Source organism: Marmota monax, unplaced genomic scaffold (genome assembly GCF_021218885.2).
Source record: "Marmota monax isolate L192 unplaced genomic scaffold, Marmota_monax_Labrador192_F-V1.1 WCK01_AAM20220418_F8-fsc00127, whole genome shotgun sequence".
Classification (NCBI taxonomy): domain Eukaryota; kingdom Metazoa; phylum Chordata; class Mammalia; order Rodentia; family Sciuridae; genus Marmota; species Marmota monax.
Genome location: NW_026692894.1, coordinates 4,039,453 through 4,616,168, shown reverse-complemented (window position 1 = coordinate 4,616,168; position 576,716 = coordinate 4,039,453). Strand labels below are relative to the sequence as shown.

The 576,716-nt window shown below is 43.4% G+C and overlaps 2 protein-coding genes, 2 long non-coding RNA genes, 1 other non-coding gene and 2 pseudogenes across 10 annotated transcripts; 3 read left to right on the top strand and 4 right to left on the bottom strand.

The window, feature by feature from the left end:
• Window positions 1–53,487: 53,487 nt before the first annotated feature.
• On the bottom strand, window positions 53,488–54,208 carry LOC124096684 (uncharacterized). The gene is made up of 3 exons (XR_006852982.2): window positions 54,062–54,208; window positions 53,875–53,982; window positions 53,488–53,701 (listed from the first exon to the last, which is right to left on the bottom strand). It is a non-coding gene; the product is annotated as an uncharacterized LOC124096684 (long non-coding RNA).
• A 40,574-nt stretch (window positions 54,209–94,782) lies between these two features.
• Mdga1 (MAM domain containing glycosylphosphatidylinositol anchor 1) lies at window positions 94,783–148,255 on the bottom strand. Of its 2 annotated transcripts, none has more exons than XM_046450761.2 (17): window positions 147,321–148,255; window positions 119,018–119,157; window positions 114,590–114,764; window positions 113,119–113,315; window positions 112,226–112,358; window positions 111,745–112,014; window positions 109,064–109,393; window positions 105,673–105,969; window positions 104,633–104,917; window positions 102,950–103,049; window positions 101,967–102,043; window positions 101,696–101,719; window positions 100,631–100,783; window positions 100,172–100,306; window positions 96,085–96,215; window positions 95,772–95,880; window positions 94,783–95,135 (listed from the first exon to the last, which is right to left on the bottom strand). In XM_046450761.2, the coding sequence occupies exons 1-17, from the start codon at window positions 147,385–147,387 to the stop codon at window positions 95,044–95,046; spliced, it is 2,715 nt and encodes a 904-aa protein (XP_046306717.1). In that variant the 5' UTR covers window positions 147,388–148,255; the 3' UTR covers window positions 94,783–95,043. The 2 variants fall into 2 exon arrangements, with proteins under 2 accessions (XP_046306717.1, XP_046306716.1); XM_046450760.2 differs by having other exon boundaries at window positions 101,967–102,144; window positions 102,950–103,101; window positions 147,321–148,253.
• On the top strand, window positions 126,703–132,042 carry LOC124096762 (uncharacterized). Of its 2 annotated transcripts, XR_006852996.2 has the most exons (5): window positions 126,703–126,964; window positions 127,342–127,461; window positions 128,483–128,721; window positions 129,943–130,103; window positions 130,526–132,040. It is a non-coding gene; the product is annotated as an uncharacterized LOC124096762 (long non-coding RNA). The 2 variants fall into 2 exon arrangements; XR_009227360.1 differs by lacking the exon at window positions 127,342–127,461 and having other exon boundaries at window positions 130,526–132,042.
• Window positions 148,256–253,681: 105,426 nt separating the features above from the next.
• Window positions 253,682–569,700, top strand: Zfand3 (zinc finger AN1-type containing 3). Of its 4 annotated transcripts, none has more exons than XM_046450641.2 (6): window positions 253,687–253,860; window positions 345,256–345,296; window positions 473,003–473,185; window positions 504,287–504,352; window positions 536,505–536,672; window positions 567,353–569,700. In XM_046450641.2, the coding sequence occupies exons 1-6, from the start codon at window positions 253,790–253,792 to the stop codon at window positions 567,505–567,507; spliced, it is 684 nt and encodes a 227-aa protein (XP_046306597.1). In that variant the 5' UTR covers window positions 253,687–253,789; the 3' UTR covers window positions 567,508–569,700. The 4 variants fall into 4 exon arrangements, with proteins under 4 accessions (XP_058437403.1, XP_046306597.1, XP_058437402.1 ...); XM_058581419.1 differs by lacking the exon at window positions 504,287–504,352 and adding an exon at window positions 316,629–316,794 and having other exon boundaries at window positions 253,758–253,860; XM_046450640.2 differs by lacking the exon at window positions 253,687–253,860 and adding an exon at window positions 316,637–316,794.
• Window positions 283,204–284,790, bottom strand: LOC124096688 (dual specificity protein phosphatase 10-like; annotated as a pseudogene).
• On the bottom strand, window positions 369,616–369,716 carry LOC124096783 (U6 spliceosomal RNA; annotated as a pseudogene).
• On the top strand, window positions 395,273–395,377 carry LOC124096787 (U6 spliceosomal RNA). The gene has a single exon (XR_006853012.1). It is a non-coding gene; the product is annotated as a U6 spliceosomal RNA (small nuclear RNA).
• Window positions 569,701–576,716: the final 7,016 nt, after the last annotated feature.

The following is a 576,716-nucleotide window of genomic DNA, read 5'->3' as shown; positions in this document are numbered from 1 at the left end:
CTAGGCCCGGATAATTAGGTGCTCAGGGGGCTTCTAAAGATGCACAAAATAGCTCCCCCCATCAGGGTGGGGCCGCAGACACTAGGTTTTGTGCTAATGCAATGTGACAGGGCTGCAGTGCCTGATAAGTTTTTTTTCATTTCTTTGTCTTTCCTGAGAGAAACTCATGATTATCACCTTCTAGGTCACCAGGAACAGAGCGCAGAGGGACAACACAGCTCGGGCGCTTCCAGCTGGCTCCCATCAAGAAGTTAGAAGGGAGCCTGAAAATACATTTCCTGTTATCATCTCTCCCGAATGACTTTCCCTGGCGGGGCTGGGGGAGGGGAGGCGGGCAGCAGGCCCCTCCAGAGGACCTGGGCAGGAATATTAATGCCCCGACTTTCCAGCGCAGGGGGAGGGCGGCACGGCCCAGCCGGGTCCGGGGAGGGCCTGGGAGAAGGGTCGCTGCGCCGCGCGCCGCCGGAGGCCCAGATCCGCCAGCCCTCGGCAGGAGCCGCCCAAATCCTAATGAAAACATCTCCTCGCTGCTGGCAGGGCGCCCCCGACGCACCGCCCGGCTTCTCCTGGGAGAGGATGGGCGCAGCGCGCGGACACCCCAAGCGCGGGGCCGTGTGAGCTCAGCATCAGCGCCTTTCTCCCGGCCGGGGCATCCATCTCGCTGGGTCTGGATAGATAATACAATCTCTCTGCCCACACCCCATTTGCTGGGAGACAGCCTGGGCTTCTGAATTTTTTATGGCCTCACTTAGCTTGGAGGAAATCCAGAGGTCAAAGCCGGCGCAGACGCTCCAGTCACCTTGTCTGTCCGCGCGCACAGCCTTTCCGAAACGGGCTCACCCACGGGGCCCTAAATTATGGCGATTACACTGCAATTCGCGGCGCGATATTACTTTGATACACTACCTGCTGCAGCCCGGCCCGGGAGGCGTGCATTATTTACCAGGGAGGCTGCATGCGCAGCGCACTAGAGCCGCTGGCGCTCTGCGGGGTCCCTCTTGTCCCTGCAGCCCTCCTCTGCCCGCTGTGCCAGGTCTTGAGCGGCAGTGCGGGCAGGACAGGAGCAGCCCCTTTCTTTTGCAGTGACCCTTTTCTGACCGCAATATAGGCCCAGAGAGTGGCCAACGTGGCAGCTGGCCGTGAGAGTGAAGGTGGGTGGGTGGAGAGAAATGCTGAGCCCGCAGCTCCTTCTGGCTCTTAAGAACACCCCTGACCCTCCTTAGCCGGCAAATAAGGGCCTTGGTCGCGCGCGCACACACCCCTGGAACCGCACGGAGAGCGCGCCCTGGAGCGCACGGCCGGCTCCCGCTTGCGGCTCCTGGCCAACTGCTAGTAGCGGGTCAACCCAGCGGCCAGCCTCAGGGACCCTTTTGCTGGATGTCTAGTAGCTGCATTTGCCTCAGCGGTGCCCAGTTTTGCCTTGGCTGAGGCTGGGGGTCGGGGGCTGTGGGCGAAGTTGGGCAGCCGGCCTCTCCCCGGCTGCCCCCATTATGGCTTGGCATCAGCATCTAGATTGCAGGTTACTTCTGCTTTTATCCAAAGCGGTCCTTAAGGGAGATGGATTTCTGATTGAAATCCAGTCAATTGGCTCAGAGGCTCGGAGGGCGCACACTTCTGGGGAAATTGCCCTGGGTCTGGGAGGAGGGGTCGCGGGGGAGGGGACCGGAGCCTCTTGCCCTGCTCTGAGCCTGAGAACAAGCAGCTTGCTCTGGTTGGTGTGCCGTAGTTGGTGTGCTTTGGTTGGTATTCCTAGAATCCCCGCTGGGGAATCCACCCTGTGTCTCCCGCTCCTTGGGTTGATCCAGCTAGAAATTTCTTAGAGGTCACTGCATTCAGTCTCTGGCTACCAGACAATGTGAGGTAGAGAGCCTGAGGAGGGGGCTCCGGGAGATGGGGCTGTTTTGGTGGGTGAAGGAGGGTGACCTGGGTGGCTGTGCCTAAAGGTGGATTCCTCCAGCGCTAGTTCTTGTTCTCCAGAACTTTCTATCAAATAGGGAGAGGTGATTGATCCCTGCAGGACACACCTGGCTGGGGACAATCCTAAACTGCCCCTAACTCTTCAGCAATGTGCACCATATTCAGGGCCCCACTTTTCTTATACCCAACCCAGCCCTCCTTTTCTATCAGGGAGCAGGGAGGCGCCTGGGGGGCATCTCTGACACTCCACCCTCGTGTCCCTATCACCCCTAAACATTTTCAATGCAGGGGGTCTGGATTCTGGATGAAGCCTTCTCTTTAGTGTATCTTAAAAATGTAAATTGTCCTTGGAGGGGCCACAGGAGCCTCGAAGCCTTCCAGGAGAGGAGTTCACCAGCCCATCCATCAGGAGTAGCCTCACACCTCCGTGCTGTGCCGGGGGTTCACAGTGGGGAAGGGCACAGGAAGGCGGGGGCTGAGAGCTGCCTGGCGCTTCCCAGTGGTTGAGGACAGAATGGTGGGGACAGCAGACATGGAGACCAGAGTGACACATTCCCTGGTATCCCAGAAATGTCAGGAGCTCCTTCTGCCCACTCTTCCTGGGCTGGCAAAGAACAGACATGTCACCTCTGTCCTCCTGGGGACTTGCCTGAGACGTTATTCAGGAGGTTGCCATAGGGGCAGATGGTGCCCTGGGGCGGCCGAGGACAGGGAGGAGTCTGAGTCTTTGCCCTGCCCCGCCCCGCCCTTTATGGGCAGTGTGACTGTGGTCCTGTCACCCTGCCTGTTCCCTGGGGAAGAACAAGCGGGTCCCCTGCAGTGAACAGAGCCAGCTGGGCCTGGCTGTCCTGCAGCGCTCAGGACAGAACACCACGCTGGGCTGGTCCATGCTGGTCCACAAGAAGATGGACTTTCCTACTTGGTTCAGCTGGCCGACCAGGGGGCTGTGTCCACCGTGGTGGGCGGGAGGCAGAGCCGCACCGTCCACCTGCTCCTCCTCTGTCTGTGGCTGTTGGCCTGATGGTTTGCTTGGTGGCTCCCTGGCTGCCTCTGTTCCTGGCACCTGCTCCCTCCCTGTGCTTATCAGGAAGGTAGCCCAGGTGGGGAGTGGCCGAGACGGAGCATCCACCCGTTACTCACCGACCCTTGGGCTGGGAAAGGATCTCGGTGGCCATCCCCGTTCAGTGGCCACCTTGGGCCTTGGGCCGCTGGCAGAAGCTCCCTTCTCCCCACCTCTCACTGACCCTCCCTGGGCAAGTTCATCATCGTCCAGAACCAGAGTCGGGTCTCCTGGATCCTCTCTCACGAATCCTAGCTCTTCTTCTTGGGAGCAGGACACAGGGGTGGGTCCCTTTGGGGGTTCCAGGGCAGCCCTCTTGTCCACATGCCACCGTCGTCTTGGGCTAAATCTGCTCCGGGTTCCTCACTCGGCTGCTTCTGAGTTCTCTCCTGATCTTGGCTCTGACAGGAACCGACTGGGCTTTAGAGCCCTCAGGGCGCCCCCAGTCTCGGAGCCTGGGGAGAGTAGCACATCACACAGACCTTGGGCCTGCTGGGTTCCAACGGGCATGGCTGCCAGTCAGGAAACCTCTTCAGAGGGAAGGGGTTCTGCCAACTCTTCCAGGGAGAGGCGTCTTCCAGGTCTCTCTGAAGCAGCCATCCTGCCCTTCCTCAGAGTGTGCAGGGTCTGGGTGCCCCGCGGGGGACCTGGTGTCCTGCCCTGGTGTCCCCTCCTGCCCTGACTGGGAGACAGAGGTGCAAGAGGGATGAGGCTCTTCAGTTCTCCCCGCGCGTCCCTGGCCATCCTGGGGGTGGCCCCCGCAGGCTTGGGACCACAGATGGGCCCCGGGGAAGGCCTCCACCTCGGGCAGCACCCCAAGGCCTTCTGTCCCCAGCACCCAGAGTTTCTCCTGACTCCCAGAAGGTGTTCCTAGAGGACTCCCTCCGCACACAGCCCTCCCCCTCCCCGCCCCCAGCTCTTAATTTATTATTAACTCTGAAACTGACTTTGAAATTATGGAGGACCGTGTTGTTTCTCTCCTCGGCATCTCTTATGGTCCCCAAGGGGAGGTGAGCCGAGAGTGCCAGATACACAAATATGCTGTGAAAACCCTGTGGATTTCCAGTTGCAGCAAGGGGAAGGAAATTAGCTGTAATAAGCCGCTGTCGCCTCCCGGAAAGCCTCCAACGCAGACCCTTGGGGGGCTCCTGCCCCTTCCTCCACGCCCCCCCTCTCCTGGTCACCTGGCTGGAGATCTGTCCTGCAGGGCCGTGACTTCCTCCCCACCCTGTCCCGTGACATCACTGCCAGGGTCATTATTGGGGCCTGTGAGGAGGAGGGGGTGGGCACACAAAGAAGCCACCCCGGCCCCCTCCCTGAGCCATTAGCTTAAATGGTGGTAGGGGAGGCAGGTGGGAGTCGATTTTCCTTTTCCTAGAATTACTGGAAGGGAGAGGATTATTTGGAAGTTTCTGAGAGGTGAAAGAGATTCATTGGCCCCCCAAACAAAAGGATCTGTAGGCGACTGGCCTTTCCTTTTTCCTCTCCTGAGGAGAACCAGGGGCTAAGACCTTTAAGTGACTATCCCACAGCAGCAGCTGCACTTAGGGAGAAAATAGCCCTGGACTGTGACTGGAGCTGTGGGAGGAGCTGGTTCAGCCCCGTGGTTGGCTTCCTCTCTAACGTCTAGGGCAAAGAACCTACTTCAGTGTCTTGGTGGATGTCCTATTGAACATTTACTGAATTGAGTAGGTTAGGTTGCCTGATAACGTGCTGTGTGACCTCTGGCAAATCACCTAGCTTCTCTGGGCTTCAGGTATTTTCTATGTAAAATGAGTGACCAGGAGGGACACAGTGTTTTATAATTGTGACCCAAATACACTCTCCCTCATGGCCACCAGTCCAAGTGATGCACTGTCCCCCACCAACCTTTTTTGCTGATGATGCTGTTTCACACCCAATGGGGGTAGCTGTGATCTTTCACCACCAGCAGTGGTCTTTGAGACTTAAAACTTTAGCAATAAAATCAATTGCTACCAATACTCTGGATCTTTCTGCTTTAAACTGTCCTGAGGCTTTTTCCCCCGCTTGGTGAGTCAACAGGAGGGAAAAGTGTGGAGTGTGGGAATCTGACTTCCTGCCTTTGATTCCCGGCTCCACCCTGCACCAGCCATGTGACCAGGGGCCTGTTCCTTCACTTTCCCGTGCCTCAGTTTCCCCGTCTGTAAAGTTAGAATAATACATCACAAGACCATGGTGACTTGAAGGGCTTAGACCAGTGTCTGGCGCCTGGTCCATGCAAATGCGGTGACCACTGAGTATTGTTAGCTGGACCACAACTTAAGCACAATTCCTGGGCAGCTTCTCAGCAAAGGTGGGCTCTAGCCGGGCATGGTGGTGCTGGCCTGTGATCCCAGTGGCTCTGGAAGCTGAGGCAGGAGGATCGCGGGTTCAAAGCCAGCCTCAGGAACTTAGCAAGGCCCTAAAAGCAACTCAGTGAGACCCTGTCTCTAAATAAAATATTTAAAAAGGCTGGGGATGTGGCTCAGTGGTTAAGTGCCCCCTGGGTTCAATCCCCAGTCCCCCCCCCCCGAAAAAAAAAGAAAGAAAAAGGCAGGGTCTCTGTTTTCACTATGCCAGCCACAGGTCTTTGCTAGAGTGATCAATTAGAGACATATAATGTCTGAAATCCCGTGGGCTCACCGAGGGGTGACCTTCAAGGTGCACTCCTGGTTAGCGAGGGGCGGCGCGTTTCTGGTTAATGGAGCACCCTCGATGACGGACAGGCCCTTGCTGTTTGGTTTGCTTCTCTTGTAGTTGGAGATTTATTTGAAATGCACAGATCTGGTTTCCTGCTCCAGTCAGCAGGGTTGTTAATGTCCCTTCGTGATGAGGCAGTGGGGTGTGAGACAGAGCCCTGGAGGCCGGTGGAAGGCTTGGGAGCCCCCTGTGCGCCTCTCCCCTGGGCATCCACGTCTATGAAATGGGGGAGTCACACCAGAGGGAGGGCGGCTTCCCCTTCTCATGAGGGGACACCAGGGGCTGCAGAGTCACCTGGAACTCCCCATGGAGGCTCTGCACCTGGGCATCCATCGCAGGACAAGTGACCTGAGCCCAGGGACCCCAGGGGACGGTGCTGGGCCTGGGCTCCCCCAGGATTAGAGGGCAGTGTCCTGTCGCTGTCCTTCTCTGGCCTTGTTTCATTCTAAGTGTTAAAACAAACACCTAGTGATGGACCCTCCCCAGGGCCAGGGCCTGAGAGGCTGGTTGTGCACAAACAGAACACGCAGCGGCCTGAACGTGACACGGGTCTGACTTGACACTGCCGCGGAGACAACCGCCTGGATTCCCAGAGCACGTCCTCACACCCGGTTCACACACCTGGGCTCTGGGGACCTGGACGTTCCTTCATTTGACAAGTATTTATGGGGACCCAGCCAAAGGCTGTCCTGGGCTCCGGAGAGACGGCCAGGTGGCTGAGGTGGTCCCTGCCCTCGAGGGGCCCCGTGAGGTTGGGGGTGGCGTTGAGATGGCAGTGAGTACCACGGTGGGGGGGATGGCAGACAGGGGCAGGGACGGGGGTCGACGGGGCAGGACAGGACAGATCCTGCTGGACCGGTGACTCTCTGTAAGATCACAGAGCTGTCTCTGCAGTGGAGACACTGCCACTGCCACAGTCGTCACCATGTGAGTTGACAACCAGTGACACTGCTGGGGCCACGTGCTAATTACAAAGAATCCAATCCCCACGGAAACCCCAGGATGAGGGTGTCATTATAGTTAATGACTTATTGATCTTTCGGTGCTGGATGGAACCGGGGAGGGGGGGGGCATGTGCTCTCCCGTGAGCTACATCCCCAGGCCCAGGGATCTTCATTATTCCCACTTTACAGATGAGGAGACTGAGGCTCAGAGAGGCTGATCAGGAAGGACCTGAGACCGGAGGCTCCTGACCCATCTGTGAATGTCATCGCTGTTGGGGGTTTGAATTGTCAGCTGAACAATCACACTCCGCTGAGTCATAGTCATTCAGTGTGACCCATTGTCACCGTGCACTTGGCCGTCTGGGGGGTTTACCTTATTTTAGGGCCGGGGGCTGCCCTGGGGAGCCAAGAAGCTGGTGGGCCAGGGAGGTTGCAGGTTCTGCGTGAAAACTGGCGGGAAAAGCAGAGAAACCGCGAGGTCATGGAGTGGGACGATGAGGCCCGGGTCGCTGAGTGTGGAGAGGGACAGAGAACCTCACCGCACCTCTGTGGCTCCCTCCCTCCAGCCCCCTGCATGGTTTCCAACGCGTCAGATTCTATTAGGAGAACCAGGCGCAGCGTTCCAACAAACACGGTTGCCACCTATTTATCCAGGGACGCCCCCGCTTTGGCGGCGACAAACATGCCCATTTGTTACTATTTGCAAAGATGGTGTACACCAAACAAGGGCTTTCTGTAAACAAATTAAAAAGTAATAAAGTGGCCCCATCTGCATACTCCAGCGATGTGTTTCCATTTTAATGAAGCTCGCTGTAGCAAAGCCCTTCTGATGGCTTGTCACACACACTCACCGCGTGGCTGATCACCGGGTGTCGCACCATGGCACCGTCTCTCCTCCCTGCAGTGTGCACGGGGCACCAGCGGACGGGGCGCCATGGACCTGCCCCTGGGCTGTCTGCTGTGCTAGGGAGACCCCGGGTGGGCGGGTGACACAGTCCAGTGTGAAGATCAGACACCACCTGGGGGCCATGCGGGCCACAGGAGCTGCAGTAGTGACGCTATTCAGTCCACGTTGGCCAGAGCGTGGGGTGTTGGGACTCTGCAGTCGGCTCCTCTCTGCGCCCCTCCTCCCTGGGCTGTGCCTCCAGGGAGGCTGGCCTCTGTGGAGCACATCCCCTGGCCCCAAGCCAGGCGCCAGGAGGAACCGGGAGGAAGGGAGAGAGATCGAGGTAGGACTGGTCCTTCTCCCACAGCCAGGCTCTGCCTCTGGTTCCTGCGACTGTTCCCTCCCCTTCCCCGCCAGGCGCAGGGGTGGTAGCTCCCCAGGGGGCCACCGGGGCTTCCTACCATCCATGGTGATTTTTCCCACTTCTGCTCGTCTCTCTGCAAACAACCCTTTGGTGGAAACCCTGTGGTTTGAAGGGACCATCTGTGCCCTGCTAGGATCCAGGTCAGCACGTAGCAGAGCTGAGCCCTTACGGAAATGCTGTCCTTCCTCAAAGCAACTGTAGGGTAGGAGACGTAGGGACCTCGTTTACAGAAACTGAGGTTCAACTTGCCCAAGGCCTAGGAGAGGGCAAAATTTGAACCCGATGTGTCAGTCAACAGAGATGAATTTGGTCACTGCCTCACCTCCCGGGAGGAAGAACAGCTCATGTCAGTCTCATGCACTTCTGGAACGTGGACCAGCCCAGCCGTCAGGTAGTCATCAATTAACAAACCTTTATGGAGCACCTGTTATAAGCCACGCCCAGTGCTGGGCCCTAGGATTTAGAGGCAAAGCCTGGTTCTTGGTTCTCATCTTTGGCTGCAGGTTAGCTCCACCCGGGGATCGAGAAGACTCAACATCCCCCTGCCCCAGCCAACGGAGCTAGACTCTAGGGGTGCAGCCAGGCACGGCTGCTGGTGAGGCCAACGGTAGGTCCTGAGGTTGGGGGCGGGAGGCAAGACCCACGCTTGGGTGAACAGGGGATCAGAAAAGTCTGCAGGATGTGGCTGGGCTGGGGACACAGCAGCTCTGGAGGATTTGGAGAGAAGGAGGTGGGCAAAGTGAGGGCTGGGAATAATTGGCCTGGGAGTTTGGGGCCAGGCCTGACTCAAGCCCCAGCATCCTGCGGCTCTGGGCAGAGATGGGTGTTCTGGCTCCTCAGCCTGGAGGGTCCCTCGGGGGCCACGGAGGGGCCTGGGTGCTGGGGAGCCGGCTGGCCAGGCCAGGCACGGGTGTGGGAAGGAGCTGGGAGCAGGCCCCGGCAGGCTGCCTTCCTCACACGGTGCCACCGTGCCCTCCAGAACCTTCCGTTTCCATGCAGAACTCGATGCTGCACCATGCTGCCCATCCACCTGGCGCATTAAACAGAGCAAGTGTCCGTCCCCACCTAGAGCACCCGCGAAGCCAAAGTCTAGTCGCAGGCGATAAGGGTGGTCACCTGGGAAGCCCAGCCCGAGGGAGACGAGGCTGTGTCCTTTAGAGCAGTGACCACAGGCCCGAGGGCAGTCCTAGCCACCCATCCACCATGGTGGGGGCCCTAAGCAATGGCCAGTGGCAGCCCCCGTGGGAAGACGCAGCCTGACAAGGCAGGTGACTTCTCTCCATGTTGCTCTGTCCCCGGGGGGTGGGGCAGAAAGGGAGGGGAGCCCCCCGGCAACCCAGGGGCCACTGCTGCTGCCCCTCAGGGAGTCCCTGTCCCCCACCACCACACAGCCCTTCTACTCTTGACCCGTTAAACACCAGGTTCCCCCATCCCCAGTGACCCCTTGGCCCTTGAGGCCACCTCTTTCCCTTTTATCTCTAGACCCCACCCCCAGGGCCCGAGCAGGCAGGTCCAGCAGCCGCAGGGACAATGGAGCATTTACCCGTTGCTGATGGCGAGGGTCACTTGACACCCTTACCTATGAGATTACTGAATCCTAACAGCAGCACTAGAAGCTTCCATCATCAGAGCCATTTTCTAGTTGAGGAAATAGAGGCACAGAGAGGCTAAGTGGCATACCCAAGGTTGCAGAGCACTGGAGGTTGAACCCACTGGTTGCAGAGCCCCTTCCCCTGCTCACTGTTCTGCCCCTCCCTGAAAGTGCGCCAGAGGCTGGTTCAGGCGCGAGGCCACCGTGGCTCTGACAGATGGAATCAGGGAAGCAGGTCTTGCCTCTGTGTGGCTTGACTGGTGTGTCCTTGGGAAGGAAGGAACTCACTGCCTCTCCTCCTCGGGACGGGGGCTGCTCCTGCTCCATTCTTAGGGAAGGGAGTTCTGCAGGCTTCAGGTTGGGCCAGGAGGAGTGGCCGGCCCTCCTCAGGCAGCTCCCTGGGTAGGCACCCAGTCCCCATCTGAAGCACCACAGAGGGTGTGGTGAGACAGTTGTCATCTTGGTCTTGCTACAGGTCAGAGAGGTTAAGTCACTTGCCTAAGGTCACACAGCCCCTAGCTCCAGAACCAGAGCCTTTGGGCCTAGCACTGACCTCCTCCACATCTGCCCTCTTATTGAGCCAGTCCACACAGTGCAGATTTTTTTCTGAAAGCCTCCAGCTTTCTGTGGAAACAGCTCTGAGGCGGGGCCCTGACCCCCATCACGTACCCTTAGGGATTTCCTCCTCAGGTGCCTGCGCCTGGTCCTTGAGTCTCACTGGCTGGACACTTGACGAGGCCTCTGTGATCCCTGCACCAACCCCATGAGGTGGCTGCTCTTGGTATCATTCCCACTGGACAGACATTGGCACGGGGCCCAGGAAGGACAGGCCAGAGCTGCAGTGGACCTTGGGCCATCAGTTGGTGCAGACAGGGAGGTGAGCAGTTGGCCTGGGCGGCCGAGACGCAGGACATCAGAGGGCAGGAAGCATGTCTGCCTGTGGAGCCCGGCCTCTCCCTCCTGTGCCCAGAGGCTGTGGAGTGGCCTCCCCGGCTGCCAGGGTGGGCTCAGCCTCCGCCTAGGGGAGAGGCTGGCTCGGCCTGGCCCTCCTTGCTGAAGGCAGTAAGCCTCCTCCTTGTCCCTCCAGAGGAGCTGTTTCCGTGCTCCTTGGTCCTCGCGGCACCGGAGTGCCACTAAGCCCCTCTTTATGGCCAACGGCAGATGCATTGAGCTGGTTAGGGAGGCCCTGCCCGGTGTTTGCCCGGCATCTAAGAGGAGGCCTGGGCCTCGTTCCCGTGCTCGATAGCAGAGCTGAGCGGCTCTTTCTCTATTCATAGTTCCACTCCAGGAACCGAGTCCCCGGGTCTCCTTTCCAATCCTCGGTTATAGCACATTATTAATTCCACAGCCATAGGGCCCGAAAAAGGTCTCCCAGCTCCTGGGAGCGCTGGCTGCGAGGACGCAGTCCTGGACGGTACTGATGCCCAGGGGTGGCGTGGTGGCACGTGGGGCAGATGCTTCCAGAGTGCTCAGCCCAATGCATGCCTGGCGCTGGGCTGCACTGGACAATGACTCCTATCCAGAGATGACCGTAAGAGGGGCAGGACCTTGGCTCGTTACTCAACCTCTGTGGGTCTCCGTTGTCTTATCTCTAAGTTAGGGATCGTGATAGTTCTCATGTTAGGCACCGTGGCATATACCTAGATTCCCAGGGACTCAGGAGGCTGAGGCAGGAGGATCATGAGTTTGAGGCTAGTCTCTACAATTTAGCAAGACCCTGTCTCAAAATTACAAAAGGATTGGGGCTGGGAGTGGTGGTGCTCTCCTGTAATCCCAATGACTTGGGAGGCTGAAGCAGGAGGATCAGTCTCAGTACCTTAGTGAGGCCCTAAACAACTTAGTGAGACTCTGTCTCAAAAATTTAAAAAGTAATAATAACTAAAAGAACTGGGGCTGTAGTTCAGGTGGTAAACCTCTGGGTTCAATCCCTAGGACCCCTCCACCCCTTCCTCCACACACACACACAAAAAATTGGACTCCCCTCTCAGGGTGGTTGTAAATGCTGTCTCCATAGCGAACCCTACAGAGGGTTTTGTGTGAGGGTGGTGGCAGGAGGGGACAGGTGGGCGAAGTCCAGGGGCTGAAGTTACCCAGATCACATAGCTGGGATTTGGGATTTGATTCTAGCCTTCTCGGCCATCTTCGTCTCCTCCTCCTCCTCCTCCTTTCTGGTGCTGGGGATTGAACCCAGAGGTACTTTACCACTGAGCCACGTCCCCAGCCCTTTTTACTTTTTTAAAAAATATATTTATTTTTTAGTTGTAGGTGGACACAATATCTTTATTTTACATTTATGTGGTGCTGAGGATGGAACCCAGTGCCTCGTGCATGCTAGGCGAGTGCTCTACCACTGAGCCACAACCCCAGCTCCCACAGCCCCCTTTTTACTTTATATTTTGGGTCAGAGTCTCACTAAGTTGCTTAGAGCCTGCCTTGGTTGCTGAGGCTGCCCTCGAACTTGGGATCCTCCTGCCTCAGCCTCCCAAATTACTGGGATTGCAGGTGTGCGCCACACACCTGGCCGTCCTCTCTGCCGTCTAAGCTCATACCCACACCACACTGGGCTGCATCGGTCCCAGCCCTTCATTCTACAGGGAAGGCAAAACCAAACCTGGAGAGGTACAGTGACTTCCCCAAGAGCACACAGCGAGCAGGCCCATAGAATGTATGGACGGTGCCTTGCACGGGTGACAGACAGTGACAGCCAGGGTTGGAGTCCCAGCCCAAACCCATTCACAAGCCACTTCTCCTCTCTGGCTCTCAGTTCTCCATTTGAAAAATGGGTGAAGGCCTTGGTGAGACTCGAGGGGCTCCCAGGTGTCTGGTCTGTATTTGAGTGGTGGAGCTTGAATTTAAACCAGAGATGTTTAATGGCAGGAGGGACCGTAAATCTCTGCCAGCTGAAACTGGTGGTCCCAGAGCTGCAAGTGGCCTGTGGACCCACTTTGCTGGCAGTGTCTTTTTTTTTTTTTTTTTTGATGCCAAGGAGTGGACTCCAGGGCACTTGACCACTGTTCTCTGGCCCTTTTTATTTTTTATTTTGAGACAGGGTCTCACTAGGTTGCTTACAGACTCACTAAGTTGCTGAGGCTGGCCTTGAACCTGTGATCCTCCTGCCTCAGCCTCCATAGCTGCTGGTACTACAGGCATGCACCACCACACCCTGCTTGCTGTGTCTTAACTTACACTTGAACTTGTCTGCGTGGGCTGTCGCCTCTGGGCCACTCCACTCCCCACAGTCTCACCCAGGTGGCTGCACACACTTACCTCCTTGGGCACTGATCTGGTCCAAACCTGTTATCTCTCAGAAATGGATAACAATTATTATTGTCGTTAGGGCTGAATTTACCCAGCTCTCTCTCCCTCCTGTCAGACGCTGTTCATTTATGTAAATGGATCCATCACTCCCTCACCACCTGCCTCTGCAGCAGGCTTTGGTAGGAGCCCACTTCACAGATGAGGAACCCGAGGCCGGGCCAGTGAAAGAACTTGCCCAGCTCCCATGAGCAGGACCACGGCCCAGACATGGAGCATTACTGGCCCGACTTCGCTGTTCAACACTCTTTGTGTAACACTGAGTCTCAGGCTGGCCAAGGTCAGGTTATCTGGGGCCAGAGGTCAGGACCTCAATCCTTTTCCTATTTGGTCACCCAGGGGCTCTGCCCAGCCCTGCCAGCCCAGGCAGGCATCTCCTGAAGGGCTCCCTCGTGTCCCACCGGTTGGGAAGGGCAGGAGGAGGGAGGAGAGGGGCCCCCTCCACCCTCCGCTTCCACCAGACGCACCCCCCATCTCTCTGGGGTCCTGCATCCTCATGGCTGCAGAGGATCAAAACAGCAAGTTAAAAGTGAGAACCCACAGCATTTTCTGCACAGTTCCCTCTGCCCCTTGAGGAAGGAGGCGCGCGTATTCGCAGGAGCTTTCAAGTTGTTGGGAACAGCAATGAGCCCCTTTCATGGTTCCCTCCCCGGGAGGCCGCCGGTGCAAGGTGCTATTATTAGCATCGTCTCTGCTGTCTGCCAAGCAGCACCCCCTCCAAGAAGTAATTAAATGCGTTATTCTCTGCAAAATAAAAGCAGCATCCATATTCGCAGCCTCTGACACCATCCGGTTCATTTTTTGTTGTTTTGTGTTTTTGCAGTTTTTGCTGTTGGGAAGCCTGGAGCTGGGTCCCAATGGGCAGAGGGCTGGGCGGAGGTCCCAGGGCAGGTAGGGGAGGTCCTGGACGTTGGATGAGGTGGCTTGTTTGTGGGTTTTGAGGCTGTATATTGGGGTCTTGGGAGAGCAGACGGGGCTGAGCAAGCACCTCGGTGACAGGTGGGGAGCTATGGCCTCCACTGAGCTGAGTGATCCCCAACCAGGAGGCTCCTCGCCTGATCTTATCTACTGAAGCCTGGATCTTTTCTTTCTTTCTTTTTTTTTTTGGTACTGGGGATTGAACCCAGAGCTGCTTTACCACAGAGCTGCACCCCCAGCCCTTTTTATTTTTTATTTGGAGGCAGGATCTCGCTCAGTTGCTGAGGCTGGCTTTGAACTTGGGATCCTCCTGCCTCAGCCTCCCAAGTTGCTGGGAGGACCGGCCTGTGCCCCGACTCCCAGCCTGAGCTTCCTTCCTAACTTCCTCCCTTTCCTTCAGTTTCCATATAAAATGTGTCTCCTCGCCTTGCTGGTTTGATTTACTAAACAGTCCCCAATCCATCTGCTGTCTCCTCGGCTGCCAGGACCTCAGCGCAGGTCCCGCCGTAGCAGGAGGGCAGCGGCTAGTGGCACAGGCTGCGGAGTGGGGCTGGGGTTCCACTCTGGACTCTGCGGTGACATGCCACGCGACCTTGGACCGGGGTTGCTGTGAATAGGAAATTAAAAACACACGATGCCCATTTGAATTTAATATGCAACATTTGGGATATATTCATACTTTCAAAAATTGCTTGCTTATCTGAAATTCAAATTCAGTTGCTCATTCTGGATTTTATCTGGCAGCCCTGTATTGAACAAGTGTCTTAACTTCTCAGTTGCCGGGCCTATGAAATGGGGGCCATAAGAGGACTTGCTTCAGGGGTGGGTGTGCGGACGGAAGGAGTTAAAGATGTGAAACACTGAGAACAGGATGATCATAACCATCTCACTCAATTAGTTTATTAGGACGTGCTTCCTACATTGAGAGTACCCAGTGCAGTTGGGGTATTATTTTTACATTCCCTCTTCTCCCACCTTCACCAGAGACAGCAATCCAGCAGTGTGGGGGATGGAGGTTAGACCTCAGGGGAACTTCCTGGTAAGAAGGACCAGACACATCCCTATCCTGCAGGTGGCCTGCAGCTCTAGGTTGCTGTAGCTGGTGGTATGAGGGCTGGGGAGACGGACGACGGGGCCACAGCATACAGACAGGGACGAGTCCCCAGGACGCTGAGAATGAACGGACTGTGACTGTGCCAACCCTACGCATGGGTCCCCCAAACACGGCCAGGTCGCCGGTCCCAGGAAAGAACATATGACACCTGCTCCTATTCCTCTAAAGTTCAAAAACTTGGGGAACTGAGCGATTGGGGGGCAGGAGCAGGTGACCACACAGGGAGAGCAGGAGGCGTGGCCGCAGCCACAGGGGAGGGGGTGTCCCCTAGGGATGTGGCCCTGGGCTGCCGGGTTCGAGCACGTTCCAGCCCTTGACTGCAGAGGTGTTCACCCTGGTGTTTGCTTTAAAATAATTTGTTAATGGAACATTTGTTTCATAACCTTTTCTGGACGTGAGATTTATTTTACAATAAGAAAAGGTCACGGTGTGGGGAGGAGGGAGGCTGGCAGGGGAGGAGGGAGGCTGGCAGGGGAGGAGGGAGGCTGGCCAGGAAGGAGGGGAGGCCACCCGGGGCCCTGGAAGCTCACCTGCCTCCTGGGAGAGCCTGGAGCTTTACCTGCTTGTAGGGAGGTCTCCAGGGGAGAGGAAGCCAACCTCCCCTTGAGCCCTGGCCTGGGGAAGCAGGCTGGAGGGAGGCCGGCCCATTAAGGTTCCTGCTCACCCTGTCCACCCACCTGTGCCAGCGGCTGCAGGAGAGAGTCCCACAGGGAGGGGACGAGAGGCTGGGACCCCAGCCTGCCACCCACCCAGCTCTGTCTTCCAGCCAGTCCTCTCTAATGCCAGGTCCTCAGGGAGTCCTTTGGCCGTCTCCCCAGGAGCAGGGACAATTACTGGAGATAATGATCACTCAGGGGACAGGGGGCACTTTCCGGACCCCGTGTCTGTACCGACTGCCTTCCCCAGGAGCCTGACCCCTCTGCCAGCCCCGCTTTGAGCTGTGCCAGTGGCAGGTCCCCCTGCCCGTCTTCCCCTTAATTCCCTGTGAGTGACATTTAAGGGCAAGCTCTTCACTGAGCCATAACAATTTACAAGCCCTTCACCCGAGGGCTGTGCTGGGGCCTGGCGGGGGCAGGGGGCGTCACCCTTTGTCATCTGCTGGGGCGAGGGGACAGGTGATACATGGCCCCTCATTAAAGCCTCCCGAGGACAGCGACGGGGAAGGGAAACATTTACACCCTATTCCCTTTTCATTTCCCACGCAGCCCCCCTGTCTGGAAAGCGGCTCCGCCTCCGGCAACTGGGGGCCTTGAAAAGTCTGATTTCCGTCCCTCCCTCCCTGCAGCCCCAGCTCCCCAGCTGAGCAGGGCTGCTCCCGTCTTGCCCTTCAGAGCAGGCACCCGGAACCATCTGGAACCATCTGGAACCATCTCTCACTTGTGTTTCCAAAGAGCTTTCATCCAGCTACCACCCACTCCCCGAGCCCTTCGGTGGCTCAGGTTCTGTTGCTAGTAAAGCCAGGGCAGCATTTGAACCCAGGGCTGCTGGGCCGCGGAGGGCCAGGTTCTTCCCACAGAGAAGTCAGGCCAAGCAGGGAAGACCACAGAGGACAGGACCCTGGGCTGGCCCCGGAGCCAGCAGAGTGCCACAGGGGAGGAGCCTGGGCCCTCTCTGTGAGAACAGCCCATCCTGCAGGAGGAGGTGGGAGGGCGAGGGAGGGACCTCCCTCCCAGAGCCTGTGGGTTCCTGGGTCCTCCTTCCAGCTCTCATCTCAAGCTTGGCTACTTGCTGGCCAGCCCTCTGTGGGAGCCTCTGATTCATTCTCTCTCTCTCTCCTCTCTCTGTTGGTATCAGGGATTGAACTCAAGGTCACCACTGAGCCACACCCCAGCCCTATTTTGTATGTTATTTAGAGACAGGGTCTCACTGAGTTGCTTAGCGCCTCGCTGTTTCTGAGGCTGGCTTTGAACTCACGATCCTCCTGCTTCAGCTGCTAGGATTATAGTTATGCACCACCATGCCCTGTACTTCCTCCTTTCTGTCTCCATCTCTGGGCCATTTTCTGAGAAATAAACCGATGGGCTGGGACAAGGGGACGCCGTGGGCCTTGGCATGCAAGAACCTGGCAGGCAAGTTCAAGTCCAGGCTTCTCCACCTCGAGCTGAGTCCCTTAACAGCTGTGAGCTTCTGTTTCTTGTGTACAAAGTGGGTCTAGTCGTTTTCAGCTCCAGTGGTTGTCATAAAGACCAAAATAACTCACATTCCATGGGAGGCCTGGTTCAGAATAGACGGCCAGTGCACGCTGGTCATGGAGGCAGAGCTGGCCACCAGCGCACTGTGAACTCAGGACCCCTTTCTGTGGCATGGCGTTTACGGCTAAGAAGTAGCTGCCCCATTTTTCAGACCCTCTATATCTAGGGGAGGTCACATTTCTAGTTCTCACCAAGGGAAGGTGTGCAAGGTGTGGTATGTTACTTCCAGGCAGAAAGGACCAAAATTGGTGTCCTTCCCTGCCTGCTGGCAGCACAGAGAGGAGCTGGAGTTCTTGAAGGGGACAGAACACGAGGGAGAGGAGCCTGGGCCCTAAACAGCCACAAAGCTGTCCTCAGAGCAACACCGGCTTTGGTCTACAACTGAGCAAGAAATGAACTTTTGTAGGTTCAGCCACTGCAATGGAGGGCTCACTTGTTACAGCGGCAGGCACTGTCTGGTCCTTTTCCCATCCCTGTGCAGCCCCTGCCTTACTTCCTGTCCGTGCCCCACGGTCGGGAGTGAGTCTATTCTCTGCCCATTTCCTCCCATTCAGATCTCCGACCAACAGTCTTCCAAGTTGCCCTGGCATCCATGGAGGCTGAATGTGGTCCTGCTGGCCTTCAGGTCCAGGGCAGACTGGGGCCTTCTTTCCAAGTGCCAGGTACTGTCTCCGCGTCAGTGGGTGCCAACAGGCTGTGTGGTGGTTCACAGATCTTGCTTAGTTGTGTGGTCCTCTAGGGACTGACGTGAGGACCAACACCACACTGGACTTAAGAAACTGGGCACGGTGGGGCACTCTGGTAATCCCAGCGGCTTCGGAGGCTGAGACGGGAGGATCTCGAGTTCAAAGCCAGCCTCAACAACTCAGCGAGACCCTGTCTCTAAATAAAGTAAAATACAAAAAAGGGCTAAGGACCTGGCTCAGTGGTTAAGCGCTCAGTGGACAGGCTCTGTCAGTGTGCCTGACTGGCGCTGCTTCTGAGGGTGGGGGGTGGAGGAGGAGGCTCCTGCATTTCCACACTTTTTCATGAAACTTCCGTCTTCTCCCCAGGCTCCCTCAACCCCTGCTCTCTTCTCTGACCTCTGCTCCGTCTCCTCAAGGCCTCTGCCCTGTCCCTGGCCGCCCACGCCCGAGTCCCCCCAAGAGGATGCGGTGGCACAGACGCCCGTGTCCTCCTCAGAAAAGAAGCGCAGCCGGAGCTGGGAGAGGTCATCTCCAGGGGGACCGGCTTCCTCTCTGCCTCTGCCTTGGCAGCACTCGAAGCCCCGGGAGGGCGATGGTGGCAAATTGGATAAAAATCTCTCTGTGGCAGATTCGCTTTCCTGGGATTAGGACTTTCACACTGGCCTCCCAGGTAGACTGTGCCTTGAGTCGTGTCCACTGACTCCCTGAGAGCAGCGTGGGCAGGAGCTGCCCTCCCTGACCTTCTTGCCAGATCCCTGTCTTAATGATCTAGAGTTTTCTCAGCACAACTTTCTTCCTCCCAGCTCAGAGCCCCACCACCAACCAGGACCCTGCCCACCACCAACCAGGACCCTGTCCACCACCAACCATGACCACGCCTCATCACCACCATGACCCCAACCCCACCACCAACCGTGACCCCGCCTTTCCTGCTGAACTTCATCCGTATTCATTGCTATGAAACTTTTCTTAGCCTAACCTCCCAGCCTCTGGTTCCCCGTCTGTTTCCTACAAGCTGAGGGCTCAGCTCTGATGACCCTCAGGTGACACTGGGGGCGTGGAAACTGGAACACCCCCTCTGCCTCCAATCAGCTACCTGAGCGCAGCTGGGATTCACCTGGGGATTCCGAGTCCACGGCCTCTGCTTTCACCTAGGAAGCAGAGGAATGTTCTGGGACGCCCCGTCCTGAGATGCCCACAGGGGGAGGGGTCCATCTTATCAAAGAGGGGCCAGGTGCAGTCAAGATTTCCCAGGAGAAGGGAGGCTGGTGTTGAATCTTGCAGGATGCCTGGGAGCAGTGGATGCCAGTGGAGGAGAAAGATTCAGAGGTGCTTCAGACAGCGGGGACAGCATGTACCAAGGCCTGGAGGGGACTCTGACCCCGCCAAGAGGAACGGCAGGTGGGGAGGAGATGGGGGGGTGTAAATCATTGCTGTAACAAATACCCGACATAAAGCCAGGCACAGTGACTGTAATCCCAGTGACTCAGGAGGCTGAGGCAGGAGGAACACAAATTCAAGGCCAGCCTGGGGGCAACTTAGGGAGGCCCAGTCTGCCACGTCTGAGCCAGGAGTTGGAGCAGGCAGCAGAGGGGAGGTATTCCTAGCTCAGACACCACAGATTCCCTTGACAGAGCCGGTGCTGTGGAAACCCTCAGGAACCCCACACGCATCCCTGAGCTTACGGATTAGTTCAAATCCCTGTCTCTTGCTTGAAAAGGACCACCTCATCTCCCCGTCTTTAAAGATATCTTAGCAGTTTGCAGATGATATGATCCTATACTTAGATGATGCCAAAAAACTCCACGAGATTTATAGAGCTGATAAATTCAGCAAAGTAGCAGGATACAAAAATCAACATATAAAAATTAATAGCTTTTCTATATACCATTAATGAATCTGCTGGGAAATAAATCAGGAAAACAATTCCATTCATAATAACCTTTAAAAAAAAAGTAATCCATTTAACCAAAGAGGTGAAAAACCTCTACAATTCCTCAGAAAACTTGGAATGGAACCACCATTTGTCCCAGTTATCCCACTCCTTGGTATTTACCCAAAGGACTTAAAATCAGCACACTGTAGTGATGTTTCCAATCAATGTTTAGAGAAGCTGAATTCACAATAGCTCAACTATGGAACCAACCTAGGTGCCCTTCGACAGATGAATGGATAAGACATTCATAAGATAATAGGACACCCATAGCACAAGAGTTAATAACAAGAATCAACAAATGGGACTTACTTAAACTAAAAAGTTTTCTCTTAGCAAGAGAAACAATAAGAGAGGTAAATAGGGAGCCTACATCCTGGGAACAAATTTTTACTCCTCACACTTCAGATAGAGCCCTAATATCCAGAGTATACAAAGAACTAAAAAAATTAAACAATAAGAAAACAAATAACCCAATCAACAAATGGGCCAAGGACCTGAACAGACACTTCTCAGAGGAGGACATACAATCAATCAACAAGTACATGAAAAAATGCTCACCATCTCTAGCAGTCAGAGAAATGCAAATCAAAACCACCCTAAGATACCATCTCACTCCAGTAAGATAGGCAGCCATTAGGAAGTCAAACAACAACAAGTGCTGGCGAGGATGTGGGGAAAAGGGGACACTTGTACATTGCTGGTGGGACTGCAAATTGGTGCGGCCAATTTGGAAAGCAGTATGGAGATTCCCGGGAAAGCTGGGGATGGAACCCCCATTTGACCCAGCTATTGCCCTTCTTGGACTATTCCCTGAAGACCTTAAAAGAGCATGCTACAGGGACACTGCTACATCGATGTTCATAGCAGCACAGTTCACAATAGCAAGACTGTGGAACCAACCTAGATGCCCTTCAATAGATGAATGGATAAAAAAAAATGTGGCATTTATACACAATGGAGTATTACTCTGCACTAAAAAATGACAAAATCATGGAATTTGCAGGGAAATGGATGGCACTAGAGCAGATTATGCTAAGTGAAGCTAGACAATCCCTAAAAAACAAATGCCAAATGTCTTCTTTGATATAAAGAGAGCAACTAAGAACAGAATAGGGAGGAAGAGCATGAGAAGAAGATTAACATTAAACAGGGATGAGAGGTGGGAGGGAAAGGGAGAGAAAAGGGAAATTGCATGGTAAAGGAAGGAGACCCTCATTGTTATACAAAATTACATACAAGAGGAAGTGAGAGGAAAGGGGAAAAAAACAAGAGAGAGAAATGAATTACAGTAGATGGGGTAGAGAGAGAAGATGGGAGGAGAGGGGAGGGGAGGTGAGGTGAGGGGGGGTAGTAGAGGATAGGAAGGGCAGCAGAATACAACAGACACTAGTATGGCAGTATGTAAAAAAGTGGATGTGGAACCGATGTGAATCTGCAATATGTACACGGGGTAAAAATGGGAGTGCATAATCTGCTTGAATCAAATGTATGAAATATGATATGTCAAGAGCTTTGTAATGTTTTGAACAACTAATAATAAAAAAAAAGAATCAAAAATAGAGTGTGCCACACAGTAGTTATACAGGTATACATACACACATATATTTAAATGCACACACATATGTTACATATATTTACAATAAAGCAACTAAGATTCAAAGCTCTACATAGAATAAAATTCACATAAGAATAAAATTCAAGTTTTTTGGCAGAATTTTTTTTTGTAAAAAAAGAAAAAGAAAAAGAAAAATGTGGCGTATATACACAAAGGAATATTACTTAGCCATAAAGAGAAATGAAATTATGGCATTTGCAGGTAAATGGATGGAACTACAGACTATCATACTAAGTGAAATAAGCCAATCCCCCAAAATCAAAGGCTAAATGTTCCCTCTGATATGCAGATGCTGACTCACAGTAAGGTGGGGGGTGGGGAGTAGGGAAGAATAGAAGAATTTTGGATTAGACAAAGGGGGATGAGGGGAAGGGGGGATGGGAATAGGAAAGACAGTAGAATGAATGGGACAGAACTTTCCTTTGTTCTTCTATGATTACACGACCGGTGTAACTCCTCATCATGTACAACCACAAGAATCGGACGTTATACTACATGTATATATTATTAGGTCGGTAGAACAAAGCAGCCCGCGCTGCTTTGATATATAATATGTCAAAATACATTCTACTGTCATGTATAACTAAAAAGAACAAATTTGGAGGGAAAAAACCCCTCTGCAGTGAAAATTATAACACTGAAAAAAAAATTGAAGAAGACACTAGAAGATAGACATCTCTTGTTCTTGGATAGGCAGAATTAATGTTTTTAAAATGGTCACATTACCAAAAGGGATCTGCAGATTCAGTACAATCCCCATTAAAATGCCAATGTCAGTCTTAGTAGAACTAAAATAGTCTTAAAATTCACACGGAAGAATAAAAGACCCAGAATAGTCAAAGTCATTTGGGGGGTGGGGGGCGATGCTACAAGCATTATAATAACTGATTTTAAATTATACTAGAGAGCTATAGTAACAAAGCCAGCACGGCACTGGCATAAAAACAGACACACAAAACACTGGAATAGGAAAAAGACATAGGAAAATCCATCCAACACACTCATTTCATCATTGACAAAGGTATCAAAAACATATGTTAGAGAAACAGACATCCTTTTTTAAAAAATATTTTTTAGTTGTAGATGAACACAATACCTTTATTTACTTATATTTATGTGGTGCTGAGGATCGAACCCAGGGTCTCACACATGCTAGGTGAGCACTCTACCCCTGAGCCACAACCCCAGCCCAAGAGAGATGGCCTTCTTAAAAAATTATACTTGGAAAACTGGATATCCCTATGCAGAAGAATGAAACCAGGTCCTATCTCTCATCCTGCACAAACGTCAACTCAAAGTGGATCAAAGACCTAGGAATTCTATCAGAAACTCTGCAGCTTCTAGAAGAAAAGGTAGGGCCGACATTCAGCAGAGTGCAGCAATGACCTCCCCAATAGGACGCCTAGGACTCAGGAAATCATACCAAGAAAGGCGTCCAATTAAAAAGCTTCTACAAGTCGAGGAAACAATTATTAGAGTGTGAGGAGAGAGCCCACAGAATGGGAGAAGATCTTTGCCAGCTGTTCCAACTGGGGGGTTATATCCAGAATAAATAAATAATGCAAAAATCTTAATGCCAGAAAAATTAATAAACGGGCAAATGAACTAAACAGACGTTTCTTAAAAATAGAAATATTTAGGGCTGGGGCTGCAGCTCAGTGGTGCAGTGTTTGTCTCACATATGTGAGGCGCTGGGTTCGACCCTCAGCACCACATAAAGATATAGTGTCCATCTACAGCTAAAAAATTTTAACAACAACAACAACAAAAAAAAGAAGACTACAAATGGCAAAGAAATGTATGGAAAAAAATGTTCAACCTCTTCAGTAATTAGAAAAATGCAAATCAAAACTCCACTATTTCATCTCACTCCAGTTAGAATGGCTGTCATCAAGAATACAAATAACAAGCACCAGCACAGAGGTGCAGGCCAGTCATCCCAGTGCTCCAGAGGCTGAGGCAGGAGGATCACAAGTTCAAAGCCAGCCTCAGCAACTTAGTGAGGCCCTGAGCAACTCAGCAAGACCCTGTCTCTAAATAAAAACACAAAAAGGGCTGGAGATGTGGCTCAGTGGTTAAGTGCCCCTGAGTTCAATTCCTGGTACCAAAAAAAAAAAAGAAAAAAAGAAAGAAAGAAAGAAAAAAAGAAAAAGAAAGAAAGAAGATAATACAAATAATAAATGGGGAGGATGAGGGGGAAAGGAACATTGGTATACTGTTGGTGGGATTGTAAGTTAGTATACCTCCATGGAAATCAGCATGGAGTTCATCTTGAAAGATGAGGAATCAGCCTACGTATCTGTAACAGATGAGTTGATAAAGAAAATGGAGTCTATATACACTATGGAGTTTTAGTCACCGTAAAGGAGAAATGATGTCATTTATAAGAAAATGGATGGAACTGGAAAACATCATGTTACTGAAATAAGCCAGACTCGGAAAGTCAACAAGGGTCATATGTTTTCCCTCATATGTGGAGGCTAGAGAGGAAAAAGGAGGCCGGGGGAACCTCATGAAAAGAAAAAGAAGATGTGTAAATTGAGGAAGGAGACTGGGGAGGAGGAGGGAGGGAAAGGGAGGTACTGAGGAGTGAAATTGACCAAATCCTGTTATGTGCATGTATGAATATATCACAATGAATCCTTCTATGATGCATGATTATAATGCACCACCAATACATTTTTTTTTTAACTTTGGTACCAGAGGTTGAACCCAGAGGCACTTAACCATACCCTTTTTCAAAAATATCTTTAAATATTTGAGACAGGGTCTCGCTAATTTTCTTAAGGCCTCATTAAATTGTTGAGGCTGACCTCCAACTTGTGATCCTCCTGCCTCAGCCTCCCAAGCCCTTGGGATTACACGCATTCACCATGGCACCTGGAATCATGATTTTTTTTAAAAAAATGTATTTTGATGCCTGCTTTCATGAGTCCGTTTCAACAAGAGACAGCTTGCCTTGAAGATCAGAGCGTGCACACACACTCGCTTGCTCTCTCTGGCCGCACCCCCACTTCCACCCTTGAGTGCAACCGTCTTTTCTGTCTCTTTGCTCCTTTTTTGTGTTCTTTCCTCCCTCTTGCCCACCTCTGCTGTGTTTCCACCTATCTCTGTCACTCTCTGTCTCTGTCAATCTGTGTCTCTTTCCATTGGCCTCTCACTGGCTGGTCTCTGCCCTCTCTGCTGCAGTTTAGGTCTCTTTTCTGACTGTCCCTCCACATCGGGGATCCTCTTCCTTTGCGCCTGCCTGCTCTCCCTTCACGCCCAGGGTCCTCTGGACCACACCTTCTCCAGCTCCACAGCAGCCGCCTCTCCAGGTGTCACTAGCTCCTACTTATTGAGCTCTTGAGGCCATCTTAGGAAGAAGAAGGGAGGGGACTCTAGCAGGGAGCTTGCAGCCAGTGGAGGGGCAGCCGTGAGGTGGCACTGAATACACACATAGCTGTCCCTTTTATCTCTTCTTGGCAGGAGGCAAGAGCAGGGCAGGGGAGGCTCAGGAGAATGGGCGTGGAAGGGAGAAAGATGGCATTCCCTCCACCCCCCAGAGACAGAGGTTACAGAAATACCGGGGATGCCAGTCTCCATAACCTCCAGCTCCTAGCAGGGGACTCTTATTTTTAGTACCAGAAATTGAACCCAGGGCACTGAACCACTGAGCCACCTCCCCAGCCCTTTTTTATTTCTTATTTAGAGACAGGGTCTTGCTGAGTTGCTTAGGGTCTTGCTAAGTTACTGAGGCTGGCTTTGAACTTGCGATCCTCCTGTCTCAGCCTCCCATACCACTGGGATTACAGGGGTGCCCCACCATGCCTGGGTACCAGAGGACTTTGGACCCTAATTGCTGGGGACAGGTAGTAGGTAAGGATCCAAGACACAAAGGATAGAATAAGGAAGTCACGGGAGAGCGGTGAGTATGTGTATTTGGGAACACACTTGTGTCACGTGTGCTAGTCATTATTGCTCTTTGCTAAATAGTTCAGGGTCTCCCAGCTTCCACATGATTATTGTTTATGACCCCCTCATAATTGGATGGGCTATATGAGCAGTTCTGGCTAACAACATTTTTGGGCAGAAGAATTTAATTGTCTAATCTTCCAGAGCTCTCTCTTTCCTTTTAACACAGAGACCAGCAAGTTTTGAGATAATGGCTTCTGCATCTGTGAGTCCTGGAGACACTACCATGAGCAGAGTCTGTGATATCACATAGGATGAGCAAGAATTAAGACTTTGTGTTTTAAATCATTGAGATCTTGGAGCTGTTTGTTAATGGAGCATGACTTTGCCTATCCTGACTGATACAGTATGTCTGTTTCTCTCTCTTTCTCTCCCTGTATACGTTTGATTGCATATATGTCTATCTGTGAGTGTAGGGTGAGCAGACATGTTTTTTAAGAGTGCTTATGTGTCTACCTATGTATATATGTGCATGTGCGTTTATGGCATTTGTGAGTACAAATCTCTGTATAGTTGTCACATACACCAGCATTAATCAAAGAAGGTGAGTTTCCCTCTGCTCCCTTCTTGCTTCCTGTTTTTGTCAAAACACAAAGGGCCGCATCATCTTGGTGCCATCTTGCCTCCTGATCACGTACACAGCTTTAAACCTACAAATCTTCTGGTCCCAGCAGCTGCCACCCTCTTCCCTGAGTGTCCCTGGGGTGGCTATTGCTCCTGCCTACCCAGCCAGTTTCTATTTTCCCACACCCAAGGCAGGTGGCTGGGTCTGGGATGGTCATGTGACCTGGGCCAGGTCACAGCCACCTCCGGGAATGTGCTGCTGGAGCTGGCCGTGGGGGAGGATGCCTCTTCCCTTCAGGGTGATAGACACAGGGAGTGACTGTCCTTGCCACGGAGGACTGAGTGGGCAGACAGAAAGAAGCAAAATGAGAAGGGAACAGGAGGCCCTGTTCCAGTCCCCCGACGGCACGGGTCTGGGTGTTCACCCACCTGCTCATCACGTACGGGGACACGGGGGCCCAGCTGGCTGGGCTCCATCTTAGCCTGGCCACTTCCTAGCTAAGTGCTGTGGGCTCATTATTTCTCTCCATGTCTCTGTTTCCTCTGTGCAGTGACAGTGACGGAGCGCTGGCATCACCCTGAGGACCCAGTGGGTTCCCATTAATGCTCAGGACAGTGCTGATGTGACGTGAGCAGCTGAGACCAGCCCTGACCGCTTGCCAAACTGGGGTGAGTGGCCATGAAAATGACCCTGATTATCATCAGAATTCTCCCTTCCCAATCTGATGCTGCAAAGAAGATCTGGTTTCCCTACTTTTCCTTTTTCTCCTGGCTCAGAAACACGAAGAGAAATCCCTTTAGGTGTCTGGCCAGTCTTATTTTTCAAGAGGAGCTACGACAGAGGGCAGCAAGACGGCATCCTGGTGTCTGTCTGGCGGGAGCAACTACAGAACGCGCCAGTGAGAATGTTCCGGGCCCAGGCCAGCTCCTCCCCTGTCCCTGCTAGTCTGGGATGGTCCCAGGAGGGACCTGGGGGTCAGGCAGGCCTGGGGCAGTCCTGACTCTTCCTCTGACCAGCTGTGGGACCCCGTGAACACATGACCTTGCACAGCCTCCGCGTTTTAATCCACAAGAAGGAACTAATGGTGGTGCCTGCCCATGAGATGACCACAATCTGTGGAAAGCCTGGGTCCCGGGCACACACCCGTGACGGGATTGTGGTTGTTAAATCATCTGGACTTGCTGCAGGAAGTCTCTCACTTTAGATGGGGGAGATCTGTATGGACCTCAATCATGGGCGTTCCAATCCTCTCCAGAAACTGCTTCTGCATCTTCTAAGTGTGAAGCTTTCTCTGTGGCCAGCCCCCAGCTCCTGTCCAGGCCCAGGCTGGGCCGTGTCCCTCTGTACTCTGAAAGTCCACCTGGGAGTTTTGCCCCTGGTCCTTGGTGGAGAGACACTCCGCTGCTGACCCTAAAGACCCCCCTCTCTGGGGCTTTGGGATTGGCTGGAGTGGGCCTGGGTTTCCTCCTCCTCCTCCTCTCCAAGTCTTTCCTGTCCCTCCTTCCAGGGTTCCTGCGTCTCTTTCTCCCAGTTCTCAGCAGCAGAGCTTCCGTGGGCTCCCAGCCCTGAACTCGCTCCCCAGAGACCACCAATGCCAGGCGGCTCTCCTCCTCCAGAGCCTGCCCTGCTGTGCTCCAGGGCTGCCGCTGGCCTGGTGGCCAGGTTCCCTGCCCTCTGCCTTGGGGTTGGATCCACCAGTGGCCAGCCCCCGGAGAGCCAGGAGGGAGAGAGCGAGCAGAGCCTGAGGTCTTTATTCCCATAAGCTGTTCCCCTGGAGCTGCAGCAGGATGGCAGTGTCCCTCCCCGGGCTACAGCCGTCTCTCTGTGCTTTGTCCCTCTGAGCCTAGCTCCCCTGGGACCAGCCCCGGGCTCCGGCATGCCATGCCGTGCTGGCTTTCAAGGCTACCCACACCTTTGCACCGCGCCCACCTTTGTTCAGCTCACTGGATTGCTCAGTTGGGACGCTCCCTGAGTTTCCTGCACACCTGGATTATTAACGAGATGCACAGTGCCCAATCCGCAGGGCGCCCTGGGCCTTTCTCACTGGCGCTGTTTGCTGCATCTGACCTGCTGTAGCCACGTCCCCCCACCCCCAGCCCCTCTGTCCGGCTCTGTCCCCAGCACAGCACTCCACCAGCTGCCTTCCCTGCTCTGGCCCCGCCCCACCCCACCCTTGGCCTTCCAGCCACTGGGCTTGGCGAGTCCAGCCTCTGCACATGGCTCGGGCCAGAATGTCCGGCCACCCCTGGAAGCCGGTCTGGGACACCCAAGGTACCTCAAACTTTGCAGGTTCCAAACGGGACTTCTTCCCCTAGGCCTGCTGGTCCTCCCGTGTGGCCTGGGGTGGCGCTGCAGTTCCCACCAACCAGTTGTCCGCCTCGACTCCCATTTTGTTTATTCTGGGTCCATCCTCTTGGGTCCTGTTGCTTGAAGCTCCAAAATATTTCTTTATTTTTAATCTTTACTCATTCTTTTTAGTTATACCCAACAGTGAAGTGCATTTTGACATATCACACATACACGGAGTACAACTTCCCATTCTGTGGTTGTACATAATGTGGGGTTACGCGGGTGGAGTACTCATATATGAACATAGGAAAGTTCTGTCCCATTCATTCTACTGTCTTTCCTATTCCCATCCTCCCTTCGTTCCCCAGACCCCTATTTGGCTTTTGGCTTTTTGGGATTAGCTTATTTCTCTTAGCACGATAGTCTCCAGTTCCATCCATTTACCTACAAATGCCATAATTTCATTCTTCTTTATGGCTGAGTAATATTCCATTGTATAGATATACCACATTTTCTTTATCCGTTCATCTGCTGAAGGGCACCTAGGTTGGTTCCATAGCTTAGCTATGGTGAATTGAGCTGCTATAAACATTGATGTGGCCATGTCACTATAGTATGCTGATTTTAAGTCCTCTGAGTATATGCTGAGAGGTGGGATAACTGGGACAAATGGTGGTTCTATTCCAAGTTTTCTGAGGAATCTTCATACAGCTTTCCATAGTGGTTGCACCACTTTACAGTCCCACCAGCAGTGTATGAGTGAACCTTTATCCCTACATCCTCGCCAACATTTATTGTTGTTTATATTCTTGATAATTGCCATTCTGACTGGAGTGAGATGAAATCTCAGTGTGGTTTTAATCTGCATTTCTCTAATTGCTGGTGATGTTGAACACTTTTTCATATATTTGTTGACTGATGGTATTTCTTCTGTGAAGTGACTCTTCAGTTCTTTAGCCCATTTAATGGTTGGGTTATTTGTGTTTTGGGGTTTTTTTTGGTGTTAAGTTTTTTGAGTTCTTTGTGTGTCCTGGAGATTACTGCTATATCTAAGGTGCAGTGGCAAAGATCTTCTCCCACTCTGTGGGCTCGCTCTTCACATTCTGATTGTTTTTGCTGTGAAGAAGCTTTTTAGTTCGGTACCATCCCATTTATTGATTCTTGATTTTGCTTCTTGTGCATTGGAAGTCTTGTTGAGGAAGTCGGTCCCTAAGCTGACGTGATGGACATCTGGACCTCCCAAGCTACTTCTTGGCTCTCTCCCCAGCCCGCGCTCACTGAGTGGACGTGGCTCTCCAACACCCCATCCTTCGCTCGCCTGCCCTGGACTGTTGCAGAAACCTCCTAGCAGGCCTCCCAGTCTCCAACCCCCCAACCCTCCCTCTGTATTACAGATCTGAATGCTGCTCCTGGTCAGAAACCTTCCTGGCTCCCTATCGTGAGCTTTCTCGGTGACAAACAGACTGTCTGTGATCTGAGCCCTGCAGCTGCCCCTCCCTGGGAATGCAGGGTGTCCTCCTAGGCCAGGCCCCTCTGCCTTCTGCCTGGAGATGGCCCTGTGCCCCCTCGGGCCTCTGGCCAGCCCTACACCACCTTAACTGCACCTTAAAGTCCGTTTTGGTGTTATTTCTCCAGGCAGAGGCAAAGCAGCCAGGTTATTATTATTATTTTTTTAAATCTCAAAGGAAATCAACTAGCCATGAAGTGGAGGAGGGGATAAAAGCCATGGTTTGGGCGGGAAGCCAGTGCTGCCCAACGCCCCACCCATGCTTTTGACTGCTTTCTCCACAAAGTCCCACGTTCTTCCCTCCTGGCTGATTTCCTACTCTTGGGGACTGAGAATTCCCTGCCAGGCTGTGTTGGGCTGAGCTAGTCACTTAACCTCTCTGGGCCCTGCTGGCTGGCCTCTCTGTGGAAGGTTCTGTTTCCAGAGGCCCTGGGGTAGGTGATGTGGTTGCTGAGGACAGCTGAGTGCAGGCCTCTGGGGCAGCAGAGATGGTCTCCTCTAGAGGGCTCCACCTGTGCCCCTGACTTCCAGTGGGCACCTTGAGCCCGTGGGCTTACGTAGGTGTCTTGTTTCCAGTGATGACTTCGCTCCAGGACCAGCCTTCTGCGGCCACCCCTCCTGAGTCTGTGCTCCTCTGTCTCCCCCTCTGCAGCTGAGCCGGACACAGGGAGGGTCCCTGGAGCTGCGCATCCTGGATGCAGCCACTCCCTACCCTTTGTGGGGAGGGGGACAGGCCGGGCAAGTCCCTCTCTGCGCTGCCGTCCAGCTGGCGGGGCCAGGGAGACCCGGGGGTGATGGGAGGACGAGTCAGGGAGGCGAGAGGACAAGGGTTTGAAACAGGGCTGAGGACCAGCAGAGGGAGGGACGGAGCCCACGGGCAGCCCCGGCAGGCAGGCGGCTTCAAAGGCTCACTCGGAGGCTGGGCCTCGCACCGGCCAGCAAGAAGCCTTTCTCTGACCTTCCTTGGGGAGCAGTTTCATCCAGTGACATTATTTATGAAGGGGAGGAGCAGGGAGGGGTCACGTGAGCCAGGCGTCATGGAAACAAACTCGGGCCATCAGCCAGCTGCAGCCCCCTCCATGATGGACACCCGGGGCAGAGGGAGGCCGGGGCACAAGCGAGGATCGTCCTGATCAATTGACCGCCCGCCCGGCCACTTGTCATCTCTGATCACATCCATCAACCATCCATTCCCTGGGGCCCCTGAGTTCACTCCTCCATTCTGCCCCCCAGCACGGTCGACACCCAGCACCCAGGGACTGTCAGCGGAAGGCCCTGGAGGTCTGTCCATGGTCTGCGTGTGGTCTTTTCTCTAGTCCTGTGCCCAGGAGCCCCTCTCTGTGCGTGTCCCTCTGTCTTGCTTCACTAGGTGCCGGTCCTCCTGCTTGTCTTCCTGCCTAGCTGTATCAAGGCGTCTATCAGGAATTCGGAATCAGTCCTCCCCCCGGCCCCTGTGTCTGTGGTCTCTGGATCATCCTCTCCCTCCCTCCGTCCACAGGTGGCCACCTGGGCGCCACACAGGCCCCATTACCCACCCTCCATCTGCATATGTATCATTCATGCTCCCGCCATCTATTATCCATGCCCCTCTCGCAGCCTCTTTGATGTCCCGCACATGGCCCCCCGCGGGTTAACGCTGTCAGGGCTGCTTTCCCTGGCCCCAGAGAACAAAGAGACCCAGGGGAACACAGATGCCACATTAGGGTGGTTCAGAGAGCCGGGGGCTCAAGTTTAGAGGAGACTGAAAGGACCCAGACACGTGCCTGACCGGGCTGTTCTGCCCAGAACGGCAGTCATCATTGTTCCACGATCCCCCCCTCCTCCGCCTCCTCCCAAGAGATCAAGAGGACCCAGGTTTGATTTGCAGCAGGCGAGCCTGAGGCTAGACACCAGTGAGACTGTTGATGTAAAGGTGGCATTCTCTGGAGGAAAGGCTACCGTGGCCACAGCACCTGCAGGAGATGGCCCTGGCTTAGGTCGAGATGGAGACGGAACTGAGGCCGAGAGGTGTCCCAGCACACCCATGTGCTCACACACGCTGCACATGTGCACGCACACACACACTCGTGGGGTCACAGGATCCATGTCGGAGAGGTCTCCCTCGGCCCCGGTGGCACCAGCCCATGGGCGGCCCCACCTCCCTGTGCTCCTCGGACAAACACAGAGGCTGCAGAAAGGGGTGCAGGAGCATCGGGGACCCTGGGCAGGACCTGCCATTCCTGTTTCTTAGCACAACAGAGACCCGGGCTGAGGTCTCCTCCAAGGCCAGGTGCAAAAGGAAACCTCCCCACAGTCTGCCCTATCTGAAGAGGTGGGGCAGGGGCAGGGGCTGCAGCAGGGCCTTGCTCTGGGTTCCCGCGGCGGGCCTGTGAGTGACAGCACCCTTTGCAATCTTCTGCGGGGGGCATGGCGTGGCGGTAATGGAGGTACCCCTGGGTTTCCAATGGAGGCGTGAGGGCTGGGTGCGCTGAGGCTGGCTTTGCAGCCCACCGACTTCAGACGAGAAGAACACACCTGCCCTTTGCACAGGCAGACATCCAAACAGCTCAGCTTCCTAAGTTGCTTGGTTCCACGGGCTCCTTGGCACCTGATTTTGCCAGGAGTGGAGGCCCTGGGGTGGGGGAGGCAGGGGGTGGCCTCCCACAGTCCTGCCTCCTCACAGCCCCAAGGGTTAAAAAGCACTTAGCGGCAGCACATAATAAAAGAAAATGTAAGAGAAAGAATATCCTAAGGATTTAATAAACTGCAAACAAAATTATCACGATTCTTTTCCTAGCCAGTTGAGTTTTCAGTGATTAAGAAAATACAATTTCCTGTAATTAAATCTTAACAAGAAATGTTATTAAAAACACTCTGTCCCAGCTCCTGTAATAATTGCATGCTCCCCTAGAACGGTAAACAGAATTAGACTTCGAAGCATACATGCTAATCCACGTGTCATTTTGATCAAATTTGTACTAATAACCTGTTTTCTTCTTCCGAGACAGAGAAGGCAGAAGCGAGAGGCAACCAGGCCCGGAGGGCCAAACTGAGCCCTGGCCAGGGAGCCCTGGTCTTGGCCCCCCGGGATGGGTGGCGGCAAACTTACTGAGCACATAACTACATGCCAGACTCTGCTCGCACGTTAGGTGTGTAATTCCACTTCCTCCTCCCATGACCACAAACCTGAGCTATGTTCATTTTATGAAGAGGAAGACCAAGGCCCAGAGAGGCTTGGTGACTGTCCAAGGCCACTCAAAGCTTGGCTAGAGTTCTTGAGTCTAGCTCCAAGCCCCAGCTGTTACGTAATAGAGCCCCCGAGGGTGGCTGCGGGCTCTGTGGGGACCTGTGCTGTCCTGTCAGGTGAGGGTGTCTCCACCCTGGGGAACAGGACTGGCTGATTCTGCAGAGGGTTGATGGTCACCAGAAGAAAGACCTTCCTCACACGAAGCCTCGACGGCCACAGGAGCCAGGCGGCTGGATGTGCCTTCAGAGTTTCTTTTCCTTTCGAAAAAGCCGAGGGACAGAGGGGACTGGGTGTGAGGGCTGGGGACTGGAGTTCGAATGGCACAGAGGACAGGCTCTGCTCATGGCCTGGGGTTGAGGGTGGAGCTGTGGACGTCCAAGTGCGCTCCCTGCACCTGGGCGTAGACGTCAGTGTGTGCGCATGTGGGCTCATGTGTGAACAGGTGAGTGTGAACATGTGTGTGTGGGAACGCCCCGTGAGTGTGGGTGTGACTGAGCACATGGTGAGGGGTTCGGCGGCCAATGTGGTTGTATGTGAAAGTCTGTGGGAATGTGTGTGTGTGTGTGTGTGTATTTGCCTATATGTGTGCGTGTGTGTGCGCCCCTGGGGGCCTGCTCTGTCATCCTGGTGGAGGGGACCGGGCCAGGCCAGCACAGGTCCTGGCAGTTGTCCCCCACAGCCGCCTGTCCCCAGGGCACTCCCTGCAGAAGACAAGCCTGACCTGGTCTCAGCTCACAAGCTCCTGCGCCCCCACCTCTCCCTCCAGGTCCACTAATTACCTTCCTAATTAATTTCCTGCTGGATGGAGGGGAGGACAGTCTCGTCCTGATCCTTTGGGGACCAGGTCAGGCCCCGCCGGCCCCTCCTTCCCACTGCCCAGCTGTTGCTCCGCAAATACAAAACACCTACTGTGCGCCCAGCTCCATGTGAGGCCTTTGGAGCAAGCGGGGATGGGAAGTGGACAGACAGACAGCGTCCTGCTGCCCTCCATCTGCCCTCCTCCACTCCGTCCCTGCACCTTAGTCTCCCCTTGGCCCCTGGTTCTCCTACAGGCCACCTGGACCTGGCTTCTCTGCAGGGTTCCACGTGGCAGGTGGCCTGGGCTCTGGGTCCCTGGAGCCGAGATCACCCTCCCTGAGGCTCCATGCTCCTGGCACTCACCCAGGACCTCGGCACAGCCCCTCCCCCGGCCCCTTGACAACGGTTGGGTCTTGGCATTTGCTGATTCCTTGTCACAAACATGTCCCACCTAAACCCCTGACTGGGCTTTTGTCTCTTCCATCTTTACGGAGTCCAGCGCACAGTGACTACTGAGGGTCTGCAGAGGGACCGGAGGGGTGGGAGGAGCTGCCCCTGGGGAGCCCCAGAGAGGTGGAAGAGAAGCTGGGCCCCACCCGGGGTCTCAGGGTGGACAGCCTTGGGGTCACCTTGCTTGGCTTCTCCCTGTGAGCAGAGCCTGTCCTGGGGAGTCCTGGCTAGTGACTTACTGGGGGAGGAGGAGGGGTGGGTGCAGGGGAGCCTGGGGGCAGGGCAGGGAGGGCGGAAGCCAGGCAAGGCTGAGGCCGGACCCCAGGGGACATCTGGAGCCTGGCCAGCAGGCAGAGTTGGCCCCTGGAGGCACGGGACCAGCTTTGGGCCACTCCCTCTCATCAGGCAATCATTGCTGTGAGAGGCCTGGGGTAGGTGGGGGCGGGGCCTCCCAGGCAGGGGGCTGGGAGCAGTTTTCTAGAACAGGGGGAGCTGTGAGCTGTTAGCGGCTGGGCCCCATGTGTGGCCCTGCTAACGGGACAGAAGTGGGCAGTCCCCAGCAGCTTTCACCCCCCCACACACCCTGTGCCTCCCCTAGTCATAGTTTCCCAATCTGTCCCAGAGATGTGGGGAAGGGAGAACAAAAGGGACACTTGTCCCCAGGTTCGAGCCTGGGGGGCACCACAGAGAGTCAGTCAGGAGAGTTTTCATCTTAATTCACACTGAATCACCATCTTTCAAATCCGTGAGCGCGGTGTCTGGGGCTGCCTGGACTGGATCCCACAAACCGCTCAGCACGGAAATAACAGAGATCCCTCTCACAGTTTTTAAGCCGGGAGGCCACCATCAGGCCACCGGCAGGTCTGGTGTCTGGGGAAGGTCTTCTTCCACGGAGTTGACACCTCCTAGCTGCAGAGGGTTAGCCAGCTCTCTGGAGTCTCTTTTTCATAAGGACACAAGTCCCCTTCATGACCTCATGCCACATCACCTCGCCCAGGCCCCGTATTTTAATAAGATCACGTTGGGGGCTACCTTTGAAGGTTGAATTTGGGGGTGGGGGACACAAGTATTCAGGCCACAGCAGCCTGGTTTCCTGATGCATTTATTCAGATCTGGGCAAATTCTATCACATTCCATCACCGGGCTTCATTGGCCCTGCGCTGGCCTCTGCCCTGGTCCTCTGAGCCCAAGCAGCCCCCGATGTCCTGGTACCATCCGTCCCCATCGTCCCACTCGGCTACCGGAGGAAGGGTGGCTTCTCACCCCAAGACGGCCAACTCGCAGGCTGACCAGAGACCCGAGAGCTCAACACGTAGAGGGCCAGCTGGATTTCCTGTCTGAGGGTTTGAACGAAGGATTGCAGAGGGAGGCCAGGGATGGAGGCTGTGCCCTGAAACACCTGAGAGGGGCGGGGAGGGCGACGGCTTTGGGAAGGAGGTGCCAGGAGCAGGCGGAGGAATCTGCAGAGAGGGGCACAGGTGCCCGGCCTGGCCCGAGAGGAAACTGCGCAGTTCTGGAGCAGCGGTCTCCAGTCGGAGCCTCAGCTGCTCCCGGGCCCGAGAGGTTTCTGAGCTTCCGAGGGAGAAGAAAAACAGCCCCGAGGCCGACATGGCTGATTACCCCCAACACCTCTTCCTTCTTCCTAGGGCAGGAGAGCCCTGATTTTGTTGGGAGGGGGCAAAATGCGCAAGGAAGTGGCCCCAGGAGATAAAATAGGATTGGTCCAAACCAACCACAGTAATCCTGTCTACCTTTACTAGATGAGGTCAGGGTGGCCATATGACCCAGTTCTGGCCAATGAGATGCAGGAGGAAGACTTCTGCGAATGACTGTATTCACTGATCAAAGGAGGTATGTGAGGAAGCCAGCCTCTTCTTACTACTAGTGCAGATGAGTAAGGGTGAAATGACTGGAGCTGTGGCGGTTATTTTGTGACCACAAGGCAACAAGCCTAAGGATTAAAACACATCCATCCTGAGGGCAGTGAGGTGAAAAGATAGAGAAAACCTGGGTCCTTAATGACATTCACCGAGCCCCTGAATGAGCCTGGGACTGCCTACCAAGACTTTTCACGTGTGCCACCATACATGTCTACAACTGAGGCCTCTGTTGAGTGTGTGTAGTCTGTGCCAGATACCTTTCCTATGGATCAACTTTAAGGTTGCTTCTCCATCCTCTTCTTTGCCCCAGGAGGCTTCTGGTTGTGTTTGACCAACAGGGAGCCAGAGCAAAAGCCTAGAAAGAGGGAGTTGGTGACATTGCTGGTATTTATTACCTGGCTCTCTACCCACAAGGTCACTATGGGCTGACAGAAGGACACGGCCCTTCCAAGGTAGCCTACGGTGCAAGATCCTCTCTTCTCTGGGTTGGGGTAACCTCTCCCTCCCCTCCCTTTGAGTGACAGGGTGGTAACGGTGCCAATGCTGTGAATGCTGGGCTCCGTTCCTGTCCTCTGGTCTCCCTGACTCTCCATCCTTGGTAATTAATCCCTTTGTAACTAAACCCTCCTGAGTTTTCCTGAGTGTTCTCCCACATTCAAGGTCTGGAAATTCAACCCCCCACTTAACATGGGTAGTATTTAGAGGTGGGTCCTTTGGAAGTAGCTAGAATTAGGTGAGGTCATAAGGGTGGAGCTTCCTGGCAGTATTTGCCTCTCTATAAGAGGAAGGGAAACCTTAGCTAACACCCTTGCTCTGCCTTGTCAGGTGGTGCTCTCCATCAAGAAGGCCCTCACCAGATGCTGGCACCTTGACATTGGACTTGGCTTCTGGAACCATGAGCTAAATAAACCTTTATTCTTTATAAATTTCCCAGTCTGTGGTATTCAATTACAGCCACAGAAAATGAACTGAGAGGGTATGCTGCCTACATCCAGTTGAGATCTTGACGAACACACTGGTCTTAATGGATATGGTCATTAGAATCAAGCTGACTTGAGTCCAGTCTCAGTCCCAGTAGAGCCTGGCTGGAGCTCCGTCATAGCTGGCCCTCTGGGCTCCACTGGTCCCTCTGATGGATGTTCACAGGTTCAGGGGGTGGGGCACTTCCTTTGGAGGTAGACAAACTTGGTCATGAATCCCATCCTTACTGGATTTTAGTTGTGAGACTTTCTGTGGGTAAGTCATTTTCTCTCTGAATCCCATATTTATTAGTAGTAAAATAGGCATAAAATACATGTGTTACAGAATTGCTGTATGTTTTGGAGATACTACTTATAAAAAGCCTATCTAGCCAGGCGTGGTGGTGCATGCTTGTAATCCCAGCAGCTCAGGAGGCTGAGGCAAGAGAATCACAAGTTCAAAGCCAGCCTCAGCAAAAGCGAGGCCCTGAGCAACTCAGTGAGACCCTGTCTCTAAATAAAATACAAAATAGGGCTGGGGATGTGACTCAGTGGTCGAGTGCCCCTGAGTTCAATGCCCCATACCCTCCCCCCCCCCGCCAAAAAAAAAGAAGCTTATTTAGAGGGAAAAATGAATTTTTCCATGTATCAGTACATATATTTCAATACATCAAAGGAAAGACGCATAGGACATACTGGGAAACTTAAATTAAAAATGTCTAGCATTCAGTCAAAAATTTCTAGGCATGCCCTGAGACAGGAATAGATGACTTAAGTCATGAGGAAAAAAATAGACAATAGAAACAGCCCCACAAGCAATCCAGAGTTTAAGGACATTAAAATAGCTATGGTTAATATGTTCAAGAAACCAGAAAAAAAAAGTGAAAACATTTAAAAAAGGAAGATTTCATCGGAGAATTAAAGTCTATAAAAAGAATCAAATGGAAATTGTAGAACCGAACCACAAAATAAGTGAAATTAAGAATTCAATAAGTGGGTTCAATCCAAGATCAGGCACCACGGAAAAGAGGATCGTGACAGGTCACTAGAAAGGACCCAGCCTGAGGAGGATCGCAAGTTCGAAGCCAGCCTCAGCAAAAGCGAGGTCCTAAGCAACTCAGTGAGACCCTGTCTCTAAATAAAATATTAAAAAGGGTCAGGGACATGGCTCCGTGGTTAAATGTCTCTGGGTTCAATCCCTGGTACCAAAAAAGAAAAGAAAATACCCAGCCTGCAGCCAAGACAGGTACGTGTCTCATGTCACCCTTTCTGTAAGCAGCAGGACATGGAAATATGTTTTCATTTACCCGTGGAAGCTTTGGAAAGATAAAACATGGTTCCTGTAGGCATGAAGCTGGGACACAGAGACAGGAACTTGGGACAGGACTTTTCACTGTAAACCTTTCCATATTTTTTTGCTTTTTAAGCCATGTGCATCTATTACCAATCCAAAACAAGCAAATAAAAACGAGTGCCTTTCATTTATTTTCCAATAAACTGCACTTGCGTGACTTCCTTCTGAGGCCATCTCTCTCCACAGCAGTCAGCTCCAGTTCACCTCCTAGGTCAAAGCCAACCCCCCACTTCTGTAACTCACACCCTGGTCCTTGCCCATCCTGGAAGCGTGGCAGAGTGCGAGAGTGCAGCCTCCCGTGTGACGGCTCCGAGGGCCCCGCTGTATCTTATGTGTCCAGATTCCATATCCCCGATGTTTTTGCTGCGTCATCTGACATGGTTTCTGGGCTCTTCCATCTCTGGCCACTTTCTTCCGTGCTGGTTAATGTTGGCAGTGTATCAGTGCCGCCCAGAACAGAAGAGCTGGGCTCTCCCACAGAGGACTAGCCCCTGCTTTGACCCGGGCGTTCTTTCTTTTAATGTAACCTAAGGTGACACCCTATCAGAGGGTCAGCAACAATTGAATTTATGGTTAACTCAACCAGATCTTTCCCCCACACTTCCATTCCATCCCACACCCTCCCCCTCCTCTGAATGGATGCAGATATTAATGCAAGATGACTTCCCCCAAGTTTTCGTCCTCTCTCTTGTACTTCAGCTGTCAAAGCTGGACTCTGGATTTTCAAAACTGGCCTTGGTCGGCTCTGAGTCGCCAGCAGGCGGGACAGGTCCCCTCACACAGAACGCCGTGTGTCTGAGTGGTACCATGAACTGATACCACCATTAGGGGAAAATGTGCCCCACAGTCTCTTTCAAATTTATTCCCCTGACCCAAATGAAAACTCCACTCCCCAGTTCTGGGTGATCATTATGATCTGTTTTCTGTCTTTAGATTTGCATACTCTGGACATTTCCATATGCATGAAATCATACCCTATGCTGACCTGTGTGTCTAGCTTATTCACTTGAGTTTCATTATGATGCATAGTATCTGTAAAGTCCCATGTTGTGGCATGTATCAAGATTTCATTTCTTACTTTATATTCAGAGATATGAAGAATTGTAATGCTTTCCACTGCTGTCGAGTAGTTACAAAAAAAAAAAGATTTCATTTCTTCTCAGGGCCACGTGATCCATTGTTGGTCCACTCATCAGTGATGGACACTTAGGTTGTCTCTGTCTGGGGATATTAGAATATTGCTATGGGCATTTAGCCTTTGTGTGGACACACGTCTTCATTTCTCTTGGGTATGTCTCTAGGAGCAGGATTCCGGGGTCAACTGTAACCCCAGCTTCTCCTGCCGGCTCAGATTGTTTCCCCGAGCGTCTGCACTCTCTGACGCCTGCAGCTGAGGTGTCCTCAGGTTCCAATTGCGCCACATCCTCCCCACCCCGTCTCACTGGCTGTCTTTTGGCCACAGCCAGCCTAGTGGCTGTGAAATGAGTCCTGCAGCACACCAAAGCTCTCTCCAGTGCCATTTTTCCACCAGTCTCCTCTTTCCTCTTTGTCCCTTCGGCTTGGCTGAGAGTGCTTGAGCTATGAAACTGGTTCTTGAACTTGTCCTTGGCAAATTCTGTCTGTTCCATCTGATTTGGGGATTTCACCTCTATTGGAGGGCCACTCAGGGCCCATCTCTCTTCTTCCCTGAGGCTTCCTCCAGTCACCGTCACCAATAAACCCCAAACAGGAGGGAGGCAGCTCCGTGTGGCCAGCAGCCCCGCCCACTTGCTCCTTGACCCCGCCCATCTGCTCATGGGCCACGCTCACTTGCTCCCCCTGGGCAGGTGAGGCATCACAGGTGGTAGCGAAGCAAAATACACAGCAGCCAGGACTCAGTTCTGGCTCAGTCACCAACCATCACGGGACCCCAAGAAAGCCACTCTCCCCCTGCGACCTTCTGTCGTCATATTTGCAAACCATCGGGGAAGGGTTGGTTGTGAAGAGTGACAATTTGAGCTCTAAAATAGAATTCAAAAGGAATAAAGATAAACGTGACCCTTGCTTCCAGAGGGTGACTGGGCTTATAAGAAAGCCTGGACACCGATATGGGCAGGAGAGGGGCTGTGGGGACGGGGCTGCAGGTACAAGGGCAGAGTGGGCGGAATGGCCTCAGCTTGGGGGAGGGAGCGTGTTCACAGTGGAGGAGCCTGCAGCGCTCCTGGGCTTCCAGAGCTCCAGCGACCTCACCACTGTCCGCTGTTGGTGCCATGATGTCATGGCTCCAAGGGATGAAAGGTGGCCAGGATTAGGTCTGTTGGCAACTGTGGCCGCTCCCTCCCCCTAGGCCCATCTTGTTGTTTTTTGGGTCTCAGCTCTGGGGTGGCCAGTGTATGTGGGGATCAGAACAGGGGAGGTGCTGAGCAGGGCTGGGCTGAGCCTGAAGAAGGGACTGGAAAAAAAACGGAATCAACTCCCCAGCGACTTACAGCACCTCGGGGCTCCGTCAGGCACACCAGGCTGCCTACCCAGCTGAGGACCAGGTTTTACAATCTGGAATTGGTGGTCAATGTGTCCTGGTCTGAAGGTACCACCTGGTGATGGCATGGGCTGTGTGGGAACCCAGGGAGTGTGCGTGTGTGTGGGGGTGGGTGGGTGGTAAGGTTCCTGCCCTTCTTCCCAGACACCTGAAGCCTGTCATCTCTGGGAGAGAGACTAGTGATTCCAGGTACTCCCTGAAAAAGTGTCAATCATCACCCTCCAAGCTATGCATCTGCTCAACAGCTGGAGAGAAATCTTGAGACCCCAACCACATCCAGACCAGCAAGTCGGGGGGGTCACAAACAGACTATGGAAGGAGACTTAGAAGGAGCTGGTGTTTATTGTGCAACTACTATGTGCCGGCCAGTGCAGAACACACTCCTATTTCATCTTTCTTAATCCTCAAAGCAATTCTGTAGAAAGAGAAAATTCACATCATTTCTCATGGAGGGGAAGTTGGACTGAGAATGGAGGGCTTTCGCCAAGTCTCCCAGCAAGCCTGGGGCTGAGCTCACTGTGGAACTTGGGGTCTTTCTCCTATGCCCTGCTGGTCCATGAGTCCACCCCAGATGAGCACAGAAGCCCAGTCTTCAACTGGGCTCTTCTAAGAGCCGGTCCTTGCCATGAGGATTCATTTGCAGGTGATACATGAAGGAAATGCTCACTTCAGAATCCAGCAAGACAGCGGGTGAGGCAGGGTGGGCCCAAAGAAGGAAGCCATCAAGGGGGGCATCCGGGCAAGGCCCTGGCTGCAGCCGAGGCTGCTGGGAAGTCCAGGTTGAAAAGACACCTCCGGTGGCTCCTGCTTGGGGCCCAGGCTGCTGGCCCTTTACAGTCACCTGGGGGCGTGTGGGGGGAAAGGAATGCAAAATCTCAGTGCTTCCAGCCCTCCCTATGATGAGGTGGCCCCTATGCTGGGATGGGTCCTGGGGCCAACGGTCAGCCACAAAGCTCTGGAGGTGGGGAGGAGCACACAGAGCGGTTAAAAGGGTCCAAGGAGATCTCCCTGGAGGGGCAGAAGGAGCACTGAGCTGTTGAGAGCCACAGCCGAAGGGGCCCCAGCAAATTTCCAGCTGCCAGCAAACTTCCAGCTGCCGGCTGATGATTGGCTCACAGCGGCCCCAGCAACATCTAGCTGATTGGCTCCTCTGCGGTGATGCTCATTGGGCTGTTTCCCTGCCCTTTCAGACCACGGAGCTGCTCATTGGGGGACTTTTTTGGCTCCGCCCTTGTGACCCAGCCAATCGGCCTCAAGAGCAGGAGGATTGTGGGAGGTGGAGAGAGGCTTGGGTTGGAGAGAGAGGCTTGTGGGAAGCCGGTGGTGGCAGTTGGGGCTCTGAGGGTTTTTCCTGAGAGGCTGTTTTGTTTGGCGTGTGTGGTTCTAAAAATAAAGTTAGTTTCTTTTGACAAGTGGCTCCTGATTGTGCCCAGCCACACTGCGGCATTTGGTGGCTAGTACGGGGAGCGACTGAGGGTAAGTGATAAGGTAAACTGCTCGCCCCTGAGGGCAGGGCGAGAGGATGGGTAGCCATTTTAAGATTCCTCTTTTGTTTGGATTCACTTTTGTTTTAAGTTGCCTGTCCCTGGAGATGAGTGAGACGGAAGAAAAACCGCTCACATCTGAGGAAAAACTATTTGCGTCTGAGGAACAGATAGGGAGAAAGGCTATAATGATTTTTTGTTGTTCCATTTTTATTTCATTCTATCTCGGTTTTGTTTGGTGTTATCTTGTTGGGTTGTATTATAGTAGAAATATGGGATCAGAAATTAGTAAAAAACAAACCGAAAGAGTGTTAAGTAAATTGTTAGAGGAAGGAGGCATCTCAGTAAAATCAAGAGCAGTCAGGGCATATGTTGATACAATACAAAAATGTAGCCCATGGCTTTTTAAGGAGGAGTTGTTAAATATATCACAATGGAACCATCATGGTGAAGATTTAAAAAGAATAGAAAAGAAAAGCCCAGGGACTCTGCCAGTTGGCACATTGCCATTGTGGACGTTCATATCTTGTTTGCTTAGTCCAAAGCCTTCAGTTCAGACAATGGTAGAGGAAGGAGAAGACATATTGATTCAAGTAAAAGAGAAGGTCTCTCAAGTTAGTCAGACAGAGGAAATGATTCAAGTAAAAGAGAAGGCTTCTCGAGCTAGTCAGAGAAAGAAAGTGTAAAACAGAAAAAGCCATCAGGGGGAAAGTTACAACAGGAGACTGCTACTAACACCTTTCTATCACCAGAGGGTGTAAGTGTCCAACCAACAGCACCACCTCTATAGGAGACTGCTACTAACACCTTTCTATCACCAGAGGACGTAAGTGTCCAACTAACAAGGCCACCTCCATATGCTGGGAGGTCCCCAACCCCCGCAGTTGATAGTTGGGATCCTGAGACAAGATCTCAAATATTAACATGCCCTGTATTTGAGGCAGGAGGGCAGCGATTTTACCAAGTTTTAAATTTCAAAACAGTGAAGCAGCTAAAAGAGGCTGCAACAACCTATGGTCCTCAAGCACCCTTCACTGTAAGCATGGTCGAATCCATTAACAACTTGAACATGACGCCAGCAGATTGGGCTAATATGTGTAAAGCTGTGCTAAATGGAGGACAATACCTGTTATGGAAGGTTGCCAATGAGGAATTTTGCAAGGAGACGGCTAGGCGAAACGTAGCAGCTGGTTATCCTCAGAGAAATCTAGATATGTTGTTGGGAAAGGGACCTTATGAGGATCAGCAGCAACAAATTGCATATGATCCTGGTGTATATGCACAAATTGCTGTAGATGCAATTAAGGCATGGAAGACTTTACAAGGACATGGAGGTTTACAAGGTCAATTATCTAAGGTAATACAAGGAGTTAATGAACTTTATGCTGAATTTGTAGATAGGCTTATTCAAACAGCTACCAGAGTTTTTGGGAATACAGAACAAGCAATGCCATTACTAAAACACCTGGCTTATGAGCAAGCGAATCGTTGGTGCAGAGATATCATTAGACCATGGAAACATGAAGATTTAAACACATATATTAAATTATGTAGAGACATTAATGAACAAGAGCAAGTCGTGGCAGCTGCAGTAAAACAGGTTTTAGATGCCAGAGACATTAATGAACAAGGGCAAATTGTGGCAGCTGCAGTAAAACAGGCTTTAGATGCCAGGCCAAGAACATGCTACAATTGTGAACAAACAGGACATTTTAAAAGGAATTGCCCCATTGGAGGAGGGTTTAACAAAACTAGGTATCAAAGGAGTAGAATACCAGGTATTTGCCCACGATGCCGTAGAGGGAGACATTGGGCTAATGAATGCCGTTCTCAAACCACCATAGAGGGTACTCCATTATCAAAGAATGAACAAGGACCAGGTGTTTATCCACGATATCGTGGAGAAAGGCATCGGGCTCCATTGCCAAAAAATGGACAGGGGCCCCAAACCACAAGTATACGGAGCACTGGAGGAACCCAGCAACCCCATCAGGGTAGTGCCCAGGACACATTGTCCATCAGATCCCTCATCAGACAAACCAGAGAGAGCGCAGGGTTGGACATCTGTGCCTCCGCCAGAGCAGTACTAACTCCAGAGATGGGAGTTCAAATCATTCCCACAGGGGTGAAAGGACCTCTTCCCAAAGGAACAGTAGGCTTATTATTGGGACGCAGCTCTTCTACTCTAAAAGGACTTATGATAAGTCCTGGGGTAATTGATCCCGATTATGAAGGTGAAATAAAAATTATAGCCAGTTCTCCAAAGGGTATATCAGTAATTTCACCAGGAGATAGAATAGCACAGTTACTAATAATACCCAGCCTACATGATAAATTTTCCAGTCGTACTGTAGAAACAGGTTCCAAGGGATTAGGCTCCACAGGTGTAGATTGGGCTATGCTTTCTTTAAATTTAGATTCTCGCCCCATGCTAAAACTAAATATTCAAGGACATGAATTTAATGGGCTACTGGATACAGGTGCAGACCTTAGCATCATCTCTCGTCAAGAATGGCCAAAACATTGGCCATTACAACAAGCCACTCAAACGCTTCGAGGCCTAGGAGTGGCGACTAATCCCCATAGAAGTGCAATGGTATTAGATTGGAAGGATCCTGAAGGATGTGAAGGAACTATACAGCCATATGTATTGGATCATCTTCCTGTAAATTTATGGGGACGAGATGTCCTAGATCAATTAGGTTTGACATTAACAAATAACATCAACCAAAATGAACCCACTATTATGACTACACAAGGTTTTAGGAAAGGAAAAAGATTAGAAAAACAAGAACAAGGTATAGCAGCACCAATACAAATAGATCAAGGAACAGACAGACATGGGTTGGATTTTCAGAAAGGGCCACTGAGACAATCAAAATTACTTGGAAATCAGAAAGACCAGTATGGGTTCCTCAGTGGCCCCTGACTAAAGAAAAGATACAAGCAGCCCATGACCTGGTCAAACAACAATTAGCGGAAGGACATATACAACCTTCTGTATCTCCCCATAATACTCCCATTTTTGTCATCAAAAAGAAATCTGGTAAATGGAGATTATTGCAAGATTTAAGAGCCATTAATAATGAGATGGTTATTATGGGACCTGCTCAATCGGGGATTCCTCAGTTGTCTGCTTTGCCAAAAACCTGGTATGTTTTAGTTATAGATATTAAAGATTGTTTTTTTTCAATTCCAATTCATCCTGAGGATAGTCCACGTTTTGCATTTACTATCCCTGCACTGAATCATGAAGGTCCTGATCAGAGATAAGAATGGAAAGTACTCCCTCAAGGGATGGCTAACAGCCCAACTATGTGTCAAATCTATGTTAACAAAGTAATCCAGCCACTTAGAAATCAAAATCCTGAACTACAAATATTTCACTATATGGATGATGTATTATTAGCACACAAAGATAAAAACACATTGCTAGAATGTTATGCCACACTTACAAACTTATTAAAAAATTATAATCTAGAGATAACAATAGATAAAGTACAATTAAATTTTCCAATTAATTATTTAGGAGTTCTATTATCCTCAACCATGGTCCGTCCACCAAAAATTCAAATACGAGTAGATCAACTCAAATCACTTAATGACTTTCAAAAGTTATTAGGAGACATAAATTGGATAAGGCCTTATTTAGGTATACCAACAGGAGAGTTGGGACCTTTATTTGATATCCTAAAAGGTCCATCAGATCCAAATTCACCCCAAATGTTAACGCCTGAAGCAAGAAAGGCATTAAAAATCATTGAAACATATATGGAAAATATACATTTGGATAGAATTGATATAAGTTTGCCTTTATTATTTATTGTACTACCAACAAAAAATATTCCTACAGGAGTATTTTGGCAAGAAGGTCCATTATTATGGATACATTTATCTTATTCTCCTAACACTATTCTTACTAGGTATCCTGATGCTGTAGGACAATTAATACTCAAAGGAATAAAAGCAGCAAAGGGAGTGTTTGGAATTTCTCCCAATAAAATTATTACTCCATATACTATGAATCAAATTGATGAGTTAGCTAATGAGTTAAATACTTGGGCAATAATCATGTGCAAATCTAATGTTTCATTTGATAACCACTTACCATCTAATCCTTTATTGTCTTTTTGGTCATCGCATCCTGTAATTTTTCCAAAAATGACAAGAAAAACACCTATCATGAATGCTCCAAATATATTCACTGATGGGTCAAATAATGGTACAGCAGCAATAGTTACACCTGATCAAACTTTTACATTTTTAGTACCCAAACAATCAGCTCAAAAGGTAGAGCTTAATGCAGTATTACAAGCTTTTGTGATGTTTAAAGATTCTGTATTTAATTTATTTTCCGATAGTCAGTATATAGTTAACGCTATAGTATCCCTTGAAGATGCTGGTAGGATTTCCCCTTCCTCTACTGTTTTCTCTTTGCTTTCCACTATACAAAGTCTAATCTGGGACAGAAAAGATCCATTCTTTATAGGACATATCAGGGCACATACAGGATTGCCTGGAGCCCTTAGTTTGGGCAATGATTTAGCAGATAAAACTACACATGACATACATATTTTCTCTACACTAGAAGAAGCTACAAATTTTCATAAAAAGTTCCTTGTCAATGCTAATACTTTACAAAAGCGTTTTAAAATAACTAAGGAACAAGCTAGGCAAATAATAAAACAATGTCAAAATTGTGTGACCTTTTTACCACAAGTTAATCTTGGAGTCAATCCTAGAGGATTGATACCTAACCATATTTGGCAGATGGACGTCACACACTTGCCAGAATTTGGAAAATTAAAATATTTGCATGTTACAGTTGATACTTCTTCTGGATTTTTGATGGGCTCCCTTCATGCCAGAGAAAAAACTAAAGATGTTATAGCTCATTGCTTACAAAATTTTGCCACTGTGGGGATGTTCCAAAACAGTCAAAAACAGATAATGCCCCTGGTTATACTTCTACCTCTTTTAAACAATTTTGCTCATCATTTGGCATTACTCATATAACAGGAATCCTATTCAATCCACAGGGACAAGGCATAGTTGAAAGAGCTCATCAAACTATTAAAATGTACTTATTAAAGCAAAAAGACGGAATTGGGAAGGGGTATATATTTCCCAAAGATAAACTTAAAATAACCCTTTTTACTCTAAACTTTTAAAATTTGGATTCATCAGGACTTAGTGCTGCGGAAAGGCATATGTGTCCAAAAAATGTGCATAAGCCCAAGGTACTTTGGAAGGATATTCTAACAGGATAATGGAAAGGTCCTGACCTAGTAATTGTCTGGAGTCGGGGGTCTGTTTGTGTGTTTCCACAGGGAGAACAGCAGCCGATTTGGATTCCAGAGAGATTAACTAAAGCGATTTCTACAGACCAAAAAGAAGATGATTTGACTCAAGTCCATAACAGCTGATATCCAAAACTCCAGTTTGGCTATCCTTACATCTGCAATAGAACCAGGATGCTTTTTTCAATATCAATTTTATTATTGCCCTTTCCCACATTCTATTTTGTTTTTTGAGCTCATAGAGACCTAAGTTAATGTTTTGCTGATCAGTTCTATTTTTTGACTACAGAGTTTTTAAACATTGCAATGGACATTTCACCTGTATAATGTTATAAGGCCTTTACTATTAGGTTATGTGTTGTATGTATTATATGTGTGCACACTTGTGTTTTGTGTTATATGTTTGAATGTACGTATGTCCATATATCATATATGATTAGCGCTCATGAAAAAATGGATCCAATTTTTTTTTATATTCACGTGATTTAAATGGTTTAATTTAAATTGGGTAAACAACTGTTGAGGATTGTTTTAATATGTGAACAAAAAAGGAGGTTAACAGATCTGTTTGTTTACTTTTACCTTTCCTTTTCATTATATTTAATAATTCTCTTAAAGATAATATAAATTGTTAAGAAAATTGTTTTCTTTTAGTGCCTTCTGGAATGTTACATAATTTTTTCTTTAGCCATTATTGCCAGAATTCCTATCTTCATCCCAGTGCTGGTGAAGTCAAAGATAAAACCAATCTACAGCTTCTGCGATAGCCATCACTGAACTGCTTGCAGAACTTGCCTGGACACATTGTGAACTCACCTGTGTGCATTGTGAACTATCTGTTGGTGCAGCAACTTGTGGTAGTGTTGGGGTATTTTTGCTGATGATGTCATCGGTGGTACAATTTTTCCAAAAGGAGCCGTCAATTGGCTTGGTATATCTTCCTCCCTTCTGCTTGTCATGATCGTCCAGCTAAAATTTGGGGGCCAACAGAGGTGAGGCAAAGAACCTCACCCCCCCACTAGTACAAAGACCTCTCCACAGGTGTGGCTGTATACTGGACCGATAGTCAGTGATGGGTAAGATCCAATTGCAATGGTACCAACCTAACGGGTAAGGACCATATGTTCTATTGGACAACCTAAGGCAGGCACAGTCCCTAAGCCACATGCTTTTTGTTTAAACAGAGAGGGGGACTGAGCTGTGAGTCCAGAGGTGCCTGGTCAGACCCTGGGTCCTGCCATTGATTTCCTCTGTGCAATCCAAGGGCTCTGCCATCCCCTTTGAAATGGGGGATTGGACTAGATTCCTTGGTTCGTTCATTCAGTGACCACGCCCTGTGCACTTAGAGCATCCCAGGTATCCTCCCGGTGCTGGGGAGACTTCAAGGAACAAAAGAGACAAGGATCTCTGCCTCACAGAGTTCACATTTTAGTGTGAAAAGCTGATAGAGACTAAAGAAATAATTAAGTTATCTATTAAATTGTATAAATGCCTTAAAAAGCAATACAGAATAAGAGGGGGTAGGAAAAGCTGGATTGGGGCCAAGTTTACAATTTTAAATAGGATTCCTAGAGAGTGACATTGAAGGAGGTGAGTGAGCTCTGTAGATACCAGGTGGGGCGGGGAGACTTGCCAGGGGGAACAGACAGTGCAAAGGCCCTGTGGTTGGAGATCACCCTTGTGTTGGAGGCCAGGGCAGCTGAAATGGAGAGAACCAGGAGAGGCAGGGAAGGGCCAGGTTGCACAGAGCTGGCAGCCTCGTGGTGGGGGCTTGCACGTTTACCTGAGGTGAAATGAGCAGCACTTCCAGCAGAGGAGAGAGATGACCTAACCATGTTTTCAAAGAATCTCTGTGGCCTCGGTGTTGAGAACTGGCTGCGGGAGCACTGGGAAGATCCCTACTATGTGGAGCCACAGATCACCAGAGGCTGGTTGGACAACAAGCCAGGGTCCGACCTTCAGCTCACTCCTGACCCTCTTCTAACCACCTGGGGGTACACCCCTTCTGAGGGCCCAGACTCCACCCCTCTCTCCAGCCCTTTAGAAGAAGCACCCCAAGTTCCTACCCACCTTCCTGGAGGTGGGGTAACGATGACAGTGCCAGATTCCAATACTCAGTCCTCATCTGCACATCCAAAGTAGGCTTGGGCATGTTTACCCTTGGCCCAGGCTCAAGTCTCAAGACAAACTGGGCCACACGGGGCGCCCACAGTTGACCCTGCTGCAGCCTGCTGCTGTCCCGAGCCGTGAGCCTCGGGCTCCAGGGAGCTTCCCTGTCTGCTCTGCCCCTCCCCCATCCCTCTAAGCTGCCCCAACATCTACTACTGTCCTTTCCATCACTGGAAGGAGCTGGACACACACCTGTAATTCCAGCAGCTTGGGAGGCCGAGGCAGGAGGATCATAAGTTCAAAGCCAGCCTCAGCAACAGCGAGGCCCTAAACAGCTCAGTGAGACCCTGTCTCTAAATAAAATACAAATAGGGCTGGACATGGGGCTCAGTGGTCGAGTGCCCCTGAGTTCAATCCCCAGTGCTGATGACTACCCCCAAAAAAGAACTGTAAGGTGTCTTAGAGGGGCTCTGCCCAGTCTTTCCTCTTTACATATGGGGAAACTGAGGCCCAGAGAAAATCAGCAGCTTAAGAAGGCCAAGGAGTTTCTTGAGACCAGCCTCGTTTAGGGAGGCCCACCCCTCCCCATCCAGCGGTTCCCGCTGCACTGAGCATCTGTCCTACTCCTGTTTATAGGAACACCGAGCCGGGGACCCCGTGGCTCTGCTATAAGTGTCCTGTGACTTCATCCTCAGGGCCTCAGTTTCCTTAGCTCTAAAATGGACTTTTAAAATTTCGTTCTAATTGGAAACGAAACCAGTTAACACCTGAGAACATACAGATTGTAAGCCCGCCCAGACCCGGATCTCAGCAGCTGCCAACGAATGAGAAAAAATCTTTCAACAGCGCAAGAGAAATCAACGCAGCCCAAGCCAAGGTCGCCGGCGGGGTGGGGGGAGCAGGAACGCAGGCTCCTCAATTCCGCAGCTCTGCCGTCTGGGTTAGCTGGCGGAGCTCAGTCCAGCAGCCACTGGCAGAACGAGACACACCCTTCAACCTGGTCAGTTCTCGAACATTTGCAAATCAATCTCAATGAAAGCACAAATGGAGAAAATCAATTTGCACTAATATGGTTATCTGGGATGCACAAAAAAATTAGAAAAAATCCAAAGCGGTCATTCAGTCATTCCACTCACAGATGAAGGACTAGCCTCCCATACGATAGCAGGAGCCACTCCCTGGATGCATCTCTCTTTCTGCCTTAACAAGAACCTCAGCAGGTTACATGGTGGCCACAGATAGATATTCCAGGTCCCAGCATCTCTTGCAATAGTGTGGCCTTGTGACCAAGTTTTAGTTAATGGACTATAAACAGAAAAGTCATATGTGACAAAACAATTCATAGGTAACATACATTACAGAGAGAGAGAGAGAGAGAGAGAGAGAGAGAGAGAGAGTGTATGCCCCTCCTGATCCCCTCTTTCTTTCAGCTACCTGGAATGCAAATGTCATAGTTTGAGTTTCAGCAGCCATCCTGGGCCATTGTGGGGAAGCTGCCCGTTGAGATTGGCAGAGTGACACACAAGAAGAAGCCTGTGTTTCCTTGTTCTCGCGGGATCATTGCTTTGGCTCCAGATGGCCTAGTAACCTGGGGTGTTTATGTCATTGTTAATTTGAGTTTTCTACTATTAATAGTTATATCCAAGTCTAAGTGATACAAACACACAGGGAGAAAATGTTCAGCGGAAAACACAAACGTGTTTTTTTATTTTTCATGGATTACAGTTAGGTGAGCTATATGTTGGAAGAACAATTGTGGCCAGGTGGAGAATCATCGGTGACACAGGGATGCTGTCGATTGGATTTTCCCCAGTAAATCAGTTTAGGAGCTGAATCAGTCAGAACAGGGTATGTTGTGCTGAGGTGACGAGTAACTCCTTAATCTCAGGGGTTTAAAACAACTCCACTCCCGCTCACTCTTCGTGTTCATTGTGAGTGGGCAGGAAGGAGGTCATCCTAGTCAACGGGCCATCAGGAGGACAGAGAAGCTAGGCCAGAGGGAAGAGACTGGAGTCAGGAGTTCAAAGCTCTCACCTGGAATGCACTCTTTTTCTGCTGGCAGCTCACTGACCAGACCCAGCTCTAGGACACCCTGCCCACGTGGAGGAGGACAGGTGCAATCCTACCACTGTCCCAGAAGGGGAAACTTGGCTTCAGTTGCACTAATGACAACCACAGATGCAGATGAACAGAATTTAATAGCATAAACATTTGTGAAATGATGTTTAGAAGTTGTCTTTCTGGGGAGGGGGGAGTCCTGCTGTGTGTGGTGGTGCACACCTGTAATCTCACTACTCTGGAGGCTGAGGCAGGAGGATTACAAGTTTGAGGCCAGCCTCAGGAACTTAGTGAGACCTTGTCTCCAAATAAAATACAAAGAAGGGTTGGGGGTGATGCCTCAGTGGTCAAGAACCCTGGGTTCCATCCCTGAGCCCTGGGAAACATGGTCACAGGCAGCATCCACAAGCCTTTGGGAAGCTCCTGATTGGACAGAACCAGAGGGAGCCCCCCTTCCCCCCGCCCGCAGGCAGAATCTGAAGGGGTTAGTGTGGGCACCAGAGGATAAATGTAAGGAACAGGATGGGAGCTCCCTTGCCTGTTCCCTGAGAAAGGGAGTTGGGGGTGGGTGCAGCCCAGGGCTGGGCTGCTCTAAGCCTGTATTAAAGACCCTCCTGGCCAGGCGCTGTGGTGCACCCTGTAATTTCAGTGGCTTGGGAGGCTGAGGCGAGAGGATTGTAGGTTTTAAGGGCTGGGGCTGGGGCTCAGTGGTTAAGCACCCCTAGGTTCAATTTTTTGGGTGCCTTTAAAAAAAGACCCTCTGTACCCTCCAGCAGGGCCTCAGGGACACAGTCTACCTTGGTGCAGGCCTGGGTAAGCCACTCCCACCCAACCCCAGCCTCAGGGCACTCCAGGGCCTGGCTAGTAGGCTGCACTCTGGCTGGAGGGGCGCACCTTAGCGGCTTCCCAGGGGTCGTGCGGCCACTCGCTCTGCTCTGCTGCAGCCCAGGACGGTGGTGGGGACTTAACTCAGGCTTCCTGAGCTCTGGTTCCACTCATCCTAGATCCTCCGTGCTCAGCGCTGTCCAGAAGTCCCCCATTGCTCAGAGCAGACAGCCTGGCACAAGGGGACCATGCAGATGAGCAAACCAGCCACTGGGGCTTCATAAACGTGTTGGAACCGGAGCAGGGGCATTCGCCCGGTGCTCTGCAGTCTGCGGCTCATCCCAGTGGCTGGTGGTCCCCCCTCCCGTGTCCACTGAGTCTGAATCAGCTGTCTCTACTCCTCCAGGAGCTGTTGACTAGAGTGGGGGTCTCCACGGCGGGAGGGCATTGCATCAGAACCCCCCAGTGCTCAAACGCTCCTCCTACGAAGTGGACATCGGCCCACCTTCTGGCCGCCCCACATCCAGACTCCTGACCTCTGAGCAGAATCTCCTGTATGTGACTCCGGCCAGGAGGCACAGTGACAGCCCGGCTGGAGAGCAGAGGGGTGCAGATGGGCCCCTTCCCTGACCTCGCAGCTGGGCCCAGGCACACAGGCCCTCTCGGCCAGTACCGTGCTTTTGCCCGGGATTTTCTCTCTTACACTAAAGTTGACGACTTTCCTGGTACACAGGTTTATGTCACCACTACCACAGTCAGTGTTTTAGTGAGTGTTGTAACCCTGTGACCAAAAACCCTGACAACAGTGAGAAGTCAGAAGAGGGAAAGTTTTTTTTTTTTTTTTTCCAATTTTTTTTTGAAAGAGAGAGAATTTTTTTTTAATATTTATTTTTTAGTTTTATTTTTTGGCGGACACAACATCTTTGTTTGTATGTGGTGCTGAGGATCGAACCCGGGCCGTACGCATGCCAGGCGAACGCGCTACCGCTTGAGCCACATCCCCAGCCCAGAAGAGGGAAGTTGATCATGTTCCCAGTTTCAGAGGTTCAGTCCACGGTTGGCCGGCGCCAAGGTCAGGCCCGAGGTCAGGAGAGCATCATGGTGGAAGGAAGGGTGTGGGAGGAAAGCTGCTCCAGCTCAGGAACCCAGGAAGGAGGGCGGGAGGGAGGGAGAGAGAGAGAGAGAGAGAGAGAGAGAGAGAAAACACAAGCCCTATTCACCAGGGGAAACCAACCCCAAGGGCAGGACCCAGGCCCCCCCACCCCACCCTCCCCAGTGGTCCTTTGGAGTTATTACCCACCTAATGGATTAAAGGTCGGATCAGGTCACAGCTGTCCTGGTCGGGTCACCTCTGCACATCCCTGCGTGGTGTCACACAGCCGCCCTCAGGGGACACCTCATAGTCAAGCTGTAACAATTAGGACAGTGAAGCACTTTGTCACCCCAAGTCCCCCTTCACTATCCCTTTCTTTGCCCAGGATCCTGACCTGCAGGGAACAATACAGAGAAGTGGGGACTGACCCATCCTTCACACTGGACGGTGCCCAGAGCTGGCGGGTCAGCGTGCCCTAGCTGGGCCCCCTGGGCGTCCCTCCTTGCTGCCTTCTGGCCACTTCCCCAGCCTGCTTCTTGGCCTTCAGGTCAATTCCAGGCCATTCCCGGGCCTACTTTACAGAACCCGGTCCCCGCCCTGCCCCACGGTCCCCTCTTCCTGGAGCTGGGCACAGCTTTCCTGTTTTTTTACATTCCCAAGCCCTGAACCCGGATGCACCAGGTGGGCAGGGGCTAAGGGCAGGAAATGGACGTGAACACGGCGGGGAGAAAGGGAGCTGGGGGACGTCCTGGGAAGGACGGACCTGCCTCTGGGTCACTCCCTGGGGACTGTCCCCTTGGCCGTCATTTGAGGGGTCATTTGAAGAGGGCGCTGTCAGAACTAGGGCTTGCCCAGCCCCCCCTCCAGCAGCTCCATACCACTCGCCCCCCCCTCCCCCCTCTGGGTCTCCGTGGTCCCCACCGTCCCCACGAGGCCAGGGACCGCACCAGCCGCCTGGAGCCCTCTGGGAGCATCTGGGGGAGGGGGATTATTCTCAACGTGGCCCCCCGCAGGCTGGAGCTGGGGGCCTTGTGGGGATGGCGGGCGGGGGCGACCGCCCAGCTCCTCCTTCCTCCAGGTTGGCAGGAAGGTTTCCATGGAAACAGCAGCTCAAGCATCTCCAGAGATTTGGGGAAAAACTGACTCTAAAAAATCACCATCTTCGTTTGGGGGATGGGGAGGGACAAGGTAGCTTGGAGGAGAGAGAGGAGCCTCCGGGGACAGGGTCCTGGGCGAGGCCCCCATCCCTCCCCTACCAGCTCCCCGCACCCACCTTGTGCTCTGTCTGCCCCTCCTGCCCCAGAAAGAGGTCTGCCGTGCTGTCCCCACACACCACAGAAGGCCCCCTCCTCCCCCTCCCTCCTCCCCCTCCCCCCCTCCCCCATGGGGACCCAAGCCCCGTCTTCCTCTCCCTTAGATCCTCAGCGCCCTCCCCCTCTGTGGCAGCCGGCCTCTGCTCACAGTCCATGCAGCCTTGGGGGAGGAGGGGACACAGGCGTGGGGACTCTTGCTGGGGAGTTAATCAAAGTGTCTGCGACTTCTCATGTTCCTGTCCCCTCCCCGGGGAGAGTGGAGAGGGTGAGGACCAGGCTGCCTTTGACCGCTGGAGAGGCAGCATCAGACACGCCGGCCCCAGGCGAGCACAGACAGGAAACCAACCCAACGTCGCCTCGAAAATGACTTTTCCCACAGTTTTCCTCCCTGGATGGGGTCCCCGATCTCTGCCAAGAATCTCCCCAAATTCCTGGCACTTGAGTGGCTCTTCTGGGAAAAGGAGCTCACTTCTCTTCTTTCCACACCCAGACCTGCTGCCCCACGGAAGGCGTCCACTCCTTTGCCCCTTCCTCTGCTCATTCAGTCACTGAACAATGGTGTGTTTATTTCGTGCCAGGTGGTTAGTTCTCAGCGCTGGGGACAAGGGCCTGCCTTGGGGGAGTGGGTGGAGCATTTGGAAACAGACAAAAATCCCATCCTTTGTGGAGCTTACTCTTTGGTGGGGGGAGAGAAAACAAACATATAAGTAAAATTCGTCATTTTAAATATAATGAAATGTCCTGGAGAAAAGGAAAGCAGGAAGAGAGCTAGAAACTGTGTTGGGAGGGGGGTTACCAATTTCAAATAAGGAAGGGTCTTGGTGAAAGGTGATGTTTGATAATGAACTGCAGGAGGAGATGGGGTGAGCCATGCAGATTTCTGAGGAAAGAGCACTCCCTAGGAAGCACATGCAAAGGCCCTGTGGCCCAGGGTGTTCCTGAGCTGTGCAAGCAGCAAGGGGACTTGTGTGACTGGACTGGAATGAGCCAAAGGAGAGCAAGTGTCATTGAAGTGAGAGGTAACGGGGTGAGTGGGTGTGTAGTGGGGTGCTCTGGGGTTGGCGGGCCATCCTGAGCTCAGGTGGGAAGGACTACAAAGACATCCTTAGCCTTCCCACGCTCTGATCCCCCTGATGAAGAAGCAGGACCTTGTCACCTGGGGCACTTGGGACCCTGCTTAGTTCTCCATATCCCCCTCCCCACTTGAAGCTGGACTCTGACAGCCCAGTATGAGTGTGTCCAGAGGGGCTGGGGGCTGTCCTAAGGCCACACAGTCCAGCCTCCCATCCCCCAGGGCCTCTGCCCTTTACCCCGCCCCCGTGGCCCCTGGCATGGCCCCGCTGGGCGCTGGCACAGTCTGTATAATTATGGTGATGATTTCCCAACACGCGGCTTTCCCTTCCCTTATCACCTCCCAGTGCGAAATAAACCGTTCAATAATTAATTGACAAAGATGAACCTGTTGTCCTCCGCCGGGCTGGGAGGGAGGGGGTGGCCACAGCCTCCGCAGACAAATGATGTGAGAAGTAATTGCCCTGCGAGAGGAGGAGAGAGGGACCAAGATCAGATTCACAAGGTCCCTTCCCAGAGCCCACGAACCGGGCGGCGGCCACTGCTGGGATTTACGTTGCTAATTCATCACTAATTAATGTTCCAAGTTGGGCCTGGGAAGAGGGGGAGTAAACGCAGAGATGCAGAGGCTTGGAGCCGAGGGGCAGGAGGGGACAGACAGGCCACAGTGAGCCGCCTCAGGGGAGGCGGGGAGGGAGCGCGGGGAGGAGCCCGCGGATTCCAGGTGTGGTCCCCAGCTTCCTGAGTGGCGGGGATGGGTCATCCTGGGCCTCAGTTTTGGAGTCTACATAATGGAGTTGGGAAACTCTCTCCAGAGGTCCTTCTAGATCTGATATTGCCGTCAGTCCTGATTTCAAACTAGTTCTGGATGAGGTGTGTGTGTGTGTGTGTGTGTGTGTGTGTGTGTCTGTCTGTCTACGTGGCCTCCGTCGCCAACACCCTGACCCAGGCCATCACCGTCTCTTGTCTGCATTATTACATCTGCTTCCACTCCCCACCCCCTCCACCATAGTCTATTTTCAGAGAAGCCGGAGGGATCCTTTAGAACAAGCCAGTTCATGCTCCACATCTGTGTAAACCTTTCATCTCACCCTGGATAAAAGCGAAAGCTGCAAGGCAGTTCCAGAAGCCCTGAGCCACATGGCCGCCATTGCCTCACCCACTCCAGCCATGCTGGCCTCATTGCTGTGGATGGCACATGCCTGCCTCCCCTGCCTCAGGACCTTTGCACCTGCTGTTCTCTTAGCCTAGAAAGTTCTTCCTGCACATGTTCACACGGTTCACTCCTCTTTGTTCAGTTTCCTGCTTGCCTCTCCAGGGAGGCCTTCCTGGACCACTCCACTTCAACTGTCTGCCCTCCTCCTCAGTTACCACCTGCTAGACAGACTGCTGTGTATTGCATCGGCTCTCTCCGCCGGGGAGTGTCATCTCTGTGTGTGGGGATGCTGTCTCTTATCTGCTGGATCCTCAGCATCTAGCTCAGTGCCGGGCACCAGGTAGGTGCTTGGTAAGTATTCCTCAAAGAATTCAGGGATGCTGCTCAGAGAGGGATTAACATGGAGAAATAGAGGAGGGGCTGGGGAGGTGGCCGTGGGGGAGCTCTGCCCCTTGTTCCCTCGGTGGGTCAGCAAAGACCGGGAGGAACTGATGTCAGGACCAGAGGGTGTCTGGGGACACGGTGCCGCCTACTGGGCCTCAGGAGGGGCCTGGGCCTGTCCCCAGCCTGCTGCTGCTGTGCCACAGAAGGGGTCTGTGTGGCTCCTTCCAGAAGCCTTGGCGCTGCTGCACAGCGCGGGCATCCCTGGCGCCTCCCCCTAGTTTAGGGGGGACGAGAGACCATCCAATTGCTGCACAATAGGGGCCAGTTAAGGGAAATGGAGTCCGTCAATAGAGTGGAAAATTAGGCAGGCAGTTAGCAGGCTGAGCTGAGGATTCCGTCGATATGGGGACTGTGTGTGGAGCTGTCCCAGGGGCTGCTAGGCTACGGCGAAGCACCCGGGACTCCGTTGCCACCTGCATTTAAGGAGCTCTTGCTGTGTGCTGCACACCTGCTGGGCCCTGGGACACTGTAACCTGGAGACCCAATCCTGCCCCGTCAGGGGGTGCACAGCCGGGCCAGGAGACGATGTGCACAAGGACCAGGACCTCAGGGGGCCGTCTGTCCAGGGCCAGCAGGCCTGAATTAAGTCCTGACTTGGCCTCAGTGGCTGGGAGCCTGGGCAAGGACCCAGGGCTGGGAGGCTTTCTTCTTCCCTCATGGTGCCCTGGGGATCGTCCAGCACGGAGTCCAGCACCTGGAGTGACTCTGTAGGTGTTTATTCAATAACAATAATAATGATCATCATGACTTCTATAGGGACAGTTATTGTTATTAATTACATGAGGACATAGAAGCTAGTGGTTAAGGACACAGACTCTCGCTGGGCTTGGTGGCGCACGCCTGTAATTCCAATGGCTTGGGAGGCTGAGGCAGGAGGATCACGAGTTCAAAGCCAGCCTCAGCAAAAGCGAGGCCCTAAGCAACTCAGTGAGACCCTGACTCTAAATAAAATACAAAAGAGGGCTAGGGGTGTGGCTCGGTGGTCAAGTGCCCCTGAGTTCAATTCCTGTACCCCCCTCCCCGCCAAAAAGAACGCAGCCTGAGTCCCAATTTTGGCTCTGCCATTTGACCAGCCCCGAGCCTCAGTTTCCCGGTGTGTGAACGAGGGTGGCAGATGCCCTGGCACCCCCAGAATGCAGCCGCTTCCCCTCGCGGGCAGCTCAGCACCCGCCAGCATACACAGAGCACGTGCTGAGCACCCTAGTTTGCTAAGGAGATCGCAACAAAGTGCCACAGACTGGGTGACTTCAACAACAGAAATACCCTTCCCCATCTGGAGGCCAGGAGTGGGGGATGGGGTGCACTGCTGGCACCCAGCAGCCCGGCGAGAGGCCCCAGGAGCTTTTCCCTCCCAGCCCTCAAAGCGCCACCAGACCTAGCTGCTGGGGATCAGAAGTAAGTTGGGGCTGTTCAGAGGGTTATTTTAGTGCATCGAGTTATTTTTGTGCAGTCTGAAAATCAGGTGGCCAGGGGAGCGGCTTCGCCTCAGTCTGAGTCTGAGCTTAGGTGGCCTTGAGAGTTTGGGGGAGGGGGAGGGCCCCGTGGGAAGAGGATGGTGGCCTGGGCTGGGTGGCCCGGGCTGAAGGGCAGCACTCTGCCGTCCCCTCATGCCCCACTCCTCCCCGGCTGCAGAGGTGGACAGGAGCCCGGACAGTCTCCCTGGCTGCCCCAGCCCCAGGCCCCTCCACTGTGGGGGCTCCATCACACCAGGGGGCTCACGTTGAGTCAGGAGAGCGGGTGGAACCGTGTCTCTGTGGCTAATGTGCTAGTGCCATTGGTTAGGTCGCTTGATGTCCCGGGTGGCCCGTGGGCACAGCTGTAGAATGAGGCGGCCCTCGCAGGGGGCCGGCTGGGACAGCACGGTCCATTTCTGGGCCTAGATCTGCCGTTGGGGTGGCACCCTGGGGGGGACTGAGAGAACCCCTTTGTGGGGAAGGAGAGAAGGGAGTGTCCTATTCCCACCCCACCATTGGGGCCATGTCCTTCAGCGACCTCCTGAGTTCAGCTCCTTGGAGAACCCGGAGGGCCCAGAGCGCAGGAAGGAGAGGAAGTTGTGACACTTTTAGGTCCCTGTCCCTGTGAGGCGACTCATAAAGAGGAAGCCCCAGGGCCACCTTCTGTCAGGTGCATTTTTCTGGCAAAACCCCTCCCTTCCCGCCCCTGGGTGAGGCTGGCAGCCCAGCTCCCCCTGAAACTCGGCAAGACCCCGTCCCGTGCCAGTCAGGGGTCCTGGAAGATCCTATGTGACCATCTGCACAAATCACCTCTAACCTGGGCCACGTGGAGGGCATCCCCTTTGCAGTTATTTCATACCGGCTGCATACCTCTCCTTTTGCGCTACCCCTCAAATAGACCTTGCAGTCCACCCGGACACAAGCACATGGGAACATGCTCCTTTGACTTTGCTGGACTTCCCTGGGAACCGTCACAAGGAGGAGGTTCCCATGCGGGGGGGGGGGGGTTGCTGGGGAATGTTCTCCAAATGACTCCCGTAGGGGGTGACGGGGCGGGAATGGATCCCACCAGAGCTCTGGCCAGGCTGACCCTGCAGGGATGTCAGGGGCCTGGAGGACCACTCGGTGGGTCCTCAGGCCCCAGGAGGGATGTGACTTTGACTGGGGGTCAGAGGGGGGCGGTTCTGGAAGAGTCTGCTTCTGTGAGCGACCTGTGTGCTCTGCTGGGATGTCTATGGGGTCTGAGCCGGGCGGGATGGCACCTGCTCCACCAGCCTGCAGGGAAAGGACATTCACATGTGGATGTCGCCGCAGCATTTAAAAAGGAAAAGGCCGGACACTCTGCTGTTCCTTAGTAGGGACCTGGTGGGACCGCTGGTGCCACGGCCATATAGGGGACTGTGAGCAGTCTCACGGGGAAGCTGCTAGAGAACCATGGGGACCCATGGAAGAGGCCCCCCCAAGTCCAGAACAGTGTGCTGGAGTCGGGGATACCGTGCCCAGTGACAGGAGCCACGCAGAAGGTCAAGGGCCAAATGCTTTCTGTCATTTGTGGAAGTAGAGAGAGGGAGAAAAAGAATTTTAGAAAGGGGGATCTCACAGAAATAGAAGGGAGACCAAGAGAGCGGAGAGAGGGGTGGAGAGGGAGGGAGGAAGGAGGGGCCATGGGGATCATGTGTGGATCTACCAAATCATGCTATGTCCACAGACATGTCTGCCACAGTGAATCCTGCACACACACACAATTATAATGCACTAATTACAATAATAATAATAAGCGGGGCGCAGTGGCACATGCCCATAATCACGGCAGAGTGGGAGGCTGAGGCAGGAGGACTGCAGGTTCGAGGCCAGCCTCAGCACCTTAGTAAAGCCCTAAGCAACTTAGTGAGACCCTGTCTCAAAAGAAAGGGCTGGGGATGTGGCTCCATGGTTAAGTGGCCCTGGGGTCAATCCCTGGTACTATTACTACTAATGACAGAAGGAAAGTCAGAGGGTAGAGCAAGCAGATCAGGAGGAGGAAGGAGGGGAGGAACAGGGGAGGGACTGGGGAAGAGACTGATCAAACTGCTATGTGCATCTACAAATATGTGCATAATCAATCCCACTGTTATGTATAATTATAATGTACCAATAAAAATAAATTAAAAACAAGCATGCTAACATTTGCATTAAAATGGAGATAAGGACATCATGGAGACATTTTTTTTTATATATGGTTGAAGTATTTCCAGTAGGATTCATAAATACGGGCCACAGCAACTGTTTTCAGGTTGGAGAACTGGGTGGCCGAGGGACAGAGAACAGGGGGACTTCCCTCTCTCTACCCTTTCATATTTCTGAATATTGAGTCCTGCAATTGTATTGCTTATTTTAATAAATCAAAGCATATTGCCTAATTAAACATGCTGGACTAAACGGTGTCCGAGACGTCCACTGAAGAGGTGTAGGAGACGGTCTCGGGGCCTTGGGGGAGCCTGCGTATTTTGGAGGCTTGTGCAGCCCCCGGAGGGACAGGAGTGGGTGGCTGGGCAGGAAGAAGCCCAGGGGCGGCTCTCTCTGAGTCTCTGACGTCTCTAACTAATGCCCAACCTCCGCAGGCTGTGTGTCCCTGAGCAAGGTCATCTAGACTCTCTGAGCCTTGTCACCTCACCTGTGAGGTAGGGATCCTGTGCACACGATGGGATGCCAACAGCAGAGAGGTACAAACAGACCTGGGGACAGACAGCGAATATATACCATTGAGTAGGGGGAAAAAAAGAGAATTCCGGTCCACAGCAGTTTCATTTCTGAAAACCGGGAACACATTCTCATGCAAACTAGCACCTCGTGCTTAGCAAGGTGAGGCACGTGAGGACGCTGATCAAGATGGCACTGCTCTGGTCAGGGAGAGGGGGTGGGGGTCAGGGCTGAGGCAGAGGAGAGTAAGGAAGAGGGCGCCGTGCACAGGCCTAGGGGACACACCAGTAGCTGAGCAGGGAGATGCTCTCAGGTCTTGACAGCTGAGGTTCCCTCCCCAAGTGAAGACCACCTATGGGTGTCACAAGGCTCACAGGAGAATGCCCCAGGGACACCTGGGTGCAGAGTGGGGCTTGGGTAAATATTTAAACAATCAGAATTCTTCTTTTTTTTTGTACTAGGAATTGAACCCAGAGGCACTTCACCACTGAGCCACATCCCCAGCCCTTTTTATTTTGAGACCCAGTCTTGCTAAGTGGCTTAGGGCCTCACTAAACTGCTGAGGCTGGCTTTGAACTCATGATCCTCCTGCCTCAGCCTCCTGAGCCGCTGGGGATGACAGGCGCCTATCACCCTGCCCAGCAATAGTCAGAATTCTTACAAGGGTGTTTGCTCTTTCTTCTTATTAATGTTAACAGAAACACAGAGGCCGGTGACCCCAGCTGCTGAGTAGGAGCCAGAGTATGCCCCCTCCCTACTCCGAAGCCAACCTGCGCTCTCCTCCACCCTCTGGCTACATGCCCCTCAGCCTCCTCACTGATGAAAACCTGAGACTCGGGGTTTAATAATGTGTGTGTCTGGGGGCACGCAGACGGTGGTGGCTGGGCGTTCAGGAACTTTGATCTGGCTGGAGACGCTGGCCAGCTCGTCTGTGGGAAACAGACCTGGAAGGAGGCGTGGCAACACATCTGTGCTTTCCTCCGACTGCTTTGTGGGATTTTCTCTCTTTGTCTGGGTTCAGCCCGGTGAGTTTCTCTTAACAGCCCCTCTTCAGAACCCAGTTAGCCCACAACAGTCAGGAAGCCATGTCAGAGGGTCTGGATGAGATTTTTTTTTTAATCCTGCTTTTCGCTGTGCTTCCTGACTCTGTCACTCCACATTTTTAAAAAAATTTAGTTTAGTTGTCAATGGACCTTTATTTTATTTATTTATGTGTATGAGATGCTGAGAATCGAGCCCAGTGCCCCACACGTGCTAGGCAAGTGCTCTACCACGAAGCCACAAGCCCAGCCCCTCTGTGACTCCACATGGTTAATGAGAACTGGACGTCTCCAGCCTTTGCCATTCCAGATATTTCCTCCTCTCTGGTCCCTGTCTTCATCCATCCTTTTCTCAGCCTCTCTCATTGCCTTGACTTGTTGTGCTATTACAATAAAAAGTGGGGCCTCGGACTCTGCTTCCCACGTCAGTGATTCTTGAGATACTTCTAATCTGTCTGAACTATCTATGGAGTTCATTTTCATCGTAAGTTCTGTTTGGTGCTTTAAAATCTGTCTTGTCAATTTTTTGTTGTTGAAAAAAAAAGAAGATTTAAAGACAAGCTCTCACTGTATTGCTGTTCACTCTGGTCTCAAACTTCTGGGCTGGAGTGATCCTCCTGCTTCAGCCTCCTGTGTAGCTGGGATGCCATGTCATTTTTTTAGTTTTTTAAAAAAATTTTGGGGTGGAATCATGGCTTAGGGGTAGAGCGTGCGCCTCACATGTGTGAAGCACTGGGTTCCATCCTCAGCACCACATAAAAATAAATAAATTAAATAAAGGTATTGTGTCCATTTACAACTGAAAAAATATTTTTAAAAAAAATTAAGGGGGGATTGAATCCAGGGATGCTTTACCACTGAGCTACGGCCCCAGCTCTTTTTATTTTTTATTTTGAGACAGGGTCTTTCTAAGTTGTCCAGGCTGGCCTCAAACTTGGAATCCTCCTGCCTCGGCCTCCTGTAACCTTGTCATTGAGAATCTTTTGTCATATAATCATCTATGCTCTTCCATCTTTTAAAGAATTCAATAGCTTTTGAAAGTATTTCTTTAGCTGGGCACAGGGGCACACAACTGTAATCCCAGCAACTTAGGAGGCTGAAGCAGGAGGATCACAAGTTTGAGACCTTAGCAAGATCCTGTCTCAAAGTAAAAATTCAAAAAGGACTGGGAATGTAGCTCAGTAGTGAAGCTCTTGTCTGATTAGCAGGAGGCCCCAGTACTGCAAAAACTATTTTTTCTTTAAATGTTTTATGTATAATTATTTTGTAATCAGTATTTGATAACCCTGGGCTTCCTTGGGAGTTGGCCTCTGTTGTGTGTTCGCTGATGGCTGTCACTCACAGTGGCTTATTTTCTTAAATATTTGGTGAACCTTGATCATGAGTTTGTTTTTGTTTAACCTGACTCTGAGGGACTAAGTTGGAAGATGTTCCTCTAGAGGGATTTGTAATAGTTGTCCTGGAAGCCAGGGGACACCAGCCACTTGAAACCCCCAGGCAGAAATCTCAGGTCCGTTCCTGTTTCTCTGTTGTAATCCCCTGTAGAACTGATCTGGGCGCGTTCCCGCCGGGCACTCCTGAGGATTTCCCTGACTTCTCCCAAACCTACCTCATGAAATGAGGTTTAGGGATCTGGGTGTTTTGGAGGGAGAGGGCCCTGGGGAGTCTTCCAGCGTGTCTAGGTGAGAGGCCCAGGCCGAGCGCTCCAGAGATTCAGAGCAGGACAGCTGGTTACCAAGGACTGGGGCTGCACATGGGGTGGCTGAATGAGCGCATCCCCAGACCCTCCTGGCACTGTGAGCAAGAGGTCTGGGCGAGGCTGCGTCAGCCTCTGGTGCCCCCTCCCCCATGCATGTGTGTCCCAAGCCATCCAAGAAGCCTTCGCCTGGAGGACGCTGGCTGGATACCACCAGAGTCTACAGGAGCTCAGCTGTAGGAGACAGAGGCAAGGACACGGCATGGCCAGCCCAGTCTGCAGAGAGTGTAAAATCGGGCCATCGTGGTGAGGAGGGGGTTCAGCGAGGTCTGCATGGTGGAGGTCCCAAAGCCTCAGACCTTGGACTTGGCTTTCTCCTAGAAAAAGCTCTGGGGGTAGGTTGGGGCAGCGGAGTGTGAAGCTGGGTTTTGAGAAACTCAGGAGACAGTGGGGAGCTGGAAGGATCGTACCCTACAGTTACTCAGTCACTATGGAGAATAATTAACTAAATCATGCTGTTATTTTAATAGAGTTGTGTTTTTTAGAGAGGAACAGTGACCAGCTGGTACTTAGTGTTCTAGGCTGTCCGCTCCTGGGCCTGGAGAGAGGGCTGAGCAGGCGGGTTGGCGTGGCTTCTGCAGGCCCCACAGTCCGCCTGGAGAGGCCACCCGAGATCTGTGGGTACGGGGCCCCCCGGACTCTAGCTGGTCTTCTGAAGCTGGTCCTTGGCTATTCAGAAGAACACGTCGGTTAAGGGTTCAGTTGATGAGGACTCCCGGGGGGAAGGGGCGGCGGGGAAGGTTCTATTTTTCCGAAGCACCTGAGCAGGGGTTCTTGCTAGGCCCTATCTATCATTCTCAAGGACAGCCCATCCCAAGGTGGCCTGGCCCCATCACCACCACCTCCCACCCTCACCCCTGCCAACAGCCCAGCTCCAACCTGGGTGTCACCTGAATCTCAAGGGATGCACATCCACCCGAGTGGGAGAGGTGCCACCCCTTGGGCTCAGCCTTCCAGGCACTAAGCCCACCTAGACTACTGCCTTCATTTCTCGTGGGTGGGAAGTCCATCTTACTATCTTGCTCTTTGAACCAAATATGGTCTCAGTGTTGTTTTGGGCTCTGGGCTCCTTGCAGTTTTTCCCTAGCGAAGCATCAGACCACGACAGGGCAGCAGAGCCGAGGAGGAATGGAGGGAGGTCGCCCCAGGGATCCAACTATGGGGGGCGTGAGGGTCCCCTCCCTCCCTCTTGCCTATCGTAGGTGGACTGAGACTGCGCTAGGACGGGGGCCTTGGGAGCCCAAAGGCCATCCCTAGGGCTCCCTCCCTCCCTGCTCCAGTTCAGGTGCCCTGATAAGGTGTCCTGTGTGCAGGGCCCACACCTGCCTGTTCTGGAGTAGCAAGGGGCCCCTCAGCCCCAGCAGGGCTCCCAACATTTTGGGGGGCCACAGCCCTACCAGCAAGTGCTTGTTTGCACCCTTAGCCAGGCCACCCAGTTGGGGTGCCACCCAGGTGGGGTGCCCCCCATTTCTTCCCAGGAGTATGGAGAGGGGGTCAGCACAGGGCCCATATTCTCATCCTCTGTGCTTCTTTCATACAAGCATACAGGTGTGAATGTGTGTGCGAATGTGTGTGTGTGTAAGTGTGTGTGTGAGTGTGTGCAGCATCTCAGAGACTCAGAGCATCCTTGGGCACTGGATGAATGAGCAAGTTCTACACCCAGGACATGGGAGTATTTTAGGGTACTGTATTAAGAGAAAAATAGGGGCTGGGGTTGTGGCTCCATGGTAGAGCGCTTGCCTGGCATGTGTTGTGAGGCACTGGGTTCTATCCTCAGCACCACATAAATAAATAAATGAATAAAGATCCATCCTCACCTAATAAAAAAATTTAAAAAAAGAAAAATAATAAGTATGAGAATTGCTTATAGGGCGGATACAATAATATCAGCTTTTGAAACATATAAAGTATGCTACGTATGGCTTTTTATTTGTTGTCTTTAGACATACCTGACAGTAGGTGTTTTCTGAAACATTCTACTTACGTGGAGCGCAGCCCATTAGGATCCTGACCCCCTTCCGTGGCTGAACATGCTGTCAATGTGTACAGGATCCAGGAACATGCTGACGGAGTGAGAGTGCCAAGGGACACACAGAAAGACTTTCATGGAGGCCAGTGGTCACCTCAGGATGAGTGGAAGGGGTGGGGAGCGGGGGGGCTCCAGCTGTGTGGCGCTGCTGTCTGTGGCTGAGCCTCCAGGTGCCACACAGCGCAGCAGCTTGCAGCGACACACCTTCCTTATCTGTTGATATGGCGGATCACCTTGACTGATTTCCAAATATTGAAGCAGCCTGACGTTCCATGGATAAACTTCCTTTGGTCGCATGTATTATTTTTTTTAAAGCTACATGTTGCCACATTCGCCTTTCCAGTGTCTCCCCAGGACAGCTGTTGCCGTGTTGGTGAGGACAGAGGTCTGCGGGTTTCTTCTCGTCTTCACCTGGCTCGGGTGTGAGTCTGGCCTGGGCTGTGCACAGTGAATGGAGCATATTGCCCCCGCACCTGTTTTCTGGAGGAGATCGTGGAGAATGGGTGCTTTTTCTTCTTTAAACATTTGGTGGAATTCACCAGAGAAACCATCCAAAACAGGGGATTTTTTTTTTTAAGAATTTCATTTCCTTAGTAGATGCAGGATTGTTCTGGTTATTTATTTCTTCTCGAGTCTATTTTGGTGGTTTGTGGTTTTTAAGGACTTGCTCTAGGCCATCCAAGTCAAGGGTCGTTGAATTTCCTCTGTGATGGGACAGATAGATGATATTCCAGTCTTCAAGGGCGGGCAGGCTCCGCTGCTATTAACTGTCACTACAGCCTGAAAACAGCCACAGACGATGCAAAGTGAAGGAGCAGATCCGAGTTTCCCCGGGATTTATCTGCCATAACAAATCCTTGCTAATCGGGACGCCTGAAACAACAGGAATACATTCTCTCACGGCTCAGGAGGCCAGAAGTCTGGAATCAAAGTGTCATGGGGCCATGCTCCCTCTGAAGGCTCCGGGAAGAATCCTCCCTGGCCTCTTGCACCCCGGGCCTCCTTGGGCTCCTGGAAACACGACATCTTCAGCCTTCACTCGGCCTCCGTCCCTGGGGGTCTCTCTGTAGGCCTCTATCCAAATCTTCATCTTCTTTAAATCTTCTTTAAAAATATATATTTTTAGTTGTAGATGGACACAATACCTTTATTTTATTTGTTTATTTCTCTGTGGGGCTGAGGATGGAACCCAGGGCCTCACACATGCCAGGCAAGCGCTCTGCCACTGAGCCACAACCCCCGTCCCTCCATCTCCCCTTTTTATAAAGAAGTTCAATGACCCTTGACTTAGATGGCCCAAGTCATTTTCAGCTTACGGTCCATCCTAATAGAACCTGATCTCATCTTAACTAATTACAATTGCAAAATTGCAATTTCCAAACAAGATCATATTCTGAGGTTCTACATGGACATGGACTTTGAGGGGTGCTATTCAACTTAGTCCATCTGTGTTCCAGTAACTAATTTTTAAAAATAATAGTGAATCAGATTTGGCCTATGGGCCATAATCGGCTGATCCAAGATCTAAATTGTCAGATTTATGGATGCGGTGTTGTTGCAATATCTCATTATGATTTTAATGTTTGCCTGTGGGGTCTGTAGTGATATTCCCTTTTTCATTCCTAATATTGTGCCTTTCTTCTTTGTCAATCTAGATATCGGTTTGTCAATTTTGTTGATCTTTTCATGGAGCATTTTTGAGCTTAATTAATTCTTCTCGATTGCTTTTCTGTTGTCAATTTCATTGATTTCATCTCTGACTTTCTACTAGTTTCTTTTCTTTTTTTCTTTATTTTTTATGCCAGGAATTAAATCCAGTGGTGCTTCACCATGGAGCCACATGCCCAGCTCTTTTTTATATTTTATTTAGAGACAGGGTCTTGCTAAGTTGCTTAGGACCTCACTAAATTGCTGAGGCTGTCCTCGAACTTGTGATCCTCCTAACTCAGCCTCCTGAGCAGCTGGAATTATAGGCACGCACTACCATGCCTGGCTCTACTAGTTTCTTAATAAATAAGTTTAGACTGTTGGTTTGAGAATTTTCTTTTTTTATTAGTATAATAATTTTAGAAATTTCCCTCTCTCCGCTGCTTGAACTGTATACCACAAAATTTCATATTTTCACTCAGTTCAAAACATTTTCTCTTTAAAATTTCCTTTCTGACCCATGGATTACTTAAAAGTTTGTTGTTTAATTTCCAAGCGTTCTGGAGATTTTTTTCAGTTATCTTTCTGTTATTGATTTTTCATTTAATTCATTATGATCAGAAGACATACTTTGAATTTCAATTCTTTTAAATTTGTTAGCATAATGCTCAATTTTTGGTAATACCCCTTAGATTTCCGAACCCTTATTTTTAAAAATGTTTTCTCTGTTATTCAAAGTAACTATTGATCATCCAAGCTTATTGACTCTTTGTCATTTCCACTTCACTATTGAGCAGAAGTTTTCTTTCATTCCTTATATTTTTCAGTTCTTAAATTTCTGTTCGGTTCTTCCTTGTATCCTCCATTTCTTTGCTGAGACTTTCCATATTTTCGTGGTTATCATAAATGCTTTCCCCAACACCTGTGCCGTCTTGGATTGGCATTTGTTGACTTTCTTTCTTTTCATTTTAAGATTCCTGGTTCTTCACATGTCAAGCAATTTTGGATTTTATCTAGGACATTTTAAACATTATGTTAAGTGATTGTGGATCATCTCCAGCCTTTTTTTTTTTTTTTTGTATTTTCTTTAGAGATAGGTTCTTGCTGAGCTGCTTAGGGCCTCACTAAGTTGCTGAGGCTGGCTTTGAACTCGAGATCCTCCTGCCTCAGCCTCCTGAGCTACTGGGATTAGGCCTGGACCACCTCAACCAGATGTGGGTCTTATTTCGATCCTGATAAGTATATTGGGTTATTTTTGTCAGCAGGCATTCAACCTATTTAGGCCTAGGCTGCAAGCTCTGACCAGCCATATGGGCTGTTTCCAGTGTCCTTTAGCTTCCCGTGTTTACAGCGCTCCAAGAGTCAGTCCATCTGTACAACACTTCGAGGCCAGTCTCGGACTGGAGATGATCTGCTCTGGAGCTCAGTTCTTAAGTCCTGCGATAAGCTGCTTAGGATCATATCCAGGACACAGCTCAGAGGTGAAGCTTAGAATTCGCTTACATCTTTATGAGCGCCCTCTCCTCCATGATCCACCACTCACTCTAGAGATCCCTGGAGCCTCTTTCCCAGTATTCCAGCCGGAAATCTAGGAATTCCGTGTGCTCACTGTGCTGCAGTACTGTGCCTATCTCCAGGGTCAAGAGATGGAAAGATGAATGAAGGAAAGAAGGAAGGAAGGGAGGGAGAAATAACCACTGGGGGTTCCTGGGATCACAGGGCTTTGATCGTGGTGAGAGCTTCCCTCCCTTGGAGGCTCAGACACCTGCCCAGCCACCTAGATCTGCCAGCCTGTGCAGCCGTCACCAGGGCTACCATGTGTTTTCTGAGCCTGAGCCAGAAAACAGAGGGGAAAGAAGAAACAAAAACAAGAAGGGGTTTCTCCACTCCTGCAGGCCCCCCTCCTTGGACCAGAAACAGAGAGCGTCTTCCGGAGCCTTCTGTGTGCACTCGCAGGCTGCAGGCCGCCTGGAGTCCAGGGCAACACAAGAGGGCGAAGCTCCCAGTCTTCCTGAATCCACCTGCCGTCTTTTTCAGGGTCCCCTGATACACACCCCACAACTCGGGATTCATGATTTCACGCAGTGGCACAGGGTGGGACATGCTTTCCCTGTCATCAGAACCAGAACCCAAACCCTTATAAAAGAGGAAAATCCAACGTCTTTGGCTGATGTCTGAGATTCCATCACAGGGAACCCCACGGCCATGGCGGCCACCTTGCTGGCCCACATCGCAGGAGGACAGGGCCTGTCAAGTCATCCAGCGACCCCCCCAAGGCCCGGCTCTCACGACACACCCTGAGGCCGTCGCTCTGCCCTCTCCCTCTCCACCCTCTGGGTATTCAAAGGGAAGGTCTCCCCTCCCCGTAGGCACCTGCCTCCTTCAGAGTCCTTGAGACAAAACCTTCTCTGTGGTGTCTCGCACCTCCCCCTGGTGGCTGGGAGGGCCAGCGCAGCTGGTTGGTGCAAGACAACACCTTGGGGGGACTCCTGTCCTGGGGAGGGATGGGGACCAAGCTCAATTCACGCAGAGCCTGCAGGACTTTCCACCCTGCCATGTTTTTTTGTGTCTGTCTGTCTGTCTGTCTCTTCTTATCAAACCCAGACTTTACACATGCTAGGCAAGGGCTCTACCACCAAGCTACACCCTCAACCCCACTTTGTCGTATTTTAATTGCTTGTTTGTTCTGTCTCGACATCTGGGGGGCTTCCTCAAAAAGCCTTGTTCCTTGAGTTGCTCCAGAGTCCAGCACCGTGCCTGTGTGTCATAAAGGGAGGCTGAACGGGCAGGATCTAGTCCTTTTCCGGCCCCTCCTGCCCCACTCCTGTTTTCTTGCTCCTCCGGGGGCTAAGTTACCATTTTTTGTCCTATATGACAGACACGTAAGAGTTAATCTCATCCAGTCCGCCAGTGGGGGAGGTAGTATCATTTCCTTTTTAATGAAAACACCAAGGTTAAAGAACCCAAGTCACATAGTTAATAAAGTGGGAGCCAGGATTTGAACCCTGGGCTGTTGGCCGCAGTTGTCCATCATTCCTTGGTCTCTCCTCACTTCTCCAATCTCAGTGCCACCCCTGAGGCAGAGACTGTTAATTAGGCCTCAAAATCCATTTTCATATTGACAGTTTTTGCCTTCGTCTGGGGTCATCTAAAAATAAAGGCTAAAATATTAGTCTCTTCTAGCTATATGTGACAACGATGTAAGTAAAATCAATATGTGCGACTTCTGTGGAGGAGCCCTAAAGGGATGAGGTGCTGCCACTCATTGTTGGAGTCCAAGCAACCGTCTTGGGCCAACGCAGAAGCCACATATGGGGGACGGCAAAGCTATAAGTCGGAGGGGCCCTAGATATCAACCCTGGACCGACACCGCAGACTTCATTAATGTGAAAGAGATCAATGTTCATTTGATTAACGCGGTTGTTTGGGGTTTTCAGCCCATCTGAACATACCCTTATCTGGACACCCTTATTTGGATGACCACAAGAGTGTCCCTGCTTCTACCATCCCAACCAGATGTCACCTCATCTTTAAACACTACGTTTTTCTTGTTTTATTTTTTTCCCCCAAATCACAAACCTTGCATGGCTCTCTTTTTCCTACTGAAAATAATTCCAAACACATTAGCTTGACATTTGAGGCCACGCTGTCACCTAGCTTCATCTGGCCTCACATGCTCCACAGGACTCCATGCCAAGTAGACTGCTTTCCCTGATGTCTCCCTCACATACTATTTTGAGTGCTGGCTGCTTAACAAAGAACTCTGAAATGTCAGTACCTTATCCCAACCAAGGTTAAGTGCCCCCCATGTCACAATCCCGTGTAGTTGGCAGTGGGGAAGGGGTGGGATTCAGTCCCACACATTCAGGGATCCAGCCTCTCCTTCTGGTGATACTGACATCTTCAAGTTTCAATTTCCAAGGTTTCTGACGGGGAGAGTGTGGAGGATGACGCACATGGATTTATGGGAAGTCAGAAAACCAGTGTCCATTGCTTTCCTCCACATTGGGTCCAGAACCCAGTCACTGGCCTGAGTGAACCGCAAGGGAATCTGGGAAATGTAGTCTTTATTGTGTTTGTCCAGGAGAAATGCCATCGCTCTGTTGAGGACTTGGCATAGTCTCTACCACGCATGCCTTACTCTTGCTCTGAGTCTCTGCCTATACTCTTTCTCCACCTTTTGGAATACCCTGCCTCATCCTCCCCCTTCCTGGAGGACACACTCAATCTTGGTCTTTCCTTTGAAGCCCTTCCTGATAGCTCTGTCCCCCGAGTGAATAAAGCCATGGAATTGCCTGGAACAAGCCATCTGTCACAGGGTTCCATAGCCTCGATTTCTTTATTTAGTGTTTGCATCTGAAGCTCAGCTGCAGGACACTCTGAGACGTCAAAGACCATGGCTTCTACACATGTGCCCCAAAATGCACTTGTTGCAAGTGAGCAGCATCAGAAACCAGACACGATAGGGCAGTGAGAACATGACACCACGCTGCAATGTTCTCCCCAAAGAGGAGAACTTGAAACTGATCAGGAGGAAGCACTCCACAGATCCAAATTGAGGACAAAGTAACTCGCTTGTAATCTTGAAACATGGTGAAGTCACCAAAGTCAAGGAGAGATCAAAGAACTGTTTCCTAGAGGAGGAAACTGAAGAGAGGTGTCAACTGAAGGCAACGTGTGATTCCAGGCCGAGTCCTCTGCTAGAAAAGACGTGACAGGAGCAACCGCCAGAACTTGAATGGGGTCTAGGATCCGAGGGCAGCGGTGCAGGACACCACCCTTGTGTGCAGGAAATGCACACTCAAGGACTCGGGGTCACAGGGCATTCAATTTTCAACTTATTTTGAATGGTTCAGAAAATACAAGTTCTTGGTACCATGCTTACGATTCTCCTGTGAGTTTTTGTTGTTTCAAAATAATAATAATAAAAAATGCCTGTTGGAGGGAAATGTCAATAAATCTCAAAGCACAGGTAGAAAGGCACATTTCCCAGGCAGGCCTCCCGGCTCCCGTCACCCCTGTGGCTGTGTCCAGTGGTTTTGGCAATCAGAATACTGTTGTCTACACTGCAGCCACTTCCCGCCTCCTCTCGGGAGACCCTGATTTGCAGTGCACCCCATTGGGAGGGTGAGTTGCTGCTCTAGGGCTCATATAACATCCCACTCCTCTCTAAATCCTGGGTCTGGGGACCAGGGCATGATGAGCTAGGTCTTTAGATCAACACTTCTCCTACAAATAAGAGCACAGAACAGAATATTTTTAAAGAAATAAACTTACATGCTTCAAAAAGATCTAAAGGCATAAGAACTGCCAGGCTCATAGGGGGACAAAAGCCTGTAACCGGAGAGGTGACCGCCAGGGCTGTCCACCCTGAGGTTATTTGCAAACAGTGCCCACACAGGTTCCGCCTCAGAGAAGACGCGCGGGGAAAGGGACAGAAGCCAAGGCCCACCAAGGCCGAGGTGGGCGTCTTCCAGGAGACCCTGCCACATCCCACTGGAAGGTGCTCACAGGGTGCTCCGTGGAGGAAAGGGTGCCAGGAACTGGCTTTCCCAGACTCCTTTGCAACTAAGGTGACTGCATGACCCTGGCCAAGGAGACCCAGAAGTCGCCGAAGTTTCTGGAAGACCTTTCTCCCGGGGGGAAGAGAAGCCATGTGGAGGGCTTGCTGCCTTTAAAAAAAATCCTTAAAAAATATTTTTAGTTGTAGATGGACACAATACCTTTATTTTATGTATTTATTTTTTAGTGTGTTGCTGAGGATTGGATCCAGTGCCTCACACATGCTAGTCAAACGCTCTACCACTGAGCTACAAACCTCCCCCCCCCCTTTTTTTTATGCTGGAGATTAAACCAGGGTCACTTAGCACTGAGCTACATCCCAGTTCTTTTTATTATTATTATTTTTAAATTTTGAGACAGGGTCTTGTTAAGTTGCCCAAGTTTGCCTGGAACTTGCTCTCCTTCTGCCTCAGCCGCCTGAGTTTCTGGGGTTACAGGTGTGCACCACAGCGCCTGGCTAGAATGCTGTCTTATAAGGCTGCAATGTAGTGCTCTGGCAGCCGTCTTGTGAGCATGAGGTGGACACTGTGAAGGCACTGTAGCTTACAAAGCAGAGGGATCTGTGAGGAGCCTGAATCACTGACCAACTAAAGAAGCACCTGCTCCCAGAGCCTTTGCTGCTTGAGAAAAACTTGTTTGAGAATAAAAACATTAAAAAAAAAACACAACAAAAACCAGTTAAAGCCATTTGGAGAATAATATTCTCTTATTTCTAGTAGAAGGCATCTCCCAACTGACAAAACCCACATGCAGCACAACCGCCTGATGGGCTCGACTCTTCTTACCTTTATCTCTCACCCACCCTCGGAGTCACAGGGTGGCCCTCTCTGAGTCCCAGGCAGAACAGGGAGACGGGGAAGAGAACAGGGCCCCTCACCCCCATGGCTTCGGAAGTTCACTGCTGCTCTGCCTGTCCTCCCACAGGGTTGATGACATACAGGGTTAAGAGGTGATCCCAGGCCCAGCCTCTGCCCCACCCCCCACCTCCCTACAGCATCTGAGCACCTCCCTGGGCTCAGTCATGTGATCTGTGAAGTGGGGAGATAGATCCTGCTGTACCTGCATCTCAGGGTTGGCCTGAGGGTGGGCAGAGAAACCCCTGAGCCTGCTGAGGCCTGTCCCCTGGTGGACATACGTCATCTCATTTCCTTTAGGCCTCAGAACACCCACCCCCAGGAGGCAGCTGTTGTTAAGACCATTCACAAGGACCTGGAGACTCACTGAGATTAAATCATAGAGCTTATAGGTGACTTACTTCAGATCTGTCCAGCTCCCAGGCAGTGCCTTTCTGAGTCCCCCATTCTCTGCTCTGGCCCAATTCCTACAGCAACTGGTAACATGGGTGTGTAGATGGGCAGCTCAGGGCTCTAGTGCAGGGGCAACCAGGAAAGACTTCCTGGAGGAGAAGGCTGGGCCAGGCTTTGCTGGCTGGAGAGGAAGAGATGGGTGGAAAGCCCAGTGCAGTAGAAAGAACTGAGTCAGGACCTCAGGGCTTGGGAGGAAGCAGGGATTTGTCAGGGAGCAGGACTGGGGCTGGGAGGGACCAGTGGACATACGGGGAGGGAGAAGCAGCGAGGCCTTGGGTTTAGCACCCAAACACGAAGGCTGACTCCTCCCAACTCTGCTGTAATCAGGACAAATTTCTTCTCTGGGCCTCAGGTTTTGTTTCTGTAAAATACCAGCAAACACCTGATAGGATTCGGCCAAGGAGTAAACGAACCTTGGCTACAACGATGTGTGGTACAATAGTCCTCCCTGACCACCAGATGTAGCCCAAGACCCTGGGGACGCCTGAAACTGAGGACAGATACACACACACACACACACACACTCACACACACACACTCACACACACACACTCACACACACACACACTCACACACACACTCACACTCACACACACTCACACTCATACACACACTCACACTCATACACACACTCACACTCACACACTGGTTGTTCCTACACACCCATACAATGAAGTTTAACTTAAAAATTTGTACAGAAAGAGATGAATAACTCTTAATGAAATAGAACAATTATAACAATTTACTGGAATAAAAGTTTATGTGAACATAATCTTTCCCTCTTGAAAGAACCAAGACAAATATTAACATTTTTAGGCCACATCTCACCAAAGCCACCGAAAGCAAATCCACGGCTGAGAGGGGGCCGCGGCGCTGGGTGAGTCCCCACAGCAGCTTTCCCTTCTCCCCTCCCCCTGCAGAACGACCGGCCACTCCGGGGGACCCAGAGGACTCCCGGGGAGCCCCACCCCCCGAGGCCTCCATCTTTCTCTTTGCTGAAGGTACCTGCCGCCCCTAGACCTTCCCCAGCCCCCTGTGACCCCAGCCTCCTCCTCCTCCTCCCCTCTGTGTGGGGGAATGAGGGAGATAAGAGGCAGCAGCTTCAATTAAAACCGAGTCGCTTGAACAATAATGGAAAAGTAATTGAGCTAAATTGAAATGTAATTGGAAAAAAAAAAAAACAGTCGTGGCTTAACATGGATTTAGAAACCAGGCTGGGGGCAGGGGCCTCCCCGCTCTCCTGCCTCCAAATCTCCTTATCTCTCCCCCATCCTCCAGGGGCCCCAGGGCCCAGAGTCCCCACATCTTCCCGGGCTCCCCCCCACTTCTCACTGGGCCATTCCAAGCAGCGCCTCACCCTCCGAGGGCTGCGTGTGGGTGGTTGGCATGACTGGGGGGAGGATGGGTGCCACCGGCATCTAGCAGGCAGAGGCCGGGGTGCTGCTAAGCAAGGTGCTCAGGACAGCCCCCCACAACGAAGACTGTGCAGCCCCTGACTCGATGGTGCTGAGATTGAGAAACCCTGCTCAGCTACAGCTCTCCACCATCCGAGTGCCCAGCCATCAGCCAGAGGAAGACGTGTGTGTGTGTGTGTGTGTGTGTGTGTGTGTGTCCTGTAAACCCCTGTGAACCGCTGTCCTTATCTCCAGGGAGACACGCCCTACTTCCTGCCTCCCTGCCAGGGACACTAGCCTTCACTTCCTTCCACTCCTGCCCATTCCTTCTCCCCTTCCCCGTCCTTTCTTCTTCTCTGCAAGCTGAGGAGTGGACATGAGGGTCTCCCTGCCCATCCCCTTCACTCAAAAGGGCCTCCAATGCCAGTCCTTGGAGGGATCCTTTGGAGGACCAGAGTCACCACATCCTAAGGTGCAGATGGCAGGAGTTCCCCTAGAGATCACCCTGATAGGTGGGAACAGGCACAGGAACGGGAGGGCTTGACCCTGGCTGGGTGGGGCACGGCTGGGGCAGTCCTGGCCTCCAGCCTCCCAACTGTGCTGGGCCTCCACAGCGAGCCTCCACAGCGAGGACCAGCGAGGAGCTTCTCCATGTCCACACCTGGACTTGGCCCTTCCACCCACAGAAGCCAGGCCTGGCCTCCTCTGCCTCTCCATCTCCCTCCATCTCTGGCTTCTACCCCTCCTCCAGGCCCCGTGGGAGACTCCAACGAGGGGGTGGGGACTGGGGGGTGGGCGGGTGGTGCCTGTTCGGGCTCCCGATAAACTCTGGAGTCAGCTGGCGTGAAATGAAGAAATATGGCTCCCGGTAAATATTTATTTTCTATCAGAAATTAGCAAACCAAATGTAATTAAAAACAACTGTGTGTGCCATCCACACTCCCACCCCAACCCCAAGTCGAGGAAATGGCATTGCGGAGTCGCGAGTCATAATGACAGTCCTAATGAGCAGGCCTCGGTGGAGACTCAGGCTGCAGGGAGCACCCAGGCCTGGCAGGGCCCTCTCGAGGTCCCCAGCCAGGACTGAAGGGTTTGAACTCGGAGCAGGGCCCCCCAGGGTAGGAAAGGGGACCAGACCTCTCCTCAGGGAGTCAGAGGCAATAGGCAGAATCACCCCTCGCCTCTGCCTGGGGCCCACCCATCCTCAGGGAGATGGCAGCGGTGCCGGTTGGGAATATTGGCTTTGGAAATCAGCAGAACCCTGTTTCCTCACTTTCTGGCTTTGTGAGTGTGAACAAGTCTCTTTAGTTCTCTGAGCCTTGGTTTCCTGACTTGTAAAATGGGGATTGTGAGGCCTACCTCGCAGATTCACCAAAACTGTAGTAAGATCCTACTATGTGTAGGATTGTGGAGATAGAGCAGGGATCCAGACTGACGTCACTGCTCCCACAGACACACCTTCTAGGGGCACACAGTGGGTACTCAGTAGTCAAGAGTATCCTTTCCCACAGCCTCATGGCACATTCAGGCTGCCAGGCATCCTGCACTGCGAGCACTGCCCAGGCTGTCTCATTGCTATCCCTCTTTGTTGAGCACCTACTATGCACCTGCTACTGTGCTGCATACTGCTCCCCAGAGGAGACACAGCTACCAAGTCTGAGCCCTCCCTTGCCTCAGGAGGGGTGCAGGGTGGGCAGAACCTGACTCCCTCTGCTGTCCCTTCCTCTACCCAGGCTGTGGGCTGTTGTCCTCCAAGAAGTACTTGAGATCCACCCTCCACAAGTGCTGTTTCTCACCTGTCAATGCTTCTATTTAAAAATCCGCAATGTCCCAGGACCAGCAAGGTGAAGTCCAACTCTGCTCACCATCTCCACAGCCCAGCGCTCTGACCTGGATTCACAGCCTTGTGACCTGGTCACTGAAGCAGATGCTGTGGAGGCCACCCGTCACCAGCCCAAATCCCAACTGCCAGCACCCGTGCATCTCTGCCCAATCACTCTCTCCAGAGCAGCCCCTGTCCCAGGGGTTGCTTACAAACACCCCCTCTTCTAGGAAGCCTCCCCTGATTGCTGGAGCCCACTCCACTGTGTCTGGCTGCCTTCTGAGCTCTGCATTCTGCTTGAGGTGCTTGGCACAGACTTCCTGGTATCAAGAATGCTGCTTTACACGTCCAAGCTTTATCTTATCAGATAGATTGATAAGATTAAAGGGCTGTACTCCTGCTGCCCAAGGTCTTGGGTTCAAGTCCTGGCTCTCATTTAACAGCTGTGTGACCTGGGCCAAGTTATTTAACCTCTCTGAGCCCTGGTTTCCTTACATGGTGGCGATCATAGAAACCTTTCTCATGCTTGCTTCAAGAAATAAAGGAGATGAGATAGATAACTTATTTGATGGGGATGCCAGACACAGAGTAGTGTCGAATACAGGTTGTCCTTATAGTTGATGCCCTCTATACAGTCTTCCCAGTGTCCCCCCTCCTGGGTTTGCCTTTCCCCTTCTCTTGGGGGAACTGACCCCACAGGTCCCTCTGATTCTAGGTGAGGGTGTTTATCCCATGTTTCCTCCCCTTGGCCATTAGATGATCGGCTGAGTGGTCTGATTGGGCCAGTGCTTAAACCTGGGCCAATCAGAACGCTTCCTTGGGATTTTTCAGACTGGAGCTGGGAGGGGTTCAGCTCCTTCCTGGAGAAGGAGTTCCAGCCACAGGGGGAGGGCCTGGGGGACCCAAGCGTCAGTAGGCAGAGACCAGAGGAAGAATGGGGGAGTCCTTGCAGGCTTGAGTCCAGCTGCTCCGAGGCTCTCCTGCCTGCCAGGGTCTCCCTCCCATAAATACCTCCCCACGTTTTTTTAACTTGGTTCAGTCACTTGAGCCAGTTTCTTTCATTTGCTTCCCATCAAATCCTGGCCAACACAGACCCCCCCAGAAAGCCATCTTTTCTGTACGCTCTGGTGACACAGGCTTCCTGGATGGGAAAGGGAAGTTGAGGGGCCTCTGGGCTCCCTTCTAGGGGTGCTTTCTGGTTTCCTTCTTTATAAAGAATATAATAGAGAGAAACTTCACCCCAGAGAAGGCGGTCGGTGATGAAGAAGGATTTCCCAACAGCCAGGGACGAGGCCCACCAAGCCGCTGTCCAGCTAGGGAGTGTCACCAGGGGCTGAGGGCCAGTCATGAAGACCCAAGGGCTTCCGTGGCGCCCCAAGGTCCTTCTCTACCCCTGGCCCCCATCCAGGAGGCTGGGAGAGGCCAGGAAGTGAGAGACAGATGGGGTCTTCCTCAGCCAGCAGAGGTGGGGGGCTGCCCTTCTGCTCCCGGCTGATGGGCTCCCATTTCAACATATTCTTCAGGCTGCTCAGGTAAATTGCCTCTCTGATTGGCTCTTCTCTCAAACGAGCTGTAATGAGGCTAAACTTCATCCCCAGGGTGCTTAAACCCCCTCGAACATCATGGATGCCATCTCAGCCCCTGCCACCGTCACTGTCCCCATCACAGGGGATCCAGCTAAGATCAGGAGAAGGTGAAGACAAGAGTCACCCTGCATTGGGCACAGGAGCCCACAGACTGTTCTAAATCAGAGAGCAGAGAGGGGACCTTATGCAGGGAGCTCCAGCCTGGGCAGACACAGCCCTGTCCTCAGGAGCCCCGGTCGAAGGTGGACACAGCTCTGACCTCAAGGAGCCCCGGGCTGAGGGGACTACAGCTGAAGGGGGACACAGCCCTGCAATCAGGGAGCCCGAGTGAGGTGACACAGCCCGTCCTCAGGGAATCCGGCAGCTGGGAGGTGCGGCTGGTCATTAGGGAACCCCAGGCGGAGGGCAGACACCGCCCTTAGAGAGCCCAGGTCTGAGGGGAGACAGACTGGCCCTAGGGAGAGGCCGTGTGAAGGAAGAGACAATCCTCAGGGGGCCCCGGTAGGAGGCAGAAAGCCCAATTCCTGGGACTCCACAGTGGGAGGGTAGACACGGCCAAGGCAAGAACGGCCCTGCCCACAGGGAGGCCCAGTCGAAGCAGGAGATACCAGCTTTTCCTCACGGAGCCCCAGTCTGGGGAACACAGCCCTGACCCCAGGGCACCCAGGCCACAGGAGGAGGACAAACCTGTGCTCTAGGAAACGCCCGAGTTTGGAGAACTGAGCCACGTCCATAGGAAACCCCAGACCTGAAGAGGCTAGACTCCTGCTGGCTCATCCTTTGGTGATGGGTCCACCACCAAAAATGTTTCAAGCCCCTACTCTTTGGAGGAGAGCAGTTCACCACCTCTAGGGTGTGAGCCACGGGGAGACATCGGCGGCTTTTTCCAACCTGTGTCCACCCCCCCACCAGGGGGATGGGAGCTCCTCTCCTACGGCTCAGGCCTGAGTTACCTGTGTCACCTTCTCCCACATTCCACGAGAGAGAACTTAGCTACATGGTCACTTGATATCCCTAAGACTTCTAAACAGGCGCAACTGGGCAGCTGTGGGCTCCACAGCCATCACCATGACCCAGGGGAACAGGTGGGGTGGCCAGGGGACAATGTGTTCCCGCGTGAGATTTGACTTTCCCTCGGGTGCAACTAGACAGCTCCCTGGAGGACAAGAATCGAATCGCGGGCTCCTTCCTTCACATGGATTTCAGGACATCAAGAAAGCCAGATGGGAAGCTGCAGGCCCTGCAGGTTAGGCTCAGAAGTTGGGCGTTATCACTGTGCTATATATCGCCTCTCTGGTCAAAGCCAGCCCAGACTCAAGAAGCAGGAACAGGCTCCATCTTGCTCTACTTATTTTTTAGTTATAGTTGGACACAATAACTTTATTTTATTTCTTTACTATTATTATTAATTAATTAAATAATGTATTTATTTATTTTTTCAGTGCTGAGGATAGAACCCAGGGCCTCACACGTGCCAGACGAGCGTTCTACCGCTGAGCCACAACCCCAGCCCCAGGCTCCATCTCTCCAGGAGAGGAGGTACAGAGCCTTCATGGCCATTTGAAATCTGTCAAGTTATTCTTTCTTAGCTATTGCTGCTTAACAAACCACCAAAAATCTTAGTGTCCCAAAACGAGGACATCTCTTTTGTTCGGGAATCTTCACTTGGTGCAGAATTGCGGGGAGGGGGTCAGAGCTCTCTCCTTCACTCCACACCAGGTGGACTGGATGGCAGGAGAAGGGCTGAAATGATCCAAAGCTCATTTGCTCCCGTCAGGGGCTGACCTTGGCTATTGGCTGAGACCCCGTGGGGGGATGTCACCCAGAACCTCTACATGTGGTCTCACCAGGTGGCCTCTGCCTTGTTCCATCAGGGCGACTAGGTTCCAAGGGTGAGCATCCAGAGAGGGCGGAGAGAAACCGACAGACCTGGGCAGAGCTGGGTCACCTTCCCTGACCTAGCCTCACAAGTCACGCGGAGTCACTTCTGCGGTATTCTGTTGATGGAGACAGTCACAGACCTGCTTGATTGCAAGAGGAGAGAATAGATCCACTTTTCCTTGAGGAGTTGCCAGGTCATACCAGTAAAATTGAGCTAGAAATGCTTCTGGGACCCATACTGCAAAATGAAAATGACTGTACATCCTTTGACTCCTTCCTCATTCCGCCTATGGCACCCATGAGGTCTGTGTCTTCTCCAGTGCTCTCTCCACTGAAGAAGCCCCAGGTGAAAGGCCAGTTCTTTTTCTCTTTGGCACTAGGATTGAACCCAGGGGTGCTTAACCACTGAGCTACACCCCCAGTCCTTTTGGCTATGTTATTTAGACACAGGACCTCACTAAGTTGCAGAGGGCTGGCTTTGAACTGGCAATCCTCCTGCCTCAGCCTCCTGAGCTGCTGGGATTACAGGTGTGCGCCATTCCCACTGCCTGGGAGAGGCCAGTTCTAACACATATATCGCGCCCAAGAACAAAATGAGAGGCCACCTTTCAGCATGGAGGATTTTAACTAGAACTGAAGAAGGCTTTTCCTAGGCAAGGAACTGCTCTGAGATGCATTCTCTGAGTGTCACTGGCCCCCTCCTCCACATCCTCGGGCTCACTGGGGGGGGGACATGAAGAGGCAGGTGGCAAAGAGGACGATGAATGGCCCAAAATCTCACATCGTCGGTGCTCTCTGTTTTTCGGCTCGGGTGCAGGTTTGTTGGATGGGAGCATCCAGACTTGCCTTATCCTCCCACCGGACAAGAGGAACCGGGGATCTGGGGCGCTGGCACCTGACCCACTGCTTTGTATTTAGTGTGTGCTCGACACGTGTTCTTTGAATGAATGAATGAATGAATGGAAAACAGCCACAAGACTGTCAGGGGTCACCCCTCATCAATATCTGTTCCCACCTTTGACAGCAAAGCAGATTCCTAGCTAGACACCCGGCAACCTAGAGCAGCCTGCCTCTCCCTGTCCCTTGCAGCTGGAAGTGGCCATCTCACTAAGTTTTGAGATGTGAACACAGGGTGGGAGTGGAGCTTTAAGAGGGGGAACCAGGCCCTCCCTTTGCCTTCCCTCCGCCCCCCAGCTGAACTGTGATAGGATGAGGAGACATCTTGGACCATGTGGACAGGAGAGCGCTCCAGGGATGGCAGAGCGACCATCTAGAAGGACCCTGGTTCCTGATATCCTCGAGCTGCCATGCTAGACCTTGACTACTTACACCCAGAGTATTGTGAGGGAGAAAAATAAATTTCTATTTAATTTAGCCACTAAATTTCTATTTAATTCAGTTGTGAGAGCATCTAGAAGGTGAATGCATGCACGAGTGAATTCAGAAGTAATGACTGACTGAGTGAATGCCTAATGGCTACTGTTGGGGTGACAGAAAAAAAATGTGTCATGTATAGAGCTTTAATGGTCTGCCAATAAGTCAGTCATCAAGGACCCCAGGTTCATTCTATCTCTGTGCACCACCGTTTTCACAGTGTTGATCTTTACCCTTGAGCTTGGTGCCTCATGGTCACAGATGGCTACCTTGGTTCCGGACATTACAACCTCACTTAATCATGCCATGGGCAGGAAGCAGGGGCACGCTCAGGTGACAAGATAGGATTATCTTCCTGAAACTCTTTTAAACAGGGGGAAAATTTTTTCCAAATGCTCCAGCCAGAGCTTCCCCTTATATGTCATTGGCCATAACTGGGTCACATCAACACCTCTAGTTATAAGGGAGGCTGGGAAAAGAGTAACTTAGTATTTTTTCAAGATCTATAAGGAGAGAGAGAAAAAAAGATGGTGGTGGGGGAAATGGCTGCCACAGTGACCAAGCAGGTCAAGGAATGAACAAACCTGTGTGGTAAAAAGAGGGAACTGGAACAGAAAAGTTCCTGGAATAGAAAAGCAGGCCGTGGAGGGGAAGGGGAACCGCCGGGGTTTCAAGGCAGGAGGGAGGGTGGAGGGTGAGTCCAGGGTCAGCAGGGTGGAGAGGGAGGGAGGGATCCAGGGAGGACAGGAACCTGGGGCTGGGTGAGGGTAACTCCTGCAGCACCAGAGAGCGAGAGGAGGGTGACCACCTATGACGGAGGAGGGTGCCGGCTGGAAAGGGAACGGGAGCCAGCGGAGCCTAAGAACTCAAGCAGTGCCTGGGGACAGACAGGGGTGCTGGGCCCCAGTGTGGGCAGTGGCCCCTGGATTGAATGAGTGTGGGTCTCCATCTCTGCTAACCCAGAGACACAGACAAAACGCTGTCTGGGGCTACTACTGGCGATGGCTCCTGTGGCCAATCCTTACCCCAGTGGCAGATAAAACAGAACCCGGGAGGTCAGGGCCTTGAGGGCTCTAAGGAGACCACCCAACCCCAATCCTGCCATCGTGTAGGATGGGAGACTGAGACCAGAGACTGAAACAAGACCAAGGCCACGACAGAGCCTGGACCAGAACCCAGACTCAGGGACCCTGTCCCTGCCCCCTGCCACTCTTCCATGGAGGCAGGGGGTGGGAAAGTGACAAGAAGATGTGGGGAGACCCTTGCCTGCAGGCTCTGGGCAAGGGGTGCTCCAAGCTGGCAGGGGAGGGGGAGAACTTCCTCAGAGACACACCCACTTCCCAGAGGTGAGGGGTCTCCCATCCCCTCCCACCCTCAGGCAGAGGTCAACAGGACGCTGGACACACACCTCTTCCCACACTGCTCTCTCCACAGGACTCCCCAGGGGAGAAGTGTCCTGTGGGTTTGTGAGGTGAGGGATTGATTAAACCATCCAGGACCCTTCTCTGCCACCACCACCCTCGCTCCACACCCCCCCCCCCCCACACACACACTGGGACTGAACCCAGGGGTGCTCTACCACTGAGCCACATCCCCAACCCTTTTATTTTTTTGTTTTGAGAATTTGCTAATTTGCTGAGGCTGACCTTGAACTTGCAATACTCCTGCTTCAACCTCCCCCGTGGCTGGGATTACAGACCTGTTCCACCAGAACCAGCCCTTCTCTGCTTCTTACAGTTTGGATCAAGATCTCAGATTCCCATCCTTCAGGGAGAAGAAGTGGGACTTTCCATCCACCTGGCCGTCCATCCTGGTCCCATCTCTGACCCAGGGAGAAAGGATGGAGGGACACCCACCTCCCAGGGCAAGGCCACCCACCTCCAGGGAACCGCCTGGATTGACTGGACCAGCTCAGTACTAGGGTGGAGGGTCCATCCGGTGGGACAGGGCTTTTCAGAGGGAGTTTTGCCCAACTCCACCCCATCCCCCAACCCCAGTCCCAGCAGGTCCCAGCACCCTGCACGTTGTCCCCTGTCCTTCCTCTGACTTTGGCTCAGTTCTCCAGTGTTCCTGACACCAACCTACCCCACCAGGGCCCCTCTCACCTCGCCAAACACCCGGGACTCAGCCAGGCGCGGTGGGAGCAGGCTGCCCGCCCCCCGGGCACCCCGCCCGCCCGCCCCCCCAGCCCGGCTCCGCTCCGTGGCCTCGGCCTCGGCAGGCGCCACGCCCCCAGGCGCCCAGCCAGGGCTCAGGCTCGTCCCCAGCTCCCGCCACCTGCCTTCCCGTTGGCGGCCCTGGAGCTGGGTCAGGGACTGGGGATGGGAAGGGGGCGCTTCCCACCTAGGCCTGGGTAACGGGTCCCCAGGGGTTAGGGAGGGGACGCTCAGTCCTACAAACGGAAACAAGGCTGTGTCGCCCGGGTTTCCATTTAACCTTTTGTGGGGGCCCTTTTCTCGGTATTGCTTAGGAACACCCCACTCCTTCCTGTCACTGAATCCCAGGGCCGGACCCACCTTCAAGTTCAAATTTCCCAGTCCCTTTCCCCATTTACAGGGAGACTGAGGCCCAGAGAGGCCCAGCCCATTGGGCTTCACAAGCCAGACCTGGGGCCCAGCCACCCCTGCTCACAGAATGCTTTACCCTCTCTGGGCTCAGTCTATTTCTCTCCACCTCTCCTCCATCCCCCTCTCTAGGAATCAAAAGTCTCTTTGACCTTGGTCTCCAAGCAGAGACCAGCAGAGGCCATTGTCCATGCATTGAGCTTGCTATATGTAAGGCCAGTGCTGGGCTCATGTGGGACCTTGGAGGACCTACACAGGGCTGAGAAGCTGGCAGCCTCTCTCCCCAGTGGTGTGTGTGGGGGGGAGCTGGGCAGGTGGGCTGCTGGGGGAGCTTACCTTACTAATATCTGGTCAGATGTAATAGAAGGCATTAGATATATTTTTTAAGAACTTCCTACCAGTGAAACTGCTGTTGAAAATCAGGACTGGGTCCCTGTTCTCCTGGTGTTGAAGACTGAACACCCAGGAAATGCCAAGGCAAGAACAAAAAGTTTTATTTAAAGGATAGAACAGGGAAGGAGACTCCTCCAGAGAAGAGGGAGTCCAGAGCTGGTGCCTGAGGGAGTGGGGGTATCCTGCCCCTTTTATAGATTCCAGGTTTCCTTTCTTCTCATGCCCCCTCCTTCTACCCTATGTGGTGACCAGAAGGGCAGAAAGAGAGCTGTCCAGGGGGTGATTGCTTGTGTTGGAAAATGTGATCCTCTCCCTCCCCCGAAGGAGGTCGTTAGCAACCAGGTGACGGGAGCCCTATCACTCATCTCCTTTTCTTTGATAATTACCTGTCCTTTGCCCCAGTCTGCCCAGGAGTAAGACAACACAAAACAGTGTGGAAATCTGGAAATTTCTCCATCTTCTCTGGAGAACTTTTAACATCAAGAAGAGCCCTGCCCAGTGGCTTGGGAGGCTGAGGCAGGAGGATCACAAGTTCAAGGGCAGTCTCAGCAATTTAATAAGATTCTAAGAAACTTAGCTAGACCTCGTCTCAAAATAAAAAGTAAAATGGGCTGGGGATGTGGCTCAATGGTAAAGCACCCCTGGGTTTATCTCCAGTACCAAAAAAAAAAAAAAAGCCCTGGATACCTTAATTTCTCTCCCTGGACCCTGAGAGTGGGCAAGGAAAAGAGGCTGACCAGGAAGGTAAAGTGTAGGGAAGTGTCCCTTCCACATATTTGGGCCTTGTCTTCTCTGATTTGTCAATCACTGACCCGGGGCATTTCAATTAGCCCCTTGCCTGCAGCTGACTGAATGATTGAGGGTGCCACAGGCTTAGACAAGTGAGCATGAGATATCCTCACACGTGTGCAAACGTGCATACACATGCACACATATGGTACAGTCTCTCTCTTTCTCACATGCATGTGCAGGGTTTTGAGCATCACAGTGAATGTTAGCATTTGTTCCTGGGAGAGGTATTATTCTCCTTAGGAATCCTCCTATTCAAAACCTGGCTTGACATCTCAACCTCCCCATCCCTGGTCAACCCAACCCAATTCTTCTCCCTTCCCTCCCAATTGTCAGAGTATTTTTATTTGAATAAATCAGCAGGAAAATATTGCAAATTCAAAGTCCTTTCCCAAACTCTGTGATGTATAGTTATAAAAATAATGTTAATAACAGAAAGTGACCTTTATTTCTAATCCATAGTCTTGGATGACTTCTGGCTTTTCTTTTCTCAAGAAAATAGATTTTTTTCCTGGTTATTAAAAATAATACAGTTTCATGCAAAAATATTCAAACAATACAGAAAACCTAAAGATGTGAGTCAGGAGGCTGAAATTTCACCATCTGAGCTACTACTATTCACATCCCATTGAATAGTCTTTAGACTTAAAAGTACACACATACACACAGATGTTTTATACAAAAAATGAGATGGTGTTAGGCATGTTCCTTTCTAACCTGCCACTCTCTCTCTCAACTGTATATTATGGACATCTTCAAATGGCAGCAGACTCCCCACTATGGCACCTCAGCCTCCAATTCATGTTTTACCCCCCTTCTCCCCTCCTCTTAGATAGGAGTGAATTGGCACAAGGTTCCTGGGAGAGCAGGGCTCTGCTTAGAGTGTGTATAGATGGAATGAGACTCTCAAAGTGTGGAGTCCTCAGCTGAGTTTGGTTGGCCTTGGGGGACCTGAAAGAAGCAGGAAGCTCACAACAATTTTAAATAAAAACCTAAACAACCGAAGAGTCAGGGTGATGGACTCAGTGGTAGGATCAGCATTTGGGGAACGTGCCAAGTGGACCTCAGAGCAGGAAGCCATGCTGGGTGCCCAGGAAGATGGATCTGGGAGCAGGGGGTTGGGAAAACTGTGTGGAGGGAGGCCTCCGCCCAGGCTTGGGGTGACTTCAAGGAGAACGGCTTTGACTTTTTCCTTGGATTTATTTATACCCAGCCTCTTTCTGAAAAGGTGTTACAGTAGCTTTCAACAAAGGACATATGCAAAAAGGTCAGGCAGCTAGAAATAGAAAAGCAGGACCAGGGACGATTTCCATCTGAAGCAGAGGACTGAAGCCTGAGCCCCAAAGGAAAGGACCCTGCTTCTCCCAGCCCCCTGAAGACGAGCTGGTAGGAAAAGCAGCACAACCTCCAAAAGGGGGACAAAGAGGAGCGAATCTGCTGATGTGAATGAACACTGCACTTCAAAGTTGCCTCCCAGTCCTACCCCTTCTGAATTTTACGAGCTAGGGTGACCACATCATTTTCTGAGCCTCAGTTTCCTCCTCTGTAATATGGAAATTAAAATGTCTGAGTCATAAATCACACAAGGACTGTTTCTAAAAATTACCTGGCCTACCTAGATAGCTTTCTTTGGGACCTACCCTTGGACAGGGTCCACTGGAGGACTTTCATGGTGCACACACGAATGGTCACTAGGGGAGAGACAGAGGAAGGAAGATGCAAGATGGTACATTTATGGAGACTCCCAGGCCCCTGCCTCTGTGAAGCAGACCCACCCACAAACTCTCTAGAAATGGCACAGTCCCCAGGTAGCTATGTCTTATAACCATGACTCCTTCCTCTAGCTCAGCCGATTGGATCAAGGGTGACACCTGACTCAAGAGCTGTCAATCAACAGGTGACTCAATGATGTGTGTGTGGCTAGATACAGAATGGTGGGACAATCCCGTCAGCTCCTTCTCTAGAGAGGTTGAGTCAGTGGATGCTGGCGGCTGCCACCGAAGGTCCCAAGGGAGAGTTGGAGCTGAGGGGTCGTGAAGCCTGGCAAGCTGAAGTCATGAGCGAGCGTCATCATGAGTCTGGAGAGGAACTGTGTGGGCGAAAAGATGCCAGTGAGGGGAAGGGCTGAGTCACACCAGGTGGTCAGCTGTTGCTAGCCAACAAATTACCCCCCACCTCTGGGGCCTCAAACAACCTTCCAGCAATTACTTCATTATATCCCATGCCAACTCTTGTAGCCGGTGGTCTAGAGCTACTGTGAACCCAGGAAAACCATCTGTTGCAACTCCCATTTGGGTTTCAGAGAGCCTGCCCCCCCTCAGTACGCGTATCCACCCAGGAACTCCTAGACTGCAGTGAGCTCAGGTGGGTCTTTTCCTGCATCCAGTGAGCCAACCCGCAGCAGCAGTGGACTCCAGACACGCAGACCACGTATCTCAGGTGTGGCAGGAAGAATCTGTCTACATGAGAGCTGATAAGGCTCAGGAGTTGACAGTCCCAGTTTTTCACCTTTCTGAACCTCAGTTTCCCCATCTGAAACAGGGTGTAAAACTATCTGCTCTATCAACCTAAGTCACTGCCACTAAGTAACTAGAAAGGTTGTCTCCCTGTCATTTCCTGGTCTCCCCGTAGTTCATAAGATAACACCCATAACACCCCTTGATTTGGGTCACTCTGCAAATGCTCACAGAAGAGTGGATTTCCCTCCTCACCACTGGCCCCCAGGACCCTGGTGATCCCATTTCTCTGAACAGAAACATAGAGTAGAGGGCCGACCCTTAAGGACCTCCCAGCTCTGCCATTCTAGAATCCTGAGAGGTCTAGGATAAAGGGAAAGGTGGCAGAAAATGATTTGGGGGCAAGTAGACAGGTGGCTACCTGCACCCAGGTAGAGTACAGAGTGGGGCTTATGGGGCCAGAACAGAGATTTTGAGGAGAGCAGGGGGGAAGGTCAGCAGGTGGGGGTCTGAGTGGCATTTCAACCACTCATGCCAACCTTAGTCCTCCTCTATCCTTCCCCTTCCTGAGCCTTCTAGGTTTTTCCATTCCTCCAGGACTTTGCATATCCCATTCCCTCTATTTGGAAGACTCCCTCTTCCCTACCGGTGACTCCCATCCTTCTTTAGGTCTCCCCTAAATATTTCTCTTAGCAATGTCTTCCCTGAAGCCCCAGCCCAAATAAGAACCCTCTTTCACAGTCCTAATTACATTCATATTTATATATTTCTTGGTATAATTATCAATTTAATATCCATCTCTCCTACTAACAAGAGATTCCACGATGGCTGTCTAGGGTTGGTATTTGTGGAATGAATAAATGAATAAGGGCACGAAATTCATTGCAAGCAAACCAGGGTGCCGTCCCCACTCTTCAAGCCACAGAGCAGGATCCACAATGGCAAGTGCCAAAGAAAGGATGCCCCCAGGAAAGGAGCCCCCAGCTCCCCGTCCCGCCGGCTCTTGCCACGCCCCCACGCCCCCACGCCCCCACGCCCCGTCACGCCCCCTCGCCCCTGCCACGCCCCTCCGCCCCTGCCACGCCACGCCCCCTGCCATGCCCCCCCAGCCAGATGGAGACCCAGCGTTGGAACACTGCAGCTTTATTGATTGAAACAACCGCGTCCGCAACTAGAGGTTACATTGGGGGGCTCGGGGGTCAAAGAGGGGCAAATGGAGAACAGAGGCTGGGGTGGAGACGGAGAGCAAGGCAAAGGGGTGAGGACGGGGTCGTGTGACTAAAAAAACAACCCCAATACATTTCACCCGTGGATAAGGGGTCTCCTGTTGTGCTTTTACCTTGGTGTGAGGGTGGGCTGGGGGTCAGACGCTTGGGCCTGGGCATGAGGGGTTTTGGCTTTTCTCCCAAGTCTTTGAGGCCTCAGGGTTGGAGCAGTCTCTTCCTTCCTTGTCCCTTCCGGAATGGGGATAAGGGCCTTGGTGAGCTGGCCATCCTGGGACAGGTAGGATACTTGGAGACCACTGGAGCAGAGGGGCCAGCAGAGTTGGGCTGAGATGGGGATTATGTGGGCAGCTGGGAGGAGGGAGGGGAGGTGGAGGAAGGGGGTCTTTCCCGGTGGGTCCTGGGAAGTTAACACAGGCAACCTGGGGGAACGGGTGGGCACAGGCAAATGCCATCCCTCTGGATCTCGGCGTCTCGCCTGTACAGTGGTTATTGGATCACTACTGGATCACTAAGATCTCTCCCAGTTCTAAGGGTCAGGGGTACCCCAGGAAAGAGTGGTCCCGCCCTAACACACACACATACACACGCACACACGCACACACGCACGCACACACGCACGCACATGCATACAGACAAAAGAGAAGAGGGGCTTGCCTGCCTCTGGAAGCAGGGAGGGCTCCCCTGAACCCAGAACCAATGTTCCTACAGGGACTGTCCACAGCAGGTCCACCCTCAGGTTCTTGGAGCAGACCCTGAAACACCCTCCCCTCCAGCCTCCTTGAGCTGTCCAGGGAGAGGAAACCCCAGGAATCCTGCCCTCCAGATCTTTAGGGGGAAGTCAAGAGGATGAGGACATGAGAACATGCTGACCTTTGTCCTAGCCCAGGCTCTGGTGAAGACAAAGGGAGGGAAGGGGAAACAGAGACTCTTCTATTGGGGATCCCGGAGGAGGCCAGCAGCAATGGCCTCTGTGGGCAAAGGATGCCAGTCTCCCCCAGGCACCAGGCCTTCCATGATGTGGAGGAGGGGGGGGCTATGGCCACAGCAGGAGTCCAGCAACTCTGTAACAGGGCTGGGGACATCTGTGGCACTCTAGAGACAGGGCCATTTGTCCAGCTCCCCAGAGCTATCCGGACAGGAAGTCCCAGCAGCAGCTATGCCCGGATGGTGACACCCAGGACTTAGTCCCTGGTTTCCAAGGCTGGCTCTACCCAGACTGGCTGTTTGACCTCAGGCCCCTCTCTGGGCTTCAGCTTCTTCATTTGTGCCCTGAGGGGCTTGGACTTCGGAGGCCTGAGCGGTGGCTTTCAGAGCACAGGGGAAAGAGAATGAATGGGAAAGTGGTGCCGGACCGTCCCAGAGGGCAAAGGGGACAGGAGCGTTCCAGGAGCAGGCTGGGTGCGCTAAGCAGCACCCCAGGAGCTGTCTGTGGTCCCAGCAGCGGGACAGCCAGGCAAGACTCTCTATCCACTGTCCCTCGGCACCTTGTCCTGGGAGTCCCTTTCTCCTCTAGACACCAACCTGGAGGGGAGAGGGGGGGAAGTCCCAACACCCTGAGGGTTGACTCTGGAGTCCCCACTTTAAGGCCACAATATGCCTCAGTCACCCTGACCCAGAGGGCGAGGCTGCCCCTGGGGAGAGGCACTGGACCCAGCCAGCCTGGTCTCCCCAGGGCCCGGGGTATTCCTGGGCCACCTACCATGACACGGACACACGGATTCACAAAGACACACAGCATAAGTGACATTTATACAGATCCACTTCACACAGACACACAAACACTGACACACAAGTCACCCAGAGATACACTCAGAGACACACAAAAACACTCATTCTTTGCAGATTCACCAGCACACACAGACTGGCACGCTCCTGGACTCAGGCACGGCGAGCACACACCACCACCCACTGCCCGCACCTGCTGGCACCTGCTGGCCTGTGCACACAGACACACGTCAGCCTCACCCGCTCACCCGAGGACCTGGGTGTCTCAGCAGATGGGCTGGGTAACCCCAGGTGGGGCACCCTCCAGACAGGGCTACCCCACCTTCTGAGAAGGTCCCCTCTCTCCAAACAGACCAGGACAGTGGCGATGCAGCCAAAGCCCGCCAGCAGCTTGTCTGTATCGGGTTCTATGGATACAGAGGTCCACATCATGGAGCAGCCAGGGCAGGGAACAAGGCTGAGGGGGACAGGCCTGGGGCTCACGGGGATTCCAGGAGGAAACTCTTGGGGCTCCAGCATGGGTCCCAGCGAGGGCACTGAGGAAGCATCTGGAAGGTGAGAGGCCCACAGTTCCCTCTCTTGGGTTCTCTGGTGCCAGGTGCCCTCCAGCTCCATTAAATCAGAACCTCTGGGCTGGGACCTAAGCACCAGAGCTTTTGAAAAGACCCTCTGGTGGTTACGCTGCAGCCAGGGCTGGGCGCCAGGGTTGGTGGACTCCATTGTGCTAGGCAGACCCTGTGGAAGTGCTTCCCATCCCGGGCTGGCTTGTGCCAGGCAGGAGCAGGGGTGGGGAGAGGGTCAGGAGGCTCAGAGGAGGAGCTCACAGTCTAGTCGGGGCGACAGATTCTGCACAGATGGGACAATTAAGGAACAATACCCGGCAGACGTGATGGAAGCGTGTGCTGGGAACCTGGAACGGCTCACTTCAGACCCAGGCCTTGGGCGGGCGAGGAAGGCAGCCGCGCTGGTTGGGCATCAGGAGGCCCCGCTGCAGCCTGGCCGGGCCACCCACCAGCTGTTGGTGATGATGATAACAAAGGCCTGACGGAGCCGGAGCCCAGCAGCATTGGCCATGGTCCCCGCCTGCTCCTGGCATGGCAGTGCTGCCCAGGATCCAGGCTCTCTCTTCGCAGCTGTCCCCACCAAATGCTCCAGGAGCAGCTTGTGACACCCCCACCGAAGGTGCTCGCATTCACTAGGGTCACCTGGGAAGCTCCATCATCCATAGGAGGGAAAGGTGGGGTTTGGGGCTGTGGCAACAGCCGCTCTAGACTATCGATAGGACTGGAAGCAGGGGAGATGGCTCGTGCCCACAAACATACATGTCACTGGGCTGACGTGCACCGACACTCAGAGACAGGCCAGACCCAGCCTAGAAAACCGCACACACAGACTCCTTCTGCATATACTCCTGCCCAGACATGTGCACGCACGCACACACACACACACACACACACACACACACGCACGGACACACACGACTCATCCTGGAAGGGGCTGGGGCTCCTCTCTCCCGTGGAGGGCTGGGTGGGCAGCTCAGGGTGGTGTTGGGGAGGAGAGATCTAGAAACTGTTCTGTCCATCTCAAGCTCCAATCCAGGACCTAGGGACAGGAATTCCTTTCACAGCTCCCAGGGGACAAAGGGACTGGAATTACCCCACCCATCTCAGCCCCACCCCTACAAACTTATCGTCCTTCGCTGACCCTGTGGGGAGGGGGGCATGGCCCACTGGACAGGGTTTTGTAGGGCTTTGCCCTTCACGCCCGCCCCTGGCCGCAGCACCCTGTCAGACCAAACACATCAGAGACGAGGCTCTGCTCCCACTTTCGGTGGCCTCGAGGGGGCCACGGAACCACCGAGGCAGGCTTCTCCTCTGCCGCGCCCCCCTGTCTGAGTCCCAGCTGGGGCTGAGGTTAGGTGGGGACTGTGCTCTCAGGAGTCCAGTTGCTGGTGGGGGTGGGGATGGGGTGGGTGGGGAAGGTGTCAGTCTCCACACTGCGCAGGCCCAAGACCCTCTGCTGGGTCCCTTCCATGGGGGCACAGTGAGGAGGGGATATGACGTCAGGACCTGGGGTGACTGGGGTCTCCCCCTTCCAGCCCCCACTCTGAGAACAGCTGCAGGCAGCAGGTGCCCCACCTTCTCTGTCATCTTCTAGGCAAAGGACAGTCACGGAGCTCACAAAGTCCCACCTGGCCCTCCTCTGACCCCTGCCTCCTCCGTCCTGAGGAGTCCCAGAGTCTGGCCAAGGGCAGGGCTCCCTGTCCGCCCACTCTTCTGGCAAAGCCACCAGGTTGGAGTCTGGCCTTGAGTTGGGGGACAGCAGGGAGGGTCAGAAATACACCACAAGTGCAGCCAGGACAAGGCCAGCGTCGCGCCACGGTCCCTGGGGTGGCGGACGCCATTTGGGCAAGTCCCCTGTCTCCACATAGAGAAGGTGCTGGCAGGTCTGATAGAAACTTGTGCTTTAATAGATCTCTGTGTGTGAGTGTGAACGGGTGAGTGTGTGCGTGTGTCGAACAGCCGTCTCCAGGGCCTCAGCGCCGGGCTTCAGGTCCTTGTTTTCTGTTCGTCCTCGCAGCCAACGCAGGCCCCCTCCCTGGCGAGCCGGCCCTGCCCCTGGGCACCCCGGCGGGCGGGGGTCAGTCTTTGGTACGATGTGGACACTTTGGTGTGCCGGGGGCGGGGTGGGGGGCCACGCAGCTCTCATCATCTCTGCATCGCCAACAGGAAGATGACCACGGGCCCCCAGAGCTGTGGGCTGGACCGGTAGGGAGCTCTGCTGCCCGGCATCACCACCACTGTGACAGGAGACAGAGGAGACAGGCCAGGAGCTTCCGTCAGCTCCAGCAAGGGCAGGAGAGGAGACAGGCTGGCTGAGGGAGGGCGCCACAGCCCTGCCCCATCTCTTTGGAGGCCCTTGAGGGTGGGCACTCAATGCAGATGTGAGGTGGCATGGCTCAAGGGTGCACAGCTTGGGGGCTCATGCTCACTAAGACACAGAGCAATTTACCACACCTCAGTGGGCCTCAGTTTCCTTATCTGTAAAATGGGCCTCCAAGTTCAAGTGTGGCTGTGAGGTTTAAGTGGAACATGCACATATGGGTTTCTGTACCTCGCCTGGTACATAGTAATCCCTCAATCAACTGGAACTGTTAGAATTGGCAACACCTGGCCCCCAGAAGGCACAGGTCACACCTGGAGCCACAGTACTCTGGGGCTCAGACCCAGGCACCGGAGGTACAGTAAGGAATTCAGTAAGTTCCAAGGAGGGCAGGACCCAGGGCTTCCAGCCCAAGTCAGGGGGGGGCCAAGATGGGTGCACCTGCACACCGGCACACTGAGCTCCATTCAGACCAACACCCTCCCCCAGCAGATGGATGCCCCCCCGACGGCACCCACAGCCTCGGCTCCCCCGCCCCCTTCCCATCATGCACCTTTATTGGGATCCATTTGCTTCTGGGGACACTCTCCTTTCTTCAGTGTGACATCGTCTATGGCAATATCCCCCAGGTAGCCGGAGCCTCGAACCCCCTCAAAAATAATCTGGGGGGATTAGAGAGCAGAGAACAGGAGATGGGGATCTTCTAGGCCCCAGGGACCCCCGCCCGACCCCTTCCCCTCAAGGGGAGCCCCACAGCCTGCCTGCTTTCCTCCTTGGAGCCCCGGGACCGAGCACCAGGACAACCTGAGTGCTTCCTGTCCAGGCGACCCCAAGCCTGGGAGAGCCTCTGGGCCCCATGGACTCACCTGGAAGGGCCCACTGGGGTTGATGGGCACATGTGCCTGCTGCCACACGTTGCCCTTATTGCCACTGAGGGACCAGGCGTGTGTGTCCAGAGCCCCTTTGTTCCGGGATCTCACAAGGAGGTTGAGGGAGCCTGTGGCGGGTGACAAGAGCGGGGGTCAGTGGGGTCAGCAATGACATCCTTACCTGCCTGCACTCACCAAGCCACCCACACGGCTGCCCCTGAGGGATGGGACCTTCTCCCTGTCCCCACACCTGGTGCAACTTGTCATTGCCATGGTGAGCAGGGGACCACAGCCAGAAGAGAGGACGGTGGCAGTTCGTATCTCTCCTTCCCTGTCAATCAACCAACCTGACCACACACACCACCCGTCCCCTCTAGACAGGAGCGGTCCCGGGCAGCGGGACCTCTGTCTTAGCACAGAGCAGACCTTCCCAACAGCACAGTCGCACACCACAGCCATACGCGATTCTGAACATGGAGCAGGGCACTTAAACTTTTTAATACTGATTTAAAAATATTTGTACATGGTGAATAAAGGTGGCCCTTCCAAACCATGACTTCTCTAATGCTGACGCCTGCTTGGAGCAAAGGTTTAAAGCAAACATTGATCTAAAGAAAAATATTAGGTCCCACGCTTCATAGTGATAACTGAGAGTGAGATCTCGGAGGCATTAGCTGGGAGGCGCTGAGCCATCTGCCCACAGTCTCAGGGATCTGCAATCCTAGGGGTGCTGAGGGGCGCTAGAGAGAAGGAGGGGTCACGGCTGGGCTCAGAGCACTCAGGCAATGCCAATGTCCTCTCCCGTCTCTTTGTAGCCCACCTCGAGCCCCCAGTGACATGAAAGACCTGGCTCCAAGGGAAGAGGAATCAATCTTAGATGGCGCCTGGTGGCTGGCATTTCCATGGCACTACCCACAGACAAAGCCACACCATCTGTGACACCAGATAGACCTACCCCCCAGTGGGGGGAGCCACCAAATGTTACCTGCCTGGATTGAAAAGAGTTGGCTGGGACCAAGGAGTGCCGGCGAGACACAAGGTCTGGGGACAGCTGGTGCCCAGAGCTGCCAGGCACTATGGAAGGGGGGCGGGGAGGGGAGAGACCAAGACAGTGAGAAACACCCCTCCCCAGCAGGAGAGTCAGGCCCGAGGAGCACCCAGCAAAACGGGTGTCATGCTGACATTGGCAGGACTCAAGGCCCAATGTCCTTTAGGGTCCTTACTAGCCCCAAAGGGACCACTCCGTCTTCCCTGCTTAGACATCTGTCCCCACCCCCTGGTTCCTTCCTCCTCCACCACGGGCACCCAGGGACCTGAAGGGGAAGGCTGCTTTTTCACTGCTTAAACAAAAAAACAAAACAAAACAAAACAAATTTCTGTCCCCTTCTCTGTGCGCTCCATCAGGAACAAGGTCTGCTCTGTGCAGGGGCTTCCTGACATCCCCTCACAGGGGTCAGCCAGAGCCCAAGACCCTCCACCTCTCTTACGAGTGAATTGCTCATACCTTCCTCCCTGTCTTCCTCGCCACCTCCAGAGTCATAACATGCTGAGTCAGGGTACACTCTGGCTTGCCCATCCCGGCCTTTCCCTCTGCTTAAGATGCCCTCCCCCACCAGGTCCCCCTGACCAAATCCTTCTTGATCTGTCTGCAAGATGTCTCTGAAATGCCTCTTCCTCCAGGAAGTCTTCCTAGGCTTCAGCTGGGAGCCTACGATCCTACCCATAAACCCTGAGTCCATCAGCCACGGCTCCCCACGCAGGCCACTGTCCACTCTGTGAGATGGCAATCCTGGGGAGCCAGGGCCTCTTCCCTATCCAAGTCCTTGAGGGAATGTGGTCGGGGCCAAATGCCTATCAGTGCTCAGTAATTAAATGTTGAATGAAGAACTTCCATGACTGTCATCAGGGTTTTCATAGGATCTCAGGGTTGGAAGTCACCCGGGGTCTCACCAAGCCCCAGCCTCACTGTCATTCATTCATTCATTTAACTCACTGAGCACTTGCATGTGCCAGAGAATGTTCCAGGCACTAGAACAAGACAAAGATCCCTGCTTTCGTGGACCTCATGTTCTCCTGATGGTAAACAGGGAAATAACATAGGGAAAAGGAGAGCTCTTTTAGGTGGGACAGTCCAGGACCTCTTTGAGGACACCCGAGTGAAGGGAGGGAACAGTGTTGCAGACTCGGGGGTGGGGCATCACGAGCAAAGGCCTCCAAACCAGGAAGGTGCCTCAAGTTTGTAAAGAAAAGCAGGGAGCCCCCTGTGCCAGAGCCAAGTGCAGCAAATAAGGTCAGAGGAGCAGGCAGGGGCTGGAGCAGCCGTGGAAGATCTGGAGAAGATGTGGGGAAGTTTCAGAGGGCCCTGAGCAGGGAGTAACGTGATTTAGGACAGCAGTCCCCTCCACAGCATCCCTTCAGGACAGCTCTCCTGTCCAGGGACCGGCTGCTCAAGACAGCAGCATCTCCCCAAGAGAGCACACTCCTTGGCTGGGCAGAGTGGATGCTTCTAAGGTCCTCCTTTGGTGGGACTCAAATCTGCCTCTTGGAAGCTTTAGCAAGATCTGTCTGTCACACAGACTGTCCCTTCAGGCTTTCTGTCTCCCTGTTCATAAGACCAGATCCTCCAGACCCTTACTGGACCAAACACACTCCTCCTGGTGCTGGTCTGCCCCTCCTGAGTGGACAGTGACCAAGTGTCCCAATAGACCCGACACAGAGGGGATGTGAGGATGGAACTGGGAGGGGCCGGGGCAAGCCAGAATGAACTGGCACCTCTAACTGGGGAAGCCGAATGGAGACCAGAGGGGTGGGCAGGCAGGGCTGAGCCATCCTGGTCCCCCACCTCACTACTCCAGAGAAAACTTCCCCCAAAGTTCACACTCATCCGTGGGCAAACTGGTTTGTGTGGGTGACCCGGGGCCCCCTGTGAGTGCAGAACCTCCCACCCCACCCATTCTGCTTCATCAGCCCCCCTTGACCCATGGCTCCACCCTGGAGGTCTATGCTTGCTCAAAGTCATTCCTCTACTAAGAGCAGAGGAAAACGACTAGAAGCTCTCTGTGGACTGATAAAGAGTGATCACCAAGAGCAGGTGAGCACAGGGCAGTGCACAGAAGGGGAAGGGGTGTGTGTGTGTATGTGTGTGTGTGCGCGCATGCTGCCTTCTTAAGGCATAATGATTGTCTCTGGGGAAGGGCTCTGGGTGGCAGAGGACTGGGAGGGACATCTTCATTATGTACCCTTTTTGAATCGTTTGAACTGGGGGAAATACATGCCCTTTCCCAGACCTAAACAAAATTTTAACAATCATCATTTCCTCAGCAGAACCTCTAAGGGCCAAGCCCCAAGATGGGTCAGGTGTCCCTGTGACCAAGCTGAATTGGCCCCACTGGGTCCACTGCAACGGTGGTCCCTAACTTCTCTCTGATGCCATTAGTTGTTTGATGTCAGTCTCTCTCTCTCTCTCCCCCTGGGCTGTAGGTGACAAGAAGACAGGAAACTCATCCATCTCCTGCCCGGTAGCACCTGATACCCACAGAGCCAGCATTGGCTGAACTGATGAGCTCATGGATTAAAGTGACACCCCTATTAATGCCATCTCTTCCCGAACAGCGTTCCTTAAGTTTACTCTCACACTCAGGAAGCAAGACTTCCTCTCAGGTCTCATAAAGAAGCACCCTTCCAATCCCAAGTTTAGGACTTGGGGAAGTCAGTCCCACATGGGGGGCTGTGCCGTGTGGTCCTGGGCAAATGCTTAACTTCTCTGAGTTGTACGGACATCCCTGGCATCTGGCAGGCCCGCAGTATATGCCAATGCGCGGTTGTTCCTCCATCCCCTGCACAACTTCCACCTCCTCCTGTTAGACCCTTTTTATTTGCACTCAGGAAGCTGTGATCATCTCAAAACCTCAGACAGCTGAGGTTGTCTTCTCCCCTGGCCAATCTTCTGCCAGGTCCCTTCAAGGACCTGTGGTTTAGCCAAGTGGGGAAGCTCGGGCCTTGCGTGGGCCAGCCCCCGACCTCCTGTGGCCCCTCTTCCCTCCACCCAGCATGCTCTCGGGCAGACTCCCCGTCCCAGACTCACCGATGTGCTTCCCGTACATGTGGTAGAAGAAAGACACGCAGTAGAACTTGGCACTGGCATTGTAGAGGGGACTCACCAGCCTCGCACGGTCCCCCAGCTCCCGGGGTCTCGACGTCTCAATGAACATGTAGTAGCCTGCAGGGAGGGGGAGATGTGCCACCAGGCTCCTCCTCGCCACCCCCCCCCCACAACCTCCTGACCTCACCCTGCCCTCCCCACAGCCCTCACAGTGCAGCCCAGGGCTCTGGTCAGAGGCTGTGCGTTCTGAACGCCATTGCTAATGTCTCTTTTTCCTGATCCTCAGTCAGGATGGAGTTCTGTCCTCCCTCTGAGGACAGGGCTGTGCCTTCTCAGACAGGGGATCCCTGAGGCCAGGACTTGTGGTCCTCCACCCTCAGAACAGGGCTGCATGGGCCTAGCCCCTTCCCTGCCATTCCTAGCCACAGGTAATGGCCTTACCCTCAGGGGTGCCACTGATGTCAGTGGGGGGGCCAGTATTGGGGGAGCGCTTGGGGTTCTGGGTGAGAGCGTTCTGCCGCGTCCAGTCGAAGTTGTCTGTCAGGTCCTGGGTGTAGCCACAGATCTTCTCGTCCTCGAAGTGGCAGGTGTTATCTGCATTAGGGCATGAGGAGCCGCAGAGAGGAAGAGGCTCAGCCTCGGCCTCCACCGCCACCTGAGGCAGCTCCCACGGATCTAAGCAATAGGCCCAAGATCTCAGGGCCCAAGAGACCCGGCCACGGGGCCCAGGACACACTTGTTCCCAGAGCAAGGCTTTGTGCCCCAGACCCTTTCAACATGCAGTGAAGCTTAAGGATCCCGTCTCAGAATAACGATCTTAGACACATTAAATGAAATGTACAGAATTACAAAGGAAATCAATTATATTGAAGTAAAGTTGTCAAGATATTTTTATAATCTGTTATGTAATAACTGGGCTGCTTTATTGTCTAATTAAATCACAAAATCTCATGTTAGATCTAATCATGACTATAGTTTTGAAATACTAATGAATGTAAATGATATTTAGAGCTGTCTGCAACAACTGTCAGATGATGGGAAAACACTGGATTTCCACTGATGACAAAATCACGGGTCCTGATTTGTTGCCTGTGGTTTGTTGCGTATTCATTATTGAAGGGAATGTTGAAATCTTCTAGAAGTTAGGGAAATAACTATATGCCCCTCCCCAGGTTCATGTATCCCTTGAATTCTATGCACAGATCTCTTGGGGGCTCGTGGGTCACAGATTAGGGAGCCCTGCTCCAGGGAACAGAGGGTATGGATTAACCTGCCTTCTTTTTCCCTTTGGGGACAGTGGACACCCCACCACTAATAACAACCAGCTTTTAAGCCCCAGAATATATCCTGGATGCAAACGGCTCCATCCCAGGCCTCAGGTGGCTGGCCCTGACCCCATGACAGGGAGAAGTCACTTTCTGTGTATCTCTCAAAATCCCTCCCACTACCAGGAGAGCCTTTGTGTCCCTAAAGGGAAGCGGACGACATGGGGTGCAGAGGTCTTACCTGAAAGGTTCGGAGAGTTGATGGCTGAGAAAGCAAGCAAGGAAACCAGGTCAAAACCAAGTGTGGGGCTGTGCAGAGGATGCTGGGGCTTGGGGTGAGGGAACAGGTCCTCAGAGCCAGGACTGGGGACCAGCAAGCCTGGCCTACAGTGACAGGGTAAGAGAGCACACAGTGGGGAGCTCCGAGTTCAGGAACTACACAGGGAGAGTAGAGGGAGCCCCTGGACAGGAGCTGGGCCCACCCTTCCCCACCCCCTACCACCGTCACCTACGCTCTGTGTAGTGGATGATGCGGGAAGCCATGTCACCAGCCCCAAAGGTGGTATAGGGCGTGAGGCGGACTTCATAGCTGTGGGGCACACGGAGATCAGTCAGGAGATATTCCAGCAGCTGCCCCTTCTCCACACGCCGCACAGGGATGGCCTTGACCATGGCATTGTGCTGGTTCAACTGTAGATACAGGGAGTTCCCAGATGCCCGGCAGGCCACGCCCTCCACTGGAGCACCAGCCTAGAGCCTGGGGTGACCTGGTGGGAGTTGGGGGCTGGCGCTTGGGAAAGCAGAAAGAATAAAGGCCTAGGACATTGGGCCCTTGGTTTCCTCATCTATTAGAAGGGACAGTTGCCCCTTGCAGGTTCTCTACCCAGGGCTGCCAGGTATGGAACAGTTAGTGTGGGTTGGACACAGTTCTAAATGCTTTGCCATAATGGACTCATTGAATCCTCAAATGAGATAGAATATTAAACTAACCTCCATTTTAAGATCAGTAAGTGAAACAAGACATAAGCTGGCCCAAGCTCATACGAAGCTGAACTCTAGCCTCAGCAGTGTCCCCCAGAGCCACACTCTGACCCTCCACACCCCTGCCTCCCGGCTGGGAGAACCACATGGAATTAGGGCAGACAGGACAGCGCACGCAGACTCTGCCTGCATCGCAGAGGCCCCGCTCCAGCCTCCACACGCACGAGTAGATTCTATGTCCTGCTCACAGGCCCCCCATGCTGGCCCCCCATGAACCCAGCTATCTCTTGCCCACCTCTCAGGTCTGTGCCCAGGGAAGATAGGTGCCCAAAGGTTTCCAGTTCCTGTTGCTACTTCTAGAACACTTTTTCTCTGCCTCTGAAGACTTTTTTATAAGAGGGTCAAAGCTTCCGAGTCCCTGTCTCCAGACCCTTCCTCTGTCCTTGAGGAACATTTCCAGGACCAGTCACACCACTCCCCACCTGCTTCAGGGCCCTGCTCCCCCTTGGCCCACCTGGCGGACACTGAGTCTGTAGTTGAGCACAGGGTCCACAGCGTCCGGCTCCCTCTGCGTCCACTGCAGTACGTAGGAGTAGTTCTTGGACAGCTTGTGGCTGCGGGTGGGGTTGGGGGTGTCGAAGTAAAACTCCGGGCTGTAGGCTTTGGCTGAGAGGGCAGGGAGGGGGGCACGGGGCCATGGAAGGGTGGGGGATGGGAGAGACAGAGAAAGGAGGCGTGGGAAAGGGAGACAGGAGGGGGAACATGGGAGGGAGACAAAGAGAAAGGAAGCCATGTGAGGAGAGGTGATGTTGGAAGAAGAGGAGAAAGGGAGGATGAGGGTGGGGAGGAGGGGCGGTGGAGATGGAGAGAAGGGAGATTGCAGGTCCCAAGAGATGAGATTAGTGAGAACAAAGAGGAAAGGTCATGGAAGAAAAAGGGAAAGGGGAAATTTGGAAATTTGGAAACAGGGAAGGGATATTAGGGAGAATTGGGGGAAAGACACAAAGAAGGGTCAGGGATATTGAGAGGAAAGGAAGAGAGGAAATGGATACAGGCCAAAAGGTGGGGAGCCAGGGAGAGTGTGGGAGAACAGGGGAGAAGGAAAGGAGGTGGGAAATGTCACAGGGGCCTCTGACTAGCAGGGCTGAGTGGGTGGGGAAGGGGCTGGGAAGGTGGCCAGCGGCCTGCAGGCCTAGCCCCCGGCTGTCAAGTGGGGGGACCAGAACAAGAGTTGAAGGAACACCCAGGCATTTAGGGGCTGTTGGAAAAACTGAATGCGGTGGAATGGAGGACGGGTGGCCTGCAACTCTCCTCCAGGGCCCAGAGGCCCAGGCAGGAAGGCGGCACTTCCCAATGAAGGAGAAAGGAGGGGTTAGTGGCAAACCAAGCAGCGCCTCTTTGTCCCCCTGGACTTTCTCCATGACCTCCGTGCCTTTCTGACCTTCCACCGCCAGGGAATGCCTTGGTGTAGAGTTGGAGCTGACGGGAATTTCTGGGCACCAAATGGCCTGTACCCTTAGAGTGACCGCTCAAGGGATGTGTGCTGTCAGACCCAGCTCCAGCCCTGACACTCCAGAGAAGCTGCTGAGGAGCGTTTTCTCCCCTCTACTTTACAGTCAGGTCCATCTGCCGGCTCTGGGGCCAAGGAGGAGTGAGAACCATGATGGCAAGGGCCCAGGATTGAGTGTGGGCGGGGCTATAGGCTGGAAGCACAGAGCTGGGATTGGACAAGGCTATAGGGGGTGGAGCCTATGCGTCATGTAGGTGGGGCCTAGACGCTGCGCAGGTGGGTCTTTAACCCCAAGAGCCTAAGCTTGGTGAAAGCTGGGTTTGAAAGCGGCGTGGCTGTAAGAGGCCAAGAAGAGGGACTAAGCTATAGTGGGCGGGGCTTAGGACAGGTATGAGTGGCCCTTGAAAGCAGAAGGCCTAGATCTAGAGAGGGCGTGAGTGGAGGGGACCTAGCTCGCTGTCTGGAGTGGGCAGCGCTGTAAGAGGACCTCAAAAATTGGGTCTGGGTGGCATCAGGCGGGCTCTGCACCTGGCTTGGGCGGGTCTTGGAAAAGCTTGGATTCATGACTGGTGCAGGCGGACTTTAGAGGAACCGGCCCAGTCAGGGATGGCAGGGTCCGAGACGGGGAAGGGGCCTTGCCCCAGGTCGGTGAGGGTGTGGGCGGGGTGGGGCCGACGGGATGCTCACCCGAGACCTGGAAGAGGCAGGCCGCCGAACCCACGTCGTTGGAGACGCTGCACTCGTAGCTGCCGCTGCTTTCACGGGTTACGGCATCAAGGCGCAGCTCGGCGTGGTCCGGGGCCTCCGCGGCGGCGGGGAGCACGGCCGGCGGCGGCAGCAGCTGCCCTTTGAAGCGCCACACGGCCGAGGCGATGCGCTGGGGGCTGCCTCGAAGTAGCGAGCAGCGCAGGAGCACGGGTCGGCCCAGTGCCTGGCGCACATCCTGGGAACTAGGCTCCACCTCCGGGGGGACTGGGGGCGGCGGTGGGGACAGCAGTTAGCTGGGCTTCTCCCCACCGAGTGGGGACTGAGCAGCGGCCCCGAGGGGAGGCGACGCACTCCCTCCTAGTCCTGTGACCCTCTCTGCCCCGAAGGACCTCATGGAGGATTCGAACTCACCACACGGTCATACAAGAGCCACGCTCATACCTCCCTGGCCCGCGGATACTCACTCCCTCCTGCCCGTTCCGTCCAGCCGCGCTGCCCAGGTGGACCTCTAGTTGTGCCTTAAGTGGGGCCCTCACCATCACACCCCATGTAATGTCGGGGTTTAGGGCACTATCTCTAGAGCCAGATGGCTAGGTTCAAGTCTCAGCCCTGCTGTCATCTAGCTGTGAGAATTTAGACAAGTCACTTGACTTCTCTGTGCCTCGGGTCCCCTATTTGTGAAAAGGGAGGCATAATAGGATCTAGTCATAGGACTGTGGGGGTTAAACCGGTTAATGTTGGGCATTAGTGAGTTTTCACCGTTTTGTTATCATACTGCGTTCCCCTTGAGGATCCGTCCTCCTCCTTTAAAACCCCATTTTGATCTGTCAAAAATCAAGTTATTTCTATGTTCACAGGTCACTGAAAATGAGGATGAGACATTTGAAGGGGAATTGCGGCAAGGGACACAGATCCCAGGTCAAGGAGATTTGAGGCGGGCAGTAGTGGAGGGGTTTGGTTGGGCTGGGGGGGTGATGGTGGAGAAGGGCCAGGTAGTCTGGTGGGTGGGGGAGACTCACACTGCACGTTCAGCTGCACCTGGGCCTCGCGAGGGCGCACGTTGAAGCCATTGTAGCGAGCCGTCTGGCAGCGGTAGGTCCCGCTCATGTCTCGGCTCACGCGCTCCAGCCGCAGCTTCCCATCGGCGGTCTCCTCCAGGGGCAGCCCCGAGGGCAGCAGGGCAGCCTCCTTGTCCACGCGGGACCAGAGCACGGGCGGCCGGGGCTTGCCTCGCACCTCGCATTGGAGCTCCGCGGGGGAGCCCTCGCGCACGGTCACCACCGCCCTGCCCTTGGGCACGCTGATGGTGGGCGGCACTGCAGGAGGAGCAGGCGACAGCAGGCAGGAAATTAGGGCTCGGCCCAAGCCTCCGGCTCTCCTCCCTCTTAGGTGCTTCCTTCCCCTACCCCAGATTCCCCTGGGACCATCAGAATCCCCAAAGCCAAACCCACCCTCCCTGACAGTACCACCTCCTTCCTACATGGCTACATCAGGGTCCCCCTATTCCAAGAGACCTGGAGTCCGCCTGGCCTGTTTCTTCTTCTCCAACACAACTAAGCACTGGGGATTCCACCTTTTGTGCATTTCTAAATCTCTCCTCTCTCAAGTCCCTCTCTCCTAACCCTGGCCCTGCCTCAGTTAAAACCTTTATCTTTTCTCTTCTGGAGTATTATTACAGCCTCTAGTCCCCCGACAACCCTACCTTTTCTTCCAGAGTAATAAATGCTTTTAGCAGGGCGCACAGCCATGAGTAGTTGTGGCCACATAAATTAATTCTGGCCAATGGATGATGAGGAAAAATAAAGGTCTTTTTAAAAAGAAGGGACTGTGCCATTCCAGACAAGGTGACCCATGCTAAGGATGATGGAACAGCAAGGTAGATGGAACCCGGGGCCCTGCACAAGGGCACACTGCTCCACAGCAGATATCTGCCTGAAGAATCAATGCACACCTGCATTGTCCAGGGCACCTTTTTTTTTGGTAGTGGTGGTGGTGCTGCTGGGGATCAAACCCAGAGCCTGAGTGGGCTGGGCAAGGTTCTAGCACTGAGCTACCCCAAAGCCCCTAAGCCACCATTAATTAGAATTCTGTTATTCACAGCTGAATCTAATCCAAACCAACACATGGCACAAATGAAGAGTCTTTTGAAGACTTCCCTGGGTCCCATCCCATAAACCACATCAAACAAATTAAAATGCACCCATGCATTTTATCATGAAAATTTAAGTATTTAACATTAAATAGAATTAAATGGCAAATTATTATTTGTAAATAACTCTACCAGGCAAGCTAAGGTCCGGATATCTATAAACATCATTTATATCTTATAAACATTGAGACATTTATTGCCTTTATTTTTGCAGTTTTTCTCTTTGTATTTTGAAGCCAGTTCATTTATTTTTCTAGGTCTAAATCATTTCCAAGGACTCTTAAAAATCTGCCATGCCCTAGGCACCAGATCTATAAGCCAATGGAGAAACAGCCCTGGGCCCCTTGCTTACTTGTAAAACATCCCAGCTCCCAACCCTCTCCATCCCCACGGGCTAAAGACCTGCTCTCCCTGTCCGGGCAGCCACCTTAGAGCTCAAACACCTCAGCGCTGCAAACAAGGCCTAGGCTCCAGCCCCTGCTGCCCCGCCTCATCTCCCGTCTTTCATCTTATATCCCACGTGCAGGATTCACTTGTAAGAAACACTCCCCGGACACGGCAAATCTCCTGCAGTTGGGGAACACCCCCATTCTGTCTGGGCTTGTCCCTCTGCCTGGCAAATCCCAACATATCTTCCAAGGCTCACAGGGAGGACCCCTCCTCTGAGAAGCTTTCTCTGACTTCCCCAGGCAGCCTGGTACAGCTTCTCAGTGCCACCAGATTGACCCAAGACACCTCCTTCACCTCCACGTCTCAATTCCAGACTTTTCCCTGTCATTTCCTGCCTTGCTAACTGCCTCCCCAACATGCCTATCCCCCCTTGGCCAGGCAGAGAGCTCCGAGGAAGGAGCTGTGACATTCACTTCTGGATCCCCAGCTTCTCAAGGAGACCTAGCACAGAGTACGTGCATTGGATCTGCGGCATCTGTGGGATTCTGGAGGAGAAGCCTTTCCTGACCTCTCCAGGATCACGTGAATAGCTGCCCAAAGCCAGCCTGCTCCCCCATACAAGGTGCCTGGGATAGAGGCATTCTTGGGGGGTCTCAAGAGCTCCCTTCCAACAGCCTGTTGTTCTCAGTGCAGACCCTGCAGTGGGGCCTGAGGGGAGGCCCTGAAGCCAGGCTGCCTGGCTCTGCCCACTGCACCACTGACTGTAGTAAAACCTTAGCTAAGTTTCTCAAACTTTCTGAGCCTAAGTTTCTCCAACTGTAAAAATGATAAGATAAACTACTACTGAGAGATTAGACCACTAGGTAAATCACAAAGTGAACAAGAAAAACATAAAATCATCAGAACACACAGTAAAGAGTAAATGTTAGCCATTTTCATTTAATTATTATTCATTATTGTTGTTCTAGCAGTAAAGACCCAAATCCTTCCCATGACCTGTTATGAGCTGAATTGTGCTCCCCCTACCAAATTTATCTGTTAAAGTCAAAAAAACCAGTACTGCCTCAGAATGTGTATATACTTGGGAGGGGGACAAGAGAAGTAATCCTAGTTACATGAAGTCAGAAGGGTGCTCCCACATCCAGGACTAGTGTCCAACATTAGGACATAGACATGCACAGAAGGAAGACCCTGTGAAGACACAGGGAGATGGTGGCCATCTACAAGCCAAGAAGAGAAGCCTCAGAGGAATCCAGCCCTGCTGATACCTTGATCTCAGACTTATCCTCTAGAACCATGAGAAACACATTTCAGCTACTGAAGCTGCCATCTATGGTACTGTGCTATGGCAACCTAAGCAAGCTAACCCAGCTACAAGACTGGACATAATCTAACCTGGCTGACCTCTCCCAGTTCATCTCACTCCATTCTCCCAGCCACACACCCCCTCCCTTCAGTTCTCCAGATGCCTCAGTGCCTTTGCACATGCTGATTCCTTGGGGCTGGCATTGCTGTTTTCTAAACTTCCCTTGCTGTCCTTTGCCTAGTAAAATCCTGACCCTCTCTCAAATATCCCATCCCAGGAAACTCCCTAGACTCTCCTGTATCACAGTTCTCAATAATCTATTTATTTATGAGGCTATCTGAAAAAATGTTTGCCTTCCTACGAAGCTCAATGAGGACAGAGCCTGTTTCTCCCACCACTGTACTCCAGGGCCTAGCCCAGTGCCTGGCATATAACAGGGACTCCATAAAGTGTGCAGCGTGAACAGATGGCACTCGGCTCACTTTCCCAAGCTACAGCCCCCACCTCCCCATCCTGGGCCTCTCCGGCTCCCCCACATCTCCCCGATGCCCCTCCAGCTGCCCACCTGTCTCGGAGGAGATGTTGACCTCAACGCTGAGGTCGGGCACCGGCGCCCCTGGGAAGGAAGCCATGCACAGGTAGGTGCCGTAGTCGCTGAAGTGCAGGTCGATGAGCTCCAGGCTGCTGGTGACGGCAGGCAACTCGGGGTCATTGCGGGTCACCAGCAGCCTCTTGGACATGCGTGCTGGCTTGCCATTCTTGAACCACTGGTAGGTCACCTTCTCCTGGGGCACTGCATCCACGTGGCAGGACAGCTTCAGGTCCTGTCCCAGCTGGATGTTCTCGCTCTCCTTGATCACGTCGGGGGTGATCTGGAAGGTGGCATTCTTCATGGCTGCAGGGGGGCGGGAGGGAAGGGTGACGGGGCCTGGCCCAGAGCCGGGGTCCCAGCCCCACCCAACCCGGCCTCCCCCGAAACAGGTCCTCATGGAGGTTGGGGGCTGCAACCCACCCCCAGGAGAGGCCATCGCTTTTCTCTGCTTGGAAGCTATTCTGCTCACTCGATGGCTTCCAAAAGTCCATAAAGCTCCCTGCAGGACAGCGAGTCTGGCAACCCCACAGCCACTGCCAATGGACGCGCTCCCAGCGAGGGGCACTGTCCTAGGCACTTCATAGGGGTTCACTCATTCAACCCATCTCACAGTCTTGTGGGGGCTGCTTTATTGTCCCCATTTCACAAAGATGGGGTTTAGGCAGTTTAGCTAACTGGACCACTACACTGCTGTATTTTTAATTTTGCATTAAATCCTTTTCTCTCTGTTTTTTTTTTAATTGTTTTATTTTGGGGTACTAGGGATTGACCTCAGGAATACTTGACCACTGAGCCACATCCCCAGCCCTTTTTGTATTTTATTTAGGAACAGGGTCTTACTGAGTTGCTCAGGGCCTCGCTAAGTTGCTGAGGCTGGCTTTGAACTTGAGATCCTCCTGCCTCGGCCTCCCGAATGCTGGGATTCCAAGCGTGCACCACACCCAGCTAGTTTTGTATTAAGTCTTGAATATGCAAAATCCCAACCTGGAAGAGGGCACCTTGTACTCGTGTTTCCATCTAAAGAGTAGAACTTAGGGAAATGGAAGGGCAATTAATTTGTACATTTTTTCCCTTTTGTGCTGGTTGACTCTTTGCAACAACTCTGTGTGATTTTATAATAAAAGACCAAAACAATCATCTTCCATGCAATTACATTAAAATACAGAGTTAGAAAGAAAAGAGTCTGGCCTTTTAAAAATGTGAATCTTGTTTGAAGCCAAGAGCTGGAGTTCTTAATAGGTTGGGTGTTAATTGGAAAGGACGCTAGTACAACAGCCACAATTCAGGACTGGCCCGGGGAAAACAAGCAACGGAGTCACCCTGAGAGGCGATCATAGTGCCAATGTAAATTGAGATCTCATCAACTCAGGTTTTAAAGTCCAAATGGAATCAGGTGGAGGAAAATAATCTTCTGATAGGAAAAGTTCTGTCAAAGGAAAAAGTAGTCATCAGCCACTACTTTTTGTTATTGTTGTTGTTGTTTGGGAGACGGGTTTCACTAAATTGCTGAGGCTGGCCTTGAACTTGTGATCCTCCTGCCTCAGCCTCCTTAGTCGTTAGGATTACAGGCACATGCTACCACATCCACCTATTTCTTTCTCAATCTGACTAAGTGTAAGTCCAGAGAGAGCTAACTTCTTTCTGTGAGGAGAATCGGAAAAAACTAACTGGTCAGTGACACACGAACAGAGCCCATGTCATCAGACTCTCAACGAAATTTGGTAGCAGTTGTACTTTGGCTAAAGAGCTAAGAATGAGGCCAGGCGAGGTGGCCCACGCCTGTAATCCCTGTAATCCTCAGCATAGGAGGCTGAGGCAGGAGGATTGCAAGTTCAAAGCCAGCCTCAGCAAGAGCAAGGTGCTAAGCAACTCAGTGAGACCCTGTCTCTAAAGAAAATACAAAATAAGGCTGGGGATGTGGCCTAGTGGTCGAGTGCCCCTGAGTTCAATCCCTGGCACCCACCAAAAAAAAAATGAGCCAGGAATAAGCCTGGATCTTAAAAACAAAACCACCTAAAGCTGTACAAGTAGAAGAATTTGAAGTTTCTCCTTAAAGCAGAATAGCAAAAGCGAGACCATGGTGAACAGTCATTGGTGGAACTACTGAGGCCGAGGGTTAGGGAGGAAAGGTCTGGGCTTCCTTATACCACGCTCCAATTTTTGTATCATTTTCACCCTCAGTAATTATCTTCAGAGTCACAGAAATGATTTGCTATTAGGATTTGCATATAAAGCATATGGAAATGTGTTATTTTCACTTAAATCCAATTAATCATGTAGAAACCACTGTAAAGGGAGGAAGCCAGGAAATTTCTGGAGTGTCCACAGTTAGCTTTTTGCAGCATCCACACACCAATCTAAACAAACAAACTGTAGGTGATCAATACCAGCCCATGCACCTTCTTGGATTGCTGAGATTGTATCTGGCAAACGCATGTATATTCTAACTAAAGGACAAATGTTAGTCCTTCTGCCATCTGCTGGCAGATGACTGAATTGCAGGGAAATCGAAGCCCTTGGGAAGTGCCTCCTCAACACACCTCACCTGCCCAGGGGAAGCCCCAGGCCCCTTGCCCAGTTCACTGGTAGCTCCTGGAGGACAGGGGCCCTGTCTGCCTCGAAGTCTCCCTCCCACCCCTCCTGAGGCCACGTACATCGCACCAGCAGGTTGACGGTCTTCTTGGCAGGGTTGCCCACGTTGTTGGTGGCTGTGCAGTTGTAGTAGCCCGAGTCCCGGGCCTGCGCTGACGGGATGCTGAGGGTGCCACCCTGGGCCAGAGCACCCAGGGGCAGTGGGCCAGGCCCGTGGGACCACTGCAGCTGGGGCAGGGGGTCCCCGCCTGTCAGCAGACACTGCACCGTCACGTTCTCCCCAGGGTTCACCACCAGAGTTTCATTCACAGACAACTTGAGGGCTGGCGGTGCTAAGGGGACAGGAGGTGGGGTCTTAGAGGACCGGGGTGACTAGACAAGGATGAGATGAAGGGGCTGGGGAAACCTGGGCGGGGGCGGGTAATGAGAGGGGAGACGGGAGCAGGCAGAGGGGAGGGGGACTGGACGCGGAGGGGGGCACTGTCTCCTGGCTGGGGACTTGGCCCAGGCGGGCAAGGGGCGTGGGCCGGGAAGCGCCTGTACCCGTGGTGTTGGTGAGCCGGAAGGTGATGGCCTTGTCTGGGATGCCACACACGTTACGTACAGACACCTGGCAGGTGTAGCTGGCATAGTCCTGGGGCCGCAGGTTCTTCAGCTTCAGGACCTTGGTCTCCCCCTGGGCAGCAGTGAACCGCTGGCGTGAGGATCCTGCTTGGCTCTCCGGGGACCCCCACCCTCCTTGACCCAGCCCACAGGCAGCAGCAAATTCCTCTCCAAATCCCCATCTTCCCAGCCCCCACCCACACACTCAGCCCAGGGACCCTGAGCCTGGGTGGGGCTGCTCTGCCTGCCCCCAGCAACGCCTCTGCACCGGCTCCTCTGGCTCTGAGGCTGCGCTGGCACACACTGGCCAGGACCTCAGTTTTCCTATTCTGGGAAATGGAGGGGTGGGGCGAGTGTCCTGTTCCCTCTCACAACCCACATGGGGCTGGCCCACAGGCCACACAGAGGGCTCTGAAAGCTACCTCCAAAAGCCCTCCCTAGCAGGATGGCCTCAGCACCACCTCCTGGGACCCCAGAGGGCCCTTGGGAGACATCTCCCTGCCCCCAACGCCTATAACACCCACCATGGGTTTCTGATACTGTCAGTGGGCAGCAGGAAGGAGCTAGCCTGTCCCTCTGGGACCTTCTAACTGGCACTTCTGGAGAGCATGTTGCCTTGGAGGGACCCCTGTCCTCACCGCTGCTCCCTGACCTTTCTGCTGTGACTCCGCCAGCCCCAGGCCATCGAGCTACAATCAGCATCCTCGCTTCTAATCCAGGAAGCCAGCTAGGGAGGCCAGGCCACCCGGAGAAGTCCACATCAGGGGGCCTGATCCACTCTCCTTGGGGGCTGAGGGGGAGGAGTGTGGGCTGAGCCAGCTGCCCCTCCTGACCTGGGTGTAGAGGGGCTCATAGATGTCCACCCCGTTGTCCTGGCTGTGGGACAGGGTGTCTGAGCCCCGCTTCCAGATGAAGCGGGCGGGTGGGTTGGAGTTGACCGTGCAGCGCAGGAACACTGTCTTCTCCTGGTAGAAGTTGCCTCGCACGTCACTCACGGTCTGATGCACCGTCAGCACTGGCTCATCCAGGTCTGCAGCACACAGTCCCCACGGAGTCAGGAAGGAATGTCCCCAAGGTGAGCGGCTCAGCTTTCTCTGAGAAGCTCCTTTGCTGGAAGCTCAAAGGATGCTTCCAGAAAGCCAGGTGCTCCCCCAGCCCTTTAAGCTTGACCCACCAATTAGAGGCAGAAGACTGGGGCTGATGGCTTCCCAGACTCCCTCCTAGCTGCTCCTCCTCAGGGACCAGCATGGGGGTCAAGACACAGTCCAGACGCATGCCCGCCCACCATGGGATAGAGGAAGGAGCTACAGACCAGAAATTAGGGAACCCTGGTTCGACTCCCCGTTCGTCTGTGAATTTATCGTGAAACCTGCCAAAGTCCCCTCTCTCTGGGCCTCAGTTTCCTCACTGGTGAATCTGACTCGCCTGGTGGCTTTCCACCCTGGTGCACAACAGACCCACAGGATGGGCTTCTTCCTAATCCTGCCCTCCCCCCCCCCCCCCCCCCCCCCCCCCGGGGCCCTGCTCAGTGATGGTGTCAGAACAGCGATGGCCTCTGGGGGCATTGCTGGCTGGGAGAGGGAACTTTCTAGGCTCCTGAAAATGCTCTACATCTTGAGATGGAGAGTGTTTGCACATACAAGTGCTACATAAGAAAGGATTGAACTGATAGCTTAAGATCAGTGCATTCTATTAGATGTAGATCAATGCTCTAAATAAGTTGTTGTCCTTGTTGTTTTTAATCCTGATGTCAGGCCACATTTTTTATCACTTCTATCAGAACCTCTGGAATTATTTTTTTAAAAGATGCCTGAAAGAGCCTCATGTCCAGCCCGGGTTGTTGACTGGGTCATGTGTGGGTGGGTGCAGGGTCTTAGAGGTATTTGGGGAGCCTCAGCTGCCCCTGGGGCAGAATCGGAGACATGAGATACTGTGGGAAGAGCACCGGATCACGGGGGAGGCCCCTGGGTTCTCCATTCAGATAGACATTGTCCTACTCTATGCCCGTGGCACATTACGTGGCTTGGGTACCTCAGTTTTCTCAGCCGAGGAAGGGGTAGAATTTCAACCTGTCCTGCCCACTTTGCAGGGATGTTGCAAAACTCATATGGGATGACAGAAGGGCAAGTGTAAAAGGTACAGGGACACACGGGGCAGAGGGACAACAGAAACAACTCTAGTCCCCAAGACAGAAAGTCTCTACCATTTCCCCCCACCGAGGTGTCACTTCTCCATCCTGTCTCCTTCCCCACCTGGTCCAGGGTGGGGCGGCCAGGGCGCAGGGAGCCGAGGACATGTACTCACACTGCACATCCACGCGGATGGACTTGATGGCCGGCACGCCCACGCCGTTCTCCGCCTTGCAGTAGTAGCGACCACCCTGCGTGCGCGCGATGCGCTCTATGCGCAGGGTCTCGTTGAACACTGACGTCTCCTGGAACTTATCGGACGCGCTGCCCGCGGTCTTGGTCCACCGCACCTGGATGAGGCCGGATTGGGCAGTCAGACCCAGCAGCGAGGCGGGGGCTGGGACCGAACACCCTGCTGTTGGCACAGTCGCACCGGAGGCACGTTTAGGGCTAACTCAGTCTGGAGGGACACCACAGGGTGTCGAGCCTGGGAATCCAGGATCAGACGGAGGAGGCTTAAGGCAGAGGCATGGTGCTGTGGACCATGTGGACCACGTGGATTTGTGGCTGTTGCTACCCTTTCCTGCCTCATCTGTAAAATGGAGAATATTATCCCTTCCTAGAGTTACTGGGAGGATTAAATGAATACATACTTTGTGCCTGTATGTCTAAGAATTTGATCAAAATTTCTGTATTATTCCACTTACTGGCTTCGTGACCCCCTGTAGTTAACTCCTCTCTCAGCCTCAGATTTCTGTGTGCAAAGGGTCCACGGGGAACTGTCTCTAAGATGTCCTCCTGGTCTTCCCACCCTTCAGTAGCCCCCTCCCACTTTGTACAAGCTTGGTGACCAATAGGATACAGATGAGGTTGAAAAGTCTGATTTCCATCTTGGTCAGCTCTGGAGAAAGCCGGCTCGGCTGTCACTAAGGAGAGGCCTGCTTGGGGAGGAGCTAAAGCCTCCAGCTCCTGTGAGTCAGCTTGTAAGTGGAGTCCCCAGCACGGCCACCCACGCATGACTGCAGCCCTGGATGACACCACACTGCAGCCAGCAAGAGACCCTGTGCCAGAACCAGCCCACTCAGCTGCTCCTGGATTCCTGCCCCATAGGGACCCTGTGACCGTGTTGTGTTAAGCCCCTGAATTTCAGAGTGTTATGCAACAGTAACTAATAGCATAATGCCCACTTTACAAAGGCATGATGAGGTTTAGAAAGTACACAGAACAAACAACTCAACACAGTATCCGGCCTACATTAGTCAATCAGCACATTTCTCTTATTAATATTGCCATAGATTATGGGAAAATATCAATAATCGTATGAGCTACTCCCTCAAGGTGCCGGATATTTAGCAAAGACTGGTCAGTTCCAGATAATTAAGTCTAAGGATGGGGAGGGGAGAGTGGAAGTCTTGAATCTGGGGAGGATTACTTATTATGGAGGAAGGTGAGGACCCCAACTCTGGTGACTAGGTCAGGCCATAGTTCGACAGAGGCCTAGGAGAAGGGGGAAAGGGTGGCCTTCATCACAGGGAGCAGCAGTTCCTATTCCCACCCCACTCCCCATGGACCTAGAGGTACTAAAACCTGGGGGGACTCTAAGGAAACCCATACTTAGATCAGAGGGCACTTTGAAGAGAGAGCCTTTCTCCTATTTTTGGACTTGGTGATTTTCCGAGGTGGGTTTGATTTACATACTGCTCAGGACTTGGTTTGATCTCGCCGTCTGCAGTCTCCTACCTTTCTTCAGTTCTCCAAAATTCTCAGCTTTGGTTTCCTTAAGTTTGCCTCCTCTCTTGATTCTCCATTCTCCTTCCACAATGTCTAAATTTATATCGTAGCTTCTCCTCCTATCCTCCAGGTCTTTTTACTTCTTTTTCACATTTTCTCTTTCTCTTCCCCACACTGCATTATGACTTATTTCCTCAGATCTATCATACAATTCCCTAATTTTCTCTTTAACTGTCTCTAGGGTATGGAGGCCATTTTTTTTTTTTGGAAAGACTACATTATTTTTATTTCTAGGGTCTCTATTTGATTTTTATTCCTATCTAATTGAAGAGGATTTTTAAAATCTCCTATCTTATAAATTCTATTTCTTCCATCCTATCTTCCAATATTTTAAACATATTTGTTTTGAAGATCTTTGGGGATTGCTCCCTTTTCTTCTAGTTACTCAGATATAAATTGTTCTATTTGCTAGGTCTATGATCTGGCTTTCCAGATCATAGTACTACATTTTAAATATGCTTTAAATTTTGACTGCACAGGCTTGAATTCAATGGGATCATCCTCCATAGACGGGGCCGTCTGGCCTGTCTGAGGGTAGTTTTATGGTTGCCAGTGTCCACGATGAGGGATTCCTGATACCAGCCAGTTTCTATGTCAGTTTCTTCACCGTGAGGATAGTGCAGGACACGGATAGGTTTAGGGCTGTGCTTGCTCATAGTTGGTTCTGTTTGTGCCAACACCCCAAAGTAGAGAGTGGATTCCCGCTTGTGATTCTGGGCTGAGACAGCTCTTCTGTCCCCATTCATAGGTGGTATCACTTTATTGAACTCTATTAAGTAGAATCCAGTTCCGGCCTCCAGCCATGGACCTGCGGCCTCAACTCCCACCCCTCATGTGTATTAACGTGACTTTGTGGCGCAGTCGCCGTCTCTCCACAGACCAGGCCTGTCCGCCGCTGCTCCCTGTCTTGGCTGTGGAGTCTCTCTCTATTTCTGACTCCCAGATGGTCCCACTGTGAGGACTTCCAAGCCACCCTCCATCCTGACCACGAAGTGGGCCATGAGACACTTCCCAGCCCCCGTCAGGCTGGATGCTCCATTAGAACAGAAGCTACAGCCGTGTCCTCACCTCCTGGGGGTGGAACCCGGCAGGTGCTCCATGAGTATCATTTCAGGGGAGGTCAGCAGCAGGGGCAGAGGCGGTCATGCGGGGGGAGGATGGGAAGGCAGGTCGGGCAGGAGCACAGGTGTGACAAGGACAGAGGTGGGGACCGGACGGTAGAAAGTCTGGAGTTCCACCCCTCGGAGCTTGAGTGGCTCTGGTGAGTAATCAACGGGGACCTTGGAAGGTCACTGAGCAGGGGGCGACATGGGTGGCAGGTTTGGGGGTGATGGCTCTAGGAGCAGAGTGTAGGAATGGCTTGGGGGAGAAAGGCGAGAGGCTGGGAGGTCAGGGGACAGTCCACTGCGGAGGTCCAGGCAGCAGGACTGAAGACCTGTCTTAGAGAGGTGATGAGGAAGGGGGAGGATGAGGAAGGGGGAGGATGAGGAAGGGGGAGGATGAGGAAGGGGGAGAGACCCCTGGCCGGGCCACAGAAATAAAAGACTTGGAATCTGGATAGATACAGGAGTGAGGGGGGGGGGGCAGAGTCAAAATGAGCCCCAGGTGTGAACCCGAAAGTTCATCAAAGAGCAAAACCACCGATGAAAACAGAAAAACAGCCCAGCACCGTGGTGCACCCCTGTAATCCCAGCAGCTCTGGAGGCTGAGACAGGAGGATCTCGAGTTCAAGGCCAGCCTCAGCAATTTAGCAAGGCCCTGGTCAAGTCAGCAAGACCCTGTCTCTAATAAAATATTAAAAAGGGCTGGGATGTGGCTCAGCAGTAAAGAGCCCCTGGGTTCAATCCCTGGAAAGAAAGAAAGAAAGAGAGAGAGAGAGAGAGAGAGAGAGAGAAACAGATGCATGGACATGACTCAGACAGGAAAGCATGAAGGGACATGCGGATGGCCAGTGCAGCCTTAGCGAGAGACGGCCCCAGGTCCCCACTCCCTGGCTGTTAGGGAAGGCGTCCCCAACCTAACAGTCACACAAACACCACCCTAAATCCAGTGACATTATTTTCACTTCTAAACAAACCTTTGAGAAGCAGCAAACAGTGATAATAGATTGAGGCTGAAAGAGCCTTCCGGGATTCCTGGTGCATCTGCTTGTCCCAAGGTCAAACCTATTAAAGGCACCACGTTCCCACAATTACCCAGAAAAAAAAGGATTCCATATTCTCTGTCCTCCCTAGGATCAATTGCCACCTTTGTGCTGCTATTCAAGGCCACGCAGCTCACCCGCAGACTCCACCCAGCCCCCAGGCCTCCTCCTCCTCCTGCCTCCTCCCGGGCGCTCTCAGGCGCTCTCAGCCACAGCGGCCAAGCCTCCCTCCTGAACCACACACTTGATCGGTGACAAAATGCATCTGGCATTTCCAGATACTTGTCTTCTGTTCCCTTCTAATTGCTTTGGGTCTTTGAACCTCCAGAGTGGGGAGCTAGCCTGCCAGAAGCCTCCTGAAATAGAGATTATTTTCTGTGTTGCATGTCACTCCTGGAGCCCCCAACGCAACAGAGGACATGCTGGGAGGAACGCGCCAAGCTCCAGAGAACTCTGGCTCTAGATTCAAATTCTGCCTCCAGCCTCACCGGAGCTGGGTGACCTGGGGAGTTTACCCAACCTCTCTGAGCCTCAATTCCCTTAGCTGGGGCCATTCGGGGCTTCCTCACAGCATGGCCTTGAGGATTCCAAGAGTAAACGCTGGGGAAAGGAGCTCGCCTGGTGCTTGGCACCTGGTCTGCCTCCGACAGCCTGCAAGGTGGGGCTCACCTGGGGCCGGGGGTGCCCGGTGACCAGGCACTGCAGCACGAGGGTGTCCCCCTCCCGGATGGTGTAGACGCGCTCGCTGACGTTGTCCTCCTTCACCACACACGCCTGGCCCGCGTGCACTATCTGGGCCTGGGCTGGAGCTGCAAGAGAGGGTGCAGCAGGTTTAGGTAAGATGCGGAGGCTAGAGGGCCGGAGCTGCCTCCTGAGAGGCCGGGGGAGAGGCCAGCCTCCACCTCCCAGTCCATTCCACAGAGGCCCCCAGGGGACGGGCTGAGACCACAGCCTGGCCCGGCGGCTTTCCTCATCCCCCAGTCTCTCCCGAGAGCATTTTCTCAGCCAATCACATTCACCCAAACCGAACAGTCCCCACCAGCCCAGCCACCTGGGATCTGCTTTAGAGAGTGTGACCCAGTGACCCAGGACCCTGATGGGTTTCCTCCTTGTTCCTGAGCCTGGGCTCAGCCGCTTCTCCAAGGGGCTGAGGTCCCCACAGGGACTGGGGGCTCTGGAAGGACTGTGGCTCCCCACGGCCTCTCTGTCCCGAGCTCAGGGCAGGGGGACCAAGCCTAGGAGACGGCGAGGGGTCAGCGGGGAAATAACTAAAGTGCCATGGTCACAGCCCCTCCCTCAGCGTCTCGCCACACTGTCCCCCAGCCACAGGTGCCTGGGCTCTGGGAAAGAGGCAGAGGACTCCCGCTTCCCAGCTGCCTGCCCACAGTGCGGAGTGGGAAGAACAGAGGTGGGGACCTAACACCTGCACGAGGACCACGAGGAGGTACGACGGCACCCAAAAGATAAAACCTGCACATAAAACGTCACTTCCTCCACGAAGGCTTCCAGGTCTGCACCCCCAGGCACAACGACAGAGCAGACCGTGGGTGCCTCAGATTCAGGACCCGTGTGCTCAGGCGGCCAGTCTAAGCCGCATCTCGGGATCCCCAGCGTAGCAGGCACCCAGTGAGTGTTGGTGGATGAACTGGCAAGGCCACCTGCTGGGGACACAGAGAGCCCAGGAGGCAGGAGGGGAGGAGGCCCCCTGAGAAGGACACAGAGGCTCCATGGGAGAGGCAGCTTCAGGCTTCAGAGACCACGAAGGCTGAGTGCTGGTTGAGTGGACAGAGTCCACACCCTGCATCACCAGGGGAAGCCTCTAGTGAGCTCTGGGACCTTCGTCCTCTGAAGAGGAGAGGTGCTCCCAACCCTAAGCAGCCACAGAGCTGGAGGAGGAGGATAAACAAAAGGTGCTTGGGAGATTGTAATGGGTCCTGCCGATGCCACAGCAGGACCGTCCACCATGCCAAGGGGACAGATGTAAACTAATCACAGAGGCCGTCACAGATGCAGCCTGGCACATGTCGAAGGACGTGGGGCCCCAGCCGGGAGGGACGCAGGCCGTGCTCAACCATGCTGAACCGCAGCAGGCTCTGCTAAGAGTGGCGGTGGAGCCCACCCAGAGCCTGAGCATCCAGGTGACCATCCTGTCTGCCTGGCGGACCTGGAGGAATCAATCCCAGGCTCCTCTTCAGGAAACAAGCTGTGTGACCTTGGACAACTCAAGCCACCTCTCTGAGCCTGATCCCCCACCTACAGGAGGGAAGTGGACGAGACGATCTGAGGTCTCTTCCAAATTGCATTTCTATGAATTTTGGAATTGGCGCATAGATCCTATATAAGATACGCACTGGACTCTGGGGACTGAGCCTAACACAGTCACCCTTTGCCATGAAAATGCATAAATGTCACTATACATGGGGAGGTAGCCCTCTGTGGCCAAGGTCCCCAGGAAATCTCATCAGGGAACAACCTGCCAAAAGGTGAAGGGCACACGGGTTGCTGGTGAGCCCTGGAGGCCCCGTGGTCACCGCCAGAGCCTGGGTGCCTCTCCACAGGAAGACACGCACTGGACAGGCTCCTGGGGAAGATGGGCTGTAACCCTGGGCTCTGTGGCCAGCTCATAGCGGGGTGGTGTTGTCACGACAGAAGCTTTGGTGACAATAAGGGACACTGAAGAGGAGCTGGAGTGCTGGACTGTCCCAGGGCACAGCCAGCAGATGGGGAAGTCGGGATCTGGCCAGGAGACATGGGGCCTCTGGTCACCTGACAGGTTTGTGTCCTCACTGGAGATGGGGCCCTAAGTGGGCATCGTGGGGGACACTGTTAAGATGATCTGACTCCCTCTGAGGACAGTAGCTTTTTATTTATTTTTTCTTTTTTTGTGGTGCTGGGGATTGAACCCAGGGCCTTGTGCATGCAAGGCGAGCACTCTACCAGCTGAGCTATGTCCCAGCCCTGACGACAGTAACTTTTAAGACTGGTGGTAGAGCCACTTGGGAAGAGATTTGGCCATCCCTCCACCAGCTAAAGAAATACATGCCCCAGGAGGCAGCAAGCCACCCCTGGGGATGTTCCCAATGGAAATAGCACTTATGACAACCACACGAGGGTACAGGAATATTCATGCCTCTTTACTCATAATACCTGAAAACCAGAAGCAACCCATTGGCCATCCAGAATAGTGTGAGTAGCTGGTCACAGTGGCACACGCCTGTAATCCCAGCAGCTTGGGAGGCTGAGGCAGGAGGATCATGAGTTCAAAGCCAGCCTCAGAAACCAGTAAGGCCCTAAGCAACTCAGCCAGACCCTGTCTCTAAATAAAATACAAAGAAGGGCTGGGGAGCGGGCTCAGTGGTTGCGTGCCCCTGGGTTCAATCCCCAGTGCCAGAAAATAAATAAAGAACAGTCTGAGTGTGGGGCTGGGGTTGAGGCTCAGTGTGGAGCACTTGCCTAGCATGTATGAGACCCTGGGTTGGAACCCCAGCATCACATAACACTAACTAAACAAAATAAAGGTATTGTTCCATCTACAACTAAGGAGATACACACACACACACACACACACACACACACACACACATATATATATATATATATATATATATATATATATATATATATATATAAATAATAGTCTGAGTAAAGGATCTCTGAAAGCTTGGTACAATGGACCGGAAACCATCATAAGTGGAAAAAACAAACTTTGGATAGAGCCGACATGGCACCACCGACACCTGGTTTGAAACCCAGACCAGGAGCTCCATCGTGTATCATTTCATTTATTCAAAATCCAAACCAGGAAAACTGATGTTCTGCACGTTGCTGGGGATGGAGCCCAGGGGAGGGGACCCAGGGGACGAGCCAGGGAGGGCCTCACACAGTGGGCTGAGCTCTACCACCCAGCCACACCCTGAGCTGTGGAACAGTGAGCCCTGGGGTGACGGGGGGTTGAGGGGGCTGCCCTGGGTGGGTGGGTAGCGCGTGCTGGGGAGGGCACGGGGACCTCCTGGGAGAAGGTGGGGTCCCGTTTGGAGTGAAGCTGGGCGTGGGGACGCTGGACACTGCCCTGGACGTGTCAGCTAAACCTTCATTAACACACCCCTCCCCCCCGCTGCCCACGACACTCACCAGGGAGACCCCCGGGAGACCCCTGGCCACCCGCTTCCCCTTCCCGGCACTGACCGGCTCCTGGCGTAGATTTCCTTCCCCAGCGAGGAGCCCCTGGTGCCAAACAGCCCGGCCCTTGGCCGCAGCGTCCCCGCTGCCCGTCGGGGCCCCGGGCTCCCGTGGGTGGTCGCCTCCCCCGACCCCGCTCAGCCCCAGCCTCCCCCAGCCGCAGCCGCACGCCCCGGGGAGCCTCTGCCAACAGCAGCCTCGATTCAAAAGGCGACACCTGGGTCGTGATGCACGGTGACAGGATCCTCATTCAGTCTGTCAAACAACAAATGCTTGGGCCGGCGTTGCACGCTGCGCTGGGCGCCCAGACACGTTCGTGAGAAGCACACGGGGACCGTGCTCAAAAGACATTGCTGGAGAGACCAAGGGAGGGTTTCAGAGAGCGCGGTGACAACTCTAAAACGGGAGGATGTGGCAAGAAACAGCGGGGAGCCAAGTCTGCTTTAGAAAAACAGAGGACGCGGAGTTATGGAGGCGGAGAACCCAGGACTCATTTCCAGCTCTGCGGCCCACTAGCTGGATGGCACTGGGCAAGGTCCTTAACCTCTCTGAGCCTCAGCCTCTTCATTTGTAAACTGAGAACAACGGTGGCTTCTCCCAGGGCTGGTGTGAGGGCTTAATGCAATCTGTGTAAAACATTGGGCCAAACAGTCTGTGTCCCTTCCTAAGTGACAGCCCCCAAAAGGGGTTAAGAAGGAGCAAGAGATGGGGACAGGAGGCAGCCTGCGGTGGCCTCCTTCCATCCCAGGGTGGAGATGCTCAGAGCAGGCATTGGACTGTAGGGATGGTTTTGAATGCACTCAAAGTGCATGCTGAGGGCAAGGAGAGCTTCGCAGGGGCTGAAAAATGGGCGGGGAGCAGCAAACCCCTCTCCTGAGCAGCCCCTCTCTTTCACACTTAATGTGTGGCTTTCAGCAAGCTGCTTCTGCCTTAAAGAGGTACCCTAAAACATTCCCTGATGACCCACTGCAGAAGATTTTCATTGCAAAATAAAGATGTTAAATGTTCTCTCTGCAGACAGACTCGGCCCACAGAGGATATTGTTAAAGGCTCTGATAAGTCCTGCAGTAAACACACCCCAAGTTTTCCCATTTCTCGGGGGCTGTCAGGAAGAACACAGAAGTAAACTCATGTGAACTTTCCAGAACAGAGTTGAGACATCATTCTCTGGATGAACCCGAACTCCCTGCCAGAGCCCGCCTCCCCGGGAGCCTACAGGCCCGTGCCTTGTCTGCTCCAGATGCTACAGGGCGGCAGGGTCCTGGGGTCTCCTGCATATTCCCAAGCTCCTCCTTCAGTTCTGAGGGGCACAAAGGGCCAGTGATATTGAGTCTCCTCAGCCGAGGAGGAAAGGCCCTGTCCAAGTCACTCACGGTGGCCATAACAGAGCTGAACTTGAACCCAGGCCTTCCACCTTGAAGCCCGGGGCTCTGCTGACTGCCCCAGTCCCCTGACCCCAGGGAGCTGTTAAACTGCAGATTCCCAGGCCCTGGCTCATGGTGGGCGCCCAGGGTTTGAATCTGGAAGAAGCTCCCCAGGAATTTCAAGGCAGGGTTGGATTTGATCTCTGCCCACACATTGGAGGAGAGAAAATTGAATGGGACTTTGGAACCAGGTATATTCCCCTGCCTCTGGTCTGTGAGACTTTGCTACCCCGCTCTCCTGAGCTGTGTGGACAAACTTCCACGAAAAAGAAAAGTGTGTCCCCTACAGCATTCCTTGATAACCCATAGCAGAAGATTTTCACTGCCAAATAAAGATGCTAAATGTTGTCTGCCTATCTGTCTGTCTCTCTTTCTCTCTCTGCCAGAGAGACTTTATGGTTAAAGGCTTTGATAAGTTCTGCAGTAAATACACCCAAAGAACTCAGTTTTATCCATCCAATGCTTTCCAAATTTGTTTTTTTAACTTGACCATAAACCCTTTCTTCACAGAATATCTCTTGACATCTAGAGAGACAGAGGGAAAACAAGTGAAAAGATGCAGATCTAAGGCTTCCTACAAAACTACTTTGGGCCAGGCACCGTGGTGCACACCTGTAATCCCAGCGGCTCAGGAGGCTGAGGCAGGAGGACCCTGAGTTCAACGCCAGCAAGGCCCTAAGCAACTCAGTGAGACCCTGCCTCTAATAAAATATTAAAAAGGGCTGAGGATGTAGCTCAGTGGTTAAGCATCCCTGGGTTCAATCCCTTGTATCAAAAATAACACCAAAAACCAAAAACTAATTTGGGGTTGTGTAACCTGCTCCTTCTGTGGGACATCCTTCTTGTCAAGTGGCAAGAGAGATGTCACCATGGGGCAGTGTCATAGCGAGAACAGCCAAGGTAGGGTGCCTCTGGCCTATCAGCTCACTCCTTCCCCTCCAGATATGTACGCACCCCAAATGTGTGAGCGGGGTGGGGTCTGCCCACACCCACAGGCCCAGAGGGGAACCACGGACCCTCAGGATGCACACAGGCGAGACCTCTCTACCTGAGCTGGTTCCTCCCGCCCACAGAGGGCAAAGCAGGTGCCGACAACCCAACCACCTCCCCATGTGTCCAGCGTGTTCTGGGCAAGGCAGTACAGAACCGGGGTCTGTATCTTGGTCCTGGCTTCCATCAGATAGTCATTCAACAAACCTGCCAACCCTGCTGCCCAGGTAACAGGGGGCTGTGGCACTCGGGCCCTGTGCCAAGGAGGCATAGTCTAGAAGAGCTGGATGAGAATGAAACCTATACAGCCCCGCTGAAGGGCCAGGCTGTGGCTCAAGGTGCAGCACAGGCTTGGCCTGCGTGAGGTCCTGGGTTTGGTCCCCAGCACCAAAACATAATGGCCTACTGAGAGGCATACGGGTTCACTGTGAGCCAGAGACCTGGGCTGGTCACCCATACCCCAGTCCCATAATATGACAATGGCCATAACTACTACTGTTTACTGAGCATTTACTCTGTTCCAGCATTGGACTGAGCACTTTGTACCTATTATCTCATTATCGCCCACAACAAGCCTGGTATTGATTCCATTTTTCAAAGGAGAAGCTGTGGCTCTGCGAGGTTAAGGAAGCTGTCCTAGGACACCCCCTGAGCCAGAGTCCATCTCACTCCCCAACTTCCACACTAACCCCACCCCGTGCGTCTGCACGTGCCCAGTGCCCCACCCAGTGCTGAGGACAGAGGGCTCAGGGCTCAGGGCTCAGGCCACATCTCCACCTGGGGCCGGTCCCAGGCAGCATCCACCGTCCCTCTCGGGGACACCTCCTACCCTCCCAGCTCTGGTACGCACATGTTGATCGATCCTTTTATGCGTGAAATGCAAATGGACACTTAATAATTTAGCGGAGTTAACAGTGCTGAAATATTAACAGGCTTTTTCTGTTTTAATTAGCTGCTCAGAGAATGGCGGCCGGGGGCTTGGGAGGAGGCTTTCCCAGGCAGGCGCTGGGCCTGCTCGGCCTGGGCCTCCTGCCAGGAGCGAGGCTCCAGCCTCTCCTGCGGCCCACAGGTCCTGGATCCTGGGCCCCTGGGGGAAGTTACCCTGCCCTCCTGGGCTCTCTGCAGAGGGTCACTCTGCCCTTTGTGCAGCCCAGATGTCCCCCTGAGCTGCCTGCCTGACACTGTTCTGTCTACGGCCAGGAGTGGGCCAGGGACTTCTCAGGAGCCCTCAGGGTCTGGGGAGGCTTCCGGCCTCTGTGTGGAGGCCAAGGGAAGCAGCCCCACGGGCCCACACCCTCTCCTCCGGCCTCGCCCAGTGCAGGTCACCTTGAGGGGCAGGAGCAGCCAACTTTTGGCCTCTGGTTGATCACTTCCAGGTGGTCAGACCCATGACCAGGCCACTCTTTGCCTTCCTGCCTTCCCAGGCCTTCAGGGGCTCACACAATCACCTCTTAATCTGCCATTGATTCATTGATTTGTTCTCTACCATTTCCTGAGCACCTAGTATGCGAAATCTCCTGTGCTCGGTGTTAGGACGCAGAGCCGAGGAGACAACAGCCATCCTCCATGAGCAGCCTCCGCCCTCCCCCGGCTGCAGACCAGGCTAACGTCCCCACGGTGCGACAAGGACTTTTTTTTGCTGATCAAACCAAACCCATATGCAGCCGACCTCCCTTTTGGCTGCAAAAAAGAAAAAAAAAATCTGTCCGCAACCCAAGTACATGTATCTCTGACCTCTGGGCACGAGGGCGCTGTCACTGAGCGTGGCAAGCAGCCACAGATGAAAGGATCAGTGCGCAGGCTGCCACCCGTCGCCATCACGGAGCATAAAAACCAGCGCCGCTCGCACCGTCAGGGGCCGCCCTCTGCGGCTTGCAGGGCCTGGTTCTGTCTGCAGAACTGACGGCTGCAGAGCCCGAAGCTTCCGGAAGCAGCCAGCACCTTAACATCCCCGCTAGGCTGGCAGTGGAGGCCACGCCCACCCCTGGCCTCAGCGGAGGACACCCAGGGACGGAGGTGCCAGGTGAGGCTCAGGATCTCAGAGGGTCAGCGCCAGGCTCATCTGCACACCTGCTTTGGAGCCTGGGGTGTCCAGACAGGCCACCAGGAAAGCCCTTAAATGAGGGCTTGGAGGTCTCCTGAGGAAGAGTATAAAGGGACTCTCTCTCTGGTGGGCGGGGGACACCAGGATCAAACTCTCAATGGGGGGACAATGGCAGCTGTAGGCGGTACAGAGGGGACGTTCACGGGGAGACAGCGGAAAGGCAGATGGAAGGCTGCGCCTCGAAGACGGAGGGCAGCTGGGGGCTGCTGTGGGGTGTGGCGAGGAGGCAGGAGGGAGGACACTGCCTCCTGCTGAAGGGCCCCGGGGCCTTGGGCAAACTGTTCGACCTCCTTCAGCTGCCAGAGAGGGACAGCCTGCATCCGCTCTGCTGGGAACGACTCCCCCGTTGCTGTAGGAGTGAACAAGTTGCGGCAGGTGGGGTGCAGGACACTCTGCTGAGCGCCTGGCGGGGCTCTGTAAGTTCCAGTCCCACTTCCACTTGATAATAGAGCCCGGGGCCCTTTGGGAACCTGTTCAAAGTCCAACAAGAGGACAGGTTGGAAACAAAGCCTGCTTTGGAAGGACGCCCAAAGGGTAGAGTCCCCAGAGCCAGCATGAGGTGGAAATCACTGGAAGGAAAGTTGACAGTGGGACAGAGAGGCCACCACCCATCGGGGCAGGAACCCAGGACCTGAACCCAGGGATGCGGGGCCCATAGACAGGGACACTCCTAAAATTGTCTCGCCTGGGTCCAGGACAGCCCCAGCAGCCTGTCCATCACTGTGTGGCCTCTAGACAAATATAAATCTGAGCCCGTGCAAATACATTAAAATGATAGAATCCGCGGCGGCTGGGCTGGGATGAACCAAGCCCGCGGGAGGCGGAGGACTGCAGGTGACGGGAACTAGTGCAGGGTGCTCCTCCAGGCAGCCATTGCTGTGTGACCTGGGGCAAATCATTTACCCTTTAGTCTGGAGCCTCAGTTTCCTGACTGTAAAATGGGCACAGGAGGGCTCCCTATTGTGTGCTCGACACACTGAGAATGGGGTGGTGATGGGCACAGTGCAAGCTGCCCAGCGAGACTCCAGACCTGCAGACAGAGGGAGGAACAGCCAGACTCAAACCTCCAGGTGCGCCTGAACCAAGAAGGTCCACCCGGTCCAAAGTGGAGCCTGACAGCCCCGTGAGTGACCCTGCCCTAGGACCCCTCCAGCCTCAAGTGCACAGCCTGGGCCAGTCCTGGGCCAGAGAGTGAGGGAGCAGTGGCTTTACTGAAGCCAGGAGCCCCTGAAGCCCCCTGCCACAACCCCAAACCCAGGGCAGCAAAGTGATAAAACACAGTTCTGTTGAAGCCCAATGGAGTTGAGGCCCAAGCCAGGTTCCAGGCTCAGGCCTCCATGGGGGGACAATGTGGTCTGGACACTAGACTGGGGCAAATGCGGGCATGAGGGGATCTTGAGCCCTCAGATAAGAACCGGATGGTGTCAATGTTCACAGCATCTCAGTTCACAACAGCTAAGCTATGGAACCAACCCAGGTGCCCTTCAGCAGTTGAGTGGATAAAGAAAATGTGGTACAAATACACAATGGCCTATTACTCAGCCATAAAGAAGAATGAAATCATGGCATTTGCTGGTAAATGGATGGATCTGCAGACTATCATGCTAAGTGAAATAAGCCAGTCCCCAAAAGCCAAAGGCCGAATGTTCTCTCTGATACGTGGATGCTGACTCACGGTAAGCATTGGGGAGGGAGGAGAGGATGTTCCCCGGATGGGACAGGGCAGAGTTGGGGGAAGAGGGAGAGGATGGGGACGGGAAAGACAGGAGAATGACTGGGATGTAACCTTCCTGTGTTCATATGTGTAACTCCACATCACGTACAGCTACAAGAATGGGCAGTTACCTCCATGCGTGTATAATGTGTCAACATACGTTCTACTGTCATGTATATCTAAAAAGATATTTTAAAAAGAGGAGCAGGATGGTGGTAGGTGGGTGGGAGTCCTTTCTATGCAGCGGAGGCTCCACTCCAGCTGTGGACTTGACTAAACTCCATATAACATGGAGGCCAATGATAGTGGCTCACCATGTCCTCTTGGGTGGGAGGACATGTAAGAAAGTGTCCCGTACACCATCCAGTTCTGCACAGATAAAGTCATCTGATTAGGTGCTGAAAGACACAGTTGTGGCTTCAGGAAGTGAAAATTAGAAATTAAAAAGTGAATCACTGCCAGGCGCAGTGGTGCACACTTGTAATCCCAGCAGCTCTGGAGGCTGAGACAGGAGGATCTTGAGTTCAAAGCCAGCCTCAGCAACTTAGGGAGGCCCTGAGCAACTCAGTGAGCCCCTGTCTGTAAATAAAATACAAAAATAGGGCTGGGATGTGGCTCAGTGGTCGAGTGCCCCTGAGTTCATCCCCAGTACCAAAAAGAAAAAAACGGTAAAAAGAAGTGAATCAGCACGCTCCCCTGAAACCAGTGCAAACTTACGATCAACGCCCTGTGGCTGGGCTGGGTGCCAAGCGCGCTCACCCTCCTGGGGGCACCACCCTGCAGCACAAAATGAGGACCGTAAAACAGCCCCATCCCGTGGCCTATCAGGCAATGTCACTTTGGGGACTCGGCCCCAAGGAAATAATTTAAAAGAAAACAGTCACTCACACCAGGATACTCGCCACCAAGCTGTTTAAATGAAAGGGAACTGGCCCCTACCCAGATGCCCAGCCACAGAGGAATGGTGGCCCAAACACCAGTGAAGGGATGTCCCGTGGCCCTTAAAGGGACAGGTCTGAGGACTCGGTCAATGGGCGGAGACATGATAGGAGATAAAGCCAGCCCTGGGAGCAGAAGGGACTACTGCTCACTGCTATGAAAACATACATGGGCCGCCCGGCAGGGGGCTGAGGGTGAATGGTCAACATTTGGGGACCCTCAGGTTGATTTTTTTCCCGTGAAGTTGTTTAAGTGGATTATAAGAACGACATCCACCCTGAAGGCAAAATGAATCTCGCAGTTGGGACCAGGCGGGGACTTTGACCCAGGATGGAAGAGGACGGGACAGACAGCATTTCAGGGGGGTCTCCCACGGCCAGCGTCACTCCAATCCCCCTGCCCCAGGTGACTATGGGTTCCCGAGTCCGGCTACAGCTCCGGGAAGCACCCCACCAGCTGTGGGGTGGGCTTGGGGGTACGGCAACCTGGCGGCCAGAATCTTCTTAAGGCTGCTCTGCAGATGGAGGGCCACGGGTCCCACAGGGTCCCACAGGGTCCCACAGGGTCCCGCAGGGTCCTGCAGGCCGGATCTTCAACCCAACCCAGGGGCGGCAGGAGGGTAGCTCTGAGGTTTCAAACCCAGGCAGTGGAAATGTAAGACCCCGATTAGCTTTATGCTCCCCTCTATCCATTGACCTCTGGCAACCGCCCTTCCTGCCCCCTAAGTCCCTGGAGCCACCCCTCACCCCCACACACCAGCGGTGAGCAGAAATCTGGGACTCCCTCCCCACGTCCTCCCCTCCCACACCCCATGTCCTCTTTTCCAGCGAGGCCTGTCAGCTTTACCTTCAGGACTGAGCCCCAGTCCCCCCACTGCAAGGCCACCCTGTCTTGGTCACCTCCTGCAGCTCTTGAGAATCCTACCCTGCTTCCTGCCTGGCCTGGTACAGCCTGACCGGCAGAGGCAGAAGGATCCCAACACCAGGTCTGGTCCTCCTCTTCTGGGCACAAAACCGTTCTGTGGCTCCCGTCTGACTTGGAGTCAACACCGACACTTTTTAACTAGCCTGTCCAGGGGGGCTGGGGTTGCAGCTCAGCGGTAGAGCACACACTTGGCCCATGCAAGGCGCTGGGTTCGATCCTCAGCACCACATAAAAATAAATAAATAAAGTAAAGGTATTGTGTCCAACGACAACTAAAAAATAAAATAAATAGCCCGTCCTGCCTCTGCCCTCTGCTGCCCTCCCCCTCCAACCACACTCCTCTCTTTGCCCTCCTTTAAGCAGGCCAAGGCTACCTCAGGGCCTTTGCACCGACAGCTCTCCTGCCTGGACGGCTCTCTCCAGCTCTCCAGAGCTTGTCCCCTCCTTCCCTTCTGCCTTCCCTTGGCCACCCCACTTCAGACAGCCCACCTGTGCCCACCTCTGTTGTTCTCAATCCCTCCTCTGCTCTGGGCGTCCATAACGCTCATGAACATTAGTTGTTTTCATTCTCTTTCTGTGTCCCTTCAAATAGAGACGCCCCCGGGAGGGAGAATATGTTAAATCCTGGAAAGGGAAGAACAATCTTTTTCCAAGAATCAGTTTAGGAACTTTGGGAATATATTTTCTCTTAGCATCAGGTATATTTATAAACAGGAGATGCAGTACCTGTCCTCCTGCTAAAGCATTCTCTCTCTCTCGCTCTCTCTCTCTCTCTCTCTTGCTCTCTCTCTCGCTCTCTCGCTCTCTTGTTTTTCCCTCCATCACTGAAGGGTTTCCTCTCCTTTTTTGGTTAAGATTTTAAACCCACACGAGTGGCCTGCACCATGGGATCCGACTATAATGCTGAACAATTGGTCAGCGACTTGAGATCCGGGAGGCCAGGGGATGGGAGTCCCATCACAGCCAGGGACAGCAAAGTCATGGCCCTTAGGAGGCTCCCGGGTCAGAGGCCTCCGGAGGAGGGAGGCTTTGGACCAGGAGGAGGCTGCTGCCTCTTGGGAGGACAGTGAGGTCTAGAGTGGGCCGAGGGGGTGGCAGTGGAGGGTGGGTGAGGACGGAGCCAGCAGGGAGCGCTCTGGCTTCCCACGCCTTCTCCTGGCCGGAGCCTGGGCCTCATCTCATCGCCTCTTCCTCCCAATATTGTGTCCCTTGCCTGTACACAGAGCCTCCCACGCCACTGTCCTGGTGGGAGCCTATGTGACCGCAGCAACAGCGACAGCTACCCGCACCCTGGCTGGTGCGGCATAGCAGGGTCCTCCGACAGCAGGCCCTGGGCTTAAAGCAGGACCCACTCGCCCCTTCGCCCCTTTGCACCAGAGCCCTCTGGGGAAGGCGCCACCATGAGCCCTGTCCCCTGGTGGCACAGGCCTGAACCTGCCCAGGCCACACAGCCAGCATGTGCTGGGGCAGAACTCGAACTCAGACCTGCGCCCCCCCCCATCCCGACCCCAGCAACACAGTGATGAAGCCCCGACTCGGATATAGTTAGCTACGTGATTCTGCAGTTAGACTCGGGGTGTCATGGGCCTGGGAGTCATGTGCGGCAGCTGACCTCGGAGCTGCCAGCCGCTGGCACCTCGCTGGGTGTGAAGAGCTTCTCGGGTCCCTCCCCTCCGGGGGGGGGGCTGACGCAGAGGGGAGGGAACAGTGGAGGCCCGGACGTGGGGGCTGGGCAGGACCCCAGGGTCCTCCTCCTTGGTTGCCAGGGCACCACCCCTGGGAGACCCAGGCCCTGGGGCGTGATGGGGCCAGAGGAAGTTTGGGGGCTTCAGAGGCACCAGCCCTGGGACCCTCGATGACCAGGAGGCCCCCAGGAAGAAATGAGAACTGAGCAGAGGCATGGGGTGGGCGCAGGGGGGAGGGGGGCACAGATGAGGAAACGGAGGCAGAGGAGGAGGCCAGGACCCTGCAGAGACCCCATTGGCAGCACCAGCCCAGTGCCCAGGAAACAGTAGGTACTTAATAAGTGTCACCCGGAGCAGCCTTATTGTAGGGGTTCTGGAGAGGGCTTGCTGGAGAGGGCCCCGCGAGTCCCGGGAAGAGGCACCTGGGCTTCTCAGAGGCGGCCCCTCCCCTCGGAGCCCAGAGCTTCGTTCCTGCTGGACCCGTCAGGGAGGGCCTCAGGAGAGTGAGCACCCGACCTGGGCCCAGCTGGGGCCACTGCCACCCCGGGCCCAGCCCCCCGCCTGGCACAGGCACCGCGGGTGAGCGCACGCCTGGCACAGGCCCAGTGCCCGGGAGAGAGGCCCGGAGCGGGTGGCTTTGCGTTTTGTGAAGACCAAATCCACAACTGAGCTCCCCAGCCAAGCAGAGCCTGCTGGGAAGGCTGGCAGGCTCCCTGGCCCCCCGCCGCCCCTCCTGGCCCCCCAGGAACCGTGGCAGCACCAGCTGCCACCCTGGCTGGCACGGGGGGCTGAGGGGGCGGCCCGAGCCCGGCTCTGGCCACGCCAGGATCTGCCCTCCCACCCTGACCCCCTTCCTGCCTGGAATAAATTGGAATACAAATCAGAGGGAACCGCTCTCCTCTGTTTGAACAAATTGCTATGGATTCCTCCCTGTCTCAGGTCAGGGCTCGCGATGGGGGATATTTTCACTTGCCGACTGCTAATAGACTCAGGAGAAGCTGCGGGATCGATCGAGGCCCGGGAAATTAGCCAGAGCTCCAGGCCAGCCTCGGCCTGCCCCTGCCCCCCACTTCAGGTCTCCTGCAAGGGCTGGAGGGCAGCCACCCCCAGACTGGACATAAGCACTGGACTGACCAAGGGACACCCCTGTCCCCAGGGTGCTGGAGGCCTGTGCCCCGCCCCCACCCAGGAACTAAGGCAACAGCCACCAGGAGCTGGGTGGAGGGGCAGTGGGATGAAGGTGGACCAGAGAAGCCCCCAAGAGACCCACAGGGACAGAGGTACCCCTGAGAGCAGTCTATGTCACGCCAAGGGTCTCCCCCACCCCCCCGCACCCACCCTCCAGCAGAAGGAGGGAACGGTGCAGCCGACCAGCCCTCGCTGGACTCGCGGTCCTGCTCCCTGGGCCCCCAGAAAGCACGGGGTGGGGGAGCCAGCAACAGGGTGTGGGTGCTCCCAGGACACCAGGACATCCCACAGCAGTGAGCTCCTTCCGGCAGGAGGATCTGAGTTCAAAGCCAGCCTCAGCAACTTAGCAAGGCCCTCAGCAACTTAGCGAGACCCTGTTTCAGATAAAACATAAACAGGGCTGGGATGTGGCTCCGTGGCTCCATCCCTGGTACCAAAAATAAACAGATGAAGGTGCGACTCGAGATGGACTCACAGGCCCATGGACATTTAGAGGTGCAGACTAGCCCCGTCATGGCCCATGGGGCAAGGCTTGGTCCCTGGAGAGGGACGGGACAGCTGCAGCGACCTCATTACTCTCCTCTTACCCGCCCCCGCCCCCCCTCAGGCTCTGCAGAGAGGAGGCCTGGTCTCCCAGGGCCAGAGACTGTGCCCGCCTCCACCCTGGCTGTGAATTCCTCGAGACTGGCAATGCCCCGAGGACCCTCAGAGTGCTGGTCTGTCCTCATTGATCCCCAGCCTTGCCTTCTGCCACCACGAGGCCCCTCAATCCTTCAGAGATCCTGACTTCTATCAGGAAAGTCTTGGGGACATCGACAGGCGGGGGCTCTGGTCACAGGAAGTAAATGAGCAGCTTACGGGTGGGGTGGCCACAGGGGAGGGTTCTCAGCTGGAAATTCGGGTCAACACGCGCAACCCAGAAAACCTAAGGAAGAAAGAACCCGGCCAGGCCGCCTGGGCCTGCCGACAGGGCCTCAGAGGCTCCTCCAGAGAGAGCAGGGCTGTTGGCGCCCCTCCCCGAGCCCTGCAGGGCCACCGCCCACCTCAACCACCAGGGGCCACCTCTGGCCACTGGAGCTTATGTTCCTAGTGTGCAAAGGACTACGGGGTGGGGGACTGACCTCCCAGGAACAGCCTGCAGCCAGTGCCTCGCCCACCCGGGATGCCACCCAACTGTGTGTTTCAGTGTCCCGGAGCTCCCCAGGGGACGTGGCAGTCACTGGCTTGACAGGCACCTTTAGTGGGTTCCCTCGGCTCCCCCCCACTCCCTGCTCCTCCTCCACGCTTTCTGGATTTATCTCCCAAATAAACCCCGTGTACTCCACTTCCCAGCTCAGGGGCTGCTGCTGAGACCACGATCCAAGTGCATTGGGAGTGTCCCTGGTGGGCACTGCTCAACCTCACAAGGCCACAAATCAGAGCCCACAGATGCCCGCAACCTCCCCCAGGCATGTCAAGTACCCTGTGCGGCTCCACCTCCTCCACCCAGCAGCCCCAGAAGCCTCCCTGCCTGGAACCTGCAATCCGAGAGCCCACTCTTCCATCAACAGCCTGGGCCCCGGGGAGAAGGGCCTCAGAGCAACCCACTGGGTTGCTTCCCCTGGCTGACCTGCGGACAGCCTCCCTTCTCGGCCTTCTCTGCATCGACCCTGTGGTCTTCCAGAAAGGAGAGGAGCCAGGCCTCGCCACAGCACAGGACTCCAGCTTGCCCGGTGTGCTAATGCGTTTTGGCAGAAGGTAAGCTGACCTCCCCGAGGTCCCCCTGCGTTTCACTGAACACCAGAACCAACCCGAATAGAGAAGGCCACTGGAATCCTGCTTCCTTCCCACTTTACCCTCCCAGTATCCCTCTCATAGCTGAGGAAGTGTCTTCGCCAAGATGGAGAAAGTCTCAGGGTCAAGGAGATATTCAAGTTTGGCTCGGGGGCCTCAGCTCCTGAACCTTTTTGATAAGAGGTTATGTTACAGCAAGTTGAAATAAAGTCAGACTATGAGAAGAACTTCCCAAAAGACCTGCTTTTCCCCAGTCCACAGAGTTCTGCTGCTGCTAGTACTGAGGGAGACACTGGCCAGTGGAGAGAGGTGCCCATCAGTGGAACCCAGTGCCACGTAAGTGAGCTCAGCAGTGGGGTGCAGGGAGAGCAGGGTCAGAACCAGCGGGTGACAGGCAGCTAAGGGTGGACATCTGGGTGACCACAGCAAGTCACTTCCCCATTCCAGGACTCAGTCTCCCCAGTGGTCTTTCTGGCCATTTTCAGGGAAGCCAGAGCCCCACCCCCACCTGATCCAAACTGTCCAAGTGGGAGGAGGGGGAGGCCACTGTCATTCATGTCCCTAAATCCCTCCCCCTTGGGAAATGCCACCCTCTCTGCCTAGGGGTTTGTGGCAGTCCGCTCCTTACCTTCCTAAACCACCCGCTCCTTCCTACCAACTAGGCATCAGCCAGGCACGGTGGCACACAGCTCTGATCCCAGTGACTCGGAGGTTGAGGAAGGAGGATCACAAGTTCAAGGCCAGCCTCAGCAACTTAGCAAGACTTTGTCTCAAATTAAAAATAAAAAGGGCTGGGGATGGGGCTCAGTGGTAAAGCACTGCTGGATCCAATCCCTGGTACCAAGACAAAAAAAAAAAAAACAAACAAAAAAGGAAATCCAATATTTTTCTTAGGCAAGAATCTCCCATATGAAAGTCTATTTAGCGGGGCACAGTGGCACATGCCTATAATGCCAGCTCTTGCGAGGCGGAGGCAGGAGGGTCACAAGTTAGTGAAACCCTGTCTCAAAAAAAGAGGATGTAAATCTGTCCACAAGTCCCCAGGTTCAAGCCATAAAACAATCAATAAAAATATAAGTATAAACCAATTTCTCAGTCTCCTTCCAGTCAAGAATGGCCATTGAGATGTGAGCAGAAGTCACTGGAGGAGGCTTCTGAGAAAGCTCTTTAAAGGAAACCAACTTATTTAGTAATGCCCATCCTTTTAAATGCTCCTCCCTTCTTCCTGCCTGGAATATGGCTTGAGGGCTGAGCCCCAGCAGCCCTTTAATGACTTTGGGAAAAAAAATGCTCTCAGGCAAGATTTGCCTAGCTTTGCTACACACTGAAATCACCTGGAGATTTTTTTTCTTAAAAAAAAAAATGCTGGTATCTGATTGCCTGTCCTAAACATTCCGAAATAATTGCATAAGGTACAACCTGGGCATGGCAACTTTTTAATGCTTCCCAGATTACTCTAATGTGTGGGCAGGTTTGAGAACCGCTGCCTCAGGAAGGGGGGCTGCAAGATGAGAGGAGCCTGGTTAGCCCACCCCTGGACAGTGGAGGGCAGCTGACATTGTTTCAGCCTCTAGCCTCAGGCCTCTGCTTCCAGCCACAGAAGGTCATTCCTGGGGAACGCTGGACCCAAGGGCTGACTCATCCCCCACAGCACCATCTGGAGAACAAAAACCAGCCAGGCAGGGTCCTCGGGAGCCTCACACTGGGGCAATGTGTGGTGCCGGGCAGGCTGAGCTCAAATCCTGGTTCCACCACCTGCCAACTGCAGGGAATGGGGCAAGTCATTTGCCCTGAGCCGAGGTGTCTCCACCTGGACATCGAGGACTTGGGAAAAGCCTGCATCCTCCTGGCCACCTGCAATGCCCTCACCTGTGATCACCTCGGCCGCCGGCACCTACCACCTTTCCAGATACACAGGAGACACTTCATACATATTTGCTTGACATACACTGAATTGCTACTGCACACATCAGTTCTGAAATTTCCACTTTATCCCCAACCAGACGGGAAAGAGAATAAACAAAAGGGCCACATTTCAGAAAGGTAACAGAATTGACCTATTAAAAAATCAATGGAGCCAGACGCGGCGGCACAGGCCGTAATCCCAGGGGCTTGGGAGGCTGAGGCAGGAGGATCTCGAGTTCAAAGCCAGCCTCAGCAACGGAGAGGCACTAAGCAACTCAGGGAGGCCCTGTCTGTAAATAAAATAGTAAAAAGGGCTGGGGGTGGGGCTCGGTGCTTAACCGCCCCTGGGTTCTATCCCCAGTACCAAAAAAAAGAAAAGAAAGAAAATCAATGGGAGCCCAGGCGGCAGCACACAACTGTCACCCAGCTACTCAGGAGACTGAGGCAGGAGGGTCACAAGCTCCAGGCCTGTCTTAGAATTTGGCGAGACCCTGTCTCAAAAGAAAACATGAAAAAACGCTACAGGGTTGGGGACCTAGCTCAGCTGGTAGAGTGCCACGTGCACAAGGCCCTGGGTTCAACCCCCAGCGCCACACACTCCCCCAAAAAGGAAAGGCTCCAGTGAGCTGAGTGGCAGAGCCCCTCTAGGTTCCACCCCCAGTTAAATAAACAAGAAAATAAAATCTTTGGAAGCCCTGCGCCCAGCGGTATCTCCCAATCGCTCTAGGTTTGGGACCGAGGTCCCTTAGTTCAAAGCAGGGACAGGGGCTTCCCCCTGAGCTCCCTGGCCTGGGGCTTCCGGTGAACACCATTAGAATCCGAAGTCTCTCCGCCCAGGGTTTAGACAGTAACAAGTGGGTTTTTAAAGACCCCAGGGTCCTGATGAGCTTGGTTGGAATCTGAACTTGAGCAGTGACCTGGAAAACCCAGACATGCCCTCAGATGGCCCAGGGAAGGAGACGGAGCTGTGGCCTGACTCACTCCACCTGCTGCCTGTCCAGCTGTGCCCCAGCTGTGCCCCTGCACAGCTGCCTGGGTGCCACCTGCAGAGCCTGAATGAGGAGGGTGGGCGGGGGGCTGTGTTGTGGGAGAAGCTCTCCAGGAGGTCCCGGCAGACCCAGGGCTGAGGGCCACTCAGCACAGCCTCCCGTCCTCCAGAAAATCAAAGGATCTCGCCTGAGTGTCTGGGAGCAGAAGGGAACCGGGAAAAGAGCCTGGGGTGGCGTCTTCAAAGCCAGCCAAGCAGCGCCCTCCAGCTGCCCAGGCCAGGCCCCTGACAAGGTCGCCCACTCCTGCAGCCCCGCACCCCCAGGCAAGAGCTGGGGGCTCTGCCCTCCCGCCCCCCCCAGGACCGCCAGGTTCCCCAAAAGCGCAGCCAGTCCTGCCTGCGCCTATGTGCCACCCACACCCAGGGTTCCCTGCCATCTGCCTGCCGCCTCCTCTGCTCTGTGAGACAGTCCCCACGGTTCACCTCGGAGTTTACAAAGTGCTCTGTGTCACTCACAGGCTTCTCCCGGAGGTGGGCGCGCCTGCAGCTGATTGCCAGAGGGAATCCGAGGCCCTGGACAGGAGGCCCTGCGCAAGACGCAGCTAGAGTGCAGCCTGCGCTCCTCAGACCCTGGCCAGGCCGCGCCAACCCAGGGCAGCAGCAGGACTTGGTAAGAAATGTGCGGCCCCAGCCCCACTGAATCGCAATCTGCATTTTCATGAGATCCAGGGGACTCCTGCCCATGTGGGAAAGGGTGAGGAGCCCCCTCCCCCACTCTGATGTCCCCCTCCCCTGTCCTGTCCTAGCTGACCTCCTCTCTTTGTGTGTGTGTGTGTGTGTGAGGGTACAGGATTGAACTCAGGGGCACTCAACCACTGACCACACCCCCAGCCCTCTTTTGTATTTTATTTAGAGACAGGGCCTCCCTGAGTTGCTGAGCACCTTGCCTTTGCTGAGGCTGGCTCTGAACTCTCCGTCCTCCCTTCTCAGCCTCCTGCAAGCCACTGGGATCACCTCTGCTGACCTTCTCTTATCCATCTCCCCTCCCCTCCCTCAGACACACCTTCCTCCAATGCACTCCCCCCCCCCCCGGACTCTGGGGTCCCTGCTCTGGTCTCCTCTTTCCTCTCCTGATGCCACCTACTCTGTCTCCCCCACCCCCTCAATGTTGGTGCCCCAGGGCTCTGGCCTCGGCCCCCCACTCCCCACCCCCTTCCCTGGCAACTTCACTCCACCCCATGGTCTCCACCACAGTGTTCTGTGGACAGGACTCCAGATGTGCAAATCCAGTCCCTCTGTCTCCTGAGCCGACACTCCCGCACACCTGACCTGCCCACGCTCCCTGTGACGTCCCAGGGCCACAATCCCGCATTTCAACTTGCTTTCATTGAAGGTGCTTATGGAGGCCTCGCTAAGCTTGGGGCTCTGCACTCGGGCTCCCTGGAGGCTTCCCAGAAATCCAGCGGGCAGGAGGGCCACCCCCTCTGACCGAAGGAGAAGCCACAGCCCGGAAAGCAGATGTGACCTCTCCGGCCCTCGTAGCTGGCGCAGGGCAGAGCTGGGATCAGTCCAGGCTCTCGTCGGCATCACTGCCCCCAACCCCTCCACTTGGTGGCTTTGTTCTACCTCTTCCCACTGTGAGAGCGCTTTCCCACCACGTCTAGGGTCTAGGGCGTCAGGATTGTTCAAACTCCTTTCTCGTCCATCGCAGCAGCTCCTAATGGGCTCCCTTCCTCGCCCTCGACAGCCCATTCTCTGTGTGGCAGCCAGAGGAATTCTACTAAGAAGGTGTTCACTTAGGTCCCTCTTTGGCTCAAAACCTTCCTGCGGCATCCATCTCACTTAAAATAAAGCCCAAAGTCCTCACATAGCCTTGGAGGATTCAGACATCTTGGCCCTGCTAATTCCCCACCCCCTCACTCTCTTGCTCCAACTGCTCTGGCCCCCTTACTACCACTCAAACAGGCCAGGCATGCTCCTACCCCAGGGCCTTTGCATCAGCTATTCTCCTACCGGAACATACTTCCTGGAGACATCCACGAGGCTTCTTCTCTTGGTATCTTCAGATCTCTGTTTTGGTGGCACCTCCTCAGGGAGGCCACTGACCGCGGTTTACAAACTCGAACCACAGTTTGCCACTTCTTTGTCCAAAGTGCTCATTACCATAAGACACATATCCTGTTCACTGACATGAGTCCTGCCTGTCTCCCACAACTGGAATGAAACTCCAGGAGAGTAAAGCCTGACCCTCTCACTAGGAAACTCAGTGCCTTAAGGGATGACTATGGTTCCTGAACCCTCTCCTCGTGTCCATTATCAGCCACTACCCTGACTCAAGCTCTCAGTCTGAACAGCCCCAAGGCCTCCTGGCCAGTCTTCTGCACGGCCTCCTCCAACACACATCTCTGTGGCTCTGCATCCCAAAATATGGCTTGCATCCACGTTTCCCTGCGGCTGACCCACCCGGCAGCTCCTCCCAAACCCCGGATCCCAGACCCTTCCCCCCAAGCATGGACTTTGCTGTCATTAGCTCTGGGCTCAGGTCTGGGTCTGCCACGTGGACAAGTGACTCCATCTCTATGAGACCTCAGTTTTCTCATCTATAAAATGGACTGATGAACCAACCCCTCAAGAGGTTGTAATGAGGACTGAAAGAGCCCATGCTCGCTCACCACCTCAGGCTGTAGGAACTGTCAGCAGGATGATGATGACGGTGATGATGATGGTGATGATGGCAGTGATGATAGTGGTGGTGATGGTGGTGGTGATGTTGATGATGGTGGTGATGGTGGTGATGGTGATGGTGGTGATGATGGTGATGATGATGGTGATGGTGATGATGGTGGTGGTGGTGATGATGATGGTGATGGTGGTTATGGTGATGATGGTGGTGATGGTGGTGATGATGATGATGATGGTGATGGTGATGATGGTGGTGATGATGGCAGTGATGATAGTGGTGGTGATGGTGGTGGTGATGTTGATGATGGTGGTGATGATGATGATGGTGATGATGATGGTGATGGTGGTGGTGGTGATGGTGATGATGGTGGTGATGATGATGTGGTGATGGTGATGGTGATGATGGTGGTGTTGGTGGTGGTGATGATGGTGATGGTGGTGGTGATGATGATGTGGTGATGGTGGTGATGATGGTGATGATGGTGGTGATGGTGGTGGTGATGGTGATGGAGGTGATGGTGGTGGTGATGATGGTGGTGATGATGGTTTCCTTTCTTTTCCAGTCTAACTGCCCTGATTCCATTTCAACTTGGGCTCTAGCCCAAATGAGAGACCGTCCTTCCACACACCCAGGGTCTTTAGCTTCCATGTGGTGCCACACTGTGCCCCCCAGCCGGGATGCGCTCTGCAGCCCTTACTTCTGTTTGCCAAGGTCTTTGAGGTGAACTCTTTATCTTTCTGGTTCCCTCAGTCCCTACTGCCCTTGCAACCTGCATTTACCAAGATCTTTTGGGGGCCACATTCTCCTGTGGCCCACTCGACTCATCTCAGTAGCTCTACAGTGCCCAGAACTGGGTCTTGCTCAGGGAGGGACTCAGTAAATATTAATGAAGGGCGAGTGAGAGGAACAGTGCGTGGCTTTCCTGACCCCCAAATCAGAGATCCAGTGGGATCAGTCTTAGGACCACTTCTTACTAATACTAATCTTGATCAGGTCACTTAATTTTTTTTTTCATGGTTGCAATACTTGGGATTGAATGCTTTAGCCCGTCCTGCACTTTTGTTCATTTTCAGACAAGGTGTTGCTAAGTCCTCAAAACTGGCTCCAAACTTGCAATCCTCCTGCCTCATCTTCCCAAGTAGCTTGAATTACAAGCTGGAGCCACCACACCACATGCTCACTTAAATTCTTGGAATCTCAGTTTCCTCACCTGGAGACAATAGGACACCCTGTGCTGACCTCTCAGAATGCCATTGGAACCAAAGGCAAAAGGCTGAGACAATGCTTGGCGGGAGGTACTTCCACACGGTAAGGAATTATCATAACAAGTGATCTTCCCCCAAAGGTTCCTTCCTCTGAGCACTAAAAGATGACCAAAAGAATCATCACCGAATGCTTGGTGGCATGTCAATGAGCTTTACTTTCTTATACTTTTTTGGTATTCTTTGATTGTTTTGCAAAGAACATGTGTTATTCATAGACTTAAGAAAAAGGGAGAGTTCATTGTTTGAAAAAAGAAAAAAAAAGAATCACTCCTTTGAACTAAGTGTGGCTCTCGCCTCCCACATCAGCATTTAAATGCCACAGGGGCTCCTCACAGACACATACCTGCAAAGCAGGGTCTTGTGACATTTAGGGACAAAGATACAGAAGACAGGCCATACCTCAGGATCCTAAAGAGGCAGCTCTGTGAGGGCACAAGTCATGCGGTTCCCCAAGCACACCCAGCCTCACTGGGGCAGAGCCCACCAAGCTGGGCTGAGCCCCACCACAGACCTCTGTTCAGGCCCATGGAACACTTGGGCCATTTAAGAATGCAGGGAGTGTGGCTTTGGTCATGGGCGGGTGCCCTGGGACACTCGAGTGAATGTGTGGGAGCTGGGGGAAGGCCTGGAGCTCTAGAAGGTCCTAAGGAGTCGCCTAAAGCCCCAGACTGTGGAATTAGAATAACTCTGGTGCCTCTGAGAGGGTGAGGCCCACAGGAGCCCAGGGAAGGCAGAAGCAATGTGGTGGCCAAGCCCGCCCCCTGCTGGCCACATGTGGAGCAGCAGCGCCCGCCGCCCAGGGCAGGGCCCCTGGCAGCACCCACTCTCCACTCACACCCACACAGGGGACCTACTCAGGCTCTCGGGAGTCTAGAGGCAGGTGGGGAGCGGGGTGAGGCTCTTCCAGGCCTGGGAGGCACAGGTGCCACCGCCAGGCCTCCCGCCCCCGCCAGGTGGGGTATCTCCCTGGCCAACCTTCCTGAGCCCAGCAACAGGAGGTGAGAGTCAGGAGTGGGGCGGGGTGCCTATTGCGCGGGAACCCCTCCGCGTTCCAGTCCCTGTCTCGCTCGTCTTGGACCTGTCCCTGCCTACTGGGCAGCGGGAGAAGCCAGGGCTGCTACCACTGCCCGGATTTCCACTCCCGCCCCCAGGTATTGATTTCCTGCATCATTCATTTGCCAGGCCTGGTGGCTGTGATTAGCTCCCTCCACTCTCCCTACGGAGCCCCCCGCCCGCTCCTCCATGTTCCAGCAAAGCAGAGCTAATACCAGGCTCTAAATGAGGCTTTGCCACCCTGGCCCCAGCAGCTTACAGCCAGGCCTGGCCAATTACACGTAGGCCCTTGGATATCCCCAGCGTGGCCCCTGCCTAAAAAACCCCTTGGAACCCTCCTCTTCCTCACCTAGAGCCGCTGCACGTCAGGGAGGCACAGATGCCCAGGCGGCTCTGTAGGGAGGGACATGCGGCTGATCTTGAGCCTGTGGCGGGGGTTCTCTGGCCTGATACCACCCGGCCTGGGGACCCCTCAGGCTGGCTCCAAGCGGCATCAACTTGGAAGGGGAGGGCAGGTAAAGCCCACAAAGCAAACAGAACCTCCTGGATTTGCGCACAAGATTCTTTCTCTCCCTCATGCAGTGTCCATCAGGAGCACAGAGCCTTCAGCTGCCAGCTTTCTGATTTGGTGCTTTCTCTAGGGCAGAGTCAGAGAGGGAGGCAGGGGGCAGAAACTAGTGAAAGATCCCAAGTACCCACACCCAGATGGGCTCCCAGAAGACAGCCCTGGGAGGCTCACTTCCTGAAATTCCTGCACCACACTCCCCAGAGGAGGGGAAAAAACCTGACTTGGTGATAATTCTGTGAGCTATGTTGCTCTTGTCAAATTATTCAACATCTGTCTTCATGTTCCCACAAAAATTAGCATAGGATAGTAGTTTCTGATGACACCTTTGGTGAAATATTTTGACTTCCACCAGTAAGTTGCAAACAACCTGTCTTAAGGATAATGTCAATTCCCACTCCTGCATATTAAATAATCCAGGGGTTTGTTATGTTTTTGTAAGGGAGAGGAATCCCACCGACCTGCCCCTGGCTGGAAGTCTGTGTCCTGTGAGAGGAGGAGGAGAAGCCGGAACAGAAAAGGGGGTGTTCTCTGACACTATCCACGCACAGGACCGGCCTCCCCATCACTTGGCTGCTGTCTTTGCCCCAGAACTGGGCCTCCCTGCCAGCCCAGCCCCCTGGCCTGCCAGAAAGCAGATTACAGGATCCACCACCGAGGACAACAAACTGGGCCAGTAGCTTGGGAAGCGAGGAGGGAGGGGGACCAGCTCCAAATGGACCATCTGGCCCAGCACTGCTGTAGCATCTGTGTCCCAAAGAAGAGTGAAGCCACCTGGCCACGCTGAGAGTGCCTCCCCAGCCCTGCAGACAGCAGACCTTGGAGTAGGTGGGTGGACCTCAGCAGGCACAGGGCCTAGGGCCCTGGACACCTGCCTACCGCTGGTGTCAGCAGGGAGACCCACAGCCCAGGCCAAAGGCTGGTTTACCCATGCGCTACTTCACCTTCCTCTCCAGAGTTTAGCCTCCATATTAATCTGTCCTTTCCCCAGTCACGCGGGCCTAGGGGCAGAAGGGCAGGGATTGGGGCTCCCTCCCCAAGGTATACACTTTTCTCCTGCCTCCCTCCCCACTGCCAAGGCAACCCTGGGCTTCCATTGTCTCCTCTCCTCTGCGACTGCCAGCCTAGGACTCCGGGGCCTTAAGGACTCAACATGAGTCCCACTGCCCTGTGGGAAACCAAGCCCTGGACAGACTTTTGGGGGAGCAAGCATTTCAAGAAGCATTTCTTCCATCTCCCCCAGTCACGGCCCCTTCATTCATTCATTCAACAAATATCCAAGGAGCTCCTGCGGTGCTCGAGGCCCCACACTGGACTGGATGCAGTGGTGGCCTGGGAGGTACCACCCCTGGCCCGATGTGCTCCCCTGGCTCTTTCGGAATCACTTCATCTGCTTTGAGGGTAGAGACAAACTGGAGTGGGGCAGAGGAGTGAACCCCACCTGTCCATCTACTTCTCAGAGCAGTCCCAGCCCTTCAAAGGGGCATGTTTCTGCCACACCTGGCGGGCGCTCCTGGCACCACCAGGACCCCAGAGTCTCGCTGCCCTCTCCGGCTCCTGTTCCATCTTTCCCTGTCTCCATCCACCTAATGAAGACTTTCCGCCCTGCGACTCCCCAGCCGGCCAAGCCTTCCCCAGAGCCCAGTTCTCCCAGGAGAGGTGGGGAAGCCTGGTTGGCTCGAGCTCACCCACTCCTCTTTCTGATTTTTGCTGAGAGCAGTTGGGACCTGGGCACATGAAGGAGAGGAGAAAATAAAGAGAGAAAAGGAGACAGTAACCGTGTGGCCGAATGCTGGCCCCAAAGTCCTCTGAAATAAGGGTCTACGGAGACCACTGCCTTGTTCTCCAATCCCCACTGCTGGGGTTTTTGATTGAGGCCCCAAAGAGCCTCCTCAAGATGAGCCCTTGTTCAGCCCTGGAGAAAGTTGGAGAAGATGGAGAGGGTGGAGGAGAACAATGGCCCTGAGATGGACTTGGCAGGTCTGCTCAAGGGCACACAGAGGGGCAGGGTGGAGCACAGCGGCACCCAGGAAGGGTTTTCCAGCACATTCCTGAGTGCCTGGATATGAACAGGAGGAAGGAAAGGCCTCAGCAGCATCCTTCCTAGGGCACCTCAAAGATGGCAGTAGAGCTGCAGGGAATCTTTGGGAAGAAAGAGGAAAGAGGAACCCCTAGACCACTGGTGTCTTCCTCTATTCTAGGGAGGCCAAAGCCTTCAGGACCTGCTCAGCAGCCTCCTCTGCATACCCAGCCTCTCCCAGGCCCTGCAACCTTCCTCCTCCCTCCTGCCTTTCCTAGCCTTGGGGTGGGGGGTGGGGGGCAGTAGGGAAACACAAACTGATTAAGAAGCGGAGTTTGGCCAGATGCCTGGCCCAGCCTCATCCAGGAATTAAGCCCAGGCCAGCACTCTGTGGAGGGCCAAGAGCATGCCATCTCCTGGACACCCCTTCCTCTTGACAGGCACAGGCAGATGGAGCAGGGCCACTTCAGAAGGAAGACTTAGCACCAGCACCTGAAGCTGGCATCTAGGGGACACTGCCCCTGCCACCCTTCTCAGGACAGGTCAAACTCCTCCAGATCTAAACAAGAATAATTAGGCCCTGGGCCCCGGAAAAAGAGAGAATGTTGCCCACTCCAGCTACACATCATTAAAAAGTGACCTTCTCCTACAGTCGGGAGAAGGCAAGAAAGCTCCATGGCCCCTGGAAACGGACTTTCCCGGCTGGAGACCCCTGAACAGGTGATGCCCAAGCCTGGGGCCTTCCCTGGGAAAGCCCTCGATATGGAATGGAGAAGGGGTAACTGGAGTTCCCCTTGCTTCTCTGAGCGTGGCGTGGGTACGCTAGAACAAATCTGAGTGACAGGAGGCAGAGTTTGGACACGTCGCCTGATGGGTGCGTGCCGTGTTTGCGTTTCCTGGGGACGGTGGCTGAATGTGTCTGCTTGTGCTCGCAGGAGGAAGGAAGGTGCGGCTGGGGTTTTGTTCCTGGAAGCCAGGGACCGAACTGGCTCAGGAGAGGTCTGAGAAGGGATGCCAGGGCCGTAGACGCCAGAGGCAGGGGATGCCGGCATCCGCTCAGACTGGAAGAAGCGAGTAGAAGCAGCGAAGCCGCAGCGATTGCGGGGAAGGCGGAGAGCCCGCCGCCCGGCCGCGGCGCTGGCAAGCAGCTCGCCCGCAAGCAGCGCGCAACTCCGGATCCTGCATCGCTCGTTTCCACTTAGGAAGCCGAGCCAGGAGAGGATGAGGCTCAGTGTAAGTCGCCGCCCCAGCCCTGTGCCTAGGGTCTGTTCGGGTCTCCAGAGCCCTTTGGATTCTCTCAAGGGTTCACAAGTCACTCTCGGCCCTAGCAGGGTTTGGGAAAGTGAGTACTTCCTCCTGGCATCCCCAGCTTCACGCCAGACCCTACGACCATTCCCAATGCTCCAAAGCAGCTAGCTCGGTCTCCTCGCGCCCAGGAGAGGGCGGAGACGCGGGCATCCACTCCAGAGTCCGAGCCTAGGTCTCCACCAAACCCCGGCAGCGCGCACTTTGCGCCTCTTGCAAAGTTTCCGCGCGGGGCTCAGCCAGCGTGGAGTGGGACACGGGCTCTTACCGTAGACTCCTTGTCCCCGGCAGTGGAAGGGGATCAGCGCCAGAAGTAGAAGGCAGGTCACCTCCATCTTCACGGCCGGTGCTTCATCCCCGCGAGGCGGCGCAGCCCGAGAGGCAGCGGGGGGCGCATCCGCCGGGGCCCCGCGACACCCCCTATGTCCCCCTCTTTCCCTGAGAGGCGACCGAGAGGGCGGCGACCAGGGGACTGAAGAGTAGGCGGTGACGGCGGCGGCGACCCGGGTTTCTCCGGTGGGGCCGCTGCACTGATGGGGACGCAGGGGGCGCTGGCCCAGCCCCGGGTGCCTTGGCGCGCCCGGCGCAGCAGCCAGCGCCCCGGCCCAAGAAGCCCGGTCGCCGAGCCGCCCCGGGTCCCCAGGGCTGTCCGCTGGGGGTGCTGGGCTCCAAAGACCTCTCCGCTGCTGCGGCGGCGCTTGGCTCCAACAGGCCACCGACGACTGACAAACTTGTCGTTTCCCCGCCCAGGGGACGCCCCTCCGCGGAGCGGGGGCAGGGAGACCCGGGTTCCTCTGGGCTTAATTCGCTGTCTCCAGTCCTGCACCCGGTGCTGAGAGCTCAGCAGCCCGACCTGAGGGGGCAGGCTGCGCACCTGCCAGCTGCAAAGGAACCTCAGTCCTGGCCCTCTTGAGCGGGGTAGCAGCGCGGGCTGGGTTCGGCCACTGGCAGAGCGACTCGGCTCCTGGGGTCCGCGAAGTTAGCCGAGCCGCCGAGGCACCCGAGGGAGGAATCGCGCCCCGGCGCCCAGCGGGAATCTGGAGAGCAATTCCAGGCAAGAGGGACCCCAGGAAGCAGGGAAGGAAGGAAAGTTTGAGTCGTTTGAAAAAATATTCGCGCCCTCGCCGAGGCCGGGGCTGCGGCGCGGGCGCAGCTGGCCGCCTCCGCTCGCCGCGCTCCGCTCCCGCCGTCTGGCCGCGTCCGTGGCGCTCCCCGGCTCCGCGCTCTCGGGAGAGCCGGGCTGCGCCGCGCCCCAAGTTGGTCGTCCCCGCCCCCGCCCGGCAGCCTCGGCCAGCGGGGGCCTTGATCGGGCGGGGCCGGGCCGGGCTGCGGGGCGCGGCGGCCGCTCGGCTCCGGGCCGCGGGAGCGCTCCGCTCGCTCGGCAACTTGGGCTTCGCTGTGCTGCTTTTTCGCCCCTCCGAGCTTTTCATTCCGCGCTCCCCCCGCCTCCCTCTCTCCCGCCCTCCCTCCCTCTCCTCCCTCCTCCCCGCGTCTCCTCGTTCGGTCTCTCGCTCTCCCACCCTTTGTCGCTCGCTCTCCTGTTTGATTCCCCTCCAGTTAAAAAAAGGAGCCAATTAAAGGCAGCCCAGCTCGCCCGGCCCAGCCTCTGTCCAATTTCCTCGCCTCCCCCAGGACCAATTAGAGAAAACAAAACAGGGCTGGGGGAAGCAGACTGCCTGCTTCTCTCTCTCTCTCTCTCTCTCTCTCTCTCTCTCTCTCTCTCTCTCTCTCTCTCTCTCCCCCCTCCCCCCGCCCCTTTCCCCCCAGCCCCCGGCAGGAAAATGTCAGAAAGCAGAAATGGATCCATCTATCCCGAGGACAGTGGCGGAGGGACGTGGGTTTCGGCGCGGGCTCTGCAGCCGCGCGCTCGCACACTCGCTCTTCGCCCGCCCTTGCACACCCAGCCTGGCTGCCCAAGCCGGATGCTGCGATCTCGGCACGCTCGCTGGCAAGCACGGCCGCTCGCTCCGGGGACCCGAGCCAGCAGGACACTGCACACTTCATAAATGTTTTGCACTTTTGGGAGGCGGGAATGAAACCGGGGATCCGAGGGAAAGGCCGGGTTTCTGCGGCCACTCGGGTCCTTCAGGCGCGAGAGCCGGCAGCCTGCTGTAGGGCTGCAGGGCTGTGCGCTCGGCCCGGGAGAGCCCTCCACCCTCGGCCAGCCCTAGCCCCTTCCCAGGCCTCGGCTCTCCCCGCGTCCGGAGCCAGGAGCGGGGGCCGCTGCCAGAGCAGCTGGCGGAGCCGCGGGTGGAGAGGGCGCGCTTAGAGCTCATGCCCTTGCCGCGGCCCACAGGTTGCCAACAGGTTTGCCCGCAGGACCCCTCTGCCGGAGCTCCCCAGGCCACCGCCTAGTCTCGGTTCGCCCCTCTCCCCATCCTGTCTCCCCTCGGGACCTCAGGCGCCCCCAAGCGCCCCAGGGGCGCACGCCCTTCCGGTAGCCAAGCCGGGGCGCCGCTCCAGCCGCCCGAGTCCGGCACTCCGGGTCTCCGCTGCCTCAACCCAGCCCTCCCGGAGCAGCGGCGGGGACAGCGCTCCTCCCAAACGCCCTCGGGGAGGGGCGTAGGCAGGCTGGCCGGGCGGGCGGCCTCCTCTGCCTCGGATCCCGGTCCCCCAGCCCAGTCCTGCTCATCTCACCTGCTCCACCTGTCGCCGTTATTTATCTCGGCGTGGGCGCGGGGATTGTGGCCGAGTGGCCCGTGGGAGCGCGGACAGCCGCGGCAGCTACAACAACCGGGCAATTACAAACCCTCCTCCCGCTCACCCGGCGGAACTGTTGGGTATGTGGATTGCGATGGTGATTCCGCGACTCTGTGCATTTGTCAAAACTCAAAGACCCGTACGCCAAAAAAAAAAAAAAAAAAAAAAAAGTGTTAATTCTTCTGCGTGTAAATCAAAACATAAAATTAAAAATCTTAATAAACCACTCCTTCCCCAGGTCTGTTCCTGCTGGGTCCCTTCTCCTCTGACCCTCCAGGGGTTACCCCCACTGCTCAGGAGGAAGGAGAAGGTGTGGGGACATGCCTTGTGGCATGGGGAGGGGCGCCATCGCTGGACACCTCAGCCCCTCTTCTGTCTATCTCAGGAAGTCCGAGGACACTTGAAGACACCGCCCCCCAGGCACCCTAGCTTGTTTGGTCTCCTTCATCCTCTCTCCCCTCTTGTGTCCCTTTCCATAGGTCAGAGGCTGAATACGAGGGTCCAAAAAGAAAGCTCAGTGCTGTTCACCCAGAGAAGGCCAACGCAAGGTTCGTTAAATGGATTAATGAATGATGTCCATCACAAGCCAGAAACCACAGAACTGGGTTCCCCTCAATGTAACCATCCTTCCTTCTCTCCACCTCCCATTACCCCAAAGGAAAAAACCCATTCATTTTCTGCTCTCCAGAGATAGAAAGCCATCATGCATCTTCCCACCCACCTCCCCCACTCCGTCTGAAAAGGAAGTGGCACCCACCAGTTGAGGGTATGACAAGGAGTGGCTTCATTTATTATCATCTTCTCATTATTAGAAGGTTTCTAGAAATCCCTACCTCCTCAGGGAAACTCTTAGGGAGTAACGGTGGTGACGCTGGCTTTTCTGGCCTTGCCTATTCTGAGTTTAAAGACCCTGCTGACGTTCTCTTAAGTTTGCCCTCTCTGAACACCGGCTGGCCGGGAGGAGGGCTGGGGAGGGCAGGGGCAGAAGTCCAAATTCAAGGCAGGCTGGGACTGAATGTGTGCTGTAGTGATCCACTTGGGAGCACTCTGCGGCTAATGGTATGCAGGGCAACTACCTGCAGCCTGTTGGTGGGGGCTGTGAAGACTCCGCTATCTCCTCCCCCAGGTGTGCCCTGCCTGCTGCTGCAGAGAGAGCCATGTGTGGGACAATGGTGGGGAGCCCTAGAGAAGGGAACACACTAGCATGGAAGCCAGAAGCCCTGAGTTCCTGTCCTGGTCTCTCTAGGCCTCAGTTTCCCCCCGTGGTAGGTCCTCCGGTAGTTAGGATGCCAACCTCCAGATGTGGTTGAGGGAGGGGAGGGTACCCACAGCTGACACCGCAGGTCATGTGTATCCACTGTTTAATCCTCATGACTCACCCAGCTGCTAAGTGGCCAGCCTGGGCTTTGACCTCGGTGGCTTGGCTGGATGACCTTGCTCTTTCCCATTGTCCTGTGCCCAAGAGAGGTGAGGGCCCAGGGACCTAGGAGTACCTTCACACACTGGAGCAATCCTCTGGATCCCAAATGGGGCTGTTAAGAAGAGAGTGGGGCACAAGAGCTGGACCCTGAGATCGCAGGAGCTCTTGAGGGGGCTTCCTGAGCACGACGCTTGGAGGCTCAGGGTCAGCAACCAGACGGCTGCAACGCTGTGCATTCAGCACGCTGTACCGCCACTTCCCACCGAAGGAAAACACCATCCTTTTGCCTCAGAGGAAGCCCAGCGCTTGGGCGCCAGAAGGGGTCAGGAACTAGCTGCAAGCTGAGGGATTGAGGGATTGAGGGATGGGCCAGGGAGCCCGAGCCCCAGACCCTGGCCAAGCAGGGCAGCTGCAGGGTTTTGTTATAAAAATGTTACTAGAGCGTCCTCCCCTCTCCTGCAGCTTGCTCTTCTCTTCTCGGTGAGTCAGCCTGGAAGAGGAGAGAGGGAGAGAGGAAGTCTTTGCCGTGATGCTGTCGGGGCCTTTCGAGGGAGATTGTCTCTGAAAATCATACAGTGGCAGGTATTGATTCAATCGCAGAGCAAGACACTTTCTGGCCAGCGGGGAGGGCTGCCTGGGGATGAGGAACCGGGAGAGTTATGACCCCACTGAAAGACTAGTTTATTAATTCGGGCTCTAACAAATAGCCAATTAATGGCTCCAGCTGCTAATTAGTAAGCAGTTAAGTCCTGTTATAAATTGTGCAGCTTAAGAATAGTGAAACCAAATCCTGCAATGATACCCTTGAAACCCACCCCCACACCTGTGGCCTTCTATCACCTGGGGTCTGTGTCCCCCACCATGCACTCCTGTCCCATACCCAGGCAGCCCTCTTGCCAGCTTCTTGGGGGACAGGGACTTTGTCCATAAGTTCACCATTCATTCATTGAACTACTATTTAATGAGCACCTACTATGTGCTAGGCACTGCTCTAGGAACTGTGAATTCGATGTGAATAATAGACAAGATCCCTGCTTCACAGAGGTTACAGTTTAATGAAGAGACAGACAACAGACTTCACAAGAAAGGAAAGAAAATAGTACTTAGATAATGAGTCAAGGAGACTATTAAAGCTAGGAAGAGAAATAGAAAATGCGAGAGCTAAAATGTTAGAGAGGACATCCAGAGAAGACTATGCTAACATTTGAGTCATGACCTTAAAGAGGTGAGGGATGGAGCCAGGCCAACATCTGAGGCCAACATCTGCAGGGAGAGGAGACAGCAAGTGCAAAGTTCCTGTGGTAGTGAGGAGGACCTCAGCTGGAGGATCGCCTGGCTGCAGCTGAGCAGGTGAGGGAAGAGTAGGGCTGGGATCAAAGAGGTTTAGGGAGCCAGTCATTTGTGCCTTGGGGTTATTACAGTACACTGGATTTTACTCTGAGTGAGATGGCAGCCATGTGGTCTTGAGTAGAACCAAGGAGGGATCTGACTTTTTAACAGGCACACTATGGCCACTGCATGGGTAGTAAATTAAAGGGGGAACCACAGTATCCCACCATTCAGTGGGTGCTCAGTAAATGCTCATCATATGAATTGATGAATGAATTCTGATGGGGCTAGACTGTGAGCCTGGGAACCTGGCCCATGCTTGAAAGGTTGATTTAGTTGGATTCTCTTGTGAATTACTTTCAATCATCAGCAATGGTGCCGGAGCATTTGAACTTTCCAAGGAATTCCATATCTACTATCCTACTGGGTCCTTCACTTGTCCCTGTGAGGTAAATTAAAACATGTGGCTCTTCCATTTTACAGATGTGAAAACTGAGGCAAAGAGACATTCACTGACGGGCTGAGCAGTGAGCAACCAGAGACCAACTCTAGGGTGATTTCGGGTAGGGGGAGAAAAAGGACAAAGATACAGAGGAATCCCTCCCCTCTCCAGCTGCCACATTACAATTGCACCCTGCCTCAACCATGTGATCCTCCCTCAGGGCTCCATATTCTTATTTCCACAATGACAGTGTGTGCAGACACTACTTCTCAGATCACCTCCAGCACCAGCCTCCAACACCTGTGACCTGCATGCGAGGCCTGAGATCTGAATGCCACCATTTCCTAAGTGAGGGTCACCTGAGCTCAAGAGCGCAGGCTCCCTTTGTCCACACCAATGTTGGGACAGGGGAAGTTTCCTTTAACCGATTTTGAACTGATGGTTCTGTGGATCCGAAGCAATTTGAACACTGACTTCAAAAAAATATACGGTCTTCCCACTCTGAGCCGGCGGAGGGCACCCGGTCCACCAGGCTCTGCTTTGCCCCTGGGTGGGTCTGGGAAGGGGGCAGATGCTTCTCTTGACTGTCATTCATTTTATAAATGTTGATCGAGTCGGCCATTATCCTAGGCCGTGCTGAGCACCCCCTGTGCTGGTTCCATCCAGCAAGTAAAGACAGCGCTGTTCTCAGGGCGTCCTAGTCTGAGGCAGGGACACAACCCAGCCCGAGGGTGGAGACAGCCAGAAGAGGGTTCTGGATCCTGGTGTAAAACTGGAGCCAGGTCTAGACAGACACCATCCTGGTAAGGAAGTGTCCCCTTCAGGGTAGGGGACAAAAGGATGGAGCGCCAGGAAGTCCAGGCTGGCTGCTGGGATTCTCTGTAAGGCTGTTCCCACAGGTCCAGCCTGGTCCTGCGGCCCTCCAGGCTCAGCCAGCCCAGGGGAGGCCTGGTGTTTTATTTGGGTTTTTCTCCTAATGCAAATGCCTCTCTGGGCCCCTGGGAATGAGGCCTGTTTGAAGGCAAGACTGAGAAGCTGGCAGCAGGCTGCGCCCACAGGGAAGATGAGCTGCTCTCTGGGGGCCAGGCCCCACCCCAGTTAGAAGCCAGGTCCTGGCCTCCCTCATGGGCCTCTCCTGGATGCACTTCTGGCCACTGGGGAGGCAGAGCGGCCTGAGATGGGGTGCTCTCTGAAAACCCCACCTGTACTCCAGCCTCTGTCCTGGGAGCTCAAGAGCAGGGTGGGTGTCGCTCACTTTGGAAACACAGTGGCAGTGCCCACTGGGCACACAGTTGTCATTTGATTTTTGCTCATTAAAATGAACTGAGTAGGTGACACCGAGTGACTCAAGCAAAAGTAGGCTTCCGGCAAGACCCGACTGATGGGCGTGGGGAGGACCGAATCACCCAGGCAATATGGAGATGGGGACGAATACCAGTGGTGACGACATGGGAAGAAATGTTTGCCCAGGGGCAGCCACCCAAGTGGACCCTCGGGGAGCGGAAGGGACAGGCGAGGGCAGGGCCCTAGGAAACCCGGGGTGCAGGGGGGCCTTGGCGACTGGAGGGCAGAGAGTGTGCGGCTGCGGGTGGCGGGGGTGACGGGGGACTTGTCCTGCCTCCGCCCTGCCCAGCCGCCCCAGGGGTGGCGTGGGGTTTTGCTGAGCTGGCCTTTCTCGCCGCGTCCCCTGCGGCTCTCGGAGAAGCAGGATCAAATGTTCCCCAGCTCGAAAGGGCTGGCGGGGCTGGGAGGGGAAGGGGGACAGGGAGGGGAGGTGACAGGGGGGAGGGGTCAGGTTGCCCCAGGGACAGGGCCTGCAGTCGCCCTGGCTCTTTCTGTGAACCTCCCGGGCAGCTCGCCTTCCTTCAGGACCCCTTTTTGATCCCAGGAAAGGGGACAGGGAGGAAATAAGGAGTGGGCTGGGGGCGTGCGACTCTCCTCCCTCTCTCTCTCTCTCTCTCTCTCTCTCACACACACACACACACACACACACACACACACACACACGAGGCTGCTGAGCGGCATAAACTGCAGGGGGCGCCATCACATAGACTGCGACAGGAATCGCGCCCACCTCCCGCCCCCGGCGCCACGTGGTGGCCAGGCCCGCCCCCCCCCCCCCTCGTGCGACCTGACCTCAGGACCAGCTGGCGTCACCGCCTCCGCTCCTTCTCCCCACCTCCGCCCCCGGCTCCTATCTGCGCCCCTCGTCTCCCGGTCACTCCCCGCAGGGTCCCCACCTCGCAGGATGCTCCCGCCACTGATGGGAGAGCGGCCCCAGAGCCGCGGTCCCCGCCCGCCCCCGCGCGCGCTCTCGGGACGCGCCGTGAGCCCTGGAGACTCGCTGCCCTTTTGATTAACTCGTCTCATTATCCGTTCTCCTGGGACCCTCCACGCCTACTAGCCCCAGGGGAAGCGGAGCCTCAGGATTCATGCCGGCTGGAGCCTGCCCACCCCACCCCTGAGGATGGTCCAGCCATGTGTCACTTGCTCTTTTCATCCCCTAACCTAGGGCTTATCTGAAGGAGTGTGTGTGTGTGTGTGTGATTTTCATAACCATAAAATGCGCAGCCTAAAGACCATTTGCCTTCCCAACCACCTTTATCATCTTCATATTGAAGAGGAGAGGATTGAGGAACAGAGAGAGTTAGTCACTCCCCTAGGGCCACACAGCTAGTAAGTGACAAAGCTGGCATTCAAACCTGAAAATCTGGCTTCAGTCTATAAAGTCTATGCTTTTCACCACTTAATGCTCCCTCTCACATGGAGAGACATTTGATTTGTCCAAAATCTGACGTCCTAGAACTGCACTGGCTGACATAACTTCTAGTAGCTATTTAAGTTTAAATAAATTAACTTTAAAATTGAGTACTTGGTCCCACTGGCCACTTTTCAAGTGCTCAACAAGTCCCATGTGGCTAGTGGCTGCTGTGTTGGACAGCGCAGGTATAGAACATGTCTGTCATCCTAGGAGTTTTCCATTGGACAGCAGTGATCTGGAGTCTCAATATTAATCCTAGGTCTTCTGCTTACCAGCTGAGCAACCAGGGCAAGTCACTCAACTTCCAGTATCAGTTTCCTCATCCAAAGAAGACTGCCCACCTCACGGTTGTTAGATTGATTGAGAAGATGCACAAGAAGTGCTTGGCAGGTACTAAGCATTCTAACAATTACTAGTTTTATCATTAGAATCCATAATCTAGTCCTTCATTTAACAAAGTGGACAGCTAAGGATCAGAGGAACCAAGAAACTGCCTCAAAGCCACACAGCAAATTGAATCCTAAAAGCTGGGACTCCTGATTCATGTTGCTGTACCACATGGCCTCACCATACCATCACAGTTGTGAAAGAACTTTCCCAGGTGGCCCTCAACATGCTGCGAGGTGGTGAACTAAGGTTTCATAGCCCCATTTTACAGATGACGAAACTGAAGCAGAGAGAGGGTGAAGCAAGTTCTTCAGGATCCTGAGGCTGTTTGGTACCATTCTTCTCCGCTGTGCACATTAACGTGTGACTGTGTAGGGAAAGTGTCTGCGCAGCGGCTCCGTCGTTTACCATGCAGAGGTCAGGAACCCGTGGTCCTCTATTGATAGAACATGAATTATATAAATAATATCAATATGGCCTCGATTATGGAAAAGGCTGTGTATAGAATAAAGATGTGAAAGCTGGATAACGGTAATACCATTTTAATGATTATCGTGGGTGATGGAATGAGGGGTGATTTGCATTTCTGTCTTTATATATTTGTTTCTCCCCAGTTTTCTATAAGCAGCCTGTATTATTTTTACAATCAGAAATAAATGAATGTTATTTTCAGTTTTCTTTTTTTTAACTTCAGTTCCTCTGTCCTTTCCTCGGCAGCCTTTGGGGCCCTCCGGGCTATTGGAGGCTGACCTGGGCCTTGGCATCCTCTGGCCAGGCCTCTGGCAGGCAGGAGGCCTGTGTGTGGCCTTCAGCTAGAGGCCTGGGGTCCCTCTGCTCTGGAGGGGGCCTGAAGTCACTCTGCAACATCCGTATGCAATGAATGTCATACTCTTATTTTTTCAAGTCAAATAAATTCTAATCCCAAGTCGCCAGTTGCCACGGTGCAGAAAAATCAGCCTTAGTTATATTTGGGGGGATCCTCCCGGGTCACAGAAGGATCCAGGGTTCAGGAAAAGAGGCCTCGCCTTGTGGTTGCCATGGTAATTGACTCCGATCACTGTGGCTCTGGCTAGGTGGGCCAGGCCTGTCAGGCCCCTCGGCCCTGGACACACTCTGAGAGGTCCCCATAGCAGCCCTCTGATGGCCGCTAGTGGCCTGGAGACCCCGGGGCCTCAGCACTTGGTGCCCAGTCTCTGCCCACAGCCCCATCGGGCACTGCAGGCACAAACCAAGGCCCGGTGTGGAGTCTCTGAGGCTTCTCAGGCTGGGGAGGCCCCGCCCCCCTCCCCATCAGGAGACCTTGACCTCCTGAACCCAGCACCCAGCAGGCAGGACATCCCTGCTGCTTTGACAACACCCAAAGCTCCTGGAGACTCAGACCCTCCCTGACCATGGCTCCTTCCATGGAAGGGTGAGTGGAAGGTCCCCGTTACTCCTGGGGACACAGAAGCATGGCACTGCAGCACAGAGCCGGGTGGCACAGCTCATGCCTGACAAAGCAAAGCTTCTCACTGCACCAGCTCAGGCAGGACCCAGAGGAGCCTCATGTGGGGGTAGAGTGGAGTCAGGCACGTCCCACATCCCCGCCCTGGGAGGGGAGTGATGGGAGGAAACCCAGGTTCGGAACCTGAGACCGGAAGGGCTGGGCCCAAAGTAGGTGCTCAGTAAGTACTTCTTGTAGGCACAAATCCTTTTTTGTTGTTGTTGTTCCCAGGGGTTGAACCCAAAATCACTTAACCGTTGAGCCCCATGCCCAGATCTTTTTGTTTTTTACTTAGAGACAGGGTCTCACTGAATTGTTTAGAGCTTTGCTAAGTTGCTGAGGCTGGCTTTGAACTCAAAATCCTCCTGCCTCAGCCTCCCAAGCCACTGGGATTACAGGTGTGTGCCATCACACCTGGCTTGAATCAGATCTTGGGCACAGCCCTTTCCAACTCTGAGCCTCGCTGTCTTCATCTGGAAAATAGGCATCTGCTCATTCAAGCACTATTTCTTAATTACCTGCTGCAGGCGTACAGGACACAGCACCAAACACAACCAACATCTTCCCCGATGAAAGTTCCAGTTTAGCAGGAGAGTCCATGAAGTTGTACCGTATGGAGTCTTCCCTCGCCCTTACTTCAGTGCCCTCAAGGACTTTTTACATTTTTTTTTGTACCAGGGATTGAACCCAAGGGCGCTCAACCACTGAGCCCCATCCCAGCCCTATTCTGTATTTTATTTAGAGACAGAGTCTCACTGAGTTGCTTAGCGTTTCACTTTTGCTGAGGCTGCCTTTGAGCCTGAGATCCTCCTGCCTCAGCCTCCCAAGCTGCTGGGATTATAGACGTGCATTGCTCCAGGCCCCTCACCAACTTTTAACTGCCTCTCCTGCTGGCCTGCTGATGTCATGGCCAGAAGACCAGGGCCTCCCAGCCTCAGCCACTGACACCCAAGGAACTGCATAGCTCAGTCCTCTTCCTCCTCGGGCTGGATCTGAGAAGGTGTCCCCCACTGTCCCCCACAGCTCCCCAGTGACAGTGGTAACTGATAAACAACACACCCTTTATCCGCTTCCCCCCTATTTCCCCATCTCTTATGGAGATTTCGAGGCATGAAGTACCACCTGCTCTCAAATCTTTGCTTTGGAGTCAGCTTCTGGGAAAATCCAACCTAAGACATTGGGTTGTGATGGTTGCTGTGGAACCAAAATTAAACTAAGGCCAGGGGGGTGGAGAATGAGGGGTGATGCCACTTGAGGCAGGATCTTCAGGGAAGGCATTCAATCAAGGATCTGAGTGAAATGAGAGGGACTCTCTGGAAGAGAGGTTGTTCTAGGCAGGGAAAACCGCAAGTGCAAAGGCCCTGAGGTGGAAACATCCCTAACAGCAGAAGTGAAGACTCCCTCCGGGTCAGGTTGTGAAGGGTTCCTTGAGCTAGTCCATGTGAACTGCAAAGACCTGCACACCTGAGCTTTTAGGGCTTTTTTATTCCCTTCTGTGCAGCTCTTCAGAGCAGCGCTCGGCCTCCCAGCACCTCCCCCTCTGCTCACAGCCTCTCTGGCCTGGAGCAGGGCTTGGATTTTCCAATAACTCATTAGTGCGGCTTTTGTTGAGATTGAAGAAACAAAAGCCCCAACAAGAAAAGCGCGTTCAGCGCCTCACAGGTTATTTATGAGCGAATGCAGAGCAGCCCATTGGGGGCTGCCGAGGGCGGCTCGGCCTTCCCCCACCCAAAGCCAGCCTGGCCTCCACTGCTCCAGCCTCTGGACTCCACTCCCAGCAGACAGCTCTTTATCCATCCATCGTCCATACACCGAGGGCCTACTATGTGCTCGCCCACACTGAGGATTCATGCAGGTGAACCAGCCACTGTCCGTCCGCCTGGCAAGCTGGGGGCGTCTCCTCTGGGTTCCGTTGTGGCTGCCACACGGGGGTCCCCCCCCCCCCGAGCTGGCTGTTAAACTTGCCAACACAGCACTGTGCCCGCAGGCCCTGGGTCCTGGCCACACCAAGTGGAACTCCAGGAATTCACCATCCAAAACAGAGAGGGCCCACTGGCAGATGTCACCATGGCCCTCCCAGAGCACCAGGGGGCTGCTGTACCTCTGTCCTCGCGAGCTGGGCGCACACCAAGGACGGAGACTGCAATGCCACCGTGCCACGCCCAAGGTGTCACAGAGGAGGCCATCGGGCTGAGCTTTAAGGGCAGGGCGTGTCCAGCTGGAGGGTGTCCTGTGGGGGGAGGCGGTTTGAGCAAAGGTCTGGGGGAGGCTAGTCACATGCGTTCGCCCCCCTGACTCTAAATGTCACAGCAGGGAGTTTTCCCACTTACCGTGTCCCCTGTCACCCGCCAAAGTGAGCTGCTCCTGAAGGAAACACGGATAGGGAGGAGCTGAGAGTGGAGGACAGCCTTCCCCCAGCCTCCCCTCCCAGCCTCCCCCTCACACATTCCTTCTCTAGGAAATTGGGTGTCTGAAGTACAGGTAAGGTGGCTGCCACCTATGGAAGAAGCAGCCAAGAGGCCATCCCACCCACCACTCCACCACTGTCACCCACGGTATTGTCACCCACAGTATTGTCACCCACGGAAAAAGCCAGCATCCTCGCCAGCCGGTCATCCTTCCCGGTGTGGCTCGTTGGCACTGCTGCACAGCCCAGGGACACACAGGAGGTGCTTGGCTTGCAGATGTCAGGAAGGACCCCCCTCAAAAAGTATCCCCGACAGCTGGGGCCCCACCGAGTGTGACGTCCACACACACAGGAGCCCAGATGGGCAGAGGCCTGCACACATGTGCCAAGCAGGAGCCGACGACAGTGGGGAGGAGGTCACAGTCCATCAGCTTCCACAGTGACTCCCGGGCCTGGCCAGCAAGCGAGGCTGCAGCTTCCCCTCCTCCCTGCCACCCGACCCTGCCCTGTGTTTCCCACAAGGAGCTGAGCGGCCCACAGTTCAAGACTACTTCCCACCTCCTTCCCCAGTCTGTCCCCAGCTGCCTTCAGGGACCGTGACTTCAGTGGTGGAGCACACAGCTGTCCCCCAAGAGCACTCCTGCATTGGCTCCTTAAATCACCGGGACCTGTGAGATGGGGACGGATTGGCTGTCTGACGTACAGATGAGGAAACCGAGGTTCTGAGGGACTTGAGAGCCAATGTGTTCTGTTTCGGGCGTTTATTCCCCAGGAACTGAGGTCCTGGACATTGGGCTAAACCCTGGAAGTTCCAACTGAGCTTCGTGGAGCAGCCATGCAGCTTACCTCACCTAATCCCCGCCACAGCCCTGCAGGAGGTTCCACTCTCATCCCCACGTGTCGGCAGGGACACTCAGCATCTCCTGGGCGGAGGCAGCTCACCGTGAGCTCCAGGAACTCTGGAGGTGAGCACAGGACCGAGACCCTTCCAGAAAAACTGAAGCAGAGGCTCTTGGGCAGGACACAGTGATGTCAGGAATCCATTGCTTAAAGGCTCTCCGCATGCTGGACTTGGGGCGCCAGGGAGCCCAGAGGGTGCAGTGTTGGCAAGGATTTGGGGTCAGCACTACCAGTGTTCCCTGGGCTTCAACTCTGGACCCCCACATCCATCCCCTTGACCTTCCCCCGGTGTGAGCCCAACCACTCCAGGTCTCTGACCACCACCCACACTCGGGTGACCTCAGACAGCGTGGTGTGGCCAAGGAACACCGCCTCTAAGTCTGGCTTCCTGGATGTGTGACCTGGCAAGTTCCAGCAGCTCTCTGAACAACAGTTTCCTAGTCTGTCAAACAAGGCTAACGACAGTAAAATGAAGAGCAAGTCCCTCCAGCCGCCCACCTTGTGAGAGGCCCTTTTCGAGGCCCATTGCGTGTACTAACTCATTTAATCTCCCTGCATCCCCACGAGGTCAGCCCCTGCTCTTGTGTGGCTTGGCGATCGGTAGCCATCATTACTGCCTGGCTGCTCAGCTTTCTGCTTAAAACGCAGCCACTCTTCCCCCTGCATCCCTTAGCTCCCCGAATGCTCACCGTTCCACCACCCAGCAGACTCCTGGGATCCAACCCTGAGCCCTTCCTTTCCTGTTAATATGCACATTGGAGTCCTGCAGCGTCTGCCTCCCCGTATCCATCCCTCCATCCATCTCCTCCTCCATCAGCATGGCTCCGGTGGGGCCCTGCTCATGTCTCACCTGGATTGTGCAAAGGTGTCCCATTAGCTTCCTCCTCCATCCCACGTGTCCTGCAGACCTCCCCCGCTCTGCCAGAGATTTCCAAATAGCACATTCCCTGAAAAGACCTCTGTGGTTCTATAGACTCCAGGATCAAGTTCAGACTCTTCAGCTTGGCAGCCAATGCTTGGTTCTCAGTGCTCTTGGGACCCCGCCGTCCCACCCCTCCTCCCCAGCCACACTCAGCAATATGACCACTCATGCCCGTGCATTTCCCAGCCTTTGCACATGCAGTTCCCACAGTCTTCAGTGCCCTGCCCATCCCCCTTGGTCCAACACATTCCCCAATCCCTAGTGACCCAGTGCAGGTGACAACTGGACAAGTCTTCCTGGATCTCCACGAAGTGTTCCTCCTCCAAGTTCCTAGAGGTACACCCTTAATGGAAATTATAATGACACTATCTTGTGTTCTCCCACCAAGCACAGATGTCACCTGGAGGCAGATGGTTAAACACAGTCTCTTTACAATCAGATGACTGCAGATTCTAATTCTAGCTCCACCGTTTACTAGCTGTGTGACTTTGGTCAAGTTACTTAACTTCTCTGAGACTCAGTTTCCTTGTCTCCAATTCAAGACTAATGATAATAATACCTACCACATTAAGTAGTTAATACAGTGTCTGGTGTAACTCAAGTCTATCTTACCCATCTGTGTATCACTAGTGCCCATAATAGGACCAGTGATGTGGCAAGTACTCAATCAATGTCTGCTGAACTGACTCAAAGTGAAATAACAGGGAACCAGTTTCGTTTGGATCAGAATTTCTAAGTTGCAAGCAACAGAAACCCCTCTGGGTGCTTTGGGAAGAAGCGGACTTTACACAGGAGGTTAGGCGCTCACAGAAGGCAAGAGTGGAAAACACGCAGCCTGAGATGGTGTCCAAATGACAACCTGGTCATGCTGTGCTGGACATCTCTCTCCACCCAGACCAAGCACAGACCCTAGTGACACTGGGCACCGAACCCGAGAGATGGTCCCTGACACCTGCGGGACCCAGAGCAAAAGAATGAAGGCCCAACATACTACATACCCAAATATTTAAAAGTTATAGAGTCAATAATCTATGAAACGAAATGTACTCGAGGCTGTTCCAATTACAATGCCAAAATAAGTTTGTTTGGCATAAAACACTTCTGTTCTCCTAGAGAACCTTCTGGAACTATAGAAGCACTGTTAATGCTTTAGTTAACAGAACAGTCTGTGGACCAGGAAGCCAGGTCCTGAATGCTGGTCTCTGTCCATGAGGTGGGAGGCCTCCACAGGGAGGTGGAGAGGCGGGGACATGGTCCACCTAGTCTACTCACGTGTCCAGCGCTGGCTGGAGGCCTCAGCTCCTCTCCATGTGTCTCCTTGTGTGGGCCACTTTGGGCTTCCTCACAGCATGGAGGGTGGACATTACCTAAGAAAGTGACCCCAACAGAGCTGAATTGCCCTTCTTGACCCAGCGCCCCCAAGTCACAGGCTATGGCCTCCGCCACACGCTATTCATCAGAAGCAGTGGCAAAGTCCTGCCCAGCCCTGGGGAGGGGACGTGGGCTCTGCAAAGAATAGCAAAGGTCTGAAAGAGCCAGTGAGCCGTGGAGACACCCCGCCAGCCTTTCTGGAAAACACCGTCCCCTTGTGCTCTCCTACCTTGACAAGTGTGCCTCGGTAACTACAGGGAGGGCGGGGTGCACAGCTGGGATCCCCAACTCCTCAAAACCAGCTGTAACACCAGGGGCAAGGAGCGGACCTCTGACCCCCTGTCCCCTCCCTTCTTCCTCACCCCAGGCCCATCCTGCACTGCTGGTGGGTGGGCGCTCCTGCCCACGGCCCAGGCTCCATCCCCAAACTCTCAGCCCGTGGCTGCTCTAGGGTCCAGGACAGCAGCATGATCCACCCTCAGGAGAGAGCAGGAAGGAGCCCTGTGCGGGCCCTGGAAGGGGGACTGGGCCATGGGAACAGGGAATTTGGTCCTGGTCCTTGCATCAGGATGGAGAGGTGGGTAGACGTGCCCCTTGGGTGGGCAGATGCCTGGCCCCGCCGGGAGGAGCTGGCTGAAAAAGGACCAGAGAAAGACACTCTGAAACACAGATCCCAGAGCGGGGACCCTCTCACCCAGGTAAGGGGGACTGCTCGAGGCTGTCAGCTAGCTCCAGTCACCAAACGGATGCCAGGCTTCTGCACAGATTTTCCTGGTCCATCTGTTTAGTGGTATAAAGGAGGAGCCTCCGAAAACAAGCTTCTCAAAGGCAGGCGCATGAAACACAGAGGACCCAAAGCCCTGGGCAGCCAAGAGTGACCAATGTCCACTCCAGTCCACATGGATATACACCCTCCTTCCCTTCTTAAACTTGCCTCTCAAGATGAGCACCACCAAAACCCGCTCCTACCTCGCATGCTGTGATTATTCCTCCCCATGAACACTCACGCCTCCTTTTCCCCAAAGGGAAGCCATCCAAATTCATGCCAGTAATTACACCAGGATAACTGGGGAAGTTCATTCTCTGCCTAATTCCACCCTGATCCCACCTCATATTCTCTAATCTATGCAATAAATTGCAAATAGAATCATCAAAAACATTCCTGTGTAAAAATAATGGCAATGGGGATCAGAGGGGAAAAAAGGAAATTTTGTTCAAATAGATCAAGAGATCCAGAACAGAGCCACAGGGGTGGACAGTAGAGTTGTTGTTCCGTAACTAGTCACAGGGCCGTAGGTGGTATCTGTCATTTCATCCGATGTCCCATTTATCTCCGTAAGCACCTCAGCTGGTTGGAGTTCTCTATCTGGTGGGTCAATTTAACCTTTCTTCTGTGGACGGCTGAGCCTCGGATGCTGTCGCCTGTTTGGTCTTCCGTTAACTTTTACCACTGGACCTAGAAGTACTAGGAGGTGACCTGTACACTTCCCTATCCCCACTGTTTCCTGTCTATAATTATGGTCAATTGTCCCAGGCAATGCTATAATGCCCCCCGCCCCGCCCACACTTTTTTGGTACCAGGTATTGAACCTGAGGGTGCTTAACCACTAAAGCCACATCCCCAGCCTTTTTTTTTTAATTTATTTTTTTGTTTTGAGACAGAGTCTTGCTAAATTTCTTAGGGCCTGGCTAAGTTGCTGAGGCTGGCTTTGAATTTGTAATCCTCCTGCCTCAGCCTCCTGAGCCACTGGGATTACAGGCCTGCACAACCTCACCTGGCTATAATCCCTCTTTTTGCATAAGAAACCAAAAGGCCTAGTGGAGGTGTCTCAAAAAAAAAAAAAAAAAATTCAGAGTTCTTCTAGAGACGCGGGGACTCTAAGAACAGTGGATTTTTTGGCTTATATGATGGAAAAAAAAATTTCAGCACGCACCCATCAGAGACAAAAGAGGCTTATTTAGGAAAGTAAATACATACTCAAGGGAGATTGCAGCCTATCTCCAGTGTGAGAGACAGTTTCGGGGTTCCCAGCGCCTCTTTTAAAGGAACCTTGGGGGACAGTGGGTTTGGAGATGTGTGTAGGAATGACATTGGAGATCTCAGGATGGTTTCTAATGGTCCGATCACTCTCTCAGGATCCTCAGGCTAACATGGTCTTCATTATCTGATCAGTAGATAGCACTGGAAAGTTCCCAAAATTATAGGTTTCTTAAAATATTGTGTGTTTGGGCTGGGGATGTGGCTCAAGCGGTAGTGCGCTCGCCTGGCATGCGTGAGGCCCGGGTTCGATCCTCAGCACCACATACAAACAAAGATGTTGTGTCCGCCAAGAACTAACTAAATAAATAAATATTAAAAATTCTCTCTGTCTCTCACTTTCACACTCTTTCTTTAAAAAAAAAAATATTGTGTGTCTATTTAATCTACTTATTGAGGGTTAATTAACAGTGCACAGGTAGAGCTATATATTTTCCAGGGATTTGGAAGCAACAGGCCTGGACACGTATGCAGAACTTGTGAATTAAAATCTTCCACTGAGCCCAGCCCCAGCCCTCCATTCCACCTATATTTTATTCCTTCTCTCCTGGAGTCACGTGGCTAGGAAGGAGAAAACTTGCAGGAGGGTCTTCAGGTAAAAGAGTAGGAGAGGGGCCGCCTGGCGCCTTGACTGTGAGTTTTCCCAGTGCAGGAAAACCAAGATGAAGGACAAGGTGCTCCCGGGATCACCAAGAGGCTCTAAGACAAGAGAGCTAAGAGCAGGTCCCATGTGGGTGACATCTTGCCAGAGCCCAGAGGGGAAGTGAGGAATACCAGGAGCCAGTGAAATGGGGTGGCTTTTCTACCTGAGCCCAGCAGTCTCTTAACTGACCTTCCCGAGCCCAGGCAACAGCATCCCATCTGTCCAGAGGTAGGCATGCAGAGGGTTCCTGTCCTTGAAGGAAGCTCACGTCCTTGAAGCCATGCTAGAGACCCACATGCTGTGAGACCTTCCCAACTTTTCACACATTTAAAATCCCAAGACATCAGGTAAAGAAAGGGTGGGGGTTGGAAGTATTATAATCCTCCTGTGAGAATTAAAGCTTCCTAATCAACATAGTAATGTATGTTACTGATTTGAAGGAATCTTCAGACGTCAAGTTGAAAACAAGACCCAGAAACCCTGATACACAGAGTTGAAGGTTAACATGTACGTTTCTGGAAGCTGGGACAGGCGCTCGCAGACAAGAATATCACCATCTAATCAGTCAGTCTTCCTTATAAGTTGTTGTCATTATATCAATGTATGCTTGTGGCTCTGTCTGCTGCCGATGGTGAGTCAATCTTATAAATAAAATAAATATTAATAAGTTTATATGCATAGTCCTACTTTATGTGGGCAATATTTCAAGCAATAAGTTTTGGAAGCAAAATAAGCCCTTAAATTGGCAATTTTTGTATGCACGGTAATGTTAACCTTGCTAGGAAATTTGAATGTTACATTCTTCAAATACTATCCAGTCACGGTTACTGGCATTGTCCCGTGTTTGAATATTCACCATCGAAGAAATGCAGAGAGAGAGGAGGATGGGAATGTAGTGGAATTCTCAGACACAAAATCAGAAACTGATTCAAAATCTGAATGAGCAACGGCATATCAATTTCAGCAGCAAAAAGAAAATCAGGGCAAGCAGACAGTACTTCCATTGTTTTTTTAAAAAAAAGAGCTTATAGAAGCAACACATGTCCTCCCTCTCAAATTAAAGATACCTTTGGACACGTGCTTGACGACTCAAGGAATGTCAGCCCGAAGGATTTTTCTCCCGAAGTCTGGAATATTTGTTGCAAAAGAAAGATGAAGTCTGTCAGGTTAATTAATGAATGCTTTGTGTCCTTTAACATTTTCATTTTGCTGGGTGTGGTGGCGCAGGCCTGTCATTCCAGCTACTTGGGAACCTAAGGCAGGAGGACCAGGAGTCTGAGGCCCGTATGGACCACTTAGCAAGACTCTGTCTCAAAATAAAATGGAAAGGGTTAGGGATGTCACTCGGTGTTAAAGAACCCCTGGGTCCAATTCCCAGCATTAAAAAAAAAAGTGTTTTAAGAATAAAAATTTTTAACATTAAATATTCGTGTTAGCCCTCGATTTTTAAATGATTTCTTTGGCATTAGTGTTCCCTTATTTTAATATTTTTGCTTATCAAATGTCTACTTCAGGTAGGGAATAAATTTACATGTTATTAAATTATATAAAATTACTGAAATAGTTTCATAGTAACAATAGTCCTTGCAATTATATCTTTTTTAAACAAAAGACCATTTTTAAACATCAGATATAACCCTATCATTGAAAAATGATTCGCTGTTTATTATTTATTCATTATTACTTGACACATGTAAGATAGGGTTTTGGAAAATAAAGAATAATTTATGATTCAGACATTTCTAAGAATTCTCGAGAATTCCAGTTTCTCATTCCCAAATCTGTCAGGAATCTGGAAATGCTGTGCAGACCAGCGGCCTCTCGCTCTGGTTGGGACCACGGGCTTTAGTCAGGAGCAGGGACGGGCTTTAGTCAGGAGCAGGGACGGGCTTTAGTCAGGAGCAGGGACGCTGGTGTGAGACGGAGAGGGCGGTTGTGCCCACTCCAGCCCCCGCTGACCTACAGCCCTCTTGCAGCCACCCCTCACCCTGAAGTGACCTCACACCTGCACCCAGCACCCTTGCCAAAATTGGACCAATCAGAATCCCAGGAGTCTACTCCCCCTTCCCTAGTCCTGGGAGGAGAGAAGAATAGCATTTACCTTTCTCTAACTTAGTCCTCTTCAAATGTCAACAGGGAAGGGAGGGGACTCTGTTCCTCTCTCAGCTGTGCGCCAGCTTCCCAGAAAGGTCCCACACTCCACAACTCCCTGACTGCTAGTGTGGGGTGGGGAGGGGTGCACCTGGGGACATTATCTGGGATCCCTGTGCCATCAAGGTGGTTCGGGGCCTAGTGAAGCTGCCCAGGTTGGGATGAAGGACTCCTGTTTGGGGCACCTCGTCTTTGGGCTTCCTGGAACCCAGGAAATGCAAACAGGGTGAGAAATCCCATAATGCAGAGTCCCTGGGAGGGGACATGGGGCTGCTGGTTCTTGGCCTGGGGGAGAGGAGGCAGCTCCATTATCTGCCACTGCATAGTAAAGCACCCCAGAACTCCACGGTTCAGGGCTGGGGCTGGGGCTCAGGGGTAGAGCGCTTGCCCAGCATGTGTGAGGCACTGGGTTCGGTTCTCAGCACCACAAATAAATAAATCAATAAATGTCCGTCAACATTTAAATACATGTGTTTTTAAAAAACAAAACAAAACAAACAAACAAAAACAACTCCACGGTTTAAAACAATGCCTGTCTTATTGGGTCATAATTCTTTTTTTTTTTTAGAGAATTTTAATATTTATTTTTTAGTTTTTGGCAGACATAACATCTTTGTTTGTATGTGGTGCTGAGGATTGAACCCAGGCCGCATGCATGCCAGGTGAGCGCGCTACCGCTTGAGCCATATCCCCAGCCCCTGGGTCATAATTCTGCGGGTCAGGAATTCAGACAGGTCACAGCAGGAACAGCTCACCTGTGATCCTGGGATGTCTGGGCTGGAATGTCCTTGGCTTCTTCAGGGCCAGGTTGGGCAACCCAGCTGGGGGCCAAAAAAGTGAGGGGACTGCAGTGGCTTGAGTGGGTCACATGTCTGGGTTCCACAGAGTCTCGGGCCTTCTCCTCTCAATGTGGTCTTTACCGAAGTGGTTCAGGGTCCAGGAATTGGCTCTATAGGAAAAAGAAAAGAGGACGGAAAGAGAGAGTGGGAAGGGAGAGAGAGAGAGAGAGAGAGAGAGAGAGAGAGAAATGCAAGCCCTTGATTTGTATTATCTGCAAATTTCTGTGGTGTGAATTCTTCCCCCCAAATTAATTCCAAGCTACCAACTTGATGTCAATCAGCTCAAACAATTCCTTAAGATGTGACAGTCAGCTCTTGCAGGCAGGTGCCAGCACTCCAGCCCACCGGCCGCCAGGCTCTGGAGGCCCAGGCCAGGACAGTGCATCACTTTGACCACATTCATTGGTTAAGGCAGGGTCCAAGGCCAGCCCAGAGTCACATGTGGAGGGAGCACTCAGAGGTGCGAAGAGTAGAAGGTGTGCTTCATCAGAGGCCACCAAGAAACAGATTACCAGGGACACTAACATTCATCACAGGTACAGTGACACTGTGCCAACCAGGCACTTGGCAAATATTACCCCATTTCATCCAGATGAAGTCAGTGTTATTAAATCTCATTTTAAAAATGAGGACCCTGAGGTCAGGCCCAGCCACTGAGCATGTGTCAGCCTTAGATCCTATTTGCCTCCAGTAGCTGGGTCTCCCCTCCGGGCTGCAGTTATCAGGTGGTGTTAAGGAACTCTAGGGCATCCTGAGCACAGGAAATCAATTCTTATTAAATGACAGCTGGTCAAATCTGGTCATGTGGTGTGGAATGTCAAGAATGAACACACAGACCAAGGTTTAGGCAAGTAAGAACTGGACTCACCATACTTAACATTGATTGAGCACTTACTATGTGCAAGAGACTCTGAAGGAATTTATATGGGTTATCTCATTCAATCCTTACATTCCTTTGTAGGAGGCTCTATTATGGTTTCTGTTTTACCTATAAGGAAACAGGCACAGAGAAATTACCTGACTCACGCAGGGTCAGCATTTGAACTGAAATCTACCTGGAGCTGAAGCTTAGGGTTCTTGTTAGTGCGTGCCTCTAGAACTAGAGCTAGAAGTTGCTCTAGGGCAGACCCAATCCTGGGTCTAAGGTTGGAACTGCCCTAAACACATTTAATCCCCTTGTTTTATTTTATGTATTTGAAATATTTTGAGAAGGGGGAGCAGACTGCCAAAGGTCCATGACATAAAATAGGTTATGAATCATGTTCAGCCAGGTGTGGTGTCACATGCCTGTATCCCAGCGGCTTGGGAGGCTGAGGCAAGAGGATCACGAGTTCAAAGCCAGCCTCAGCAACTCAGTGAGGCCCTCAGTAACTTGGTGAGACCCTGTCTCTAAATAAAATATTTAAAAGGGCTGGGGATGAGGCTCCGTGGTTAAGCACCTCGGGGTTCAATCCCTGGTGCAACAACAACAAAACAATCATGTTCAAAGGCAAGGAAGAGGCAGTGTTCTGCTCGCCTGTGCTACCCAGAGAGGTGGTATTGGCTGAGGGAAGACCCAGGACCTGATTCAATGAGCTCTGCTGGGAAGTGAGTGTCCCCTTATTATCATAGAGGCTGGTCCTGCCATCTTAGTGCTCCATGTCCACTCCAGTGACCACAAAACTGTCCTTGACCAAGGATTCTAAGCTGCTGGTGCTGGTTGGCAAACAGGAAGGATCTATCAGCCCGTCTACCCTTCATCCCTAGGGCTGCAGCCTGGCCCTCCACGAGCTCACCGCCCCCCTTCCCTGCCACGTGTGGGCAGGCCGGGCATCGCCAGGAGCCAGGTGCCTGCTGCACCGAGAGGCAATTTATGAACCATGGGTATTTTGTCTGTTTACTTGAAAGCACAAAAATTTGTCACTTGTGTGGGTAATTTGCTGCTAATTACGAGCTTACAATCTGCAGATAGAAAAATCAGGGCCAACGTGCGCTTCTTGAGGAAGAGGAAAATTACCCCCAAGTACTGTGTAATTATACACTTAGCGGGCACGGCGCGCTCCCAGCCCTCACCCTTCCCACGGCGGGCTGACAGGGCATGGTGAGTTCGCACACACACCCTGAGGCTGCTCCCTGGGAAGGGAGGGCCTGCCTGCCGCTGTGACCAGCAGGTAAAGGAGGCAGAGGAGGCCTAGGCCTCCCAGGGAGACCCAGCCTCTGCCCTCTCAGGTCTGATGGGGAAGGTAGAGGCCAGCACCTCAAGAAGCCCCCAGTCTATGGAGGATACTCAGTGCCTGCCCTCAGGAGCCCCACTCTGACTGGGGGGACAGACGCCATTCAGGACCCCCTGATCTGATGGAGCAGATGTCAGCTCATGGCACAGTCTTGGGGATCCTCAGACCTGCAGGAGAAGGCACAGCCCCTGTCCTGAAGGGCTCCCAAATCTGATGGAGAGGGAGCTCTGGTGTCCTCTGGGAGCTCCCGGATGAAGGAGGCACAGATCCTAGTCTTGGAAGTCCCCAGTTGAATGGGGGAAGACACAGCTCCTGTCTATAGGGACCCCAATACAGGTGGAGGAGACACACTTCCTGCCCCAGGAAGCCTTTGGTCTGATGGGGGTGACAGGCCCCTCCAGAGCACCCTGCTCTGGGTGCTCTGATGAGACAGCCCCTGATTTCTAGTTTCTCGGAGTTTCTCTCCGTTCGCCTCTGAGTAGAGCAAATGCCTGGATAGAGAGACTCAGGCCTGGCGTGTCAATCACTGCACCCTGCTGCACTGAAGGGGTGTCCCCCAAGGCCCCTGCTGTGATCTGGATCTGGATTGTCCCCCGAAGGCCCATTTAGAGGTTTAGTCCTCAGCTTGGCACCGTCAGAAGGTGGAGGCCGAGCAGGAGGTCTCGGATAGCTGGGGTCCAACCGTGGAGACATTGGTGGGGTCCATCACCTTCCTCTCCCTCACTGTTTCCCAGCTGCTGTGGGGTCAGCAGCCCCCTCGGCTGTATGCTGCTCCACGAGGTACTGCTTTGCAACAGGCCCAAAAACACTGGGGACAACCCACCAGAGGGACACTGTGCCACTCTGCCGCTGAACTAAAAAAATATATATTTTTTGAGACAGGGTCTTGCTAACTTGCCCAGGATGGATTTAAACTTGCCATCCTCCTCTCTCAGTCTCCAGAGTTGCTGGGATTACAGGTGTGGGCCACCATGCCAGCTAATCTTTCCTCTTAAAGTTGATTGATGTCAGGCATTTTGTTATAGTAACAAAAAGCTGGCTAGCATACTCCCTATGGATATACCCAACACCCTCTCCCCCAAGACCCTCACACCGTTCAGGTTCTCTTTAGCCATCCCCAGACAGCAGGAGATGTTAGATGATCTCAGAAAATCCCCCTCTCCTCTCCTCTTCCTGATCCCCTTTATTTGCTGGCTTAAATCATTCATGACGTGTAATAAAGGCCTCCCTGGCCCCTCCAATCCCCCTGCAGAAAATATTATTTAACAGAAAGGTGACAGTTATGTAATTTAGTCTCAGTCTTCATTATTGATGAATTTGACCATGAAATATTTAGGCTCCTCTGTGTTCCGCCGCTCAGGGGCTGCCAGTAACAGTGTCACGTTCCAGTCTATCCTCATGGAAGATGTGCCCATCAGGAACGCTCAGCTGCACCCGCCCGTGGTCCCACCCCACCTCTCCACACAGGGCCCCTCTCTCCCCACTCAGAGCTCCACCCAGCCCTGACCATAAAGGTCTTTTGCCCCTTAGGAATCTCCCCACTAGCAAGTGGCCAGAGTCTATGAAAAAAAGCCTGTGAATTCAAGACAGTCTGAAATAGAAGGAAGGGGAACCCTGTGTCCTGGGTGCCTATAAACAACGACACACGGGTAACTTATTTTAATTCTCCACCAACCTCTTAAGGTAGATATTATTAGCACCCATTTTCATTAGAAGAAAGGGAGCTCAGAGAAGTTCAGATGTTTCCGAGGTCACCCAGCCAGCCTGTTGTGGAGCAGAAATGGATCATAGATCTAGCTTGCAAGCGTCTGACCTTTCCACTCCAAGTGGTTAAAACACATTCTGCCAGAAGAAGTGGCTCAGTGAACACAAGCACTCAGTGACTTCGGTCCAGTGTTCTTTCTGTTTGGAATCATAGTCCGTAACTGGGAATTCTGGGTGCAATGGGAAAATATAGGAGAAGAAAGAACGGGGTTCTGTCCTCCAAGGATTTCCAGTCAGACAGGAGAGATGGCATCTTTGGGGAGTTGATATTACAAGCAGGAAACCCCAGTCAACTCTGCTGGTCCAAGCGGAGGCTGGGGGTGAGGCTGCCTGGGGACACTGAGGTCCTGGCCTCACACCCCGGCCTCACTCTCCCGCTCAGGCAGCTGGAGACAGGGCGCAGGGCTCCAGCCCGCTCTGTGACCCTCTGAAAAGTGTGCCAACAAGACCTTCTTCCTTCTGGCTCTGCAGACGGACGATCTGTCTGTCTGTCTGTCCCCAGCTGTGAATGATGGATGAGCAAGTCTGATGTGATGTTAAAATATGCATCAGGCTAATTGCATGCTAATTGAACAGACGAGGCCATTACGGCTGCTCAGGGGCCCATCTGTGCTCCGGTGGGTTTATCCAGGGTGCTGACAGAGCTGGGGGCCTCAAGACACCGAGGACCCAGACTGGCAGGGGGACGGGCAAGGTGACTCCTCAGAGGGAGCTGACGGTGTCGGATAAGGAGGCTGGCGTGAGTAGAGCTTGTAGCCATTTTAGCCCAAGGATGAGCTTCTCACCCTGGATACCAGCTGTTAAGTGACAGGCGCGAGCTCCCCGTGGCTGGGGTTCAGCAAGCAGGTAGAAATGAGGATCCTGCATCATTCTGGGGAAAGAGGGGTGGGTACCTCTGAGATTGCTTTCAAGATTCTGTGTTCCCAGGATGTGAGCCACTCCCTCCCCTGCCACGCCAGGCCCCTTGCCTGGGGGAGGGGGAGGGAGGGGATGCCGCACTGGGGCAGGGAGCAGGCTGAGGGCTCATCGTCCCCTCCATTCCAGGACACCTAGTGTGTGCTCTGAGGACCAGCGCTCCCCCAGCCTCCTCTCAGCCCCATTCCCTGCAGGAGAGAGGTTCTGCCAGGGTCTGGGGACAGGCTCATTTCACCGTCTGGTGCCTCGTGTGTAAATATTTCATATCCCCATTGAATATTTTGGGATGATTATGAATTCTTGATGTGAGAAGAGCCTTGGTATGTATGAGAGGCAGCCGGCTGCCTCCAGGAGGGAGCACCGGGCCCAGCGAGCCAGCCGGCACCCCCAGCCACCATCGACAGGCCCGCTGCATGCCAGCACACGGCTCCATTTCACACACCTCCACGCCACCAACGCAGCACCACACACCACCCACATGCCACCTACACCCATCGTGGGATGCCCACATGCCCACCACACACCACACACGCTAGGTGTTTCCTCTCTGATCCTGGAAATCATCGTTATTGCCACCATCTCACCCATCCACCCAGTGTGTGGCCATTCCCAGAGGACATCCATGGTCAGTATCTTATGTGACGTCACAAAGACATATTTGGTCGCATTTACCAAAGCACAGAGAGGGAAACCACTACTCCAAGGCCACACAGCTAAAAGTATTCTCAGGCGGCAAAAAGCCATGTTTGCTCACATAAAAAAATGTGTTTCATTTGGTAATTAAAAATTCCTGCCCATTAGAGAGAAGGGGAAAGGGTAGGGGTGCCGAGAAGACAAGCCTGGCCCCGAGATGATAGCCATCGAAACTGAGCAAGGCACACAGGAGTCCAGTACAGTATTCTCTTTACCCGGGGATATGTTTGAAAATTTCCACAATAAAACTTGTCTGTTTTAAGTTGAGTCTGTGTATTGCCCAAGTGGCACCTTCCTATTAATTCGAAGGTCTCCCTGACCGCACACCCCTGGTGGGGCCAGCTCCATCCAGGTCTTGCTTTGGGAAGGCAATGGCACTCCCTTCCCCTCCCCGACTCCAGGCCACTGCTGCCCCTCCAGGTCTGCTCCAGGAGGTGGGGAGCACTGCCTGGACCCAGGGGCTCAGCATGCCACTCCTTTGTCCTCTCACTGGGTGGGACACCGTGATGCACTTCCTGGGTTCTTTGGAGACACTCCTCCCAGCCCATTGCTGAGCTTTCTCACCTCTCATTGTCCCTGATGTCGGCGCAGCACAATTCTGCTGTCATTTCACTGCCCTCAATCTCTGGGCATTTGCTGGTTCAAACCTTTTGGAAGGAGAACAAGCCAGCCCCCGCCAAGCCCAAAGACTGAGCCTTTCCTGGAGGCTCTATGGGAAATCCTCAGGGTCCTCTGACCCTAAAAATGCTGACACATCTGCCAACAAAGCAGGTGGATCAATTGGGTGTGGTGGCACACACCTGTAATCCTGGTGGCCTGGGAGGAAGAGGCAGGAGGATTACAAGTTCAAGGCCAACCTCAGCAACTTAGTGAGTCCCTAGGCAACTTAGTGAGACCTGGTCTCAAAAACAAAACAAAACAAAATACAAAGGGGTGGAGACGTGGCTCAGTGGTTAAGCACCCTTGGATTCAATCCCTGGTTCCTAAAAAAATAAAGCAGGTGACTAAGTACAGCCCCTGACCCTTGAGGTTTCCCAGGGCCAAGTCCCAAACCTGGCCACCAGATCTCACCCTCTGGACATGGAAGGATGAGACTCGGTGCACCAACAGTGCCCGTCCTCTAACCTGGTCTTCCTCAGCCTCCCAACCTCTCTGGTGGCCTACAGCGAGGTGAAAGGCCGGCCCCCCTAAAAGCAGAGCCTGGGGTAGGTGCTCCTGTGCTAGGAGGAACCCCCAGGAGGAAGGGAGGAGGGAGCCAGGGCGGGCTGCAGGGGCCACGCGAGGATGGGGGCCATTTGGTCTCCATGGGTCTGGCTCTGGCCCATCCCTCGAGCAGCTCTGGACCCTGGGCAGCACCAGGGGTGCAGCTGCGGTGAGGCGAGAGGGCTGGCCTTCAGCACCCATTGGCTGGGCCTCCCCCGAGGGGGAGCAGAGCTTCCTGGACAAGGCTGGGACAATGCTCCAGAGTCAGCAGGTATGAGCCACAGCACCCACGGCAGCTGGGCGACGAGCACACTGCCAGGTAAGGGACCCAGCGGCCATGGCAAGGCCCTACCAAGGTGGTGTGTTTTGTCTTGGGGGAGGGGGGATGACGACGACATTGGGGCGTTATAGGAGCAGGGGTTAGAAGACTCCAGAATGAAGGTCTAAAGGAGGAAAGCGGCAGGGGAGAAGGAGACGAGCCACAGATGATTGAGGCAAAGAACAACACTGGGCAAGGTCTTGCTGAGAAATGAACACAAGGGATTCCGTCTTTTCAAGCCCAGGTGAGGGCCAGGCAGCTGCCAATCAGCGCCCCTGCAGCGGGCAGGGGGGAGGAAGCTGTCAGGCACTGAGGTCCCCACAGACCATGTAGTGACCACGAATATCAGTTTGAGGAAATTTGTTCTCTCTCAGTTCTGGAGGCTACAGTCCAAAATCAAGGTGTCACTCTTATGGAGCTGGGGACTTCTGAGAAACTGAGGCAATGTGAAGACCCCCGCTTCATACCTGGACTCTTTTATTTATTTATTAGTTCTAATCAGTTATACATGACAGTGGAAAGCTCTTCGATTCATTGTACACAAATGGAGCAGAATTTTTCGCTTCTCTGGTTGTGCATGAAGTAGACTCACACCATTCATGCAATCATACATGTACCTAGGGTAATGATGTCCGTCTCATTCCACAGTCTTTCCTACCCCTTTGCCCTCTCCCTCCTCCCCTTTGCCCCATCCAAAATTCCTCCACTCATCCCATGCTCCCCACCATATGGATTAGTATCTACTTATCAGAGAAAACTTTTGGCCCCTGGTTTTTTGAGATTGGCTTATTTTGCTTAGCATGATATTCTCCAACTCCATCCATTTACCTGCAAATGCCATAATTTTTTATTCTCTTTTAGTGCTGAGTAATATTCCATTATGTATACATACTACAGTTTCTTTATCCATTCATCCACTGAAGGGCATCTAAGTTACTTCCACAGTTTAGCTATTGTGAATTGAGCTGCTATAAACATTGATGTGGCTGTGTCCCTGTAGTATGCTGATTTTTAAGTCCATTGGGTATAAACTGAGGAGTGGGATAGCTGGGTCAAATGGTGATTCCATTCCAAGTTTTCTAAGAAATCTCCATACTGTGTTCCAGATTGGTCACACCAATTTGCAGTCCCACCAGCAATGTATGAGTGTGCCTTTCCCCTACATCATTGCCAACACTTATTGTTGCTTGTACTCTTGATAACTGCCATTCTGACTGAAGTGAGATGAAATCTTAGAGCAGTTTTAATTTGCATTTCCCTAATTACTAGAGATGTTGAACTTTTTTAAATATATTGGTTGATTAATCGTATATCTTTTTCTGAGAAGTGTTTGTTCATCTACTTAGCCCATTTTTTATTGGGTTGTTTCAAACCTGGATTCTTGCGATCAAGTCAGAAAGATTTCTAACATTCTGCGCAGAGTAATAGGAATGAGTTTATTGAAGGGATAGGAAAGAGGAGAGGGGACACTCTCAAGGAAGAAAGTGGGTCCTCTCAGAGAGGAGAGGGACAATGCGCCTCTCTTGCACTCCAGTTTTATTGGGAATCCCAGAGAAGTTTCCAGACAGTCTCACCCAGATCCACCTCTGAACTTTTGACTGACAGCAAGACGACATCAGACTTTCAAGTACCCACTGCCATGGCAACTCTAGGCACCTTGGCCCATGCTGACCAGTTCTAATTGGATCTTTAATCATACATTTTTCAGATTTTGTGGTTAGGAGGAAATGTTCTTATCTCCCAGAATTTCAGGATCTAGTCACAAAAGTCTCCCGGTTCCTCCCATCAACATTATCTAGGGGCCTGTGTTTCTCCTGCAGTAAACAGGTAGTTTGCCAAGGAATGTGACATATGTTGTCACTGAGGCCCAGCAGAGCGACAGGTAAATTGCTTCTTGGAAAAGAAAGCATGTGGGGATCAGCCCAGGGGCCCATTTCATAGAATTATTCTCTTAACCTCATTTTCCCACCATTCACATCGGCCTGTCCCCTAACATCACCAAGGGTCACGTTCTAAGGAAGGATCCTTCCTTGTCTCTTCCTACCTTCTGGAGCTTTCCAGATCTAACCATGTGGGGCTCCTTGGTTTGCAGATGCAAAACTTCCATCTCTGCTTTTCTAGACACATGGGGCTCTCCCTTTGTCTGTGACCACATTTTCTTCTCTAATAAGGACGCCTAGAGCTGGGGATGTGGCTCAGTGATGGAGCACTTGTCTAGCATGCATGAGGCCCTGGGTTCACCCCCAGTACTGCAAAAAGAAAAAGAAAAAATAATAAATGAGGACACCTGTCTTTGGATCAGGGCTCATTCTAACCCAGTTATGATCTCATTTTAACTTGACCAAATAAGGGCACATTCCTGGGTCTCCTCAGCATTTTTTAGGATTTTTTTTTTTTTGGTGGTGTTGGGGATTGAACCCAGGGCCTTGTGCAGGCTCGACAGGCCCCCTACCAACTGGCTATATCCCCAGCCCTCTCAGCATATCTTTGGGGTGCCAGAATTCAACCCACATCATCCAGAAGGAGATGCCTAATAAGCATTTGAGAATGTGGCTTGGACCTTGAAAAGGACGTCTTCAGAAAGAACTGTTGGTTTCTAAAGGGAAGCAAGGGCCAAGCTGTGACCAGGAGGCCGGGGAGGGGCCTGGGTGCTGCTCCTCATCTCCTGCACGGGGCTCCCCAAGGGGGTCAGAATGGCGGGAAGAGGGTACAAAAGACAGGAGACAGGCCGTGGTAGAACAGAGAAATCCTGAGAACAGTGAAGGAGGCCTGTCCAGGCTAGCGCGGCCTCCCTGGGGCGAGTGTTCGGGTTGGCAAGGGGAGCACAGTTCTGATTTGGTGGGAGAGGGGCCCAAATAGCTCCCACCCCAAACCTGAACTTACCCTTTGACGCACTTTGTGTCCAGAATCTCTCCTTCAACGTCTGCTGACTTCTGAGGGGCATCGTTGATGGAGCTCCCGCAACATGCCAGGCACTGCCATGGGGGCTGGGGACAGTGGGACCCAGAACAGGAAACCTCCGCCTTGTCTTTGTAGGGGGACATTCTAATAGGAACACATATTAAATCCACATTTTAATGACAAGCCACTTCTCAAGTTCATTTTGGGGGGGCAACAGATAATCCAAAGCACGGCCCTTAGAGAATGGGGCACAGAACGTGTTGGTTCTGAGCTGGGTGTGATGTGGGAGGCGGGTGTAGCTCAGGAGAGGACCAGGCTGGGAGGCAGGAGGCTGGCCGGCAGCAGATCAGGAGCCCTAAGTGCACAGCTTTCCCTTGCTGGCCTTCAGGATGGTCACCGGCCTGGGATGGGTGATAGGTATATTCCAGGTCTGACATTCTCCAGATCTGTGTGTCACTTTCTGAGTTCTGGTCCAGCTCACGCCTCCCAGACCTGCTTCGATGTTTTAGGGTCCCTCGAATCTGTATGCCAGCCTCTGCTCCCTCCTTGAGATCACGGCCCCAGGCCTCTGGAGTAGGATGATCCCTTCTCTGGGGTGCTAAGCTCTCTCCACCCTGCAAGAAAAGCAGCCGTGGGGTAGACTGTCCTGGTCTCCTCTCCCTCCAGAGAAAGCTGGCCCCGGGTGATGCCTCCAGGAAGACAAGGCCACCCCATCCTACCAATCCAAGTCTGAGGGTCAGCACAGGCCACCTGCAGACTGTTTCCAGGTAGGATGGTGGAATGGCCCTGCCTTCTTGCCTCCCCTTCCCCTCCCCCGCTCGCTGTTGCCCTCCTGATCTTCCACCTTCAGTGTCTGGTTTCATCATGCACTGAAGGGTGCCAAGGACAGGAGGGATCCACAGGCATGGCCTCTGCCAGCCCTTGTGGGAGACGACCAGAAACATTCCCAGATGGAAATCACACCGCCAGGGCCAGCCTGCAGCAGGTCTGTCTCCAAGCCTCTGTAAGCTGGGTTTGGTCTCAGTGCCAGCTTGGAAGAAAGGGCTGTCCTGGTGGCCAGGGCCACACAGGGTGTCCTCTTTAGCCCTGTCCTGGACAAGCTGACCCTTCTCAGAATGATGCCTGTGTGGTCCCAGGCCAGGCAAGGGGCCTCGAGGCGCAGTCCCTTCCCCTGCCCGGGCTGTGACCCATGCCAGTTCCTTCAAGCCCTCCTGAGCAGCCTGGGGCCTGTTGTTTTCAGATCCATTTCTCACCCTCCCGCCAAGCTGCTCGGTGACAGGGATGGCCCTGCAGGCGACACTGAACAGCTGTGTGCCAGCTGGTGTCCTTTGGGTGTGACAGTAGGGGGCGCTAGTGAGAGACTGGAAAGAAGGGAAAAGCCAGGGCTCTTCTCCCGCACCCTCTACCCAGTTGGCATCAGCAGCAGCTCCGAGGTGGCTCTCGGCCCACTGCAGTTTCCAGGACCGATGCCCTCACAGGCGAAAGGTGCCAGCTAATTTCTGAGCTACCTCGCTGACCCCCTTTGGCCTCTGTGCTCTTCCACCACTTGAGAAACCAGTTCCCTGCATTATGTTCCTCCGGTTGAGGCACCTGGGGTGGCCTCCACTTCCTGTTTGGATTCTCACTGATAACCCTCTAGAACCACTGTGTGGAGGTGGAGAAAGGGGCATTTTCATTCCAAAGCCCTGTCTGCTCCTCTCTGGGCTCCCTGCCCACCACAGTCCACTCATCCATTCATTCAGCAAACGAACATCTTTCAGAACAAGGTTCATGCTTCCCAAACTGTGTGCCAAGGTACCCTTGGGCACCACAGTGGACTCTCAGGGGCACCACGTAGTATTTTAAAATTTCAAAGAAAACACAGCAATACCACACAAGACGGAGGTAGCGCACCTTTACCTCAAGACTAAACACTAGATTGCTCTGTATTCTTTTTGGTGGTGTCATATCTTTGTGAAGATGAGGTTCTTCTATGTGAGAATCAAAGTGGAACCGGAAATAAGCATGAGAGTAGGATTCTAAGTTTGAGAAACCATGCAGTGCCTGACACGTTCCTCAAGTTAGTAGTCACCCCACCCCTTCTTTTTTTTTATTGTTGTTATTGTTGTTGTTGTTACCAAGGATTGAACTCAGGGGCACTCGACCACTGAGCCCCCTCCCCAGCCCTATTTTGTATTTTATTTAGAGACAGGGTCTCACTGAGTTGCTTAGGGCCTTGCTTTTGCTGAGGCTGGCTTTGAACTCGTGATCCTCAACGGTGCTTCAGTTATTCTTGATCAATTGTGTCCCACAAATATTAAATAGAAAATTCTAGGAATAAACAATTCATAAGTTTTTCAAAAAATATTTTTAGTTGTTGATGGACCTTTATTTTACTTATTTGTATGTGGTGCTGAGAATCGAACCCAGTGCCTCACACATGCCAGGCAAGTGCTCTTCCATTGAGCTAAAACCCCAGCCCAACAATTCATAAGTTTTAAGTAACTTTTATTATGTTATTATAATTGTCCTGTATTATTTTTAATTATTTTTGTTAACCTCTTATTGTACTTAATCTATAAACTAAACTTTATCACAGTCAGGCATGTATAGGGAAAAACATAGTTTTGTTGCCATCTTCGGTTTCGGGCATGCACCGAACGTCTCAAAACATATCCCCTAGGATAGAGGGGGACTGCTGTAATTGCAGTTAAAAATGAAATAAAAATATCATTTGTCTTTCAATTTATGTGTATTATTTAATTCAGGTTCTACTGAGTTTAAGATGCAAATACTTGTTTTTGTTTGCTCCTGTGCTTTGTGGTCCTTGGGATGGACCGCAGGGCCTGACGCCTGCCAGGCAAGCGCCCTAGCACTGAGCCACGCCCAGCCGGGACCTAAGTGCCTGGTCAGTTCTTTGGATGTAGCTACTCAACAAATGAAAGGTATTTCTGTTGTTCTAGGAGAATCAGGAAAAAAAATTAATAATAAGACACAGAGAGTGCTGTGAATAAAGGCAGTTTGGGAACCTCTATGTTAGAGAAGGGGACACCCACAGTGGGGCATAGGACAAGGTTTCTGCCTAAGGCGCTCTTACCCTCAACGTTGGGGCATGCGCGTTGGTTACCTATTGCTATTTAATGAACTCCACCTGCTCACCTGCTTAAAACAGTAACGTCCTTCATCTCAGCTTCCGTGGGTCGGGCATCAGAGTCTCACATAGATGTCAGTCCTCTCTTCGTGGTCCCATGAGGCGCAGCAAGGTGTCCGGGGGTTGCGATCCCAGCAGAGGCTGGTGGAGAGAGATCTGCCCCCAGATCCACACAGACCCTTGGCAGAATCGATTTTCTTGCCTGGTGGCTTGCTTAAGGTCAGCAGGAAAGTGTTTGACCTCACGAGGGTCTCAGTTCCTCTTTAGGACCTGGCCCCTGATTAAGTCAGGTTCCCCCAGGAAAAATATCCCTTTTTTATTATTTTATTAACTCAAAATCAACTGATTTGGAAAGGCTAAGTCCCTTCACTTTTTTCTTTTTTCTTTTTTTTTGGTACCAGGGATTGAACCCAGGAGCAGTTAACCATGAGCCGCTTCCCCAGCTTTTTATTTGTATCTAGAGACAGGATCTCGCTGAGTTGCTCAGGGCCTCGTTAAGTTGCTGAGGCTGGCTTTGAACTCACAAACCTCCTGCCTCAGCTTCCTGAGCTGCTGGAATTACAGGTGTGCACCACCTGGCGGGGCTACTCCCTTCACTCTTGACAGAGTCTTGTGACAAGAAGCAACTGACAAGTCCCACCAGTACTTATGGGATTATATAAAAGCATGACTCATTGGGGTCACTTTAAGGTGTGTCTACCATAACAGTAATTAGGGAATTACAGGAGCAATGACTGTGTCAGGAAAAAAAGTTCAAGCTTCCATGGGAATGAGAAACCCAGCCTAAGTGGGGGGTTACAAACAGTTTCGTGAAGCTGTGATGTTTGAGCTGAGACATGAAGGTCACACAGGAATTCAATAGGCCACAGGTGGAACAAGAGTGCTTCAGGAAGAGAAAATGGCACATGTAAAGGCCCTGGGGCCAGAGACAGCTGAATGAGTTAAAGGGACTTACAGACTAGTTTTATTAGCACATTGAGAAGACTTGAAGCTGAAAAGATAGATGACTCCCCATCCAGGCTCCTGTTTGCTTCACAACCACCAAGCAGCTAATTGTTGCCTACAGATAACACAAGCCAGACACAAAATACAGACAATGGTTACCACTGCAGGCACTATTCCTAGGAAGGGGCATAAGAGCACCTTTTGAGGTGCTAGAAATATTCCATCTCTTTCTCAGAGGGGTGATAGTAAAACATGTCATTTGTATAAAGTTATTGAACGTAGACATGACTAGGGAAATTTAAGATGTGTGTTATTCCTCAACAAAGTGCTGCTAAATAAAATCAAATAAACCATAAACACAGCATATGTCCACGGGCGCACCAGCCTAGAGTGCGAGCCTGGCAACAACCAGGTATCTCCACCCTCCACCCTGGTCCCTATCCAGGCAGGACCTGGGATGCTCCAGGGCCAGGTCAATCTGGCCACAGACATCACCCAGCACCTTCTCTTGCTCCCTGTGTGTCTGCCCACGAGGAGACTCGACCTCACAGAAGACACCACCTCTACCTCACAGGGGCTGAGGGTCTGGAAGGGGAGACCCACTCCAGTGCCCACTGCAGGGCCAACAGAGAGAAGGTCCAGCAGACACCGAGGACAAGAAATAAGTGACGATTCGGGATCTGAAAGGCACCTGGACGAAGAGGCATTTGGAGGGGGTTGTCAGGTCACATCACAGACACGTTCCCGATATCCTCTCTCCCGCTCTTTCACAGTGACACAACCTCGGGTCCAATTTTTTTAAAAATTTGATCTAATTAGTTACACGTGACAGTAGACTGCACTTTGATACATCACATACAACGGAGTATAACTTCTCATTCTTCTGGTTGTATATGAGGTAGAATCACTGGTCGTGTGGTTGTATATGGACATAAGGTGACAATGTCTGATCCATTCTAGTGCCACCCCTCCTACCCTCAGACCCCCTCCCCTCCCTTCAACCTAATCTAAAGTAACCCTATTCTTCCCCAGCGCCACCCCCGTCCCATCCACCCCCGCCCATTGTGAGTTAGCACCCACGCATCAGAGAAAACATTTGGCTTTGGGTTTTGGGGGACTGGCTTATTTTGCTTAGCATGATATTCTCTAGCTCCATGAATTTACTGGCAAATGCCAAAATTTCTTTCTTCTTTAAGGCTGAGAAATATCCCATCATATATATTTATATATAAATTATCCATTTATCTGTTGAAGAGCCCCTAGGTTGGTTCTATAGTTTAGCTATTGTGAATTGAGCTGCTATAAACATTGATGTGGCTGTGTTACTGTAGTATACTGATTTTAAGTTCTTTGGGTATATGCCGAGGAGTGGGATAAGTGGGTCAAATTTTGGTTCCACTCCAAGTTTTCTGAGGCATCTCCATACTGCTTTCCAGAGTGGTTGCAGCAATCTGCAGTCCCACCAGCCATGTATGAGTGTGCCTTTTCCCCCACATCCTCGCCAACACTTATTGTTGTTTGTATTCTTGATAACTGCCATTCTGACTAAAGTGAGATGAAATCTTAAGATTAGTTTCGATTTGCATTTCTCTAATTACTAAAGATGTTGAACATTTCTTATACATTTGTGGATTGATTGTATATCTTCTTTTTAAAAAATTTTTAGTTGTAGGTGGACACAGTATCTTTATTTATTTTTATGTGTTGCTGAGGGTCCAAACCCAGTGCTCACACGTGCAAGGCAAGTACTCTACCAGTGAGCTACAACCCCAGACCCCGACTGTGTATCACCTGGGATGTGTCTGTTTGGTTCCTTAGCCCATTTATTGACTGGGTTATTTGTTTGGATCAAAATTTTAAATCAGATATATAGTTCAAAATAAAGAATACCTTCCATATCCCTCCCTTGCAGCTGGCCAATGGGATGTATGTGGACATGCAGCGTGTACCTTCAGACCTCCTTCAAAGCAGCCACAAGTATCCTTGTCCCCATTGATGCTTAGAGTAAGGGAGGGAGCTCCAACTACCATCTTGAATCATGAGGGTCAATAGACTAATACGTTAGAATGAGCCTGGGTTCTTATGGGACTTCATGGAGCAGGCTCCATCTGGACTTTTACATAAAAGAGAATTAACATGGATCTGAAATTACTCCTATTGGGGTCTTTGTTCTTGCAGCTGAACCTAATGCTAACTAATAAAATCGGGGAGGGGCTTGGGGTGCAGCTCAGGGGCAGAGTGATCGCCTAGCGTGGGTGAGGCTCTGGGTTCCATCCCAGCACTGAGTGGGCATGGGGTAGGCAGGACCCCTGGGGGCTGCAGGGACACTTAGTGTGGTGCTTAAGGAAAGGGTCCCGGGAGAGGAAGTGGAGGCGGCAGACGAGGAGGAAGGGTGGGTGGGAGCTCCCAGGGCTCACACCTGCCTTCCTGAGCCTCAGGACTCCACATCCTGTTAGGGCTTGGAGGGTGGGTGGGAGGGGGACACGGTGAGAAGCAGAGTCCCCAGGAGAGCTGAGGCTCCAGCCAGCAGGGGAGTCAGTGGGGATGGTGACAGGGGCAGAAAGGAAGAAAGTTTCAGGAGTAGGACCCCCGAGATCCAGAAGGAAAGAGAGGGAGCCGGGTGTGACCCCCACATTTCTGAACTGAGGGACAGAAGGGCAGCGATGCCAATTGAAGGCTCAGGGATCGCAGAAGGATAATTTAATTTGCAGAGGACGATTCTGACAAATTGATAGAGACAAATTGAATTCGAGTTTCCAGAGGAGAGCCTGGTGGAAGCGTCCAGGACACGAGGGGAAGAGGCGGCTGGCGTCCTTGGAGGGAGATCAGGACAAGGGACCGGGATTTATTTATTTGGGAGTTGTCTGCTTGGTGGCGAAAGAAAGAAAGACTTGAAATGGAGAGGATTAAAAAATCACGCCCGGGGCCTGTCATGCCAGACCTGAATTCTGCTAAAGATGGAGTCTCCGAGGCTACAAGGGACTGGCAAGGGACACAAGGAAGGAGACGTCCCAGAGACAGAAGTGGTGAGTCCAGCCTCTGCAAAGCGGAGAGGGTAGGAGTGTGGGAAGGAAGGGAGTGGGCAAGCCAACTGGGCCCAAGGACAGCGAGACCCACCTGGGGCCTAATCTCTGCCCTGTCAATTGGCCCCCGGGAGCTGCCTCAGCACGAACAGCTCAATTCTTTTAACATGAGGTCCATTTTGAAATTCTTTTGTGGAGTTTAAGTTTTTTTTTTTTTTCAATGCAGCTAGTCATCCAGTCTCACCTATTTGACAGAGAAATGTTTCTAAATTAACTTCTCATTATTTCTCACCCTCACAAAGGCTGCTCGGTGACAGGTGTTCCTTGACAATGTGTGCACAGGACAGCTCATTTGCAAGTCAGGAGTGTGAGTCCACGTGTGTGCATGCACACACACATGCACACGCAGGCACGCACGTGCTCGGGGTCAGGACCCCAGCAAGCCAGGCTCGGGAGCTGATGTGGACATGCGCACACCAGCGCTTGGCAGGGATTGTCTTAGAGAGCATTGCTTAGCTCATGGTGTCCGCCCGGGCTGTCTGTGGGTTCCGGTGATCAGGAGCGCCATCAGCTCTTTCTGGTGTCCCTCATGGCCTAGCAGTGCCCCCGGGAGCAGACCACCAACACAGCACCCCAGTACCTCCGGCACCCCAGTGCAGAGAGCTACTCGAGGAACTTCTCAGATTTCCCCTGACGTGATGCCACCATGATTCTTCTGAGAGAATTAGAATTATTCCGCCCATGTTCCCAATAACCTGCTTGTCCCTTGTCCCTCACCTCATTTATTTATTTATTTTATACCAGGGATTGAACCCAAGGGCACTTAATCACTGAGCCATAACTCTAGCCCTTTTTATTTTTTATTTGGAGACACGGTCTCACTACATTGCTTGTAGCCTCATTAAGTTGCTGAGGCTGGCTTTGAACTTGCGATCCTCCTGCCTCAGTCTCCAGAGCCACTGGGATTACAGGCCTGCGCCCCTGCAGCCGGCCCATCCCTTGGCTCTTCCAGTGATGGATGGGAACTGGAGAAAAGGGCACACATTGCATGAGAAAATCAGAAGAACACTCTGGGGACACAGCTTGGCTGTGAACCCGCAGCATCCCCTGTGAACATTCCCTTGGTCCCCACGTGTAGCTCCACAGGTGACTCAGACACACAGGAAATATTAATGACATCAGGGGCCGGGATGTGGCTCACCGGTAGAACACGTGCTTAGCATGCATGAGGCCCTGGGTTCAGTCCCCAGCATCCCAACAAAACAAAAATCACGACGTCTTCTCCACCCCATTCCCGCACACCTGCCTGTGTAAGGTGTGCTGACACCTGGACAGTCTCCCACACCTGTGCAGTGTGGTCACCAAGCAGCCAGGGATCCATCCGGTTCTCCCTCGTTTCTTCCTTGTCATTCTCAAGAAGGACAGCAGGACGTGCTGACCTCAGGAGGGACTGACCTCCAGTGGGCTCCTGTCCAGTCCTTCCTAGAAACAGGCCTCCATGAACACTCAGCCCAGCAAGTCATACGGCGCCTGGGGTGTAAAACCCTGCGCAGGCTGCTTTCTGGGGTCCCTTCTCTGTGCTGTGAGTGGGGCATCTCTCGACCAGACTGTCCCCACCACAGCTTTCCTGAGCCTTGGGGGACCAGCTTACCAGACACCCGAGGCTTCTGCTGCCTACCTGTGGGTGACGCACCTGTCGGTGTAACGTGGTGCACGTGCCAATGCTCCTCCATCCTACCAGCCTTGGGCAGGAGAGCAGCACAGCGAAGCCACCTCACTCCCTGCTTCTTCTCTCCACCCTGCAGACCTAACAAGGAAACATCCCCCACTTCTGTAATAACAATAACTAGTGTCCACGGAGTCTGTCTGTGTCCCAAGCCTGACCACACGAGCTCATTAAACCCTCGCAGCAACCCCAGGGGCACGTGCTCCTATTACCTGCACCTCATTTGACGGAGGAAATGACATTATATATGGATCTGGTTTTAAAATACCTAGATAACAACAGGATCAAGAGTGGAGAGTGGGCCGGGCGCGGTGGCACAGGTCTACACGCCAGTGACTCTGGAGGCTGAGGCAGGAGGATCACAAGTTCAAGGCCACCCTCAGCAACTTAGTGACACCCTGTCTCAAAATAAAAAATAGAAGGGCTGGGGATGTAGCTCAGTGGTAGAGCACCCCTGGGTTCACTCCCCCATACCCCCAAAGTGAATAAAAATAAAAAAGGACTGGAGGTGTAGCTCAGTGGCAGAGAGCCCCCAGGTTAAATGTCCAGTACCCCGGGGAGAAAAAAAGAAAGGAAAGGAAGGAGGGAGGAAGGGGGGAGGGAGGAAGGGGGGAGGGAGGAAGGGGGGAGGGAGGGAGGAAGAGGGAGGAGGAAGGGAGGAAGGGGGCTGGGATATAGCTCGGTGGTACAGCACCCCTGAGCTCAATCCTAAGTACTCCCCACATCCCGCAAAAAAACGAATAGACAGAACAAGATTCGAAAAAAATATGGATGACTTGTAGAGGCTGGGCATTGAGTTCATAGGAGTTCATTATTGCAATTCTCTCCACATATGTGTGAAAATTTCCATAATTAAAAGTAAAATTACAAAAATAAAAAAGCAGCCCCGGCACATAGTGTGTGCTCATTACGCGTTTATCATCATCTCCTAAGGATTAAATGAGATAATGTCTATAAAGAATGGCTGCAGCTCCTCCACTCTGTCCCAGGTGAATGGCCTAGAGCAGGCCCCTCAGCGCCCCGCCCCTACACCAAGGCCACCCCTCCTGCCCCACCAGCCACCTGTGCTGGCTTCCACCTGCCAGCTCCATCCCAGAAGGAGGCCCAGCTCCTCCACCTGCCTCCCTGGCTGTCTGGAGCGCAGCCAGCACACCGGGAGCAGGAGCCCTTCTGTCTTCCTCGCGTTCAACAAACATTTTTGGAGCCAGCCTGACGCTGGAACCACCATGCTCTGCTCTGCTCGCTGAGGGCCCCAGACAAGTGCGAGGGGGCTCCCCTGCTGGCCCCTCCTGCCACTCCCAGACTCCCTCAGCAGAGGGCGGCCTCCTTGGGCTCTAATTTTAACCCCGAGGAAGGTGCCAATCGTTCATTTTCAAAGCTGTTTCAAAGTGACTCTGATAAGCAAATTGCTGGCAGCCCTGGCGGGTGATTATTCCTGCATTAATCAGGGGAAATTATGCCAGTTACTGATTAACTAATTACAGCAATCAGATCGGCTGGGAGAACAGGACAGGGGGAGGCCAAGGTAAACACAACCTGGCAAAGGTGAAGGAGGCAATTTGGGATGGGGACAGAGGACAGAGACAGGAGACCTCTTCCTGTCCACTCCCCGTCCCGAGAGTGTCCCCTGAGGTCAGAGCTGAATATCCAGCTTGTGGAGGAAGGCAGGGTCCATCCAGGGTGACAGAGGAGGTGTCCTCTCCCACCTTTGCTGGGTTCTCAGTCTGCAGGAGGACGTGGGCTCTGGCCTTCGGGAGGTCCCAGTCTGGGAACAGGGGGCTGCGGTTCTACACCAAGCCCAGTCCCGCCCACCTGAGAGGGTCACCCGGTCAGCCCAGTGAAGAATCACCCACCTCTGCCCACTGGCCCCTCTGGCCACCTCCAGGGAGGGGTGGAGAGGAGAATGAACTCCAGCTCTTCTCCCAGATTTCCCAGCTGCCGAGGAGAGACCCGGCGGAAGCTTCCAGAATCCTTGGTGCTCACTGGCTGCCTTTGTCACTGGCGTGCCTCTCCTCATGTGTGTTTGGTGAGCCTGTCCAAAGTCAGAGCCTGCCTCCCACTCGTCCTGACTGCCCCCTGCCCCAGGTCAGAAGTCATCGCAGAATGAGAGGCTGACTCTGGACAAAGCAGGACCCATGCCCAGGGTCCTTCTCCACCTGGGTTATAACTGGGGAGGACACAGGAGCTCCATGTCCTCTGACCTCTCGGGGGAGTTCCTCAGAGCCACTGCTGGCCTGTCTGTGTTTACAAGGAAACCTATTTAGGCCCATCCACAGCCTGGATTTGCAGGGTCCCCATACTCAGACCTGAATCTCCCTCCTCCCCTCCGGCTCCTCTGAACGGTGTCCCCTCACCAGGGTTCAGGATGACATCTCTTTCCAGCGTGGCCAAACCAGGGAATGAGTGCCCCTATTCATGGATACTCACATTCCCAGGGTTTTCTGTGTTATCACCAGCAGTGTGACAATAGATATCAAGTACCTGATTCCTGTGTGCCAGTGGTTTCAGTTTGTCTTTTTCTGTTGGATAAATCCCACAAAGATAGGTCCTGCTGGGTCAAAGGGAAGGTGCCCTCAGGCCAGACCTGCTCCTGGGTCCTAGGCCAGACCTGCTCTTGGGTCCTCAGCCATGAAGGCAGAATGGGAGGCTCCTCATCCGGGTAACTCTGGGAAGGCTCTCTGCCCCCAGGTCCTTGTCAACCTCCTGTTCCTCTCCTCCTTACCCTCCTCCTTCTCCTTCTGTCCCCCAGAGGTTCTCCATTTGTCATGATATAAGCATTTACCCCAAGCTGGAGAGAAGATATTGGCTGCCTGTAAGACAGGAAGCCATTTAAACTCACCCAGTCGCCCTAGGAAGCAGACCATTTCCCCAGAGCAAATCCTGGCAGCAAATGGACCCTGGTCCCCTAAACAGGCATAGGAAGGAGAGTTTAGAAAAGGATGCTGAGGGCCCCAGAAGACCAAAGCTCACAGGCTGGCCCCTTCCCTCAGCCCCTGTGTCCTCAGCTATAAATGGGACTAAACTCCACTGTACATTTTGCTCAGGGTGGGCCTGGCTCAGGTCTGCCTGACCCAGGAGTCCCTCTCTCATGCCACCCTCCACCCCTGCCACTTAGTTATGTTACTGTCCCCTCTACTACATGGTGCAGAAGAGGGGCAGGGGTATCCCCTGCCTCAGTTTTCCTCCAATTCAGGTTTGAGGCCACTACTTCTGTTCCCCGGGCAGGTAGTCAGAGTGTGTCTGGGAAGGAGGTAGGGAGTGGAAGGAGTGCCCGGTGGAGCTGGCGGGCTGTCAGGGGGCGATTTAGGGCTATTGCTTTCGGCCAGGCGCATTGTTTCACTGCAGCAAATATTTCCTCAGCGTTGCTACAAGACGTGCATTTGGCAAACCACAGCGGGCCTGCGGGCCCCACTCTGGGCTGGTAAAGAGGCGGGCGGGCCATGCTGATGACCGGAGTAAATCTGAGCTCACAATTAAAATCTCTTTAGAGATTGCAGCCAAGTGACTGATGGATAGGACCCCAGGCTCCATCCGTCCCCTGCACGCTCCTCCGCCAAGACAGATATTGACAGGACATCATAAATAGCCTCGCATGCCCAGGGCCTGGCGGGCTGGCAGGAGTGTGGAAGAGGAATTCAGAGAAAGGGCTGAGCTGGAGCCTGTTCGGCAAGGTCCAACGGGGTGGGGGTGGGGGGTGCAAATCGTCTGGGATGGCGAGGGAAGGGCTGTTGGGTTGGTTTGTTTTAATCACTTTTCCATGAAGGAGGAAGCGGAGGCCCAGGCAAGGCAAAGCCAGATTTTCTAGACTTGAGATTTTGGAACCACTTGAAACTATGTTTGGGCCCCAGCGGCCTGCGCCTTTGTGCCCTTGCTCGAGCTCGCCACCTGTCTGGTACACCCTTCCCATCCCCCAACACCTGCAGCAGGAGATGATGTCGGTGTCCCACTGGTGCTCCTTCATCCTGCCACTTCAGTGGACACACCTGACTTCCAACTGCCACCACCTGTATTTCTTTGCTTGGAGGCTCCCTCCAGCCACCCGTGCAGAGGCCAGGAGAACTGGGCATCAGTGCCTCCCAGGGGCCGCCTGGCTGATGAATGATGGCAGCTGACAAGAGTCTGCGTCCCCCGGCCCTTCGCTGTAACTCTGAGGCATGCTCCACCCAGTCTCCCCAGGGCTGAGCCCCAGATGCTCAGTGGTAACCTGCTCATCTGATGCGCCCTGTGTTGACTTCTGTCTTGGCAGATCACCTCTCTTCTGCCTTCCCCCGGAAAGCGCTCCCTCTGGTCCTTCCAGATCAACTACTCACACTCGCCTTGTCTTAGGGTCTGCTCTGGGTGAACCAGAATCAGAACATTAGCTCCTCTTTGAATTCTCGGCCCCACTTGCCTCCCACCCAGGAAAACTCCCCCACTCCCTCCCTGGGCCACCTGCAGTGCGGTCCACATTGGCACATATGGGTACCCAGAGGGCGGGAACATGGCTTTGCATTAGTTCTGTGTTCCCTGAGTCCAGCACAGAGCCTGGCACACGCGTGAGACTCCATCACTGTTCGCTGCATAATTAACTGAGTGAACTCGCCTGGGTGAATGAAGTGCTCTCGTGCACTGAGAGAATATGGATGAGGAACCTCATTTTTCCTACAGAGAAAGAAAGAAGCAAGGAAGAGCCCTCATGAACAAAGAACAACTTAACTTTGCTCGGTTTTGTTTTAAGCAAGGAATATAAAGCATTTTATCGATCTGCCTTTTAAATTAAGAACAGGAAACGTAAAGGCATTCAATAAATAAAACATAATAAAAACACTTCAGCTCCAGAGTGTGGCTAATTAAGGGAGACAGAAGGAACAGAGGGGGAGGGGGGTGGGGAGACGAGAGAGATGGAACAGGGTCAGAGACACAAGGACGTGGTCAGAGGCCTGAAGTTGGAGGTCACGGTGCAACTGGACCTGCCCAGAGGCCGGGCAGCAGGTGAGGACAGGAGCACAGGAAAGAGGACTCTCTTTCAACATTTGGGGTCCAACAGTGAAGGTGTGCCACCAAGAAAATGCCACCTCCAGTCTGGAGGGGGAGAAATTACAGAGAGCTCGGAAGTCATTCTAAACTGATGTGGACTAATCACTTCCTATCAGACTACAGGGCCCGATGGTGTCAGCATATTAAGGCTCTCTACCAACTCTGTGGGATGGGGACGCTTATCATTCCCATTTCACAGATGAGAGAACCAAAGCTCAGAGATGTCAAGTAACTTGCCCGATAATACATCACACCCAGGATCTGACCCCAGGTCACCAGTCTCCAGAGCCTGTGCCTGGGTGTCTCCCAGTGCTACTACAGGGGGAAAGGCCACCGAGGGAGGGGAAGCTGCAGCTCTAGAGGACTAGTGAAGAGAGGAGACCAGTTACGCACCACACCGGCTGATAGGTCGGAAGGCTTTAGCGATTTGGGAACGGGTACCAGGAATCTAGGAAGATGAGGGCAGTGCCTTCTATGGGGGACACTGCTCTGCCTTCTGTACCAGTCCATCTATGAGACCTGGATATTTAACATCCACGCAGCCCAAAGTCAACAAGGCCCTCAAAGCCTGGGGCTCACCTTTCCTGCCCCCAGGCCTTCCCCAGCTCCCCGCCCTCCATAGACCCTCTGAGCCCCTCAGGTCCTGAGCTAACTCCTTCCGGGTTCTCTTCTCCCTCTTTCTCCAGCCGCTCTCTATCCCAGAACTGGCTGCTCATGTGTCAAGGGGACGAGGCCTCAAGGCAGAGGTCCAAGGGCTCAGCCACTGCAGTTCTCTTGGAAAAGAAGTCAAGGAGGGGAGGCCCTCCCATACCCTGTGTCCCCACAGACCTCATGTATTACAACCCCAAAAGAATCCCTTGGAACTGGGGAGAGGAATAAAAGAGAAAGTGGAGGAGTTGGAGAGGATTTGGGATTGAGAGTCTGAAGTCCCAACTCCAAACCAGCCAGACACACGCAAAACCCTCACCAGTGTCCACTGGGTGTGTCCCCTCCCTGTGGGTGCTCTGACCCCAGCCTTCACACAACCCTGCTCATGCTTGGCTCTGGGCCAAACCAAGCTTCCATAACCTCCTGGGACCAGAGCGACTTCTCCAGTGGATTTTAATTGCCTGACAAAAGTAATACCAATATTTATAAAGGAATAAATACAGATACCATAAATAAATACATTACTGACTCATTGAATTAATTAGTGTTTAATTACTTGAAATTACCATCAGTTACTACCAATTACCTGAACAACGAAGGCATTCTTTCTCCATTACAGATGGCAATTTCCAAGGCCAAACCCAGAGAGCTTGGCTATGGGAAGAGACCTCAGGCCACATTAGCCCTCACCTGGCCCTTCCCCCACTACTCCCCTTTGGCCATTCTTTCACTCCATCTCAGGGTCATCGAGCACCTATGACATGTCAGGCACTGTTCTGGGCGTCAGGGATGTATGTGTCTGTGAACAAAACAGACTAAATCCCTTTCCTCATGGAGGTTACAACCCAGTGGACAAACATGTGTATTTTAGACGAGGGATGGATGTGGGGACAGGTGGCAGTGATGGTCGAGTAGTGTGGTCAGGGGTGATGACCTGGACCCCCTGCCTTTGCCCCTCCAGACCCACTCTCCACCCTTCACCACCTGACTCCATGCCCAGGGAGGGAAGGGAACTACGTCAATGGGGCCCCTGACCTCTGGCTTCTTTGGAATTCCTTCAAAGGGGAGTCCCACAGGGGACCAGAGAACAGAGAGCGACTGGGCTGGCTGCGTCCCTTGGCCAAACCGCTCAGCCCCTACCAGGTCACCCTCTTCATGTAGCCCGTTCTGTCTCTTGGATTCTGTGACCTCTGCCCCTTGGATGGGCACAGCTTACCCCACAACGCCACTGTGAAGCCTGGGCCCTGTGGCTTCCAAGCGCCCTGCCCAGGCCTTCATGGACTCCCCTCAGAGGATCTCAATTGGAACGTGCCATCTGTTTTCTGCTGGGACCTGGCAAGTAGAGGGCCTAAATGTTCTCTGGATAAGGTGACAGTTGAGCAGAAGTGTGAAGGAGGTATGGGAACAAGCCACTCAGATATTTGGGAAGAAAGTCTCCCTCAGTACCAAGACGGGGCTGTCCATGGTCTCCCTGTGGACGAAACAGAGTGAGCCAGGGGGAGAGCCTAGAGGGGCAGAGAGAAGGCAGCAGGCCATATCAGGTAGGGCATTTTAAGGACTTTATCTTTTATTCTGAGAGAAACAGGAACATCATGTGTCCTTTTGAGCAGGAAGTGACCTGGTCACTCTGGTGGCTGTGTCAAGAGTGGACCATAAGGGAAGGGGGAGCCCACTTAGGGATCCATGGCAGACACACAGGCAAGAGACAGTGGCTGGGGCAAGGTGGGAGTAGAGGAAGTGGTGAGAAACGTCTTTCATACTGGGGATTGAACTCAGAAACACTCGACCACTGAGCCACATCCACGGCCCTATTTTGTATTTTATTTAGAGACAGGGTCTCACGGAGTTGCTTAGCGCTTCGCTGTTGCTGAGGCTGGCTTTGAACTTGCGATCCTTCTGCCTCACCCTCCCGAGCTGCTGGGACTACAGGCATGTGCCACTGCGCCTGGCAGAGAAACGTCTTTGAAGTAGAGCCAAAGGATGTACTGATAGACTGGAGAGAAAGAAAGAAAGGAATTGTGGATAACTCTAATATTTTTGGCCCGAGCCACTGGGAAGATCTAGTGGGCTGGGGAAGACCTTGGGAGAATCGACTTTTTAACCAAAGGCACAGTCTGGAACGTGGGGGCACTGTGTCAGCCCACCATCCCCATCAAGGGCTTCCCTGAGAGTCTCCCCAGTAGGCAGAGATGCTCGGCTCCCCCCCTTGCCATCCCTTACCCTTTCCCTGGTGAAAGTTTTCCTTTCATTCTAACCAAAATCCTCTCTCCCTGGTCCAGTCCCTCCATTGAATGGCAGCGAGTCCGGGTGTGGCTGTGTTGGGGACCAGGAGAGGAGAAGAAATGATGGTACCCCAGAGAAGCTTCCTGCCCAGGGACAGTGGAGGGGGAGAGAGGTTGTTTTCCCTTCCCCACGCCTTAGGAAGCTTGTGCCAAAAAATAAATGTGGATTGAGAGTAACCCCAATCTCACTTGGGTCAGAGCAATCAAAATGTAATTGGGTCTGTGAATAACTAATGTTTACACTGATGTTGTCCTAACAGGACGATGAGACCTGGAGATGTGACTCTGCCGTCTCTGCTCCATGAGGAACTTGGGTGTTCACAGAAACTGGGTCAGGTAGCAGGAGACGGGGAGAGAAGCTGCTATCCTGGGCTAGGTGACCAGGACAGTGGGAAGCCCCGAAAATTCTCTGGGCAGAGGAAAGGAGGTTCCTGTTCCTGAAAGGGTGTTCTGGAAGGAGAGCGGTTTCACTTGGGAGTGATGATAATGATGGTGATCATTTGTTGTTCTACTTAGTAAGCACCTACTATGTACCAGACCCTTAATGCCTTTCCCTACAGTAACCCAGTGGGGTGACTCTTACTGTCTCCCACCCTACAGACAAGACTACTGAAGGCCGTGAAGGTGTGACTGGGGCAGGGAGGGTGTGACTCTGGGCCTCTCATCTGGTCAGTGGTACAGACAGGCCCAAGGTCAGGTCTGTCTAGAGCCAAGCTCTTCTTGTGACTCCAGTTCACCTCCATGGAACCAGGGGAAGCCAGACAAGGCCACTGCTTTCTGTAGGGCCCATCAGAGAGATAGAAAAAGTCTGGAGCAGAGACAGAAACAGCTGTGACAAGTCCGATCCCCTTGTTGCTCTAGGCCCCGTTCAAGTGAGTAATGAGGCGGGCCTGGGACACGTGGAGCAGCCCTTCACACAAAATGCTTCGGAACAGGCTTGTCTCGGATTTCAGATATTTTCGGATTTTGAAATGCTTGCATATTTAGAATGAGTCATCTTTGGGAATGGAGCCCAAGTCAGAACATGAAACTCATTTATATTTCACCTGCACCTCAGACACAGAGCCTGAAGGTAATTTTATACAATATTTTTAGCGTGCCAGAATTTTGACTGCAACCTGTCACGTGAGGTCAGGTGTGGAATTTTCCACTCGGCGCATCGTGTCAGCACTCAAAAAGTTTCAGATTTTGGAGCCTTTGGACTATCGGGTTTCCAGGTGAGGGGATGCTCCTTCTGTAATCACCTTCCTGTGGAGGGTGACGGGTGATGGGAGTGGTGGGATGAGGTGGTGTCATCAGTGACAAGTGTTTGTCTTACTGATGCTGCTAGAGACCTCCTGGGAAACTGGCTCAGGCTGGCATTGCTGTGGGGGAGAGGGCCTGCCCCATCCCCCCTAGGAGCGCCCTGAGTGAAGGGGGCAGGGCTTGGGCCTCCTGTAGAACTGGCTTTATTGCATTCCCTGTTCTGGACAGTGTAAGCGATGGCCCTGACTCTCTAGAGGGACAAATGTGATAAATAACCAGGGAGGACAAGCGGGAGGAGGCGGCCCAGCCACCAGAAGTCATAAGTCTCTGTCCAGCCATATGGCAGGCTCATTACAGAAAGCTCCGGGGCCATCCCAGGCTGCAGGGCCTGGCACTCGGGAGAGTCCAATCTGGGGCTCCTGCTGGATCTGCAACTCGGTGCTCAGGGATGCACCAGTCTCTGCCCCTCCTCACGTTCCAGGCGGGGCTTGCTGCATCCACCCTGTATCTGCATCCAGGGGTGCAGACCTCTCACCCCCTGAGAAATACAGTGGGACATTTGACAAAGGCTTTCCTGATATTCCTGGAAATAGAGGGGACAAATATGAGCCAGACAGCAGGGAAATTAGATGCATTGACTGCAACATACCCACAGAGGCCTAGGTTCAAAGCCCAGCTCTGGTTCTTGCAGGTCATGTGAACTTGGCAATTTGCTTAACCTGTCTCCTAATATCGTGGGCCTTCTATGAGCCGGTATAGGTCTTTACATAAATTATCTCATTAAGTTTCACATCCATCCTGTGTGTGGTTAGGTGCACTCTCCCTGTTTTACAGACGAGAAAACAAGCACAAAGACACTATTTTCCCAAGGAGATACAGATGGTAATTGGTAGAACAGGCATGTGAACTCAGGCAAGCTGACATCGGAGTCTCTTTAATACTAGATTGCCTACCTGGTACACATTAGATACTCAACAATGCACATTTATTGAGCAGCTACTATATTAAGCGACACCTATGGGTTTGTCCCAATTTTAAGAGATATATGATATTTGCATAAATATTATATTTTATAAGCTGCCCTTTTTATTTAACCTCAGAAACCTTGTGAGATGGGTATTTATCTTTGATTCCCAAAGGAGGGTGTAGATATTTAGAGAAGGGACAAATCCAAGATCATAGGTCCAGAAGTGACGAGGCCAGTGCCTAACCTCAAAGTCCCTGAAAATGCTGTGATGCCCTCCTGCCATCCTGCCCCACCAAGACTCTTGGGTTGCTCTTTTGCCCTGTTCCCCTCAACACATCTTTTTTGCATCATTTCACCTTCCACACACCCTCACCACTTTTCCAGAAAAAACATGGCGGCCTGATTACAAACAATGACAACCAAAAATCAAAAGCTCCTTCATATTCTAGCTTTTCACCAAGTGGATGCTCATTCCCTCCCAGCTACCTCCTGGGATCAAATACACTCATTTGCAAAAATAATTAGCTGAGGTTAAAAGTAGAGTCGGTGCACAGTCAGAATATAAAAAAGGAGCCACAACAAATCAATAAGTAAAAGGCAGACAACCCAATAGAAAAATGAGCAAAAGATTTAAACAGACACTTCACCCAAGAGGCTATCCAAATGGCCAATAAGCACATGAAAAAGTGTTCCACGTCCTTAGTCACCAGGGAAATGCAAATTCAACAAGCTGCCACTTTCACACCCACAGAAGGGATAAAATTAAAAAGACCAACAATACCAAATGTTGGCGAGGATGTTTTTATATTGCTGGTGGGAGTATAAAATGGCGCAACTACTTTCCAAAACTGTTTAGCAAATCTACAAAATGCACATATCATGACCCAGACATTCCGCTCCTAGGCACAGACCCAATATGTGGGTCCATATGCACGCTGCATTATAAATAACAGAATGTCATGGCAGCACTACCCATAATAGTCCCAAACTGGAAGGCACTCTAATCATCTTCAGTAGAATGGACAAATAAATCGTGCTATATTCATATAGTGGAATATTATGCATTCATGAGATTCAACATCTACAGTGACATACCATACAGATAATTGTCACATATAATGTGAAGCAAAAAAAAAACACAAAAGACTCTATCCTGTATATCTCCATTTATACAAAATTCAAAAATGGCAGAAGCTCATCTATGGTGTCAGAAGTCCCAAGAGGGTGACTCGACGTGGGATGGTGAGAGAGAAATGATGAGACTTCAGTTGGGGTGGGGGTGGGAAGACTCTTTTCCTTGATCTGGGTGCTGATTACATGATGTGTCACTTTGTGAAAAGTCCTTGAGCTATCAGTGATCTGGGAACTTTTCTGAATGCATGATTAAATAAAAAGTTTTAAAAAGTGGGGGGGGGACATTGGTGACTGGAGAACAAAAACCTTCTCTTCTTCCTCCCCAGGGTTGCTAGACTGACAGAGGGAAGCTGTGTCAGAGGTGGTGAGTCTGGACTTCACTGAGGAATGTGACAAGGCCACTTAGGATGTCCTTGAGAACAAATGGACACACATGGCTGGGTGACCATGTAATGAGGTGCATTGAACCACTGTCCCCAAAGGGTACTGATTAAGGAATCGGTGTCCACCCGGAGGGAAACTTCTGGCGCCTCCAGGCTCATTCTCGGCCCAGGCAGTCGAAGGCTGTTATCAGGGACCGCAATGAAGACATTCACCAGTGACACGGAGCCAGAGGGAACGGGAAGACAGGGCACACAGAAGATCCAAAATGATTTTGGCAGAATGGCCAAGTGGAGCAAATCTAATAAGATGAAATTGAGTGGAGGATCTGTGGAAGGCCCTGAGACTGAGACTGAAAGCTGACTGTGGGGACCGGACAGGGTGACAGTTAAGAGCTTATAGCCGCAGCTCTGAGCAGGAAGGCTGTAAACTCCACAGCACAAGCCCCCTGTTGGGCCTCTAGATCCCCAGGGCCTACCTCAGGGTCTGGCCCAGATGAAACCCTCAGAAATAGTTGCCAATTCAGTCCATGAAAGAAAGATAGGCAGGGCCCACTGGTGACACACAGGCCCCAAGGCCATTTGAAGGGATCAATGGACACATTGAATTGGATGTCCTGCTCTGGCTGGTGGGATCAGCCGGCTGTCACTCAGTTCTGGGCCCAACTAAAGGGTTGTAAACAAACCGCCACCGGGTCAGAGAAGCCAGGAACTGGGAAAGGCACATGTTTATCCAGTAAAAGAGAAGAGTGAAGAGTTCCCGGTCCTCTGGGAACTCACAGAAAGAGATGACTTCTCCATGTGCCCAATGCAGTTTCTATTTCAAGGCCACTCATTGACATAGGCCCCTCCCAAGACCCTCAGAGGGTCTTTAGCAAATAGGTAACATGGGTATGGCTTTGTAAAATTTGCAAGTGTCGATAATGAGTTAAAATCCCAGGCTCCTCCCACCCTGGATTTCTCTTCATCTATGTTCCTTTGCGCAGAGAGGTGCTGAGTGCCTGGCCGCATTTGTGGGATCCAGCTCAGGAGAAACCGAGTTAATGACCCATTGAGACTGGCCTTAGTGGATATGTGTATTTGATTCTCAGCCACTTCCATGTGTTACCACCAGCCGTCCTGATGTAGGACTGACAATCAGGAATGTTCCTAACTGTCCGGCAGGTGGACTCATTCAGAAAAGGGACACAAAGGTGCAGGGTAGAGGTCGGATCACCATATGAATGTTCCCTGTGTGCCTGGTGCTGGACCTATGTGGACAGTGGCAAAGAAAATTTCAAATGTATGGAGCCCCAAATCTAATCAGAACAAAATCAAACCCAGTCAGGCGCCGTGACACACACCTGTGATCACAGTGGCTCAGGAGGCTGAGGCAGGAGGATTGTGAGTTCAAAGACAGCCTCAGCAATAGTGAGGTGCTAAGCAACTCAGGGAGACCCTGTCTTTAAATAAAATACAAAATAGGGCTGGGGATGTGGGACTTCAGACAAGTATAGACTTTCTAGGAGAGCTCTGCAGAGGAGAGGTTCTCCTAAGCAACCTGCATTCCCATGCCTCACCTTCAAGTGTGGGCAGGATTGATCCCTTTCACTAGAAGGTGTCTCAGCCCAGCCTGGAAACCACCTTGTGGGGATGTCATAGGAGAGCAGCTGTGCTTTCCCTAGCCCCCCAATTCTAAAGCCCTAGCTGGTTCTCCAGAGAGGTCAACCCTGGTCAGTGCTATCACGGGGTAGCCACTTCTCCAGAGCCTCTGGACCTCATGGAGCATCCCAAAGAGATGCAGGGGGGGCAAGGGGCCTTTTTCAAAACAATTTTTTAAATTGTGATTAAAATACCCAAAGCATAAATTTGATAACATAAAATTTACCATGATAGCCATTTTTAAGTGTATAGCTCAGTAGGATTAAGGAACTCACATTGCTGAGCAACCAATCTCCAGAACTTTGTCATCTTGCAACACTGAGACTGTATCCATGAACAACTCCCCATTTCCTGCTTCCCCCAGCCCCTGGCAGCCACTCTTCAGTATTCTACTTTCTACTTCTGTGGCTCTGACCACTCTTGATGTCTCCAATGCGTGATATCATACAATATTTGTCTTTTTTGACTGTTAGAGCTTTTTTTTGGCAATCTAAAAAAGAGGGATGATTTACAAACAATAAATGCCTGAGTCTTAAATGCAGAGCTCAATCACTTTTTAATCTATTTCTACATGTGTTTTATCACCCTTGGACCAAGATATGGCCCTTCCAGTGCCCCAGAAAGCTCCTGAGTCCCTGTCCCGCCCTATCTGTGGGAATCACAATGCTGCTTCTGCCAAAGTTGTTTATTGCAGATACTCTCAGAGCTTGGACTCAAAAGACCTGAGTTCCCCCCTCTTCTTTCCAACTCGCTCATGTCTATACCAGAGAAGCCACTGCAGGCAGGCGCCAACCAAATAGCTTCTAAGAAAGAGCCCAATAAGCTGGGCATGGTGTAACCCCAGCTTCTCAGGAGACAGAGGCAGTAGGATCACAAATGCAAGGCCAACCTGGACAGCTTAGAGAGAGGCCCTGCCTCAAGATGAAAAATAATGAGATGGGATGGAGGTGTATGTAGCTCAGTGGGAGAGGCAGGCTCAATCCCTCACACCAAGAGAAACAGGAAAAGAGCTAGAAGAGACCCAACCCAGAATATCTCCCCTCTGACTGGCACCAAGAGGAGGTGAGGTGTTGAGGGAAAGGTGCTGTACTATTGTACTGAAGGTGAACTGAAGGGGGTCGTAGACTCTGGATGACTTCCTAGATGAAGGTTTGTAGGAGAATGATGGAAACTGGTCAAAGCAGTTGAGATACCAACCACAGACCTTAGTCCACAAACCTACAAATAGACCCCGGGGGACCCTGTCACTCAGCCACACTACACTCTGGGTCCTGAAGCACTAGCACTGTGACTGGATCTCTCACCCTTGTACCATGGGGTTCACTGTTCTCCTGTGTAAGCAGAGTCCCCAGGAGGGCTCCTTACAACAGAGCTTGCTGGGCCCCACCCCACAGTTTCAGATCCAGTCTCTGGGACAGGGCTTAAATTTTGTAACATCCCAGATGATACTGGTCCTTCTGGTCCAGAGGTCATACTTGGAGAATCGCTGGTGTAATAGAACCTGCTGATACGTGCGCAGGGCCCCTACACCCACCCAGGTGGATCCATCCCTCAGCTGCTATGGCTATTGGCTGCTAATGGCTCCCAGCTGTGCCCTTGCTGTGGCATCACCCTCTGCTGAAGTCTTGGAAGTTGCCCACCCCCCATAGCCCACAACCAACGACCAACTGAGGAGGTGGCAGAAAGGGCTGGCCTTCCTGTCAAAGCGGGGGATGACTTGGCTGTGCTTGAACCCCCTGAAGATCAGGCCACCTCCTTGCTCCTCTCCGAGAGGTTTCTAAAGAGCAAGCCAGTGGGCCGGCATCCTGACCCAAGTTCTGTCTCCAGCGGACCTGTCATAAGACACCCAGCAGGTGCTCAATAGGGATTGTCGAATGAATAAACAAGTGAGAGACACCAGGCTTGGGAAGACAAGCCCCTCCTTTCAGCTCCCCCACCAGGTCTCAGGCTGAGGACCAAGGTCCACGTGGCTGAGATTGGCTGGGCCTCCCTGGCCTTGACCTCTTGGGAGAAGCTACCGTCCTTGCTGCTGCGCTGCATCCAGGAGAAGCTGCTGATGACGGCCCCGGGCCCTGGACGGATTGATTAATTAATTACCACCAGCCTGACAGCTCCAGGCTGCGTGCGGGAGGGCCCCCGGCGCCCCTCCCAGCTCTTCTTGGCAGGTGAGGTCTTCATTTCCCAGAGCTTGGCAGAGTCGGCCTGGGGAAGGGAAAGGACTGGCTGGGGAGGGAGAGGTGGTTAGGGACAGAAAGGACGCAGAGGGTGGGGACAAAGGTGTGAGGAGCCCATATTTCTTAGGCTCCTATCCAGGGTCTCCTTGTGGAGAATTCGTCCCACTATCGGGATTGAGAAACTGAAGCCTGGTGACTTGCCTTAGGATCCCAGGTTTGGCAGGGAGGAGAGACACATCCGGGGCCCTCTTTGGACGGTGTGCGACTTCTAATAACTTCTTTCCAGTTCTCTCCACCCTATTGTAAGCCTTCCCATCAGCAGGTCCCTCCCAGCCTTCCACAGACCAGGAGAAGAGAGGGCTCTAAACCCCAATGAATGTCCACGTGTCTGCTCTGGGAGGGGCCAGGAAGGATGAGGCTCTCCACTTGAAGTTCCCAGAGAGTCTCCATGGCTCCTCGGCCCTGGGCCATCCCAACCTCCCCTTCCCCCCCACCTGGGCTGGAGCGAGTGGAGCTGGAGAAACGGGCTGGGAGGCCACTGCCCACTTCCCAGGGCAGCCCCTGCTCCGGCCTTCTCTCTGCTGCCCTGTTCACAGCCCCACAGCAGCTGACGTCAGCCAGGCAGCCCAGGAGGCTGTGCGCTCTTTGATGGAGAGATGAGATTCACCTCCCTGTGCCTCAGTTTCCCACCTCTCAAATGGGGGCAGCACTCGTTCCCATCCCAGGACAGTGAGGAGGACCCAAGGAGTTAACAATACCCAGTCAGAACAGTGCCCAGCACCTAGGAAGGGAGATAAGCGAGGTGATTACCAAATTCTACTGCGTCTAAGCTTCCTGGCTGGGACACACTTGGTTGTCTGTACCTCCAAGAAAAATCAAACACTGGCAGAAAATAACTAACGCTCACTGCTCGTAAGACAAATCCTGAGTTCAGAGATGTTAGGATTGCGGGAGAACGGCCCGATTCTCATTCTCACTGCTCCCTAACTGAAGCACTTAGTCCCCCACCAGCTGTGCGGCAGGTGCTGAGCAAACACTTGCAGAAGGAAGGATGAGTGACACGTGCCGGCCTTCCAGGGAGCTGGTCCTCCAGGAGGCCCCTCCTGAACCCTGCAGCCTGCCTGGCCACAGCCTGTCCCGTCCCCACTCCTTTGTCCAAACCACACAGGCTAAGGGCTCCTCCCGCCCTACTCACCCAGCTCTGGGGGGTTCCAGACCCAGATAAAGCCACACCTTCTCTGCAGGACTCTCAAGAGTGACCAGTCGCAGGAAAATGCAGGTAGGACCTCCTGGCGCCTGAATCAGCTGTAGAGAGGTGCTCTGGGATGAGTGGAGGGAGGAAAGAGAGAGGAACAGTCTTTCTCTTCCTGTTGTCCTCTAAAAGGAGATTCAAATCCCCGTGACGTTAGCAGCATGACAATTCACATCACTTAATTCAGTGGACCCTCAGTTTTCCGGGTCTGTAAAATGGGGGTTGGCAACAGCAATTCCCTCCTAAGCTTGGTGACAGGGTTGAATCAAACAGTGTGTGGTGTCTGGCAAAGGGCCCCCACCTCCATCCTGGCCTGGGTGCTCCCCTCCCTCACCTGCTTCTTTCTCTCTCCCACCCCATGCCAGCCCAGCCCTCTCACCTACTTAATGCAGAGACTGATTAATTTCCCCTCTGGCTGCCAAGATGCACTTTAATCCTGGGGGTAGAGAGGAGGGAGGCGGGGCCCAAGGCCAGTGGCAGAGGGCTGGGGGCAGCAGTGCCAGTGAGGGGCCTTCCTCACGCAGGGACTCCGCACTCTGCTGTTTTCACAAAGATTTAATTTGTGTCTTAATGGGCCTCAGCCTCCTCTATAAAAGCCCTAAAGTGCCTTTCTATTTTTTTTTTTTAAATGAAAGTTGCTGATTGTGTCTGCTGCTTCCTGGGGGCTGACAGAGGGCAGGGCAGGGGAGCGGGAGGGGGAGAGTAAAGGAAGAGGTCAGGGTCTTGGGGCTGTCAGATTCGGCTTTTCCCTTTGGCTCTCCTCTCCAGATCCCCCATGTCTGGGCATTAGCACCTGTGGTTAAGGAGGAGGGGGTGTCCTGGGCAGCTGCAGCCTGCATTACTGGACCCCATCCCCCGGGAGGGAGGACAGAGAGTGCTGGGTGCAGCCATGCCACTCAATGCAACCAACACCAGCAGTGGACGGCGGGGCGGCGGCGTCCCTGCGCTGTGGGAAGACCCAGTGCTCCCTGGCTGGGGGCTGCAGGGAGAAGGGGAGACAGAGGAGGAAATGCCCAGTCACTTGCCAAGCGCTTCCCTGGCCTGCCTGAGAATCCCAGCCCATTCCACTTCCCTCCCCCCTTGCAACTGCTCAGCAGCCTCAAAGCTCCGTTTCAAGTCCCTCTGCCAGAGAGAAAGGAGCTAGGACCTTCGTCTGTCAAAACACCACATTAAGACAGGCTTAGTTATAGATCTAATTGGCTTTTATTTGTGGTTCATGAACCAGGGCAGCCTCTGGTCTACAGAATGGAATGGTGTCTCCCACTGGGCAGGAGCAGAAGCGTCCCGCTGTAAGACAAGAACGTGGAAACAGAACAGTAGAAGGAACCCTGGTCGGTGAACAGCAGGCCACTTCAGGTCATTTTTTGGAAGTAGAGGGGTCTTTCTTATATCAGCTCAAGTGGACTAGAATCTCCTGTGTTCAGGAAAAGCCGATCTATCTGCCTCTTAGAGTTTCAGTTGGATGATGAGGCATTTAGGCACCGCTGACTCCATTTGGGTTTGGGCTGGACTTTGGCGGCTTACTGTAGGGCTCAATCCAGAACAACGGTCACCATTTTACTTAGAGCCTCAACTACCTCGGCATCTCCAACTCTTCCCAGAATCCCTCTTACTGCCCTTTGACCTTTCCTTGGCAGAAAGACCCCTCCCCCTCTGGATGTTGGAGGCAGATGGGTAGAGGATGGAGCTCAGAGGGTGGTAGTCTCTGAATGTCTCCGATCTGGCGAGTACCAATTCTAGTAGCAGGACTCTCGGTAACAAGATCTCTCCTTCTGATGGTGTTCCAGGCCAGCGGGGCCAGCCAGAGAGTTCTAATGGAAAAGAGCAGATACATTTGAGCAGTTGGATTCAACGCCAATCAAGATCACGTTCATCACTACAGATAGAAGTGAAAATAGCAAAGCGTCCAAGTTTCCTTCTGTTGAGGCTTCTGCCATCTTGACTCACTCTGCCAAAAGTAGATGATTATGCCTCTTGGCCAAATGGGAAGACTGAGGCAGGGGGAGAAACAGGAGATATACATATATTTTTTTCCCTAGGTTATAACCAAGGAATTATAAAGTCAACCAAGCTCAGCTGAGCTACCTTTAATTCCCTCCTCTTCTGCCCCAATTCTCTAACTCTGATTTTATTCTGTCTCTAGCCCTGTTCTGGTATATTTTAAGTGGAAGGAATTCAACAGAAGTTGTTTTACGAAATACCCTCTTCATCACGGTTCTCTGGAGTTCTGATCTCTGGAGGGTACTTGAAGGAGTGATAATAAATACAGATGTCCACAGGAGGAAGCCAGGTAGAAAACGTGAATGTGCAAACAAGACTGGTATAGTACTGTAGGGAGTGGTGAGGCCTGTGGCAAATTACAGAGTACTGGGACCTTCCTTACAGACATCAAAATCTATAACTACAATTAAGAACAGGAATCTTCTAAGTAAACAAAGTAATGGAATGTACTCTTTTTCCTTCCTAAAACCCTACTAAATGACAAAAATATGTTTGAAAAAGGCAAGGGCTGGAAGTACAACTTCATGGTAGAATGAATGCTTAGCAGGCTTGAAGCCCTGGGTTCAATCCCAGCAGTACAAAAAATAAAAATTAAAAGTTAAAAAAGATATCCCGGCATGGTGGCCCATGCCTGTACTCTCAATGACTTGGGAGGCTGAGGAAGGGATCACATGTTTGAGGACAGCCTGGGGAACTCAGTGAGTCTCCAAGTAAAAAGGACTAGGGATGTAACTCAGGGCACTTGACGGGCATACAGAACCCCTGTGTTCAATACCCAATATGAAAGAGAAAGAAAGAAAGAAAAAGAGAGAGAGAGAGAAAGAGAGAGAGAAAGAAAAGAAAAAATTCACAAAAAGAAAGATAATGAAAAAAGATTGATAGTGATTGAGAGCTATTAAGATTTCAGAAGTTGGAAAAGCAGTGGGTAGGTAGGGTGGTGGTACATTTTTAACTTGTCTGGGCTAAGGGATGCCCAGATACCTGGTAAAACGTTATTTTGGGTGTGTCTGTAGAGAAGAGACGGGAAGAGACGAACATTTGAATTGATACATTTGAATTGATAGAACAGGAGGGAAGATCCACATTCACCAATGTGTGTGGGCTTCATCCAAACCCTTGAGGGTCTTAAAGGAGCAAAAGGGTAGGTGAATCCACTGTCCCTTCTCCACCTGAGACCTCTGTCTTCTGTCTCTGGACATCAGAGCTCTTGTTCCTCAGGCTGTCAGGCTCCAGCACTCACACGGGCAGACCCCACCCCTGCCAGTCTTCAGGCCTCTGATGCACTGGGAGTGACACTGTCTGCTCCCTGGGCCTCAGGCCTGTGGCCTCACGCTGGAGCATCTCACTAGCTGTCCTCCTCCTTTGGTTTGTGATGACGTATCATGGGATTTCTCATTCCTCCAAAATTGCATGAGCCAACTGCATGATAAATCTTCTCTTAGGTATCTCTCTTCTGATTCTCTGGAGAACCCTGATTAATAGACTTGGTCATGGATTTTTTAAACTACATAAAAAGGAGAATCTTAAGCCCAGGAGCTAAAGAGAAGTGGGCAGGAGCTAAAAAGAAGCCAAGGAGGGCTGGGGTTGTGGCTCAGTGGTAGAGCGCTTGCCTGGCATGCACGAGGCACTGGTTTCAATCCTCAGCACCACATAAATGTAAAATAAAGATATTGTGTGCACCTAAAACTAAAAAATAAATATTAAAAAAAAGAAGAAGAAGAAGAAGCCAGGGAATTCGCACAGAATCTCAGCAAGAGTCAGGTACTAAAGACACCAGCGCCACCAAAATGGTGGGAGTGAGGGCTGAGGCTGAGAACAGGAATCTTGGCGGAAAGTTAGGGTTGGGGTTAGACCCTCACCTCTCCCCTCCTACCACAGCTAATCCACTACCCTGCCCCCACCCAGCAAAAGACTAGAGGCTCCCTCCCAGGAGAGATGGAGCCGAAGGGCCTCCATATCAGGAAAAACAGACCCGCTGGCTGGAGGGGAGGTGCTGTGTGCTGTGTAGGGCTGACAGGACAAATTAGCACACATTGAGTGGCTTAAAACAATAGAAAAGTATGTTCCCACAGCCCTGGGCCAGAGGCCACGCCCCTGCAGAGGCTCTGAGGGAGGGAGCTCCAGTCTTGCCTCTGGTTTCTAGCAGCTCCAGGTTGTCCTTGACTTATGGCAGCAGCACTCCAATCTCTGGCTCATCTTCTTTTCTCAGGGTATTGCTTATGGGACACTTGTCATTGGATTTAGAGCCCCTTCGGGTAATCCAGAATGACCTCATTCAAGATCCTTAACTTTATATCTACAAAGATTCTTTTCTCAAATAAGTTCACATTGGAAGTTTCCTAGGTGCCGCCAGGGTTTACAACATGGGCATATCGTGTGTGTGTGTGTGTGTGTGTGTGTGTGTGTGTGTGTGGCGGGGGGGGGGGGGTGGAGTGGGGGCACCATTCAAGCCACTATAGGTAATTTGCCAGAAAAAGTGATAAAGTGAAAGTCTGTGCATATAGACTTTTAGACTTTTCCCTTGAGCCAATTTCTCCAAGAAGAGATTCTGCACACACTAGGCATCTACCAAGGAAGCATCCAAACCTCCACCTGATCATCCTTTCATGAAGCCCAAGTACTTGACAGATTCCCCATGTAGCTGTCAAATGATTTCCTAGTAACCCGCTTTTAAATATGAACAGACAGCAGGGATCACCATATGTGTATAGAAAATATGTAACCTGAAAGACAGAGACCAAAACAAACAGGAAAATAAATGGAAATATGAGAAAACAGAAGCCATGCAGGAAGTAAAAACTAACAAAATGAAAAGCAGCATAAGAATTATTTTATGAGACTGTGTTGGATCCACAAAGTAAAAATAAAATACTATAAAGGGAAATATTCAGAAAACCAGTGACTTTAGAAGTAAAAAAATAATAATAATTTAAAAGGATAACTACTCAAATTCAATATGAGCGTTGAAAGATCAAGTTGTGGAAATCTCCCATAAAATTGAACAAGAAAACTAAGTGGAGAAGGGAGAGAGAAAAGAAAACTCAAAGATCAATTAAATCCAGGCATGGTGGCACACACCTGTAGTCCCAGAGACTCAGGAGACTGAAGCAGGAGAATCACAAGTTCAAGGCCAGCCTGGGCAGTTTAGTGAGACCCTGTTGTACACACACACACACACACACACACAACAAAATTTAAATAAAGATCAGTTGATAAGTTCCAACATATAACTAATAGGATTATTAGAAAAAATAGAACTGGGCACTGTGGTGCATGCTAAAATCCTAGCTAATTGGGAGGCTGAGGCAGGAAGATCATGAGTTCAAGACCATCCTGGGCAATATAGTGAAACTTGACTCAAAATAAAAAATAAAAAGGAAAGAGAGAAAAAGAAAAACAGAATCTATGGAAGGGAAAAACAAATACAATAAAAATTAAAAATAAGCAAAGAAATAATACAAGAAAAATTTCTAGCACTAAAAGACATACTTGAGATCATTCAGAATGATAAACAGAAAAAGATCTCTACAAAGCAACATCATTGTGAAATTTCAAAACAATAGTGATTTTTTAAAAAGCCTAAAAGCTTCCAGAGAGAAAACAAAAATAGATAATTTGCAAAGAAAGGGGAATCAAAATGAGCTTAAATTTTTTTATCCTTAAAAGGGAAGCTGGAAGACAACAGATAATGTATTCTATGTCCTGTGGGATTTGGTTTTCTGCCTAGACTAGTCTATCCAGTAAAGGGCAGGTAGAATAAAGACGTTTTCAGACATGCAAGTTCTCAACATATATAGCTCCTATAGACCCATTCTCAAGTATGTCTTAGAAAATATACTTCACCAAAAGGAGGGAGTCAATCAAGAACTGGAGAAGTCTTATTTAGGAGAGAAGGATTGCAACAAAGAGAAATGCAGAGGACATTTACCAGATGAATGTAAAGGGAACTCTCCCAATGAGAGCTAGACAGCTGTCCCAAAAGAAGCCTCACCCAATGGCAGTAAGGCACAGAGGACTTCCGGAAGATATCACTAAGGAAAAGAAAAGAAGCCCAGGTGTGGTGGCACACACCTGTAATCCCAGCAACTCCAGGCTGAGGCAGGAGGATCAAAATTTCAAAGCCAACCTAAGCAACTTAGCAAGACCTTGTCTCAAAATAAAAAATGAAAAAGGGCTTCGGATGTGGCTCAGTGATTAGATGTTCCTGAGTTCAATCCCCAGTACCATTAAAAAAAAAAAAAAAAAAGAAGGAGGAGGAGGAGGAGGAGAAAAAAAGGCTAGATTGCCCAATGTGCTAGATGAATTGTCTGAAAAACAAAAATAGAAGCAATAGCCAGGCACATGGCACACACCTGTAATCCCAGTATCTTCAGAGGCTGAAGCAGGTGGATCACAGGTTCAAAGCCAGCCTCAGCAACTTAGTGAGGCTCAGCAGTCTTAGCAACTCAGTGAGACCCTGTCTCAAAAAATAAAAAAGGCCTGGGGATGTGACTCAGTGGTTAGGCACCCCTGGGTTCAATCCCTGGTACCAAATGAATGAATAAATAAATAAATAAATGTGATAATTAACTCCATGGGAGGGGAGGTAATACAATTAAAAATATATAGTCAGAGCCCACTATTTGGCTCAACTACAAATAATTTTGTCAAATCTTAATAAACATAAAATATGAATTTATTAAAAAATGGTAAGATTATACTAGGGGAGGGAAAAATAGAGGGTGGGGTTAGTAAATTTAATTTTTCATCTTCTCTGAAATCAATAATAAATACTTAAAACTGAAAAATAAGTAGAAGAATAAGATTTTTTGTAGAAATCTGAAGTAAACACTAAAAAAACAAAAACAGTTAAAAGTTTCTGTCTCAAGAGTAGGAGGAGGGGGTGGGAAAGGTCAGGGTGAAAATAGCTATTTCGTCAAGAGCCTTTCAGTTTTTCACTTTTAAGCAGTGTGCATGTATTCTTTGACTCATAAACAGTAATAATGTTAATAAAATACGAATAAGCTGACCAAACAGAAATTCACGAAATCTCCTGACCCTCTGGGTCTCTTCTGTGTGGCTTTCTAGCTGAACCTTAAGGTCCTTTGTTCCTCTACCTCTTGCCATCTCTTCTCTCCTACCCACCCCACCCTCACCTGCCACACACACCCTAAGATCATGTGCCTTCCAACCAAAATGAGTCTCAGGAGTTGCCACAGTGTCCCCCTTCACCAGTTCTATCTGGTCCTTCACTCGCCCTCACTCTCCCCCATAGTTCAAGGGCTCCAGTCCCTCTGCCAGGATCCTAGACTCTCCTGATACTGTCTTCATTTAAATATCAGTACAGTTGACTATCTGTATCTGCAGGTTCAGCATCCATGGGTTCAATCATCTGTGAAAAAAAAATTCTAAATTGCATTTGCCAACTTTTATTTTCTTATCATTATTCCCTAAACAACAGTAAAACAACTATTTACTCAACATTTACATTGTATCAGGTATAATAAGTAATCTAGAGATGGTTAAAGTATACAGGAGGATGTGTATGGTTATATGCAAATATGCACCATTCTGTGGACAAGACGTGAGCATGCCCAGATGTTGTTCTCAGCGTGGAGTCCTGGTACCAATTCCAAGAGCAACTAAATTTGGTTCATTGTTACATTGGTTTCTTATTGTTTATGTGACAAAATACCACAAACTTAGGGCCTTAAAACAGTACAAATGTATTATGTACAGTTGTGTAAATTGGAGTCTGATGCCAGTGTCCCTAAACTAGAACCAAGGTGTCAGCAGGACTTCATTCCTCTCTGGAGGCTCCAGGAGCCTTTCCCAGCATCTAGGGGCTGCTCACATTCCTCCGTGTGTATCCCTCACATCCTCTCCACACGGTGCACCACATCATTCTACCCCTGGCTCTCCCATTACATCTCCTTCCCTGAAAGATCCTAGCCCATCTGTTCCTTCTTTCCCTTTAAGGACCCTGGTGATGACCATGGTCCTTTGTGGACAATCCAGGCTCCTCTCCCAGTCTGAAGGTCACATGATAACACTCTTAGTTCTAACCGAAGCCCTAATTCCCCTTTGCCATAAGGACTTAGAGGTCTGGGGAGGTACATCTCTCTTCCTACCACAGTCATGGATTTTGTTTTACATTATTTTGGGGGGAGAGTGGGGTTCCAGGGATTAGATTCAGGGGTACTTGACCACTGAGCAACATACCAACAGCCCTATTTTGTATATTTTTATTTAGAGACAGGGTCTCACTGAGTTGCTTAGTGCCTTGCTTTTGCTGAAGCTGGCTTTGAACTCACAATCCTTCTACCTTAGCCTCCCAAGCTGCTGGGATTACAAAAGTGCGCCACCACAGCCGGCTTGTTTTATATTATTTTTTAAAATATTTAAGGGGCTGGGGTTGTGATTCAGCAGTAGAGCGCTCGCCTAGCATGTTGGAGGTGCTGGGTTCAATCCTAAGCACTACATAAAAATAAATGAATAAAATAAAGGTATGGGGCTGGGGCTGAGGCTCAGCGGTAACGCACTTGCCTGGCATGTGTGAGGCACTGGGTTCCATTCTCAGCACCACATATAAATAAATAAGGTCTATCAACAACTTAAAAAATACTTAAAAATAAATAAAAGTATTGTGGTGTCCAACTGCAACTTTTAAAAAATTTAAATATTTCATTAAAATATTATTTCTTCATCACTGAGGTCTTTTTGTTCTCTTTTTTCCCACACATCCTTAGAACTCCACACCTGAGGTGAGTGTGGGACCTACTCTAGGCCCTCAGCTGTACTTCCCCCTTGGCCCACCCCTCCCAGCCTCAAGCCCAGCCCAGCAAGCATCCTGGGCCTCAGGCGGCCCAGAGCAGCCGGTACCGCAGCCCTTTCCCAGCCCTGCGCTTCTCTGCTGCAGCTTCAGAGCTGGGGGCTCAGGTCGAGGCTGGGAGGAGAAGCTGTTCAGCTGGCCCCAGGGAGGAGCCGGCCCAGCCCCTGCACACCTGATCCTCCCCTGGTGGCTGCAGGGATAGTAGCTTTACAGGCTGGCAGCAGAGGGATGTCTAGGGCTGGGAGGAGCCAGGGAGGAGAGTTGAAAGAGGATCCTACAACTGCTTGAAGGTCACGGGCAGCCAGCGGGCGCCTGGCCACCGCAAGGGGGGAGGCTGGAAGCTGGTGCTGCTGGAACACTGGAGAGGCCCCTGGGAGGAGGGTCGGGTTCCCAGCCTTTCCAGCAATGTCACACAGGAGACTGCTGGGCGGGGCGGGGGGTGGGTATTGGATGGGGAAGGGAGAAAAGGACCCCGAGGAGAAGAGGGTCTCCACCGCGAGACTGTGAGGGGAGGGGGGCTCACACAACCTGCTGCTGCGGAGGCCCCGTGTGCTGGGGCTCTCAGAACCGGGCAGGGAGCAGGAGGGCAGGCTGAGCAAACCCCAGAACGTACATCTCATCTTCAGGAACCCCCAAACACTCTCATCGGGTTTCACCCCAATCCTGGGAGCGGGCAGGAGAATCCCCATTGTACAGACGAGGGAGCTCCAGGCAGGAACGCCCACCTTTCACCAGTCCAGAGAGCCCCCTCTTTGCCTCCTGGCTTCTCTTCCAGGAGGGGAGGGGAGAGTGATGGAGGAAACTGGGAACAGAGAAGGGGCACCCTGGGCCAACACCACTGCCTCTCCATAAGTATTGCTAAGCAGAGAAAAGCCAAGCTCAGGTCCCCCATGAGGCTGGCTAGGAGCTGGGGGGTTGGGGGAGCCAAACAGGAGAGAGGAGAAGTGAAGCTTTAGGGGGTCCATGCCTGCTTTCCTCCACTTGGCACTGCTCAGAACTGCCCAGTCCCCCTTGGTACCCATACCCACCACTATAGAAGGTTAGACCCTGGTTTCGGGTGGCTGGTCTCAGGCCCCTACAACCCCTTGCCCCAAGGATGAAGGTTTGGGCCAGGGCCTCCTCTCCCTACCCTCTGCTTCCCAGCTCTGCTTCAGAGGCCTCTCATTTCAGAGAAAGTCCTAGAGACAGAGCTCCATTCAGGCCCTCCAGACCACCCAACCCAGCTGACCTGGCTTGCCACGGTGAGTTAAGAAAGGGGATTTCTGAAACACATTTCTGAACACATCCTGCCCACTCCTCCCTCCTGCTCCACACAGACTTCATCTTATGGACCCTAAAATGCTGCAGGCACACAGCAGGGACTTGGCAAATATTAATTAAATCCACTTCTCTCCCCTCCTGCTGGGGCAGAGACTCCAGGAAGAATCTTCTCCCACCGGGGTGCTGGGAGCAGGCCCAGGCATTCAGAAGGCAGCAGAGTTTCCTGGCGGCACAGAAAGCCCTCTCCACATGTCCAACATGACCTGGAGCAAGACAGGGGGACAAGGTGCCCTCTCAGAGTCCCCTCTCCCTGCCCTCCAGGGCCGGCAAGATGGGCAGCTTCAAGTTTTCTCAGTAATTTGAAATGATGGAGCAGTCCCCCTTCTCCAACCCTCCAAGGCTGGCTGGTCCCTCTGAATGTGTCAAATGAGAACCAGGTCCAAATGAAGTGACAGAGGCGCAAGGCAGTGAAGTTGGTAAGCTGTCCATCAAGGGCACTGAGGCAAGGTCACAGGGCATCACTAACAGAAGGAGAGAGGGAGGAGGGGAGAGAGCTGTTCTCACAGAGAGGAGGCCCCAGAGGGAAGGGAGGAGAGGGGAGAGGGAGAAGAGTGGACTCTAGAGCTAAGCTGCTGAGCCTGGGACAGTCACCTCAGGAGAGAGGGCTGAGCTGGCTCTGCAGCTGGGGAGGTGCATGAACAGGAGCTTCTCTGGGCCCCCAGCTGCCTGAACCCCTCACTGCTGGAGAGAGGGGAGGCTAGAACGGCGCCCCCTGAGGCTAGAGACCCGAGGGGCCAGAGGTTCTAGCTCAGGCCCACCAGGGCCAAGCCTCTGTCACCTCCCCTGAGTCCAATCAGAGGCTTAGAATGTAGAGCTGCCAGCTTATTACTCAGGGGACCTGAGCTGTTGACCCACAACTAATCACTAATGGTTGGCATAATTTGCATATCATTTGCATTCTCCTGAGGGTCTCGGGAATCTCTCCCTAGAGACCCCACCCCTGCCTCTCAGGGCTCTGTCCCCCATCCCTCTGTCACCCACCTTCTCCAGGTACAGCCTCACAGACCCCCACCTGTCTGCCCTGCGCTCTTGCCTAGGATCAGACAGAGCGGGTCAAGGGTGGGGGTATCTCTAAACTCCAAACCCCATCATTTCTGATTTGAGGGGGCAGCAGGGCAGTTGGAGGCACCTTGGAAGGGGGTGGTCGAGATCTGTGTGGTGATTAATCCTCCTGCTAATGGAGGCTTCTCTGCCACCAGGGCTTTTAAGGAAACTCGGGGAAGCCCTTTAGCGCCATCAGAGCTGTCTCCCAGGTCCTTAGCAGGCTCATTAGTAGTCCTCCACCTGCAATTAGCGGCCCCTCCTCTGACAGCTGCAGAGGGAAGGAGAGCTCCATGGGTCTCTGAGGCCCGAGGCCCCTCGGCAGAGCAGTGCAGCCCCCAGCCCCAGCTCCCCACACACAGAGACAGTGTCTGCCTCTTTCCCAAGTACACATTCCAGCTGGAGGGGACCTGTCCAACACAAGGCAAGCCGGGCCCAGGTAGCAGACAACTTCCCAGGGCCATCCCGCCTCACCAGTGAGGCAAGCTGAACTGCCGTTGGCCTCAGGGCTGCTGGGCACTGGGAAAGCAGCCCCCTCTCCAAGCAGGCCACCGACCTACTTAGAACTGACCCCCAGGCCAGAGGCCAAATGTGACGAACCCTGGGAGCTCTCTATCCACTCAGGATGTGCACTGGGCAGACCCATTTCACTTTCAGGACAAGGTACAAAGCTCTCCATTGCTTATGACCAGTCCATTTAAGGCAAAGGAGGCCTCCCCAGGAAAGAAATCATGTGCAGAGGGGTAGAGGGGGCCACAGCCATCTCTTCCTAATACAGGCAGCCCATGGGGAAGCACTGGGCCCAGAAGGGGCTGCAGGTTCTATCTATTCCACAAACAGGAGCTCCCATCCCTATGTCAGGGACCAAAAGGCACAGAGATGAAAGGGACATGTTTTACTCTCAGCAAATGACTCATAAAAATGGATAAGTGATTTGGGGCAAATCTTTGAAGTTATTCTGGGTTTCAGTTTTCCCATCGGTTAAATGGGCAGCAGATCCTGATGCACTAGGAAGCCAAAAGGCCACAGAGAGCAGCCAATGGGTGATGATAGAAATGACAGTAAAACCTGCCCTTGAATACTCAGAAAATGGTTGTGAGCATATGAAAATGATTATTCTGCTGCCGTGGTGTCTGCTATTGAATTGGCTTTCTAACCACAGAGTCCCAGGCTGGAAATTATATAGAGCAACCTCGTTTCCAAGCCCCCCAAAGATGATGGGATAAAGGAAATGGTATTTATTAAGTGCTTACTGTATGCCAGGCACTGTGTTGGACACTTTGCATGTATTATCTCATTTAATCCGCATCATTACTTCCATTTGATAGTTAACATTATTCTTCCTTTCCATTTAGAGGTGAAGAACTTGGGACTCAGAGAAATTTGGTAGCTTGCCCATCGTCACACTGCCCTTAATGTGCAGAGCGAAACAGGTGTAAGAACGTTCATGAAGCTTTATTCACAATAGCCAAAACCTGTAAACAGCCCATCTATCTATCTACAGGAGAATGGATTAATGAATTTTTATATATTCATATAATGCCATGCTCTAGAGCAATGAAAAATAATGAGTCGCTGCTACGAACTGCAACATGGACAATAAACAAAAGAAGCCGGGCAGCAAGGGGCATCTTCTGCATGATTCTTTATATATGAAGTTCACTAACAAGAAAAATTACTCTGTGGTGAGAGTGGTCAGAATCATAGCTACCTCACAGAGCAGGGGCAGGGTAAGCATAGACTGAGACTGCAGCACAAAGGGGATGTCTCGGGGTGCTGGGAGTGTTTTCTGTCATCATTTAAGTGCTTAGTGGTTACAAGGGTGTGTGTATGTAACACATGCCAAAACTCAAAGAGCTGTACCTTTAAGGTTTTCTTTGATAAGGGCTGGGCATGTAGCTCAGGGGTAGAGCCTTGCCTAGCAGCTACAGGCCCTGGGTTCCATTCCCAGCACCACTTTAAGAAAGGAAGTGAAGGATTGTATAATATGTATCCTTTTATTTATTTATTTATTTGGCACCTGGGATTGAGCCCAGGGTCACTTTACCACTGAGCCACATCCACCCCTTTCTATGTTTTATTTAGAGATGGAGTCTCACTGAGTTGCTAAGGGCCTCACTAAGTTGCTGAGGCTGGCTTCCAACTTGTGATCCTCCTGCCTCAGCCTCCTTAGCTGCTGGGATTACAGGCGTGAACCACTGAGCCTAGCAAGATGTAAAGTTTTAAAAGGTGCAGGGCCAGAGCAGGTAAGTCCGGCTTTGCATCCTGGCAGGACGAGGGGACAGAAGGCCCACCTTGCCCACTCTGGGAGTGGGAAGCAGTTCCCAGTCATTGCAAAGAGGGAGAGTGTTATGCTTCTAATCGCCAGCCTCATATCCTGCTTATAATGGGTCCACATCCTGGGTCCCCCATCTCTCCTCCAGGGGAAGGTGCTTGCCAAGCCATCCTAGGAGGGGAAGGAGAAGGGAAAATAGAGGAGAGTGACGGACAGGGGTGGAAAGGGACACATTGCCTCCAAGCTTCTAGTGGTCCTGATCTGGGTGGGATAAATTTAATGAGGCCTTCTTGGGCTCCCCAGGAAGAGTCATGGGGCTGGAGGCACCTGGGAGGCTGGAGGAGGCAGATTCATTTCTGTGCATTTTGATGGGTCATGAGGAGCAGTTGCCTGAGAGCTCAATGATATGCCAGTGCATGTCCCAGATGGGAAGCACAGAGAAAGCAGCTCCCTGGCAGATCTTCACGGGGGGCGCAGATTGCTGCCGGTTACCCAGACCTAGTCTCCCCTGCAGGTGCAGGTAGCAGAGCCAGTGCCCGCACCCCAGGGCCCAGCCTGGCTTCCACCCCTGCCCTCCCTCTCTCTGCCTCCTTCATCCTCCTCGGTTTCTTTCCATTCAACTACCAACTCTCTTTCCTTCTGTCTCTATTTCTGATGCTCTGTCTCTGTGTCCCCTCCCTGGGCTCTTTCCACTGTCTGTCCCTGTCTCTGCATCTCCATCTCCCATCACTTCTTCCACGACCCCTCCTTCCCCCGCCTCCCCCTCCGGGTTCCCTGGGCTTGTGCTTCCTCTCTAGCTCAATATAAATAATAGAAATTAATTTGTCAGCCAGCACACGCGGCCCAGCCGGCACAGCGGCGAGCTGAGGAGGAAAGCTGGTTGAAATAATTATTCTTGACTTAAGAAACCGTTCTTTTTATTCCTGAAGGCTAATGGCGCAAGAGCAGCTCCTGGCCGGGCAGCGCTGGTGGCGGTGGGAGGGCGATGGGGCTCTCCTGGTCCTTCCAGCACCCCCCCCCCGTCCCACCCACACTCCATTTAGAAGGCAAATGAAGTACTGAAAGGCACTCTCTGGGTTAGGGAGTCACCGATTAGGGTCAGAGACGGGATTTGTCATTGGGTGCACTCCCTCCAGTCCCTAGATTCCTCTCTGGGTGGCAATGGATATTATTCCCCTGGCCAGGTGGAGGCAGACGTGGGGAGAAAACCATTCCCCAAAGGGAAAGGGGTCTGAGGGTTACCCGGGATCTACAGTGTGCCAGGCACTGGGCGAGGCCCAGAGCGCACGGGGATTCCTTGCGACCCCCCTAGGAAGGAAGTCTGCCTACCCACCGTGCACGGAGGAACTCGTCCGAGGTCAGGGGACAAATCATCAAAGACAGGGGGAGATATACTGAGCCTCCCCGCCCCCAGCAAGAGGGCGGAGCCTGAGGCACGTGGGGGGAGCTGAGCAGCGCGTCTGTCAGTCTGAGCAGCAGACCTGGGGTGCATTCCTAGGCTTAATTGAAAGAGAATAAATGAAGAAACGCTTTACAGAGGGGTGGGCAACTTCAAGGAAAGGAGTGAGATGATGGCACCTTAGGGCTGGTTGCCACCTCAGGCACAGAGACTGGCCTGAGCTGGAGCTGGGGGTGCGGGTGGTCCACCCAACAGGGAGCCTCGCCGAGCCTTGGAGGGAAACGCAGCCTCCGCTAACGGCAGCCTGGCAGAGGGCCAGGTGGCACCAACACCCAGGCCTTTCCCTCCTCCCACCCTCAGATCCTTTGCCAACACCTCCCATCGGAGGCACCCAACTAGAAGCCAGAGAGCAGGCGCATGTCCAAGAAGGCAGCTGTAGAGGCCGGCCTTCCTTTCCCTGCACAAAACAGTGGAGGAGGTGGAAAGTGAACCTGAACGGGAAAGAGACCAACCTCCCCGGTGAGGAGTTCACACCGGGGCTTTGAGAAAACGAAACAGCCCAAGATAGAAAGGGCGGTACAAGACCCAAACTGTGTGGTTTGGAGGGAAGAAGGAAGAACCCCTAGTCTTTTAACCAAATTCCTGTGTGATGGCAGAGCCGCCAGTTCCCGTCTAATGAGGAGACACAAGTTAGGTGTCCTTGCACCCAGGCATTGATCAGGAAGCCAAAGAAACCTCGACAAAACAGGAACCCAAAGGAGTGGCTGAATTACCAAGCAGGAGAGCAGTGTGTCCTGGAGAGCTCTGCTATCAGCATGCAAGATTGCAGGAGGGAGGCCTGGAGCCAGGTACTCGCCTGTATCCCAGGGACTCTGGAGGCTGAGGCAGGAACTTAGTGAGATCCTATCTCAAAATAATAATAATAATAATAATAATAATAATAATAATAATAATAATAATAATTAAAGGTCTGGGGGTGTGGCTCAACAGTAAAGCTCCCCTGGGTTCAATCGCCAGTACTGGGGGGTGAGGAGATTGCAGGAGGGAGGAAGATAAGCTGCCAACTGAGAAGTACCAGGTACCACGCACTGACAGTTGAGAAGAAATGAGTCGGAGTTGGTGAGAGCACAGTTCACAACGCAGTATCTAGGCAGGAAAGAGAGTGGGAGAGAGAGGCGGCTGGAGGAGGAATCTGGAGTCGGATTACTCTGCGGGAGGCTGAAGTCACAGGAGGGGCGGGGCTCACCCGCCGCCGCCCGCTTTGCGCCGGAGGCAGGGGCGCGAGGCCGGGAAGGCTGCGGTTACGCAGAGTCCACGCGGGGGCGGCGGGGCGCGGGCTGAGCCTGCGAGCGCGGCCGGGCCTGGAGGAGGGAGCGAGGACCCAGCTGGCCTGCCTGCTGCTCCCGCGGCCCCTCATCCCATCCATCTTCCTAACTCACAGCAGCCACCGGGATCTTTCCAAAACACAAGCCCGATCCTGTCAGTCACGCTTGAGTCCCCTGGATGCTCCCCACTGTACAGATCAAGTCTAAAGTCCTTCACGGCTGACAGGGCTGGCCCCACCTCACCCCACGCGCCCCCAGGTGGAATCGCCAAGTGCCCGAAGTCTCAGGCCCGCCGTGATGCAAGGACCTCCCTCGGCTTCCAAGGCTCCCCTCCCAGGAGCGCCCCCGCCCGGTGGCCTGTCGCGGGGCTCCCCGTGGCTGTCCCGGTCCTAGGAGCCTCCCAGCAACCCCGCCCCCCACCGGCTTTCCTGGTCTCTCATTGCAAAACTGATCACTCAGTACGCCACAAAGGTACTTGTCCGCATTCTGATCTTTGTCTCCCCTGAGCGAAGGGACTTGAGCTTGCTGGTTGTGGCAACCCCCTAACTAAGGGAACCCAAGACCAGTCTTTCTGGGTCTCTGTAAGACATCTGCAGAAGCGGACTCAAGAAGGGGAAGCAGGCCGTTGTCTCTGGGGAGAACTGGGTATGCGGGGACACCAAGGGGGCAGTTTGTGGCTCTGTGATTTTGGACTCCATGAAGTATAGTAACCTAACCAGTAAAGAAAAAAAATACACAATTAAAACTACGAGGGGAATACTGACTAATCAAATGGGTGGCCTGGAGTGTGGAATGTGAGGGTTTGGCTAGAGCAACTTGCTACTGTCACCTGTTCCCCCAGGCATTTCCACTCACCAATTGCTCTTGAGGAAGTTGTGTCAGGTTCCATCCCAAACCCAGAGAGGGACCAAAGTGCCAGTGCAGAGTGCAAGGAAGTGGGTCTTCCCTGGGTGAGCAAGGCATGGGCAAGACCCCTCAGGACCACAGCAGCTCAGGGGAAAGGCCGGATGTGGGTGGAGCTCCCTGGGTCCTGTCCCTGCTCTACAGACCTACTGACCCGTGGCCTTCAGCCTCTCCACTTCCACCAAGGACAGAACTGAGAAGATACTCTATTAGGAAGAATATTAGTTAGATAGCAGAGAGAACTTCCCAGAAGAAAGGGACTGAGCTATCATCTCTTTGTCATCTATCCTCCTAGGACCCCCGGGGCTGGCTAAAGGGCAGAGGCTCCCTATTCATCTCTCTCCTGCAGTAGATGAACTGTGTGCTCCTCCCCTTGAACCAGGACCAGTGAGTAGTTCTGGAGGGGCCCACCCGCCTTGCTCCCCTGCCTCTTACCTCTCCCCTGAGCTACCATCCACTCTGCACCATCAACCAGCCAATAAGCACAGGAAATCCTCTTAAAGCAAACTATATTACCCAGCATACTGAAGGGCCCGAGAGAGACCTAGGGAGTGGGGGAAGAGAGAGGGGGTGTCATGGATGCACAAAAGAAGGAAAGCTTCATCTCTCTGCTCCCTTGGCTGGGTGGAGGGAAGGTCCAAGCTTTCAAAGGACCCCACACATCCCGCAACCTGCCTAGCAACTACACACACTTGCCTTTCCATTTGCAGGTGACCACTCTGAGGTGCCCCAGCTTTGGTCACCATGTTAGTTGGGAAGCCCCATCCCCCAACCCTCCCTCAAAGAGCAAACCTGGCCCTCCCCCCACAGCCCAGCATCCCAACCCAACCTCAGGCACCCCCAGTGGAGGGTGGCTCCACCCTGCTCCCTGCGGACTCTGCAGGACACCTTTCCCAAGCTCCTCCAGGTTCAGGGCTTGTTCCTCAGCAGGAAAATACTGCAAACCCTGGAGGTCTGAAGCAGGCAAAGCACCTTCCAGGGCTTTGAACATTGCCTGTTCTCAAAAGAAATACAGCAAAAAGAACCAATCAAATATAAATAAACAGAGAAGTGAAAGGAAATCTGGCAGAACAGAGGAAAGAGAAGAGGAGGGCAGGGAGAAGAAAGGAGGGAAAAGGGGGAGGCAAGGGGGGGGGCATAAACTGAAATCGAATTCCATGCATGTATGATTTTGTCGAGATGAACCCAACTACTATGTATAAAGTTCTAATAAATATATATATATATATATATATATATATATATATATATATATATATATATAAAGAAATACAGCAAATTATTCTTTGGATCTGGGAAGGGTTGGTGCCATTTGCTCAGTGTCTAGAGAAAACCTGAGGGCACAATCCCACACACCAAGAGCAACCCCCCTCCCAGGTAACTTGGGGGACAGTCACTCACCTCCTTCGTCCTGCCTTCTTTGAAAGAGACCTTGATCCTTCCACCCCTCCCTTAAGCAGAGCTTTCTCTTATCCATCCTGCTTGAGGAGGCTGTTGCTGAGGGTGTGCTCAGGGGATTTGGGGGAGGGTGGGGCATGAGTAGTACCCCAGGGAGACATCACCATTATATATATGTATTTTTACTGAGATACAACATATATGCAGTAAACTGTAGCAGGCTGCGGTGTACAACACAATTCTTACATATGTATACACTCATGTAATGACCAGCCACATCAAAATATAGGACATTGTCACTTTTTCAGCAACTCAAAATATGTACCCCTCCAATGGTAACCACAATTGTGATTGCTATTGCCATAAATTAAGATTGCCTCTTCTCGAACTTCATATAAATGAAGCCATAGAGAATGTGATGTTGTTTGACCTGGTTCCTTTCACCCAACATTGCATCTTTGAGATCCATCCGTGTGACTGCATGTCGTTATATAGGGATTGGTTTTCCTTACCCAGTAGTATTTCATTATAGAATATAAATATATATTTATATATATATATAATATAATTATATTTATTTATTCAACTTTTATTTATTTTATTTATTCACAATGTATTTTTTCAACTTCTTGTTGGTGGACATTTGAATTGTTTGCAGTTCTTAGCCTTTATTAATGAAGCTGCTATGAACATCCTTGTTATCTGCCTTTTGATGAATCCATTAGCATTATTTCGAGACACACACTTGACTTTTAAACTCAACAACAATGGACCACTTTTTACCTTCTCCTACTGGGCTGTGCCATGCTGAGATGAGATTACTCCATGCCACGGCCTGTCTGAGGGATAAAAGGGCCGATTTAGGGCCCTGATGAGCCCCCCAAGCCTCCAACCACAGCCTTGGGTCTTTGTGTCACTCCTGGCACAGCTGAGGTCTTGGCCAAGCTCTGTACCTTGAATGTAGGGGCAGAGAAAATCAGAAAAGTTTCTTAAAAATTGCTTGGCTCTGGCTGGCCCAGATTTTATGAATGGCACAGATTCTATTTTACAAATAGAATGATAAGAGCCATCTGGGTTCAATTCGTGGCTCTGCCCTTTGCTAGCTCAAGCCATCCGAGCCTCTCAAGTTCACTTCCTTACCTAGAAAAATGGCAATAATAATGTTTACCTCATAGGGTTGTCAGGAGACTTACATAACAGATGTAAATCACCTCGCCTAGCGCTTGGCATCTATAACAATGTTGGTTTTCCCTTGTTTGTTTTCTGCTCAAGGTCACAGAGCTAGTAAGCAGAAACACTCCGAAACAGCTCCTGGAAGGCACAGAGTGAAAAGAAACATTCTGGAGTTGCCAGATCAGGAAACGTGGCACTGTTTTATACCTTGGTGTTCCCGATACTCCGCTTAATACCCAGCGTACAGCTGGCACTCGAAAACGTGCACTAAGTAGCCGATTGGAGAAATGAACAAATAGGTCCAGAGATTCACAGTCAGTTGCTCTTTAACCATGTTTTAGAATGGTTACCAAGTGAGATGGAGAAACCAGCTGGGAGGGACCACAAGGTTTCTGGGTGTCGATAAAACAGGATCCACTGACAAGATCTTACCTGAGCCCAGAGTGCATGGCAGGGAACAGGGAGGGGGGGCTGCAGGAAGAGAAAGAAGTCTCAGGGCAGGAGCTTAAGGGAGGCTGTGGAAGGGGCTGGGCAATGAATGGAATTCTCACCGGGACATCCCGCAAGGACTTGGGGTGGATGGAGCTGGGTAAAGAGGTCAGCCAGGGCACTGGGGAGAGAACAGGCTGCGCCACCTCCATCTCTCCCCGTAAACCCAGGGGTTGAGCAAGCAGCAAGTTTGCAAAGCTTGTGCAGCAGCCGAGCAGGGCATCCCCTCTGGGATTCCTGCCCCCGCCTCCAGGATGCTGGGTTTGTTCAACAGCTCCTTCCTGCTTGGGGTGACTCAACGATGAGGTGTCATCGAATGCTGAGGGTTCCAGACAGGAAGGGCCGCCTGGCCGGGTCCATCTGCGCACAGACTCTCCAGGCAGCATTGCTACTGCGGTGTTCTCTGGATGGCCACAAGGGGGCGAGGAGGAGCCAGGCTGGCGTCCCTGCCATCAGGGCGATTCTGGTGCAGGGAAGAGCACTAGACAGGGAGTCAGCGGGCCTGGGCACTAGTCCTTCCTGGGCCGCCTACATGCTGGCCATCTCTGTGCCTCCATTAGCTTCAAAATGGGGCTAATGATTCCTCTCCTGCCTAAAATCTGCGCGTGTCTCTGTCCTTTGAGCTTGTGCCTCAATTTCCCTAAGGCAGAGAAGTTTTCCTGGTGGATCTATACAGTTAATCATACTCTTGTTTTGTTCCCCAGGAAAGACTTAGGGCAGCTACTTTCCTTGAGATTATGTCTTTCAAACTATCAAGGGTGGGGATAGGGGGAGGCAAGGGCATGGCGGTGCCAGGTGCCCCATGCAAAGTGCAAAATGCTTTGCTTTCACCCTCTCTATTAATCCTCACCAACAGCCTTTAGGATGTTTGTGTGCAAGGGGCATCTTTCCTCTTTGTTTACTTTTGCCCTGAGCTATAACTTCCATGCAGTGGAATATCCTAATCAGAGGTGCACATGCAGCCAGGTGGGGTGTACACACCTATGATCCCAGCAACTTAGGAGACTGAGGCAGGAGGATGGCAAATTTGAGGCCAGCTTAGCAACTTAGGAACACCCTGTCTCAGAATAAAATATAAAATCTTTAAAAAACATTAGGTCTGTAGCCCAGTGTTCAATCCTCAGTACCAAATAGTGTGGGGGGTGCACATGCAGCCCAGTGAATCTTTACATACATGTACACCTGTGTGACCAGATCAAGAGAAGACATTTCCAAGGTCCTCTATGCTTTGTCCTAGTTTATACCCTCCATGGGTAACCTCTATTCCCATCAAAACAGCATTTTTGCCCATTACGTGGATGAGGATACTGAGGCTCAGAGATAAGAAGCGATGTGCCCGTAGCTAGAAATAGCACTGGTTATGCTTTTGGAAGCCAAGCATGGTAGGGGAGCTGGAAAGAGGACCCAGCATGTTGGAACCTAACCTCTCGCTCAGCAGCCTTCCAGCTGTTCCCACACTCCCACCTCCCAGCACAGCCACCCCCTGCAGGGAGCACTTCCAAGATGCCCACCGCATCTGCACACCCCTCCTCTCCACCCCTGCTGGTGCCAGAGTGCCTCACCTTGACTGGAGGACCCCCTGGGTGAGCAGAACCATGTCCAATCCCAAAAGGCTTAAGCCTGCAAGCCTTTACTTGAGAAGTGATTGAGGCTTAATTCTAGGAGCGAAATCGAGCAATTTCCTATTAGTAGCTGATAATCCCTCTCCATAGCCCAGCACTTGGCCACCCTGGTGTGCTGCAAAGTGTCTTGCGGGACTCCTCCCCCTCCCACGTCCTCCCTGGGGCCATGTCTGAGCTTGGGCTGCAAGATTCTGTCCTTTGGGGGTTATGACATAAGAAGTGACCCCCCAGTCCTTTTAGGACCCTTGGCCTCCATGGCCAGTGGCATCTTGAATTTTTGCCAGACCCTCCGTCCCTGTGGGACCTGATGCAGAGCCTGCGTTTTGGTGCAGATTTTCTTGACCTCAGAACTCTCTGTAAACACGTCACCTTATCCTCCAGATTATAGGCAGCAGCTTGGTTTACACCTGGCTCTGGTGTCTTACTGAGATGGTCTGGAGTCTCAGCTCTGGGAACTTCTCCCCTGTGTGACCTTGGGTAGGTTACTTGAGCTCTCTGTGGCAAAGACTGAGAGTGTCACCTCTCTTCTTCCACAGCAGTAGAACCTCCAAATTTTAGCTCCAGCACACAGCCACCCAGAGGACATTTCCCAGATCCCTGGAATCTTGGTGACCATGTAATTTAGCTCTGGGGAACCATTCTTAACAGTCATGTGCCTCCTTTTTTATTCTGCCTTCGTGCATCTTCTACCCGGAACAAATAGGTGGCGTTTGGAGCTCTTCCCACCATTTTTGACCATGATGACAAAGGTCACGTCCTAAGGATGGTGGAGAAGTGACACCTGAGGACTTGATACAACAGAGCTGCCTTACCGGCCGGGACAGCTCACCTCTGGACTTTCACATAAGTGAGAAATAAATTTCACTCTTGGGGCCTCTGTTCCTTGCAACAGAAACTATTCCTAGCTAACATCCTTTCAACCTCGGTTTCCTGATGTGTAAAATTGAGATAATGATATTTGCTCCAAAGGTTGCTCTGAGGGGGACCAAGGAGGGTAACATACAAAAAGAACATGCATGCATGGGGAATGCTAAACACCTGGGCTCCCCTACCCCGTGCCTGACTCCTCAGCACACGCGTGCTCTGTCCAGTGCTGCCTGGGTACCAAGAGTACAGAAACAGGAGGTGCAGTTGATACCCTCGGGGGCTCCGTGCCATGGGGCAGCAGACGGGAAAACAAACAACATAACCGGTGTGGCCTGTGCTCAGCTAGCAGAAGAGGAGGGTCACCAAGGCACAGAAGCGGAGTGCCCCATCCAACTGGGTGAAAGATGCAGGGCCAGGTGGGGCTTTCTGGAGGAGGTGAGGCTGGAGCTGAATCTGGAACCCTGAGGAGGTTAGCTCAAGGGGAAGGACTGTGGTAGAGGACCCCATGAGCAAAGGCCTGCAGGCACGGCTGCAGGAGCCGTGTGTATGGAACTTCAGGGTTAAAGCGTAAGAGGGAAGAAGGAGCTGCAAGAGATGATGTGTTGCCTGCCATAAGCTGTCTCTGTAGGTCACAGGGGCCAGGACCCCTGCCGGGCCTTGGTTACTGACAAGCGACCGAAGTAAGAAATGCATGCACCTGTGTTTTGGAGTAGAACTATAGACACATGTCCACACATGCACGCAGAGAGAATAAGATCACGCCCGTGCAGGACGGGGCTTGTTATACCCTGCTTACACGCACCAGAAACTGACCTAAGCAAGAAAAGAGGAATTTGTGATTTTTAGAGACAGAGGAGCCAAGCATGGTGACTCATTCCCTTCATCCCAGCAACTCTGAGGCAGGAGGATGACAAGTTCAAGGTCAGACTCAGTAATTTAGCAAAGCCCTAAGCAACTGAGCAATGCCCTGTCTCAAAAGCAAACAATTTAAAAAGGGCTACTATGTGTGTCAGTGGTAAAGCACCCCTGGGGTCCAATCCCCAGTGCCAAAAATAAAAATAAAAAATAAATAAAGACTGAGGACTATTTGTGGAATCCAAAGCCACCATCACAGCTGAGCCCCAACATACAAGGTCTGTGCCCCAAATGAGCACAGACTATAGGGTCAGCTTCAGGTTGAGTCTGAGCCAGGCACCCTGTAGCCCAATTTCAAATTCCTAGGTAGAACCCAGGGAAGTTGCCACTGCGGTCCAGCCCCAGGGGCCAATGGTCAAGGTCACAGCAAACTAACTTGGCCCCCAGGAGACCATCCCTGTAAAAGGAAGGAGGTGGGGATGGTTTGGGGGACAATGGAAGACTGGGAAACCAGCCTCATAGAAATGTGAGCAATAAGAAGGAGTCAACTCAGAGACTAAAATGAGATCCAGGTGTCCTCGTTCCCAGTCCAGGGTCCTACTACCAACAATAGGAATAATAATGGCAATGATAAGGCCTGTCCCGTACTGAGGGTTATTCTATGGCTGGGTGCTGTTCTAGTCATTTACTTTCTGCTTTGCAGATGAGGACACTGAGACAGAGCAGTGTATTAATTCAGGTGAGGTCTCACTGTTAGAAGCCAGGATTTGCATCCGGGCATTGTGGTGTCAGATCACAACTTTGTAACCATTGCGTGGCACTACCTCACCACTACCAAGTTATGGAGATTCTTCTGTGTGTCTCAGAATCTGTAGCCTCAACCCACATGTGATTGTACGCATGTGCACATGCAGCACAACTTGGATGTGTACCTTACGCTGTTTGGCTCTGGTCACGGCTAAATCATGGAAAAGTGCCTGAGACGAACATGTGTGACCCTGCTGCCTGGGGCTGTATCAGGCCTCAAATCAAGGCCAAATATCCCAAACTGGATCCTTCCAAACCCTGGTGCCTTCTCACCTGTCAAACCCGCTCCCGTGAAAGCTTGAAACTCATTCTTACAAGCATGTAAATGACTACCCTGTACTAAATAGTCCTTAACAGTCAAACTCACAGAAGCTTAGCCCAGACCTCACCATTTTCTGTCCCTAACATCATCCGTGGCTCCCCATTTATTTCAGGAAAAAAATAAATAAATAACTCAAACAGCATTTTAATATCCAAGGTCCTTTTTCACTACATTCAAAATACCTATTCAATCTTACCTCCTACTGTATACAACCAATGTGCCCATTTGTTTAGACACACAGTTCAGATAAATGGAACAACTCTCCTTTTTGATGAAGAAAAAGAGGGAAAAGAGAACTTAGGGAGTTTTTAAGGGGAAAGTGTCCCCAGAGATAGAGGGGAGTATAAGAAGTATTAGCAGAAAGCAAGGTTGGCAAAAAGGACCCGGGCGAGAGAAGGACGGGGCAGAGGGACCAACGGGGGCTTGTCTTTCTCCCCATCATGCTCTGCACTCCAGGGCTGGGAACTAGAGATAAAGAACAAGCAATAATGATAATAATGGCTAATATTCATACTCCATGAAATAGAAGATCCAGGTGTGGTTTAAGGGCTCTTAGGTATATGAACTCATTCAGTCCTCATAATACCCCTATAAGGTGTGTACTCTCATTGTCCCTGAGTTACAGATGAGGAAACAGAGGCACAGGCTCCTCTGGGTCTACCCAGGTCTCTGTTAGGATCCCATTTTGGGGTTTCTTCCTCCTCACTCATCTCTTTCTGACGTCCTTCCTCAGTCATCCTTTGTCTCTGGGCCTCTCATTCTGCCTCCTGTTTCTGTCCCGTCTGCCTCATCTTCCCCCATCTGGTTAGTGTGTGCACATGGGTACACACACACACACACACACACACACTCACATTTATTTCCCATTCATCATCCATCAAAGTCATGGGGGCGCTGGCTCAGGGGCCAAGTGTGGTGTCAACCATGCAGTGCCAATGCCCCATGCTGGAGGAGGCTGTGGAGAGAGGCTGGGGAACATGGACGCCTGGGGTCGGGGGACACAGGGAAGGAGGGCTGTGCCCTAGTGGGCAGGCAGAGCATTTTATTTTATTTTGCAGTACTGGGGATAGAAACCAGATGAGCTACATCTCCAGCCACTTTTATTTATTTATTTTTTACTCACTTTTGCTCAGGCTAGCCTCGAACTTATGATCCTCTACTTCAGTCTCCAGAGTCACTGGGAATATAGGCGTGCACCACAGTGCCGGGCCAGAGAGAGTCTTAATTCTAGTTGTCCTAAAATGGGCTTTGAAGTAAAAGAGGCATGGATGTAAACCTTAACTCTCTAGAAGGGTCTGGAGAACCATCTGGATTCCTTACCCTCCAGTCGTTATTCCCAGCCACCTCCTGGAACGTGGTGAGGAGACTCAGAGTCCATCATATCCTTAGGGCCCAGCCCCTGAGGATGAAGCTGGAACAGCCACAGAGGGCTTGGCTGGGGGGAGCGCCACTCCGAGGTTCAGGGCAGTGGTGAATCCGATTCCATAGAGGAGATGGAGGAGTCCAGGGGTGTCACTTTGGTTCTCCCACTGCCCTTGAACCCTCTTCTTTTCATCTGTTCTTTTTTAAAATTATCAATTAACTTATTTTAATTAGGCATATACGACAGCCGAATGTATTTTGATCCATTGTACACAATCACAGCACAACTTTTCATTTCCCTGGTTGTACACGATGTAGCATCGCACCATACATGCGGTCACCCACGTACCTAGGGTGATGATGGCCGACTCTTGGTGCACAGTGTCACCCAGCAAGGAGCCAGCACTTGGAAGTCAGTGCCATGCTAATGGGATGATGTCAGGATGTGTGAAGTGCTCAGCCATCTGTTCTTGTCAGTGATTCTTTACCGTCTGCATTAGGGTGCCCTAGCGTGGCAGAATTAGCAGGGAAAAAAAAATATTAGCCTGAAGACTCAGCGCCAGGGCTCTTGCATCTGGATGTGCACATTATGCTAAGTTAATGAACCCCAGCACCAGGGGTCAAATCAACATCCTACTAACCCAACGCTGGTTGACGGACAGTCTCCAGATTGTGAATGTACTTTTGGACTCTGGTTTTTATTGACTCAAAAATCAGAAACTTCTGCCAGGAACAGACGCTGGCAAGAGATAGAAATGCAGAAAACATGTACACACGAATCAAATTAGGATGAGATGTGAGGATGGGCAGTGGGATCTGATTCTTCAGAGATGATGAATTCTCAGCCTCCAGAGTTCTGCTCTACTTCTGGGTTCAGACTTTGTCCTGTGATTATAAACATTTTCTTTGATTTCCTCTGTGTAAGCTGGAATGTTCTGGCCGGGCCTTCTTCTGGACCACATAAAAGCTTTAAGAGATTTATAAATAGACTTAAAATCACAGGATTGTTTTCCCACCGTTTGTTCTGTCAATTGAGATGACTGAGTGAGAAGTGACAGGCTGCAGTCGGGTGGGACTTGTTCATCTTCCCCTGGCCTGGGACAAATCCGTCCTTCCTGCCCTCTTTATCAGGACCCCTGGAGGCTGGGAGAGGAAGCTACTTCCCAGCTTTCTTTACACTTGGCCGGAGAGGCAGAACTTGAGAGCTTTCAGCCAGCCCCCATCTACCCAACCCAGGGACTTGGGCAGTTGAATTCTAGAAAGACCCTCTTGAATTTTAATAACCCAAACTCATGAAAATAAGTGTTAGAGGCCTACACCTATTGGAAAACCACCTCCTTCCTATCTGGAGTTTCTTTCTTTTGAGAATCTCCTCTTGGCAAGAAATTTCTTTGTCCTTGCAGAATCCCAGTCTTCTGAGAACTCCTTCTCCTGGGGCATCTCTGTCAAGGGAGAAGTCCTAACAGAACCTCCTTTCTTGGTTTCTTGGGGCAGTTCTTGAGACTGGGCTGGGATAGCAGGGAGGAAGGTGGAGGAGGAGGCTAGATAGAAGAGATCAGGGTTTCTGGTGCTTGGTCCAAAGGTTGGATGACCCTTTATTACTTGATAGGTTTTTAAGATACTGTACTGGGGAGGAGGATAGACCAGACCAGCAAGGGTAGAAAGACACGCGTTGTCATTGTCGCACTCTCTTCCACTCCTCCTTCTTTCTCTGGCTCCTCCCTCCTCCTCGTGCTTCTCAGCCCAAAGTGCTTTTGGCCACCTGGGAACAGTTGATAATGTCTGGAGATACTTTCAGTTGTCACGACTGGAGGTGGTCATGGGTGCTGTTGGCATCTAGTGAATCGAGACCAGAGATGCTGCTAAACATTCTACAACACACAGGACATTCCCTCATGACAAAGAATCATCTAGCACAAAGTGTCAATGGTAAAGAGGTGGTGAGCCCCTGAGCCAGGGCAATGGAACCTAAGGGTGGGGGTGGGTAAGTGGACCCAGGGATCAGTTCTGGTAAGGGGGCCATTCGTGGGTGAGTCCCCACAGACAGGCTTCTGGGGAGGGCGCTCTTGGCTTGGTGGCCAAAGAAGATCATCATTCTGCCCGATTCTCCAGCTCTAAGAACTTGAGAGCTGGGGGGCAGCAGCAGTGGGAGTGTCTGCCGAAAGCAGTTAGGTGGTGCAGGTTGGTTTGGTATGAGGTGGAAAATGAGGGGTGGAGTTAACCCAACCCCCCCGCCCCCAAAACAGGGGCTGGGGACGGTGCAGGCTGTCCCTCCAGAGCAGAGAGGACAGAAGGGCTGGCTGTGTTGGAGGGGTGCACAAAACTGGCCACAAAGTGTCTGTCAAGGCTTCTCTCTTCACCGTTGATCTCAGGGGCGGCATTACTGCAGCCCATTATAGCCCTAACCAGAGACAAATACAGTAGCATTAATTTAATTTTATTTACATTTCAGAGTCATTCAGAGGGAATAAATTGAACAAAAGTTGATTGAAAGTGTCCTCCAGGATGGGCCCTGAGCTTCCTCAGGCTGCAAGGCTGTGATGGAGGATGGCAGCAGCTCTGCCCAGAGCACCAGCCTCCCCAGAAGCCAGAGGAAAGGAACCTGCAGGCAGGCGGCCTGGGCAGGGCCAGCGGGCAGGGCCAGCCCTCTCCCTTCACTGCCCCCTACCCGCTCCCTAAATAGCTTGTCCTTTCTCGGCTCCAGATTTCCTCCCAGGCCTGAGAAGCCTTCCTCCCCTCAAAGCCATCCTCTAATTAGATCCAAATGCCACATGTTCAAGTTGACTCTGACCTTACATCCTGACCCTTGGCTGAGTTCTGGGGATATAGAGATGAGCAAGCCACCCTGTGTGGACTTTGGAGTTGGGACAGATCTTGCACTTTGGCCAGTTAAGAGTTTTGTGATCGGGGTGAGTAGTTGAACCTCTGGATGTCTTAGTTTCCTCATCTCTAAAATGGAACTAAAGCAGGAAAAACAAAGGAGCTATTTTTAAAATGCTGATGTGGTCCCTCCTAACTCCTGAATAGACGACTCTTTCTCTAGGAAAACATCTGGATGAGTCTTGGCAGATGATCTGGGGGGAAGCAGGAGGACCTGTGGGCCCCACTTGGGGAGACCTGAACTAGGAAGAACCGAATGGCTTGGCATTACAAAGTGCAGAGAATAGAGGCCTGGGCCTGGGAGAGGAGAGAAAATCCAGAAGGCCCTGGAGCTGACGGTACAAACCAACCCAATGCAGGATGATTTTATTAAAAATCCGCCCCTCCTCCAGCCTTAGGGACACTGGGCTGGAGCTGAACCTGGGGTCCTTGTTTCACAGGTCCGTGCTTACAGTTCAACATCTACAGCTGCCTTTGTACTTTCGATCCTCCTGCCTCAGCCTCCTGAATTGCTGGGACTACAGACATGCCCAGCATACCCAGCTGAGCATCTTTTCATATGCTTACTAACTTCTCATATACTTCTTCAGTGAAGTGGAAGTCTCCTTCCACTCAGCCCAGTTCAGCCGTGTATGCTACTTTCCTGTCCCATTTAGGATTTGGAATTTGTGATCCTCACTGGGGACAAGGGGGTGGGTAATCACAGGGTGCAGAAGGACCCAGGAGGGATTCACCAAGGATACAGAGAATGGTTAATAACCGTTGTAGGATTTGTGGTGCCCTGGGTTGTAATTACTCCCCATTGACCCCAACTCTTCAATAAAAGTCAATATTGTCATGATGGGTAAGTGGCACTTGGAGGGGAAGAGGAAAGAAAGGTGACATCCAGTGTGGAGCACAGTGTTGCCATTAGAAGACAGAAGCCAGGGCTGGGGGTGGAGCTTAAGCAGTGAGCACAGGCTTAGCACACATGATGCCCCACCTTCCACCCCCAGCCCCACCCCCCAAAACAGCACAGTGTCCAAGGAGCCCAGGGCAAAAGTTAAGAGCCCTGTGAGAGAAGAGAATGTGGCCCCCACGCTGCTCTGTGTTTCTAAGAACAGGCAACACTCATCTACAGTGAAAATCAGCATGGGGGGGGTGGGGTGGGTTGTGGCTCAGTGGCAGAGCGCTTGCCTAGTATGTGTGAGGTCCTGGGTTTCATCCTCAGCACCACATATAAATAAATACATAAAATAAAGATATTGTGTCTATCTACAACATATATATATAGAGAGAGAAAAGAAGTCAGCATGGTGGTTACTATTGTGGCGAACAGGCCAGGAGAGACCTTCTGAGGTGCTTGATGTTCACTATCTTGTCTTGACATGAGTGATGTTTATCAAGAGCTTGTGTGTGTGTGTGTGTGTGTGTAAATCAAGCTGTACATTTAATATTTGTGTACTTTTTGGCATGCAAGTTATGCCTCAATAAAAACAAATTAAAAAATAAGAAACAAAAAGAGTAATTTAATAACATTACAGAGTGGTACAATCCTCACCACCATCTTTCTGCCCATTTGGCCTCATTCACATTTCCTTTCCCACCTCCAACCCCTTTTAACCACAAATGTGCCTTTTGCTTCGACAGATTTCCTTTCCTGGATATTCCCTACTCGTAGAAACATAGACATGAACTCTCTCATCTGAGCTGAGTGTGTTTTTGAGGTGCACTCAGGTTGCTGAAGCCTGTGTCCATGCTCTCCCCGCTTTTGTTGTTGAGCAATATTCTAATCCACGGCTCTGTCATTCACCATTTAAGTCATAGTTGGGTTGTTTCCACTTTGGGACTATCATGAATAATGCTGCTATGAGGAGTTGCATTGTGTAGACATGTATTTTCATGTATCTTGTGGGGTCAGATAACTAAGGGTGGCATTGCTATATAATGAAGTTATGTTTGACCTATTAAAAAACTGCCAAACTATGTCCCAAATTGGTCGTGTCATTTTACATTCCTACCATATTACAGCCCCTATGAGGGTTCCAGTTTTTCTACTTCTTCACAAAGACTTGTTAATGACTGGAATGACTTTCCCCAACAAGAAGTGAATGTGAAGTGATCTTTCCTTGTAGTTTCACTCTTCATTTCCCTAAGGACTAATAATGTTGAACATCTTTTTTTTTTTTTCTGGTACCAGGGATTGATTCCAGGGGCGCTTAACCACTGAGCCACATTCCTAGCACATTTAATTTTTTATGTTGAGGCAGGGACTCACTAGATTGCTCAGGCCCTCACTAACTGCTACAGCTGGTTTTGAACTTGCGATCCTCCTGCCTCAGCCTCCTGAATTGCTGGGATTACAGACATGCATCAGCACACCCAGCTGAGCATCTTTTATATGCTTACTAACTACTCGAATATCTTCTTCAGTGAAATTTAAATTTCTTGTCCATTTAAAAAACTGTTAGTTTTAGTTGGACACAATATCTTTATTTTATTTATTTATTTTTATATGGTGCTGAGGATCAAACCCAGCACCTCTTGCGTGCTAGGCAAGGGCTCTACCACTGAGCCACAACCCCAATCCCATCTTGTCCATTTTTAATTGGATTGTTTTTCTTTTTATTATTGCACCTCATCAGTTCCTTACATATTTTGTATACGAATCCTTTACCAGGCATATGATTTGCAAATATTTTCTCCCAGTGTGTGGGAAATCTTTGCATTTTTTTAAAAAAATATTTTTTTAGTTGTCAATGGACCCCCATTTTGTTTATCTATAGGTGGTGCCGAGAATTCAACCTGGCGCCTCACACATGCTAGGCAAGGACTCTGCCACTGAGCCACAACCCCAGCCCTGAAATCTTTGCATTTTGCTGGCAGTATCTTTTGAAGCACAAGTTTGCATGGACTTCTTTTAATTTATTTTTACACTAAAGGTCTAAAGATAAGGTCTAAAGATAAGGCCTTTCAATGGTAGGTTTTCATTTTATCAATGCATTGTAATTATACACAATAGTGTGATTCATTGTGACAAATTTGTACATGTGCGTATCATAATGGTCAATTTCTTTGCCTAGAACCTCCCTTTCCTTCCTCATCTATATACTGGTCTTCCTTCTATTTTCATGAGACCTCTTTCCTTTTTTTTTTTTCTCTCTAACTTCCACACATAAGCAAAAACATATGACCTTTGACTTTCTTTTTCTTTCTTTTTAAAAAAAATGTTTTCCAGTGCTGAGGATTCGTCACACATACCAAGTAAGCGCTCTGTCACTGAGCCACATTCCCATTCTGACCCTTGACTTTCTGACTCTGACTTATTTCACTTAGCATAATGCTGCAAATTCCATCCATCTTCCTGCAAATCACATAATTTCATTTTCTTTATGGCTGAATAAAACTCCATTGTGTATATATACCACATTTTCTTTATCCATTCATCTGTTGATAGATACCTAGGCTGATTCCATAATTTGGCTGTTGTGAATTGTGCTGCTATGAATGTGGGTATGCACGTATTACTATAGTATGCTGGCTTTAATTCTTTAGAATGAATACCATGGAATGGTATACCAAGGTGGATCAAGTGGTGATTCCATTCCTAACATTTTAAGAAAACTTCATATTGATTTCCATAGTGGTTGTACTAATTTACAATCCCACCAACAGTGTATAAGTGTTTCTTTTCCCCCAACATCCTTGCCAGTGTTTATTATTTATATTTGTGTGTGTTAATTTATTTTTACACTAAAGGTCTAAAGGTGTGTGTGTGTGTAATGGGAATTGAGCCCAGAGGCACTAAATCAGAGTCACATTCCTAGCCCTTTTTTAAAAAAATATTTTGAATATTTTTTAGTTGTCAACGGATCTTTATTTTTAAAGTTTATTTATTTGTATGCAGTGCTGAGAATCAAATCCAGTGCCTCACACATGCCAGGCAAGTGCTCTACCACTGAGCTACAACCCCCGGCCCCCCAGCCATTTTTATATTTTATTTTGAGACAGGATCTCACTGAGACAGTCACTTAGCGCCTCACTAAGTGGCTGAGGCTGGCTCTAGTATAATTTGATATCAAGTATGGGATTCCTCCAGCATCGCTCTTCTTGCTTGGTATTATGTTGGCTATTCTCATTCTTTTCTTCTTCCACAAGAATTTTAGGATTATTTTTTTCTATTTCTATGAAGATTGTCATTGGTATTTGGGTGGGGATTGCATTGAAGCTGGGGATTGTTGGTAGTATGGCCATTTTAACGACATTAATCCTGCCTATCCACCAACATGGGAGGTCTTTCCATCTTCTAGAGTCTTCAATTTCTTTGTTCAGTGTTCTGTCTATAGTTTTCATGAAGACGTCCTTTGCCTCCTTGGTTAGATCGAGCCCATTTTGAATGGAATCGTTTTCCTGATTTCTTTTTTAGCGGATTCATTATTGGTGTCTAGGAAGGTTGCTGATATTTGAATATTGATTTGTATCCCGCTACTTTGCTCCATTTTTACATTAGTTCTGGAAATCTTCTGAGTAGGAGCTTTTTTGGATCTTCTAAGTATAAGGATCATAACATCTTCAAACAGTGATAATTTGACTTCTTCCTTTTCTATTTGCATCCCTTTTATTTCCCTCTCTAATTGTTCTGGCTAAAATTTCAAGTACTGTATTGAATAGTGATGGTGAGAATGGAAATCCTTGTGTTGTTCCAGGTTTTAGAGGAAATGCTTTTAGCTCTTCCCCATTCACTATGATGTTGGTTTGGGGTTTGTTGTATGTAGCCTTGATGATGCAGAGGAAAGTCAATTCTATCTCTAGTTCTTTCAGTGTTCTTTATCATGAACATGTATTGAATTTGTCAAAGACCTTTTCTATATCTCTGTGATTTTGGTACTTAATTCTATTTATGTGGTTACATTTATTGATTCACATATGTTGCATTGTCCTTGCATCCCTGGAAAAAACCAACTTGATCTTGATGTACAATCTTTTCAATGTGTTGTTAAATAGGACTTTAATATTTTATAAAGGAGCTTTGCAACTGTGTTCATTAAGAATATTGGTCTGTGGTTCTCTTTCCTTGAAGTGCCCTTATCTGGTTTAGGTATCAGGGTGATATTGACTTCATAGAATGAATTTGGAAGTGTTCCCTCCCTTTCTATTTCATGGAATAATTTTCAGAGCATTGGCATTAGTTCTTCGTTAAAGGTCTGATAGAATTCAGCTGAGACTCCATCTGGTCCCGGAATTTTCTTTGTTGGAAGATTTTTTAATATTGCTTCAATCTCATTGCTTGATATTGGTCTGTTTAGATTTTCTATATCCCCTGGTTCAATCTTTTTTTTTTTAATATTCATTTTTTTTAGTTGTAGTTGGACACAACACCTTTATTTCACTTGTTTATTTATTTATTTATTTTTTATGTGGTGCTGAGGATCGAACCCAGGGTCTGGCACGAGCGAGGAGAGCGCTCTACCACTGAGCCACAACTCCAGCCCCTCCTCGTTCAGTCTTTTTTTTTTTTTTTCGTTCAGTCTTGATAGGACATATGTGTCCAGAAATTTATCCGTTTCTTCTAGATTTCCAATTTATTTGGAATATAAGTTTTCAAAATTGTCCCTAATGAGCCTCTGGATTTCAATGGTATTTGTGGTGATGTCTCCTTTTACATCTTTAATTTTCTTAATTTGGGTCTTCTTTTTCTTTTTTCTTTTTCTTTGTGTGGGGGGAGTACTAAATATTGAAGAGCACTTTACCACTTAGCTACATCCCTAGCCCTTTTTAGTTTTTATTTCGAGACAGGGCCTCACTGTGTTGCGTTAAGCTGCACTAAGTTCCTGAGGCTGGCCTGTAACTTGTGATCCTCCTGCCTCAGCCTCCCAAGTTGCTGGGATTGCAGGTGCAGACTGCCACACCCCAATTTTTTTTTTCAGGGCTGGGGATTGAACCTCGGGTCTTATGTCTGCCTAGATAAGTGCTCTACAACCGAGCTACATTCCCAGCACCTCTCTCTTTCTTTCGGTTAATTTAGCTAAGGGTTTATCAATATTGTTATCTTTGCAAAAAAAGTAATCTTAATTACATTGATCCTTTGGGGTTTTCTTAATTCTATGTTTTATTAATTTTGGCTCTGATTTTAATTATCTTCTTCTTTCTACTGGTTTTGGAATAGGTTTGTTCTTGTTTTTCTGGGATCTTGAGATGTATCATCAGATTGTTTAATATGGGATTTTTCTGATCTTTTTATGTGGGCACTCATAGCTGTAAACTTTCCTCATAGAACAGCCTTCATAGTGTCCTAGAGATTCTGATATATTATATCTCTGTTCTCATTTGATTCTAGGCATTTTTAAATTTCTCTCTTAATTTCTTCTATGACCCATTCATTGTTCAAAAGCATATTCTCAATCTCCATGTGTTTGTGTGGTTTCTGTAGTTTTTCTTACTCTTGATTTTGAATTTGTTTCCATTATAATCTGGTAAGATGCAAGGAATTGGGCTGAGGTTGTGGTTTAGTGGTAAAGTGTTTGCCCATAGCGTGTGTGAGGCCCTGGATTCAATCCTCAGCACCACATAAAAATAAATAAATAAAATAAAGGTGCTGTGTCCCTCTACAACTAAAAAATATTTTTAAAAGATGCAAGGAATTGTATCTTTTTTTTGTATTGCTAGGATTTTCTTTGTGACCTAAAATATGGTCTATTTTGAAGAAAGTTCCATGAGCAGCTGAGAAGAAAGTATATTCAGCTGTTTTTAAATGAAAGGTTCTGTTATGTGTGGATTTATTTTAAAAGAAACCAAAATAAACTTCTATTATGTTTATGATACTATTTTTTTTTGGAGGGGGTAGTTTTCATGTTATAATGCAAAAAAATAACTGATGTGAGGCTCTGTCCTGTTTCGGTTCCCAGGAGTCAGTAGGTACAGGAGCATAAAGAAGAAAGTGCAAAACTCTAAGTGGGTCATGGGGGAAGGAAGCTCCTTGGGGTAGTTGGCATTTGAGGTAGGAGATGAGTCAGAAAGTTCTTCCTTAGATTAGTCATCTGTCAGCTGTGTCATTAGAGGGTTGGTTCAGTCTGGCCAAACTTGCTTCCTTAACCAGTTTTCAAAACAAATTCTACCAGTCTTTGTATCTTGCCAAAAAAAAAAAAAAAAAAAAAAAAAGAAAAGAAAAGAAAAAGAAAAAAGAAAGAAAGAAAAGTAAAGAATAGAAAAAAAGGGTGAATCCCAAATGATTTCCTAGATGAAGAACTCCCACCCCACTGCTTCGTAAAACCTTTATTAAATTAGATAATTGTCTCCAAAAGCTTCTCTCCAGCTGGGCTGCCAACCTGGAACCCCACCCTGCTCCTGTAAGCCTGGATCGTCTTCCTGGACCCCTTTTCTAAGATCTCTCCCAGGGGAACTTCCATTGAGGAGCAGATCAATCAGCCCAGCCCAGCACCGTGCCTGCCTCCCCATCACGGACCAGGCCCTGCCCCATGAGTAAGAAATCCCTTTGTCCTGGCCATAAGGCACCCAGTATGCGTGTAAGGCATTGTGTACCTGCCAGATTCTCTGATATTAAGGAAGCTCTCAGATTCCAGAGCTCCTTTCTTCCACCCTCTGATCACACCTTTAATTGAATTCTGGCCATGTGCCATGCTCCATGCCAGGTATTTTGACTATATCATGCAATTTAACCCTAACAGCCATCTGTTACTATCAGTGACCCCATTGCACAGGGAGGTGACCAAGGCTCTGAGAGGTTAAATGACTTTTTCAACATCCCACTTCTGGTAGGGGATGGATCCCGTGTGTCTCCCTAGGTCTGTTTGGTTCCAAAAGGCCACCTTCTTCTCTTGGCCACTGCACATTGACCACTCCTGGCAGCCCAGCCTCTAGACACATCTCTATTGACCCTCAGCATTCCTCATCAGCTCCCTGGGGTACTCGTCTTGGAGTCCACCGACCCCAACCACCTCCTCATTCCACAGCCTGGAGTCTTCCTAAGACTCAGACTGTGTCACCCAGGAACTCCCAAGGGCAGGCCCTATGATGTCTCCTCTGTCTGAATCTCTCATAGTAGCTGCCAAGATTTTTTTTTTTAAACTTGAACTTTCTACTGAGGTGAAGCATTCATATAGAAAATTGCACAAGGCATTCCTGCGTAGCTAAGTGAATGGAAGTAAAGGGGACACATTCATGTGACAGTACCCAGGTCGAGAAGCAAAATGTACTGAGGACCAGCCTGGGCCCCCTTCCATCTTTCCCTCTCTCTTGTGAGCCTATTCTCCTCATTCTTGACACTGTAGATTCGTTCTGCTTTTCTTGAATTTCATATAAACAGAATCGTGTGGCAGGTATTCCCTTCTTTTGCTCAGCATTAGTTTTCTGTGAATCATCGCTATTGTTGTGTGTAGCCGTGGTTTGCTCATTCTCATTCTGGGAAGATTTAGGAGGGGATGGAAATCAAATACCAATCACTGAGGGATGAGAAACATGGCCTCAAATCGAGACTCTGCTGCTTACAAATTGAATTATCCCTGGGCAGTTCCCTTAGCCTTGATATCCCCATTGGTATCCCCATTGGTAGGATGAAGGTAAAACTTCTCTTGCACACTAGTTGTAGTTATACGAACTACAGTAACTGCTGTGTGCAAAGGACCTATTATAGTTAGTAGAAAGCGTTCAAAAAATATTAGCATTAGCTGGGTGTGGTGGTGCCTTCCCAGAGACTAAGATCACAAGTGCTAAGCCAGCCTCGATACTTAGCAATACCCTGTCTCAAAATAAAAACTCAAAAGGACTCGGAATGTAGCTCAGTGGTAAAGTGCCCCTGGGTCCAATCCCCAGTACCAAAAGAAGAAAAAAGAAAAATATATATGTATTATGTGGATTTATATATATAAGCATTACTATTTATTAATGCCTTTTTTGCTGGATGATCTCTGAGCAGGAAAGGGAATCACAGTGGTGTTCAATTCCCAGTGTTCATGTCCACACCTGTGTGCATGTCCACTGCCACATGCCCAGGTTCACACCTGTGTGCACAGCCGTAGCTGTGTGTACACACACCCACACGTGTGCCTAGGAATACGCTCCCACAGGCGGGAGCCGTGTGCAGATTTCCCCTTCCATCAGCTCTTTCAAGAAACACACGGCAGATGGGACTGGGTCTGCTACATGACTGAGCAGCCTCCACATCAGAAAGTCATAATCATTGAATCCATCATGTGGCGCAGGCCTGGTGAGGGCACGGCTCCTCGTCCTGCCCGATGGGCCGTGGAGGAATGCCTCCTCCTCAGGAGCAGAGAGCACACATGGCCAGGCAGTTGCCAGGCAGTGGAGCCAGGAGAACAGATGGCAGCTGCAGCCTCCGCCTCACCCAGCTCCCTGGCTACTGGCAGGAAGCTGCAGGCGGCAAGGAGCCTGCGGAAAGCGTGCTGCACCAGGCCGTCCTGCCCTCTGGCCTTCTAGTGTGCCTTGGAGCGACACAGACCAGGCTTCAGTTCTGCCCGGCTCACCCCCTACGAGGTGTGCAAGTCGGGGCGGGAAACAGAGGCTGAGTGTCCTTGGTAGAACCCTGATCCTCCAGCCTCATGGCAACCTTGACTCTGCTGCCTCTCTCCTCCCCAGAAGACAGCCAGCCCTACCCATCAGCCTGAGGAAGAGAACCCTAGATAATTTGGCAAAATCATATGTCCCAAATCCAAACACACACACACACCCTGTCCCCGGCTATAGCAGATACTGTAATGCCCTGTCCGCGTCCCTTGTGATCCCATCAAACTCCAGGGACTTCCCTCTGTATCTCTGGCCCGGGGCCTTCTCAGGGAAGCTGCTTTGTCAGCCGGCTGAAGTTCCCTGACCTCTGTCAACTATCGACTGAAGCGGGTGTATAAATACTCAGTTTGCTACCTCCCCCACTCCTCAGCTATGTTGACCTTAAGGTTTCATTTTGCTCTGTCCCCATAGGACTAAGCTCTCATCACTCTCAGTGACAGCTGGCTCGATGATGCACCCTTCATTGGCTATCCCTAGTTATGTTCTTTGTACCTCCCAATCCTTGTCTCAGGGTCAGCTTCTAGGGCAACCCAAATCAAGAGCCCAGCCTTATCTTTTCAACTCCATCCTGGAATTTGGAGCCTCTTTCCCGACCGTGACCATTTCCATGAACTACTCATTCTGCTTGGCATAGCCAATTGCTCCTGATCCCCCTGCCCATGCCCTTCTGGACACACGTGATGCTATTCTCCCCAGAAATGACCTCTATAGACAGGAGCAAGGGACTTGACGGGAAACTCCAGACCAGCCTCTGGGGACTCACAGTTATGTGGCTACAGCTTTTGGCTGCTTTTTAAAAACCTCTAGACAGGAAATAGGGAAGGCTGGGGCACATATCCTGGACGATCCACCCCAGGGAATTCAGAGCTGGCACCAAGCCCAAGGGGCTGGGCTGACCCATGGAGGCGTTGGCCGTTTCCTTGAGACTGCCCAACACGAGGAGGGCGACAGACAGCTGAGGGGATAGGATTTCTTTCTGCCACTTGTCTGGGTCCTCCTGCAATTTCCTGTCTTTCCCTTTTAATTCTCTCCTTTTCTTTTTTTAGTCTTTTTGTGTGTGGTGGTGATGGGATACTGGGGATTGAACTCAGGGGCACTCAACCACTGAGCCACATCCCCAGTCCTATTTTGTATTTTATTTAGAGACAGGGGCTCATGGAGTTGCTTAGTGACTCGTTGTTGCTGAGGCTGGCTTTGAACTTGTGATCCTCCTGTCTCAGTCTCCCGAGTGACTGGGATTACAGGTGTGCACCACCGCGCCTGACTCTTTTTTATCTTTAAGCAAAACTAGAGGCCTTTAGAAAAAAGCATCCTTGTTGGCAATTCAAACATTAGCCAAGGATACTCCACATATTTCCTCTGCATTTTAGCCTGCAAAAAGCCTAGATACAATTAAAAGACAAATGGTTTGCAATGTATATGACAAAGGGTTAATATTCTTAATATCATCATTAGTATATTTAAATAAAAATCTGTATAAAATAGACAAAAGACACAAATAGATAATGCCACACAAAATAATCAAAAATTGTACATGTATACCTGAATCTCATTAACCCAAAAATGCAGATTAAAATAACCATGAGGTACCATTTTTTATTTTAACATTGGCAACAATTAATAAGAGTAATGATATCCTAAGGCTACTGAGGTATATGGGGAAATCTACCTTCTCATTCATTGTTGGAAGGAGTGTAAATTAGAACAACCTTTCTAGAGGGAAGTTCGGCCTATATAATGAATGTTAAACAGCATTGCAATTCCTTTTCTAAAACATCTAACCAAGAGCTGGGCACAATGGTGCACTCAGGTAATCCCCACTATTTGGAGGCAGGAAGATTGCATAAGCCTAGGAGTTTGAAGCCAGCCCGAGTAATACAGCAAGACTCTGTCTCAACAAAACAAAACAAAACCATAAAACATTAATAGGACAAATGGGTAAAGATATTCACTGTAAAATTATTTATAAATATGGAAAACTGGATCTTTTTGTTGTTTTTTTGTTTTGTTGTTGTTGTTTTTTGGTACTGGGGATTGAACCCAGGGGCATTAAGCCACATCCCCAGCCCTTTTTATATTTTATTTTGAGACAGGGTCTTGCTCAGTTGCTTAGAGCCTCACTAAATTGCTGAGGATGGCTTTGAATTTGTAATTCTCCTATCTCAGTCTCCTGAGCCCCTGGGATTAAGGTGTGTGCCACCATACCCAGCTCTTGGAACAAGACATTTTTAAGAATATCATTGGGTTGTCTCTACCACTAGAGGATAAGTAGTAAGTACTAAAGTAGGATTCAAAACTGTATCCTAATGACTATAACAGTATATAACACATAGTAGGTGCTCAGTAAGTGCCTGTTGAATAAATAATTGAATGTAAATGAATGAATGATGGGATAAATGAACCAAGGGGGAATTCCTTAAAAGGCCCACCCATACACTAGAGTTGTCAGTGACTATCCAAAAGAAACAAATAACAAATAATAGCAGAAATGTTTATTTAGCATGTACAATATGCTATGTAACTATGCTAAGATTTTCTCCTGGATTATGTGACTTAATCATCACAATAAACCTATGACATTGGTATATACTAATAGGGATAGTCAGGACCTTTCTCATGTACCTAAGTCAAATTAGTGTGTGGGGAAAGGAATTTATTGGTGCACGTAACTTAAAAGTCGAGAGGGTAGTTCTGACTTCAGACTTTGCTAGACTTAATGTCTAAGACAATGTCTTGATGAGTTGGTCCTTCTCTCTTTCCCCACCTCTTCTCTTTCCTCTATCTTGGCTTGATCCCCAGGCAATATGACTTCACATGGGGCATCTCTCAACAGCTCTGGGCTTATGTGGTCTTCAAGATACTTGATATCAGAAGACAAAGCTAGCAAGCCAGCCCATGGAGGGACCTGCTTCTCCCTGAGCCAATACCAATTCTTGTGGCCAGAAAGATAGGGAGGGATTTCTGATTAAACTAGTTAGTATGTGTAGCCCTGAGAAGGTCTGGGATCAGGGAGAAGTGGGACCACCAAATAGAAACTGGGAGCAAAAAAGCTGGGCCCATTATACATGCCTTCTGTTACAGATGAGGAAACTGAGGCATAGACAGGTTAAGTAACTTCCCTACATTCTCAGAGATAGCAGAACCTACATTTGGACTCAAGCAATCTGATTTTTAGAACAACTGATTTTAGTGTCTTGGTCGATTTTGTGTGTCAGTTTGACTGGGCTCTGGTTAAATTTTATTATGGGTGTGTCTATGAGGATGTTTCTAGACAAGATTAATATTGGTCTAAATGCTTGTGTCTCTGAAAAATTCATATGTTGAAATCTTACCCCCAAGGTGATAGCATTAGGAGGTGGGACTTTTAGGAGGTAATTAAGTCATGAGGGCAGAGCTCTTGGAAGTAGCACAAATGCTCTTATAGAATAGGCCAAGGGAGCTCATTTGTCCCTTCTACCATGTGAGGGTACAGCAAGAAGGTGCCATCTGTGAACCAGAAAGTAGGCCCTCATCAGACTAAGTCTCCTGGTGGCTTGATCTTGCACTTCCCAAACTTTAATGCTGAGAGAAATAAATTTGGCTGTTTGTAAACTACCCAATTTATGGGATTTTGTTATAGCATCCCAAATGCATTACAACACATTGGTAGAATGAATAAAGCAGACTGGGCATGCTTCTTCCAACCTGTTGAAGACATGAATGGAACAAAAGGCTGAGCAACACAGAATTTGCTCTTTGCCTAAAGGTATTTGAGTTGGGACATCAATCTCTTGCCTTTGGACTCAAGACTAGAACTTATGCCAGGGATTCTCTGGGTGTTCAGGCCTTCAGATTGTAGATCTTTGGACCTTTTAGTCTCTATAATCATGTAAGCCAAGTCCTTGTAATAAATCAGTCTATATATATATATATTTTCACTCCAATTTTTTCATGTGTATGTGTACATATGTGTACTTATACATACACACATATATTCCCATTGGTTCTGTTTCTCTGGAACTCTGATGAATACCTGTAGCAATAAAACTACTATTGTAAGATGATGTGCAAGATGATGTGCAAGATGATTTCCATTACATATTTCAAAGTTAAAAAAAATCATACTGAGCTGGGGTTGTGGCTCAGTGGTAGAGAACTTGCCTAGCATGTGTGAGACACTGGGTTCGATCCTCAGAACCACATAAAAATGAATAAATAAAGGTATTGTGTCCATCTACAACTAAAACATATTTTTAAAAAATCATAATATGTCTGACACGAGCATACTCTTTGTTTATATGACTATATACAAAGATGCCTGGAAACCAAGCTGTTAGCAAAGGATATCTCTGCGGGGAGTACTATTAGGGAAGACTTTTTCCTTGTTATTTGACCCTCCCCCCCACAAAGGTCAAGTATTTATGGGGAAAACCTTTCCATTTTTGAAAATAAACTTAAAAGTCAGTAAAATTAAATTTCACACCGAGATGGGTGTGAGCACAGGGAAATCACAAACTGCTTCATGAGCAAGAGGAACATGGGATGTGAGTTGGCGGCACTTTTTCTTCTCTTCCCTTCTCTTCCCGTCACACTCTTTGTTTTATTTAATTTATTTTTAGTTTCCCGAGAAGGGCCGGAGACAGTCTGCTTGGTTGCTCTTCGTTTCCCTTGGCTCTGAGAGTCTAATCATGCCAACTGGACCGTGAGTGACTAAAAGAATCAACTGCACATCAGGAAACTTGAGGGCCAGAAGGAACCTTAGAGAGGGTCTGGTTCAATGACTTGAGAACACCCCACTCCCAATCCCTGGGAAACCAAACTAAATGAGAGAGGAGAGCAGAGACAAGAGATCTTGTTCTCTGATGTGGTCAGGAAGCCACTCGGCCAGTTGCAACAAACGGTTTTGCAGAAGGATCTCACTCAGTCTTCTGCTCCGGGTAGGCTGTACCATGAGTTCCTGCATCTACACAGGTGACTTGGATCTCATCTTTTCTGGCTGAGCAGCACCTGAATGAGGCAACAGGACATCTAACTGACAGAGCCTTGGCCTCCTGCTCAGGCGAGAGATGCCTTTTCTTTCCTGGCAGGCCAAATGTTTAAGTCAGCTTTTTCCCTACTGTGCCCAAAAGACCTGACAAGAACAATTTTACAGGAGGAAAAGTTTATTTTGGGCTCACAGTTTTAGATGTCTTGTCTGTAGATGGATAACTGCATTGCTCTGGGCCCAAGGTGTGGCAAAACTGTGGAAGAATGCTGTGGAGGAAAGTGGCTCACTCAGGACATGGCACCAGGAACAGAGAGAAAACGAGAGAGTGAGTGAGAGACTGAGAGAAAGAGAAAGAAGGAGAGGGGGAAGGAGAAAGGGAGGGAAGGAGGGGAGAGAGAGAGAGAGAGAGAGAGAGAGAGAGAGAGAGAGAGAGAGAGAGAAAGAAACTCTGCTTAACAAGGAAAAAATATATAGGACCCAATACATACCCCAAATGTATGCACCTCCTACAGCCACACCCTGCTTGCCTAGAGTTATCACCCAGTTAATCCTATCCGTGAATTAATGTACTGATTTGGTTAAAGCTCTCATAACCCAACAATTTCACTTCTAAACTTTCTTGCATTGTCTCACACATGAGCTTTTGGGGGACACCTCATCTGAATCAGAACATCAAGGTCCTTTTCTTTTTCTGATTATTGGTACTGGGTCCCATTCTCCCCAGTGTTCTAGGATGTTACAGGGGTCTCTATTCCCACAAGTGGGTCAGGGTCAAGTATCACAAGAAAAGGATGTGAGAAAATAACCTAGTAACAAGGCAAGGAGTCTTTGCTAACCTCACAGAATTAGGGTTGTCCTTAGGGTTGAAATCTGGTATTAAATTTTACAGATAGATTAGGATTAAAATTGAGGCCAGAGTTTGGGTTGGATTTTGAGGCTAATAGCAGGTTATAATGGATTCCATTGATGAAAGGGTTTGAACTAGAGTTAAGGGTTGTGGGGTAAGGCTAAGAATCAGAATGGAGGACCATCTCTTTTCTCTCATGTCCCTACAGGACCCTTCTTTTTTGCATGCCTCCAGGGTTAAGTAAGGTCTCTTGAACAGCCCAGATGTCAGTCCCTGCCCTTGTGTGGGCTTCTTCCCATACAACCTCAGTTACTGCTTCAAGCGCTCTGGTTGCTGAAGCATTAATATTTTCCTTTACTAGCCCCTGCAGAGTACGTAGATGACTCCTTTTGGGCCAATGGTGATTGCAAACTACTCCCAAGAGTCACATCACAGGTTCATCTGGAATGTTAATCTATGATAGAAAATAGTCAAGACAATTATGACAAAAGCATTTCTGCCAATTACCCCCACACTTTGGTCCCCTAATTTGATAATACCTTGAAATGTTATGTCCTGTCTGAGCTCTCAGCCAACTAAGTGGGCATTTTATAGGAATTTGATCAAGCACTGTTCAAATAGAGACCTTGGGAACTAAGAATGAAGAGTTAGACGGCTAGAGATGTCATAACAGGAAACATCAACACTGGGTCTCATTTTATACAATTACAGAATGACCAAAAAGCGAGCAGTGGGTTTTAGTGTGCTCTAGGACAGGTGGGTTGGTGACAGAGACAGTCCTCCAGGATGGTCTGATCAGGTTGCCAATCCATATGTGGGTCTCACATTGGTTTAACAAATTATTGTGCCTTTTAATTCTGAAAACAAATATTTATTGAATGTCTTCCAAATGTAGTCATGGTGAACAAAATAGACATGATCCTGGGAGAGAAAACTCATATACACACATTTAATCATAAACTATGATAGTGTTACAGAGGAAAAGAGTGGAATGTAAGAGAATAATGGGGAAACATAACTGGGAGATCAGTGAAGGGTTCTTTGAGTGAAGTCATTTAAATTAAGGCCCAGGATAGTTTAAATACGAGTCTGTTGGAAAATCTTTGAACATGTTCTTTTAAAAAAAAATTTTTTTTTTGTGGTAATGAGGATTGAACTCAGGGGCACACTTATATTGAGCTACATCTCTAACCCCATATTTTAATTTGAGATAGTCTAAGTTGCCAAGGCTGACCTAGAACTTGTGATCTTCCTGCATCAGCATGCCAAATTACTGGGATTACAGGTATATAACAGGGTGCCTGGCTATGTCCATTATTCTTTATGTTTTTAAATTTCAGTGCATTATACTCCTTTTTTGTCTGTGGAGAATACTTTTGGAATCTGCCAAAAACACAAGTGATCTTTTTTGAGAACAGTGGCCCAGCCCACATGAACAGTCCTCTGGCAGCCATGTTTGTATTACAAGAGCCTTAACTATTCACTGCTCCATTGACCAAAGGTGACAAGAGTGCCAATAAGTGGACTGGTGACAGATATTGCTCCAGAAGAGTCTGATATACCATAGACTGGACCAATTAGTTTTTTTTTTCTCCTGCGAATTGAGGTTCATAGACACTCACTAGTCTCTTCTGATTCTTGAAATGAGATAAGCTTGGATTCTGTTCCCAGAGAAGCAGTTAAAGCAGTTCTACAGAAAAGAACTAAGCAGCTTTGCAGAGAAAAGCAAAAATGGAACATATGATCAAAGAGAAAAGGAATTTGAGAGAATAGCCACTTGGCTTCCTGTTGATATTTTAGGTCCTTTTTATTTTTTGAGACAGGGTCTCACTAAATTGCCAAGGCTGACCTTGAACTCGTGATCCTCTTGCCTCAGTCTCAAGTCTCCTGAGTTGCTGGGATTATAGGTATGTTATTTTTGCCTGGCACCTTCGTGAGATCTAGTGTGATCTTGTTACTGTGTGCCCTTGGGTCCTGTAAGATTTTATATATACACACACCCTCCCAGCTTTTTTTTTTTTTTTTTGCATAAGGTTGTTTAAGTGTGACTTTACTTGCAGAAAAGACCCCTGGCTAAGATTGGATTTTACCAGATTAATTCTTCTATTCAGCAAATATAGATGGAGTTTGCTTCAATGTTGGTCCTTTTGGAGGTAGGTTTGGGAGAAGAGGTGAGCATAGAAATTTCCTGGATGATCCTATCATGAAGATTAGGTGGGCTGAGGAATGAAGGAACAACTCAGCAGGGGCAGAGTTTGGGAGGCATTGAAGAGGCAACATGCTTCTATAGTAGGAGTAGAAGGAGTTTGCTGAAAAAGAGAGAAGGGCAGCTGGGGCAGGAGGGAAACAGGAAGGACAAAGAAATGGAGATGTGAAAAAATAAGGAATGGCAACTAGCAGTTGATATACAGGGTACATGGAAGACAGTAGCTAAATTATCTTCACTAGGAAGTTTGAATGCTATGTTTTATTAATCCTTTTAGTCTCTGGAGGATTTAGGAAATGACTTGTACATATTGGGTTCTAAATAAATGCTTGTTGAATTGAATATCTGGCAAATAAGAAGTAGACAATCACTTTTTTTTTTTTTGGTACTAAGGATTGAAGATTGAACCCAAGGGGGCTTCACCACTGAGTCACATCCCTAAATGCTGAGGCTGACTTTGAACTTGAAATCCTCCTGCTGCAGTCTCCAGAGCTGCTGGGATTACAGGCCTGCACCACTGTGCCAGGTGACACTCTTTGTACATTAAATTTTCCTTTGGGTTTTAGGGTTTCCTTTTCCATACATAAAAGAAAGTCATCAAAATGGCAATAGAGTTCTACTTAATCTTACTTTGTTAAACTCAAAGGCTGTATGTCTAAGGCTGTTATATCTTTCATGTGTGTGGTAATTTTATGTCAGATTCAAGGATAGGGGCTGGGGTTGTGGCTCAGCTGTAGAGTGCTGGGCTAGCACCTGTGAGGCCCTGGGTTTGATCCTCAGCACCACATAAAAATAAAGATATTGGGTCCAACTACAACTAAAAAATAAATATTAAAAAAAATAAAAAAAAAATCAAGGATACTATGAATCCATAAGAGTGAGGCAGACTGAATGGCTTCCTCTATTCTGTGCACTTTGGACAAAAATATTTATTAAATGCTTGTGAAAGTTTACAAAATTGATAAAAATACTACATATAATAAATCAGAAGTGACTTTTTTTTTTCTTTTTGGTACTGGGGATTGAACCCAGGGGCATTTTGCCACTAAGCTACATCCCCAGTCTTTTTTATTTTTATTTTTTATTTTGAGACAGGGTCTGGCTAAATTGTCAAGGCTTGTCTCAAATTTGCAATCCTCCTGCCTCACACTCTTGAGTTGCTGGGATTAGAGGTGTACACATGATGTCTGGGTAGGCGGCTTGATTTCTTGCAGTTGTTGTCTTCACCATCAACAGCATTATTAGGCTATGAAGCTAAATATGATCCTTGCTCTTTAGAAGTTCTGGATAAACGGCATCAACGTTAATAAAACCCAGAGAGAATGCAAACTGAAATGCGATCTGATAGCTAAAGAAATAAAATAGTAACATTTGGTCATAAAACTAACTTAGGCAATATCTTCTGAGATTGATATTTCTGGATGGATACATGGCAGCTATTCCTAAGAGTCAGAAAGCCTTCCTGAAGTAGCGTGGACGTAGAAGTTAGCTCATAGGACCCTCAGTGATAGGTCACCTCTCCAAGAGGTCTGGTGCAAGTTACCTCCGTGATGAAATTAGTCATTAACAATGGCCTTCCCTGCTCACAAATGGCTGGAAAACAAAAAGGGTTCAGGATCAAGGACGAGGAAAGCTAAAGGACTTCTTCAGTAGCTCAAATTTCTCTGGTCACTTATCATTTTCCATGATGGATTCAGGCAAATCTCCCCTTTTCCCTCCAAAATCCAAACTTGTCCACTGCAGGAAGAAGAAAGACTCTCCAAATTAAGGCATAGCGAGTGGACATATGAGGGTGAGGGTGGGGAGAAGCTAAGAACTAGACTGCGAGGTGGGAGAAGTACCTTTCCTAGACATCTTTACTGCCCAGATATCAGTTCACTGGGTAGAACTGGAAGAATGGACTGGGTGCGGGGCAATGCGAAGTCAGAGATTACCACCAGGTTGGCAACCTGGGGACGTATGTTCCCTGGCACCTCCCAGGAGCGAGAACACTTGCCTGGAGGACTTGGTCTCAGTGGAGGACCCCGAGAGCACCGGGAAACCGAAACACACTTCCGGGTTTGGAAACGCTCCCTCTAGGTCCCTCCCCGTACCCGGTTATAGGGTCTCAAGGCGCATGCGCCGCCGCTCTGGGACTGGCCCCACTTACCCTAAACAACTAATCTGCTCCTCCCCCACCCGCTTGGGGCGTACCATTCCCTTTTTGGGGGGCCGCCAGCGCTCCCCAAAGTACTCAGAAATCTGTTCCCCTTCCTCAGACAGGGGAAGGTAAGTTTGCCCCGAATTTTAAAAGTTCCACGAATACGAAGGCCTCAGAAGCCAGTCGCTCGATATTCTCGGCTCTGCCCACAGCCCCATACTCTGCCTCGGAGGCGCTGAACAAAGTGGCACGCCCGGATCCCAGCTGATCAGCTGCTGGGCTTTGGCGGCGGCTCCCCCGGGCGAGACCATTGTGACTCCTTGGGAGGGGTGCACGCGGAGGGAGGGGGCGGAGCGGCCATTGTCCGGTCAGCGCAGCCTCCGGGGGAGGGGAGAGTGTTACGGAGTGAATAGGGCCTGGGGCGTCACAGTGGTCTCTGCGACTCCAGAGCAGGCGGGGGCCTCAGGTCCTTCCCCGCGCCGCCACACGGGACATCGCTCTGGCTGGGGAGCGGCGGTGGGAACTGCCGAGGGCGCCGGGTCTTCCTCCTCCCCCGCGGTCCTCGGTTCACCCGCACGCCCCTCCTCCTCAGCTCCCCTCCCTCTCCTCTCCGCGCCTCCCCTGGCCCCCCCGTCTCTGCAGGCCGAGTGGTGCGGCCCGCCTCCAGCTGACCGGCCTGGAATCCCGGCTCGGAGCCCCGGACTCGCGCCCGCCCGCGCGCCCGCTCCCTCCCCCTCCCCCCGCCCCGAGACCCCCGACGCAGCCGCCGCCGCCTCCTTCGAGCGGGGCCCAGGCCCAGCAGCCGCCACCGCTGCCGCCACCGAACTCAGCCGCCGCCGAGCACCATGGGAGACGCCGGGAGCGAGCGCAGCAAAGCGCCCAGCCTGCCGCCTCGCTGTCCCTGCGGCTTCTGGGGGTAAGTGCCTGGTTGGGTGGGGGCGGGGGCCGGGGCCAGGGGCGCGGGCGTCCGGGCTGCCAGGGCCGGGAGGCCCGAACCCTGGGAGCTGGGCCCAGGCCGGGCCTATCGGGAGGGGGCAGGGGCCGCGGCCTGGGGAAGGCTACCGGGTGGGGAGCAGGGGGTGGGCAGAGAAGGCCCTGCCCGGGTGCGCTGCCACCTTCTGGGGTTCGCTGGCCTGCAGTTTGGGACGACGGGCCAGGGGTGAGGGGGGCAGGGAAACGGGGGAGTGAGGGGGCGGTGTTGGCACCCCCAGGTGGAGCAGGGTGCTCCCTTCCCTTGGCGTGTCGAGGCCAGCTCACCCTCCCCCGCTTTGCTATGAGTTGGTGCCCAGGCACCAGGAGGGTATTTCCTCTGACTTTTTCACCTCCCCTCCTCCCTGTTCCCCAGAGACTTGCATCATCACTTCCTAAATTATATCCCAGTGCCCCATTTGCTTTTAGGAAGCTGTTCACATGTCACTCATTTGTAACATTCGACTCCAGACCCAGGCTGGGGTAAAGTTAGAAGATTATTGAGGTCTCACCTTTATTTAAAACACGTTTCAGGAGGTCTGTAAAATTTCCATGTCCCAAAACCCCAAAGACTCAAAAACAAAACACACAAAACAACCAATAAACCAACAAAACCTCAAGTCACCTGGCTTGGGGAATGTGAGAGCCAATTTCCTCAGTTGGCTCTCAAATTCGTCTTTCCCCATTTAAGGAAAAAATGATAAAAATGTTCAGAGAGGGCAGGGGATGTATTATTACTTGGCCATCTTGTGTTAGAACAGAAACAATATGAGATAGGAAATCAACCCCCTCCCCTTACCCGGCAGTTTGAATTGTCCTTGGAATACTTGGGTTTCACTTAACAGGTGCCTTCATCATACCACATGACTCTCATTCTGAAGTAAGGGGACTGGAGACTTTGAAGGCCAACTTTTGTGATTGAAAAAAAAAGCCCCTCCCCCCTTTAAGATTCTGTATATTTGGAGATAAAATAGAAAAAGGAAGGAAGTGATTTGTTTCTGGTGAGGACATCTTGGGAAAAAGTATTGAAAGATTTTCTTTTTGCTGTTTTCCATACTTTAGGAATGGTTTTAAAAGAATTTAAGAATTTGATTTTAGGAGTGCAGAAAAAGATTAAAAAGTTTTTTTTTTTTTTTATGGTATTGGGGATTGGATCCAGACCCTGATACATGCTAGGCAAACACTCTGCTACTGAACTAACATCCCTAGCCCAGAAAGTGGATCTTAATATAGATTCCAGTGGAATTTGTCAAATACAAAAGTTATGATAAAATAGGTCCTGGTTTTCTTATCTTTCTTTATTCAAAAATTTTCCAGTGGAAGGACATTAATCATAAAGAAGTTATGGGATTGCTAAAAATCTTGGATATGTGAAAAGTACTTAAGGTTTATTTATTTTTTTCATTGTGATTTAAAAATAATTGTTGGGTTGTCTGTGAAGTGCTTTCATGGACAATCTAATTCTTGCAAGAGACTGAGGTAGGAGCCATTACCTCTTTATTCCTAGTCTTAGAGAGTATAGATAAGTTGCCCCTTCACACAGAGCATAGGGTGGAGCTGGTGCATTCTTTAGAGTGCTAGTACCTTCACATTTATGACATCAGTCAATGCCTTGGAAAAATCTGGTATCAATACCTTAGATTGTAGTTCATTATTAGATATAGTGGCTTAAAAGTAAATAGATGTCTATGGTAACTACTGTAATGCCCAGGATGTATCAGAGTTCTATTTCCTGGCAACATATTTAAGTCATTGGGACTGTTATGATTGGAATCCTTGTTGAAAGACTTGTATCAAGGCTTAGAAACTAAGGAAATGGGATAGCTTTTTAACCTTTAGCCAGGAGGGTTCTGAGTAAGGTCAAGAGAGTTTGGTAGTAGCAGACAGGAAAAGTTATACTAATGTAATACTTAAAAAAATCAATCAGCGTTCCTTTTTTGCTACTTTTAATCTGGCACTTTTGAATAAACTTTAGTTGGATTAACAGGAGTAGTGATCACAAAGCTAATACTTTTATTGTGAAAAGTATTATTTCTAGAGTGTTTTAACAGTTTCTAAGGGTTTTTGTAAACACCTCTGTAGTTTATATTTTATATCAAAAGATAACAAAGCTGTTGCCTCCTTTCCATCATGTCGTAATTAATTTTGAACATATTTTCCGTTTGTTAATTGGCCACATTCATGATTATGTTCATTAAATAAGGGTATAGTCTCCAAATGTTTGAGTGCCTCTGATATACTGGTGGACAGGGGGATACTAGCCCTATCCTCTGGAACAGAAGGCATAGAGAAATTAACTGACAGTTGCAGTACATTGACAAGGGTGCCCATGTGAGGGGCCTACCCTAGCTGGGGTGGAAGTAGAGAAAGGTAACCTGGAGGAAGTGACATTTTAGCCTAATCCTATAGGAAGGATAAAAGGAGAGAATGGAAATGGTAGTATTTCTTTCAGGCAGGAAGGTATGGTATAGGTGAAGGCCAGAATGAGAGAGAGGGGTGGTGGTGGGGGGAGAGAACACGCTACATATTTTAGGAACAGAATGGGTCAGTTGGTAGATGTGAAGGATGATCAGCTGGAGATGAAGACCAGGAGGTGAGAGGAATTGGTGATAACAGGCCTCCAAGGGGTATTGCTGAGGACTTTGGACTTTTATCCTGAGCACAGTGGGGAGCCAATAAAGAACTTTGAGCAGGAACTGACGTGATACCTTTGATTTGAAAGATTATTGGTTGACTTTCTTTGTGATTGGGTGTGTGTGTATGTTCGTGGGGTGTTGCCAGGTCTGGAAATCCAGAACACCTGTCAGGAGAAATCAAATTAACTGTGGTGGTGGCTTGAGAGGTGTAATGGTGGGGAAGAATAGAAGTAGATGGTGCAGTCATTCAGGGAGGTATCTTTGTTGCCTTTTCACTTCATGAAGATGAAGGCAACTACGTAATCTAAAAATTTTATTTGCAGCATAGCACTCTGGAACCTGTAGGTCTTTAAAGTCAGCTGGCTAAGACCCACACCCAGGCCTTTGCAGGATAGCCTCTGGGCAGAATATTCTGGCACCAGCTGAGTAAAGGCGGTTCCTTTAGGATTGCTGCTCTGTCCAGTGACTCAGGCTGCAGGATTTGCTGCCCAGCGTTGTCCATTCAGGACACCAGTCAGTGGGCCTTGGTAAATAGGAGAGCTTGGAGATCTTTCTTGTGGGAACACAATAGAGAGGAGAATGCCAAGAGGAGCATATAATTCAAATATGTTAGTGCTTAGAACACATTTCTCTACCTCCTGGCTTATATTGTATAATTGCATATAGGTAATTAGGTTATTTTATGGACAGACCATTGCTCCACTGGGAAAATTTGCTGCCTTGGAAATTGTTGAAGATAACTGTTATGAAAGTTAAGTTATTTATATAACATATACAATTTTTTTAGGATTGAACTGATTTGTTTCCTGTAATATGGATTTAAACTTTTTAGTAAAATAAGAGATTTTTTGGGCTCATTTTAGGCATTTAATAATCAGGCAAAAAATTTGTGTTTTTGATAATTGTCATATTTGAAGTAAAATAGTTGTTCATTTTTTAGTTGAAATATGCACATACATGAAAGCACTTTAAAACTATTTAGACATAAGTAGTAGTAGTTGAATCTGCAGTTAAAATTGTTTATATTTTTCTGCGCTGGAGATTGAACCTAGGGCCAGGCAAGTATGCTACCACTGAGCTACATCCCCAGTCTTAAAATTGTTTAGACATTTAAAATATACTGAAGCTCAAAGATTTTTCCTAAATATTTTCAAAAGTTGTTCAAAGAATAGACGTAGAATGTTATAGAAAAAAAACAGGAAGAAGAAGAGTAAGAGAATAAGAATATATGTATCATAGAATAATATTATAGAATAATAGGGTAATTAGGAAATATTTTACTCCTGATTTTACTTATTAGTATAAGTATAAAACGCAGTTACTATTGTTGATATTTTGCTTTCACAATTGCAGGGATAACCCCCCAACTCCCACCCCCATTCAGCCTAGGTGCACTTTACCATGGAACTATAGCCCCAGCCCTTTTCAAATTATTTATTTATTTATTTTTAATTTTTAAAATCATTTAGTTGTAGATGGACACAATACCTTTATTTTATTTTTATATATTTGTATGTCATGCTGAGGCTCAAATCCAGTGCCTCACATGTGTCAGGCAAACACTCTGCCACTAAGCTATAACCCTAGCCCTCATTTTTTATTTTGAGACTAGTCTTGCTAAGTTACCTACAGCTTGGTTAAGTTGCTGAGGTTGGCCTCCAACTTGTGATACTCCTGTCTTAGCTTCCCTGGGATTACAGGCATGAGCCATCATGCCCAACCCAAACAATCCAGCAGGATGAAAAAATGTGGAAACCTTGAGAAGTTCTGTATGTTTCATAAATAGGCTTATAATATAGTAGACATAAATGTTTTGATTGGTATTTAGGGGAATAATGGAGTATTTAGGGGAATAATGGAGTATTTAAATGTGGGGTTTACTATGTAAACTATTCATGGTTTTGAAGATTAAAAGAAGATTTTCTAGTATCATAAAACAAATATTACATGAGTGCATTTTCTTTAGGGAAACATTTTATTAGGATTTCATTTTTGTGATCAATTCTATTGAAGAGTTTTGTGTACAATCTAGATCTGCTAAATATAGATACATTTTAAGTGAAGATGAGGATAGGCAGAGATGGGGATAAAAGGGAGTAATATCACAAAATAAATTTCATTCTTGAAGTGGTTACTAGTATAGAGTTGATTGAAAACACGATTTGTTTTATTCCACTTGATTTTTGGCAGTCATACAATATTGACTAGTTTAGTTTAGATAGAATTAATATATATTTTTGATATATTTGATTCACATGTATTTTTTCTTTTTCTCTGAGCACATTAATTATTCTGTATTAATTTGTAAATTAATGGATAATATCATATCTGTTACTGTGTGGATCATCTGTATAGTGTTCTTGACTCCCAGCAGCGTGTGGCCCTCATATTCCTTTAGTTTCTTTAATTCCAGTCTCCCAATTGGAGCATGTTGCCACATTTCAGCTAGCTTAACCGGGGATTTCAAGTTCATGTGAACATAGCATGAATCACTAGGTAATCAGCAAAATGTTCATGCCAGTGATGCCATTAATTAGCCCTTGATTATTAAACTCCTTTAAACAGTCCCTTCAAAACAAAACAGCTTGTTTGTGCAGGTCTTCTTTGCATCTTTGAATATTGTGTGCATATAAAGATACATCATGATTTAAATTAAGTGTTCACTGTCAGCACATTTATCTACTTATCCCATTTTTCCTGATTACATTTGGGATATTCAGAAAATGTGATTTTGCCTCTTTGATATGATGAAGCACAGGGAGACAATTAAAAAAAAAGTGAACGTGGACTTTGTTTCTTTTGGTTTGAGGCAGTTGTTTTAAGCATTAGATTCAGTTAACATATAGGACAAATGGTTCTTATCTTCTTTCCCCATTTACTCTTTTTCTCCTATTTACCCATCCCCTGAAAAAAGAGAATTCAGTATTTGAAGTCATACTGGCAAGTTTTAAGTAAAAAAAAAAAATCTCTTCATAATCCTTAGTGGTATTAACATTAACATTGGTTTTTTGGGCTGGGGTTGTGGCTCAGTGGCAGAGCACTTGCCTAGGGTGTGCAAGGCCCTGGGTTTGATCCTCAGCACCACATAAAAATAAATAAGATGGAGATATTGTGTCCAACTACAACTAAAAAATAAAAAATTAAAAAACCAAGCAAGAAGAAGAAAAAACATTGGTTTCTTAAAAATTAACTCTTTTTCCTAGGTGGGAGAATCAGGACTAAGAATCTTTTGAAATAATTGAATTTCTTTTTTTTAAAATCTCAACTATGAATAGTGTATACATATTTATTCAGAGCAAAGTACTAAGAGGGTGATAACTAATTCAATTTGGAATTTTATTAGGTTATAAGTAGCTTGTGTCCATGTAAAGTGATGTGGTGTTTTGAAATCCTACAATAATCAGATCAAGATTAATTTTTTTCTGTTACTTGGTCTCAGGGTAGGGTTTGTGTGCCCTAAACTGGAAGCCAAGCCTAATAAACAATTCTACGTCTCTACTTCCCCACAGATTCTTTTTTTGAAGCAAGGTTAAAATTGGTAGTTCAGCAAAGCTACATGAACCAAGTGATTAGTCATGACCTACCACTTTTGTTATTTTAATGAAAACTTAAAAAAATTTATCCAGATTCTGCCTTGTTGAATGTAGTGGGGCTTGGTATCAGAGTGATTTGCAAAAAGGGCCTTCATTATAACGGTGAATGACATTGATACTGCTTAGTTCTACTATAGGCTTTGAAGGACCAGTGATCCTGCTCTGAGCAGGATATATATATATATATATATATATATATATATATATATATAAATAAAAAATAAGATTATATTGCTGAATGAAATATTTAGATACAAGAAAGAAATTTTGATGTGTGTGTTACATTTGGAAGGGAGGTTAAGGGACTTTATTTAAAAGTATTTAATAACCAGACTCTAAGATGGTATTATAGAAATGTACTGTCCAGTATGGTAGCCACAATCTACAACTAGCAATTTCAATTCAGATTATATTTAAATAAAAAATTCAGTTCCTCAATTATACTAGCTACATTTTTATTACTCAGTAACTTAATAACTAGTGGCTACCCTATTGGTGAACACAGATATAGAATATTTTCATCCTCCCAGAGAGTTCTGACAGTGCTGTTCTAGAATGTTGACTTATTAGGTAGCCAGAATATTCCAGCCTATTTTCTTGTGAATCTTTCACATCATTTAAAAAAATATTTTTTAATTGGAGTTGGACACAATACTTTTATTTTACTTATTTTTAGGTGGTGCTGAGGATTGATCTTAGGGCCTTGCCCATGCTGGGCAAGCGCTGATCCACAATCCCAGCCCCCATTTTTTTTTTTTAAATATTCTAAAAACGAGAGTTTTGTGTCTATTCCAGTATATTTTATTTCCACTGGGAGAAGCAGTTCTGTTAATCCAGATTATTGGAAAGTACTCCTTTGATCAGTTATAGGAATTAAAATTTCAGGGCAAGGTAGTGCATAATTTGAACATTTTTTTTTCTCATGTTAATGCTTGTGTCAGTCGGCTATTTTCTTTCTTTTTTTTTTTTTTTAAATTTTTTTAGTTGTAGTTGGTACAATATCTTTATTTATTTATTTTTAGGTGGCCCTGAGGATGGAACCCAGTACCTCACACATGCAAGGCAGGCGCCCCACCACTGAGCTATAGTCCCAGCCCCAGCTCTTTTCTTAGCATTATTAAAGTGGCAACATATGAAGCCTATACAGGGGTGTTGACCTAATAGAATTTTTTTTTTTTTTTTTAAGAATTTTGAAGAGGCTCACCTTTTTTTTGATAGGTCTGTGATTTGTAGAGAATAATCCTTGTTTTCACAAATGTAAAAGCTGAGGATTGAACTTAGGGCCTCATATATATATATGTAAAATCTCTACTACTGAGCTACATCCCCAGCCCACAAATGTAAAGCTTATCTAGCAGCTTTGTATATGTGATGAGGGATAAATGCTTTGGATTTTCTAGTAAATTCAAGACCCTAGATACCAAGGAAGGTGGAATGTATAATAATACTCAGCAGTAGTGAGCAAAACCAAACTGATCTGTGGTAGACTGGGCTGAGGAAATGTCACAGAATGAATGAAATGTTATCTGTGAGGCCAGGGTTCAGTTACAACATGTCCAGCACCTGGATTTGTGGCTACATCTGTTAACTGGAGGAAGGATGATAGCAGCTAGCTATATCTGCTCCCTCAGCTGTACAGATGTCTTGATCATAGGCATGCTTGAATTTGAATTAGGGCAGAAGAATATCCTGGAGAGATCATTGATGCTGTTTGCTACCGCTCTGGCCTTAGGTTGGGGGAGGGCAGTGGAAAGATAATGCTGTGTTTTGTGTTTCTAGGTTATGGTTAGGCTCTATGTAACCCTATTGCTGCTTAAATAATGACCTGGCAAAGAATGAGGTTAGTGATGTGCTTAGGAACTTCTGGGGAGTGTTTTTTTTCCCCCCTCATTTTTCTGAAATGGAGTGGTACGGAGTAACAGTTAGTTGTTGGTGTCTTATATACTTAAACTCTTACACACTGGTAAGTTGAAGTGTATTTATATATATAATCTCTCTTAGCCATATTTCCAAATACTCCAAATTGTTCTTAGCTATATTTCTCAAATTATGACCATTTGAGAGTATCACGAGCACTTTTCTTGCAGTCAGGTTCTTGGGGAAGCATTTCTTTCGTCTTACAAGCTTGCCTAGGTAGCATTTCTGAACATGGTTCAAGGAGCTTTCTGTAGTTTATGGTATCTAACTGGAAGAGTAGAGGCAGGGGAACATAGAGTGGGTAGAGAACTTTGCTGTCACATCTGTGCTTTCAAAGCTCTTTTCTATTTCATGTCAGCATTTTTATATTTCTACACTTTCGGTGGTACACTTTGTGGTTATATGTGCTGGCAAAATTATTTCCTGGAAGTATTAATGAATGAAACACATAAGATAATTATTATTAAACTATTAACCAGCAAGAAATAACAAAAAATAAACTGGAGGTAGGAGAAGGTGTGGTATATTTCAGTGTTGTTTCTTGACTTATGATTTCTGTGCCTTCTTCAGTTGCCATTGAAGTCCAGAAAACCAGGTTTTTCAAATCTTGATGTGTTTGTATATGAAACTTTGTATATACAAAATCTTTTATGTGTGTATGACCACTATATACAGTTTTGTGTAGTTTGTCTTTCCTTTTTAATATCACACAAGATGTGCTCTTCACCTTTAAATGGAGAGGAGTGCTCTTTTATGTTGATCCACAAAACTGGTTGTAAATGGCAACTTTAAAAAAAAATTATTATTTTTTTTTATTTTAGGAAACAAGTTCAGGCAATTTCTGAGGCCTGTATTCTCTGCTTCCATGGGTCATTTTTTTCACTATTAATTAACTCTCTTTGCCCCTATGGTGCTATAGCACTTCCAAGATGTGTTTTAACTATGTATTTTATTTGTAAGGCTGATTTTTTTTCTTTAGTGCATATTGGGTCTAATCAAGGAAGAGTTGCCATGACTTAAGTGTTAAAGTCTTTGCTGATGACAGATACAATCTGGAGTAAGTGTGGAGCATTGTACAGTGTATGCTGAAGTTTATGTTAATATTGGTAAAGAATAATTTAGAAAATGATAACCACTATAAATTCTAATCTGTGAAAGTATATGTCCCTGTAGACTACATTTTCTTACCCTTGGATTTAAACTGTCTAGGATTAGATATTCTCATCTGACATTAGAAGGCCCCCTAGATTTACCTGAATGATTTTCATTGGAAATAAATCAGATAATTACATTAGATGTGTTTTTGTTTGGAGTTAGGGACTGGAAGAATGTATATTATTTGTTTTGTGTTTAAACCTTAGGTACAGAAATGTAATTGGACAGAAATGTATAGGACATACCAGATTTGGACGGGAGTTGAAAGGATAAGAACACAGAAGGTGGTCAAGGGAGACACTGAAATTTAAGGAGGATGAGAATGGGGATATGTGGAGGGAAATAGAGTGGTGGTAATCAGAAATGAAAATACTTTATGGTCACCATCTTCTACAAGGTGGTCCAATGGCTGCAGAAACTAATGTGAATAGGTGGTGGTGGGTGGGATTAAAGAAACATTTCTATCCTGAAATGCAGGCTATGAGTCCCTTGGGGTCTTATAGGGAAGTACTGAAGATCACAGGATGAGAGCTGTGGTCTAAATTGAATGCTAAAGTTTAACAGACATAACAGTAGCTTTCAGCAAAATTGATATTTCATTTTTTAGAAACCCATAGGCTTTTTCTTCTGTCAAACCCAGAGGTACCTTTTCAGCCTGTTAAGGGATAGTGTTTTGTAGTGTGTCTTTTTTTTTTTTTGGCACTGGGTGCACCCCTGGGTTCAATCCCAACTACCACATCCCCCAGCCCTTTTTAAATATCTTATTAGAGACAGGATCTTGCTGAGTTGCTAACTACCTTGCTAAGTTGCTGAGACTGGCATTGAATTGATCCTCCTGCTTCAGTCTCTCAAGCCGCTGGGATTACAGGTGTGTGCCACTACACCTGGCTTGTGGTGTGTCTTTGTACATGGAGACTCAACCTACCTTCTTTTCCTTCATTGGTGTTGCGCCACAACTACTTCCCTTCCTTGGGATTGATTTTTCTTCTCTTCTTTTAGTCTCACTTATTATCTATTTTGCTGTTCTTGGAAAAAAACAACTCATACAAGCCTTTTCTTTTAAAAGATTTTACAGTAAATACATATGGGGGAAGTTGTATTAAATTTTAAAGAATTTAGTAGTTGTGCTTCCTGAGGTAAAGGACCTTTCCTATTGACTGAGAAGCTAATGAAGGACCCCTCTCATCAAACCCAAGGTACTTCAACATTTTTCCAAAGATGAAGGGAATGCCAATCTTTTTATGTCTAGAAAACTAGATGAGCTCAGTGGCTAGGTGTTTTTTTTTTTTTAACTTTTTAGTTGTTGACAGACCTTTATTTTATTCATTTATTTATATGCGGTGCTGAGAATCGGACCCAGTGCCTCACATATGCAAGGCAAGTGCTCTACAACTGAGCCACAACTCTAGCCCCTAGGTGTGTGTTTTGGAATCAGAGATGTGGGTTGGAATCAAAGACTTGGGTTTACCTCTCTGCCCCTTAATTCTTTTTTTCTTCAGTTGACAGAGTGGTTGTTACCTTCTTTTTTTTCTTTTCACATTTTTTATTGGTGCATTATAGTTGTACATAATGATGGGATTTGTTCTTACATATTCATATATGCAGAGTGGTATAATATAACTTGACCAGTGTTACTCCCCAACTCTTCTCCTCTCCCTCCCCAGTCCCTTTCTTCTACTAATCTGCCTTTGATTTAGATCCCAGCCCCCCCCCCCCCCCATTTCTTCTCCTTTTTCCTCTCTGACATCCACATGAGAAAAAAAACATTTGACCCTTGGCATTCTGAATTTGGCTTATTTTGCTTAACATAATGGTCTTCACTTCCATCTATTTTCCTGCAAATGACATAGTTTCATTTTATTTTATGGTTGAATAAAACTACATCATGGGCTGGGGTTGTGGCTCAGTGGTAGAGCTCTTGCCTATCATGTGTGAGGCACTGGATTTTATTCTCGGCACCACATATAAACAAATAAATAAAGGTCCATCAATAACTAAAACAAAAAAACCCCAAACAAACAAACAAAGAAAAAAACAACTCTTGTGTATATACCACAGTTTCTTTTTCCATTCATCTGTTGGTGGACACTTAGGCTAGTTCCATAGTAGGGCTATTGTGAATTGTGTTGCTGTAACCATGTATCACATAGTATGATGACTTTAATTCTTTATGATAAATACTGAGGGAGTAGTATAGTGGGGTCATATGGTGGGTCCATGCCTAGTCTTTTAAAGAGGAACCTTCATACTGATTTGCATAGTTCTGCCCTTTATTCATGTATTTATTTTAGTTGTAATTGGACACAGTACCTTTATTTTTACGTGGTGCTGAGGATGGAACCCAGTGCCTCTTGCATGGTAGGCAAGCACTCTACCACTGAGCTACAGTCCCAGCCCCAGCCCCGCCCCTTTATCTTTGAACAAGAATGTCTTAGCATTGCTTTGAGTTTTGGTGAACTCTAATGTCTGTCAAACCCTTGCCACAATGTCTGGCTATGGTCATTACATTAAAGATTTAATTGCCAACCCTGAATGAAGGAGCATTGATGGCAGATTAATAGATCCAGAACTATCTTGCCTCATTGGGGCAGTTTGTATTCATAGTGATTTCCGGACTGATCTCCCCTAGTTAGTTGACAAAGTTTCTGATCAGCTTTTGGCGATTTTCCAGGAGAGCCAGTCTTGTTTAGCAACCAGAAGTTACTTTGTTAAGCACTGTATTGTGTCTGGAGATCTGCTAAGTGTGAGATACCTGGTTCTGGATTTGCACATAGTCTAGAAGGGGAGGCAGATCAATAAACTGATAAAACACACTGCAAGGGAGGTGCTATGGGAGATCTTTGAAAGGGTATTGTGAGAAGAACACTGATGGTACCTCTTATCTGCACTGGAACTGGAGGATGGCCAGGGGGAATTCTTCAGGAGAATGGTTATTGAGTTGGATATGAAAAGTTGAGCAGGATTCAGCCTTACAAAGATGGTAAGGAAGGGCTTTCCAGCCAGGGGAAATAGCTTGTGAAAAGCAGAGAGGCATGAGTAAGCATGCTATTATCTTCTATTATTCTTCCAGTAATACATTTTTGTGACTTTTTAGGGTAGATTAAAAAAAAAAAAAAAGAGGAAAATCAAGCTGGAACTTCTTAGGTTTTAGGAGAAAGTCTATCTTTATAGTCTTCTATGTTCTGGTAGACAAGATTGTAATCTGTTTTGATATTTTACTTAATTTTATATAGAGAAAATTTTCTCCCAGTTTTTGTGTTTCTAGGAAGATGTCTCTCTTGTTTATTTTGGACTTTCATCCCTGAAAATATTTAGTTTTATTTCTGAAGTTCTTCCAATTATGTTTTATTTCTTTTTGAATTGCATTTGTGTTGCTAAGAACACACTAGACATTTGTATTCTTATTTTCTTTCATTCTCTCTAACATAGATTGGGAAGGGATAGAAAGCCCATTATGAGGGAGATAATGACATATCTTTCTTTTAAAATGAGCTCAATTATATGTATTTAGGAAAAATTAGGTGAGCTGTGAGGTAAGATGAGAGGACTTTTTAGCTAATACTGATATTCTGTTTTGTTCATGATGTAAGTTGTATGTGTCAATATGACACAAGAATAAAGGACATACTAGAATTATTAGAGAAAATGGTGTTGCGTTCAAGTTGCAGCATTTTGAGATATTCTGAAAATCTCATTTTTCTGCCTGTTATTCTCTATAAACATTCTTCAGTTTATTTAGCTATATGACTACTACATTGTGACTTAAAGGAATTTTAAACATCCTATCATTTGAACTGGGTAATCAAGACAAGTCATTGTAATTTATAGACAGGTTCTTATTAAAGTATAATTATATACCATTATGTAAATGGTAAATACATTAATGTTAAATGTACAATTGATAGTAAACACAAAAATATATTTTAAACTTGTTTAGAATTGTATTGATACATTTAAATAGTTTCATAAGTATGATGTCAACTTGCTATCTTTTTATTTTAGAATATCTCTGGGCAGGTGAGTGAAGTTGAATTTATTTTGACATTGTGCCATTTTACAATATAGGAACTGATGGGAAAGCCCAGGGCTGCAGTGTGGGCAGTGATTGGATTTCCAGACAAGAACAGCTTGCCTTTTTATTTTTTGAGATGGGGTCCTGATAAGTTGCTGAGGGCCTCCCCAAGTTGTTGATGCTGGCCTTAAACTTGTGATCCTTCTATCTCAGCCTCCTGAATCGCTGGGATCGTAGGTATGCCCTACCATATCTGGTTATCTTGCCATATTTCAACCTACAAAGGTTAGAAAGTTAATTGTAGTTCAGAATTTCAACCATAAATCTACTTTGTTTCTATGGAGTTGCCAAGTCTGGACATTTCATCTGCCTGGAATTATATAATAACATGACCATTTGTGCTAACTTCTTTCACTTAGCATGTTTTCAGGGTTGTTCCATGTTTTAGAATGTATTAGGACTTTATTTTTTTTATTGCCAAATAATATTCCATTGTGTGGATTTAACATATTTTGTTTATCAGTTGATATATTTTGGCTTGTTTCCACTTTTTGGCCATTATGAATAATACTGCTATGAACATTGTATGCAAGTTATTGAACACATATTTTTATTCTCCTGGATATATTCCTAAGAGGGTACATCTAACATATAACTCTTATGTTTAACTTTTTGAGGAACTGCCAGACTCTCTTTTACACCAGCAATGCACAAAGACTTCAGTTTTTCCACATCTTTGCCAGCATTGTCATTTTGATTGTATCCTCATGGAGTATCATTATATTTTGATTTGCATTTCCTTGATGGATAATGCTTTTGAGCATTTTTCCTGTGCCCTTTGGTTTGGCCATTTGTGTATCCTCTTTGAAGAAATGTCTATTCAAGTCCTTTGCACAATTATTATTATTATTATTATTATTATTATTATTATTATTATTGATGCTGGGATCACACCCAGGGTCTCTTCCATTGAGACAAGGAAACTGAGGCTTAGTCAGTTGTTTGAGGTTTTACACAACAAATCATTATCAGGACTGACTCTCTTTGGAGTTTGTGTTCTTTCCACTAAGCTATATATTATGGTTCGGATCTGGAATGGCCCCCCGCATCTCATGTGTTCAGAGGTGGGGCTTTGTCAAGTGATTGGTTCAAGAGGGTTCTGACTTCATCAGTGGATTAATCCATAGATGACTGAATGAGTGGACAACTGGAAGGTAGGACCTATTTGGAGAAGTAGGTCACTGTGTGTGTATAAAAAATGTGTTTAAATGTTTATTTTTGGTATACAGTTATTTTTGGAAAAAAGAGCTTTGTGTCATTCCAGAGTGCCCATACTGTAGGGGACCTTTTTTTTTTTTTTTTTTAATCCTTTACAATTTATAATGATGCTGAGTACTTTGTGACAAATCAGTAAATACTTACTGTTGAAGGTCTTGGTATAAGTTCTTTTTTATTTTTTTTTTGTGGGGGGTGTACCATGGAGATTGAACTTGAGGGCACTTGACCACTGAGCCATATCCCCAGCCCTATTTTTTGTATTTTTTATTTAGAGACAGGGTCTGAGTTGCTTAGTGCCTCACAGTTGCTGAGGCTGGCTTTGAACTCACAATCCTCTTGTCTCAGCCTCCTAAGCCGCTGGGATTACAGGCGTGCCCACTGCACCCAGCCTCGGTATAAGTTTTGATCATGCTTTTCCTCCCCATTGTTTTGTTAGTTTATTCTCTTCAGGATGTGTGGTGAATGCAAACTTTGAGACTAGAATTTCAGGTTCTTCTATTCTTTTCTTCTTCTTTTTTTTTTTTAAATTTCAGGTTCTAAATGAAACTTTTCCCTCTTCTTCAATCCTTCCTGAAAAAGAAAGGAAAAAAGAAAAAAAAAAGGATAGAGAAAGAGCAATTGTAAAATATTCTTACATGTGTGTTGACATTCTCCAGCTGACCTTGTTTTTTTCAGTTTGGTACTCGTTTCCATTTGAATGAATGATGTTAAGATCATTTTAAAATTATGCTGTATCTGCTGATTAGTTACAGGGATTGGGGAGAAAATTACTTTCAAAACCAGAATAAGGTATTTAATGCAAGCCTTTAGGTGCTGACAGTGATCTTCCTAGGGATCTGTCTGAAACTGTTAAGATAATTTAATTGATAATACTTGAATCAAGATGTTATAAATTGCTTAGTAGTATTATAAACCTTGGATTTGCAAGAGGTGTTTAGTGCACTCCCATAAGGATGCCACTGAGCCATTACATTCAACGGTATCCATCCTCCCCTCTTTTAGGTACTTGGGGCAAAACAAAAAGATGTACTGGGTAAATTAGAAGCAAACAGTAGTTCTTGACTCAACATGAATATCTAAATGAGTCAGTATTAGTCATAATGGACCAAATATTTGAACTGGGAAGCTCCTTTTAAGTGGCCTTAATTCCTTTATAGTAGTAACTTGTTTATATAATTTTCTTCTTATTTGTCTGGTAACAGTTTTTAAAAAAAATTTTTTTAGTCTTTTTAATTTTTAGTTGTTGATAGACCTTTATTTTATTTATTTATATGTGGTGCTGAGAATTGAACCCAGTGCCTCACACATGCCAGGCAAGTGCACTACTGCTCATCCCCAGCCCCTGGTAACAGTTTTTTTTTGTAACAGTTTTGAGAGATTGTAAGGAATATCATGGAATAATAATAATAATAATAATAATAATAATAATAATAATGCTTGTTTAGAACTTTGACATTTTTCAATATGCTTTGATGTTTATATCTCATGTATCTCTTTGAAGCCTTTACAGGCAGGAGGAATTTTATTTGAATTTTTTTGAAAACCAGCTGACTTAGTACATACATGTTAGTAGTCCCATTTACTTAGGATGCTAAAGCAGAAGGGGTAGTTTGAGCCCAGGAGTTCAGGGCCAGACTGGGCAACAAAGCGAAACAACAGAAACAGGAGCAGTTGGCTGCTTCACATACAACTGCCTTCACAAGGCTTGTGTTATTTTCTGAGATCGCACTTTAATTGTATGGAAAGCAAAAGTCTGCTCTTTTGCTTTTGAAAATGAGAATTTTCCCCCCTAAGATGCCTTTTGGGGAGGCACTTAAGCTAATTAAATTTATATGAGATCAGTTGGTTAGAAAAACCAAGTGAAAAACGACTCAGTTGGTTAGAAAAATGAAGTAAAGATTCACTACATAATAATGAAGCATGGAATCTGTTGGTTAAATTTTTTTAAAGATATATTTTGTCTCTGTATTGCTTTAATCTGTTATATAATGTCTCATGAGGACTTATTCTTCATAGATGACACCTTATTGTTTCATCCTAATGTGTTAGAAGGGACTAGGCATTCCCTCTAGCCTCTTTTTTTTTTTTTCTTCAGTTTTTTAGTTAGAGATGGATAGAACTATTATTTTATTTATTTATTTTTTATGTGGCGCTGAGTATTAAACCCAGTGCCTCACATGTGCTAGGTAAGTGCTCTCCACTGAGCCTCAACCCTAGACTCTCCAGCCTCTTTTATAAAGACACTAATCTCATTCATAAGGGCAGAGTTCTCATAACTTAATTATCTCTAAAAGACCCCATCTCTTACAATATCACATTGAGTATTAGGTTCCAAACTGAATTTTGGGCGGGGGACACCAACATTCAGATTGTAAGTACTGTATAACCCCTCTAACAGACATCAAATCTGCTGGTGCCTTGATCTTGGGTTTCCTAGCCTCCGGAATTGTGAGCAATAAATTTTTATTGTTTATAGATTATTCAGTCTAAGGTGTTGTATTACAGCAGCCCAAATATAGTAAGACACATAAGTAAATTTACGTATGAAATCTCAGGAATAATCTGTTATACTATAGTATGTTTCTTTCATTCCAGAAAGTTCTCTTATATCAGTTCCTAGCCATTCTACCTCTTCTCCCACCCATGCTTCCTAGGTAACCACTGTTCTCATTTTTCCCCTCATCATAGATTAATTTCGCCTCTTTTGAAAGTTCATATAAATGAGATTATATGATAAGTACTCTTTTATGTAAGGTTTCTTTGACACAAGGTTATGTTTTATATTCTTCAGTGTTGTTGAATGTATTAATTTGTTTCTTTTAATTATTGTGTATTTTAAAAATAGTGTATCATTATGTAACTATACTACCATTTTGTCTTCTCTTTATAGACACCCTAATTTGCTTTCAAAATAATAATAGCAACAATACAAAAGGCACATATCTGCAGACATTCTTACCTGACATGAAGATATGGACTAAGAAGATAGATTGTAATTTTCTTAGGTAAATTTATATTCTAGCTGCCCTTTTCTAGTTTCCTCAGTTTGGTTTCAGATACAGTTCGGGAAATACCCTGGCCCCATGGATATCCCAGTTCAAAACCATCTCATCCATCATCTATTATGTATTGATCTCTACTAAGGGTTGATCTTTTAAACTTTTTTGTTGTTGTTCTGTTGGAGATCAAACTCAAGAGGGCAAGGAGCATGCTAGGGAAGTGTTTTACTCACTGAGCTGTATCCCAGCCCCTGATCTTAATCCTTTAAGCCCGATATGCCTTGACTGTTGAGATTTTTTTTTTTTTTTAAACAAGTGTCTGTTCTCACTTGTGATTCAGTTTTGTAAAATTCTGCCTCTATAAGAGTTTTGTTTTGGAAACTACATGGTCTGCTATATTCCTTTTTGGGGGCCAGTGTTTATTTTGTGACTTGAGACTGTTTTTGCAATTACTCAGTGTTTACTCATTAAAAGCTTTCAATATCCCCAACAATCTTTAGTAAAAGAGACCTCTTTTCCTTTTTCAACATTTCAGCCCTCTGAATTTCTTCTTACATTTGAAAATTTTCTACCACCTGTAGATCCTTTCAGTTTCTCCACCGCCCCTCCCACTGCCAACAAAACAAAACAAAAAACTAATTTGCACATATCCCCAAAGTTAATATAAAAATGTCTTAACCAAAGCTGAATACAATAAGATCATTTCTTAAACTTTTCATATATTGCCTTAAAAATAACTTGCATGTTTTTCTATATTCTGTTCTGCTTTTCAAGTTGGTGTCTGTTATCATTGCATTAAGTATTGGTGATCTTTGGTTCTTTTTCTTTTTTTTTAATATTTATTTTTTAGTTATAGGTGGACCAATATTTTATTTTTATGTGGTGCTGAGATCGAACCCAATGCCTCATGCATGCTGGGTGAGTGCTCTTCCTCTGAGCCACAATCCTAGCCCGTTTTTGGTTATTTTTTAACTAATCAGCTTATATTTTATATCTATATTGGCTAAACTGTGCTTATATTTTTCTGTTTATTTAGTTTTTGTAGACCTATTTCTGACTTGTTGGTTCATTTTGTATCTGAATTTTCTGTGAGGGTTGAAAGCTAAATTGGACTGTTAGGGCTTTGTAGAGGTAGAAACATGAATCTGCGATTATAGTACTCTAATAATTGACATTTTGATAGAAACTTACTGAACTTTATTTCTATCCGGTTAGGAAATGTGCTGATAAACTGAGGGTTGGAAAGAGCACTTGGAAGTGTTTCTAGCTACAGTGAAGTCACTTCAACATTAAGACAAATTTGTGATAATTTTCAAAGCTTCAAGCCTTTCACTATGTTGCTTCCTTCTGTACTCCCCAGTTTGGTTCTTTCCTTGATGTTAATAAACAAACAGTTGTTTTGAATTTCTTCTTCTTCTTCTTCTTTTTTTTAATCTGTCTCCTGATGAAGTTTCTTAGGAGCAAGGATTTGGTCTAATGAGAAGAAGCAAGATTAAGAGATGTGAATAATTTATGAAAGCTTAGATATTGAAGGGAGGAATTAGTTGATCCTTCTTTGTTGCCTTGCACCTTTCTGACTTGACTTGCTGTTACTCTCTTTCTTATTTCATCTACTAACTTTCTTGATGTTGAGGATGTGTTAGAGGCATCAAGGGGAGAGGGACACCATGGAGAATGATTTTATGGTCCTCAAAAACTGACTTGGAAGCCCTCTTTACTTAATATACCTTGCCACACACCACACTTAGGAAAAATGGTCTTTTTTTTCTTTTTCCTTTTCTCGTACCAGGGGTTAAACCTAGAGGCACTTAATCAGTGAGCCACATCCCAGCCCCCCCCCCCCCCCTTTATTTTAATTTGAGACAGGGTCTTGTTAAGTTGCTTAGAGCTTTGCTACATTGCTGAGGGTGGCTTTGAACTAGTGGTCCTCCTGCCTCAGCCTCCTGAGCCACTGGGATTACAGGCAGGCACCACCATGCCCTGCAAGAAAATGAAGCAGGTTGCATGTGTCATCAAGACAGCCAAGTATGATCCTTTTGTTGCCTTTTATTACTTAGCTTTGCGGTCATACTACTTCAATTTGTTAGTCAGCCTTCTCTTGCTCTAAACCTGAGATGATACGCTTATAAAGAGTAAAGGTCCTGAGAGTGGTGGTGCATGCCTGTAATCCCAGTTACTTGGGGGGCTGAGGCAAGAGGTTCATAAGTTTGAGGTCAGCTTGGGCACTTCAGTGAGACCCTATCTCAAAATAAAAAGGATAGGGATGTATTTCATTGGTACAGTGCTTCCCTGGCATGCATGAGGCACTACATTTAATCCCCTTATTTGGCTCATATTTTTCAGAAGTTTCAAGACATAATTGTGGTGGCATGTGGCAGAGTAAAACTGCATTCTATGGTCTGGAAGCAAAGGAAGAGGAAGAGGAAGGAGTGTGGCGCGGCGGTGGGTGGGGTGGGTGGATTTCCACAATCTCCATCAGTGTTATGTACCAAATGATCTTCTGAAGACCTCCAGCTAGACCCCATCTCTTATAAAGGTTCTCCAGCCTCCCAGGCACACCATTCTAGGGAACAAGCTTTTAACACAGGGACCTCTGCATGGGGGTGGGAGGTGCATTTAAGATCTACACTGTGACACTCAGAAACTTGCTAAGCTTTACTTGTTCCTTCTCTTTATCAGTCCCTTCCAAACGTATCCTCTTAGGGAATGTTTGAGAAGTGCTTTGGGAAATGATGAAATAGGTTGAAACCATCATGGATAGTAATTTTCCCACTTTCTGAACTTAAAATGAGCTGTATAGCTTATTATTGTAGATATTTACCCTTTAGAGATCTAAAAACTCAAAATAGAGTTTTTGTTTTTCTGGTTAGTTTTCAAAAATGAAACTCTCCTTTTGAAATTTGTTTCAAATTATATAAATTTGTTTCAAAATATATATATTTCCCTTGCACTTTGCTCTATTACAGTATGCTTCCCATTATATATCCAGGTTGTGCCTGAATACTTGAATAGTGTTTCCTGATCCCACAGGATACTCATATTGGTTTTCACTGAATGTTGTCTTTTACTTGTTCCTAGAATAGCACTGATTTATCATGTGTACACATCTGAGTTCATTGTAAGCTGAGGGTTGAAACCATCTCGGTCATCTTATTCTCTCAATGCCTCACATTGTATTTTGTTTAAAATGTGTTGAATGGGGTATACTCCAAAGTACATTATTCTAAACCTGAACCTTAGAAATTTATATTATAAAAAATTGGAAAATTATAATATGAAGTCATAAGGGAAGCCATCAAATACCTAATGATGTCAACTGATATTATATAATATGTACTATAGACACATAAAATGATTTGAGTGATTGTTCTCAATTCTCTATTATATGGAGTCTTAATTATTACCATTCTAGATGGATAGGAAGGAAGTTCATCTATAATGTGGCAGTTGGTTAGCAAACTCCTGCTCAAGGCCAAATCTGGCAAATGAATTAGGAACTTTTTTTTTTTTAAATTGAGAATGACTTTATATCTTTCAAACGCTGAAAAAAATGTTTCCATGAAAATTGCATGAAACTCACATTTGAGTGTCTATAAAGTTTTATTGGAGCACAGTTGTGCTCATTCATTTATTTATTAAGCACTACTTTTGTGCTCTAGTGGCACAATTGAGTAGTTATGACATAGACCAGATAACCTAAAAAAACCTGAAACATTTACAGAAATTCTTTGCCAGTCTCTTTGCCTTATGGTATTAGTGCTTAATTCTCCTCTGTGGAACCTCAATTGAGAAAGGCTAGGATTTCAGTGAAGGTTAGATTGCTATAATATTCTTTCTATTTAAGAGAGGAGTATGTATATTGTATCTGTTTGGAAAATTTGATCTTTTCTTTGCTCATCACTTGGGTTTGACGATCCAGGTTTTATTTTGTTCTTATTTTTCATAGTATCGGGCATTTTGAAAATCACTTTTTAAAAATAATGGCATACATTGGGGTTTGTTTTTGAGGTGCTGCTAATTGGCAGTTCCAAACTGGACAGATTGAGGCCAAGTAAAGCCTGTAGGTACTTGTCAAACAGCAGTGAAGTTAAAAATCACCTGTCAACATCAGGGAATTTTATTATCATTTTCATTTTTGAATAAATGAAGAATCATATTCCTGTAGCTGTAGCACTGAATGGAGAAAGAAACTGGTTATTTTACCTATGTGTAGACTATTCTTTTGTCTCTGTAGCCTCATAAATTACTATCTGCTAGCCTTTTTTCTGGCTTTGTATAAAAATCACTTCTCTGTTAAGTTTTTAGTTAGGAAATGCAGAAATAGATCTGCTTACATGATCTTGACATAACTAGCTGCAGAACTTTTAAACTGCAGAGGGAATTGGCTATCTTACAGTGTGATTGAGTTTATCCTTGAGATAAAAATGAGGGCTGTGTTTGCTGTCTTCATGCTGGTAGTTTTATATGATGCTGGAGACAATTGTAGACAGGGACGAAAGAACTGTTTGGAGAGCTGTCAGCTTCTTTAAATTTCTAGTTTATATGGCACTTTTATAATTTCGATCTAGTTTTGACAAGAGAGGTTCTTCAGCATCATGTTTTCCTGTACAAGGGAAATGTTAATAAAAAAAATCAATTTTAAGGTTTGACAGAAGTCTTAAGGCATATCACCCAATAGTGCTTATTTAAGTACTTAAATTGCTTTCTAAATAGAGATGAATTAGCTCAGATCCACTTTTCTATTGCCTGTCAGTAGGAGCAGCAGATGACCAAAGAATTGGAGTGAATATGGAGGGTAGGAGAAATGGGGGAGTTTGGGTTGTACAGGTGTGCCATAGTGTAGAGCCACAGTTCCTTTGGAATTGCTTTGTGCTATTCTGTTTTTCCTTTCATCTTTTTCCTATCACTCTTTCTTTGGGGAGGAGGAGAGGTAAGTAATTTACAAACACCTGTCTTCCGCAGATGAATTGCCTCATTTAATAATTGGTGTTTGTGTTTTAATTTCATTTAAAAATTCACCCTATATAAGATGAAATAGAGTTGTGTTGATAGCTGAAAAAATGTCCTATAGGGCAGCTGATGGGCTTATACTTTGGTGTAAGTGTCTTCTGGGAAAGGGCATATGATGGTCCAGAGTAAGGGATGGAGGGATACCATCTTCTGTACTTTCTTGTAGTCTCACCTAGGTGTGAGTGCTTTCTCTGCTGTATTTCTTTCTCTGTGCTACCTCTCCTGCCCTTGCTGCTGCTGCTACTGTTGCCTGGGCAGGTATCTATAAAAGGGGTAGGTTGTGTGTAATCAACAGGTTAAGCAGTGGGTCATTAGAACATTGCATTTATCTTAAACATAGCCCCAGGAGTTTTAACTACTACAGTGGGATTTTGCTCCAGTCCTGGAGTATCTTATCTAGATAAGAATAAAAACATAGATGATTGAAACATAGTCAGAAGCAAGATTCTCTTCTCTTTGGGTACTGAGGATTAAACCCTGGGCTTTGTGAATGCTAGACAAGTGATTTATCTCTGAGCTGCATCCCCAGCCCTTTTATTTTATTTTATGTTGTTTTTTTTAATATATATTTTTTATGGACACAATGTCTTTATTTTTATGTGGTGCTGAGGATTGAACCCAGTGCCTCACATGTGCGAGGCAAGTGCTCTCCCATTGAGCTACAGCCCCAGCCCCTATTTTGTTATTTTTTAAAAAAATATTTTATTTTACTTTTAGACACAGTCTTGTGAAGTTGCTGAGGCTGCCTTCAAACTTGCAATCCTGTCTCAGCTGCCAGAAAGCTGGGATTACAGGCATGTGCTACTGCACCCAGCTAGCAAGATGGTTTTCTTTCAGTTGAAGCTGTTTGGAGCCAGTCAGAAGTGGCTTTTTGGAAGAGGTGAGGTTTTTCTGAATGTGTTCGTCAGCCATCTATTACTGTGACCAGATGACTTGAGAAAATCAACTTAAGGAAGATTTATTTTGGCAAATGATTTCACAGATTTCAGTCCATGGTCACTTGGCTCCACTTTTTTTGGGGCTTCCTGTGATAAGGCATAAAACATCATGGTGGGGAGCATGTGGTAGAACATGGCCATTCACCTTGTGGTGGCCAGGAAGCAGAGAAAGAGGAAGGGGCTGGGGATAAGATATAACCTTTAAGGACATGCCCCCAGTGACCTCCTCCTTCAACTAGGCCCCACTTCCCAGTAACACCACCATTGAGGACCAGGCTTTCAACATATGAGCCTTAGGGGAATATTCCAGATCCAAAGTATAATAATACCGAGGGAGGGTAGATTGGGATCAATAGCCTTTTTTAAAAAAAAAATTTTATTTTTTAGTTTTCGGTGGACACAGCATCTTTATCTTTATTTTTATATGGTGTTGAGGATTGAACCCAGTGCCCCACGCATGCCAGGCGAGCGCGTTACTGCTTGAGCCACATCCCCAGCCCGATCAATAGCCTTTACAAACCTAGCTTGGGGAGCCGGTGTTGTGGCTAAGTGGTAAAGCATTTGCATAGCATGCATGAGGCTCTGGGTTCTATCCCCAGCACCACATGAAAATTAAAACAAAACCCCAAAACAAAATATAGGTATAAAAAAAAAAAAAACAACACCAAGCTTGGGAAGAAGATTGGGAGTGAAGTCAGACTGCACATACTCTGTTTACTTTGCATCAGACATGGCCATAGGCAGTGGGCATCCAGAGAACAAGTTCCTGTCCTCCTGTAGTCTGCATGAGGGTGACACATCTACTGGGTGGTAGTTATTTAGTGAGGGCAGAAAGTATAAAATGGGGTATAGTCTAAAAGTGAAATAATGCCCCCTTAAAGAAGTCCATGATGAATGGTTAAATTTGAGACCATTGGGAAGATAGTGTTACTGGGAGACCACCAAAGGATTGTAAAGCAGTCCCTTAAAATTTTTTGAAAGTTTTAAAAGTTTTCACTTGCTTTTGCTTTATTTGTTTAACTTCTTTGGGAGTAAATTTCTGTTAACATTTAGAGTGTCAGCAGGGATATGGAACAGGTAAAAAGTCTTGTTTTCAAGAGTTCTAGAATTTAGGGTGGTTGCTTTTATTTCCGATGGTTCTTTTAGTATTTACAGCAGAGTTGAAAGGCAAAAATTATTTTAATGATGTGATTAAGTCTTAAGGTCTAAATTACATACAAATAAGGTAAATCATTAGATCCATGAACTTTTGTCACTTCTCATTGAGCAGAGGTCAATGTCTTTATTAAATTCTCAGAGCCTTGAAAAAATCTGGCGGTTTTTGCTTTGGCCTCAGAGCCGTGTACAAGGTCAAATCACTGTTGTTTTAGCCAAAATTTCCTTGCTTCTGTTAAATTCTCAGTTTTCCCCCTTGAAGTTCCCTGTCTTTTTTTTTTTTTGGCTACAGGGTGTTCCTTAGCTGTATCTTCTTTAAACAGTGTCCTAGCTCTCTCTAATGATGCCATAGAGTATCTCTAAATAACTGGTTGTTTTGTATGTGCCCCTCCATTATTTCCTATACACATTACTTAAGACTGTTTTGATTGAAAGAAACAGTTTCATTAAAAATAATTTAGTCAGGGGAAGTTCTTGTTTGGTGTGGGGACTGTGAGAAGTAGGCTGGCCCAAAATCTTATCACTTTTAATTGTTTCATGATAATCAGAAGCTCACCAGTTACTCAATTTAAAGATAAAATTATTGGAAGTTTGAGGTTTACAGGATAAAAATAACAGTTCATTTGAGACCTCGCTGGATTATGATGTGTGCTTATTAATTACCTTTTCTTCCTTTTACTCTTTGGGTGATCATTTCTGATATTAATAGTCTACAATCCTACCTTTTGGAAGATTGTACTGAGGAAATCAATTTTGGGTTTTGTGGCAGTTCAAATTTGTATCTATAATGGAATTCAACTGTTGGCTTTTTGGAGGGCATGTTAATTCTTTAACAAAAGTTTGGGTCTAATGAGAAAGGAAAGAAATTTGTTTTGATGTTAGGAATTTTTTCTTACCAGGCATTCTTCCTTCAATAGGTAAAAATTTGAAGATGAGAGAGAGAATTATTTATACTTCTGATTTCATTGGTCAAATGAAAAGTTTTCTCTCTTCTCCTTCTTTCTCTCTCTTCCCTTCTCCTTTTCTTTCTTCTGCAGTGACTTCATACATGTAAAATCTAGATTCCATTTTGAAATAGAGCTTCTATAAAACTTTATGTAATATGTACACACATAACTAATGTATATTTATACAGTTTGTTAATATACTTTGTAATTATTGCTGCCTCATTCATTAAGGATTAACTATTTCTCAATAGAAACTTGGTAAATTAATGATGATGTTCATAATTCAGACTTAATATTGCATTTATCTCCTCTAGCCCGTTTGGTAGTGCTGGGGATTGAACTTAGGACCTTGTGTATGATAGTCTAAACAAGATAAAGCAAAACAAAATGACATTTTATTTTTGGTATTAGGGGTTGCACCCAGGGCGTCATGTGTAGTAGGTGTGCCCTCTACCACTGAGCTACATTCCAGTCCTGCACATACCTTTCTTGAGTGCTGACACCACACTTGGGTATGATATGTAATCTTTTATCATTTTTTTCTCTTCCTCTTTCAAACCTTGTCCTTCTTTTTTGTACCTGATATTGGTTCTCTTTATTGCCTATTCTTTTTTTTTTTTAAATATTTTTTTTTAGTTGTAGATGGACGCAATATCTTTTTTTTTGTTTTTGAGAGAGAGAGAATTTTAATATTTATTTTTTAGTTTTCGGCGGACATAACATCTTTGTTTGTATGTGGTACTGAGGATCGAACCCGGGCCGCACCCATTCCAGGCGAGCGTGCTACCGCTTGAGCCACATCCCCAGCCCAGGACGCAATATCTTTATTTTTATTTATTTATTTTTATGTGGTGTTGAGGATCAACCCTAGGGCCTCACGCATGCAAGGCAAGCGCTCTACCACTGAGCTACAACCCCAGTCCTATTGCCTGTTCTTTTTTATTGTCAGCTGTCTTGCATGATATATTAATTCATTTTCTGTTACTGTAACTGACTATGAGAGTCCGAGTAAAGATGGTTTAGTTAGCTTACAGTTTTGGATTCTGAAAAGTCTAAGCAGTCTGGCTCTGGATCTGGTAAGAGCCCTTTTTGGCTTTGGCATATCTGGTCAATGACATCGTGGTGGTGGGAGTGCATACAAGAAGGAGGAATCACAGGGCCAAGTCAGGAAGAGTGTGGAAAGAGTCTCTTTTATAACAAGTCACATTCCTGAGATCTAACTCATGATCCCATGAGAACTACCTTAGTCCCTTATGAGTGCAGTGCCCCTGATGACCTTACTAACTCCCATTAAAGGCTCCTGCTTAAAGGTTTTACCTCCTCTAAATATCACCATACTGGGGACCAAGCTTCTAACACATGAACCCTTTGGTTAAATTACATCTAAACCATAGCGGTGGCTCTTCATAGAAGCATTTTTCTTGGATTCATGTTATTCTCCTTTCTACTCACCTGAAATTCCATTTCTCACTGTGCCAAATACCTGCTTCTTTGAATGTTCAGCATATATCTTTTTCTGACTGCTTCAGATTATACTCAGAACTCCACCTGTTTAATGGAGTGAATAACACCTGCTGACTTAGGTCTTCCCTTGTCTCCCTTTATTTAGGGGCACCCTCCCCTCCACTCCCACTCTTTGTATGTACCTAAGATTGTGTCTTTTTTTTTTTTTTTTAAATTGTAACCTCCTCAAGGCACAGTTTGTGTTCTCTTGATATTGTGCCTTTTTTTTACTGCCTACTTTTAAATGATGAAAATACATCACCCCTCATTTCTTTTTTCCCCCTGTGGTAGGAGAAATTGAACCTTGGTGTATATCAGACAAATGCTCTGTCATTGGGCTATACATATCCCAGCCCCTCTTATTTTTTTATATATAATAATTTGGTAAGACTGTATTTAATGTTTTAATTAGCATAGTGAATACTATAGCTAAAATAAAATCTTTGGTAATAAATGTCCTTTTGACATGTCTATATACAACTGTAATAGAAAATTCAGATAATGGAGTAATAAAATAATATCTAATTTTTAGGTATCCTTCAGAATCTGATTCTGGTAAATATGTCTGTTAACACTGTTCACTTGTAAGGGCAAAATACTATGTTAGACTATATGAAAACAGAACACACAAGATGGAAGAATTTGGGGTAGATGCTTTGTAGTGGGGAAAAAAGTGCTATATATAAGTGAATGTGAAGAACATGGTACTTTGGAAAAAACTGTAAAATATGCCAGTCAGACCATATGGGAATAAAGGGCTCTCTTTAAAAAAAAATTATTTTTAGGTGGGCACAATATTTTATATTTATGTGGTAGCTGAGGATTGAACCCAGTGCCTCATGCACTACCATTGAGCCACAACCCTAGCCCCTAAGGTCTCTTTTTAAAGAAAATAAAATTAGATCTCCAGCAAATTTGAAATAGTATTAAGTACAAAGCAGTTTCTGCAGGTCTTCTTATAAGTTGGACTGAATGTGGATAGTTTATCAAAATGTGTGATTTATAGAACAAATTAATACATGGAGGTGTCATAGAGAAATAAGTATTTTTAGTGTCATTTTGATCAGTTAAGGAAGTCTTGAAGGAAGTGACTTGTCATGCAGCTCAGGATTATTATTATTATTATTATTATTTTTGAGTTTCACTTATATAATGAAAATAAATTTTTACACAGTCAGCAGAAACACACAAAGTTTTTGTGTGTTTTTGCTTTTTGTGTGTAAAAAATATTTTTCAATAAATTTTTGTCATTTTTTTAATATTCTGATATACATATGTAACAAGGTTTATGACACTATAACCAGAATAAAAAAAAAAAACCCAAAAAACAACAACAACAACAAAGAAACGGAAAAAGGTGGGAAGGAAAGTAATTGTTGAATTTCTTTCTATCTCCAAGCTGGCAACTTTGCACTATTTGTCTATCATTCACTTGCCAGCTCTAACTTGTTTGCATACTCAAAACACCATATTATTGCACAAGAGCCAGTGAAGGCCTGTGGTATAATGGTCAATCAGTTCCTTGTTATTTCAAAAAGTCTCTTAAACCCAGAGAGGGGGAAAGAAAAGTCCAGAGCATAAAACACTATTCTCTATTTCTTTAAAGAATATGTGAAGGGTTCTTAGACCACTCAAACTCCCCTAATCTTCTCTTTGCACCAAGGAGCACAGCAGGGCTTGTTTGGTTGGATTTTTATTTCCTATATGGATGGCCCAGGGGGCTCCTAGGTCTTCATGATTCAATGTCTTTTCTACTTACTTTTGGTTCTTTTTAAATGGTATATAGATCTTAGGTCTATGAACCTGCATAGACTATTGAGTCATAAACTCTACAAAAAGCTTAAAAGGAAAAGGGGGAGAAACAAGTTTTATTATATTTTTATTGTTGGCTTAAAAAAAAAAAAAGATCTCTTTAGCCTCCCTGCTTTATCAGTTTGTGGGAAGTAAATCTCAATGGCATCAAAAGTTATAGTCTTCTCACACTTGTTAAAAATAAAGTCTTTAAACAAGTTTGTTTCCATTCACAAACTTTACCCCCAACAAAAAAAAAGAAAAAAAAATCCAAAATAAAAACCCCCCAGAACCCATCCTCCTTCCTTTTTCGCCCCCCCAAAGGAGAGCAGCAATATTTTCTACCCTGATCACTGTCACACGACCGTCTCCATACCCATCAGCTTTGGCATAAGGATGGGTGGCCATTGTTTAGGTCTTCCTCAAACTCTCCAGCAACTGCACCATGAAGTTAAGATTTGGAGAAATAATTGGTCGTTTGCCTTTGACAAATTTGTAAGCATCAGTCATGGTCATTCGTGTGTGCTTCATCAAGTAGGTGATGACAGTGGTGGCAGAGCGGGACACGCTGGCTTGGTGGTGGATGAGAAGCCCCTTCCCACACTGGTGAGCTTCCTCAATTAACTCAAAAGCCTTTTCAAAGTACTGCCGCAGGTTCTGCTTGTTGCTGTGGGTGGCTGGCAGTCACTTGTAGTTGAAGAGGCCTTTCTCGTAGTGGTAGAGGGGAAGGTGAGTGATGACGTTGATGACATAGCTGATGTTCAGCCGCTGCATGGTGTCCAGGTCCTCCGTCCTGCTTATTGCCAAGTAACAGGAAGGGCAGGATGGGTGTCAGCTCTGCATTCTCGATCCTCAGGGGTGGTGGGGACAGACTGAGGTAGCAAGCTCCAGGCCGCAGAAGCACCGCCCCCCACCTCCCTGCACTCTTGAAGCTAGAGGGAGTTGTCACAGAGGTTTTCATGGTTCTGCTTAAAACTACTAAGTCCACCTTTCAACACCAAAGGTTCTTTGCCTTCTTTCTTCAGGGACTCGAGGACTATGTGAAGTGGCTGGGGAGGGCATCACTCGGCTCGGTTCATTGGTATTCTCATCATAAACTATAATTTCTTTGGAAAAGATCCTCTTGAAAGAGTCCTTGCCTTCCCTACAGGAAATCAAGTCTAGAATAGTGATCTTGCCTTGCTGCAGTCTCTGCTGGCTGATCTTATCAGCACAGTTAATATGGACTGCTCCTTGGATGTGACTTTCGTTGTATTCCATGAAGGACCTGCAGTTAATGATGACAGGGCCCTGGCTTGGCAGGTGACTCTTGCTGCATTTAGTCATCTTCTTTGCCAGGTCATTGGGGTAGATTATTTTGATGCTGATTAGCTGCTTGGGGTTCCTGACATAGGGCTGCCCACTCCACCTGATGGAATTAAAGAGCCTGTATTCTCATTGTTGTTGACCATCTAGTTAGCAGGGCAGGTGGTAGAGGTTCCAGTGGCGGTGGTGGCAGTGCCAGCAGTGATGGCATGGTTTTGGGCCTGATTGTCCTTGTCGTAGGTTGCCACAGTGCAGCAGCTGGCACTGCTGAATCCACAATTCAGGGAGTGGGCAGAGCCACTGGATGAGGGCATATACTTCAGATTTGCAGCCTTGAGGGACACTACTGTGGTGGTGATGACAGGACGGTGGCTATTGCTGCCTGGAGTGGCAGAGCCAAGATAGCTAGAGTCTAAACAAAGGTTGAGATCCTGAGGTCGGACGGGCCTAGATAGTGCCACTACTACCCTGTCGTCTAAAGGAGACGGAGGCATGAGGAGGCTGAAAACTGGCAATTGAAGAAGAACTCAAGAGTTTCATAAATAAGTGTAGCCCTCCACCATCTGGTGCTTGGCTTCAGCTATGGACTGTCACATTCAGCCCCCGTTCACTTGGCTTCATTGATCTCCAGCAGCAACATAGTTCGCAGCTCAGGATTATTATGGATGATTATAATAAGAGGAGTTGGGAAATAGGAAGGGTCTTAACTTCACTTTTACCTGCTTCTGACTCCATGGTGGGGCATAATGGGTTGTATGAAAGTTTGGATACCAAATGACCAGGTCAGATAGGTGTGATGAGTGAACATGTTGGTCTTTCTAGAGAAGTAGGTCACTTGTATTAGATTTTTTTAGGATTGTGAGGAAAAAATATAACTTCAGGAATGGGGCTTTATTGAGGGGTAGCTTTGGATAATGTCTGTTTATTATCTGTGCATTTGTTCTGGGTCCTATAACTTCCCAGACTAGGATATCGAGTAGTTCTCATGGAGAGAACCTTAGAAACACTTGCATGGTACTGCCTCAACTCTGGTGGCCCCCTCTTTCTATTCCATGTTTATGAGAGTGTCTCTGTGGATAAATTTGTTACCATTCCTTGTATAGTCACCCCAGTTAGGCCAAGTTTAACCCTAGATGTCCAGTTAGTCTATATTTGCCTTTGGGAGGGACAGCAACCCTGTTTCAGTCTGGCACAACCAGAATAGCATGATTGTCTTCTCCAGTAGACACAGGTACCTTTGTGCTGGAATACCCTACTGTGGGGCTATTTTTCTGAGGAGAGCATGGTAGATTGTAGCTGGTTTGCTCAGGTACTGAAGGCCATTGAGGCTCTTCACCAGAATGCCAGCATGTATTGGTGAGAAGAGTTATGTTTGAAGTAAAGAACAGCTTGTGTATGATTTAAAAGAAAACAAACTAGAATTTGAGCAGGGTGAGGAGTAATACACCTTTGAGATGTCGTTTTTGAGATGTAAGAGGATGGCTTCTGACAGTGGAAGGAAGTAGTTTTTTTCTTAAAAATTTTTATTTGCAAGTATATAACAGAAGAGTCTCTTCCCATCTATGTGACTGAAAAGTGGACCACTGATTATAAAACACATCCTGTTATATATATGTTATCTTAGTGTGACCACAAATGGCGGACATGTGTTGCAAAGTACTCTGTTTTGAGTGTGAGTAAAACCTAGTTTGTTAAACCAAGTAAAGAAAACTATAAAAATTTAAGTTGTTTTAAAAGAGTTCTTTGTATTGTGCTTTGAAGACCAGTGTACTTACTCCTTGAAGGAGATAATAATGCTCAATCAGCTCTTCTGTGTTTATGGTGTTCTGCTGCAATCTCCTTTTTGGATTTTGCCAGTATGTAAGTCTATATTCCATTACTGTCCTGATATACTTGGGGCTAAGAACTTTATAAGGAAAATAGGTTTAAGTTGGGTGTGATGGCACATGCGTGTAATCTCAGTGACCCAAGGAGGCTGTGACAGGAGGATTGTAAGGTTGAGACCGGCCTGGGCAGTTTAGCAGGACACTGTCTCAGAATAAAAAAACAAAAATAAAAAGGGTAAGGATGTAGGTCAGTGGGGAGAGTTCCCCTGGGTTCAATCCTCAGTACCTAGGGAGTGGGGAAAAAGAAAAGAAGTATTATTTAGCTCACGGTTTGGAGGAGCAAAGGTTTTGGTGCTGGCATTGGCTTGGTGTGCTGGCAAGGACTTTATGGTGAATAGTATCACAGAGGTGGGAGTATATGCAAGAGGGAGAGATCACATGGTGAGATGGAGTATGTATATTCTTTGATCTCTCTCTCTCCTTATAAAACCACCTATATTCAGTCATGGGGGATCTACTCTTATGACCTTATATAATCCTTATTACCTTCCAAAGTCCTCACTTCCAAACACCGTAGTCAGTTTACATTTTCACTCTCTCAATACCTCACTGTGGGAATTTAATTCCAACATGAGGTTTGGAGGGAACCTCATCAACTAGTAACTACATTGTCATTTCTTGGGACAGGAAGATCAAGAACAATTTACTACTAGGGCCAGCATTGTGCATGTCACATTGACTTTTTTTATTCATATATGTATAATAAAAAAAAAATACCCCATGGTGGCACACCATATTCCATGGTGGCATGTGCCTGTAATCCCAGCTACTTGGGAGGCTGGGGTAGGAAGATTGCAAGTTTGAGGCCAGCAGGGCAACTTACTGAGATCCTGTCTCAAAATAATAATAGTAAGGGCGGGGGATGTAGCTCAGTGGTAGAGTGCTCGGAGTTTCATCCCTATGAACACATAAAGAAATAGAAAAAAAAAATACATATTTGTAGAAGCAGGTCAACCTCATTTCTAATACACATGTATTTTATCCCTGGCCTTAAGACAATGTATTTTGATGCAAAGAATTTTGACTTTGGAGACATAAAGCTGAAGTTAACATGTTGTCCTATACTTGTTAGTTTTGTTACCTCGAATAAAACAATCTCCCCACATCTCAATTCCATTAATTGTAAAATAGGCATTACTTGCTTTACAGCAGAGTTCTCGGAAGGATCAATTAATTATATTGATGTATATTAATTATATTAATACTTTTTAAGCTGAACAGAGGACATCTATATATAAATTTATTCTCATTTCTGTTAAAGGCAATCCTGGCATTTTTGCTTAAGAGTAAATTTTATCTGAGTAGTCTGTGTTTGCTAATTTGGACTAAAACTTTTTCAGTTACTGATCTCCTTGTTCTCTCCACCTTTGATACCATTTATTGCCATGTAGTCTATGGTTGTCAATAGAAACTCTGCTGATTATTAAATCGTGACTCCAAAATATATAACTTGCAAGTTCCCATCTATTTTCTGATATATTTTATGGTCATGCATTAGAAATGAAGTTTTCTTTTTGGGGAAGGCCATGATAGCAGCAGCCTTGAGGCCGTGGGTAAGGATTCAGTGCCAGTAATAGTTAAGGATTAAATTGATGAATGGCTGTGGGCACAGTGGGGCTGGCCTTGTATCTTAGTCAATTTGGGTAATATTTTAGAATGTAGAAGCTTTTTTCCTTTGTCAGTTGAATTTTGGTTAATATTGATTTATTTTTCTGTCTTTGAAAACGATATATGTTTATATTTTATTTGGAATATACCTGTATCCCTGAAGGACTTTGGTTAAGAAGTAAGAATTTTATGGAATGTTTGTATGCTAAAGAACAAATAATTTTATAAAATACCATAATTTTAAAACACATTGGCTCCAGTAATTCTTAAGGCCAATATTCAGAAGTTAAAAAAAATCCCAGTCTTTCAAAAATTTGTTAGCCAAAGTATTTGGTACTATAGTGTTAATGAACTTGTCCCTGCCCCTGCTGGCTGACTCTTTAGAAACAAAATGGGTTAATAAAAAGTGGAATCCTAATTCAATCCAGAGAATATTTGTCAAAATTTATATTCTCTAAAAGTGGCTAAAATTATAGGTGTCAGCATTTTGTAGAAGCAAGTGACTGCTTTATATCTTTCCTTGTTTGTGACTTGCTTGCCACGTCATTTAATGTTCAGAGAATATTAATTTAGCTTTTTTTTTTTTTTAAGGTAAACTAGATTTTAGATAGGCATGTATTATATATTTGTCTTCTCTGTTTGTAGGGGCCAGTCACCACATCTACTATTTTTACCCAATTTCTTTTTTCAACACAGCAGCCAGTAATTTAGTGTCTTCATTTGATCATTAATTCTTTTTTTAATTAGTTTTTTAAATTTATATATGTCAGCAGAATGCATTACTGTTCTTATTACACATATAGAGCACGATTTTTCATACCTTTGGTTGTATACAAAGTATATTCACTCCAATTCGTGTCTTTATACATGTACTTTGGATATTAATGTCCATCACATTCCACCATCATTTCTAACCCCATGCCCCCTCCCTTTAGCTCCCATCCATATGCCCTGTCCTAGAGTTCATCTGTTTCTCCCACGCGCTCCCCCCCCCCAACCCCACTATGAATCAGCCTCCTTATATCACAGAAAATATTCGGCATTTGGCTTTTTGAGATTGGCTGACTTCACTTAGCATTATCTTCTCTAACTCTATTTTTTTAGTTGTAGTTGGACACAATACCTTTATTTATTTATTTTTATGTGGTGCTGAGGATCCAATCCAGTGCCTGCACGTGCTAGGCAAGGGTGCTATGGCTGAGCCGCAACCCCAGCCCCACTTGATCATTAATTCTTATGGCATTTAATTACCTGTAGAGTATTGATAGATGTTGGCGTAGACATAGAACATGATGTTGCTATGTGAGTATTCAGAGCTTATCTTCTGCTTGGGATCTAACTATATGCTAGTGAAATGTTAGGTAAAATTCAGAGCAGTTCTTGTTAAATAGCATGATGAATGTTATACACAGTATGATTTGTGGAATTAACACTCAGCATTTCAGTTTCAGTTATGGAGTTATAGGCTTTTATCTGGCTGTTGGTGAAGTGTGGCTGTAACTATAGAAAGATTTTGATAGGATCATGGAGCATAGGTATTATGATGTATGGTTTTCATACTCTGTAACTGGAGCTTTATTCAAAGTTTCACTGTTTTTAGAGCTTGTTAAACTTTTATTGAACTGCTTGCTATACTTGGTAGGTATGGAAAAGAGGAAATACGCTGTATATGTTTTTCTGCTTTAAGCGCCCTTCTCACCCCCAGGAATGGGAAAGTTGATCCCATGTTTCTTTCTAATGCTGGGTTAGCTATGGTCTCAGAGTTGTATGTTGCTGGGAATGAAACCCAGGGCCTCTCAAATGTTAGGCAAGGGTTCTACTACTGAGCTACCCACACCCTCTTCCCCACAGCTTCTGGAGTTATTTTTTAAGAATGTGCTCAAGGAGGGAATGGCATAAACAAATTTTGTGTAATTTTAATTTTGTTTCTTGTTTAAGTTAATATTTTGATTTCTGATGATGACCTTTTGTGGTGTTATTGTTGAAAAGTTTTAGATTTTGCCATCCTAGTTTAACTAAACAATTTCTTAAACATATATTCAAATAAGCAAGTCATCATGGCTTTGATTATATATAATAAATGCGTAACCACGTTGGACAGTCATCTGTTTTTGAAAGGTAAGTAGACCAAGCAGTCCAGGACAAATAGTATTTGAACTGATTGCTGAATCCTGTCAGGTCAAATTGTGTCTGTCTAAAACATGTGGATGGGTTGGATTAATAACATATGTGAAACTGTCAGGGCATGCTGTGTGTCTTAACTTTTTTGCTACTATATTTATAGTGCTTGAGATATAATAGAAACACAAAAATATATGATGGGTGGATGGAAAAAAGGAAAAAATGGTGTGATAAGTTTGCCAGTATAAAATATGCCTAAAACAATTAATTTTGAAATGAGAATGTTTAAATATAATTTTGTTACTTTATTGTACTCAGTAGAAGGCTTCCTTTCTTTCCAGTGGTAATTAATTGTAAACCAACTAATTAGAGACAAAATTTCATTCTCTTTCAGAAGCAGTTTGCCTCTTGGCTAAGACATTACTGACTAAATTGATAGTGTTTTTAAAAGGCGTTCCTTTTTTAAAAAGTCAGATTGGAATAGCATATATGGTTTTTATGACAGCTTTTGTTTTAAAAATTTGAATGTAATTGGGTTTGCAATTCATAATTTATATATAATAGGTGCTTTGAGTTGTAGTAGTTCACATGTAATAAAAATGAAGTTTGTTTAGGCCAATTAAAATTCAAGGATTGTCTGTATTTTTGGTTGAATTGGCCTGTAATATATATTTTGTTTGAAGTTTTTTTATATAACTGAGGGTTTAAATGGAGATTTTTATTTTCTATGCAGTCATTAGGGTAAATGTTTGCCAGATTTATGAGGTTGGTACCTTGACAAGTTAAGATTAGTGACAACTTTATACTTCTGAACTTATTTATTTTTTGGATACTAAGGATTGAACCTAGGGACTTTACCACTGAGCTATGTCCCAGCTCTTTTAAAAAAAATTTGAGGCATTTTCTCACTAAGTTGCTTAGGGCCTTGCTGAATTGCTGAGGCTGGCCTTGAACTTGTCTTAGCCTTGCAAGCTGCCAGGATGATAGGTAATACCACCGTGCCTGGATTTCTTTTGAATTTAAATAAAAAATTAAATGGAGTTTTGCCTTGAAGGCCTGAATCTGTCTTCCTTTCTTTCTGCATTTGCATATGTAGACAAATTCCCTTTCTGTTCTTACCAGATGATCTCCATAATTTCATACTTATCTGGAGGATCTGAGATAAACAAAATGATGGTTTCTAGTATTGTATAGTAATTACTGTAGTTCTACATGGGAATGATTACAGATTTTCCTGGAAGATTCTTCTTCCCTATGGGACAAGAGGAGGAATATTTAAGAAAGGCAGTAGTCTTACTAAGGATCTGGGAACTGTGTAAAGACCAGTTCTAGAAAATTATATAGATATGTGTTTGTGTATATCCCCCCAATATATATAAAATATGACTTGTAAATAATTTCATATAAATGTTTTCTCTTTTGAAATTATACCTTTTAAACTATATTTATACTTCAGCATGTTATTCTGTGTAACTGAAGAATTTCTCTTGCTGAAAATTTAGAAAGTACATATTCATATGCATTGCAATATCCGTACTGCAATATCTTTGAACAAATTTTTATGTGAAATGAAATTATATGGGTTGGGATATAGCCTGAGCAGCTTAAGTGGAGAAAATAAATTGATTTCAGAGTTTAGCTGGAGGCTAGGAACAAAAAGGACAACTGTTTTAAAGCTTTATAGGTACTGAGGAAATAGAGAAGGGAATTGCCACTGGGAATGGTGAGCGCCCTTTGGATAGTAGTGGGTCATACTATGTGGTCTTAATGCAGGTTAGAGGTAGAATGCTGGCTGCAGTGATTTGTCTTTACTACAATTTATGAAACTGAGAGTAGGACTTTCACCTTTTATTCTTCCTTAATCTCTGGCTGATTTACTTTTTTGGTCTGTGGTGCCCCAAAGCCACATTTCTAATGATAACTCTGCCTTAACTTTGGGAGAGCAGTAGCTCTCTGAGCAGTAGGGTGATGGTGGAAGAGTTGGTTTGAATTATTCAGCTAGAGAGGGAGGCTTTAGAAGAAATGTATTAAAGAATGATTGCATGAGGTTATTGTTCTTTGATTTTTGAATCTTTTAAAATTTTTTTCTGAAATTAGATTTGAGAGTGGTATAATAAAGTTAGGTTGGTTGGTCTGTAGTTTGCTCAGTATTGTTGTGTGATGTTGTACTTTTAGGAATTCTAATTGTCTTGATAACCTTCTCCTTTTCTTAGATAATTAGTAATGTGAAAAGAATTAAACCAGTAGATGCCTTCTTAATTTTCAAGAATTATTAGAATGTCTAAATATTTTTGAATTCTTGGAATTAAAGAGAGGTTTGAAATTATAGTACAGTTTATCCAGAAAGTAGTCATGATAAAGCTAGTTTTGTTGGTTTCTTGATTAAAAATTTAGGTCATCACACAACAGATTGGTGAAAGCAGACAATTGAGGACAGACATATCTGAGATACTAGTGTACTGTACTTGGTAATGTATTATCCAGTGACCTTTGAATTTTCTGTCATTTAAAGAAAAGAAGTCCTTATTTTTACTTTAACACAATAAATCTCAGAGATAGATATCTCTGTGGTCACTAACTTTCAGTAATAGTAAGGTCAGATAAGAAATTCACTAAACCATTTAGGAACTTGTCCATAAAGGACTTGAAACATTTTGCTGCTTTTCTAAGGATCTGGGATATTCACACATAAGATAACTCCATTCATGGAGAAAGCTTGTTTATCTTAATTGTTTAATGTTTGTCCTAGGAAAAGTCAAATGTGTAGTTTTAAGGGACACAAAAGAAGATGCATAGACATAATTAGCTTGGCAGCTGGATGGCAAACCTAGTTTAAAAAAGAAAAATCCTATCCTTTTATTTTTTTTTTTTTGTAGTTCTGTTAATAGACTTGAAAGACTTGTATTTCCTTGTGTGCTTTGAAATGAAGTACATGTTGTGCAGTAAAGAAGCAAATTCAATCTCATTGTGAAACTTGCTTGCTATGGGTGAATCACAGATGGAAAGATGTTAAAGCAATATCATATTTTCCTGCATGAAAAATTCTAATGAATCAGAAATGGAAATACAAAAGTGGCCGTGTCACTCTGGTTTTCTCTGTTAAGGACCTGTGGTCCTAAGCTTCCAGCTAACAGCTGCTCAATTAAGGCATTGACTGGTAGTGAATTAGAGATAAGGTCTTGAATTACCTGTTTCTGTATAGCATCTGTTGCATTTTTAGACGAGTGAAAGAAGGGATTACAGACGGGTGGTTGTGCCCTTTCCTTTTTGTGGCACACCATTGAGATACTTGTATGGGTCCCTTAATAGGGGTTTTTGAAACTTTCATTGCATATTAGAACTTGTCCTACTTTATTTGGTCAATTAATAAAAAAAAAATAGTAGTTATTTGATTGTCTTATTAGTAGTTTTCTTTTTATTTATTTATTTTACAGTAGAATGCATTTGACATACAGAACACAAATGGAGCACAACTTCTCATTACTAGTCGTTTTCTATATTCACTGAAACCTGTGTCCTTACTAGAAAATATTACTTAAATTGCCAAGTACCCAATCTTTTGACTAGGGCTAGTACCCAATCTTTTGACTAGGCTACCAAAGTATGCTTTATGGGAGGGACCATAGTGCCTTGAACATGAAGATAAGGGACAGCTTATTGTAGTGGAAAAGTACTGCTAGGGTAAAGCCTGGATTTCAGTTCTGGCTTTCTTACTTGGATGTATGATTTAACATTTCTAACCCAGAGTTGCTATTTTATACAAACTGGGACAATTACCACTGCTCCCCCCCGCCGTCATTCTGGGTATTGAACCCAGGGGTCACTCTACCATAGACACTGAGCTACATCCTCTGCCCCAGCCCTTTTTTTGTTTGAGACAGGATCTCACTAAATTGCCCAAGCTGGCCTCAGTTGTGATCCTCCTGCCTCAGAGTCGCTGGGATTTCAGGCGGGTGCCACTGTGCTGGCTACTTTTTTTTTTTGTGGTGGTGGTGGAGGGGCACAAGATGGTTGTGAGGACCAGTAACAGATAAATAATAACACACACATAAATATTGTATATGAGGTTATCGCTACTTGGAAGTTAAGTATAATATTTCAGACTTTTCTTAGATCTCTTTATTAGATTGGAGAAATTCAGTTTTTAATTGTTGAGACTTGATTTTTTTTCCTTCACAAATGTGTATTGATTTGTCAAATGGTTTTTCTACATCTGTTGAAATGATCATGTGTGTTTTCTTCTGTTAATGTGATGAAAAGATTTGGCCTCTGCTTTGTAGGATTGATAGTTGAAATAATGAGAATATATTTGAAGGTCACAGAAGATACTATGGAAATATAGAGATGATTAATTAAATCAATTTGACAAACTCAGGAAGACTTTTAGAGAAACTTGGCTGGGGTGGAGCTTTGGAATTTGTGAATGGTGGGAAGGAGGGGAGTAGCATATGTTGAGCAGGGGCATAACAGCTGTATGGACTGCTTATTGGAGGTTTAGTTATTAACGATAATAGGGTTCTTGTGCAGGGATGGGTGTGTGAAAGGAGCCTAGATGTGCTATGTTAAGATTTCTGTCTTGTTTGTGGACTTGTGAACAGTTTTTGCAAAACAAAGGTTATGACTAGATTTTTATGGTAAAGAGATCTCTGTTGTAATGATATAGTATGGATAAAGAATTATTTAAAAACTTTATATTCCTGGGAAAACTGTACTTGATCAGAATGAATCATATTTTTCATACATTGTTAGATTTTGGTTTTTGTTATGCTTATATTTTTTCTGACAAGAGTTTGATATGAGGTATTATGCTGGTAACAAATGAATTGGTAATTGTTTCTCTATTTTGAAATAGGGTTTTTATTAGTTGGCTTTAGTTATTCCTTAAATGTTTGAGAGAATTTGCCAGTGAAACTGCATAGACTGTGATTTTTTCCTAGTGAGAATGTATTTGATAAGGAATTCAGTTAGTAGAATTAGGACTATTAGGATTTTTTTTTTTTTTGGTTTATATTATGCCAGTTTTGATAGGTTGTATTTGGAATTTGTCCGTTTCATGTGAGTTGTCTAATTTTGGGGCAGAATAGCTTAGCTCTTGTGAATTAAGCTGCTATAAATGTTGATGTGGCTGCATCACTGTAGTATACTAATTTTAAGTCCCTTGGGTATATATGCTGAGGATTGGCATAACTGGTTCAAATGGTGGTTCCATTCCAGGTTTTCTGAGGAATCTCCATACTGCTTTCCAGAGTGGTTGCCCCAATTTGCAGTACCACCAGCAATATATTAGTGTACCTTTTCCCCCCACATCCTTGTCAACATTTGTTGTTACTTGTATTCTTGATAATTGCCATTCTGACTGGAATGAGATGGAATCACAGTGTAGTTTTAATTTGTATTTCTCTAATTGCTAGAGATGTTGAACATTTTTTCATGTATTTATTGAGCATTTGTATTTCTTCTGTGTTCAGATCCTTTGTCATATACATTTTTTATTCTCATTCTTGGTGAATTGATTCTTTCATCTACATGAAATGTCCCTCTTCTTTTTGATAATACCATATGAATCCAGATCTACTCTTTGGTATGAATATTGTCACCTCAGCCTTTTAAATTTATTCTTTGATTGGTATAGCTTTTTATTTTCAACTTAAGTCTTTGTATTTAGAGTATATCTCTTATAGACATCATACATTTGATTCTTGCTTTTAAAATTCATTTTGTTGGAATATGCCTTTTAATTGAAGTGTTTAATTAATATTTAATGTAATTATTGATGTGGTTGAATTTAGATTTACTCTAAATTGTTATTTGTTACAACTGTTTCTTCATATTTTTTCTCTTTTTGGTTAATTGAACATTTTTAGAATTCCATTTTGGTTTATTGACATTCTTGTATGTATTTTTATTTTAACAGATTTCTGGAGATATAGTTCATATACTGTACAATTTCATTCATTTTTAGGATTCCATTTTAGTAAAAATACATTTTTGAATGTATTTTTATTTTAACAGATCTGGAGATATAATTCATATACCATACAATTCATTCATTTAAAGTATATGCTGCAATGTTTTTTAGTACCCTCATACCCACACACAACAACATTTTGGTCAAGGATGGTAAGTGGTACCATAAGATTGTATTTCCTAGAGAGAGAGCCATTTTATTTTATGTAAGAAGACTCTGTGATGTTCATACAATGATGAAATTGCCTAATGTGTATTTATCAGAATACGTTGTCGTATCCATCACAAAGTGACAAATGACTGTATTTGTACAACTATCAGGATTGTATAACCATCGCCATAGGTTCTCCCCACCCCAGTTTTTTTTTGTGTGTGTGTGTCTGTGTGGTGCAGGGTGTTGAATGTGGGGCTTCACGCCTGCTCAGCTTTGTTCTCTACCACTGATCTAAACCCCAGCTCCCATTACCCCAGTCTTTTATCTGGACTACTTGTGGTCTGTCCCATGCATGTTATTTCAGGATCAGCCAGAGACTGGACCAACTTTGTATTTAGATTTTTGATCCTTCCCTTTATAACTCTTTGCTTTCCTTGGTTTCCCCCTCAGTTATCACCTGGTGGTATTCATCTGAATTCTGTCCTCTGGCTCTTTGTGACAGTAAGACTGTTTCTGTATAGTATAGATTCTATCACCCACATGGCTTAATTTAGCCTCCCTTCAGTAAGAGAGCCAAAAAAAAAATTAGGAAACTTTCTCAGTGGTATTCCCTTTTTCTGTTGCCAATTTCTGCTATGGTTTTTGGTTGTTTTCAGGTAGTTTTAAAAAAATATATATCCCAAGTCTATAGTTGTTATCTGTGGAACAGTTGGGAATCTTAGGAAGCAGCTCTTAAGAGTGGAACTTTTGTTAAGCTTTTTTATTGAAGTAATGACAGATCATACACATGCATACTCATATGCAGAAAGTACATCAGTCATAATGGCTGCTTAGTATTTTGTCACAAATTGAACATGATTTATGGACAAAAATAGAACACTACCATACCTCAAGAAGCCCCTTTAACATCCCTTCCAGTCCCTACTCCCTTATGTCTCTCCAAAGTAGCCACACTCCTACCTTCTAGTACCACAGATTCATTTTACTTGTTGTAGAACTTTATAAATTCTGATATTTTTCTTTTTGTCTGGTTTCTACTTTGATGTTTGTAAGATGAGTCTAAGTTGTGTGTGGGAGTAGTTTGTTGCATTTTCATTGCTGAAAAATACTGCTTTGTTTGCATTTACTACGAATAGTTTATCCCTTCTGTTGGTGGGCATTTGAATTATTTCCAGTTTGGGGATGATACAGAAAAGTGCTATTTGAACATTATTTTACATGTCTTGTGACCATTCTTTTACTTGTCCTTTGGTACACATGTGTGTGTATTTCTATAACTCTGAGAAACAGTTGACTGTAAGTGGTATCTAATTGTGTGTGTGTGTGGTGTGTGTGTGTGTGTGTGTGTGTATTATAAACATGAGTTTTTAGCCTTTTGGAAACTGGAACCAAAGAGCTAATGCAAACACAATCTATCATTCTTTCTTTCTATTTCCTCGCCTGTAGTGTTAGGTCAATAAATGGTGGTATTTTGATAATAGAAGGTGTGCGCAGCTTTAATTCATACATAATCACTTGTTTGCCCGGTTGGTAATACTTATCAAATTGTAGTGGGATTATTTGTTATAGTTGTTCTTGGAGTTGTCATTGATAGTTGCCTGAAGTATTTTATGTATAGGTGTTTCAGTTACGTAAGTTCTGCTACATTAGTGGATTTATCAAGTCTGTGATCTGGGGTCATGTATGTTGTCTGTTGCCCTTAAAGTCGTTTGGTGCAACCGGTCTGTGGTGTGTGTGTGTGTGTGTGTGTGTGTATGTATAATTTTATAATTTCCATATGCTGTAGTGTAATGAAGCATTTGCATTTATCATCTCACTTGATCTATATACAGTAGCTTTGGAAAGTAGGTGAAATATAGCTATAATTGCCCCAAATTTTTTCAGGAAAGATGGTATACTGAAAGGCAATTAGAAGGTGGAAAATGGTAACATTGTTCTTGGAAGTGCATCTATACTATAAGATATGATACTTTGTAACACAAAACAATTAAAAAAATATTTATTTATTTATTTATTTTTAGTTATTGGTGGACACAACATCTTTGTTTGTATGTGGTGCTGAGGATCGAACCCAGGCCGCACGCATGCCAGGCAAGCGCGCTACTGCTTGATCCACATCCCCAGCCCCACAAAACAATTTTTTTAAATTGACAAACTCTTCTGTAAAGGGCCCCACAGTGAATACTATTGCCTTTGTTGGCCACATGATCTTGGTTCAGTTATTCTACCATTTTAACAAAGCAGTTAGTCACAGACAGAGTGTAAAGGAGTACATATGGCTTGTGAACCAGTAAAATTTGATCAACATTGAACTTGGAATTTCATGATTTTCATGTGTCTCAAAAATATTATCCCCCAGTCCCAGACACTTGGAAGTGTAAAAACCATTTGTATTTGTTTTCTAGGGCTGCTACAACAAAGTACACGAACTGGGTGGTTTAAACAACAGAAATTTATTCCCTCTTTCAGTTCTGGAGGCCTGAAGTTTTAGGTCAAGGTGTTGACAGGGTTGATTTGATTTCTTCTTATAGAGTTGTGGGAAAAGATTTGTTCCATGCCTTCCTCTCTCCTTGTACATGGTTATTATCATCTTATGTCTCTTCGTGTATTCTTCTGTGTGTGTGTGTGTGTCTGTGAATTCTAATTTTCTCTTTTTGTAAGGACACTAGTCATATTGGGTTAGGGACTATCCTAATGAATTTAACTTGATGACCTCTATGAAGACCCTGTATCTAAATAAGTTATATTCTGAAGTGTAGGGATTTAGGTCTCCAGTGTATCTATTTTTTTGGTTGCAGATGGATGCAATACTTTTGTTTTATTTATTTATTTATTTATTTATTTATTTATTTATTTATTTATTTATTTATTTATTTATCTTTATGCATCGCTGAGGATTGAACCCAATGCTTCATACATGCTAGACAAGTGCTCAAACCGCTGAGCTACAACCTCAGCCCTCCAGCATATCTTTTTTTTTGTTTGTTTTGTTGTTGTTTTTTTTTAGAGAGAGAGATAGTTTTTTAATATTTATTTTTTAGTTTTCGGTGGACACATCATCTTTATTTTTATGTGGTACTGAGGATCGAACCCAGCGCCCCGCGCATGCCAGGTGAGTGCGCTACCGCTTGAGCCACATCCCCAGCCCCCTCTAGCATATCTTTTTATGAGCTGGGAGAGTGAGAGAGTTTGATCTGTAATACCATTCTTTGCTGTAGGTCATTAAAAAACAGGTAGCAGACCAGATCAGACCAGCTGGCTGTACTTTATCATCCTTTGGCTTATCTGGGGGCAGAGATGATACCAGTAGGTTTTACCATTCCCCAAGGTTTATCTAGATGTATTTTTGGGTCAGATGATTAATAATCTTATGAAATTTTCAGGTATACTAGAGGAAAAATCATCAGTTCTATCTTTGAAATCAAGGGACAACAGTTTATACTGATTTACTGAGTACAAGATTATGTCTTAGACATAGACTTCAGATTTAAATAGCCATTTTTGTATTTTTAATTTTAGAAAGCATAGACCTTTTCCCAAATGGAGGTGAAGTATGAAAGATGGTTATAACAGTGATTTGAAGTTACTACTGAATTCTGTGGAGGTGCTTGTGAGAATTTCATAAATTATTTTTAAATTAAAAAGAAAAGTAGTTGCAGAAGGACACAATACCTTTCTTTTATTTATTTATTTACATGTAGTGTTTAGGATTGAACCCAGTGCCTTACATGTGCTAGGTGAGCACTGTACCACTGAGCTACAACCCAGCCCTCATAAATATTTAATAAGAATTTTATTTAAAAAATAAACTTTATTTACCATGAATGCATTACCATGAATGCCATGTTAATTCATTTTTGTGATGATCTTTGAAATAAGTGCCCCCCTGCCTGCCAATCTCTCTTTAAAGAACATCCCAAGATTTGGAGTTGATTTATTTAAAAACCAATCTGCTATCATTAGCAAATAATGTGGAATGAGGATTTTCTCTCTCCTTCCTTCCTTCCTTCCTTCCTTCCTTCCTTCCTTCCTTCCTTCCTTCCCTCCCTCCCTCCCTCCCTCTTTCTTTCTTTCTTTCTTTCTTTCTTTTTCTTTTAAATATTTTTTAGTTGTTGATGGACCATTTATTTATTTACATGCAGTGTTGAGAATTGAACCTAGTGTCTCTCATATGCTAGACAAGCGCTCTACCATTGAGCTACAACCCCAGCCCAGGCTTTTCTTCATTACTATCCCTATGTTCTTATTTGTGCATTGTTTAATTTTTTAAAAAAAATATTTTTTAAGTTGTAGATGGACACACAATATCTTTATTTTTTTATGTGGTGCTGAGGATCGAACCTAGTGCCTCACACATCACAAGGCATGCGCTTCACTACTTAAGCTACAGCCCTAGCCCCGCATTGTTTAATTTCTGTGTATGGTCCTCTTCTAGAAACTGATTTCAGTACTTTATCAAATGAGCTTTGTTTCTTTAGTAATTGACTCTATAATAATACACATATGTTTTACATTTGAATTTAGAAAATGTATTTGCCATACAAACCACTTTCTCAATTTTATTTCCTTGTTTTTTGGTATGATTTCTTATGAAAAAATCAGTTTAGTTTTTGAAAATTTGGAAAATTACTGGTTTAGTGTTTGTAACACTAAAAAAGGTGAGGTAGGGAATTGGTTATTTTGAATTGGGTTAATATATTAATTGGGAAGGCACAACAGAAATGAAATCAGTTCATATTACTGGTTATCCAAAATTTGTTTTCATTTTCCTCACGACTTTTTGAATCCTAGGGGCACTGATTTTTACTCCCGACCTTCAACTCTGGTATAGGTGTACCTTTCTTCATTATTTCTTAGAATAAGCTGTTAAGTAGTTCTGGTAGCTCCTGAACAGGTGGAAGAACTTCTTGCCTACCTGTTAATTGTAGGTAAAGGCATTCCTGTCAGCATTGTTGCAAACAATAAACCCATAAGGTTTTAAAATGTCTTTAAAGACATTTGAAGTGTTTTTACTTCTTGACTTTAAGTTTAGAAGAAAGTAGGGAAAAGGAAGAGTTCTATTTTAATTGTATGTAAAGCCTGTATTTTTGGAATATGTTTCAGCACAGTAGTTCTTATAATTGTTCATATGATTGAAATGATATGTGGGTGTTTTGAGGCATTAATGATGTAATTTTATTTCTGTTCAGTCTTTCATATCAAAGGATACTCTAAAAATCTAGGAAGAGCTGAAAAATCAGTATGTGTGTTTTAAAGTATTTAATTTAGAGGTAACATATTTTAGGATGTGGTAGAAAGAGCAGTGAGCCTCTTTTGTACGGACTGTTGGTTGGATAGTGTATAGAACTGGGTTGCTGTTGGTGTGGAATGGTATAGTCATTGCATGATCTTTTTGCCTTGTTTTTGAGATTTAAATACATACATATATAAACTAATTGAAATTAATTATTTTAGGAGTGTATTTTTTATGCATATTTGCTGAATTCTTTTGCTTTGAAGGTATTCCTGCTCCATTGTGGAAACTCTAGAAATGTTTTAATTCTGTGCTTGCAGGGATTACTGCCTGGTTATTAATATTTGTATATTTGTGCAAGTACTAAATGTATGAGAAAGTTTTGTTTAGGTGTACAATAATATACATTTATAAAAGATATTTCTTGAAAATTCGACAATGGGAATAATGGTGATTGTATTGTTTATCCGGAGTATGTACAAATCATACCACTTCTTTTGAGGAGAGCAGCATTACTTCATTGGTATTTTCCCTGGGCTTTTGTGTGTGGGGGAATTCCTTAGTGCAGTGTTCTCATTTGTTAGTCTGTAGATATTTAATATGAATTTAATTACTATGGAAATTAATTATTTTCTCTGTTCCTGGTATGTAGATAGTTTCTTGAAATTTTGAAATGTCAAGAGGAAGGAATAACTTCAAGCTGTTAGATTTGGAAATTAGTTTCTGAAAAATATTTGTCCTGGTCTGGTTGGTTGGGGTTTCTCAGAGTGGCAAGGAAGAGGAGACAGTAACCATAGGCATGGAGTGAGAGATAAACATGGGCCATGATTTGCTTCCTTTACTGCATTGACTTCCAATCATAGTGTTTCTGATGAAGTTCTTAGGTAGCTGGAAAGTGTCTCATTGTTGCTGCAGGACAGCCCACTGCTCCAGAAAACCCTTTCCCATCTTTGTGTATTAATCCTACAGTCTTTGATGTGTTTGGGTTGATTTCAGCCCTTTTGTGCCTGAAATAAGTGTCCTTGTTGGTTACAGCTGGAGTCAGGAACCTCTCATGCCCAGCTCATAAGTAGTTGACTGTTTAAGTAAACTATTCTTCATGTAAATCCATGTGGCCTGTGTAACTGTTTTTATGTTGTTGTTGTTTTTTTTTTTTTAAAGTACACCTTGAAGGAATTAGTAATGGGTGAGATAAGATAGTAGAGAAGAGCAGATTGGGACCACGTTGCTCAGAATTATATTTTTTGGTGGTAGGATGCTTCATAGATTATTTCTTTGGTCCAGCAAGAATAGTCTTCTTTTCCACCTCTGATTTTCATTCCAAATACAAAAGTGGATTTTTGGGTTGGGGGGGCATGTGGAGGGATTGATTTTAGGAAGTGAGGGAGATTGAGTGGAATTGTATTTATTATCCTTGACATCCTGATGGACTTATATACTATGAGCAATTACTTACTTCTTAGGGTTATAAAATGAAATTTTTTTTCTGCTTTATTTCTAAGAAATAAAACCAGCACCCAGCTAAATTAACTTAGTAATCAAGGTCCTTCAGTGTATGTACTGTTTTGCATGTAGTTAGTGAATACTTTAAAAGAATATTCAAATAGTTGGGATGAATGAGCATGCTTCTTCTCAATAATAAATTCATTAAAAGATAATCTTGACCTGTTACATATCGTTCAGAATATGAGTTTGGATATGAAATAATAGAAAGCACTTGGAACTAGACATATTTGATATTTAATTTTTTTGAACTAATATTGTGTTTTTGTTGGGAAAATCTGAAGATGGTTTAGAACTTTTGAGGGGGCTGTATAGTAGGCTGTGCATGGGGAACAAACCATTAGTGCTACACTTGGATGTATTCCTAGGATTAAAAGCAAAATCTTTTTTTTGTGTATTTGGCTTAATAGTTCACAAGCTTTTAGAGTTTGTGAGATTGTGCAGGTACGAGTTAGGTCAATAAAGCATTTACTCAGATGAGATACCTCACCTCCTTTCTGGGTATAAAAGACAAGTGAATAGGAAAAAAGCCATTAAAGGATTTAGTTTTTAAAATATAGCAACAAAACACATACTCTGCCCATGTTACTTTAAGCTTCATATTTCAAAACTACATCCACAGCTTTAGATGTAAACCCTCCGGTAGCTACATGGTGTAAACCAGTGAATTTCTCCTCTGCTTTTTCCTATTGCATCAGCTGGGATGCTGAGCAGTTCTTTTTGGTCTAAAAATTACTTTGTTCTGGAACTGAAAAAGAAATGTTCTAGTTTACTGTGTTCTAATCCCAAACAATAGAATAACTTGTTAATAGAGTGCAGTAAGAATCTTTTATTATAGGTGCTCCAGCGTTGACTACACCAAGTTGCTTGAAATCTGAAGGTCAAGCTGGAACATCCTTAAGGGGGAGGATAGCTCCTGTGAACTAAAAATTTTAAAGAAGTTAAAAATTTGTCTATATTATAAGTTTAGAGAAAACATTGTCTAAAATTATTTATTCAGAACTTGGATTCAGGTATGTCTTATGCTTTACAAACAACTTTCATAAAGGATATATTTAATAATGGACAGTTTTTAAAAGCAGTATAGTCCTGGATCATAAATTATTGTTCCATTATATATGTTTTAAAAAGTTCATTATTAGATTCCTTACTTTTGTGTGCTAAGGCCTCATAAAAACTAGTCTGCAAAGGAAGGCTGAGATTATGATGGCCTTCAAATTAAAAAGCTGGGTAAGTGGCTGGCAAGACTGTCAATCATTATTAATGCCATTATTAATGCTAGATTTGATGGCCTTTTCTGTCTTTTCTGCTTAGGCCAATAGGAGGTAGGATTGCTGCTAGAGAGAGCGAGGCTATTAGCTCTGGGCCAGATACTGTTTTCAGATCTCCGTGGGTAGAAAGTACCTGCTATGTGGATTTTTTTGTACATAGTAATAGAACACTAAAAATAAGAGTTTTTAGTCTTTGAAGTCTTCAGAGATTTTTGCTACTAGCTTTATAGGGTTTGAAAACAGTGGCAATTTTGAGAGAACAAGGAATTTTAAGGATGGGGGTTGGGACAAAGGTAGTTTTGAAGACTAGTTAGAATTTCAAAAATTGTAGATTTTTTTTCTCTCCTTTAAAAAAACATTCCCTTGCATGCTAATATATGGTAAAAAGCACCATGAGTTTAAAAAGCCCCCTTGATAATCACATGAAGACTGCCTGATGGTTTGTACAAGTAGTTTGTGTCAGGACAGTTTTATTCTACTGATGTTATGACATAATATGCCCAGTGTTGAATTCTCCATATTCTTTTTTTTTAATCTCCATATTCTTCAAGTATGGCAAGTGCTAAGATAGCTGTGATATTAGGGTGCTTTTCAAGTAAGCGGCCAGTTGTGTGGCCAGGTTAGGGGTAGTGGGGAGCTGGTGGAATTTTACTGTAGGAACTGTGTTAATGAAAGCGTTACTCTTTGTGTGTTATTTAAGCAGTCCAACCTCTATGAAAGAAAATGACCAACAGTGACCTTGGGTTAAGTATGCTAATTGCAGTTGCAGTGATTTTCATGTCAGTAAAGGGACAGGCCAGATTAAGCCCTTAACCCTAGGCTCTTCAGATTCTGCTTATTGGTGGGGACAGTGGTCAAATCAGAAGCCTGATATAACCTTCCCATTCTCTTCCTTCTTCCTTTGCCCATGGACAGAATACTTGTTAAGGTTAGGGCTTCTAGGGCTAGGTGGGATTTCTCTGATGTTTGAGAGGAGAATTGCATTGGAAAGTATGTTTTTCTGAATTAGTTTGGGGCAGTGTAGGGCAGTGGGTGGTGGTAGTCATTCACACTATTCTTCTCTGGAGAAGGAAAACAAAGACACTAGCCTCACTGGTCTGTAAACCCATCCCACTGCCCCCATTTGTTTCCTAGTGAGTTTATATTTTTATCTCCCTATTTGATATGAGAGGTGAGGGGGCTGGGATTAGATTAGCCCAGCTTCTGGTCTGGGCCACATGTAAAGATGAAAAAGAGCAATAATTGGCCAGTTCTGTTGGCATTTCTGATAAGAAATGCTGTGTGTCTATATTTGTTCAATGTGGGACTTTGAAATTTTCTTTGTGTTTTTCTTGTAAACATTTACTCCTGCTTAGGACAGTCCAGTGATTGCTTAATGTTTCATTAGCACTGGGCAGCATATGGTTATATTTCAAACATCTTAAAGTTCTGGTTCATAAATCAGTAATATGAGTTACAAAGAGCACAATCAGTATATGTGTTAGCTTTTTGTTGCTGTGACCCAAAATACCTGACCAAAACAATATAGAGTAGAAAAGTTGTTTTTTGGTTCACAGTCACAGTCAGAGGTTTAGTCCATGGTCAGCCGATTTTATTGCTCTGGGCCCAAGGGTGTGGTGAAGGATTGCTGTTCCCCTTGGTAGCCCAATGATAAGAAGAGCAACAACATCAACAAACAAAGGGGATGGGGCAGCAGGAAAGACAAACCCTTTCAACACATGACCCAGGGACTCACCTCCACCTGCCTACAGTTGCTACCCAGTTAGTTCATTTCAACTAGAATGGACTGATTAAGTTACAGCTTTTAATATAGGAATATTTAGAGGTAACATCACTGGACACCATATCTCCAAACCTAACAGTGAACAAAGCACATCTGGAGGGCTCGTGCATTCTGGTATAATTGTATTTCATTGTACCAGAAGTTTTACTTGTCACTGTGAAGAAAATTTAACATTGAATTTTTCTTTTCTTCCTAATCTCTCTCTCTTTGTTGATAGTATAGAAAGTACCCAGTTCACAAAGTAGTTATGTTTACAGATATTTAAAAATAGTTAAGTCTTTAGAAATCTACCCTATATCTAAGTAATGTACCTCTTCTCCCATCCACCAAAGTCATTCATGATGTTCAGGAGATTACCAGGCCTTGCAACCATTTGAGGAGGAGTTTCTAAAGATACAGTCATCCTTTGTAGAGAAAACTTGGGTCACCAAGAGTTCTAGGGCCTTTCAAGCTCCTGTGTACAGAAAACGATCTAGAGTTTTGGAATATGTGTAGCTCTTCTAATAGAAATTGATTTTGGACTTTATCACATTAACTGGAGGAGTGTTTAGAATGATTTTGTTATTGTTTGGGACCAATAGAGCTTTACAAGTGATTGAAAATGAAGTATGTCCTAATTCACAAAAATGAGGATTGGTAGTAGGTAAGGTTGCTGTGTCCTTTGAGAGATTGTTGGCATAAAGTTCTGTTATGGCTTTGAACTCTAGACTAAGATGTCTGCAAAGTTTCTCAGTTGTGCCATTTAACTGAGAAGGCAAGGTTACCAGCAAGCAAATTAGATTGTCCAGTCATTCCAAGTATGTTGTGAAGTCATGCTGAAGAATACTTTTGTTAGAGATGTGAATGAAGGAAAAAAAAAAATCAGTGGATTCCTCAAGCAATTTCAACTTAGGAGAACATTTATTATGCTTCAGTCATTCCAGCTTTTCCCAGGTAGTAATAGTGTCCAAATAATATGTGAATTTTTGGAAAGGAATTTTGACTTCATGTTATTTCTTTTGAGTTTTAATTATTCCAACATTGACATCTTTTCTCAAAATGTCTTGAAGTGTGTATGGGAGGGGGTAACTCTTATAGTCTGTATTCAGGGCCTGAAAACTATTTTTTGTGGTGACCAGGCATCTTTTGGAGCTTGGATATGCCTTTGGGTGGGAAAAATGACTACTATGTTTTTTTGAGACAAGATTAAGGGAAGAAATGTTAGGTGGTCATCAATTTAAAGAATACTTAAGGTCTATACAAAGGTAACTGTAGAAAAATGAAAAGAGCCAGTGGTGTGTCCAAAGACTGTGTACTTGTAAGACTTGTATGACTTTGTTTTCCTCATATATGAAACCAAAAGTCTTATCTACCTAAAAAATTGATAGGAAAAATCAGTAGAGACTTAAGCGCTTGGGTCACTGTCATATATATGCTAATTCCTTAACAATTTATAAATGTTGATCTGAAGACAATTTTGAAGAATTCCAACCTTAATTTTGAGTAATGGTCTTTATTTCCAGAATACCTTTCTTAAGATTACTTTTTAAAAACAAATTAAATTGTGCATAGTTTATTTAAAAAAAAAAGAAAGGAAGAAAAATAAGTTATAATTCTGAGCAAAGCAACTGAACAGATGTTTAAAGAATGTGTCGATATTCAGCCTTAACTATTGCAACCAAGCTAACTAGATGACAGGGAAACCAGTGCTAGGTTTAAACTGATGAGTAATGTGATCTCAGAGAAATCACTTAAATAGCTCTGGACTTCGCTTCCCTGTCTGTATAGTTAGAAGGTTAAACTTGATGTGTTAGAACACAGCCTAGTTGTTTGAATGGCTGAATCCTAAAATAGTATTAGTTGTTTGGGCAGGACAAGTGATTTATGTTCAGTAGAGATCTTCCACATTCTGCATTGATCGCTTCAGCACACTTTTGCTCAGAAAAGCCATATTACCTTTTAAAAATTTAAGAAAGCAATTTAGTACACATACATATAAGTGTCCATATGATACCACCGGTGATGAGTTCTGCTTCCTCACGTGTTGAAGTTTGAATATTAGAGAAGCACGCCTAGGCAAGCATATATAGCAGGGTTTTTAAAAAGGGGTAACAGAGACTTCCCCCTGGAGGGAGAAGGGGGCCATAGCTAGTATCCTGGTATCCCAAGAATCAAGGTGTTTTTATATGTATGTCCTAGGCTTCCTTTGTTCTCCTGCCCTTTTCCCCTTATCTTTCTCCTTACTGCTTAACTGACTAGGCATTTGACTAGGCCTAGGAAATGCTCTGTGGGATGGCTAAAAGGTGGGAAATAGGTGGGCTGAAAAGGGGGAAGGGCAGGATGGAGTAGCCAAGGACACATTAATTAACAGCCTTGTAGCTTCTTGTGGGGAGGGGCAATTCCTGGGACAGGTTATCTTAATAACTGGTCGGAGCAGGGGGAGGTCCTTGATGAGGGTGAAGGAAGAGCTTTGAAGGAATTAACATTGGCCTTTTCCAACCTGACTCGATTTACCTATCTATACTGACTAATTCTGGCTTCACATACATATGCTAAAAGTGAGAATTCCATGTTTTGTATATTAAAGTCAAGAGCTGTTGATTGTATATTATGCTTCTATTCCTTAATCTGGTAACATATTATTTAATCAGTGAAAATTATAAAGCATAAATTGTGTTTTAATGAAGTAGGAATGTGGCAATGTGGAAAAAGTGCTTTGGCTTTTCTTTTAAATGTCATTCTTGGTATTCGTTTTGTTCTTGGATTTGAAAGCAGTGAAATTTCAGAGTAATGGAAGTAATTCTCTTGTAAGAGTGAGCAAGAACTATTCTCAGTTTAAAAGAAATGTATTTTTTATTCTTGGCATTTTGAACATTTGTATTAAATATGTAATCATCATGACTTTCTTATCTAAAGCATTCACTTTACATCAGGATTATTAAAGAAATGTATTTTAAATAAGCTAACCTTAACGTATATTATGAAAAAAGTTCAAACAAACTGGAACTAAATATGTTGGGATGATCTTGTGATAAAAAGGGGAAAAAGCCCAAACAAACCAAACCTGTCTTATGATGGTATTCCTTAATGGGAAGAGTCTTGTCAAGGCTACCCCAATACCAGTAAAATTGTATTTTAGTTTGTTTTTTTATTTAGATTGGGGAACTCTACTTGATGCTTGATGAAGCTCCCATAAGTATACCATGTATGCTCTTAGCTGTTTAAAAAAATGTGATCTCCTTATTTAGTGGTTAGCTGTTTAATCAGTGAGTTAATCTAATTAGACTGTGAAGATATTTGTTGGAATACCAACTATATTTTTTGGACAAGTTCATTTTGCTACTGTTGGAAGAAGTGGATTATGGAATCTGGATTATTTTTTAAGCAATTAATGTATAGGCTTTTGGAAAACAAATGGTTTTGACAAACAGATTTATAAAGTTGTGCTATTCAATTGCAGCTGTGCTTCTTATTATGTTGATATTTCTACTTGTATGTTCTCATCTATCTATGTACAGTACTAAGAAGGCATTTGTAAACTCTTCTTCCTGTATGTATTCTTAATTTACTGAAAAGAAAAAAAAAAACAATAAAGTGAAACTATAAGTTAAGGTCTTAATTGTGTTATATATTCCTGGTAAAATATAATTTACTTGTAGTTTCAGCTCTCATATATTAAGAGTATGGTTAAAAATTTTTACAGATTGTGATAGAAAAAGTTTTTTTTTTTAAAAAAGAATATATTTTTTATTTGTACATGGACACAATACATTTATCTATTTATATGTGGTGCTGAGGATCGAACCCAGGGCCTCACATGTGCTAGGTGAGTGCTCTACCACTGAGCCACAACCCCAGCCCCAGAAAAAGAGGTTTTAATTGATGGATTTAAAAATAGTATATTATTGGTAGGGGGATAGAAATTCATTGGATTAACAGGGTAATGAAGGGAAGGGAGGGGGAATGGGATTAGGAAAGACAGTAGAATGAATATAATAACTTTTCATTATTTATATATGAATACACGATCAATGTAACTCCACATCATGTTCAACCACAAGAATGGGATCATAATTAGAATATTATACTCCATGTATGTATAATGTCTCAGAATATACTGTACTGTTATTTGTAGCTAAAAAGAACAAATTAAAAAAATAAAAAATAGTATCCCATTGTACATTGTTTAAATTTCTTCAAAGCCAGACTTGCAAGTTTGAATGACATAGCTTAATCTCTGATACTGTAATAGATCAGCTCTACTGAGCTCCAAACTAGTTTAATGAAGTCAGATAATATTGTATTCTAAAGAGAATTAGCATCTGAAATGTAGTTGTATAAGTATGGCATTATCAGTTGGAATGCATAATGCTTCAATCATTTATGCTTTATTCTTTTAGAGTTTAATTTTTCCTTGTCATTTGGATTGAATTTTCCTGTTAGACTTCTCTTTTTCTTTTTCCATAGTGCTCTGGGATCCTTGGAATTTCATAATTAGGAAATCAAAATGCAATTCTCCAGATTAGTTTTTACTTCAATTAAATTTCACCTGGTATGTCTTATTATTTGCAGGAAAGGTTACCTTTAAAATAGGTAAGGATGTAAGAGGACTTGTATATACTGTGTTCTCTTAGATGTTGCTGAGTCCCTGGTTGTTTTGGCTATAAGTGACTTAGAACCACCTAAAAATTATCTAAACAAATCCTTTTCTACTATGCAATGGTCTTCTTTTTAAGAAGAAATTTTAATTCATTGCAGGCTTACAGTTTATAAAATAGAATAAAAATGCTATGAGCAATGTAAAATTAACATAAAGTTTCTGAATACTTGTTCTTTGTTTTTTTTTTTTTTTGTACTTAACCTCATTGTAGATGGGTAACATTTTGCGGACTGGCCGAACTCCATGGACTACCCTTTTGAATAGCATGAGCTTAAGCCATATAGTCATTTATTATTTCACTTCACAAGAAGTCTGAATTTGGCAGTTCTAGGGTGGGTTCAGTAGTTCTATAATTTGTACTTTGCTTGCCCTTCCCATAGGGCTGCAGTTTTCCAAACCCCTGTACCCCCATCTGAAGCAGAAGGAGGGAAAAAAGGGATCTTTCTCTTTTCTCAGTTTTCTATATCATTAAGGAATAAAGCTCTCCCCAGTAATTCTTCTGCCCCTTCACATCTTTAGAAAACTTCAATTTATTTTTCAGAACTGGGTCATGTAGCCACATTTACATATATTGTTGGCAAAGAGGAATAATGGGATTAATATCTCCCCTGGTTCTGTGCCTAGGGCCTCCAAAAGAAAATAGGGATTTTGTTAGTGAGGAGGAAGGAGAGTGACTGGGTATGTTACCAATAGTGTCTGCTACACTGAGAAGTGAGGGTCATTTTGAGCATTTCAGATGTTGAATTTAATAACTCATTGTGTTATAATTTCGAAAGGCATAAGAAGGTGAGAAGAAAACAGTAAATGCATTATCCTGTGAGACCTAATGTCCTTGTTATTGGACTGTGGATTCCTGTTGGTGAATCTGGAATTTGCCTTGGGCATTGATGCTATATAGTGCTTGACTACAGTTAGAGTGTTTTTGATTCGAATCATGATTTAATAACTAGCCAGGCTTCAATTAGTTTGAAAAGATTGACAATTATTATTCTTCCTTGATATATAACTTTTATTGTGATATATATATATATATATATATATATATTTACTACTTTCAGATGTATATTTAATTTTTTATGAACTACACAGTATATATTTTAAGCAGTGATTTATTTTTATTTTTTTCTCCCTGATTACTTTTGCATCGGTATTAGACCAGGAAAATTATTGGGCATGTTAGGACATGTTCTATCAATCATCTTCAGGGTATTTCTCATGATAATTCATTTGAACAACTAGGCCTTGCATCTTGTTATGTGACTGCTTGCATTTAGCACTCAATTCTTACTTTTAGACAGGAAGAAAATGGGAAAAAATGGGTAAAAAAAAATATGAGTAGCTGCTTATAATAGCAAGAATCATTTTAGTTTTTTTTTTTTTTTTTGTATTTATATCCCAGCTGGCAACACATACAAGCATTGCTTTGTTGGAATCATTCTGAAATTGATAATTTTCAGTGAGAATTCACACATGTACATTTATTATCCTTTCCCAGTTAACAATTTGTTTAATGAATGTGCACTTTAGTTTTTAAGTAAGTAGCACCTCAGTTTGAATCCCTACTTAGTTAACTCTTTGAGATACTTAAATTAGTAATCCCTCCTTGCTGATACGTGGATTTTTGGGTCTTTATTGAGAAGGAGTAAAATGTGAATGGAAAGAGCATAAAAAGTTTGAGATCCAGGAGCCTTTAGCTTTCTCATTCTGACTCTGTTATTGAATACCTGAATGGCTATGAAGAAGGCCCTTCCCCATTTGAGATATAGTGGTCTTTCTGTAACGAGTTATTATTCTTCCTCACTGTATTACTTTGTGGATAGAATTAAGTTGTGGTTAATCTTTTTTTTAGTGATACGAGGGATCAAACCTAGGGCCTTGTACATACTAGGCAAGTGCTCTACAACTGAGCTGTATCCTTAGCCCTAAATTGTGGGATACTCTTAAAAGATTTCAAATATCAACTACATTGATATGTATTACTGTCATCAAAGTTTTATGAAGTAAGCAGATACAAAGCATCTGAAGTATGTCCAAACTAACACCATGAGGTTTGTTATAATTTTTGCTAATTTACAAAGTAATGTCATTATATCAGCTTCTTTTTAAGATAAGTCCTGGTATTGTGTAGTTCCTGAGAATTTGATTATCAACATATGGAATAGCAGATTCTTCTAAATTCAGTTTTTATTTTGAAACCATATCTTAATGGTTTATCCTGCTTTCCAATATCTGAAAGATCACCCCAGGAATGGCTTCAGTCAAATGACAGAGCTGGCATCTCCAACCATTACATTAGTATTTCCATAAAAGCATTGAATAACAAGCAGAAACTGTCATAATCAACTTTTGTCAGAATTCTGGAAAAATAGTCAAGAGGGTTATAACAACAGCTAGTCAAACATTTTCATCACCACAAAACAGAAACAAACAATAATCCTCTGTACTTTAGCTATCACTTCCCTAGACTCACTCTTCAACCCTGCAGTTCCTGTGACTACTTTCTGTCTCTGAATTTCCCTCTTCTGGACAATTCAGAAATCATAAGAATATGTGGCCTTTTGGGGCTGGGGTTGTGGCTCAGCGGCAGAGTGCTTGCCTTGCATGTGTGAGGCACTGGGTTCGATCCTCAGCACCACATACATACATACATACATACATAAAACCATGAAGCAGAAGCACTTCCCAACTCATGTATCTCAATTACCAAGACCAGACAGATACCAAAAGAAACTACATACAAATCCATCTTTCTGGGATATGGATGCAAAAATTACCAACAAAATGTTAGTAAACCAAATAAGCAATATATAAAAAGAATTGTAATCATGACTAGATGGGATTATCCCAGGTGTCTAAAGTTGTTTAATATCCAAAAGTAAATTATTGTAGTACATCTTATCAAAAGAATATAAACCCCAAATCATATGATTATCTCAGTAGACGCAAAGTTTATGATAAAAATTCAACACCATTTCATGATAAAAACACCCAACAAAGTAGGAGTAGAAGGAAACTTCCTCAGTGTGATAAAAGGTGTCTGGGTATAAATTTTTGTGATTACTGTTATTTTACGACGGTCTGCCTTCTGGTGATTTACAGAATTTCATGTATCATGTGATTATCTTCTCTTTCAATATCTCTAACTCTTATGTCATAATGTACTTTTGCCTTTCCATGTGTTATAAAACCCCTATTATATTGTTATTAGTTTTGCTTTCAGCAGTCATCTTTGAAAGGGTGTGTGTAATTAGAAAAGTTTGTTTATTTACATAGTCACCCTTTTCCCAGTGCTTATCACTCTTTGTAGGTTCATATTTCCATGAGATATATTTTGCCTACTCCTATTTGATTTTTTGGATATCTTCCAAGTCTACTTAACTTTTTTTGTATTTTTAATTTTTTTAGTTTAGTTGGACACAATACTTTCATTTTATTTATTTTTGTGTGGTGCTGAGGATTGAACCCAGTGCCTTACACTTGCTAGGCAAGTGCTCTATCACTGAGCCACAACCCCAGCAGCGCCACCCCCTCCCCCCAATCCCCACATTTAACTTTTTGAACATATGGAATAGTTAAAATAATTTAATGTCTTTGATTACTGTCCTATCACTTCCAGATTAGTTGTGACTGATTTGATTTTTCTTATCATTCTGGATCATATTTTCCTGTTTCTTTGCATTCCTGTTAAAATTTTTGAGTATCTATTAGACATTGTGAATTTTACCGTTTTGGGTGATGGATATTTTTGTGTTCATATAAATATTTCTGAGCTTTATTTTGATAGGTAAGTTTTTCTGAAAGGGTTCAGTCATTTCATGTCTTCATTTTGTTAGACTGTACCAGATCAGTATTCAGTCTAGGGTTCTTTTATTCTAGTACTGAGGCAGTTCTTTTCTGAGTCCTCTACCCAGGGTCCTATGGATTATGAGGTTTTTCAATCCAGTTGATAGGAGCAGGCACTATTCTAGGCTCTGTGTGAATAATGGCTGTTTCTTGTAGATCTCTCCAGTAGTTCTTTGACCTTCCTCACATGTGCACACTAATAATTGCTGACCTGAACATGTATAGAGGGCTCTCTGTGGATCACCAGAGTTCTTTGTGTTGCTTTCTCACGTCCTCTAACTGCCTTGCAAACTCTAGCTGTTTTGACCTCCTTGTCCTCTTAACTCTTCTTCAACCTATAGGAGAGATTGGCTTCATTGGATCTGCCTGTTGGTGCTGTGCCCTGGATATTCTTAGTAAAGTGGGGAAATCATAAGTCTCCTTTATTGTTTGCTATCTTATTGATCAGTGACCTTCATTTTCTGTTGTTCAGTAGTTTGAACAAAATATATTTCCCATATATTTTGTTGATTTTTGACATTTTTGTTTGAGATAGTAGAGTAAATCCGGTTTATTGTTATCCATGGTAGTTGAACTTGGATGTCCTTATATTTCATTTTTTTTGTGTGTGTGAAATTAAATAGCATGCTTTAGAAAATTATATACCTGTGAGTATATATGTTTCAATGAACTATCATAAATTTAATTCTTATGTAACCATTGCTCAGAACATAAAATTGAATATAATATGCATTGTCAAAGCCCACTGTTTTATACTCTCCCAAGTGTGACTTTTTTGGGGCAGGGGGTGGAGTGGGGTTCCGGGGGTTGAACTCAGGGGCACTGAGCCACATCCCCAGCCCTATTTTGTATTTTATTTAGAGACAGGACCTCACAGAGTTGCTTAGCACCTCACCATTGCTGAGGCTGGCTTTGAAGTTGCAAACCACCCCCCAACCCCCCCCAAACTGCTGGGATTACAGGCGTGTGCCACCACGCCTGGCCCAAGTCTGACTTCTTTTAATTAATATTGTGAGATTATTCACATTGTTGAATACAGCTATATTTAATTTATTTCCATTGCTATTTATCTGCCCCATTCTAGGAATATACCAGTTTGTTTTTTCGTTTTATTATTGCTGGGCCTCTGTATTATATACTGTGAACATTCATGTATGTGAGTGCCATGTTTTGTTGGGTGTGTAACTAGGGATAATAAGTCATAAGTTTCTCTATCACCTAGTTTAATAGATGATGAACTGATTTCCAAAATTGTACTTATGATTTCTACTTGTTTCACTTTCTTGCCTGTCCTTCATATTGTAGATCTTTTTAATATTAATAATTTCCTTGATGGCATCATATTATATTACCATTTTGATTTATATTTTCCTGATTATTTTTTTCTGTATGTTTAAAATATTCTCATGATTTATTTAAAATCTTTGCCTTTTTTCTTTTGGTTGTTTATTTTCTCATAGATTTGTTGCAGTAGGATATATTAAGGATATTAGCACTTAGGTGTTAACAGACTTTTTTTTTTCATAATCTATGGTGGTTTACTTTTTCACTCCATTAATTATGTCCTTCAGTGAAGTGATGTTCTTAATTTTGGTGTAGTTCAGTATAGCAATTTTGTATGATCTATACTTTATGCATTTTATGTATTTCGACTAAGAAATCTAAACTGTGTTTTATAATACATTTTTCCTCTTTGATATTTAGTAGGTATATTCTTTTGCTTTCCATAGTTAGATATACATTCTTCCTGGAATTAATTGTTATGTGAGATGTAGGGAAAAGGTTAATTATGGGTGTTCAGTGGGCCAACACCATTTATTTATTGAGAAGACCTTCTTTCTTCCAGTGCTTTGCAATAACACCATTCTTGTAAAACAAATGTCCATGCATATGGTCTGATTTGGGTTTTTCTATTCTAGTACTTTAATTTGTCTATATTCATTCCAGTACAAACTGTTTAGTTATATTGTAGCTTTACAGTTTACAACTACAGATATCTGAGAGTAAGTTTGCCAATTTTTTAATTTTAATTTTTATTTTTAAAGAGCAGTGTTAGGCTTACAACAGAATTGAGCAGAAGGTACAAGGAGTCCCATACACCTGTCCTTACTTTTGCACAGCCTCCCTTACTGTCAATATCCTGTACTAGAGCAGTACATTTGAATGAGCTTATACTTACATATCATCACTCAGAGTCCATCATTTACATTAGGGTTCATTGTTGGTGTTGTACATTCCATGGGTTTGGACAAATATTTAATGACTGATACATATCATAGTATCACGTAAGAATAGTTTTACTAGTCTGAAAATTCTCTATGCTCTACTATTCATCCCTCCGTCTCACTTAAGCTCTGGCATTTACTGATATTTTTGTTTTATTTTGGGATTGAACTCTGGGGAACTTTACCACTGAGCTGCATCCCAGTTCTTTTTTACTTTTATTTTTAATTTTTTTTTTTCTGTAGGGCCTCCCTAAATTGCTGAGACTGGCCTTGAACTTGCAATCTTCCTGCCTAAGCCTTCAGAGTTGCTGAGATTGTAGGACTACGCCACTATGCCTGCCCCTACTGGTTGTTTTACTGTCTTCATAGTTTTTCCTTTTCCAGAATGTCATACAGTGAGGATCATACAGTATGTGGCCTTTTCAGATTGACTTCTTTCACTTACTAATATGCATTTAAGTTTCTTGTGTGTCCTTTTATATCTTGATAGCTAATTTATTTTTAGTACTAATAGTCCATTGTTTAGCTATAACACAGCTTATTCATTACCTACTGATGGATATCTTGGTTGCTTTCAAGTTTTGGCCATTGAATGACACATATATTGGTGTGCCATATTGTTCTTTTGGTATGTTTTCATTTCATTTGGTTAAATACCAAGGAGCATGATTGCTGGAGTGTATGAGAATGTTTAGATTCCTAAGAAACTGCTAGATTGTCTTCACAGTACCATTTTACATTCCCACCAATAGTGAATGAGAGTTCCTGTTGCGCCACACTCTTGCCAGCATTTGGCGTAACATGTTGAACATTTTTTTTCATTTGCTTATTTGCCTTTTGTATATGAGATGTCTTTTCAGGTCTTTGGTCCATTTTAAAAAAATTATTAGTTATTGATGGACCTTTATTTATTTATTCATTTATATGTGGTATTGAGAATCGAACCCAGTGCCTCACACATGCTAGACAAGTACTCTACCACTGAGCCATAACCCCAGCCATCCTTTCTTTTGTCAATTTTTAAATAAGGGTTTTATTTTGTTGTTGAGTATTATTTGTATATTTTGGATAACAGTCCATCAGAAATATCTTTTGCACATATTTTCTTTTGATATTTTGACTTTTTATTATGAAACAATGCAGACAGAATTGTGAATTACCCTGCTACCACTGAGCCACATCCCCAGCCCTATTTTGTATTTTATTTAAGACAGGGCCTCACTGAGTTGCTTAGCGCCTTGCTTTTGCTGAGAGGCTTTTTATTTTGAAGGGCTTCAGCCATTTATTGTATTTAATTTTGTTTCACTTGTACATCACCATTTTGCAGCAAATGTCAGCCACCATATCATTTCATCCAAAAATAATTCAGTATGTAATTTTACAATTTATCCCTTCCCCCTGTTCCTTTTCCTCTATTGATTTCACTTCAGTTTTCATGAGATTCCACTCTACCTTTCCCCCTTTTCATTTGTAACTTCCACATACGAGAGAAAACATACCTAAAGCAAAGATTTTGTTCTCTAGACATAACATTAATACCATTATCACACTTAAGATAATTATCAGTAATGCCATAGCATTGCCAAATGCATTTGATATTGGTATATAGAATACAATGGAGTTTTGCATACTGGTTTTGAATCAAGCAATCTTGCTCAATTCACTTAAAAAAAAAAACAAACACTTTTGGTTGTAGATGGACAGGATACCTTTATTTTTAAGTTATTTTTATGTGGTGCTGAGGATTGAACCCAGTGCTTCACATGTGCGAGGTAAGCGCTCCACCACTGAGCTATAACCTCAGCCCTTAATTCACTTTTTTTTTTTTGGTACCAGGGATTGAACTCTGGGGAACTCGAACATTGAGCCACATCTCCATCCCTATTTTGTATTTTATTTAAGACAGGGCCTTACTGAGTTGCTTAGAGCCTTGCTTTTGCTGAGGCTGGCTTTGAACTTGCATTCTTGCTGCATCAGCTTCCTGAGCCGTTGGGATTTACAGGCATGCACCATTGCATCTGGCTTACTTTTTAACTCTAATAATTTTATAGGGAGTTTTGATTTTCTGCTTTCACAATTTTGTATACTTTTTGAATTAGTTTATTTTCTACCTTTTAGAATTTTTGTACTTTCTCATTATTACTCTTTTCCACTGTATTAGCTGCCTTGTACAACATTGAATACATATAGATAGATAACGGTTGTTTCTGATTTGAAATTCTTGTTTCATCTACTCTATTGATTTTCCTTCAATTTTTATGAGATCCCACCCTACCACCCTCCCCCTCTACCACCCCCCTCCCCCCTTTTGTCTGTAACTTCTTTATATGAAAGAAAGTATACCTACAACCCTTGACTTTCTCATTTTGGCTTATTTCTTTTAACATAGTGTTCCCAAGTTCCACTCATTTTCCAGCAAATAACATAATTTCATTCTTCTTTATAGGTGAATAAAACTCTATTTGCCTGTGTGTGTATCACATTTTCTGTATCTATTCATACATTAACAGACATCTAGGTTGGTTTCGAGGTTTGGCTTTTTCATTATGAATTATTCTTCATTGATTTTTCTAGTCTCAATTTTGGTAAATTGTTTTTTCCCCCTAGACATTTACATTTTAAATATTTTGGCATGGTGATCATAATATCTTCTTCATGAATTTATATATGATTTATGTAGAATATATATGATGTTAAATTTACAGGGTGATGAATTTTTATAAATGCATATTTCTGTTTCTATATGTCAGTATATATATATTTATATATATTCAGTATATCCATGTAATTACCAGTGAGATCCAGATAAAGAATATTTCTGTCACTCTATAGGCTCTTTCTTGCCCTTTCGTAAAGTCCCCTCTATAGATAATCATTATTTTGATCTCTGTCACCACAGATTTAGTTTTACTTAAACACTTAGTTAAACTTAACTAGAATCATAGGTATTTCTTTGTGTCTGGTTTCTTTTGTTCAGCATTATATCTGTAAGGCTCATCTTTGTTGTTGCTTGTGGTAGTACTTATTTCATTTGTTAATACAGAACAAATCTTGTTAATACAAAACAAAGTCTCTTGCTTGTGGACATGTTTTCAGTCTCTGTTAGGAATAATGCAGTTGTGAATATTGATTTACATTATTTATTGGTACATCTTTATAGTCTCATGTCTCATGAGTATACACATAGGAGGGAATGGTCTTAGGTTATGTATACTTATCTTTTGCCATAGTGATCATCAGCTTATTGTCCCAGCATAATGGTATAGATATTCCATTGTACCAATCTTTGCCAACAGTTACTTTCAGTCTTTTTAAATTCAGTTACTTTTTTTGGTATGACTGTGTATGTGTTGCTGTGTGTTGAAACCAGGGCCTCATATATGCTAGACAAGTGTTCTGCTACTGAGCTACATTCCAGCCTCACATTATGATTTTAATTTACATTCTCTGATGTTGAATGGTGTAGAGCTCTTGTGCAGTTGCCTTTTTGATCACAGAGATGCCTTTTTTTTTTTTAAAGATTGATGTGTGTTTTTTTTTTTTAAAGAGAATTTTTTTTTAAATATTTATTTTTTAGTTTTCGGTGGACACAACATCTTTATTTGTATGTGGTGCTGAGAATCAAACCTAGCGCCCCCTGCATGCCAGGCTAGCGCGCTACTGCTTGAGCTACATCCCCAGCCCCTTGATGTGTTTTATTTTACTTATTTATTTTTATGTGATGCTGAGGATCGAATCCAGCACCTTGCACATGCTAAGCCCCAGCCCCAGCCCCAGAGATGTCCACTTTTTAAAGTAAATTTGTTGGCATTGCTGGGGATTGAATCTGTGGCCTCATATCATGCTCAGCACTCCATCATTGCACTACATTCCCAGCTGAGTGTCCACATTTTTGAAATTCCTCTTTATGTCTTTTGTCCACTTTAAAATAAAGTGCTGGTCTTAGTGGTTAATAATAATTCTTTATATATTTTGCGCACACATCATAGATACATATTATAGCTATCTTCTCCCAAATGTGCTTTGCTTTTTTCTTTCCTTGGTTTTATCTTTTGATGAACAGTTCTTTATTTTAATGAAGTACAGTTTATCAATGTATTAGGTGGTTAGTGTTCTTTGTGTTTAAGTTTTACCTTATAAATAACCTGGATTCCGGTTTAAAAAAAAGTTTCGCCATATTTAATTCTTTTAGCTTTATTGTTTTACATTTCACATTTGTGTCTACTGTGTACATTTACCAATACTGTTAAGCAAATGGTCAAACGTTTATTTTTTTCATAAGGATATCAAGTTGACCTAGCAGTATTTATTGACTAGATCATTTTCCTCCAATGATTTGATATGGTGGTATTTGTCCAAATAAGTATGGGTCTTTTCTTAGTCTCTTTAATCTATTCTATGGGTCTGTTTGCTTATTTCTGCACCAATAACACTTGGTCCTTAATGTTGTAACTATCAGATAAGTCTTCATATTTGTTAGTGTAGGTCCTCTAGCTTCAGTTTTGTCTTAGCTATTCTGTATCCTTTGCATTTTTGTATAAATTTTTAGAGTCAGCTTGTCAGTTTTAATTAGAAACAGTTACTGAGATTTTGGTTGAAATTCTGTTGACTCTATAGGTGAATTTGGGGAGAACTGTCAGTTTATAATATTATCTTCCAACCATAAGCATAGTGTATAAACTTAATATAAGTCTTCTTTAATTTCTTTTGGCACTATTTTATAATTTTCACCGTAGTAGCCCTATGCATCTTTTAGATTTTTTCCCTTGGTATTTGATGTCTTTTGGTTCCATGGTAAATTTTATGATTTAAATTTCTCTCTCTCTTTCTCTCTCTCTCTTACTTGTTTTATTGCTTTGAATGTAGAAATAAAATTAATTTTTGTCGACCTTATGGTCAATGACCTTGCCAAGTTAATTTGCAGATTCTAATAGTTTATAGATTTCTTTGTATGATTTATACATTCAGTCATGTCATATATAAATAATTACAGATTTACTTCTCATAAAGATTCTTATTTGACTTTTCTTGCTTACTTTCACTAGTGTCTTTAGTTTAATGTTGAATAGATATGGTAGTGTATATATATATATCCTTACATTTTTTCTGGCATTAGGAGAAAAGCATTAAATGTAATGTTAGCATGTTATTGTCAGTCTTTTAATATAGTTATTTAAGTAATATTGTGTTAATACTTATTTTTATAGTGTGATTTTTCTGAAGTGACATGAATTACTTAATGATCCAAAACTATGGTTCATCTGGCCAATTTAGAGATATATTTGAATTTAAATTGTGTATGTAAATTAATACTCGAAATAGCATCATTTAAATGAGATTCACAAGAGATTTTTATTATTATCTTTGTGTTTCATATAAAATAACTTTGTAATTTTGTGATTTCTCTATTTTGAAAAAATATGTGCACGTGGTAAAAATTTAAACAATTCAAAATAGTTTACAGTGAAAAGTAAATCTTTTATCACAGTTTATAGTTTCATTTTTTCTGAGGCAACTGCTTTTACCAGGTTTTTTTAGTGGAGGGTATCCTTTCATACCTGTGCTTAGCAATTACACATTTAAACAATACACCTTTGGGTATGTACTCTAGATACTCCTCAGCTTCTTTTGATGTTTTATAGATTGTTTCCTACCAGAATATGTAGATTAATTAATCTTTCTAGAAGCTTCATGTACCCTGTAGATTTCAGCATACTCTCTCTAATTAATCTTTTTATGGGTACTCATATTGTTGGCAGTCTTACTTTTTTTTTTTAGTCTTACTTTAATTATCATTTAGTTAGGTAACTATTTTAAACAGTGTGGCATAAAGCTTTGTAATATATGTCTTTCTGCATAAATGTGTGGGGATTTCTGTTTTTATTTATAACTTAGCTAACCTTGTTATGAAAAAATTGCATAGCAAACTACCTTTTCATTACTCCTGAGGTTGGAAATTATCATTTAATTTGTTTCTCCAATGGACAGACATTGTAGTAACAGAAGACATTTCACTTTCAAGAAAAATCTCAGAGGAAAGTAATCTTACAAGTGGTGTTTGAGCAGGTTTCCTTTGGTAAAAATTCAGAGTAAAATTTATAATTTCAAATAACAGTTAATATAGAGTGATTGCAATAGTTAATTTGATTTGACTATTTGAGTACACTATTTATGTGGAGGTCCCCTCCCCTTTTTGGAAAGGCATCACTATTTTGTAAAAGAGTAGATAACTTGCATGTATTACTTAGCATTTGTAATAACGTGATTATTGTTAACTCCTTTAACAAATAATTATTGTTAAGGATTCATGATGTTCCGGATACAGTGTTTCATTATATGGGAATATAGCAGTGAACTGAGTTTTTCATGGGGCTTTTATTCTATTTGTAGGTGGGGATGGGACAAGAATAAAATAATTGGCTTAATCATAAATAATACATAATGCTAAGCTAATTAATTGATCAGTGCTAGAAGGAAAAATAGAGCATGCAGGCAGGCTAAGAAGTGCTGAGATTTGGAGGATAGGAGCTACAGTTTTAAATATGATGTGCCTCATGGAAGAATCAACAAGAAACTTGCTGTGGTTTCTAATGGAGGGCTATGGGTGTTTTAAAAGAGTGGAAGTGAGGCACACTTTTCTTTAATACTTTTTTATACCTATTACATTTTTAAGTATTTGTTTCATTTATAAACAATAAATTTAATTCTATTGAAAGTCTACTGTGTTCTTTAGAGGTGGGAGCAGAGATCCTCCCCTTCTGGTCCTTTCACCATGGATAAGGCCTTCTTTATTTAAAAACAAATACATGGTTCTGTAGTTGTATTTTCTTACAAATAGTGTATTAATGAAAACAGTTTTCTGGGAAAAAGTAAGGGAGATTTGAGTGGCAAATGGGTAGGGGATGAAAAGCTATTACAAAAGCTGGTAAAACCTTTGTAGTTATTTTAAACCATTAGCAAGGTGATTTGTCTTTTCAATAATAACTTCCAGGGTTTTTCAGTTAGCTTTATAGTGAAGCTTCAACTTTTTGAGTAAAAATGAGACTAAAAGTTTAATGTTTTCTGGTATGTGCTGGGTTGTTGTGTCGGTTACCTGCATCTGAACCACCAGATTAGGCTTACTTGAGATTTCTGTTGAAAAATCCAGAAGGATTCCCAGGTTCTCAGCTTAAGTACTTGTGGAGCCTTGTTAGCTGGATCCTTTAAAAATCGTAAAAGATGGGGCTGGGATTGTGGCTCAGTGGCAGAATGCTAGCCTCAGGCACTGGGTTTGATCCTCAGCACCACATAAAAATAAATAAATAAAAAATAAAGGTATTGTGTCATCTATAACTAAAAAATCAATTATCTTTACACTTTAAATCAGTTATCTTTAACTCTTATAGCTACTGAGAATTACTCTTGAGTATTCTGTTTGTTGAGAGTCTGGTAAATCTGGATTTGATTTTAGCTTTTATATTTGTGAATTTGTATAGTGTGTATAATACCTGTCAAAGGTAAAGGTAGGAATAATTTGGAATCAAAATATAAAATGTTTATATTACAATGACATCAAGAAAATTTGTAAAAACAATTATCCATCTGTTTTAATATTTGTTAGATCCTTCTAGTCCTTGTCTATGTCATACCCATATTTTCAGTGTAATCATAAATGAGATCCTATTTAACCTTTTACAAAAATTCTGTATTATTTAGTTTGGAAGTAGTTTCATACATGGTGTAAATAATTTCAGAGTAATGTAAAATTAGAAAATTGGCAAAGCTTATCAAGCTGTAGTTGCATTAATTTAGGATGAATCTCTGGCCAGCAATCTCCTAAGTTTTAGAGGATCTTTATATCTTATATATATATATCTTGTATATTATAAGCATTTTTAAGCTTTAAAACTTACGCTTAAGCTTGCAACTCCTTTATTCATTGGATAGTGTTGTATCAGAATTAGCTGTATATTTGAAAAACTCTGTAATTTAAAGTGTAAATATTTAAGCTTTCAATATAGATTCAATAACAAGAAACTAAAAAAAATACTGGAATAGTTGACGTTTTCCTTGTTCACTCCATGAAATATTCTGGCCAGCTTTCAGACTAGTAGAAGAATTTCCATAGATTGAATAAAACTATTAGTTTTCCACTAATATGCCAGTGTTCTAGATTATCACAATTATTTTTTTTATTAGCTTTAGAACTGGTCATCCATTTTCTGAATTTAATGAATTACTTTCAGACCCTCTCTTATTATTAACCTTTCTTGCTACCTAGCATTTACTCATAGCTTTTAACCCCTTTAAGTAAGCAGAGTAAAGGGTTTGGGATTGTGGCTCAGTGGTAGAGCGCTTGCCTAGCATGTGTGAGGCACTGGGTTCGATTCTTGGCACCACATATCATCAGCAAGTAATAAAAATATTAAAAAAAAGTAGTAGAGTAAGATGAAATTGAGAGCAGGTTACATTCATTACATAGCATTACATCATTAGTTATGGTTCTTAAGTGGGAAGGATAAAAGAAGGTTTTTACAGTTGAGAAAATTTTTAGTTATCTACTGATTTTAATATCAACACCAGAATACTTTAATATAGCAGAATACTCTAATAGCATGGGTCATAACTTGGTAGAACTGGTGAAAACCTTTTAAAACTTGGAGTTCATCAAAAATAGTTTTGCATTTTAAAAAATGTTTTTTATAAATAAGTTGGAGTTTATATTCTGTACCTTGCCAATTGTTAACTGCTATTACTAAACAATAGTCCCATTGTGAAATGTGAGATTTTGTTTTTGTGGACATTCTCATAGGACTTTATGAGAAAATTCTGAAATAAAGGGCAGATTAACTTTAAAAAAAAAAAAAAAAACAACAAACGAACAAAAACCAAACACACCCCCACCTCCACTCCAACAAACTGCTTGGCATACTTGGAAGGGAATAAACAACTACAGACTACAGTTTTTACTTTTCTGGGATGCCAGATTTCAGCTCAGAGAAATTCTTCAGCAGAGCAATAAACCTTTGAAAATTGGTTTATAATGGAAATGCTGACAGACCATTAACTACAGTGGTGCAAATACACAGCTCTGACATACACGAGGTTGTCCCAAGTTGCTAAATACAATAAACTACATTGGGCAGTGTACATCCTGTGGAAGCCAGTATTGGTGTATACAGTTTGTCATGTTATGCCACCTAATTATTAATGGGGAAGCTCAGACATATCACCTATGACATGCAGAAGAAGTATAATTTTAGAAGGAAAGAGTAGTTTAGGCTCTGCTGGTGCTGGTAGCTCATTTTATATTTGCCACACTGGAAAAGGCCCAGGGTAAATTTAACATGATGCATTTAATCACCATTCCAATTACAGTGCCACTGAAGCAGATCAATGTTTTCTTACTACCAATTCATTGGAACTTCTAGGTCATAAAGTATCATTATTAGGCATATTGGAAAGTCTCAACCCAATGGAAATGTGGATTCTGGGATTTTCCAATTGCTTTGAAATAGTAATGGAGGCTACCTGGGTGTACATTTTCCCCATGTAAAATGAAAAGTGGAATTTAAAGGGATTGATATGACAAAGTGAGAATACTGTAATGCTCCAGAGAAGGATAAAGCTGAATGTTCATATCCAAAAGTAAAAGAAGGAAAATAACGAAAGAAGGTGTATTCTCCTATACCAGCCTGCTTAATGACTGATATCCTGGCTAATAATATATATTGTGAGAGTATGTCTTATTATTGGCTTTAGTCACATAATCTAGCACGGTTCTTGGCACATTATATGGATGCTAGTAAATATTTTTGGTTTACATGTTTGTTCATTGGAAAACTATGGAGTCTAGGTTTCAGGCACTGTGCTAAATGTTGAGTAGTGTTCCTCATGTGTGTTTGTATTCCATGTAATATTGTCTATGTAAATAAGCAGTTGGTATTAATCCATAAATGATTTCTTTTTTCTTTAAATATTTATTTTTTAGTTTTAGGTGGACACAATATCTTTATTTTTTATGTGGTGCTGAGGATGGAACCCAGTACCCCACTCTTGCTAGGTGAGCGCTCTACCTCCGAGCCACAACCCCAGCCCTCATAAAAGATTTCTTAAAGGCAGTGTAGGTACAATGCAGAGTGTCATGAATTCTTGTAAACACAAAAGTACATTGTGGCTAGAATAATGTTCATGGACTTGTAAATAAAAAGGCCTGACATCGTAACTAGATTTTAAATTCTGTACTCCTGTATTAAAAAAAAAAATCAGTGCTAATTATAACTTAACTGTTCTGTTTGACTCAAAATATTAAAACAAAAAAAACTTCCCAGTGGTCATCTTAAATAAGACTGATCACCTCTTAAGAACATGTAAAGATTCCTGGACATTAGCCCCATAGATTTTGATTCACTGTGTTTGGGTGGGGTTGAGGAATCTGTATATTTTTAAAAATTTCTTTTTCTAATGTTTATGTATGGCCACTTTGGGCCTACCCTCCCTACTCTGGTCCCCTTTATCCCCTTTTATGATTTGCTTTTTTAAAAAATTTATTTATTCTAATGTGTTATATAAGACAGCAGAATGCATTTCGATTCATTACACATATAGAGTACAATTTTTCATGTCTCTGGTTGTACACAGAGTCACACCATTCATGTCTTCATACATGTACTTGAGATAATGATGTCCATCTCATTCCACTTGTCTTCTATTCCTTCTGCCTCCTCCCTCCCCTTTGCCTTTCATGGTTTACTTTGAAATGAGTGGTGACAGTTATCTTTAGACTCTTGGGTTTTCTGGCTAGCACAATATTAAATAATTAAGTCATTTCCTGGTGGGAGGAAAGTAATGCTAGCATATACAACTTCTGTCCATATATTTCACTGGAAAGCTATTGTTAGGACAGTTTGGGGTAGGATACAATTTTCTTTTCATAGCTATTCATAGAATTGTGATGCTGAAAGGTGTCTTAGAAATTATTTAGTTTATTCATTTAGAAATCATTTAGAATATTCATGTACAAGTTTTATTTCCCTCCTTTTATATTTGAGTTAATCTTGGAATAAGAATTTGAATCCCAGCTGTACCTCTTAATAAGTTGTCTCATTTCTCTGAGGCTTCATTTCTTATACATAAAGTAAGGTTTATGATGCCTGCCCACCTACCTTGTTAGGGGATTTGTTTTGTTTTGTTTTGAGATGGGGATGGGTTTTGTTATCTTGCTTAGACTGGCTGCCTCCATCCTCCCACCTCCACTTCCTGATACTGGGATTACAGATGCGAGCACTGTGCCTGGCTCTTTACAGGAAATACAAAAGTATTTTTTAGTGGTTAATGAATCTTTATTTTATTTATTTATATGCAGTGCTGAGGATTGAACCCAGTGCCTCACACATGCTAGGCAAGCGCTCTACCACTTGAGTTACAACCCCAGTCCCTACAGAATTTTTTTTCCTTATGGGATTTTAATAATTAACTGAAGTACATAAAAAATGCTTAGCATACGTGAAGTTAGCCAATCCCCCCCCAAAAAACAAATGCCGAATGTCTTCTCTGATATAAGGGAGGTGACTCAAAATGGGGTAGGGAGGAAGAGCATGAGAAGAAAATTACCTCTAGATAGGGAAGAGAGGTGGGAGGGAAAGGGAGGGGGAATGGGAATTGCATGGAAGATGGGAGGAGACCCCTTTGTTATACAGAATACAGGTATGAAGATGTGAGGGGGAAAAAAAGAAGTGGGTCACATTAGATTGGGAAGAGAGAAGTGATGAGAGGGGGGAGGGAAGGGGAAGGGGGGAATGGAAGGACAGCAGAATAAAATAGTCATTATTATTGCTGTGGGTATATACGTGACTGCATAACCAATGCAATTTGGCAACCGGTACACTTAGAAAAATGAGAAATTATATCCCATCTGATTCAAATGTATGATATATCAAGATCATTGTACTGTCATGTGTAACTAATTAAAACAAATAAGAAAAAATGCCTAGCATGTATCTTGCTTGGAGCAGTGTAGCAAGTGATCAATTAATGTTAACTATAATATGATGGATCTATGATATATTTAAAAGCCAAAAGAAGTAGAAAAATTGTAATATTTAGGTTCAAGTTAAAAATGCTCTATACATATGCAGTTTATTGTTTTAATTTTAGATTGTAGTATAATACAGGTAAAATATATCCTTTTAATACTTTAAACATTTCAGTGGCATTTAGTACAACCACAGTGTTCTGCAACTTTACTACTGTCTAGTTCCAGAATATTTTCATCACCTCATGAAGAAAACTCATCCTCATTGAGTAGTTGCTCCTATTCATCCCTTTCCTTATCTCCTTGGAATCACTAATCTGCCTCTGTCTCTTTGGATTTGCCTATTCTGTATATTTATTATGAATAGAACCATACAACATGTGACTGTTTTCTTCATTTGTATAGAGTTTTCAAGGTTCATGTTGTAGTATGTATCATTACTTCATTCTTCATATCTAAATAATACTTCATTGTATATAAATATCAAATCATTGGTGAACATTTGGGTTCTTTTCATCTTTTGGCTGTGTGAGTATTGTTACCACAAATGTAACACGTGCAGGTTTTATTTGAATACCTGCTTTCAGTTCTTTGGTCATATATCTAAGAATGGAATTGCTGGGCCATATGGTAATTTTGTGCTTAACTGTTTGAGGACCTGCCAGACTGTTTCCTACAGTGTCTACATAATTTTATATCCCACTAACAGTGTGTAAAGGTTCTAATTTCTTCATATAGTGATGAACATTTATTTATTTTTTGTTTTTTGATGATGCCCATACTACCAAGTGTGAAGTGTGTCTCATGGTTTTGATCTGCGTTTTTCTGATAAGTAAGAACATTAGACATCTTTTATATCTTTCTTAACCATTTATATATCTTCTTTGGAAAATGAAGATTTATTAGCAAATCTTTTGTTTATTATTTAATTGGATTGTGTTTTTGTTGAAGGCAGAGTATTATGATCATGAAAATTAACTTATTCTTTGGGGGCCCTGTTGGGGAATATAAAATAGATTTTGGAATATAAAATAAGGGATTGCAGTTCACTCTTGTACCAAAATTTTGTTGACTATTTCATTTTTATCAGAGTTTCTTGAAATGTAACTCATTTAGTTTTATAGTTTAACTTGATGTCTCACTCTCTGCTTCCAGTCTGTACTGGCAGATGATGGAATTTCTTTCCAAATTGTCATTGTTTTGTAACTCTGGAGTTGGATGAATTTTAGCAAATTTATTGAGTTGTACAGCTATCATCATACCCATACCAGTACTGGCAGACAGTTTCTTCTCATACTTCAGGTGACCACTAATCTGCTTTATTTTTGTTGATTTGCCTTTTCTGAATGTTTCACAGAAGTGTAATCATATGACACTTCTTTTTTTCAGCTGGTAGACAATTTTTTTCGTTTTTGGTTATTATTCATAGTGAATATTCATGTACAAGTTTTTTTCGTGTTTGCATCTTTCTCCAATTTTTTATTTGAAAAATTTCAACATCACAGAAAAGTCGAGTTAGCATAATGAACTCCTATATACTCTTTTTTTGGGGGATGGTGGTGATGGTACCGGCTATTGAACTCAGGGACATTTGACCACTAAGCCACATCCCAGCCCTATTTTGTATTTTATTTAAAGTTAGGGTTTTACTGAGTTACTTAGAGCCTCACTGTTTCTGAGGCTGGCTTTGAGCTTGAAATCCTCCTGCCTCAGCCTCTGGAGCTGTTGGGATTACAGGTGTGCACCATGGTGCCCACCCTGGCACCCCGTTCCCATATTCTCTTCACCTAGGTTCACTGATCAGCATTTGCTACCCATGCTTTGTCTTTTAAAATGAATACACTCCCTTTCAAGCCATTTGTAGATGCCATGATACTTTGCCTATTATGTGTTTTAGAATGAGAACATTCTCAACTATAGTATTACTTATCACACTTAGAAAATTAGAAAAATTTCATAATATTAATGTTTTGTAGGCTACATTGAAATTTACCGATTTGTCCCCTAAAGACTTCGATTAGTGCTTCCTCCCTACTTTTATAAGATGAAAATGATTTATGGATTGCCTTTGGTTGTTACTTCTCTTAGTTTCTTTCAATCTAGAACAAGTCCTCTGCCTTTTTAAATTTTTCTTGTCATTGAGGTTTGGAAGTGGCCTTATCTTACATTTTAGATTTACCTCTTTGCTTTCTCATGATTTATTTTGGGTTATACAGTTTTGGTAAGGAAACAGCATTAATGGGAGGTTGAAAAATTTTAAATATATCAGTGATAAAGTGAAAAAGCAAATCAAAGCATGGAATCATAAAAACACCTAGGAAAAAATATAAAAATCCCTAATGTGCTTTATTATAGTATAAAACATGTAGATTGCATCAGAGTGAATATAATGTCAGGTTGTCCCCTACTTTGTATAGCAAAGTTTGATAATTTGATTAAGGTATTGAAGCCACATTGTAAAGGTATAACTTTTGAATTTGGTAAGTAATTTGTAGAATGAAAGTTTGAGATTATAGTGTCTTGTTCTTCAGTAATATTTTATAAGTGTTTCAGTATTCTATTGCTACATCAGGGATGCATAGAATATTTTGAAAATTATATAGTTGAAAAGGTGCATGCCTGTAATCCCAGCAATTCTGGAGGCTGAGGCTGGAGGATCACAAGTTTGAGGCCAGCCTCAGTAACTTAGGGAGACTAGGTCCATCCCCCCCGCCCCCCAAAAGGGGGGGGGAGGGCTGCGGATGTGGCTCAGTGGTAAAGTGCCTCTGCATTTAATCTGCATTGTCTTCCTTAGGTTTCTCTGCCTTCTAAATGTATCCATCCCATACCTTCCTTGACTTGATAGGCTTCAGAGAGGAATTTAATTTGAATTTATTGTGGGTAGTATGCAAGGGTTGTGGAGGTAAATTTTGTTTTAGAAGTTGCTTTTGATTTTAAAGTGATATTTGATTGCAGTTTAGTGCATATCAAAATGGTGGAGAAAGTAATAGAATCTTCTCAGAAGACTTTCTCAACAATAACCAATCTCATATATCAGTTAATTCACTCCCCTAAAGCAGATTTAATTACTTCTGAAAGTTAACAAATTTCACTTACAATTCACTACTTTGTGGGGTTTTTTTTTTTTTTTTTTTTTTTTAAAGCTTTGATGTTGCCTGTTTTTTCTCTGTGTTTCTGAAACTGCTCATACTATGGTACTGTTCTGTCAGGGGTAGTAGAATCTCAGGATGTTACACTAAGTCTGTAAATACTTCTCTTTCCTTCCTTGGGAAATGAGAATATGGTATGTCAATTATATCAGTAATTGATGTAAAGTTATTTGCACGGTCATTGTGTTTATGACTGGCCTGTTCCAGAACATGGGAAATATGTAGTGGAAGTCTGTTACTCAGATTGATGAGATTGATGGGAAAGTGAAAAAATGTGTTAAAGCATGGAGTCCTAAAAATAACTTGGATTTTTAAATTTACAACATAAATGTACATGATTTGCATTTTAAAATGAGGCCTAAGACCTTTTATTTGCATATCAGTGAAATGATTTGATAGCCATACACTTGTTTCCTCATAAGTCACACAATTAATACACAACATCTGTGATAGCTTAGCAGTAGGTATGAATATGGCCTCTAGGACCAGGCTGGAACCCTTACTTTCTGCTTCTTACTAGCAGAGAACTTAGATGAATTAACGTTAAGTGCCTCAGTTTCCCTTTGTTAAGTACAGACAATAATAATAGCATTGAGTCAGTAACTATGAAACACATAGTAGTTTAAAATGGTTAACTCATTTAATCATGCTCTATAACTGGCACATAGGTACCTAAGTATAAATTAATTAATGTCCAGTTTAGGTTCAATTATGAGACTGAAGACTTTTTTTTTTTAAAAGAGAAACTTCAGACTTTATTTAAAAAAGTGGTTTGGCTACTTTCTTGGGACTTATTATCTTAGAGACTAAAACCATCTGTGAATCAATCTGAGAGTATGTTTCCTATATTTTCGAGAAGTTTTAAAATTGTAAAATATTTGTTTAATGTGATAAATATATTGTATTTATTAATATATATAGTATTCAGTCTTAAATATATTGAATACTACTTGATATTTTGACACATGTATACATTATGAAATGATTAAAGTAAGCTAATTAACAAATTCATTACCTCACCATTGTTTTCCACACTAGCTATGGTCACATTTACATTCCTATCAATGTATACAAGAGTTTCATTTTTTTTTACATCCTTACCAACACTTTATCATTTATCTCTTGACTTTTTAATAATAGCCATCTTAACAGGTATAAAGTGATTTGCGTTTCTTGGATAATGAGTGATGTTGGACATTTTTTCCTATACTCATTGGACATTTTGAGAAATGCGTTTTTAAGTTTGCCCATTTTAAAATCTGGTTGTTGTCTTGCTATTGAGTTGTTGTGATTCATACATATTTTGGATATTAACTTCTTATCCTATGTATGGTTTGAAAATATTTTCTTCCATTATTTGTTTCTTTTCTCTTTTGATTGTTTCCTTTGCTGTGCATAATCTTTCTAGATTTTTACGATATATTCCTTAGTCATTAAGTTGTTTTGGCCATGCCTGTCTGCCAGCATCTTTTTTTTTTTTTAATAACAACACATCTTTTAATCTCTTCAAAGTAATTAACATGAATTTCATAGAAATAATGCTTTCTTTTTGCATTTATTGGTTTAAGTTGTAGCGGATTAAACTAATTACAGTAAAAACCAAATAGACATAATTAGTTATGGCAAAGAAATATTTGGGGACAAAAAAACCCCCTGGATTTTGATAGACATTCACTTAACAGGTGGAAGTAGAAATGAGCCTGCAGATTGGAAAATAGCTCTGCTGTCAGAGAGATTGTTTGCCAAGCTTTGGTTATGTCAGTCCGTTTTCATGAGCATAGGTTAATGTAGTCAATTGAGTGAGGTTGTCAAGAAAACTTAAGTATTTTTTTTCTTCTCTCTTGTGTTCTTTCTAAAAAGAGGATGATGCTATAGACATCACCTTACTATAGGTTCTGGTCTTGGGTCTGTGTTCTGCCAGATTATATAGCCTTTCATCTTATTTTTCTTGTGATGGTTTAGGTACCATATGTTTGTGAAAGGTGGCAAGTTCTCTGGCTATGAAAATAGACTGGCCCAACAGTATGAGTCCTTTTAAAGTAATTAGCCATGGTTCAGTACTAGCCCTCAGCCTTGGGGAATGGAAACATATACTCTTAAGTTGAATTCTGTCAGATGGGTCTGGAGCCTTATGCTTTTTAATATTTCCACAGAGTCTTACATGGTGGCACAGAGAATGCTCATAAGTTTGTGAATATCATCAATAGAAAACAGGATTGAAATTTAGAATATCAGATAGTTTAGAAAGTTGGTGAATATACACAGTATGACATGCAGTTGGATCAGGATAAGATAATCATCTTAAAGAAAGTAACCAGCTGTAGAAATTTGCTATAGGAGATAATGACTTTGCATTTTTAATCATAATTAAAATGGTGCTTACAGTAATCACAAAGTCATTATTTTACCATATTTAGTATTAGACCTTCACAGTCCAAATATGAGGAATATCTCAGAAAAATATTCCAGAGTGAGCAGTTTGAAAAACTAGAAAGTAGAACTGTGCCAGACCATTTTTGCAGATACTTAGCCTAGAAATAACAAAGGAGAGTTAGTAGTTCTCTTAATAAATTATATATGATTATGTTATTGTGTGATCATAGATTCATAGAATGTTAGAGGTCACTCATCTAAGTAATTCACTTTATTTTAACCCCAGAGCCAGGATTACACATTTCAAGCCACGCTTTTACAAACTCTCAGACTGTTGGAATTACCACTACCCCTGTAGCTGCTTGTGTTTTTAGACTGATGACAGAATTATAAAAGAGCCTACAACAATGGGAGTGGTATAAGTAAGAAATTAGAAATTCAGGATTGTAAGCACTGAAATATACAAAAAAAACCCAGTAGAATCTCTGGTGATTGTGAAACAAGGGGATTAAAAAAGATATACTCTTGAGTTTAATTCTGGTTCTCATTTCTTGCTCTAAGTTTAATAGTTCAGATTGATGACATGGAGAATTTTCTTTTGCAAATTTTAGCCAATCTTCTATTTGTGATGAATGATTAAGCTAGTCGGGAAATGGAAATTTTGAACTTTGAATTTTAGTTATTTATATGTCAGTGAGCATTGGAGTAGGAATAAGAAAAGCAGTTTCTCCTCTCCTATCATTTTTCAACCATGTTCCAAGGTGGATATCCTCTCAATCCTTTCACAGTCTTCCTAAGAATGCCCTAGTAGACTTATCTAATGTTTAAATGTTTGGAATTTGAGCAAATGAAAAGTCCTGTTGAAGTTTAAATGACATTTATTTTTAATGTCAGTGACATTACCTTTACATTTAAAATCTTCTTTTGTTTGTATATTGGTATCTATTGCTTTGGCTTTCATATTTAGTAGATGTTCTGTTGGCACTTGTATTTTACCTGAATGAAACAAATGAAAATGTCACATCATGTAAGATACCATTTTCCTTGAATGTTTTTCCGTTGCTTGAAAGTACCGAGTGCTGCTTTTTCTCAGCCATACAACTATTTAACCCTGTGGTTTGAACCGCTTATAAGTCTATCATCTTCCAGGCTTATGACTCATTTTCTGACAAAGAAAAATCTAATAACAATACTTTAGGCTTACTTTTCATCTTTTATTAAAATTATTCTGCCTTTGATCTGATTTTGCATAAGTATGGATAAGTGAATATCTCTTTCACAAAGCCTGAATTATCTTAATAAGAAAAGTACATAAATGCACATTTCATCAGGATGAAGCCAAAATATTTTTCACCTGGGTAGGGCAAGTGTGTATTTAGTTCTTGAAAAATTTTTGTGTAATCATTATTGTAAAAATGATGGAAAATGCAAAGAGCTCTGCTTTGCTGTAGAAGAAGTGGTTCTTCAGTGTATTTAATCCATTGCAAATGTTTCATGGCCATTTAATTATTTTGACCCCTATTTTGAGAAAAGCATTCTGATCTCCATAAATGTAGTAACCACCTAACCCCATCCATTTGCAGAAGCAGCATGACTAGCCATAAGAAAAACAAGGCTAGGGAATACCTCAAGCTATTTCTCATATGTGTTTTGTCTCAGTTTATTCTTAGGGTTATGCTCTCATACTGAGTGGTTGGTAATCTTGTACGTATTTTCATAGAAACATGAAGAATGCCTTTGGAATAGTGCTATCTAAAGTACTGTAGAAATTTTTTTCAGGGTAGTTTTGTACCAAAAGTATGTGATTGAACTGTATTTTATGTGTAGTATGATCTTAAATGTGTAAATTAATTTTGACAAATGTATATACCTATGTAATCATCACCCAGATCAAGATACAGAAAATTTTCCTCAGTGCAGAAAGTGCCCTCCATTGATAAAGAATTCTGAAAAAATATTTTTATAAAGTGGATGGGAATAAATGAAACTACATTTATCAACTGTATATTTTGATTTCTTTAGTTATATCTGATAGCAATGAACTTTTTTCCCTCCTGTTTTCTCTGCTATAAACGTGAATTCTGCTATGCATTAGTTTTACTGTAATACAGAGTTTGAGTTTCCTAAACGATCATGCATTTACATATGATAACAAAATGTAAGGCAGTCTTTGTTTTCTCAATAAGAACAAAATGTTCTTATTGAGAAATCTATTATGTTTGGGCATAACTGGTAAGATGGTCATAACCATTGTATATACATGGTATGCTAGAATTGATAGTGTCATTAAGTTGAATATAGAAACTTTTAAATAGTTAAATTTCATCAACATATAGCTCACATGTGTGCAGTTCACGTACAGATTTCACATACAGTTGTTCACCCAGTTTATCCCAATGGTAACTGCATGTTTAACATCACTGATTATAGAAGTATTTGTACATGTTCCTCATAAAAATTTTAAAATACTACTTTTTCTATACTTACGAACAGATTTATTCAGACATTCCACATCTTTGTAGACATCACTTTTTACTTTTTGCTAAAAATCACTTTTAAAGTCATTGACCATGTTTTTTAAAAAGATCCCATATTCACTTATTGTTTCAACTTGCACATTTTCTAAGATAAAGAATAGATTTTGAACCTTTAAAATCTGTAAATGTTGCTGTCACTTGAAATTTTATCCTAAACCATAAGTATCCGTTCATGTAACCTTAGGAGAGTGGTCATAATTTTGATGTCATTTATGATCTTCTGACAACATTCAAAAACTTTTATTCCATTGCTTTCTAGATGATCTTCAAAGGAGCCATTGATGGCATTGGTGAGATTACTCTCCAGAAATAAACATTAAATCTATGTTTAAACTGTATCTATTTATATCTATATCTATACTGTATCTGTCTATGTTAAAACTCTCTCCTCTCTCCTTTTAAGATTTGTTTGGTGTAATGCCTTTGACAACACATCCAACACTGGTGTTGCTTGATGTCCTTCCAGACTTCACTGTTTCTGAACTTTGCCATCTCAGGTCTTTCACAGACCTTTCACAGACCGTATCTGAATAGATGATCTTAGGATAGTGATTCCTCTGATTTTGTCTTCCTTTTTTGAAACCCCAAATACCATCTCTGTGGGCATGACTACATGCCTGATTTTTTTACTTTCAGTTTTTTGAAGGCCTCCCCCATTTGTGTTCATATTTAGCATAAATTAGTGCTTGCTTAAAGGAGTCCATTGTAAAGTAATGATTCATTGTAAAGCAATTGTTGATAATTTTGGGAATGAAAATCTATTATGTTTGGGCATAACTGGTAAGATGGTCATAACCATTGCATATACATGGTATGCTAGAATTGATAGTGTCATTAAGTTTCTCTTGTGGAAAAAGCATTTTGAAAATATTTGAAATATGTTCAGTTCATTGTATTCCCTCCCTCCCTCCCTCCCTCCCTCCCTTTACACAAACGATTTCAAATGCTAAAAATCCTAATTTCTTTTGACTATTGATGATCATGCTTCATCTTGTTTATAATTGTTGGATGGTGCTGAACTAAGCTTTTAGTAATGTGTATAGAACCACAGGTGATCCGACTTGTTTTACATTTCTATATTTTTAGTGTAAGAACTTAAAAATACATAAAACCAGAGGCATATCCTGTGGTCTGCCCTCCTTGATTTGGGTGTACAGTATTAAAGAAATTCTAATCACAATACCCCACCTGGAATCTAAATTTTTATGGTGAAATTACTTTTGAAATAAGCAGTTTTAAAGTGATTCATACTGCTACACTCTAGAACCTATTATTTAGTACATTCTAAAAATGAGTCCCTCTTATTAACAAGTCTTTTCCTTTTTAATATTCCCTTAAAAACAAAAACTTTGCAGACATTGTCTGAGTGATTTAGAGTGATGTGAAATAGTTCTGACAAGCTGGTTGCACTGTTGAAAGCCTCCTTTGTCATTCTCAGCTAGGATGTCATCTATTTGAACTGGCCCTTTTCTTGTTTGCTTGGGGTGAGCAGAGAATGATATTTAGCAGAGCTGTTTGCTGTGTCCTAGCTTGTGTAGGGATTTAGATTTTCTGACTGTAAATGTGTTAGGTGTCAGGCAGATTGTTCCTGGTCTTTAGTCTTGTAATTTTACCTCTAAGGCAACTGAAATGGTTTTAGAGTGAAGGATGCATTCTAGTTTTTTTTTTTTTTTGCAACTCTCCCTTTACCCCTAATTCCTTCCCTTTCTCCTTCCTTCTGTTGATTTATCCTGTTTTCTTCTTCCCTCCTCCTGAATTAGTAAAGGAATTTAAGAACTGTGATTAGTTTGCTTTTATAGAAATTAGAATTTTTAAAAAGAAACACAGGATTTTGAAGGAGTAAATCTCATTGTCTAGGTTTTTTTTTTTTTTTTTTTTAAAGGTCCATGTCTAATCTAGAGAAGAAACCAAATGGAAGAGTTGGCATGTTTATGTGTTGGTACTGATTTTTCTTTTTTATTCTCCTTTAGTATTCTTATGCCCTAGGTTCTTCCTCTACTGCCCAGGGGAAAAAAAAGAGTGTATGTTGAGGAGCATTGATAGGATGGCAGGATTATTTTTTAATTTCTATATTTATATTAAAACAGCTTCTCTGTGGGTTTGGCATGCATGTGTTTCCATGGGTAGGTATAGATAATAGTCTTGTTTATGTTAGAAAAATATTTTAATAGGACTTTTCTAGAATTCTAAGAAATTAAGAATGGAAATTCCTCGTGATTAATTTTATTCATTATTAAAAATGAGTGAAATTGAACTTTTTTTAAAACAAGAAGACACACCATTAAACAGAATAACAATTTTTACCACCAAAGATTTGAAAGTGAAAATACTGAATGTTGGTAAGGGTGTATGGGAAAACATACGTGAACTTTTCAAAATTTAGCCGTACTTAATAAAATCATACATTTCCTCTAGTAAATTTTACTTTTCAAATCAGTTTTAAGGATAATCATTCAGACACATTTATGACCATGATTTTTGTCTATAAATGCTGACTGTAGCAACATATATTAAGAAAAATAAATACTCAGGGAAAAGATTATATATCCAATATAAGCTTGCAACAAAAATAAAGTATTAATATGTACTAGATTATTATTATTTATATCTGTTATTTATTATATAATTATTCTAGAGCAACAAAGCGTTCTTGAAGAATGGCACAAGAAATATTAAGTGTAAATTTAAAATTAAAAAAATATTTTTATCGTGCATTTCTTTTAATTTTTGATATACAAAAGAAAATATATGACCATATAATATATAATACAAAGCATAATAAAATGAATACCTGTGAAATACCACACATTTTCACCAATACTGTTAAATATAATAAATGCTGAGTTATGCATATCTATTTATAAAAATGAGTAAATATTTCAAAATGTTATCAGTTCTTATTTTGGGTAGGTAGAATCGTAAGTGATCTTCAGTTAATGCTTAAATGTTTTTGTTCTTTTTCTATATTCTATGTAAGGAGTATGTATTTGCAAATAGCATTAATTATTGAGAGGATAAACAAATTAAACTGGTTTTTAACTTTCTACAATGTCTGCCACCTGTTATCTCCTGAATGATAAATCATGTCAAGATATACAAATCTACTAATTATGAAATGCATTGTGATGGAGCTCCTGAGTGATGATAAGTTGACAGCCATAGGACTTGTGGATATCCTATCATTTAGCTGGTGTTTAAATGATCTCTACAAAATACATTTAAAAATTTACTTGTATTTTTGTGATCCATATCTCTGAAAAAAAGATTATTTTCTTTATTTAGCAGATATGCCTATTAAGTACAAAATAAGAGTAACCAAGAGGGTTTTTGAGCTCATCTTTAGTTGTGAAAGGAAGTCAGCTAGCAAAGAGTCAAATGGTGAGATATCAAAGAATGATGTGCTATGAGAGAAAAGAAGAGGGACTGATTTAAATTGGGTCAGGGGAAGGATACTGAAGAGGTTTGAACTAGAACCTGAATTACAAAAAGAGACTGCCTTAACAATGATTTGGAGATGGAGAATGTGCCACAGCATGGACAGAAGCTCTGTGGCACATTCTAGGAACAGAAAAAAGACCAGTTTGGTTGGAATGTGGAGAGTAAACAGGACAAAATGATGGTTAACAGTGGAAAGGAATAGGGTTGGCAGAGTCACACCACAAGGGGACTTCTAGTCTTTGGTAAAAAGTTTGAGCTTTACACTAAATGCCACAGGAAATTGTTGGATAGTGTTAAGATCTAAGTTGTTTTTACAAGATTATCCTGGCTATTGTATGGAAAATCCATTGTTGAAGGTCAAGAATGGGAATGGGGAGACCAGTTAAAAGTCATTAACTATGACATAGGAGAGAGTTAGTAGTGGCCAGAGTAGAAGTACTGAGAAGAAGAGGAAGTGCGTAGGTTTCAAGTCTTTTTGCAAGAAGAGTGGATCTTGCTGTGTTGTACATGGGAAACTGAAGGAAAGAAGGGAATCAGAGGAGTTTGATTTGAGCGGCTTGGGGGGAAGAAGGTGTTAGCATTTATAAAGGTGTATAAGAAAATGTGTGAAACTTGGAAGAGAGTTTGAGAATTCTAATTTGAAATTCTGTGTTTGCCCTCATGTTGCATGTTGGCATGTCAAATAGGCACATATGTGAGTTTGCAGCAAGGTGAAGAAGTTTGGGATCGAAGGTAAACATATGTAAATTTTTAGTCTAAAGATACAGTATATAATGCCATGGGATTGCATGAGATCACCAGATGAGAAGTAGAGCTTATGAGGAATGAATCATGGGACTCCCAGATAAATGTCTTGGCAGTGGGGGAGGAACCAGTAAGGGAGGCTGAAAGGGGACAGCGAGGTGGGAAGAAAATTAGGTAGCAGGGAGGGTAAATTTGATTTAGGACCCAAGTGACAAGAAGATAAAAGAAGAGTGTGTTTGGGGCTGGGGTTGTGGCTCAGTGGAAGGGTACTTGCCTAGCACCTGTGAGGCCCTGGGTTTGATCCTCAGCACCACAAAGAAAGATGAATAAATAAAGGTATTGTGTTTATCTGCAACTATTTTAGTCAGTTTTTTGGCCATTGTGATGAAGAAGACCCAACCAGAACAACTATAGAGGAGGAAAAGTTTATTTGGAGGCTCTTGGTTTCAGAGGTCTCAATCCACAGACAGATGGTTCCATTTTTGGGGGTTTAAGGTGAAGCAGTACCTCATGGCAAAACATTTTGGCATGAGAGTATGGCAGCATCTCACATGATGATCAGGAAGCAGAGAGAAAGATCTCCACTTGCCAGATACAAATATACACCCCAAAGCCTTGCCCCCCAGTGCCTTACCTACTCCAGCCACACCCCATCTGTCTTCAGTTACCACTCAGTTAATCCCTATCAGGAGATTAATTCACTGATTGGGTTAAGGCTCTTGTAACCCAGTCATTTCTTTTCTGAACCTTCTTGCATTGTTTCACACATGAGCTTCTGGGGGGAACACCTCATATCCAAACCATAACAACAACTTTAAAATAAAAATAAGAAGAGCGTGTTTTAGAAAGAAGAATAAGGTTTGTGAAGTGCTGCCGAGAAAAAATAAGATGAGATCAGAGAACTCTGTGTATTAATTTTCTGAGGCTGCTATAACAAATCATTGCAAATTTAGTGGCATAAAACAAAATAAATTTATTCTCAAAGTTCTGCAGGCTACAAAATCTGTTAGGGCTGTCTTTGGGACTCTAAGGGAAAATCCATTCCTTGCCTCTGCTAGCTATCCCCAGTATTCCTGAATTTGTGATTTTTATCATTTCAGTCTGTTTCCATCTCAGTCTGTTTCCATCTATCTTAACATCACCTCTCCTGTGCATATCTCTCAACTCACAAGAACATTCTTGCCACTTTTGTAAGAACACATAATGATGTCATTTAGAGCTCACATGGATAATCCAGGGCAATCTCCTCATTCAAAATTCTTAATTCATCTATAAAGACCTTTGTTCTAGATAAGGTAACTTCTAGGGATGACAAATTTCGGGGAATTAGGATTTGATGTCTTTATGTAGTCATTATTCAACCTGTTACACATTGGTGTTAGAACATAGAAGCTATTGGAGATCTCAAGAGTAGTTTCATTGCAGTGGTGGGAACAAAGAAGAATCACATCTCTCTTTCATGCTTGCTTTCATATAGAAAGCACTGTTTTCTGTCCCACGACTATGCAGATTGTTCATACTACTTTTATGTAGGTAATCAGTAGTTGGATGCCTGAGGTTAGCTTCAGGTTTCACATGTACAACATGAGAAAGGAGCAAAGTTTTCAGAAGTTTCTGCCAGTTATTTTGGTTTCATTGTTGTTGATCCCTGTGATCCAAATTGGCATTGTTCAGCAATGACCATTATTTTTATAGCCAAAATCTGGTTTATTTCAGATTTAAAGCATATTTTGATTAATAACATCTGCTATATTAGTTCTTTTATAACCCAGTTGATCAGTATGTTACTGAAAGTTTCCTGTTCAGAATATGAAACGAATGTCATTTATATAAGTAGTGGGTATTTTAAATACATTATCTGAAAAGAGGTCAAGGATAGTAAAAAAATGCTATTTTGCTATTTTTTTTTTCTTAATAGCTTTGTGAAACACAATTTTTAAATTTTTTATTTTTTTGTTACCAGGGATTGAAACCAGGTTAAAACTGGCACACTTGGATCTGAGCTACCCTCAGTTGTTTTTTGCAGGCTTTCCATGATTCCTGCTGCACAGTAGGGAGCAGCAAAGGTGTTGTACCAATTACCTCTGGCTCTTTGGGACGCTGCATGGACTAGAGATAGTAAAATATCATATGTTTAATATATATATATATATAATATATCATGCTTCTCTGAGGGGGAGTTCTAGTTAACAAAGGAATTCCTTCAACCCTAGTTCTTCCTTGTGTTGGAACTGAAATGATTGTGAGTGTAGGTGTGTGTGTGTAAGTAAGTAAGGGAGGATGGGGGTTGTGCTTCTGCCAGATGAGAGGTTTTCCTATCTCAGGGAGCTAACTTGATTAGGTCAAATCTTTTAACTGTGGGACCATTCTCAAAACCTATTAGTTTGGGATTTGTGTGTCTACCAGCTTCTATATTGGGGCAGAGGCCTGTGTTTTGCATGGTGAAAAGAAGCTTATGGGCTTGGAATTAGACCAGATTTGTTCATTTACTGTTTCTGTAATCTTTGTAATTTATATACTCTCTAGGAACTTCTGTTTCCTCCTTGGTAAAACAGTTGAAGGCATCTGGTAGTATGCCTACCATATAGTAATCATCTAACAAATGTTACTTGCTACCATTAACACATCTCTTTATCTGTTTATTCATTTTTATCCATTTATTGATACTTGATTTTCTTCATTGCCCTTCATATATATTAAACAGAATTCTAAAAAAAAATCACTTTTTGACATAGCATTTCCTCTGAGAAAGAGAAATAGATTTCCCCCACCCACCCCATCTTGCCACTCTGTGACAGTGACGGTTAGATTTTGGATTTCATTATGTTGGAAAACAATTATAGTCATCAGGAAATACTTCCTGAAGGAGACTTTCTATAATTATAAAATTTAGTACATAGGCAAGAAGAAAGTTGACTTTCTGTAAGAAGGTTGACTCTTCTGTAAGAATGGGTCCACTTGGTAAAGTATCAAGAAAGGAAATAGCAAGGAGGTACAACTCTCCTTGAAGGCTCAGTTATTGGGAGTGGAGTTGCTGAGGAGTGAACCTGCAAATAGGTCAGCTTGTTCACCATGGAGGGTTCTAAGAGGTTTTTGGGCCAGCTGTGGTGGTACAACACCTGTAATGCTGACAATTTGGGAGGCTCAGGCAGGAGGGTCACGAGTTCAAGGCTAGACTTAGCAACTTAACAGAGGCTCTAATCAGCTCAGTAAGATCCTTTTTTTTTTTTTTTTTTTTAAAGATGTGTTTAGAAGAAGGAGCTGTAAGAATGGGTCCACTTGGTAAAGTATCAAGAAAGGAAATAGCAGGGAGATGAACTCAACAGATGAGTCCTTATTGACAACCTGGCTTGTAGTCCCTGGTCTGCTGTGTGGTGTCAGGTGTGTTGTGAATAGACTGGATGGCCTTTGGAGGTAGCTCAAACTCCAGGCCAGATATCCCTCTGCAATTATCCAGCTATATTATGTCGGACAAGATGGTAACCTCTCAGGTTGTATGTTCTTGATTTCTAAGACTCTTCAGCTTAATATAACACCTTGGAGGAGATGGGGGTAACATTCCCTTGTTAAATTATTCATAATGTAGCCAACTGTAAAGTATTTTCTAGTTACAGAAATGGTAATGTGATTAAAAAAAATTTTTTTAGAGCCAGCTGTGGTGGCACATGCCTGTAATCCAGCCTCTTGGGAGACCAAGACAGGAGAATAACAAGTTTGAGGCCAGCCTCAGTAACTTAGTAAGACCCTATTAAAAAAAAAATAAAAAGGGCTGGGGAAGTAGATTAGTGCTAGTGATTCTAGGTTAAATCTCTAGTGCCAAAACAAAACAAAAAATGTGTTTTAGAAGAAACGCAATATGGTAATACTCATCTCTTGGGAAGATTAATAATATAATGTATGTTAAATGCCCATTCAAGGTGGTAGTCAATGAATTGTAGTTAATGTTAAAAGATGAAAGGGCATGAAAAATAATTTGAGAACATCTAAAGAAGAGTTTTAAACTACAGGGTTGTAATGTGACTAGAAACTGAAATTGAATGAGAGAAAAAAGAGATAAAAGTTCAAGTAATATACCAGGTGCAGTGGTACATGCCTTTAGTGAGGTCCTAAGCAACTTAGAGTTTGTCTGGAAAAAAAAAATTAAAAAGGCTGTGGGTATACCTCAATGATAAGGTGCCTATGGGTTCAACCCCCAGCACCCCCACCCAAAATAAAAAAAGTTCTAATAATGTTACAGAAATCAAATGAGTATGAATAGAGGGTAGGTGGGACACATTGAATCCTGTGCTATCTTTTGGGCATATTATATTATTTCCAAAGTTATTGCTGCCCGAGCTGTTAGTTACAGCAAATGAAGTAAAGCATTGGTTAACTCACAGGTAAAAAACGAAAACCATATGGTATATTTACTTTTTGTTGTTTTGTTTGTTTGGTTTTTTTGCGGGGAGGGGTGGCTAGTCAGGAACTTGTTACTCATTTATTAGTTTCCTGTCTGGCCAGGAAATTCAGGAAATTCTTTGCCTACATTTCAAACATCTTATGTTTTAATTAGATTGATACAGAATTTTTAGCTCTTCTTTCTTTCTTTTCCTTTTTTTTTTTTTTTTTTGCCCCAGGTCCAGCAAGACTATGAATCTCTGTTCCAAATGCTTTGCTGGTAAGTGCAGAAAAGGGTTTTTAAAATTTATTTTTATTTTTCTTCTTTTGGCAAATATTTTTAAGACTATCTAAATCATTTGGCGCTCTTCGTATTTATGCATGGGAGTTTGTTTTCTAAACTTGTGTATAAAAGCGGTTTTTCCTCATCAAGGCGGTTCATATATTTGCCTAGGACTGTTGAAATAGTCTTTCCTGAGTGAAATGGAATTTCATGTTACCTGAACCAAACTTTCCTGTGTTTATTGTTGGTGTACAGTGGAATTATAAAAATGTGTGTGTTTTAGGCAGATAATATATATTCATCTCTGATCTTGATTTGAATGATTAATGGTGAATGTTGCTTTATCAATGAGAATACAAGAGGAAGAATATTTTCGAGTTGGAGTCAGAGAATCATGCTGAGTTAGCCCCTTCTAAAATCAAATCCCTCATTGAAATCACCTTTGGTAAGTCAATCTTATTGGACCTTAGTTTCATCATTTGTAGAATGAGAGACTGGAGCTTGATTTTTGCTGGGGACCTTTTCTAGCCCCCCAAAACTGATTGATTGATTCCTTGAATTATGATCCTCTTCTAGTGTTTTTTTTTTTAAAGAACTTTTTATCTAGTGATTTTAGATAAAATAGTCAAATTTTTACTAATTATTTTTAACTTTCCTTCTTTATTCATTTTGTCAAAGGTAAGCAAAATTAGACACTAAAATGGTAAAGATAGATTTTAATCAGCGACACACTGTTGTAATAGAGAAGAATCTAACATGAACTGAACTGAATTTCAATTTGCACAGAAGTGATAGGCCTTCTAAAGGGAGAATGAGAGTAGGGAGGAGATGAATTGAGCGTTGGTAGACTCAGAGAAGTGAAAAAATTGCAAAGAGTTGGTAAAATATGCTGGTCATGCCATTTGTGTCTATTAGCTGTTAGGTAGATATCAAAGTTAAGATATTGTTTTCCTGTAGAGACTGGGAGATAAAGAAACCTTATCCTTTTTAAAATAGTAGCTTTCAGGCCATTGAGAAAGACACTTCAGTTTTGTAGGAGGAGAAACATGTATCTCAGACTGACAGAGGAAGGATTCACAGTTGTAAACCCCTTTCAGTTAAAGCTCTAAGAAGGACCTGTCTTCAAGTTTTGACTAGAACAAACAGTAAATTCTTTTGGCAACCTTGAGCTTACAAAGGGGTAGACATGTTAAGGGAGGCCTAGAGTCATCCTAAGGATGCAACTTTTGGCTGTTAGTATGTTAGTGCTTACTAAAGTCTTTTAATGTAGGGGCAAGGGTGGATGAATTCATTTGTATTTGAATCTTTATTTAGTTTTTATAGGTCCAGACTGAAGCCTAGTTGAGGAGGACTCAGAGTAGTTTAACAAAAAAGAGAAACAGTTTTCATATTCTCTTGATTATGTTCTTTGAGCAAAGAAATAATCATAAGAATTTTTTGACCTTTTGTGCCTAGCTAGGGGATAGGTAGAAAGAAGTTGGGAGGGTTGGGGAAGCTAGCAATTTTATTTGTTCAGTTTGGAATTTGTCAAATATTTTTTTTTCTTTTCTTTTTTTTTTTTTTTTTTTTAAGTAACATTGGTAAGTTTTGGATTTTATCAAAGCACTACAGGTCAGAAGAAATGCTTCCTCACTGATAAGAGTTTAACTTTACAGTAAGTATGAAAGTAACAGTCAAAATGTATAGTAGATTGTATCTTCATAAAGAGATCTCTAATATAATTTAGTAAACCTTAACTTTGGGAGAAGGCTAGCTAGGCATCTTTGAAGAAGGTGTCTCACATCTTTTTTCTTTATTTCTTTACTCCTTCTCCCCCCAACAGCAATTACAAGGAATGACTGGGAATATCCTGTTTGCTGAAGCATCATTTTTTGTTCTTTTTGAAATTTAAAAGAGATGAAATTTTAAAAATACATCTGTGGATGTTGTCTTATCGTACAGATAGCAAGAGTGTAGTGAATGCATTATTGTAGAAAATAATGAGATGTGGGCAAGACAACAAGAAGATAGCTTTGGCCAAAGCCGCTGTGATCTTAAATGCTTTTAAAAAAGTATATTATAAAATGTGCAGTATATTTTAAAAGATGGAAAATCCCTTTAAAAATGGCTTTTTAATACTAGTCAATATGCCAATTAAACAAGTTTTTCAAGACTTCTTTTCAAAATAAGTCTGTATGGTGAAAAATGAGTTTATTATCATGTTTACATAAAGTTGAGTGAAATGAGAAGAAGCTACATGTCTAAAGTTTTGTTGATAGAAAGTTGTGGGTTAAGATCTGGGTGTTAGTGTATGATCAGCTGATCACTGTTATATGAGATATGCTGCCAAATAATGGACACATGTCTCCCATTGACCATCTTCACTTTGATATTTTTCTATTTTCTTTATAAAAGATTCCTGGGCTTGTGTGAGTTTAGAAGAAGGGAGTAAGGAAAGTGAAATTAGTATACAGAGAACTAGACTTCCTTAAAAAACAATCCACTGCAAATTTTATATCAAATAATAGTGTTTTCTTAATATTGCTAGAATGAGATGTGACTGTGTTAGACATTTTTATACATGTAGAAGAGTTCAACCAGGATAAAGTTGCTAAAGGGTCACAGCTCAACTAAAATTCCTCTCTTTGAAATGAGAGGGTATTATTTTTACTTTCATTGTTTGACGTACTTAACTTGAACCCTGGTGTGGCCCCTGTTAACATTTAAAGGATAAAATCATTTAAAGTTAGTTTGATCATAAATGCATAGTATTCCTGTTTCTTAAAGTTCCCTCAACTCTAGACTTTTTCAAGATTTTCTATGCCAGGATCTCTAGGATTTTAAAGGCAGTATTCTTGGTGAACACTAGGGAAGAGCGTTATGATTTGAGGAAAATAGATTTAAAATGCTCTGTATTCTTTTTTTTTTTTTTCCCTGATACTGTTAGTCTTTTACAAAAAGATGGGGAGAGGAGGGAAAGAGAAGAGTTAATTTTACCATATTATTTTTTTTCCCAATTTCTTTAGGAATTCCTGTTTGCTATTTTTCAAACTTCCTCATTGTCCCCTTTTTGCATGTTCTGTATTTTCCTTCCTTATATGACAATGTTTTTGCAACATTAGTTTAGAAATGTGGGTATATCTCTCTCAAGGTTAAGATGATTGTATGAGGAGAAAGCAGAAACACCTGCAATTTCGGTAAGGTCTCATACCTTTAAGTTGATATATTATTCTTCCTAGCTGAGAGTGTTAATTATTTTTATATTATTACTAAAGAAAAGATTTACTTAACAGATTTACAGTTTATTTGATGAATATAGTATATTTGATGGAATTTTTGAAAATGGTAGCATTTAAACATTCTTCAATGTGTTATCAGTTGATCTTACCACAGATCTTTCTGATTATTAAAGCTAGCCTGAGGTTCTGTTTTGGCTTTTCTGTTCCTTGATTCTACTTGTCATACTATCCTTTTTTTTCTTTAAGTATTTTTGTGTTGTTTTGTGTATAACATTAAGAATCAGTAAATGTATGCAGTAGAAAGGCAACACAGTGGTATTTATAGTTATGGTGAATACAATTTAATTGTTGAAACTCTACCTTCTGATACAGTTTTTTAAACTGGGTATTGTCACTCCTTAATGGGTAGAGAAATCAATTTAATGTTTCATGCTTAGCAGCTCAAAAAGTTGAATAGCAAATATCAGTGCATTGCAAAGAGTAAGGGAATAAATTATTTTAATTGTGAAGCAAATTCACATATATGTAAATGAAAATAGCACATGTAAGGGTTTGTGATGTAAATATGTATGTGTTACTATTATTCAAAAAATTGGAAAACCACTGAATTGTAGAAGGAAGGCTATGGGAAATCTTGGGATCTTGTTTTCTTTGTGGTAAAATAGAGAATATATCCTTTCTAAATTCAGATAAGGGGTTAACCAGTTGATTTCTTGTGATCTTTGTCAGTTCTGCACCCAGAACTAGTTTGAATTTGTATTTCTATGTGAAAGTTCCTGATAGCCTACTTCTGTGTTGCAATACATGTGAAATTCAAGCTTGTCATCTAAAGGGTACTCTTGACTCTTCCACAGGTAGAAACAACAATTTCATAGCATTATTTCCAGTTTGGTAAAAACTTAGTTTGTGAATTTGTCAGTTTTAGTACTAACTAGTCTTTGACATTTAGGGATATTTAGTACCCAGTGCAGAAATATCTCCTAGTACCACCCCAAAGTCCAGTAATCAGTAAAGCAGTGGTTTTCACTGAATGGCTTGACTGACCTTCTGAATAAAAGTATTAATGGCCAAACATTAAACAGGATGATTTTAAGTGGGAAAGACTGAAACTTTTTAAGAACTAACTGAAGTAATTCCTGCAGAAATATGGTGTTCTCTCTACTGGCTACCTATCCTTAGAGATGCTTATTATGGGGGACAGAAGAGCATAGTGACTAAAAGTAGCTATAATCTTATATTTCAGGAGTGTGAGCCTAAAGATATGTCCCAAGGAAGGAAAGATTCTTTGAGTAGCGCTTATGACAGATGCTTATCATATGACAGTATATGATTAATGTACAAAGTGTTGGACTTCTGTATGTGCTTAATTTTAAACAATTTTCATAATTTATTTAAAAAGCTTATACTAACATTGATAGATTAAGACAAAAGTACTTTATTAAAAAACCAAAGCAGGCCATTTCTTTTATGGGTTCCTTTAAAAAGAAATGCTTTTATACATCACTGTTGATTTTACTGTAAAGTATATGGTTAGAAGAACTAAGGTCTAAGAGGTCTATTATCAGTTAGTTGATTGATTAAAACTGCAGATAAAGGCTGGGATTGTAGTTCAGTGGTAGAGCACTTGCTTAACACGTGTGAGGCACTGGGTTTGATCCTCAGCACCACATAAAAATAAATAAATAAACAAATAAATAAAGATATTGTGTCCATCTACAACTAAAAATCCTATGTATCCATTAAAAATACAGATAAAACATCTCTTAAGTTGTAAGCTAATAGTGAAGTATAATTTTCTGAAAATTAGTTTTAGTATAACTTCATATGTATATTTTTTTCAGTGGGAAGATAAATAATCTTTGTGTCTCATTACTTATAAAACATTCTACAGTAAAAAAAAACACTACATGTCATAAGAAAGCGTATTCTAGTATGACTCTAGAATCAGTTGGATACTTATTTTTTTTAGAAATCTTTTCTCAGGTACTTATTAAAATGATCAGTCTTAGACGCAAGATTCTGATATTTAACTTTGGAGAAACTGTTGCTAGAATTCACTTATTTTGTCTACTAGCCTTTGCTAACTGGGGCAGAACTATAAGTTCTGTGTAGTTATTTTCATTTTCACTTATTATTTTTTAATATTGTCACATAATTACTGTTTTAAATTAAAATTGGACTTTTGGGGAAGGCTTAAGGGATGACAAAAGTGGTATAAAAAGTGGGGGTTCATTTTTCCTATTGCTACATACTTTGTATACAGTCTAGAAATTACCAAGTTTGTTTGTTGCTCTCAAATTTTCTCTCTAAAAGAGACTATTGCAAAGAGGGTTCCATAATTTATGCTCTTAACATATCATTAGTTTAGAGACCCCCCCCCCTTAAAAAATAACATAGGGATGTGAATTAAATGCTGATTAAGAAGATGGCAAAGCAGTATGTATAGCATCATGTATTTTTTTTTTGTTTCTGTTTTTCCTTCAGTACTGGGGATTGAACTTGAGTGCTCTACCACTGACTACACCCCAGCACCTTTGATTTTTTATTTTGAGACAGGGTTTTGCTGTCTCTGAGACTAACCTTAATCTTGTGATCTTCCTAGCCTCAGCCTCCTGAATCGAATAGCTGAGATTATAGGTGTGTGTGACACCGCGCATGTCTAGCACCACGTTTTTTATTAGACTACATATAGTGTGTGTGTGTGTGTGTGTGTATGTTATATATAGAGAGTAAGCATGCATGCATGTGCATGTACTACAATGATGTAAAGTTGGAAGATACTACAGGAAAAACTTAATTTTGATAGTCTCAGGATAGGAATAATTAAGGAGATGTATATTTTAGTTTTGTCTCTATTTTTAGGCTTAAGGATTATCAATGTTATTGTACAGATTGTAAAATTTTAAAAGGTAAAGTATAGGTGGAGTATTTAAGTTTGACGTATTCTTGAAATGGTTAGTTTCTTTCTGGAATAATCAAAATAAAGTTAATGGTAGCTTGGTGCATAGGAAATCAAATGTTGACATCCAAGGTATAAAGTGATAAAGCAGTGCTGGGCATAGGGTGAAATGTAAGTAAACCAAAATGCAAACATTTTCTTCTAATTGGCTTGAGTTTCATAGTAATTTTCAGAAGATGGTAACAGATTCCTGTTTCATAGCATCTAAATTAAAACTTCCTCATGAATATGCAACTCTTAATGCTTGGAGTTATACACTAATCTCTTTTCTGCTTCCATTCCCTGTTATAAGACTGGAGTAGAAGTGCTCTGATACCATCACTTCTGAAAGGGAAGAGTTGTAGGTTACAGCTGAATTTAGAGCATCTACAGTAAGAGAAACAGTTTGAAAAAATGTTAAGCTCCTGTTGTTATGTATGCTTTCTTTGGAAATCGCAAGAACCCTGCACCCATCAGTAATATTACTAAAAAACAAATTACCTACTCCAGTGAGTGAGATTTTGGCAGGATTATGGAATCTATAGACTTGTCAGACTTTTCTGATTTTTCAAAACACTCTTTCCCAAAAGAATGGCAATTGCAGCTCTTCTTATTTATTTGTTTGTTTGTTTGTTATTTGATATTTTGGTATCAGGGATTGAACCCAGGGGTACTTAACCACGAGCCACATCCCTAGACCTTTTTATATTTTATTTAAGACAGGTTCTCTCTAAGTTGCTTAGGGCCTCACCAAGTAACTTCATTATAATGTACTCGAAAATTTTAATCTAGTTCCCTGTGGATGGGCATTTAAGTTGTTTTCATACCACAGTTGTGAGCCTTCATTTTCTGTTTTTTAAACAGTTACTTGTATATTTTTAAGATTGCTTTCTGTATTAGAAACCCTGTTGTTTGTCAGGTAGCTTCTCTGCTCTCAAATGAAGACAAGAGTGGATCAGGAAGTTTCTAAATGATTAGCAGTGAGGGACTTCAGTAGCCCTTTCTGCTATTTTACTAAAAAGCATTCTTAAATTATATGGCTAATTATTGTGCTAGTCAAAATAAATGAAGCACCATGTTGAAGATTATGATGTTATAGAAATTATGTCAGAAATAATTGTAGAATTTCTAATGGCAGACAAAATGCTTTTAGGCCTAAGTAGAAAAATTGTGACCAGGTGTCAGAATATTATAGGAAAAGTAGAAGAAGTTTAGTAGTTACTATTTTGTTTTGTATTTTGGTATTGGAGATTGAATCCAGGGGTACTTTTCCACTGAGGGTACATCCCCAGTCCTTTTTATTTGTTAATTTGAGAAGGATGGTCTCTCAGTTGCAAAGACTGGCCTGGAATTTGCAATTTTCCTGCCACCTCAGGATGACAGGTATGTGCCAGCACATATGGTTTACTTACTTAGTTTTATTCCTTCTTTTTTCTTTTTTTTCTGTACTTTGACTCAAACCCAGGACCTCACACGTGCCAATAGTTACTGAGTCTTTGATGACAGTTTGTTCTGTCAGTTGGCTTAATTTCTGCCCATATGATGATCTATAGCTCTGTTCGCCATAGTGATACACAGGATTAATTAACCAATGGGGGCATATTACAGTGTTAGAGTGTCTACTTATAAATATTTGAATGTCTGCTTATATTTATTTTTCTAGTTTTTAAAGTATTTATTGATTTTTATAGTGTACATGATCTTTCTTAGTTTTCTAGTGTTGCCATAACAAATTGCCACATACTTGGTGACTTGAATCAACAGAAGTTTATTCTCTCAGTTTTGAAGGTCAGAAGTCTGAAATCAGTCAGTCAGCAGGGTTGGTTTCCTAGAACATCTGAGAGAGAATCTGTTCCGTGTTTTGCCAGTAGTCCTTGGCATTCCTTGGCTTATATATTTATCATTCTAGTCATTGCCTTCATTATCACCTAGCAACCTTCCCTGTGTCTGTCTCTCTGTTCATCTCTGGTCTCTTCTGAGGACAGTTGTCATTGAAGTTTGGGCTTATCCTTATCCTGGATTATCTCATCTAGAAATCCTTAATTACATCTGCAAAAATTCTTTTCCAAATAAAATCACGTTCACAGATTCTGGGTAGACATAGTTTGGAGATGGAGTGCACCATTCAATCTATTGCTCAAATATGTAGCTATTTTTTTGAAAGAAAGAAATATGTAAGAAGCGTGCTTCAGTTTTATCAGAGAAGTTGGAGATTTAATTGTGTGAACAGTTTGAGTTGGGTATGGTTGGTCTTCTTTTATGTAATTAGAAAATCCTCTGTGATGTGAAAAGCAATATAATAATTAAATGCTAATACTTTTTGTGTTTTGTATTCTCAGTAGACTAATACTACATCAGAATTAGGCTTGACAGGAATATGGACAAATGGATGATAGACTTAGGAAAGCACTGTTAGATTTTTTTGTGTGTATGTTTCTGTGGCTGTGGTTCTACCTAAAATAGAGACTTAGAGTAATTCCTTTCCCCCCTGCATATTGGTATTTTGGTGTATCATGGTTGTACATATTGATTAAATTTGTTGTTACATATTCATACATGCACACAATATAACATCATAATTTGACCAGAATCACTTCCCAGCATTTCCCCTCTCCCTTCCCACCTTTTACCTTCTGGTCCCTTTCCTCTACTGATCTCCCTTTGATTTTTAGGAGATCTACTCCCACCTTTGTTTTCCTTTCTGTCTTTTGCACATGAGAGAAAACATATGACCCTTAATCTTCTGAGTTAAGACTCAGATTTTGTGTAATTTGATGGTCTCCAGTTCCATTCATTTTCCTGCATATACCATAATTTCATTTTTCTTTATGACTGAATAAAACTGCATTGTAATATGTACATATATATATACACATATACATATATATTTTTATATATTTAAAATGCATTTTCTTTATCCATTCATCCATTGATGGACACCTACTCTGGTACTATAATTTGGCTATTGTGAATAGTACTGTTATAAACATGGGTATGCATGTATCACTATAGTAAAGATGATTTCAATTCTTTAGGATAAATACTGAGAAGAGGTATACTGGGTCATGTGGTAGTTGCATGCCTAGTCTTTTGAGGAGCCTCCATACTAATTTCCATAGTGGTTGTACTAGTTTATAATCCTACTATCAGTGTAAAAGTGTTCCTTTTTCTCCACATCCTCTCCAGCATTTATTATTGTTTGTATTCTTGGATGACTGCCAATTTTAATGGTGTGAGATGAAATCTCATCATAGTTTTGATTTGTATTTCCCTAATTGCCAATGATGTTGTACACTTTTTCATATATTTGTTGGCATTTGTATTTCTTCTTCAGATAAGTGTCTGTATAATTCTTTTCCCATTTATTAATTGGGTTAATTGATTTTTTTTTTTTTTTTACAAATTCTCGATATTAACCCTTTGTCAGAAGAGTAGTAGCAAAGATTTTCTCCCATTCTATAGGTTCTTTCCTCACATTCCTAATTTTTTCCTTTGCTGTGCAGAAACTTTTAAATTTGATAGCATCCCATTTATTAACTCTTGGCATTATTTCCTGAGCACTAGGAATCCTCTTGAGAAAGTTGTTGCCTGCACAACAACCCTACCCAAGAGTCAACACCTATGCTAGGTGTTGCATAGTTTCTGTTCTAATTCCTGGGTCAGGCTTTTGATCCATTTTGAATTGATTGTTGCACAAATTGAGAGATAAGAGTGTAGTTTCATTCTTGTACGTGTGGATAACCAGTTTTCCTAGCACCATTTATTAAAAAGGTTTGGATTTTCCCTCATGTATGTTTTTGGCTCCTTTTTCAAGGATCAGGTGACACCATCTGTGTGGGTTTGTCTCTGTTTCTTCTGTTCTGTAACATTGGTCTGTGTGTCTGTTTTTATATCAGTATCATGCAGTTTCTGTTACTACAGCTCTGTAATATAATTTGAAGTCAGGTATCGTGATGCCTTCAGCATTGCTTTTTTGGCTTAGAATTGCATTGGCTATTTTGGGTCTTTTATTCTTCCAAATTAATTTTAGGACTGTTTTTTCTAAAGTTCTTTGAAGAGTGTCATTGGTATTTTGATGGGAATTACATTGAATCTGTATATTGCTTTTTTGTAGCATGATCATTTTAATAGTATTGATTCTGCTTTCCATGAAATTGGAAGGTCTTTGCATCTTCTGAGGTCTTCCTCAATTTCTTTCTTCAATGTTCTATTGTTTTCATTGTAGAGTTCTTTCATGTTCTTGCTTAGATTTATTCCTAGATTTTCTTTGAGCCTATTGTGAATGGAATTGTTTTCTGATTTCTTTCTCAGCAGACACGTTGTTAGTATATAAAAACTATTTTTTTAAAATGTTGGTTTTATAACCTGCTACTTTGCCACATTTGTTTATTATCTTTAGCAGTGTTTTGGGGGAGGTTTTTGTTTTGGAATCTTCTAGGTATAGAATTATATGATCTTCAAACAGTGATAATCTGACTTCTTTCTTTCCTATTTTTGTCCCTTTTATTTCCTTCTCTTGTCAATTGCTCTGCTAGAATTTCTAGCACTGTATTAAATAGGAGTGGGGCACATGGACATCCTTGTCTTGTCCCAGATTTAAAAGGAAATGGCTTTTTGTTTTTTCCCCCATTTACTGTGAGGTTGGCTTTGGTTTTTTCATATATAGTCTTTATGATGTTGAGGTAGGTTCCTTTTAATACCTATTTTTTCCAGTGTTTTTATTTTGAATGGGTGCTGAATTTTGTCAAAGACCTTATTTGCATCTATTGAGATTACTAAGTGATTTTTGTCCTTAATTCTGTGAAAGTGATGAATTACATTTATTGATTTGTGTATATTAAGCCATTTCTGCCTCTCTGGAATAAAACCAACTTCAGTGTGGTGTACAGCCTTCTTAATATGTTGTTGAACACAATTTGCTAATATTTCCTTAAGTATACGTTTATTTGAGTTCATCAGGGATATTGGTCAATAGTTTTCTTGATGTGTCCTTATCTGGTTTTGGTATGAGTGTGATACTGGCTTTATAAATGAATTTGGAAGCGTTCCCTCCGTATTTCAGGGAATAATTTGAATAATTATTGGCATTAGTTCTTCTTTAAAGGCTTGGTCAGATTCAGCTGAGCATCCATCTGGTCCTGTATTTTCCTTTTTTGGAAAGCTTTTTATTATTGTTTCTCTATCATTACAAGTTATTGGTTCGTTTAGATTTTCTGTGCCTCTTGATTCAATTTTGGCAGATGATGTTTGTCTAGAAATGTGTTCTTCTTGGTTTTCCATTTTATTGGAGCATACATTTTCAAAATACTCTCTACTAATCTGCTGGATTTCTGAAATGTCTGTTATTTCTCCTTTTTCATCTCTAATTTCATTAATTTGTGATTTTCTCCCTTTTGGTTAGTTTGGCTATGGGCTTATCAATCTTATTTATCTTTTTAAAGAACCAACTGTGTTTCATCAAGCCTTGAATTGTTTTTTATTCTGAAGTTCATTGATTTCAGCTGTAATCTTAATTATTCCCTTCCTTCTGGAGGTTTTGGAATTGATGTGTTCTTCTTTTTCAAGGGCCTTTAGCTTGTTTATTTGGAATTTTTTTTGGATTTTCTTATGTAGGCACTCATACCTATAAACTTCCTCTTAGAACTGCCTTCAATCTGTCCCAGAGGTTCTGGTATATTATATCATTATTCTCATTTGAGTCTTAATATTATTTTTAAATTTCTCTTTTGATTTATTTTATCACACATTCATCACTCAAAGGAATATTATTGAATCTCCATTTATTTATATAGGTTCTGTAGGGTTTATTCATGTTAATTTCTAATTTCATTCCACTGTGATCTGATAAGATGCAAGGAATTATATCAGTTGTTTTGTATTTGCTAAGCGTTGCATTGCAGCCTAAAATATGGTCTGTTTTGGAGAAGGTTCCATGAATCACTGAGAAGAAAGTGTATTCAGGTGTTGTTGAATGAAGTATTATATAGATGTCTGATAGGTCCATTTGATTTATAATATTTTTCAGGTCCGAAGAGTCTTTAGTGAGTTTATGTCTGGATGACCTAATGGTGAGAGAGGTCTGTTGAAATTGTCCAGTATTATTGTACTGGGGCCTGTGTGAGGCTTAATTTTGAATAGTATCTCTTTTATGTAATTAGGTACACCCACATTTGGAGCATAAATATTTATTACTATTATGTCTTCTTGTTAGATTGTTCCCTTTTCCAATATGAAGTGATCTTGTTTGTCTCTTATGATTAATTTTGGTATAAAACCTGCTTGTCAGATATAAGAGTAGCTACTCCTGCTTAATTTCTGGCTCCTTTCTCATGGTATATCAATTTCTATCCATTCCCTTTAAGCCTGTCTGTGACTGCAAGGTGTGTCTCTTACAAACAACATATAATTGGATTTTGGTTTTTAAACCATTCTGCCAGCCTGTGTCTTTTAATTGGAGAGTCGAAGCCATTTGCATTCAATGTTATTATAGAGATGTTTATTCTTGCCATTTTGATTTATTTCTCATGTTAAATTTGGTCATGTTTCTCATTTGCTTAACTACTTTTCAAATGAGATTTGTTCTTTTTGTGTGCTCTGAGCCCCCCACCCCCCATTTTCTTCTGCGTGCAATATTTAAGTTTTGAGGTGCCAGTTTAGTACCCAGGAATACTTTCTGCTTATTTGGGAAGGTTTTTATTTCATTTTTAATTTTGAATTTGATAGCTTTGCTTAATATAGCATTCTTGGTTGACGGTAATTTTTTTTCCTAGGACTTGGAACACATCATTCCAAGCCCTTCTGGCTTGTAGAGTTTGTGCTGAGATATCAGAAGTGATTCTGATCAGCTTGCCTCTAATGTGACCTGGTGGTTTCTCTTCTGTACGTTAGGCATTTTAATTATAATGTGTTGTGGGAAGGTTCTTTTTTTAATCTGGTCTACTTTGGATTTCTGAATGATACTGTCTCTGGATGTCCATCTCATTCATGTTGCTATTTGGAGTGGCCTAAGTCTGAACCTGATTCAGGTAATTCTCAGCTTTTCTTCTCTACAGTATGAGATAGAGTGGGATGTGAAGTATTGTCATTTGGAGTTTTGTCTTCACAGATCAGACTGATGTACTCCCAGGATGGGGATGCTGCAGAGTTTTTGAGTGGAATTCCAGCAGGTGGGGCTTAGATCTGATCAGGCCTTGGGTCTTTACTAGGTGGTTTCTGCTCTGGAGAGATTAGATCAACACATCCTAGGTCTTGGCAGTTGCTGATCTTTGCTGGGAGCCTTTGAAAGCTTTAGATCTCTGGAGCCTTGGAAGGATTCTACTCATAGAGCAGGGGAGACAATCCTTCTGATGCCCATAAACACAGTCTTTCCACCGTCCCAAGCTTAGTCCCTGAGTGTATTCACAACCTCATCTTCAGATTCTCGACCTGCTTCATCTGGTCAAGTCAGCTGATAAACTCAAGGGGGAAGTGAGTTGGGCTTCCCTTTTGCTTTTCTGACTTGAATCTCCTTGGGTAAAATATTCTTTGTGCATGTTTTACTCCTGTTCCGCTAGGTACACCCTACAGTATGTGGAAGGTGCTTGACCCAGGACATTGTAACCATGTTTGTTCAAACCTTCAACTCTAAGCTGCAGCTGTAGTGTGGCCATCTCAAGGTGGCTCCTACCTCAGCTCTTCATGGCCAGTTGGGAAACCTGGGAAAATTTTTGAGCACCTTGCACAGTGCAGTCTCTGGATCAGCTAAGGGCAAGCTGCTTTTCTGACCTCAGGTTTTCTGTACTAAATCTGTCCATTGCGTTTCTCTCTGTGTTCCCCCTCCGCCTATGTTGAACCAGCGCTGCTGCGGCTCCTGAATTGGCTCCAATGTAGTCTTTCTTTGTTGAATGAACCCAAATTTCTGAGTCTTTAAGATACCTTGAGTATTGAGTTTTAGTGAAATCTCTCTTTAACCTGCCTTGCAGAGAAGCCGCACTCCTGCTGCTTGAATCCTGAGCCATGAAGCAACTAGGAATGCAGGCTTCCTTTAGCCTGCCACCTTGAGTCCTCCTTTAGAGTAATTCTTGTTCTTGTTGTTTCCTTTGTGTGTGAACATTTTGGACACTTTACCTGATTATAACCCCCTTCAATTTAAATTTTTATCCATAAAAGGAATGATGAATAAAAGATAAAATATTATTTTCAGGCTCTGATCTGAATAAAATGATCTTTACCTGTACAATATTTTATATCATTTAAAAGTCTCATGCCTAGTTAATTTTGTACAGTGTTTAGTAGATCTAATTATATATTAAAAATCTTAACTATTGTCAAAAGTTTATTTTAAATATCTTAGTTTTCTTTTAGAGTAAATTTTAGATTCAGAGGAGAAAAAATACCTTAAGTCTGCAGTGGTGGTACACACAATGAAATCCCAGCTATTTGTAAGGTGGAAGCAAATATTATAAGCTTGAAGTACTCTTGGATAGCTTAGACATTGTCTCAAAATGAAATAGAGTACAAATAAATAAGTGGGGAGGGGGTCAGGCTGGATGTAGTTCAGTAGTTGACTTGCCTCACATACTTGAGCCCCAGGTTCAATCCAGTATGGGAGGAAAACCAAAAACAACCTTAAGAGTTCAGATTTGAAAAAAATAAGACTTGTGGTTTCGGGAAAATGAAAAATGGTACATAATCAAAAAGTATCAAGGTTGATACTTAGAACAAAAATTATTATATGTGAAGCCTGATATGATGATACACTACTGTAATCTTAGTGACTTGGGAGGCTTAGGTTGAAGGATTGCAAGTTCAAAGCCAGCCTCAGCAACTTAGCAAGATCCTGTCTCAAAGTTAAAAGTGACGAAGAGCTGGGAATGTGGCTCAGTGCTTAAGCGCTCTTGAGTTCAATCCTTGGTATTAAAAAAAATGAATTATTATATGTGAAAAAGGTGAAGGAAGGGTATGGACAATTACATTTTTGTCTTTCAATAGGCAATGAAATTCTGAAATGAAATAATTGCAATAGTAACTAAGATTGCCATAGGCTATTTATCTTATGATGTCCTTTTATACAGTATCATCTCATTTGATCCACAGAATGCTAATGATTTTAAATCTTCATTTTACATATAAGCAAACTGCAGCTGAAATGGATTGTCACATTCCAAAATTAAATGAATTTTAAGGTGAAGAACTGAGATTGACTTTAGATGTTTAGTCTCCAGTGCTAATCTTCTCTACTCTCTGATGTTACCGGGAATGAAGATAGTAGATTTAGAGGGAATATATTGTAAAAACTCAGATGTAGATTTACATGGGATTGTAATATGAAGATTCAGTAATATCGTTTTTTTTTTTTTTTTTTGCATTTGTATGTAGATTAGGAGTACAGACTTTTCCTGAGCTTTTTTCTTTTGGTTCAGATACAGTTTGTCTCTAGACCTCATGGGAAAATCAAGGGAGAAACAGTGCTAGAAGGTATGCATGTGTGATGGCAGTGTTTTTGTCTAACACATTTTCTCTTTTGGTGGTGAAATTTTAATTTGTTAACATCTTTCTTGTTGTTCATATAACTTTTAGCTCATTAACCTTGCTCTCTGCACTGCTTATGAAGAACCATTTCTTATTTAGTTTTCTGTGTTTAACTTCTCAGAAGATTAAAAAAAAAGAATTTAGAAGTATGATTTAATTGTAGGTCTGTGTATTTTCAGTGGGAAGGCAAAGATGAGTTTTCATATTTAGATAGTACAACCTGTGGATTTCATTTGTTAAACCTTCTTGTTGGTATTTCCATTCTCGCATACATATGTGCATAATAGTGTTGAAAAAAACTCTTGTACCCTTATTTAGCAATTTGGTTGAGTTATGGAAAAGCCTGTCCTCTGCATCGGGTATTTGCTCATTTAGAAACCTTGTATAGTTTATAGAGACACTAGTGATTTGTTCCCCAGACTCCCTGTGGATTTTGTTCCAAATTACAATCTAATTCCACCATCCAGTTCCATACTCCTGAACTGTTAATTTGTACATTTCGATGCAGTTTGTTTCATTGTGTTTTTTGTAATCCAAACTGAATGTAATGAGCTATGTGCTTCAGGGACCTGGCTTTGTCTTGCCAATTAGAACAGAGTGGTTACTGAGAAAGAATATGTTTTAAATAAAACATGGCACTTCTGAGTGGGACTGATACTCATTTGGGAATAAGAAGATAGGGTTTTAACTCTTTTACTTACAAACAAGATCCCTTATGAAAGATTAGCACCTTTTGGAAGAAAGAATAGTAAAGGTTACCTTCACAAAATGATTTTCTAAATTCCTTTGTGTGACTAAATTTTAAAAGTTGTCTTTTTTTTTTAATCTATTTTTTTTCCTTCATGATCATTTGAGATATGTGTTAGCAAAATTCTCCAAATTTAACCAGTGGCTGCTGCATTTTTTTGAGTTTTGAGCTGTTCATGTTTAGGAAGTCCATGTTAGACTCTGATTTTCTAATATGGAAAGCCAAATTTTCAACATAATAGGGACACTTCCTCCCCAAAGAGTCTTGGAAATCATGAAGAAAAATGTAAAGTTTTGTAATCTTATGTGAATGTTGTTTTGTTTTAAGGTGATAATAATATTTTAGCCACCAATGGCTTAAGACTGTTTTGAAGTTTAGCTGCACTTTTCACTCAAATACAGGTGTTTCTGATTAGACCTCCATAGACTAATTGTTTATTAGTTAGCTCCATAAATTGATTCTGGTATTGTATTTCCATCTACTGTAAAAATATTGTAATTCTGTTTTTATTTGATATGTCAAGTAAACTCTAGAATTTAGGATTGACATATTCTATGCTTTCCATTTTTCATACCACTTACTTTGAAGAAAAAATAGGATTGAATGTAAAGCTTTGAAATAAAGACATCAAGCCAGGCAAGGTGGCACATGTCTGTAATCACAGTGGCTCAGGAGGCAGAGGCAGTAGGATCGCAAGTTCAAAGCCAGCCTCAGCAAAAGTGAGGTGCTCAGCTACTCAGTGAAATCTGTCTCTAATTTAATATATAAAGAATGTGCGCGCGCGCGCACGCACACACACACACACACACACACACACACACACACGGGTGGGGAGGGAACACAAATGAGAACAAACTTTGTGTCCTTCCCTTAGGCCCAGTGTGTCTTCATTAAAAGTCAAAACTTGTAAATGTGATGACTGAGGTATTATGTTTTAGAGATGTTGCTTCTTATAGTTTGGATAGCAGTTTAGGAGCTTAGATAAGGACAGTCTGGTTACTTTTTTGGCTGGGGATGTTTACTGGAATGTCTAGCCTGGTACTGCCTCAGTAGTTGGTAGGAAAGAATCAGGTTTAATCAAAGGTGACCCTGAAGAAGATGGAGGGATTAGCTCCTCAAAGCTTCATCTTAGGGGATCAAAGAGCCTTTTTTTTTAAAGTGGGGGGAGTACACTGGTGATGATTGAATCCAGAAGCACTTTCCCCACTGAATTATATCTCCAGTCCTTTTTATTTTATTTTTTTTTTTTTAGTTGTTGATGGACATCATACCTTTATTTCATTTTTATGTGGTACCGGGATCGAACCCAGTGCCTCATGCATGCTTGGCAACCACTCTACCACTGAGCCATAACCCCAGCCCTCCTTTTTATTTTTATTTTATTTTGGGACAGGGTTTTGCTAAGTTGCTTAGGGCCTTGCTAAGTTGCTGAAGCTGTCCTCAAACTTGAGATCCTCCTGCCTCAGCTTTCTAAACTTCTGGGATTACAGGTGTGTGACACCATGCCCAGCCACAGGGGGCTTTTTTGGGGAAAAGAGTAGGGCAGGAAGGCTGTGTGTTCATTGGCATCTTTGTCATCAATGGGCATCAATGTCAGGAATACCCTCTGTGGCCAGTTAACTAAAGACTAAGGAGGGGCATTACAAGGGCACCAGATATTCTGGGTTAGGTGAATCTAAAGTAAAGATTAAGCCAAGGGATTAATGAGGGGAAGAAGAGCAAAAGAGAGGGGACAGAGAAGGACAAATCAAAAAGACCCCTGTTACAGGTAAACCATATAGTGGAAGCAGGTAATTCGGGGCAACAGAAAAATTTGCATGGGAACATCATTGACATAGACTTATTAGTGGAAATCACTTACTTTTTGGACACACCAAATGGTATATTTGTAAAACAAAAATTAATGTCATCTCAAATACTGTTTTATAATAGTTAAATATATGACTTTATTTTAAGCAGTCTTTTTTTTGGAGTTAATATGCTGAGCTAAGGAAGACGTAGTCTTTTTTTTTTTTTTTGTACTGCTTTTCACTGAGATATGTGGGCACCCAAGGCATTGCTGTTTAATTCCCTGTTCTTGTTCAGTTTTACTCTAGTTTTGTTATAAGTTTAGAGAACCAGCCTAATATAGGAGTGGTATTTTTGGTGTCTCAAAGGGTTGATGTGCTTTGTTTAGTAACACTATTGAAAGCCTGCCTGGGTTCTATGTGTGTGTTTTAGATGAAAATAAATACAAGGTGTTCTGTGCAGAGATTGAGAGTGGGAGAATGATGGGGGAAATTAAGGCACACAAGCTTTATTTTTATTTTTTATTTAAACCTGCAACCAAGGGAACCTTTTTAAAATATGTTGTAAAGGTCAGTTTTTATGTAGGAATACTTGAGCTCTGTGTGACTGAATGAGACACTTTCACTTCTGATTTATAAGCTATCGTTATGACTCAGGATTTTGTGAATTGTCATTGTTAGCTTGTGATCTAGGCATCCAGCTACTGGATAAATATCCAAAGGAAGGGAAATCAGTATACCAAAGAGATACGTGTACTCCCATGTTTATTGTAGTACTATTCACAATAGCAGAGATAATGGCATCACCTGAGGTGTTCATCCATGGGCAGGCAGATGGATAAAGAAAATGTGGTACATGAATAAAAAGGAATGAAATTCTGTCATTTGTGGCAACATGGGTGGTTGGAGGATAGTGAGTTAAATAAGGCAGAGAAATAGAACATGTTCTCACTCATGTGGAACCTAAAAAATTGATTTCAAATAGTGGTCACTAGAGACTAGAAATGGTGGGCTAGGGAATAAGGGAGGTGAGATTATGGGTACCAAAATGTAGGATAAATAAGTTGTAATGTTCTACAGCACAAGAGGATGACTATAATTTACAACAAATAATCATGTAAGAAAGGAGTTTGAAGGTTCCCAACACAAAGATGATAAATGTTTAAGAAAATTGAAATACCCTGATTAGATCATTACTTGTTAAGATGGTATGGAATTATCACAGTGTGCCCTGTAAATATGTTCTATTAAAAATAAATAAATTTTAACCCAGTGTGGTGGCACATGCCTATAATACTGGGTACATGGGAGGAAGAGGTAGGTGAATCATAAGTTCCAGGCCAGCCTTAGCTTCACCAACTTAGCAAGGCCTTGTTTGAAATTTTTAAAAAAGGACTGGGAATGTAGCTCTGTGTAAAGCACCCCTGAGTTCAATCCTCATTACCAAATAAATTAACAAATAAATTTATTTTAAAAATGCTTTTCTTATTAGGAAGCATGTTGGATCTCACTTTTTTTTTTTAAATCTGATAACCTTTTGCATTATTTGGATCCATATAAAGAATCCTTTATAATCCTTTACCATGTTTGCCATATAAAGAATCCTTTCTATGGATCCAAATAATGGTTATAGTATAGGGCAGAGAGGAGAGAAAGAAGAGGAAGAGGGAAGAGGGCACAGAGAAAGAGGGCAAAGAGCAGAAAGGAAGAGGGCAGAGAGCTGTGAGCTTGCAAGCTTCGGCTTAAGAAGGGTTGTGTAGGCCATGTGGTGGGTGCCAGTTGGCAGGGTGACTCAAGAACATCAAGAGGACACTGTGTTCCACGGGGATTGGTTGAGAAAACCTTTGAATTTGGCGCTGTTTGGCTTGGCATCCTTCGGAGAGGAGGGGTAAGGGATTACATGATATTCTCTGGAGATGGAAACTTAACTTCAGCGGGGAGTCTCCCACATACCCAATGGTCATACATTTTGCTTTTGTATATTTTATGAAACTTTTACTACCTTGTTACTATTTTTTGTTTCAGTAGTCAATTATATTTTAAAGAGAATTAAGAAAAAAGTCTTATAGTTAACTGTAATAACTGTCTACTGCTCTTCCTATTGGATAATCATTTTTCATTCTATCGAAGAATTTCCTTTATCATTTTTTATCATGGAACACCACTGGTGATAAATTGTTTTTAAAACTTTGAAGAAGTTTTCATTTAGCTTTGCTTTTTTTTGATGGTACTGGGGATTGAACTGAGGGGTACTCTACTACTGGCCTACATCGTTAGCCCTTTCATTTTTTATTTTGGAGAGGATCTTGCCAAATTGCTAAGACTGGCCTCCAGCTTATGATCCCCCTGCCTCAGCCTCCCAAGTCACTGGGATTAAAGATGTCATCACTGTGCTTGGCCTGTAGCCTTTGTTTTGAAAATATTTGCATTGGGTATACAGTTATAAGTTGGTCTTTCCCCCCCAGGGTATTTTAAACGATGTTGTCCATTATCTTTTTTTGAATTGTTTATGATGAGTAATCTATTGTCCTTATTTTTCTTCTTCTGTATTTAAAAGGTATGTTTTTCCCTGAGTGCTTTAATGTGTTCTCTATGACAGATTTCAGGTGATTTAATTATGATATACCTTGGTGTAATTTTCTGCCTGTCTCATACTTGCAGTTCATAGAAATTCTTGGGCTGCTATTCTTATACATTTCATTGAATATGAAAACCTTACAGTTGTTATTTCTTCACATTTAATAATCTCCTCCACATATATTGGGTCACTTGAAATTATCCTATCTATAGTTAACTGAGGCTGTTATATCCTCCTCTTGTTTTTCTGTATTGTTTTTGGTAGTTTCTTTTGTTACATCTTCATGTTTACCAGTCCGGTAATTTGTAATTTCCTGGGGATTTTTTAGTTTGGAAGTTACAGGTTTCATCTCTAGAGGTTCAGATTGAGTCTTTATATCTTTTATATCTCCTGTTCAACTTTTTGAACATGGCAGAATAGTTATTCACTATGTTTTAATGTCCTTGCCTGCTAATTGTGATGTTTGTTTGTTCTGGATCAGTTTTGATTGACCCTCTTATTTGGGTCATTTTTTTTCACCCAAAGTAATAAGTTCTGTTGTGGACTAATAACCGATTTTAAGCCATTTAATGTGTTAAATAGGGAGTTAAGGGGCTGCGATTATGGCTGAGCAGTAGAGTGCTGGCATAGCGCGTGCCAGGTGCTGGATTCGATTGATCCTCAGCACCACATAAAAAATAAGTAAATAAAATAAAGGTATTGTGTCCAACTGCAACTAGAAAACAAAATATTTTTTAAAAAATTAGGGAGTTAAATGATGTCAGTGCTTTAGTATACTCCAAGGAAACAATGTAACTTAATAGGTGAGAGCTTGGATTCTGGAATCATGTAGCCTCTGGGTTCGTTTCTGGCTCTGCCACTTGTCTCTGGAGAAATTAACAATTAGATTTGTGCAGTAGATATCATAAAATCCCAGATTAGGATGTTCTTATGGGAACGGGGAACAAGGGGTGAAATCTAAATTATACTGGGATAAGAGTCTTTGGGTTCTCATTGAAAGTCACATGCAAAAAAAGAGGAAGAAGTAAATGGGACTGTAGGGTTTTCAGCTGCTGAACAGATAAGAATATTGATTTGTGGTGGGAGCATGGTTTGGGGGTGAAGAAGTATTGATGACTTTGGTTTGGGTAATGTAGGAACTGTATATGTTCTGTGGTGTACTTAGAATTTGGAATGGCGTGAAAGGTCTAAAATCAGTTTTTGAAATTTCCATGTTAAAATGAGATCTTTCACATACTCGGTGTTCATTAAATGTTTGAAAGGCAAAATAGAATTAGGCTCATTATGCAGTAGTTCTAAAATACCCACATAACTGGAGATCCTGTTACAGCACATATTGCTGGGGCCCATTCCCTGGAGTTTAAAATGTAGTCAGCATGGAGTGGGGCCAGAGCTATTTGCATGTCTAACAAGTTCCCAAGTGCTGTTTTGGTCTGGGGACCACTCTTTGAGAATTACTGATGTAGGCAAGTAATATAGGAGTATAAGGAATGCTCAGGTTCTAGAGGGAAAGAAAAGTAGATATATCAAGTCACAGAGGTGTGACTGTCAGTTGCTAGATGATACCAGTAACCTAGATTTTAGAAAGGAGTTATTTTAAGATTTGAAGCTTGAGTGTTAAATGGTATCAAGTGAGATAGAGATATTAAAATAAATGAATAATGATCATCATATTTAATAATTAATATTGTCATTTGTAACTTTAGAGAACAGTATTTATCTTTTGAGTCCCAACATTTCAAAATTTGAGGAAATCTGTGACTTTATCAGAATGTGAAAGTGCTTATAATTTTATACACATTTTCAAGGTGGTTTAATATATTTCATTGAGGCTCTAGCTTTCAAATCAAGAATTATGCTTTAGGATAGTTTCATTAAGAATAGTTGGTGTGGAAACCAGACCTTAAGATGGAGAGTGGGGAGGAAGGAAGCAATTGTAGATAAGAACGGACAGTCCTTAAAGATCATAGTATTTGCTGGGAGTAAAAAAATGATTGTGGAATTTCTTTACCTGAAGATCTTTCTCATTTCAGAAAAACAAAATGGCCTATGGCTTTCCTGGCCACTTATCCCTCTGTTGCTATCTTGGTCTGATGTGGTTAGAACTGATGACTATGTTTGAGATGATATTATAGTCTTTCTGTTATGTATTGAGCAAGTTTCCTCCATCTTTCAGGAAAAACACATTTTTAACCCCTCTAGAACAAATTATTTTTTTCATCACTTGCCAATTCTAGGGGAAATGTTTTGCCATATATTATACCTTTGTTGTAATGCTCTGGACTAGATACCTTTTTTTTTTTTTTTTAAATTTGTTGAATTCTAGCCCTCCTTTTGTTCATTATTGTGACCTTTGTCAAATGGCTTAAAATTCTCAGATTGTTGTTTTGTTTGGTGAGGATGATGATAACTTGTCATACAGGAGATCTGTGAGGATCAATTAATTTTGTGAGGCATTAGGCAAAGTATGAACCTGTAGGCATTTACATTATTTCTTCTTAATATGCACAGTCTAATAATAGAAGCAGTTGGTAAACAATCCTGGGTGGTTTGTTAGCTTTTTGTTACTATGACAGAATACCTGAGAAAATCAGTTAATAAGGAGTAAACGTTTATTTTGTTTTTTGGTTTTAGAGTGTTCAGTCTATGGTTCACTTGGCCCTGTTACTTTAGGCCTGTGGTGAAGGCAGAGCATTGTGGCAAAGAATGCATAGTGGAGCAGAGCTGCTTACTTCATGGTGGTCAGGAAGCAGAAAGAACAGGATGTGGCCAGGTCCCAGTATTCCCTTCAATGGCATGCCCCCCAGTAGTCTTTCTTCTAATAGGCCTCACTTCCTAACAGTGCCAAGCCTTGAAATTGGTGACCAAGCCTTGAGCCTGTGGACCCTTGGGGGACATTTAAAATCCAGACTGCAACAGGTGGTCTAGATTTGTTTTTCACTCAAGCAGAAAACTTGGCTGTAGTATTCTGAAATGATTTGGGAAAATTGTTGCATGTGTTTGAAGTAAATGAATAGAATGCAAATAGAGTTGCTACCTGCTTTTTACCTAATAAATGTAGTAGAACCTATATCCTAGTTGTTGATAAGATGTAGGAAACTTGTCAGTACTTTATTCATATGCAAATTGTATATAGGTTGAAATTATAAGGAAAGGTAGCACAATCCTGGTACATATTCCTAGTGGGATATTTTATGCTTGTGCCTTTGGAGAAAATTTAAATATTCTATGTATTGGACATATAGGGCATTATACTATATGATTTGTTTCCTTATAGTCAGTCCAGAAATCTTGTATACAAATCAAATAGGGAAACTGAATCAGTGGAATTCAGAATTAGATTTTTTAAAAAAGTTTTTATTCTTTTTAGTTATACAATGACAGTAGAGTCTATTTTGACATATTTATACAAATATGGAGTATATCTTATTCTAATTAGGGTCCCAGTCTTGTGGATGTATATGATGTTGAAATTCACTATGGTGTATCCATATATGTACATAGGAGAGTTATGTCAGATTCATTCCATTGTCTTTCAAAAATCGCTTTATGAATTTGTGTGTAATCCTTGCTCGGGGGCCATGCTAATCTTCACTGTATCTTTCCAATTTTAGTATATGTGCTGCCAAAGTGAGCACCAAAATTAAATTTTTGATTTTTTTTTTTTCTTGGAGCGAAGAATTTAGAATTATGAGCAGAAAAGGTGTCACAGAATTTTTTTTTAATGTTAGTCTTTTTTTAGGCATGTGTTTTTAGACTGGTAAAGTTTCAGTATAGATAGGAGTTTTGAAAAATTGCTCATTTAGGTCTACTGAGAAATATTAAATGAAAAAATTTTAAAAATCATGCTATATCACTATCTCTCTAATTATCAATCCTGGGAGCTAAATATTTGACTTAAGATAGAATTAGAATTGATTTTTACTTAGAAACAAAATTGATCTGACATAGTTCTAACAATGAAGTTTTGGTTAAACATAAATTAGAGTTTCTTCCACACTTGTAAGATGCCTTGTTTGGCTTTTAAAGACCCCCAGATAGGTGAATGTACCTTATATTTATTTCACGTTTAACAAAGGTGAATTTCCGTATGGGTAGATGTGAATTATGGTGAAATTTCTCTTCAAAGCTCCCCCTTACCCAAGGTATTTTCCAAGCCTTAAGATGGCTGGTTTCCATAATTTTATCCTCAAAGGTAAACCCTGAACCTTAGCTTTAAGGTACAAGCAGGGTTAAAGGGCTGCAGAATCCCACATCTTTCCTTCTGTTCTAAGATCAATTTTTTACTCAGGTTTAGTGCTAATTTGTTGGCACTAAACAAATTAGTGCCAAGGGTTAAAGGTGTTAGTGAAAGGGTTACTTTGTGAAGAATTAAAGAGCTAAGTCCTTCCTGAGTAGAATGGAATAATGAGTACCAAGATGTAGCATTCCCATTTTACTTTCAGAATTCTCTTAAATGCCAGACTTTGCTTTTGTGCTGCAGTTTTAACCAATGTGATGCAGCATAGCCTAACACAATACAGCAGTCCACAAATCAAGCTTCTGTTTAGTCCTGTGACATTCATGTGTAGCAATATAAAATGTTTGATCATTATTATTAATGCAATTTCTCCATAGTAGTGATGGGTCTCTGCAAAGGCATTTAGTCTGACCTCATCAGAATAGGAATGTTAGCTTGGAATCTCATAGATGGCCACAAGTCCCAGAATTCTATCTTGCTGTTGTTATATATGCAGTGTTAAAAACTAAGTTTTACTTTAAACATTTTTAAAGTAGTTAACATACCATGTTTTTTTTTCTTTTCTTTTTTTCCCCCCAATGCTGGGGATTGAACCCAGGGCCTCACGCATGTCAAGCAAGTGCTTCATCACTGAGCCACATCCCTACCCGTAATCATGTATTTTCTATTGGTTGTAGTAGTTCATCTGTGTTGTTTCACCATTCAAATAATGTCATTTTGAATGATATGGATACATATTATGGGTAGAAATGGATGTAATTTCATGGAAATGGTGAAATATATAAATATAAATGTGAACCTTTGATTCGTAGAAAACATTTTCTGGAGCTGCTTTCTTGTTGTGCCTGTATTTTGAGTTTTTCTACTAAGTTGAGACTAGACCTAGAATTAAATTGAGACTAAATAGACGCAAGTTCTTCAGTCTTCTAATTTAATCTATTTTCTTCTTGAGGTCACTTAAACCTGGGCATCTGAAACTTGAGAATGAGTGCTTTATGAACATAAATTGCATTTGTTTAAAGATAATTTTCTTAAATGTCTACTATTCTTATTGCCTTACAATAAGTACTGTAGGGAAAGTAAATATTTATTCCCTACTCACAGAACCTTTTAAAGTCTAATTGGGAGATAGGCATAAATATTGAAATAACTGTACAGTAAATCCTTGAAATTTGTGGGAGATGTGTTTTGAAACCTTCAAGATATTAGAGTAGCATCTATTTTTCTCAGTTTTCTTAGCTTAAAATGGGGACAGTACTACTGTACATGTTGAGGTTCTGTGTTAAATAAAAACCATGAAACTATACTAAGCTGGTTTTCTTAGGCTCACTTACCAGCCTAGGAACTCAAGCTGGCACAGCTGTCCTGCAATAAAGACAATTCAAATTCATATTTAGCAAAATCATTTATTATATGCAGTGAACCCTGAAACCCCAAATGTCAAATCCTCGAATGCCAAATGTATAATGAGACGAGTGTTTCAGGTCTTTGTTGCCAGCACACATTCACATACACCTTCCGCTCTGTGGATGTTTACTTGTGCTTGTAACTTCCTTCCTTTTGCAGAATTGCTCACTCTTCATGAATTATATCCTCTTAGCATGTACTCTGCTGACATTCAAACAACTATCTCTGAACCTTGAAGCTATCTTCCCATGTGCATGCCTTTCCTTTTACCTAAAAGTTTGGGAAAGGCTGCCATATTCTCTTACTTGCTTCATTCTAGGTGCACAAAATTCTCTTATCTAGGTTTTTACTGAGTTCCAAGTTATATGCTAATCATCTATCCTAAGAGTTCTTTTTCACTCACCTCCATCTTCAAAATTAAACTTATCACTTATTTCTAGTTTTTAGGCTTCCCTCCTGCCTCACTGACAATTCTAAAAGTTTCCCCTATAAAGTTTGCTACTCTGCTTCTGAATGGATAGCCTCCTTCATTCCAAAGTCCTTTTCTTTGACGTTCTGCTGTTTTCTCCCTGAATGTAGAATTTAATAAAGTTTCCCTGTTGATCTGTCAAATCTTTCTGAGATCGCTTTATTGGATATAGAATTCTTCTATACTACAAGACAAGTGAGTAATGCAGGGTATACAAGGTAGCTGTTAAGTGCTTATCTTCCCATAGTATTGCCAAGATCTCAGTTACAAACTCTCTTTCTTTTTTAAAAAATATTTATTTTTTTTAGTCGTAGTTGGACACAATACCTTTATTTTATTTATTTATTGTTATATGGTGCTGAGGATCGAACCCAGGGCTTCGCGTGTGCTAGGCGAGTGCTCCACCGCTGAGCCACACCTCTGGCCCCAAAGTCTCTTATTTTCTAAATCCTATTTTCCTAGAAGAATTGTCAAAAAGTTTTGGCTTCAGCCAGTGTTCCATACATTAAAATCCTTCCATTTTTTGTTTGTTCTGTTACAGTTCTGTTTTTCCTTCTGTTCCATTCCCTTTCCCCACAGTTTTTGTTCTATTCTTCTTTTTCACTAACTCCTGTAAAACAAAACCCTGAGTCAACTCTTTACTCAAACCTTATATACACTATTACCATCTTCTCAAGAATCAGGTAGTATGACTTCTAACTTTTGTAGGTAGGTTCTCTGAGGTGCCTGACTCATGAGGTAGCTTACCCATAATCTCTGTGGTACTTTGGAGAAATGTGCACTTTTAATAGACATAGAGGGAAATTTAAACTGGTAATACACAGGTATGTTTTGGCTGGGTCTTCTGTGCTTGTGTGTAGTTTGAAGCAGAGGAAAACCTTGCCAGAAAGAACAAAGCAGAAGCATGAACAGTATGGATGACTGCACAGTCCCTAAGAGATAGCTAGCCATCTTTATTACTTTCTGTCTTACATACCATAGAACCGAACCAAATACCCATATTCATTGAACAGCATCTGATTCATCATGCATTCAAAAATTCTTTTTCCTGTAAGTTCTAAGTAAGTTGACAGTTTTCTCTTCCTATTTTATGTAGTTTTCAAGATCCTGTGGCTTTGATGATTAAGGGCTTTGATTCAGAAGTCAGGCATATCATTTACTCTGAAATTTGGGTAAGTTATATGACCTTTCAGAGCCTTAGTTTCCTCATCTGGAGAATGAGAATAGTAGCAGGACTTGGCTTGCTATGAGGATTTAATAAGATACTGTGTATCAAGCATATTACCAGATTAAGAATCGGTAACAATAAAGGCATAAAATATAAATCCTATTCTTTAATTATTATATTATATCGAACATAGGTATTCTTTTAGGTTATTATAAAATTTTGTAAATTTTTACCCTTGATTTCTCTACTTCTCTTATTATAGTGACAGTTTGCAGGGTGGCACTGATATGTGGACTGAACTTGAGTTACACTATTTTAATGTATATGTACAAGGCAAAATATAGTTGGGAAATAAAACAGAACTATTCCAATAACATTTATATTAAGTAACAACATTTCAAATCCATTTCTTGATTCTGGAAGGTGTACGAGGGTCATTTGAGGCTTCTAAATGCCTTCCTTATGTGATTGTCATTCTGTTGCTTACTGGTGATAAAAATCATTCTTTTCCTTTGTGTTGTGCAGTTCTTTCCTCATTGCTTTCAGTTTGGAAATAAGAAAACTCTACTCCCTGAAGGCCATATAAGCATGCATTGCCTTGGATGTGAATCACTTTTTTAAAGTATTACGAGAGTGGGATTCTAAGTACTACTATACTACCTTGTGGACTAAGGTGAAGCATTGTGGCCAGAATAACTTTAAGGATGACTAAAACATAACTTTAAATTAGACTGTGTGGTTGTAATTAGACTCTGTGGTTGTAGATGAAGGGGAAACATAGACAGTGGAGCTTGGCCTTTGGAATTTCCTTCTGTGCAAAAGCAGAAACAGACCATGAATCTGTGGTATAGAATTGTTCACAGTAGGATTTAGAAATGGCAGTTGTACGTGATGGCTGAAAGTCTATAATGCCTCTTGTGGACAGGATTGGGTATTTTCTTTCAAGTATTTTAGTGGAAATGAAACATCTGATTTTGTCTTCAGAAAAATTATAACTTTCAGTTAAAAAGCATATATTAATGCTAAGCATTGTGCTGAGGTGTCTTATAAAACATCACCTAACTCACCACAGATTGATCCCCATTACTTAATGGAATAAACAGAGCTTTGTTTAGAGGGATTAATATTCTCTTCAAGGCTTTATACTTGTAAGAGGCTGAACCTGATTTTGAATCTAGGTTTTCCAGACTCCTAAGTTGATTTCTTTTTTTCATCTTTAAAAGAACAAAAACAAAAAAACCCACGGCTGGTTACAGTGATACATACCAGTAATTCTAACAATCCAGGAGGCTGAAACAGGAAGGCTGCAAGTTCAAGGCCAGCCCCAGCATCTTAACAAGACCCCATCTCAAAATAAAAAATTTGAAGAACTAGGGATATAACTCAGTGGTAAAGTACCCCGAGTTTCAATCTCCAATACTCCCCCCCCCAAAAAAAAATCCCAAATAATTTTTTTTTAAAACACAATACTTTTATTTTATATATTTATTTTTATTCGGTGCTGAGGATTGAACCCAGTGCCTCACATGTGCTAGGCAAGTGCTCTGCCACTGCGATACAACCCAGCCCACAAAAAACTTTTTTATGGAATCATTTTTGAGAGTAGGTTGCCAACCATATGCTCCATCATTCCCTTTTTTAGTCAGCTTTTTTTCATTGCTTTGATCAAAAGACCTGACAAGAACAATGTAGAGGAGGAAAAGTTTATTTGGATCTCATGGTTTCAGAGGTCTCAATCCATAAATAGCCCACTCCTCTGCTCTGGACCCAAGATGAGGTAGAACATCATGCAAAAGGGCAATGCTGAGGCAGGAGGACTGCAAATTCAAAGCCAACCTAAGCAACTTGTTGAGACCCCATCTCAAAATAAAAAATAATAAGGGCTGGGAAGTGGCTCAGTGGTTAGGTGCCTCTAGGTTCAATCCCTGACACTCCCCTCCCCACGACCCCCCAGTGCAGTGGTCAAAATCTTGGGAAATTAACAAGATTTTGTTACCGTCTAATCTTTAATACCCTATTCAGTTTTTTTTTTCAGTTAGCCCAGTATGTATTTTATAGCATATGACCTTATAATATTAATCTCTTTCCTTCTGGAACAGTTCCTTAATTTTTTCTTGATTTTCAGGAATTTGGTGCTTTTGAGGATTACAAGTGAGTTATTTTGTAGAATTTTCCTTGATTTTGGTTTTATCTGTTATTTCCTTATGATTTATTATGTTCCTTTGGAGATCAACATAACTGATGTTCTTATTGAATCTTATAACACAATTTCGGTTTGACTCATTACTAATGATGGCCACATTTTTCATTTTTTTTAGATGAAATCTTCTGGCTTTCATTTCTATAAAGTTATTTCCCCTCCCCACTCCCTCCTTTCCCCAGTACTGGGGATCTAACCCAGGGGTGCTCCACCACTGAGCTACCTTCCCAGTTATTTTAATTTTGAGACAGGATCTTACTAAGTTGCCCAGGCTGACCTCAAACTTGGAATCCTCTTACCTCCAGCCTCCTTGAGTAGCTAGGGTTATAGGCATGTGCCACTATGCCCAGCTCTTTCTTTTTTTAATAAATGTTTATGGGAAGGTGGTTTAAAACTTAATATCTCATCTCTGTATAGGGGTAGGGATATTTATTCGTTTTGTGTCTATTTGTGTTTTAGTTAGCTTTTTTGCTGTTGTGACTAAAGGACCCGACCAGAACAAATTTAGGGAAGAAAAGTTTATTTGAAGGCCCAGGGTTTCAAAAGTCTTAGTCCATAAAAGACTGGCTCCATTCCTCAGGGCTTGAGGTGTGGCAGAACATTGTGAAGGAAGAGTGTGGCAGAGGGAAACAGTTTGCATAATGATCAGAAAGTGCAGAGGGGGGGGGGAGGGGGGAGAGGAGAGAGAAAATGCCCTGTTTTTCCTTCTTTAACTTGGGCTTCCCATTCCAGATAATAGTTTCTCTTTCTTTCAATTTAGAGACCCTTCTCCTAAGAACACATGGGATCCCAAGTGAATTTTTTTTTTAATTTTTTATTGTTGGTTGTTCAAAACATTACATAGTTCTTGACATATCATATTTCACACTTTGATTCAAGTGGGTTATGAACTCCCATTTTTACCCCGTATACAGATTGCAGAATCATATCAGTTACACATCCATTGATTTACATGTTGCCATACTAGTGTCTGTTGTATTCTGCTGCCTTTCCTATCCTCTACTATCCCCCCTCCCCTCCCCTCCCCTCCCCTCCCCTCCCCACCCCCCTCTACTGTCATTCATTTCTCCCCCTTGTATTATTTTTCCCTTTCCCCTCACTCCCTCTTGTATGTAATTTTGTATAACCCTGAGGGTCTCCTTCCATATCCATGCAATTTCCCTTTTCTCTCCCTTTCCCTCCCACCTCTCATCCCTGTTTAATGTTAATCTTCTTCTCATGCTCTTCGTCCCTACTCTGTTCCCAGTTACTCTCCTTATATCAAAGAAGACATTTGGCATTTGTTTTTTAGGGATTGGCTAGCTTCACTTAGCATAATCTGTTCTAATGCCATCCATTTCCCTGCAAATTCCCCCAAGTGAATTTTTAAAATTACTTTATTATACTGGCACAATCCTCTCTCTCCCTCTTTCTTTTATTCCTTTCTTCTTCTTTTCTTTTCTCCTTCTTTTTTCTTCTCTTCTCTCCTTTTCCTTTTCCTTTCCTTTCCTTTCCTTTCCTTTTCCTTTTCCTTTTCCACGTCCACTATGGGGTTCAGGACCTCATGCTAACCAGGCAAGTGTTCTACCACTGAGCCACATCTCCAACTCCTTTTTAATTTTTTTTTTTAGTTGTAGTTGGACACAATATATTTATTTATTTATTTTAATGTGCTGCTGAGGATCGAACCCAGGGCCTTGCACATGCTAGGCAAGCGCTCTACCCTGAGCCAAAATCTCAGCCCCTCGAACTCCTTATTTTGATGTTTTTTTGCTGCTATGTAAACTGCAACATAAAGATTAAGAGTTTTCTAAACAAAGAGTGCCAACTAGAATATCTAAACGGGAGTGAAAAACATTTCCTGGGATTAGTCTGGGTCAAAATTTGAATTGTATAAATGATTTCAGAGCTATAATCGTTCCTTTGACAAGAAATTGGGACTTAATGGGTTGTCTTTAGAAGTCTCATTAGAGATTTAAAAGAAAAACAAGTCTTACTGTTTTGCAGAGGATGTAGAATGAAGTATGTAGGCAGTGAGTAAAGGGGGAAAAATGAGGAAAAAAAAATTAACTGCAAGGACTAATTGAACTAGGCCTCACTATGGTAGGTTATTAGATAGTCAACAAGGGAAACTAGGTGAAGAGTTGGGTGGGGCATACTAGATACAAAGACTTCTCTTTGGAAGGGTTTAAAAAAGCAGACCATCTGACAGGAAATCAGTAGGAGGCCTGAAGCTAAGGAGATATCATGGGGATGGGGAATAGTTACATTTGGTATGTGCTGCTCCAGGGGAAAAGTACATGGGAAAGATGGTTAATATATACCTATGAGGGAGGTTTGAAATCTCTTCACAGTGGGAAAACACATACACATGCTCAAGACTACTTACTTGCTTTCTCTCCCTCTTTCTTTTTTTACCCTTTCTTCTTCTTTTCTTTTCTCTTCTTCTTTTCTTTTCTATTTTCTTTTCTTTTCTTCTTTTCTCTTTTCTTGATAAAAGATTGATAAAAAAATTTATTCTAGCTCTGTTTTTGAAATACCCCTAGACTATAACCAGTAATTTGGAGCTATCAGGACATCCTACTCCTAAAATGTTTAATGATGTAATTCAGTTCAGTTAAACTATATGCTATTTGAAGTTTTTTGTTTCAAACAAGGTAAAGATTTACTGGGTAATCAAGTGAGTTGTGCAAAATAACTCACAATATTGAGAAAGAAGGGTGATTAATTCATATATTATATAATTTTTTTGTCCTGTATCTTAATTCAGTCATTTGGGAGTTAATTTGCACGCTGAATATCTAAGAGAAATCACTTCTTTGATGGAAACTTCATTTAGTAAATTAGAATTTGAGGTTTTCTCAGGAAACATCAAATCCCCTTGTAATTATTGAATAAATATAGTATTATTAGAGTCAAAGAAATTAGAGGACTTGTTAGAATGTGAAGTCATTTCCTGAAGAAAAACATATAGGTCAGGAATCAAAAATGTGCCAGATTTTCTGGGATGGGGATGTACCTTAATGGTATAGCACTTGCTTAGTTTAGCATACCCAGTGCCACAAAGAAACCAAAAACCAAAAACTACCCAAGTGTCAAATTTTCCTTAATAAGAAAATGAGAACCATTTGTAAATCCAGTTAAAATGGCACACAGAAGTTCTCTGCATTATTATTACAGTTTTGGAAAGTTTGAATTTATGTAAAAGTTGAAAGTCATAAAAGATTTTGCATACTAAGGCTCTGTCCTATTTATTCTGGTCTTGTGAGTCCAGAGGAAACCATACCAGTAACTGTATATTAGGATTTGATTCTATGGCAAGTATTACCTAGTATATTATTGCTAAGGACTAGGACCCAGTAGGTCAGAGGTCTTTACATAAATTTCAGAATAGGAAATAGAAGATTTGGAAAAGGATTAGAATACATCTGGAGATATATTTTTATTAAGAAAAGAGTCATTGATTATTCCTGGGACCTCATAAAGGACCTCATAAATTCCCTGCTCTAAGACTCCGATTCTTCTTCAGTCTTTCTTGATAATGTGCATTGAAAGTTTGGATTTATGTTGTAATTTGTGTTTTTTGATAAACGTGTGTATGTTTTACATATAGATCTGAATGATGCTAATATCAGGAATATCTTTGTTTCACTTGAGTTTAACTTTTAATCTTCACTCACTTCACTATTACTTTATGTTGAGTAGAATACTTTTGCAGTTCTTATTGAACCTGTAATCTACAACTCAGGTTATGTGATTTCTGCCTCCCCCTCCCCCCCAGCCATCCAGCATCTCAGCCTAACTGCAGTTAATGAACAGCTCTCTCACTGAATACACTCAAGCACAATTTGTAGATGAATGAAATGCTGTTCTGTGTATTTGTGTGTGGGAATATCTCACAAGTTGAGACTAAACATTTGCTTTTGATACTCGTTGATTTGACTGCAGAGTAGCAAGGTGAACACTTTCAAGTTTGTTATTGATGGGTGGTTGAACTTTTCGGGCATACTTCCTCATGTTGTCAAGTTATTCTAAAGTGGACCAGTTTCTTGATTCATTTTAGTCATCACCTCATGTTTATTTCTGAAATTTACTTACTTTTTTCCTGAAGTAACAATATTTGTTTCCCATATTGCATTGTTTTCCCTCTGGCTTCATGGCAGAAACAGAGTTTCATATGGCATTTGCTTCACTCTTCTAATTTTTCCTTATTAAATAGTTGCCTCTCAAGGAAAAAAATGGAAGACCAAAGTTGAGTAGTGTACACCCCCCACCCCCCGCCTTCCTTTGAACTCAGCCTCCCTCCTGTTTTTAACCTAATGGCAATTTGCTAGGTTTGATAGGATCAAGCTGTTTTACCACACGAGGGACAGTACCCTTCTTTTCTTTTTTAAGATGACTGAGGCACCAGCTGTTTCTCCAGCTGCACACAGAGGACCCACAATAAAGCTGGGTTTAGCACATAAACCTCTCTTTAACAATATCCATTCATCACGCTGATCTTTCTATTTTGTCAGCCATTCTGTGTTTGTCTTTGCCTTTATGAGGTTCCAGGAATAATCGATGACTCTTTTCTTAATAAAAATACATCTCCAGATGTATGATAAACATTAGATATGGTATTGAAATAACAGATGTGGCTGCCCAACATTTTTGGACTTTTGCAGGTATATGAATTTCAAGAGTGTTTATTTTGAGACTTTGTAAAGTGTTAGGACATACCAAGTATGATTTGAAACATTTAAGAGTCATAATAGCTATTATTTTTTTTGAATGGGATTATATTATTAGTACATTGATAATTAGACCAGATGTTATACTTTTGCCCCTTCATTTTAAGGTTTTTGGCCTTATTATATATGATAAACAGGGCAAGATTTTATTTTGGCAGGCAGAGACTTAAGTAAAAGAGGCAGGTGACAAATAATATTCATCTCTACTATTGACTGTAATCTAGGATTAGAGCAGTATTGTTAGAAGTCAACTAAAGACAAGTTCTGTGAAGTCAGTAATGTACAGCTTCAGTGAAGATTCTGCTTATCTGAATTATTAATGCAGTTCAACATTTACATCTATTAATAAAGTGATAAATTATTTTGGAAAAAAACTTTGCACTTAATTTTGTTGGCATTTCCTTGCCTGAGTTCATTTGTCAAAATTATCAGATACCATGTCACTATATATATTATTTTTGCTTTTTCATATTTCTCTCATTTGCTAATTTGGTGAAACTCTCATGGTTTTCTGTAAGTCTTCAAATGTTTCAAAGGGGGCATAACAACTTTGAGTACCATAGATTATTGATGGTAGTTTTCAGATAGTTAAATACCCCTAAGATAAAGAAAATTTTATAGGATGAAAAAATTCTGCACTCTCTTCTAGGTTAATGGTGTTTGAAGCTAATTTCATTTCATTGGTGGCCTCAGAATTTAAACTTTGAAAAGCTTGGGTTCACAAAACTATATTACATTTCTCATTTATGAAAATAGCTTAAGGATGAAAGTTTGTGAAAGAGAGCCACCATCATATTTTAAACTTGAGTATCTCTAATAAATTTTCTGTGATGATAGAAATATATATATAAAATCTGTGCTATACAGTATTGTAGCTACCAGCCCTATGTAATTATTGAGAGCTTTAAATGTGGCTAGTGTGACTGAAGAATGGCTTTTGCATTTTATTTCATTTTAATTAATCTAAATAGCTGCATGTGATGACGTACCCCCCCCCAAAAAAAAAAAAAAAAAAACCCAGCACACCTCTTCTGCTTTATACTGAGTACTAAGCTAGATGTTCTGAAGGTTGTGTTTTGTGATATTTTTTAAAGCTGAAGGTTAAATACTGCATAGATTCAGATTTTTTTTTTTAATCAGTCTTCTTTACTTTTCTGTGCAATAATTTAAGAACTGCCCTCTATTCCTTCTTAGTTTTACATCTGGGAAAATTCTGCAATGTTATTTTTCATCTACTTAGGAAGAATTTACTGTATCCTTAGATGAGTAATACAGTTACCAGTATATTGTGTTATAGGTTAGATTAGTTCTCTATCTCAGAGAGAGAGTTTTATTGCCTGAGAGTTTATTGCCTACTGTTTGCATGAAAATAATCAACTTTTGCTTTATTTAGAATTGCTGAACTTGAAGGAGAGGTAGCAGCTTTTGCCTTTTCTCAACATATAGTTATTCTTTTGGCTACTCCCCATACCCTATTACTTTTACATTTTTTTTTTAAATTTATATTTTAGTTTTAGTTGGACACAGCACTTTTATTTTGGTTATGAGAGAGAGAGAGAGACAGAGAGAGAGAGAGAGAGAGAGAATTTTCAATATTTATTTTAGTTTTCGGCGGACACAACATCTTTGTTTGTATGTGGTGCTGAGGCTCGAACCCAGGGCCTTGCACCATGCTTGGCAAGCACTTTACCACTGAGCCACAACCCCAGCCCACTTTTACATTTTTAACTTGTTTTCTCTGTAAAGTTTTTTTCCCACAAATATGCTGTGCTTTAAGAAAATTTCATATGTAGGTGAATTAGGGAGTTAATGTCATTGCTAAAGTAGTGTCCTTATTTTGTAAGATAGTTTTACAGGCTCCTCTCTGTCACCTCAAAAGTTTGTCATTATCATTAAGTTAATTCAGGTTGTCAGTTGAAATTTAATCAAAAGGTTAACTAATAATGATCAAGAGGAAAATAAATTAGTGTACCAAAAAAATAACATTGGGTGAAATGAGGCATACTTTGCCCAAGACCCTGGCCAGTTAGCCATGAACTAATGGACAGTTGCCTCACATTTCCATGGACGTCATTATAAGCTGCCTCAATTTCCTGCTTGCACTATCACAGCAGGAAATCTTATTTTTGTGAAGTCTAAGTAATGAAGAGAAATAACTGTTTCATTCAGATTCATTTTGTGAATCAGAAAAGTGTTTTTTAGCAGGTGCTGTGAAGTGAAGGCTAATTTGGCCTTTTATAAATAGGGTCTTACCTATAGCACCAGTACCCTTATTCTCTATATAACCTAGATTAATCCACAACTGATAAATAGGCTTATAGGAAGATAAACTTGGCAGAGGGACTGACCAGAACATTTCATTGAATATAAAAGCATTTGTAGTTGTAATGCAGAAACACAAGGGAGATTTTTGAAGGATACTGTGTTTATTCAAGAATTGCTTTTATATACACCTGTGAAATTATCAGATTTAAATGGTGAGCATATTCATCATCTGTATTTTCTCTCAGCCCTTTATAATCTCTCTCTTGCCACCCTTGCTTTACTTTCCTCTCAGGCAATCAAGGTGATCTGCTTTTTGTTACTATAAATTAATTTGCATTTTCTATGCTTTTAAATAAATAGAATTACACAGCATATACTCTTCTTTGGGGGAGTCTGGCTTCTGTCAATATAGATTTCATCTATATTGCTGCCTATATCAGAAGTTCATTCCTTCCTATTGGTAAGTAGTTGTTACAGTCTGAAAATGGATAGTGTGTCCGCTGTTGCTAGAGGCTTGATTCCAGCTTGTCAGTGTTAAGGTGGTAGAACCTTTAGAGATAGACCTAGTGAAAGGTAATTAGGTCCCCTGGGCTCCACCCTTGAATAGATTAATGCTGGTCTTGAGGAGTGGATTTGTTTCCATGAGAATAGGTTCCTATAAGAGAGCCTGCCATCTCCCCTGAATCTTTTGACTATATATATATTTACTCACTTGTCCCTTTCACTCCTTTCCCACATGATGTTATCTGCTATGTGGTATGCTGCTACCCAACTTTGACCAGAGACCCAATAGATGGGGGATCACCTCATCTTGGGCTTTCAACCTCCAGAACTGTAAGCTAAGTAAACCTCATTTTCTTTTATTAACATCAGTTATAGTAACAGAAAATGGATTAATACAGTAGCATCCGTTGTGTGAATATTACCATAGGTTGCTTATTTATCTGTTGATGGGCATTTTGATTGTTTTCAGGTTTTGGCTATTTCAAATAAAGCTACTGTGAACACTCACATGCAAGTCTTTATATGATAGTCATTTTCTTTTGGGTAAATGCCTAGAAATGGAATGACTAGCTTATACAAACTGCCACTCTTTTCCAAAGTGGTTATACTGTGAAATGCTTCTATGAGCAGTATATAGGAGTTCCACTTCCTCTGTATCTTCCCCACAGTTTGGCTTGGTGTCATTCTCCTTAATTTTATGTCTTGTAGTATGTACGTTTTGGTGCCTCATTGTGGTCATAATTTGCATTCTTCTAATAATATCGAGTAGCTTTTCATGCACTTATATGCTATTCATGTATCTTTTTTGGTGGACTCAATCTTTTTTGCCCATTTTAAAATTGGGTTGTTCATTTTATTATTAATGACATTTTAAAGTAATTTTTGAATATTCTGGATAACACCCCCCCCCATGTTTGCAAAGATTTTTGCAACACTCTTTGGTTGATATTTCTCTTAACGATGACTTTCAAAGAATGGAAGCTTGAAGCTTAATTCCAGTGAAGTTCAGTGTATCTTTTTTTTTTTTAAGAATATACTTTTAAAGATTTTCTCCTATGTTTTCTTTAAGAAGTTTTATAGTTTTATGTCTTTGTCCAAAAACGAGTTGTTCCTGTATATGTGGGGTTTGTTTCTGGACTGCATTTTTTGATATGTTACATTACTCTTTTTGTCTGTCATTATACCAATACCATTCTCTCTTGATTACTGAAGTTTTATAATAATTCTTAAAATCAGGCATCAATAATTATTTATTTCAACTTATTCATCTTTTTTTTCCAGAATTATTTGGGCTATTCTAGGTTCTTTCCATTTCATTATGAGTTTTCAAATTTGTTTGTCAGTTTCTACAAAGAAGTTTGCTGGGTTGATGATAGGGATTGCTGTGAATCTGTATGTCAGCTCAGTAGAGTGGCACCTTAACAATGCTGAGTCTTTCAATCTGTGGTCAAGAGATCTTTCTTCATTTATTTAAACCTCTTTCTCAACAATATTTTGTAGTCTTTGTTGTATTGGTCTTTCACATTTGTCATCATATTTCTAAGCATTTAATATATTTGGTGCTATTTTTAAAGGGAATTTAAGATTTTCCTGTTTCTGTTTGGCTACTACATTGTTTTTGTATCCTGGCACCTGAGTAAGCTTAATATTAGTTCTAGTAGCTTTATTGCTGATTCCTTGAATGTTCTATTATGATGCCTATAAAAATAAGTTAAAATAAGTTTTAACAATAAAAATAAGGCAGTATCACTTTTTCATGTCTAGTCAGATACCTGGTAAATGTGAGGCTAGCTATAGGTTTTCATAGATGTGCTTGATTAGGTTGTGGAAAATTCCCTTCTATTTCTATTTTATTGAGAGTTTTATTTTTAAATCAAGACTGAATATTGAATTTTGTAAATGCTTTTTTATATGTCTTGGATGATCATATGGTTTTTCTGAATTTGTTAATATGGTAATTTAATTACACTGATTTATGAACTTTAAATCAGTTCTGCATTTTGGAGATAATTCCCATTTGGTTGTGATCCATTATCCTTTTAAGGCATGAAGTTCATAATATTTCTTTATGTTTTTACTATCTCCAGACTATAATGAAGTTACCTCTGATATCTGATATTTTTGACAATGTGTACCTTTTCTATTTTTTTCCTCTAGTCACTTGGGCTAAAAGTTTATCTACAGAACTAGTCCATCTCCAGGAACCAGCTTTTCTTATTTTTGTGCTTTCTATTTCATGGAATTTTCACTTTAATCTTTATCATTTCCTTTCTTCTTCTTACTCTTAGTTTAATTTGTTCTTCATTTTCTAGTTTCTTAAGGTGGAAGCTGAATTTATTGATAATCCCCTTTCTGTTTTCCCTACCCTTAATCCATATTCCTGTCCCTTTCTCTTTCATGTTTCAGGATTAGTGGTTGAACCCAGGGACACTCTACCAGAGAGCTGTATCTCCAGTCCTTAATTTTATATTTCATTTTGAGGCAGGGTTTCACAAATTGCTCAGGCTGATCTCAAACTTGGGATCCTGCCTCAGCCTCCCGAGTTTGATGGGATTACAGCAAACATCACTGTGCCCTGCTGATACCTTATTTTCCAACGAAATTTATAAATTTTCACCTAAGTTCTGCTTTATTGGTAACCTACAAATTTCTTCTCTGTTGTTTTAATATCTACTTCTGCTAATTCTAATATCTGTGTCTGTTCTTGGTTGGTTGCCTTTTATTGTTGGGCTCATTATGCTCATTCTTCTGTGTATTGCTGGCCATCTTTGAATACCAGGTCTTGCTAAATGTTACTTTATTACCTATATCTTATTGAGCTTTGTTCTGGGATACAGTTAAGTTGCAGCATCATCTCCTTTTGTATTCTAAGACCCTTAGTGGTTTTCTGTAGCCATGGATAGATTCAAACCATTCATATACTGTATTTTCTCCCTATATAGACATGCTTATGATAAAAGTGAATTTTGAATTAGGCAAAGTAATAGATTAACAATAGTAATAAAATAAGATACTTATAACAATATACTGTGATAAAATTATATGAATATGAAATTGTTTATTTCTGGAATTTTCTGTTTAATACTTTTTAATGATGGTTAGCCTCTGGAAACTAAAGTTGCAGAAAGCAAAACTGCAGATAGGAGAGGACTGTTGTTCTTGGAAACAAATTGATCTTTTGAAGTCCTACTTTGGGGATTTTTCTTGTTTTTTTTTTTTGTTGTTGTTGTTTTTTAAGTTGAATTTGAAGTGATTTTTAGTCTAGGGTTAGTTATTCTCTTATTTCTCTGGTAAGACCTTTTTGAGTACTCTACTCAGAGCCCCTGAATTACAGGTATTTTTAGTCTGATCTTTGAGAGCAGGCTCTGTTGAGGCATTGTTCCTGTTAAGTCTTTCAGATGGGTCTTTTCCTGACCTCTGAAGTTTTTTCATATGAATGTATTGATCTGTACTCTGCTAAATACTCTACCCATAGACAGCTCTTGCTTCTTATTCTGTTCTATGAACTCTAGCTGTTTTGTTCTCACCAGACTCAGTCATTTCCTCAGCTCAGGGCATCTGCTGGGCAGGACCAGCCATATAATTTGTAGAGCCCAGTGTAAAATGAAATTGTAGGCTCTTTTCTCAAAAATTAAGAGTTTTACTATGGCAAGAGCAGAGCATTAAGCCAGGTAATAGGACCCACCTGAACTGTAGCTGCATGTAGTTTCCTTGCCCACAAAGCTAGGACTACTGTTGAGCTCCATCTTCTATTCCCTTCCCTTCCCCTCAACCTGAAAACTCTTCATGGAGAGACAGTTATAGGATTGGTTTTCTATCTTTCTGGGATCACTGTCCTTTTTTTCCCCAGATGTCCAGAGATTTAAAAATTCATGCACTTTTGTCTGGGTTATTTGGTTGTTTCAGGCAGGAGAATAAATGTTGTCCCTTAAAGCCTGGAAACAGAAGTTATTTTTATTGTACATTTTGTGTAAGGTCCAGGTATCTTCTTTTGATTTAGACTAGACTAGAATCCCTCTATTTGGTCTACTGATTTGGTACCTTGTTTCAATCTATTGCAGTAGAATCTCTCCCTATCATTGCTATTTTTCAGTCTTAATTCCTTGTCTTAAAATAGAAGCAGATTTCTTGGTGACCATCAACCCATATTCTGAGTTGTACCATTTGATTTCAATTAAGTGTTAGCCTTCTGTTTCAAATCACTCAGCCTTATTCTCTATGCTGTATTTAAATGCAAGCTGCAGATGGGTGAGGACAGTTCTCTTTCTTCTCCTATCGCCTGCTAAATGCTTCTCCTTCAGTGTAATTTGATCGACATTGTGCAGTAGTATTAATAGCCTTTTAGATATGCCCTGCCCTATTAGTAGAAATATACAGTGATACAAAAATGAATTTGTCAAGAGTTTTATGGCTGCATGATCTATTGTACAATATTAATCCTGCTGCAGTGTTATTAAGTCATTTTTTTTGGTCTCCCCTTAAATTAATGTTGACATTCTATTACTCGATTTGTTCTTGTTCCCAGATTAAAAAGTAAAGGAAAAAGTATTTCCTGCTACAATATTAAAATTAATTGTTAGGTAAGCAGCACCTTGCTTGGTGAAGTAGAGCCCTCCTGGAGAATCATGGGAATTTATTTTCTCTGCTTTTGACTTTTTTTTTTTTTAAGTTGTTGATTGACCTTTATTTTATTCATTTATTTATATGCGGTGCTGAGAATTGAACCCAGGGCCTCATGCATGTGAGGCAAACGCTCTACCATTGAGCCACAACCCGAGCCATTTGACTTATTCCTAATGCATGGTTTCATACACACATTTAAACCACGCACCCCCCCCCCCCAAATGAAATATACTTCTAAAGGCACCAGGAAAACATAGCAAGGGGACAAGGAATAGATTTAAAGTACAAGATTTTCTTAAAATAATAATAAAAATCATTGACTTGAGGAGCACCTGTACCTAGCTGGTACTTTTAGCCTAGAGGATGTTAGATAGGCTGGTGGTGATAGGTAGGAGAATTTGGTCTGTTTTAGGATCCTATTTTATTCATAAACATAACTTATATTCTGAGAAATTAGGAACACTTAAACAAAAACTACATCATGATGAGACCAGTACTTATAAATCAGAGCAATATCATAATCATAATCTAGAATAATATGAGAGTTGTAATCATTACTTCAAAATTACAAAGATGAGGGCTTTTCTTTGATATTCTTTCTTTATTGTTTGGTGGCATGTGAGTTGCTAGGAATTGAACCAAGGCTTCCTACATGCTAAGCAAGTGTTCTACATGAGTCACGCTCCCAATCCCTTGGTATTCTATTTGAAAGTTTTACCTAATTGCGAACCAATATCAGTCTCCTATCTGTGATTTCTGTAATTGCACTTCAAGATATTCTAATGATTTCTAGTTATGGTTAGGTAGGTTCTCTAGAATGCTAATTTTAGAATTATAAAATTTTAATAAGTTTATATAATTATAATTTTTCTATCAAGTATATTTTTGAATGAAAGAAACAAACTGAAATAAATTGCTGTACTGTTTTAGTTTTGTGAAATAGGTATCTGTATACTATATGTAGAGTTTTTTTTTTGTTTGTTTTTTAAATGTGAAGCACCAAAATGTATAGTGTTTGACTCTGGATAGTGGTAATAGTGAAGAAATTTTATGTTTTAAATTTTCTCTGTGGAATCAGTAGAAGACAGAAAATAATAAAGATCAGATCAAAAATTAATGAAATTGAGGATAGAAAAAGAATATACAGGATCAACTCAATAGAGTTGGTTCTTTGAAAATTGATAACCTAACCAAAAAAAAAAAAGAGAGAGAGAGAAGAGCCAAATCAGCAAAATTAGAGAAGAAAAAGAAGATATCATCACAGACACTTCTGAAATTCAGAGGATCATTAGAAACTATTTTAAAAATTTATACTAGTAAACAAGAAAATCTAGATGACATTGAGAAATTTCTGGACACATAGTGTTTGCCTGAATTGATCCAGGAAGATATAGAAAACCTAAACAGACCAATATCAAGTAATGAAATTGAAAAAAACAATTAAAAGCTTTTTAAGAAAAGCCCAGGATTCTTTGATGAGTTCTTCCAACTTAAAGAAGAACTAACACCAGTCTTCTCAGATTATTCCATAAAATTGAAAGGAAGGGAATACCCCTAAACACATTCTATGAAACCAGTATAACCCTGATTATGAAAAGCAAAAAAAGACACATCAGGAAAGAAAACTACAGATCAATATCGCTGATGAACATAGATGCAAAAATCTTTAATAAAACATTAGCAAACCACATTCAAAAACACATTAAGATAATATACCATGATCAAATACGCTTCATCACAGGGATGTAAGGTTGTTTCAACATATGCAAATCAATAAATATAGTTCATCACTTAAGTAGACTAAAGAACAAAAATCATAAGATCATCTCAATAGACACAGAAATGGCTTTTGATAAAAATACATCAACCATTCATGTTAACAACGATGGAAAAACTAGGGATAGAAGGAACTTACCTCAGCATTACAAAGATGTACGTGATAAACCCAAAGAACATCATACTGAATGGAAAAAACCTGAAAGCTTTTCATTGAAAATCAGGAACAAGACAAAGATATCCTTTCTCTCACTACTTTTATTCAACATAGTTCTAGAAACTCTATAGCCAGAACAGTCAGACAAGAGAAGGAAATTAAAGGGATACAAATAGGAAAAGAGGAATTCAAAATATCTGTTTGTTGATGACATGATCCTATATATAGAAGACTCCAAAAATTTCACCAGAAGACTTCTAGAGCTGATAAATGAATTCAGTAAAATAGCAGAGATACATGATCAACATTCATAAATCAATAGCTTTCCTATACTCCAACAGTGATTCAGCTGAGAAAGAATTCAGCAAAACCACCACTTTCACAATAACCTCAAACAAAACAAATCAAAAAGTGGAATTAATCTAACCAAGGAGGTGAAAGATTGCTAGAGTGAAAACTGTAGATCACTGAAGAAAAAAATTGAAGACATCAGAAGACAGAAAGACCTTTCATGTTCTTGGGTAGGCAGAATTTATATTGTCAGAATGACCATACTACCTAAAGTAATAGATGGATTCAATATTCCATATATCATCATCCATATATATTCCATATATTCATATGTATCATCCAGTATTTCGTATTTCATATTTCATCCAGTTACCAATGAACTGGAAAAAAGTCCTTAAATTCATTTGGAAGAATAAGAGATCCACAGTTAGCCAAAGCAATTTGGAGCAAGAAAAGTGATACAGGAGGCATCACCTATCTAGAAATTGAATACCCAGTTTCAAATTATGCTATAGAGTTACAGTAGCAAAATTGTATGGTATTGGTATTATAATACACATGAAGACCAGTGGAATAGAATAGAAGATACAGAAACAAACCAACATGCTTGCAGCCTTCTGATTCTTCACAGAGGTGCCAGAAAGTGTTGGTGAAAAGACATACTTTTAAACAAATGATTCTGGGAAAATTGGATATCCTGTGTAGAAGAATAAAATTAAATCCCTGTTAATCACCCTGCACGAAAGTCAAATCAAATGAATCAAAGACTTAGGAATTAGATCAGAAAACTTGGAACTGCTAGAGAAAACAGGGTTAATCGGGACTTTTATCAGCCTACGTCAGACTTTCTCAACAAGGCCCCTAAAGCTCAAGAAATAACACCAAGAATCAACAAGTGGGATGCCATCAAATTAAAACGGTTCTGCACTATAAAGAAAATGATTAAGAGCACAAAGAGAGAGCCTGCAGAATTGGAAGAAAGATCTTTGCCAGCCATTCCTCTGACAGGGGATTAACATCCAGAATATATAAATAACTTAAAAAGCTCAATGCTGCCCCCTCAAAAACCGCAAAATAAAATAACCCAGTCAGTAAATGGGCAAAAGAACTAAATGGAAATGTCTCAAATGAAGAAGGAAAAATGGCCAACATTAAAAAACAAAACAAAAAACCCAACAAAACAAGTTCAACATCTCTAGCAATCAGGGAAATGCAAATCAAAACTACATTAAGATTTTATCTTTTTATCTCAAGAACACAGATAATAATAAATGCTAGCAAGAACGTGGAGGGAAAAGGTACACTGATACATTGGTGGGACTCAGATGAGCATGACCTCTCTGGAAAGCAGTATGGCATGGCAGTTCCTCAAAAAAATAGAAATGGAACCACCATATAACACAGCCATCCTGCTTCTTGGTATTTATACAAAAGAGCTAAAATCAGCATATAATAGCAGTACATTCACTTCAATGTTTACAGTAGTATGATTCACAACAAATTATGGAATCAGCCCCGATGCCCATCAGTAGATAAATGGATCAAGAAAATGTGGCAGAAAAAGGGTTGAAATGGAGGCTTAGATGTTATGCGTGCCTCCTTGTTCTTTATTCCTTTAATGAATAATAGTTAAAATGAACTTTGTTTCATATTTATTTTGTTAAAAGGCTTGTCATAACTATGTCTGTGAAAAAATTTCAGAATGTTTACTAATTGTTCAAGGCACAGAGAATTCAAAAATAAATAAATATATGGTCTCAGAGAGCCTATGTTTTTCAGTTTTAAAACTTTGATTTCCTAAGTATAGGGTTGATTTAGCTTTGAGAATCAGTGACCTTGAAAACATTCAAGAATATTTAGGCTAGGGGGTGGGATTTGTCTTTGAATCAGGTTGTGATACCTTCTATGAAGTTTGAAATTTAATCCCAGTTTAGAAGAAACTGCAGATTTGCAGAACTAAGGAGAGGAATCAGAAGTGGGTTTCCAAGCATGAAAGAAATTCATTTTGTGGTATGATGAGTCAGAGGCTTCCAGTGGTGATGTACAGAGGAGTATGTTTCTAGATGTTGAATAAATGGTTCGTGGTTTTTAATTTGTTTTAGAAATCCTCTGACAGTTATCTAGGCTTCCTTTCTGTTGGTGACTATTGCCAAAAAAGTTCCCGTCAAATCGGTAGTAGAAAAAACAGTTCATTTTATAGTACATTCTTCTAATAAAGATAAAGATACTTGAATGTTCATGTGTGGTAGTGGGACTAGAAATCTCAACAGTATAAATGTTAAAAAAAAATGTATCTCATTGAAGAAGGTGTCCCTTTTAAAATAGCAGCTCCAGATCACCTGTAGAATCTAAGTAAACTTAAATACCTTAGGTCCTGCACTAGGCTTACTGAATCTAATCCTTAACCCTTATGTGAGCTCTGCTGTTCTGATGAAGAACATTTGAGACTGTTCGTCTTCTTCAATCAAGACAGAGAGGAGAGAGGAGCAAGAGCTATAGATAGTTCAGCCTGTTTGGGTGACATTTGGACTCTTTTCTTACTGGAAATTGGCAAAGATATAGCAACCCTTAGTCATGATTTGCTTTGGTCTTCACTGCCCTTTCTTTAAAAAGGAATATTATTACTGTTGGACATAACCTTCAAGATGAAACATCCTCTTTAAAATAATGCCCTTTAAATAGATTATTATTTACTGGGGAGAAATTCTAGTATCTCAGGCAACACTAGAACTCTTTAATCACTTACAGCCTTAATATAAAGCATGCTTTGAGAATTGCTTCTTTTTTTTTTTTAAAGTTATTGGAGGTAGAAGAAAACACTGCATAAAATTTTTTATAAAAACTTTTATGCTACATTAGAAGAAAATATTATTTTTTCCAACCCATAATTAGAAAATAAAAACTAGAAGCAAAGTTCCCATAGTAACGTTATCTTTGCCCCCACATAGCTGCATTGTTACCCTATTGGACTGTGTGATTAATGCTTTTTCCTATAACCTTAGGAGCACATAGGATTCTTTTTGTATCACTGGGTATGAACTTTAATGCTGCTTTCCAAATAAGCAGTGTAAATATGCGGTCTCAATGTGTATCTCCATTTTGACCTTTATGCTTTTATTCCTGCCAAACTTCCTTCTTGCTACAGCTGTTGCAAACTCTTCCCTATTCCCCCACCCTCTGCTAGAAATGTCACTGCTCTAAAGTATGTTTATTTTGTCATTTCATCTCTCCATTCTTAACATTCTACTTTTTCCTCCATGTGGTTCAAGCTGTTCATTTTCTTTCTATATAGTTTTATCTATAATTTTAGTGTTTTTATTGTTTTGCAAAATTAAAATATACTGCTTCTTAAATGGATCAAATGGGTAGTAGCTCCATGTCTCCTTTGAAGCCAGCCCTCATTCTGAATTAAACAGTTATTCAACACTGATTTGCTTTTCTAGTTCTTCTAACTCTTGTTCATCTTTTAACATTCTGTTCATAAGGACATGGCCTCAACTTAGATTGTTACTTCCCCTTCCCTGTACTCTCTCGCACATTTACTGAATATCTGCTCTGTGTCAGGGACTCTTTTCTGCTCTGTATATGGAGTAAGGAGCAGCTTCCTGAGTGGTGTACATGTTAGCATTTTTTAAAAAATGCCTTGTTTTTATTCATCCTACAGATAATTTAGCTGAACACATAATGTATATTATGAACTATCCTAGCACTGGGAATATAACAAATGAAAGTGGCAAAGTCTCTACCTTTAAGGTCCTACCTTATACTGTGAGAGGAGAGGTAAAAAAAAACTATATAATATGTAAATGTGTAGAACAATAGATGATGATGAGTGATGTGGAGAAAGATTAGCATAGTTAATAGGAGAGATGGTGCTTAGGAAGGTAGTGTAAATATGTAGGTTTCTTATTGTATGTACAGAGGTCAGTAGATGACTTAATACAGGATGCTGTAACAAAAATGCCAGGGACTGATGACTTAAACAAGAAATTTACTCCTCACAGTACTGAAGGCTAAGTCATCCAAGATGAAGGTATAGGCCATTTTGATGAGGGCCCTCTTCCTGATTTGCAGATACCTTCTTGCCTGAATTCCTTATATATTAGATATTCTGTTATGTGTCCTTTTTTTTTTTTTTTTTTTTTAAAATAAGGGCAGCAGTTCCATTTATAAGGGCTCCATCTTCAAAAGGCCTCACCTCCTAATATGATCATATCAGGCATTGAGACTTCAATGCAAAAATTTGACAGGGTATAGGTGGGGTGTGGAGACAAATACTTAGTCCTTGGCAGTAGATAAAGACTGAACCACCAGAACATCTGGAGAAGGAATGTCAGGCAAAGGTGACAACAAATATAGAGATCCTGAGATTGGAGAGTGTTCCAAGGTATATTCCAGGAATAATAGAAGCCACTATTATGTGGTGCAGAGTGAAAGACTAAAATACTGGTAAGATGTAGTCAGAAGTAATAAGAAATTTGGGTCATTTAGGTCATCATAGGCCTTGGTAAGAACTTTAGTTTTTACTCTGGATGAGCATTTATTTGATCTCATCAAAATAGTAATGTGATCAGACTTAAATTTGAAAGTTTTACTTAACCTCTGTTATATGGGGGCAAAGGAGGATACAGAAAGACCATTTAGGAGATTATTACAGTAATTCAAGATCTTGATTATAATGGCTTGGGCAAGGGCTATAGTTGGGAAGAATTGTTAGGATTTTTGATATACCTTGGAGATAGACCTAACAGGATTTATTAATTGATGAGATGATAAAAAGAATCAAGGAGGACTCCCAAGATTTTGGCCTAAGCAATTAGAAGGATAGAATTGTCTTTTATTGAAATGAAGAAGGCAACTAGAGTAGCATTTTGGATGGGAAAATGAGGAAGTTAGGTTTTGAAACATGTTAAGTTTAAGATGCCATTAGGTTGGAGATAAGGTAACCTAAAAACCTTTGATAATTTCTTTGTTGTTGGCTTTGTCTTGGTTAAAAAACAGACAAAACCCCCCAACAACGCCAGTAACACTATAAATTATTTCCTATGTAGCAATTATTATTTAGATATAACCAGGAGTTATATTTATTATTTAGATATGTTGTTATTAGCAACTATTATTTAGATGTAACAGGACTTTTTGTTTGTAACTTTGTATATTATCTTCTTTCTGAGATTTACTTTTTGTTGCAGAATGTTCTCTGGTATTGTAATCAGTGATAACTTTGAGAATGTCTCCATGTTTGAAAACTTGTATTTTATTCTTTGGAGAGAATGTGGTTTGAGTGTATGAAGATCTAGATTCAAAAAATTTTGCCTCAAAAACTTTGTCTAGCAGAAGTTCCTAAATGAGAGAGCAGGAAAAACAAAATGGGAGTGGGTTGCTTGCTTTGGCATTACATACGCTAAAATTGGAACAATACAGAGAAGATTAAAATGGACCCCATGCAAAAGTGACGCACAAATTTGAAAAGCATTCCATAAAGAAAAGAAAAAAAAAGTAGGAGCAAAGTATGATGAAAGAAAATTTCCAGTGTTAAAAACAGAGCCAGGCACATTGGCGCACGCCTGTAATTCAAGCAGCTCGAGGCAGGAGAAATACAAGTTCAAAGCCAGCCTCAGCAATGATGAGGCACTAAGCAACTCAAGTGAGACCCTGTCTCTAAATAAAAATACAAAATAGGGCTGGGGATGTGGCTCAGTGGTTGAGTGCCTCTGAATTCAATCCCTGGTGCCAAAAAGCAAAACAAACACAAAACAAACAAAAAACAACCAAACACACATACACACACACACACACACACACATCACACAAAACTGAAATCTTTATTGTGCCAACACCAAATAACAAGATACACAAGGTAAGACCTTAAACCTCCTGATAAAATTTCATAATGCAGTAGATTTAAAGAAAAAAAAAAAAAGCTTCCAAAAATTTTTTTCCATAGCTTCCCTATAGAACAAGAATTAAATAACCAAACTTTATTAGCACCTTGCATGCTATGAATCAGTGAAGCAGTGTATGAAGTGCCAGGACTGGAGAGTAAAATTTTTGGTAGGGTGACCAGATGTCTTTTAAATTTAAATTTGAAGCATGTGTGAGGGCGTGCATGTCTGTGTGTAAATGAAAATTCCAGGCAGGAGGAACACTGATGCAAAGATTGTGGGGATAGAAATGTTCCTTTTAAGAACAGTTTGAATGCAGCAGAGAGAACACAGGGTGAGTTGTAGTAGATGAGACATAGGGATAAAGTGGCTTACATCATGTGTAAGGGCTTTTGGATTATGGTATAGACTTCACCCTTTATAGAATGAGATGAAAATCCATTGGAGGATTTTCAGCAGAATGGTGATAGGATCTGATTCACATTTTAAGAGCCAGAGTGATAATTTTGTGCGAAGAAATGCGGTGGGGGACAAGGGCAAGGCCAGTTAGGAGATTATTATAATAATGCGGTTGAGAGTTCACAATGACTCGGATCAGAATGATGGCAATGAAAAAATAGTTGAATTCTGAATCTTATTTGAAGCTGGAGCTGTCCAGATTTGCTGGCACATAAGTTGTAATCAAATCAAGTACAGTCATCAAAATTTTTGACCTGAACAATCCCTGAATGGCATTTTTGCAAAGTGAATTGCAGAAGATGTGAGGGTGGGGACAAGAATAGTGGAAGCTTGGCACTTACTTATTTTATTCACTTGCTCACTTGGCAGTGCTGGGGGTGAACCTAGGGCCTTGTGCATGCTGGGTAAATACTACTGAGCTACCTCCCCAGCCCAGAAGCTTAAGTTTAGATATGTAGACTTTTTGATCTTTGAAAAGATGGTTGCGGTGGGTGTGTTGGGGCGATTTTCATTTCTCTTAATATGAGTGAAATGGAATATTTGCATTTCTTCATGTGATCATCTGTTTTAATTAATTGAAGGAGGTCTCTTTTCTTGGGTGGTCTTTAATTTATAGGTGTTATTTTTGTAAATTAAGAAATTAGCCTTTTGTGATACTTGTTGCATACCATCCTAGCTGGTTTTTAATTTTTTTGAAAATCCTCTTTGTGACGTTTTTGTGCATTTCAGGTTTTTTTTTTGTGTGTGTATTATTGAATTTATTAATCTTTTTTTCAGTGCCAGGTTTTGTCTCATTTAATCCTCTACCTAAATCATTAATTTTTTCCCATTTTTACTTTTGTGATTTTATTTGCACTTAAATTGCTAATCTATCTGGATGTTATATTAAATGAGTTGCTGTTCTAGGTGAGGGACTCATTGAAGAGATACTGTGCAAAGTCCAGGATGTAAGTACAGAGCCTCAGTCTTTGCCAGATCTCATAATGAAGGTCTCTTGAAGAGCTTCACCAAAAGATAACAGTAGCAAGGACTAACCTTTTCTCAGGTTTCTAATAGTTGTCCTCCTCTGAGAAGGTTTTATTGGCTTTTACCAGTTTAGGTCAGAGCAACAGTTCTCAATCTTTAGTTCAGAATCATTGGAGGGCTTGCTAAAAATCTAGACTACAACTAACTAAGCCCCACCTTAGAGTTTGATTGATTGTAACAAATTCCCAGTGATGCTGAGAGTTCTAGACAACACTGAGAACCATTGGCTTTGGGGTTTTGGACTTAAGCTCTAGAATTAGAAGGTTTGCTTTCAAGTCTCTGTTTTTGTACTTACTAGCACTGTAATTTGGGGTATTTTTTTGTGTGAGTTCCACCCTCTTCCCCTGTCTCTTTCTCCCTTAAGCGATAATTTCCCCCAAGTGATGTGGCTCAAGCGGTAACGCGCTTGCCTGGCATTCGCGGGGCGCTGGGTTCTATCCTTAGCACCACATAAAATAAAATAAAGATGTTGTGTCCACCGAAAACTGAAAAATAAATATTAAGAAATTCTCTCTCTCTTCTCTCTTTTAAAATTTTTTTTTACCAGCTACACTGAAAAAAAACCCCAAGATTAAATTAACTTTAGCTCGATGTATATGAACTGTTACTTCATTATGTAATCAATATAAAATTATTAATGTTTTAAAGTATTCTTTCATTCATACTGTCTTGGAGTTTAATGAACTCCTAGAAAGATTTCTGGTTATTGAGTTTTGGGGTGGTGGAGCTGGGGATTGAATCTAGAGCTCTCCTACTGAGCTATGCCCCCAGCCCTTTACTTTATTATTTTTTTTGAGATAGCATTTCTAAAAGTTGCTTAGGACCTTGCTGAGATGCTGAGGCTGACCTCAAAGTAGTGATCTTCCTGCCTTAGCCTCCAGAGTTACTGAGATTACCTGAATGTGCCACCAAACCTTGCTGTTATTGAAATTGATATAATCAATTCAGCGTTCTTTTTTGCATTTAGCCAGTTTAGGGATAAACATATGAAATGTTAATATTCTCTTGCTAATGGTGATATATCATGTTTTTTTTTTTTTTTTTTTAGAAAGAGAGAGAAATTTTTAGTGTCTATTTTTTAGTTTTCGGCGGACACAACATCTTTGTTTGTATGTGGTGCTGAGGATCGAACCCGGGCCGCACGCATGCCAGGCGAGCGCGCCACCACTTGAGCCACATCCCCAGCCCCGATATATCATGTTTAATAACCTCTTTAAGTTTATGAATGAGCGATATGGTTTGCCGTTTTTGAAAATCATAACTGCTCTTCCTGATTGGCTTTCTTTAAGTTAATCAGGACTTTTCTTTAAACTTACGTAATAAAGGTAGGGGAATTGTGTTTTTTTTTTTTTTTTTTTTTTTTTACTTAAGTTTTAAATTTCCTTCACCCTCGAAGGGTTCTCTTTTGAATTTGTACTTCAAGGCAGTTATTTCCTGAGCTTAGGAGGAAAAAAAGAATTTTATGTATGTGCTGCCTGTCATATAACAGCATTTAATTTATTATCTGATGAAACAGAACACAACATTACAAGTAAATATGAGAAGAGTGGAGCTCCTGCAACCATTTTCCCCCTTTCCTAGCTTATAGTTTACTAAGTAATCTTTGGTGTTCAGACTTATTTAGATTAAATATTATATGATGAAGAAATGTCTTTTCAGTCTGGGGGTAAAAAACCCTGTTTGTTTATTAGCCTACCACACATTTTTTTGTCTCCTTTATGTGACTGAATTTATTAAGCCTACAGAAAAGTTGAAGCATGAGAACAATGAACCTCTATATGCTCTTTGCTTAGACTGACCAGTTGTCAGCATTTTGTAACACATGCTTTCCCTCTCTTTTTCTCCCTCTTTTTTTTTTTTTTTGCTTCATGTTGCTGGTTGCAGGCACTTTTCCCTTAAGTCCTGAGCATATACTTCCCAAGAACAAGGATATTATTTTACATAACCATTATTATCTTCATCACACTTAAGAAAAATATGAATGATTTCATAATATCTAGTACATCATATTTAAATTTCTCTAATTGTCCCCCAGATGTCTTTTTATTAGTTAAAATTTTGTGTTTAATTAAAGATCCAATCAGAGTTCAAGCATTTGATTATGTCTGTTTTATTTTAATATATAGTGATCAGTCTTTTTTGGTTGTTTTCCTGGACATTGACTTTTGAAGAGTCCTAAGTCTTGGATAAAGTCTAAATTTTATAGTGTTCAACATTCTGGATTCATTTAATTGGTGCCTTCATGATTAAAATGAGCTGAAGCGTTTTCTTTCTTTTTGTCATGAATATATCTTAGTTGCTTAGCGCTTCGCTTTTGCTGAGGCTCCCTTTGAACTTGCGATCCTTGTGCTTCAGCCTCCTGAGCTGCTGGGATTACAGGCATGTACCACTGTGCCCTATTTTGATGTATTATACAGACGTGGAATATAACTTATTCAAATTAGGATTCCATTCCTGCAGTCTACATGGTGTGGAGTTTCACCGGTTGTGTATTCATATATAAACATAGTATTTCTCTGAAATATTTAATTGCTTGTCTTTATCCTATCCAAATCAAAATTGTCATGAAGTAATAATTGATTTAAACATAGTTATTTTGCAGCACAGTATGATAGTCTTAAAAATTTGGCATGTACTTGAATTCTTTTGACTTATAGTGATATTTTAACTTGTTGCAAAGATACCGAAATTCTCCTTTAAAAGGGAATGTCATCAGTAAGGAAAATAATTATTGAACTGCTAAACAGGATGGGTCATAGGACTAGAAATAATTGGATTTCTGGCATTTTGTATTTTTACATGTACTTACTAGCTTTGTGTGTTTATGGTTGAGAGAACAAGTTCTTGTGTGTTTTGGCTCCTGTTAGAAAAAAATACTTTTATGTTATGTAATGACTTATGTTATGATTCCAAGATGAAGCAAAGATGTTATGTTAGGATGCTGTCATTCAAAGATGGAATATAAAGTTATTGAAGGAAAAATCTTGTGCCTTCAGAGGCCAGTTAGTTTACTTTGTTTCCCATAGTGGAAGAAGGAACTGAGTTTTATTTTTCTTACAGGGGCTTGTACTCTTCATCAGATTAGGTGGAACATCTGGTGTCTGTCTGTGAATAGGAACATTTATAAGCAGGCTGAAGCAGTTCTTAAGTGTCCACTTCTTCAATAGAGACTGCTTATTCCAAGTTCAGACATTACTTTTCCCCTAGAAGTTGCCTGCCACCAGAATCCTAGCAGTAGAATGACTGATTTTGAGCTGGAGTTTTTACATTTTTCAATGTTTTGACAGAGTGCTTGGCAAGGTGTAGATACTTCTTTACTTCTTCAGGTTGTCTATATTTATCAAATACTATGTAGATGCCTTTATAATATTAAATATGTTATTTGTAACTCTTGCCATATAGTTTCCATCAACTAAGCAAGCTATTTAGCTACAAATCAGGCAGGATTAAATAATATATTACATCTTGTGGCTCACTAGAATAAGGTTTACCAACATTACAGAGCCAGAATTTTGTAGAGGTGCTATTGCCTTTTAAGCATCTTTAGTGACCAGATGTAAGGTGGGTTCCCCCAGCTTTCTGATGTACAGTAGAGGTCAACTCAGACATTCTTATATCAGAGGAAGGAGTGGATCCTCATGATTGTGTTCTAGAATGTGATCTCCAGCTGATACCTTGGTTCTAACTGCCTTTGTTGCCAGCAGTGGTTAGCAGTTGAACAGTTCCTTTGATTCAGGCAGTGAATGAATGGAGAGGAAATGGGGAAGGTAGAAACAGAACAGTGACAACATCATATGCACTATGCTGCATCAAAGGCAGAAAGGCAGCTATTGACCTCTGGTAGATCCTGTTAACCACATTTCTTTTTTCTCCTTTTGAGGTGATCTTAGTAGACATTTAGTAAGATAACCTCTTAAACTGAGGAAAATTTCTATCTCGGCTGTCAATCCCATTCGTAATTTGAATGGCAGGCATTTAGGAAAACATAATTGTTTTGAAGTATTAAGTTCTCAACCTGAGTTGATTTGAGCAACCCAAGATACATATTAATGCAGTGTGCCCCCCCCCCCCCCCCCCCCGCCAATTAGAGATAAACCCAGGGCCTCATGGATCATGCATGCCAGGTAAAGCTTTCTACCACCCATCCACACTCCCAGTCAGTCCTAATGCAGTGAATTCTAGATAGCCCATTTGACTGTTTTTTTGTGTACATTGTTTTGGATGTCTGTTAAAAATGAAAGGTTCTTGGGCTGGCGCTGGGGCTGTAGCTCAGTGTCAGAGCGCTTGCATAGCATGTGTGAGCCTTAGCACCACATAAAAATAAACACATAAAATAAAAGCATTCCGTCCATCTACAACAACTACAAAACAACAACAACAACAACAATTAAAAAACCCCAAAATGTGCGGTGATAATTATCCCTTAACCACATTGCTGTAGTTTAATTCTGCAGATGGGATTAAAAAAAGAAAGCTTAAAGAATTTAGTTGATAAATATTTTTAATTTGTGGAATATGTATGGTGTGTACTATGCTAGAAACACAAAGATGAAGAAAGCAGGATTTCCTCCTTAAATGAAAAAATTTTTTTGAAGTTTTCTAATGAGCACAGAAAGTAAAAGAAACAAAATTGATAAGTGAAAATATAATTGAAATGTCAAAAATCAATAGTTCTTTATAATTTATCAAACTTTCCTAAATTAAAAGTTTTTTATTTTTTTAAATATTAGGGCTCTTCTAGAAAAATAATGAATTTTAAGAACAGATTTTCGAAAAGTTTTGCCAACAACACCAGTCACATGAAATATGTACTGCTTTAAGATTATAATGGTATTCTTCTCAGTATTTCTTTTCAACACTATTATCTGATCAACACATATAAATGGAATAACAACTGCTTAACATTTATCTTACACTTGTTGTATGTTTATTTCTTTCTGATTATCACAAAAATTTAAGGGTAAGTGTCTCCAATACAAAGGGAACTCATAGAGATTAGTGAATATTCCACAGTTGCAAGAGCTCTGCTAGGAAAATCTGGATTCAAACTAGTCGGTAGGATCTTTATTTCCTGGGTTCAACTACAACTCTCTCTCCCCTAGTTTTGTTTTTCTGTTGAGTGTGGTTTGGAAGAATCCATAAAACTATCTAAAATTATTTTTCTTCAAAATTTTATTTAAGATAAAACTTATAAAGAAAAATTTTATTTCACTACCTAAACCATTTTCTATATATTTCTTCTGTTTCTTTTTATATACATACATATTTTTAAGGTATATAAATAGATTTATTACCTTGTAGTCTCCTATATCAGACATATCCCATATTTGTTTTGTTTTCAAATTATTTTTAATCACTATGTATCATGCCCTTGACCTAATCAGTTCACATTTGCTCATCTCTTTCCTTACTTTGGGATTGTGTTAATTGTTTTCAGTTTTCTTTATTGTTCATAATGTTGTAATGAACATTTTTCTGCATAGAATTTTTTTCCTTTTGAATTATCTTTGTAGGGTAAATTCCTGAAGCTCATGTGAGTTTGTGCTTAGAAAAGATATATATATTAAACCAGAAGTGCTTTAACATCTAAATTTTATTCTTTGGAATAGTCTTTCAGTTCTTATATTTCAGGAATATATCTGCTGTGTGACTCTAAGCCCTATAAGGAGAATGGGGACAGAGGAATAAATATATTGTAATTAATATGAAGAGGGTTCCGGAATGCCTATTGGTTTTGATGGGAAAACTGATGGGGGTGAGGGTTACTGGTGATTGAACCCACGGGTGCTTTACCATAGAGCTACATCCCCAATCCTGTTTTTATTTTGATACAGAATCTCACTAAGTTGCTAAGGGACTTGCTAAGTTGCTGAGACTGGACTGGAACTTGGGATTCTTCTGCCTCAGTCTCCAGAGTGGCTGAGATTACAGGCATGAACTACCACACCTAGCAGAATGATAATGGTTTTATTTAACATTTATGCCATCAGAAAGCCAGGAATTCAGCTAGGCATTTGTACCTATAGTAAGCTAGAAATTCTGTCAGCTCATTACATAGTGGTGGGACAAGAGGAGAGTCCAAAAGGAAAACAAATGAAGTTCATGTCCCTAGGGACCCCAAGCCAGCATGAGGTTAAGACAGCCACTGCAGGGAGGGGTGGTTCCTGGGGCAGTCTTCAGTGCATTGGGATTCACTCCTGTGGTGTGCCTCATGTTCTAGATGAACTAATTTGAAATGCTTTATTTCCTTCATTGAGGACCAAGGCCAGGGTTTGGTTCATCCTTTGAATACTGGTACAGTACCTGGAGGAACATGGGGGGTCCTTTGTAAATATTTATTCAATGCATTGAATTAAAAAGTGAGCTTTGAATAGAGTGTTTAGTAGATGTGCAGTGAATATCATACCAGGTAACTAAAGGCTTCTTGGGGCAGAGGTGTCAAGTTGATGGGGAGTTTACTTTGGTTCTTGACTGATAAAATTGGAAGATTGTTCAGGAAGAAAAGATTATGTTGACTGCTGTATTGAAACTCCATTTGAAAATGCAGATCCTTAGAAAAACCTACATTTGAATGTCTGTAGTAGCTGTATTATAATCTTCAAAATGTGGAAGCAGCCAAATCCTTCACAGGTTGTGTGAAAAAACAAACTGCAATACATCTATAAAATGGAATGTTATTTGTTGATACAAAGAAATTAGGATATATATGAATTTTAAATTCAACCTTCAAAATGAAAGAAGCTGATTTGAAAAGGCTGCATTGTATCATTTCATTTAAATGACATTGTGGAAAATGGAAAACTAAAGTGATAGTGCAGAAATCAGTGATTACCAGGAGATGAGGAATAGAGTTGAATAGGTGAAGAGTGGGGGAGTTTTGGGGTTGATGAAGCTATTCAGTATGACACTGGAGTGGCTGATACATGGCATTTGTTGAAACATATAGAACTTTAGGATAAAAAGAATGAACCCTAGTGTATGCAAATTTAAAAAAATTCTCACTTAGGAAATTGGGACCCCCCCAGATAGAATGCAGAATGTGACAATGCAGGCTTACTCTATGTATGAAACAATCTTAAGGGGGTGGTGGGATAAGAGAAAAAAGTGCTGAGCTAAATAAGTAACTTTGGAGTAGTGGAATCTGTAAAACTAAAAGGCAGGACACCTGCACATAGTACTGTACTCTGGTTGATAAAATTGTTTTCCATGGGGATGGGGATACAAGATTAATATTCTGATACTGCTCTACGTGTATACTGGAATTGGACAATTAAATGAGTGCATGAAAGATAGTGGAAACCAAGTTTCTCACTATTGTTATGTGAGTTCACAGATAAGGGGAGGAGGTTAGAATGCCTTGTCTGTGTAGTAACACATTAGAGACAGACACATCAATAAAAACTCCAGTTTAATATAGATACAGATGACTACACAGAGATATATTTATAGATATGAGTATGTGACAGGTTAGTATGCACATATATATTTCCTTGCTTTGTCAGTTAAGAGAGCCTAGAACTAATGACAGCCTAGGAGCAGGGATCATATACAGCACTCAGATCTTTGTTTCTAATTTCATTCTGTAATAGAAGGAACCATAACTCTTGGAGAAGTGGCTCTGTCTGGGAGTAGGGCAAGAAATAATACAAGGTGACCTTGGAGCATATTGTAGAACCAGTAAGTAAGGAAGTACTTTTATTAAAAAATTGCTCAATGGTAGATGCGTTTCAAAGAAGGGACAGAAGGGCCATTGAAAGAGCTCCTAAGGGCCAAAGCTGGAATAAGTTGAGCAACAAAATTAAGTATAGCAGGTTGTAACTAAAAGTGTAGAACATATGCCATACTGATATAATTAGTGATTGGTTAAATAAAAGAGGGGACAAGAGACAAATTTGCCATGTAGAATTCCAAATAATTTATGTAAATATTCTGCCCTTCAGGAGGAGAGGAACCTCATTTTCTACCTTTTAATTGTGGACTGTGTGCTATGACTCCCTTCCAAAGCATACAGTATGGAAAGGGAAGGGGCATGCATAGGAGGTGGGGGGGGGGTTGACTTTCAAATGGAGAAATGTGACAAACAGCTGGTTGACAAAGATTAGCATCAGCATTTGTTTTGAAAGTATACCCTCAATAAACTGTGCTGGTACTTTACCTTTGTGGTCTTTAAAGACCACAAACTGTAAACCTAGCCTAACCATGAGAAAAAACATCAGATAAACCCAAATTGATGATATTGTACAAAACACCTGGCAAATATTCTTCATGAACATCAAGGTTGTCCATAACAAGGGATGTCTGAGGAAATGTCATAGCTAAGAGGAACCTAAGGAAGGAAACATGATGGTTAAATACAATGTGGTTTCCTGGCTTAGATCCTGGAATAGAAAAAAGAAATTCAATAAAAACTAAGGAATATGAATGGAATATGGGCTTTGTTAATATTGTTTCAATATTGGCTCATTAATTGTAATAAATGTACCATACTAGTATACTGATGTTAATGATAGGGGAAATTGACTCCTAGGTATATGGGAATTCTATCTTAGCAACTTTTCTGTAAATCTAAAACTGTTCTAAAAAAATGCAGTTTATATTTATCCTTATATGGGGCTAACCATTTTTTAAAAAATAAAAGCAGATGCAGATACTGAACAAGCTAAAAAGCTTTCCGTGATTCTCCTGAAAGGTTCCAATATGAGTCATCTCTCAATTCTCGTATTCATCACTTATAATACCTAAGTACCTTTAATTAATTGATTATAAGTTTTTCTATCTAATTTTGAAATTTAGAAAATAGAAATGTTTTTTATGTCCTCTTCAAACAGAATTTATGAAGGAACAAAAAAATCTGTAGGTCCTGACTATGCATCTTATGTTTACCTTTTACTTAATGCTTCTTTCTTTCTTTTAATATGTCAGTAAAAGTATCCATAAATGAAAAAAAAGAAAAAAGAAAGAAAAAAAATATGTGGGAACTGAACTGTCCTCTAATGCATTGGAATAAAACTCAAAAGGTTTGCTCTAATTATACTTGAAAGGAAAACAGGTTGAAGAATGCAGGATAATTTAGAAATGCAGCATTGTTGCATATCCTTTTGTAAAGGGGATTTTTTTAAAGGTTTATTTTTTAGTTGTAGGTGGACACAATACCTTTATTTTATTTTTATGTGGTGTTGAGGATCGAACCAGTGCCTCACGCATGCTAGGTGAGCGCTCTACCTCTGAGCCACAACCCCAGCCCAGGATTTTTTAAATCTGTATTTTACCCTTAGTGTAGAAAGCATTGCTAACTCACTTTCATTCATTCATTCTTAAATAAATCACACTTTTTTGACCTAGAGTAGGCTGGTACCAACTGCAAAGTTGAATAATATTCTTTATCTCCCTAGAAACAAAGTTCATTTGTTTCTGAAACTGGTTCTCGACTTCCTTCTTCACAAGTCCCATTTCTACTAGCGAGCCTTCTGGAAGGCTCAGGGTTGCCCCTATAATGTGTTAGATCTGAACTGAAGGGCCAATGTAAATGTAGCTTGTGAGACAATCTGTGTTCTGTTGCCAACACAATTTATTTTGTGTTCTTGGGATCTTTCCACTGAGTAGACCAACATAAACTGTATTAGAATGTTACCTTTTAGTGGGCTTTTGGCCAGCAGTTCAAAGCTATAGATTTTAAAGAGTGTAGAATGGCTTTTTACTCCATAAAATTGATGTTTATTTTTCAGCCATTTATTCATTCATATGTAAATATGCTAAATATGTATGATATAGTTGGTTTGTCCAGTTTTTAGAAAACCTTTTCCAGAACATGGATAAACATATATTTGAGTGTTCACATATCTCCCAACCAGCTCTGTAGAGAAAGTTGGGGGAACAAAGGCGATGGTAGCTTCTTTGTCCTCAGTAATAAAAGGTAGTTGCACACAATGAATGCATTGTGGCTATTGGTCAGAGTTCTTTCCATACCTTTTCTTGTAGACTAAGTAGTGATGTTAGGTTAGTGCTGAATTTAACATCCTGTGCTGCCTTTATGTTTGCCTTTCTCCACCCCTCCTCCATTTTAATTTTCTCATTTGAAATGTGGAAAAATAACTCACAAACTCACTGAAGTTTTTAGGAGTAAAGAATAATTCTGAATCTTTACATTTTGTTTAAAGTGGCTAACGTTGTACTGGACTTCTGTTATTTCCCTTACTGTGTTTAAAAATCATTGACATATTTAAGTGAAAACAAGACTTATTTAAAGCTCATGTGGTTTATTTGAACAAAAGGAAATAATTCGATGATATTAGACTGACTAGATTGTAATATATCTAAAGGTGTCTTTCTAAGTTGCCCAGGCTAGTCTAGAACTTATGATCCTTTTGCTTCAGTTTCCCAAGTAGCTGGGATTACAGGCATGTACTATAGGGCCTAGCTGAACTTTATTAAGAGCAAAATCTTGTCTCAGAATATCAAATTTTAAAAAGGGAGAGGGGGCTGAGGTTGTAGCTCAGTGGTTAACATTCCTGGGTCCAAACCCCAGTAACCTGCCCCCCCCCACCAATACAACATATCAAAAGCAGAATCTTAACACTCTTCTTTTGTATTTTTTCCTCCTGACCTCAGGGCATTCCTTAGTTTCTGCTGTTAGTGTGGGTTCTCAATAGGCCACTGTCCTCTCCTTTATAGGAATCAAAACACATTTTAAAACTTTGAACTCTAAATATTATTTGGCAACTTTTTCTTCCCCTTAGCTTTTCCCATTAATTTTGTTATATTTTTCATCAGACCGAAGGATGGCCCAGACTCATCATCCAGGGTCAGCTTTCTGTGTTTTATAGTGGTTCCTTGGAGAAATTTTGTCTTGTGTTTTAAACATATGATGATATTGAGAACTGGGTATAGAAGTTAGAGAGAGGCTATGACATGACTTCAGATTAATGTCTTTGAACTTAGATATATATTTAGCTTGAAATCTTCTGATTACAGAAAGTTTTTTTTTTTTTTAACTTGATTTCTGTTGGTAGAGTGATCTCCCCTTATTCTCAGGGAATATGTTCCAAGATACCCCCCTGCCACCCCTGAACACCTGAAACTGTGATTAGTATCTGAATACACACGCACATTTTTTTCCTATACAATAACAACTGTAGCAATGTATTGTAATAAAACTTATTTGAGGGCTGGGTTTGTAGCTCAGTAGTAGAGCGCTTGCCTAGCATGTGTGAGGCCCTGGGTTTGATCCTCAGTACCATATAAAAATAAATGAATAAAATGAAGATGCTGTCACCATCTACAACTAAAAAATATATATTTAAAAAAGTTATTTGAACATGTTTTCTCTCAAATATTGTACTATAGACATCTTTCTTGTGATGATCTGATACAGGGCCAACATATGAAGTGGAGTGAATGATATGGGCATTGTGAATATAGAGTTAGGCTTACTGTGTAAGGATTACTTGAACATAAGAACTATGCTCTGACCAGTCAGTCTGATAACCAAGAAGATTACTAAGTGAATAATGGGGCGAGTAGCTATATAATCGTCTCTTGTTATCCATGGAGAGTGGGTTCTAAGACCCTCATGGATGCCAAAATCTGCAAATGATTGAGTCCCATATTTAAAATGGTATAGTATTTGCATATTACTTCTGTACTTTATACCCGTGTAGTTTAAATAATCTGTAGTTAACTTGCAATAACTAGTACCTAATACAATGTAAATGCTATGTAAATTGTTGTTACTCTGTATTCTTTGTGGAATAATGACAAGAAAAATCTGTGTTCAACAGAGAAATTATATTTTTAAAAATACGTTGATCCATTGTTGGTTGAATTTGTGGATATGGAATCTGTGGATATGGAAGGAAATAACTAATTGTACATTGTTGATGTGCCAAACAAATGTATGATTCATAACAGAGTAGGATGACATGATATTTCATGTCACTTAGAATTGTGCACAATTTAGAACTTACAAGTTGTTCATTACTTGTAAATTTCCATTTAAAACAGCAGTTTCCTGTGGACAACTGAAACCATAGGACAATGAAACTGAGTAAAGGGACTAACTATACGTACTTGGTAGATTTTAGTGAAGAAGAAATCTAATTTCTAGCACATCAGCTTTTTGTATCACATTACCTACCTACATTGGAGATTTGATCAGTATTCTTCCTTTGTAAGATTTTTATTTCTTCCCTTTCCCGTTGTTGTATTTGTTGAGGCTGAATTTAAGACCCCAATAACCTTTATCAGGGAGAAACACACACTCTGTCTCTCAAATAGGAGTTCATTAGATGGAACTGAACAATATTAAATAAAACAATTTTTTTCATTTTACTTTTGATCCTTTACTTTCTAAATTTTGAGCATTTGTGTAAAATAGAAATACATAACTGTCAAATGTGAAATTTTAGACCAACTGTAATTAAGATAGTATTTAGAATAGTAATGATATAAAAAGTAAAATCTAGAGATAATTTCCAGCCTTTATTTTTTCACCATTTAAAGTTAAAATCTTTGTCCCTTCCATTAAAATGTCCAGCAGTATAACAGATCATCTTTATGTGTAAGGTGTGCAGACCTTGAAAAGGGGCTGTTTCTTTGGGGGATGTTCAGTCAGTACTCATTCATGGCTTACAAACCCTACAAAGTATAGGTCTTAGATCATCTTTAGGGTCCCTGTAACTCTAAAAGTTGATGATTTTATTGACATCAAAAATTTGTGGAGGTACGTGTGAATAAATGAATTGCTTAACTTGTAACTGAAGTGATGGACAACCTTCAGCTATATAATAAGCTTCTGAAAGAGCAGTGGATTTAAAGTTTTTAAATAAGCAAGATTGAATATGAGAGTTTTTGGAACAGATTTGCAGAGAATTTCTGATAAATTTCTTTAGTGCCATTTCAAATCTCAGGAGCACCACATGGGAGGGTTTTATTTTGGGCTCTGTATAGACATGTTCTGTATATCTACTCATACTGTATAGTGTATTTTGTACTAAGACCTAAAGTATATTTTATAAAAGATAACTGAAGTTTTAAAAGATGGGCTTTAATATCTAAAGATGGCAAATGTTGACAGATGGTTTCTAAGGATTATTGTTTGCAATCAAATCTTTTTATTTGGGGATGGTAGTATCAGGGATTGAACCCAGGGGCGCTTAACCACCAAGCCACATCCCCAGCACTTTTTATTTTTTATTTTGAGACAGGTCTAGATAAGTTGCTTAGAGCCTCACTAAATTGCTTAGACTGGCTTTGAACTTGTGATCCTCCTGCCTCAGCCTCTTGATGCGCTGGGATTATAGGTGTGTGCCTCCACACTTGGTATGTTCAAATCTTGATTTATGGTGTCATTGTGTACAATGAATATAGATGTGCATTATTACATTGCCAATAAGAACTAACTGTTGATAGTTAAAAATATACTTTTAATACCACCTGATAGTCCTAGATGAGAATCACGTAATGTTGTAGAATGAGCTTATAAACAAGGTTGATGAGTCTCTCTCTCATTTATGAGGTCTTGGGCAAGTAATTTCACTGAGAGATGACTTACTTTTTTGTAGAATGGTAATACTCTTGTTTATTCTATCTATATTGTGGAATTCTTGTGAGAATAAAATGGTTCAATATATATTACAACACTTTGAAAATAACATTTAATGAATTACTGTCCATAGTACTTTCACATGGTTATTTTATGATTTAGGAGAGACAAACTCCAGTAGTTTAAAGTTATTCCTGAAACAGTTTATACAATTTACTTTTAGAATGAGTGAAACTGAGAAGTACTCACATAGCTAGCAAGTTCCAGTTTCAGGACTGTCTCCTGAACAATGTAGATACATCATACTGATTCTGGTTTGTTCGTTTGTTCAGAATGAGTCATGTGCTCCTCATTTTCTTTTTCTCAAGATAAAAAGAATGGAAGAGAGAAGGAAAAGAAAGAAAAGGAAGAATTAAAAAGCTAGTTTTACAGCATTATTACATACCCCTTTCAAACAAAGGCATTTAAAACTGGTTTCTGGAAGGATATTTGTAACAAAGTCACTGAAGTCACAGGTATATTCTATATTTTAACAGACACAGTTTGATTAAATCTGATCCTGTCTGGTTCTCTGCTCTCTGATGCTCGGTGTTTCTTAAGACTGGACCATTTTAGGGTTAATATGTGGAATCTAGTAAGAACTGCATGTCTTTTTACCTGGCTTCAAACAAATCACAATCATGTATATTTTCGCCATATGTAGTAGAATTATTTATTGTAAAAAGTATGAGACAGTGTTGACAAAACCTACCTTTTTAAAAACACTATTGAAATCAGAGTAATTTTGCTTCTTTTGCCAGTTATGACAAATAGCATTTTATTTATTACAGTGTTGTACAAGAATCTGAATATGTTAAATTAAACAATCATTTTACTTGCAATGATGGATTTAAGCAATCTTTTATTATACAGTTATTACATTCTGCACAGTTAATAAAATGTGGCTTGCTACGAGACTATTACAGCTAAAAAAAATTCTTAATTTGATCAGATTTCTAGAACATTTAAAAATAGGATTAAAAATACTACTGTGGTGTTATAGTTCTTTTCTGTATATGAGTTAAAGTAGATGGGTGTTGGTATCAGTCTGTTCTAAACTAAACATACAGTTCAGGGTACATGTGCACATTTGTGAATATTTGGCAGATTTATTAAGCCTATGATTTTGGACTTTGGAAGTCCCTTAAACAAGTTATTAATTAGGTAAATCACAAATCATGAGTCAGAAGATCCTTCTCATGGTATACTTGGTTGAACTCAAATGAAGGCAGTGTCAGCTAGTTTCAGCAACTCTCCCTTGCACGTATAGCCCTGACACTTACATCTGAGATTTATAATATGGGTTACTTTTACTTTGGTTGTCTGTAGTGAAAGCTTCAACATGCATCATGTTTCATGAATGTATATATATGTGGTCTCCAGAAGAAGGGAACAGTTGGGAGAGAAAGTCAGTTTAATCAACTTGAGGGTAACAATTAATAACAGAAGATGTAAATTACATTGACCAGCTGTTGTATGTCTTTACTTTTACCGTAATAGAATGTGGGGTGGTGAATAATTTCACAACCAATTATATTTCACTACATAATTCTAATGGCTTCTTTTTCATATGAAATCTAAGAGGCTGCCCTTTCTAAATAAACTATATAAATTTGGCTTTCATGTAACTCAACTGTTGAGAGTGCTTTTATTCCCACTAATGCAAGAGATTTTTGCCGTTAATACAAGAGGAGTTGCCTGCACTGAGCTAAAGCATAACTTTTTTCTGTCATGAATCACATGGGGTGCAAAATTCATACACATGCTTTCCACAGAGCATAAAACTTCTGCATAACACTGATAGGTGCCTGGCGTACAGAGCACAGGAAGTTTTTTGGGGGGGAGGGGAGGGCGTAGGGGTTATTTTTTGACTGGTTTTGGCTTAAGCTCTGGATTGTTCAAAAAGGAAGGAGAGAGAAAAGTGTGGATTCTTGAAATCACAGGTTTCCAAGTTCTAAGGACTTAACTGTTTCATCACATATGTTCAAATGTTGTAATCACCACCACCACTACCACCCCCAGCCCAAATCTGCTAAATCAGAATCTGCTTTTTCATAAGATCCCCAGGTGAGTCCTATATGTATCAGATTTGAGATACTTATTTAGGGGACCTTTCTGAAACAAGGTAACCGTTCACATAGCTTATTTAGTTAATGAATGTTCCAAAACTAAAATCATTATTAGAAAAAATAAGTTGTTTAAAACAGCAACTAAGACTACCTAAAAATGTAACAGGCCTCGAAACCTACATCAATGACAATATGACTTTAATTGGTATGTCTAAAGGACTTGAAAACTGTTAATGTTATCTTTTTTTTTTTTTTTTTTTGGTTATTGTTTATCTTTTCCAGGCTTGGTTTTATACTTAGGGAAACTCAGGCAAAAATCACAAGCAGGAACATTTTTAAGTAGGAAGATATTTATGTCACACTTTTTGGATTAAATAGTTAAAAGTGATAGATTTTTGACATAAAAATAAAAACAAAGTTGGAACCCACCTTAGAAGCCATCTACTCCATGCTGCCCCAGCCAGTTTGAGGGCTTTATCTAGAGTGAGAATTTTGAACTGGAGAACTCCTATGGACATTGTAGCTACAGAGATCCTCTCTCCCTTCTTCTCCTGGCCTCCTCTCGTATTTTTTCCTTTCTCCTCCTTTCCCCCATATCCAGCCTAGACTGTTTGACTAGTAGAAAAATACTAAGCTTCTCAGGACTCACTTTTAAGGCACAGATGTGTGTGATATGTCCTATAAAAAAATCACTGGAATTTTTACTAATAGATATTTAAATATATAATCATTTCTTTTTGCTTGCATCTGGAATTTAGAGGTTTTGGTCCACTGGTAATTAAGAATTCCGTTGACCGTTGCCTGCAAGCATATTGTTCAAAGACCAGCTCTTCCTGTACTAGAACTGGTTCCCTTTCACACTTAACTGATCATTATTAAATACCTGAATTGTCTTGAGGGAGGAGAACTGAATTATTCTAAGGAGCCAGAGGGAGAGTCTTCATATTGTATACCTTTTTGTGCCTTTTGAATTTTGAAGCCCTATGAATTAGAGTTTTTTCAAATAAATAATAAAAAATTTTTAAAAAATTTAACCACCCTGATTATGAGTGTGTGATCTTTGATGCCAGGTACTGTTTTGTGAAAGGGAAGAAAATACTAGGTTTGGTTTGGGTGCATTTTATAAGGGATAAATGCTTTTGGCCTCATTTCCCACTGACATCTTGGATTTGCTCACCCCAGCAGCAGATAATTTCCAAATATTCAATATCAAACTATAAATGAGCCAGTGTTTATATCTCACCCTGCAGTCCTTAGTATAAATGTCTTAAAGTGGTTATATCAGATCGTCCAAATTTTTCTCATACATGTATTAATCTGCAACAGCTTGCCAAAACTGTATTCTGAACTGTTACAGGGTCCTGACATAACCTATAAATACATTGCTACCACCCAGATTTTGTTTTGGAAGTAGATACGATTTAATTTCTTTTAGGGGATTTTCTATGAAATTCCTGGGCCAGACTAGGTCTCCTTTGTTTTGTATTTACACACCAACATAGAGATTTCTCTTTGCTTCAATCTGGACATTTTAAGAATGCAGATATTATGAATGGTAGTTATTATTGCCTTTTAAGTTACAAACAGTGTGTAATAAGTTGCCTGGATAATAAATAGGATACAGCTATATTGCTTTCTGAAATTTGAAATTTATGTCTTATCATTTGTTTGGGTACTTCTGATGAAATGAGAATATTGGGAAGGGAGGGAGTTTTGTTTCATTTTTATCAGATAACAGGCCAGAAAGAGATTGCTTTGGAGGCCTAATTAAGCCTCCCTAAAGGACTTTAACTAGTTTTTGAGTTTGTACTATAAAAATCTCATAATTTGAATAGATTAATTCAGGTTAGGTGGTGTGCCTTTGCTTTTGTCTGCAGCTGTTAGTCTTTTCAAACCTTTGTTAGGACTTAGTAGGAATATACTAATGACACATTGTGAAAAGCTCTAACTTTTTGCATTCTGTTTTTTAATTTATGTGAACATTTCTATAAGTTTTTGTATGCACAATACAAAAAATAGCTGGTGAAAGCTTAATTAATTGCATTTTAAGATAGATGTTCCCATGGACATGTGATTGTCTTAGAACCCTGGAAAGAACATGAACCTTTCATTTATTGCTGGACTAAGATAAAATCTGCAAGTTGATAGCAAAGTCTTCCTCTGTCCATTGAATTGTGAATGACAACAGTGGTATATTGGGCATGCCTCAGATCATATTTGGCTAATTTAGAATTCCTTTGGGGTAGATTACAAAAGCATAAATTATATACATATGTACATGATTATATGATTTCTAACCCTTTTTGAATTCTGAGGTAGGTGATGTATAGTGGTATAGTGGTATACTGGATTAAAAATACCTTGTTCACTATATTTTTAGCTCATAACCTTGGCAAGTCAAAGTTACTTATGTGCACTAGTATTTTTCTTTTCTAAAGATAAAAAAGTTGGTCTGGGGTTGTGGCTCAGTGGCAGAGTGCTTGCCTACATGTGTGAGGTACGATTCTCAGCACCACATATCAGTAAATAAAATAAAGGTCCATTGACAACTTAAAAAAATAAAAATAATAGAAAAGTTGGCAGTGTTATCTAAGATATTTTTGGTGTTTAATTTTATATGGTTGAAACCAATTTCATAGATCAAGAGGTAAATTGGCTAAGATACTTTTAGTTGGTGATTGGAAAAAAATAAAACTGATGAAAATCATGAAATTAGAAAGGGGAGAAAGGAAACCGCATTAATGTTAATAATAATTTGTAGAAAAACAAATTTATATTAAGAATAATAGATATTCAAGACTAGCCCTGGAGTGTCTTTAGGCATCCTTATAACATTCCTTCCTAAGTTTACTCTCCCAAAAGAGATCCAGTACATATGCTCTCCTTTCTGACCCTCTGCATTCCTATCTCAGTGGTCACTAAGGCTGTGTCATCTGTCTTTTCTCTCAGTGGTTAACACATTACCCTCTTACCTGTACCTCGAGGCTGCATTAACATTTTTCTGGTTCTAGTCAAGTTCTAAACTAACACGATAAACTGTTGATTTAAAAAAAAATAGCTTTATTGAGAAATATTCACAGTCCATAAAATTTACACTGTTCAATTCTGTGGATACTTTATCACGACAAACTAATTTCAGAACATTTTCATCTCTCCAAAAAGAAATTCTATATCCATCAGCTCTATTGATTTGATCATATCCAATATGAATTCCTAACTACCTATTTTTTCAATAATTGAAGACCTTTCAGAGGCCATTTAATAACTCAAAAGAGTTAGTCTAATGGGACGTGGGGGGCATTATGTTTAGTGTGTAGGTCATTTTGGTGCTTTACATACTGTGCTGCCCAACTCCATAATTTGGGCAGTTCTTGCCTTTATAAGGACCCAGAGGTTTCTGTATTTAGCTGGGCTTGTTTCTGAGGGTTTGATGACTAGTCTATATTATTGATGACCGTATGGGCACAGTGATACAGAGACATGTTCCAAACTTAGTGCTTCTCCATATTGAGGACAATAAATTTTCAACAACCTGTGAAAATGTCTAGCATGGGTATATATTTTCATGTAGGAACCTAGAAACATTCATTAGGGTCCTTCTTAAGATCCAGAGGTAAAAATTACTTCCCTATATGTATGCCTCCATTTTCATTCCTCTTATTAATTTATTCAGTCTTGACCTATTATTTAAATCGATTTTTGAATATGTTTTAAATGGCATTTCAAGATATCTTTTTTTAGATAATTTATATAAATCAAATTAACTCTAGTAGTATAATCCATTGAGTTTTTATGCACAGTTATATAGCATAATCATGTGCGTGTGTGTGTATGTGTGTATTTTTACCCATAACCCCTGAAAATTTCTTCATACCACTTTGAACTCATCTCTTTCCCTTACCCCAGTCCCTGTAACTATAATTTTGCATTCTCTAAAAACTGATCTCAATAAGAGTGTACAGGATATAGTCCTATAACTGGTTTCTTTTAGTTTCCATAATACTTTCAGGACATTTATGTTATTGTTTTCCTTAGCATGGATTTACCACAGTTAAACTGATGCATATTTAGGCTGATTCCGGTTTTGGAATCTTGAGTTAAGTTGCTATGGATATTCAGATATAGGTCTTTGCATTGACATATGCTTTTATTTTCATGAATAAACACACAGTCAAATTTTGGGTTGTAAAATAAAATACAGCAAGTGTATGATTAACTTTATAAGAAACTGCCAAACTGTTTTCTTCCAAAGTGTTGATCCGATTTTTCATTCCCATCAATAATGTATGAGAGTTCTAGTTGCTTCACATCCTTGTTAACACTTGATATTGTCAGTCTTAAAGTTTTTAGTTATTCCAGTATTCAGTGCTACATTATGGTGGTTTTATTTGCATTTTTAAGGTATTGGTTTTTAACAAATGTGGATTTCTACTTCTAATATTTGTATCAGAAGCACCAAGTAAGAAAAAGCTTGATTGTTTTTTTTTCCTTCAGATTTTTACCATCTTTTTGTGACTTTTATGTTCTTAGAACATTTATTTGGTTCTCCACATTAAGTAGTACAATTATTTTTATAATACTTGGTTTTCTGGGTTGTCAGAAATCCATTACACTTAAAATGTGACCAAATACTGTAAACAATTGTATCATCGTTTGTAATCATATCTAATTAGTTAGGATTCTGGGGAAAGAAAACCTTAAGGTAAATCTTACATAGCTATATTTCATAAGTTATTTTAATTTGGGGGTAAACCTATAATATGAAAGTTTAAAATGTAAATGAGAAGATATACTTAAGTTTGACATACAGTAGTTGGATACAGATAGTATTTGAGGCACTTTGTAGTAGTAGCACTTTTCAAGCATCCTCATCCCTATTGAAGAAATTGCATCTTTTTTTCAAGAAGTAGTGTGAGATATTTGGTAAAATATCTGAGCATCCAGATTCTTCATTCCAACTGTTAATATTTCGTTGCCCTGAAGAACAGAAGGGTTCTCTTCTTTTTAATAATATTTTTACCCCCATGTTGTTGCTGGTAGAGAGGGCAGTGCTGAAGATCAAACCCAGGACCTTGTCCACAATAGGCAAGAGCTCTACCAGTAGCTATATCCCTATTCCCCTTGGTAGTAATTTTTGATCTTATGTAAAGTAAGGTATTAGGGTCCAGAAATCTTGAATGTAAATTTAAGGGCCTTTGAGACAAAGTAGGTGAGGGTGATGGATGCATCAGCCTTGGCCACCCTCTAGTGGCCGCTGTGTCCATATTGCAACTTCTGCTGATCCTCCCATTATCCATCAGGAGGGTTAATGTGTGAGGGATTCATTTCTATAGAATTCTATTTTGTAAAATATTGTAATAATTATTCTGGATGAATAAATTTTAGTAAGGCATTACCTACAATCAACTTTGGTTATCTAGGTAATATGATTGTTAGGGACTTTATTTTCATAATGTTAGTTCTCTATATTTTCCAAATTTTGTTCAGTAAGCTCTTTGTTTTGACTTAAGCCAGAGAAATAAAACGGCTCAGGAGCAAGAAATTTCACTTACTGATAACCTGTGTATGAGATAGATACACACATACACACACACAATCATTCTTAATCCTTAAAATACAGTTTTGAATCATATTAAGATTCATCTATTAAAAAATATATCAACTGTGTCCTGGTTTTCATTCAACCCCATTTGGAGTTTTAGCAGAATACTGATTATTATCTAACATTTCTGTGGCAAAGTTCTTCCGTGATGCTGTTTTCCAGAATGTTCTTTCACTCTATTTCAATCTTATTCAGTGAAATCTTCTTTCTCCATTAATGAATATCTCAAATGTCAACATTTTCCCTGACCATTCACCATTCCTGTGAACCTTCAGAGTAAATATATTCTTTGATTGATTAGTCTTGAAATATTTTCAGTACAGTGCTTATTGCTTTCTGTTATTGTGTTGTTGTTGCCTGCTTCTTTATTTTGCTGTAGCTCTTTCTATCCAACTGCTCCAGAATAGCACATAGAAAGCATACAAGTTTATGCCTAGTACTATGTATTGAAAGCTTTTGCCATCCTCAGTTTGCAATGTGATGGCATTTGTCTTATTTTAGTCAGTTACTTATAACTTGAAATACTTAGAACTAGTATTTCAAGCGGTATGTAAATACCTAGGCCCTAAAATATTGCTCTTAAGAAGTTGCCACACATAACTGATGTGATTCTGCAATCTGTTAAAAAAAAAAAAAGTTGCCGCACATTTTTATATGTATATATTTTTAAGTTGTTGATAGACCTTTATTTTTTAAATTTATATATGGTGCTGAGAATTGAACCCAGTGCCTCACACATGCTAGGCAAGTGCGCCACCTCTGAGCCCCAGCCCCAGCCCCAAAGTTGCCACACATTTTAAAACCGGAGAGTTTTAAAAGTTTCTGCTGCCTAGGTTACATGCCGTACCACTAAAATAAAAGTAGTTGCAATACGAACCCGGCATTGGTATTTTTTTTTTAGATTCCCATGTGATCCCAGTGTGCAAAAAAAAAGTTTATAAACAAATGTCCTATTAATCTATAAGGCATAGGTACTAAAGTTAAAGTCCTGCCTTTTAAAACTTTGGTTTTTTAAATGGGAAAAATACCTTTTCTAAGCTAGGTGCATGGGGTTTTTATGACTTAAGACTTACAGTTATCTAATAGGCTTAACACCTAAATATGTGCTGGCAAAGGAGGTATTTGCCCAACTTACTTGCACAACTACTCCCCCAAAATATTGGGGTGTTGGATGAGAATGAGAATTCCAGTGGGGCAAAATATAAACAGTTTTGAATTCTGTAAGAGTATTTAGGACTTTATGTATGTGGGGATTCTTGGTATTAATCTTGCAATTTTTCTGTAAAAGTTTGTAAAATGTTTTAAAAGTTCTGTTGACCAAAAAAAGTTTAACTTGAATCTCTAATTGGTAATATAAAGATTTTTGTTTTTAATTTTTTAAAACACCGGGGTTCATAGAGCACATTTGTCCTAAGTTATCTCTTCTTTCATTTTGCCAGTTGTTAGTCACTTCTTCCTGGAGCCCTATTTTCTAAAGGAAGAAGGTATTTTTGTTTGTTTGTTTCATGTCTAGAGTATAATAAGATGTATTTAGTTAAGCATCAGCTGATTTCTTCTTTTTTTTTCTTTCGTCTTCATAGGCACAGGGTACTGTTTCCTCTAAGGTTCTTAAAAGTGATAACAGGTACAATTCTGTAAATTCAGAAAATAATTATTGAGGTTTTCTAAGCAAAAAGGAATTTTTTTGTGGGTGTCTTTCATTTATTTGTTCTTATCAAGTTATACAATTTTACCATAGAAGGGCTCAATTATTTTAAACTATATATATATTTTTTAGTTGGAAGGTACCTTAAGTAATTTTGTCTCCTGCTTTGTGCTAATACAGTGACTAAGAGTGTTACATATAAACTTAATTTATTTAAACCCATGTTCCCATGATCCCAGATGTGGAACACTTATAAAAAATTATATTGAACAACAAATACAGCACTCAGGGAAAACTTTGAAATAATATTTGACTATTATGTTTGCAGAATTGAAAATCTGGCTGGAACTTAATGGGTTGAATTATACCAGGAGTTGAGGGTGGGAGAATATGTATATTTTACTGTTTCTTTTACTATCTAAAATGTCACATTATTTCTTTAAGGAAAAACTTTTGTATTGTATTCATTTTATATTACATTTGTGCTTTGATGAGTAACTCTGCTGTTATGGTTTCTTTTTAAAGGTTGCTAGTAATTACGAAAACTTGCCTCATCTCATTACTAATCAGGAAAATGCAACTGAGAACAAAAGTGATATTATTTCAAACCATTGTATTGGCAATATTTAAAATGTCTGGCAATACTAAATGTTAGTGCAAATGTGTCAGTTCTGGTATTGGTGGGAGTATGAATTGATTACCACTCTCATGAGCAATTAAACAACATTTGGTAAAGTTAGAATTCCTTTTGGCCTTCATTTCCAAGTCCTTTACTCTGGAAATGTTTGTGCAAATAAGACCAGGTACAAGAATGTGTTTACAGTAGGTAGTGAAAAAATAGAAAAAAAAAAAAAAACCCTCATTGTTCAACAGCAGATGAATAGATCATCATTTGTTCATGTGCTGATCACCTTGCAGCTGTCAATATGGAATATTCTCAACAACATGGCTGTTTTAAAAGTTTGAGTGGTGCATATGCATGATACCATTATGTAGTTGGAAAACATACAAAACCATGTTATTTGTGGATGACTATTTGTAGGTGCTTATTAGTAGAAATAGTGTAAGAACATATATTGGAACTAGTCCTGAACAAAATTTAGGATGGTGATTATGTTTGGAGAAGGGAATGGGATTGGGGGAGAGTATATACAGACCTTCAATCTGGTCTGTCATGTATTCTTTCTCTTTAAGATGTGGAATCAAGCATAGTGAAATTTAAGATTAGATAAAGATGACTAGCAGGTGCAGTTGTGTTAGTCACTATAACTTTTTGTGTATTATAAAATATATTATGATCTACATTAGGGTAATATGTTTATAAGGGGCCACAAATTCCATTATTAATAGGAATGTAGAACAGCAGATCATCTCATGCATATAACCCCGAGGCCTAAGGCAGTGGTTCAGATCTTAGGTTTTGGAGTCATTTTTATCTTGGTTGAAATCCTGTCTTATGCACTTACTTGTTAGCCATCTGATTTTGGGCTTAGTATGCTTACTCATAAAGTAGCAATCAGTGTAACTTCGTAGGGAAAAAATGTTATGCCACATGTAGCACTCAATGTATGATGGCTTCACTTAGCCTATAATCACCTACATTAAATAATTCTAATTTCAAGGACCAATCTTCAGTAGAGAACCATGGTCATGTAGACACCATGTGTTATTTCTTATATAGTATTGCTTATTTGTACTATGTATGACTAGAATAGTTGAAAGTTTCTAAATTAACAAAATCCATGCTCAAACCCAGAAGACACATTAGAGTTGTATTCTATATTCTGAATTCTACCAAGAAACCTAATTCAGATTAACTGTTATTATGCTTTCCTCACAAAACACCCCCTCCCCGTTTTTAAGATGGCCCAGTGAAAATTATGAACAAGAACAGGTATGGGTATCTGAAGATTGGTATAGGTTCAACAAATGAAATGGTATATCATGGACAGAAGGAAAAAAATATTTTTTTGTGAAGATGATATTTTGGTAATCTTTCACTTGATTTTCAATATAGGGGTGGGTTAATACATTTTCTACTGTCTTTGAGAACTAGCTTTGGGAATCTCTTTGAAGCCTTGTATTTGAAACTCAGACTCAGAAATCTAGTTATAGGTCCTTTCTTAGTATGTGTTGAAGAGGGAGGGAAGTAGGACGTTTGTTGTTGTGTTTTATTTTTTCCTCTCTTGTCTTAAACTTCCCTTTTTCAACCTGGTATTGCTTACCTTCTGGTGAGATCCACCAAATTGGTATGTGTGTGTGTGTGGGGGGGGGTACATTGATACCTGGGAAGATAACACTTTAAATTACTCCCCGGTTTAGTTATGGATGTTTGGCAGGTGCCCACAGCCAAGGAGAACAAGGGAATAGTATTTGAGCCCTGCCATATGGTGGAAATGGAACAGCTTCCACATTCAATCTTTCCTAATGGATTGATTCAAATGCTAGTTCAGATCACAACTTACGGAGGGGAAAGGAAGGTTTGGAATAAAGCATAGGAGGAAGAACCAGCACAAGGAAGTCTGGGCAGGGGCTGTTTGGCATTCAGTTAGGTGCACCACCTTTTCATTCCACAGTGACTTCAACTGGTATTTGAAGCTAGTTATTAGTGTGCTCAGTGAGCCATACATTCCTGAGGTAGCTCAGTGTTTTTAAAATAAAGTCTGAAAGCTTGATCTGCTTAGTTCCACCAAACCACTGTTCATATATTTTCTGAAGGCATTTTAGCAGAACCTGTCTTTTCATTTTGTGAATACTAAACTGTACAGTAAATGATATTCTCAGAATGAATATATATCTTTAGAATTTCTTTTTTTAATTTTAAAATTAGTTGTTAATAGACCTTTATTTTATTTACTTGTATGCAGGAATGAGAATCTAACCCAGTACCTCACACATGCTAGGCAAGCACTCTACCACTGAGCCACAACCCTAGCCCCAGATTTTTAGAACTTCTGTGTTTGATATTTCAAGAGTGGGGAGAGACACACAAACATCAGGTCTCTCTGGAAAGGGATGTCCCGCCTCCCATAAGAAAAGAACCGTATAGCTCTATATGTATGTTTCTGTCTTCCCAGGGGAGGTCCCTTTATGTTTTACCTTCCAGACATATATATTGGCCTCTTTGTTTTATAGAAATAGGTGTTAACTGTATTTTCTCAAATCACAGAAAATACTATTCATTTCAGCAGATCTTGGATCTCTAGTTTTGAGTTATCTCATCCCCCAAATAAGAGTCTATTCTGTTCTTCTCAGTAGTGCTGTTTTTTAACATTTTGTCTTAGAAAATGACATATCTTCCTTCCTTTTGCAGACTTTGAGGATTAACTTCCTTTTGCACTTGTTGAAGGGCCAAGACATTAACACTGTTACAGCTAAGGGGCCAGTTATATCTTAATATATTAATTTACCTTGTTTAAATTTGGTTTTCAAAATAAAATGGGTCAGGTAATGTCACTTGTAACCTATTTCTAAACTAATTAAAACAGTATGACAGTCTTTAAAATGACTGTTAGCCTTGCTGTCCATAGTTTTTGTTATAAAAGGGATCCCTTGACATTACATAATTATTTAATTTCTTTTCATATTAATAGGTGGAAAGTTAAGTCAGATTCATTCCGCTGTCTTTCCGATTCCTGTCCCCTCTCCTTACCCTTTATTCCCCTTTGTCTAATCTTTGAGCTTCTATCCCCCTCCCTTATTGTGTGTTAGCATCTACGTTTCAGAAAGAACATTTGACCTTTTGTTGTTTGGCTTATCTCATATAGCATAATAGTCTCCAGATCCATCCATTTACTGGCAAACATCATAAAGCCATTCTTTTTTTTTTTTTTAATTATAGTTGCAGATGGACAGAATGTCTTTGTTTTTATTTGTATATGGTGCTAAGGATCAAACCCAGTGCCTCACACATACTAGGCAAGCACTGTACCACTGAGTGACAGCCCCAGCTCAAGCCTTTCTTTTTTGTGGCTAATAATATTCATTTGCCTATTTATTGATTGGGATTTTTTTTTTGGTGTTAAGTTTTTGAGTTCTTTATATATTCTGGATATTAATACTCTGTCAGAAGAGTACTTAGCAAAGATTTTTCTCCCTTTCTGTAGGTTCTCTCTTCACTTTCTTAATTGTTTTCTTTGCTATGCAGAAGCTTTTTAATTTGATACCATATACCATTTATTAATAACTCTTGGCATCATTTCCTGAACTTTAGGGGTCCTTTTGAAAAAGTTATTGCCTGTGCCTATATGTTGACTTGTTAACCCTATATTTTCTTCTAGAAGTTAGATAGTTTCTGATCTAATTCCTAGGGCTTTGATCCATTTTGAATTGATTGTTTCTCAAGGTGAGAGTTAAGAGTGTAGTTTCATTCTTGTACATGTGGATTACCAGTTTTCCAAGCACCATTTATTAGAAGGCTATCTTTTCTCCATGTGTATTTTTATGAGGTACCATGGAATTTTTGTTACTATGTATTGTATCTTTTACTTTTTGTACCAGGGATTAAACCCAGAGGCATTTAACCACTGAAGCATATTCCCAGAACTAATTTACTTGAGGCACGCCCCCCCACTTCCTGTTTTGAGATAGCCTCACTAAGTTACTTAGGGATTCCGTAAGTTATTGAGGCTGGATCTCCCAAGATACTGGCATTACAGGTGTGCATCACTCACTGTACCCAGCTCTGTTGTACCTTTTGATTTCTACTCAGATGTCCTCAGAATCATTTTTCATATCATCATAGAGTTGGAGTTGACTCATTCTTTTTTAATGGCTGCATAGTTTTACATTATACTGAATTTCATCAGATGTTTTCTCTTGAATATTTGGACCCTGTCCACTGGCTTTTACTCAAACAACTTTGCACTTATTCTCTCTCTACTTATGGTACTTTGTACACGTGAGAGTATACCTGTAAGATGAATTCCTAGACTCCACTTACATATCAAAGTGTCATGTACATTTTAAATTTTGTTATTGCTAGATTATTCTCCAAGAGGTTACAAATTCAACTCCAACTAGCAATGTTTGAGAATCTCTTTAGTCCATTCTCCTGTGATGTTTGTCAATTTAATAAACTTTTAAAATGTCACTTTATTTTGATTTAGTTTGTATGTCTTGAGGTTGAACATTTTTTCATATATTTAGAGTGATTTTGATTTCTTTTGTGTAAATTATATATTCATTCATTCATTCTTATAATGTATATTATAATATTTGTAATTATATATTTATTCATTCATAATGAAATATGAATTCATTCATTTATCCATTGTTCTATTAGGCTTTAGGTTTTGTTTTGTTTAACTTGTGGGAACTCTTTTATATTTTATTAAAAGGCTGTCTTTTCTCCATGTGTATTTTTATGAGGTACCATGGAATTTTTGTTACTATGTATTGTAAATATTTTTTGTTACTATGTGTTGTAAATATTTTTTCCAAGTATTTGTCATTGAATCATTTATGGCATATGTTAAAATATAGAAAGGTTTTTTGTTGTTGTCCCCCCCTCCCACATACACTAACAAAGGTTTGTTTAGGAAAGCAGAGACAAGTGAATGTGGGCTGTCTCGAGAGTGAGAAGGTTTTGGGGTAAAGCAAAGAATACATATTCAAGGAAGAATGTGGACCCTGTCCAGAGAGAGAGACCAGGAAGTTTTATTTTTATTTTATTTTTATGGCTTTTGGGTTTTGTGTCAGATTTTTTTTTTTTAAGAAGACTTTTTAATTTTTATCTTATTATTTTGTGGTGCTGGGGATTGAACCCAGGGCCTTGTGCATGCAAGGCAAGCACTCTACCAACTGAGCTATAGCCCCAGCCCCCACTTGTGTCAGATTTGAACACTGTCTGGTATTAAAAAGAAAAATTCGTATTTTCTTAAAATTTTTTTTTTTGTTGTTGTTGTTTTCTTGCTTTTCATGTTTTAAATAAGTTCATCTGTGTTGATAAAAGACATCTCAAACTTTAATACCATACTTTTGCTACTAATTGTTGGGTGGTCTCTGTGGCATAGATTGTAGATCCAGATAAAGTAGTTTATTAATGGTCAGACCATACCTTTGCTACCTAACTGTTGTGTGAGATGGGCAGATGATGTATGTACCTGGTTGTAAAATGAGGATAATTGTACCTTCCTCCAGGGTAGTTAGGAAAATAGGAAGAAAATATATTTTATTTTTAGATCAAGGCATCATAATTTATAATCCAATACCTATTAGTTCTCTTTCTTCCTCTGACTTTGGTGTCTCAGAGACAAGGAAAACAATTTAGAAAGTAGAATCAGTTGATGATAAAAACATGTTCCAAATTATCTTATAAAATATGGTACTTAAGGGACATTTGGTATTAACAAATCTCTGACATAACTTTGTCCTTTGCATCACTTATGATTAAGTAGTGACATTTGCTTTCCAAAGAGGAGGTAACAAGAAAGCTACACAGTGGCATGTGAAAGAAAATTTTTAAAAAATGCTTCTTTGTAAAAAGAGAGTTTAGAAAATACCTCTTCTTATTTTTCCCTTTTACCCATTATACAATCTGATATTGTCCAGATTGCTGTGGGTCTTCTCATGAAATGAGTTTTGTATCTCTAAGTTAATTTTCTGTCAGAATCACTTCAGGCTGATGACTCTGGTGTTTGTGTATCCATTAACCACACTGCCAGGATATGTCCACTACTTTTCACCTCTCCCATTAAACAGCTGTCAGCAGATTTACAGAGCTACTACCTTGCTCTGCATTAATTGGAGGAAGCCAAGGGATGCAATATAAAATGGTCTATGAAGGAGTTACATACAACTGGCTTCACAGGAGATAAATCCTGTCATCAGTTGGGTCAAATTTATTAATGTCTTATATGAATAGAAAAGACATGAAAAGAATTGAATTTTTTTAAAAAATCTGTTTCTTGGTTACCCTTTCCCTTTTTTCTTTCAAAAACCTCAAAAATTAAAAAAATAAACTAATAGTTCTGAACCAAGCATGTATTGGAGGAGTGTTGGGTAAGACTCTCTCATTAAAGTTGTATATAGCACCCTGCTGAGCTTTACAATTGGTTTTGAAATGAAAATCTGTTAGATTAGAGCAAACATTATCCTAGCTGTGGTGATAAGTAATGTGGAGGAGATTAATGATTTGTCTGTGAAAGCCAGTCAGCAGCATTAAGTCTGGTACTGTGCCCTGTTTTAAAAGGTTGAGGTGAAAAAGGGTAGGAAGGAAGACAGGACTATGCTTTTCATAGTTATATGCTTCTTTATATGAACTAGTAATTCCCTAGCTTTTTTCCATTGATAAAAATCAAGGAAACTTTCAATTCCAGTTGTGTCCCTAAAGACCAGGTATTAATGCAATTTTTCATTGACTAGGGGAGGGGAGAACAGTAAGGTAGATCCTAAAAGAAGGAGGGCTTAGGAAAAATACTTCTTTAGATAGTGGTTTTCATGTGTGTCTTCCTATCCTTGGCATAGTTTTCTTCTTCCCAGTATCATAAGTACCTCTGTTTAATGAGACATTCAGGGGGATGCAGGGAGGATGGCACAAGCATCATTGTGTGCATTAGTGTCCTGATAGAGAAAGATTGGCTTTGATGAGTATTTAATAACCATCAGTACTCACATGTCGGTCTACATATGATAGCAGACTCAATGATGGTATCAACACCATTTTAATCCTGTGATTTGGAAATCAAGTGTTTGGTATCAAAACCAGTTAAGTTTTTGTTTTATTTTTTGAACCCGGAGTCCTGTAAATTCTTGTCATTAAATGTGTTTTCTCCATACCGGCAGCATCGGTATTGCTGGGATCTTGTAGAAATGCAAAGTCTCAGGTCCTGCCCCAGATCTACCAAATACTAAATCATTTGCATTTTAACAAGTCCCCAAGTTATTTGAAATAACATTAAAGTTTGAGAAGCTCTGCAGTAAGACAGCTGATTTTTTGAAATCAGCATCTACTCCAACTTTCTTCTCTTTTTTTTCCCTAATTTTTTTTCTAAAGTAAGCAAGAAGGCCTTTGAAAAAGAAAGAAAATGCCTTTTATTTCACCAACAGGAAGCCTGATTATGATTTTAATGTCATTGCAATGCCAAGTTGTTTGGTGCTATGTTTCTGCATCTTCTTGAAATACTATTTATGAATGCCATTATTTCTTCCTGATCTTTGCAACAGAAATAAGTCAACCATTTGCTTTACATGTCTTTTAATAACAACTGCCATTTATTGAGAGTTTGCTGTGTTCCAGGCACTATGCTAAGTTTATAAAGGTCTTTGATTTAATCCTTACTTACCCTCCTTCTCCCTTCTTTTTTTTGAATGAGGAAATAGACCCAAAGATCTTAAGAGGGACTTGCTCAGGTTACATAGTTCCTAAGTTCCTAATGGAATTCAGGCTTGATTTGTTTGAATCCAAAGTCTTCAGTCAGTGTGTTTTTCTGTCCTCTGCAATTTGGTCACAATTTATCTAAGAGCAGGTAGGTAAAATGTATAATTTTTAGTAATCCCTGTAATATTTAACTTTTTAATTATCATTATTTTGATCTGTAAGACAACTACAACTTGATTGGAACAAACTTAGACTGAAATTTGGCAGATAATGATTATAGTATAGTTTTGTCAATGTCTCAGTTTGTCTACTTTTGTTGGTCTCTCTTTCGTTTGTGACCTTAGGGAGCAGGTATTTGTGTTGGGGGGTGGTGGTAGTTAGATTTAAGGACAAATAATCTGCATTTTCTTTGCAAATTCATAAAGTTGTATTTGTTACTAGGATGTACTGTCCTTTGTGAATTCCTCAACTTATAATTTACTTGGAGAAAAGGAGGTTTTTCAAAACTTTTCAACAAACTGTAATCATGAGTCAGTAAGACCAGAAGGAGCTTTTCAGAGGCACACTAGCTAGATACTGAATTGAAGGGAAGTTTAATCTTTCTGACAGTTTTTATTCAGAAAACTTCTCAAGAAGGACTACTTTGGTGTAAAATGAATTTTTAAGGGCTGGGTTGTAGCTCAGTGGTGTAGAGCGCTTGCCTTGCATGCGTGAGGTACTGGGTTGGATTCTCAGCACCGCATAAAAATAAATAAAATAAAGATATTTTGTCCATCTACAACTAATATTTTTAAAAAAATTTTGGAGCTGGAGTTGTGGCTCAGTGGTACAGTGCTTGCCTGGCATGCATGAGGTGCTGGGTTCGATCCTTTGCACCACATAAAAATATTGTATCTACTTGAAAATAAATATTTCTTTTAAAAAATACTTCAAAGGTAATCATTCCTTTTTTTTTTTTTTTTTTTTTTTTGTAGCAGAGGTTAAATCCAGGGTCACTTAACCACTGAGCTACATCCTTGGCCCTTTTTATTTTTTGAGACTGGTTCTAAGTTGTTTACTGCCTTGCTATATTGCTGAGGCTGGTCTTAAACTTGGGATCCTTCTGCCATGGATTTACAGGCGTGCACCACCACACCCAGCTGACATTCCTCTTTTCACTCAACATTGTTGCTCTGGTTGAGGTTTTACTACTAACAGTTATTATATATTTTACTTACAGTATGGAACATGTATTCTGAAAAGATCGTTTGAGGTATTTTAAAAAATAGGTAGATGAAGTAACGCACCTGTTAGTTACCTCAATTTAATCCTTATAGAGTATGTATGTATTTTAAAGCCATGTATTGTATATCATAAATATGTGCAGTTTTGTCAATTTACATTAAAGAGGAGAAGAAGATTTGAAAGTTTTAGAATCTAGAATGTGCTGCCTGTGATCTTTTGGGCATAGACAAGGAGAAAAGAATACATTTTCACAAGAAGAAAATATCTGAAAGTAACAGCAGTTTTATAAATACACAAGAAAAATGTCTTGTCTGGAAAAATCAGAATGATTCAATAAAAGAATAGCTTTTTAAAAAGATTTCAGATAATTTTAGTAGTACACATAGTTACTTTTAGTCAGTTTGGTCTCTAAGACTTTCTATCACTGTTTTAAATACTCTATTATTAGGGGAAAAGATAATTTTAGAAAGCACGTTAATGATACTTGCTAATTGTAGAAACCACTGTGTTCAGTGTTTCTTTCTTCAAAAATATATTGTTCAACACCAGTTATTCCATTACTAGGAATATACACCCAAAGAATTGATAACAGGTACTTAAATACATCCATATATATTTATAATAAGCAAATGATGACATTAGCCCATATGTCCATTGATGGATGAATGGTTAAGAAAATAGTAAAATGGTAATACAATAGAATATTATTCAGCCATAAACAGGAATGAATTAATGATACATGCTACAATGTAGATGTTTGAAAACATGCTATATGAAGGAAACCCACACAGAAGATTATATAATTTCATTGATGTAACATATCCAGAAGAGAAAAATCTGCAGAAACAATGTAGAATGGATGTTTGCCTAGGACTGGAAGGAGAAGAATGAGGGGTCCCCCTTTAAGGATACAGGGTTTATTTTTAAGGTGGTGTTAATGTTTTAAAATTGGTTGTTGTGGTGGTTGAAAAACTGTCAAAGTTCTTAAAACTATTGAATCATTTAGCCAGGCGTGGTGGCTCATGCCTGTAATTCCAGTGGCTTGGGAGGTTGAGGCAGGAGGATCATGAGTTCAAAGCTGGCCTTAGCAAAAGTGGGGTGCTAAGCAACTCAGTGAGACCCTGTCTCTAAATAAAATACAAAATAGGGCTGGGGAATGTGACTCAGTGGTCAAGTTCCCTTGAATTCAGTCCCTGATATTCCCCCATCCCCCCCAAACACTATTGAATCATATAATTGTACAATTTAAATGGGTAAACTTTATGAATTGTATCTCAATAAAGCTATTAAAAAGGAACCTATTATGTAAACTAAATCCTTTTCAAGATCCATCTCAAAACCCAGTTCTTCAAAAAAGCACCTTTTTTGCAGCTGGGGGTTTCTGAGATTGAACCCAGGAGTGCTTTACCACTGAGCTATATCCCCAGTGAGACAGGGTCTCACTAAGTTGCTGAGGTTGGCCTCAAACTTGTGAACTTCCTGCCTTAGTCTCCCAGGTCACTGGGATTTTAGGTGTATACTACCATGCCTGACTCAGTGAAAAACTTCTTAATTTCTCAGCTTCTCAAACACCCATTCATCTAATTTATTCTGGGTTATTTAATATTTAATACATTGTTTATTGATTATTTTCTAATGAATTCCAATTCTGAAGTCCCAGCTCCTGGGACTATTTCTTCATTTGTTCCCTCTTGTGGCTTTGTGATCAAGGGTTTTGTTTACCCAGAGAAGACATCAGGAAATGCTGGTAATTATATATAAGGACTCGAAGAATGTTTCTTTCAGCCTTGAAGTTCTGTACCATATTACGGATTTTGCTAGCATTTATTATTTGTATTTTTCTCATTGTATACCTCATTTAATTAATCTTTTTACCCACCATAGAAATTTAGTATTATTTGTATTATTTTAGATGAACTTAAAATTAGATAATGGACATCTATCATATATTGTAGACATTATGTTTTTTTTGCATTGTAGTAAAATAACCTAATTTTGTGTGTGTAGGTTAAGACTAGCAATTTCCCTCAGGATGTGGACACACTGTTTGGGAAGCAAACAGCTTTAGCTGTTCCTGCCTGTACATTATCTGGTTCATTCCAGGTAGAATTCTAGGTCCAAGTTTTTTTAATGGTTAGTGTTTACTAAATATAAATAAGGAATACATTTACTGACTTTTTATTTTAGAACTAAGTAAGTTCATATTATCTTTCATATTTTCTCAGTTCAGCAAGAGAGTTGTCTTCAAGAGTCTGCAGGGGGGCTGGGGATGTGGCTCAATCGGTAGCGCGCTCACCTGGCATGCATACGGCCCGGGTTCGATCCTCAGCACCACATACAAACAAAGATGTTGTGTCCGCCGAAAACTAAAAAATAAACACTAAAAATTTCAAAAAAAAAAAAAAAAAAGAGTCTGCAGGGCTCTAGGAACATGGGTTTTAGTGATGGATAAAAGCCCTTAGGTTAAGCAAAATAGCAAAATAGTGTCATGTCCACAGCCCTGTTTTGCTAGTGCAGTGAGATAGATTGCAGGAAAACCCTAGAAAGTGTCCAGAGAAGAGATAGCATGAGAGACATATTATTTCTTGAGGAAATTTATGGAGATCATAAATTTCCTCAAGAAATAATAGAGATCAGCGACTGCTCCAAGAAGAGTTCATTGGTGATAGACTGAACACACCTCTCCATCCCTCAAGGTACTCCACTAAGCAGTGCTGCCTCTCTCTCACAGCATTTTGTCTAGAGGTGGCTAGCCAAATGAGTGAAACATCCTTTCCACAATGCCCTCAGTTCTGCAGTTGTCCTCATTAGCTTGCTGAGTTTGCTTGTATGACCATCATCTCAAGAACCAAATTTCCTGGGGTGCATGCAAGAAAGTAGCTTTCTACAGATAATACAAACTTGCCCTAGTATCCTTTGTGTACAGGAGAAAGCCAGTGCCCTTCAAGATAATATGTATCTGGACTTTGTGTCCCAGACTTGCTCTTATTTTTCCCTTTGGCTGGGTCTTTGACAAGGAACAGAAAGGGGTCATTCAGGGACAATGATTTCTTACTTGTCTTTAGGGATGATCCACATGCGGGTCTAAACATCTGTTTGTCCCTTACAGTTAGTCTTTCAAGATAGTTTGGAGAGTAGATTGTTTTGATTTTCTTCGATGTTATTCTACTTCCTGCTTTTTTGAATGTTTCTTCCAATATAAATTCAGCAAGTTTTTTAAAAAATGCTTCATTTTGCTTGATAAGTAATCTCCCCCCCCCCATTCAATTCTCATTCAGAAACCCCATGCTAGATTTATGGAATCTTTAAGGTCCTTTTCAAAAGAACAAGAGCTTTGAATAGCACATGGAGATACCCATTTTTCAAGGTTAACTTTTCCTTTTGGAAGTATATTTTAGGCTATAGCTTGCTCTTCTAAAGGCATCTCTCTCTTTTTTTTAATAGAGCATTTTTAATAGAATATATTGTTTAGCTGCCTTGGAATTAAGTCTATAAAATATTAATGAATGTACTAAGGCTTGAAAAACCCAGCAGTGTGTGTAACTTATCCAGCTTTCTGTAGGTTTGAGAGAGTAGTGAGGAATCAAAGCAAAATTTTGAAGAAAACTGTTCTTCAGGCTGGCTGCCTTGGTCAGTATAAAATATTAATATTTGTACAAAAGGCTGATGCTCTCAGCACAGGCTTTGAAACCCATCTGGATATTTTAGGAGGGCAGGAGAATAGAGTGAGTAGAAGACACTGACTCAGCAGAACTTCTCAGAGAGCCCTCAGCCAGAGTCCATGGTGGAGCACTGCTGATTGTATTTGAGCTAAATGTTCCTGCTGTGGTGCCTTGCTTTTTTGTTTTCTCTGTAATTGATTAGGGCCTCTTGGGACTGGGAAGACTGCCTTTTTTTTTTTTTTTTTTAAGACTGGGATTTAAAGGTGGTTAAGCCAAAAGTCTCCAAGACATTGTTTATGTTCCCTAAGTTGTCACTCCATTTAGGGGAGCACATTTGCTACCAAAATGTTTAGAACTTATCTTCAATTCCTTATTTTACAGCAGCGTGTAAGTCTCCCTTTAACTAGTATCCCAGAAAGATTATCAATCCTTAGACTGAGGTACTTCTTTTCCTATTCTCTATTCTACAGTTTGCGCCTTATTTTGAAATTAAGACTTAAGAACACACAGTTTACATGCAAACTTGTTCAAGATAATGAAATTTGTGAATTGGAAAGCATAGGCTTCTAGCTTCCATTGTAAATATTGAGGAGCATTTATAGGACCTAAATGACTGTGTAGTAGTCCTTTTACTAAATGTTTGAAGTTTCCTTATGCAACTGCAGATCTGCTCCATAGGTGCAGAGGGTGATATCTCCTTGGAGCTAAACTCTGTTTGACCTAAGGTACTATTTGAAGTAAAGAATTCACTTTACTGACCATCTTTCCTTTGCAGTATGGTAATAAAATAAAGTTAATGTGCTTGTGCGTAAATTCCAAGTTGTGACTTTTTCACCTTGTCTTGAAGTATGCTGTTGAATCTTATTCTGGCTTCTAGTTTATAATGGACAGATTTCATATATCACATTTAGAATTCCAATATGGAGTCTAAACTAGGTGTATTAGCTTTTTCCTTTCTTTATGAAAAAAGTAGGAATAGAATAGCCCATTCTAAATCAAGTTATTTTCTTTTTGGAAGGGACTGTTTTTAGTAACTTCTGATTAGATGTGTTTTCAGTGAGCTTGAAAATTCACATATATTTTTCCTCTTGATTATCTTGATTATTGAACCTTAATAGCTAGTTGAGGAAATATAAAGTCAGTAGGACTCATATTTTTGTTATTGGGTCTGCATAGCTATTTCAGTTTTATCTGAACTTCTACATTTAAAACATATAACTACTTTTTCTCTAAGTATAGAATTATAAAGTTGACATGTTTGGATTGTTTCCCATCCCCTTTTCAATTCTTCAGGCATGTCTCTCCATTTTCTTCTAACTTTCATAATTTCTGATGAGAAGTCTGCTGTAAGTCTTAGCTTACTCTTCAGCATCCTTTTTTTCTTTCTAGCTGTCAAGTCCATCCCGGCGTGCACCACCCCCAGGTCTTCAGCCTTTAAATAGAACATGCCTAGAATGTTTGTGTGCCTGTGGTGTCCATCTGTCTATGTTGGTGCTTGCTGTGTATCCTCTGAGCTTCTTGGTGTGGCATTTATTTTCTTTTAGTCATTTTGGAAAATTCATTTCTTTTTTTTAATATTTATTTTTTAGTTGTAGTTGGACACACACCTTTGTTTTATTTATTTATTTTTATGTAGTGCTGAGGGTAGAACCCACAGCCTCGCACGCACTAGACAAGTGTTCTGCCGCTGAGCCACAACCCCAGCCTGGAAAATTCATTTCTTCAAGTATTATTTCTGTTCCAATTCTCTCTTATCCTTCTGGGTATTATAATTACACATATGTAAGATTGTACATTCATCTGCCTTTGAAAGCTCTCATTAATGTTTAATGTTTTTGTTCTTATGATTCATTTTGGGTAATTTCTGGAGGTCTATTATCACATACATCGGCACTTATCATAGTAACACTGTGTGGAAATGCAGAGAATTTGTGAACAGTCATAATAACCAAAGTATCCAAAGAAAAGGACACTTTTTATTTAAAGAAGCAATAATGAGACCTGTAAGTGATTATTCAACAGAAACAGCAAAATCCAGAAAGTGAGTTGCCATCTTTAAAAGGGAAGAAAGAAGATGATTTTAAAGTTATAATGCAAACGGAAATTATTCTTTGGAAATAAAAGGAAAGGCATTTTCAAACAGTCAAGGTAGCCTATCACTTGTATATCTGTATTAAAAGAAGTACAAAAGCTGGGTATGGTGGCACATGCCTTAATCTTAGCAAGCTTAATCAAGGGGGATTGTAAGTTTTAGGCCAAAACCACAGCAGCAACTTAGTGAGATCTTATCTCAAAAATAAACAGGGTGAGGTTATTACCCAATGGCAAAGTGCCCATAGTACTTCAATCCCTAGTACTGCCAAAAACTTTTTTTTTAAAGACAAAAAAGGGAAACCAACAAACAAAAATTTCAGATGTGGGGTGAGAGAGTGATGCTAGACAATCTGATTAGAAGGAATGAAGAACAGGATGAAGTAAAGTTTATAACGAACCTTAACTGTGGAAACTTAACAAATTTAGTGTCTTCTGGAGTTTAAAAGTCATAGAACCAAAATGGATGACAACAATAATATAAAGAAAAGAGGACAGTAAATGGAGCAAAAGTTTGTGAAGTGCCTGAGATGAGGTAAAATGTGATCATTTAAGTAAGATCTTGATCAAGAATACAACCGGTGGAGGAGGTGTCTTCCCCAAGGATATAGAGCCAGGATAAAACCCAGGTCTTTCCATATCCAAGTTGCTTTTTTCACTCCTTAGAGTTTTGTTTTGTTTTATTTCTTCCATTTTGATACCACTGTTTACATCTTGTTTGTTCCTGCCTTTAAGTAAAAATAATAATTACTCCTTAACCATATGCCTGGATTTTACTACAAGTTTTGCTCACCTCCTGCCTCACCACCTCAATACTATAGAGTTTAATGTTCATCTTCTATAACTGCTGTTCACATCAAGCCATTCCCCTTTCTCTTCAGTAGTTCTGTATTTTATGCCTTAACCCTAAACTTTTACACTATACTCAGCCCTCCTTTTCTTATCTTGCCCTTCTAGAAACAACAGACTCCCTTTAGATCTTTGAGTCAGTCCTGTCTTCAGTTCAAGCTCTACCTGTGAATGTGCCTCCTGTAGTTGGAGCCTTAGTTTCTCTAGCCAGAAGTGAAGACAATTATAACTACCTCAAAAGGTTGTGGGTTAATCGAGGTAGACTTAGTTGCTCAGTAGAATCCCACCTAGACATTTTAAACACATTTTTACTCTTTCTCCTTTTTATGCATATGTATTTTGCATCATTGGGACCCTTATATTTTTGTATCCTTTTTTTTTTGATTGTGATGAATTTCACATGTTGACTATAATAATGCCAATAATTCTGATTATGTTGTAATCATTGTAATAATTATATTTTATAAAACCATAGATAATTACTTTGAAGATGTTCTTGATATAAGTATCCTGGCTAAATGGGCATTTTATATTATTTAACCTTTTGGTTGTTTGTTTGGTACCAGGGATTGAACCCAGGGGCATTTAACCATTGAGCCACTCCTGGGTCCTTTTTTATTTTATTTTTAAATTTTGAGATAAGGTCTCAAGTTGCTAGGGCTAGGTTTGAATGTATGATCCTCCTTCCTCAGCCTCCCAAACTGGGATTACAGGCGTATGCCACCACACCTGGCTCATTTAAAAAATTTTTTTTAAAATTGCAGATGGATACAATACATTTGTTTGTTTGTTTGTTTATCTGCACTGCTGAGGATTGAACCCAGTGCCTCACATGTAGTAGGCAGCTGCTCTTACCACTGAGCTATATACAACCATAGATCCTCATTTAATCTTTTGGCATTGAGTTTATCGCTTGTTTGAAAATTTTACCAATAGAAAAATTTAATATGAATTTGTGAAGATGGGCTGGGGATGTGGCTCAAGCGGTAGTGCACTCGCCTGGCATGCGTGGGGCGCTGGGTTCGATCCTCAACACCACATAAACATAAAATAAAGATAGTGTGTCCACCTTAAAAAAAAAAAAGAATTTGTCAAGAAGTCTTTGAGACAGTTAAGTTATATATGAGAAATGTATTTGGGCTCTGCTCAATGATCATGGAGGTATGATGGGAAAGGCCTTAATTTTTCAGAACATGTTATAGGAAGATAATGAACCTCATTACCCTAAAGAGAACAAAACTCTGAGCACACACATTCCTTTGAAAATATTGAGGAAGTTTCCTAGGTCAGTAGGTAATCTGTGTTGCTTTCAAAAGGCACTGGATAAACGTTTGTATCTGGTTTAAAAGCTGGTATTAAGGCCAACCGAGAAAAGTTTTATCTAAAAACTCTGGAAGAGAAATCAAAGACTAAAGAAGGACCTAAACTTTTGTCCCAGCTCAAGTGTACTTGACCTAACATAGAACCAAGCAGACTTCTTTGTTTATAATCATCTATTCATTGATTTGAGAGGTATATTCTGAATCAAAGTACTGTTATTCAATATTGTCACTAGAAACTAAAGATCAGTCTTGGATTTGTGCTTGTGAATTTACTGTGCAGAGCCCGGGTTGCTACTTTATGTTAACACCTCAGCCTTGGTTGTCATTTCAAAATGCTAATACATGAATTAACATCTGTTAATATTTGAGTATACATTTTTATAAGAATGAGATCGTATTGTAAATACTTATAATCTTTTTTTTTTTTAATTGAACATGGATTAAAAAACTAGAGGGCTGGAGGGAAAAAATGCTAATCCAGGTGCTTCTTTGTTGACTTCATTGATACAAAGATGTATCCTTTGGATATAAAACCATTAAGTTTATTTGAAAAGACAGAGAAGACTGCTGGCTGAAAAATTCCAACACATTAGCTAAAATGACAGCAATAAACTCTTATTATCTAAGAGCTAAATTACTGAGAGCTAAGTTTGAAATAATTAATTTAGATCTGCTCTCGGATGGGAAAGGTCTTGGCTTTCATTACTCTTTATGAAAACTAAACATCTTATAATATGGACTCCCATCTGTAGTGAAAAGGGACACAGAATTTAGAGATAAGTTAGAAAATATTAATCCAACATTACCAATCTTCATTATTTAAAAACAAAGATGAAAAAATTGATCTGTATCTGTGTCAAGTTGAAATATTTTCTAACTAGTGTTGTCCTTGTTCCAGCTGATCTAGTTAAGGAAACATATATTTATGTTACCGGACTCCAAAATCAAGCTAGTCATTTGTATGGGGCTCACAGGTGTGGTCTTCAGGCTGCTTTAACCAGAACAGCATGTGGGAGACAGCTAATAATTTAAAAGTAAACCTGTTCTATCTGGAAAAATTATTCACCCTTCTTCCATTTATTCACATTTCTCTGTTCATATTGAATTTTACATAGCAATCTAGTCTGTTTTCTATGGTAATTGTTACAATTAGCAACTGTGCCTTGGGTGCAAAGTCAGTGTTGAGTGAAAAGTCTTTCATTTCATTATTAGCAAAGAAGCAGGTAGATTTTTATGTCCTCCCTGGAAGCTTTTCAGGATGACTCAATCATGAGACATCTCTGTAACAACTCTTGTGACATTCACCTAATGGTACTTGACAAAACAAAACACCATTAATAGCTTTGATATTTAAATAAGCAGAATTAAAGTGTGTTTAAAATGATTTTTAAAAAATGTTTCACAGTATTATTTTGTGAGTGAAAATTTTAAGACTTTAAAAGTATAGCTTCTAGTGGAAGAATAGTCTACCTTATACGTCAGTTTTCTAACATTTTTGTCCATTTTGGGACTTGGAAAAGCATTAATACAAAGTGGGAGCTTTGTATTAATTAAAACAGTGATTTCCTCAGGACTTTTTCTCTTCTTTTTATTATAGATTTGAATTTATCCTTTGTGTTTTACATTTAGCATTTACATTCAACTTCCTCTTTTATGTGAACCCAAATGTGCCAAATTTCATACTTAAATGCTTTTATTTAGTTTCCTCTTGTTTTCTTTATATGAAGCTTTTACCTTCATCCTAGCCTATGTGAGAAATAGAAGTTTTTAAAATATAAGAAACAACCTGAGATAAGAAGGGAGGGAGAAAGGTCACTGTGATTGATCCAATTGATCCTTGCTAAATCTGCCTAATTCAGATGCTACCCCATATATTATAAAGGAATATACTACTCGGGCTGGGGATGTGGCTCAAGCGGTAGCACGCTCGCCTGGCATGCTTGCGGCCTGGGTTCGATCCTCAGCACCACATACAAAAAGATGATGTGTCCGCCGATAACTGAAAAATAAATATTAAAAAAATTCTCTCTCTCTCCCCCTCTCTCTCTCCCCCTCTCTCTTTTAAAAAAATAAATAAATAAATAAATAAAGGAATATACTACCCTTCTGTAGCTATTTTAGCTTTTTAGATGTATGTTGTGGCTGGGCATGGTAGTCTGTGCCTATAATCCCGGTTACTCAGGAGGCTGAGGCAGGAGCATCACAAGTTCAAGGGCAGCCTGGGCAACTTAGTGAGACCTTGTCTCAAAAACAAAATGGCAAAGGAAGGAGACTGTGGATATAGCCCAGTGGTAGAGCACTGCCTGGCTTGTGTGAGGCTCTGGGTTCAGTCCACAGTACCCCTTGCCCCTGCCCAATTAAAAGTGTTTTGCATTCTGATTCAAGGTGTAAGGAATATCTTAAGGAGGAACTTCTGCAAAGCTTGCAGAAGGCAGCACATTATGTGTTTGCTGGGTTGTCTTTATTTATTTATTTTTTTTAAAACATATTTATTTATTTAGTTAGTTATTGGCAGACACAACATCTTTGTTGGTATGTGGTGCTGAGGATCGAACCCGGGCCACACGCATGCCAGGCGAGCGTGCTACCGCTTGAGCCACATCCCCAGCCCCAACTGGGTTGTCTTTAAACATATGTGTGCAGTTTATTTTTAGAGTCTTGGCTAAAGTAACTAAAAATAAACAAGATAATTTCTCTAGTGTGGTTTAGAAATTGATACAGGATAAAACCAGAAGAAAAAGATTAAAAAGACTTTTTTGCGAGGACGGGAGGGTGTTGTCAAAAGCTGATAATTGATCTTCTACACAAATTGGGACTCCAGGTATACAAAAGAAAATCACTTCTAAAGAGTGATTCTTAAAAGAGAATGGCTCCCCTAGGCATTTTTAAAATTTATATAGACACTTCTAAAGGAGGAAGTGGGTTGAATAACCAATAAGAATTATAGCTTATTAATGGAATAGTATTTATTTACATTTATAACATTTAATTTGGTAAATAAAATTGTTTTTATGTCACCCCCTAAAAAGTTTTTTTAAATTATTGCATAGTAATAAACTGTTATTTCTGAATTTAAGGTAAAACTATATATCACAGTGTAAAGAGGAGAAATTAGCAAAACATTATAATTTCAGAATCTTGAAATTTTAAAGGACAATAACTGCAATAATAGAACTTCATATTTATTGCTACATTGGCTGAAAACATATCATTTAAGTTTGGTGCTGACTCGTTTACCTCTCTCTATCAGTGCTACCAAACCAGTTTCTCACATTGAGGATTTCAACCTTCTGGGGACCTTATAAATGCTTCAAGGAAATCAAATTCGAATATAATTATTTATTTCAATCTATATTTGCTTTCTGGGGATATGTCCTAGTTTTTTCCACCACTTGTTAGCTATATTACTGAAGATAAATAACTGAATCTCCTCCAGCCTCAGTTTCCTTATCTTCAGGAACCCTTCATCAAAATGAGAAAAGCCACTAAGTGTTTGAGCTTCAGTAATTAAACAATCATTGAACAGGTGGTGATGGTGATTTGTGTTGTTAATCCTATCATATAGACAGTACTTTCTCTGATGTTATTACTGCTTACAGCTCTCCCTTAGCTTAAATTAAGTAAGAAAATCTTAAATGAGAAGAGAAAGAAATTGTTGCTATGGGGTCAAGAGTCAGAGAGGTTTTTTTTGTTTGTTTTTTAACGTTTCATTGGAATACATTTTAGCACATATATTGAGGGTAAAGAACCAGGATATAGGGAGAGTGGGTAAGGAGCTGGTTGACTTGAAGTGGCAGTAGTCCACTCAGTTGTTTAAATAGAATGTGACAATCAAGATTAGAATCAGATTATAGATAATTCAGAGTTGGAGCATTGTGTAGAGCCTATGGAACGTGAGTTGAGAATTGGTGACAGTACTCCAAAAGAAGGGATTATGGGAATTTAGGCCAGGTATAGGGTAAGGAAATAAGACCATCAAGATGCCAATCACTTTAGGGGAACTGAGAAAGAAAAGCAAAAATAATTGGGAATAAAGAAGTACAGACTGTAGTGGGAAAGTGTGTTGAGTACTGAGTGTAAGATTTCTGAAATGGGTCATTTAGGGTTCTAAAAGTCAAATCTTTACCTTAGGAATTGTTAGCTGAAGTGGAATGGAGAACAGTATCATTATAAATGAGGTGAAAGCCTTCACGACTTCTGTGTCCAAGAGGTGGTCTTGCAGATAAGGATGAGGGTAGCAGCTCTCACTTATTTGGTTTACTATATACTTCTCATTCTTCTGTGTTCCTGTTTTTACTCACTAGAAAGTCAGTTCAGACTAAATAAAACTTATCTAGAGGAGAATATATTTAGAGAAATAGTCCATTTTCTCAAGAATTTCTACAGTTCATGTACTTCAAGAAATGACCAAGAAGTGTTAATAGCTTTGTCTCAACATTACCCAATTATCAACAAAGAAGCATTCAGGTCCCTCTTCTCACCTTCAAAACGTGTAATGGGGTGCACTACCTTTTTGTGTGGTTAGTCTTTCCTTCCCTTCTTTTATTTGAACTCTGTACAGCCAGGAAAATATCCCTGTTTGCAAATTATATAAGTCTCCCAAGATTTATAGCTCACAAACAAATGAACCACAAATGTCTCAGAGACATTGTCTCAGACTGTGTTTAAGAATTTTTGAATTTTATATGATACCTCTTACTGCTTTCTAAAATAATTTTGCTATCCCCTACAGGTACTACAGCCATTGCCAACCTAAAAAATTATTTTACCCCTTTCCTTTTAAAAATGAGTAGAACAGAAAATAGTGGGAAATTCTTACTTTGGCCACTTGCTCTTGCAGTTTATTATTTTTATTTTAGAGGTGGTTGAACACTAAAACCCATATGTACTTATGTCTTCAGAGAGGATAATGATTCAGAGTGACTACCAACAGTCAGAATTGGAATGCACTTAATTACCAAAGATCACTTTCTGCTTAATTATAATCAAACATAAATCATGGTAGAATATTTCATGGATAATACAAATCATAAACAATACAGGTAAATACCAGACCACTATGTTCTCTGTGGGTCTTCTTTTATCATTTTTAATCAGGTGTGAAATTCTCTACTATATGTATGGGATTATTGATGGTTGCCTTACATTGATGAATGCTGTTTAATAGAATTGAGTGGAAATTAAGTTTTTATACTTTCTAAGCCTGATAAAAAGTTCATTTCATGTTGACCTTTGGAGGTTTATAAACATAGGTCAGTTTTTCTTTTTAGTTTTTTTAACACTTTGATGCATAGGGATATGAAAAATTTTTGGATGCATTAGAATTCTTTGGTGAAATTTAAGTGAGTGAGCAAATTTAACTCAAGGGCAATAAATTAAAATGCTTTTGCTTAAAAAGACATCTTTACATGTGACATCCTAAACATTCCACTATGTTTGTTTATTCTGCAGTCTCATTTTCAAAATATATTAAATCATAGTCAAGGCATTTTATTCTAAATCTGTTTTTAACAAAAGATTCCTTCTGCTACTCCAATTTTCCTTATTCAGGCCATGCCTCATGGTTTCTAAGCAACCAAGGTGATACATGACTGGGCATGTATATTCAATGTTTAAGTGATTGTGTATTTCAGCTTTGAAACCCTTAAAAGCAATCTTCAAAAAGAGGTCGGGCACTATATTTTCTTATGTGCCCACATTCTGAATTAACAATAATATGTGGGCTGGGGTTTTAGCTCAGTGGTAGAACGCTTGCCTCGCATGCATGAGACCCTGGGTTCAATCCCCAGCATCACATAAAAAATAAATAAATAAAAATAAAGATATCGTGCCCATCTACAACTTAAAAAAAAAAGCAAAACAGAACAATAATACGTACATTTAGGCATACAGACAAAATAAACTTATGTTGCTAAATTTTAGTATATGAGATTTCCTCATTAACATAATTTTCTTATTGTAAAAATTTCTGCATTTTTTTTTTGTTAATAGAAACTGTTGGATAAGCAGTGTTTGAGTTATTCAAGAACACAGCAAATAATCTAGAGAAGTGCAGGTTCTGTCATCACATATCCATGTTTTAATTTTCTAGAAACAGAGTTCAGTGTGAGAATTTCTGAAAGGGTTCTGTGTGAAACTGGGTGGATTTTCTCCCCAATAAAACAAACATTTAATGAAAATTATTACAAATAAAGTCTCTGAAAATTGTCCTAAGAACAGATGGCAAATGGAAAAAAAATACTTTTTCAAGAACATCTACTAAATCTTGGTAAGAACAGCCAGAACCTGTGTCATTTGAGCGACAGCCTGCTGTCAACCACTCCCCCTTTCAGCTGCAAGTTACTGATGGTCTAGTCCAGATGATTGCAGCCAAAAATATTAGGGCTCCTACCCTGTATTCTTGAATGTTGGGTATAGTTTCCACCCCAGAAGAGTAAACTGCCAGTATCTCTTGTCTTTAGCCTCATATTACAGAAGCACTATTCTGGACAGGTTCAGAGTCATTGCCAAGAGGTCTCGGGACTTTGTTCCCTGAACCAATTCCCGGTTATACCACAAAGACTTTGTGTCAGATAAAACAGGCTGAAATACTGGGCTTCTGCCCCAGCTTGTTCATAGGGCAGAGATTCCACACCAGTTGGGGTAAGCCAGAATGGACAAGCCAGGATGAACCTGGGTGTCATTCTGAGAGAACTCAAACCATTGTCCTCACCCTGAGTATGGGTAAATGTTCTGCATTGGCAGGGATTGGGAGATATCCACTGCTTTGTCCAAAAATATTGACTTTATTTGGAACCGTCTAAAGACGGCTGGAAGGGGCCCCAGCAAACTTCCAGCTGCCAGCAAACTTCCAGCTGCCAGCTGATGATTGGCTCACAGCTGCCCCAGCAAACTTCTAGCTGCCAACTGATTGGCTCCTCTGCTGTGATGCTCATTGGGCTGTTTCCCTGCCGTTTCAGACCATGGAGCTGCTCATTGGGGGGCTTTTTTTGGCTCCGCCCACAGGACCCAGCCAATTGGCCTCAAGAGAGGAGGAGTGGGGGAGGTTGAGAGGCTTGTGGGAAGCTGGTGGTGGCAGTTGGGCTCTGAGGGTTTTTCCTGAGGAGCTGTGTGGTGTGGTGTGTGTGTTCTAAAAATAAAGTTCGTTTCTTTTGACAAGTGGCTCCTGAATTGTGCCCAGATATGTCCTATAAAGAATGGATCTTTTCTGTCCCAGATTAGACTTTGTATAGTGGAAAGCAAAGAGAAAACAGTAGAGGAAGGGGAAATCCTACCAGCATCTTGAAGGGATACTATAGCATTAACTATATACTGACTATTGGAAAATAAATTAAATACAGAATCTTTAAACATCACAAAAGCTTGTAATACTGCATTAAGCTCTACCTTTTGAGCTGATTGTTTGGGTACTAAAAATGTAAAAGTTTGATCAGGTGTAACTATTGTTGGTGTACCATTATTTGACCCATCAGTGAATATATTGCGGCATGGGGCATTGTTGTTTGGAAGGCTATATGTGTGTACTAGATTGTACTCACTCAGGATCAGTCAGAGAAGAATGTGGAAAAGACCCAAAAACATTCTGTGATGCCACATGCAGATCCATCAACACGCATGGTAGTCTTATTGATTGAATTAAAGCACAGTCTATGAACAAACAATGACCTACTCTGACCTAGGTGGGTGGATGATTGGGGAAGTGCCTAGGAAGCTAGTCTTAAAAATAATATCACATTCATATCTGATAGTGGGGAAGACTGTACACATACACAAGGTTGCATCCTCTCAATAATAACCAGAAAGTAAACCTCCAAGCTCCTCTCTCACTAAGCACAGGACAAAACCATAAATTCCTTGAAATGTAATAGCAGTTTCCAAGCCACACACGCACACTTTTAACATTAAAGGCTGAAAAATCTTAACTGGCAAAGGAGGCTTAAGCAGGAACAAGCCCTAGGGAAGCCAAGCTTAAAACCAACAATAACAATGAAGAAGAAAATCTGAGTACTATAGAATAAATAGACTTCATAGAATTAATCCAGCCAAGCCACTAAACAAGCTCAGAGCCAACGGTAGGGGAGGATAGAAAAAGGTTAGTAACCATATTTGATACATTGTATTATATAAAATGTCCAGTTTTCTGCAAAATGTTATAAGTCATGCACATAAACTGGAAAATGTGACCATATGCCTGGGATTCAGAAGAAACAGATAATAGAAATTGCCTTTGAAGGGGGTACAGATATTGGAATTAGATTTTAAATGTTTCAAAAATATTAATTATAAATAAGTTTAAAACAGGGGTTAGTTACAGTGATTCATCAAATAGAGAATGTCAATAAAGAGATCATACAAATTTACCAAATAGAAATTCTAGACTTAAGAAGCTAAACTTTTAACATGAAAATATAAATATATGAATGCATTTTAAAAGGTAAATGATCTCCTGAGATATCCAGAAACTATAAAATCAGAGTTCATTGTCTATATAATATTTACTTTTCTCTCTCGAGAAGAACATTTTTTTTCCCCAGTTAATTCTGCTTATTTTATAGCACATCCAAGAGCTTATAAAAATGAAATGTGGTTCTTACCTAAGAGCAGGATCTAAATTCTGGCCATGTGATATTCTGCTCACTGTATGTATGTATGTATGTATATTTATATATTTTTTTAAAGCTACTCAGTCCTTTAGTGAACAGAGACTAGGTATTTGGTGTTCATTTTTAATTTAAAAGGAAACGTATAATGGGTAAATACACGCAACATAAAATATCAGGAAAAGAGTAGAAAGTGTTTTTAGTGTTATCTGATAACCAACATCAGCATAGCCCCCTGTTTGTGGTCTTCCTGATGTCTGACACAGGATAGTGATCTGGGGCTTAGCAGAATATTTAGTAAGGGTAGTTGGGTGCAGTTCACCTCCCTGGATGTCAGTTAACATATTTTGCTTCTAAACCATTATTCTCATGCCAGGTTTTAAAATGGTGAAGTAACAGTCTAAGCGGGATAAGTGTGGTTGGCATGCTCCAGCTAATTAAAAAAAAAAAAAAAGACAAGCATATCCATAGTGCAGGAATAATTTATAAAAAGGATTTGAAGATCTTTTCTCCTCATATGTCCTGGTATTCTGCATAAATTGTGTCAAACATTTTCATCCTTAAATTTCTGTATAAAAACTTAAATTTTCAAGCTGGCTCAATATTCATTTGTCCCCAAGAGTTTAGAGTATATTGCAGTTATACACAGTAGAATTTATGAGGTTATAAATTTATGTCAGATTTTTTCGTGTTAAGAGGAATATGGTGTTACTTGTTTAACAAGTGTTGTAACCACCCACCCATCACCATTTTAAAGATGGATAATTGAATAACTTTTTTATTTTAAATTTTTTTTAATGGTTGTAGATGGACAGAATGCCTTTATTTTATTTTTTATTTTTATGCGATGCTGAAGAACAAACCCAGTGCCTCAAGCATGCTAAGCAAGTGCTCTGCTGCTGAGCTACAGCCCCAGCCCTTGGATAATTTTTTGATAAAAAATTTTTCATGATCAGATTGACCAAGAAACAGGGTAATGTTGATAATATAATTGATTGTAGGGCATCAGCTGATGGGTAAAGGGTACATGTGCTTTAATATAAAGGAAATAACTTATCCATGTCCAAAGCAGGGAACACAGTACTTCCACTGAGATAGGAATGCAAAAGGTTACCACAAAGGGCATATAGCCACTGCTGATACTCTTTTAAATATTAGGATGAGGACTCCTTGGGCCCTTTAAGAATTTCATTTTTATCATTCTTCTGAGGGGTGGATTTATAGGTTGTGTGCTAATGTTCCCTTCCAGCTGTTCTCCATACCAGCCAAATGACTGCCTATTCACCAAGTACAAATAATTGATAACCCCAGTGTTTTGCTGTTATTGTTGTTTGGTATTGTGGATTTAACCCAGAGGCACTGTACCATTGAGGTATACCCCAGTCTGACTTTATTTTTTATTTTGAGACAGAGTCTCACCAAATTGCTGAGGCTGACTTGAATTAAACTTGTGGTCCTCCTGTCTCAGCCTCCTGGGTAGCTGGGATTACAGGTGTTCACTATTACACCCAGCTAACCCCAGCATATTCTTGAATAGTTACTACAAAGATGGGTGAGTAGAAGATTAATTTCCCAGGTAGTACATCCTTAATCCTTTCTTTCAGGGAATGGCTTCCTCCACATGATTTTACAAGTGAAGATAGTATACGGAAGGGGATGATCTGATTAATACAGGTGCAGAAGAATGTTTAAAGAGCAAAGCAAAGCACATCCTGCTTCTTCTTGGTAGTCCACATGGGGGAGTACTTGCAGTGTTGCTCTGTAACCCAACTAAAGAGGTCTTTATGGACCCAAGTTCTCTGTTTTTTTTTTGTTGTTGTTGTTGTTATTGTTGTTGTTGTTTGCATCTTGTCTTGTCCTTTACTCTGCTGATGCTGTTTTGAAGACCCCAAGAATAGAATTAGCTCTCCTAGAGAGCTTTATGTCCCTTTAGCTATTGATGGCACATTTTGCTTCTTCCCATATGGTGAAGGCTGAAGTGTTGTCATGCAGTGCGGCTCTTTGATTGCAGTCGAGTAGGTGATTCAGCTTAGTGTTTTGGTCCATCAGCTGTTTGAAAGGGCCATGACTTTTTTTTGATACAGAGATACATTATTTGTGAACTTTAAATGAGTTTAACCAACTGAAATGGAATCAAATATACCATATTAACTTGATTTGGAAAAAATGTATAAGAGAAAATGTTTATACAAGGGGATGTTTTCGGATAGCAGGGTTCACCTGAGGCTTTTTTGAGAGGATATTATGAGACAGTGTCTCTAAAGATACCCATTTGAGAGAAGTCAACTGAAAATCATTCCTCCACCTGTTGCTTTAGTTTTTAGTTTTTTTAAGAGAAGGAAAGAGAGTTTCTAGCATTACTTGGAGGATTTAGAATTGTCACCTATACATCTTCAATGTCAGTAGACCTTCATAGTCATTTGTCTTTGCCAAGTAATGTGTCTCACATGTTTAAGTGTTACTGAACGTGCAGAGTTCTTAAAAGCAAAGCACACCAAAAAAGAGCTGAATGTCATGCAGTGCGGCTCTTTGATTGCAGTCGAGTAGGTGATTCAGCTTAGTGTTTTGGTCCATCAGCTGTTTGAGCAGCATTATCTCCAAAACTGTTGGGTCACAACATCCTGGTTAAAATTTGGTTGGTTTGAGGTTCAAGCCAACAAAAATCTGACTGTTTCGCTTTTAAGTATAAGTAAAACCACACAGGTAAAAGTGAGTAGGTTTTGTTTTAAATATAAGATAGGTTAGAAATAGACATCAGATTTTTAAAATCAGGGATCAATAGGCCATATTGCCAACATTCTCAAATTGCCCAGGTTTGAGAAACTCGACATCAAAGGAGTTTGTCAATTATCTTCTCAGGTTGTGTATGTGTTGTTTTAGTATTTTGTTAATTTTTTTTTTAAAGTATGGGATTTTTCTTATCCCTCCTAAAATATGCTTCCTTACCAAAGGATAGGCTTAAAAGATTATTTGGAAAGAGTGACATGATCTAACATAGAATCTCAGGGCTTTGTCTGATGTCAACAATTTTTAGCAACTTGAAGGTCAAAATTGTCCATAATCAGCTTCAAAATATACATGTGATTATTGAATGACCTAAACGGCCACCCTTTCCCTCTTTAACCTTCTCCTTACATATTTTAATTCTAGCTTTGTTACGGATTTATTGAATTTTTCCAGGTATTTGCCTCAGAAGGAAGAAGCCTGATATATTCATAAAATGGAACAGTATTCACCAATGTAAAATGAATAAATGAGATGCATGTGTATTAACATGGGTGTTTGCAGAAACAACATTGAGGAAAAGCAGTACAATACAATTAATGTAAATTTTAAAAACCAATATTCTGTAGTGCATGGGTAATACAAGTATGAATGTATTACCTACAAGGAGATACTCCAAATTCATGAAAATAGTAGTAAAACCATTATCATAGATTTGAAATGGTGGGGAAGAGACAGCTTTACTAATAATACTTTTTTTTTGGTATATATTTGTGAATATGAGAAGTACTAAAATTAGTTAATTTCTAGGTGATGGGACAGATGGGTATTTGTCATATTTTCTGTCCTCAGCTTTCAATATTTTAAAAAATACATGCAAACTGTTTTAAAAGCTAGTTATAATATAAGCATAGAAAACAATATTCTTCCTAATTCTCTTATCCCTGGATATTATTAGTACTCTTAAATTTATGATGTCTCTCTCTGTTGAGACTTCTGGGAGAGAATGGGGGAAAATTCTACAAAGAAAGAACTCTAAAGAGCTTTTATACACACACAAAGTGTATTAAGCATAGAGCTTTATAGGCCTCCCCGTTTTTATTTTTTTCACTTTTTTTTTTCATTATACATATCTCTGAAAGGACATCTTGATATAACATTGTTACAGGAAAGGTTACCATGACAATGATCGCAGTAATTATTTTTGGATTCGCATCTTTTTTTAAAAGTTAATTCGTTATATATGTTTTTTTAATTTTCTCATTGTGGCAAAATTCACTTAACATGAGATTTACCATTTTAATAATGAATAAGTGTACAGTTCTGTGATGGTCTGTACATTTGCATTCATGTGCCACTTATCTCCAGATGTCTCTTCATCTTGCACAACTGAAAACCTGAACCCATTAAATAACAGTTTTACACTGTCTTCCCAACAGCCCGTCAACCACCATTCTACTTTTTGACACTGTGAATTTCACTACTCTAGGTACCTCATGTAAATAGACACTATTTGTCTTTTTTTTTTTTTTTTTGAAACTGGCTTATATTGCTCAATATAATGTTCTTTTTTTTTTTTTTAATTTTTTTTATTGGTTGTTCAAAACATTATAAAGCTCTTGACATATCATATTTCATACATTAGATTCCAGTTGGTTATGAACTCCCAATTTTACCCCAAATACAGATTGCAGAATCACATCGGTTACACATCCACATTTTTACATAATGCCCTATTAGTAACTGTTGTATTCTGCTACCTTTCCTATCCTCTACCATCCCCCCTTCCTCCCCTCCCATCTTCTCTCTCTACCCCATCCACTGTAATTCATATCTCTCCTTGTTTATTTTCCCATTCCCCTCACAACCTCTTATATGTAATTTTGTATAACAATGAGGGTCTCCCTCCATTACCATGCAATTTCCCTTTTCTCTCCCTTTCCATCCTACCTCATGTATCTGTTTAATGTTAATCTTTTCTTCCTGCTCTTCCTCCCTGCTCTGTTCTTAGTTGCTCTCATTATATCAAAGAAGACATTTGGTATTTGTTTTTTAGGGATTGGCTAGCTTCACTAAGCATAATCTGCTCTAGTGCCATCCATTTCCCTGCAAATTCTATGATTTTGTCATTTTTTAGTGCTGCATAATACTCCATGGTGTATAAATGCCACATTTTTTTTATCCATTCGTCTATTGAAGGGCATCTGGGTTGGTTCCACAGTCTAGCAATTGTGAATTGTGCTGCTATGAACATCGATGTAGCAGTATCCCTGTAGTACGCTCTTTTAAGGTCTTCTGGGAAAAGTCCAAGAAGGGCAATAGCTGGGTCAAATGGTGGTTCCATTCCCAGCTTTCCCAGGAGTCTCCATACTGATTTCCAGATTGGCCGCACCAGTTTGCAGTCCCACCAGCAATGTACAAGAGTACCCTTTTCCCCACATCCTCTCCAGCACTTGTTGTTGTTTGACTTCATAATGGCTGCCAATCTTACTGGAGTGAGATGGTATCTTAGGGTGGTTTTGATTTGCATTTCTCTGACTGCTAGAGATGGTGAGCATTTTTTCATGTACTTGTTGATTGATTGTATGTCCTCCTCTGAGAAGTGTCTGTTCAGGTCTTTGGCCCATTTGTTGATTGGGTTATTTGTTTTCTTATTGTTTAATTTTTTGAGTTCTTTGTATACTCTGGATATTAGGGCTCTATCTGAAGTGTGAGGAGTAAAAATTTGTTCCCATGATGTAGGCTCCCTATTTACCTCTTTTATTGTTTCTCTTGCTGAGAGAAAACTTTTCAGTTTAAGTAAGTCCCATTTGTTGATTTTTGTTATCAACTTTTGTGCTATGGGTGTCCTATTAAGGAATTTGGAGCCCGACCCTACAATATGTAGATCGGAGCCAACTTTTTCTTCTATCAGACGCAGAGTCTCTGATTTGATATCTAGTTCCTTGATCCACTTTGAGTTAACTTTTGTGCATGGCGAGAGGAGGGGATTCAGTTTCATTTTGTTGCATATGGATTTCCAGTTTTCCCAGCACCATTTGTTGAAGATGCTATCCTCCCTCCATTGCATGCTTTTAGCCCCTTTATCAAATATAAGATAGTTGTAGCTTTGTGGATTAGTCTCTGTGTCCTCTATTCTGTACCATTGGTCCACACGCCTGTTTTGGTACCAGTACCATGCTGTTTTTGTTACTATTGCTCTGTAGTATAGTTTGAAGTCTGGTATCGCTATACCGCCTGATTCGCACTTCCTGCTTAGAATTGCTTTTGCTATTCTGGGTCTTTTATTTTTCCATATGAATTTCATGATTGCTTTATCCATTTCTACAAGAAATGCCGTTGGGATTTTGATTGGCATTGCATTAAACCTATAGAGAACTTTTGGTAATATCGCCATTTTGATGATGTTAGTTCTGCCTATCCATGAACAGGGTATATTTTTCCATCTTCTAAGATCTTCTTCTACTTCTCTTTTTAGGGTTTTGTAGTTTTCATTATATAAATCTTTCACCTCTTTTGTTAGGTTGATTCCCAAGTATTTTATTTTTTTTGAGGATATTGTGAATGGAGTGTTTTTCCTCATTTCCGTTTCAGAAGTTTTGTCGCTGATATACAGAAATGCCTTTGATTTATGCGTGTTGATTTTATATCCTGCCACTTTGCTGAATTCATTTATTAGTTCTAGTAGTTTTTTTGTAGACCCTTTTGGGTCTTCTAGGTATAGAATCATGTCATCTGCAAATAGTGATAATTTAAGTTCTTCCTTTCCTATTTTTATGCCTTTAATTTCTTTCGTCTGTCTAATTGCTCTGGCCAGTGTTTCGAGAACTATATTGAATAGAAGTGGTGATAGAGGGCATCCCTGTCTTGTTCCAGATTTTAGGGGGAATGCCTTCAATTTTTCTCCATTGAGAATGATGCTAGCCTGAGGCTTAGCATAGATAGCTTTTACAATGTCGAGGTAAGTTCCTGTTATCCCTAGTTTTTCTAATGTTTTGAACATAAAGGGATGCTGTACTTTGTCGAATGCTTTTTCTGCGTCTATTGAGATGATCATATGGTTCTTATTTTTAAGTCTATTGATGTGGTGAATAACATTTATTGATTTCCGTATATTGAACCATCCTTGCATCCCAGGGATGAATCCTACTTGATCATGGTGCACAATTTTTTTGATGTGCCTTTGTATCCGATTCGCCAGAATTTTATTGAGGATTTTTGCATCTATGTTCATCAGGGATATTGGTCTGTAGTTTTCTTTCTTTGAGGTGTCTTTGTCTGGTTTCGGAATCAGGGTGATGTTGGCCTCATAGAATGAATTTGGCAGAGCTCCTTCTTTTTCTATTTCCTGAAATAACTTGAAAAGTATTGGTATTAATTCTTCCTTAAAGGTTTTGTAAAACTCCGCTGTATACCCATCAGGTCCTGGGCTTTTCTTGGTTGGAAGTCTTTTGATTGCTTCTTCTATTTTCAATATAATGTTCTTAAACAAAGTTTATTCATATTATATAGCACCAGACAGAATTTTTTTTCTTTTTTTAAGGTTGTCCAACATTCTATGGTATGTATGCACCACATTTTGCTTATCTATTCACTTTTCAAAGAATGCTTGAATTGCACATGAACACACCTTTTAAAAACTACTTATTTGGGTACAATTTCAAACTTAAAGCAACAACAACAAAAAATTACAAAGAACCCCAATTTATCCTTTCTGGTTGATTATGCCTCGTTTTATCATCCTTTATATGTGTTGATATTTGAATACAAACATCACATGCATCTTTCTTGAACCATTTGAGCATAAGTTGAAGTTGTGCCCTTTTATCCTTAAATATATCTCTCTCCTTTTTGATTTTTTAAAATATTTTTTTTAGTTGTAGGTGGACACAATACCTTTATTTTATTCATTTTTATGTGGTGCTGAGGATTGAATCCAGTGCCTCATACATACATGCTGAGCAGGTGCTCTACCACTAAGCTATAACCATAGCCTCTGATTTTTTTTAATGTCGTTTTTTGGTATTTCTTTTGTTTTTCTTAAAATATTTTTTATGAAATTGGAATTACTAGATTACTATGCACATTTCAGATATAAATTAAAGCACACCTTTGCCCAATTTGAGGGAGGAAAAGCCTACACATTTTAACTAGTTAATTTTAATCTCAAGCTGCTTTTTTTTAAAGTATCTATTTTTTAGTTGTAGTTGGACACAATGGCTTTATTTGATTTATTTTTATGTGGTGCTGAGGATCGAACTCACAGCCTTTTATGTGCTAGGCGAGTGCTCTACCGCTGAGCCACAACCCCAGCCCCTCAAGCTTCGTGGTGAATTCATGGTGGTAGACATTTTTCTTTTAGAATAGATATTTTTATATGTTTGTTAGTGACCTTCCACAGTGATTAAGAGCACAGAACTGGTTGGTTTCTTCCCTTCTCTGTACCTCAGTTTCCTCACATATAAAATGCTGTGTTAGATCATTAGTATTGCAAACTTTGGGGTACAACCTACAATAGGAAATACATTTTACTTTGTGATACAATATATGTATGTTCCATAATAAGTAATTGAAATAAAAAATTTTTAGTTTCATTTGATTTTGTAGTGCTGGGTATAGAACCCAGGGACTTGTATATCCCCAGCTCTTTTTTTTTTTTTTTTAATTTTTATTGTTGGTTGTTCAAAACATTACATAGTTCTTGATATATCATATTTCACACTTTGATTCAAGTGGGTTATGAACTCCCATTTTTACCCCGTATACAGATTGCAGAATCACATCGGTTACACATCCATTGATTTACCTATTGCCATACTAGTGTCTGTTGTGTTCTGCTGCCTTTCCTATCCTCTACTATCCCCCCTCCCCTCCCCTCCTCTCCCCTCTTCTCTCTCTACCCCATCTACTGTAGTTCATTTCTCCCCCTTTTTTTTCCCTTTCCCCTCACTTCCTTTTGTATGTAATTTTGTAAAACCCTGAGGGTCTCCTTCCATTTCCATGCAATTTCCCTTCTCTCTCCCTTTCCCTCCCACCTCTCATCCCTGTTTAATGTTAATCTTCTTCTCATGCTCTTCGTCCCTACTCTGTTCTTAGTTACTCTCCTTATATCAAAGAAGACATTTGGCATTTGTTTTTTAGGGATTGGCTAGCTTCACTTAGCATAATCTGCTCTAATGCCATCCATTTCCCTGCAAATTCCCCCAAGTGAATTTTTAAAATTACTTTTAATAATTTTAAAATTATTAAAGGTCGGTCGCAGGTCTGCCTAACTTGCGGGTGCAGGCGGCGGCCCTGCTCTGCCCCTCCTCCAATTGGGGTGACATGTCTACCACGCCGGGGGCTGCTGGGCCTGTTCTGGTCGGTCGCAGGTCTGCCTACCTTGCGGGCGCGCCGGCGGCTCTGCTCTGCCCCTACTCCAATTGGGCCCCAGCTCTTTTTAATTTTTTATTTTGAGATAGGTTCTCACTAATGCCCAGGCTGGCCTTGAATTTGTGGTCCTCCTGCCTCAGCTTCCTAAGTCACTGGGATTATCGGCATGAGCCATTATGCCCAGAGTGCCGCAGTCTGGCTGGGCACAATTCAGGAGCCACGTGTTAAAAAGAAATGAACTTTATTTTTAGAACACACACACTGCACCACACAGCTCTTCAGGAATTCCCTCAGAGCCCAACTGCCACCAGTGGCTTCCCACAAGCCTCTCAACCTCTCCCTACTCCTCCTGCTCTTGAGGCTGATTGGCTGGGTCGTGTGGGCGGAGCCAAAAAAAGTCCCCCAATGAGCAGCTCTGTGGTCTGAAAGGGCGGGGGAAACAGCCCAATGAGCATCACAGCAGAGGAGCCAATCAGTTGGCAGCTAGAAGTTTGCTGAGGCTGCTGTGAGCCAATCATCAGCTGGCAGCTGGAAGTTTGCTGGGGCCCCTTCGGCTGTGGCTCTTAAAATCTCCCCCTCTCTGTTTAAACAACAAGCATGTGGCTTAGGGACCATGCCTGCCTTAGGTTGTCCAATACTACATATGGTGTTTACCCATCATCGTTTGAGCTGACCTCAAGGCGTCAGCCTCCTGTCTTAGGTCAGTACCATTGCAATTGGATCTTACCCGTCATTGACTACCGGTACAGCATACAGCCACACCTGTGGATAGGTCTTTGTACCAGCAGGGGGTGAGGTTCTTTGCCTCACCTCTTTTGGCCCCCAAATTTTAGCTGAACGACCATCACAAGCAGAAGGGAGGAAGATACACCAAGCCAATTGACGGCTCCTTTTGGAAAAATTGTACCACCGATGACACCATCAGCAAAAATACCCCAACACTACCACAAATCGCTGCACCAACAGATAGTTCACAATGCATACAAGTGAGTTCATAATGCATACAAGTGATACATAGTACAGACAAGTTCTGGCTCTCAACACCAGAGTAAGTCAAAAGTTTTATAAAGCAAAACATAACCTTAGATACTATGTGCAGTGTACTTGATGTTTTCTATCTTGGTTAAAATGCTGATGATACCCTTAACATTGTTTTTAGATTTTAAAAAAATGTAGTAAATCATTTCTAAAACCACTTCAGCTCCAAATTAGCATGAATATATACTGTGAAATTATTTGGTCTGTCAAGAGAGCAGTTCACAAAGAATATTTTCTCTCATGTAGCTAGTTGTGGCCAACCCAGCAAATGTCAATCCAATAAAAATCCACTCCAAAGTCTTTAATCTGTTTCTCTGATTATATACTACCATTATTAGTAATTATTAATTTTGTATATTTTAATTCCCCACCCCATTTTTTTTTTTTTTTGCCATGCTGGAGAATGCACCCGAGCCTCACACTAGACAAAATGTGCTACTGCCCTATTTTTTCCTCTTTAAACTGACCTTTTCTATTATTTTCTTTGAACCCACAGCAATACCTTATAATTACTACTTAGCATATAGTTATTTTATCTGAGCTTGATTTACTTTAAAAACTTATTGCAGGATTTTAATTTGGCTGTATGTAAGACTGGCCAGCGCTTGTACTTTTTTTAGATTTGTAGGATAAACATTTTTTTCCCTATCTGAACTGAATGGTTTTTATCCTTTGACCATCTTTTAGGAGAACTTAAGCTCCTGAGTATTACAGCTTCGGTTTACTCTTTACTAGGTATCTTTAATGTCTCTGCAAGAACTTTGCTGAAGAGACTGTAATTTTCCTTGTCAGTTTCAGTTTTAGTTTTTAGGAAAAAAAAGATTATTTGAATATATCAAATTGATAAACACAAAATTAAGGTAGAAATTGGGGCTGCATTATAGCCTTCCTTGTCATACTAGCTCTTTCCCTTGAGTTTTCATTACTGTGTTATTAAACATACAAAGCCAGGTGAAATTGTGAATCACTTACATTAACTGATAGCTTTGAGGCTGGTTGTATTGGGGAGATTTTTTTTTTCTCTTGATAAAGTACAGTTGAAGATGCAAAAGAAATTACTCTTTTCTGCGCTGATCTTTTCAGATTTGTTATGATTTGTACTGAGACGATTAAAGTGTAAAGTATAAGGGAAATTGTATTGCTTCTGTAGTATTGTAGCTAGCCTGCTAAACTTCCTATGATCATTTTTGTTTGCTCATTATTTTTCAGCACGTTTTCAGATCTCTTACTTAGACTTGGCATGTCTTTCCTTAATACCTGTTGAGTTCTACTTAGTTAGTATTTCTTTTGCTTTCATTCTTTGCTCTGCAATGTGAAATGAAAAAAGAAAAACCCTTAACTATGGTTTCCTCATAGAAATTCTAATGTTAATTGATATTTCTGCATGCATTCTCTACTCTGAAAGAGAAAATGAGATAAAATATATAACTGTGTTCCCTCGTATAGATATTCCAGTGCAGTTCATGTAATATTTTATTGCTAATTCGGTATACTTGTCCTTTTTTATTGATTTTTCCTTCTTTTGGGTTTTACCAACTGCTTTCATATAAGTGTAGATATAAAATGTAGATTATTTCAAATGTTCATCTTTCTAAAATTCTCCATATAAAAGTGAATATTTCATTATCAGTCTCTCTTTTTTAAAAGTGATTTTACAAAAGTAAAATATAAAGAACAATAGCTTTTTCCTTTTAAATGAAGAAATCAGGGGAAAGGGAAAATTCAGATAGGGTGAAGACAAGGAATTTGAACACAGAAATTTATACCATAAACATCTGTATAATAGTTAAAAATATAGGAACCTCAATTCCTAGAGTTCAAAGTAAAAATGGAAACATGATAATTTAACAATCACCATCTTATGAGTCCTAACTTAGTAGTGAGAGTAGTGAACAGTGCTTTCAGTAACAGCCCTACCTGAGCAACTTAGTGAGACCCTGTCTCTAAATAAGATATAAAAAGAGCTGGGGATGTGCCTTAGTGGTTAAGCGTCCCTGGGTTCAACTCCTGGTTTAAAAAAAAAAAAAAAAAGAGAAAAGAGAAAAAAGTTTGTTTTCACATTTTTTTTTTTTTTTGGGTAACATTCTTCTTTAGAAGTTACTGGCCTTATGAAAGATGTACACTGATGATGAGGACTAAAATACCTCATTTCCCCCCCTCATTGGTCAGAATTAATGGTAAAGAACCATCTCTCAGACTAATACAAGATTTAAAGCCCATTGAATTGCCTAAAGTAGAAGAAGTTATAAAGAATTTTGATTGGTAAGGCTTCTTATTGAGCTATGTAGAATAAGAGATAATGAGAGTTGTACCTATATAAAACATTATCACTTAATTTGTTCAGTAAGAGGAGCCTGCCTGTACTATTTGAAATATTTGAAAGATAATTTTAGTATGAATAATTTTCATTCCTTAACCATCATCTTCAAAATATATATTTTCCAACACTTGGAATTGAAATTAAAAGCATATTCCTGAATGCAAAATATTTTTACATGTATTAGTTTAACCAAATTTTACTTGTCTTAAAATCTTAACTAGTTATCTAGTTAGGTCTGAGGCAGTTGGTTCCCAAAAACCGTTCTAATAATTTTATTTTCTTTATTTGATAGGGAGCTCTCAAATTAATGTTTTAATTGATTAGTAGCTTGTGTCTATTTGAGAATCAGGAATGAGTCTGAGCTATGATCATTAAGAAGGTAAAATAGAGTCAACATAGCATGGTCTCATTAATTTAAACACAAATTTTTGAAGTAGGGTCAGATGGTATGGGATTTATAAAGAATATAATCTTCATTGCTTAGAAATCACAGTTGTATCTCCTTAATGTGGGTTTACTATATTCACATTCTCAAATTTTTGTAGGGAAAGAGAGAATTTAAAATAGCCTGATAGAAAGTTCAGATTATTTTGCCAATCTACATTGCCCAGTAATCATCAGCTAGGAAAATCAACTGTGATACTATCTATGCTCTTTTTTCTGAAGGGAAAAAATATGCCTGTAAACATATACAATATTACATAGAAATAAGATCATGAAAATTATATACAAAATTTTCTATGCACACATTATTAACCCGTGATTCAAATATTGCTTCCACTTATTTGTCATGCCTTCCAATAGGATAATTCTCTGCTGTCTTCATCATCATGCTTGATCCTGTAACTTCTTTTAACCAATAAAGTATAAATGAAAAATTCACATGCCACTGATGACCAGAAACCTTAAGAGATGTAGTAGTCTTTATTTGTCTTTTTCCTCTGCCATGAGATAAGCAGATTTTCAATAATTAGAATCACTTCTTCATTCTGGGTCCCTGGAATGAAGACACATGGAATAGAGCTGCTCTACCCTTAGCAGATCTATAGTGTAAGCATACCCAACAACCATTGTGGTAAAGTCTCTAGATTTTAGGCTTGAGGGGGGAAGTATTTAGATGGTATCACAAATCATCTGTAAATAATCTGTGTGTGTGGGGTGGGGCTAGGGATTCAATTTAGGGCCTTGCCCATGCTCAGAAACCACTTTACCACTGAGCCACATCCAAGTTCTAAACAAAAGAAAATTTGGGATTTGTTTTTAGGTTCTTACTTGCCTATTTTGATAGTTTTAACTAAGTTTTCCACAATATACCTACCCTGTTGACAATTTTAATGGCCAAATAGCATGCAGATACACTATCCCATGAGCATTTTGTTGGAGCTAAGATAATGCTTTACTATTCAGAAAACTTGTTTTGTCAATTTTTTAAAAAAATTGACATTTTATGATTAGTCTAAAACAGATAAATGTGTCTCATACATATTATTGTACTAGTATTGTACTAATTTGCTGTAATGTTAACATGTTAATCTATGCCCTGTAAGTGACTATGAGACACCATTACTGGGAAAACTGTATAAACGTAGTATAAGAAACAAGCCTCTCTCCAAATAACTTTGTTGCTAGTTCACACTTGTGAACAGTCACTCCCATAGGTGTGAAGAATCTAGTTCCTGTGTAATTTCAGTGATAAGCCAAATTATAAAATAAACTTAATTAGGGCTGGGGTTGTAGCTCAGTGGTAGAGTACGTGCCTAGCACTTGTAAGGCACCAGGTTTTATCGTTAGCATCACATCTAAAAGAATATTTTAAAAAATACTTAATTACTGATAACAAACTTTGTCAGCTTCATGTATTCTCCTCTTGTTTTTACAAAAAGCTTTTGAGAATGTGCTTTGGGGAGTCAAACCAATGTTATCTCTGCAAATAAAAGTTTGCAATTTTGTGTTCTGAGCAGGAAATATGACTTGAGAGGCCTTTTAGAGTCCTATCAGGACCAGGTAAAATCATGAGTAAGGATGAAAATTTATCTATCTTCTGGGATAGTTTGTAAAATTCAAATATCTGTGTATTGACAGAGGTGCTTAATGTTTCTACTGTGCATGGAATCACTCTTGCTTCCCATAAATAGATGTTATAGCAATTTTAAATCCATTAATGCCTAAGAAAACTAATATTCTTAAATTTCGTATGTTCATCAATATCCATTAAGTTAAATTCAACGAATCCAAATTGTGTATTATGTGGCAGGCATTTTGTTAGTGGCTGTGGTATACAGTGAATAAGACATTCATTTATTGAACAAGTATTTATTAAATGCCTTGTATGGGTAATCTAAAGGATTTCCTTGAGGAAGTAGTGCTTATATTGAGTTCAGAGATGACTAGGCATTTCTGAGGAAATATACCATGGAACAGTTTCTCATATGCTATGATCATTCTACTCCATGTTGAGTTAGGCTGGAATATTTGAAAAACTGAGAGATAAAGAATGCTCTACAGGAACAGGAAAGAAGGAGTATGGCTTAAGATAAAATAAACCTTTCTTCCTCTGTAATTTTTCTGGTCAAGTCTTTTAGTTACAGTAGCAAAAATGCTAACTACAATAATTATAATGGCAAGAGGGGACCACTCAAGTGTTTAGGAAAGGAAGTGACATTGTCAGAATTTTTAAGTCCTTATGTATATACTAAGGAGTGGGATGTCTGGGTCAAATGGTAGTTCCATTGCATGTTTTCTGAGGAATCTTCATACTGCTTTCCAGAATGGTTGCACCAATTTGCAGTCCCTCCAGCCATGTATGAGTATACCCTTTTCCCCACATCCTTGCCAACATTTACTGTTACTTGTATTCTTGATTGTTGCCATTGTGACTGGAGTGAGATGAAATTTCAGCATAATAATTTGCTTTTCTCTAATTGCCAGAGATGTTGAACATATTTTCACATATTGACTTTTCATATGTCTTCTGTGAAGAGTCTGTTCATTCTTTTGTCCATTTATTGATTGGGTTATTTGTTGGCGTGTGAGAGAGAAGTTTTTTGTGTTCTTCATATATCCTGTCTCTGTGTCTTCTATTTTGCTCATTGGTCTTCATGTCTGCCTTGGTACCAATACCATGCTGGTTTTGTTATTATAGCTCTGTAGTATAATTTAAGGTCTGGTATTGTGATGCCTCCTGTTTCACTTTTCTCTGAGGTGCAGGCAAGGAAAGATTTTCTCCCATTTTGTAGGCTCTCTCTTCGTATTTCTTGAATTGTTTCCTTTGCTGCAAAAAAGCTTTTAGTTTGATACCACCCTGTTTATTGATTCTTTTTTTTTATTATTTATTTTTTTTAATTTTTTATTGTTGGCTGTTCAAAACATTACATAGTTCTTGATATATCATATTTCACACTTTGATTCAAGTGGGTTATGAGCTCCCATTTTTACCCCATATACAGATTGCAGAATCACATCAGTTACACATCCATTGATTTACATATTGCCATACTAGTGTCTGTTGTGTTCTGCTGCCTTTCCTATCCTCTACTATCCCCCCTCCCCTCCCCTCCCCTCCCCTCCCCTCTTCTCTCTCTGCCCCCTCTACTGGCATTCATTTGTCCCCCTTGTATTATTTTTCCCTTTCGCCTCACTTCCTCTTGTATGTACTTTTGTATAACTCTGAGGGTCTCCTTCCATTTCCATGCAATTTCCCTTCTCCCTTTCCCTCCCACCTCTCATCTCTGTTTAATGTTAATCTTCTTCTCATGCTCTTCGACCCTACTCTGTTCTTAGTTACTCTCCTTATATCAAAGAAGACATTTGGCGTTTGTTTTTTAGGGATTGGCTAGCTTCACTTAGCATAATCTGTTCTAATGCCATCCATTTCCCTGGAAATTCTGTGATTTTGTCATTTTTTAATGCAGAGTAATACTCCATTGTGTATAAATGCCACATTTTTTTTTATCCATTCACTGTTTATTGATTCTTGATTTTATTTCTTGTAGTTTAAGAGTCTTATTGAGGAAGTCAGTTTCTAAGCTGACTCGATGGAGATTTGGGCCTACATTTTCTTTTGTAAACATAGGGTTTCTGGTCTTATGCCTAGGTCTTTGATTGACTTTGAGTTTTGTGCAGGGTGACAGATAGGGGTTAAATTTCATTGTTCTACTTATGGATTTTCAGTTTTCCCAACACAATTTGTTGAAGAGGCTATCTTTTCTTCAATGGATATTTCTGGTGCCTTTGTCTAGTATGAGATAACTGTATTTATGTGGGTTTGTCTCTGTGTTTTCTATTCTGTATCCCTGGTCTTCAATCCTGTTTTGGTGCCAAAACCATGCCATTTTGGTTATTACAGCTCTGTAGTATAATTTAAGGCCTGGTATTGTGATGGCTTCCAGTTTTACTTTTCTCACTATTTCTTTGGCTATTCTGGGCCTCTTGTTTTTCCCAAATGAATTTCATGATTGCTTTTTTAATTTCTATGAATAAAATCATTGGAATTTTAATAGGAATTGCATTATAACTGTGTAGCATTTTGGTAGTATGGCCATTTTGATAATATTAATTCTACCTAGCCAAGAACATAGGTGATCTTTCCATCTTCTAAGGTCTTCTTCAGTTTCTTTCTTTAGCATTCTGTAGTTTTCATTGAAGGGATCTTCTACCTCATTTGTTAGATTGATGCCTGGTTTTGGTTTTTTGTTTGTTTTTGAGGCTATTATGAATGAGATAATTTTCCCACTTTCTCCTTCAGCTGATTCATTATTGGTGTATAGGAACACAATTGATTTATGGGTGTTGATTTTAAATCCTGCTACTTTGCTGAATTCATTTGAGTTCTAGAAGTTTTCTAGTGGCTTTTTTTAAGTCTGCTAAATATATTACAGTGATGCAGAGCCACATCAATATAGCAGCTCAACTCACAATAGCTAAACTATGGAACCAAACTAGGTGCCTTTAGCAGATGAATGGATAAAGAAAATGTGGGACAAAATGATTTTAGAAAGTGAAATATCACTCAGCCATAAAAAATGACTTTATGACATTTGCTGATAAATGGATGGATGTGGAGATTATTATGCTAAATGAAATAAGTCAATCCCCCCAAAAATCAAAGGTCAGTTCTCTGATATGTGGATGCTAACACACAAGGAGGGGAGGGGAAGAATAGAATATTAATAGATTAGACAAAGGGAAATGAAAGGAAGGCAGGGGAACAGGAATAGGAAAGATGGTGGAATGAATCTGACTTAATTTTCCTATGTACGCATATAAATACATTGTGGTGAATCCCACATCATGTACAACCACAAGGCTGGGATTCTGATTAGAATAAGATGTACTTCGCATTTGTATAAAGATGTCAATATATACTCTACTGTCATGTATACTTAAAAATAACAAATTTTAAAAAGATACCATTGAAAGACGTTGATGGCTTAGACTAGAACGGTAATGGAGAAGTAGATAGATTCAGGAGATATTTAGGAGTTGTAAATGAGTAGGCTTGGGTGGTTTCTTCTATGAAGAATTAAGGGAGGGAGATGTTAGAGTCTTAAGATGATTCTCTGGCTTCTGACTTCAGATTCTAGTTAAATGTTGTTGCCAGTTCCATGAGATGGGAGGAAGGGCAGAATATAGGATCTATCTTAATTTTGGAGATATTCCCTCAGATGATGTGTGCATTGACATAAACAGGATACACAGACTAAGAGTCACTTGTCATAATTAGGCTATATGTATGTGGGGTGTGGGTGTAATGTATGTATTTTTAACTTGTCTGAAGGCATACAAAAGCAAAACAGTATCAGTCTATTAATCCTAAAGTCAGTAAATTTTAAAGAGAAGTAATCATCATGAGAGGGTAAAAATCTGTTAGAGTAAAGGTTTTTTGATTTTGTCTTTTAAAGAAGTTAGAAAAGCTTCTAGCTCTTTTAGAAACTAGAGGAGATTATCCATAGAATTTAGTTTAAATAAGTCTGGCCACATTGAATATATCATAGTTTTCCCATAAACTAAGGACCCAAGATGACAGCTAGGTCCTTTGGTTCTTGCTAACTCTAGTTTAAACCAGTTTGTTCTTAAGAGCTGAGACTATTAGTCCAGATTAACATCAAACTACTGAAATGTTATTAAGATTTTAATCAGAGGGCTGAAAGTCTAGTTTATGAATTGTCTGGCTACTGCTAATGGCTTTGTAGCTTTTCAAAATAAGACACCTAACTTTGGGGGCGAGGGTGGAGGTGGGGGCTGTGCAACTTAGAAACCTAGAATGGTCAAGAGGCTACATAGCCTGTTGTGGACATAAATTGGAAAGAGAGGGAAGGAAGACCAAAATGTTGTTCTGTTAAAGGAGATTTTTTAAAAATTACTTTTTAATTCTAATTTATTATACATGATGGCAGAATGTAATTCTTTTCATATTACACATATAGAGCACATTTTTTTTTCAGTCACTGATTGTACAACAAAGTATTTTCACACCATTTGTGTCTTCAATACATGTACTTAGGGTAATGATGTTTATCTCATTTCACCACCATTCCTATCCCCTTGTCCTCCCCCTCCCCTTCCTCCCCTTTGCTTTATCTCAAGTTCCTCCATTCCTCCCATGCTTTTCAACACCCCCCCCCATTATGAGTCAGCATCCTCATATCAAAGAAAACATTGACCTTTGTTTTTTTTGGGATTGGCTTACTTCACTGAGCATTATATTCTCCAGCTCCATCCATTTACCTGCAAATGCCATGATTTTATTCTCTTTTAATGCTGAGAATTGTTCCATTGTGTGTGTGTGTGTGTGTATATATATATATATATATACACACACACATACATACACACCAAAGTTTCCCTATCCATTCATCTATTGAAGGGCATCTGGGTGTGTTCCACAATTTAGCTATTGTGAATTGTGCTGCTATAAACATTGAAGTGCCTGTTTCTATGTAGTATGCTGTTTTGCTATTTTTAAGTCTTTGGGTATAAACCAAGGAGTGGGATAGCTGGGTCAAATGGTATTTCCATTCCCAGTTTTCCAAGGAATCTCCTTACTGCTTTCCATATTGGCAGGACCAATTTGCAGTCCATGAGTGTGCCTTTTCCCCTACATCCTTGCCAACACTTTTTATTGTTCGTATTCTTGAAAGCTGCCATTCTGACTGGAGTGAGATGAAATCTTATGGGTAGTTTTGATTTGCATTTCTCTAAATTACTAGAGATGTTGAACATTTTTTCACATGTTTATTGATTGATTATATATTCTCTTTGGAGAAGTATCTGTTCAGTTCCTTGGCCCATTTATTGATTGGATTATTTGGTTTTTTTTGGTGTTAAGGTTTTATTCTCCTAGAGATTAGTGCTCTATCTGTGCTTGTGGTGAAGATTTGCTCCCATTTTGTAGGCTCTCTATTCACCTCACAGATTGTTTCTTTTGCTGAGAAGAAGCTTTTTAGTTTGAATCCATCCCATTTGTTGATTCTTGGTTTTAATTCTTGAGTTATAGGAGTCTTATTAAAGAAGTTGGGGTCTAATCCAACATTATAGAGATTTGGGCCTACTTTTTCTTCCTTGAGGTGCGAGGTCTCTGGTTTTATTCCTAGGTCTTTGATCCACTTTGAGTTGAGTTTTGTGCATGATGAGAGAGGTTTAATTTCATTTTGTTACATCTGGATTTTCAGTTTTCCCAGCACCATTTGTTGAAGAGGCTATCTTTTCTCCAGTGTATTTTTTGGTGCCTTTGTCCAATATAAGATAACTGTAGTTATGTGGGTTAGTCTCTGTGTCCTCTATTTTGTACCATTGCTCTACAGGTCTGTTTTGGTGCCAATACTATGCTGTTTTTGTCACTTTTGCTCTTTAGTATAGTTTAAGGTCTGGAATAGTAATGCCACCAGCTTTACCCTTCCTGCTAAGGATTGCTTTGGCTTTTCTGGGTCTCTTATTTTTCCAGATGAATTTCATGATTGCTTTTTCTGTTTCCGTGAGGAATGTCATTGAGATTTTGGTTGGGATTGCATTGAATCTGTATAGTTCTTTCGGTAGTATGTTCATTTTTACAACATTAATTCTGCCTATCCAAGAACAAGATAAATCTTTCCATCTTATAAGGTGTTCTTTAATTTCTTTCTTTAGCATGCTGTAGTTTTCATTGTAGAGGTCTTTCACTTCTTGCGTTAAGTTTATTCCCAAGTTTTTTTTTTTTTTTTTAGGCTAATTGTAAATGGGGTGGTTTTCCTAGTTTCTCTTTCAGAGGATTTGTCACTGATGCACAGAAGCTTCCAGTGGAAACATGGAGATATAATTTGTGATATAAAATGAGATGGGGTTTCAAGAATGGGAATATGTGAACTGGCAAAGTGCCTTATACCCGTGCAAGCTGGGAAAATGTTTGCTTCATGGTACACTCTTCAATAGGATGATCGTCAAATTAACCTGGGTCTCAAACCCCTGTCTAGCACTTGCTTGGGAGGGGAAAATTACCCAAGTTTGCCATGCCCCCCCACTGTCCTCTGCTGAAATGTAGGGATTACATCTACTGTCCTGTAAATTTTGAAGATTAAATGAGAAAATGAATGTAAAGCCCGTGTCACAATGCTTAGCTTATGGTAGCCTCTTAATTCTTAGTTCCTCAATCTCCTTTCATTTTATTTTCTTTATACCCAGTTTTAGTGTCTGTAGTAATGAACTATAAGCCTTAGTAGTGAGCCACATAGTCTTAATGAGTGAGTTAGAAGTATAGTTGGGTTTCTCATCTCTTTTGATTATGAAAAAAGAAATTCACATGAATCTTGGAGTGCCCTTGAAGGCATACAAAATAGTTTATGAATGGTTTAAAGGAACAATTGAAAGATAATTCAGAAAACATCTGGCCACTTTTTCAGTTAACATTTACAGAACACTTTGTTCTGCGTCCTGTATAATGCATGAGACTGACAAGTGGACAGGTGATTTTTACACACAATAGTGCATCTTGGGCTGCAGGAAATCACAGGATGTTGTGCCAAGAGAATTTAACAGCTTGTATCAGTGTTTTAAAAATGTGCATCTTCTCTTACTGATTTATATACTTCTAGCAATATAACCTAAGGAAGTTTAATGAAATCTTGATTATAATAGTAAAAAATTGACAATGGAAAATGTATAACAATAGTTAATTGGTTTAATTGATGTATTAATAAATGGAAAATACTCATTGGTCACACAGATATGCATCTGACAAACAAAAAAAAAATTCATTACACATTGCAAAGAAAAAAAAATAGGCTACCAAAATGGTTAGAAAGAAAAATTAATTTATTTTGTAAGAAAATTCATTTCTTGAAATCACTGAAAGTTTTTCCAGGTTACTTTGAAAAAAATCATTTTAAAATATATATATTATTGTCATAATTTGGTAGAGGATGGGCGTGTAAGCCAACTAAGCATTTTGCCAAATCCAAATATAGTATATCCAAGAGAGAAACAACATGCACATCAAAGGTGAGCAAGATACAGTTCCAGAAAAGTTGCCCAGGTGAATGGGCTTATTAGCAGCACAGGGCAAAGTGCTTTCACAATGCTCCCAGTTTTTAGAGGGAAATTTTATAGTAAGAAGATTGGCCTGTGAAAAATCATTCTGAAAACATGGAGGAAAAGATGTCCAACAAGTATGTGGGTAGGCAAACCCAGGGAATCCACTGGCTGTTTTTCCTTAGCCAGCATCCTTAAGTAACTTATCTCCATCTTGTGGAAACCTCCCATTTCTAGAAAGCAATTTTAAAAGTATCTTTTTTGATAAAATTATTTTTCCTTCTAGTTAATAATAAAGTAAGCTGACAAAGTCCTGGCTGTTTGCTTTTGAACAACAGTCTTATTAAGGGCAAAAGTTTTTGCTCAAGTTTTACAAACAAGTTTGTTTTAAAAGACTTCTCATAAACCTCTCTAATTCACAGCTCTATTCAAGAATGAACTTACACCTTTGGATATACCTTTAAACAGCACCAATGTATAAAATAGATGACTATTCCCATATTTTTCTCATTTATAGAAAAGGACTATCTTGGGGCTTTCTAGTTTTCCCTTTTATATGAAAATTGTGTAATAAGTGAAAAGATCTGTACTGTGTCAGGATCAGATAAAGTGGTTGTTTCTGGACTTTTCATCTATGTTGCTTTCCAGTGTAGAATTCCTTGCTTCATCCATCCCTTCTTTTTGGCAGTGGTCAAAAATTGGATGCCGGATGAAGGAAAGGCACAAGAGAGTAAGGTTGCAAATTCCAGGGTCAAAAGAAGAAACCATTCTTTTTTACTGATCCTTTCTTTAAAGTAGAAACTAAACCCCTTATCTCTCACCATGCACAAAACTCAAAGTGCATCAAGGATCTAGGAATTAGACCAGAGACCCTGCGTCTAATAGAAGAAATAGTAGTCTCAAATCTTCATCATGTCGGATTAGGCCCCAGCTTTCTTAACAAGACTCCTAAAGCACAAGAAATAAAATCAAGGATCAATAAATGGGATGGATTAAAACTAAAATGCTGCTTCTCAGCAAAACAATCAATGAATGAGGTGAAGAGAGAGCCTACATTTTGGGAGCAAATTTTTGCCACACGCACATTAGATAGAACACTAATCTCCAGGATATATAAAGAACTCAGAAGACTAAACACCAGAAAAACAAACAACCCAATCAATAAATGGGCTAAGGAGCTGAACAGATACTTCTCAGAAGATATCCATTCGTTCAACAAATATATGAAAAAATGTTCAGCATCTCTAGTAATTAGAGAAATGCAAATCAAAATTACTCTTAAGATTTCCACTCACACCAGTCAGAATGGCAGTTATCAATAATACAAGCAACAATAAATGTTGGCGAGGATATGGGAAAAAAGGTACACTTATACGTTGCGTGGGACTGCAAATTGGTGCAACCACTCTGGAAAGCAGTGTTGAAATTCCTTAGAAAACTTGGAATGGAAAAACCATTTGTCCCAGCTATCCCGATCCTTGGTCTATACCCAAAGGATTTAAAAACAGCATACTACAGGGACACAGCCACTTCAATGTTTATAGCAGCACATTTCACAATTGTTAAAACTGTGGAACCCACCTAGATGCCCTTCAATAGATGACTGGATAAAAAAAACTGTGGTAACTATACACAATGGAATATTACTGAGTGCATAAAAGGAGAATAAAATTATGGCATTTGCAGGTAAATGGATGGAGTCAAAGAATATCAGGCTAAGTAGGCCAATCCCCCCAAAACAGATGCAGAATGTTCTCTCTGATAACTGGATGCTGACCCATAATGGGAGGGTTGTGGGGAGAATGGAGGAAGTTTGACTGGACAAAGAGGAGATGGAGAATGTTAAGGGGGTATGAGGGATAGGAAAGATGGTAGAATGAGATGAACATCATTACCTTGGGTAAATGTGTGACTGCACATGTAGGTGTGACTCTACATTGGGCACAACCAGAGAAATGTGCTCCATTTGTGTACAATGAATTGAAATGCATTCTGCTATCATGCATAACTAATTAGAATAAATTCAAAAAGTAGAAACATACCTTTCATTTTCAATTGCTGTCATATTATTGAACATCCATGTGCCAAATTCTTTAGGCATGTTTTGTTATTTAGTTATCATTATCCTGAAAGGTATGAATAACTACCCTCCCTTTGTTTTACAGACAAGACCCTCAAAGATTAAAAGGTTGCTTTTAGCTTTATGCCCTGAAAAGTCAGGATTTGAATCCAGGTCTGTCAAATGGTAACGTTCTTTGTATTGCATAAACTGATAACTTTGGCAGGGGAGTTAGAAGACTCTTAGGACTAACTCCAAATTTCTGATGAGTTACATAAATTTTCTTATCTCTTGTTTGCTTTTCCTGTAAGAAGAAACTATTGAGGTGACTCTTAGTCATTTCTGAAATAAAATGATTCAATTCAAGCATAGAATGTATAGATTATCTATCAGCTCTCTTTATGGACAGCTAGTTTGGTTTGTAATGAATACTGTTTGTTTCTGACACCATCACCCTGTGGAGGTGTGAAAAAGGCATATCAGGAGAATGGGTTAAAAGAAGGTAAATTTTTGAAGAAAAGCACCTGAGCATCCAAGGAACATGGCAAACGTGGGCTGACGATTTTGTGGGTAGGACCTGGCAATGTCTTTAGACACCAACTTCATAAGGTTATTATGCCTAAATGAGTTTCTGTTTGTTTATGTTTCTGCCTGTCTCACCATCTTTCTTTGGGGATGGTGCTAGACAATACAATGATGACTCAGTTTCATTTTTTTTTAGGGCCTTAAGACATTTCCAGTTAAGTGATAGGTGGCTATGAGAGAGAAACACAATGACTATTGACATAAGAGAGCTAATGCAATGGCCTAACATAAAGAAGTGTCGTTGTTGCATTATTTATTCCATTTGTACAGTATCTTTCTTAATGATGTTATACAGATAACATTGAGAGAATTAATTATTTTACATGTCAAAATATTGAAGTATAAAAAAATAATTAGGAGAAGTAAATATCCAGAAAAGAAGCAGTAGACACTTAGATTCCTCCTTGGTATAGCAGGTTGGAGATTTGGGCCAAATTTATTGCACTCACCAGTGGTGTTGGAATGGGTGGAAGCTTGACATGGAAGCCCCTTTTGCGGCTGGTCTACTGCTTACCATTCTGTACCCTGTGTTTGTGATTGAGGGCCGTGAGCTTTGTTGTCAAATGGACTTACCCCTTTTACTTGTTAGCTGTTAACTTGGAGCAAATTTCCCAAACGTTCTAAAGTCAGTTTCTTTATGAACAGAATTTGGTATCGTTAATACCTGACTTGAGTTTTCCTAAGAATTAATGTAAATTACACACACACACACACATACACACACATGCTGGGTTTCTGTTTTCGTGACTAAAAGGCTCAGGGGTCACTCCAGTTGAACTGGGCTGACTGGGCTGCGCAAAATAACCACACAAGAGACATGAATACCTTTTCTTTGGGGTTGCTGTGATGGCTCCTCTGACCTTAAGGGTCCTCAGGAAGAGAGAGAGCAAGAGCACTTGCTGACCCCTTTTATTGAGGAGAAGCTATTCAAATGAGGCAAGGGGTCAGGTTTCATTGGGCTGAGTCTATCTTCATGATGGCCACTGTCAGCAGGTTGACTGACACCTGGGTAGGCCACACCCAAGGTCACAGTAAGAGAAGGGGACACACACAAGGCACTTCCATGGAAGATTCTATCCTAACAGGGCAAAGGGTTATATTACAAAGGAACAGGTGAGCGTAGCTTCACCCATGGGCTGTAGCAAGACACACCCATGCACGAGACACCGACCCTAGAACCCAAGAAGGATGGAGAAAGCTCTGTCACATTTCTGTGACTGAGCGCCTCAGCACCCAGCCAGGGAGTGTGACTTAGTCACGTGCAAGGTTGGTCACACACACACACACACACACACACACACACACTTATGTATATGTATACACATATCCATTTATTTCAATGCCTGGCATATGGACAATGTATCATGAATGCTAGAAATTCTTATGCTCAGAATATGTCAAAACATTGATTCTGGTGAAGTTATATAGCATGATAACCGGGGCTTATCTGTGACTCAAAATATAATTTATGTGTAGTTGTAAGGATCATCTTTTACTTCTCTGAATTGATAAAGTATAATCTGTACTTCTTAGAGTATCATTAGATGTTTTGAAATGAAACATAAGGAGAATATACATAATAATCACATTTGTGTATCCACTACCAGCTTAAGAAATAAAAAATTGCTAGAAGGCTGTCCTCCCAATGTTTTTAATGTCTCTTATAAACATAATTGGACTTTGTTTATTTAATCTGAATTTTTTGTGTTTGCTGGTAAGTTTAGTCTGTTTAGTCTGTTTATATTAGTATCATTACTGATATATTTGAACTTACTTCTACCGTATTATCTGTTTTCTATTTACCTTACTATTTTGTGATACCGTTTTCTTTATGATCTGCTCTCTATTGGTTAGAGCAACTTAATTTCTCTTTATTCCTCTTTTTCCTTCTGTTGATCATCCTTCATGATTAACAACAACATGCATCTTTCACTTTGCAAAATCTAATGTTGAAATCAGTGTCTACCATTCTTCTCAACAATAAAGACATTGGAAAACTAATTCTAATCACCCTCCACCAATGGTTTTGATCAGTATTTTATTTCCATTTTTTTAGTTACCCAAATTAGACTTTATTAATTGGTATTGTTACATTTAATTTTTATGTTAACTTATGTTGTTTTCTGATACTCAGATTGTGAATTCCTTAATTAAGTGGATATTCTCACTTTTTTTTAAAGATTTTCAAAAGAAACAACCAGACGATGATTCCGCTCCAAGTACAAGTAACAGCCAATCAGATTTGTTTTCTGAAGAGACCACCAGTGACAACAATAATACCTCGATAACCACGCCAACTCTTAGTCCCAGCCAGCAGCCGCTTCCGACAGAACTGAATGTAAATTCATCGAGTAAAGAGGAATGTAAGTGCCTGGATTTTGAGAGGTGGTAGAGAGAGCAGCCTAAGAAATGTATTATGAGCTTCTTGGTAATGCCTCATGCTCAAGGGTGGGGTGGGGAGGGGGGTGGAGTGGGCAGCAGTTCTTTAAATTCAAGGTAAGTATTCACACATAGAACCCATGTTCAGCAAGTTAGATAATAATTTTCAGCCATTCCATAGAGTGAAAGTTTTTCTTGGATGATAGATTTTTACATTAATTGTCGAAGTACACAAAGTTTTAAGCCAGTATATAGCAGTGACTCTCAGTTCTAGTTGCACATTAGATTCTACTGGGAAATTTTTTTGGCGGCAGTAGGCGGGAGAGTGGGGTGGTGGTATTGGGGATTGGACTCAGGGTCACTTATCCACTGAACCACATCCCCAGACCTTTTTGTTTTATTTTGAGACAGGGTCTTGCTAAGTTGCTGAGGCTGGCTTTGAACTTGGTATCTTCCTGCCTCAGCCTCCTCAGTTACTGCAATTACAAGTGTGCATCACCACACCTGGCTATATACTGGGGACTTTTTAAATAATTTTAATCGTTAGCTCCACTTTTGATTCTAACTTAATTGGTCTACATGGAGGCCCTAAAATATCTATCTTCTCTCTCTCTCTCTCTCTCTCTCTCTCTCTCTCTCTCTCTCTCTCTCTCTCTCAAGCTCTGCAGAGGATTCTAATATGCAGCAAGAATTTAGAGCCACTGGTCTAGGGAACTTAACCCTGTCATTAACTAGATCTTGACTGTTACTAAGCATTTAACTTAGGTAATAAAACTATATATAGAACACAAGGGAGTAGTTTATTTTGTTTACTCTTCTTCTATATGTCCTTCAGTAATGAATACTATTATACATGTGATATGGAAGTTTATTGTCTTTATAATGCTCTCTTTTGGGACACAACTAACTAATAGTACTTGTTGATGGCACAGCAGTTTTTGCTTTTTAAAAGCTTTACTTTATAAGGTTGGAATTTAGTGTTTCAAGTTTCATGAATATCCATAAATGTGATAGTTCAGGAAGTTGTTTTAGTCAGTTTTTTTGCTGTTGTGACTGAAAGTCTCGACCTGAGCAATCTTAGAGGAGGAACAGTTTATTAGAGGGCTCACAGTTTAAGAGGTCTGAGTCCATAAACAGCCGTCTCCATTCCTCACAGTTCAAGGTGAGGCAGGACATCATGGCAGAAGAGTGTGGCAGAGGGAAGCAGCTCACATGGTGATCAGAAAGCAGAGAGAGGTCTCCACTTGCCAGATACAAAGATGTACCCCAAAGCCACACCCCCCAATGAACCACTTCCTTTAGCCATACTACCTGCCTCCAGTTACCACTGAATTAATCCCTGTAATCCCATAGGGATTAACTCACTGATTAGGTTGAGGTTATAACTCAATCATTTCTTCTTCAAACTTCTAGCATTGTCTCACATGTGAGCTTTTGGGGGACATCTCACAACCAAAGCATAACAGATGTTCTGTTTACTAATTTTAGAAAAGTTAGGAGAAAACAAAGATTTATCCAAATCGTTCATATTCAGATATATTTAGAATATAAAAGACAGTTTTCAAAGAATTTATTATTAAGCAGGAGAAATTAAATGTATTTGTTATGTTGTATCAGAGTTTATTAACCAGAAGTGACTCCACCCCCACATCATTTGATAATGTCTGAAAGCCAGAAATATTGCTGAACATCCTGGGTTGCATAGGACATCTTTCCCTCCACAACCAAGAGTTATCCAACCAGACATGTCAGTATTGCTGAAGTTTAGAAACCTTGATACATAGTTGTATGCACCAATGTTAATGGACCTTACATGTTGAAAATAGGGACTGTCGAAGAAAGGCATTGGGCTCCTGGAGGAAGTGATATTGAAGATGGATAGAAGGTAGTGAAAAGATATTCTCCACACAGTAACATGAGCTGTGGAATAAAGCTTCATGGCATTCTTCATTGTCTAGTGACTCCTTTAGAGACATTTGTGGAGGAGAATAGAGAACAAGGCTGGAAAAGTAAATTATGATGACGCTGTAGAAGCTTCAATGCCCAGCTAAGCTATTTGGTCCATGATAAGCAGAGAAAGTAATAGCATTACAGTTATTTTTAAGAAGTAATCTGATAGTATTGAAAATTGGAAGTACTATAATGGAATAACATTATAGAGAGATAATTTTTAATATTATGATTTGTTGAGTGGAACCAGGGCAGACAGTAGGAATCATTTAAGAGGAGATAAAAGGGATGGTAGTGGTAATGCTAAGGCAGTAGGTTTTGTTTTGTGAAAATCAGTTCGGTGTCATGTATTTAACTGTGGAGCTGATCAAAGCTTTGGTCCCCTGTCTTAAAAAAAAATACACACCATTCATTTGTGTGCAGTTTTCCACAAAATTATAAAGTTCATTATAAGCCCTAAGGTCAAGAACTTAATAGTGTAAGGGAAAAGTCGGAGCTGGTAAGGATCTCATCTGATGGAACCTGGATTGGAGCTGTACATACCAGGAATACACTACCACAAACCAATTTCAGTCAGCCAAAATGTAGGTAAGACTGAGATAATAATAGCTGCCTTTGACTGAGCACTTTATGTGCAAGACAGATTCTACTTGTTTTGCATATTTTCTTTTATTCCTCATGACAACCCAGTGAAGTGGGTCTTATCATTATCCCCATTCTGAAGATTATGAAACAGGCATAAAGAGATCATACAATATGCCTGTGGTCACAAACTAATAGATACCAGGACCAGGATTCAGATTCAGGCATTTGGCTTGAGTTCATGCTTTTAATCATTTAATTCACAATATAAAATATACTTATTGCAGAGAATATTCATATTGGCAAAGTCAGTGCTTGCTCTGCCTATAATCAAGGTCTGTGGAAACCCAAATCATAACTAAAAGTTACTTTAATTCATCTTGAAAAAGCAAAACAGGAATTAGAAATAAACATATTCATATGATTAAAACATTTTCTTTGGAGGGAGACCTTCATGGGAAGCTGACCCATAACAAAAATTTGTATAGCAAATTATGGGTTCAGAACAAGTAGAGTTAAATTAAGTGAATTTTTAAGCAAAACACGCTGAATATCTGGTATGCCCTAAGAACATACAGAGTAAGTCTTACTTCACTGTAAGATTCCATCTTCAGACCATTTCCCCTTCTGCTGCCTGGACTTAGTCCTTCCTTGAATTCTAGAGCCTCTGGGATACAATTATTTCTATATTTTCATAGTTTACTTGCCTAGACCATTGTAGAATGCCATGCATTTTCTTCTGATATATAAATACCTGAAGTCTGATAAGGATGTTTAGTTCTACTAACATTAGATCCATTCTCTCTCTTTCTGGGGACTGCCTTGTGCTCATCTTAGAGTTATACTCTTTGAAGGTCATCACATTTCCTAATTCCTCAGGTTTTCACATATCTGGGGGAAATGAGGAGATTTGCCAGTTTGAGATATGATATTGACTTAAGTTTATATCGTGTTCAACTGAGAAGGTTGAGTTGGCACTCTGGAGAACACAGTGTAGGTTCTATGTAATAACAGTAGTTTAAGCTTTAGGGGTTAAATGCCAAAGATGAGACCTACAAAAATCAGTGAGGATAGACTTTGAGTGAAACCCCCACATTTAGAGAACAAAAGTGATAAGAGGCAACTGAAGATGTCAAAGAGGAGAATAATGATGGTGGACAAGGTCACAAAAACCAAGCAACATGTTATTGAGTGTGGGGTTTAATAATAATGATAACAAAATGTGTACTTCATATTTATGAAGTGCTTGCTCTATTGTAAGCACTCTTCTTAGCTTTTTATAGATATTGACATTTGATTGTCAATAAAGCCTATGAGGGGAGAACTTTTTATTATGCCTATTTTTATAGATGAGAAAGTTGAAGCACAAAGACGTCCAGTAACTTCTGCCTAAAGGTAAAGAGCTTCTGTTTGGCAGAGGATCCCATATTCTAACACACTAATTTAGATCCATAGTCTTTCCTTTCAAACACTCTAGCATATTGCCTAAATGTTGTGAAAATTCTGCAGAAGTTATAAACTGACAAGAGGCATTTGGATTTGGTGATTATGAAACTGGTTACCTTAATAAACTATTTCAACTATTTGTACTTTCATTTAGCAGTCTTCACTCAGTGCCTGCTATATGTTAGGCACTAGGTTAATGCTATTACAGAAATGAATAAGATTAGATATCTACCCACAGGGAAGTCACCTTTTCAAATAGAGATTCTGGCTTTTTATCCCAAATAGGCACATAATAATATTGTGGTATAATGAAGGCAGATGCCAGCAGTGATTAACAGACATGTCATTTGCAAAAGCTTTCCCATTTGGGCTTTACTACACCTTCTAAGTTGAAGGCAACTGTGCTAGAGTAAGGAAGATGTATGCCAGTTTGTTAAAGCTGTCAGGGTGAATGCTTTATAAGTCAAGGTGAGGTAATTAAAGTGATTGTCAAGTAGCAGTGATGACCATGTGAGATTAGATATGCCAAACCTTTCATATTTCTTCATCTGTGACCTACTTGGGAGAAGGAGAAAGAGGCAGCTGGGAATTACCTATCTTGCTATTCATAGCGGCCACAATTTTATGTGTCGGTCCTTCTTGGCTTCCCCTGCAGATGTATGGAAAAGTGTAGGGTATAGGAGTTGCTATCAGTACTGCATAATCTTTAATATTTAGTAGGTATAGATCTTTGCTATCGTGTTGATCTGGAAATGCTGTACTTTCGTTGGAGTTTGTTGGAAGTTTTAAATTTTTTTCCCTTAATAATCAAGAGAATGAGTATTGCTTAAATCTACTTTCAACCTCTTACTGTTAAATGAATATAACATCAGAAAGTGGGTGAGTTTGGTATATTTCATTTTGAAAAGACTGAACAGCTGTTGACAAAATTGAGTAAAGTAGAGAATTCTGGGACAGATTTTTAACCAAAAGAGTTTTGTAAAGCAACTGACTAAAGGTCAAATAAAGCAGTTACCTAAAAGTTCTAAGTGCTACTTCTCTGTCAGAGCACACATACCTCTCCTTCACAGTGTTTGACTGTAGAAGAGTACACAGAACATTGGCTGTTAGAAATCTTTCAAAATGGTGTAAGCAAAATTCAAATAGTAACTTTTTCACAGCAGTTAGGTGCTATTATAATGCTGACAGCTAACATTAAGTGATTACCAAGTACTAGGTACTGTTCTGAGTGTGTTACAGGTGTTAGAGTACTTCATTTCAATAATTACTCTGTAAAGTAGGTACTATTATTATACCCATCTCACAGATGTGGAAACAGGCGCTGTGTAATTCAGTACCTTGCTAACTATCACAGAGCAGTCTAGCTCTACTGACCTATCACCACAGCATAGCTGCCTATCTCTAGAGTGCTTTATAGTCTAAAGAACATTGCATACAATTGTTGGCTCTATGGAGGAAGGGGGTGTTAGATACTGAAAAAACAATAAAATTCTTCTTTCTACTTTTGCTACTACCTATGTATTGTTCTTTCCAGGTTTTTCTTAAGGGAGGTAAAATGTGATTTGAATGTCTCTTTTTATTTTGTTTATAATTGACATAACAACCATACATACTCAGAAGTTACAGTGTGATGTTTCAATATATGTATACAAAATATAATGATCAGATCAGGGTAATTGGCATATCTGTCACCCCAAACATTTACCATTTTTGTGTTTTGGGAACATTCAAAACCCCAAAGCTGTTTTGAAATATATAATTAATTGTTGTCAACCATAGATAGCCTACTATACTATAGGAGTCCTAATTGCACCCTGTACCTGTTAACCATCTACTCTTCATCCCTACCTCCCTGTCACACTTTTCTCAGTCTCTGTTGACCACTATGCTCTTCTCTACTTTTGTAAGACCAACTTTCTTAAACTTCCATGTATGTATAAGTGAGTGCCGCAGTCTGGCTGGGCACAATCAGGAGCCACTTGTCAAAAGAAACTAACTTTATTTTTAGAACCACACACGCCAAACAAAACAGCCTCTCAGGAAAAACCCTCAGAGCCTCAACTGCCACCACCGGCTTTCCACAAGCCTCTCTCTCCCCCACAAGCTTCTCTCCACCTCCCACAATTCTCCTGCTCTTGAGGCCGATTGGCTGGGTCACGTGGGCGGAGCCAAAAAAGTCCCCCAATGAGCATCTCCGTGGTCTGAAAGGGCAGGGAAACAGCCCAATGAGCATCACTGTAGAGGAGCCAATCAGCTAGATGTTGCTGGGACCGCTGTGAGCCAATCATCAGCCGGCATCTGGAAGTTTGCTGGCAGCTGGAAGTTTGCTGGGGCCCCTTCGGCTGTGGCTCTCAACATCTCCCCCTCTCTGTTTAAACAACAAGCATGTGGCTTAGGGACCGTGCCTGCCTTAGGTTGTCCAATAGTACATATGGTCCTTAGGTTGGTACCATTGCAATTGGATCTTACCCGTCACTGACTACCGGTCCAGTATGCAGCCACACCTGTGGAGAGGTCTTTGTACCAGCGGGGGGGGTGAGGTTCTTTGCCTCACCTCTGTTGGCCCCCAAATTTTAGCTGGACGATCATGACAAGCAGAAGGGAGGAAGATACACCAAGCCAATTGACGGCTCCTTTTGGAAAAATTGTACCACCAATGACATCATCAGCAAAAATACCCCAACACTACCACAAGTCGCTGCACCAACAGATAGTTCACAATGCATACAGGTGAGCTCACAATGTGTCCAGGCAAGTTCTGCAAGCAGTTCAGTGATGGCTATTGTAGAAGCTGTAGATTGGTTTTATCTTTGACTTCACCAGCACTGGGATGAAGATAGGAATTCTGGCAATAATGGCTAAAGAAAAAATTATGTAACATTACAGAAGGCACTAAAAGAAAACAATTTTCTTAACAATTTACATTATCTTTAAGAGAATTATTAAATATAATGAAAAGGAAAGGTGAAAGTAAACAAACAGATCTGTTAACCTACTTTTTTGTTTACATATTAAAACAATCCTCAACAGTTGTTTACCCAATTTAAATTAAACCATATAAATCATGTGAAAAAAAAAAAGATTTGGATCCATATTATCATGAGCGCTCATCATATATGATATATGGACATATGTACATTCAAACATATAACACAAAACACAAGTGTGCACACATATAATACATACAACACATAACATTATAGTAAAGGCCTTATAACTTTTTACAGATGAAATCTCCATTGCAATGTTTAAAAACTCTATAGTCAAAAAATAGAACTGATCAGCAAAACATTAACCTAGGTCTGTATGAGCTCAAAAAACAAAATAGAACTTCATGATATGGCAAAGGGCAATAATAAAATAGATATTGAAAAAAGCATCCTGGTTCTGTTGCAGATGTAAGAATAGCCAAACTGGAGTTTTGGGTATCAGTTGTTATGGATTTGAGCCAAATCATCTTCTTTTTGGTCTGTAGAAATCGCTTAGTTAATCTTTCTGGAATCCAAATCGGCTGCTGTTCTCCCTGTGGAAACACATAAACAGACCCCCGACTCCAGACAATCACTGGGTCAGGACCTTGGTTAATCTCTCTGGAATCCAAATCGGCTGCTGTTCTCCCTGTGGAAACACACAAACAGACCCCCGACTCCAGACAATTACTGGGTCAGGACCTTTCCATTGTCCTGTTAGAATATCCTTCCAAAGTACCTTGGGCTTATGCACATTTTTTGGACACATATGCCTTTCCGTAGCACTAAGTCCTGATGAATCCAAATTTTAAAAGTTTAGAGTAAAAAGGGTTATTTTAAGTTTATCTTTGGGGAATATATACCCCTTCCCAATTCCTTCTTTTTGCTTTAATAAGTACATTTTAATAGTTTGATGAGCTCTTTCAACTATGCCTTGTCCCTGTGGATTGTATGGGATTCCTGTTATATGAGTAATGCCAAATGTTGAGCAAAATTGTTTAAAAGAGGTAGAAGAATAACCAGGGGCATTATCTGTTTTTAACTGTTTTGGAACACCCACAGTGGCAAAATTTTGTAAGCAATGAGCTATAACATCTTTAGTTTTTTCTCCCGCATGAAGGGAGCCCATCAAAAATCCAGAAGAAGTATCAACTGTAACATGCAAATATTTTAATTTTCCAAATTCTGGCAAGTGTGTGACGTCCATCTGCCAAATATGGTTAGGTATCAATCCTCTAGGATTGACTCCAAGATTAACTTGTGGTAAAAAGGTCACACAATTTTGACATTGTTTTATTATTTGTCTAGCTTGTTCCTTAGTTATTTTAAAGCGCTTTTGTAAAGTATTAGCATTGACATGGAACTTTTTATGAAAATTTATAGCTTCTTCTAGTGTAGAGAAAATATGTATGTCATGTGTAGTTTTATCTGCTAAATCATTGCCCAAACTAAGGGCTCCAGGCAATCCTGTATGTGCCCTGATATGTCCTATAAAGAATGGATCTTTTCTGTCCCAGATTAGACTTTGTATAGTGGAAAGCAAAGAGAAAACAGTAGAGGAAGGGGAAATCCTACCAGCATCTTCAAGAGATACTATAGCATTAACTACATACTATCAGAAAATAAATTAAATACAGAATCTTTAAACATCACAAAAGCTTGTAAAACTGCATTAAGCTCTACCTTTTGAGCTGATTGTTTGGGTACTAAAAATGTAAAAGTTTGAGCAGGGGTAACTACTGCTGCTGTACCATTATTTGACCCATCAGTGAATATATTTGGAGCATTCGTGATAGGTGTTTTTCTTGTCATTTTTGGAAAAATTACAGGATGCAATGACCAAAAAGACAATAAAGGATTAGATGGTAAGTGGTTATCAAATGAAACATTAGATTTGCACATGATTATTGCCCAAGTATTTAACTCATTAGCTAACTCATCAATTTGATTCATAGTATATGGAGTAATAATTTTATTGGGAGAAATTCCAAACACTCCCTTTGCTGCTTTTATTCCTTTGAGTATTAATTGTCCTACAGCCTCAGGATACCTAGTAAGAATAGTGTTAGGAGAATAAGATAAATGTATCCATAATAATGGACCTTCTTGCCAAAATACTCCTGTAGGAATGTTTTTTGTTGGTAGTACAATAAATAATAAAGGCAAACTTATATCAATTCTATCCAAATGCATATTTTCCATATATGTTTCAATGATTTTTAATGCCTTTCTTGCTTCAGGCGTTAACATTCGGGGTGAATTTGGATCTGATGGACCTTTTAGGATATCAAATAAAGGTCCCAACTCTCCTGTTGGTATACCTAAATAAGGCCTTATCCAATTTATGTCTCCTAATAACTTTTGAAAGTCATTAAGTGATTTGAGTTGATCTACTCGTATTTGAATTTTTGGTGGACGGACCATGGTTGAGGATAATAGAACTCCTAAATAATTAATTGGAAAATTTAATTGTACTTTATCTATTGCTATATCTAAACTATAATTTTTTAATAAGTTTGTAAGTGTGGCATAACATTCTAGCAATGTGTTTTTATCTTTGTGTGCTAATAATACATCATCCATATAGTGAAATATTTGTAGTTCAGGATTTTGATTTCTAAGTGGCTGGATTACTTTGTTAACATAAATTTGACACATAGTTGGGCTGTTAGCCATCCCTTGAGGGAGTACTTTCCATTCATATCTCTGATCAGGACCTTCATGATTCAGTGCAGGGATAGTAAATGCAAAGCGTGGACTATCCTCAGGATGAGTTGGAATTGAAAAAAAAACAATCTTTAATATCTATAACTAAAACATACCAGGTTTTTGGCAAAGCAGACAATTGAGGAATCCCTGACTGAGCAAGTCCCATAATAACCATCTCATTATTAATGGCTCTTAAATCTTGCAATAATCTCCATTTACCAGATTTCTTTTTGATGACAAAAATGGGAGTATTATGGGGAGATACAGAAGGTTGTATATGTCCTTCCGCTAATTGTTGTTTGACCAGGTCATGGGCTGCTTGTATCTTTTCTTTAGTCAGGGGCCACTGAGGAACCCATACTGGTCTTTCTGATTTCCAAGTAATTTTGATTGTCTCAGTGGCCCTTTCTGAAAATCCAACCCATGTCTGTCTGTTCCTTGATCTATTTGTATTGGTGCTGCTATACCTTGTTCTTGTTTTTCTAATCTTTTTCCTTTCCTAAAACCTTGTGTAGTCATAATAGTGGGTTCATTTTGGTTGATGTTATTTGTTAATGTCAAACCTAATTGATCTAGGACATCTCGTCCCCATAAATTTACGGGAAGATGATCCAATACATATGGCTGTATAGTTCCTTCACATCCTTCAGGATCCTTCCAATCTAATACCATTGCACTTCTATGGGGATTAGTCGCCACTCCTAGGCCTCGAAGCGTTTGAGTGGCTTGTTGTAATGGCCAATGTTTTGGCCATTCTTGACGAGAGATGATGCTAAGGTCTGCACCTGTATCCAGTAGCCCATTAAATTCATGTCCTTGAATATTTAGTTTTAGCATGGGGCGAGAATCTAAATTTAAAGAAAGCATAGCCCAATCTACACCTGTGGAGCCTAATCCCTTGGAACCTCTTTCTACAGTACGACTGGAAAATTTATCATGTAGGCTGGGTATTATTAGTAACTGTGCTATTCTATCTCCTGGTGAAATTACTGATATACCCTTTGGAGAACTGGCTATAATTTTTATTTCACCTTCATAATCGGGATCAATTACCCCAGGACTTATCATAAGTCCTTTTAGAGTAGAAGAGCTGCGTCCCAATAATAAGCCTACTGTTCCTTTGGGAAGAGGTCCTTTCACCCCTGTGGGAATGATTTGAACTCCCATCTCTGGAGTTAGTACTGCTCTAGCGGAGGCGCAGATGTCCAACCCTGCGCTCCCTCTGGTTTGTCTGATGAGGGATCTGATGGACAATGTGTCCTGGGCACTACCCTGATGGGGTTGCTGGGTTCCTCCAGTGCTCCGTATATTTGTGGTTTTGGGCCCCGGAGCATTGGGCCCCCCTGTCCATTTTTTGGCAATGGAGCCCGATGCCTTTCTCCACGATATGGTGGATAAACACCTGGTCCTTGTTTGTTTTTTGATAATGGAGTACCCTCTATGGTGGTTTGAGAACGACATTCATTAGCCCAATGTCTCCCTCTACGGCATCGTGGGCAAATACCTGGTATTCTACTCCTTTGATACCTAGTTTTGTTAAACCCTCCTCCAATGGGGCAATTCCTTTTAAAATGTCCTGTTTGTTCACAATTGTAGCATGTTCTTGGCCTGGCATCTAAAGCCTGTTTTACTGCAGCTGCCACAATTTGCCCTTGTTCATTAATGTCTCTGGCATCTAAAGCCTGTTTTACTGCAGCTGCCACGACTTGCTCTTGTTCATTAATGTCTCTACATAATTTAATATATGTGTTTAAATCTTCATGTTTCTATGGTCTAATGATATCTCTGCACCAACGATTCGCTTGCTCATAAGCCAGGTGTTTTAGTAATGGCATTGCTTGTTCTGTATTCCCAAAAACTCTGGTAGCTGTTTGAATAAGCCTATCTACAAATTCAGCATAAGGTTCATTAGCTCCTTGTATTACCTTAGATAATTGACCTTGTAAACCTCCATGTCCTTGTAAAGTCTTCCATGCCTTAATTGCATCTACAGCAATTTGTGCATATACACCAGGATCATATGCAATTTGTTGCTGCTGATCCTCATAAGGTCCCTTTCCTAACAACATATCTAGATTTCTCTGAGGATAACCAGCTGCTGCATTTCTCCTAGCCGTCTCCTTGCAAAATTCCTCATTGGCAACCTTCCATAACAGGTATTGTCCTCCATTTAGCACAGCTTTACACATATTAGCTCAATCTGCTGGCGTCATGTTCAAGTTGTTAATGGATTCGACCATGCTTACAGTGAAGGGTGCTTGAGGACCATAGGTTGTTACAGCCTCTTTTATTTTGCTTCACTTTTGTTTTAAGTTGCCTGTCCCTGGAGATGAGTGAGACAGAAGAAAAACCGCTCACATCTGAGGAAAAACTATTTACGTCTGAGGAACAGATAGGGAGAAAGGACGGATGCACATGTCAGGAGGATAGAAAGGCTATAATGACTTTTTGTTGTTCCCTTTTTATTTCATTCTGTCTCGGCTTTGTTTGGCGTCATCTTGTTGGGTTGTATTATAGTAGAAATACGGGATCAGAAATTAGTAAAAAACAAACTGAAAGAGTGTTAAGTAAATTGTTAGAGGAAGGAGGCATCTCAGTAAAATCAAGAACGGTCAGGGCATACGTTGATACAATACAAAAATGTAGCCCATGGCTTTTTAAGGAGGAGTTGTTAAATATATCACAATGGAACCATCATGGTGAAGATTTAAAAAGAATAGAAAAGAAAACCCCAGGGACTCTGCCAGTGGGCACATTGCCACTGTGGATGTTCGAATCTTGTTTGCTTGGTCCAAAGCCTTCAATTCAGACAATGGTAGAGGAAGGAGAAGACATAATGATTCAAGTAAAAGAGAAGGTCTCTCAAGTTAGTCAGACAGAGGAAAAGATTCAAGTAAAAGAGAAGGCCTCTCAAGTTAGTCAGACAGAGAAAGAAAGTGTAAAACAGAAAAAGCCATCAGGGGGAAAGTTACAACAGGAGACTGCTACTAACACCTTTCTATCACCAGAGGACGTAAGTGTCCAACTAACAAGGCCACCTCCATATGCTGGGCTGGCTGATGAGTGAGAGTGTGGTATTTATCTTTTTGTACTTGATTTACTTCATTTAATATAATGTCCTCCAGTCTCATCCATATTGCTACAAATGGCAGAACTTTCTTTTTCTTATTTATAGCTAAATAATATTCCATTATGTATATGTACCACATTTTCTTTATGCATTTATCCATTGATAAACACCTACGTTGATCCATACCTTGGCTTTTATAAATAATGCTGCAATAAACAGAGAAGTGCATGTTTATCTTTAGCATACCAATTTTCTTCCTTTGGAGATATATACAATAGTACTGAAATTACTAGATTAGATGTTCTAGTTCTTATTTATGGAGAAACCTCCATACTCTTTTCCACAATGGTTGTAGCAGTCACATTCTCACAGTGTATGAGAGTTCGCCTTTCTCCAATCCATGGAGCATTTGCCATTTTTTGTCATTTTGATAATGGCCTTTCTGAGATAATACGATCTCATTATTTTGATTTACATTTCCCTGATGATTAATAATGTTGAGTAGTTTTTCATAAACTTGTTTGGCCGTTTATTTGTCATTTCTTGAAATTTTTCCCTTTTAAATTGGATTATTTGGGGAGTTTTGCTGTTGAATCCTTTATTTTTCTGGATATTAATCTCTTGTTAAGTTAATATTCAGCACATATTTTCTCTCATTTATTGGTTGTCTCTTAACTATATTGTTTCCTTTGCTATGCAGAAGTTTCTTAATATGACAAATTCCATTTGTCAATTTTTGCTTTTGTCACCTATCTTTCTGGGATTGTATCCAAAAAAAAATCTTTCCCAGACCAATATCCCAAAGTGCTTCCAGTATGTTTTCTTATAGTAGTTTCATAGTTTTGGCTCTTACATATAAGTCTTTGAACCATTTTTGTATAGAGTAGGAGATAGGGGGTCTAGTTTCATTCCATTGCACAATCCCTTTTTCCCACTATCATTTTTGAAGAAAGTTACCTTTCTCCAGTGCATATGTTCTTGCCACATTTGTTGAAAATCAGTTGGCTCTAGTTGCATGGATTTCTTTTTTGGATTCTCTATTCTATTCCATTGGTCCCTGTGTCTGTGCCAATACCATGGTCTTATGGTTACTATAGCTTTGTAATATGCTTTCAAGTTAGGTATCATGATACCTTCAACTTTGTTCTTTTTGTTCAGGTTTGCTTTGGCTTAGGGTCTTTTATAAATTCCATATGAATTTTAGGGTTGTACTTTCTATTTTTGTGAAGATACTTTCCCTGTTGAAATAAAAGGAATCACTGAATCTGTAGATTGTTTTGAGTTGTATGGAAATTTTCATAGTACTAGTTCTTCCAGTCCACGAATGGGATATCCATGTGTGTGTGTGTGTGTGTGTGTGTGTGTGTGTGTGTGTGTGTGTGAGAGAGAGAGAGAGAGAGAGAGAGAGAGAGAGAGAGACACCAACCAACCATATAGCCGCCCACTGTTAAATCTCTTTCATCATTATTTGTAGATTTTATTATAGAGATCATTTATTTCCTTACTTAAATTTATTCCCAGCATGTTTTTTGTAGCTATTGAACAGGATTGCTTTTTTGATTTCTTTCTCAGCTATTTTGTTATTGGAGTGAAAGAGTTTTATGGTGGCATCTTTAGGTTTTTATGTATGTAAGATTGTGTCATCTACAAACAAAGATAATTGTATATCCTCCTTTCCAATTTAGATGCCCTTTATTTCTTTCCCTTGCCTAATTGCTATGGTTAGCTATGCTGAATAATAATGGGAGGTGGGCATCCATGTCTTATTCTACACCTTAGAGGAAATGTTTTTGATTTTTTTCCCCATTTAGTATCATGTTAGCTGTTTTTTTTTTTTTTTCATTTGTGACCTTAATCATAGAGAGTTATTTTCCTGAAGACATTTTGTTTGTTTGTTTTGTTTTAGTACTGAAGATTGAACCCAGGAGTGCTTTACCATTGAGCTACATCTCTAGTCATTTTATTTTTAAGTTTGAGACAGGATCTTACTGAGTTGCTTAGACTGACCTCAAACTTGTGATCCTCCTGCTTCAGTCTCCAAAGTTGTTGGGATTATATGTGTGCAACACTGTACTTGGCTAATGATGTTGAATTTTATAGAATACTTTTTGCCTACCAAGAGGATGCTGATTCCATTGAATTGTTTGTATTCCCTTACATCTCCTCAAGCCTTCCTCAAGATCATTATTTTAAATTTCTTTTCATAAAGGCATTTCATAAAGTTCCTTTTCTTTGGTGTCTGTTACTGAAGAATTATTGTGTCTCCATGTGTGTGCCGTGTTTCATTGCTTGTCATGTTTTTTGTGCTATGTGTTAATATCTGAGCATCTCATCAGACAGTTACCTTTTCCCATTTTATGGTGATTTGGGGGGGGGGGATGGGAGAGTAGAAAGAGATTTCTTCCTGTGGATGGATGCTAGGGTGTTCATTGAGTAGAGTGTGTTAGCTTTGTTTCTTAGCAGAATCCAGAATCTGTTATCAGTGAAGTTTCTTCAGCTATAATCCTTATCAGAGATGTTTGCTGTTCTATCGTAACTTAAGCCACTAGTACTTGTGACTGCAGTGTGTGATACAGTCATTCTGGTGAAGGCTGTCAGGCTAGGCTCAGACATTATGGGCTGGCTGACTGTGTAGAAGGCTTTCTGATGGGTGGGGCTACTGCCTGGCTGGTTGATGAATCCAGCTTAGGTGACACTGCTGCTCAGTTAATTGTATCCCCAACACCTGGCCAGCTGTTCGATGACTGTTGGCACATATGGACTTCGTCATTCCACTGTCTGTATATTAGCTTCCTCTCTGTGCAAGTCCTCTTGTTCCTTAGGGCATGGGGTGCTGTATGGATCAGAAAGCCAAGGTCTTGACCTTTCTGCTGTGCCTAGATTAGATGCCTAGAGTAACCATGGCTGAGGTTCTGCAACCACACATGAGTATGGTAGAATGACGGCAGAATCTCAAAAATCAAGGTATGTTGTGTCTATTAGCATTCAGAATGGGATACACTCTAGCAGCTGGCCCAGTTTCAAAATGGCACAGAGTTGTAGTAACTTCGGTCACAGGGAATGGGGTGCTTCAATATGGGGTCCTATATTACAGCTAGGACATTATAGTCATTTGAATTCTTAACTCTCCATAAACTGTTTGATACCTTTGAAGGTGGTGAAAGATCTCCTGTGATTGCTGAAGTTTGCAGTAGTGATGGAATTATTGATGGTGGTGCAGTCTCCAGCTTATCTTTTCCGTCTAAGGAGAAGTCTGTCTTGGCTCTGAGCTGGTTGCAGAGCCATGGTGCCCTGCTCATGTCTCTGTAGTGCTACCTGGTTTTTTGTACTCAACAGGAATCCTGGCTTTACCTGGTTAATCTTCATTGTACTTCCTCACTCATTCTGGTCAGAATATAATTGTTTATTCTTTGTTGTTAACTCTCTTTGTGGGGACAACAAGCAGTAAGTAGCTCTTTGTTCAGCCATCTTGCTAATGTCATCTTTAGTTTTTTTCTTGATCCAACTTTTGTAGAAAGAAAGGATAATATCAAGGACTGGGGATATAGCTCAGTGTAGAGCATTCACCTTTATGCCTCAGGTCTTGGGTTCAATCCCCAGCATTCGAACACACAGATTGGAAAGGATAATGTCAGGTTGTTAGAACACTGAAATCAGTTGTTATTTTGTTATTCTTAAGTAATAGGGAGATGATGGCCCATCTTAAATCAGTCTTAGTAGATTAGACTTAAAAGATGAGAAAATGTTTCCTTCATCAGTTCTGCAGATCAACTTTCTGTTGTCTTAAAGGCCTGGGCATCGCTACTTCTGGCCTGTTTGACAGCTTCACAGTGTGCGCATCCACCTGGGTTTGGGGTGTAGTCCTGTAAGCATAAGATGGAAGTATTGGAGGAGCCTTAGCTAGTCTGTTTCTTTTTAGGAGAGGAAGAGAGTTGGTAAACTGCCTGCTAGTAAAGAAGATATTATTGTCAAGAAATAGGCCTGTTTTCAGATATTCTTCATTCTGAGTTAGGATTTACCTTATAGAGAATATTCTTTTAAGCTCTAGAGGCACATATTTAGAATTAGGGCTGGGGATGTAGTTCAGTGGTAAAGCACTTCTTAGCATGTGATAGATCCTGAGTTCAATCCCCAGCACTGGTAGAGGGCTTGCCTATCACTTAAGAAACACCAGGTTTGATCCTTAGCACCACATAAAAATAAATAAATAGAAAAATAAACTTAAAAAAAAGAATTAAATAGTTACCAACCCATTTATAAAATTATAGTTTGCAACAGGGCTTGTAAACTACAACATATGGACCATACCTAACCCATCACCTGTTCTTGTACCACCTGTATGCAAAGAATGATTTTCACATTTTTAAAATGGTTGAAGAAAACCAAAAGAATGGTATTTTGTAAAGTGTGGAAATTAATGAAGTTGTATTGGAACAGCACCGCTTGTTCATTTATATACTGTCTATGGCTGCTGCTGTGGACAACAGCAGAATCCATAGTTGCTGTAGAGATTCAGTGACCTTTTATAGAAGAAGGTTGCATACCCATTTTCAAAGCACTTTGACAAACATTATGTTAATGGGTTTTTTCTGACAGCGCTTAGCACAGGTAGGGCAGATAGTTCCCTTCCTAGTCCGCAAATGAGAAGAAGGAGGTTTGAATGGTGATATACTTTGAGTTACACAGCAAGGCCAAAGACTAGGCCACAGCTCAAATCTGGACCTGTGTATTGTGCTTTTTTTTTTTTTTTTTTTTTTTTTTTAGTTTTACATAGACATAATATCTTTATTTTGTTTATTTATTTTTATGTGGTGCTGAGGTTCAAACCCAGCGTCTCCCAGGTGCGAGGCGAGTGCTCTACCACTGAGCCACAACCCCAGTCCCTGTGTTATGCTTTTTTCTCTTTTCTTTACTGCATCTACCCAAGAGATGCTTTTATGGTAACCTAAAGAAAATACACTTAAAAAGTAAAAACCATATTAACCAGAAAGATAGGGAAAATTTTTACTGATCAAAGTTTTATTTCCATATACTGTCTGGACTTTCTCTAATGTGATACTAATTTCCAAAATAGAAATTTAAAACATTTTTTACCTGTGGTTAAATTGATTTTTGTTGAGGGAGATTCTAATTGTTTCCTTGGAAACGGGTTTCTGGTGATACCTATTCCCCCCAGGGATTAGGGAGGGCTGGGGGAGGAAAAAATGGTAGTGCCTTTTAGCAGATGTCCTTACTAGATTGCCTCTGAATCTGACAAAGCCATATCTTTCCTCTGAAAAATTCATGTCACTGCCACCAAGTGGCTAAACTTGTTTGTTTTTACTAACATTTCTCATAATCTCTAAATGAAATCAGTTTTCCCTTTTCCAGATTGTCTTCTTCCACAGGACAGATATTGGGTAAAATAGGCTGGCTTTTTTTTTCTAGTAAAGCATTTGGGAAATATTACCTATTAAAAATATTTTATGACTTCCTGCTGGACTGGTTTTAAGTGAAATATGGTGGGGAGTTTTATTTACAGTTCTCTCTGTGTGTGCTTTTCTTTAATGAAGCTCAAAGCATCAGGCCATTTATCAGAGATAATTATACAACAGATGGAGCTTTTCTGATATATAATAGTCTCAAAGTAGAAGATTCTTTTCCATAATGAAGAATGCCCAAACTTTAAGTGTCTCTTTTGATTTTAATTTAAGGGATTTTTTTCCTTGTGCATTTATTTATTAATCCTGAAGCTGGTTCTGTAAAGCATGCTGCTGTTATTAGGACACTGTTCTAAAACAATTGATACTTTGTAGTATCATTTGATAATGTACTGTTACAGGCTATATTGAATTGAATGTCTGCAATTCACCAGGAATCAGTGTACAGAATCATTAACTTAATCCTCATCAAAATGCAGAAAGACTTGAGTAGGTAGCAGTGTTTTCTTATAGGTATTATTTTGTTTCATAATGTTTTCTGGGCAGAACTTGTTCAAGTACTTCAACTTGTGGTCATCTGTCCTCCAATTTGTGATGAAAATAAGAACCAAATTAAAGCAGAATCATGATTTTTAAAGTACTCATCTGCTGGCTTTTTTCTCTTTTTCTAAACTTTTAATCCTGCTTCTAAGTAAGAATGACTACATTCTTATCTTTTGAATTACAAAGATTTAGGTTTATATTGAATAGAAAGTGAAAATACTCTTTTAATGCCTCTACCCCCTCCACCATCAAATACTCACTCTTTCCAGAAATAACCATGTTTATTCATTTTAGAAGGTATTTTTTTTTGGTCACAGTTATATACTATGTAGGTTTTGCTTATTTTTATATAAATAAGAACATATAACACATAGTACTTTTAACTTGTCCTTTTACTTAATATTAAAATTTCTTTCTTCTGGTATGTTACTGGTCTTTTAATTGTGATTTGGGTACCTCATAGTTCATTAGAAAATACTTTTTTAATTTAGATATGTTTATCTTTTGTCTTCTAGGTTTGCATCTTTCTTAAGGCTTTCTGAATAATAGGGTTATAAAAAGATTTTTATGTTGTTCATACTTTTCATAGTTTATCTTTTTCTACATTTAGCCATTGAACCAGTCCACAATTTATTTTGTATATGATATGAGGTATAGGGATTTGTATGTAAGTATTTATTTTTGCAGATGGTTAACCAGTTATCCCAAAACCATTCATGTGAATAGTCTTGGTTTGAAATGCCATTAATATTATATAAGTATACATTGGTTTCTAGTCTCTCTATTTTGTTCCATGGGTCTACTTTGTGTAATCTTAAAACTGGAATATAACTTTAGTGGTATGTATTAATATCTGATGGAATTTTAGTCCTCCTTAGTTTTTCTTTTCCTAAAATTTTGTTGGCTATTTTGTAATTTTCTTTTTAATGAATTTTATATTCAGCTTGTCAAGTTCTCTTTAAAAATTAGTTTGTTTTGAAAGGATTATATTGAATATGTAGATTTAAGAATAATTGACTTTTGTATAAAACTATTGGGACCTTCTAATATAGGAATATAGTTTATCTTCATTAAAACCTTCTTATATATTCTTGAACAGAATTTCTTGCTAGAATTTCTTCTTTGAGCTTTATAGTTTTGTTTTTCTTATTATTCACTCTAATGGAACTACATTAATTTTTCTAGCAGTATTTCACAAATAGAATGTTGGTTGTAGATTTCTTGTAGATATATATTTTTAAGGTTAAAGAAACCCCTCCCCGTTTTAAATTAGAGTTGGGTGTTGGAATTTTATAAAATGCTTTTTAAGCATCATTTGAGATTTTTCACATGGTTTTTATCCTTTAATATGTAATCTCTTAATTTTTAATGTACTTCTAGTGTTAAGCCATCTTTGCATTCTTTGAAATACTCTTTCAGTATACTATTGAACTCAATAGTAATTTTATTTGAAATGTTATCTTTTGTATAAGTCAGAGTTAATTTTGTGTGTATGTGTGGTTGCATGTGGACATGTTCCCATCTAGTTTGGGTATTCCATTAGTCTCAGAGAAAAGTTTTCATCTGTTTCTATATTCTCTCCTTTCCCTCTATCATTATTACATTGTTATAATTGCTCTATTTTATTATTACATATAAGCAACTTTTCTTCTTTAATTTTTTTGAGATTAAGTAATTTACTCTAAATTGCACAGCTAAGCTACTAAGTGGCATAGCCAATTTTGGTTAAGCGTTCTCTCTTAACTCTTACAGTCTTGGATTGACAGGTTATTCTCTGGGTTATGCTCTCATCTTAAGATGTTCTGAAAAGGTTACTGGTCTTAGATTTGTCCCTAATGACCTGGGTTATCTCAGGCAAGTCACTTCCTTGAGTGATGTTTTCTTCTCAGTAACATCTGGATGTTTTCTTCTCAGTAACATCAGGGCTTGGATAAGATGATATATAAAGTCCTTGCTCATTTGTGGCTTCTGTTCTTAAATTCTGATGCTATGTAGTATGTCTGTTCATAAGTTTTAAATTTTATACTGGTCTGAGTAGCATGATAAAATCTTGTGTCATCCTGCTCCTTCATGCCCAGGTTGTCAGACATCCCTTTGTCTACCTTATCCATGCTGTGTATATGCTACTTGCACCTTGGCTACCAGTGGCTAAGTTGTCAGACCCACTGTTGGAGAATCACAATGCTTATGTTTAACCCTTATTTTACTTAATAATGGCCCCAAAATGCAAGAGTAGTAATGTTGTACTTTTATTATGACCATAATCTCCATACTGTTCTTGCTTCTAATAGACTCAGTAAATACTTAAGGATTTAAATATTTAGGAAACTTTTATTTTTAATTTTTCTTTACCTTTTAAAGCCTACTTTTATGTGTTTGATACATTAAAAAAAAAAAAGCTTCTCATTGCTTTCTACCATTCGGAATAGAAATAAACAATTCAAAAGCCAGGGTCACTATCACATTTGGAGATTTGAGTGGTGACAATTCATCTCAGACTTTGGAACATTGGAAATTAGTGTCTGTCTCTCTCTGCCCATCTGTCCCCCTCTCACTTCTTCTCTCCCCCTACCTCTCTTAGAAAAATGGCACCCTGCCTATTGTGAAATAAGTCTTTTTGTTCATGGCTATTTCTTCTATCATCTGAATTTCCTCTTTCAAGATTCTTCTTTGCAAGAGAGAAGACTAGCAAACTTTAATTTTCATTTTCTAAGGTCCCTTAAGAAGTCTGCAAATCTGAAAGGTTAGTTTCCCATAAAGATTTCCTCAGGCACCTGTAAGATTATACAGATATTGATATTTAGACTAGGTTTTGAGTAACATCATCACTGCACACACACACCCTCGCACATATTGATTTTTTAAAAATGTTTTTATTAAATTAAATGCTCTGTGTTTTTCTCTAAAAATAAAGGTCACAGTGAATAACCACACTTCACGCAGCTTCGACTTTTCTAGTTGTCATATTGTTTTTATATTTTGTGTAGGTACAGAGAATGGGTGACACTATTCTGATTTTAAGCTTTATTTATAACAAAAAGTTTGGCTGAAAAAAAAAAACTTATTATACTAGGAAAATCCATTTGAATGTGTTAAATGTAGTCATTTTAACCTTACATATATTTTGTGTTTGTGAAATTCTCTCTGAAATTGAGGGTTGCCAGTACCAAAAAATGACTGTGTAACTTTGCATTTTATGTTCATGTCTTCTGTTACTTCATAAGCCATCTCACTTCTTAATCTATCAAAAAGATAATTAAATCAGATTTAATAAAGACAACAGGATGCCAGTTAAGTAAGCAGTTTTTAAAATTTTGAAATATCAGTATAACCCCCTCACTACATAATTCATACTATGACATTTTCAAGTACTAGTGGCAAAGAGAGGTCCTGTTAGTATGCTCTTCAATGATCACTTCTGTCTATAAAGCAAGAAGGTTGACTATCAGTACCTTTTATTCACTGTCACTCTGAATACACTGCCAATAGTGGTACTGTGGGAGGAACTCAGCAAAGAGACAGAGAAGGAGGACACCTGAATTTCCTAAATTCCTTTTTAAAGTCCATTGGGTAGTACCTGTGGCCTGAATTGATGGCTTATTTTCATTCTTCCTGAAGCCCCCTGTGAAGAACATGCACAAGTTACTTCCTTTTCTGAGGAAGGCATTCCAGCCATCTTTCAGTTCTTGATGCAACCCAGCATTTATAGAACACTTTTGTTAGCTGAACTATTAAAAAAACCAGAAACGAAAGAAAAAAGGTTCTTCCAAAGCCAAGAGGTATCTCCATTAATGTTATGAAAAGCATGCTTGTGTTGATGATAAAATGCAAATTTAGGAATCTGAGTTAGGCCTTATTTAAGCCTGTAAATAGTCAAAACTGAAGCCTAAATTAGAGAGGTGACAGCCCCTAATTTCATATCCATATTAAATATGCTTTGTCACAAGAGATAATATGGTGTCTAAAATTAGAACTGATTCTATTAGCCAGGTGAGAGATATTTTAGCCTCCCAAAAATGAATTCTGGTTTTTACTTCCAGGATGATAATGTCTTAGAAGCTCACTGTTAATTGTTGTTGGGCTTTGTCACATTATCACATCTGAAAAACTGATATTGAGTAAATTCACCTACTTTTTACTCTTCCTACGTAAGTAGCAGGAATAGAATGTCCTGGTTCAAAATTATGACTGTAAAGTTTATTCCACTCACATGCCTTTATTTTCTTAAATGTTAACTTTTTTTTTTTGAGAATGGGCAAATTTATTATTATTATTTGCATTCAGCACATCATTTGCAGGATTAGAGTAAGCCATTTGGCATGTAAGGCGTAGGGAGAAATTGAAAAATACATTAATCTTTAGATTCATTGATCTGCTCTGTTCTCAGAGTGTAGCCTGAGCATCTTATACAATTCCCAAGACCCACTCAGGGGTCTTGAAGTCTTTCCTTTGCCAACTATTTATCTGTAGAAGGGCAGGTTTCCTTCAGATGCTTCATATAAATATTGCAATAGATTGCATGCAGATCAGATTTAAAATTTAAGTGTCTGTCTTTAAGCCAGTTTACTTTGTTTTTTAAAATTGTAATTATGTTTTATAAAAATGATTTTTTTTGTTGAAACATAATTTTCTTTGTTAATTTGAAATGAAAACATTTTTAAATTTTGTCATTAAAATTTCAGATAGGGTAAATATAAATAAATATGTAACATACATAAAGAAAAGTTTAAAATTTTTAAAGGTAAAAAGTTTATCTCAAGACCAAAACTTTTGTGAACTGCTTTGCTAAATTAACATATACATATTATGGAAATCAACTTTTTTATTTAATAATTGTGCTTCCCTTCTGAATACCTAGTTATATCCAGTAATTGCTTTTGTCTTGGATTATCGTCACTTAATAGTGAAAAACATATTTTGAACAATTACTGTACTAGATCACTAGCGTGAGTGAAACTGTCTCTGCCCTTGAGGCTCATTTTATTAATGCATGCTGTTTCTTGGTCAGGAGAAAGCCTTTCTTCTAAAACATCTCCAGGTCTAACCAGGGAGATCTACCTCGACCCTAAGAGCCTGTCAGTATTGGGCACATGCAAAGCACTCCTGATTTAGGTTTGCTCTTAGCACTGTTGCATGAGGAAGATAGTGTAGGAGAATTTTAACTTTATTTCTATTGAGCAGATAGGCTAATAATTATGCATATACACCCCTAATATTTGCAGATGACCAGCATACAGTTATTCAGGGGAATTAGGGTGGACTGGTAATGAAATTTTGTTGAGAAACCCTTTTCAAGCAAAATAGATAAGCCACCAATAGCAAGTTCTGACCCACTTTGAAAATCCCTTTCTCATAAATCCCTAATTTAGGTCTAAATAGTGTGAGATCATGCATTGGGTTAGGATTAGAACTTCTGACAGGGAGATTAACACTTAAATTCTGTAACAAGCTTAATAAATGGTTTAATTTGGAAGTTTCATTAGAAGAAATGGGAGGGCTAGTCTCTGTGCTGATTTCCTGTAAACTTAGATTCTGCTCATTATATCTTTATATATCCTTATTTTTAATCAATGGAGCTTTTCAAACTTAATTATGTAGACAGATTAGATGTGTCCTTTCTGATTAAAACAGTTTGTGAATTGCAGGTTTAGGGTGAGGTTGGAGGGTGGGGTTTTCTTTTTCTTTCTTTCTTTTTTTTTTTTTAAGTTGTAGATAGACACAATATCTTCATTATTTATTTATTTATTTTTATTTGGTGCTGAGAATTGAACCCAGGGCCTCATGCATGTGAGGCATACGCTCTACCACTGAGCCACAACCCCAGCCTTGGGTTTTCTTTTCTAAAGAGGTGACTTATTTTCTTGTGTGTTCTCATCTGTCCCTGATACTCATTTGTTGCCATCAATTCTTAACTATTTTAAATCTTCACATATATGTTGAAGATTTTTAAAGAAGAACAATTTCATTGCTGAAGAAATATAGATTGAATATTTGAAATATAGATTTGAATATTTTTAACTAAGTTTGTATTCGTTTTTAAAAAATATTTATTTTGGGGGCTGGGGGTGTGGCTCAAGCGGTAGCACGCTCGCCTGGCATGCGTGCGGCCCGGGTTCGATCCTCAGCACCACATACAAACAAAGATGTTGTGTCCGCCGAAAACTAAAAAATAAATATTAAAAAAATATATTTATTTTTTAGTTTTAGGTGGTCACAATATATTTATTTTATTTTTATGTGGTGTTGAGGATCGAACCCAGCGCCCTGTGCATGCCAGGCAGGCACACTACCACTTGAGCCATATCCCCAGGCCTAAGTTTGTATTCTTAACATGGTCACATTAGGAGATGGCAGAGTTTATATCTCCAGTAGAAAAGTGGGGTTTTTTTTTTTGTCCCCATCCCTTCTCCTCCCCTCCAAGAAACTCTCCATAAGATGTTCTGAGAAGGGGGAAAATTGTAGCTCTTGGTAAAACCACAGGTTTGGAAAAGATGCCACAAAGGTAAACAATGTATGGATTATAAAAGAGTGAAATTGACAAGCTGGTTAAAAAAGGATGATGCATTCCTAATTAGCCTACAGTGCCTTTCCTTGGAAATTAATTAGATACTGTTATGTAAATGTCATGTTAATTAAGCAAGAAAATTGAAGTGTTATAAATCTGCAAAAGGAATGGCTATTTTTGTGTATTAATGTTTTGTGGTTACCATGAAAGGGCTGCTAGTAGAATATTTGTTTGATTATTGAGCTTCTGGCTATTTTTAGCTGACTCCTTGACAGTCCATTTTTCCTAATTGATGTGTTTTAGCACATAGTTTAACTGCAACCAATGAGGGCTAGTGGAAACAGAAGCCAAAAATAACCAATCATCACAGCTGTTTTTACAAAACTTTTCAGAATAGATTGTTGATCTCTGTTTAAGGAGATTGTTGATCTCTGTTTAAGGTTAAGGAGAAATGCTCTTGTTCTCTATTTACTCAGCCTTGGATAAATGCAGGTGTCCTCCAAATCAGTATTCTCTACTTCCTTCTTGAATCACTATTTTCTGGTAACCTTTGGGATTGACTACTACATGGATAGCTCAGTTTTTTGTTTTGTTTTGATTATTTTGTGGAGGAGGCTGTTTGCTTTTGATATGTTTGATACCTATGGAAGGCTGAAAAAATTTATTCTACTATTTCATTTAGAAATATGAGTATTGATAGTTAATGGGAGACCTTTATATGGCCCTGTTTTGCTGATTACAGTGAAGTGAATGTGCAAATTTGACCCAGGTCTTCAACTTTAGAGGGCTGAAATCAGTACTTTCCCCAGGAAAATTCACTGCCCTATTGGAATGCTGTGTTTCTACTTATTGGGAATACAGCTGAAGAATATCATTTCATGTGAAATTGCAAATGCAATATATGTATTTAAAACAAGATAGAAACATCCCTAAAAGAAAAGTTATTCAGACTTCTCTTGTCATAAATCACAAGCTACCTACAGACATTATTCACTTGCATATTCTAAACTACATTGTTGAAACTTGACATTTAAAAAAAGTCCTCTGAATGTAATATCAAAGGCAAAATTCTAGAGTTTTATTAAATATCTTCAGACAATGAAGAAGCTTGAAAAAGCTTCTTTAATTTAGTTTTATCCCCCCAATTTTTTTAAACACTAATAATAATTGACTAAAAGTTAGTTCAAGTTGGTAATCTTGATATTAACTACTTTGGAGATCCCAGAGATTCTGCCATGATTAAGCAAGGAACCTCATGATTTGAAAAAACATAAACAAAACATTTTAAAAACCCCACTTATTTTTCTAAACCCAGTTGCCACTAATGTAGGCTAGAAAATAGAGAATTGATAGCCAGGCACTGGTGGCATATGCCTATAATCTCCTCCTCTTGGGACGCTGAGACAGAAGAATCTCAAGTTCAAGGCCAGCCAGGGCAACTTAATGAGACTCTGTCTCAAAATTTAAAAACATAAAGGGCTGGGATGTAATTAAGTAGTGGAGGGCCCCTTGGTACAATCCCCAGTAATCCAACCCCTCCAGTCATAAAAAGTGACTCCATTTTATGATGCAGACTTCATCTTGTGCCATGATGACCACTCTGTGAACTTGCTAACATGCCAAAAGAAAATTATTTGCCAAGCATGAATATTCTGAAGAGTATATAAACTGAATTCTTTCCTAGAACAATGATATGGTCTGTATAGAAGACCAATGAACTTCCTTTTTACCCTTAAAAGGATACTCTAAACTCCTCTAATGGGACACATTCTAGCCTCTACTGGAATCTCAGCTCCCCTGAATTGCAGTCCTAAAATAAATGCCTTTTAGGCTTCATAGATTGAGCCTCTTTGGATGACATAGATAATGGTTTGAATTGCTCTGTGTTAAGAAATATATTTATTTTCCCAGCCTGAGTTCCACCAAACATACTTTCCCCTTCCATCTCACTTCCCATTCACCTAGAGAACCTATAGTCATGAAGAGATTTCCGTATCTTGTTCTTCTTAACTAGCTGTGTTCAGTCCTGCTGCTTGGAAAGAAGACAGCTAGCTAAAAATGGGAGTAGAGTTTACAGTGACTTATGTGGACATATGCCAGGCCCTCAGGCATTGGAAAGGCCAGAAAGGAAAAAGTCAAAGCCTTTTTTTTTTTTTTTTTAATGGAGCAGAGGCCCTCACTTTGACCTTGACCATCAGCTATCGGAACTGTTTTGTTTATTGTAACCACATGGTAACCATGTTATGTTTTTCTTGTTGTGGATAGAAACTTAAAAAGGTTTCCCTTGAGTTGCCCATGATTTCCTGCATGCATTTTAAGAGTTGATTTGGAATTAATTTTGTAAGGTTAGATACTGTCATCTCCTGGGGTTGCTCCTTTTATTTGAGAGTATAGGAATTTGGGATGACAGCACAATTAGTGTAGGATATATGTGAGGTGCTCACGTGCCTCTGCTCTGGTTTTAAAGTGCTTCATAGGTTATAGTCTACCAAACCAAACTTAATTCCAAGCTCTCTTTATAATATTGCCCAATTATCAAAGCTGGAATATATTATCACTGCCAGTTACTCTTGCTGTCAATTTGTCTTGGCTCAACTCTGGTTCTATTTGTACTTTACTGTAATGTAGTGAATACATTGGATTGGGTTGTTAGTTTAACAAGCTCTCTAGAGAACACTCTCATGATGATTCATGTTGAGATATGCTTGGTAGCCATAAAGTTATTTGCATATTTGCCAAAACCTACAGAAAGTCATTCACTAGAGTCTTTTTTTAAAGGATAAACTCTCAGTCTACAAATGAGGTGAAGATTCTCTTATTTGATAATTATCTAAGACATTTGTAAATATGAAATGTTACACAGCTAAATTTCTTTAGGTGTTTTGATGACTTCCCTTCTTTTGTAATTTTACCGGATGAATTATCTTATACCTTTTAAAATAAAGTACTCTGATAGTTATGCTGTCATTGGCTTTTGTGCTTTGTGCAGCTTTATGTTGTGGTAACCCAGTGATCGTGGCCAGATATTGAGCTTATGTGTGAAGAAATTGTTATCAGATGCTAGAACTAACTGGGCTGTTAATATTTTAGTGTTCAGCTGGTTTAGAAATATGCACTAATGGCCTCCTATGCTCATTCTTCCCTATTGCATCAAAATTTCCAGACCCAAGACCTGGGAATCTATATTTTTGTAGATGTAGAAAATGTTCTAATATTTTTATATCGGTCTTAACCTGTGCATGTTTATGTTAAAATCCCTCAGGACATACATTTAGGATTTGGGTAATTTATTCTAATATAGGTTGAGTATTCCTAATCCAAAATGTTTCAAAATCAAAAAGGTTTTGAGCCCCAACATGATACCACAAATAGAAAATTCCATGCCTGCACACACGTCATGGATCACAGTCAAAAGAAAGGCCCAACAAAAATATTGTGTAAAATTACTTTCAAACTTATATATAAAGGGTATACAGTGTACTGGTCCTAAGTTTTTTGGATATATAGGAAATATAGGATACCTATATTTTATTCTTCTCGTGTTATACCCCCATAAAAAGTTCTTTAAAAATGTGCTTTACTTTCCTGATTAAGTCAAACAGCTGGTGGTTGTCACTTAATGAACATTGTTAAGCACCTACTGTCTACATAGTCATGATCCATGACCAGATAACAATAAGTCTTAATTCTTGGGAACATAAAATGTGATGGAAAAGAAAGTGATGATATGTAATATAAAGTTTTAGAGTTTATAAATGTAGTAGATAATCCATTAACTCTCTGACTTACTGGCAATTCTATTATCCCCCCTCCTTTTTTTTTTTTTTTTTTTTGGTTAAAGAACCTAAGGACCACTTACCCAGGATTATTCAGCAAGTTAGGAATAGTTACATCATGGACCTAAACTGTGTCTTCCATAAAAGCTTGTAGTGTCCCAGAAGTAAGAATGCCAACAAAACATGGAAATAGAAACTACAGCATTTTGCAGAGTCATAAAAAGCCAGTGCCTAGAGGATTCTTAAGGAGGTGGGTTTGGTGTTAGGTTTATATGTGGCTCATTAACTCTTCATATTGCATGTTTTCAAGCCACATTTGCCCCATTTGAACCTATGGAATTTTAGTATATTAAGCTTTCTCTGGCAAGTGTAACATTTGTAGAAAAACATTCAGTTGAAGTACCCTGCTCTCTGGTCTTCCTAAACTTTTTAACTTATTCTTGCCTCATTTTCAAATTGTTGCATTTCCACTTTTTTTTTTTTTTGGCCACTGATGAACATTCTTCTTCCTCATTACATATAACATTTATTACCTGTTCTGTACTATGGTACTTGGTCATTTTTTGTCCAGCCATTTTATTGTTATTGTTGTTCATTTCTTGTTCTTTACTCTGGTACATATATTTTTGCCTTCCTAATAGCATGATACGCTCTCTGACTGTGAACCTGTGGTGGCACATAGTAGATGTGTGCTAAGTAGTCTTTGAAGTTAACAGTGAACTTATTCTGTTTTGCTACCTTTAAGAATTTCCCCTCTGTGCCTTCTTATATCTATGAAGGGTTACTGTTATTATATGACCTAAGTATAGGAAAGAGTTGATCTTGGTTCAGAAATAACTTAAGTTCCATAAGTGGAATCTCCAGCTTCTTAAACCCTTGCATCTCGGTGTCATAAACTAGAACAGGTCTCAGAGTTCTATCAGGTTCCTTCCTTTACATTGAGTAACTTCAGTGATACTAAGTCTTGTCTTAGATGATATACAACTATGCCAAGTAACTGTGTTTCCCATTTGCTAGTCATAGTCACTTGGGAAGCTTTTTCAAAATAGATGTTTAACATTTACCTTTTGTGTTCAGTTCCTTTCTAATTATCACCACTGCCCTTCCAAGGATAAGTCAAGAACCACTGGCCTTCATATTTATATAGTAACTTTCTATTCAGAAGGTAGGGCATGGTCAGTGGGGGAGGATGCTGGGGTGTGTATCAATGTCAACTTCAGAATGTTTTGATGGTCCTGATCTTACAGAATGAAATTACTGCTTTTCAAACCTTCATCCTCTGAATGACTATATCTTTTGCACACTCTCAGTTTATGGCTATGAATCAGCTCTCTGAGCCCACCAAGATTATTTGACAGTTCTCTTCATCATACTTCTTCCTTTCCTTTGTTTATGAATACTGGATATTGAACCTAGGGGGGCTGTTCCACTGAGCTACATCCCCAGCCCTTTTTGTTTGTTTATTTATTTTTGAAACAGGGTCTCACTAAGTTGCTCAGGCTTATCTTGAACTTGCCATTCTTCTGCTTTAGCCTCTCAAGTTGTGGGAGGTTACAGGTGTGTCTAATGCTTCTGCTTCATATCAATCAGAGTTCTTATAATAAAACTAAATGTTCTTTCTTGGTCAGCAGGGCCCTCCTTATGTTTTAGAATGATCCTTACTTCTTCTGACAAGCAATTTGTTATTCCTTGGGGGGTTCTTTCCTTTAAATATGGGTAGTTTTACAGTAAATTCAAAGATAGAGTGACCACTGAGATCAAAAGAGGGAATATTCCTGCTTATTGCTTTATGGAAAAACTCATCTCCCCAAACTTACTGGTAATTTCTTCTCACCTAGATCCGAATTCTAATTAAATTTTTATCTTTAACTTCTTAAAATTATGTGACTATTTTGTGAAAAGCATGTTTTAAGGTGAGAGGCTATGGATCTCTAGAGAAGACAATTGCTGAACTAAAATTAGGTCTTTAGAATTAACTCACCACTATTTCCTACTACCCTCCTCGTACATATTTGCAGGTTGATCCTTTCCTCTTTAGGTTTCTTTCTTCAAGGTAGCAACTATGGGCATGTGGAGGATATGTTCTGACTGATGTGCCTGCCTTTCTGTTTCTAGGTGGGCCATGCACAGACACAGCTCATGTCTCGTTAATCACACCAACCAAAAGATCCTGTGGTACAGGTATGTACATCATTCTTATGTGAATTCATCCTTACCCGAATTCCTAATAGAAATGAGCCACTGGTTCTAACTTGGTGTGCTTACCAGGGTAGTCTCTGATTTCTTTTATGAATTGTGAAATGATATATTCTATGCTCTGTATTGGGTATGGCATGTGAGCAGAAATCAGAGTGGTGTTCTTGGGGGTCAGATTGACTGGGTAATGTTGTCAGGTAGATCCAAGAAGATGGACATCAAAGTTTATCTCCTAATATCTGAAGATTGTTATTAGGACATGAAACATAACATAAAAATGCAGATCATTTCCCAGTTTTTAGCATGTGGCTAATTTGTCCAAGTCTTGGACCTATCGAAAACAAACATACATTGTTTAAATACTAGAGAACAGAGAGCAACAGAAGTTTTAATGTAAAAAATTGGTGTTTTAACTTGACTATCATAGTATCTTAGTTTTGGAAAATTACTCTCTCTTATTCATCTTAAAGCCACGGAATGTGCTGAGATCATTCTTTTTAGATGCTTGGAGTCGCAAAAACATCTTTTGTGCATCTGTGACATTTTTATTAAACGTGAAGACATGAATCTTACAGCTCTCTAAAGAACAGTCATAATGCCCATTGCTCTCTTAGCCTATAGCTTAATTTATCTTAAACAATATTTGCCTTTTTCTAATAATACTGCCTGCTATTTAAAATATCTCAAGGATTATATTTAGAAGAGTAAAAAATAATTATAAAAAAAATTATTATATTGTTTTTCTAAAGGTCACAGTCAAAATGTTTTCGTACTTAAAAAGTCCTTGTAACTCTCCAATAGAAATAGTGCAAACTATTTCCATGTATGACTTATACTGAAAGCTCAGCTCCTTTATAGGCTTTGATATTAAACTTCAAACAGAACTGTCTTTGCATAGTTTTAGAGTAGCATCCTGGCATTGAGCTCTACAGAACTTAATTTTACTTCTCTAAGTGACAAGCTTTTAAGCAGGGTTGAGTGAGATAGTCCTGGTATGCTCTCTTGAGCCTAGTCAGCAAGCTCCAATAAATAGAGTGGATTTCTCTACTGATTGATGTAAAAGAATTGTGCCCTGGCATAAGACAGATCATCCTTATTAGCTAGTGGGAAGTTGTAGAGCCACCTGCCTACCCACTCTAGCCATAAGCTTAAACATTCAGAGCCCTTTGATTTAGGTCTAACATTTCACATGTGCTGTGTACTTTTAGTCTTTTTTCTTTCCTTCTAGTCTTGGCCCTCAGGACAGGGTTTACTTTTAGCACTATCAGCATGTTCAAGTAGTGTCAAGGAGTGAACCATGAGCACATTGGGTCATCGTCAGAGGTTTGGGAAAGATTGGTATACAGAGTTTAGATACTGAAACTAGCAGGAACTTCCCCAGAATATCATGTACTTGATATTCAAGTCTTCTAGATCTGTTGCCTTCTCTCTACTCCCCACACTACTTTGTGTATCTAAAAATAATAATAGCATTTATTGCATGCTTACTGCATTGCCAGGCACCATTCAGTATGCATGCTCAGTCTTCAGAACACCTGCAGGATACTTAATCATTATTCCTCCTATACATGTAAAAACAGGCACTCAGAAAGTTAAGTGTATCTTCTGAGGTAATATTACTAATGAGTAGTGGAGCCAGGATTTGAACATAGATCTTTAGTATCTTTTAGATACTAAAGACTGTGTTGTTTCCACTACATCATGTTACTTCTTTTCACATTTTATTATATAGTAATTATTTTTTATTTAACAAACAGTGGAAAACCATATCATTGAAAGAAATTGGGTAGGAGCAGATGTGGAAACAGCATCTAGTGAAGTAGTTGTAAAATGTGAATTCTAGGGGTCTGAGGGTGTAGCTCAGCGGTAGAGCACTTGCCTAGGCCCTGAGTTCAACCCCCAGCACTACAAAAAAATAATAAGTTAAAAATACAAGTTCTAAAATGAGACCTGCCTGGTTTCATATGGCTTTAACCACTTACAAACTGATTTTAAAGTAAATAAATTGACACATTTAAAAATGTGTTCTTCATCTGTAAAATGGGATTATAACTATCTCATTAATTTGAAAAGAAATACAAAGTTCACATAGTAGACTTTCATCAATTGGTAGCTGCTATTATAATCTCATCATAAAGATCATGTATATGTAAATGGTGTTGGTAAAACATATCAGTAGATATTGTAGATGGAAAGAAGACTAAACTAGAAGTACTGACACTCATGGCCATATCCAATTTCATTGACTGAATTTATGTTGACCTCATTTTCTCTTGCATGCTAGTATTATAATAGGAACTGAGGGTAATATTTTTAAGTGTACATACATGAAATGATAAAAGAGGCATTGATCTCTCTGTCACACATTTCAAAACCTTCATTTAGGTGAGTATAGTGGATTAACTAGAAACATTGAGAATTTCTGGTGTGGAAGGAAATGGATGCAGTATCCAAGTTATCTTGTAAAAAGCCTGAAGGAAAGTTGAGATTTCTAAGCATTGATATTAAAGATTATCAGGTTCAGCCTACTGTACTTCTTTTTTAAAGAACCGTGTTTTTTGCCCCTGAAAGCTGTTAAGGCTAGCCGGACCACCTTAGCCTTAAACACTTTCCTAACTTTGAGAGAGTATTTGTTTTGAAAAGCCCAGGTTGAGTGTCTTTGCCCCATCTTTCTTTCTTACAATCAGTAGGTTGTCCATAGTGGGGGTTTTGATGAGTTTTCTTCTGAACCACTAGTTGTTGTTATTACGTTGTTGAAATATTCCTTGTAGTCTTTATGTATAGGTTCTTCAAGAGTAATATTCATGCCTCTAACATGTGCACTGTGGTGCTTCTGCCATGCTTCTGCCAAGGATCTTCCAGATTGATCCTTCATGGGCCTTCAAGCATACATGGTCAGTGAATAATTACCTTATAGTGGTGTAATTTCTTAGGAGCCATACTGTGAGATCTAAGTGTAATTTTATTGATCCCCTTTCAGTCAACCCATCCATTCAAGGTTGTACCTAAAGCAGCCTTCAGCTTAGTAATGATGTATGTTAGAGAAAGGATACTTAAGCTTGAACAAAATGATTTTTTAAGTCAGCAGCCTCTGAATAAGGGCACAAAATCTGTATTTTGTGAGATAAGATTTATTAATGAGAGCCTGTATCTCAGCCTTTTAAAAATTTCTATTTTTCAAATTCATTTATGAATAAATATCCATATGTGTAATTTACAGTTATGTATACACAAATGTATACATATTAAATGCACATGACTCAATATTTTAAGTAGGAGTGTGCAGTAAAAGTTAGTGACCTTAGGGCTCTGGTTGTAAGTCAGTGGTAGAACACTTGCCTAGCATGTATGAGGCACAGAATTCATCCCCAGGACAATCAATCAATCAATCAATCAATACCCTTCAACAACTTAAAAACAAACAGTTACTGACCTCTTTTTTAGTGAGAAAGTCATTTTTTAAAGTATGTTGAGAATTAGATCTAAAGATTAGCAATAGACCCATTATTATGTGGTTTAGTAAATAGGGACCTGAGTGGATAGTTATTTGATTTCCATTTATATTTTAAGTAACTCAAAGTGTTCATCTGGTAGAATTTTGTAATTTAGAGGAGGAAAACACTGTAGAGTGTTTTGGTCTTCAATCATCAAAGAGAGAGAGAATTCTTTTTAAGATACTGCTTTGTAATAACTGTGACTCTCAAGAAGCAGATTGCAAAAAGTAGCTATAGTAACAATTGAAAGATCAGTTTGTATTTGTGAGCAAGATGGTAAAAACTTTAGACACTGGCTTTTAGCCACGCAGAACTATTAAACACTTAAACACTTTCTTAACTTTGAGAGATAGTATTTGTTTTGAAAAGACAGTCAGTGTAATTTAAAAAAAAAAATTATTTTTTAGTTTTAGGTGGACACAATATCTTTATTTTATTTTTATGTGGTGTTGAGAATCGAACCCAGTGCCTCGCACATGCCAGTCAAGTGCGCTACCACTTGAGCCACATCCCCCAGCCCCTCAGTATAATTTTTAGATGAAAACAAGCATCATTATTTTCATCTTGATATTTAGGCAGAAAAAAATTAAGTGAAGATATATGAGTTGTTTCCATTCCACCCAACCCGTGTTCCCTTTGTAGAGCCCTGAGATGTCTACAGTCAGCAAAGAGTTGAAAAATGCTGCCAGGTCCCAGGCTACTGTTGGTTAGAAAGTGAGAGTTAAAGCCTATCACACCTTCAGATTATTAGAGAGAGTTAGTCTCTTCAAAGAACCCTGAATATTTTCCACATGTTCCCTTGTTAATTCTCATAACATTCTTGCCAAGGATAAGTATATTGTGAAGAAAAAAGTTTGCCTAGCTTGGCAACAGATCACCAGAGGATTCCCTTTTGTCCTTCATCTTTTCTAATCATCAAATTTTACCATCAGTGAAAACATTGTAATCTGAGCTGTGATCATCTCCTTTAACAACTGTATTGGAAGGTATTTGGATACTTATGTGAATGTATTAGTGAGCTCATATTTTTGTGGTTAAAGTACCTTTGGAAAAAGAGAGAAGTTTGTATCTTTTTTATTAGGCTTTCTTATTTAAAGACTTATTTGCAGAGCTACAACCAAAGAAGTTATTTTGTATTTTCTTTAGTGGAGTTTGTTATTGATGAATCTTAAAGCTATAAAGGACAGACAGGTAGAACCATGTCTGGTTTTAAATGTACTTGGAGAAGTAGCTTCGGTCTAACAGGATCCTTGAACAATAAGTAGCCCAAGGATTCTACTACTGGTCTGGCTCCTCCAGTGCAGGGTGAGGTCAACACCATGCTGGTGGGGCATTAACTACCTCTTAGCCCAAAGCTGAATATATCCAGGGTAGACATTTAGCACATGCCAGGGGGTGGAGTGGGAGTATTCCTCTCTCTATAACTCAGAAGGCATTGTCGTATCTTTTCATATTATAGTCCCTTTATTTCTGAAGTTAAATTTTAAAAATTCATAGATAAGACTATTTGATACTCTCAACCGACTTTCTTTTTTCTTTTTCTTCAGTCCTGGGGATTGAACCTGTAGCATGCTACTATTGAGCTATACCCCCAGCCCCTTTTTATTTTTTATTTTATTTTAAGTTACTGAGACTGGCTTCCAACTTGTGATCTCTCTGCCTCAGCCTCTTGTGTCACTGGGATTAAAGGTGTGTGCTACCACACCAGGCCGTCAACAAACTTCTGCTCTACTATATCTGTATTCGTTTTTACTCTTTATACATATGTTGGATAGATAATATTCTCTATGATATACTTGAAAAATAATGGTTAAAAAATGCTGTGTATATGTTAAAAACAGGATGATGATAGAGTATCAAGCAAAATAACCAATTGTAAAGCCATAAGGGAACTGTAGTATTGCCCAAGATTAAAGCAAATGGGACTAGAAACTGTCCCATTAAACATCAAAGCAGTTTTTCAAAAAGAACCTTTCCATTCTTTAAGAAGCATGTTCAGTTTAATGTATATCCTTTCCTGTTACAGTTTCTCCCTCCCTCCCTGTTTTCTTCCTTTCTGCACATGTTTATTCTTTTGGGTCACCTGTTTTCCTTTTAATGTGATGAACAGTGACATGAACTACAATAGCCTTGTATTGTTTATTGCTTTCCTTTTTGTCCCTCCCCAAATCTTTTCTTGACTCACTTATCTTAGGCAGCCGGCTTATGATATTGTCTGTTCTTACAAAGACAAGAGAAGAAACCCACTTTCTCGTGGAGTTAAGAGAAGATTGATGTGCTAAACACTTTCCACATCAATGTTCAGAAACCAGTTAAAGGAAAATGTTCCATTGCTGTTATGTTACCAAGAGGTTTATATGAGGTCTTTTAAATTGATTCAGAAGCCAAAGGGTGGTGGTGTTAAGTCAGAGGTGGCCCTGTAAATCTTAGAAATACCTGCAGTTGTATAGGAATTTCCTGAATAGAATTCATGGAAACATTTCAGCTAGGATATTTAATCCTAAAGAGTTGAATCAGTAGCTACAATCTGTATTACACACTGTAGGTGGCTCTTCTGAAGATGACTTCATGTCTCCCTCTACTCGTGGAGTTTTAAAGGAAGGTGGCTTAAGGTGTGAGTTCATCTGGGTAATTCGTTTTTTTCTTTCTTTCTTATCCTTCAGATATAGCTCTTCCCTCAAGTCTTCAGTACTAGCACTTGAGGCAGAAAATTAGAAATTTGACCTACTTAGGTAATATGCAAGTTTCCATCAGGAGGATATTAGAAAAGATATAAACCTTTCATTTTTATTAGCATTTAATGTAACTATTGAAGAAAGATCAAAACAGTAAATCTGTCATGGCAAGGAAAAAAGTATTTTAAAAAAATGTTTTACCTGTGCACTCATCATCTTGGGTCTTGAAAAGGGGTTCATTTGATTCCTGGAGAGAGGGACAAAATGAATACTAAATATTTGGCAAGATTGCAAAAAATTTCTCTAATCAAAAAGGTCCTATTTTGTATGTTCTAAACAGTTCTCACCAATGATTATCATGTATGCCATAGTTGACTGTTCACAGACAAAAAGTGATTTTGATCATTGAGAAGTGGCTGGAGAGGGAAATCATCTAAATGATTTGTCTGTCCATCTTTCTGTCTCTTTTCCTATAATAATTTTAACCAGTCTACCTCATTTATTTATGTTGAAGAATAGAAAGTAGGAGTAATTCTGTTCATCTCAAAAAATGTATAGATTTTTTTAAAATGCAAGGGAAAACTTAGTACCTTCAAATGAGAGTTAGGTGCCCTTGCCACCAACCCCTGTGTTTAGTATGTTCGGCATTTAAAGCTTGCTGTACTTGAGGTCAGGAACTGGGTCACAAGCCCTGTTTGGGTTCTACTGAGGAGAAGGCTCCCCTTCTGGGAAAAAAAAACAAAAACAAAAACGGTGATAGAAGTGAATATCAAGCCAGGGTGCCAGTTTCTTCAAGAGGAATTTTTGCACTTGAAAAATAAAAACATACTCCTGCATAAAACGGAAAGGGCAGCAACCCCATTGTGTCTTCTTCCAGCAGGTGGGCTGGCATTTATTCCTCATAGCTTGTCACTTTTTGGAGGCACGTATGTGAAAAACTTAAGTTTTGGTGTTGAATCTCTTATGCTCCACATGCTTAGTTCAGACTTGTTTGCTTGGATTCATGAGTGCAGCTGGGACTGGGTGGTGGTGTTTTGTTAATGTTTGGTTTTTAGTGGTCATTTATTTTTAATCATACCTTGTACCAAGGAGAAAGAGCCCTGCACTTAGATGAATTAACTGTTCTATTGCTCCTCTGGGACTAAATGCCTGAGCCAACACTATTTTAAAAGACTTGTCAAGGGGCTTTAATACTATTTTCCTCTTTTGACTTTTCTTTTGGTGGGGGAGATGAATCTGGGGAGTGCTCTTCAGGTACTATTCAGTGGCATGTGTGTGCCTGTTAGAGGGCAGCATGTTAAAAATGTAGCTTTCCCGACCAAAACAGCAATCTTACCAGAAGGAGCATGATAGAACAGTCACAAAGCTGCATTATAAATCATCAGAACCTTGCAATGATACTGGCCATTAAGGAGACTTTTTTTTTTTTTTTTTTTTTGGCGCCCTATTCGGTTCCTGGCTGTACTAATAGAACAGCACATCAGGCAAGGCTGTAAATAAAAGTTATTACCTAATAGGTGGGTGCCGAAGTGGAACGGACGGAGCTGAGGCATGGAGGCCTTATTACTGCTCATCAGCAATTATAAACAGGATAAAGTGTCGGGGACTTGCGCTGATGCAGTGGTGGCAAATAGAAGCTGAGGATGACACTAAGCCATGATAGCATGGTGTATGCTGATGGATTTTTACTGCCTCATCTTGCAGCTTGCTTTCAAGACAAGTTGTGTTATCTGTTTTCCTGCTTGTTCATTTGTCTGAAGAGAGACAGTCCCATTGCTTCTTCTGCCAGCAGGTGGACTGGCACTTATCCCTCATAGCTGTGTCTGCTTCCAAGGCATCCCCTTCATGAAGGGTCTTCAGAAATACTTCATAATCACGGCCGATTAAAGCCATAATCTTACTGTATCGCCTGCTGTCATGGTTATAGATCAGATCTTCAGAAATGGTTGTTTCTGTGGAATATAGGACCAGCTGAGAAACAGGTTAGTCAACCAGGCTAGCACTTTGTTAAAGACCACAGACAGAGTCCTGTAGTTGATTCTGTGCAATAAGCAAAAGAAGTGATAAATGTACATCTTCCCCCTGGGAGCTTATACCATAGAGAGATTTTTTAAAAGTACAGAAATAAATACAACTAATTCCACCTTTAGAAAGCAACAGACATAACATATTTATTCAAAAAATGACAATGGGGAGGATTCTGGCAGTCATTAGGAGCAAACATAATACCAATGTAATCTTTTTTCTTTTAAAGAATTACCTTCCTAGAGAAATGCATAAAACTTAGTTCCTTAGAGTCATTGGAATGATAAAGGGATATTGGAATGTGAAGGGAAAGTCTAGTTAGCACTAGGACTATGTTTTCTAGTGAATAGAAAACTTGAAATATGACTTGACTTATTTTGAGTAGCACATAAGCATCTAATATTTGCTAAAATCAAGATACAACTGTGTTCAACTTTAATCACTCAGCTTCACTAAATCACAGTGATTAGACTTTCTGAGATAGGAAAAATCTGTAGCACAGGCACAAAGAGGTATTTTTTAGAAGGGCTTACCACTTAATCTAGGAGTTTATGAGCTCTGGTAGTTCTGTTTGTCACTTGTGCCTTTAAGTGAACACACCTTTAGGCAGTGTCTTCAAAACGAAACCATCAGAATAGTTTATATATAGATATTATATATATATAATATCCTGCTGTTAGAAAAATTGTTTTTCTCTGATGCCCTAAGATATGCGTAGGTATATCTTGTTTTAAAGAAGGCTAATATAAGATAATCTCAATATCGAAAACTAGAAAATCTAAGAATTAATGTTATAGAAGTGTCCTTCAGGTTATAAAATGCCTTGCCATTGATTTAAATAGATTTTTTTCCATTTTGCATGTTTAAAAAAGTGTTTAACCAAAAAAAAATCAATTCATCCTTATTCATGCAGAGTATGTTCTATGGGTAGTGTCCAATGGAATAAAGAAGAGAGATGAATCTGAGAAAAATGTTTTAGAAAAAAAAATAATTGACAGGTTTTATCATCAGATTAGAGTTAGCAGAATAAAGAATGCAAAGTATAAACATGAGGAACTTAAGAAAGAAAGACTTGACTGGAAAGGAAAAAAGGCAAAGGAATACTGGTTGAAACAATTTCTGGTCTCTGATGAGCTCAAGTTCAGATTTTTAGACAGTTCTGTAGAAAAAATATGGGCCTGTTTTGGAAGTTATCCAACTAGCAAAGATTAACACTGTGTAAATAAGTAAGGAAAAGAATTCAGAAGAATAAGAGACTTAAGGACTATATGTTGGGTCAGGAAAGAAAGAGAAGCCATTTAATTAAGAAAGCTAAAGAAAGGAGAAAGCTTCCTATAGAATCGTGAAAGATGCACGTGAAGAGGGATCAGGAAATAGGAGAACTAGGGAAAGCTATTGAGTGGCTCTCAAAAGACCATTGGCAAAACTGAAAGAAGTTTGTATAAAGCCCAGGATCACTAAAGAGGCTCTTAGTAACAGGGAACTAAAGGCAGACAACAGAATCATTCATTATGGTGTTAGTTGTACTATTAAAAAACCAATAGAGGGCTGGGGATGTGGCTCAAGTGGTAGCGCGCTCGCCTGGCATGCGTGCGGCCCGGGTTCGATCCTCAGCACCACATACAAAGATGTTGTGTCCGCCGAGAACTAAAAAATGAATATCAAAAAAAAATTCTCTCTCTCTCTCTCTCTCTCTTTAAAAAAAAAAAAAACCAATAGATACTGATGGTTGGAAGGAAAGACAGGGTCACTCATTTTTTTTTTTTAAAGTGGAGATGGTAAGATTGGGAAATATTTTATCCTTGCTAAAATACAAAGAGAAAAAGGAACCCAGAAAGAGAAAAAAATAGAAAATATTAGAAAAATAGAAAAAGTATACGAGTAAGATTTGTTGGTAGCAGAAACCTAGAAGTATTACTTCCCTCCAAGAGTATTAGGAAGGAGACAGAGATTTCCTCTTAATTCTTTTGGTTAGCTGAAACAAGATGGACTAGACGTTTCCTCTTTTCTGAATAAAGACAGATAATAATAACATCACCTGAAAATTCTGTGGACTGAGGAGGGAAAAAGTAAGACATGGTAGTACATCATACCACAGAATAATTTAGAAAAGAAGAAAACGAGTGTGTGATCCTACTCCACAAAACTGGCCAGCTTTTTTTTCTGGACAGTTTCTCTCAATACTATAATTCTGTAGGTTGATTTGTAACTGCGGGATGGGGGGAAAGCTTAAAATCCTACTCTTTGAGATTCAACTGGTATGAAATATGAAGATTTAGTTCATATTATTTCTCATCCCCATGGTTAGTAGTATTCTCCTTTAAAAAAAAAATTATTTATTCTAGTTTGTTACACATGACAGCAGAATACATTCCAATTCATAGTACACATACAGCACAATTTTTCATTTCTCCGGTTGTACACAAAGTAGAGTCACACATTTGTGTCTTCATGTGTGTACCTAGGGTAATGATGCCCATCTTATTCCATCATCTTTCCTACCCCCATGTTCCCTCCCTTCCCCTCCCTCCCCCTCCCTCCCCTTTGCCCTATCCAGAGTCCCTCCATTCCTCCCATTCCCCACCCCCAGCCCACCCCATTATGGATCAGCATGTACATATCAAAGAAAACATTCATCCTTTAGTTTTTTGGGATTGGCTTAGCATGATATTCTTCAACTTCATCCATTTACCTCCAAATGCCATTCTTTTCTTTTCTTTTATTCATTCATCTATTGAAGGGCATCTAGGTTGGTTCCATAATTTAACTATTGTGAATTGTGCTGCAGTGAACATTGATGTGGCTGCATCAATGTAGTATGCTGTTTTTATGTCCTTTGGGTATAAACTGAGGAGTGAGATAGCTGGGTCAAAAGGTGGTTTCATTCCAAGTTTTCCAAAGAATCTCCACACTGCTTTCCAGGTTGGTTGTACCAGTTTGCAGTCCCACCCACGATGTATAAGTGTGCCTTTTTCCCCACATCCTCCCTAACACTTATTGTTGCTTGTATTATTGATAACTGCCATTGTGACTGGTGTGAGAGGAAATCTTAAGAGTAGTTTTGATTTGCACTTCTCTAATTATTAGAGATGCTGAACATTTTTTCATATATTTGTTGATTGATTGTGTATCATCTTCCTAGAAGTGTCTATTCAGTTCCTTAGCCCATTTGTGGATTGGGTTGTTTGTTTTATTGTTATTAAGTTTTTTGATTTCTTTATATATCCTAGAGGTTAGTGCTCCCTCTGTGCATGTGGTAAAAATTTTCTCCTATTTTGTAGGTGCTCTCTTCACCTCACTGATCCTTTCTTTTGCTGAGAAGAAGCTTTTCAGTTTTAACCCTCCCATTTATTGATACTTGTGCCATAAGAAGCCAAGGCCTAATCCCACATGATGAAGATTTGGACCTACTTTTTCCTCTATCAGGCGCAGGGTCGCTGGTCTAATTCCTAGGTCCTTATCCATTTTGAGTTGAGTTTTGTGCATGGTGAGAGATAGGGGCTTAATTTCATTTTGCTGCATATGGATTTCTAGCTTTCCCAGCACCATTTGTTGAGGAGGCTGTCTTTTCTCCAATATAGTGTTTGGTGCCTTTGTATGATATGAGGTAACTGTATTTATGTGGCTTTGTCTCTGAGTCCTCTATTCTGTACCATTGGTCTACAAATCTATTTTGGTGCCAGTACCATGCCATTTTTGTCACTGTTGCTCTGTAGTATAGTTTAAGGTCTAGTATAGTGATGCCTCCTGCTTCACTCTTCTTGCTCTAAGGATTGCTTTACTCTTCTTGCTAAGGATTGCTTTGGCTATTCTTATTTTCCAGATGAATTTCATTATTGCTTTTTCTATTTCTGTGAGGAATGTCATTGGGATTTTGATTGGAATTGCATTCAATCTGTATAATGCTTTCAGTAGTATGGTCATTTTGACAATATTAATTCTGCCCATTCAAGAACAAGGGAGATCTTTCCATCTTCTAAGGTGTTCTTTAATTTCTTTCTTTAGCAAGCTATAGTTTTCATTGTAGTGGTCTTTCACTTCTTGCGTTTATTCCCAAGTTTTTTGTTTTTTTTTTTTTTGTTGTTGTTTTTTTGAGGCTATTGTAAATGGGATGGTTTTCCTAGTTTCTCTTTCAGAGGATTTGTCACTGATGTACAGAAATGCCTTTGATTTATGGGTATTGGTTTTATATCCTGCTATTTTGCTGAATTCATTAATTAGTTCTTGAATTTTTCTGGTAGGGTTGTTTTTTTTTGGGGGGGGGGTGGTCCTCTAAGTATAGAATCAAAATGTCATCAGCACATAGTGGTTGGGAGTCTGAGTTCTTCTTTTCCTATTTGTATCCCTTTTCTTTCTTTCATCAAATTGCTCTGGCTGGAGTTTCAAGAACAATGTTAAATAGAAGTGGTGAAAGAGGGCATCTTTGTCTTGTTTCAATTTTTAGAGAGAATGCTTCCAATTTTTCTCCATTTAGAATGATGTTGGCTTTGGGTTTAGCATAGATAGCTTTTACCTTGTTGAGGTTTGTTCTTACTGTCCCTAGTTTTTCTAGGTTTTGAACATGAAAGGGTGCTGTGTTTTGTTGAATGCTTTTTCTGCTTCTATTGAGATAATCATATGATTCTTATCTTTAAGTCTATTGATATAATGAATTACCTGGGATGAGCCCCTACTTGATTGTGGTGCACTGTCTTTTTAATATGTTTTTGTATTTGATTTGCCAGAATTTTATTGAGAATTTTTGCATCTATGTTAGAGATATTGTTCGGAAGTTTTCTTTCTTTGATATCTTTGTCTGGTTTTGTTATCAGGATGATATTGGCCTCACAGAATGAGTTTGGAAGTGTTCCCTCTTTTTCTATCTCATAGAATGATTTGAGGAGTATTGATATTAGTTCTTTGAAGAACTTGTAGAACTCAGCTGTGTATCCATTCGGTCCTGGGCTTTTCTTGGTTGTTAGGCTTCTGATGGGCATCTTCAACTCCATTGCTTGAAATTGATCTGTTTAACTTGTGTATATCGTTCTGATTCAGTTTGGATGCATCATATGATCTTAAAATTTGTCAGTATCTTTGATATTTTCTATTTTATTGGAGTACAAATTTTCAAAATAATTTCTAATTATCTTCTGTACCTCTGTGGTGTCCTTCGTGATATTTTTTTTTCATCTCAGATTTCAGTAATTTGAGTTTTCTCTCTCCTTCTTTTTGTAGGCATGGCGAAGGGTTTATCAGTATTATTTATTTTTTCAAAGAACCAACTTTTTGTTTTGCCAATTTGATTTGTTTCATTGATTTCAGCTCTGAATTAATTATTTCCTGTCTTCTACTGCTTTTGGTGTTGATTTGGTCTTCTTTTTGTAGGACTTTAAGATGTAATGTTAGGTCATTTATTTGATTTTTTTCTTCTTTTAAGGAATGAACTCCATGCTATGAACTTTCGTCTTGGTACTGCCTTCATAGTTTCCCAGAGATTTTTTTATATATTATATCAGTGTTCTCAATTATCTCTAAGAATTTTTTAATATCCTCTCTGATGTCTTCTGCTATTTATTATTCATTCAGTAGCATATTATTTAGTTTCCAGGTGTTGGAGTAGCTTCTATTTTTTATCTTATCATTGATTTCTAATTTCATTCCATTATGATCTGATATAATGCAGGGTAGAATCTCTACTTTTTTGTTTGCTAAGAGTTGCTTTGTGGCATAATATGGTCTGTTTTAGAGAAGGATCCATGTTCTACTGAGAAGAAAGTGTATTCACTGGTTGATGGATGAAATATTCTATGTAAGTCTATTAAGTCTAAGTCATTGATTGTATTATTGAGTTCCATAGTTTCTTTGTTTGGAAGATTTATCCAGTGATGAAAGAGGTGTGTTAGAGTCATCCAGAATCATTGTATTTGGGTGTACTTGACTCTTGAACTTGAGAAGAATTTGATCAATGCAGATTCTCCATTGTTTGGGGCATATATATTTAAAGTTGGTATGTCTTGTTGATGTGTGGTTCCCTGAAGCAGTATGAAATGTCCTTCTTTATCCCTTTTGATTAACTTTGGTTTGAAGTCTACTTTATTTGATATGAGGATAGAAATCCCTGGTTGTTTCCACAGTCCATGTGAGTGGTGTGTTTTTCCCCAACCTTTCACCTTCAGGTCTGTTGATATCTTTTCCTATGAGATGGGTCTCTTGGAGGCAGCATAGTGTAATACCTCCTTTTGCTGATTTTCATTGTTGTTTTTCATTTCCTCCTCTTGGAATATTTTGCTGAGTATGTTTGGTAGTGCAGGCTTTCTAGTTGTAAACTCTTTTTACCTTTTTTGTTTATCCTGGAGGGTTTTTATTTTGTCATCAAATCTGAAGTGTAATTTTGCTGGATATAAGATTCTTAGTTGGCATCCATTTTCTTTCAGAGCTTGGTATATGTTATCCAGGATCTTCTAGCTTTCAGGGTCTGGGTTGAGAAATCTGCAGAGATACTACTGGTTTCCCTCTATCTGATTTCTTCTCTTTAAAAATTCTCTCCTTATATTCTGTATACTAGGCATTTTCATTATAATGTGCCTTGGTGTAATCTGTTGTGATTTTGTACATTTGGTGTCCTGTAAGCCTTTTGTAGTTGATTCCACAATTCATTATTCATATTTGGAAATTTTTCTGATAGTATTTCATTGAATAGATTGTTTATTCCTTTGATTTGTAACTTTATGCCTTCCTGTATCTCAGTAATTCTTAAATTTGGTATTTTTATGTTATCCCATAATTCTTGAATGTTTTGCTCATGGTTTTTTACCATCCTCACTGTGTGGTCAACATTCTTTTCAAGAGAATGTCTGGGGTTCTGTCTTCCAAGCCATCTAATCTGTTGGTGACGCTTTCTATTGTGTTTTTAATTTGGTTTATTGTTTCTTTCATTTCAAGGTTTTCTGTTTTTTTTTTTTTTTTTTCAGGACCTCTATCTCCTTATTGAAGTAATCTTTTGCTTTCTTTATTTGCTTATGTTCTTTTGCTGCCTGTATTTGCTCTCTTATATCATCCTTTAATTCACAGAACATTTTAATTATGTACATCCTAAACTTTTTCATTTCTTCTGTTCTGCTGACCGCGGATTCTAAAAGGTAGTATCTTGATTGGGGGGGGGGGCACTTTCTTCCCTTGTTTTTTCATGATGTTTGTATGTCTTCCCTTCTAGCACTGAGGATCCCGAGGTGTACAAATTTTTACCCTATAGACTTATAGTGTCCCTGCAGGGTTCCAGTACCTCTCTTTTAATGGGCAGATTAATATTAACAGATCCCAATACAAATAATACGCAGCCTTAAACCAAATAGCTTCCATTAAGATGTTTATGGTTTAGTCACAATATACAGAAATGGTGAGTTCAGTTATTATGTATAATATAGTCAGTAGATTTGCAAAAGAGTCTACAGTTTCTTAATGTGGACAAAGAGAGAACAAGGGGTGGGGTATAGAATAAGATTTTAAGGAGGTAGGAGGTGAGGATATAGAGTTTATTAGATCTTAGGAAGAGTGAAAGAGGAATCTAAAGAAGTTGGCTAGTAACAGGAGAAAAGAGAGAAAGTGATTTTGAGGAGACAAGTAAGTGAGAAGATAATAGAGAGTACAAAAAGCAAACAAACATAAAAATTAAGAAAAATTAAAAATGTAAAAATAGGAGATAAAAGAATATACAACACAACTGTAATTTACTATTCAGACATCCCAGTCCTCAGTAGCCTAATCCATGAAAAGTACTTGGTTTCCCAAATGTTGGGAGTGTGAGGGCAGGAGAAGAGAGAGAGAGAAAAGGGAAAAAAGAGAGAAAAGAATTGGTTTTGTTGGCGATCAGTATCTTTCCTGCTTCTCCTCTCATCTAATAGATGGGGTTGTCTGTTGTTTTCTGGTGTCTCAACCCCCAGAATGGTGAAGGCTATTAGGGTAAGAGGGTTAGTCTTGGGAGTGGAGCTCCTGGAGGTGTGGAGTATAACACTTGCCGGTCCCCATGGAAGACTGCACCCAAGGATCTCATTTGGGGCCTGCTCCTGTGATGTGGGTGCCTGGTCTTATCTCCTTATATCGCCCATGGGCCTCAAAATTCCTGGTCTCTTATTTAGTCTCAAAAATGTATCTCACTCACCTCCCCCCTTTCTACTTCCCAATCAGGAACCTGTCTCTCAGGAGGTCTTGTGGACTGCGCTCTGGGGGCTATGCATCTGTTGCCAAGAGTTGTTTTGTATTGGGCAGTTCAGGACCAGGCTTTGTGAGCTATGGATTGGCTACAAGCACTATGCCGGGTTAGTGGCTGTGGGAGAAGGAGGAGTTGGGGACTATAGTTACCTTGATATTGCTTCTAGGCCCCAGCTGGTATCCCGAGCTGGGAGTTGCCCCAACTAAAGTTGGCAACAAAGACGTCCCAAGATGGAGGCAGCTGCTTTCAGAGATGGGGTTTCCGGTCATGTGGGGTCAGGCAGTGGTGTTGGGCCGTGTGTTTGGAAATGCAGCTCTATGGCTTGCAGTGTTGTGGCTGGAAGAGTAGGAATGTTTTCAACCAATTCTCTTTTTTGGGTGTTTTGTTTTTGTTTTTGATTTTAACTAGAGTTTCTATGTGGGACAGTGGGGTAGAGGCATTAACTCGCAGCATTAGTTATAAGCAAGTTGAGAACCTACTGTCAGGCTTTCAAATTTAGAAGGAGAATCTGACTTTGAAGGGACTGCAGATGTAGCTTTGCTTAGACAAACACCATTCCTTTAGAGAAGAGATGTCAAGATTTTTACCAGGCAGAGGGAGCTGGCTGTCAAGGATGGGAGACGCAAACTAGTACAGTTGTTCTATAGATGTACTTTGAGTGGATCCCCCTGCTGTCTGCCCTATTGAACATTCTGCTTCTCCCCATTCCAGCTGCTTCTGAGGCCTCTTAAGATTTTCCTTGCACATAGTGGCCTGCAGCTGCCCCAGGTTTCACCATAAGCCCACTTCAATCCAGATATCAGCTTCTAGAACTTTGTTTGAAATCTTTTGTTTATTGATTGAGTTAAACAGAAAACTTCTGTTCATTTTTCATGTTGTTTTGTGCTTTTATTTCAGTTAGGTCTATGGGAGGAATCAGGGGAAAATGTTTAGTCTGCTTTCTTGAACTAAAAGTTATCTGGGACAAAATCAGGACTATGGTTTCTTATGTAATCATTGGCAGAAGAGGAGAGGGTAGACTCAGTGGAATGCTGTGATTCTTAGGAATTGCCGGGGGGGGGGGGCAAGAATGTACCCAAGTTAAAGTCCCTGTCCCTAAAGAGAAGGAAGTATCGAGTGTTGGTTGAGACTATGGGCTCTACATGCAGACTGCGTGGGCTCACATGCCAGTGCCCCTGTTTGCCAGTCACATAACTGGAAGAATTGTTGGACCTCTCCACAGACCTCGGTTTTCTTCTCTGTAAAATAGAATGAATATTTAAAGTTAGGAAATAATATATTTAAAAGCACATAAAAAGATGCCTGGTAAATGCTCAATAGAGAATATAGACAAAATATACCTGAAACAAAAGGAGTATAGAGGAAAGTAAGGAAGAACTTACACAGAATTTGTGATTGGAAAAAAGAGATGGAATCAGAAGCTGGTCATAAGGATTCTAGGCTAGTCAGACTGGAGAATGCACACTTGGAAAGGAGGAGGTCGGTGAAGTCTTTTTTAAAATTATTTTTAGTTATAAATAGAGACAATATCTTTATTTTTATGTGGTGCTGAGGGTTGAACCCAGTGCCTCACACATGCAAGGCAAGTGCTCTACCACTGAGCCACAACCTCAGCCCGTAGTGAAGTCTTGAAAAGAAGAAAGGCATTTGGCAGCCTGTGTTTGAACAGGTCATGGCTATGAATGACAAAAAAAATTTCAGAAAGTATTTTGTCCTTTCTTAAGAAAATTGGGAATTAGAACTGGTAAAATCAAACATTTTTTGTTTTATTTTGCCTTTTTTTCTAAGTCCTGTTTTAAAAGTTAAATTTTATTGTATGCATTGGTGGAAAGTAATCTTTACAGCGATTTCACAAGCTTGCTTTCTTAAAACACACACGCACACACACATACACCAAAAAAAAAAAAAAAGAAAGAAAAAAAACCCTCTTATTTCCTGAGCTCTTCTCTGAGTTTTGTATTGTTTTTGTTTTTTAAGTTGTAATTAAGTATTCCTTTTTTTTTTCTGGGGTACATCACAACTTAGAGGCCACAAAGCATTATCAGTTTGTTTTTGGTTTGGGGTTTTTTGTTTGTTTGTTTGTTTTGTGTGTGTGTGTGTGGTTAAAATCTTGGTTAAAAAAGACTGGCGCTTACATCTAAACCAACAACATGAGGAGATACTTTAGCCAATAAATTCACTTGTTTATGATTAAAAATCAGACAGTTTAACCTTGGAGGCATCTTTGTCATGGGGGACTTCATATTGTGATTAGTTATCTGAACAGCCAAGTGCCTCTGTGGGCTCAGTTAAGCAGCCTCCCACTATATATGTATAATTATTTTTGGTACGCACACACAATCTGCTATAAAAGCTTATTTGGCCTATGCTCCCCGCCGTTCTGAATTCTCTGTTTCATTAGCAGTATCCACCCACAGAATTTTAGAAATCCATTCCCAAATAGCAGAATCACAACTCAGAAATTTAAATAAACTGCATCTCTATTAGGGCAATGGATGGGGGAGTTAGTTATATTATATGCATTTCCCACATTCATCTGCCCTTTGAAAACTTATTAAAAGTGTGTGTGTGTGTGTGTGTGTGTGTGTGTAAGAAAATTAGATTTTTGTTGTTGTTCCTTTAGCAAGAGATAGAGACTATAGCAGACACTCTTTGAGGTTTTTACCTTGAATGTGGGCCAGAGTACATATTTACTTGAAAAGATGTTCTAGCTGCTGCTGCTTTGTTTCTATAAAAAGTTAAAAAATTATAGATTGTAACAGAGTGACATGTAAAGTCTGTGACTAGTCATTAAAGTATATTATAGGTCAGTGCTGGCTTTACTGCAGGTACAAAGAAGCCTGAGCTTTGACTTTACTGCTGACTGTCTACTGCAGCCATTTTTCATGTGCTCCTCCAGCAGACTTCAGCAATGCCACACTTGTGGAAAAGAATCAGTAGGCACTCTAGCCAGTCACCTCTAAGTGTGGCTACTCTGGAATACAATTGTGCTTTTTTAAAAAAACACAATTTCAGGGTTACAGAAAAGTCATAGGAGTGCTGTATAAAATTTTCAGGTATCGCTCACCCAGCTTCTCCAGTGTTAACATTTACCACATTGGCTCTTATCTCTGTATATTTGTCACACGCCTAACCATTTGAGTAAGTTGCAGACCCAATATTCTTTTATACTAAAAACTTCAGTGTGTAATTCTTAAAAATCAATAAATTATTCTATATGATAATAATTCCCAATATTATCAAAATTGGGAATTTAACATTAATGTGATATATAGTTTATTTTTAGTATGGCTGTTCATAATCTGAACTGCTATTTGATAAATAGCAGTTCCCTCATCAGAGTTGAGTAGAATCAGTTGAATTGAGGTTAAAATGTTAAGTACTTGTTTCTCATGTGTCAAATATGGATTAAATACAATTTTCATGATAATAATTTTTATTCAGAATTCCTTGCCTCTGATTTTCCAGCAGCTCATTTTACAAATGGGATTATTTCTTCTTCCTTTATAAACCTTAAGGCAGCTTTCTTCAGCCATCCTAAACTTTCTAGTACTAACTCTTGGTAGTACTAACTCAACACAGATAGTCTTGAGGAAGGAACACCTGCGGCATTCATTCAGGGTAATAAAAGGCCTTTCTCTGGGCAATTTAGAATATGCCTAAATTTAGGTCCATTTAGCTTTATATCAGGGGATTTAAAATGAAGCATAGTATAAGTTACTTAAGAATTTGCTTCGAGAATAATGAGTTAAAAGGCTAGATTTCGGGTAGAAGAAACTATAAGTGATGGGTAGAAAGGAGCTGAATTAAGCTGATGCTAAATTAGAAAAAAAATAGTTTAAAAAACAAATCAGATATTTTAACATCTACACAGTTATGCATTTAAATAGCTGATTTTTTTTAAAACAGCAAAATACAAACATTCAAACATTTTCCCCTTACATTAAACCTGGAGCACATATCCCAGAGGATGATAATCTCTTATGGCAAGATTACCATCATTAGAAACTTGTTCTATTACAGAGATCTTTGTCTTTACCCTCCTCCTCCTTTATTAATATTATTATTTTATTGTTGAGCATAAGCCGAGTATTAAACATAGCTGATTCTGCCCTTACCCTAGAATCTTGCATTACAAAACAGGCAGAATAATTGGAAGATTAAAAATATCCACTGGGATGGTAGTTAAGCTTCATAGGAGTGAGATTATTTGCATGATTTGACTTTTTATATCTGTTTTTAACAGTAATTCAGAAAAATTACTTGAATTAGTGTCTCATTCATCTTTTTTCTTCCCCCACCCCCCCTTTATTCTTTTTAGATAAACATGAAGATTGTAATTTGTAATGTTATGTACATACGGGGTATCTCATTCATCTTTATCCATTTCCCCACTCTACTCCTATAGTCAGGGTTTCTCTATAAAGGACGCCTATTTTCAGTCTTCCTGGTAAAAAGGACCTGGAGCCAGATCAGATTAACCCCTCCCTGGACAAGTTCATCAGTGCTTTGAAAAATCAAGGTATTGGGGTATAATATTATTTGAAGACTTCTGGCATATCCCTTTCCTCCAAGCCTCATCAAATATAAGTTAACAGTAGGAGGAAGCAGCCAGTCACAGGTACTACCCAACTGCTCAAAATAGTTTTGTAATTTGATAAGGCATAATGTGAAAACCTAGGCTTCAGGAAACCACAGAATAGGAAGAAGGCATTCTGTATTTTTACGAAGTTTAACTTCTAAATGAATGTTCTGATAAACTAAATGAAAATAGTATTGCCCATCTTATACACAATTATTTGAAAATAAATCTGAATATATAGATACTTTATGACCTTTTAAATGTTTTCTTTGCTTGAAGAGATGAAAAATAAATCATAATTTATATTCCTTTTCTGATAATATTGGGAAAGATAGTAGAATAAAAGTTTAAGACTAGACTTATCACTGTAAGAGTCTTTGAACACCCATGGTTCTGAATGATTTGTAGCCAAGGAACAGAAATTAGGAGATTTAGACATGGGTTTCTTAATCTTGATTTTCATTCTGATTTGTCTTACCTTGAATAGTGTTCCCTTATTTTATACTGTTTACTACTGATACTATAATAGTAGTATTTTTTAAAAAATCAATGTATTATTCTGTTGTTGAACTCTAAAATACCCAAGCATGTTAGAAAAGATTATCCGTTGAGGGTTTTTTGTCAGTTTCATTGAGAACTGAAAAACCTATGGGGAAAAGTAATATTTAACTGGGCAGGCAGGACAGGTGTTGCTAATGGAGAAGCTAAAACAAGGAAGTGGTGGTGCTAGGCCAAGTATCAGCTACTAAGAAACACTACTGTATTTACTGCTGGACTGACAGGTTCTGCTGACCAGCCACTTCTTGGAATTTAGCTTCTGGTGATGTCCTTTCAGTAAATAGTGCAATAGAAGTGGCACTTTACAAATAGGGATGGTGACTACAATTTTTCAGATGAACCCAGGAGTGATTTATAAGCTCTAACTGGTATATAAACTGGTATATGAGCCGTAGGAGGCTCTCAGGGTGGTTAGGAAGAGGAAGCTTTGTCTTCTGTCTGTTGGACCCATTTAAAACTGTGAATACATGTTTTGCTTTTTCTGCATATTAGAAGAAAATTTCAAATGGAGATATCTGGCTTTTTTTATGCTATTGTGTGGTGATGGTGGTGGTAGGGGTATGTACTTTGTTGCATTATCCTGTGAATAATCAGTAAAGAAATTGTAGATGGATTCTTTTTCCATAGTATGAGAATATTGAAATCCAAGATTAAACTCAATATATGTTAGATGGCACAAAGTTAGCACATCCGAAATTAATATCAAGAATAAAACTGATTTTATGTAAATTAAAAACTACAATCTATAGAACTCCTCCTTAGAGTTAGCAGGAGTGAGAAGAAAGTGATATGACAAGTGTCATATAAATTGTATTCTAAAAACAGGGGACAAGTGGAGTTATTCAACCGAGATGTATCCCAGAGAAACTGGTGATCATATTTGCACAAGAAGATTCTTTTTGGAACAGAGAGAAGAGCTTGTTTTCATTCCAATACTTGGTCCGGAATCTGTCCTCTATCCTCATTCCAGAGACAGTTGAGTATTTGTATAGATAGAAAGTAGCAGAAACTTGTCATAATAGTCAGGTAGAATCTTTTAAGTTTAACAATCATTGGAGATGGGATAGCATAATGATTAATAGTGAGGTATCTAGTCCAGGGCCTTAGATTCAAATTCCAACTGTTCTACTTACTAGCTATGTGACCTTGGTTAGTTCTCTTAACCTGTGCCTCAGTTTTCTCATTTGTGGAATGCAGGTACTAATACCTCTATTAACTAAATTAGTTAATATATCTAAAAGTATTTATGAAGTATGGGCACAGAGTAATGCTGTGTGTTAGCATTCATTATTGTAATGATTACAGCTTAAGGAATCTCTTTTGTCATATCCACCTGCTTAAAACTGAGTTTGGACAAAATATTACATGTGGTATGATTCCACTTATAGTACTGTATATATGTCCATATATATGACATATATGTCCATATATATGACGTTATTGAAATGACAAAATTATAGAAATAGAGGAAAGATCACTGATTGACAGGATTGCCAGGGACCAAGAAAGAAGGAGGGAAGTGGTGGTTATGGCTGTAAAAGGTCAATTTGAAGGAGCCTTCTCATGTTGGAAATGTTGCATATCTTGAAACATCTATATCAGTTTCCTGGTTGTGATATATTGTACTAGAGTTTTGTGAAATGTTACCATTGGAAAACTGGGTGAAGGAAGGGTGCATCAGATCATTATTGTTTCTTATAATTACATATGAACCTCAAAATAAATCATTTAATAATAAAAAGAAAATGAGCTGGGAAGACTCCTTGTAGAGAGAAATTGGCAATGAAAACCATGTGTGTGTCTGAATAGACAGACCAATATGGGAGGAAAATTGAGCCAACAATTGATATTTTACAAGCTATCTATGACCCCTAGAGGGGGAAAATTGAACCAGCTGAGGTCAGAGAGGGGAAAGATAATTAGCACCTTTATTTCCATGAAAACCCATCAAACTGGTGTTCTCCAAGTGCCTATGCTCCACTGACTGTGAAATGCTCTATTGATGATTTTTTTTGGAGGGGGGAGGATAAAGAGAAGAAGGTGAATGAGTAAATACTTACATACAGATGGTGGGCCTAATAGAAAAAAAATCATGGGGATGACAAATGTGAGCTAAAATGTCATCTGTTGACCTATATAATATTATAAGTCTTGGGCTGAGGTTGTAGCTCAGTGGTAGAGCACTTGCCTAGCATGTATGAGGCACTGGGTTCGATTCTCAGCACCACATATAAATAAATAAGGATCCATCAACAACTAAAATAAATAAATAAATAAGTGTGTGTGTATTAGGTCTTAAGTTCAGAGGGTACATTTTTTAACCTGTCCCCCTTCTACTCTTCTACTTCTTAATTACCCCTCCTCCCTAGAATTTAGCATTTTCATTTTTTATGTTTATAGCATTCCTTTTGTACATTGACATTGCACATACTGTGCTGTAGGTATATTTGTGTTCTGGATTGGTCTCATTGAGGGGAGAGATCACTGCCTTACTCAGTTTTTTGTTGTTGTTGTTTGGTGTGTGTGTGTGTGTGTTTCAGGGGATGGAACCCAGGGCCTCAGGTGTGTTAGGCAAGTGTTACCACTGAGCTATATCTTCAACACTGCCTTATTCAGTTTTGACTTGCCACTTCAAAAACTCAGTGCCTAGCACAGAGTAGGCACATGAGAAATAGTTAATGAAATGTTCTATGGCCCTGGATGTAGTGGTCATTAATCTAGAGGCCTGTAAAAATGAAACAGAGCAAATAAACTTGGAATGTTATTGTATTGAATGAGATTTTGATTCTTTTTGCAAATGTGGGCTTTTCTGGTGTGTTTTTTAATCTGATGAAATTTTCCCTTAGATTTGAAACAAGAATTCGAAAGAGTTGAGAAGTTTATCAATGAAAAGATGTCTTTTAGCAACTATTAACAACAGAATACAATCAGCCAGAGGAGAAGGGTTATCAGAAAAAGTCCAGGAGGCCATTGGAAAGAAAATAATTAGAGGAGTTACTTGCATGACCCTTTAAAATCAGTTTAGTTACAGAGAATGCCATCAGACTAAAAGAAAGAACTCATGAGTTAAAATAATAGAAGTTAGCTCATCTCCTAATATTTGCCTAAGTGTATCCACAGATCAAGTCACAGAAAAACCTTTCCTGATGTCCCATATGTGTCAGATATGCAGTGGAGGCAGTTGGAGGAAGAGTATTCTTTCCCTCCCTACCAAGATATTGTAGGAACTGGATTGATTACACAGTACCTGCCCTTCTTCACCTGCCTGTAGTTGTGGCATGTGGGCTTATTGGATACCCACTGAAAGTTTTACAGTTCTGATGTATGATTAAAGATCTCCTTTCTTTAAAGTTGAACAATATTATTAATAAATATATTGAATACGGGATTTGGTACATCCCACAGGATAACTAACCAAGACTATTCAAAAAAAAAAAAAAGCCCACATTTTTTGAATTGGATGGGTAGGTGGGTGGGTGGGTGGATGGATGGATGGAGACATACTGTTCCAGACTAAAAGAGGCCTGTAAAGACATAAGAGCCAAGTATAACAAAATGAAACTTGATAGCATATACCTTTGAAAACAGTGGGATAATTTGAATATGGACTGAATATTAGTTTGATTATTAGATGATGTTGGAGCATTACTCTTAATTTTCTTAAGTGTGATATTTTAGTCTTTTAGGGAAATGATCCTGTTAAATTACATGTGTATGTATTCCAGAATGAAATATTTTGGTGTTTGCAACTATTTTCAGATGGTTCACAAGGGAAAAAAATATGTAACTATGGGGGAGAGAATGTAAGGAATGTGGCAAAACATTAATAATTATTGAATGTGGATGGAGTGTACATAGGTGTTTATTATTCTGTATGTTTGAAATTTTTCAAAATAAAAAAAAAAAAAAAAGGGCCTTGGCCCAGACCTGTAATTCCACTGCTTGGGAGGCTGAGGCAGGAGGATCACAAGTTTAAGGTCAGCCTAGGCAACTTAGGGTGGACCCTGTCTCAAAATAAAAAGGGCTGGGGATGTAGCTCAGTGGTAGAACCCATGCGTTCAATTCCCAGTACCAAAAACAAAACAAACAAAGTTGATTAAAGATTGAAGGATTGGGAGGATGCTAAGGCTTGCAACAAGGCAAGGACTCCTCTCTGATGCTCCTATTCAGGTTTTCCTACTTGAACCTTTGATGAATTCCTGTGTAACAGGAACCAGAAGGGAAGCTGGGCTGTGAGGAAGTGAGAAATCTAATCCCAGCCTTTAAAATATGCCTTTGGGGCACATGGGGTACTTGTGTCCTGAAGGGCATAAATTATTGTGACCCGTGACTTCTGTGTGTTCTGCTGCTCTTCAAGCTGACTTCCACTCAGAAAAGGCTCTGTTAGAAGGAACTTCTGCATTGCTGTCATGAAGATCTAAATCAGATGATACTAGTTACCCCAAAGATTATTTCTGGTGCCTTGAGTTTTTTGAGCCTACAGAGAAAGGCAGAGAGCCCACAAATTCAGGTGCACTCTCAATAGAACTACTGACTAGGCCTCCATCTTCCCGCCTTGTATTCCCATTAGGGAGAAGAGTCAAAGGTCTGCTTTCAGTCTCCAAGGCAGAGATTATGGGGGAGAATTGAGCGTGCCCTCATCTCTCTAATACAAATGGTGAGAACCATCAAAAATAATTTGGAGGTTGGGGAATGAGGTTGGATGAGAAGAAAGGAATTGTACTGCCCAGCAGGTTGTGAACAACTAACAAATGGTTATGATCTAGGACTTAGCACCCTACATATATTTCAAGTTAGATCCATCTCCATTCAAATGAAGATGGCATTCTATACAAAATTTTAATATTTGACTTCTAAAACCTCATTCTCTATCCATGTAATGCTTTTCTTAACAGACTTGTTATTCCACAATTATTCTAGGGCTATTAGGAAGGTAATTTCCTTGCAATCCCAGTCAAGGAAAGTAGGAAAAATTATTTTAATGGATAATGAGGGATTTTTCTGTCTTTGAAGTCTTTTGTGGCAGACAAAGAGTAAAATTGCCAGGAGAGAATGAATCTAATCCCTGCATACACTCTGAAAGCAAAGCATGAGGAGAAACGCAAAGAAAAACTCAGTATACGACAGACTTTTTCGTCTCTTTCACCAGTTTTTCTAGTGAGAGAGGGTGATGCTTTTTATGGACAGAGGTTGTAGGAGCTTAAGCTCCTTTTAAATGGTCAAAGGGAGAGACTGGATTGATGTGTGAAGGTTCATTAATTATTGCTCTTACTGATGTTTGCACAGGCTGTTGGGATCACAAATGTCAATCTGTCAAGATTCTGTGATAGGTTCTAAAAAAACTGATTGAGTACCTCAAAAGCTGTCATATAGCCTGAGATTAAACAGATTCATCTTTCGTGAAATTAAGAAAAGGTGTGAGTGAAGGAAATAGAAGAAGACTTTCTTCTTTTTGTTGCCTCTTTGCTTCTCTCACTCTCCTGTTTTATATTGAGTATTGACTTGTACAGAGGGCTAGGATCCTCCTTGAGATGTCAGCAGGCTACAGCCATGGTTAGTGGCCCAGGGTGTATGCACGCTGCCAGATGCACAGTGACAGGAGATTAGGAGAGATTGGGATTCAACTTTTGACAGGCTTGACACAATTTATTTGGAAATTTTCAGGAGAGAACATGAGTAATAAAGACAAGAACAGTGACAGTAAGGAACAAATGTGAATTTCTATCAGAGACAAAACAGAATTTTAAAAGAAGTAGCTGTGTTTGTTGTCTTCAGTCAAGCTTTCCAGTTAAAATGTGTTCCTAAATTGAAAGTCTTAACACTGCTTTCTACAATTGACTAGGAAAGCACAATTAGAAGAATTTCTCTCATCAAAAGTTCATATATTTAAAAAATGATTGTTCTCCTTTCTGTCACCAATTAAGCAGTGATTATCTTAGGATCAAAGAAGCTGATAGGTAAACTATTTTTTCATAAGATTTGCCTACCTAATTTTATCACATGATCTCGATCAACTAGAAGATCTGATATGGTATCTTTGTCATTTCATTAAACATTGGCAAGAAAAAAAGGCAGGGGTTGCGGGGTTGGTGAATACCAAGGGCTATGAGCCTGGCATGGGAATGAGGCAGCTCTGCATGGGTATTCCCAGACTAGATTATGTTCTCAAGAGCAAGCATAGGGGTGGCAGGGGGTGGGGGGGATGCTTTGTTGGCTTTTTATGAAGGACCTTAATTAGAAGTCACTCTTAACTCCGGGGTGGAAACAGTTTCTAGCTTACCACTACAGATCCTCCTTCTGCTAATGAGCATGCTCCTTGCAAGGATTCGCTTCTTCTGACAGTTAAAGCTGTATGTAAGAGTTATTTCTGTTCACCTTTCTCTCCACATTTAACCCTTACTGGCCAAGTTCAAAGTATGCAAGTAGGCTAATTAAGTGTTCTCTGTCATTGTTCAGGAAACTGAAAATGCTTCAAGGTAATAGGAATAATATTTGTGAGCAAAAAGTAGGTAATCAAGGTGTAATTTATTCCGATATGGATAGTAGATGGTTCCTTTAATGTTAACCATATTTAGATCTATTCTGATAGTCTTTCTAATTCATATAAAATTTATAATTGAATAGTTGAATTTTGTAGCTCATTATTATATAATTAGAATTCCTGCCCTGGACATCTGTTTCTTCTATTTAGGCAGCTCATCCCATTGCACAAGGTTTCATTAAGTAATTAGCCAAGGATATGCAAGTTTCTTCTGCAGATAAGATGATGATGATTCTGTAGACTACTATTTATTTCATTGGCTTCTATTAAAACATTAAGTTGATTTGTGATAAAATGTAAAAGAATGGGTTGCTTCACCAAAAAGTTATATATAATGCAGTCACCATCCCAGATGGCTGCATTTTGAGAGTAGTAAACAGTTTGAGGAACTTCATTCCCCTCCATCTTGTGTTTAGGGAGCACTAGAGGTCAGAAGGATTTCTTCCTGTCTAATAGACCTGTCAACTGTGAGGGAAGGATAAGTGGGCATATTCCAGAGCTTAAGAGTTGAAGATCTCCTAACGTCTGGAAAGAGTTTCCTGATTCTTTAAAAACAAAAACACATTGTGTTAGACATTTTGTCTGTCTTGGTCTAGAATTGTTGAGGACTGCTTCTCACAGCTCAGACATTGTTTACATGCCTTTGATTGTAGACTTAAACATATGCCAGGAAACTGACTCAGAGGACCAACTAGGGCTCAATAAGGACCAACTAGGGCTCAATAGTGTTCCTTTAGGACAGCCAGTACAGTGCAACCAGAAACTGTAAGCAGCATCAGAAACCTCCCTTAGGACCCATTATTTCAGGAATTTCCCATGTGTATTGCCTACCAGAACAGTAATTCAGTACTCTTTATATTAATATGGGATGGATAAAGGAAAATTTTGGCAAAAAATCATGTGGATGTATTCCTTAGCATTGTTGTTGATAATTTGTTGGATCAGATAAAGTAGGAACTTAAGACTGGACAGGCCTCTTAACTCTTGGGGATTCCATCAAAGCAGAGTGTTCAGTGGTGATTATGATTACATAAATATGAATTCTGTGTCCCAGTCATAGGAATCAAACAGTAATTTTTTTCACATATCCTTATTTAAAAAATCATTAGCTTTGGATAACATTGCCCGCAGTGTAGGGGTTTATTCCTTTTCTTTTTTAAATTCCCCACCCCTGCTTTATTATCACCTGAAATTAAGTCGTCATCTTTTTGGTACAGAGATTTCCTTTAGAAATGGGAATGGGTGCTCTTCAGGTAGACAGCACATTTGACAGTTTGGGCTAGACTCTTGGAAAGAATTTGGAATGTGAACTTTGCATTTCTGAACACACACTCATTTCTATCAGAAGGATGAATGAGAGTCTCAAGGTCTGAGTAGTCCTCTTATGTTATAGGCATGCTGGCATCATGCTACAGCCCTCCAGATTTTAATAATATTATAATGAAAAGTTTTCAGCGGCCTTTTCCTTATGTGTACCCTCACCCAGGTTGGAGGATAATTTCTTACAAGGATGCTTCAAATTTAGGTCTGTCTTAGAATTCACCTTTTTGTTGTTTGGAGGGTTTTTTACTCTAGAATTTTTCATCTTGTTACCTCCTCCCCCAAATAAGTATATCTAAATAAGGCTATTAATACAAATAGTGCCATTTCTGGCTTGTGAAGAAGTACCCCCACGAGAACAATGTGGCACATACAAGGTGAATTCCTTTTGTCTGGCTGCTTTGTAATGATTTACATTTAGATTGTTGTTTGTTGCTCTTCTAGAAGCATGGGAGGGGCCTGGCATGTCTGACTGCCTCAGTCACCACACTGACTGGGTCTGGACAGCTTCGCTCAGCAGAGCTGGGAAATAGGCTGAACTTGCTTTCAATTGTTTTCATCAAATGCCTTATTTAGTTGGTTTGTATTGGGGGAAAATGTCATGTAGGACTGGAAGAATTAAATGAGATGAAAAATGAAGTTTGCAGTTGCTTAGAATGGTGCAGGGCCTTTGTATGCAAGTCACCAGGTGGTAGAGCTGGGGCTGTGAGCACACTGTACCCTATTTCTGTCAGAGCCAGCAGATGATCTTGGATGAAGTGCAACATCCTTCTCACACAGAAGGAGGCTGGGGAAAGGCATACTGATAGCCTTCACTGAAATACATCCAACATACTGCAACTCCTCACTTGAACCACTTTAAATAGAAGATCAGAACTGCCTAGGAGAAGATTCAGTCATTCAAGAAATGCTTGTTGAGTTGTAGGCATGGAGGGCACACAGCAAAGTAGGTGAAATTTCTTGTTTTTTTCCAAGAGTTTCCATTCTCCTAGGAGATCATGTTAAAGGATAAGTGCTGTGGGGGAACATAAGTCAGGAAAAGGGAGGAGATTAAGTGCTAGGGAAGGGGAACAGGATAATCAAGATGGGATGATCCAGGAGGAAATCTTTATTGAAAATGTGACTTTGAAGCAAGGCTTAAAGGAGATGAGATCCTCTATACACCTGAGTGAAGCATGTTCTCCACAGAGGGAACAAAAGGTGTAAAGATCCAGAGATAGGTAATAGTCAGAAGGCGAATGTAGATGTAACAAAGGGAAAAAGCAGCAAGAGATGAGGTGAGAGAGATGGACAGGTAAATCATGCAGGGCCTTTTGAGAATCATGGCAAGTATTTGTTGGACTTGGACTCTGAGGAGGGGAGCTATTAGAGGGTTTTGAGCAGGGAAGTGTTGTGATTCTAAACTAAGATCACTTGGCTGCTATGTGGGAAGTAGACTTTGGGAGCTTAAAGGGATGAGCAGGGAGATCAGTTAAGACACTGTTGTTTTAGGCTGGACAAGATAGTGATGACTTAGACCATGGTAGGGTGATGGAGAGGTAAGAAGTAGTGGGATATGGATTGTTTTGAAGAAAACCATTTAGGAGCATCCCTTCCAAACCACTTTGGATCCTTGGCAAGAGGTGCATCCTCAGTATGCACCAGCAACTATTGTAGGAGTACAGAGCCCCAAGTGCTGCCTCCCACTTTTGAAATCAAGAGTTATTTACAGCTTGCCTGTGACATGAACTTTATTGTATTTTAGTTACTTTTTTGAGATTGCATAAGATACAAATTGTCATACACTATACCTCTCTCACCTTTCATTTTGGCACAGGCCCTAAGGTTATGGTGCCAAGTGCTGCCTTCTGTAACCACCCACAGTGGAAGCCATGGGATAGCTTGTTTGTGAATAGGTACTTTTTTACTCTGATTATTAATTGGACTTATTTTTGGCATTAGAGCCAAATTCTTACATGTTTAGGAATAGAAATGTGAAGAAATTTTACTAGAAAAGATTAAATCTCCCATTAAACACTGACTTTCAGTATGGAATTATGCTAAGTATAGGGATATAAAGATACATTAGAACCCAAGACACACTGCACACCCTGTAATACCAGCTACTCGGAAGGCTGAGGCGAAGGACTGCAGATTAAACGCCAGCCTCCACATTTTAACGAGGCTTTTCTCTAAATAAAATATAAAATAAGGCTGGGGATGTGGCTCAGTGGTTAAGTGTCCCTGGGTTCAATCCCAGTACCAAATAAATAAATTAATTAAATTTTTAAAAAAATGGTTGGGTGGGGGATGTAACTCAATAATAGAATGCTTTTGGGTCCAATTCCCAGTACTACCACCACCAAATAAATACAAGAAGAGGTAAACCACTTATACAAGTAATAACCATGTGGGCTGCAATTGAAGAGGGTACAAAGAGAGGATCCCATTTCTAGCTAGAATAGTCTTATCATGAAAGCTTAGCTATTTTAAACAATAGCAGCAATGTAGAACTGATTTTTGTTGAGCCACCCCTACCACCCTCTTCAACTCAAGCCTGGTTTATTAGAAGTCAGCCCCAAAGGTACAGGCTTGTCTTGGTTTGTACAGTATAAACCAGGCAAGTAAAACTGGCTCTCTTGTTCACACAGGTCCAGTTCCTTCCTGGACAGGGGTAGAAGTCTGATCTAAAGAGTGCTTGGCAGTACAGTTATCAGTTGTGCTTGCCAGGACAAGCACTAATCCTGATCCCCAAATATGTGTTGTTTTGGTCAGATTCACAGTCTGAGAATGAGGCTTCACCAGTGAAACGGCCACGACTACTGGACAGTACTGAACGGTCTGAGGAAACCAGCCGATCTAAACAGAAGAGCCGACGCCGGTGCTTCCAGTGCCAAACCAAACTGGAGCTGGTACAGCAAGAATTGGGATCCTGTCGCTGTGGTAAGATCTCCCCCAGTAGCATGATAGAGACCAATTACCCTAAGAGGCTGAAGTACCTCTCTGCAAGCTGTAGGGGTAGAGCTTGAGAAATCAGTGCAGGGTTCTGGCTTCTAAATGTCCTTCATTTCATCTCATGCATACAAAGAAGACAAAAGCATCTCCAACTATTCTTAGACATATTGAGTTACATTTTCACTGCTCAGTGCTTTCAACTTCTCCTCACCACTTAACACTGGTTCCTTCCCATTCGTGACTTTAGAAATTAACCTAACGAGCAGAAGTCTGGGATTTGTACCATAAAATTTGAATGAGTGTGTTACTATTTTTGATAAATGGAAAAATCTCTTTCCATATCCCTTTTTAAAATGTTTTTATTAGTACATTATAGTTACCCATAATATTGGGGCTCATTTTGACATAATCATACATGCATGGAATATAATTTGCTCCACTTCAGTCCCGAGTACTTCCTCTTTCCCTCCAATATTCCTTTTATATCAAGATTTGATTATAAAAAAAATTTTTTTTTGAACCTTAGTTCATTCAGCAAATTAACACCTTGAAGTAGCCCGAAAGTAACCTTTGCTTCTTAATTCTCCAGTGTAATACCATCTCTTAGGATTGCTGTACAGGGATGCATTTTTTGAAACTTTGTATTTACTCACAGTGGAACAAAACTTAGACCAATTTTTCATCTTCTCTTAATCACATACATCATGTGACATGAAGTTAAAATTGTGTAGCTGAATTATTCTAGGCTAGCTTATCCCTGTTTTTATTTCCTGATCTTAAAAGTATAGTATTATCATATATATATATATATATATATATATATATATATATATTATTGGTATTGGCCTATGGAACAGAGCTATCATCAGGCAGACTTCCAGCCTTGTTGTAGCTTCTGAGAATATATTTCATCCCAAGAAGTTAACTTTGGAATTACCCCCTTCACCTCTGGAATAGCCATAGATAGCCTACAAGTATTATTGCTGGTAGTGAGGACTAGGTCGTAGTTCACTCAGCAATTATAACGTGGTGTCACCTGGAAGTTTTTCTATCTTCTGAAGATAGTCTTTTCTATTCCTATTTCTCAATTATCTGCCCTTTTGGAAATGCACAGGCAGGAGGTGTATTAGCTTCTCATGAAAATTGTTTGTACATCTACTCTGTTTGTTACATACTCTGTTAAGTATATATTCAGTTGCAGGAGCAGGGAACAATTATGAAAGATCCAGAGAAGTTTTTTGTTTTTTTTTTAAAGGATATTCAGTGTGTAATTAAAAGTTTATTAAATAGTATAAAAAAGAGGGTTAAGATGGGGGTGGAGCTGAGATTGTAGCTTAGCGGTAGAACGCTTGCCTAGCACATGTGGTGGGGGCCCTTGAGTTTGCTCCTCACCACCACATAAAAATAAATGAATGGAATAAAGGTATTGTGTCCAGCTACAGCTAAAAAATACATATTAAAAAAAAAAAAAAAGATAGGTGGTGGGGGCAGAGCCTGTTGCAGAGTTTCTAGGCTTCATTGTGTTTATGCATTTGGTATGGTCCAGGTGAGATCAGAATCTTATTCATGGCTATGTGTGGGTCAGCTCTTCCAGGTAATATTAAATTCATAGATCAGGGATACTGTGATTAGCCAAAGAAGCTTTGGGGTCTGATGGCTAATCAACTTTGTCCCATGCTGAACAGTCTGTCTAATTCTTTAAGGTTTGCAGATTCTTGTTTCTGTGTTCATGTGAACCATTGGAAAGTTTCTGCAATTCACTATTAGCAATATGGTGAAGCCTACCTGGCCATTTTGCCTGTTGCCTTTATAACATAGGCCTTTGGTTGTTCTTCAGTTAGAATTGTGGATTTCTCCTGAACCTTATGTTCTCTCCTTCCTCCTCCACCAACTGCTCTTTCTTCCCTCTTTTTTTGGTGGGGGGTGGGATGGGTAGGCAGTGCTGGAGATTAAACCCAGAGCCTTGCACATGCTAGGAAGCACTCTGCTACTCACTGGTCTACATCCCTAACCCTTTTTAAAAATTTTTTATTTTGAGACAGGGTCTTTCTAAGTTGCCCTGGCTGGTTTTGAATTTGTAGTCCTCCAGCCTCAACCTCCTAAGTAACAGGGATTATAGGAATGCTCTTGTTTCCTTCTTGAAAGTAACTGAATTTGCCATAGCAGATCAAGCAGTTAGTCACTCAGACACATTGTCTTGTCTTCTGTGTGCTAATGTTTCCTCTTGTCAGGCAGCTGGTAGAATTGGTAGAATTCACAATTTAGTGATGAGATTCAGAGATAGATTCAAGTCTCCCAGTTTCCCCTTCAGTTTTGATAAAACTACCTAATTTCCTAAGGTCTTATTAATACCTAGCTGAAGAAAATCCAGAAACAGCTGTTAGGTTGGCTTCACTGGGGGCAAGAAACACCTATGTGTTATGCTTTTCACCCTTCTGGGCAGGAGATTGAGTCTCTAGTGCCTACTGGGTTTGCCCTGGGCTTCCATTCTTTTTTTTTGTTGTTGTTGTTATCTAACTTTATAGTCCCTTATCTTTGCACAATTCTGAGATCCTCCTTTTGGGGTAGATTTGACTTTTTTGTTGAGGTAATAAAACCAGAGCTTTCTACAGTCCCTTTAGATAGACCCTTTCTAGAGGAAGCTGAAAGTTGAGTTTGGTCTACCAAGAACCATATACTATGTACCCAGAAAAATGACTGAGTCAGCTGCCATATGTTAAATGATGAAGGACAAAGATGGGAACATACACAACTGTCTTTGACAAATAGCTTTTGTGTTCCTCTTGTCTGCCTGCTTGGATCTCTCTAGGAAAAGGTGAGTTGTATGGTTATTTCCTTGGGGATGCATGGAGTGTTGGAGAGATGTTTAACTGCCCTGAAAGGTTTTGGAGGGGGGGGAAACACAGTAATTTACTACTGAAATTGAAGACTCAGAAAGGTAGTTTGAACTCAAACAGAACACTTCTTCACTGCAGAAAATCTTTTTTTTTTATATATATTTGCAATCTTTTCTTCCATTCCCTTTCCACTCTGTACAGGTTATTAACTGCTGACAAGAAATTCACATCTCATAAATAATGCTTAAGAGCCATTGCTATATAAATTGAATGTGTTATGAATTGTGATGGGCCTTTTTGTAGCATTCCATGCCTAGAGCAGGAAGAACAGAGGATGTCATTTTCATTAATTTCTAATGAGGTGCCAATTAAAGGCAGGGAAGATGCTCCAAAGGGAAGAGTGGCCAAGCTCCCCTGAATCCTCCGCCCCAGGGCTGTCATCCAAACACTGCCAGTGAAACCTTCTCTAAAAATTCCATTAAATTACAGTCTCATCGAGAGCACACACAGACACATTCAGCTTGCCTTTGATCTTCAAAAGAGCAATTTGTAATGCGAGTTCTGAGCCTTCTCACATAGGGAACGGCTATAGGTGATAGGAATTTTTAATTGCCAAGACACTCCATGGGCTTTCAATAAGAAGGTGAATTCTGAAGATGAATTCTCCTCTGCTTCGCTGTGACTAGATAACCTTTAAATCAACAACACCAAAGTAACACCCTTTTCCTGTGAAATCTTTCAGGGTGCCAATTAGAAAAGGCATGTGGCGAGGCTGGGATGATAGTCTGCATCCTAGAGCATCTTCATTGGTTTAACTTCTCAAGATAGAAAACAGTTGCATCAAATGGATTTACTTGTTTCATTTTCTACTCAGTAGGCAAACTGATCAGCTCATTCTTGTTGCAAGAGTCTTGTCTCCTGAAATGCCACATACAGGATGTTATTCTGAAACCTGGCCATCTTTATCAGATCTGGGCCACATCACAGCCACGTGAATGCTGTCTTCTCTAAGCAGATCTTGTGTGATACACAGCATGGCTTTTAATCTCTGTGCATTGCTTCTCAGAAGCACACACTGTTAATTTTTAAATACCAGTCTAAGAGCTTGCATAAGTTTTTACATATTTTCAACTGGTAGTGACTTAACAAACTGTAAGTGGATATGTTTTCCTTTGAGGCATAGTGCTTTTACTAACCTCATGAGTAATCTGACTTTATTGTTTGCAAAGTAAGTTTTTTTAACTGATTTTTTATGACAGTGGAATGCATTATAATTCATATTACACATATAGAGCACATTTTTCATATCTCTGGTTGTATATGAAGTACATTCACACCAATTTGTGTCTTCATACATGTACTTCAGATAATGATGTTCATCACATTCCACCATCATGCTCCCTCTCCCTATCCCACTATGAATCAGCCTCCTTATATCAGAGAAAACATTCGGCATTTGTTTTTTGGGGATTGCTTAAATTCACTTAGCGTTATCTTCTCCAGCGCCATCCATTTACCTGCAAATGCCATGAATTTATTCTCTTTTATTGCTGAATAATATTCCATTGTGTATATATGCTACGTTTTTTTAATCCATTCACCTACTGAAGGGCATCTGGGTTGGTTCCACACTTTAGCTATTGTGAATTGTGCTGCTATAAATATTGATGAGGCTGTGTCCCTATAGTATGCTGTTTTTAAGTCCTTTGGGTATAGACTGAGGAGAGGGATAGCTGGGTCAAATGGTGGTTCTATTCCCAGTTTTCCAAGCAATCTCCATACTGCTTTCCATATTGACTGCACCAATTTGTAGTCCCACCAGCAATGTATGAGTGTGCCTTTTCCCCCACATCCTCACCAATACTTAATGTTGTTTGTCATCATAATAGCTGCCATTCTGACAGGAATGAGATGAAATCTTATAGTAGTTTTGATTTGCATTTCTCTAATTGCTAGAGGCGATGAACATTTTTTCATATATTTGTTGATTGATTGTATATCCTCTTCGGAGAAGTGTCTGTTCACGTCCTTGGCCCATTTATTGATTGGGTTATTTGGGGGGTTTTTTTGGTGTTTAGCTTTTTTTTTTTTTTTGGAAGTTGTTGATAGACAGTTATTCATCCATTCATTTTTACATGGTGCTGAGAATCGAACCCAGTGCCTCACACATGCCAGGCAAGTGTGCTTCCACTGAGCCCCAGCCCCAGACTAGGTGTTTAGCTTTTTGAGTTCTTTATATACCCTGGAGATTAATGCTCTATCTGATGTGTGAGGGGTAAACATTTGCTCCCATAATGTAGGCTCTCTATTCACTTCACAGATTGTTTCTTTTTTTTTTTTAAACAATTTTTTTTTTTTTTTTTAGTTTTAGGCGAACATAATATCTTTATTTTGTTTCTATGTGGTGCTGAGAAACGAACCCAGTGATCCATGCATGCTAGGCAAGCGCGCTACCACTTGAGCCACATCCCCAGCCCCCAGATTGTTTCTTTTGCTGAGAAGAAACTTTTTAGTTTGAATCCATCTCATTTATTCATTCTTAATCTTCAAAGTAAGTTTTCTATTCACTTTAGAAACCCAGTGATTCTTATAGCTGGGGCCTCTAACCTAGTGTATTGTCTTCAAATGCTTCAGTGGTCATTTCTGGCCTGTGGTTCACTGTTAAACCAATTCATAAAGCATTTATTGCAATGACTATGCATAAAACATTTTTCTAAGTTTTATAGGAAATACAGGAGCTAAAAATACCGAATCTAGGAGCTCTCAGTCTAGGTTAAACTTGATGGGCATCCAGGCCAGGGAACCTGCCTGGGTCCTCGCTGGCTGGATTTAACTGCCTGCCCACGTAAGAAATGATGTCCAAAGGAAAAATTAATTTTATACAGTTTGATCAAACTGGAGTGAAGCAGCTAGATTGTTTCTCTACCAGCTCTACAGAAGCTCGTACAATTTGTAAAACACAAAAGCCAGGAGATGTACACATACCTAGATTTAGCTAGGCTGTGCTAGCTATAGAACGTATCAGTGTCAAAGTCAGGAGTTAGTTCTTTCAGGTTTCATTCTCAGCATGAGGAAGTTCTAGAGCTCTCTGCTTCACCTAGAGGATGTGTTAGAACATACATTGCTGGGCCTCACTCTCAGAGGTACTGATTCAGTAGAGCAAGTTCAAAGTTATGCTCATCATGCTGGTCTGAGGATCATACTTTGAAAACTATGGTTTTAGGCAGTTCTCACTTCTTGAAAGTTTTTTTTTTTTTCCCTTTCTATTTTTAAGTAAATGAGCCCTACTCTGTTAAGTCAAAAAAGGTCCTCAGGCATTGTTTTCAACTTTTTATTTGGAAATAAATCTTTTCCCCCTGTACCATTTGAGAGTTAGTTGCAAACATCATGGCCCTTTATCTCTATAAACTTCAGTATATGTTTCCTAAGAATAGGGATATTATTTTATAAAACCACAGCAGCATAGTTATTAACTTTAGTAAATTGACAGCTGATATAATACTTTTTCCAAATCTTTCATCTGTATTCCAGTTTTATCAGTGGATCTAACAGTGTCCTTTATAAAACATTTTCCTCCCTTCAGTTTTAGGATCCAGGCCATGATCAGTGTTATATTTAATTGTCACATGTTTTTGGACTCTTAATCTAGAACATTTTCATGGCCATTCTATGTTTAATGATACTGGCATTTTAAAAGAACATAGCCCTCTATCCCTCTCACATATACCTTTCCACACTGTTTTTTTTTTTTTTTTAATAGAGCATTCCTCATATTTTGGGGTTTGTTGTATGTTTCTTCATTACTAGATTCAGGTTACATATTCTCAGCCAACCACAGAACTATATAAGTGATATGTGTTCTTCTGAGGGCCTTACATTGGGAGACACAGATGTCCATCAGCTCCTCATTGTTGATGTTAACTCTGATTCACCCACCCAGTCAAGGTATTATCCTATTTTTCTACTGGTTTTCCCCTTGTGCCTAATAAGCAGTCTGTGGGAAACATGGTATGGATATGTAAATGCTCTCCTATCAGCAAAAATTTCCTCTGATTCAGCATCTGTTGATGATTCTTGCTTAAACCAATCTTACTATGATATTTTGCAGAATGATGATTTGCTTACTGTTGTATTCCTTCTACAGTTATCATATTCTTACGAAAGTAAAGTTGTTTCCCTTCCCTCATTTATTTTTTACTGGTATCACCTCTTACCTTTTTCAGTACTAAATTATTTTGGTGTTCTCATTACCCAGATTTAGCCAAGTTGAAGTTCCATCAAGCTAGTTCCTGTGTTCTTGTGACATACTCCTCTTTTGGTGGGGGGGCATGTGGGGAGCAATTTCTACCTCTCTTGCATAAGAAGTATATTACAGGTACCTCTTGTATTTACTTTTTTTCAATCTTGGAATTAACCACTTCTCCAAGGATCCCTAAGATGATTTTAATATGCTCTCAAGTAGAGATTTGCTGTGCCTGAGAGGAAGGCACACACACATACATAAAATAACTGGCATTCAGGGCAACCTATCTATCGTAAGACTTTTACTAAGGTACAAGCCATATATTATAGGAATATGAGAAGGGAGGACTGGGGATGTGGCTCAGCAGTAGAATGCTCGCCTAGCATGTGAGAGGCACTGGGTTCAATCAATCGTAAGACATAAAAATAAATAAATAATGGTATTGTGTCCATCAACAGAATTCGAAAAAAGAATATGGGGAGGGACAGATTAATTCCAACTGGAAGACCCTAAACAGGCTTCTACAGTTGTGGCTTTAAAAGAAGAATGGTGTGACTTCAATGTAGTAAAAAGCAAATGCTTGGGCAAAACTGGTGACCAGAAATGACCTATGTGCAGCCACATGGGGCCTTGGCATCAAGTGAGGAGGGACTACTAGAAAAGGAGGAAAAGGTTCTAGGTTCCAGGCTGAGGAATGTGGATGTTGGTTTACAGTGAGAAGCCATTAGTGGTTTGGATATGGTCAACTTTTTTTTTTTTTTTTAAACTAAGCACACAGAAAAGTCAAGGAGGCTATTGAATAGATGTTGGTATTAATACAAGCTGACTGTAGTGAAAAGGTATATATATGTCACAGCTGTCACTGCCACTATAGGGGCCTGCACACTGAATGAACAAATAGTGATGTCCTAAGATCCAGAGTGGGGCAAGGAACTGTAGTGATTAGTAAGTATGTAGGGATATGAAACTACCAAGTTCATCCATTTTACAAGGCTCAAAAATCAGCCCATGTTTCTGTACTTTTATTTTATTAAGTTTCTTTTTTTTTTTTTTTTTAATTTCTCTCCTCCTGACTTTCTTGCATTGTCTTTCACTCTTCCTCTTTTTTTTTTTTTTTTTTTTTTGAGAGAGAGAGAGAGAGAATTTTTTTTAATGACACAACATCTTTGTTTATGTGTGGTGCTGAGGATCGAACCCGGGCCGCACGCATGCCAGGCGAGCGCACTACCGCTTGAGCCACATCCCCAGCCCTGTACTTTTATTTTAATTCCTTTCCAAGTGTGAACCTGTCAGGAATGTTTGGCATTCTATCTTATGTCTCTAAAATAAAGTGAGGTCCTGTGTTCTTAGGAAAAGTCCTTATGCTGTATAGAGTTCTAGCCTGAATCATTAGAAAACTTTGCCACACAGGGAAATACCTAAGATCCTTTATCATGACCCAAACTGGTTTGGCTGCTGGGTGTTGTCACAGTTGCCATGGAGTGTAAAGTCTCTGGTTTGCCTTGGGTTGTACGGAGATAATGTGGTTATAAGACCCAGCCCTTTAGGAGCTCCTGCATCTTTCTTGTTTATTCATTTTTTTTTTAAATTGAGATACAATACTTGCACATCTTTATGGGGTACAGTATGATAATTTGATATGTGGATACCATGTGTAATGATCAAATGAAGTTAATAAGCACTTTCATCTTAAACATTAATCTTTTTTATGTTCTGGGAACTTTTATACTCTTCTGCTTAACTCAAAATATGTCACAGATTGATGTAATTGGTAATGACCCTACTGTGCTATAGAAAACTCAAACTCATTCCTCTTCTCTGTATTTCGATACCCTGTATCTAACTTCGTTCTTCCTAGTCTGTAGTGACCATTATCCCACTGTATTCTATGAGATTGACTTGTTAGTTTTCACAAATGAGTGAGAACTTATGGCATTTCTGTGTTGCAGACAATTTATGTATTTATTTATTTTACTTGTTTAAATACTTTTATTAGTGCATTATAGTTATACATAATAGTTGGGTTAATTTTTACATAATCATATTTGCATGAAATTTACTTTATTTCATTCCCCAGTGGGTGACCCCCCAGTTTCCCTTCCCTCCTCTCTCCCCTCATTCCTCTTTCTCTTCTGATCTTCCTTCTACTTATTGATTGGTTTATTTACTTATTTTAATTGGTGCTTTATAGATATAAAGATAGAATTCACTGTCATATATTTATACATGCACATAACATTATTTTGTTCATACCACATTTCCTCCACTTTCCTGTCTTTCCTCTCTCCCCTTCAATCTCCTTCTTATTCTCCATGATTTCCCCTCTGTCTTTATGATATCTGACACCACCTGCCTTTTTAAAAAAATATTCTTTTTAGTTATAGTTGGATACAATACCTCTACTCTACTTGTTCATTTTTATGTGGTACTTAGGATTGAACCCAGCACCTCGCGCATGCTAGGCGAGCGCTCTACTGTTGAGCCACACCCCCAGCCCCCTCCACCTGCCTTTTTATCCTCTTACTTTGCTCTAGCTTCTGCATATGAGAAAAAATATATTTTTTTAATATTTATTTTTTAGTTTTCGGCGGACACAACATCTTTGTTTGTATGTGGTGCTGAGGGATCGAACCCGGGCCGCACGCATACCAGGCGAGCGCGCTACTGCTTGAGCCACATCCCCAGCCCCAAGAAAAAATATTGACGCTTATTTCACTTAGCATGATGTTCTCCAGTTCCATCTATTTACCAGTAAATGTGATAATTTCATTTTTTATGGCTAAATGAAACTCTATTGTGTATGTATACCACATTTTCTTAATATGTTCATCTATTTAATGGTCACCTGGACTGGATCCATAACTTGGTTATTGTGAATTGGGCTGCTGTAAACATTGATTTGGCTGTATCACTGTAGTATGATAATTTTAGTTCTTTTATGTAAGTATCAAGGAGTGGGATAACTGGATCATATGGTGGTTTCATTCCTAGTTTTTTGAGGAATTTCCAGACTGCTTTGCTGGGTGGTTTTACTAATTTGCAGTCTCACCAATAATGTATGAGTATACCTTTTCCCCCACATCCTCACCAGAATTTAATATTATTTGTATTGTTGATTATTAACAACACTCTGACTGGAATGAGATGAAATTTTGGTGTAACAAAAACAGCATGGTATTGGCATCAAAATAGACATGAATACCAGTAGAATAGAAAACACTGAGACAAAGCCACTTAGTTAGAATTCTCTAATAAAGTTGCTAGAAAATATATGTTGGAGAAAAGTTGGCCTTTTTTAACAAATGGTGCTTGAAAACTGGATTTCCTATGTAGAAGAATAAAACTAGATCCCTGTCTATTGCCCTACACAAAAGTCAAAGAAATTTTACCAGAAACTTTACAACTGCTAGAATACATAGGGTCAATACTATATCAGATAGGTACAGCCACCAACTTTCTGAACTAGACACCGAAAGTTCAAGAAATAAAATCAAGAATCAATAAATGGGATGCTGTCAAATTAAAAAGCTTCTGTACAGCAAAGGAAACAAGAGTGTGAAGAGAGAGCCTACAGAATGGGAGAAAATCTTTGCCAGCTGTTCTCTGACAAGGATGAATAATCAGAATATATAAAGAAAAAATCTTAACACCAAACAAACAAAAAACAACCCAATCAATAAAGGCGGGGGGGGGGGGGGCGGCGCGCTAAACAGACGTTGCTCAAAAGAAGAAACACAAATGACCAACAAGTATATGAAAAAATGTTCAACATCCTTAACAGCTCCGTTTTTTATGCTGAGCATGCTGATGAAAGGCTCAAATTTCTCCCATACTTCTTAGATAGCAGCTAGGTTTGTATGCTTCCTGAGATGCAAGAAAAAGCAAACCAAATAAAAACAACAGCAGCAAGAAATCCTGTGATAGGAGTTGTTGAATGTGAGAGACCCCAGGGTAATTGGAAATCTTGAGGCAAATTCTGAGAAAATTTCTCCCTTTACTATTTTTTTCCTTTTATTCTCACTGTATTTTTATCTAAACATGAGTATGATGCTTATTTTCCCCATTTAATCTTTAATGTATAAGTGTCCTAGACTAAAACCAAATAGATTAGTTCCTCTGCTGCCTATAATTTCAAGTTGAGGTGTTAGAGCAAAACAAACCTTTTACTGAACATGAACTCCCATGTACTTAGCCCATTAGAGCAGTCTTAGAAATCCAGCCTACTGTATGTCATTGACAGGGCTTTGACAGGTCTGTAAAGACATGACAGAAACATGGAGAGTCCCCTCACCCCCAAGCAAAGGAGCATCAAAGGCGAAGCTCCTAAAATACAGAATGTGCAGAACTCTCTGCTACAGCCTATGTTATAGACCACCCCTCTTCTACTGTCCCATGAAGTGAAATAGTTTCCATCTCAATTTCAGAATTGCACCTGCTTTTGCAGTTCAGTTTGACCAATGACAGCCACACTATATTTTATCAAATATTTGAATAGGTTACCTTGCTTACAGTATTTTTATGGGGAAAAATGGATTATTGTGAAGTGAAATAAAATATGCTTTTAAATTTGTTTCAGTAGTAAATAGTTTTGGTTGTTTCTTTGCCCAGCAAGGTTGTCTTTCGCTATTAAAGATGATTTAGTGGTAGGTTTTTCACAGTTGTACCCTTCTATAACACCTTACCAGATTTTAATAGCTATAGTTGAAGGAAATATTCTAAGAAAAACTTGAGAATGTTCAAATATGTTCTTCACAAATGGATGATTTAGCCTGTGGTAAGCTACCATGTGGTCTTTATAAAGTCGACAGAACTATTTTAAAGAGTTTTACTATTCCGTCAGTGCATTTCTGTTTACAGTTGAAGCATTTTCTTCATAGTCCTGTGTCTCATGTCTGTTTAGCTAAAGTGGGGAACGCCTGCAACTTGAGAGTGCTTTCTTCGCTTCAAATCAGCATCCTAACAGAAACCCAAGATGCTGTCCTGGGCTGTTCTGACAGCTTTCATCTGGAGATGATGAAAGCAAACCATAATGAGAAAAGTTTTGTTTGAATTAAATGCAAAATCACAAAAGTATGTGGGTAGGTAGAATCACATAATAGCAGACTTAGAAGGAGCCTTAGCAATCATTTAATTCAACTCCTTATTGTTTCTGCTGGGGATTGAACTCAGGGCCTTGAACATGCTAGGTAAGCACTCTGCCACTGAGCTATCCCAGCCTTTTTTTTTTTTTTTTTTTTTAAATAAATGAAGAAACTGGGACTAGAAAGGTGGTCATTCCTTCAGATCACAGCCATATACTAAGAAGTTGTATTCCAGAAGCTTTGACCTAAAATTCACAGCTTGCTCTGAGGAGTTTCTAGCTGATGTGTGCCTGGTATGGCAGTGCCTACTCCTCCTTCCAGTGTAAGTGCAGCCCCACTAACTGCACTTTCCTAATACATTTTCTGCCCCATCATCTCTACAGAAATCTGCATATCTTTTCTAAAGTTACCCACATTTTTTTGTTGTTGTTGGTCTTTTCACATTAAAATACCTGACTTCCCAACCTCTTCTTAGTCATTAGTTCAGCCTTCAAAATTTTGCTTTGGTTCTCTCTGGAACCTTTGCAACAAAACATCACCAAGTAGGACCAGTTATGGTAATAATGCCTGTGCGCGCGCACACGTACACAAAGTAGTATTTGTCACAATAATGGGATTTTCAATTTTTTTTTTCCCCAAATTAATCACAAGTTGCTCTTGAAGTTTTGACCTAAGAGATGTCTTTTCTGGGGCCTATAATATATAGTTAAAACTAATTTGTGTTTAGAATATTAAGCATGATTATCAGTCTTCCTAATAGATTCTTACTGTGAATCCCCTCGTAAAATGTGCTTCTGAAAGTGTGGCCCTTAAATCAGCATTTCAAAGTCCCTGGGTAGAGGGAATGCTTCTTTAGGTAATTCAAATGTACTCCAAAGTTTAATATACTGTCATTTTATCATAGAACACACAAAGGTAATTTAAAACCAAAGAGAATTATTGCAAATTGCAAATGAGTAGGATTCACACCAGTGAGGTTTTAGTTTCTAGTTCAGTCCTAATTGTTTTAGTCATTTTCTGTTGCTATAACAAAGTACCTGAGACTGGGTGATTTAGAATAATCAAAGTTTATTTGGCCTGTGGTTCTGGAGACTGCAGAGAACATGGTGCCAACATCTGCTTAAGGCCTTCTGCTGCATCATAACATTGCAGGGTTAAGGCAAGACAGGGCAAGTGAGCTAGCTTGAGTCTCCTTATAAAGCCACTAATGTCATCATGAAGGACTACTCTCGTGGCCTCATCAGATCCTAATTACCTCCCAATGGCCTCACCTCCAAATACCATTAACACATGAATTTGGAAATTAAGTGTCTAATACATGAGTTTTTGAGAGACTGGTTAACTCCATTCTATTTCAGTTAAAGAGTTACACCTTTTGAGTGTTGGTTTAACACATGCCTCTTCCCCCTTGATGATCTTTCCCCTGAAAGACTCCAAAATTCTCAGGGGCCAAAACCTTGTGGTGTTTTATAACTTCCAGTCCCTGTTGGAATATGTGGCCCCTGATGAATAACTAGTTAATGTTAACTAGTAATATACAAGAAAAAAATTTAAAAGGATTGGGTGTTGCGGTGAGCTGCTGATTATCATTAGGAGGAGGCCCCTCTGGAGTAGTGTGTGAAGGTAGGCCTACTTGCACAGGGAAATGGGAGAATGTCTGGTCCACTTTGCCTGTACATTGACGCTTGAGGTACAAGTGTACAAGAGTTTCCTCATGGAATATTTGTCTAAGGAAATAAGATCTAGATAGAGGACATTAACATTTTTTATTTTTACATACTTTTCTCTGACTTGGATTTTTATTGGTAGAAAGAAAAAAATTAAAACATACTATCAGGATAGCATTGCTTGCATGATTTAATTAATTATTTGATAATGCCTGTGGTTTAAATTAAATATTCAACTTTGGAGAAAGGTGTATTTGCATAAATAAAACCTGTGCTTCATCTCAGACATTAACAGAGGTTCTTTAGAGATCACAAAGGCTACGTGGTCACAGATCTGCTATGTGTGACTACAGTGTTCTTGCACTATAGCTTGACAAACCTACTCATCTTTGATGTAGAATGAAACTACTAATAGAACTTAGAAGTCTTCCCTCTGGTGCCAGGCCAGCCCCCTAAACTGAAGTTGCAAATACCATATCAGCAGTGCACTGGAGGGTAACCCAGCCACTGGGTATACCTCCAGACAGAGGGAGAATGGCATCTCCTATTGCAGGCAGTGGAAACTAACTGGTTCTGCTCCACTAAACTAAAACTAGCCTCCTGTAACACAGTGCTTCTCCTCAGTCTGTCCTTCAGAGCAACCAGCACATATCCTCCTCCTCTTCTGCAAGCTGCCTTTCACATACCTGAGCAGAACAGGCTTTCCAAATCCCTAGTTCCTCCAGTAGCAAGTCCATCCCCTGGGACCAGAGAACTGTTTCATAACATTAAGGACAGAGTTGCATATGGGAATGCCAGATTTGGCTCAGTGTTTGTCTCCATGTTTTCTTCATTGGGGGTCCTTACAAAATCTGGGTAGCTTTGTGAAGAAAACCCTTCTTCATCTGGTCTTTTCCTGAAACTGCTCAAAAGACTTCTCTTTTGTGGAGTTCATGCTTGGCTTCTGTTGGTCTGTTTCTCAGAACATATTAAAACTGTCTACACATGAATCCTTCCTCCTGGATCATGAGCATTGCGAGGTAGGGACTGTGCAGTATTTTTCTCTAGTTCTCAGCTCTAGCTGCAATACTTGCTGTACAGTGATGCTTAGTCAACCTGTGAGTAGATTGGGCAAACCCATACTATCGCAGTTATGATCCTCTGGTGAAGGAAAAAAGAATTGTTTCTTTGGGTATCTTCTTGTGTATTGGGTGCCTGCACTTGTGTTATATCATTTGACCCTTAAAAAACATTGCTGAACAAATGGTACCTCCATTTTCACAGAGAGGAAAACTCAAACTTTGAAGTAACTCAGAAATACTAAGGAAATACCTGAGTTTTGAGCCCAGGTATGTTGATCTCCCAAAATCCCACTGCCTTTTCAAAATGTCCCAGAGCTGACCCATTGGGTGCCCTAAACAATGAGGAGATGACTACAGCCTTGGCTGTCCATGTATATCAGCCATGTAGAATTTAGCCCATTCCTTAACCTCTTTTCCAAATCAGGGATGCTTTTTATTGAACATTAAATAGTAAAAATGTGTGTGACCTACTGTGTAGGGATCACTCAAGGTGGTGTTTGTTATCCATTCTTCCTTGTGCACTGTTTTTTGTTTTGTTTTTACAATTGATTTTTTTAACAGAAACAGTTTTTTAACTTACTTTATTTGTTTATTTGTTTGTTTGTTTATTTATTTATTTTAATGTGGTGCTGAGGATTGAGCCCAGTGCCTCACACATGCTAGGCAAGCACTGTACCAACTGAGCCACCACCCCAGCCCCTCATGCACTGTTATGTGTTGTTGTTTGCTTTTGTAGCAGTACTGGGGATTGAGCCCAGGGGCATTCTACCACTAAGCTGAGTCCCCAGCTCCCTCCCCCTTTTGAAAAAAAGTATTTTGAGATAGGATCTTGTTAAGTTTCTGAGGTTGGCCTCAGACTTGTGATCCTCTTGCCTCAGCCTTCCAGTTCACTGGAACTACAGGTATATGCCACCTGTCACCTCCTGTAGATGAGATACTCCTGGAGGACAGGGTCCATGTACCTGGGTAATATGAGACACAATGGCATTTAATTCTTATTGACCTTATACATTCTGTTTTCTCCAGAGGACTAATTCATGTCCTCATTGTTCATGAAAACTTACCTCCTCCAGGATACCTTATGCAGTTGACCTCTCCTTGGTGCCCCCGATTTATTACACATTGCTGAATTGTGTTGATTTTATTTGCAGTTGATTTCTTGCTTTGCTTCTTGTGACCTTCAGCTTGTTTTCCTCTCTGTGTGTCTCCAGCTATCTTTAAAATCAGTAACTAGTGACACACACACCTATCTCCCCCCACCCCGGCTCCCCCTCTCCCCCTTTCCCTCTCTCTCCTCTTTTCCTCCACCCAGCCCCTAGAATAGAGCTCTCTAAACAGTGCACAGATGACCAATAAATACTTTTGACTCCTTGAGCCTGATAGCTTCTTTCTCTTGCTGGACTGACAGCCCTACACTGGAGCCTGAATCCTTTATTTATTAGATGAGATTTCTATAGCACCTTCCCTTTGAGAAGATCAATATCAATGAAGTTTGTTTCTGCTTCTGAATAAGATCACATGACAGCCTTTACCCCTCAACTGCTGGGGCCTGCAGATACAGACTCCACGAAGCCTTGCTACCTCAAATCTTGCTATCTGGCTGCCAGCAAGGAGGCTAAATAAGATTCTATGACAAGAACAACAGAAACTCTGTAGTGTTGGTCTGTACTATAGTCAGTATAACAGAAAAGGTGTTTGCAGTGAAGATCACTGCTATCTTTTAGAAAGCAAATGTGGAGAAGGCCCACTAGCCAGCACCCATTCAGTGTTCCCAGGTTGTGGCTCACCCACGGTGCATGGTGTCATGGGGCACTAGAACTGTTTAGTCTCTGAGATTCAAAGCCATTCTGCTAGGAAGCTAGGTCCCTGTGACAGGACCCACGAGAGGCATAGCAAGCAGTCTGTTCCCAGAGATTCAAAAGCAGCAAATCCTGGATAGTCTGAGAAGTAACACTATCCTAGCTAGAAGGAAAGGAGCTACCAGAATTCATATCTGAATAGCTGAGACTAATTGTGACACATATGAACAAAGTTCATGGACAGAAAACTGAAAAGAGTGTGTTTTAGCCCTGTATTTCATTGAAGAAGTGCCTAAAATAATTGGGTCAGCTGACTTTTCTAGGAATTGCTCACCTTTCTACCACCTATTTGTACAGATATTATTCCCATCGCTATTCAGGGTTAGACAGAGCTCTGTAGGGAATGAACACATTTCCCAGGGGCTTCGGACAGAGGTGCACCTATAACAGCTGCTTGGTGTGTGTAACGAGCAGCATCCCTGCCCTGACCTGTCCTCACACCTGTAGTCCAGAGGACCCTGTCTCTGTGGATCAGGAGTTAAGGCAGCCTAGCCACTGAGGCAGCTTGTGAAACAAAAAAGTAAAGGGAAATCAAGGTGTTGGAGAGAAAGGAGAAGGGAACAAAATGGAGAAGTACTAAAACCGTGAGGAAATGGAAGGGACGTTTTTAGAGGATAATAATGAGGCATGGGGGGGGTCCAGTGGCACTTACTAGAGGAACGGTGATTTGTCACACTACCAGTCCCTGAGCACCCTGGATGGGGTCACTACTTTTCTCTGAGATTTGAAGGATGTTGTCTTTCTTTGTTGTCACCTGTGGCATTGAGAGGTAAAACCACCTATGTTGCCTAATTCATTGCTGTACTCCTAACAGTTCTGGGACACAGTGGAAGGAGGTGATGATGAGGAATGCCCCTCTTTGCTTTGGGTAACCCTTTGTTCACGGCTTCACCAACTGCCATGTATGCTAAAGTGTAAGTGCCCAGGAGGGTGACTGGGAGATAGGTGACACTAGCCTGTGGGAAGTCCACCTCCTAGAATCTTCCACAGCAGCCCCTGCCTTACAGGATCCGAGGAAGGCCTGCTGCATTCAGTCTGATGAATCTCCCAGAAAAGCATTTTGAGGCTCCAGGGGATCTAGGGGCAAGAGTACCAGGGCAGTGTTAGATGCTCTCCTCCAACCAAAATTTTCTCTTAAGTGTTAATGAAGATATTTGCTTTTGCCACCCAGGAGAAGGGTGTTTCTAGGCTGTTAGGGAGGTGGCAGGCAGTGGCTACAGTGTGGTTGAAGACAGGCCTTGTGAACCCCAGAGAGTATGACAGCTACCACCTGAGCCTTGCAGAACTTCATGGGCCTCCTCCTCAGAGGACAGTCAGGACACATGCTGTACTCTCCACACATTCTGATATTCTTCCTTCTTGAACTCTGTCAGTCCACCAGCCCCTGGAAGATGGAATCTGTGAGTCAGCACACAAGAGAGCTTGCTCCTTCTTGTGATTAACATACAGGATGACATAAATGTACTCCCCATCACTGTGCTATCCATCTATCCATGCTACAGATACACCAGAAAGGGGGAATTCTAGATTTTCAAGTTAAAGGGTATTTTTCCCTTGAGCTGAACTGTTACCCTGGGGTTAATTTTCCATAGAATCTGGAGTAACTGACCAGAATACCAGGGTAGAGAAGTGAATGTCATTGGGAGCCTGTGTGACTATGCTCAGTTCTTCATTAGCTATTTAGCTCATTTTATGGCTAAGTTTCAATTCCAAGAGAGCATCTAATGCCATCTTGGACATTTCTGGGTTGCCTCTCAGAGTGAGCTTAGCAAATAGCGACTCATATTAATTATAGCAGTAGAAAAAGCATAATTAGGAAAGTAAACCTGCTAGTGCAAAAACTGGGATATATCCAAAATAACAGTTTTTCAGCTGTCCCTGCTGAACCCATTTGCCCAGGTAAGTAGACCATGTGGTGGTGGACTCTTGGAGTGGGATAAGAGGATAGTTATTAGCATTACACATTCTTTTATTGCTAGAATTAATTTTCTTCTGTTTTTAATGAGTCATCTGTCAACTAAAATTATTTTTTTCATTCTACTGATCTTTATTGAGTTCTAGAAGTAAAGCAGGAAATAAAACCCAAGTGTGTAATCTCTTGGTGCTTTTATTCTTTAGGGGAGAGAGACAGTAAACAAGGGAACAGGTCCTCAAGATGATATCTGGTAGGAGTAAGCACAGGGAACCACAGTAGGGATGGTAGGGCAAATCTGGGAGCAGAGCTGAGACCAGCAAGCTAGGAGAAAAGTGTCCCAGGCAGAGAGAGCATAGGTCTTGGGGTGGGGGGGGACAAATTTGACATATCTGAGAGCAAAAAGCCATCCAGCATTGCTAAAGCAGAGTGTTAGAAGAGAGTGGAGGGGCAGACGGACAGTGGGGAACTTACAGGCCTTTGAAAGGGGGTTGATTATTATTCTAAACATAGTAGGAAGGCATTGAAGGGTTTTAAGCAAAGGAGTGACATGATCTGATTTACATTTTTAAAATATCCCTCTGGGAGAAAAGCAGAAATGCTTGTGTATGCATAGACTCTCAAGAATACATAAAACTGGTGGCAGTGGTTGCTTGGCCTCTCGGGAGGGTGACTGAGAAAATGAGATGAGAGACCTACTTTTTGCTGAATGTTGCTTTATACAATTTAAATTTTATTATATTCATATATTCCATTATTCAAAGAAGAGTTAACAAATACAAAACAGTACATCTTGGGTCAATTATCCTAAAAGTAAGCCCCCTAAAGTCCCTCAAAATGCTCTGAGGAGGGAGGCTTGGAAGGCAGCAAGAGCAACATCAGGGCATGAGCAGGCCACAGGTGGAGTCAGGGCCTCCCTGCATCGTAGCCCTGCTGGCATTCCTTCTGTTCTTCAAGCATGCTGAATTCATTCCTGCCACCGGACCTCTGCGTGTGATGGGAGAGAATGGCAGATTCGAGACATCATTTAGAGTAAGTCTAATGAGGCCACAAATAAAGACAGTGTGAGTAGTAAGGGAAAGAGAAATCAAGAATGAGTTCTGGGTTTTGACTGGAGCAGGGATGATTAGGAGATAAACTAATGTAGGGGTCAAGAGGATTAATTTCTGTTTTGAACATATATAGTTGAGATTTCTATTAGACAACTTCGTTTAAGGTGTTTCTCAGATAGGCAGTTTGATAATATAGGAGTTTGGGGAAGAATTCCTGGATGGAAATGTGAATGAGCTATGTAAAGAAGTGAATGTAAAGGGTGAAAAATGCAGGAGGACTTAATTCTGGAGTGATTTTTAGAGAAACCAGTAAAAGTTTTTAAGGAGCAGTAGTTAGTGAAATGGCAAGAAAGTCAGGAGTGTGGTATCACAGAGGGTGAGAGAGAAAAGCTGTTAGGAAACAGAGAGGAATGTGCTGTGAGAGGTTAGGGATTGGGATATTGGACTTGGCTACCTGAGCTATTGATTAACCTTTCTTGTCCCTTAAGATCCAGAGAACACAGTGTACCTGCAACTAACTTGTTCATTCCATTCGACCAACATATTTTGAGTGAATCAAGCACTGTTGTAAGATATGTGTGATAAGTTACAGAAACATGGTCCTAGATTTCATAAAATCTAGTCAAATTAAACAAGTTACATAAAAAAGTTGCACAAATGATCCTAAAATTTCAATTATGACAAGTAATTGAAGAAGTGCAGGGTGCCATGAAAGCATGTATGGGGCCCTAGGCTGGCCTGAGAGCCTCCTGAGCTCAGACTGAGGCCTGTATGTGAGAAGTCAGTCAGGAGTCAGTGTGTCTAGAACAGAGTGCCAGGGGTGAATGGCACCAGGGGAACAACAGATGGCAGGGATGTGATTGTGCTACAGTGGTGACATTTTAATTATAGTCAGTAGGAAAGTGTTAAAAGGTTTAACTCTCAAGGAGTGGCTATCATACTCCTTTGCTGCTCCGAGGAAGGTGGGTTTGAGGTGGGGTGAACACCTAGAGGAGGTATCGCAGCTGCCATGGGAAAAGATACTGGTGACTTCTAGATGGTGGCAATAGAAATGGAAAAAAGAGAATGAATTTGATTTTTTAAAATGGATTCATAGAAGTTTGTAATTTAGTGTGAAGAGTAAGGAAGACAACACTGATGACCAGGTTTGCGTCATGAGCTGTTGTGGCCTTGTTCTCTCAGAATGGAGACGCTAGAGGAAAAACAGATTTGTGGGTAAGTAGCAAGTGTCCCATTTTAGACCCCCCTGCAAAACTCTGACATAATCAAGACACTAAGTAGACAACTGAATACAGAAGCATGGAGCTCTACAAAGGTGTCTAGGGCAGAGAGAATAAGTTCCAGAATTATTAGCATATGAGTTAGAATTTCAAACCTTGGACAAGAATGTCAATGAAACAAAGAGCCCTCATTGACTCTGCAGGAGTAGCCAGCTGTTCTAGATGCTCAAGTTGGACTTAGCCATTTTTAGCCTTCATTCATGGGGTATGTTTATACCTAGATTGCACCCATTTTGTTAAGTTCTAGTATCTGAGTCTCTCCTACTCCCACCCTGGGTGAGATGGGATTGGGCTATGGGGGTTAGGTTCTTCCATGCAGTAAGTTTGTAGGATCAAACAGTGGACTGGTGGAGCAGGGTAGCACACTCACTGACTCAAGCTGAGGCAGGAGGATCACAAATTCGAGGCCAGCCTCAGACTTGACCAAACCCTGTCCCAAAAAAGTCTAGAGATGTGGGTCATCAACTCATTGGGGGTTTTAAGTAGAGTTTGCAGTCTGACCTCAAATTTGAACTTATGTCTGTAGCTAAAACATTCTGCCATTGAATGAACCTAAATTAACTTTAAATATAGAGACTCAAGAAGCCAGCTCCTCTGCCCAGCCCCACCACCACCTACAGTGGACGGCAGACATTGTGGGACCTGTAACTTTAAAGCTCAGATTTTGTGAAAATAGAAAAGGGCATGCTTATATTCTTAAGCTCTTCAGAATGACCTTTTTTAGTTACTACAGTGAAAACAAAAAGCATGTAGAAAGGCTTCAATCTTAAACGAAGCACATAAAACAAGCGCGTGCAATGCTGGTGCGGCTTGGGTGGGACAGGCTGTTGCAGAGTGTCTATAGCCCCTTCCTTCCTCTCCCTCATCCTTCCACTGCAGCTCCCCGCCTGACAGTCTCAGGGAAACAGACACACTGCCAGTACGTGAGCAAACTTGGAAACACACGTGCTCTGCCTCTGCTTGTGAGAGAGGCTTGCAGAATTCTCAGCTGTACCTGTGGAGATGCCCAACAAGGGCAGAGAAGCTGCTCTCTGTTGTCCTTGAAAAGTTTTCATGTCCCTTCAAAAGTGTCCCAAAACACTGAGTGCTTTCCGGGCTGCCTTGTGTAGTCTTCATGTATTTAAATCAGATATCTCCAAAATTTGCATATCTTCCACCGAAGTCTTTACTGAGTTCTTGTCACTTAGCATGTATTTATAGTCTATAAAAACAGGTTTGTGGAGAGGGGAGAGGAAACTTGTACATCACGCATTGGGAGCAAGATTTCCACATTCATTCTCCCTTGGCAGCAGGGACTTCTCGAAGGAGAAGGTAGCCTGAGTCTAGACTGAGAGGTAAAGGCAGGTGGGCAGAGGCAAGTTATGTGAGTGGTGAAGGAAGGCACAGGCATCTCTGGAGGGAGGCCAGAGCTGAGGAGCCAGGTGTGCCAGCTTTAAAGTGAGAGGGACCATGCCACCATGAGGCGTCACCCAGGAACAGGCATCAAAGAAATGATCCTTTCTTTTCTAGGTGTTGCTTTGGAGAGAGAGGTGTTGCATTTTCAGTCTGATGCCCTCTGATTACACTGCCATGTGGACATTCCATGACTTAGATGGAATGCGGTGTGCTTTGGGGGATGGCTAAACAGCCTGCAGTCCCAGGGTAAGCCGTGTGGCAGGAGCCTGGCTATTGAGTTACCTCATGAGCCTACCCTATGCCCTCCAAGATGGAATGAATGTAGTCGCTTTTTGTCACCTCCACCGTAGCTTTGGGGCTGGTTTTATTAGAGACTACCCCTCCATTTGAGAAGATGAACTTATAAGGAAAAAGGAAATGTTTAAAGAAAAGTTAAAACAAACCAGGAGCCGACTGATAGAAGGGTAAGGACTTCCCCAAACCAGAAGTTTCTTGACAGCACAGCATTGCTTTCCTTAGAGCCCAAATGTGGCTGGAGTCTGGACAGCGAAGGGGCCAGGAGTGTAGGCACCTCCTTGAGGGTTATGGACCCAAAAAAACAACCTGATATCAAGAGGTTAATGCTGCCTACTTTTAATTACTGAAATGAGGTTTGACAGAGCAAGTCATTATTCCTGTGGCAAAAACTGCCTTAAGCTATTTTGTCTTAGGGGTAGGTTTTTTTGTTTTGGGGGGCTTTTGTTTGTTTTTGTTTTGGTACTAGGGATTGAACCTAAGGGTACTTCACCACAGAGCTACATCTCCAGCCCCCCTTTTTTTTTCTTCTTTATTTTGAGAAGGGTATCACTAAGTTTCCCAGGCTAACCTTGAACTTGTGATCCTTTTGTTTCAGCCTCCATAGTCCCTGGGATTTCAGCCATGAGCCACAGCTTAGCATAATAGGAGCCAACAGCCAGCCCCCTTCTTGTTCTCTGAGGATTAAAGAGCTTGCTGCAAGAAACATTCTCACAAATCACAGTGTCCTTTGTGTTATCCTGTGCCCCTAGGTGACAAAATAGGTTTTGCCTAGGCAGAGTAAGAGTGAACTGTGGGAGGTTTGTTCTCTGTAAGGGCTGTGCTTGAGTGGGTGATAGAGAAGACTTTGCTGGGATAGAGTGAGCATTCCCCATAGAAGAAGGGGTTAATTAGAGGTTTTATCAAGAATTAGACTGTATGGAAAGAAACAGTAATAAAGGATGTCAACAGTAGTGGAAGTTTTTTATAGTTTTAAAGCTGTGTGTGTACAGATTGCACCAGGAGTTTCATTCAGACGGACCATGACAGTTTTCTTTCCTCCGCTGCTGACTGCTCTCTTAGAGCAAAGTGCAAGCCTGCTGAGGGAGGGCTCCAGCAGTGCCGAGTGCAGCAGCTACTTTGAGTTCTGTGCTGCACAGGGCTCTTGTATTTTTGCCCTCGGTTACACGGCTGTTTGGTGTAACATGTAGCTTGTTGTATGTAGCTGATATTTTAATTGATTTGGGGAAAACTAGATGATTGCTTCTGTTTTAGAGTTATCTCAGTGCGATTTAGTGGTGTTTATTAAGGAGTAGGGTATGCTTCTCTAAATTGCAAGTTTTCCTTCCCTTTGAAAGATGCCCAGCTTAGTGATTGACTCTGGCTTTGGTTCCAGTGCCCTGGGCATCTGACCTCTGCTCATCACTGGTTCTCTTCTCCAACTCAGCAGAGCACTGTATCAGCCAGCTCAGTGAGCTGGGATCCAGTTCTGGTTTTTGGAGCATAATGATTTTCCCTCCACCTTGCAAAGCCAGGAATGGAGAAGAATGTAAAACAGACACTTCCATTCCTGAAACACCTGCAACTGCTTTGCCTGTGCCATGGGCCTGATGAAATAAAATGCATTAAGATCCTTTAATACGTTTCTGTGCTACAAATTCTGCCTTGGGCATTGGGTCAGCGGATGTGGTATAATCTAGGGATTGCTACTGGTGGGAGTATAAATGGCTAATGCTTTGCAGCAGGCTTTCCTGTAACCACCTGCTGTTCCTAACACGTACTTACAAATGAGCTATGAGGTCAGTGAGCTGTCCTAAGCTTTAAGAAACTTTTACCTTGCTGGGAAAAAAATGGACTTTTTTTTTTTTTTTTAAATGAGCTTGCCTGGTCATTTCAGCTGCACAAACGAGGCACATTTGTTGTTTCTTTCTTAAAAAGACATTTTAGAAACCAAATGATACCTAATTACTGAGTTGAGATTTGGGGTGGCCACCCTTAGGAAGCTCTTGGGTAGATTCTGTTTGTTGGAGCGCCTGTGCATCTACAGCAATAGTTTGATTTGCCTCAGGACTGGACATAGCTGCCTAGGCCTAGTCACTTCACCATGCAGCATCCAGCAGGGGCTGGGGGCTCCTAAGCAGGTGCTCTGTGCAGACAGCATGTGCACTGCCACCACACACTGCACAGCAGAGTATTTTAACAGTACCCCAGTCCCTGAGGCCTGTCGGTATTTTTAGGTTCTGCTTGAACCTTTGACAATTTGAAATTCAAATGAGCAAGAAAGTGTAAAACATTTTGTGCAAGTGAGGTAAAAATACCAAGCAGCTGGAGCTGAGGTCTACCCTGGTCTGAGGCTTTAATAAAACAGCCACTCGGGTGCCTCCAATTTGGGGATCTGCACGAAAGCAAATGTTTTATTGAAGTCCCAAAGTGTCCAGAGCTGCCCAGTTTTGCCAACTTTAAATGGTGCCTTTATACTCCAAGATGAGGTCAGTAAGCAACATTTCTGCCTTGTAGGGATTAAATGAAAATGTCAAATTTTGTGAATTTTGTCATCACTTTCTTGGTCTCCCTTGGGGTATTACATGAAAAACAGTAGTTCTGACCATTGCCCACTTGTAAGGGCATGGAGGGATACATGGGCCCCCTCAGGCAACAGAAGGAGTCTGCTCGGGCAGAACGTAAAGTGGACTCAAGTGTGAGGCGGGCTTCTTCTCTCTGGCCTCCAGCTCCTGCTCCACCCATGTTCCCTGTTCCCCTCACAGTAGACCCTCCCTGTAGCTTAGGGGAAAGGGACAGTGAAAAGAAAGGAACTGGCAGATGCTTGGCTTGCTTCAGCTGCCTCTGGCTCCCTGCCTGCCAACACCGCAGAGACATGGGCCCTATTTCCTCCAGCACTGGGTTGGATGACTCCTGGGAGTATCCTCCTTGGGGTATTCCTCTTGGGCAGTGGTCGTTGTTGATTTTTGTATAGGAGTAAAATGGAAATATTGTTAGAACTTCCCTAGTACTTTAGAGCAAGGTGTTGGGTGTTATGACGTTTTTGCCTACTGATGGCATTTGTGCAAATTGCTCTCAGTAATGTAGATTTGGTCTCAAAACATCCACACCCCCCTCCCTTGTGTAGACAAAGGTGAAAGTGAGCTGTGAAAGAGAGCATCCAAATGAATTGTGTGAGTTTTCTATGTGAGCCTTAAAAACTGTCAGGTAAAATCAGATGTTTGGCTCCCATTAAATGAGCATTTTTAGAACTTACAAGTCTTGGAGAATGTGCTTCTCTTCAGTTTTCTGCTGGGAATGTGCTTCCAGGCCCTTCCACATTGGGCATCTTCATGTCTAATGTGGCCCATGGTCCATTGACTGCCTTAGGAGGGCTGAGTCCAGATGTGTTCGTTTAACACATGTGAACGGCCTCCCCTCTCCAGAGAAGCATACCTTCTCCCCTGCCCCGGGGCCTGTCTGCATTCCTCATTCATGTGGGCTTCTCTCAGGACTGAGGTTTGTGTACTGAAATCTTATGTGTCTGGTAGCAGTGGTCAGGAAAGCTGCTGCTTCCCCAGAACTTCGTCTCTTTCTGTCCACAGCCACAGGTGTGGGCAGTGCCCTGGATGCTTCCCACTTCATGTCCACGTGGCCCCTCCTGATGCTGCCTCCTCAGTTCAAGGTGTTCTTCTCAAACTGAGGGTGGAGCTGATGGAGCCCATAGGGAGACCTTCCAGCCCAGATCACCTGTCGAAGTCAGGCAGCCACCCTACTGCTCTTCTCCCTTTGCCCATGTCAGGGAGAAAGCGACAGTCCAGAGAGGCAGGGTGGGACCATGGAACAGTGCACTTGGAGAGCTGCCTCTTCACCCTCCTTTTTTAATCAAGGACTCGTCCCAAATTGCTCTTCAGTGCCAACAAGCAAAGAGTTGCCCACGCAAGTTCTTGAGCATTTTGTGCAGATTTACTGAAAACAGCTCAGCAGCCTTAAAGGAGCTCCACAGCCTTCTCCTGGACCACTGTTCATGAAATCCAGTAACCCAGTGCTCCAGGAGCAGGACAGCCAATCACATGACTGCAGGGGAGAGGACTAGGTTAAAAAGCACATTTGGCAGGCATTTCATGTTTTCAAAAAAATCCCTGGCTGTTTTTCTTTCTCTTGGGGTAAGTGTCCTTAACCATATTTGCCCACCCCTTACCTCTTATTATTCCTCCAAAGTACTGTAAATTGTGTAGCTGTGATAAACAAAAGTATGTTGAAATTGTTTTTAAAATTACATGCTGCTGAACAATGGGATCATGAGCGAGTGTAGAATTGGGGTGTGTGTATACAAGTGAGCAATTAGGTTTTGATCGATACCTTTTTAAATTGGGGGAAAAAAACAATTGCACGGTTCCCTGGGTGGAGGTGCCAGAGACATTGTTATGGTTCACTTCATCAGCTCTGTGTCCTTTGTGTTTTGTGCCTTCTGGATGCCAGTCTTCTTTGGCCCTCTCTCAAAAGGCCCCATTTGGTTTCTAATGAAAGATACAGAGGAAGTACTGAGGGCAGCCCAGACAGGTTGGAGTTAATGCTTGTGTGTTTTAAGATTGTGTTTGTCTTTGAAATTAAAGACAGTCTTACAGAACATACACACACACGCACACACACACAGCGCGAACGAGCCTGGACTCATCTCTGTCCATGTCTATTTTGGTCTCCAGAGGATAATAAAAAGTTCATGACACTCACAGTGTCATCTGGAAACAGATCTTTGAGTACCAAGAAAAAAAATGAATAAAGATCGGTTCCCACCCATCCCTACCCACCATCCTCTGTACCCAACACAGTACTCTTCTGATACTGACACCAGAAGGCAGTTAGCCATCGTTCGCTGTCAGTGGATAATACCTACTCAGCACTTGGGACAAATTCCAGCATGTAACTTCCTCCTAGTGAATGATCGTGACAGGAGAGGGAGTTAAACTTAATTTATGTTATCTAATAAGCTCAGTGTAGCAACTTGGAAAGTTAGCCTTCCAGAATTTTCCCGCAGACTTCTCCCCAGTGAATTATGTAGTGCCATATATTACAATTGTTACCGCCATATATTACAATTGTTACCGATGCCACGCTCCCCAAATGTAGTTGCTACTGAGTAGTTCTCACTTTTCAAAAATCAAGGCCAAGTGTCAAGGTGTATGTATCAGGCACAGAACTTGGGTATTTGGGCTGAATGAAGAATCCTTGGGGTGGACAGAGAGAACACCTGGGAGAGTTGTTAGGGTTATCACTCACTTTGTTTCCTTTTCCACAACTGGCTGCCCCCTAGCTGGCAGAAGGCAGGTAAAGCAAATTGGGGTGATGACCAAACTGAAGCCTCTTCCCTCCACCGGAGTCTGCCTTTGATGAGATATTCAGCTGAGCCAGGAGCTGGGTTGATTCCATTTACTGCTGCTTTTATTCAGCCAGCAGCATTCATCAGAAGGATAGAAGAGCCCCTGGGACTTTGTCCTGAATCATCCCAGTATCTTGAAGGAAGGGAAGGGGCAGTAGGGATGTCCCCGTCCCTTATTATAGATATTGCAGGTCCAGAAATATGTCAGGACTTGGTGACAGACATACCCTGATGCCATCCTGTTGGTTCCCCAGCGTGGCTACAAGTTCCCCCTTACCAGCTGGGCTGTGCCTCGGAAAGATGATTTTCTTGTTAGATGGAGGATGCATATTGAGGCCATGCACGCTTCTGCTGTGAAATCCTTTAGGAGAAAGACAACTGGTATCCAATATCTTCGAGTAATGAACTTATCAGTAACTATAACACATGAGCTCATTAATCTTAACTTTGCTTTTGGACCAAGTGGGAGTTCAGCTTCTCGGGAGACAAAAATTTCATCTCTGTTCTTTTCCTTAAACCCAATCCCAATTTAGAGTCAAACATATTGCCCTGCTCTCCCTGGGAAGCAGTTAATAATATGTTTTCTTGAACAATAGATGGCTCAGGTCGCTCAGGACCTCCAGGCTGCATGCACATGCCCAGGCACATGGTCTGAACTCAGGGCTTCCAAGTAGGGTGTGAGTGTCAACTTGGTCTTTGAGGACATTTAAGACCATACACACACACACACACACACGTTGTTTCCTCAAACTGATGAATGGTGTCTAGGTGAAGTTAATCTTAAAAGCTAAGCCATTGATCCTGGTGTAATGGTGCAGGCCTATAAGCCCAAGGACTCAGGAGGCTGAGGCAGGAAGATCATAAGTTTGAGGCCAGCCTCAGCAACTTAGTGAGACCCTGTCTTAAGAAAGAAAGAAAACATTTGAAAATTCATTTTGAAAAATAAAAGATCTAGAATAGCCAAGCAATTCTAAGTCAAAGAGATAAATGCCGGAGGCTTCACAATATGTGACTTCAAATTACACTACAGAGCTGTAGTAATAAAAACTGCGTGGAATTGGCATAAAAACAGACACACACACACCAGAGCTACAGAACAGAGACACAAAGACAAACCTAGTACAAAAAAAAAAAAAAAAAAAAAAAAAAAAACCTAAGTTCACTGAATCTTAATCTTAAATCGTCCATCCTGGCCACTTGTTCCTTTCCTCAACATCTGTCACAGCCTCCACATCACTGGAAAGAAATTGAGGCTGTGGGGTGAGTCTGTTTGCCAGAGTGCTATTATCCATCCATTCTGTGTTTTCAGGATCTGGGCTTAAAATAAGACAACCTGGGGAGGAATGTTTTTGGCCTGGAGAATAAGTGAGGGAAGACAGGCTGGGTGGGCTTCTGTGGGGCACTGGCTGCTACGGAGAGCAAATTCAGGAAGCACTGGCTTCGTGTGGAGGCTTGCTCTTCGTACCTGCCGCAGACCACCCACGGGATGAGGGTGGTGAGGAGCAGCCAGTGCTGGCAGGCATCTTCTGCCTGGATCTTCTCCACACCCTCCCTGTGGAGAGGCGTGCTTAGCTAGCGTGTGGAGGCCCAGAGCTCAGCCCCTAGAGCGCTGGGGGCGGGAGAGGAGAGGGCCAGATGAACCCAGCAGACACTGGGCGTCTACGCCACACACACCGTTAGCCCTTCTAGAGGTTGACTGGAACACTCGCAGGAGCAGGCTACACCATAGTGCACCTCTGTGTGTGCCTTTGTCCTGGCCTCTTTGCTGACCCCTGAAGTCCTCTTCATTGTGGCCACCCAGAGGGACTCTGCATCACTTCCTTGCTGTCTGGCCTCTGAGTCTCTGGATCTGCTGCTTTCACCAGGAAGGCCGTTTCTCTTATTTGCCCCCGACCAGTGTCTCCCTTGGAGTCCTCTGCTCAAAAATGAAACAACAACAAAAAGCTAAGGACCACAGCTGCCTCCACATCTGGGAGGGAAGGGCAAGCGGGAGGCCCTGAGTGGGGACCTCAGCCTCCCACCTGCCCGGGGGAGTTGAAGCATCAAGTTCCTTAGAGATGGCAGTTAGAGCACAACCTCTCCTTTCCCCTCTATTTTTGTTACCTTTTCCAAGACTTGGAGCGGTCTGTTTTCCTGAGAGCCCCCGTGGCTTAAGGGCATGGTTTGACACTCCTGCCCTCCCCACAAGCCCTAGCTATTCAGAAGGTGGACTGTAAGCGAAGCCATCATCGTTTCTCTTCCCTCTCTGCCTCCTAAAAACAGTGTGGTGGAGGTCACGGTGTGCCTGCGCCAGGGACAGTGCTGAGCTGGCAACTAGGTGCTCTCCTCCTGCACGTGACTGGGGGTGGGGAAGTCAGCCCATTCGGTTCCATGGGAAAAGACAGTGTCTCACTGCAGCACTCAGCGTGGGGTCCCACCCTTCTTGGGTCCAGGGGGACAGCCTTTGAGTAGCCACAGTGGGAGTTCTGAGGACTTCAGACTGGCTTGGGAGGCTGTGGAATGTGGAGCGTGGTCATCAACTGTTCAGCAGCAGGAGGCCTCGCTGTTATCACCATCCCCCACCCAGATGCCCCCCCACCCTCTGAGTTAGGGTGGCCTCCAGATGCCCTGCTCTAACAGTTGCTGTCCTCTGCCTCTCCCACCCTGCAGGTTACGTGTTCTGTATGTTACATCGCCTCCCCGAGCAGCATGACTGCACATTCGACCACATGGGCCGCGGCCGAGAGGAAGCCATCATGAAAATGGTGAAACTGGACCGGAAAGTGGGGCGCTCCTGCCAGCGCATCGGGGAGGGGTGCTCCTGAAGGCCAGGCATGGCCACCACATGACGCTGTTCTTAGTTCACTAATGTTAGCCTTATTTAGGACAAAGTCAGCCAGACACCTTGTACTGGGCACGCGTCAGACTACAGCCAGTCCGTTTCCTTTCTTTAGCCAGCCATCCTGGTACTGTAGTTTAGGGGTTGATGGTGGTTGAAATTGATTTCTGGCTGGTTACTAAGGTGCCTGCTAGCCATTGTATAAAATTAAAACATGAACAATATTTTTTTTTGAGCATGGCTAGTGGATTTAAAACAACACATACCTGTCACTGCTGGAGTCAAACTTATAAAAAGCCTTAAGCGGAAAGTGTTCCAGACGGAGACTCTGAGTTGTAGAGGAGTAGAAGCTGGTGTTACAGTTCCACGACGCACATGGCTTTGCCAGAAACTCTGTTTAATGTTTGGCCTTTCACCTCTTCACTTACCCTTAGTCCCAGGAGCCAGGATACCTGATGGCCACGCGTGCCTTGGCCATGGGAGGCTGCTGATGGCCACGTGGCTGGGCTGGGTGGTGGCCTCGCTCTCCCACACAGCTGGAAATGGGGGGCAGGGGACAGATTCTTATGGAAATTTTTTTACCTGACTTGCTATGAAACTCATCACACCGAAGAGAAACAATAACCTCACCTCGAAAATTAGCTCCACTCAAGACTAGTTCATGCACGAAACCCACCTTTTCTACACAGGATCCGCAGTCATGAGAAGCACCCAGCCAGAGTGTACCCTGACCCCAGTGGCTCTGGTTGCCATTTGCTAACCGCAGGGATCTGGCAGTTGATCAAAGGCCCGTGGCAGCACAGCACTGTGGCTGGGGTCTACAAACTGGCTTCTGCAGCCAGATTTCATATTGGGAGTTTTTAAAAAAGACATTTCATAGCCACCAGGAATCAGTAGTAGTGTTGGGGAGCAGCTGGGGATGCTGCTGCCACAGCCTCGGTCCCTTCCACCCAGAGCCCACTTGCCCTTCTGGGGCTAAGAGGATGGTGCCGTGGCCCCCGCTCCTTCCCGTGCGGTCCATAGTTGAAGGACAGCCGTCCGCCTCTGCCACATGGCAGGCTTGGGAAGGGAAGGCAGCCTGCCTCACCAGAGTGTGGGTTGGCACCTCTAGAGCAGTGGCTGTGGCTGTGGCAGGAGGTGGGGAGGGCAGGTCTCCCACCCATTCCTCTGTGTGGGCAGAGGTAGCCACAGTTGCTCAGCCAGTGGGGAAGAGGGGTGGTGGGCCTGGTTGCCTTGTTAGGAAATCGTTACCAGTCAGCTGAGCGTCTGGCTGGGGAGTCAGGACCAGGATTCCCTTGGAGGCCCCAATCAGGTGGTGGTTGTGCCAGTGCCCCCCCCCCCCCTTGTGGTCCCAGTCAGAGAGGGCAGGAGGCTTCTGCCGAGGCACCGTGGTCTGCCCACACACAGGCTACTGATGGAACAGTTTAACCCAGCAGTTTCCTTGTATCCCCCACCATACAGTTCAACTACTCTGTCTGCAAATTGTCAGTGGAACACCTGCAGCTGCAAATGTTTTTCAACCCAAAATAATGAAATAGGAAATCATGCTCTTCCCAATCTCCTGCCCCCACCCCACCTCCACCCCCACCCCCACCCGAGTGGAATCCGCTGCAGAATCTCCAGCCTTAATTATTGCTTCAGGACCCAGACCGGTGTCTTGCTCTAGGGCAGCCCAGGGCAGAGGGGCCAGGTCTGCCCAGCGTTTACCACTGTTGTCAAGCCACGGCCCTCTGGCCACTACATGGCCATCCTCAGTGAGGCGCCCGCCTAGGCCCCCCTCCAAGCTCTATCCCGAAGAGGCCGCAGGTGTGTGCCCTTCCTGGCCCTCCTCAGGCCCCAGCAGCTGCTGCTTGGAGGCAGCAGTGGGAAGGAGGTGCTCTGGGTGCCACTGCACACAGGGCCCGTGGCCCACGTTCACTTCCTGACAGTAGAGCCGGGTGGGGGAGGAAGGGCTTGTTCCCCTGCAGTATCTGTTCTGTGAAGTTTGTTAAATGTAAGGAAAGCTTAAATTCTTGTATCTTTAAAGAGAAAATCTTATTTAACCCTTTTGTGTTCTAGATTTACTTACACACATAGCCTAGAGCTCAGTTTTAGTTTTAACATTGTGAAACTATTAAAAGAATCTGTAACTTTATTCTTTTTTTCTCCTGCTGAAAAAAATTAAACAAATCATATGAAAGTTTGGAGTTCTCTATTTCGCCGGTTTTCCTAAATGCCCCCTGAATAGCCTGAGCAGTAGAATGTGTCTGGCCAGGGCTGGGAAGGAGATGGTGGCTCTTGGTACCGAGTCCCACTGCACACTCTGGAGGTGGCTGCTCCAGTTAGTGCTCAGGCTGAACAGCTGTTGCCCTGGCGTCTCTTGGGTAGCTCTGTCTGTTGGCACTGGAGTGAAGATGTGTCCGCAGCCTCTGCCAGCATCAAGGAGGTGACGGTTGGGGGTGGGGTGAGAAGCAGCCCTGAGGCACCCCCCCCCCCAAGGTGTGGCCTGGGTGCTGGGTCCTAGACCCCTGTGGGGTGAGTGGGGAAGGCTCTAGGAGGAGCACGTGTTGCTGGATACACCGGTGGTGCCAAGGCAGAGGGCGGGTGCTCATCCCACTGCTGTTAGGACAGAGGGAGTAACAGTTGCCATGCGGGTGATGTCAAGACCTCAGAGATGATCCAGAGGGAACAGCAGGTGGGCAGGAGCAGAAGCCAGTCTGTGGCCTCCCTGCTTAGCCAAGCTGGTGGGGAGCAGGGGCCTCCCTAGCACCCTCTTCCTAATGGCTTCAGTGAGGCCTTTACTTAGGCCAATAGAAATCAGCAGACAGACAGACGAGGGGAGGGGAGGGGAGGGGAAAGCTTCCTGGTGGGCAGCAGTGGTCTTCAGGGAGCTGTAAGCAGCCCCCTTGCCTCAAGAAGGTGGTCACCAAGAGAGAGACCCCAGATGGGCACAATAGCAAAAAATACCCAAGTAGGGTGTGTAGGGGCCTCGGAAAGGCGTATCTCCTCTGCAGCCGGGCTCGGGTTCAGGCTTCTGAGGGAGGGAACCAGGTGGGGCTGAGGAGGACTCATTGGCCTCCTGGGGACCCAGGAGCCTGAAGGTGTCTGTCTGGGCAGTCAGTCCTCAGGTGCACGTAGACTGTTAAGCAAATAAGAAGAATTTGTGAATGCCGAGCAAAAATATTAAGAAAGGAACTGCTGACCTGCTGCATGACTTGGCTGTGGGTAATATTTACAAATAATGTAAACACATGCAGAAATAATGAACGCTGCTTTGGTGAAACTTCATGGTGGAGCTCTGTTGGAGGGGGAGAGCTGTCTGCGTGTGTGTGCTCAGAGTCCAGAGCTACGCATTCCTCATCGACAGTCAGCAGTCCGCAAGGCACAGCCACAGCTCCAGAGGGCCCCACAGCCTGCTTAGAAATGTGGAAGGAGAGGCTAAGTTCTGTGGCTCAGGGTCGGGGAGGGGGACCCCAGCTGCTTCACTACTCCCAGCCTGCCCTTGTGACATTGAGAGGAAAACTCAGAAGGAATGATGGATGGGACCAGCTCTCCCTGGGAGATGGGAGGCCCTTGGTTTCATCTCCTAGGCCAGTGCCTGCCCCAACCCGTGACAATGGGTCGGTTGTGTCCCCAGGGTGGAACCTGGTCCTCTTGCCAGCACACACTGGTTGTTGCCCTATCTCCAGCCCTTTTTCTCTTGGACCGACCCCCTGGAGTCGTGGGCACCTGGGAGCTGCAGTTCCAAGTGTCTGCCAACCACCCTCAGCCAGGTGTCCGGGTCGCTGGACCTCACACCACGAGGCCGTGTGGTCTGGAACGTCCAAGCTGCTCTGAGGCAGTTTTTCAGTGCTCGGCGCACAGCTGGGGGCTGAAGGCAGGGCTTCTTCCCGGGTGTGCTGAAGAGGCTCTGGGTGACGGGACCACGGCCGAGCCACCTTCCCAGGACCATCTACGTGGTGCTGTGTGTTGTGATGCTCCCAAGGCATCTGACTGGTACCAACATCCTACCTCACATCTCAGAGACCTGGTGCCCAGAAACCCGCTTGTGGGACGTGCAGAGCAAGTTCTTAAAGACTCAGCTCCCAGCTCCATGGAGCTGGCCAGAGAGAGGGACAAGGCGTGGAATGCCTGGTGCCAGAAGCTGGTGTGTGGCAAACTTTCTAGTGGCAATGTGTGGACTAGGAAGAGGAAGACTCTATGCTCTCTGTCACAAGCTGCCACTTTGAGCACCTCACCAAAGAACTGATGAAAAGTTTCATGGAGAGGCCGAGATTTTAAAACAATTCCCTTCCCTCGATTATTGGACACTTTTCCCACCAAATAATAGAACCCCTCCTCTTGGATAGGGACCAACTTTGGTTATCTGCTTCTAATGAACAGCATATGGCAGAAGTGATGCTCCTAAGACAGTCACCAGGGTGCCCACCTGTAGTCCCAGCTACTCAGGAGGCTGAGACAGAAGGATCCTTTGAGCCCGGGAGTTCAAGGCCAGCTTGGGTGACAGTGAAATCCTGTCTCAAAAAAATAAGAAGGTGGGGGGCAGGGGGAGGAAGCAGGAGAGCTGGCTAGCCTCCTGGCTCCAAGGCCGCTTCCGGCGCACTCAGGCCACACACCTTGGGAACCCGGGGCCGACATGCATGGAGTCTGGTGTTCACATCCACTAGGATGAGGACGATGATAGAAAATCGGAAATAACAAGTTGTGGCTGAGGCATGGAAAACTGGAACTCTGGTGTGGCCATTTGGAATGTAAAATGGTGTGGGGCCTGGGAAAGTTGGCTGGTCTCAAGAAGTTCAAACAGTGTTAGCGCAGGGCCCAGCAGGTCCACTCTATCACTCAGCAATAAAGAGAATAAAATCATGGCATCTGCAGGTAAATAGATGGAGTTGGAGAAGATAAGGCAAAGTGAAGTTACCAATCCCAAAAAACCAAATGCCGAATGTTTTCTCTGATATAAGGAGGCTGACTCTTAGTGGGGTGGGGAGAGGGAGCTTGGGAGGAATAGATGAACTCTAGACAGGGCAGAGGGGTGGGAGGGGAAGGGAGGGGGCAGGGATTAGCAAGGAGGTGGAATGTGATGGACAGCATTGCCCTAAGTTCATGTATGAAGACACGAATTGGTGTCAACATACTTATATACAAACAGACAAAAATGGGGGAAAAAAAAGAGAGAGAGACAAAGCCCCGGCCTCAAGTTCCCGCCCACACAGCAGCACAGCGCTCTTCACAGTGGCCCAAAGGTAGAAGCAATTCACTGTCCATCAAGGGAAGATGAGCAAAATGTGGAACAGTCATGGGTGAGCCATAAAGAGAAAATGCTGATCTGTGCAACATCATGCCTCACAAAAGAGGCCACACACAAGTCCTGTGTGCGATGGCAGGTACATGAAGTAGCCAGGACAGGGACATTCGCAGAGACAGCAGACTGGCCACCACAACAGATGGGAGGAGACAGTGGGAGCAGCTGCTCACTGGGTGAGGGGTTTTCTTTGGGGTGATGCAGGTATTTTGGAACTAGACAAGGCAGTTGGTGTGTGACACTGAAGGTACCAAATGCCATGACTTGTTCATTTTGTTTTGTTTTTGTGGAGCTGGGGATTGAACCCAGGGCCTTTGCATGTGAGGCAAGCACTCTACCAACTGAGCTGCATCCCCAGCCCAACTTGTTCATTTTAATGGTGAATTTGACATTCTGTGAATATCACCTCAAAGTCTTGCTGCTCTGAAGCCACCATTCTGGAGAGACCATGTGGAAGGACCAGACCAAGGGAAAGGCCCCACATCCAGCTGCCAGTCTCTGCAGGCACAAACCAGACACAGGGAGGGTCTTCAAGTGACCTAGTCCCATCTTTGCCTGACCCAGTGACCCAGGCGGAGCAGAGATGAGCTGCCCCACCCATCCCTGACCACACTAACTCCCAGGGTGGCAGTTCTGTAGCAATAAGACCCAAACAGGAGGTGTCCACGGACTGCAGGGAGCTCCGGTAGCAGCTACAGGCTGAGGCGGGGCTCTGCAAGTTCCTGGAGGTGGAGGGGGTCTCACAGGGGAGGGCTGGTCCTGGAAAGCTGCAGGAGAACCCGTGGCTCAGGAGAGGGCCACCAGGAACACAGTGTGTGGTGGCAGCCATCCTGACAGATGTAGACAGGCAGTGGCTGGCAGGTGGAGAGGGCTCTGGCACCTTCAATGAGGCCCTTGCAAGGTGACCTACCCTCTCAGCACTTGTGGTCCCTGCACTTGGTCAGCTCCAGTTTCGGGGAGGGAGCCCTGGCCTGGGAGTCAGAATGCAGTTCCAGCCCAGCTCAGCCCTTCCCAGGTGGGACACCCATGAAGAGGCCCTCACCTGCTCTGGGCTGGTCCTGGCTGGAGAATATGGAAATTCCACCATCCTGCATTACCAGGTGGCCCTCGGTCACGCCGACTTCAGAATCACCTAGAACTCTTCAGAAGACTTCTGTGCTCAGCTTCGGGTGGGTGGCTTTTCACAAAGCTCAGGCCATCCCAGGGTACAGCTGGTTTGAGGCCACCACTCTAATGCAACATCACTGCTGCCCAGCTGCAGAAGGGCACAAGGGCACAGACCTGTGCACCCACGAAGACACTAATTGCCAAACTGCCATACCCAGCCAACAGCCCCTTCTCCCATTTGCAGGTTAAAAAGGTACCAGGTACCAGGGCAATTGCCATCAAAATCCCAGTGGCATTCTTTACAGAAATAGGACCCTAAAATTCATGTGGAATGACAAGACTTCAAATAGCCAAAGCAATCTTGAGCCAAAGGAACAAAGTTGGAGGCATCACAACACCTGATCTCAAAGTAGTTGATGAAGCTACAGTGACAAAAGGACAGAGGAGAGCCTGAAAACAGACACCGGCCGGGCAACAGCGTGGAGGACCCAGAGCAAACCCACGTGCTTCGCTGCGGATTCTTGACAAAGGTGCCAAGAACACTCACACTGGAGAAGGACGGTCTCTCTTGGATAAATGGTGCTGGGAAAACATGCACCGATGATGGGAGACCTTTGTCTCTCACCATGTACAAACATCAATCAAAATGGCTTAAATTTAAGGAATGAAACTACTACTAAAAAATCAAAAACAAAACAAAACAAAAAACCCAGAAGTTGGACCCAGTGGCACACGCCTATAATCCCTGCAGCTCAGGAGGCTGAGGCAGGAGGACGCAAGTTCAAAGCCAGCCTCAGCTACTTAGTGAGGCCCTAGGCAACTCAGTGAGATCCTCTCTCTAAATAAAATATTTAAAAAGGGCTGGGATGTGGCTCAGTGGGTAAGCACCCCTGGGCTCAATACACAGTAAGAAAAAACAAAAAAAATGGGATGCTTCATGACCTTGGTTTGGGCAAAGATTTTTTTTTTTTTAATAAGATCTCAAATGCACAGGCCACAGACACAAAGTAGACACACGGGGCTGCAAGGAGCTAAAAAGCTGCTGCTGCACAGGAGGAAACAGCGGGAGGAAATATTTGCAAATAACCATCTAAGAAAGGGTCAGTATCTAAAATTTGTAAGGAACTCAAAAACTCCTTTGAGGAGACAGGTATGTTCACCCAGATTGAAACGTTGCACAATGTATGTTTGTATCAGCACATCACTCGGTGCCCATAAATGTAGACAATCTTTGTATGTTTTTATGTAACAGTTGAGACAAATTTAAATTCTTAAAAGTTAAAAATGGTCAAAAGGCCTGATATTTCTCAAAAGACAATGAAAGAAAGACTAACAGGTCTATAATACAATGCTCAACATTCCCAGTCGTCAGAAAAATGCAAATAAAAAACTGTGACAGGCCCTCCCCCCCAGTCCAATGACTGTATGCAGGAGCGCCAGTGAGCACAGGAGGCGGCCCTTCTTCACAGGGCTGGTGGGAGTGTCCGTCGGCACAGCCAGCGTGGAGGACAGCGCCTTTCACCGTCTGATCCAGCGATCCCACCACTGGGTCTGCATCCAGAGAGAGTGACATCACCTACTAGGTGACACTGGTGCTCCTGTGTTGACTGCAGCACTGCTCACAGTGGCCAAGAGATGGAATCGGCCCGGGTGTCCACCGGCGGCTGGGTGGATAGGGGAAACGTGGGGTGACTGCATTATGGGACCCTCTGTTCGTTCATAAAGAAGGAGGGAGTCCTGGCATTTGTGGTCACGTCAGTGCATCTGGAGGACCCGATGTCCATGCTCTCTCTCAAGCGGACCTAGGGTTGACCTCTAGGAGTTGGGAGAAGACATGTGGGAGCTAGAGAGGAAGGGGGAGTGTGGGGCGCCTCGTGAAGACAGACGGAGGGTCAGGAGAACAGAGGAAAGGGACGGGGACGGAGGGGGAGGGGTGAAATGTCACACTGTGTGCACGTGGGGATAGGTAACAACAAGTCCCAGCGCTGGGCACTACCACAGGCACAAATAAAACACAGGGAAGAAAAAAGCTGAGAGAGAAGAGCCACCACCGGAAGCTGGAGGGTTTGCAGGAAGTGGTGACTGATGGGCACAAAGGTGGGTGGGAGGAGTGTGTCCCCCGTGTCCTGGTGCAGGGTAGGATGACTCTACTCAGCAATAACTTAGGGTCTGTCTCAAAATAGCTGGGCTGTGCGTGTTCTCATCACAAAAAAATGATCAGTGGTTACGCAGTGGACGCGCCACCTGATCTGAGGTCACCTGGTGTGTGCATGCACGGAGACACTCACGAGGGTCACGGGTCACGAGGGTCAAAACAGCAGGGGTGCCGAGTGCACCTCCTCACATACGCTTTCCATCCAACCCCACTAAGCCTCTGCAGGCGCCGGGGTGGTGCTCCCGTATGGTGCTCCCAGGGCTCCCCCAGGGGCTGAGGGCTCATAGCCCAGCCCTCCCACCAGCAGGGCTCTGGCCTTTCTGGGTGGGCAAGGCCCTGGGCAAACCACTGACCTTCAGCTGCCGCGATGAGTCCCCCCATTCCGTGGCCTGACGGGGCCAGCGGTGTTTAGGGTGCTGGGGTTCAGGCATGGCCAGATGGGCTCTTTGGGGCACACAGGGCTCAGCCGGGGACCCCTCTTCCAGGCTCTCAAGGCCATATCCCCTGGCAACCCCGCTCTTCCCCTGGCCAGGCTCTCCCCTTCCGGTAGGCTCAGGGTGCAGTGTCCTGTTAGCCTCTTCTGGTGACCAGAACCAGCAGCAGCAGTAAGGACGTGGGCCACCCCGGGGACCGGAAGCCCTGGGAGCAGGTG

Coding starts and splice junctions, on each gene's coding strand:
- Zfand3 (XM_046450640.2), top strand. CDS start 316,718: ATGCCTGCCCCTACTGGTTGTTTTACTGTCTTCATAGTTTTTCCTTTT. Junction 504,353..536,504: donor CAAAAGATCCTGTGGTACAG/GTATGTACATCA, acceptor TGTTTTGGTCAG/ATTCACAGTCTGAGAATGAG. Junction 536,673..567,352: donor ATTGGGATCCTGTCGCTGTG/GTAAGATCTCCC, acceptor CCCACCCTGCAG/GTTACGTGTTCTGTATGTTA.
- Mdga1 (XM_046450760.2), bottom strand. CDS start 147,387: ATGGAGGTGACCTGCCTTCTACTTCTGGCGCTGATCCCCTTCCACTGC. Junction 113,316..114,589: donor CATCCGCGTGGATGTGCAGT/GTGAGTACATGT, acceptor TGTGTGCTGCAG/ACCTGGATGAGCCAGTGCTG. Junction 100,307..100,630: donor CATCAGTGGCACCCCTGAGG/GTAAGGCCATTA, acceptor CCCTCCCTGCAG/GCTACTACATGTTCATTGAG.